General features: G+C 46.9%; 1 protein-coding gene across 2 annotated transcripts; it reads right to left on the reverse strand.

Moving 5' to 3' along the window:
• Positions 1–1,559: 1,559 nt before the first annotated feature.
• RFNG (RFNG O-fucosylpeptide 3-beta-N-acetylglucosaminyltransferase) lies at positions 1,560–284,189 on the reverse strand. Of its 2 annotated transcripts, XM_069655318.1 has the most exons (10): positions 283,942–284,189; positions 244,362–244,476; positions 236,724–237,278; positions 108,186–108,234; positions 107,574–107,676; positions 95,565–95,718; positions 94,524–94,609; positions 94,219–94,384; positions 16,043–16,128; positions 1,560–2,570 (listed from the first exon to the last, which is right to left on the reverse strand). In XM_069655318.1, the coding sequence occupies exons 3-10, from the start codon at positions 237,201–237,203 to the stop codon at positions 2,504–2,506; spliced, it is 1,191 nt and encodes a 396-aa protein (XP_069511419.1). In that variant the 5' UTR covers positions 237,204–237,278; positions 244,362–244,476; positions 283,942–284,189; the 3' UTR covers positions 1,560–2,503. The 2 variants fall into 2 exon arrangements, with proteins under 2 accessions (XP_069511419.1, XP_069511420.1); XM_069655319.1 differs by lacking the exon at positions 244,362–244,476 and having other exon boundaries at positions 283,942–284,185.
• Between the last annotated feature and the right edge of the window lie 292,527 nt (positions 284,190–576,716).

Raw genomic sequence — 576,716 nt, forward strand, 5'->3', positions numbered from 1 at the left:
GGATACTGCAGATATAACGTGGGAAACCTTGATAGCCACACCTCAAATTGCGAAACAAAAACTAAGAAAATGGAATTGGATACAGAACTTAGAACGAAGAAATCTGCTATCTACATCGATCGACTTAAGTCCTCTAACAAATTATCTAGATCGCTTACCCAGATATTTACAAAAATTTCCCTCAAGGAAACACTAACCAATTTCTGAGACTGCGGTTGAACGCAGACACAACCAAGGAGATCCTATGGAGACGAAAAGTCCCCAATATTGAGAATAATCTCTGTAGGTTCTGTGAAATTACAGTTGAATCGGTAAAACACCTGGTCACTGAATGCCCTAAAATCAAGGAACATCGAACTTGCTATCTGGGCTCTTTTGCTCCAGTAGACAAGGACATGGACAAATGGTGGTATTATATACTATCTGGATCAAACGTGTCACTGACATGTGCAGTTTGTGAATTTGTGGAAAATATTCTGAACGAGGACCAGCTATAATCAGAAAGATTTCCATTATTGAAAGATTGTATTTCTTTCTTTTGTGCTGTCTTTTTTGTTCTCTTGTTTTTTTTGTTTTCTTGTGGATTCATGTTTACTTAAGTGAAAGTAGGATTGTTTATTGCAATTAAAGTTTACTTGTAAACTAATTGTTACAACTAAAAAATAATTAAATAAACATGCGCTCTGCGCTACAGATTGTGGCTCTACCGTCACCCATACAGTTTGGCATGCACACCACAGAGTAAGCGCGCGCGCGCGCGTGGTTGTCATTCGATGAGCTCCCTACCCAACTCTGCAGACCATCGTTTTTCAGTAAAAAACAAAAATAAACACTCTTCAGAGCATGAAACTGTTGAAAGAGCTGGCTCCAAAACACAATTTGGTCTATGTTGGCCATTGAAGTGGGGGCCCGTTTGCAAGCCCTGTGCGCTGCAGGTGGGAGTATGCCACTGTAATGGTCTTCGTTGGTGTCATTGGTTATCCGATGCACGATTATTTTATTTCACAAAAATACCGAATGGTCAAGATAGACCCCAGAGCAGCACACAGGAAGAGAATGGGGGTAAAGGCTACGGAGAGTAGCGAGAGAACGGGTCAGGATAACTGTTCTCAGAGGTATAGAAACGTGCAGACGTTAGAGGTGCTACAGCGATCGGCCATAATGTCTGGGAAACGAGTTAACCATCGAAGGATCTGCGTCACACTCTCAAGGCCACGCTCCTTATTTTATGGGGATTCTATTCTAGAGTTCCACAAGTCTGAGCAGGCCTCTAGCAACCACCCCTTCACCAAATTGTATTAGCTTGTAAATACGCAAGGCAATTACTATGGAAATATTCAACCTGATGTAGTTATCTGAAACATACGCCGACATTGAATAACGCTCTACGTTTATAGTTAGCTCATCAACGCTGGGCTACTTGAAAATCGTGTGCCAGAAAGGACAGACATGACAGAGCAGGCTTCATTTGCCAACCAAAAATGTAGAAACCTTAGTGAGAGCTCCTGAAAGTGGACTCCAGATGATCAGTAACGAGACAGGAGCCACCACACAGCAAATCCTCACAGTAAAGCTTTAATGGTGAAAGACGAGACAAAATTATTCATCAACATAAAAAGCCACATTTCTTGCCATCTAGTTCCATGTATAGAGACATCAAGATTGCCAGCAGTCCTTCCAAGCCATGGCCAGCCACATCAAGAAAGGCCTCTGGTAACAGTCCAAGCCCATGTAGGCTGTACCTAGAGAGAATATGCATTAAGCTGTCCCACCACAGGATATGGATAAAAAGCCAGAGTCGGCACCGGAGCTCCACTACCACTGCTGGCGGGTGTACTTTGTAGAACAGCACTGACCTAGCTGATAATGTGCTGCGGCCGATTTGACGCTGGGACGAGCAGCGATGGCCCAACTTGCTAATGATGCTCTGGTGGCACCAGTCAAGTTTGTGGCCTTACTTTGCCTAAAGTGCTGACCCAAGTATCGGTGATGCACTGGTCCAGTTTGCTGGTCGAGTTGGGATTCTACCTCTGCATTATCCAGAGAATGGCAGCACTTGCCCAAACTGCTAGCAGTGCTCTGGAAACACGAGTCCTGCGCTCAGGCTGTACTCCGGTGCTGCCCAAATTCTAGACTAACCCATCTAGACTAAGCACAAATCTCAATGTAGTCTAGTAATTCTGCTGGTAATTGCACCCGCAACCATGGCACTGGTTGCTGAATATGCTCTGGTAACCTCCCCTCCCTTTATACGCTTGTATAAACAATGCCAGTTCCCTGCTGAGCCAGGATAAGCCTCCGCTGGTGCCGTTAAACCAGGTAAATATTTTCGCTAGTCTGTTCTGGCCAAACTGGTCCTGGTCACCACAAGATAATGAATAGCAATGAATGATCCGTGCTGGTTCCGAGTCTTTTCTAGGCCGCATTTTGGTCACACAAAAGTTGAAATACATGTAAGACCGTTGCCCAGGTATTGGTAACGTCCTTCAGGAGAGTAGGTCACCTAGAGTGTTTTTTTGGGAGGGCACCAGTCAGTATCCGGGTACAGCAGACAATGCACTGATCTAAATCTGCAGAAAGATTAGAAAGGAAACATTCAATTAACACAAAGTATCAACAGTACATTTATTTATTGATAGCGGCCAGACCCTGAGGTATCACGGCGCTCGAAAGTTTACAATCCAAGTAGCAGAATGACCGTTTATGTTACAGGCAGTAAGGGTCTGGTGAAGTCGTTACAGTACATCAGGGTTACAATGCTTTGAAAGCAGAGTTACAGTTGAAGCATTCCTAGTAAGATCAAGTACAAACACGATCAATCCATCTAATAAAACAGAAACAAATTCCTTCTCAGTGGACGGCCACCTAAACTGTACTGTCCATCTCTTAAAAGCAAATGCAGGCAACTACCAGCGGAAAGAACACTAACAATCCGTCCTTTACTGACCAGGGCCGTGGGACTATAGTGGTGCGGATTTCCACATTTTTCCTCACCAACAAGGACATTTTGTGACACATAAGTAGCTTATGGCATGCATGCTAAATTAAAATGGTTATAAGTAGTTACCAACCGTCCATAATTTCATTTGTGCCTCCTGATTGAAAACTATCACCAAAACGTAGGTCTGTCACATAAATGAGTGGGGCATGGGGCCACCGGTGATGTGGCTCTGGATAGCCCGAATAGACATGGAATAATCAAACCATCTAGACTAAGCGGAGCTGGGCAACATACTATATTCTGAAGCGTTTTACTGGCATTCCGAAATTTTATATCACATTTAAAAATGACAAATTGTGCTTTTTGTTGCAAGCGTAAAATCGCAATAAGCTGTGATCCAATTAGCAGCCTAATGCACCTACCTGGTATCCATTGTGCTACTAATGTATTGCTCCAAGTTCCATCCCTGGACTCCGCTTTTTTGTGGCCTTTGAGTAACCACAAATCACAGCCAGATACATTAATGTTCATCTGGAGTCCACAAAGGTACCCTCGGTTTGTGGTCAAGTCTGTCTAAAACTGGCCTATGGTCTCTTGGACATGCCAATCAACATTCTGAATGGGAGCATCTGTGTTTTTCCTGACCACTACAGATTGTCTAGCCTCCAAACATTGGTGTGCTGCATGGATAGGGATAGTTGAATGGGTTCATCAAAAGGGAGACATAGGCCATTCCTCATACCCGTTTTGGAACTTACCTGAAAACTGCTGACGAAATGGGTAGCTACTGCTGATGCTGATGTAATCATACAGTCTATACCCCAAGGCCCTTTGTCTCTGCATCCCCACCTGTTTGCTGGTGGAATCCCAGCCTCTGACTTCCCGACCCGGTTGCATTATATAATGCTGTGCTGCTAATGCAAACTGCCATGTTTAACAAGTGCCTTATTGCCATTGTGAGGTGAGCCCTATGTTCTATTGCGCATGTCCTAACTTCAACAGCTTCGTCGCCTAGCATGTATTGGTGCTCCCCGCCACAACTGGCATCAGAAGCGTTTCCCTTGTGGCATAAGTAAGCGTGTTTCAGGCTGCTGCTTTCCTAGGTACGGTGGCTTTAGCAAACAGGAGTTGTATAGTATGCAGGCTTGCCTGCCCTAACCGTATGAGAAATGCAGAAGTGGCTTACCTTGTAATAAATTACTGTATCATGAAGTGCCTTACAGCCTCACCATTGTCCAGCGTGTAACAACACAGCCACTGCCTGGGACTTGTATGCTGAGAGACTCATTCCATCAGCAACATTTCTTCTGTCTCATGTCCACACCTCCCTCTCCATTGAAATTTATGTGTACCTCCGAGTATATAACCCAGCACATTGAGGGGAGTGAGGGTAGTTGGGCAGTCTATTTCTGCCTTTGATTTGTTGTTGTCCTGTGGCTTTGCAATTGCTAATAAGACAGTTCACCAATACACCGGAATAGTCTGTGTTTACTTTTTTCACAACACTTCTCAGAGACTTTCAGGCTGGGTTGTCGCCGTCCTCGCTGGGCTTCCACTTCCCTGCAGCTCCCAATTGCTCCGGTGGATACAGTCTGATCCTGGTGCCTAAACGGTGGAGCCCCCCTCTGCTGTTCTAGCCTGGTACTAGAGTTGCTGCCTGCTACTGTGCTCGGCCAGTCTTGGGACATCTTAAGGTGTCTCATATATTGTCTTTTTCATTGGACCATTCCTGCTGCCTTAACTGCTATGACCTTTATTTGGTCCTCCTCCTGTTGCTGTCACTGCTACAGTGCCCTCCGCCTCCTGCTGTGTCTTCACAGGCACCTGCCACATTGGGATGGCCTTATCTGGGTCCTTGCTGCGCCATGCATTCAAGTAACACTGGCTAGAGACCCCCCCGCCCCAGCATCGCTAACCAAACCCTGGAAGCCACCTATGCACCTGCTGTTCTTACACTTTTTCCATAGGCAGGCAGTACCACAAGTTCTTGTATCCCCCCCCCACCCTCAGTCTTAGGACCCAGATCTCGAGTCTGGTGGCTAACATCAAGATCTGGGGGGTGTAGCCGTGTTTGTTTCTTTACTCCCTACCTCCGCCATATTGGTCAATCGTGAGCATATAGCCTTCCGGAACTCTTGGAACATTGGGCTGGATTTCTTCTGTGGGGGGCACTCAGACAACAGCAGCAACCAGCCTACTGGTTACCATTCTTGCTGCTGCTACCGGTAAGAGGCAATATTTGCCCAAGATTTAAACACTACTGCAGGATGCCCATTAGGGTGATCTCCCTTAAACCCTGTGGAAGACTTCCAGAAACCAACTCCTGAAAAGTGACAAAATGGGTATTTCCCTGGACTGACATTTTTGTATAATTATTGCAAATAAATAAAAAAACTTTTTTTAAAGTACAATTTAAAATCCATTTTAGAAGGAAAAAAGTGCAGTTGAAGACTTTCCATTGCCTAAATGGCTCAACTCGTGAGTGAAGTGCGACCGCCATAAATCCAGTACTGTACCCATGTCAGTATTTATCCAATTGTTGTCTCTCCCCCCTCCCCCCCCCATTTCCTAATGGTGTGCACGCTTTCTCGTTTCCAAGTCATAAAAGGATTAGTACTTGCCTATAAGGATTTATCGCCTGTAACAGGGTTTTGGCGAAAGAGGGGCTCAATCTGTTTTTCCATATTTATTGTGATGTTTGGGTATGCTTTGCTATAGTAATTATTTGGCAGCATAATTAAACTTAATGCAATACTTAAACAGTATGGGATACACTACTCACCGTAATGGTATTTCGAATGCATGCATCTGCTTAGATTCACAGGCTATGCATAGGCAGACATCTAGTGAAGGCTGCAGAGTATTACAGTTGTTTTTGAAACTCGAAAATGGACGTCAACAGGGCGTGCCATTATTACTATCCCTATTGTGCCACCCACTGTACCCATGGTCCATCACGTGTCACGGTCCCACAGATTGTTTTGTTTCTTACATGAGGTAGCATGAAGTGTAACGCAAGTACAGGTGTATCCAAGCAGATGTGTATCAGAGAAGCTCATCTAACATTTATGCACCTCCTCTCCGGGGAGGAAGGGTGGGCGCATGTGAATCTAAGCAGATACAAGCATCAGAAATACCATTACGGTGAGTAATGTATCCCTTCTGAGGCTTGTGGAATCTGCTCAGATCACATGCTATGCATAGATCAGCGAGCAGTGTTAGGAGAAGGTGGTGGGATGTGAGACGGTTCAGCGGCAAATAGATGTTTTAGAACCGCTTGTCCCACGTGGGTATCTGCTTTGGAATGAGTGTCTATGCAGTAGTGCTGAGTGAAAGTGTGTACTGAGCTCCATGTAGCTGTTTTGCAAATGCTGTCCAAGGGGACATTGGAGATAAATGCCAGAGTAGGTCATGTGCGCTCCTTGTGGAGAGAGCGCTTGTTGTGAAAGGCAGTGTCTCGTTTGATAATGAATAGCATAATTGCATGCATCTTACTATCCATTTGGAGATGGCATTCTTGGCAATGCGTTATCTCCTTCTCTACCTGGTGCTACAGAGACAAACAGTTGGTCTGATTTCTTAAGCGGTCTGCTCTTGTTCACATATTAAAAGGACCGCCTTCCTTACATCTAGTGTATGGAGTTTTACCTCAGCTGAGCTAATTGGATTCTGAAAGACGGCCAGCAGCTCAATGGATTGGTTCACATGGAATTTGGAAATGAATTTAGGGGAAAACCTAGGGTGTGTACGTAAAACCAATTTGTCCTTGTGTATGACAAAGAAAGGGTCCTGCACTGACAATGCTTGCAATTCACCAACTCTACGTATGGAACTAATGGCCACTAAGAAGGCACTCTTGTAACCAAAACGGTTCATGTGAAACCTCTAATTAAAAAAAATCTTCCCTCGACCCTCTTGAGCCCAAAAAACTACTGCCCCATCTCAAACACCAGGTTCCTTGCCAAACTCATTGACCGAAACGCCTACTCCCAACTAAATGCCTTTATCGAAGCCAACCATCTCTTAGACCCCACACAATCAAGTTTTAGAGCCCGTCACGGAACTGAAACCACCATAATCTCAATCTGGGATGACCTTAAAATGACGGCAGAATCCACGGGATGCGCCGCATTAATCCTTCTTGACCTATCCGCCGCCTTCGACACAATCACTCAATCCTCCTTGACCGCCTCCACTCGCTAGGAATTTGTGGAACCGCTCTTAAATGGATGGCTTCATTCCTCAAAGATGGGTACCAAATAATGATACTCTCCACCTATTCCTCCCAAGCCCGACCAGTCGACACGGGAGTCCCACAAGGAGCATGCCTATCTGCCCTCCTGTTCAATCTCTACTTGATCACCCTCCCATCAATAATTCGTTCACACAACATCCTGTGTTACAACTACGCTGATGACACTCAACTAATTTTTAAAACTCCTGAACTCAAAACCCAACTGCCGACCTGACCTCGCCTCCTTGACATTGAGCTCTGGATGACCCAAAGCCACCTCTTGTTAAACCCCTCCAAAACTGAAATCATGGTATGTGGCAACTCCGAACGTCTTCCACACCCACTACCATGGCCATCCGCCTTGGGCAACTCACCGACCCCGTCTAACTCAGTGAAAAACTTTGGATGCACCCTTGACTCTGACCCAACGCTCTTGCGCCAAGTCAACGTCTCAAAATCCTGCCACTACCACCTTAAAACCCTTAAGCACATCTTTCCATATCTCTCCTTTCCCAAAAGTCTCTGCAGTCCAATCAATTGCTATATCAAGACTGGACTACGCAAACCCCCTCGGAGTGGAAGTTAGTTTGGCTTCTGGGTATCATCCGGAGAGTAATGGACAAGTGGAGAGAGTAAATCAGGAATTGGAGAAGTTCTTAAGGTGTTATTTACAAGCTAGAGAGGAATGGGTGGATTTGGTATGGTTGGCAGAATTCTCTTACAATTATTGTGGGAAAGATGCTACTTCTATGTCCCCTTTCTTTTTGGGTCGTGGGTTTCATCCTCGCTTTCTGAGTTTTGAGGTGTTGGGAGGATTCGGGGAATCCTAGAGTGGAAGATCGTTTGTTGGTAATGAAGAATAACTTGGATAGAGCAAAAAAGGTGCTGGGAGGTGCTGATTTGAGAAGGAAGGCTGGTCCTGAATATAAGGTGGGAGACTTAGTTTGGCTTTCTACCTGGTACCTAAAAATTAAGGGGAAGAATAAATTCAGTCCACGATTTGTAGGCCCATTCGAGGTAGAGAGAATCATCAACCCTGTGGCAGTACGATTGAAATTACCCAAGCAATTGAAGGTACATCCTACTTTCCATGTTAGCCTTTTAAAACCAGTTTGTTCAGGAACTAGATTTAGAACACCACCTTCCCCTGTGATTTTGGAGGATTCATCTGAGGAATTTGTGGTTAAACAAATTTTGGATTCCAGGAAAGTGAGGGGAAGGTTGCAGTATTTAATTGATTGGGAGGGATATGGACCTGAGGAACGATCATGGGAAGATTCAGTTGATGTACATGCCCCCCGTTTAGTTGCTAAGTTTCATGCTAAAAATCCACATAAGGTAGGCCCAGAGACTGGGCATTAGGAGGGGGGTACTGTCAGGTTTCCTTCCCCTATTCAGGCTATTTTCTCTTATTCAAGTTTCCTTCTCATTATTTCTCTTTATTAATCCTTTTTAGATTAGCCTTATGTGGGTGGGAAGTTTTCTATTGTAGTTGGTTTGGCCTTAACTTGTTGATTCAGAATCCTGGTTCTGACCCAAGGCAAAATGGAGTCTCACAGTGACAGCTCTGATTGGTTAGAAGACACTGCAGAACAACAATGAACATTCTAAACTGTCACTCTGTGCCTTTCATCATCTAAACCCCAGCTGAGAGGACGTGTTTAGTGGCTGCTCCTGCTTTAGACTTGGGCCTGGTGGATTTTATCCTTCAGGCGTTAGCAGTTGAGCGGCTACTTTCTTGGGGATTTCTGGAGAAGCTATCAGTTGTCAGGAATTCGTTTTTGAAGACAGGAAACTCTGAAGATCCTTATGAATTCGCTCTGGAGATAAGTGACTTTGTTTGTACTGCAGCTCTGTTCATCTTAATGACATTTCCTTGAAAATTCGTAAAAAGTTATCTTTGTACTTGTACTATTGAACTCCCTGAGTGCGCTTGAACGCTATTTGAAAATACGCGTACTACTTGTAATCTGAAAATATCGTTGAACCTTTGGGCGTGCGAGTGTATTCAACTGCGCGTGTGTTTGCCAGCGCTTGTGCTCCTTAGCGCGAGAATCTGTTCGTCGGGTGAGAACTCAAGAGCGCGTGTGTTTTCCAGCGCGGGTGCTCCTAGCGTGAGATTCATTCGTCGCGCGAGAACTTTAAAGCGTGTGTGTTTCCAGCGCGTGTGCTTCCTGACGCGATAATCTGATTGCCGCGTCAGAACTTTATAGCGCGTGTGTTTTCAAGCGCGTGTGCTTCAGCACTAGGACTCAATTGCGCGTGTGGTTTCTTGTGCGTGTCTTTTTAAACGCGTGTATTCGATCGCGAGTGAACTCATTGCGCGTGGATTATAAGGCGCGTGTGAATAGGCGCGGAAGTTCATCAACACGGACATTTTTTAGCGCGTGTGTTTTTCTGCGCGTGTTCTCGTTTGCGCGTGAATTCTACTTTACGTGGTTAGGCAAGCGCGTGTGTTTTCTGCGCGTGGATTTTGCTTTCCGTGCGCGTGTTCTTCAACGCAGGAAGTTTTCAACGTGAACTTCATCTGTATGGAAATAACCCGCGTGTGAGTTTAACACGTGTTTCTTCAAGAATTCACAAACTCAATTGAATTGTAAATAGTTTGAAAAAACAAAAGAAAAGTTTGAAAGAAAAGGAAAGAATAAATAAAGACAATTTAACTGGACATCTAGTGCATTTTGGAAAAGAGACAAAGAACTAAACTTTCCAGATTTGCCCAAAGTAAGAAGTTGCTGTGAATTTCAAGAGTCTCAAGTAAGAGAGATTTTCAGCTTCTTTACAAGTTTCTCTAAGAAATTTCAAGAGAAGAGCCAGGTATGATTCTTAATTATTAGTTAAGGATTTAAAGTCTTTCCCATTCCTAGGGTTAAGTAAGTAAATAAAGGAATTGTGTCTGCTTTTCTTATATCCTCTGCAGGTTCAGCTCTGGTTAGTCTTGACGCAGTCTGCCTGGTGTTGTTTTGTTATCCACTTCCCCCTTTCCCTTTGGGGTGTAGTTTAAAGAGCTGAATTGAAATCTAGTTCTGGGAATTACATTTCAGGGGATCTTTGGGGGTTCAGCAGCTTCCGCGGACACAGGACCTCTCAGCCTGACACACGCCTACCAACTGAATAAACTTCAAAGGGCACACAACGCTGCAGCCAAACTGCTACTTGCACTCGGCCCAAGAGACCACATCTCCCCAGCCCTTAAGACTCTGCACTGGCTTCCAGTGGCCCGAAGGGTGACTTTCAAAACCTTATGCATCTCCCATCCAGCATTGCATAAAACCGGACCTCAATATTTTCAAGACAAGCTAAAACCCTATCACCCTCCACGCACTCTAAGATCAAGCTCAGCCGGCCTCCTAGTTATACCCAAGACAAACTCAGTCAGGTTAGGCGGATCATCATTCTCAGCCTTGGCCCCCAAGCTGTGGAACGCACTCCCACATCACATCCGCCTAACAGAAGATCTAATGTCTTTCCGCAAACTACTGAAAACCTGGCTCTTCCCCCAAAACCAACCCGTACGCAAACTACCCCTAACAGATTAACAGCATCTCAATGAAACCAAACCAACAAACTACTAGATGCGAGAAATTAACATCTAATAACCGCTAATATAAAATAAAAGGACAAACAGAATAGAACGAGTAAAGTAGATCAAAGCAGAGAAGTGGATAAAAATAAATCGTACAAAAACAGTAACGAGATTTAAATGAATGAAATGCATGATGAATGAACAAAGTGAATGGAGTGGATGAAATCGTTATAATGAGCAGATGAGTGTGTAGAGCAGATGAGTGTGTAGAGCAGATGAGTGTGTAGAGCAGATGAGTGTGTAGAGCAGATGAGTGTGTAGAGCAGATGAGTGTGTAGAGCAGATGACTACGTATGAGCGAACGACTTTGTAGAACTGATGAGTGCATATAGCAGATGAGTGCCTGGAAAGAACGAGTGCATAGAGCGGATGAATGCGGGGAGCGGATGAGTACATAGAGCGGACGGAACAGGTGAAGTATATGGATTGAATGAGTGACGTATATGGATAGAACGAGTGATGTATGTGAATAGAACGGATGACGTATGTGGATGGAACGGGTGAGGTATGTGGATGGAACGGGTGACGTATGTGGATGGAACGGGTGACGTATGTGGATGGAACGGGTGAAAAATATGGATGGTACGGATGAAGTATGTAGATGGTACGGACGAAATATGTAGATGATGTGCATAAAACAACTTAGAATACACGGAACGGATCGGAGAAAATAGAACAGATTCGAATGCATGAAATGGACTGGAGTGCGTGGGGCGGACTGGAGTGCGTGTAGTGGATTAAAGCGCATAGAATTGCGTGACGTACATGGAATGGTTTGGAGTGCATGGAACATTTGAAAGAACGTGTAACCCATCATATCACATCACCACGCTTACTCTCTTCTTTACACCACCATTCATCTAGAACACAGAGATACTATGACACCATTCAGTATAACTGTTCTCATACTAACATCCGCCGCATACCTCCCATCATTCTAAGTAAACACTGCCAGTTACACACCCCACAGCCAGGCGTTCTCCTCAGGCCTAACGCAGCCACATTCGGCCTGGATAAATCCTGCCAGAACGAACACATTCTCCTGATCTCTCAACCACCAGACCTACCATTAAGAAGCATCTATTACATGAATGCCACACCAGCTGCACACATATCCGGTGCTCCCACACACACACCTTTGACTCCCTCTACTGACTCGAACTCCGGTTCCCAAGGGCATTCAACCTACCAGCGCCATCAGACCATACCAATGGTACATAAGTCGCTATATAAATGCAAAGTAACATAACATGTCAGGTGTTTAAGACTTTACTTATACATAGGTGGTGACTGGGTTGAAACAGTGGTATTTGCAGCAGTATGTTTTGTATTCTAGTCTTTTTAATGGAAAGACTAAACCTTCCTCTGTTTTTATGACAGCCCCTAAGAACTGTTTGGTCTTGTTTGGTACATGGCTTGACTTTGTTGATAGAGAAACCCAATTGGAAAAGAAGGTTGATCGTACTTTGGGTATTTTGCTTGCAAATTTGGGGTGTCCCCCCACTGGGATCAGCCCGTCGTCCAGGTAAGGGTACAATGGGATTGCCTCCCTGCGCAGGATCGCTGCCACCAACGCCAGTACCTTGGTGAATACCCTTGGAACGGACGGCATGCCGAAGGGTAACACCTTGAACTGGTAGTGCTGATTTGCTAGCTTGAAACAAATTTTCTGAGCGCTGGGAACATTGAAATATGAAAATAGGCATGTTTCATTTCCAAGGTTGCCATGTAGTCCACCTCGCTTTAGCAGTGGGATTACTTCCTGTAGCATCGTCAGTGTTTGCAGGGCGCAGATCTAATACAGGGCATATTTTTAGATCTTTTTTTGGCACAAGGCAGTATGTTGAATAGATACCCTTGTTTACCTGGTTCGCCAGGACAATTTTGAGGCGTCCTTTCATAGCAGCGCTTGCACCTCTTCCAGAAGTATGCACTGTTCTTCCTTTGTGGTGGTTCTTTGTCGCAGCGGATGGTAGGAGGGTCGTTGTAGTAGCTCTATACAATAACCGCCCAGCACGGTTGAAAGCACCCACTTGTCTGAGGTGATTCCCTCCCATGCGTGGGTGAAGTGTGTTATGCGTCCTCCTACTGGAGTGACATGAGAGGTGACCTGAAGCGGGTGGTCATTGTTTTGGGGGTGTGGATCCACCTCTGGAAGAGGAGGATCTGCCCCTGCCTCAAGATCTTCTTTGGCCTCTCTGAAAGCCTTGAGGATTGGCCTTGTGTTGAACCCCAGGACAAACTTTGACCCTGGTCATATCCAGACCCCCTTAGAGAATTTTGTCCCCTGTAGCGACGACAATTATAGGCTCCTCTTTGACCTGGGGGTTTGTTGGTAAATTGGCCCAGTGACAGAGTGTCGTACTCTTCTTTTGCACTTTTGAGTGCATCCTCTACTGCCTTGCTGAATAGAACATTTGGCTCTATCGGCAGGTTTAGTAGGGTCGCTTGTGTCTCTAGCTTAAAGCCCGATTGGCGTAGCCATGCGTGGTGCTTGATAAGTGTGCCCTCAGCAATTACCCTCCCCACATTATCCGCTGCATCTAAATTATTCTTTAGAATACAACTAGAAACAGTTTTACCTTCCGTCAACTGCTTGGGAGAGTTGGGATTTTAATGGCTCTGGGGCTGAAGCGTTATTATTGTGCCTAATTCGTCCCACTTGTGACAGTTGTAGCTGAGCTGGCAGCAAAGTGGTGTTGCTGGCAATCCACGCCTGATATGCTGCCGAGGTGGCGACTTTCCTACCGAAAGTGTATATTTGTTTTGCTTTCCTTCTCGGGGGGTGGGGGGGGAAGGGGGTGGGGTGCCTCTGATGATGCGAGTGGTGTTCCTGCCCCCTTCCATGTGGTGCAACGACCAATGAGTCCAGTTTTAATTGAGCCCTGATGTAGAAGGGGGCTGGTCAAAAACATTTCTAAATGCAGGGGTTACTGCCCGCATCAGATTAGGGGTTTCCAATGAGGGTTGTATTCACCTTTGCACAGTAGTTAGGGGATACATTGGTTTGCTGCTTTCTTGTCTCCCAATATGTTTGACAAAATCCTTGTCAACCTGTGTTGGAGTCTATTTGGAAGTGTTCAGCTGCCTTTAGGAGCATGTCATTGAACTGAAACTGGTTATCTACCGTTGAGTCTGCATGGTCTGGTGACAGTATGACTTAAACGTCTTCCGCGTCGTCATAGTGGTCTACCTCCCCTAGATCTTCGGAAACCGAATATGCTCCAGCCTCCTGGAAGCTTTGGTTGGGGGTCATAGTGTTCAAGCTGGCCTGGGTCCTGCTGAAGGGTGGCTGCTTGTAGGGTGTCTGCCCGAGCTCTTTTGGCAGGGGGATGAGAGCGTCGCCCCACTAGCTGGTGGCGTGTTTTGGAGGTTTTCTAGAACTTGAGGGTGACTATAGAAAATGTTGGCCATAAAGGACATGCGCCTCATGATCTATCTTCAGCAGAACACTGTGATGAACATGGGATATTTGAAGGTGTGGGAGGTAGTTCAGGTGTAGGCTGCCTCTTGTGCCTCAGCCTCTGATATTGTTCCCTCCCCTTGGGTAACAGTCTCTTTCTCCCTAGTGAAGTTGTGGGTGTTCGATGTGCGGGGTTTCAAAGTCCTCCCCTTCAGAAGTGTTTCTGGGACATGTTTTTTATCTAGAGACATTGAGGTCTGATGGGATTTTGCATATTTACGGGTGTCGACTGATGCTTATCAGTGTGTGAACGAGTCGGCGCTGCGTCTTTTGACGTTCGGTTTTCGGCAGTAGTTTTGGACAGTGTCTGAATCTGACTTTTCTCTCGACTTCGGGGGCCTGTCGTGAGGTGAACGTGATTGGCCAGAGGACAAGGAAATGGTGGACCTTCCCCTTGATGCTGTGGGTAGCCTTGTAGTCTGTGTTGACGTCGACCTATGGCCTTGGGTTGTATGCTTAGCGTGCAGAAGCTTGTCTGTGCTGGAGCCGTCGGGCGTCATCTCCGTAACAGAGCCGCCAGCCTGTCTGGTGGGGTCTGGGGCTTGCACGTGGGAATCCGATGGATATCTTTCGCCGTCGTCGTCACTGAAGATGCTGCCGTCACTGGAAGCACCCTCCACGTACATGGCGGCCTCGGCCTGCATGGCGTGGTGGGCCCAGCAATTTCTTTTTTTTTGCGGTCCTACAAAGTTTTGGGCTTAATAGAGCTTGCAAGCTTTGCAGTGGCCCTTGTGATCTCTTGGAAGACAAATTGCACATCCGGTGTAAGTCCTTCCAGGGAAATTGTCCATAACATGTAGGGCAACATTTTGAAGGTGTATTTTCAATTTCGAATTGGGAGGGCTGCTTGGCGAATAATGTGGGAAGAAGGGGAACTATGCATTCTCTTAGTTTAGCAAAGATATGTACCAACCCACACTCTGCTACCGTGAGGGCCGAGGCCCGAAGCGGCCTTCTGAGGCCATGTGGAAGTTCAAGGCAAGTTCTGCATCCAAAGGTAGTCCTCAAAGTTGTTGTAGTGCAACGGCCAAGACAGGACAGAAGTTACTAGCTCTAATTTTTCATAAATGGCATTAGCCAGAAAGGAAGTCTTTCGGCGTCCAATAATGATGGCAATAAAAAACAATCTGAGGGTCCTCGACACGTGAAGGACCACAGGTACAGTGAAGGTCCCACTAGGGATAGTATTACTGGCACGCCCCGTCGATATCCCTTTTCGAGTTTCGAAAACAACTGTAATACTCTGCAGCTTCCACTAGATGTCGGCCTATGCATAGCATGTGAATTAAGCAGATTCCACAAGCCTCAGAAATATATATATTTGTCAGTACATTTGCTGTGCATTCTATTGTGTGTGTTATGGGCGAATGTTACTACTTTGGCACCAGCCTACTCAGGGGCATGAGTCACGTTAATTGTGAGAGTTGGGACCAGATGGACGTTGCTTTTTCACAAAGGATACGTCCTCGTTAGGCCATTTGCAGAGGAGAGCAGAAAAATACTCCAATAGGCCGCATGAACAATTCCTCTGTTCGGAAAACAAGTGAATGCATGTTTAGTTGGTACCATTGGTGCAAGTGGTACAACTTTCACCTCAAATCTCAAACCACAGAGCTGCTTTTCACTTCCTTGATCTTACTCTCGCATGTCGATTTAAGAGAAAGGTTAGGTTAGTACAATAGAACGCTGGGTATTTTCATCATGCCAAAACACTACAGGAATGCAAGACCTGTAACAACTCTGGAGGAGCTGATTAACAAGATCCTAGGGTGTTAAATGGCAGAAACTGTGCACTGAAATGATGAAAGAAATACACACCGAGTTGGATCTTGTTCAAGACTGAAAACACTTCCCACGCTTACAACATTTCGTTTATTCTCAGGTCCACCATAACTCAGAGTTACCTAAAGAAAAAGAAAATAAAGCTAATATGATGCAAGTGTTTATTTAAAAGCCTGCCTCCCCCTAACCCCCCCAGAATGCTGGGAACTCAATGATTTCAAAGGGTAATTTGGATGCATGTATACTTCGTGTGGGCATTTCAGGTGATAATGGCTAGAAGGATGCCCACAGAGCCGGAACCCATGAAGATTGCAATGAACGGCTGGTAAAAGCACACATCTAGAATGTACGTTTCTATATATAGGTGGCCATGTCCCTGCAAGTCTTCCATTTTGAGCTGACAAGTCTGTGGGTGCACAGAGATCGTGAAATGTGTACAGCTAAAACGAATTTTATAACACGGATAGCTGCATTCTAATGGTCGAGGTGTTGTGCAAAATATGTGAGACAGGAGAGAGGAATGTATGCAGCTAGATTGAAATGATATCAAGTTACCCAAAAAATAGATAACATGCATACAGAAAAGGGAAACAGATTTCCCAGTATTGACAGCCTTAAGGACTGGTGAGTTTCCCCATAAAAATGAGCAAAAGTGGCGTGAAGCTGAAGGCTTCTTCACTTCACTTGAAAGTCAGGGCAGAGTACAAAAGTAAAAAGTTTGGGGGTCCATCGAAATTGAGGGAAAGTTACTAAAGAGAAAACTTTCCTCACACCAGACTGATCTTTTTTTTTACATTTTTTATTTTTGTCGGCAGAGGTTCACAAGGCACATACGTCAAGGCAACAAATAATTAAAGCAAGCATAGCATAAAACATCGTAATGGTTACAGAATACAGTTCCAACAGTGGATATAGAGCATCAACAATACAGAAATACACAGCAATGATCATGGTGCATGAGTAGAGACCGGAGATAAGCCGGAACCGGGCGTGTTCTCACTTTGTTGAGATATGTGTTAAATTCGCTCCAGATGTTCCTGGGCGAGACTGGGCGGGCAGCATTGTCGGGTATTCCTCCTCACAGTTCCGCGACCATGTGAGCATACCCAGCCATTTCTGAGAGGCCGGTGGGGAGGAGCGCTTCCAGTTCTGAAGTATACATTTTTTGGCAATCATTTAGCTTATATTCAAAAACTTTTTCAAATGCTCAGTTCCGTCAGACCCCCAGGCCCCAAACAGAACCGCCAAAGGATCGGGATCAATTACAGTTTCAGTTACCGCACTCAGTGTATGGAGGACACTGTCCCAGAAACCGGACAATTTGTTACAGGTCCAGAACATATGCAAGTGATCAGCATCCACCGCCCTACAGCGCGGGCAGAGGTGCACCTCAGAGCGAGCAAACCCCAGATGTCCTGCGTGGTGTATAGTAAAGCCTATTGAGGAGCTTGTATTGCATGGCACGAAAACGGAAATTGAGAGACACTTTGTGTGTGGCAGCACATATCCTCCCACAATTCATCAGAAATGTCTAGACCCAGTTCAGCTGACCATCCGTTGCGCGCCCTAAGAGTAGGAATGGGGATGATATCTAGTAGGATTTGATACAGCGAAGAGACGCCGCTGCATGCACCGCCCGAGTTGGCGATGTAGGCTATCGCCGGCTTGTCTGGGGGCTCATCCGGAAAGGAGGGCCACATGGTGCGGAACGCAGCGCGAAGCCAGTAGTATTGGAGAGTCTCTAGGGGAGATCTGGTGTGCCCCGGTCTCCAGGTCTGGGGGCCTATGAATTTGCCCTCGGGATAGAAGTCGGACAGGGCCCGATACCCCAGCGCACCCCAGTGTCGCGCCAAAGCGATATAAAGTGTGGGTTCCAGGCCCGGAAAGGCCCACACGGGAAGCCATTTGTAATATGGGGAGGGCCCACTTGTCGAGGGTAGTAGACGTGACCAGGCATACAGGGTCGCAGCAATGGGGTCAACGGGGGAATCAGATGTTTAGCATCAGTGTAGTATCAGGGACATTAAGTTGATACCAGCGGAGGCAAGCCGTTCCAGTTCGACATGTGGGCGCACTGGGGAACCCGGGTACCAATGAGTAGCATGCTGGGCCTGGGCCGCGATCCAGTATAGTTCCAGGTCCGGAGCAACAGTACCACCCCGTCTGTATGAGAGTGCCATGTCAGTCCACTTTTTGCACACCGCACCGGAGTGCCAGAGAAATTGCGCGCAGAGCTTATGCAATTTAGTGAAGTAAGCCCTCCCGGGCCATATAGGAATGTTGCAAAAGGTGTATAAGAGCTTGGGGAGCAAGATCATTTTAATAAGGGACAGGCGACCAGCGACGGACAACGGGAGGGTGCGCCAACGTGAAATTTTTGTCTCAACTGTGCATGCTACAGCTGAGTAGTTATCGGCAAGCAGGGTGGGCTTAGTGAGGGACATCTGCACCCCAAGGTATCTCACACACTCACGGGCCCAGTGCAGGGGATACTCGGTGGTGGGCTGCCGTGTAGCTTTAGTGAGCGGGAAAATCTCCGATTTGGAATAATTAATCGTAAATCCGGAGTGGGTGCCAATCCGGGTGATGTCTCTCAGTATGGGCTGTGGGGTCTCTGACGTATAATAGGACATCGTCAGCATACAGGGATATTATTTCAGGCTCGTCAACCAATCGTACTCCTTTACGCGCATGCTGTGCTCGGATAAAGTCCGCCATCGGTTCTATCACCAAAATCGAAAAGGATCGAGGAGAAGGGGCAGCCCTGTCTGGTGCCTCTGAACAGAGTGAACATCTTGGATGTTAGTGAGTTGACCCGTACCCGCGCAACGGGGGGAAGTGTACAAGAGTTTAATGAACCCTATCATGTTAGGGCCAACGCCCATTGTTAAGAGGACCAGCCACTTATATTTCCAGGAGACCATGTCGAAGGCCTTCTGAGCGTCCAGCGTAACCGCTACGGCTTGGACGTCTTGGTCTATACGGGACATGACATTAAATAGTCTCCTGATGTTATGGGAGGTGGACCTACCGGGGACAAAGCCTGCTTGGTCCTCTTGTACCAAGTGCGTCATGATGGGCAGAAAGCGGTTAGCAATGATTTTAGCAAAGATCTTTGTATCTAGGTTCATGAGGGAGAGGTCTATAGGACCCACACTCGTCCTCAGGTTTACCTCCCGCATGGATGGGGGAAGGATAGTGGCTCGGAGTGCCTCATTCCATACCTCCAACAGCCGGGGGCCAGAATAGCCACGTGCTCTCGATAGAAGTCCGCCGTGAGGCCGTCAGGTCCCGGCACCTTGCCTATGGGCAAGTCTGAGATAGCAGATACTATCTCGTCTAGCGTGAACGGGGTATCCAGCTGGTCTCGGGTCTGTGGGGAAATTTCCGTGGTGGGGATCTGGTCAAGGAGTTCACATATGTTGTTCAGTGTGCTCTACGGGCTGGGAATAAAGGGATCTATAGAACTTGGTGAATATATCAAGTATTCGATGATCCGCCCATTGAGCGTCACCGTTCTGCTCTTTTATGGAAGTGATCTGCGTGCGGCCCAGTTCCCCCCCTCACAAGTGTCGCAAGTGTCTTGCCGGGTCTGTCCCCCTCTCCATATTTCCTAGCGGCCTGCGGGCAGCTGAAATAATGAACTTCGCTGGTTGCTAAAGTGTTGAAACACCTGGAGCTCATCAGTGATTTGGGCCAGAGTAGTGGGGTCAGATCCGGAGGAGCAACATTGCTCCAACCTTTTCAGTTTGGCCTCAGATCGTCCAAGGGCGGCCCTAATAGCTTTCAACACCCCTGCCTCTCGGGAAATAGACATGCCCCTAATGTAAGCCTTAAATGCCTCCCATCTGACCGCAGTGGTCGTGTCTTGAAGAGAGTTAAGCTCAAAGAAGGACTCAATGTCCGCTAAAATCTCAGATTTAAACACAATGTCTTTTAGAGCTTCAGACTTAAAGCGTCAGGTGCAGAGTGTTGGGATGGGAATTCCCAGCCCTAAGGACAGTATGATCGGAGAATGATCTGAGAATGTGCGGGGCAAAATGAGTGCATCCTCCACCCTACCCATATCATCTCTCGAGACCAAAAACAGATCTATCGTGGATGAACTATCATGTACAGACGAGTAATAAGTGTAGTCCCGCTGCTGGGGGTGAAGTGTTCTCCAGGCGTCGCAAATATTGAGCGACTGCATGTGGCCATGCAGCCTGCGTGCCGCGCTAGACAGGGCTCTGGGTGTAGTGGCAGTTCTGTCCAGGGCCGTGTCCAGTATAAGGTTCAGGTCCCCCCCGCCCCCATATGATCTGCACTCCCACAAAGCCCAGCAGTATGGTAGTTACAGTATCAAAGAATTCCGGAGAATCTACATTGGGACAGTAAGTGTTAACCAGCAAGTACTCTTTATTGACCAGTGTGCAGTGTATTATAACATAACGGCCCTCGGGATCAACATAGCTTTTATGCAGCACAAACTTAATTGATTTGTGGATCATTGTGAGAACTCCCCTAGATTGTGTGGAGTAAGAAGTAAAGAACCTGGCAGAACCCCATGATGGGGCAACAGCTTTCGGAATGAGGCCATCGGAGTGTCTCTCTTGTAAAAGCAATATCTTACAGTTGTGTCTGTTAGCATATGCAACAATCTTGTGGGCCTTAGTGTGGTTGCTCAGCCCCCGAATGTTCCAGGACATAATGACTGTAGCCATGTCAGAGGTAAGTATCTACAGACACAGTACCCATAAATCAGTCAACATCCCAGCTCCCGTGATGGTATGAGCTCTCAGTGTTGGAACAGCAAGTGGGCGTGGGGCTCTTCAGCATTCGCGCTGCAAAACCATGTGTGCCTTTTTGTAAAACAACCCCTTTCCCACCCCCCACCCTCACCACTAACCGTGGATCAGCAGTGTAAAGATCACCCACCCATAACGCACAGTTGGACCGTCCCCAACCTGGCCCAATTTTCCCCCGAGGCCCAACTGGGGCCAACACACACCAAAAAAATGAGAAAAAACAGTGCAATCGCAATGGGGTGCGCCGTTGCCGTGCACCAGCACCCTTGGAGCCAAATGGCTCAGTTGCAAAACGAGCAGTGGTGGCGGACTCGCGGCACAGGCCCCGCCTGCTATGCGGGTAATCAGGGACCGCACACGAGCCCCCGCGGTTCCGAAATAGACCAAAACAGTTTCGACAGTCAAATATCGTCCATCCCCGCATCTCAAATGCGGGGAACGGAGTATATAACAGAGATTAAGGGCCTGAACGATAGGAGAACAGAAATTGAGGTAGGACAACAGAACAGTGTGAGACCAGCTCTGTGAAGTGCGTTGTGAGGATGTGTGCACCAGCGCTGCAGCACGCAAGGACTGCAGGGGCAGAGCGTCACAGTAAACAGAGCAGCCTTACCAGTACCACAGTGCAGATTGAGTAAACAAGTTCAGTAAGTGTCCACAGTCCACGCCAATCACAGTTAAGTAGCGTGCACTCAGCCTTCTCCAGAGCCCTGAAGCGGTATTTGCATCTCGATGAATTTCACCGCCTCGCCCGGGACTGTGAAAAAGTACAATTTGCCATTATGAGTGAGCTTGAGACGAGCCGGGAATAAGATGGCGTACGGTACATTGCGTTCCCTGAGCATTTTCTTGACGCCAAGAAATTGGCGTCTCTCCTGCTGTACCGCCACAGAAAAGTCTGGGAAGATCCTGATGACATGAGACTCCAGTCGCAGCTCCCCCTTCTCCCGCGACAGGCGAAGAATAAGGTCCCTGTCACGATAATTAAGAATCTTGGCTATAATGGGTCTGGGGATGTCGCCACGTCGGGGTCAGGGCAAGGGCCCGGTGAGCCCGCTCCACCGTGAAGTAAGGGGAAAGGTCTGGATCCCCCAGCAAGACCTTGAGTAGTTGTTCGACTGCATCTTCCATGCGCCCCTTCAGGGCAGTTTCAGGGACCCCAATGATGCGAAGGTTGTTTCTGCAGGAGCGGGACTCCAAGTCATCGCATTTTGCTTTAACACTCTTCATGTCGCGCGACAAGGTGGCTACTGCGTCTTGAAGTACGTGTATCGCATCTTCATTAGTGGAGATCCGGCCTCAGTGATTCTCGATCCAGCCTGGTCTACCCGGGTCTTGAGCGAAGCGACATTCGCGTTGATATCGTCAAGCTTCTCATGAAAGGAGGCAAAGTTCTTAGCCATCGATTCCATCATGGCAGTGAGGTCCGGCGCCGCCGCCCCCGGATTAGGGTTGTTGTCATGTTCTTCCTGCGGAGGCGACGTGTGGCCCACCTCCGGTCGAGGGACCGTCTTAGCAAATTTGTCCATAGCACCCCCTTTAGCAGCTCCTTTGGAGCGACTCGACATGGCCGGAACCAGAGGGCACGACAAAGCTCGGTCGATGAAGCCAGTGAGTGGGGTATGGAAGAGATCCTGTGAGGGCACCATAGCAGTCCCCGCCGGCTCGCGCCAGGCAGCAGAGTCCAGGCCCCCCGCAGTCGTAGATGGGGCCCCGGCGCGCCTCGGTCGTCAGTGGCCTAGGCCCCTAGGGGAACGGACTGTCTGTCGGGACCGGGGCAGGAGCGAGCCGGCCCACGAGTTTAGTGTGTGCCCCAGATGTCAGGGCAGAGCAGCCAGCAGCGAGTCCAATGAGGGTCACCCGGTCAGGTCGCGATGAGAGCAGGGCCCAGTGTAGGCCCAATGGCGGCGAGGCACGGCGGGACAAGGATCTCCAGTTCCGAGAGTCAGATTTCTCCCAGAACTCGACGTGCGGGTAGAGCTCGATGGCCACAGTGCAGGGATCGTAGCAGGTACACAGGATCGAAGGCAGAACCGCAGATGTCAGCGGATAAGAGGCGGCTGGGCACGGAGCTCTCACGCTAGGCAGCCATCTTGCAGGCTGCTCAACAGCGCCCCCACCAGACTGATCTTTAACACAGATCACCGATTTCCAGATGCAAGAACATGTTTCTTAAGAACGTTTATATACTCATTCTGCATTAGGGCAGCCATGGAAGCATGCAAAACAAGTTTAGTACGGAAGATTAAGACTACAGGAGTAAGCAGTAAACCCAATTGGTAGCAGTCTGCACCACCCAGATTTACCTGGTAGCTGTGGCTGAGCAGTCAGACTCTCTCAAGAAGAGTAGGGCAGTATGCAGAGTATCCACAATAGGGCCAAAACACAGTAGAGCAAACAAACACTGACCAGAGCCTTGTATAAAAAGTATATCATTATTTATTTAAAACACACTTTATGGCATATACTAGCAATCTCAATCAAAAGCAAGTTAAAACACAGTCATGAAAAGTATACACACCTCCCTCAACAGTTATCAGGCAAGTCAGGGTTAGAACACTACTATTTGTTAGAACAGATGTGAGCGCTTAACCAAGATGGCACTCTGATAATGCAGTTAAAGGGAGAGAAAAAGACAGAGAATAGAGATAAAACAGTTCAACACTTAAGAGTTCAGAGCAAGGAGAGAAAGGCAGGTTATACTGTAGAGCTAAAATTCATAGGCCAGGCCCACTTTAAATGGAGCAAAGCGAAATGTGCCCAGGATTACACGGTTTAAAGTGCACTGAAAGTCTTTATAGAGTGTTCAAGAGGTTGGGGTGATTCAAAAGATAGAAGGTGATGGAGCCAACCAAGTTTAGAAGCCAAGGATTTAAGGGTCACCTTTAGCAATCTGTAGAAAGGGAGGCCAGGCAGGACACAGTACCTTAAAGAGAAAGGAAGCTCCAGCGGGGGCATGTGTTCCTGGCAGTGGTTGAAGTTCGTGGTTCCGACCAGGGCAAGAGAAGATCTCGTCGAGGAGGAAATGTGGCGTTGTTGCACTGCACAGGGATGAAACCAGCCGCGGAGTTCCCGACTAAAAGGTGCGGTCCTTTTATTCGCGGTCAAAAGTGGTGAGCTTGGCTATCCGGCCGCCGGGGTGCTTGGCACGGGCGATTTGACCAAGAGACGTCTTTGGACGGCAAAAAGGGCGAACTGGTTGATCCCACCAGCTCAGGGGAAGAAGACTCGTCCAGCAGAAGATCTACTCTTGTCGTTGGGAAAGTGGTGAGGTGGCTGCAGCAGGGCTTCACCGTTGGTGTCGTCGTTGCAGATGGCTCAGCTTCTTCCCTCTTCGGATTCTTGGGTCCTGTGGCGACTTCTGAAGTTCCAGTCCAAAAGGCCCTGCTTTTATGCAGAAAAAAACCCATTCATCAGCCTAGCGGTCAATCACACATGCTAAGTGGTGAGCCGTGCGGCGGCTCACCACTGGGCCAATCAGAGTAGAGTGCGACTTGGGTTGCTAAGGCAACGCAGTCCAGGGTGCCAATTCCCCCCCCCCCCTCCACCCTTCCTGTGGAACCCAGACAGAGTGGCACCATTTGGAGGGTTTCTATGGTGAAGCCCGCCAAAATAGTGGAACAAAGGGCTCGACCTTGAGTTACAGAGACGGACACAAACGCCATTTTAGAATAGAGTTCTGGCAAAAAAGACCCAACCGGTGATTTAATATTAAATAGCTAAACCAGCGTTATCTTTAACATTGCACCAAAAAGTGGTGCGTTTAAAATCAATGGGAAAATCCCATAGAGAATATTCCGGTGGAATATTTCGCGTAGTAACCACTGCCACCAGCCAGAAACTCGACGAGGGGGGACGGGACAGTGCCCCCTCAAAAACAGAACCAGGGACAATCGAATTACCCCTTACCAGTACTTCCACAATATGATGGTTTGTACTGGTTCTGTTCACAGTTTGGGACTAGTAAAGCCAATGGTGACTTTACATGCCCTGGGAGACAGTAGTCAGTCCTAGGGTATGGAGTCTATGTTTGGGGGTCACTGACACCCCTGTGGTACTGCACTGAGGGTGCTGTGTACCACACATACAGAAAAACAGATGATACCCTATTGAGTAAAAAGAAACCCCATAGCCCATAAGCACATAACAAGTCAAAGACATACCTCAAATCATGTCTAAGAGTGGGAGTAAAAGAGTCTCACTCTTAGCAGAAGAGAAAAAAAAAATCCAGCAAAGCTGCTGGGGGACTCACTAGGTTTGGGAAATTAGCCTTATAAGAGAATTCTCCTTAACAGGAAGGAGCCCCCACAACATGCTCACCCTACTTTTTCAACTAGCTTCCATTAGGGTGGTCAGTAAAGGTTTCGACGAGACAATTGCACGCGCCATATTGGTGACTAAAGGAATGGCGATGCTGACGCGATATTGCAAGTTTACAAACGTTTAGTGTAGTTAATGGAAATGTGTTTCTTTTAGTGTTACTTTGTGTTCAAATTGATACGTTTTAGATAGCATGCGCATTGGAGAAAGGAGATCTGCAATGAAGAAAACGCTGTGTATCCTGTGGCTAGTTTCTGCTCTGTTCAGCCTTCTTCATTGATCGTAGCCCGTGCGAACAAATCATTAATATCCATTTAATTTTGTCGCATAATGGCAACAATACAGCCCTACCAGTACGAGCCAGAATGAGGCAGAATTAGTTGCAAGAGAAAGCTGCAGAAACGATGGTGCTTCGGTTGACAGTTGGGAGGACGAATCACCAGATCAAAAGCTTAAGCCTAGTCGCATGGAAGATGTTTCCACCTGGTGTACCTGCAATCGGTGTGAGGTAATGCCAACCGAGGAGGAGCACTGCTGCTGCCGAGAAAACTGGATGGTTGGCCTACATATCAGAAGACAAGAAACGGCCGCAATGCGTTACCAAGCTGCATGACTTCAGGGCAGCCTGCCTCACACGGTCCGTGTTGAGGATTATGATGGTGCTTATGCACAAACATCGTGCAACCGATTGCCCTTGCAATCCAAGTAACGGGTGAGTGTACTCTATATTTGATGTCACTTTGACCACTGAGGCCACTTACATTTCTTGTTTGTCTCCTATATTGTCGTGACTTTGATCCATCACCGCCAAATTAATGTAGTCTTGCAATTCTATACATCACTTCCGATTTGGGGAAATCATACTGGTCATCTTAAGTATCTTTCACGTACAACCAAGAAACAATATTTCTCTGTGCCCCAAACGTTACGGAATGCATAGCTATTCACTTTTGTAATGTGTCTACACTTTAAAGCCCAAGTTGATTGAACCATGAATTAACATTTGTACTGGCAACTATGCCATAGGGTACAAGATTGCATTTTTAACTAAGGTTCGATACACTTATGTTCATTTAAATACAGTTTGTATGTTTCTCTTCCACAGGTGGTACAGGCTGGTGGCCTATCACGCATTTACATGGTGGCTTCATGGGAGGCTTGGATACCGCGTTCGACGAGTAGTACCCGCCTGTGTCGTTGGTTTCATTAGAGCCACATTCCCAGTGACAGCGGGCAGTACAGGGGATTTTCCCACACTGCTGCAACCCGAAGTATATAATGTGTAGTACATTCGTGCCATCAACATCAGCAACAAAATAAAATACAACTGAACTTTTATGAATGGTTGTTTCAATTTTCTTGTGAACCAATGATACGCTCATTTGTCCTGGCAGGGCTGACTGGGTGGGAACGGCCGAGGTGCCAAACTTCATGTACACTTCAAGGGTATCTTACGTGCAGGGGCCATTGTACACATGGCCTAGCCAGACCCAGTGTCTCCATGCATGCTCCCCTGAAGCAGACTACACCCCTGCAATCCACATAAGTATGTCTCCATTCAGCAGTGTTCTGGCCCTTTCCTGCATGCCTCTTGGCCGCCTTACCCCCCCCTCCCCACCCCATCAATGGCAGTTCGCACCTGTGTCCGTGTCCTCCCAAGGGGGGCTCTCAGGGTGGGAACAGCCGAGATGCCAAACACCATGTACACTTCAAAAGTATCTTCCGCGCAGGGGGCATTGTTCACATAGCCTTCCCAGACCAGTGCTTCTCCACTGAAGCAGGCCACGCCCCTGCTATCCACATAAGACCACGCCATAAACAAGTCACTCATACACAAAACACACCCACTTTTCTAATTCTTTATAAACCCATTGATATTTATCATGAGAACATCTGTGAGCACTGCAAGTCAACTCGTGATTGCGCTACCTGTTGTCCTGCTACTAACTACCCTGCTTGCTGAATCTAACTGTTGGTCAAGGTAAGGGCAGGTCACCTAATCATCTCTTCTTGATCTCTACATTTCTATCCATTTCGAACAAATGTACCCAATAGTGTAATGTTCATTCATCTCATTGCCATTACCATTGACTTCTGTTTAATTTGTTCTGTTCTCGATATATAGCAATTGCCATCAGTGCCAATTGGAATAGAATTGCATCCTTCGCGGATCGGGTCTATAAGCAAGTTTCCTTTTGATGCATGAAAGTACATTCAACGGACGAGTAACACGTGTAAGGAATGGGGGGGGGGATCTGTTGAGCCCCCCCATACATTCAAAGCAAAAGGGACAACTTGCTCTTGCACTGGTGGCAGGACACCTTCCTTGACCTTCTGCGGCCTCTGGGGCAAGTCCCTGGCATAAGCAGCGGTGGGGCTATTGCAAGACACACTTGGACTCCATTGTGTGTACCCTCGACTCAATCTTTGGACTAGGCCACATTCTGATATTGCAAAGTCTCCTCTCCCCTCAGCAGCGCTGCGCACAAGGAGCAACTATGGCCCCCCCACCTTTTTCTTCCAGCGCCTGTGCCTCCCAAGTCCCTTTCCCACGGACGCTCTGAGAAAAGATGTTGCCAACAATGTATTCATTTCACTCTTCCTCCGAGATCACTGTCCGGTGTGTGACCGGGCCGAACCATGACTTGTGGCTCATCCATCTCAACAAACTTGCTCCTGCACATCTCACCCCCACCATTGGAAAATGACTGCTTGTTCAACCCTGTGCCCCTCCAAGTGTGACCCTTCCTTGCTGACCACCGTAGAGGGCCCCCCCCCCATAAACCCAGACTCATGTTACGGTATATTCTGCCCTAAACTAACATGCGTCATTCAACACCTTCTGGCTCTGATGTACCAGACCTGATAGCTATCAATCCCGCCCCCTACAGGTTACCTGATGGACAAGACCCCCACAACCTTCACTGTGTACAATTTATAGGCCTCTCATAAAAAACTTTAAAAGGTGTAGTAATGATCATTATTTACTGAATGTCTAAGAGAAGTGTGTAGATTAGTTAGCCAGAACTAGCCGCCACTCCAGACATGACCCAATCTTCACCTTCACCTTGCACGGACCGGCCCAGCTGAACCATGTGATGTCCAACCTCCCGCCATCAGCCAATCTCGTGAAGCCGGCCCTTACAGCGCTATACTCGCACCCCTTCCATAACCAATCAGAATGTCACTTGTAGACTGTATAGAAATCATCATAGATGACACTAACCCTTTAAAATGTATTGTTCCTGTATTGTTTGCTAGAGCACTCAAGGCAGCAGAGTTCGCTGAATGCTGAATCTTATATAAAACTTTGCTGACTCTCAATACCAATCTCTTGGTCTCATTCCCTACTGGGATGTATCCTTTATTCTGAGTTTTTATTGGTGATGTGGGTAATGAGCACCTTCACACGTTACGATTTGCGTCACATCAATCAATTCTGTATGAACGTTATCCTAGTGTATAGTCTACTACGCTACACAGGTTTTGCTTCTGTGACAAAAACAAACACTGCATAAAAAAAATGTATGATATAATTCCATCTTTCTCATGCATTCACATAAAATTGTAACTTTTTTTTTTTTACCGATTTTTCAACAATGCCTACTTGTATGGTTTACGGTTGCCGTTCTAAGACCCATACCAAAGCTAAGGGCACAATAATGCATACATTGCCAAGGAATATAGATCTAATAAGAGAATGGGTCAGATATTGGGGATTTGCGCCAGGCGAGCTTGAAAGTAGAGCCCAGGATGTCTTGGGTGACTTGAGGGGTGATCGATCTGCAGCCTGCACTTTACCCCGGATATGTACGACTAATGGCAGTGCACAAAGAAGCATCGACTCAGAGTGTCTCGATAAATTGCTTCCAAATGCAATCCCAACTCTATTCGTGCACACGATGCCTCAGATGAGTCACCGTTCATGAATTAGCTGCAGGACTTGGGGTACTGAACAGGTAACTACATGAACGGATTGGTGCTTTCGGTGTAAATGTTTCTTACTACACTTTGCATATTTACCAGATTGTATTGCTTTATAACTATACCCCTTTTTGCTAGACATCGGTCAATGGTTTTAGGAGCATCATAAAACATTATTTATGAACACAGAAAACTATGCCATGGTGCCCTTCGAAATTAGCATAATCTTTTCGTAATCGGTTGCTTCACATGTAAATTCTTTTAGGTGAGCCTATTGACTGAAGCACAGACTATCAGTAGTGACATCACCGACACATCCAGTATACCAATGGTGAGCCATACAGACTTGCTGAAGTTCATATTCTTGAGAGTTAGATCTTCTCACATATCTAATGTAAATCTAATTTTCCCTATACCACTTCATGACAATGCACTGAAAATGAAGGAGCAAGATTCTGCATCCATTTCTTCTCCGGAGACAACAACAACTTTGAGCGCTTATCAGGTAGTTTTATTTCGTTTTTCAATTACGGAAATGTATTACGCATGGAATTTTAGATCTTATGAAATAGTTTAAGTACCCTGTCGTTTGTTTACATAAGGTTTCATTTATGGGTTTTTATTTATATGTACCATTGTCTGCATCCCGATTGTCTCTGTTCGATTTCACTGTTTTCATCCGTACTAAAACAAGTACTGTGTAACAGTGTAACAGGGAGGGATGCTGGTACTTGGACTACAATTACATAATCCTTTGGAGCTGGTCCAGAGTATGAGGTATGCGTAGACAGTTCTCTTGAATGAAAGTAAATCCTACATCTGATACTGTTAGACAGTGACATTCATATAAACGTGCAGTTTTTCAAACTTCATTTCAGTTCCAACGTTACAATTTCTACCCAAATGCCGAATACAATGCAAAATGCTTGAGTGCAACATTACAATCGGTAGGTTTTGCACGGTGATTGTTGATCGAGGACACTTGCCATCAATCAGGTGAAATTAAAAAATTCTATTTTTACTAAATGACCTACACTGTTTACGAGGGTATGTATGTAAGCAATGTGTGCAATGAAAGAATTTGATTTGAAATACAATTGACTTTAATGAATAGAGGCCCAGAAGGAAGAGTAGTATAAAGACAGACAAAAAATGAAACCAAAGATGCTCCTTGCCAAATAAATTTCACCATGGAGCAACTATTATATGAGGTGCAGCGTAGTCCAGTCAATAAGCAGACTCGAGATGCTTATGCCTAATGGACAGAAAATTAATTGAATGTGACCAGCGAAGCAAGCAAAGTGTTTTTGGACCATTGCTACAATGTGAACTCAACAAGATGAAGAAACTGAATAGAAGGAAGAGGCTTTTGAACTACTCAGTGACCACTTCACACAATCTACACCTGCAAAAAAAAAAAAAAAAAAAAAAGGGCCACCCAACAAACAAACCAACATTGATGGTTTCTCCAATTTGTGTGCAAATAACACAAGCTGAAATAACAGACACTGAAGCCTCAAAACAATGTTTATATAAATTGTCGAAATAAAGCGTCCAAATTGTCTTTTCAAATGTATCTTTGTCAATTATTTTAGCAAGAAGTGCCTTTTGGAGGATGCCACACAGTTTAACGCTGTGCTTTCACACTTCCCGCTTTAGTCGAGATCTTGTGGGTCCTTCACTGATCGGGGGAGGGTCAGATGGATATCAGCATGAAATCAACTGCGGGGTCTGCAGTTGCCTTACCAATCATGTGTCCAAATAGCAGAATAAATATGCGTCCCACAAAGGAATGAGATCTAGGCTAGATAAGAAACTTGGCACGCAAGAACTACTGACTAAGCAAAACAACGCATGAAAGGGGTCGGTTGGTGTATTTTTATGGGGGCATGCGTTAGGGGCTGTTGCCATTGGATGCCTTATCAGAGGGGCTGATCTTTGATTTGCAGCCTTTGGGAGTATTATGATTTCAAACGTAAATTTGGTTAGTGTTACCAAAATATATGACCACTCCTGATCAGGTATATGGGAGGTGAATTTGAGGTGGTGCAGGGGTAGGTTCTGAGGATCAGATGTGTTCAAAGGGAACAGGGGGTCATGGGTTTAGGGGACGGTGGCCTGGCAGGAGGGGGTTAAGATGGCATGAGTCAGTGAGCAGAGACGGATTGTGCACTAAGGTTGGAGCAGGGCTTGCTCTGACATTCTCGTATAAGCACATTTTGTCAGGGCTCGAGACTCGTTACTTGCAAAAATGAATAGCAGCATTCCCGTGAGAACAGGAGACGGGCTGAGCTGACAGGTGGTGGGGGCTGGTTGTGCGAGGCGCTGGAAGAGTGAGCAGTTCACCAGAGGGACTCTAAAAATAAGGCATTTGGAAGTAAACTAACCAAATGTTTTCATTAAAAAAGGAAATCACTAGAAATTTCGCGCGGCATTAGTGGATGCCAGCAAACAAGGTTTGTTTTTTGAAAATATTTCAAATGCCACATTCGTCTGCGGGGCTATTTACTCCCATGGGAGTGAAGGTCACTGTTTGACTTTTGCTTGCAAGCTGTGCACACCCTCTCATCCTACACAGTATAAGATTCGATTGTTTTTAGTCCTTGGAAGAAAGGGAGAATTTGGAATGGAATGAAAGGAGGTGTGTAATACCGTCAAATATGAGGTTCACCATTCCGAAACTGGACAAAGCAACATGTAATTTAATTTTATGAAAATGTGTGGATCTGAATGGACACGTTTTCAGATACCAATTGATGGCTTCTTCATCAGATAGTTGCAGATACACCTAAATGGCTGGATTTCAATCACGCTGTTTTGGGACGATCGCCCCGGGCCAATATACCCTTTCGCGGTACCAGCGTTAAGAAGCTACATGACAGTTTATGGTGGTCTAGCAACAAGCTGATGCGGAAGCCTTGCGATTCACGGTGCATGCAATGCGCCTCTTATACCCAAAGTAACACCATGTGACTCACGATAAACGTTTGTGGATTGAGAACAAAGAAAGAAATTACCAATGTGGGAATCAGCGGATGTTCAGAGCGTTTATTGTGAAATAAAAGCACATTATAAATTGCAGAGTATTGCGGTTTCCTTTAAAAATAATGTTTTGGGGGGATTGGCCACTAGGGGGCGCACGGATGAGTCGCCTCTCCGTGTGAGCGCTCAACACAGGGTCCGAAAAGTGGCAGTGAGCCCCCACTTCGAGACCCCCCCCAGAGTTGGTTTCTGAGCGAGAGACGTGGGAAGGTGCCCCCCCCGGATGAGAGAAAACCCGGAGAAAATCGGAGGCGGCATCGTGGTGAAATCAACACCGGCGATCTGAGGCCTTCGGCGCGGCGTGTGTCCTGCGGAACTTCCAGTCCAGGCCCGCGTATACGTGAGAAGAGCCGCCCTCTGTGATTAACCCCGCGCTTTTCTTGGAGCTACTGTTCAGTGCGGCTGGGAGCCCCCTCTTGGGGCTTGCTGACACCCCCGCCGCGGCACGGTAAGCGGATCCTTCGTCCCCCCCTGCATCGCGGGGCGGCTATCCACTGCTGATCTTTGCCGGCCTGCCCTCGGCTCATCCTCCCCCCTACCTACCGCTCCGGTGCTGCGGAAACAAAACTCGAGAGGCCCTGGTGGCATAGTGTCCGTACCAAGAGCTGGCCCTTCACGCTGTCCCGCGACCGCGGGTGCTAACGCTACATCGATAGGAGACCGCCAGGACATTTTTCACCCCGCTTTCGGGTGCTGCCCTTCATGGACCCTAAAACCAAGTTGGCGAAATACACGTTTTCACCAATTGCCAGATCCCCAGGGCCCACCTCGACTCCTACAATGTCGACAGCAGGATCCGAGGCTGCCGCGACCAAGGCGGATGTAGCTGATTTGCTTGCCGAACTGAGGGGTATGCGAGCAGACATTGGTAACAGGATAGATAAGATCACCCAGAGGATGGACAAAATGGACGACAGGCTCGAGCAGGTGGAGCACAACCAAACATCTCTGAACGTACTGGAGGCACAGATGGACCACCGCATCGCCGACATATCGAACAGAGAAGACGAATTGCGCCTTAAGGTCGACGACCTCGAAAATAGGGAGCGTCGTAACAATATTCGAGTCTTTGGCCTTCCTGAGAAAGAAGGTGAAACCGAATTAGACCTGAAGCAATCGTTACACACTATCCTGAAGCTCCTCTACAACGATGACTCAATTGACGCACCTAAAATTGACCGAATCCATAGGGCTGGAGGTAGACCGGGGGCCCCGAGATCGGTCCTGGCTCGATTCCACAACTACGCGGACAGAGCACGAATCTTGGAAAAGGCCAGAACCGCCCCACAATTGTCCTTGGAGAACTCCGCCATTTCTCTTTACCAGGACTTGTCATCTCTCACTCTAGCAATGAGGAAAAAGTGCTCTCCGATCACGAAAATGTTGAAAGACAAGGGCGTCAAGTACCGATGGGGGTATCCATTCTCCCTCACCTTCGAATGGGAAGGCTCGACATTGAGACTTGTCACGGAGAAGGACATTGCTGATTGTGCTTCGGACCTGATAGGCTCGCCGGAGGGTGCCCCCTCTCACGAGGATCAAGGAACATCTGGTGGTGAGTGGAAAATCAAGGCCTCACGGCGGAGGAAGATCCCAGGTTCCAGGAAATTCAGAAAGATGAACACCTCCCAAGACATGGAACACTGACAAGGTGCCTGAGGCGCTTTGGCATGCCCTTGGGTACAAAGTAAGCTGGGCAAATTACTCTGCTGAGGGGGGTCACGAACTCATGCATAAGAATCAACCTCCTGCTATGAGACTTCCATAGATGTGTAATGTCACTTTTTTCCAAGTGTGAGGTATCTTTAGCTCTGTGTGTCTCAGACGCTCGGTATGTGATATGGCGTAATACTCACTGTGCCAGCTCCTGGGGGATGGTTGATGACTCTGTTATTGGATTAATGTTATTGTTAGATGCACACAAAAGTTGGGGGCTCACTGATATATGTGACTTTATTATGGTAGGACCGCCTGTTCTGCGGTCTCCACTGGTGGTCCGAGTTCGGCTGGGTGATGTTAACCTGGGCGAATCGGGCGCCAAATGTGTTGGGGAGGGGGTGGTGGGTGGGGGAGGGGGAGGTTGAGGAACACACACTTTGCAACAATCGTGATCCAAAGGATATACAGACGCACCTTGGCCACACTGAGGTCTATGGTAGGCACTGGACGATTTGGTCGTCGGCCTCCGTGGGATTTTTTGGGATCTACTCTTATAATGACGACTCATGCATAACGATGGCCGACAGGACATGTCCCGTGGCACAGATGGAATGGCCGCCCACGATCACTAATTACACCTACGATGGCACTCGCACCCCGTAGGGACACATTACGCATTTGCACACTCAACGTCAAAGGCTTGAACTCTCCCACAAAACGATCAATGGTGGCCAGGGAATTCAGAAGATCGAACATAGACATCTTGTTCCTTCAAGAAACAAGATACCGGAGGGGTGAGGAGAGAGCCATCCCATCACGGGAGATTGGCCTCGCCTACTGGAGCTCGGGTATATTAAAAAAGGCAGGGGTGGGAATTCTGGTTCGCAAATCCCTCCGAATGACAATTCTTGACACATGGACGGACACTGAGGGTAGGGCGATCACGGTTGTGGGTAATATAGGGGGCATAACAATCACTCTGGCCACGCTCTACGCACCCAATCAAGGGCAGAATCGTTTTCTTCACAAAATCTCGGAAAAGGTCTTTAACATGGCTAAGGGTCACACGGTCCTGGGCGGGGACTTTAACACATGGATGGACAGCTCTATTGACAGGCAGACTAGGGCCGACGCATTAGACCCGCCCAACACTCGAACTGAGGCTGAAATCAAGTCTACCCTTCATCTTTATGGCCTTGTAGATAGCTGGCGACATCTACACCCGTCGGACAGAGGTTTCACCTTTCACTCCCTCCCCCACGACACACTTACACGCATTGACTACATCTTTCTCTCCAACGATCTTCTACGTGTACTGCAGGCTGCCACTATATACCCCTCCGCATGGTCAGACCATGACATGGTCGCAATTGATATATTCTGGGATGAGCTGTCACCCCGCAATACCAAATGGAGGTGTAACGAATCCCTTTGGGCTGACCTGGTCTTTAAGGAGACCTTTGAAAACGAGATCGAGCAATTCTTTCCCACTAACGATACAGGGGAAGTAGGGAAGGTAGCTGTGTGGGAAGCAGCTAAGGCGACCTGGAGGGGAATCCTTATAAGGGAAGGGGCCCGAAGGAAAAGGGAACGTGCCCTGATAGAAAGGGGCATTAGGGAGAAACTTGCTGTGGCTCAGAACTTGGCGCAGACCACCCCGTCTGACAGACCAAGGTATTTAACTGAAGCTAAACAACTCAGAGAAGAATTGAGGATTCTTATCGCTGGCAAAACAGCCCAGACCTTACAGTGCCTGAAGCAAAAATATTACGAGAAGGGGGACAAAGCAGATGCTCTGTTAGCAGCTCGCCTCCGTGCGCAGAGAGCGGAGAGATGGGTCGATCGAATTGAGAGGACTGACGGCACCCTAATAGACACGACGGTCACGTCTCCGAAGGACATACAGGAGGCATTTGCCTACTTCTACGAAGATCTATATATGTGTGACCCCCCTCCCCCTGTAGGAAGCGTAGACGAATATCTTGAGGGAGCGCGTCTTCCCACCCTCACAGGTGCAGAGGCCGAATCCCTAGATACTCCGGTCACTGAGGAAGAAGTGGAGAGCGCCATTAAGAGGCTAAAAATAGGGAGGGCCCCAGGGGATGATGGATTTACACCGGGTTTCTATAAAGCATTCTCTACCCTCCTTGCCCCCTTCCTAGCATCCTTGTTCAACCATATTTTCAATACGGGTCAGGCCCCCCCATCCTTCTCTCAAGCCCTCCTGGCTGTAATCCCTAAGGAAGGTCGAGACCCCAAATACTGTAGTTCTTATCGACCCATCTCGCTTCTCAATATTGACGCTAAGGTGTATGCTAGAGTCATTGCGGCTCGACTCGAAACATATCTTCCTAGATTGGTACACTCTGACCAAGTTGGCTTTGTTCTTGGTAGGCAAGGGGCAGACACCATGCGGAAAACACTCCACTTACTACACGAGGCACAGGGAATGAAGGGGGACCCATCTCTCTTATCGTTGGATGCTGAGAAGGCTTTTGATAGAGTGTCTTGGGACTTTTTAGAAAGAGTGTTGGTATCGTATGGGTTGGGACCGAAACTCTGCCGCGCCATTAAAGCTTTGTACACCTCCCCCACGACATCGGTGGCGGTGAATGGAGGATATTCACGCTGGTTTCCCCTTGAAAGAGGTACGAGACAGGGTTGCCCATTGTCAGCAATATTGTTTGTGATGTCCCTTGAACCATTGGCGCAGAAACTAAGAAGTGACGGTAGAGTTAAGGGCATCACGGTGGGAGACAGGGAGTACAAACTAGGGCTATACGCGGATGATATTTTGCTTCACCTGACCGACCCCTTAGACTCGATCCCAGCTGCGCTTGATATAATTGAGGAATACGGCGCACTGGCTGGCCTAAAGATTAACACAAGGAAGTCAGTCCTCCTCCCGATTGACAAGAGTAGGGATTCCGAAATCGCACGCTTTGCCCCGCTAGGAGTCCAAGTCAGCCTTACTACTCTTCGCTACTTGGGCATTAATGTTACCCGCGACCTTGACTCCTTATATGAAGCTAACTTCCCACCACTGTCACAGGCTTTACAGAAAGATAGCCAACGGTGGTCCAAGCTCACAATCTCCTGGATGGGCCGTTTAAATGCCATAAAGATGGTCTTTCTCCCTAAGATATTATACTTGTTCCAGATGCTCCCCATTAGGATGCCCCCGGAATTCTTCATCGATGTGCGAAAAATGTTTTTGTCCTTCCTGTGGCAGGGCCAGAGACCTAGAATTCCAAGACCCCTACTCCAGCTCCGCAAAGACAACGCGGGAGTGGGCCTCCCGGACATGGAAACGTATTACAGGGCGGCGCAACTTAGAATTCTTGTCCCACACTTTAGACAACGTTCGGAACCCCAGTGGATAGCGCTGGATAATTATCACCTTCGTCCCTTTATTGTGCCCGAATGGTTATGGGTCCCCAGACCCCAGTTGCGTGAAAAAGTCAGATCCCACCCCATCTTGGGTACGTTGTGGGCAATTTGGAAACCAGGCAGGAAAATGATGGGAGTCACGACGTGGCCAGCTCCCCTGGGTCACCTTTGGTCACCAGGGATCCGAGACGCAATCCCAGAACCAGGAAGCTACGAAACGTGGTACCAAGCGGGGCTGGAAAGAGCGGGCCAATTATGGCGCGACGGGACCTTTGTAACCATACAGGAGCTCCAAGAGGCGCTTGGCATAGGCGCGCTTTCAGTCTTCCTGTATCTGAGGCTCAAAGGGGTAATGACGAGGTCAATCTGGAAGGACCAGCTGCAGAGGGATCTTACCCCATTTGAAATGATTCTTGATCGATGTACGGGCTCCAGTGGTCTGATAAGCGCTATGTATTCGGCCCTGATTGAGACTGATATCTCCCCCTCACTGGTGCTTAAGGGCAGATGGGAAGCAGACATGGGCAGACAAATCTCTGAAAAGCTGTGGCTAAATATCTGCAGACGCACTGCGAAATCCTCAATATCCTGCCAGTACAAACTGCATGCCATAAAACTTTTGTATAGATGGCAGTACGACCCGATCAGGCTTGCCAAAATGTATCAGGGGGTTAGCCCATATTGCTGGAGGGGTTGTGGGAAGCGGGCAGGTTACTGGCATATGTGGTGGGGGTGTACCATGGTCCAGACCTACTGGTCAGAAGTTCTTAGCTGGATCAGGGATCTGGACGATGAAGAAAGGGTGCAGCAACCAATGTTTATCTTGTTTGGTCTGATCGAAACAGGGGACAAAGTTGTAAAAGCACCTAGGATGGTACAAGGTCTGCTGATGGCTGCACGAGCCTGCCTCACTATGGTGTGGAAGAGGGCCAAGCTCCCTACTAAAACTGAATGGCTTGCGGTTGCCCAGACTCTCTATAGGATGGACTACCTAACCGCCGCTATACGCGGAGATCTTACTGTTGTCGAAGGTGCCTGGTCCGAGTTCAGAGCCAAACACGCCTTGTGAAGATAATGTGTGCAGTATATTGTTGCGATTCGTGCCAATAACGATAACAAACGAAGATTTTTGTTGTGGCGGACCCTTGGATCATGCTATGTGTCCTAGTCGGATATCATATTAATATTAGAAACCTTCTGGTGTTGTCTCATTGTTTAACGGTGTTTCTCAATCACGTACTTGGAGATAATAAAGAGAGGGGGGGAGGGGGGGCGAAACTGGGTTTTGTTAATCTCATCCATTATAATGTTTAATGTTCAGGAACTACTCCACATGATATGTGAAGATGGTACTTGCCTTGTATAAGATTTTGGATGTAAGTGACTGTTGAACTTGTACAAAATCAATAAATCTTGAATTAAAAAAAAAAAAATAATAATGTTTTGTATTCAAAATTGGGACGCACTGTGCTGTGAGAGGATGTGTGTTGATATTCTGGGTTCTGCGTAAACTGCCGTCAAGACGTAGGTGATGACTGGGCACGTTTAGCTACGCTGCCCAGTAACGTCATGGAGATAGGCAGAGAATAATGACTAGGAATGGTGATGTCAGCTTTAGGGGCGCAGGGATATGATTTAGTGCCACCAGGGCAGTTCACCATAGGGCGATGCAGCAACGGATAAGATTAGCACAAGATGGCCGCGCCCTGCTGCCTGATTTTGCATGTGTAAAAGTGAGAAAAACTACAGTAAGGTGCATAGTAAATGTTTGTACGATCCATCAATGTATGCCAAAAAACACATGCCCGAACACTCGGGACAATAATATTTTTGAGTGCACTATAAGTGCAGGGGAGCTCGTTAATCATTGTCCAGGGGAATCCGACCATCTGTTCATGGCAGAGTAGAAAACCTGGGGTGAAGGGACACCTAACGGCAGAGTTGATCAATACTTTATGGGTTTCGATTATTTTCTCAGATTGTGTCCGGAGGCCAGGAAAGTTAAATTGGTAGTCATTTGGATCAGAGTAAAACAAGGACGCCAGCAAGTCTGGGCGGGTGAGATAGTTATCGCTAGTTCAAAAGGAACTTGTTTATTCTCCCCCTCATATTGTTTGAAGTGTTCTTCAAACCATGTGCATCACATCCAGGATTAGAAGGTCCCGACGCCAGCTGGATGTTTGTAATGAATTACATTTGCACATGACTGTGATTATGCCACAACCTACCACGGAAGATCCCAGCAAAGGGGAGCGCTACGAATATGAACAGATGATGGCAGTGCTCATTGAGACCAATGAAAATTGGAGAAGATTGGATTTCTTTTCTATAGGTTTGACAAATCATGGGACGATTCTAATAAAATATGTGGTAGCGTTTTAACTGTTGCAAAAAAAGTATATAACATTTCAACGTGTGTGGTTTGAGGAGATTGTGTTTAGTCTGATTCCACAGTGCCATCTAGCTCCTCCTGCCTGTTGTACAATAAACTTGCTTTACAGAAAAATGTGATATGATATGGCATTTGTAACGCGCCTATACACAAGAGTTTCAAGGCGCGAAAAGTGCACTCGCTAAGTAGTGGGCCTACTTTGGGTTAAGGTGATCAGAGGTCTACCCGCATACTTTGCGTCCCTGCATGGGTCCAGGCTTTCCGAGATGTTGGGTTCTCCTGTCCGCATAACCCAGCTGGTAAGCGCAAGGTAGGCGTGCATGTGTAGAGTTAGACGAAGTAGGTGGATTGAGAGGGTCAGTGGTTTGGGGGAGTGAATTAACTGTTTTATGTCATGTGTCCGTTTAATATATTTTTTTACCCAATTTGTTATTTTAGAGGTGTGAGGTGGTAACCCGAACCAGCACGTCCATTGTGAGGTTTGCCCAGATACCCTTCAGTTTACTTGTCTGGTTGGCTCGAACCCTCACCTAGGGGTGAGGTGGCATCCAGGTTTAGTCCAACTGTAGATACCTTTCTGGAGTAAACCATTGGCACCCTTCATTCTGTATTGACTGTGCAGGCAGAGCTTTAGCCTTCCTTAGTTAATGAAGTAGTGAAGGGAATAATCCTATAGCCGGGGAGAGACGATTTAGTAGAAAATGCTGTACTAGTGATGGAGAGCAAGAGCAGCGGTGTTGGAGTGAAAAGCATTGCGCTCCTTATATGCTCGAGTGAAGGAGATATCTCAGAGATTTGGCCGGCATTGTGGTTTGTTTTCATAATATGCTGTCTTTTGTGTAAGAGTGAGAAGTGTAATTAAAGTGAATAGCCAAGTGAGGGGATTCTGGTGAAAGCAGACAAGGCGAGAGTGGGGGAGATTAAGTAACCAGGAAGGGAAAAAGAAAAGGGGTTTCTTGGGTTGAAATTTTGTGCTGCGGTTTTAGGGTCACTGTTTTAAGTTACATATTTTGAAGTAATATTGTTGAAGCTTGGACTGAGTTGAAGTATCGAGACTCCATTGACGATCTTGTGTCAGGTCCTTACTGGCTATAAGGTAACGATTTGGAAGTACCATCGAGAATGGCTGCGGGAAACTAAGGGTAAAACTTTCATTTCTTGGCCTAATGAGAGGACCTATAAAAAGGGATATGGGAACACCTGTACACTTTAAGTCACTAGGCATAAGGGTTTGAAGATAGAGAAATACATATGGAGCTATGGAGAATGCATGAAAAGGGGTGGGGGCGCCCATAATGTTAAAGTCTCAGAGGGACATACGAAAAAGGAGGGTTCAGGAATTCCTTCGGCACCGTCCCCATATGGGCGCCATCCTTCATCGCCTGCAGAAGGCGATACAGATCCTGAGTTCAAACCTCCAAATTCTCCAGCAGCCACTCAAGTGGTTGGGAGATAGACAAACGTAACACCTCCAATAGCGACGATTCCTAACAGATGGAAAACTGAGGGAAGTGGAAGGGTAACTCCTTCAATGGTTAGGGCCAGAAAAAGTGTGAGAATGGAGAGCGGAAAGGGAATAACTCCCGACTGCTGGGTTAGCAGAGGGAAAAGTGAGAAGTGATCTACGGTGGAGTCTGCTGGAGACTGCTGGCCCTTTAAACAGATTTCCCAGAGGGCTGTGCATTAGCGAAAAGCTCCGTGGCTGGCGAATGCGGAGGGAAAAGTGAGAAGTGATCTACGGTGATCTTCCTGAGCTGAGGCTGCTGAGGCTCTCCGCTCTACCCGACATATTGGAGTTAACAGAGAAGACGGTATTTACAAAACACTCAATGTACTGTTTTACCTGGTTTGTGCGTACGAAATCAGCGAGTGGCGGGAGACTGCGGGGCTAGACCCTCTGATCCTGGCCACATACTGGCTTAACAGATACGTGCGGCATTTGCCGGTCTGAGTCTTCGTACGTGTGAATTATATACTGCGCGAATCATTAGCAGCGAGCGGGAGACTGCGGGGCTAGACCCTTTGATCCCGGGCACGGGAGATTCATACACATGAAGTACGACTGCGATTCAGGGAAGTCACGCCACGTTGCTTCAAGGACAAAATCATAAAGACGGGTGCAAAGCGTGCCGAGGAGAGGTGGCGGTAGGCAAAGCTCGTCTCTCCCCAGCGGTTACAGTTTAGCAAACTGAACGAGGAGCCATGTTAACTAGATCTTCCAAAACTGGCGTGATCCCCAAAATTCCATCTCCTTTGCCCACAGCCAATTATAATAGCACGGTCTTGTCAGCACAGCATGTAAACTTGACCCCAGTCAGGAGTAGGGGGGGGGGGACGGGAGGGTAGAGAAAAAATAAATAAATAAAAAAAAAGGTCGATGGTGAATGGGGATATACAAATGTTTTGTGTTTTGTAGTGGCTCATTGTCAGCTCATAGAGCAAAGAGGGCAATGGGTATGAATCAGACACAAATGACTGGTGGCACTGGCAATGTGGAACTCTTAAGGGCGAGCCCCACGCCTGACACTGCCGATTCCACCTCGGACACAGCGTTGAGCCATCTGTCTACCCGTGTGCACCATAACGACCATCTGCTTAATCTTTCTATCTCTGACACGGCTTTGCTGGGTACATTAACCCCTGATGCAATACCCCCCCCCATTACTACAATGAGCTCAGTAAAAGTCGGGGGATGCTGCATCTATTGACCTAGACATGAATGGATCTGCCTTTTCAGACAAATGTATGTCAGAGAACTTGTCTAGTACACCCATAAGGTTCACAGATTCCTCCCAAATCTGTGATGAGGTCTCAATTGTATCGATTGAATTGGGAAGTGCTGGTCCGTGTGTGGGCACCCTGGGCACACACACTTCTCCTTGCCCTGTGATGTGCTCGCAAGGTACTAGCACCCATATGGACTTGAATACTCAGTCCTTTCTTCAGTCTAACATTACAAGCACTAAATGTAGCAGTTCACTCATTAAGAGAATTATGCGCTTTAGATCAAAAAGTTAAGACTCAAGAAATTGTGATTAAGAACCTTGAGACTAGCTTCAATGGGGGGGGACGTACACATAGGTATTCTGTTGCCTCACAAATAATTTCAGAAGTTATTCTACCAATAGTGTCTTGTTCACCTGCAAGCAGTCGTCAAAATCAGGAATATAGAAGTATTCTACCCTGCATTGAATCTGTCATTTGTGAGGTGGTAGCAGCCCCTGAACCTAAACAATTAAATGCGCAAGTTACATGTGAAGTCGGATTTGAGCGTGGCCAACCATTGAATCCAACATCTACTCAAAAGGTATGGTCAATCTTTAATTGTGACAATAATAATGTGACTGAACTGAGAAAAGGGGTTGACGGTTCGAAAAAGCAGGCGCACTGTAATATAGCTGAAAGGAAGGTAAAAATGAAACTTACCAAAAACCAACCTACACCTAAATGTATAGGTAGAGGCACTGCCAAACGCTTTGTGAAGGCTATCTCGGTATCTTCTGTGGCAAATAAAACTTTAAGTGTGAATACTTCTAATGGCATAAAAAATATATGCTGTTGAAACAAGCTAAGTTAAAAGAGACTAGCAAAGAATCTAATGGTTGGAAGAGAGAATAGTATCCCCCGTTAGATGCTCTTTTGAATGAGATTGCACAACTAAAGTCAAGAGTTGAGCCCTCCAAATCATCACTTACGATTGGAAGTAAGCGGCTCGGTGTAAGCAAGGTCTCTATTGCATCTTGCACAGAAGAGGCCATGCGACAGAGCGGAAATAAGGAAGGCTGTAGACGATTATATGCAGGGTCATCATATATCGTCTCTGGAAATTGGGAGCTCCTGTTGCCTCGCAGGGTCCATTGGATAAAGAGTGTAATGAACCCGCGAGTGCAATGGAACAATCCGCAATTACTAGTAATGCATGTAGTGACAGTTATGGATCTGGCAGTGCCTACTCTGAGTCCAACTTCAGTTGGCAGTAATAACATCCAGCCAATAATAGGCAATGCCATGAGCAACACAAAGTCAATTGTGCCTTGTCATGGGAGAATTCCAAGTGATCTGTCAAACACACTTATCAAGAACGCACTAGGTGACTTGGGCATAGACAAGAAAGGCAAGGAATTAACATCCTTGAACTCTTCAACTGGAAAACAAGAGATCAAGAGAGTTACAATAAATAGAGCGAGACCAGCTCTATGCTCCCTGATTCTCAAATGCAGACCGGCTCCCTGCACCCAGTAGGACCTAAATAGAAGAGCCATTCTAGCAATCTTCTCTGACGTCCAACCATTGGAAGATATTACATCAGCTGACTTAACCCTGGTAGAATTTGCGCCCAAACAGAACTTAAACACTGTTCGAATTTGGATACAATCCAGAGCAATTCAAAATTTGATTTGGCAAGCAAAGAGCCTTCTGTTCGATCTGGGTTTTTTCCTCAGTGCAGAAACAAACAGCATGTCAAATGCACCAGCACCGGGTGGTATAGACAATACGATGCAACCCAAAATTTCACTCCCATTGGATACAAACATTAAAAAGTTAACGCAAGGAGGAATGTCTTGCGCTTGCAACTGCAATCCAAATCAGCATTAACTAAGCAATTCTTTAGAGCAACATTCTATTTCATTAGTTAGTTGGAATACTCGAGGTCACAAGCATCTCCTTTATAATGATGTGAGTGGGTTAAACAAGTTTGATATAATCCTTCTTCAAGAAACTTGGTTAACCTCACCCCTAATCTGGGCGGAACACCAGGTCCATCACATCCCGGCCTTAAAGTCCTTAGTGGGTAGGCCATCCGCAGGTCTAGCAATAGCATTAAAAGAAGGCCCGGACGTCTCTTCTAAATTGTGGGCAGTGCCAAACCCTTATATGTTACTCGTCAGGGCCTTTATTGGTGGGGGCGTTTATGCAATTTGCAACATTTACAGGAATCCAGTGGCCATATCCACAGATTTGTTTTTTAAGGACTTGTATGAGTTGTTTGACATGGTGGATGAGGATAAAAACATGACTCACCTTATTCTGGCAGGAGACTTGAATTTGAATTGCTTAGTAAAAGATGTTGAGCGACAATGTGAGAGGTCGGTGCGATGGAACTCTTTAATCTCATCTAGAAATGTATATATGTTGAACGGGGCCATTCGTCCAGATGTACCTTCAGCACCAACCTGGCACAGAGGTTGCTCCTCATCTACAATTGATTAAGTATATGCGAATTATGAACTATGGTGTAGGATGCAAGCGTTTCGGGTGTCAATGTCAACCGCGAGCGACCATGGTTTGCTGTGTGCGAACTGGCAACTCATGTCAAGATCTAAGGTTGTTAAGCCGAATGCCTTAACAAATGGTTGTTTAGTGGTTAATTGCGGTGGGAACCGCCTATGATGGACGGAGAATATTTTGATTCATTTCAATCAAATTCTTACCAATCCAGATAATAACATTTTGCAAACATCTAATATGGGCCTGCTCTAAAGTAATGTGATGCAGGCCTTTAGTCAATCAAATTCATGAAGTACGAACGAAAAAGGTTCATCTACACAGGTTTGACAGGCTCCTCCATATTAGGAGGACTGCATACCGTGTAGAATTAAGACGGCTATCAAAGCTTCCTCCGTCTGTTCGAGTGGTTCTCAGCAAAAGGGCTCGCTCCACATATAACAATTGGTGTAAGGAGTATCGAGCAACTCTATACCAAAACGATGGTATGTGCACGTTATCTGTGATAGCACAGAAAAATACATCTAAAATGTGGGTATTATTAAACCAGGCTACTAATCACTACCAGATGGACATGCAAACTGTGGTAGTAGAGGTACATCAGTGGGTGAACCACTGAGCAATTATATGCCTTACCCTCCGATTCTCAGCCTCTGACTGTATCTCAGGGAAACTACAGTTTTGGCTGCCTTTGGACATGGCTGAAATAAAACAATTAATACCTCAAGTAGTTCAAGAGCCGTAGGTCCCGATGGAATTTCTAATTAGGTGATGAAAAAGCATTTAGAAATTTGGGGATCAAGTCTGTTCAAAATATATTCAGCCATTAATCAACATCAAAAACTGCCAAAATCTTGGACTGAGGCAATCACAATACCAATTTATAAAAAGGGAGATAGGCAATTACCGGTGCGTTATCGTCCGATCTCACTGTTAGATGCCCCTAGCAAAATATTCTGTAGAATTATCTTGAAAGAGCTTAACAAATGGGTGTCTGACAGTTATTTAAAAGATCAATTTCAGGCTGGAATAGTTAAAGGAATGGGAACAAACCCCAACATCATGGCACTTAATACAATCAAAACAAGTCGAGAGTGGGGGGCCCTTATATTTGGGTTTTATTGACTTCAAATCAGCATTTGATTCCATAGACAGGTCAATCCTTGTTGACAAACTCAAGCAACATCATTGCCCTCCAACACTAATGCATTTAGTAATATTACATTCGAACACCTCAATGCGAGTGAAATTAAACCTGGAAGGCAAGCTGTCACCCTCAATTCCAATTTACAGAGGTGTAAAGCAGGGTTGTGCTCTTGCATCATTTCTGTTTAACTTTTTTATTCTGGATTTAGGAGCCACATTGATGAAATGCATCACTGATGCACCTCGCATTGGCCATCAAAAAATAGCATATTTATTATATGCAGATGATTTGGTTTTACTTTCCAAAACTCCCATGGGATTGCAAAATATGTTGAAACAATTAGAAATGTATGTAATAGCTAATAATCTAATTGTTAACACCACCAAATCACAAATTCTAATTTGTAACAAAAAACTTTAAAAAAAAAAAGAGTTTAAGGTGGTTTTTACATCAAAGTGAATTCTCGGTTGTTCCAAGATACAAATATCTGGGAATTAACATCGAACACCGAAAAACAATTCAAACTCAGTTGTGTGAAATGAAATCTAAGTCCAGTCCTTTAATTTCGCAGTCAAAGATATTACTAAGAAAATTTGGGAAATTTTCACTTAAGCATGTCATATCCTTTTACAAGTCAAAGGTAGTCCCGATCTTATTATATGGGGTTGAAGCTTTTACTCCACAAGATTGTTGGTTTTGGGATGGCTGGGAAGGAAAATATTAGAAAGCAGTTTTAGCATTATCACCGGGGACACCTCTAGCTTTACTGCAATTTGAATTGGGATTAACATTATATTGTCAAGCATTATGGAAACAATGTGCCTTTATGCGAAAATTATTGGAGTGGCTGGAAAAACCATCTCTTTTGAACGTACTCGTTCAATATATGATCTCTTCTAATGATGGTCTATCAAGATAGTGGCGGCGTCACACACTAAATGCAATAGCCGATGCTGTGGTAACAATTGAGCTTCTGTTATCCAACCCAGATCTTGCTAAAAGAAAAATCTATGAATACGATTGGTCAGCTATGGCATTGTGCTCTAAACTTAAAGACTTCAATTCCTGTGCATTTGGTTCTAAAAAGGTACAGTGTGACAGCTGCATATCTATTAAAGTTTCCATCACATGTACACAGACGAAAACTCCTAAAATTCAGACTGAATCAATATGAAACGAAAGACATTTTATGCAGAAGGCGATTAAAAACAAGGGAGCAAAATTATTGTCGCTTCTGTTTGATTAGGGAACAAAGAGAAACCCTATTGAGTGCACTGCTTTGGACAATATAAGAGCGAAATGTTTTAAGAAGAAACTCATTGTACAGAATCATGCAAATAATGATCAAATATGTAACATATTGTTTGCAAATCCGAGATTAACGGTTCAGATTGCGATTGTACAATTTTTAGACCTAGTATTGCCTGAGATTTGAAAGTACACGATGGATGCAATGTTCTTCGAGTCACCTTGAAAAAGAAAAAAAAGACACTTGTAGGTTTCTTTCTTTTATTTATTAGTATTAGAAAGCCCATGAGGAATAGTAGTTTAATTTACTGATGCTACGGATTGATTTTGTGATTGGATATGTATTGCATTAAATTTCTGCATGATAACATTCTCCAACTGTAACAAATTAATAATAAAAAAAACATAAAAAGGGTGGAGGACTGAAAGAGTAAAACAGCAACATGAAGGCTAGATAAAGGGCAGAGAATGGGTGACAAAAGGGAGACTGTACCCGTTTCCACTAGGATAGAAGATAGGCTGCGAATGGCAGTGGAAAAGCAAGAGCAGGAAGAATTGGAAGAAGCATTGAGGCTAGCAGAGGAAGATGTAGTGCTGTTAAAGACAGCAGAGGTGTGAGGAGCGAGAAGAAGTGAATAGTAAGGAAAAGGCCAAAGAAGGAAGGTGGAGGCATGGACAAGTTCTTGTTAGATTGGATAAGTCAGTTATCAAGGAGGTCAAAGTGGACCTTGAGGATGGAATTATCTCTAGGGGTAGAGGGGTTGAGCAAGGTGAACAGGAACCAGCACCCTACAGTAGTGTGGAGTATGCTTCCATGCCCATAGAAGTATCGGGGGATGTGGTAACGGGAGTATGAGACGAAAACGAATGGGAGACAGATGTTGTGCAGGTAGAACAGGGTCTAGTAGCCCCACCGCCCACTCCAGTAGCAGCAACAGAGTACACAATGGGGTCTTGGGATGTGCTGTGGTACTCGTATGGCTATAGTGAGCATGGGTGACTCGAATTCTGTTGCTCCAGAGGGTCAGGGAAAGGCGCATTATGTTCCGTGGTCACATGGAAGAATTTGATGAAAAAAAACACTCCCTTTGCTTCTTGCAGGGACAGTGAAGTGGATTTATGCATTAGAGACTGTTGGTGTCATGTTGGCCATAGGGGACATGAAAAGCATATTCATGGTTCTGATGGGAGAACATTCAGATGAACTTTGGAGACAAGCAGGATATCTGGGAGCTCAGTTGGATACAAACACCCAAGATGGTGCAGCATTCAATAATTATAGGGCACAGGTATGGTGGCCTGCAGATTATTTTTCCCAAGAAAATGAAATTAGTTGATGATCTGCCACACACCAAGTTAATTCAGGAAATGTGGTGGACAGAGACGGGAGAAGCATGGGATGAAAAGTGGCAATTCTTTGACCATATGCTAAAAAAAAAAAAAAAGGGACTTCCTAAAGAAGTCCAGAATGATCTAGACACAGTAGTAGGAATGGAGGCCAAGAGCTTGCCGGGAATACAGGCACATATTGTGCATGTTTGCAAAAAAAAAAAAGACAGGAAAAGGAGAGCATATAACAGGCACAAAAGTCAGCGGCCAAGCTTGTCTAGAAAAAGCTCAAAGATTTGTTTGGAAGGAGCGGGGATTACCAGCTCAACGGAGCGACAATTAGGACAACAGGGCCATATGGAATCAGGCGTTGAAGGGTTGGTTGGACATGTATGGCCCCCAATCAAAGGCAAATGAGGTTTTCCAAGAGGTAGGGGAGGATTTTCACAAGGAGGTGGGTCATTTGGTGGGTTCGGAGGAATGGGACCCGGTTTAACAAGCTGAAGGGAAATACATACAGAGGGGTGTATGGGTTTCAGTGTTGGCCGTGTTGAATGATGGGACGTGGCACGAGACTAACAATGCAGCACAACAGTGGAACTCTCTACCGCCATCCCTAAGGGAAGACCTTCCTTACTTACAATTTAGATCTAATCTTATTCACTGGATTAAGGAACATGACATCTAATGTACTGGTACCTTCACTGACCCTTAGTTATAAATGTGTAAATTGTGTACATTATATTCGTTATGTAAATATTACTTATTGTATCTGTTCTTAATGTTGTTGATGTGTCCAGCACTGTCCACATGTAACCTAAGCTATACAATCCTCTTGTTGCTCTTGCGCCCTGCTACCTCTGGGAGAGGTGCGTATTACAAATAATAAAAACAAACAATGAAGGAGAGTTCCCCTTGTGAGGCAAAACAACTGACACAGATTGTCTGGGGCTATCCCATCGGTTACTTACACCGAGGATCTACGTATTAAGGTAGGTACACAAAATGTATCTGCTCCCTTGTTGTATTGCACAGATACCCCAGCGAATCTATTGGGCAGAGACATCGTAAGTTGAACATGTTGATCACTTTTGATGTTGAAGGTACAGTATGCTCTACTCCAGGTTTGTATCCGGAACGAGAAGCCGCGCTTCTGCATGCATACTGTAGAGAGTGCAATTCAGCTTTGTTTTCAATATGGAGTAATGGTTGTGTTGCGATCAGATGTGGAAGATATCGATTGGATTTGTTTTGGCCTGCTGTGCCACAGGAGATACTAGGCACCATCGTTAGGGTTCTCATAGAAGCAGTAGTGATAAAGAAGGACAGGGTGGGTCTCAGGTACTGATGAGGAAGGCAGAGAGTGGTGCACAGTTCTGTGCATCGATCTGACCTCATCGCTAAGCGACGTGTCCGATGAGCAATGGTTCGGAGACACCAATGACACATGAGAGATTGTCTTTTAGATTGTGGTGCCGTGCCAGATAGTGAGAGCAAAAAGGGAAGTACCGCAGACCATGCTCATTGTTAGAAAGACTTCGCCATATTGGAAGGAGGATTTGGAGAACGTGCCAGACTGTTTATGGACTAGCAATCCTCATGATGTGAGGCTGTTAAAAAAAGTGTTGGAGCAGTGCAGACAAGAATTTAAACTTGGTGCGATATTACCACGGGTTAAGCAGCACCCCATATCTAGAGAGGCTGATGAAGGGATTTATGTGACCATTATGGCGTTGCTGAAGCAAGGCATAATACAACCGTCTGTGTCCCCATGTAACACGGCCATCTACCCTGTGAAGAAAGCGAAGGGGTCAAGTTGGAGTATGGTCCATGATTTGCAACCCCTCAATAATATTGTTGAAGTGGAATTCCCAATGGTACTGAATCCTGCTACTAATCACTAATATCCCTACTGGGTCGACCCACTTCACAGTGATTGATTTAAAGAATGCATTTCTATCGGTTCCCTTACACAGATTTTTAGTGCCTCACTGCGTTTACATATCATGGTCCGAGATTAGAGGATGTGGTTGCCCCAGGGGTACTGTTAATCTGAGCGTTTTGAACATGGTGGTTCAAATATATTTGGGGAATTTACATGTGTCCAGTACAGAAATCTATGTGGATGATTTGCTAGTCCATACACTTCAGAAGAGCAGTATCCAGGAGATTCAATAACACTCCTCGCCCTGCTTGCGGAGAAGGGGTTCAAAGTGGACAAAGAAAAATTGCAATACTGCCAGACAGAGGTAGTATATTTCGGTCAAGTGATAATTGCCCGCAGGAAGGAAGGCAATGCCAGAAAGCCATCGCAGTTCAGAATACGCTTCAACCGGTAACAGTGAAACAAATGCAGCCCTTTTTAGGACTGTAAATATTGTAGATCATGGATCTTGGACTACTCCAGTTATGCGAGGCCCTTTCTCCAAGAACTTAACGCAGCACAGAGGTGAACAGTCCGATAGAATGGTCCGAAGGAATTGTGACTTGCTTTCAGGAACACAAGGCCATCAGCAATGCTCCGGTCGTGTCGACCCAGAATTACAAGAAACCATTGAAGCCATTTTCTCACTCAAATGGGCAGTTGACAGCAATTCTGGCTCAGCAAACATCACTAGGCCATAAACCTTTAGCATACTATAGTGGATTCCTAGACTCAGTGATGCAAGGACAGTTTCCTCGTGAACAGCGTCTTTTGCGATTCAAAAATCTTCAACCATTACTATGGGTTGACTGGTAACATTGTACGTTAAGCATGCAGTCTTCGTGATCTTGGAAAAGTCTAAGTCGACATTGAAGACCCAGAGAGTCTCGGGGTCTGAGGTCATATCGAATGCGCCCATACATCTTGTACTCTGTCACCTATTCAATCCTGCAACATTTGTAGGCAAACCAGTGAAACCTGATGACGTTGTCCACGATTGTGGAACATATGAGGGAGAGAACGAAGTAAGGATGAATATTAAGAGGATGCTGTAGAGGGAGGTGGGGTAACTTTTGTTGATGGGTCCTCGACAATCAATCAGGACACTGGTGAAAGGCAGTGGCCGTTGTGTGTCTCATGGTTGGGGAATATCAGGTCAGGATGAAGAAACAGTGACCTTCGTATTACTCCACACAAGCGACTGAACTAGTGGCACTTCGAGGCGTTGGAAATGAGTATGGGGAAGGCAGTCACTATTTATTCCGACTCTGGGTGTGTAACCGCCACTGTGCATTCAGGCTGGTCAATGTGGCAGCAAAGGGGGCTTAGGAGGTCTGACGGGACTACTGTCCAGCATGCTGCGCTGCTGCCCAGATTAATTGAAGCGCTAACACTATCCACAGAGGTAGGGATTGTTAAATGCACTGCGCACACAAACCGTACTAATCCAATGGCGCTTGGAAATGATGCCGCAGAAAGGGCAGCGAAAGAAGTCGCATAAGATCTCCAGAAAATGGAAACCGTGTCCCAGCAAGTACAGTTGCCAGCTCTGTACACTGCAGTCCCTTGGTTTTAAATTAAGGAGATGCGAGAGAGCACCCAAGGATGAGAAGGATGTCTAGGCAAAGAGAGGATGTGCCATCTCGCCCACGGTTTTGCTGTGAAGGAAGGAGCTGGGGGGGGAGAGAAGGTAGTAATGCCTAAAGAGCCACTTCCTGTGGCTCTAGAGCAACTACACTACCCGTCGCACACTTCTCTGTGACAAATTACAGTTCAGGTCCAGTACCAGACCTCCAGGCACAGGTAAGTAGATGTGTAGGGAACTACATAGTTTGTAGGGAATTCAATCTCTGTAAAGGCTAATTTCCCAAACCTAGTGAGTCCCCCAGCCGCTTTGCTGGATTTTTGGGGTTTATTTTTTTCTCCTGCTAAGAGTGAGACTCTTTTACTCCCACTCTTAGACATGATTTGAGGTGTTCCTTTGACTTTCCATGTGTTTTATGGGCTATGGGGTCTTTTACTCCATAGGGTCTCATGTGTTTTTGATGTGGGTTACACAGCACCCTCCGTGCCGTAACCCAGGGGTGTCGTAGCGACCCCCAAACATAGACCCCATACCCTGGGACTGACTACTGTCTCCCAGGGCATGTAAAGTCACCATTGGCTTTACTAGTCCCAAATTATGAAAAGAAACCAGTACAAACCATCATATTGTGGACGTACTGGTCGGGGCAATTCGATTGCCCCGGGGTCCGTTGTTCGAGGGGGCACGTCTCCGTCCCCCCTGATTGAGTTTTGGCTGGTGGCAGTGGATACTACTTTTTATATTCGACCGCGAATATATCTCTATGGGATTTTCCCATTGTTCGAGGCTACCAACTTTAATTATTTAATTCCTATAGCCTCGAACATGCTGCCGGTTTATTTATTTAATATTAACTCACCGGTTGGTATTTTTTGCCAGAGCTCGATTCTCAAATGGCGTTTGTGTTCTCTTCTGTGACTCCAATCCAAGTCGAGCCCTTTGTTCCAATTTTTGCCGGGCTTCTCCACAGAAGCCTCCAAAGGTGGTGCCACTCTGTCTGGGTACCACAGGGGGTGTGGGAGGGGGGGGGGGGGGGGGGGGGGGGGGTTTAGGCACCCTGGACTGAGTTGCCTTGGCAACTCAAGTCGCACTCTTGTGTGATTGGCCCAAGTGGCGAGCCGGCCAGCTCACCACTTAGCATGTTTGATTGACAGCTAGGCTGAATGAATGGGGGTCTGCTGCATAAAAGCAGGGCTTTGGGGACTGGAACTTCAGAAGTCGCCACAGGACCTAAGAATCCTGCTTAACCGTCTTACCACTTTTCCGGACGACAGAGAAGATCTCCTGTCCGGAGAGTCTTCTTCCTTTGACTGGTGGGGATAACCAGTTTTGCCTTCTTTTCACCTTCCTGGAGCATCTCGTGGCCGCCGTGCCCGTGCCAAGCACCCCGGCAACCGGAATACCACGGTTTACCACTACCGCAAAGAGAAGGGTAGTACCTTTTAACCGAAGAACTCTGCGGCTGGTTTCTTCCCTGGCAGTGCAACAACCTTCATCTTTCCTCCACGGCGAGACCTCCTCTTCCTCTGGACGAAACACCGACTTGCACCCGCTGCCAGGAACAACTGCCCCCGCTGGAGCTTCCTTCACACTTAAGGTACTGTGTCCCGCCTGGCTTCCCTTGCAACAAATCGTTTGGGGTGACAGTAAAGCCTCGACTTTCTAACCTGGGCTGGCCTGGGACAACCTAGCTAACTTTTCCTGACTTTAAATCTCATTCTTTGTGTGCGAACTATCTACAAGACTCTTTGGGCATAACCCCACTGTGTGAACCTGGACCCCTTCTGCTTGCCCTCTCAAAGAGTGGGCCTTGCAATTGACTTCCTTGCTCTCCAGTAGAACTCTGCCTATCCTGCCTTACTGTGGTTCTTTTAAAAGTATTGAAATGTGTGTGCTTCCATAACTCTGCCTTTTTCCCTCCCTTTTTAATAACTTATTAGAGTGCCATCTTATGTTAAGCGCTCACCTATGTCTGAAAATAAGTGGTGTTTCTCATTAAGACTGGTCTAATAAGTAATTAGGGTTGTACATATATAATAGTGACTGTGTGCTGAATTTACTTTTCTCTTTGTGCTAGTGTAATCTACAAGTGTGTCTTTAAATAAATAACTATATACTTTTACACCAAAGCTCTGGTCAGCGTTTGCTTGTGCTACTGTATCTCTGTACCTATTGTGTATACTCTATATACTGCCTAACTCTTCTTGAGGGAAGTCTGACTGCTCAGCCACAGCTACCAAGTGAATCTGTTTGGTACAGACTGCAACCAAGTGGGTTTACTGCCAAACATCTGTAGCCTTAAATCTTTTGTAGTGGACCGTAAGGAAACTGCACAGGTTTCTGCCTAACAATTGGAAAACAACTGATGCTATAAAGTTCTTGGCCTACCAAGAGGCACCCCGCCACCATGCATACGATATGAATTCAGCCTGATATCTATCAATCAATGCAAGAGTGACCTGGAATACACTCGTTTTGTATCGTAAAATGACTTTATAAGACATCTTGCCACAGTATATAATCCTTGAAAATCCAGGAGAAAAATATAATTCCGTGTTGTACTCTTGGGTGCAACGTTGTAAAACCTTGCTCACAGAATTAGACACAGACACTGACATGCTGCATAACAATCCCAATTAGGTAAAAAAAGAAAAAAAACTATGGAGCAGAGACTGATGTGAGACCTGTGAACTTAGAAGATAGTATATACTTATGCAAGATGTCCCCAGTGAAAAAAAGCGGTCTAAACGAGAGCCACACTGCATGGAAATTATTTCCTGATGCAAGGAGAAGACTGTACATGCTTCGTATGAACACGTTCAAAACGAGAGAAAGAACAAACTTATGGTAAACAGATAAGCCAGTGTCAGACCAATATAGACGAATGACTCGAAAGAAACCTTAAAACACCACATACTTTTCTGTGTTGGCCTCAGCGAGGAAAGAAAATGCCATTTTGAGAAAGTCACGGCTGAAAGGTCAACAATATGTGCGAAAGACTGGTGGCAGATTACGTTTGACGAGACTGATCGTAAATTAACCATAGCACTAACCTTTTTCTTAGACTCAATGGTTAAACGTTTGGACTCTTGAGGCTGTGGTGGGAGTTGATATAGTGGAGACCCATACTAATGGTAACTGACGATACCATGTTATGATGGATGCGTTGTTTGGGGTCTATGGTTATGATTAGGATTATTTTTAGTACTTGAGAAAAAATGACATGCTATAAAACATGCACATATCTTGTATTCGTATCATGAAACATTTTTAAAGGTTTGTAACAAACCAAATAAAAAAAGATTGTATTTCTTTTGTATAGGTTTGACCAATTGTGTGGGGTGAAGATTGGGAGTGTTTAAAGTGTTTCAAAAATGTATTAATTTGTGTGGTTTTAGGAGACTTGTGTTAGTTTCACTCTACAGCATCATCTAGCCCGTACCGGCCATTTGTACAATAAACTTGCCTTACGGACAGATGTGCACTTGCTTCTTAAGTGGTGGGCCTACTTTGGGTTAAGATGATCAGAGGTCCACACTTCCAACCCACCTCTGCATTAGAACAGAACTACTCGCAAATTCTGGCTTGCAGAACTCAATGTGAATATTTTATGTCATGTCCTTCAGTCCCTTTGTGACCAATTGGATTTTGCTCTGTAGGAGTGCAAGGATGAGTAGGGGCAAAACGGCCCTCACTTCGACAAACCAAGGACTAATGGAATCAAAAGATAGATGAGTTAAGAGATATGTCTTCGTTACTTACCTGTAACTGTATTTCTCCTTAGTTCTTTCTAAGTAAAACTTTAGAACCCTCACCACATCTAGTGAACGCAAAGATCTTTCTGCATCATATTTGTGATTCTGGAAGAACGTTGGGAGGACAATGCGCTCTGAGAGTCATCTCCGACAAAACTTGGGAAGGAATTTTGGATGGGTTCTCAGAATGGTCTTTGTGGAACAAGGTGAAAGGAGGTTCTGATGATTAAAGCAGCAACTCACTGATCCTCCTGGCAGATCTGATGGCTATAAAGAAAGCTGTTTTCCAAGATAAGAATTTCATGGCACATCTATGAAAAGGCTCGTAAGGTGGTTGCATTAGAGCCGTCAGTACCGTTTTTAGGCTCCAGGATGGTACCGATGGTGGCGTAGGTGGGAAAGTACGCATCAGCCCTTTCAGGAAGATCTTAACAGCTGGTAGAGTGGGCAATGACTATCTGGGTTCATTGTATACAACGCTATGGCCGATAGATTAACCTTTATAGAGGATATAGATAATCCTGCTTTGGCCAACTACAGCAAGTAAGGTAGCACTTGCTCGAATTATGCTGTGAGAGGGTATACTGAAGATGATTTGCAGCACTTGGAGAAATGAGTCCCTTTCCGGGTATAGGTGATCCGATTAGAAGGAGCCATAGATGCCTTGATAATATCCCAGCAATCTGCAGGGAGATCCAGATTCATTCGTTTTCACTGCTCAGGAACCAGGCCTCGAGAGGTAGGCTTGCTGGGTCGTGGTGGAGGACCTTGCAGTTCTGTTGCGTCAAAAGCTCCTGATGAGCTTTGAGGTGAATCAGTGGCCAACGGGAGAGGCGTTGTAGGGTTGAGTACCAGATCTGCTAGGCCCAATCCAGCTCTATCAGGATCATAGAACAATTCTGTTCCTTCAGTCTGCGTAGCACTCTCGCTATGAGACGGATGGGGGAAAGGCATAAAGGAATTTCCTTGTCCAATACACAGAGAACACATCTTCTATTGACTGATGTTCTGGGTACCTGGAGGCAAATTTGTGGCATTTCTTGTTGGCATTGCTGGCGAACAGGTCGATCTGTGGATAACTCAATTCGGAAAATATTTGTTGGACTTCTTTCTCATCTAGTTCCCCACTCGTGAGATGTCATGAACTCTCTGCTTAGTTTGTCCGCTAGGACGTCGTCCACTCCCAGAAAATGTTCCGCTTTGATTTGGACTCTGTTGTAGTGCCCATGTCCATAGCAGTTGAGTTTCTTGTGACAAAATTTCAGACTTGGTGCCTCCTTGTTTGTTCATGTAATACATGGAGGTCGTATTGTCTGTCTGGATGGTCACCACCTGGCCGGCTAATACCGGGAGGAAGGCTTTCAGCTCCCACCGTACTGCCCTGAGCGTTAAGACAGTGATGTGCAGTTGAGATTCCTGAGCGGACCATGTGCCCTTGGTTTAGAGGTCCTCTAGGTAGGCCCCCCAGCCCGACAGATGCATCTGTCCTGAGGAGAAGGGTAGATGTTGGTGCCCGAAAGGGAATTCCCTGTAACAGGTTTTGAGGTGTATTCCACCATTGAAGTGCCTCGTGTAAAGCCTGCGGTAGTTGGACGGTATCCTCCCATGAACTGAGTGCTTGTTTCCATTGGTGGTCCAGGGCCTCCTGGATTGGTCTCATGCGAAGTCTGCAATTTGTTATGAGGAATATACATGAGCACATCATGCCCAGGAGAGATTTCAAAGAGCGTACCATGGTTGCCGCTCTGTTAAGGAACCATGAGGTCAAGTGGAGACTAGCTGTTATTCTGTCCGCCGAGGGTCTTGCAGGTGTCTAGGTCCACACCCAGGAAGAGAACTGTCTTGCTGGGCACTAGGCAGGATTTCATTTCGTTGATTGAAAAAAACCTAACCCTTTTAAGAGGTTTATTGTTCTCGAAACTGCCAAGCATGTGAGTTTTTAAGAGCTTTTCCTTATCAACCAGTCGTCCAAATATGGGAAGACTTCTGTTCCTGGCCTGAGTTTTGCAGCTACCGGTGTAAGACACTTGGTAAAAACTCTTGGTGCTGACTTTAGGCTGAACGGGAGAAGACGGAATTGTAAGTGTAACTCCCCTATTGCGAACCTGAGGGTGAATGGGAATGTGGAAGTATGCGTCTTCCAAATCTGGAGTGGCCAGGAAGTCGTGCCGGTTTAGCCAAAGTAAGACACTTTTCAGGGATATAATCTTGAATTTGATGCGCTTGATGAACTTGTTGAGCGCTCTTAGATCAAGTATAGGTCTCCACTGACCGTTTTTCTTTTTGATCTGGAAGAAACGGGAGTAGAATCTCTTCCCTCGGTCGGTCTTGGACTTGTTCTATAGCTGCTTTTAGGAGCAGTTTTTGAATTTCGGACATGGCAGGTCTTAAAAGACGTACCTTGCAAGGGGTGGGTGCACGTGATGGAGGTTGATCTAGAAATTCTATGGTGTGACCCTTGCGGATCACCTGCAACACCTATTTGTCCGATGTTATGGACTGCAAACGATGGTGAAATCGGCTTACTCTTCCCCCCTCCCACTGGGGTGTGACGTTGAGGGGAATTACATGATGGATCTGTCAATTTTACTTGCCCTGTATCTTGCCCTGGTTAGAGCCACGCCTTCCCCTGTGGGAGTACCTGCTAGAGGTTTGGTGGTATCTGTTGTCCTGGAAGTTTTTTCCCTGCGTTTTTTGGCCATAGGAGGGATGATTGAAGCCTCTGAATTTGAAGGATGATCCTCGGTCTCCGTCCTTGTCTTTAAGGTAACTGATGGCTCGAGCTGTGGCCGTCTTTATTCCTTTGAGATGGTCATCGATCTTCTTACCAAATAAGTCTTGCCCATCGAAGGGCATGTCCAATATTTGAGCTTGGACCTCCAGTCTGAAGTTTGTCGCTTTCATCCAGGCTAGTCTCAGTACAGTACCGTGAGCCATTTGCCTGAAACCTGATTCCGCCACGTCCACTGATGCGTCAATCATATGATCTGAGGTAGCTTCCCCATCTGCTATGATTGTTCTGGCTTCTTCCTGAAGATCCGCTGGTAAATGTTTGGTTAGCTTCGACATACGCAAACATAGCTCGTGGTCAAATTGCGCCGTCATGGCTAGTGCATTGCCCGCTCTAATGGTGAGAGGCGCTGACGAGGATACTTTCCTGCCCATGGCCTCTAACCTATGGCCTTCCTTGTCAGGAGGTGAGGATAAGGGCGATGAAGGATTGGCCAACTTTTTGTGGCTGCCACCGTGATGACAGAATCTGGCTTACTATGTCCCCCTTACACAAAGTGGCAGTGTCAGGGGCTTTGTATTTCTTTTCCGGTGTTGAAACCAGAGCGGGAGTAGATAAAGGTGTAGCCAATATAGTAGTCAAGAAGGGGTGTGGTGTGGTTGTGACTGTCCCGAGTTTGTCCCTGTGCTCAAAAAGCACTGACTTTCTCTTCATATGTGACTTGTAACTTGAATAAGTCTGCAGTTTTGCCAATAATGGTATGAAAAGATACCAAATCACCTGGTGGTGAAGAAATTCCAAGAGAGTCTTTCTTTCTGGGTTTTTCAACTATGTAATCATCCCATTTGCTATGAGTGTCAAGCTCATGAGTTATCTCCCCTTCCTCGGGGTCAAAAAAATCTCGGAAAGGATCTTCTTGCCAGTCTGAGACTGATGCCGTTGAAGACACAATTGTAGGGTCTCGAACAGGTGATCTTGACCTAAGCAATGATTTTGGAGATGGGACCCTGGTCGGTGAAGCACTGAGCGTCCTGCTCCTGGATCTGCGAGGAGGCTACGGTGAATGTGCCCTTTTAAGTGGCCTGCTCCTGGAAGGAGACTCTAGGTATGCTATGCCGAGATGAGATGCTCCTCTGTGGAGGTGTTCCCTCTTTCGGTATGGATGCCTTATTCTTTTCCGCTTGACGTCTGTTGAATTCTTCAATGATCCTTTGCATCGACTATATGAGAGTTGGATCATAAGGATCCGCATGTTCCTCAACAGTTGGTTGCCAGGGAGGACTGTGTTCCATGGGGGTGAGGCAAGGTTGCCCGCCAACAAATTCTGTGTCGGAAAACTCCTCCTGAAGAATGATGTCTGGGAGTTCTGTCATCTCTCCTAAAGGAGAAAGTTGTACTGCTTTTGGTTCACGAGTCACTGATACAGGTGGCACCGTTTTTTCATTGGATGGTGTAACAGTGGTGTCTGCAGCAGCCGTTTTGGTTTCTCCATGGACAAAGGAATTGACAGTCGTCGACGGAGCCGTTGTATGCTTCATCGACTGTGGCTTTGTGGACGATGACTGTCGACGATTGAGTGTGTTTATCCGTCGATGGGCTCTTCGTGGATGAGAGATTCGTGGACGAGTGGTGGGACGCCTTTGTCGACAAATGTTTCGTGGAGGCCGATTCCAACAAAGATTTGGTCATCGATTACAAGGTTTGAAGTGTCGTCGTGGACGATAAGGGTTAGGTCGACGGCTTGGTCGTCTATGGGCCACTATCACCATAGCCGCTCGTAGACCGCATATCCGTTGACGATTGCCTGCCTCCTCCCCCCCCCCCCAAACCCCTCTGGGTCTTTTGAAAATGCCTCCTTCCCTTTGGAGGTGGTTTTCTCTTCAGGATGCCATTTCTTGTACTCCCCAGAGCCCAAAGGGGGTATTTCCACCTTCCTCTTACTTTTGTGAGAGGGGGAAGGCAGTCCTTTACACTGAAGAGGCCATTCTCTTAGAGGTTTGTCTCTCAGTTTGTTTAGAAGAATGTACAGGAGCTGTTTTGGCAGATTCCTTGTCAGAAGATAGACCTTTGGCTTCTAAATGGAGAATACGTCTTCTGGGTCTATCCTGCAGGGTCTTGTTGGAGAAAGTCTTGCAAACGTCACATTTATTTATATCATGAGGATACAGGCAGTAGATGCATTGCTCATGAGGACTTCATGTAGACTTGTTTCTTCATGCACCTCGTGCAGTCCCTGAACAGGGAAGGCTTTTTGGCAGTTGGAAGTTCAGCCATGTTATGAAGAGGATTTCACTCGATGAATTTTCGGTGAAACAAAGTGTTTTCTGAGCCCAGAAACAGAGCAGAAAGAGCTTGAACAGGAGGTCTCAAAAAGATATATTTTGTGTAAAACAAATATATCTAAGATTACGAAAAGCTCAGAGCTGGAGGATTCCCTCTGTCTGTTAGACTGCAGTGAAAACTCTGAAGATGGTTGACTGCAGCGGAGCTTAAGCCCTGCCACCTCATTGGTTGGGGCCATAAAGGACCAAAGTGAGGTGGAGGGGAATACGCAGTGAATGGCTCAGACCATGATGGGCAATCTACAGTCATATTTCTATGGAAATGTATATATTTTAAAAATGTTTATTAAAATTGAGGATTCCCAGTCTGACGACAGGGAATATTCAAGCATCTGAATCTATGCAAGATCCAATGCTGGAGAAACCTCCTTTGCCTTTTGCGGTTATGTGGGAAAAGAGAAAGGAGTGCTCTCAAGAGGAATGTTTATATGTGATAAAGTAGCGACCCAAAAAACAGCAATTCAGTCCAAAATAAAGGGAATGTTCAATCACGGTTCTATTAGGAATATGTTACTTACCTGTAACTACTGTTTTCCAGCATTGGTTTCCTTCATAGATTCACATGCTGTAAACACTCCCAGTTGCCAGGTTGGGAACCCTTGGCAACCCAGAGCAGTTCAAATTCAAACCAAAACCCGCAGTCACAACCAGGCCACACAGCCCACGAGAATGACTTCTGCGCCCCCCCGGCCCGGACCGCGTCAACCTCCCTCAGACCTTGGCAAGCACACATGAGCGGCAGTACAAGCCATGAGCCACAGAAGAGCCAGCTGGGCAGGCAGGTCGCATGTGAATCTATGAAAGATACTAATGCTGGAGAACAGGAGTTACAGGTAAGTAACTTAATCTTTCTCCAGCACCAGATCTTTCATAGACTGACATGCTGTGAATATATTACAAATCATTATATAACCATTAAAAAAAGGCAGAGGCAAGCGCAAGCTCAAGTAGCAAAACGTACCACTAGAGACGAACACACTTCATGTAAACAGGTTCTGAAGAACGGACGGGCCAACTTTGGACTCGGCCACAGAATCCCTGTCGACACAGTAGAACTTGGTAAATGTGTGTACTGATCTCCATTTGTCTGCTCTGCAGATGTCTAGCAGCAGGAACCAAGAGAAGAATGCTATAGTGGCTGCCACAGCCCTGGTGGAGCGAGCTCTGGGCCCGTCAGCAAGAGGCTTGCCAGCCTCCTTGTGGCAGAAGGAGATTCATGCAGAGATCCATTTGGAAATGAAAGGCTTGGATACTGCCTTTCTGCGCCAGAGGGACTAAATGTCACAAACAGCTGAGAGGTGCGAGAGGCTCTGGGTACGGGCAATGTAATACTTAAAAGCCTGCAGCATGTCCAACAAGTGCAACTAAGGCTCGGCTGGTGAAGGCGTTGAGCTGAAGAACAATGGCAATACAACAGGTTCATTGAGGTGAAACGTGAACTGCACTTTAGGCATAAACGTTGGGTTAGTGCGCAAGATGACTTTGGAAGCTGTGCAAAGTCAGGTACGGTGCTTTAACAGAAAGCACCCAGATTTCATCAACCATCCTGGCAGAAGTTAGGGCCACTAAAAAGGTAGTCTTTCAGTAGAGATGCTTGTGGGAGGTCTGATGCATAGTCTCAAAAGGTGGTTTCATGAGCCTGGAAAGGACAACGTTAAGCTCCCAGGCTGGAGCGGAATACCGGACAGGCAGAAAAGAACTGAAAAGGCCTCTCAAAAATTCTGTCACTAACCTGAGAGACCAGAAGGAAGGAGTGCCAGGCATGCAAATGTATCTGGCAGAGACAGTCAAGTGCCCTTTAAAGGAGGAGTGAGTCAAACCTGCTTGAGCCAGGGACAACAAATATGGAAGAATGTCCTGCGGCTGGATGGTTCGGGGGGGGGGGGGGGGGATTCGCAGCCTGTGTCTTCCGCACCATATTGCAAACCGTTTCCGCTTGCTTTTGTAACATGCCATAGTGGAAGGAGCCCAGGCCAGAGGTAGGACGTCTTGCAGTAGCAGGATTGACCTAAACTCTAGGAACACAGGAGCTAGGCCGTCAGATTAAGTGAGGCCAGATTGCGATTAAGCACGGCTCCCTGGTTCCTGGACAGCAGATTGTGGCATTGATGCATCCTGATAGGCGTTGCAGAGGAGAGTGCGAGCAGTTCAGAGTACCAAAACTGCTTTGACCATGAAAGGGCCACTAATCTCATTTTGCACCGATGCGGTCTGAAGACATTGATTACTCGAGACACCAGTGGGATGGGTAGGAATGAATATAGGAACTACCCTTCCCACGGAAACGCAAATGCGTCCCCCAGGCTCTCTGGATAGGGAAATCTGCTGGTGAATGTTTTGCACTGCTCGTTTATTAAGGTCGCATAAATATCACTTTCTGGCGTGCCCCTAAACCTGGAACACCTGGTGAAGTTGCTTGCTGTGTAGTTACCACTCGTGGCAAGAGCAGAGCTTTCTGCTGAAAGAGTCTGCTATGGTGCTGTGTAGCCCTGGAACATGAAAAGGGAGTAGAAACATTTGGTGATATAAACCCCAGTGCCACAAGGATTGTGCTTCTGCTGACAGTTGTGGGGATCTCGCCACTCTCTGCTTGCGAATGTAGAACATTGTGATGGTGTTGTCTGTAAAGATCTGCACCACCTAAAAGAAGGAATGACTTGAGGCCCCAGAACATTGCTCCCAACTTCAGGAGGTTGATGTGCAGCAATTTCGCCTGTTCCATCCATAGACCCCTGGCACTAAGGTCTTGCACGTGGGCTCCCCAGGTGTCCAGGGAAGCGTCTGTAGTGAAAGTGACCTGGTGATTGGGTAGGCAAAAAGTACCACCATGGACTTAATGGGCTTTTATTGACCACCAACGCAGGCCCTCCTTGTATTGCATGGTCCGAACAATGCAGTCCTCCCAGGACCCATATGCCTGCACCCAACAAGCGTCCAGAAACTCCTGCCGAGGGCACTTGTGTAGCCTGCAATGATTGATGAGAGGAATGCACAATGACATCCTGCCCAATAGAGAATTGTAACTGCAGACCGAAACCACAGTCTACGTGCTGAGCTGGTGCATCTTACAGAGAAGGGTGGATACCCGTTCCTGGGAAGGCATCGCTATGCGGGAGAGTGTCGAGTTTCGCTCACAAGTATAATGCTTGTTGTGCTATGTAAGGAAGGCATATTATCTAACAGTAAGACAGACAAGTGACCACAGTTCAAAGTTTGAACTTCAAAAAAGGGTTTGAAAAACACCCATCTAATCCCAAATCTAAATTTGTGAGCAAGGAATGACCAGCAAATAATAATAACGCAGTCCTGGTGGTGTCAAAAACACTATTGCCAATCCTTACCTCTAAATACAAATAGTGTGAGAAACAATGTTATGTAAAAGAGAAAAAGTGTTCAAGAAATGATAGGTCAGGATATATAGGCCCTGGCCTCCCTTCCCCACGTTTTCAGCATGGGAAAAGAGGGTACACTCGAGCTTAGCACAGTCTCTGGCTTCTCAAGCACAAGGATACAGTTCAAATATCAGCATCAGGGCCTTCCGTGCCCAAGTCTCTTTGCCTTTCAAAGTCTCCTCTTTCAGAGGGCCTGATGCGACAAACAATTCGTTCTTTTCCTCTTAGGATTTCACAAGTACTCAATTTTTCACGATTCACCTCGGATTCCCCTCAGCCAGGCTAAAATCCGTTTCAACACAATGTTCAAATCAGTCTCCCTCTGCCGGGCTCGGACCAATTTTATTTTACTTTATGATATATGATATTTTATTCATATCGCGCCCTTACACAGGTGTTTCAGAGCGTGACCAAGCAAAGGGAGGGGGAGCAGGGGAGAGAAACAAAAAAACAAACGATCTTACTAGGCCTAGCGACATTGAGAACGCGCAAGTGTGCATGGGAAAGGGAAATGGGGAAAGTGCAAAGGAAAAAGGGAGGGGGGCAAAGAAGTGCAAGGCATAGGATAAATAATATGTTAGTGGATAAATAAGTGAATAAATAAGGTGATAAGAGCAGTGATTAGTGCAGCCAGTGAAGGGTGCAGTGCAGGGCAAGTCAGATAGGGTAACATCTGATAAGTGCAGGAGAGGAGTGGGGGGACCTGTAAGGGTACAGATAACAGGCTCCGGTGCAGGGGTGGCCGGGAGGCAGTGCCGGAGGATGTCCGGCAGGGCAGGTAACGAGTCGAGGGGACCCCGTTGGCAGGTGAGGCAGTGCTGAGAAGAAGGCGGATCAACAGGGGAGGAGAGTGGCAAAGGCAGATGCGAAGAGGAAGGTCTTAAGGAGCTTCCGGAATCGTAGATGGTTTTCCTCCAGTTTCAGGGTGTCCGTTCCAAAGGGAGGCTCCGGCCAAGGACAGATCTGCCCCCTGCAATCTTGCTTTACCAAAAGCTCTCAGCGGATCGCCTCCCCTCGTTCAGGTTCAGACCAGCTTCATCTACTTTGTCATCAACTTTCTTTACGCCATTAACATCGAAGACTTTGGATTGTGCATGCGATTTTGCTTGACCCATTGCAGGACTACTTCGATTCACAATCCTTTGTCACTCTTTTGCCACCTCTCAGTTGGATACCATACAGAAGCCTTTGAAATCAGATCTTGGTTTCAAAGTTCAATCACTCATCTGTTGTCCAATTTTACTCACGTTGGTTATCACATGCGCTTCATACACTGTTTGCTTCAACGTTCACCATACAATGTTGCTGCTTGAAACCTTGGCTTCAACACAGACCAGTCTGGTATCGGCCTCCCCAACTCACCAGCTGTGTTGATTTCACTGGCGCTGCTTTATTGCAGGAGCCAAGGACAGTACCACAGCAGTAGGCGATTCTCCCCACCTTGATTATCGACGCAGGAGAGCAGCGGGTACTTCAGACAGACAATGCAGGATTCTTCAGTCTGGTTTCCTGGTCTTTTGTTTTCCATTTGTGAGGTTTAATGAAAGTAACGGTTCCTCGTTGAAAAGGTCAAGGGCACTTCCCTCCTTGTGATCCTCTTCCGTTTTGCTGTCTTTCGCCCCGTATTAAACTGCCACCTTGGAACTGCTGCTTCCTAGTGTGCTTTGCCTCGCTCAGAGTGTGCTCCGCCTATTATCCATGTGGGGAAATGTAATAGAAGTCATGTGTGTGATGGTCAGCAATTGCGCGACCCTGCCTGACCATTGTATTGGGACATGTCAGGTATACAGCTCGGGTGTTAGTCCGTTTTCTCTCATAGCGAGCTATCCGTCAGAAAGTGTTTGTGTTGTGAAGAGGTAGGAGGGGGGGCAGGGCAAGGAGGTAGGGCTAGATTTTAAGTGCCCAACTATCCTACATGGTAAGATGGGATAAAGGTGTTACAGGGAAGGGGATACCGGGTCTTGCCATCCAGTGTCCCAGTCCCACTCTCCAAAGACCCCTCACCCAGGTGATCCTCCCGCACTGGTCCACCCCCAGGAACTGGATCCAGAAGCAAAGGCCATTGTGCTGGCCACCTGGATGACAGATCCCTGGGACAAGCGGGTGAGACACCTTCAGGTTTCTCACTGCTAGGACCATGCAAGTCTAATGTATGGAGAAAACGAGGGACTGCAGGCAGTGAATAGCCAAAGAGGTGTTCTTTGCCACCATACTGTAAGATGGTGCTCGTTCAATGTCTAGATATGGGTAGACGTGGATGCCCACTCTGCATAGATGAGCCACCACTGGAGCGAGGCATTTGGTAAACACCTGTGGGGCCAATCAAAGTTCGAAGGGCAGAGCTTTGAATTAATAATGTACGCCACCCACCACAATCCACAGATAGTGGTGGTGTGAGCAACGAATAGGAATGTGAAAATATGTGTTCTCTAGGTCGAGGAACGGAAGGTCTGTGCCTGAAGGAATTTGTGGAGTACTCTTAAATCCAAGATGGGCCTCCAACCACCGGTTTTCATTCCTTACCAGAAAGGAACTGGAGTAGACTCTGGATCCTCTCTGCGGCTGGCACCCTCTCCACTGCACCCTTCGGCAGTAAGGTGTGAACCTCCTGCTGCAGTAAATGGTGAAGCTTTTCCGGTTTGCCCACAGAATGAATGTCTGGTGGCATCTGGACAAATTCCAGCGAATGTCCCTGTTGGACTAGGTAGAGCACCCATTAGTCGTTTGTGATGTTTGACCATTGTTCAAAGAACTGACAGCCTTCCTCCCACTTGGGTGCTGAAGTGGGAGGTAGGAACCCTGGACAGTTCATGCTGGTTTGGCAGACTGGCCTCTAAATTGCAAGGTGCCTCGCCAGCGCTGTGTACTCCTACAGTATTGAGTTCTTCCTCTGTACTAGTCTGTTGCTGGGGTCTTGTACGAGGAAGTTTGATAGGTGGGACGGTAGTCCCTTGACGCCCTGTTGAAACATAATTTGACTGTCAGAAAAGATTGGTGCCACTATTGGAGTGTGTCCAGGAAGCAGGCAGTCTGTGTGTCCATCTTTATAGATTTTAGCATTGCATCTACCTTTTTTGCCAAATGGGTCAATTCCGTCGAAAGGCATGTCAACTTTAGATTTTACATCTGTGCGAAGGTTTGTCTCCTTAAGTCAGCCTGGTTTTCGGACGTAGCCCCATTCCCGAGCTGGGGGAATCCTGTGTCAGTAATGTCTACTGATAATGTGATGGCATGGTCTGATGCCGCCTCACCTTCGTGGAAGATTTCCATTGCTTCATGTCATTTGTCCTCTGGGAGGAATTCCAAAAAGAAGGCCCAGCTTTCGATCATAATTTGCCAGAATGGCAATGGCGTTTGCCACCTTGATTGTAGTGGTGATCGGGGGGGGGGGGGTGTGTGTGTGTGTGTGTGTGTGTGTAAAAACAGATTCTGGGATCCTGTATTTCTTGTCGAATCTGTCCTTTTAAGTAGGTGCTGCAGAGGGATGAGCCATGGTGAAGAGACCCCCTTTCCCAAATATCCTCCAAAAACAGAACTGATGTTATAGACTTTTTTCAGAGATTCCCTTGATCGACAAGGCGGTCCTTTTTCTGCTCCTATGGCAACAGGCCAAACATTTTTGTAGCAATGCTCATTAAGGCATGGAAGGACCCTACCTCTTCAGGCGGTGAATCCCTGGAGGGGATGTCTTCTGGTTTACTGTCGGCAAGGGGTTGGTTTGTGTGTGTCTCAATTGAAGGGGCTTTAGCAGTTGCCATTCATCCCTGGCAGGTCTGGGGGGGTTAGGGCAGGGATACCGCTGGTCCCAGTTGGGTGTCTTGGCTGTGAGGATGGTGACAGCAGAGCTGGCAACCTTTGCTGCAGGGTGAAAACTAATGTATTCAGGATGTCCAGAGAGATCCCAGTCTGTAGGGGCAGGACCGAGTGGTGCCGCAGAGCTTGCACTTGGAGGCTGGATTCTCTTGAGGCCTTGGTTTTAGAGACTGCTCTTGTGGCCTTGACACTTTCTTTGCCTTCGGTGGAGGCTATTCTTGTAAAGGAGAGCTATGAGGGGACACCCCCCCCTCCACCTCTCCCTCAGAGGTCAGCAATCGTGGCTCTTCCACTGGTGTGTGACAAGCTGGAAACACTACTCTTGGTGATTGTAGCTTTATGCCAGCCCAGAGGGAGTGACCAGCATGATAAAGCTGTGAGCACAAAGGATTGTGTAATAGGCTGTGAAGGAGTAACAACCGTTGCCAATGACTCCGGTAAGGGTCTAGGTGGAGGGATTGTCGAGACGGCGGTCTCGTTAACGGGGAAGACATGCCCCTATCCTTGGACAAAGAAGAACCACTGACCTTGGATGTGGACGTCTGGTGGGCCCTTCTGAAATAGTAGACAACGACTTGGTCTTGATCATCTTTGACAATTCCTTGTGTGCCTTCTTATTGCTTCTAGAGGGCTTGTCGTGTGCTCTTGACCTCTTACTGGAGGTGGTTTGCTGGGTATACACAGCCTGCCTAAATTGGGCTGACTTTGGCCCAAAGAGAGACAGAATCCGCCCTCCGCCGACCCCGCACATCCCTCCCCCTGAAGTTCTTGAGCCACGCAACCAACTCTCAGTGACGATCCCGAATGCTTTTGTTTGAGAAAGATGACACATCTTGAAATGTTTGATGACATGGTGCGGGTGTAGGCAGTAACAGTGGACGTGCAGATCTTCCACGAAGATATATTTCAAGCCAGAATAGGCTCAGGCCTTGAAAAGACTTTTTCTCTTGGTTTCAGCCATGGGATAGGCCCAAAACCTGGGATGCTGGAGAGCGTGAAACCACGGACGGCAAATATCAGACGACGAAGGAGATCGTTCCTGCTGTCACAAGCTGCAGATAAGTTTGTATTTTGTCTGCATGTGTGTGCACAGCACAAGTTACGGCAGTTTTTGAACAACTCGCTTGAGTGATCGACAACCACCGACATTAACGGAGGGGCCAACACACCTGGCAACCTTATCCTCTATTAAATGGTAGATATAAGTGGATGGAGCAGCAATACTAAACTCTCAAGATAGGGGTAGCAGGCTGACAGAAAGGTAGTATACAAACTGATCTCTAGAAAATACATAATACTGATAATAAAAAAGGTATATGTTTTTCAGTTTATGTTACACATCAGTTCAAATAAGTACTGTGACGAATCGCGGGATTCAGTCACTTCTCCTGGGGGGATTGAAGGGGTAGCATTTCCTTGTGAAGCTAGGGAGGTGAGCCTGCAAAGCAATAATCCCCCACCAAGGCTGGTGGTGGTGGTAAGCAGGCCCTTCCAGGGGAGATTCCGCCCCTCCCCCAAACATCGTTCCACAGAGCAACAACCTTACACCCTTCCTTTTGACACCACGGGTCCACCAACAAATCAAACCACTGTTATTGCAATACAAAATTCAGGATTCCCCTTGCTGAACAATATATTACAAACACCATGGAGAAGAATGATGAAAGTAATAAGGATTACTCCCTGGTCTGGGACCAATAATACTGTGACAAAGAAGATTGAACCAAGAGTGAAAAGTGTTCAACAGACCGGAGGGACTACAATTCTCTGTTGGGAAGGACCCAGCAACCGGTCATAAAAAGCGAAGGATTTCAGGAGCTTCAAATCAGGAGGATGAAAGATCCTCTGCTGGAAGCAAGACAGAAGCTGTTGGCCAAAAGACTCAGGGGAAATCTGAGGCAGACAAGACAGGCAGAGAGGAAGAACACTCCAAGAAGTAAAAGCAGGCAAGAGCAGTGGTGGGACTCTGGATAGGTGGACTGGTGAGTCTGACAACTACGCAGAGATTGTTGGAAGATTGAAGCCGCAGAGAAGAAACAAAAGCAAACAGAAGGATAAACTAACCAGTCCTGACAACGCACGAAGCCCAGCTCCTGCAAATAGTTCAGGTGACGCCAACCCTAGAAAAAGCAAGATAACAGGGACAGCGGGAGATGCGGGAGAGCAGACAGCAATAAAAAATACGGTCAGCCTACTCATCACAGTGAGTGGTGCAAAGTTAAGCAGAGGCACAAACGTGGTCAGAAGAGAAAAACCATTGTGAAACCCATCATTCTCATCTCAGTGAGACGAACTGGACAAGAGCATTACTATTGGCTCTACACTGACAATTCCCTACCTCCCTCCACCCCCTCCTCCTTCCATTCTATTTCCCCCCTCACAACTCCCCTTCGCAGCCTCTGCCAGCAACCTTGGCCCCCACTTTGACTCTAACCTCTCCTTCACTCACCATCTCTCTTACCTCCTGTGCCCGTCGCTTCCATCTTTACAATATACGCAAAATCTGATCTTTCCTTACCTTTCACACTACAAAACATATCTTCTTTAATCTTTTCTCGACTCTTCTACTGTTCTGCTCTCCTCTTTGGCCTCCCTGCCTCACATCTTGCCCTCTCAAATCCCTATACCACTCTACCATTTGTTCTCTCTGTTCTTTCTCCTCACGACTCCATCTCCACCTCCACCTCCACCTCCTCAGTAGGCTGGCTCTCTTTTCACGCTCAACTCAAATTAAACTTCCTCTGCCTCATCGTCAAATCTTTTTTTTTTTTTTAAATATTTGTTTTATTTTATTTTAGAACCAAACAAAACAAAACACCACACAATACAACTGTTTCAGCATATAGAAGCATCGTTAAACCATCACATTTGCACAAAATAATTCCCCAACTACCCCCCCACCCCCTCTTACAAACTAGAGCCGGCTCATCCATGTCATCTGCAGGGGCATTATCGGGTCGCGCAATGCTTATGCGCTCATCATCCGAGTCCTCCGATTCGTTATCACCCTGGTGAGGGTTAGCCATAGAGGCCACCAATTGCCGCCAGGCCAGCAGGGGCCCTACTTCCTCCTCACCCCCTCTAGTGACCACTTCAAACCAGACTACTGATTCCGCCTCTGCCCACCTCAAGAGGTCCGCCCACCATAGCTCCACCTTGGGCCTGTGGGCTGCCTTCCAGCCCATAGCAATCCTGCGCTTGGCCAGGACATAAGCCAAATCCTTCATCTTGCTTATGTGCCTTAAGTCTCAGGGTCTGGGAAAAATCCCAAGCATACATGACCAAGCTGATCCCACATCCAACACCACTCCCCCACCAGCCAGTTTCATTTTAACCTCATCCCAAAATCTGCGCACCTCCGGGCAAGCCCAGAACATGTGTAGTAGCCCCGCTTCCACCTCCCCGCACCTGGGGCATTTCTGCGTAACCGATCCTCCAAACCTTGCAATTTTCTGGGGAGTCAGATAAGCCCTATGAGTAACATACAGTTGGAGTTGTTGGAGTCTCGCGTTTCGGGACACCTTTTTATAGTACCTCTGGGCTCTCTCCCACTGCCCATTCGTCATAGATCCACCCACCTCCTCTTCCCAATCCTGTCTCAATTGGAGCAACTCCTTCCCAGCCTTCGCTCTCAGGAGCGCGTATATCCTCGATATTTCGTGCCCGCCCTCTGAAACATCATACATGGTTTCCAGGAAGGCATTAGGGTCATCAGCTAGCGCTGTCTCAGGCCATCTCTCTCTAACCCGTTTCACAAGCCTAGCATAGGTTATATATTGGCCTCTATGCACCCCTGTCTCTTCTTGCAACCTCTGAAAGTCCAATGCCTCCCCTTCTTGCCATATGTCCCCAAGGGTGGCCAGGCCTACCGATTCCCAGTATCTACGGACCGACTCAAATAGTTGAGTCGTTACCACACACCACCACCAACGGGGCCTGCTGGGAGAGCGGCTCCGAATCACCCTTCATTCTCCATGTTCTGTGCCAGACCTCCCATCCCAGCCTCAATAGCTGCCCCCTTCCCATCAGGTTATCCTTTTGTAACCACACCACTTCCCTCAAAAAGTATGGGGCCGAGTCTTCCCGCAAAAGCCTAGCGTCCGCCGAATCCTCAGCCGACAGCAACCTGGCCACATACAGCAGCTGCCCCGCCAAATAATAGAGTTCAGTTTGGCAAGCCTATGCCCCCCTTATCCCACGGGTTCTGGAGTTTCCACAGGGCCACCCTGTTTCTGGAGTTACCCCACACGAAATCCCTGCACACACTATGGAGTCTCACAAATAGGCTCCTGGGAATCAAAAACTGGACATTCACAAAAGAATGCAAGAGTCTAAGCAGGACCACCATCTTGAGCAAGGCCGCCCTCCCCATCATGGTCAGGGGCAATCTAGACCAAAATACCATGCTGTTCTTGACCACCTCTATGGCTCTCTCCGTATTATGTTTGTGCTCTGCCTCGATCTTGTGGTAAATATTTACTCCCAAATACCTAAATGTCTCAATCTGCCATGGTATTGGCAGGATAGGCAGCCTCTTTAACGGGACATTCTTATATCTACCCAGGGGAAACAGACTAGACTTTCTAGGGTTCAATGATATGCCCGAGAGGGTGGCGTAGCGGTCCATCACCTCCAGTACATACTGCAGGTTCTCTTCTGGATAACGCAGATAAAAGGAGCATATCATCCGCATACAGTGATACCAGGTGTCTACCACTTACTGTGTTAATTCCCACCTCCCCATATTGTTGCCACAGGCATACTGCCAACGGCTCTAGTGCATGTATATATAACATAGGTGACCAGGGGCATCCGTGTCTGGTCACCCTGCCGAGTTGCCAAATGTCTGAGACTATGGACCCTGTTTTGACTCTCGCCATCGGGGTGCTGTACAACAACTGGACCCACCAGATGTATCCAGGTCCCATTCCGTATCCCCTCAGGGCCGCTTTCAGCCAAGGCCACCGTACCGAATCAAAGGCTTTGACCGCGTCTAGCGACACGACAGCCAGCTCATCCGTATCTTCCTCAGTTTGGTCAATAATGTGGTGTAGCCTCCTGTGGTTATCAGTGATGTTCCTGCCTGGGACATAGCCCGTCTGATCTGGGTGTATCAGCTTACCGATCACCCTCTTCAGCCTATTAGCCAGCACTGCCGTAAGTATTTTGCTGTCCTGGTTGAGCATGGACAAAGGTCTATAGGACCCGCACTCCACGTCCGGTTTCAGGAGTGGGATGATCACAGCCTCGCGAAGGGACAATGGAAGTTCTCCCTGCTCATAGGCCTTGTTGAACATGGCAAGCAGTGGCTGAAGCAGCTCCTGCTTGTATGTCTTGTAAAACTCACTGGGCAACCCATCCGACCCAGGCGCCTTGCACGTGGGCAGATTCTGAATCACCAACTCCAGCTCATCCGAGGTGACGGGATCGTCCAACTCCTCACGTTCTAGGTCATCCAGGGTGGGCAGCTCCATGTCCTCTAATGTGTCCAGTATGTCTTGGCTCATATACTCCCCAGTGTCCTCATAAAAGTGTCTATAGTACTTGAGGAACTCCTCGTTTACCCCCTCTTGGGTGTTGCAGATGCAACTTCCCTCATCTCTAATCTCACTGATCACTGAGCGGGGGTCTCACTCTTGTACAGCCAGGCCAGCAATCTGCCTGGCTTGTCGCCCCCAGCGTGTAACTGCGCCGTATATTTCTTGTCATTGAATCTACACAGCCGATCCCAGAGTGCACTGCAGGTTAACTGAAGGTCCTTTACCTTTGTTCTATTATCACGGGCGGTGTCCTCATGTCGGGTGAGGCCCTCCAGCTCCCTTTCTGTATCCTTAAGTTCCCTTTCGATACCCCCTGGAGCCCTTTAGATTTAGAAATAGCTACTCCCCGCACCACCACCTTAAAGGCCTCCCACAGCGTCCCCACAGAGCGCACGCTGCCCGTGTTTATCTCAAAATATTCCTCGATGGCATCCCTCAGATCCTCCCGGAACCCCTCATCTTGCAGTGCCTCTGTCCTAAGTCTCCATGTTGGGATCTGAGGTCTGGGGGGTTGGTGTCGCCATTCCACCACCAGAGGCGAGTGGTCAGATAATACCTGGGCTTTGTATTCCGCTCCCACCATTTCTCCCGCTATCTCAGCCGCTACAAACACATAATCTAGCCTCGTGTACAAGTCATGTGGCGCTGCGTAGTGCGAGTATTGTTTATCCATAGGATGCAGTCTTCTCCACACGTCCGCCAGGCCAAGGTCTCCCAACAATGTCCCAAGCGCTTTGGCCGCCGGCGACATTTTCCCAGCCTTATCCACGGACCTATCCATTCTGGGATTCAGGGTGCAATTGAAGTCCCCACCCCACACCACCACGCCCCCAGCCAGGGGGCCAAGTTTGCCATAAAGGGACCTAAAATAAGCCACAGTATCGTGGTTGGGGGCGTACAGATTTATGATATGCACTTCCCTATTTTCCAGGAGCCCTGTTACCGCCACCATTCTGCCTTCCGGGTCTACCGTTGAGCTAAGCACCTGAAACGGCACATGCGGCGCCACCCATGTGATAACCCCTCTAGCGTACGCGGCACCCACCACATTACCCCTCCATTTTCTCCTGACCACCTCTAACTTCTCCCTAGTGAGATGAGTCTCCTGCAGCAGGGCTATGTCAATGCGCATCCTCTAAGTACAGCATCACTTTATTCCTTTCAGATAACTATTGAGGCCCCGTACATTCCAGGTCACCATGCAGAGTTTACCCGATGCTATCTATTTCGGTCTGTTCCCAACCCACCTCTCCCTTTAATGCTCCCTTTAACGGTCCTCTTTCCGGCTCTCCCCCTTCCCTCACCCAACAATCCCCCCCCCCCTCCCTGTTCCCCAACTACACACCACAGTACACAACCCAACCCCTCCCCCCACCCTGCCCTACCCCAACAAATTCCCAGCTCCATCCCTGGATCTCAGGCCCACCCGTGTCTGGTCCGGTCTTGTATCTGAGGACTAGGACCCCGCGGGGCATCACCGATCTAACAGTGACCTAACTAAATATACAGCTATTGGGATCAAGGGGTTCCTCCCAGGAGCTCCCTAGTAATTATTTTAGGGGAAGTGCATCCAACAGGTCCAGCCGGCTAACACCATGACCCACTCCCCACAAGCATAACACAGCTCTATAATCAAGTCCCAATGTCTTAGCTATGTCACCCCGGGTTTCGCAGCAACATGCTACTTAGCTTCTGCAGCTTCCATCTGGGCATCCGATTCCTGAGGTCGGCCCTGCTTGTCCAGCCAGTCCATCGCCTCAGACGGCGTCTCAAAGAAAAGGGATCTGTTCTTATAAAACACCTTCAGCCTGGCCGGGTAGAGCAACATGTAACGATGGCCGGCTTCTTTCAGCCTTCTTTTTACCGAACCAAAGTTCATCCTGTTATGCTGTACAAGCAGCGTATAGTCCGGGTACGCTGTGATCCTTGCTGACCCCCCCTCTCAATCGTTCCTCCCCTGCAAAAAAATTCAAGAATCTTCTCCTGATCCCGATAATTCAGGATCTTTGCGATCATCGGTCGCGGCGGGGGGGCTCCTGGGGCCGGTCTCCTTGCCAGGGCCCTGTGCGCTCTTTCAACCGCAAACCCCTGGGTCAGCACCCCACCCGTTATCTCATGCAAGAGCAACGTTTCCACGTATTCTGTGGGGTTTGGCCTTTCCATTCCTTCCGGTAGACCCACTATGCGGATGTTATTGCGCCTAGCACGCCTCTCTGCTTGTTCAGCTCTGTCTTCCAGATTTCCCACACGTTGCACTAGGGCATGTAGCTCCTTTGCATGCGCAGCGCACGCCTCCGTAGTTGGGGCCATCTCCTTCTCCAAGGCCCCAGTGCGTTCCGCGATCGTCCGCACATACTGTCTCAGCAGGTTCACTTCCTCTTGGACCGCTCCGATCTTGAGGTCCAAACCCTCCTGCAGTTCATTCATAGCCAGGCCCAACTTCGTCTCCCAGGCCACTTTTAAATCAGCAATCGCTGCCAACACCTCCTGGATCGTGCCCGGTGTTTCCGCCGCCTCCGCAGGAGTCTCCTTACTTTTGCCCCCTTCCGCTCCTGGGGGCGACTTGGCATAGGCCTCCATCGTGGGCTGCTTGATCCTGGGTCTGACCACTTTGGAGGACATCCTGCTATGTCAACTGGGCGGAAGCCTGACATGCCTCTCACAACCCAAATGACTGCGTGGTCACGAGCCCCCCCCAGCAATCCAGACGTGCGCTTGTCACTCCGCTCGCACCCAGAGTGGGCTGTGTCCTCCCACGTACACCCGTTTGAATTGGGTGCGTATGGAATCGGTGTGGGCCTTGGCACCTAGTAGGTGTCCCTGGTCCTAATGCGTCCCCCCCTCCGATCTGGGTCTGGGTTTCCGGTTTTCTCACCCCGATTGTGTCACCTCTCTAAGTTTCAGGGCCCAGCGATCAATCCAGTGCCCCCGGCAAGTGCCGCTCGGGAGGTCTCCTGGTTGCTGTCGGGTCGCCGAGTGTCCAGGGATTACTCTGGTACCAGCCTCCTTATTCCGCACCTGGGTCTCAGCCCAGTTGTCCACTGGGACCCGCTCTCACGGATCCCCTCACGGCTGTGTGGCACCTTCTGGTTCCGGCCTCAATCACCGGCGTTAGGGGTTTCCGTCGGCCAGCTCCCCCTCCTCGGACCCCAATACTGCGGTGCCTCTGCACTACCAACTGGCCCCGAAGTCTGCCAAAAAGTTCAAGGCGCGCTGTGCCCGCTGTCCCGCCGTCTCGACTTCAGTGGCGGCGGTGCCACTGGGAGTGCCTCGTTCCAGGGACTCCCCACTCTGATCCCGCCGGGAGCGCCCCGTTCCGGGGACACCCTGCTCCGATCTAGGGTCGCAGCCCAGTCCGCCCAGGCATCCACCGGGTCCCACACCTGTGCGCCCCCTCAGGGTCGTGCGGCACCTTCAGATGTCGGCAGCCGTCTTCCAGCCCCTCTCCAGACTCCGAAACTGCGGGGCCTCCGCTCCGCTAAGTGGCCCAGGATACTGCCAGTGAGCCCAGGGCCCGCAGCACCCGCTGCCCTGCCGTCTTGATTGCCGCCGCGGCAGCGCCGCCGGGGGCTCACTGCTTCGGCACCTCACAGTGTTCGGTGAGAGATGCTAGTGTAGTCTCTCACCATGTATTCCGTTTGTCCCGGGCTTTCGTGCACGTCTGTCGTGCAGGGCCCCTCCAGTCGGGACCCAAATCCTGCTCATGGGCCGGGCTTCCACAACAGTCCGATGTCAGAGCGGGCTCGCCACCCACCGCCCTCACTTCTATCGCAGCTGTTACACGTCTCCCAGGCCCCCTCCGGCTGGGTGCTTAGGGCCGTGGACCGGTCAGGCCAGGCCGCTCCAGAGATCGAACGTCGCTGCGGCTGCAGTCTCAGCTTCGCCAGTTGGCGCTGCGGCGGCGACCTCGCGGCTAGTTTATGGCCCTTTGTTCTGCGTCGGCCATCTTGCTGGCCTCCAGGTCTCGGGCTCCCTGCTTGTCTTCTGGTCGCTGTAGCTTCACTGTGTTTCGTTCCCTCTTAGCGCTCGGTGTAAGCACCATCCATTCATGTATCCGTAGATGTGTTGCCGGCAAGCTTTATTTTCATGAAAGCATCTCTTTTTCCCCAGGATCGATGTCGGATCAGGGGAGCTCCTCCAGAGCACGTCCCTCTACGCGGCCATCAAGCCACGCCCCCCTCTTCAAATCTCTTTATGATCTCATTCCTCCCTACCTTTCCTCCCTCCTCTCCTACTCTCCCTCTCCCCCACTCCGCTGATCACTTCCTACTCACTGTCCCACCCGCACCATGCGCACCTTTCCGCTTCTGCTCCTTGCCCCACTCCACTGGAATTCTCTCCCTCTCCCCATCCCCTCCATCACCTCATATTCATCTTTCCGTACCTCCTTAAAATCCCACCTACTCCAATCTCCCACATGGCAGTTCTCTACCATTTCCCTCAATTGCTCTATCCCATCCATGTTTTACTCTGTCTAATGACTATTGTTCTCGGTTTTTTGACTCATGAATGGTCTTAAATTGTTTATGTATTCCTGTTCTCATGTAAAGCGCTTTGGCTTAAAGCGCTATATAAAATTCTATAAATACAAATACAATAGCAAGGAGGAAGACTGTGCATAAGACAGTTGATATCATATTCCCTCTTCTGATTCATTAAGAGTTGAAGAACCGAAGCAACAGAGAATAAGAGCGACACGGAGGGAATCAGTCTCCCTAGTGGAACCAGGAAAAGCAAGACAGCCTGAAGAGAGATATTTTTCCAGGATTTCCAAGGCTGACTAGGCTGAGGAGGAAAGGCCTGCCAAGGGAACAAGCAGGGGAAACCATGACTGAAAAAAGTCCACTACAAGAACTGAACCAATTACTACACAAGAAAGCCAAGCAATAACTCAAGATTGCTTACTAAAGTTGAAGAAGCGTATCCAGGCGAAGAAAGCCATTCTCCTGGTCTTTTGTGGTTTTCTATTAGCGGTAGGGACATAGTAGCTTAGAGTTGGATGGAGGAAAGACTTTCTTTTTCGAATTCACAACAGACGAAGAGCACCTTAGTTTGGTTAGGTAGGGGAAATCGTAGATTAAAGGTAAGCAAAGCATGTTCTCCTCTATTTGAATTAAGAATCTTGAAATTACAAAACCTGGTTGGTCTCTTCCTTCTGACCTAGCACAGTACATAGCACGTAATGGACTTTAAAAAATGCACAGTATATTATTAAAAAGAAAACAATGAAAGTCTTTGAAGACTCCCTCACCACAATACTTTGTGTGTCCACTATAAGAGACAGGTACCAAACATTAACATTACCAGGTGCATGGCCCCAAAGAAAGCAGACAGCCTAACAAAACAGGCAAAATCCTCCAGGGCCTACACATTAGTACAGTGTCCAAAAGACACAAACCACCCGTTATAAATGGTATGTCATAGATCCTTACTAATTGTAATTGGTTATTTATAATGTGGTCTTCAGCATCCGACACAGAGGGAACCAGACATTTTAACCCACACAAATAATTAGCCTTGATGGCCCCCCAAGGCAAACACTTGCAATCCACATTCATAATGGCCGTCTAGGGCATAGCCAGCCGTACAGATAAGGGGTGTACAGGCCACTTTAAATCCCTAAAAACAGGCAAATACTCCCACAAAATAAAAAAACTAAAAATACTCTCAACACAAAATAGGAAACAGGAAGAAACATATTATTGCCTAATTGGAAGAAGTAAACATGTATCTTTTAATGTGTATTAATAACTAGGTGCAAAGGAATTACTTCAAAAACATTTGTTTTCCAATTAAAACATTTTCAATCAATTATAAAATACTCCCATTGTGAATTGGACTTGCGTTCTCCCTAAAACAACATTTTTATCCCAACGTTAAAAAATAGGGAGTAAAATACTCCCACTACAAAATATCTGGAAAACTGGGCATAGCATTTAAATACAGATGCACACACCCAGATAAAAACAGTTCCATGCGTTAAAATCGCGGCAAAAAGGCTATGGTTTTGCCACCACAACCCAAGTAAAGGATGCGGGTGCAGCCCCGCAACCCCCAGACCCATTATACCATTTAAGGTAAGCGGGGTACACCACGCTTCCCTTAAATGGTATAATGGGGTACACCTTTACTGGGTCAAACCACAGCATTTTTTGCTGCAATATTTTGTAATAGCGACATTTTTGCTGCAATTGTATTACTGCATACCATAAAAACAGGGTTACATGGTCGAAAACAGTTTTACACACAAAACCAAGCCTCCCAAAAATAAGGATACATTACAGACACTATTGCAATTCGCTCCCAAGAAAACATGCTACATAGTCGCCCAAATTAGCTACAGTGTATGCAGTGTGCCGAATCCCAGGAAGTCATCCCTGCTTCCATATGGTGAGTCCCTACCCATGATGCTAGGGAGAGGAGGCCGCTACCCGATAGCCCCCCTGGGGGTGATACTCAGCGGTTGGATCTCATCAGAGGGGAAAACCCCTATGGGACCATTGATTGTGGTAGAACGCAGTATTCCCCCCACCTCTCCTTCACCCTCACTCTTCACCCTTAACCTCCTATCCCCTATAGTTCTGTAGTGTGCAAGAAGTAGAAGGGAATGAGAGTTAGTATGAACATCACGATGCAAAACAAGAAAGGACTGGGACGAGATGTGGATCACTACTTATCTGAACGGTCTAGCTTTCAACTGCAGACCTCTATAGGAACGGATATAAAAAACTAAGGATTTACCTGAATTTGAGACTCTCCTGAGAGGAACCACGAGAGGGCTTGAGGCTCACAGAGGGGTCAGCAGGAGCAAACCAAGGTGCAGAGACACTGGAGGGGCAGTCTTCACCGGAGTTGCAGAGAAAACCGATGGGCTGACTGTGGGATGCTCCAGCAACACAGCACAATAGGAACACGTAGTCTGGCGAGAAGGGAGACGCTGAAGTGGGTCTGAAGTCATGGAAGCAAGTTAAGGACAGCCCCAGTGAAGCAGAGGAGGACGATGAGAAGCTCACAACCGACCGGAGGGCTACAGCCAAGACCCTAAAGGTATTTGGGCTGCTGAGCCTGTGGTTGGAAGTACCCAGGGGGGCAAGAAGCCCTGAGAAGCATGCTAGATGAAACTTTACCAATATACAGTAACAAGGGGAATAGGGTCTGGGACTCGTACAAAAAAATGACATACCAAGTAACAAGGTGGTCTAATCTTCTTTGTGCAGTACTTGGAGGGAAGGAGACACAGGGCTGTCACACAAGAGAAAAAATAAAGAGAACTGAGAATAATACAGATGAACACAGATTGGGGTTCCATGTGCTAATATGCCCGCAAAAATACAGCAAAACAAAAAGACCACCATATGTTTGCAGCGATATTGAGACATGGACCCTGCGGGGGACAGCCCCGCTCCCACAAATGATTCCCCCCCCCAAAGTATCACCTATGGCGTTCCAGATGACCATCTATACAGCGATATTTTTGGTGGGGATAATAAGGAGAGATACCGAGATTGGCAGGCAAGTAAACCAAGTCTGTCTTTGCAACTAAGAGACCAAGGCACTCTTCGCCGCAGTGCCTGGTAGGACGAATTCAGGTCTGCCAACCTGGGTCAGGTACCCCCTACTTGCTGGAAACTCATCCAAACTACTCTTCTTTGTCACAGTGCCTGGTGGGGAAAAGAACCAGGTCTGCCAAAAAGGACCAGGGACCCCAGAGACAGAAGAAGCTTGAGAAGGGACAAATGTGGAACTGAGACATCACCAATTGGGTTTTATAATTTTTACCAATTTCAGAAGAATTAACTTGGAGGAAGGCCCTAGGGATTCAGAGTTGTGCGCCTCTCGCAGCCATTAGATATAAAATCTAGGGCCTGCTGGAAATTTGTATCCCTTTATTATAAAATGTTATGTCTAAAGAAGGACTCTTTATTTATGGATCTACAGACCATATTGGATATGAACGGGGACTGAAATGTTAATGATTTTTCAAAATTTTGCATCGACCTGCTCAGCGAAAATATGCCTATTGGACTGGGACTTGGTTTCTAATCCAGGGAAAGTGAAGCAGAAATTATTCAGATTTGACTGGATAGCTACCCTGGACGGAATTCACGCCTATCAATCTCTGAACTATCCGATTGGGTAGCATAAAAAAAAAAAAAACTGGTATTCTTGTCCCATATCTTGTCATATATCCTGATAGAAAAATAAGGCATTGCTTTCTGCGATTCGGGTGGAACCTGGTATTGCGCAGGGAAGTCTTGGTGAGATATGGATTGATGCAGCCAGAGCTTGCCGTTTTTGTAAGGGGGGGGGAAACCAAACGGAGCTTGCAACATCTTGTGACCAGAGGTGTAGCTAGGTCTGGAAAAGATCTGGGGCTATGCTAATTTTGGGACTGCTGGGACTCTGGGCTAGCTAGCCTTTTGGTTGTAGCCCGAGCCGCTATCCAGGGATACAACCAAAATATCCAGGCTATAACCCCCACCCACCCCTCCCACCCCCAAGCACCCCACTAGAGACGCCTCTGCTTATGACATCTTGTAATCCTGTGCAAGGCAAAAGATCATTTTATAAAACAAACAAAACAATTGTAAACGTATTTAATCTGGATGACAAGGAGTGTGTCTGGCATGGTTTAGCTGGTTGGACAACTTCAACTTTGTTAGCTGCATTTGGTTTTTTGAATTCCTTGCAACTGGAGTCAAACCTTGTAGATGATGCACTTTAGGAATTGTTCTCGTCTTTAATAATATTCTGATTAATTCTTAAAATATGTCCCGTTATCTTGATGAAATGTGGATATTGTATTGGTCTTAAGTCCTTTTTTTTTTTTTTTTTCTTCTTTAATCATTGGAAATGTAACCTGTTTTTTTCCTTCTTCTCTTTTAATGTTAAAAGAGAATTGTATAACCATATAACAAATACAAATTTAAAAAATATATAAAATGATGAACTGTGTTACAAGCCCAAGGAAGGCTGGAGAAGGGAGACATCACCCAGCAGATGATGAAATGTCCCCGAAGCCTTGGAAAGGTAGGAATTATCCGCAACACTTGAGGAACTGATAAACCCAGAACTGTCTTTTGTCCCTGGGAAGGGAGTCATTCCTCTGGGCTAGGAAGACCATCCTTTTATTTAGTTTAAGCAAAGAGTGCGAGGGACCGGGCTAGGATTCCGACATTGAACAATGGGATTTTTGCTTTTGACATCCTGAGTACGACATTAGTAATTTTGGTTGTGCCTGGGAAACCCAGCTGGTGGGGATGATGGTGGTTTGCATAAACTGATATTCAAGTGAGAAAATGAAAAGCACCCTCTATCTTGCCACAAGTCTTACTTCTGCACTCCTACAGTAGTTCTTCGATTTGACTAGAGTGAACAGCAGAACTTAACACATTTAAAATTAAAGCTATGCCCTAAAATTATAGTTTTCCCTAGAATTTTCTGACCCCCCCCGCCCACCTCATGGGTGTAGGAAAAATGTCCAGGGGCAAGTGTCGGACAATTCTCAGAAATGTGCTAACTAGAGCAACTTGGCTGGATTTTGAGGACTTCAATATTTAACCTGGAGAGAGTGAGACTCTATGTTGCCCTTTCCTCGATGAATGGCTGGTGGGAGTGGTTGACTTAACTACTGTGGTGTGCATTTACCGCGGGCTAGCTTTGCAGCTGCAGTAAAGCACCCAAGGGTGCCATTTTTGTCAAAATGGCCCGGTCTTCTTTTTCCGCCATTTCTTTGTGGAAAGATCCTTCTTGAGATTTACTCTGCGCGCCAAACTAGATTTGGTCCCTTTGTTCATTTTGTCTTTGGCGGAATTCATGAGTGAAGCCCGCCTCGGGCTCCAGGGTATCTGGCGGGGGGCAGGAAGCGAGGGAGGTGCCCGAAACTCCCTGTGCTTAGTCTCCTAGGAGACAAGAATGCACTCTAAGGTGATTGGCCGGCTGGCTGTATGGTAAGGACAGCCACCCTGCTGGGTGACTGACAGAAAGGCTGGAATGAATGGGAGAAACCTGCATAAAAGGGGAGGCTGTTTGGCCTGGAAGGCAGAGTCGACCTCTGGACGAAGGAAACCCAAGAAGAACTTGAAGAGGATGCCTGATGCAACTCCTGGACCGTTGGTTTGCCCAGTGAAGCCCTGCTGCTGTGCTGAAACTCCAAATTCGTATCGATAGAGAAGCCCCTGCAAGGACGTCTTCTCCCCTTGAGTTGGTGGGACCAATCAACTCCAAAGTAAGCCACCTGGACATCCTCTCAGAGCTGGTTGAAATTCCACTGCAGTTGCTGCTGGAACCGAATAGCCAGGGAGAGTAACACCAGATTGGGTGCGTTGCTTTTAAGCTGTCCAAGAGCTCCAGGAAGATCTTCCGGACTCCCAGGAAGCAGGACAGACCGAGCCTGAGCCACATCAACAGAGTGTTGTACCGCAGATGCAAGGAAAGTCCATCTCGACAGCCAGTAGTGGCAGTGTTGCTATTTGCGGTAGACGCGAGTAGCTGAAACACCGAAGTGGCACTTGTTTGAAGATTGCCGGTTGCGGTCGGTGACTGTCCCATTGCAGTGCAGGAGTCCCCAGACGTCCTCACTCTTGTCCCCACGACTGAGGCCCAGGAAGACCAGGATCTGCAGAGCTGCACAAAAACTGAAGTCACCTGCTGCCCTTTTTTTTCCCCTTCAACATAAAAGGTACTGTACAGTCTAAGAGAACTTACCTCTTGTTGTGTAACTACACTTGTTCTCCGTTGGAGACACCTGTTGTGGTTGCTCTGTAGAGTTGCCGATAGCTCCTTTACTTCACAAGTCTAAACAGCTTGTGACCCTACTTTGAATTCTTCTTTTCTCCAAAGACTTCCAAAACATTGTGCAAGACTTTTACTTACCTGCAAGAAGTGCTGCAGTTCACCTAGACTTTTGCCCATTTATCTTTGGCCTAGCCTGGCTCCCTGAATGACTCTTCTGCCCTCTGACATAGTGTTTTATCCCCCTTCCAGGAACGGTTTAACTAACTTTGCATTGGGGGTTACCAAAGTACTTATCTGCTTCAGAATATTTGTGTGATCTCTTGTTCCGCTCTAATAACCCTTTTCTTTGCCAAACTGAAGTCTGATTCTAAATGCAAACAGTGGTATATTAATGTCCACAGGGTCCTAGTTACTAAAGTCACCTGAGGGTGTAGGAAGTGTCTGTGTGCCATCCCAAAAGGGTACTTACTGATTTAGAAATATTAAGAGTGTGGATTTCGGAGTGTATTTGTGTGTTACCATTATATTGCCCCCTTCTGAAGAAGGCTTACTCTAACAGACTGCCAAATTAATAATGGTTTATTCAAGAAACCTTGTGTGCAAGAGTTTATTTGAATACTTGTCACTGTGAATCTCTGTCTAACTCCCCTACAGCTCACATTGACCCCTCTTGAGATTAGCCTGGCTGCTCAACACGCAACCAACCTGTGTAGTACACACTTGTACCAAAGGTTGGGTTCCTATTGCCAGGAGGTCAGGGTTGTTGTAGTGCACCCAAAGGGTACTGCATACAATCTTGCATAACCAAGAACCTCAGTCATTTTAGGAGAGTCCAAGGTTAAGTAGAAAGTCCCATACAAGTAAAAAGGACAAAGTTAGCAGGCCACCAGCATGCATGGGGAAACTGAAGGCAAGTCTCTGTTTTAATCCACAGTGGCAGATTCCACAGCAAACAACTCCAGGGACAGGGAGTACCAGGTGTGAGAAACCGGACACTAATCTCCCACCTACTCCCCTGGGATCTTCATTCAGGTGGCCCGGGAAAGGCCATTACTTTTGTATCCCAACCCTGGGGGTGGACAAGAGAGGGAGGATCACCCGAGTGTATGGGGGAGGGGCTCTGGCATCAAGTGGGAGTAACATTCAGTCGAACGAACATTACCAGGGGTAAGGAACGTGTTCTTCTAATGGATTGTGTCCTTCCATGTTTTCCTCCCTCATCTTTGAAAGACTCCCAAAGCAGTATTATGTTTTGGGGGAGGGAGTAGAATTGGAATTCATACATTTTCATGAATAGAATGAAGGACTGCTTTGCCAAAAGAACCATCCTGGCCAAGGGAGTAATCCAGGTAATACTGTTTACTAAATGTGTATATTGAAGACCACATTGCTGCTTCTCAAATTGATATTATAGGTACACCCATCTGAAGGGCCGTAGATGTAGCCATGCCCCTGGTGGAATGAGCTCCAACCTTCAGGAGGGTCTTTACCTGCAAGCCTATAACTTTGATATAGTGAAAATTATCCACCTAGACAAAGTCTGTTTGGAAACAGCCTGACCTAGCTTATGTCCTGTATATCAGATAAAATGTGGGTCATCAACTCTCAACTTAGACGTTCTGGAGATGTAAAAGCTTAACGCTCTCAGAGGGTCCAACCTATGGAGTCTTTCCTCTTCCTTACCAGGATGAGGAGGGGTGTAGAAGGAAGGATGATTTTCTGATTTAAATGAAAGTCCGAAACGATCTTGGGCAAAAAGGAAGGTTTGACCCTTAACCCTTTAACTGCCATTGGTCCACCCCCCCCCCCCGTGCCAAGGCCTTTTTTGGTGATTTCGGTATGTCGCCATTCAATGCCTTCTAATGTTTTCTAATTCATTAACCCCTTAAGTTCCAAGAACGAGGTATCTCGTCCTTGGCGACAGGGAGGTAATACGAAGGACGAGATACCTCGCTGTTACGCTCCGACAGCTCGATTCTCACCATCCTCCCTCGGCAGTTACACCGGCTTACACTGTCTGGGGAAAGACATCGCTGTGTCAGCGTTATCGGTTTCCATGGAGACTGTATGGACGTCGGTATCAGTATCGACCGCGTCAGCTGACACGCGCATTACGCACTACGCGTACACCGATGCCCCGCCCTTTGCCTTCTTAATCCGGTTCCGCTCGGGGCTCGGTGCTGCTAATTGTAGTCTACACATACTCTTACGTGTTTAGCCCTCAAGCTAATTCCTTCCTCAATCCTTCCAGCTTAGAATTCCTGGTTTTCGACCTTGCCTTCCACTTTGGACTGTTCACGGATTGCCCAGCTGATTTTGGTTCTACAAGCTGTTTCGACTCGGAACGTTTTCCTGGATTGCCGCGGCTGTTAGAAGTCGTTTCCCTATGCTTTGTAGCTTTTTGGTTCCTTCCACAAGGGCTACATTAAAACAATCATCGTCTGACACTAATTGCTTTCAGTAAGTGTATTTTCATTGTCATAAATTCCTGTGATTTACTTCTTGGATAAAGACTGTCTACTCTTGCTGTGAAGAAATTACCCTCCTTGGACATTGTGCTGGAATTGTATTTTTACATTGCAAGTGCAGTTCAGGACGCTTTCCAGTTACCTGCACCAACCCGTATCTAGTGCATCCCTCGTGCCTTTCGGGTGTTCCTCCCTAACTAACCTTCCTGTTTATTATTTTCTCCTTTCGTTGTGTCCTTGGAACTGGATTTCCGTCTTGGCTCCTCAACCATCTCCTTCCAGGTCAGTGGTGCATTCCTTAGGGGTTCAAGGGGATTCGTTAACTCAGTAGTTCCTTATTGTCCTTTGCATTGATCTTTTAGGCTCTGTATCTGCTCTGCTATTCCAACCAACTTATTTAATAGGTCGAGACTGGTTGATCGGAGAGTTACACCACTTCAGTCCTCCGAATCTTGGTGTGGTGAGTAACACTCACCCATGGCACTTAAGGGGTTAAAACAACCCTGTCCTTGTAGAAGGTGGCAAAGGGTGGCTTGGATGAAAGTGCCTCCAACTCGCTCACTCTACAGGCTGATGTCCGAGCTACCAATAGAATTGTTTTAAAGGTTAAAAACCTTAACGGACATGAGTGCATAGGTTCAAATGGAGCACACATGAGGAATTTTAAAACCAGATTAAGGGCCCAAACTGGAACCTGGAAAGAAGATGGAGGGAAAACATTAGTGAGCCTCTTTGGGAATTGAGTCACCAGTGGCATTTTGAAATGGGAGCATTCCTCTGACGAGTGCTTAAAGATAGATAGTGCTGCCAAGTAGCCTCTAATCGTACCAATCTGAAGGCCTAATCAGGCAAGGATAGAAGAAAAGATAAAACATCTTAAATAGAAAATAATCAACATTATTTTCCCTGCACCAGTTGCAAAACGTATTCCACCGGCAATGGTACAAAGACTTTGGTGCTGGTCTTCTGGCCGAAATCCATTACATCATCCAGGAGGTTCCGATCCTTATATTTATTTTATTTGTTTGTTTATATAGCGCCAGCAGATCGCAAGCATCAGGGCGCTGACAATTACACGAAGACAAAAACATAAGATCACAGGACAAGGTGCTCAAAAGTCATTAGGGGTATAGCTCAGCCTTTATAAACCATTATGGGTATATTACCCCTAATCTAGTATATTACCCCCTAAACCTATTATGGGGATATCTCAAACTTTCATAAACGAAGCGTGAAGGTTGAGAGTCTTGACCTCTGGATGGAGTGCCCGACCCTCCTCTTGCAAGAGAAAGTCCTCTCTTTGTGGAAGACGCATCGGAGGACCGATGGACATGTCCAGAAGGACCGGGTATCACGTCCTCCTGGCCCAATCCGGAGCAATTAGGAGCATGTGTTTCCCGAACCTTCTCAACCTCCTGATTACATGAGGAATGACGGGGACTAGAAGAAACGTATACAGAAGTGGAAACTCCCTGTCCACTACGTACACGACTCCAAGAGCTCCTCTTGGAGAAAATTCCCTGGAGCAATATCTTTCGCACTTCCGGTTGACCCCGGTACAAACAGATCTACCCGAGAGGTTCCCCAAAGGGTGAAGGACTCCCTGAGCTAATTCCCACTCGTAGGAGACTGCTCTGCCTGCTCATAGCATCCACCGCTGTGTTCTCTCCGTCTAGGTGAACTCCCGAAAGGGAGATTCCTTCTTGAATTGGCCAGTAGCAGAGCTGCATTGCCTCTCTGCACAGTGGTAGTAACCCTACACCTCTTTTGTTGAGGTAATGCATGGCCACTGTATTGTTCGTCATTATCAGGACATTCTTTCCCCGTACAGAGGGCATAAAAGCCTTTGGCGCAAATCTGATTGCTCTCAGCTCCAAAAGATTGATGTGTAGTTTGGACTCTGATGGAGACCCACAACTGCCGAATCGCTGGCATGGGCTCCCCACCCCGTGAGTGAGGCGTCCCTCACCACCGTAATCTCCAGCCATGGTCGCCAAAAAGGTTATCCCTTCAGAATATTTTCCTTGCAAGCCCATCACAAAAGATCATATGAGACTCTGGTTGGAATCTGAAGTCGGTCCGACATCTTTCCCCGAGAACTGGGACCATTGTGCTCTTAGAGCCCATTGGTGGGATCTCATCCTCAGTCGAGCCTCTGGCACCAGAAAAATGCAGGATGCCATGAGGCTGAACAACCTCATGAGCCCTCGCCTCGGTGGCAAGCGCTTCCCCAAGGATGCATTTAGCACAGCAGCAATGTACTGGAGCCTTTGTGAAGGTGTCATATGGGACTTCTTGGAATTGAGAAACAAGCCCAGTCTGAAGAGTGGCAGGTGACTTGAGATGATCTAGGGCTTGTTCGGGAGAACGCGCCCTGCTCAGCCAATCGTCCAGGTAGGGGTAGAGGTGAATACCTCGTCTCCTGAGATTCGCTGCCACTATCATCATCAGTTTAATGAAAACGCTCAGGGTGATGGTCAGCCCGAACGGCAGAACTCGAAATTGATAATGAGAACCGCCAACTGCAAACTTCAGGTATTTTCTGTGCTTGTGATGGATTGCCACATGTATATAAGCATCCTGAAGGTCCAATGACACCAACCAATCCTTGAGCTGGAGGGCCTGAAGGATCTGAGAACGTGTGACCATCTTTAACTTGTCCTTCCTGAGGAATTTGTTCAAGTATCTCAAGTCCAAGATGAGTCCCAGTCCTCCGTCCTTTTTGAGGATAAAAAAATATGGGGAGTACAATCCCTTGATCCTCTCTGCTACAGGTACTGGGTTCTATAGCGCCTTTCTCTAGCATGGTTCAAATCTGCTGCACAAGGGGCGGATCCAGAATCCTCAGTGAGTGGTTCCCCAGTGGATTTGGTTCCCCAGTGGATTGTTCTGAGGTCTTCTTATAAAAAGGAAGGCAGTAACCATGGGCTACGGTTTCCAAAGCCCAAGCATCAGAAGTAATGTTTTGCCATTCTTGCAGATGCTGAGACATTCCGACCCCCACTGGTGAACTGTGTGACTCAAGACCTCAGAGTGGTATTGTGGCGGCAGCTGCAGAGGCCGATGGTAAGGAGGCTGCTGCTTGTGCTGGCTTTGCACCTCTACCTCATCCACCACATCGAATCGTCTCTGGCCTCTTTCACTGGCCATTCCTCTAGCCCTTCCAACTCAGGAGTACTAGCGAAAAGATCTACCCCTTTAAGGATGTGCTTTGAAACACTTGTGTATAGGCGCGTTATAAATGCCATATCATATCACAAGGACGACAAGGCTGAGGTTGCCCAATAGCAGCGCCAAAAGATTTGGATGCTGACTTTGAGGTCTACAACTTCAAGGACCTAATCAGCCTAGTTGCCAACAAGATGAGACCCGTCAAAAGGCATGTTGAGAAGCCTAGATTGCACATCAGGTGCAAAACCAGACTTCCTCAACCATGCAAATCTGTGAAGAAAGGTGCTGGTAGCCATGGATATGCTGATTCTATCCGCAGAATCCAATCCTGGGACTCGCACATGACTTCATTGCCATCCTTAACAATAGCTAAGAAGCAGTCCCTTTCATCCCCTTCGGGAATGTGCTCTGCCGCCATGGAGATACAGTCCTATAGAGTATACAAAAACTTTGCGAGGGCACAAATGGAGTTGGCAGACTCTAGTGCCATGCTCCCTGCAGAAAATACTTTCCTCGCCCATCCATCTACGCGCTTGTCATCCCCAGCAGGAGGGATGGTAGGGTACACTGCGTGTTTAGAAGTAGCTGTAGCTGCCTGCACCACCAGACTCTGGAGTGGGGTATTTCGACAGATAGTCAGGGTCACTAATGGAGGGGCGGTATTTTTTTTGTCAAGTTTTTGTCGACTGCCGGATTAGATTCCGTAGTCTAATTCCAAACCACCCTTGTTTGCAGTGCCACATGAAAAGGCAAAATGGGATCAGTTTGTGGACCCTTGTCCAGAATGTCTGTGATCGTCTTGGTCATAGAGCAAAGGGGGCCTGCTCCAACCCAAATATTCTTGGATGAAGAAGATGAGGCGTGCCAAATTTCACTCGAAGCAAATACTGTTCACGGAAAAACAGAACTGAGGCCAACGGGCGCTGCGCATGCTATATATGCCCTTCAATGACATCACCCTCGACAGAGGCCTTCGAGGGACATCGAATCGATGCAATCCACGCACAGCAACGTCTGCTGAAATATTTTTACAAAGCAGCTGAAGCTGGACAAGTGTCAAAGATGAGGAATACATTGGGAGGACACAATCCATTCGAAGAACAAGTTACTTACCCCCAGTAACGTTCTTTCTATTGAAGTTTCATCCCACGTATTCCTCATGATAACTTTGTTTCCTGCTTAAGTGGCTTTGTAAAACATTTTCTTCTCGGCAGAGGGCGCTGTGCGTCGTGACGGTCGACCCAATGTCCCCCGAGAGCTTCCATCTCGGTTGACGTCAATGTCGAGTACAGAGACCACGCGCAACACCCGTTGCCTTCTGCTCTGTTTTTTCACCACCCATATGCAGGATTACTGCCATTGACAGGTCCCTTTAATCGTCAGACCTTAAAAGAGCGTAAGGTCGAAGGCTTGGAAAATGCTACAGCGGTGTAGGTTGGGGGGGGGGGGTAACGAGGAATACGTGGGAGGAACATCCAATCGAAAAAAACGTTACCCGGGTAACTTGTTCTTTGAATGGATTGTGTCCTCCCACGTAGTCCTCGTCTTATGACAGACTCCCAAAGTATTATTAAGTTCTTCTGGAGGAGGGAGTAAATATTTGAGAGTTGTTTGTCAAGAACGGAGCATAGAACTGCCTTCCCAAATTTTCCCATATTGCTAGAGGAGTCTAAACAATGGTTTGTAAACGTGTGGATGGTGGACCAGGTAGCTGCCTCACAGATATCCTTTATCGGAACTCCCCTCTGAAGTTAGAGGAAGTTGCCATGCCCGTAGCATTCTGGGGGGCATCTTTCCCAGCTAGCCTGTAGCACTCTGAAATAGCCAATAGGATCCATCTGAAGAGAGTTTGGTAACTGACATTCCTAGTTTGTGCCCTGTATAACCAATGAAAAGTTGGTTGTGCTGTCGCAATTTCGCCATTCTTGAAACATAAAAGCTTAGAGCTCTCCTTGGATCGAGTCTATGAAATCTTTCCTCTTCCCTGCCAGCATGAGGTGGAAGATATAAGGCTGGAAGCACAATTTTCTGTTCTCAATGGTAATTCGATAACATTTTGGATAGAAAAGAGGGTTTGACCTCAAGGACAACCTTATCCTTGTAAAAGGTGGTTAACAGAGGTTTACAGGATAAGGCCTGACCCTCATTCACCCTGCGGGCTGATCTTATCTCTAGTTTTGCAAGTTAGCAACCTTAAAGGGTAGGAATGGAGTGGCTCAAAAGGAGCACAAGTCAGCACTTTCAAACCAAATTAAGGTTTGAAGTTGGGACTTGGAAAGGTGTAGGAGAAAATACATTTGTGAGTCCTTTAAGAAATTTAGTTAAGGGTATTTTAAAGTAGGAGGTCTCCTCCGAGATGCACTTGAATATGGAAAGCTGCTAGATGATCCTTGACTGTTCCAATCTGGAGCCCCAGATTTGCCAAATGTAGCAGAACTGAACACCACAGGTGTATCACATTGAAAAGGGTACACAGCTTTCTCCCTACACCAGCTGCAGAACTTGTTCCAACAACAGCGGTATAAGGATTTTGTTGCTGGCTTTCTGGTCGAAAGCAAAATCTCCATTACGTCATCCAGGAGATGCCAATCTTTGTAGCTCAGCCTCTCAGAAACCATGCATGAAGGCCGAGTGTCTTGACATCTGGATGGAGAACCCCGACCCTCCCCTCTTGAGATTAGGTCCTCTTTGTGGAAGACGTATTGGAGGGCAGATGGACATGTCCATGTACCACATTCTCGTGGTCCAATCCGGGTCAATTAGGAACATGGATTTCCCGAACTTTGTCAACATCCTGATCACGTGGGGAATGACGGGGATTGGAGGAAATGCATACAGGAACGGAAACTCCCAGTCCACTACGAACCTGTCTCCTAGAGCTCCTCTTGGGGGACATTCCCTGGAGCACAACAGTTCGCACTTGCGGTGGACACTGGTCACGAACAGATCCAAATGAGGGGTTCCTTAAAGGGTGAAGATCTGTTGAAGGACTTCCTGAGCTAGTTCCCACTCGTGGGAAACCGTGCTCTGCCTTCTCAGAGCGTCCAACGCAGTGTTCTACTCCCCGGCTAGGTGAACTGCCGATCGGGAGATTCCTTCTTGAATAGCCCAGAATCAGAGTTGCATTGCCCCTCTGCACAGTGGTAGTGACCCTAAACCACTTCTTGTTGAGGTAGTACATGGCCTCGAGCTAGCGGAACTCGGCCCTACTGGCACAAGAACAGCGACTACCGGCGTAGAAAACCACAGACTTACACTGGAGCCGGTAGCAGACCACCAGAGAAGGAATGCTGAAGGCCAAGCATCCACGCAGAGTCTCCCCAAGCAGTATGAACCACGCCAAAGCCTCAGCAGAGGGACACCCAAACAAAGTAGGTACGCAGTCTCTACTAGGAACTGGGAGGAAGATGGGCAGAGCCCTCCGATTCCCCACACTGAGGTAAGGAAAAGCTCACAAGGAGCCAACATGGAAAAGTGCTTGAACCAGGGTGACAAATCCCGTAACCCATGCCGAGGTAAGAAAGCCTAGGGCCCACCAGGAGCTAACAGTGATAATTACCTGAACCGGGGTGGCGAGCCCAATAAACCACGTCGGGGTGAGAAAGCGGAAAACCCATGATATGCTGAAAAGATAATCCCCCACGAGAGATGGCCTGGAGGGCCACACAGCCCATATGGGGCTAAAAAACAACCAGAACAATGTTTGCACAACCAAATAAAAGACAAACCTTAGGACCTGATACAGATACCTAACCCAGGGGGGTCCAGAGCTACATACTTAAGGAAAAGACACAAACTTAAGGACCCAGATTTCAGCAGGCTGGGGCCTGAGAGAGAAATCGAAAGATGTAAGCGGGGTGGGAGTCAGAAACCAGCCACACTATGCACATTAGAGTGGGAACCGACTTACTGAGGCAGACATTTATGTAATTTATGTTGTTAGTGGTAGTGTTCCAACAAAGGATATCATAGCTTTGAACAGAGAATGGGATTTTTGTGAGACATCCCGACGAGCAACATTCTGTTATTTGCTATTGAAGTTAGGAAACCTGATCACCATAGTTATAGGGTTATTTGAAACCCTAGGATTAGATTGAGATGGCCGGAAAACAAAGTATTTCAGAAATAATATGTACATTATTCTTACATTTATCAAATCTATGTGTGAGTGCAAATATTAATTGGTACTTTATTTTATCTTTCTCTAGATTATATTGCTGTAATCACCATATGGCTGATCAAATAAACCTGCTGATGGCCCACACGGGGTGAGGAGAGTAATCAACTCACCTGCTGGAGTACAGACTGAATTGGAAGCCTCTGCAGGTTTTCCAGATGGGAATGGAATAAGGGAATATGTTGCATCTTCACGTCCAAAAGGCCTTCAATGATATAGCCAATCGTACAGTCATCTGGCAGCCGCACCATCTCTGCAGTGCTTATGAAGTTACCTAGGCTAGGGTAATAAAGTAAAATTAAATACAGTGCAATGCTTTGAAAAACCAACTTTGTAAATGAGCGTCTCACATCTCCGATACATTCTAGCCTCCCCAACCCAGTTTCTGTCCAATAAAAAGGGACACAGTTTTGGTTACCTGGCCCACGGACTCATCTTTAGTGCAAGCCCTCTGCTGATACAGAAGCCAGCCCCTCCTGTAGCAAACCAGAAACTGACAGATGTCTGCATGAGTAAAGCACAAAGAAAGTAGATTAATTTGGAGAAAAAAAAATAACAAAATAAAAACAAATTACAAATATTGCATACCTGTAATAGTCACTTGTATCTGCTTCGATTCACATGCTTTGCATAGGCAGACATCCAGTGGTTGGTGCAGAGTATTTCATTTACTTGTTTCATTACCACTTGGAGGTGGGCTTCAAACGGACCCTCATGACATCAAGAGTGTTAGAGATAGAGAGATGCAGGTTAAAGAGGGCTGTATCAGGTGGGAGGAGAGAAGAAAGTGGTCAGTCGAAGAGAGGAGTGGTGAGAGGGTTAGAGAGGGGGATGCCGGAAGAGATGAGACCATCCAGGGTGTGCCCGGCAGAGTGGATCGGGCTGGAGGGTAAGATAGAAAGAGAGAGAGTCACAGAGATTGCAAAAGAGCACCAAGCAGGGGTTTGAAGCATCCAGGTTGGTTGTTGCGATCTCGGACGAGAAGTTGAGAGTTAGAGGCGAGAAGACATCAGCCAACTCAGAGAGGAAGATGGCGACCTAGCCAGGTGGCCTGTAAATGGTGGCCACAGTAAGAGGCCAGGAGAGATAGAGAGCATGCAGACCAGGCATTCAAAGGAGAATTAGGCCTGCGTAGGAATGACAGAGGGACACACTCCGGGAAGATCAGGGATAGTATGACAAACATGCCCTGTTGACATCCCTTTTTTCGAATAAAAGTCATGCAATACTCTGCAACAAACACTAGATGTCAGCCCAAGCAAAGCATGTAATTCTAGGTAGATCCACAAGAGACAGAGACAGAGACAGAGACAGAGACAGAGACACACACACACACACACACACACACACACACACACTTAAAGGAGTGTAAAGGTTCACTTCCATGGAGGATAAATGCTTTTTCACAAAGATTAATGCATTTGAGTTGGGAAGGGACAATTTCTACCACAGTACTTACAGATCCATCACTCTTCACCCCATCAGCAGCTTCAACAGGATGATCAAGGCTGGGCCGCCCCAGATACACATCCTGGCTGTGTGAGAAAGCTCCTAGCAGACGACGCAGGGAGAACAAGTTCACATAGTTATCATCATCCACATGGCAGAACCACCTACAAGGAGAAAGCAAACGGGATCGTAAGACTGTGCATTGCTAAACAAAACTTGTTCGAGTAGCAATTAAAAAGACATTTGCAATATATTTAAATTTGTTGATGGTTCCAAAACCCGGAAGTATTACAGCGCTAAATTACATTGGTTGGAAAAAGACAGTTGATAATAGAACAGTTGCTGGGTTACATAATTAATACAGTTGCAGCAGGTTATGTGTATTTGTTGAACAGAATGGTTTTGAGTTTCTCAAAAGATCAGGTAAGAAGGCCGGTCTTTGAGAGATGCAGGGAGAGCATTCCAAAGAGTGGGAGCAATAAATGTGATGCTGGCTCCTCCTGCCCTTTGTCTGGTGAATCTGGGCGTCGTAAGGGAGGAGGAAGGAGGATGACCTCAAGCTGCAGGAATTGTGTTTTTTGGAGATGTGCACGTTGAGGTAAGTGGGTGCAGTATTGTGGATGCAGCGGTGGGTGACAGAGGATTTTAAACTTATTACATGCCTTGATGGGCATCCAGTGAGCTTCATGTTTCACCAAAGAGATGTGGTCGGATCTTTTTAGGCCTCAGACAGCTCAACGGGAGTTATTTTGGATCAACTGTAATGTAGTTAAAGAAATAGTGTGCTCAGAAATATTGTCCAGAGGGTTCGGGCATGTGTTTTTAAGCATACGTTGATCGATCGTACAAACATTTCCTATGCACCATACCATAGTTTTCCTCTTTTGTACACATGCAAAATCAGACAGCAGGGCGCGGCCATCTTGTGATAATCTTATCCGTTGCTGCATCGCCCAAGCTGGACTGCCCTGGCGGCACTTAATCATATCCCCCGCTCCTGAGACGGACATCACCAAACCTAGTGATATCCTCCGCCTAACATCATGACATTACTGAGCAGTGTAGCCAAACGCGCCCAGTCATCACCTACATGATGAGATGCAAAACCCGGAAATCAACACACATCTCACAACACAGCGCGTCACAGTTTGGAATATAAAACTATACCTTAAAAAAAATGGCAAAACTACAATCTGTAAAGTACTTTTATTTCACTATAAACGCTACGAGAACATCCGCTGATTGGCATATTCAATCAAATGGGTAATTTTTTTCTTCGGTCTCAATCCGCAAATGTTTATCGTGAGTCACGCTGTGTTCCTTTTGGGTAAAAGAAGCGCTTTGGACGCACCGTGAATCGCAAGGCTTGTGCATCAGCTTGGCGCTAGGCCACCGTAAACGATGTTAGGTTGCTCCTAATCGCTGGTACCGCGTAAGGCCATATCGGCACGTGGCGATAGTTCCAAAAAAAGAGTCATGGATATCCAGCTATTGACGTCTATCTGCAGCTGCCGGTTGAAAAACCTGTCAGTTGGTATCTGGAATCGATGACAATCTCAGAAAAGCAGGATGTAGCTGTTTTGAAAACATAACAGAAATGTGTCTCAGTAGCTGATATTTATTACAATTCATCATTTTCCCATTAATTCGGCCATGTGTTAAAACTAATGGAAACACAGAGAAAACAACGTGGAAAGCAGTCTACAATTTGCTTCAGAGGTTAGTGCTATGGAGTATGTTCAGCTCGAAATGGGATGTGGAAGCCGACGCTACAATTCGAGGAACACAGACAGCATTTTAATTAAATATTAGCGTTGAACCTGAGGGAGCCGAGTGGTGGTCTACATGCATCTCGATGCTGGACTGCCCATGTGCCCGGGAGAAAGACCAGTACACACAAAGGTTGTACTTGCGTTTCATTGCAATATGCCACACAGAACAAACAAGTACAATGTAACCCAGGAATAACTGCCGGCTAATGAAAAGTTGACTCGTTGGTCAAACTTACATTATATTCAGCATTTCCATTCTCTTGGCATAACGCAGACTTCGTTCAGATCAATGATTTTTCATAAACTGAAATTACATGTTCCTTTGTCCAGTTTTGGAATGGTGAACCTTACCATATTTGACGTTATCACACCCCTTCCTTAATTCAATTCCTTCGGAATGGTCCGGTTCTCTCAAGGTTGAAAAACAATTGAACCTTCTACTGTGTGCGATGCGTGGGCTTCCTCAGCTTGCAAGCAAAAATTCAAAGCTGGTGACTTTCACTCAGAATGAAGATGCATGCTTAGTTTTCATCATCTTGTCTCAGCGCATCGATGAGAAAGGGACTTAAGACACATGCACAGGAGGAAAAATGTGGGGGCTGTCAGTGCTCGCTGTTCGCGGCCCTCCTGAGGGGTAGGAGAAACTTTGCACTGACAGAATGCGGCCTGGTCCAAAGTTGGAGTCGAGGGTACACAAAATGGAGTCCAAGTGTGTCTAGCAATAGCCCCACCTCTGATTATGTCAGGGCCTTCTTCCCCATGGCAGCAGAAAGGCAAAGGAGGCGCCCCCCCACGAGTGCAAGAGCAGGATGTCACTTTCACGTATAATATATGGGGGCCGGGACTCAACCGACCCACTCCTTCCTTACATTAGCAAGACCCCCCCCTCCCAACACATTCCCCCATTAATATATTGGTCAGAGTGCAGCCATTTCTCACCAACAACCCACTTTGATGCGCTGTTTTGCTCACAGTCAGTAGTTCTTGCGTGCCGAGTAGCTTAGCTAGCCTAGGTCTCATCCGAAATGCAATGTCTTTGGCCTCTACTTTAGGCATATATTGTTGAACACCTCCTAATCTCCCTTGTGACAGAATTCTGCGAGTCCCTTCAGATCTCTTGAGAAGAGTATCAAATACAATCTTCTCAAGGACTTTGTGTGGAAGTGAAGATGGAATCAACCACTTCTTCCGTTCCTGCTCCGGCGACAAAGGGCCAAGTGCACATTGGTGGAAATGTTTGTTTTCTGTCCAAGAGTGAACGTTGGAACAGTGGTGCATTAGTGACCGCCATTTTTCTAGTTGAATTTCCAAAGACCCATCACAAGTTTTGGAGCTCCACCAAAGACGGTTGCTGAAAGACTGGGACCACTGTAAAATATTTTCCTCTGCAGCTGAGATTTTTTTTATTGATTTGGCAACATGCCATACATCAAAATGATGGTGAATATTTGGAAACTGCCCCCTCATTGTCTTGGCTATTGAAATGTGTCTGTCCGTGGCTATGAGGTCGATTTGCATTTCCCTCAATTGGAGATCTTCCAGTGAATTTATAAAACCAAGTTTCTCCATGGCCACTGAGGATTTACATTCGGACACCTGCACAACCACCGAACTCACAATTCTTTTAGTTTCCATGTCCTGAAAGTGGTATGTGCAGTACTTTGCTGAAAATCCGGGGCTGTCACACTGTCCATCGCCAGCTAGCCTGAACCGTTTTTCGGAGAATGTACTTTGAATAGACATTTGTTCAATTTTCCAAGCTTCACTATTGGCAGGGAATAGATATTGACGTTGATATTTTTAGTACTGCGTTTTAGAAAGGAAATGGAGTCCGAAAAATTGACAGAAACTGGACAACTTAATGAAACTAGAGCCACTGAAAAGTAAAGCAGCTGCACACAGATTCCCAGCTGGCAGTTTCCCCAGCATCGGTTGAGCGGACCATGAACATTTTTCATGGAGCATTTCACAGGTGGCATTTATCTTGAGGTTACTGCCTTGTGATACATGAGTCACATTCACCAATGGCTTCCCACATACTTCCCCCCCCCTCTCACTGAATGCACACATTTAAGCATCATTATAATCGCCATCAAGCTGCTGTCGAATACAACGTATTTGGGTTCCTTTATTAGACTATCATCCTCCATTAATGTTGTTTCTGATTGAACTGTGGTTGACATATCAGCCAAACTGGACATACTGTAGTCGAGATCTTGGTCTAGTTCCTCAGCCAATTGTATTGATGCTTCAAGTCTGTAATTTCAGCGCCCGTTACTTGAACATAAATCGGAGAATACATCAATGTCGATTGGTTTTTGGGTGGCCCTTTTTTCTGGCGGGTATCGATTGTGTCAAGCAGTCTGCGACCAATTCAAAAGCATCTTCATTACATTCAGTTTCATCTTCATCTGGTGAAGCAGTCGCATTGTAGCAATGGTCCAACAACACTTTGCTGGCTTCGCCGGTCACATTCAATTCATTTTCTGGCCATTGGCCAAAAGCATCTCAAGTCCGCTTATTGATTTGCACACGCTGCACCTCAAATAGTTGCTCCATTGTGAAATCAGTTTGGCAAGCAGCATCTCCGATTTCTGTAGCTGTCCGTGTCTGCATAGTTGGTACACCATAGGGCAATTATAACACAGGTTGGAAAAAGATGTTCAATGTAAATCCAACATACAGTATTGGACAATTTACATTTTAAAAAAAGCATGTTATGAAGGCACCAGCACAAAACTGTTTGAAAATGAAATTGTAAATTATCGTAACTTTCTTGCTTTTCTGTGACACCTTCTTTACTGTAACAACAGCACCAGCAAGTTGGTCCACCGAATTGGATTCAAGTGCCTCCTCTTCTATATCCCGATCTTGTATACATCCCTAGAAAAGAGTATCCATTAAAAATAAGTCATTCGTATTTGAAATCAAATTATTCCATCGCACACATGGCTTACACAGATCCACTCGTACACTGTGTACGTCATTTAGTCAAAATATACATTTCGAATTTTACCTGATTGATGGCTAGTTTACTCGAAGAGGACTGTGCGAAACACCGATTGAAATGTTGCAATCAAGCAATTTGCAAAAACTGCTTGTTAATAATGTCAATGTCTAATAGTATGAGATCTATGACCTACTTTCTTTAATTCGAGGGAACTGTCAGTATGCATACCTCTGGCTCAACTACTAGGGATGATGCAATTGTAGTCGAAGCTTCAGCATCTCCCTGTAACAGTTCTTGTTTTAGTATAAGAGTTACCCACTTCCCGTGATACCAGTCCTATTAGATCAGGTACATGATGCGTCAGTGTATACCAAGTTGGATTTTAGGGGTGTTTACCACCTGGTGCGGGTGCGAGCTGGTGACGAACGGAAAACAGCTTTCCGGAAGAAGTTCAGCCTTTATGAGTATCAGGTCATGCCATTCGGCCTTTGTTACGCTCACCTGGTATCCACGGGGATGCCACCCAGCCCTGGTTGGATGATTTGCACTCTCGAACTCTCTCTCTGTCCCTTGGTAAGGCCTCTGGTTAAAGATGAGTCTGCAATATAGGAGAGCTGGATTCAATACCAGATTGTCCTCATGTTTTCTCACCTCCCTTGGCCTCAACTCCTTCCTCCCCCTTGGGCCCTCTCCTCACCTTAATATTGTAGAAGGTGGATTCTCCGTCCTGCTCCTTGTGGCAGGGGCGCGTAGATGTGGGGGGCAGCAGCAACCAAGTTACTTCACTGGTGCAAGCCTCCCCCTGTGGGAATCCGGGCCTGCTGCGACTCCGTAGGTTTGCTGCTTTACAGTCTTTACATGCAGTTCTGATGTTCCTCTTAGTTCGGAGTTGTCACGCAGTTTGCAGATGAGCATGGGCCGGTAGATGAAGGCGCGGTGTGTGCGATGCTGTCCGGTGAGTAATGAGTAATGCGCACCGCTGTTTCGCCTTTTAGATTGTTAACCTGTGTCTTTTCTCTCCTTGCAGGTTGCGATGTTTCTCGCCAAGCGCCATAATGTTCCAGCAATGATACCGACCAGGAGATGACTACCCAGGTAAGAATTGTGTGGCTTTCTTCATTCGGAAGGAAACGCGAGTAAACTCTTACTAATGCTGTCTTTCTTCTCTTTCCAGGTTATGGTATTCCAGGATGCATGCGGTGTCGGATGATGGAGCTCTTACCTCTGCAGGTCCTTGGTTTCAGGTAAGCTGGCATCAAAGAACTGGACACGGTGAGCGTTACACTGCCCACAGCAGAATAACGCAAAACATGTTCTGCTGTTTGGGTGTTGTTTAAATAGTCTCAGGTAAAGTAGTACAGGTAAACTAGTCCCATGCCTGCCACACCCAAAAGACTAGACCGCATAGCTCAGTTCCTTGTAACTGAGCCATGCGTGTGCGCCTCCAAGTTGGCTGAACGCCCGCCAAGTTAAATAGTCTCAAGTAAATAGTCCCATTCTAATGTTGGTCTTCATGATGGTTATGAGCCTGGCGCCAAAGGCGCCAGGACTGACTCCAAGAGAGTCTTGGATGAGGTTTTAAGGCCTTTGACCTGGCCCTAACTGGAAGGCTGACTTGCCAGTGAGGGCCAGGGGCAAGGGATATGACAGCACTCCCCTTGCTCCCTCCCACCCCCAAGGACCCTCTCACGGTGGCACTTCGGCCTGGTCCTGGTTTGGCTGGATAATTCTGATGGAACTTATTAATTAAGCGAGGTGCATGGATGGATTCACTAGGTTCCCATGATCTGTCTTGAGGGCCGTATCCCTTCTAATCAACTAAGTAGTATAGTTTGGATATGGTGTATTTTGAGTCTACGATATCCTTTACTTCAAACTCTGGTTCTCCGTCAACGAATACTGGTTTTGGTGGTGTTGTAACCAGAGTACTGGGATGTACCGGTTTCAGGAGTGATACGTGAAACAGGATGAATCTGCATAGTGGGTGGTAGGGCTAATTTAACTGCCACTGGATTTATTATGTATTCAATAGAATAAGGTCCAAGATATCGGGGACGAAAGGTCCGAGTCCCTTTTATGGGCACATATTTTGATGCTAACCAGACCTTGTCTCCAATTTGATAGTCGGGGACTTTACTACGATGTTGGTCAGCAATTTCTTTTGTCTGTTCTTGGCTTGGAGTAAATGTTCTGCTGCTTCTTTGAAGGCCTGGGAAATAGTTGTACGTAGGGTTTTAACCGCTGGCATTTCCAAAGGGGTTGGGAGATCCAATTCTGAAGTACGTGGATGTCTACCATATATAGTGTAGAAAGGGGTTTGTCCAGTGCTGGTGTGTAAAGAATTATTATAGGCATATTCAGCTATCCATAACAAGTCCTTCCAATTTCTTTCCACTCGATGTAACATGCAACGTAAGTATTGGTCGAGGGTTTCGTTTGTTCTTTCTGTTTGGCCATCTGTTTGAGGATGGTGACTTGTGGATAGTCGAATGTCAATTTGGGCCATTGAACAGCATTTCCTCCAGAAGTTGGATACGAACTGACTACCTCGATCTGAGATCAAGACCGATGGAAAGCCACGTAGCTGTACGATTTCCTCCAGGAATACTTTTGCTAAATTGGATGCATTTGGAAGACCATTAAAAAGGAATAATGTGTGCCATTTTAGAGAACAAGTCTACAACTACTAAGATGGTGTTGAATCCTTGACTGGGAGGTAGATCTGTAAAGAAATCAAGGGACAATGTGTGCGGGAGGAATTTCCAATGGGAGAAGACCAGCTGGTTTCTGCTTTTGAGACTTGTTTTGTGCACACACACCGCCAGATTGGATAAATTGTATGATGTCTTTACGCCATGTGGGCCACCAATAGTTTCGTTTTACTTTAGCTAGAGTTTTGGCAATTCCAGGATGACCTTCAATCAGGGAGTTGTGATAACCCGAAATAACATGCTCTTGTAAATCTTTACTTGGCAAGTATAGACGGTTCCTAAAATATGGTAAGTAGTCTTTAATGGTGTAATGTTCTCCTCGAGTACACCACTCTTGTGAGAAAGTTGGATCCATTAAGAGTTGGATCTTGTTTTGGAGTTTACCCTGGCATTGTTGTCTTAAGACCCAGGAGTTTGTCTTCTGGAATGATGGCTACTGGATCTGGAGTTATGTATACCTTTTCATCAACACCCATGCGGGACAAAGCGTCAGCCTTTCCGTTTCGGACTCCTGGCCGGTAGGTGATCACAGTCATATTCAGCGAAGAAAAGAGCCCACCGCAGTTGATGGGATGAGCCTTTGCCGTTTTTAGGTATTGCAGGTTTCGATCAGTAATGATTGTGACAGTATGTCAAGCACCAAGGAGATAGTGTCGCCATGCCTTGAAAGCAGATTTTATAGCCAAGAGTTCTTTGTCAGGGATAGCATAGTTGAGTTCGGGAGGTGAGAATTTTTTTATGACCAGAAGGCCACACAGTGTAACTGGCCAGTTCCTGGGTCACTTTGCGAGAGAACAGCTCCCATAGCCATGCTAGAGGCACCTGTTTCAACTATATAAGGGAGGTCTGGGCGACGATGCCGTAGAACTGGAGCAGAAGTGAATTTTTTCTTAAGTTCTTGAAATGCCTTCTCTGCTTCTTCGGTCCAATGGAACTTTATTGTTTTTTCTCAATAGTGATGTAATTGGATGCACTATTCGGGAAAAATCTGGGATGAATCGGCTGTAAAAGTTTGCAAAGCCCTTTAAATTAAGTTGTTGACGGCCAGTTAAGAATGGCATCTAACTTGTGCCTATCCATTCTGATACCTTTTGGTGTGAGGATAAAACCGAGAAACTCCACTTCGGTGACATGAAGAGCATTTTTTCGAGTTTAGCATACAGTTTATGTTGGCAGAGTTTAGTAAGGACGGAGCGAACATGCCTGACATCGTCTCCTTTGGTAGCAGAATACACTAAGATGTCATCAATGTAAACCAGGGCGCAAACGTCGAACTCCCGCAAAACATAATTCATAAAGTACTGGAATGCAGCAGGAGCGTTGCAAAGTCCAAAAGGCATTACCTGTTATTCATGCAAGCCGCATTTGGTACGAAAGGCGGTTTTCCATTAGTCTCCTTTCTTCACTCTAACAAGATGGTACGCCCCCCTATGGTCCAGTTTGGTATAGATTTGAGCGTCTTTGACTTGATCCAATAATTCGGGAATAAGGGGCAGTGGATAATGTTTTTTTACTGTATCTGGTTTAATGCGCGATAGTCGATGCAAGTCCTCAAATCGCCTTCCTTCTTAGGTACAAAGAATAAGGGACTGGCTGCCGGTGATTTAGACGGGCGGATAAATCCATTTGCCAGGTACTGATCAAGATAAGATTTTAAATTGAGGTTTTCTGGTTCAGTAAGTGTATAGATTCAACTACAAGGAATTTGTGCACCAGGTATGAGGTCGATCTGACAATCGTAGGGCCTGTGCCGTGGTAGAGTATTTGCTTGTTCTTTCTGGAACACGTCTTGAAAATCTTGGTATTCATTTGGTAGAGTACTAGTCACACCTAGTACAATTGCTGCCGTACTGGGAGTAGCAGATGTAAATAAGTCTGTTTTCCCCTTTTCTTGGTAATAACAGGTGCCAGCACAATCATCGGAAAAGGCCAACTTTTTGGCACGCCAATCTATTAGAGGGTTGTGAGCTACCAACCATGGCATCCCTAAGATTAGTCGAAACTGAGGAGCTTTGATGTGATCGAATGCAATAGATTCTCAGTGTCCATCCTGGCACAGTAGGGTTAGCGCTGCTGTACATTGGGTTACTGGTCCGGAGGATATTTTTGTCCCATCAACAGTAGTAACTTTTTCAGTAGTCAGGGAAGCGCCATCTCTGCTGCCAGATCTTGGTCTACATAATTCTCAACTGCTCCGCTGTCTATGTATGCTTCGACAGCATGCATCCGAGACGGTTGTTGGTGATTGATAAAAATTACTGGTAATGCAAAGTGTGGGGTCTGTGGCTCATCCGTCTCGATTGATAAGCGGACCTCTACGCTTGCCGGGCTTGGTAGTTCTCCAACTCCTTGTTATTATCTTCCTTCTTTGTGGCTCCAACAGTTCTCCTTGGTGGTTTCACTGGACATTTTTTGAGGAAGTGGACTGATTTTCTGCAATATAAGCATAATTCCTGTTGCCGTCTCTTGTCTCTTTCAGTTTTAGTCAAAGGGGGTCATACACCTCCGATTTGCATGGGTTCTACCGTTCCACTATTCACACTAGCAGAATTCGCCCCATCTTGCGCAAGAATGGACAAGTATACCATCTCATTGACTGTGTCAGGTATGGCCCAGAAGACAGGTCTTGGGAAGTAAGTGTCTCTATGTGTGTGCCTGTGTGTGTGTGTGCCTGTGTGTGTGCCTCTCTGTGCGTGTGTGTGTGTGTGTGTGTGCCTCTCTGTGCGTGCGTGTGTGTGTGTGTGTGTGTGTGTGTGTGTGTGCCTGTGCGTGTGCGAAAGCAAAAACAAAAACCTTCCCTGCCCTCATTGTAGGAAATGCTCGCAGACTACATTACCCAGCAACCCTAGGCCAAGAACTACAATATGCAGGCCACGTTGGGAGGGGCATGTTCACGCGCATCCACACTGAACAGAGCACAGGGCTTGTGCTCGAGAGTTCCTCCAGGCAAGACGTATCCTGAGGAGCTCTGGCCACGCCCCACAGAATCTGCATTCCTGTCCCTAGCTCAAAGCCGATAAGTACCACACGGCTCTGAGGGGAGAGGCGCACACACGCAGGGGGCACAGCCCAGCCAGAGAAGTCCCCTGTCTCCCATAAAGCCAAGTGCCGCACTCAGGCAACCGCATGCTTAGATCCTTCCTGCATGACCTGCGCATCGGCTGAACTGCATTAGGCAGCCCCTCCGTTCTTGGACAGATTACTGGCTGTAGACACAGAGCACCGCACTGCATGAAAATGAGCCACATGCAGGTCCCGAACCATGGTTGCATGATCAAAGCCACGTGCGGCTAGCTAAAAGAAAACTGCACAAAAGCCACGTTGCTTGCGGCCACGATCTGAGCCACAAGCACGATCAAAGCCACATGCGGCCTCAAAACCCTAAAAAGCTTGCATGCCAAAGCCACATGCAGCCCCACTTTGCATGAACGCACCCCAGACTATTAACCCATAGTTTCGCTATAAAAACACATGTGGGCATAACCCGTGCAAACTAATGTGAGCTCTCTTTGCAGCATTTGCACTGCTCCCGTTTTCCAGACCTGAGAGCAGGCCTGAGACAACAAGGGACTCTCCAGCAGCCAGCACTCACACCCTGAGCTAAGTGCCTTTACTGGTTCAGACCAACGTTTGTTGGTTATTGTAGCATTGGGGAAATGTATGCGTGTAGGGGTAGGAGTATGTTGTGGTAGAACGTCATGCATTGGTTCTAAGCTTACCCTATCTCCCCCAACTCATCCACAACCTCTTCCTAACCCGGTTAGCGTACATATCCACTCAACGTTTACTAACCCTCCTTCCCCGCTGGAGTTGGAGGCCCATGTAAGCATAGACTTGCAGGCGCCGAAACCGCATCGGTAGTTGGTTTGTGCCACTCCTGCGCCTTGGAGCTGTGGATCGTGTCAGCAGTGCAAGCAGCAGGAATGTAAACGAGCCTCTTTCCAGAGAAGCAGAGGAGGAATAAACCAGTCAAACAGAACTTTACACATAGGTTGTTTATATAGTACACCACAAGGTTGGATAGTTGGGGCAGAAGGAGAATAGTATTGTCTCCCACATTTGAACATTATAAAGCAAAATATCAACTCCAAACAAACATACAGGAACTTGTATGACTCTGGGTCCCTTCTCTGTTCGGAGGACACCAGCAGAAGATATTCCACTCCATACATCAGCTTGGTGATGCCATCTTTCTAAACGTGCAGGTTTCAGCCCAATCATGTAGTACTATGGATTAAGGCTGGTTCACCAGTAACTGGTAGGCCAAACTGGAGAAATCCCCATTGCTACTCTGGATTTGTGTAAACAGATGAAGAGGTAACAATACATGAATTTGATGCAAACAGATACAAGCAAATGGATAAGCCCTTGATGCATCACCAGCAAACCAGTATCTGAACATTTTCCAAATCCAGATTAGAACATTCATGCAACAAATATTTGCTCTTAAAAAACAAACCACTGGGTAGGTATGGAATGATCTTTGGAAAGAAAGTTAAAGTGTTTTACAAAGGAGGAGAACATTGGCAGCCTTAGGAGGGGGTGGGGGGCAGTATTAACTTCCTATGCAAGCAGGACCTACATACTTTCGGTCAGATTCAATGAACTTGTCATATTCTACAGCCATCTTGCAGCAGAGTGCCTGGCGCGTGTGCACAGCTGAGCAGTTGGTGTTTATCACTTGGATTCCTGCAGACACAAAGACAAGATCAAATCAAAAGGTTGGACACAAGGCATAATTACCAGCTCCCAGAAATCTTCAAGATTATTTAATGGGCCACCTACTCCTCAGGAGTCCCTTTCAGCACTCTACCAGATTCCTCCCTATCCCGACTTCCATTCGGGAGAGGTTCATTGTTAATAGATTTAACCAGCAGAATTGTACTAGAGCAGATCTAGAATGGGACGGGTCTAGGGAATATTAAAGCTTCTGGGTAAATTTAGCTGCAAGTTAGTATTAACTTCCTTTTTGGCAACCAGGGGTGCTGCAGCAGTAAAGCAAACGGCAATGACATTATCCATCTCTGAGAGGTGGGGTAAGGATATTCTTCTAACTGCACCCTGAGAACAGACAGAGTACATATGAAAGCTAGTTGGGGAAGAAAATACAGAGCCCTTACATTGTGGGGCCATCTACTACAAGTGTGGAATAGAGTAGAAGATGGGTGTTTACATCAATTCAGAATAGGGCATCATACCTGCCCTACGGCGTAGATCTCGGTCTTCCCAATCAGTAAATATAAATGTCTATGGAAGAAAAGAAAAAAAAAAAAACACAAGATCAGTACATACATTACCAATCTAGTCCAGTGCCACACTTAAGTAGGTGTGACAATTTAGCTTATCCCACTCGACTAGAAGTAGCATACATTGACATAATAGTTGCTCATTTATGCCTTTCCTCTGCAGTTTATCCAGATGCTATCTTCGTTGCTAGTCTTTCTTCTCTGCTCATTGCCGGCTACTAGTGGGGCTACAACAGGGGACAAATGTTTTTATGGACCCCCAAACTGTTTGCTTTTATTTTTGACTGTGGTCTGAAATTACAGTGCAGTGAAGCCATCAGTTCACAACACTGGCTTTTGCTCATTTGTCAAGGGGAAACTGACATGTCCTCCAGGCTGTCCATACTAACAAACATAATTTCCCTTATTCTTGCTACTTTACAATGGGGTAGAATACACTTTTTGTTTTGCCCTAGTCTAACACTCTGATTTTTGGTAACCTTGGTGAGCCTATGGGACACGCTGGTCGCAGGAGATCCTTTGTAAATTAACAAGGGGGGGTCCTGGGAGTCCCTCTGCCAGACATTAGTCCTGGTTACGAGAGACTTACCCAGAGTTTTTATCTCACTATCTTTCACAGAGAAGAAATATCCCAAACATACCAGTCTTTGGCTTGCCCTGGGGCAGTCCAGCACCGAAATGCTAGCAGGCTAATGTCTGTCAGAGGGACTCCCAGGACCCCCCTTGTTAATTTGCATATTTAAGTAACTTTGGGTCTCACCCTAAGTTACTAGGGGAATCCAGACGTGGACCCCTTGCTCACTATTCTTAGAGAGGCACAGCTCCACCCTAATGATGAGGTCCAACCAGACCGAAACACGCGTTTGGGGTTGCTGTTGGTTATCTTGTTCAGAGGAGAATTGCCTAGCATTTCGGTGCTGGACTGCCCCAGGGCAGGACAAAGACTGATATGTTTATTCTTCCTCTGTGAAAGATAGTGAGCTAAAGACTCTGGGTAAGGCTCTTGTAAACCAAGACTCATGTCTGGCAGAGTCTCCCAGGACACCCCCGCCCCTTGTTATTAGCAGATCCTTTGTGCAATTTTTTTTGTGCATCTTGTTTTAGCCTTACTGCATTTGGCTACCTAGTGTGGCTTGTGTCCAAACATGGCCATGCCAAGAAGTTTAGCATTTGTCTCATGGCCATCTTGGTACCAACGCTTCTTCCTGACCTGTGAGGAAAGGAAAATACTTCTATGGACTTCTGGTGCAGCGAAATCCAAAGCTTTGTGCGTGCTATTGCAGGGCCATGTGCGTTTGCTGCCAGGAAGTGGGTTGGGACGGTCTGGTCCCAATCCACAAACTGGTTTCAGTGTGTCTGATAGTATGATGGAATGCATGGGGGCCGAATCTTAGACTGGCTAGTGGGAGTTTCAGCTTTTACCTGGTTTTTGTATCAGAAGAGGACCCCTGCACCTGTTCCAGAGAGATCCATGGAGCGTTGAAGCTCTAAAATGTGGTGATCCACAGCTTATACTACAGGATTCATCTCTGCTAAATATCATGGCTCTAGTAGCCAGGGGCCCGAGATAGGAGGCAATGTCCTACCATGACGGTTGTGTCCCGATGCGTCGCCGTGCATCAGTGGCAGTCACCCAAAACAGCTTTCCTATGTCCAGTCCGGTGCTGAGAGGGGCCCTGAATGGAATTGGTCTGCATTCTTCATTCTGAAGACCTTGCACAAGCATTTTTCGCCGACCAGAGAAATGTTGTTTATTTATTTATAGAGCGCCAAACCCGAGGAACATAATAGGGGTATACAGACAAAAGGGGTTCACATGAATACAGTGATATGATACATAATGGTGGAGTACAGACTCAAGGGATTCCGGACATCGAGAGATAGAAATTCTATTACCACGTTCCAAAATACAGCCACTTTTCAGGAAAACACAGTTTCATAAATACAATACATGGGTATAAAGTAATATTATCTATGATAGGAGTACACTGAAGATAATACAGTGATCTGATACATAATAGGAGTATATCAAGAGATATAGTGAATATACCTGAGGGTAATGTGCAGTGGACCCAGGTTACTATGCATGGTTCTAGTTATGGACAGCTATCCAAGTCTACTCTCGTGCATCTTTGGAGATGAGCCACAGTTTAGTATTTTTCTGGACTTTGTAGAAGGATTGGTCAGCTCTTAAGGTGGTGGGTAGTGAGTTCCAGAGTTGAGCAGCCATGACCGGGAAGCTACTGTCACCTGGTTTTTTAAATTTGAACCTGGGTACCCTTAGGCAGCTGGAGTGAGCCGTCCTGGTGTGTCGAGTGGGATTGTTTTTGCAGAACTTGTCAGAGAGGTATTGGAGGGCTGAGGCGGAGTTATTGAGACATTTGTACGTCAGGGAGACTGTTTTAAGGTGTATTCTATCCTTAATAGCAAGCCAATTGTGGTCACGTCTTAACACAGATGTGTTGTCTTCTAGAGATGCCATGGCAGTTCTGAGTACATAATTCTGCAGAATCTGAAGTTTGACGATATATTTGCTAGCACCTAGGTATAATGCATTGAAATAGTCTGTTTCTGACAGTATTAGAGCTCTGGCCAATGTGATGCAACTTTCTGTAGAGAGAAAGGGTTTGCAGGCATGGATGAGATTGCAGGCGTATGCTGTTGCAGAGGCCTTAGCACTGACCTGTTTGCAAAGCCTCAAGGAGGAATCCAAGTGGAACACTAGGGTTTTTTTTACTCTTTTAGCCACCTTGATGTCATTACCATCAATGTTGAAGGAAAGGTATTGGTTACTCAGTTTTTTCTGGTTGGACAGTGTGGCTAAGTGAAGCAGCTCAGTCTTCTCATCATTCAGACACAGACCATGTGTGGTCATCCAGGCCTGAAAGATGAGGTAGATTTTGTTGATCAGCGCTAGATCCTTGTCATAATCACCTGATAGAGGTATGAGGATCTGGGTGTCATCTGCATAGTTAGTGTAGGCGACACCCAGATGGTCTAGGTCAAACAATGCTTTGGTGAACACATACATGGCAGGCGACACACAGGATCCTTGTGGAACTCCACAGGTTATGGAGATGGGATCAGCAGCTGCCGAAGATGAGAAAACTCATTGATGTGTTATTTAAGAAGGACTGGATCCAAGCCTTTGTTTCTACTGAGAAATGGGTCGCTGTTGAAAGAGGTTTACACAGTACCTTGTGATCAACCAAATCAAAAGCGGCTGACAGATCCAATAGGAGTAAGAGAGCAGATTTCCCTTCATCTTTCAGGTCGTCAATCTGGATCTTCAGGTCCATCAGGGCTGTTTCTGTGCCATGTTGTGGTCTGAAGCCAGATTGTCAGAGTCCTAGAAGCGTGCTGGTCTCCAGATACGATTGAATCTGGACGCAGACAGCTTTGTCAATGATCTTTAGTAGAAAAGGGACCATTGTAATAGGTCTGAAATTAGTGTGGATGCTCGGGTCCAGGGAAGGTTTTTTTTTCTTCTTTTTTTAAGGAGTGGGAGTACCTATGAGTTCTTAAGGTTCGTGGGGACAGTGCATGTGCGGAAGGAAGAGTTGATAAAGCGTGGTGATAAAGGGGCCAAGTTGGCCGGCAGCTTCTTTGATGGTATAGGCTGGGCAGGTATCCCCTTGGCATTTGGAGGGTTTAAGTGAGGCTATGATATTTTCCACTTCACGAGTGGATACTGAGGTCAATTTAAATCGTTGAGGGGGTTAGGGAGGTTGGGGCAAGGTTTCACGTGGGTTGGCTAAAGTAGGAAGGTTACTTTTTTTAGCATATTTTGTTTTGGATCAGAGAAATCTTATTAGCCAGTGCCTCTTGGATCTGGGTGCACCACTTCTTGTCCTTAATGCAGTTATCTGTTGGAGGGGTGGGAGATTCAAGTTCTCTTAGAATGGTAAAGAGTTCTCTGGAACTTGAACTGGCTTTTTCAATCATATTGTTGTAGGTGTCACGTTTAGCTGAACGAATTTCTCCTTTTTAGTTAGCTAACATTTTTTGTAGGTCGTCTTTGTTGGCTGAGGAGGGGTTGTTTTTTCCAGGTCGTCCCCCCCATTTCCTTTTTTCATTGCATAGGGCTTTAAGTTTGTGTGTGAACCAAGTGTTCAGATGTGCTTTGGGTTTGCCTTTACACAGTTGTAGAGGTGAAATACTATCTAGGGCTGAGGTAATGGTATTATTGTAGAGATCCACTAAATTTGCTGGATCGGAGGAGGCAGGTAGGGGATTGAGTAGTGGTTGGAGAAAGTGCATTAGATGGTCTACCGTGATATTCTTTTTATTCCTGGTCAGAGCGGGTGGAGCCGTAAGGTTTTGTTTATTAGGGAGTGCACAGTCTTGGATAGTAAAAGTGAGTAGAATAAGAAATGCTGAAAAGCTCCATAAGACCCGTCAGATGCCCAGAACCTGGCGAGACCTCAAAAAGGCTAGATCCAAATTAGAAAACCATATGGCAGACAGAACAGCGCAAATACTGCTAAACACTAAACAATCATATTACATACACGGGGGGAAGCAAGCAAATTCTTGGCAGCCAAATTACGCAAACAGAAGGCGCGCAACCACATTACCCGGTTAAGAAATAGTAGTGGGGAATTGCAAACGGGAGATAATGAGAAGCTAGAAACGATGGTCCTCTTTCACAAAAACCTGATGTCTAGCGGGAACCTGAACGCGGCAGAACAAGTGTCCTATTTGTCGGCCATAAAACTGCCACAGATTTCCGAATAGCAAAAAGAACAATTAGGGGCCCCTTTCACAACACAAGAAGTGGGTGACGTGATAGCAGCGCTACCTAGGGGAACGGCACCTGGCCCAGATGGTCTAGGGAACGGGTTCTACAAAGTATTCCTGATGCAGCTGACAACCCCCCCGCCCCTCACTCGCCTTTTTAACCTAATTAGGGATAAGGGAGCCGTATCAAAGGATATGGGACACTCGGTCACAATTCTTCCCCTAAAGCCGGGGAAAGACCCGGTGGAATGCTCCAGTTACCGCCCCATTGCCCTCCTCAATACGGACGCAAAACTGTATGCAAAAATACTCGCAAATCGGTTGGCGACAGTATTGCCCGAGATAATACATGCAGACCAGGCGGGCTTCGTACGGGGAAGACACACTCAGGATAATGTCAGGCAGGTAATTGACATCGTAGATTGGGGCACCAGGGGCGCCCAGAAATTTGCTATGGCTGCGCTTGATGCCACACATGCATTCGACAGCATAGACTGGGAGTACGTAAGTCTGGTACTAGAAAGTTTCGGCTGTGGACCGACATTTACCAAGATGGTTCTGGCTAATTACCAGCATCCATCTATGCACCTAATTGTAAATGGCTACACATCAGAAAGACTCAATATCCGGAGAGGTACTCGGCAGGGGTGTCCTCTCCCCTCTTATATTCGCCATGGCAATGGAGCCATTTGCCCACAGGATTAGGGAAGACCCGAGTATTAGAGGGGTGCAAACAGGGGGGACCCAACAAAAGATAGCCCTATATGCAGACGATATTATGCTTTACATGGCAGATCCAAAGCACACGTTACCCAGAATAATTAAAGAACTGCAGAGATTCGAAAAAACATCAGTTTTCACAATAAAGTACGCCAAATCCAAAGCACTGAATGTAACCGAGGGTAGAGGGAACATAACATACCTAGAGGAACGCTACCCCCTACAGTGGGAAAAACAGTCCCTGGAATACCTAGGAATCCGCATCACTAGATCCACAAAAGACCTGCTCAAAGCAAACATCAATCCTCTATGGAAGCGCCTGCAAGGAGACTTGCAGAGATGGGACGTCCAGGAATTAGCATGGTTTGCTAGGATAGCGGCGATAAAAATGACCTTGTTACCCAGACTACTGTACGTGGTAAGTTCTACCCCGGTGGTGATCCCCCGAAAATGATTCAGCAGCTCCAAAAAGCTGTGTTTAAATTTATCTGGGGGAATAGGAAGCCGAGAATCCAAAAAGAGATCATGATGCGGCCAACACTCCTGGGGGGGCTAGGAGTGCCGGATATAGGGAGATATGTCTTAGCGGCCCAATTGGCGCCAGCACTGAAATGGGCGGGTAGTGACCCCCTCCCAGAGTGGGGGGAAATAGAACAGTCTGCGACTGACACCCCACTATGTATGCTACCATTCCTTAAGCCAAAAGCACGGGAAAGGGGAGATATCCTACTGGAAGCGACAAAAACGACACTTCACACCTGGGATACGGCGATCCGGGGAGGGGGATCAAACAAGGCCTGGGTCCAATGTCCCCTATTGTACATAATCCAGATTTTTTGTCTGGGCTCCACAAAAATTTCTGGGACGGTTGGCAGGGAGCAGACGCAGTGTCCTTGCGGGACTTGTACCAGGATGATGCCCCACTTTTCTTTGATCTATGCAAACAAAGATTTGGCATCACCGAGCATCACAGGTTTAAATATATACAAGTGCGTCACTGGATCTCACACCCAGAGGTAAAACGGGCTGGATTACGCCCCCCAGTAGGTCTAGAACGCACGATACAGGAGGGGACACATGAAAAAGGGATCACTAGACTGTACAAGTTACTAGATAAATCGCAAGCAGATATATGAAGGACTGGGAGCAGGACATAGGGGAGGAGATTACACAGGAAGAATGGAGTCAAATCTGGAGGAGGGCTCACAAACTATCCAAATCCACGGCAATCAAAGAATCAGCATACAAGTTATGCTATCAATGGTATCTGCCCCCAAGCAGAATACATAAAATGAACCCCACGTATCCTTCAGATTGTTGGCGCCAGTGTGGAGAAAGAGGTGACCTGTTCCACATGTGGTGGTCGTGCCTAAGGATAAAAGTGTATTGGAAAGAAATACTGAGTCTAATCAGAGACATAACGGGTGCAGACCTACCACAATCCCCTAAGGTCATCCTGTTGGGGGGGCAGTGTCAGAAGGGATATACGCTGGAAGACAGTGGAAGGCCCTACAGCCCCATGGAGGTGGATGAAAGTGTAGGGAGTTATGGCGGTGGAGAACATTTGCGCCACAAAGTCAGGGACATACCTGAAATTCTTAGCCATATGGGATCCACTTCAGGACTATGTGGGGGAGAGGGAGGCTCAATTCTTTAAACCCAGGATTCTAAGAAACATCCATATCAGATAAAGACAGCAGAAGACGAGGAGGGATGAGCTCAGGAAACTGCTTTGCTTTGGTTATAACCTTGGTTCAGTTTGGTTCAGATAACTTTAAGGGAAGGGGGTGGGAAGACAATAATAGTCTCAATGTCAAAGTTAAAGTAGGTTAAATAATTTGTTTATACAGATGATAATGGCTGTAATACTGCTGTAACCGAAGGCTAACTGTTGTCTTACGTTAAAAACAAAAATGAAAATAAAGTTGGTAAAAAATAAAGTGAGTAGAAAGTGATCAGTCCAAGGGTAAGGTTCAACAGATGTTATGGTGGTTACGCAATTGAGGTCAGCTACCCAATTCTTCCTTTTTCATTATGTGTGGGGAGAACTCTTTGGGTAAGGCCTAGTTCAGCGAAGGAGTTTGCGAAAGCCATGGCAGATTGGATCAGCGGGGCCGTTGAAGCCCAGATTGAGGTCGCCCAAAATAAGGATTTGTGAGGTAGGCTTGGTATTAGTGGAGAGAAGGGAAATTAGGTCTTCTTCAAATGAACCCAAGGGTCCAGGCCATCTATAGATCAGATGCACCGTTATAGTGCACGAGTTGGTGAGGGGAAGTTTAAATGTCATCAATTAGCAAGAGTTGACAGAGTGAGAGGCGATTCTGTTTGAACCTGCAACCCTTGGGCATCAAGGACCGGGACTGATGGCGGGATAAGCGGATCTGGACCCTCTTCTGAAGAGCTGCCAAGTCATAACAAGAATCCAAGAATCAGAGTACGGGGGGGGGGGTCTTGTAACAGTACTTACCCGAACCCCATAACTCCCCTTTAAAAAGTTTGTGTTAACCGTTACAAACATTTATAACAGTTTGGCTTTGCCACTGCTTGCTCGCGTAAGAATTCCAAAAGTGGGGTTCACTTTTATTCATTAGAACAACTTGTCCTCTACCCCTTGGAACTCTTCATTGGACCCCATAAGCCCTCCACTAACTCCCCCTGCCCCCCCAAATCTCACAAAACTGAGAAACATTAGTGAACTTAATGTATTTTTCCCTACACCAGTGATATATAGCTATATTTACTAACATGTAATATTATTACACAAACTAGTCATTTTTCATAGTGTTATAGGGCCATACATAAAACTGTTTGTCTAAGTGGGTTCCATGACTTAAAGGCATGGTCTAGTAAAAAATGTTATTGTCCCTACGGGTCGGCCATGTTTTTTTAAGCCTAAGTGGCTCGATTTTAGAAAACTTTCCTATGGACCTTACCCGAGTTTTCGTCCATTAAACGCACGCGAAAACAAGCACCAGGAAGCCGCCATTTTCTGATAATCCTATCTTTTCCCCGATCGCTCTGGCTGACCTGCTTTTGCGGCACTAAATCAATTCCCCCGCCCCTGAGCCTGACATTATCAAAACATTCATATTCCCCGCCTCTCTCCGTGACATTACTGTGCTGCGTAGGCAAACGCGCCCAGTCGTCTTCTGCGCAACTCCACACAGAACCCGGAAACCAACACAGATCAACTCAACACAGCGCGCCACAATTCGGAATATGAAACTATACTTTAAAATGAAACAGCAACACGGTACATTTGGTAAAGAACATTTATTTGACATTAAATGTTTAGAGAATATTCAGCAATTGCCATATGAACTCCGAAAGCCATTTATTTTCTTTTATCTGTATCCGCAATAACTGTTCCGTTTCATCTTGAGTCACGCGCTGTTCCTTTATGGTACACAGGGTGTTCATTTTCGTAAAAAGAATCACTTTGGAAGCACAGTGAACCACAAGGCTGTTCCATCAAGTAGGCACTAGGCCAGCGTAAAGGTTGATATGTTGCTTCTAGCCACTAGTACATCGTAAGGGCATGTGGGCCCTTGGCGATCGTCCCATAATATGGTGATCGTGCTCCAGTTGTTGACACGAAGCTGCAGGTGTCTGCTGAAGAATCCATTTGCCGGTGTCTCAAACAGATGGCAGTGGCAGAATGGGATCAAATACCTGTTATGAAAACAAAAAAATTATAATTAATTAGTCTCGCTAGCCGAACTTCATTAATATTACTCATTTCATTTATTACGGCCGATCAGAAACTATTTGCTTGCAAGGATAGTTCAATGGAGTATGTTCGTCTCTAAAAATCAATGCGAAAAGTAACGAGATAAATCGAGGCCAACACACAATGATAAACGACAGTTAGTCTACATGCGTGAGGAATGATATGATATGGCATTTGTAACGCGCCTATACTCGTGTTTCTAGGTGTGATGAGGCAGGTGGGGAACAAGGGCAGACAGACAACGATCCTACTAGGCCAGGTGTCTTTCTGATCGCGCATGGGGAAGGGCTGCACATGGTTAGTTGAATACAAATTAAATAATAGGGCCAGCTGGTGGCAATTGCAAGGTAAATGCCGGGAGAAGGGGCTGAAGGATACAGAGACAGTCCCGTAGTGCAGGTAGGCAGTGCAGGGAAAAGTGGCTGGGCCAAGGACCGAGATCGGTGAGACCAGTGGACCTGCATGCCCATGTGCCCACTACGAACACGTTTTACTTGCTTTTCCTAGCTCTTCATTCATTCATTTATTCATGCATCCATTCATTAAATCTTCATTCCGGTATAAAAGCGTGTAAAGATTTACTTACATTATATTTGAAATTTCCATTGTGTCTTTTCGTAATGCAGTCTGTAAAACGGACCGTGCTCTTGATAACGATTTTTCGTATACTGAACTAAACTGAAACTCGGTCTAGTTTCTGAATTTTCTGCCTTATCGTCTTACGTTATTGCGCACTCCCTTCAAATGTAGTTCTTTCGGCATGGTCCCTGTCTCAAGGTGAAAAAACAATAGACCCTTATACTTCGAGTGCAACTTGTGGGCCTCATCTGGGCGCTGTCCTTCGCATTCTTTATTTGCAACATCACGTAGTATAAGCATCTGTGAGAACTTGAAGTTTAGAATCCGTCTATGTAGTGCGCCTCAATGTGCAAATGCGAACTGGCTTCTCTCCCAAATGCCACGGCCCGCTTGGCTGGCGCGTTCTAAGTGCCCCAATTTTGTCCCCGTTGTGTGCTGGCTTTGCAGCCCAAATTGAGACATTTAATTTTTGGCGGAAGGTCAGGGAAAGTATAAAGTACCACAGGAGTTGTTAAAAGTGAGATTGTTTGTTTGTTTTATTATTTGCAATAGGCAAGCCTCCCCTCCGTTAACAGTGCACAGCATTTACATTTACATGAGAAGAGACATGAGAAAAATATATACATACACATATGTGAGGTGAATAGAGAGAATTCAAAGATGACACCCAGCTTGTTCGCCACCCATGATGGTGAAGGTAGGGGTTAGGTTTACAGGTACACTGTACATTAACATTTATTTACAAAAAGACAATCGTATTGCAATTATTTAAACCGGGATTTGTACTTCACAATCAGCTGTGCTTCGGGTGGGCATGGCACAGTCGCAATTGTTCGGTGGCAATGGATCACTGCTCTGCACAGAAACATCCAAAATTCCATATCTGTGCTTCTCTAACACAGCCACAATAAGGCCTTTCACAAAGTCGAACTGCATTTCATCATAGACTGGTTTGATCACCCATTGCTTACTTTGTTTTGAAAACACCTTAGTGTAGCGAGGCATCCTTACTTTACCCCTAGTCCTAGATTGTTCACGTCCGACATTGCTGTTATGGGCCAAGACCGCTAGTAGAGTGCGATGTTTCATGCCCCGAAAGCTAAAATGCAATCGCTTTGGCCTGTACTTTAGGCACATATTGTGGAACACCTCCAAATCTCCTGTGTGACAGAATTCTGTCAGTCCTCTCAAATCTCTTAATAGAGTTTTGTTGAAAACAATCTGCCCAATGGCTTTGTGTGTCGGTGAAGATGGAATCAACCACTTCTTCCGTGCCTCCTCTGGGGACAAAGGGCCATGTTCACATTGGTGGATGTTCATTTGCTGTCCAGCGGTGAACGTTGGTACAGTGGTGCATCAGTGACCGCCATTTTTCAAGTAGCATTTCCACTGACCCCTCAAGTTTTTGAGCTCCACCAAAGATGGTTGGTGATATGTGACTACTGCAAAATACTTTCAAAACCTTTTTTTTCCCCTGCAGCCAAGATTTTCTTATTGATTGATTTAGCAAGATGCCATACGTCAAATTGATGTTTAATATGTGGGAACTGCCCTCTCATGGTCTTGGCAATTGAAACGTGTCTATCCGTGGCTATGAGGTCGATGTACATTCCCCTTGATTGTAGATATTCCACTGAATTTATAAATCCTAGTTTCTCCATGGCCACTGACGATGCACATTGTGTTACCTGCACGACCAGCGAGCTCACAATTTTCTTACTATCCATGTCCTGAAAGTGGTAGGTGCAGTACTTGGCAGAAAATCCAGGGCTGTCACACTGTCCATCGCCGGCTAGCCTGAATCTTCGAATGTACTTGCTGGAGACAATTGTTCCATTTTTCAAGCATCACTAATGGCCGGAAACAGATAATCACGTTGCTATATGTAGTACAGCGCTTTAGAAATGAAATGGAGTCCCACAAACTGAAAGAAAGCCTCTAACTTTCTAAAACTGGAGCCACTAAAAAGTGATGCAGCCGCACACAGTAGATTGCCTGCTGGCAGTTTCCCCAGCATCGGTTGTGCAGACCATTAGAACCTATGATTTAATCTACAGGCGGCATTTATTTTGACGTTACTGCCTTTTATTTGACGAGTCACAATCAATGGCTTCCCAAATACTTTCCCTCTAATGGAATGCACACATTTCCGCATACTTATAATTTCCATCAAACAACTGTCGAATACAATGTATTTGCTCTCTTTCATTAGACTGTCATCCTGCGTCAACGTTGTTTCGGCCTGTGACGTTGTGGAGATTTCAACACATTGGAAAGTAATATCGCCGATATCAAGTTCTGATGCGTCTATGGATGCTGCGGCTGGTTCATTCTCTGTCATTTCGACATCTATTACTTCAACATTGATGGGAGAACACAACAATGTCGACAGGTTTTTTGGTGGCAAATTTCTGGCGGGTGTAGATTGTGTAAATTGATCTGCAAATACTTCAGAGCTATCTTCAATACATTCAATAACATCTTCTTGTGGTGGTGCGGTCGCACTGTAGCTATGGTCCAATGCAACTTTGCTGTAGTCTCCAAACACAGTTAATTCATGTTCTGGCCATTGGACATGAGCATCTCGAGCCTGAACACGCCTCGCTTCAATTAATAGTTCCTCCATAGTGTACACGGTCTGGCAAGCCACATCTCTCATTCGCTTCACTGTCTGTGTATGTAAAGTTCTGACACCCACGGGTAACTGAAGGAGAGATTGGAAAAGGGATGTTCAGTTTAAACACAAGATGGAGTGTAGTAGAATTGACTGGAAAAAAAACATAAAAAAAATAGTCCCCAGCACAAACATTTTTTTAAAGTTATGAACTGTTTGTAACTAACTTTTTATGTTTTTTTTTCTTTGCAACTTTTTTGACTCGACCTTCAACATCTGCACGCTGTAGCTCCGATTCGTTTCCGCATGTCCTCCCTTCCTCTTGCGCTGAAACGACTATATCCGCATAGACAGCACGGAATGAGGCTCCATCGTCTCCCTGAAACATAGTACTTTCATTACTATGTATCAAAATATTGTTAGCATAAAACACACGTGAGGACGAACACACGGGTACATCTCAATAGCCAAACACGATTTAAACATTGTGTGCAACAATCAAACGACAAGTATTCGACCAGTGATGATCTATTTCGATGGAACTGTCAGTATCCTCTGCATGGACTGCCATGAATGGACTGCCATGAATGGATGTATTGGAGAGGAGGCATCCGCATCTCCCTGAAACACAGTACTTGCATTAGCATGCTTTTCAATATTGGAAACATAACACACACTTGGGGTCGACGGCACAGGTACATATAAAGAGATAACCACAAATGATGCATTGTCCAAAAGAATCAAGGAAAATCCAAATATGATCACATTTCATCAACTTATTTCAACGATTCCTTTACATCTGCATCATCTAAATGAGATGTTGTGATTGTGGTGGAAGCTTCGTCGTCTCCCTGAAACACAGCACTTGCGTTAATAGGGAAGAAAGTATAGCAAATGGAATCACGTTATATGATCACGCATGATGGAGCTGTCAGTATCCATACCTCGTGCTGCTGAAGAATATCTATTGATGTTGCAAATGTAGTGCGCACTTCCGAAAGCTGTTGCGCCGATTCGTATACGCATGGTCCCGCTTCCACTTCCACTTCCCCTGGAATTACTTGAATGTCAGGCTCTGCATCAAGTGCAGGGGTCGACGCTCCATCAACTGCCTGAAACATAGTACTTGCATTAGTGAGGATTACAATAGTGAAAACATAACACACCTGGGGTTGACAGCACAGGTACATATCAACGGCTAACCACGAATGAAACATTGTGTAGAACAATCAAACGACAAGAATTCCAGCTCCGATGAGGACGCTCGATGGAGCTGTCAGTATCCATACCTCCTGCTGTTGAAGAACATCTAGAAATGTTGTAGATGTGGCGGACGCTTCAGCATCTCCCTGAAAGACAGTACTTGCATTAGTATGGATAACACTAATTATAACTGAAAACAAACACCAGTGGACGATAACTAAGGTGTATATCAATTGGAAAGCACTAACCAAACATTCGGTAAAATGATTACACGATAAAATAAAAATATTACTTGACATGCATAAAACAGGTCTGTAGCGGATTAGCCTAGTAAGATTACCTGATAAGCGCTAGAAGTGGTTGATAACTGCAACCACGTCAAGGATGTAGAATGTTCTTGCTTCAGATTCAAGGGATAGTCAAGAAGTTGTAAAGGTAAATTAATGATTGATAATGAAATGCCAATATTAAAACTAGCCATGTAAGGCTACAGAATACTTGTAAAATGCTCAATACAGCACAGTTCCCTGTTCCCATATATATACATTGCGTTTGTGGGTTATGAAATCGAAAAAGAATATATTGGTAAATGTCATTATTCAAAAAACTATACACTCATATCAATATCGAAATTATTACAAGGGATAGAACACCTACAATATCAATTAATCCGTTCGGATACCTACACACTACCGCAAGGCCTAAAGCCAAATCCGGACACTTGACTCACCGGTGGCGGAATGTGGACGAATAGAGTGGGAATAGCGTTTGAGCAATTACTGTGTCGTTCGCTGTTTATTCTTCTTTGTTACCCAAGATGTTGTGTACATGTCCAAGGAAAAGTGCCGGCTGCAGATGCGGTATCGATCACCCCTCTTGTCCTGTAAGACTTGTTGGACTCTACTTTCCAGCTCATCCAGTGGATATCCGCAATGTCTGACCCATTCTCTTATTCGATCAACAGTTTTCGGGAATACATGCATTGTAGTGCCTTCAGATTTAGCATGGGCCTTCGAAGGGCAACCGCTAATCAAACAGGCAGGCATTGTTGATAAATCTGAAAAGTAAATATCGACATTATTATACAATCTTCAAGAATAAAGATTTGATACAAAAGTAAATGAATCATACAATATTCAATGCAAGGTTTGTTTTGGTCGCAGGAACTATACCAGTTCATTATGTGCATCTTAGTATTTGCATAAGATGCAGAAATGTATAAATGATGTGACTAAAAATTGAACATGTGACTCATCGATTGGATGTTCTGTATTGCACGAGAAGGAAACATGCTTACATTATAGACTGGACCCCCGAAGGGTGCAATTCGATGACAATAGACAGATGAAAATAAATAGATCTATTGATAGCATAGCAATGGAAACTCAAGTCAATAGCAATGAGACCAATGAACCTAGCACTATTGTGTACTCAACTCGCAAATAGATAGAAATTTAAAAATCTGCGAAATATGACTAGGATACATGGCCTTACCTTGACCAACAAACAGTTGGATTCAGCAAGCAGAGCAGTACGTTGCAGGAGAATAGGTGGGTGGCCACAGGTAGCACACTGATGGGTTTGCTCTAAGCGGTCACAGAAGTTCACGGATAGCACGACGATGAGCGTAGATCTCAGTGGTTGCCAGGTAACATGTTCAGGAGTTGACTTGCAAAGCACAAAGATGTTCTCATGAGACATATCAAGTGGTTTATAAAGTATTAGAAACAGGGGTGTGTTTGTGAGTGAATGAATGACGTATGTATGTCGTGGACTTAGGGGGGCGGCCTGCTTCAAGGGGAGGCCTGGCTGGAGACACGGGGTCTGAGGAGGCCATGTGACCGATGGCCCCTTGGCCTGGGACACCTTTTGAAGTGTACATGTAGTTTGGCACCTTGGCTTTTCGCGCCCCTGACAGCCCCCCATGCCAGCACGCATCCACCGGCGCGAACCACCTTTGATACAGGGGGGTGGGATGGATGGGCCTGGGGCGTGCAGATAAGGCACAGGAAGGCTGCTGAATGGAGACACTTATGTGGATTGCAGGGGGGCGGCCTGCTTCAAGGGGAGGCCTGGCTGGAGACACGGGGTCTGAGGAGGCCATGTGACCGATGGCCCCTTGGCCTGGGACACCTTTTGAAGTGCACATGTAGTTTGGCACCTAGGCCTTTCGCGCCCCTGACAGCCCCCCATGCCAGCGCGCATCCACCGGCGCAAACCGCCTTTATATCAATATATAGTATATCGTCTTTAAATCAATGATAGCATATCGTTGCTTATCAATAACAAATGCCACACACCGGAGATTCTTGTGAGCACAGACCCACACTTCAACCGGTGCATTATAGTGGTCAAGACCCTAAGGCCTGTATAATCCAATGGTAATTGTTATTATAGACATATGTGTGACTTTTATAGAGACATAACCCACTGAAAGACTTTGAACAAGTGTTATTTAGTGCATGCATTATCAAGGATATGTTATGTTAGCTTAGATAGATAGTGACCACCCTGCTTCACAGCGACCAGACCTTCACCCATTCGGAGCATAGATGTCTGACGTCCATCCTTGAATGGAGACACACTTGATTCATTTAAAAAATCGAAACAACCGTTGTTAAAATATATGTGGTGTTTTATTTTGTATCTTATTTTGATGACACAAAAATACAAGACTTTAAACATTGTACAGTTCAGGTTGCAGCACAGCGAGAGAAAATCCCCTGTACTGACCGCTGTCACTCGGGAACGTTCCTCTAATGGCACGAACGGCACAGGCGGGTATCACTCTTCAAACGTGGTGCCCAAGCCTCCCGTGGAGCCACCATGTAAAGGAACGATAGGCCACCAGCCTGTACCACCTGTGAAAAGGAATGAAACAAACTGTTTTTAAATGACCAAGATAAGTTTAATAAACGTTTGTTGTCAATGACAATTCTTGTAACTAATGGCATTCTGCACGGACAAATGCTATCTAGACAATGCACACTATTTAACAACTTACATGCGTTACAATGATATGTAGATGTAATTTTGGATATAGTAGAAGAACATGAAATAGGAGTGGCATGACAAGCAGAGTACTTACTCGTTACTCGGATTACGAGGACAAACAGTTGCGCGAAGTTCGTGCATAAGCACCATCATTATTCTCAACACGGCCCGTGTGAGGCAGGCTGACCTGAAGTCTGGCAGCTCGGTGATGCATTGCGGTCGTGGCTCGCCTTCCGAAATGTAGGCCAGGCATCCAGAGTTTTCTCGGCAGCAGCAGTTCTCCTCCTCGGTCAGCATTAGCTCGCACCGATTGCATGTGCACCAGGTGGAGACGCCGTCCATTCGACTAGGCCCAGGCTCTTCATCTGTTGATTCGTCCTGCCAACTGCCGTCCGAGTCCCCATCGTTTTCGCGTGCTTACCTTTCCAGTAGTTCCTCCTAGGTATACTCGGGCTCGTAGATGTAGGGCATTATTGTAGCCATTGTGTGTTAAACAAACTAAAATAAATTATAGCGGTGGTACTGGTATCCGTTCACACGGGCTACAAGCAGCGAAGGTAGCTGACCAGAGCACTGAAACGAGTCACAGAATACTCAAAGTAACACAGAGAGAGGAATGGAATCGAAAATCTGCTGCTGTGTGTTGTGAAACGGTCTGTTTCTACTTATTGAGGAAAGAGGCGTCCTGCCATTTCCATGGCGACACGTCATTAGCTGAAGCGCAGCGAATGTTGACACGAGACGTTCTTTGGCGTTGGGAAATGGGCGGTACGAGTCTGCTTATGACAGGCTCAGGGGCGGGGGAATTGATTTAGTGCCGCAAAAGCAGGTCAGCCAGGGCGATGGGGGGAAATGATAGGATTATCAGAAAATGGCGGCTCCCTGGTGCTTGTTTTCGCGTGCATTTAATGGACGAAAAATCGGGTAAGGTCCATAGGAAAGTTTTCTACAATCGAGTCACTTAGGCTTAAGAAAACATGGCCGACCCGTAGGGACAATAACATTTTTTACTAGACCATGCCTTTAACTGTATGTACTCAGAGGGCCCCCGCCAGGCTCACGTTCCTGAGACTTAGACTTGACCACTCGGCTAGCTACCTTTAACTGTTTGGCTACAGCTCCCAGAGTTGTGTTGATCACTTTACTAGGTTGGCCTCCAATAGATCTGTCCACCAGGCCAGAGTATACAAATTCAGTCCTAACACACGCTACTAGCCAGCTATCAAAGTCACTTGCCACATCTATTCTATACATATACACAGCAGACAATTTCTTACTCACCAAGTCAGAAAACAGTAGCCAATGGCTAGTGGTGAGTGCAAATTTTGCACCAAGAGTACAAAGGGTGGCTAGTACATGACTTTGCACTCATGAGCTGAGAGGAAGCAGAAAGAAACTAGTCAGGGAGTGTTAAAATATGGAAGCTTCAGGAAACCATTCATGCTATGAATTTAAAATGTGTTGCTTATATGAATATAATTCTTAAAATAGCAGAAAACAATATTTCACAGCCAAGTTAATATCTCTGTAAAATTAAAGCAAAGTTCATACATAGTTAAAATACCCTTGCTGCTAAACGTGTCAAAGCTTCAAAAATAGAATTTGACCAATGAGTCAAACTCTTTAGAATGGCCTTTCTGTAGCCTTGTTGAGGCATTCATTTGTCTTGGATTCCTTTCCCAGCAAAGGAAGGACCGGTGATAGATCATAGATCGAACTACAAACACGCAGACTTTGTGTTTCCAGCCAGTTCCAAATTATCTGCACACCACATTTATATGAAGTGTTTCAAAGCGCTTCACAACAAGGGAGGGAAGAAGGGAAAATACAGACATATTTTTGAATGGCCATGAACAATAAGAATGAGAAATAACTATCATACTCGGTTTGTCAACATTTCAGATAGTGCAAGTGCTAAAGACAGATGGGGAAGGAAGAGGGAGGGGGGAAAGGAAACAGACAGGCAACTACCGTACTAGGCCTGAGGACATTTCTAGTAGAGTCAGAGAATAAGAGAGAAAGAGGGGGTGGGGGGGTGAGAAGGGGGAGAAGAACAAAGCAAGCAACTATCGTACTAGGCCTGGCGACATTTAAGTTAGTGCTGGAGGGAGGGGAGGTTGGGGGGTAGGGAGAGGAGACCGACAGTAGTTGCTATCATAACAGGTCCAAGGGACAATACTGTATAAAGAAAAAGAGTGGGGGGGCAGTGAGATGCAAAGAAGGGGAGAGCAGACAAAGGGAGAGAGAGAATAAGTTGCAGAGGACAGTAATCACAATGTTAGACAGCAAAATGAAGCAAAGAATCAGGATGGCCAAAAATGAATCACTAACATGAAACTTGGTCCTACCAACTGTACTTAATTGAGAAGGCAAAGCGCAAAAGCCAAGTGTCCAAAGATCGCCAAATGTACGAGTTGGAAGGTGAGGCACCAAGGCAAGTGTCAAGACCAATCCAAGCTATGAAACAGGTCTGGTGCCAGTGACCCGAAGGTGAAGCATGACATCTGCAACAGTGATGTGGAGAAAAGTGGGGGGACGGGGTAACTGGGGGGATACTAACAAACAACACGCTGGACCAAGGGTGGTAGGAGAGGCTAACAAAACATCATGGGGAACAGGGGTGGTGGGGGCTACAAACCTCACAGGGGAACAGGGGTGGTGAAGAACAAAACAAGCAACTATCATACTAGGCCCGATGACATTTAAAATAGTGCAGGAGGGAGGTGGGGGGGTAGGGAGAGGAGACACCTCCCTTGTTCCCCTGTGACGTTTGGTAGCCCCTCCCCCACCACCCCTGTGATGTTTGTTATCACAGGGGAACAGGGGTGGTGGGGGGGGGGGGGGAGGGAGTGACAAAACTCACAGGGGAACAGGGAACAAACAGGTGCCTTAGGGAGGGGGGCCTAAGGGAGGGGGGCCTGCATCTCCCTGCCGGTGTCGGGATTGGCCCCTGACAGCATCCTAAAGGCCAATCACGCTACAGCAGGAGGTGTGGCAGGTAGGGACAAAGGGGAAGATGAAGCATGCCACCATCTTGGAAGGTGGTAGCTAGCACAAGGCGCTGGTATGGCCGTGCATAGAATACAAACAGTCATGGAAATCCATGGCGCGCACTCAACATGCAGGATGGAATATGCCGGTTAGATCAAGGAGGGCGCACCGTGCAAATCGCATAGTTTCAATGTCGTGCAGGCATTAGGCTCCAAGTGGGACATGCCAGGTTCTCAAAAACAGCAGCAGTCCCCAGTATCGAGCGCAGCCCCATGATGGTAGTCAGGTCCCCAGAAGAGAGGGAGAGCAGGTACGGTGAAAGCAAAGGGAGGAATGTCCCCAACCCAGACAAATAGCACAAACCTATGTCAGACCTCACTCCAGAGTTATTTTGATGCAGAATGTGGACAACAATATCAATATTCAAATCTCTGAGCAGCTGTAGAGATCTGTATGCTTCAAACCCATTGTGCACCACTTTTTTTCTCCTTAGGTTTGGGGGGGGGGGGGTTACATTTACAAGACCATGAAGGTTGCAGGCTAAAGACTTGGATACAAGAACCTCATTAGAGCTATAATGTCCATGATAGTATACAGGTATGATTTGCATCGCGCCAACATTCACTGGGCAGTTGAGATTTTTTACCACACGTAGAAGACATTAAGACACAGATACTTGATGTCTACCGATTGTACTACCCAGGTGAACCACTCCCGTTCTTCAGCTCCCCTTCTTTAGGCACACCGACCCGTTAGGGAGACTTGAATCACGTAAGGAACCTGCTCCACATGGTACACTGCTTGGTGCCTGCACAAGATTTTGTGTGCTCCAGACCACACACCAGTGGGGTAAGTGCTCCACAATGTCCCTTCAGAATCCTGCGCTAGAGGGATGGCCACATTAAAAAGGGGGCCTTAACAGTGATGGTCATTTTGTTTCATTGTAGAATTTCCATGACTTTAATTAATAACCGACGTGCTAGAAGAATTCACTGCAATTCCTCGTTCTGGTAAAGGCCATCTACCTTGCAGCCAACAGAATAGGTTCAAGGCCGAAACACAGTCGTGTGGACTTTTTATACTGCAAAGTGCCTGTTGCACATGCCTGGCACTGATTATTTTGTTGTTAAACCCTATACAATTCCCTCCCCCTTCCCTTGTCTCAACCACAACGGGTTGTACCAAAGAGTTACCCCATACCGTCTATTTGTACTATGTGTCACTATGATTATGAATTACATTGTATGTTAAATGTTAGGAATGTGTTGGGGCTCACTCACCTGTGGTAATAATTTACTTGTATGAAAAATGGCATGTACTATCTTTGTTAAAATCTTTATTAACTTGTTCTTGGGTCCTTGTGGCTTTACCGGGTTCACCCATATCATTTGTTATATAAAGTCTGTAGTACTTGGAGCGACCAGGGAATAACCAGGTGCTCCTCCTTTTTGTACATGGTTGCAGGCTACAGCAATTCAGGACACAAATATTTGCAGTGGCTTAAGAACATTTGGCCGAATATATTCAACGTTCTAAACGTGCATGATAATACAAGCTGCGAAAGTCACTATGAAAAGGCACGTAGCAAAGAAGCGAGCAGCCCTATGTAATGAAGGGTTTTCTGCATAGGCCCAACAGGCACCAGTAGCCATGCTTTAATGAGACCAGGCTGACTGCTGTGCAACGACTGATTAAAGCAAGAGGGACAAGTGCTTTCCCTGGGTTTAGTCTGCAGTAGTAAAGTCATGAAAGAGCCACCGAAAAGATACTAGACTCCAGAGTTTAAGGACAAGATACTGCACCCAGATTGGTCAGAACATCAGGTTTGCAGAGTTCCCGTAGCCATAGTACCGACAGTTTTAACAATTTATGTCCCTAGGAAGATCAACCAAACTTAATGAAGGCCACAAGTTGGCAGGAGTTGAGCAGCAAGACATGAAGCATGGTTGTAGAGTTAACTAATCACAGCACAACACTGCCACCTGTAGGGCAAATTGCAATTACAGAGTGCTCACAGTTAGAAAAGTAGTCCTGTAGAGCCCCATTGCCCATACAATATAACTAATTGAGAATCCAGTGATCAGTACAGCAGCTCACACATACACATTTGCGCCATTGTGAGGTAACGAAGCCTGCAAGCAGCAAAGCCTCAGCACCTAAGGTCAGAAACAGGGCTGATGACATCATGAGAAGGGGATGGACACGCAAATAACTTTTCCGACAATGGAGTTGCAAAATGGACCGATGGTAAGCAGTTCACAATGAGAACAGTACAATGGTGCCAACCGGTGAGGTAAATCGGAAGAGAGTCAAGTTCTATTTTATGTGCCACACTGTCACATCTCACACAATGATTGGTCAAGATTCCTTATTTGTTCACACCACATCTATTCCTCCTGGAGCAACTAATAGTAAATCAATTCTGACTGATCCACGTTTCGAAAGTTACTTGTAAGAAACCTGGAGGCGTCTCCCTGGCTAGTCCATAGGGATCTGTCATCCAGGTGGCTAGCACACAGCCATCGCTATTGGATTCAGTTCCTGGGGGTGGACCAGGGAGTGAGGATCGTCGGGGGGCGGGAACCTGGAGGAGTGGTAGTGGGACACCAACGGGTGAGATGTGGTATCCCCCTTCAACACCTTTTCCCCATCCTACCACGTCGGATATTCCAAAACACTGTCCCTCCCGCCCCCCCTTCAGACACGGACACTTTGCAGAGCATGAAAGACAACAGACTAACACCAGAGTCGTTTACCGACGTGTCCCAATACAAGCGTCAGGCAATTGACCAGAATCACACCCCCCGATGGCCCTTTCCCTTCCCCACAGGGATAGAAGGTGGAGCACAATAGCACAGGACGAGCAAGGCAGACTGCACGATGAGACAGCTATCCAGGCACGGCAGTTCAAAAGAAAGACCGTGCAAAATGAGAGGGTGACAAGGAGAGAAGCAACCTAGCCCTTTCCGACCAAGACTCGTGAGACCTCCGTGGAAGGAATTGTAAGACCGTGAACAATAGCCCAAGCATATTGCAGCAGATGTCAACGGTACACAGAGCGTGCCTATGCTGATAAGAAGGACAGAGGGGAAACGCCTGCTACTGTGGTACCGGCCTTGACTCCCGATACGAAGAAAGCCAAGTGGTTCATCACAGCCAGTGAGTCGAGGGGAGGATCGATAAAGAAACCCAACTGTGTTGAACAAAAAGTAGCAAATGGCTGATTGCAGAATGTACAAAGAACTGTTGATGTAAAAGGGGAAAGCCAGCTGCAAATGAGCCAGGCAGCACGTGGGTGCTCACTCGAGAAGCTCAGGGCGATTACCCGATTGCTGAAACTACTATTACCAGAAGGCGAGAAGAGGGTCAAAGTGGTCATATGGGGGGTTTAGTAAACTGTACAGTCTAACGTCGTTGACCAACAGATGATCGTGAATAGGGGAAGTGAATCTCACATCGTAAGAAAGTAGAAGGAACTGGGAGATTGGAGAAGTGTGAACCCGAAAGGGGAATGCCGCTGGAAAGGGGCAAAGTCCAACATCCCAAAGAACAGTGTGTTGACAAGAGTGAACCCGGCAGAGGGACGTCCACAGTGAACTGTTTTGTAAAAGGTGGGCGAACGTGAACCCGGCATAGGGAGGTCGACAACAAGGGGCGAAGCCTGTGAAGGCTTTAAAAAAAGCTATTAAGATTTGTGAGTGCAAGAAGTATTATAAGACCTGCAGAAGTGGTTTCTCCCCCTTGGCATTTCGATCTGAACCTGATAGAGCAAGATCCAGGGCTGAAAAGTCAACACCCAATAGTCCATTTGGAAAGGAACTTTTGTCTGTTTTGTTGAATACATCAGGCCCTCGAAGGCAAAAGACGTTTTATTGAAAAAAAGAAACAACCATCGAAGAACCCAATAACTGGTACGGAACTGTGGGCTCGGACTGCAAAAGCTCGAGTGTGTGCTTTGCTCAGGAGATCCACCTTGTCCCATACTCAAAACATGGGGAAGGAAGACCCCTGGCAATCACATCCTGATTTATTATTTGTGAACACTTCTTTATTGAAAACCCCATCCCACTCTTTCTGTAATTAGTTGTAAGGATTTGGCAATAGTTTTTTTTTTTTTTAGTACAGGCCTTTTAATTTGACAAGACACCACTAGGACTGCCTGACTGCCTCATTTTGATTTGATGGTCGTAGCTTGCTCCCATCTTTAGTTTAGATTAGGCGTTTTTCTACCCCACCTATACAGTTGAATAAACACCCCTGAACTTTGATCACCTCTGTCGGTCTATTCTTGATACCATGCCTTTTTTACATACTGTCCAATGAAAGCGCATGAGAATGGAAATTCTCACTGAACATGAGCTATAGCATGCACGTCACCTTTATCCCAGGAAAACCTAGGGCTCCTCAGCTGAGGTTTGCCTGGAGGGAACAGAAGAGTGCACAAAATCCACGAGGAGGTAGCAGGCACTGCCGTTGATCCAAAAAGGATGCCTGGCTACTCTGGGCTTGCTGCCCACCTCCTTGTGTGCAGGTGATTGAGGGGAGTGAATGCTGGTGTGAGTCAGGCAATATATTTTGGCAAATATCTGTTTTCCTTATTGTAGAAAGTGACAAGAGCTCCTGTAGCGAGGAGCTAGGACGTCACAATACAATTTGTTGAGTGAAGTGTACATGTACTGCTTTAGAAATAAAAGTGGGAGGTACTGCAGTGGCTAGGACAGTACCCGCCATCTGTAGTAAGGGGTGCGAAGCACAAAATAGTAGAATATTGTGCAACTAAGCTTTTGTATTCTCATTTTGCATTCTACATATTTTTTACTTAGTGACAAAAGATCAGAGCCATAAGATTTTGAGTGGGGAAATGATTGGCTGGAGACCACGTGCAGGAGGAGGTGTGGTTTTGGAAATGTAGTATTTTTGCGCAAAAGCGCATTTTTACATTGTATTCTGGTGCTGGGTTTTGTATTGAAGCAGGTTAAGAGTGCGCCAAACGGGCAGCAGGACTTTGAGATATTGTCGAAGGCATGGATTTCTGTTTTGTGGTGATAAAAGGTATACTGATCAGTTGTGTTATTTGTTGTTGTACAAGACAAAAAATGAGCACTCCCTTAGAACATACGTGCAGGACATACCCACCTAAAGGGAGAAAAAAATAGGAAGCATAATGAGGAGTGGGCAGTAGGAACAGAAGGAAAAATGTTCACCGCTTGGCCAGCTGAGGGCACCCATGATAAAGACATAATAGTTCATATGTACACCCATTTACTAACCATATATAAAGGCAAAACATTTTTCAAAAAGAGTATATTAGAGCTTTGGAAGCTCTATGAGGCAGATCATTTGTTTTTTCATATAGCGCATTAATCCAAAGCACTTTGCATAACACATTTACATACATTACTATTATTACCTTATTATTACCCTATAACAACTAGTACTCATTTATCGACCTCAGAAGGATGAAAGGCTGAGATGGCTTTGCTGGGATTCAAACCAGCTACCTGCAGATCAAACACAGATCACAGCAACAAGCGTTTGACCCGCTGAGCCATCTGTGAATAATGCTAAAGAAAAGAGGAATGCAGAGGGCTTAACTGCCCCGCCCCCCGCCCCCCCCCAATCATGCAGCACAAAAGCGTAACAGGCTTCAGAACTTGCACAGCCGAGAGGCCCGTACATATTAGGAAATTATTCTTTAAAAGCTTGCTGCAGGATACACAAACCCCAAATATATACCCCCTCTCCTACTCAGAAACAAACCCCCATAAAGGGAGCAAATGCACCTTGTGACCGACGAGATCCAGCAATAGTAGAATTGGAGACTAAAGCACGTAAAGATCTAGAAGCAGCAATACGTAAGAAGAATTGCGGAGGGCGACCAGGAAAGGGGAGGTGCCATGCCCAATGGTAGGTACAGAAACCTGGGCAGCGGGAGAAATATTACTGAAATTACACAAGAAGCATAGAAACAGGGTTTCCCTCCCCCCCCCCAAAACAAATAACGTTTGATTTTTTCACAATTAGTTTTTGATGAAAAAACCTTGTTATGCATTCTCTGTAATCCCATAGAACCTTGCAGTTCCAATGACAATGTATGCCCCCAAATCTGTACAGCCCCAGAATTCAGGGCAAATACAAATACTCGCTCCCATGCAAGGACGACTCATACAGTACCCCACACCAAATGAAATTTAGAATGTCGCAGTAAGCTCCAGCACAGGCAATCACAGTACCATGGGAACAGAATGCCTTACCACGGGGGGGGGCACCCTCACACTACACTGGAGCCAGTGTTACAAGCAACAATACTTTCCCTCTTCAATGAACCAACACCTATACACAATAGACAGTCTACAGCAAACCTTGATGTACCCAGTTCACTCGATCACTCCAAATGCAGATAAGGAACCCAAAGTAGGGGTGAAGATAGGGAAGAGGGTTTACTTTTATGATAGCCACAGGAGCCACCCGACCTTGCATAAGGGAAGGAAGGTTTCCGTTCACAGATAACAGCATGGTTACTCAAGGTTTTCTGGGGCAATTGTAAGGGTTCCTTTCACAGAATACCTACCCCTTACTATAGGGACTCGAGGGATAGTTGCACCATTGCTGTACATTACTGATACACCGGTGCATTTGTTAGAGAGTGTTCTCCTTAAGAAGCTCAACATGACCATCTCATTCACTGACAAGAGAATTGTGTGTTCAAGACCAGGTAATTCATTACAACAGAAATAGCCACAGTAATGCAGGCACTTTGCAGTACCAACGCAATTTGAGCTATACCATTGCCTGAAGACCATTCGCATATGCGGTTATCATGTGGACTGGTTCGTTACCAGGAATGCAGATCGTGACATTTTGCCTGCCAGCAGAATTCCTATTTAGACCAGCAGTGCCACATGAGAAAGCCCCAGAAACAACGTTTACCTTCCACATAGATGTAAAGATTAGAAGTAAAGACACAGTCAATGTAACAAGCACAGATAAGGAAGGCATGGAGTGGAGAAGTGCACTATGCATAGACGCCACACTGCCATTGAGAAAAAGTACAGAGGAACAGCTATTTGCAAACTTGAACATGGATGGGCAAGTCTTTGAAATCAGCATACCCTGTCATTTGGTAATACAACACAGGGAAGTGCCCCAGATAATACTGACAGGCGCAGCAACCCCTACACAGTTACATGAAGACTTCGCGCAAGTGCCTAGTCGACTGCACGAGCAACCCACATGACATAGGGCAACTGACTAGTATAGAGGCAGTTAAAACCAAAATCAAACCAGGTGCAGATACTCCCTAGAGTAAAGCAATATCCACTGTCCAAAGAAGTAGATGAAGGAATTTGCGATACAATCAAAGCATTGCTTGACCAAGGCATCATAGTGCCTGCAGGCAACACAGCTATAAACCCACTGAAGAAAACAAAGGAGGGGTGGGGGGGCAATGGAGATTCATTCAGGATCCCCACCCTCAGAATGACATAGTGGAAGCAGAATATCCGCTAGTGCCAAACCCTGCATCAATATTGTGCAACATACCGGCAAATGCAGTTTACTTTTCTGCGGTAGACCTTAAAAACACACTTGCTTGCCCCAGGGGTATTGTGAATCCCCAGTGTTTAACAGGGTGCTCCAGATGGACTTAGAGCAACATCAACATGGACAGTACAATCCTACAGTACGTAGATGACTTACTATAATATGTAGCACCACTGAAGAGCAGTACAGCTCCCGACAATCCTAGCAGACAAAGGGTGCTAAGTGGACAGACAATTACAATGGTGCCAGAAATAAGTGGTTACTTGGGTCAGATCATGAAAGCAACAGGGAGGAAGATAAGTCCAGACAGAGCCACCGCAATGAGAAATACACCACAGACCAAAACAGAGAAATGCAACAAAGTTTGTACAATTATTGTCACACTTTGACTACTCAACATATATTAGACCCTTATTGCAGGCACTCAAGGAAGCCCAAAAGATTAAAATGTACAATTGTATGGACAGAAGACATGGCAGAATGTTTGAGGATATCAAAATGGCAATCAGCAGTGCAACTGTATTAGCAACTGCAGATAAAGAAAAAAAAAAAAAAGGTATGACAGCAGTATTCACAAAGCGATCATCACAGAACCACAAACCATTGGCGTGCTATGGTGGTCTTAGACCCAGTGATACAAGGACACTTTCCATGCAAGCAAGCATTGGCTGCAGCAGCTTTTGCAGTACAGAGGTCCGCCACCAGAGTTATGGGATGTCCACTCACTTTGTACATTGCGCACGCAGTCTTTCATTCTAGAGAAAAACAAGTCCACACTCACCACACAGACGGTAAGTGGGTATGAGGTAATTGACAAAACCAGTCTTCACCATAGTGAGATGTCACACAGTTGACCCAGCAACTTACGTTGCCAAGCCAGTTGAGCCACAAGATAAAAGTCCATAATTGTGCAATATACGAGAGAGAATCAGAGGAGTTCAGTCGGAAAGGTGAAGACTTCCTTGACACAGGAGAGGTGCTCTATATAGATGGGTTGTTGAGTATAGACCAGGAGAGTGGCCAAAGGCACACAGGACAGCAGTAGTGCAATAGGTGTAAAAACAAGAAGAGGCATTTCAGATAGTGATGCAGCAAAGATTACCTTTTCAAAACTCAGCACAAGCAGCACAAGCAGCAGAACTCCTAGCACTCATTGAAGCCTTAGAAATATCAGCATACGAAGATGTTACTATATCCACAGATTCTGCATACATGACATTTCCAGAAGGAAAAGCAAAGAATACAGACTGGCAGATGGGTCCCCAGTCCAGAATGCAATTTTATTAGCAAGACTAATCGAAGCATTGAAAGGCCCTGTACATGTAGCCATAGTAAAGCGCGCAGCACACTCCAAAGGAACAAACTTAGTGTCATGCAGAAATGCCGCTGCCAATGCAGCAGCAAAACAGCCCGCTTATATGCCCTTTCTAGAAGAAAGCAAAATGCTTATTGCCACAGCCCAACAAAGAGGGTTATCAGAAGCATACAGTGAATTATCAATGGAACATATTTGTATTTTCAGGCAAGAGCCCCAGCAGAAGAAAAATCTTTATGGGTAAAAAGATGATGTACCTTATTGCCAACCAACAATGTATGGAGACAAACAGCACAGGTAAAGTAGTGATGCCCATAGAGGAGTTAAACATTGCACAAAAGCAGTTCCATTGCCAACTGCATGTCACATATTTCATCCTGGACATACACTCAAGACATTGAGGGGAACATTGCCCTGCTCCACAGAGCCATTCAAACAACTCCATTTGTACTGTTTACTGGACGATCATATTGTTTCTTTCTTTGTGGTGTATTTTTTGTTCTTATTCTGTATTATATTATCCAACACTGCTTATTTTGTACCATCTCAATTTGTGTACAGCGCTTTGGTGAAGGCTCTCTAGAAATCAAACAAAACCATGGCCATGCAAGCACAAGGGTAGCAGCCCCCATCCTGGTTCTTGTGAGCGCTAGCTGTAAGCCACCCTGTTATGTTGCTCACTGGTCAAGGACCGCATTGCACATGCAAAACATTACGATATACAGCTTCACTGTGGAAGAAGCCCCTGGCAGGTGCCAGTCATGGAACATGTTATGTTAGGTTGATTTATACCCTGCACCAATACCACCCAAGAGCAGTCTCCAGGCACTCGGTGGCTCTCCAAGAAAGAGGACGAGGTTGTGTAGCGAGGGAAGAATTATAATATAGGTCCAGAACCAGGAGAAACTGGCGTTTGTGTGTGTTGGCTGGCAGATAGTAGGTTGTGTGCACTGGCTTATTGTATCCATATGGGTAAGGTCCAATGGGATATTTTCTGTGTGGCCGTTTGTTGTGTTGGGGTGTGTAAGGGACTCATGGTGGCAACACTAAAGACAGACACAAGTGATCACAGTTTAAGGGTGTTTATTGAACTATAAATGCAGGGTGAAAAAAAACCTAAACTAAACCTAAGATGGGAGCAAGACCATCAAACGAAAAATAAGGCAGTCGTAGTGGAGTTGTGGCAAAATAAAATGGCCTATACTCACAAAAACCACACCTAATCACAGAAAGAGTGTGGGATAGGATATCAAAACAAAGGAAACAGTGTTCAAATAATAAGTCAGGATGCGATTGCCTTTTGGTCTCTCCTCCCCACGTTTTTAGCACTCGACAAGGGGAGCTTTGCACACGCTCGAACCTTCCCAGCACGAGCTAACTGCTCCTTATCAGCCATCAGATTCTTCGATGGTTAAATCTCTTCAATAAAAGTCACTAAAAGTCCTGATGCTTTCAACAAACATAAAAGTTCTGTTTTACGAACACTTTAGGTGATGGCTTCACCTCTGGGTCCCCCCTCTTCTGGACGCAGACCATTCTGAAACTGTATTCCACAAATTCACTAGACAGTTCCCTTGTCAGTGAACGTTGAGCGATAGCTTCCACCCCTGATCTCCCTCAGCCAGGCTCGGTTCCCAAATGACAAGGGGGGCACTTTCCTTCCCCAGTCTTGAAATACTTCTTGCTTTCACATATCTTAATGTCTTTTTAAACAGGTTTTCGGGCTTTGCCCGCGTCGGTTTCCATCTACCGGGTTCACCCTCGCCGACTTTCCCCGATATACAGTTAATCTACTAATTTTCACCATGCAGGATTCACTTCCCTTGGCTTTCGTAATCATCTGCCGGTCAAAGACTTTCAACGGTACAGAGGTTTTTACAAGACCCCTGTATGACAACTTTGACCTTTCTTCGCCCCTTCCCAATGGCTTCTAGTTACCATAGTTTCTACTTTTGGGTAATCGACCAGAGTTTCCTGCTTGAGCACCCACATGGTGCCATACTCCCCTTATTTATCAATGTCTCATTAAGCGGTTCAAATTAGCCGTTGGCTACTTTCATTCAACAAAGTTCGGTTTCTTATAGATTCTCCCCTCGATTGACCGGCTGTGATGAACCGCGCGTCCTTCCTTATCCTTAGAGTCAAGGTTAGTACCACCGAGACCAGAGTCCTTCCCCAGCTTTATTATCAGCGGAGGAGGTTCTCGCGTACCGTAGACATCTGCTGCAACTCACTCTGGCCATTGTATGCAGTCTTATACTTTCTGCAGAGGTTTCACAGGTCTTGGTTGAAAAGGGTAAGGTTGTCTCCCTCTCTATCTGCGCAGTCTTTCTCCTCCTATTGAACTGCTGTGCTGCGTTACGTTACGTCAACATGTCGTGCGGTTTGCTTGCTCGTCCTGTGCTCTTGTGCTCCACTTTTTATCCCTGTGGGGAAGGCAAAGGGCCGTCGGGTGTGTGCGATTCTGGTCAATTGCCTGACTTTGCCTGGCCCCAGCATTGGGACACCTCAGGTAAACGGCCCTGGTGTTAGTCCATTCTTTCGTGTTGTGCCAACATTTTCGTGTGGAAAAGGGAGGTGGGAGCAGTGTTTTGGAATTTCCTACATGGTAGGCAGGGGGAAAGGTGTTGAAATAAGGGGGATACCGCATCTCGCCCGTCGGTGTCCCACTCCACAAGGACCCCCCCCCCCCATCCAGGTGATCCTCCCTCACTGGTCCACCACCAGGAACTGAATCCCAATAGCGATGGCTGTGTCCTGGCCAACTAGATGACAGATCATCAGTGACTAACGAGGGAGACACCAAGTTTCTCACAGGTGTGAGAGTGTGTTTTATGTGTAGATTGCTTGTAATATGGGTTGTGCGCACTGGCTTGTGTCCGTACAGGCAAGGTCAAATGCCTGGGATTTTTCTAAGTGACAGTTTATGTTGGGGTGTGTGTGTGTTTTATGTGTAGGTTGGCAGGTGTTCAAGGTTGTGCGCACTGGCTTGCTCTGTCCCTACGGGGAAGGGCCAGTGTCCGGGTTTATGTGTTGCGTGTGTTGGGTGTGTTTTAGGATATAGGTTGGCTAGCCCAATGGGCGTGTATAGTGTTTAGGTGCTGTGTTTGAGGGAGTAAAATCGGGGCTGTTAATGCTTTGGCTACTTGATAAGTTCTTCTATATGGCTAATCTACCGTCCTATCTGTTGTGACAAATGACTAATCACCATAGTTATGCATGGCTAAACTTCCCAATTCTATCCAAGTCTGACGCATCATTAGAATGGTGATCCCTGCTTGAAGCGTCAGTCATGGTTTTAACAACTCGCTGGAACTGCTCTTTTGCGTTAAAATACAGCTGCAAGTGCCAAATGCTGAGAATCTTCCTGGACCTTGATCCTGCCACTCTGTACCTGGTAAGAACTTTCTTTTCAAATGCCATCACGTGGCCTTTCAGAAGCTGAAATTTTGAAGGCAAGCTACAGTCATAAGTTCTACTACTCTCCCGCTGTATGCAAAACTGTGCAGGCCAGAGAAGTCATCTGTGTGCCGATCTCCTGCAGTTTGATATTTTGCTGTGATATTTTGAAATCATACTGTTTTTTCTGAGCGAGCAATGGTCTGAAAGTGGGTGTGTGACTGCAAGGGTGTAAAAGAAAAGCATAGATGGGGTAAAAAGCAAGAGTGAGTGTGTGCGAGGGGGTGCAGTCGTTAGGCTGTGTGAGAACCAGGATGGGTGTGATAATGAGCAAGGGTGTAAGCATGCAAGTGTAAGCAAGAGGTGTGCAAGTGCAAAAAAATAAATCGATGCAGGCGAGTTAAATGTGCATGTGGGAGAGCAGGCATAAGAGATGGAGTGCAAAAGAGGGAGCGAGTGAAAGAGGGGGCACAAAGCTGCAAGGGTGGACTAGTGAATGAAATTGGTGTGTAGAAAGGCGTAAGTACCCAGGACTTGGGACACCAGATTATTGGAGATGACACTACCATGCCAAGAGGTATCAGACCAGGGCCTAAACAAACACCTGAGGGCAGGGGACAGCATAGGTGTTTTTACTGTGGCAAATAACAGCATTACTGGGCCAACCAGTGGGGGGGGCATGAGGGTAAGGATCAGGGGTAACAACAATGTTACATACTGGTGTACTACGCCCAGAGAACACATGTTCTTACATTAACATGTACTGACCTAAAGCAGCACCTCCAGAATATGGGTTCTTAAAGTGGGATAGCGGAGGGTTGAAGGTAGATACAGTGTCCTTACAGTGACATTAACAGCCTTATTGGGTACAGCCAACACAGGTGTTCCCAGAGTGGCAAATACTGGCGTTACTTGCCACAGGCAGCTTTAGTGTTCTCATAGTGTACATGTTTATGCCAAGTTGGAACACTAGCCAAAGTGACCTCCAGATGAAACTGAGCTCGCTGGACAGTCACACCTGGGATATGGAGGTGGCAGGAATGGAGGTGTCTTCTCACCCTGCATCCCCTTAGGATGGCTCGCCCACTGGTTGCAGGAGTACCCCAAATACTGTACAAGAGGTAATTTAGAAATGCTTACAGCCATTAATATCTCTCATTCATTTGAGTCTGTATTTCCATTGCTTTTTATTACTCTTACATATCACTGTGTATATGCTGATTGTTTCCACAACCTAATGAAAATTATCACAAGGGTAGGGGGGACTGGATTTTGGCTCACCGTTTGAGTCGCCGGACTCTAGTTGATGCTGGACACGCAAAACATGTCTTTTCGAAGTGCAAGCAGAAAATGTGTCCTAAGTAATGGCATTGCTCTTGAAAGCAACAGTATTTTGAAAACACACCCATGTTAAGATACCACATTGAGTTGAGCTCCAGCTGCAGAGCTATCTGTGTGTATTCTGCAGGTGACAGGCTCTCACTGCTGACTCAACCTTCATCTTTCTAATCTTTGATTATGCCTATAACACAGGTTGTTAAAGCGCCTAATGACACATTGAATATCTTGTGGGGTGGGTTCTGATAAAAGTGAAGCCTGTAGGCATAAGGGGTCCATTGTAGTAAAGTCTGCTTTCCAGCAGATGGAGACCACCAGACAAAAATGATATCTGGAAAATGGTGCAAGTGTGTTTTTTGCCCATGTGTGCATATGTGCATATGTGCACGTGAGCATGTGTGAGTAGAATGGCATTGTATGCAACCCAAACAATGGAGCAGGTATATGTATTTAGCACAGTGGGTTAATTAACTTGCGGCAGAGATCCGATTTTCATCCGAGATTCACAGGTTTGAATTTTGGCAAGGAGTCGTCTGCTTTTTTTCTGCCTTTTAAAAGAACTACCTTCATTGCAGTATTGGGAATCCTTGCCCTGGTACTTGTGGTCGATCTGTCCCTGCAATTGTACTGTGAACCTTCAAAATCATTCAAACGAACCCATCTTTTCTAGATTATCTCAGGGCTTTACTACCACTGCACGCTGCCTGCTCCTGGGCTTAAAAAGGGAAGAAAGCTCAGTCTCAGAAAAATGAGTGTCTTGGGCTCACTTGGAATAAACACAAACTGCTTGTGCAATCCATAAGTTCCAAGTAACATTACAGACACTAGAAAACAGGGAGGTGGTTTAAACATATTAATTGTATTATTGGGAAGGGGTTTCCGATTCTCGCACTCTGCCTTAATGCCTTAAAGGATACGAACTTAGCTAAAAAGAGAATTATTGTCCAACAGTCTTGACTCTCGTTTTAGCAAAGGCTTTATGTAATTTAAAATGGTATCTCATCCTGTGACTGCACCAGAAACTGATACTTCAGTCGGAGTGAACAGCTGGTAGGTGCAGTGCGTGTCCAAACTACATACTCAGGGTATTTTCATGACTTCTGGCATACTTTCTCACCGACCGACCCCCTCAGGTCCTACTGGGGTCTTTCCTCCATCTCACTCGCTACTTGTGGTGTACTCCAGGCTCTTCAACCACAACCTGGCACCTCTTGCCAACTGCATCGCTACTTTCTGCTCCAATTTTCAATGTTATGCAGATGACGCTGCTCTTTCAGCCTCCCCTAAGACACCTCTGCTTCTTCTCTCATACCAGACTGTCGGCAATGCAGGAATGGTGTGCTGCCAATGATCTCTGCCTTAATGCCAGCAAGACGGAGATCTCCTCATTGGAGTCTCTTCCCCCCCCCCCACCCCCTGCCTCTTCACCCTCCCTGCTTTCCCCACTCCCCCACACTCTGGGCCCTCTTCCTGCTCCTTCCTGTGAGGCTAATAATCTCTGTCATCTTTGACTCCACCCTCTCCTTCTTTCCTCACATCTCTATGAAGTCAAACTATCAACTGCACCACCTCAGACTATTCTTTCTTTTCTCACTTTCCCCCAGAAGCTCACTGTCTCCAGAACTCTGGTCCTCTATAGGCTGAGCTATTGCAACAGCCCCTTTCTAAATCTTCCTGGCTCTACTCTTCAACCTTTACAACTTATCCAGAACAGGAGAGCAAGACTTGTCTTTGGCCTCACGCCCATGGATCATCTCTTCACTGGCTCCCCGTGGCTGCAAGGATCAACTTAAAGACCCTCTGCATCATCCACAAGGCACTCTGGGGCCTGTGACTGCTCTACCGCCACCGTTCTCTTCCAAAACACCTTCCTTCTCGAGCTCTACGCTCATCCACCTCCACTCTGAGGGTCAGACGCTTACCCAAACAGAGTTGTGGGGGCAGATCTATGTCCTTGACCGGGGCGTCCCTCTGGTACAGCTTCCCAGCCTCTCTCAAACTTAAGCAGAACCAGTTCCAGAAGCAACTCAAGACCTTCCTTTTCGCTTCCGCTTTCTCTCTTCCTCTCCCCTGCTGATGCACCCGACTGCTCTGTGCACTGGTCACCTGGTAACCCTCTGAACTCGGGCACAGGCTCCTGCATGTCCAGTTGCCCTTGCACTGCCTCCAGGCTCCCACTTAAGGGTGTGTATCTGCAACCTACAGTCTCTCCTCTCTGCACTTGTGAGCCACCCGCTGGCTGCACTTGTGAATTAACTGCATTGTCCACTTCCCCTACCCCCCTGGCGCTTCTCCCCTTCCATCTTACTGCACTTGTGCGATCTGAATGAAACAAGGCCTAGTAAGATCGTTATTTTGTCCTCCTTTTATTTTCCCCTCCTTGTCTTGTCGCGCCTAGAAACACTTGTGTCCAGGTGCGTTATAAATGCCACATCATACTGTTGGAGTAGAAAGCATTTTATTTTATTTCAATTTCATTTATTTATATACAGGAGGAACAATGCTCTTTTGTTCACAAAAAGTACATACAATAGATAAGAAATAAGATTTGACGGGAAGCGGCGGGCTTCTTACAATTGGGTGAGTTTGAGGGACATTCTAACCAGGTTGCAGAGGAGAGTAAATGGAGCAGTCACCAAGGACAATACACAACTAGACATATATAAATTCCACTCTGCTGCTTAGCACACCCCAAACTCCCCAAGAGTCCAGCTAGCATCTCCATGCCAGTTGATGGTAGTACCCAATCCCAATTTGATCATATGGTACATCTGGCCGAAATAGGCCAGTACCATTTGATTGATTCAAAACGATAAATTAGGGAGCGGGGGTGTCCCCCGCTTCTGGGGTGGGGGGGTGAGAAAGAAAAAAAAAACCTTTAGCATCAGATCCGACTTACGTAGGAGGGACGGAACGGACGCTGCAGGGTCAGAAGAAAAGCGGACACTTAAGGTAAGTAGGGGGTGGATGTATTGGGTGCCATGGGTGGTTAAAGTTTTGCAGATTTGGCCGTGGCAAAATTGTCTTAGCTCAATTGGGCCACGAAGAATTCTGACACGACCAAATCGTATACACCCCAGATGATTAGTTATTCAAGGTCTGCAGACACGCTCTTCACTACATTTCTATTACTGGTTGTATGCAGTTTATGTAGGTTCCTACCCCAAATGCCTGAAATGGTCTTTTGTCATCTTTACTAATCAAAGAAAGCAGTAGAGAGTTGAGCTCTAACTAGGCTTGTTTGGTATCTGACTGGGCACCACTGGTGTCCCAGGACTGTCTGCCGTGTCAGCCTGTAACAATCACAAAATAAGGTACAAGAACAAGGGTTTGAACCTGTGAGGTAGCCTTGAAATAATAAAGGAGACAGGATGTAATCTCCCAGAGGAGAACACCACCACAAAGAACATATTTATAGAATTGTAAACTGAAATTATGTAGTGTTTAAATGCTAGCCCAACAATGACTTGCCCATTTTTCAAACTATGCAATCGAATTCTGTACTGTAACACTCCCTCATTCCCTCTGCAGGCCATTCACTAGCCTAAATTTGCAGCAGATCTTAACAGATGTCCTGTGTGCAGTGCACCAGTATCAAAGGGTTCCACGTCTTAAAATCTAGGAAAAAATGACTGTGTATACAAAATATTGCAGCAAAAAAGCTGTGATTTTGCCGCCACAATCATGTGAAGGATGCAGGGGACACCCCAGGAACCCCTGGACCCATTATACCAGTTAAGGGCAGCGGGGGGGGGGGACCACCAGCAACCCCTGCTCCCCTTAAATGGTATAATGGGGTACCTTTACCGGGTCAAACCACGGCATTTTTGACGCAATTTTATTACCTGCTACCCATCAAAGATGCAGCTGTGGAGCATGCACTTACAAATTATTGTATCGCAGAATATCTTTCATAAACTAATACATTGTTTAAATACATATACAACTTCAATATATTACTTGTGTTCGATGTATGCACATATTGGATATAGGACAGAAGATTTACTCTTGTGTAAAGGTGAAAAATAATTTGTACTCTTGAAATAGCATTTACTCTCCAATTCTAAAAATATGGAGTATAACTACCCTCAGCCCCCCCCCTTTATATGTTCCCCCCCATATACACATAAACTGGGTTCAAAAAGTTGGGGAGGGGACAAAATTGGAAAGTCGGAAAGTACATTTGAGCCAAGTCACACATTCCACAACACCACCCAGTAGCCATTGCTGGAAGATCACCTCCAGTTCTGAGCCACAACAGCAAGGCATTGCGAGTATGCACATTATCCAAAATGCAAACCTTTTTCACCAAGAAATTGCCTTTGTCTAAGAGAGCAGTGCTACTTTATACATAGCTTAATCAACCCAAGACAGACATTTGCAAGGCTGCCAGGACAACGACATACGTGGCTTCACCCTTATTCAGAATCATCAGTGCAGTATAGTCCCGACAGCCTTGTGGTTGGAGCATTTGGCCATGAAACCAGGTATGCAGGTGTCCGGTCAGCCTTGCTCATGTCCATCTTGGGTCGATTAAGCTATGTACGTTGCCGTGAGTGTGTTCAAGGCCCAGACTATTTGATGTATGGCCGAAGGCCGTAGGCCATGCATTCAAGAGCCTAGGCCTTCAGGACACGCACGGCAGTAATGCATTTTTCAATGTGCATGAGTTACAGGGCGGTGACATGTAAGGAAAGGGTGTGGAGCACATTTAAGCCGTTATAGGCCACTGTTGTAAACAGATTGTGGGTAGGTTGCCAGTGGCACAATACTTTGTGATTGGGAGTGGGTACGCCCATAGTGTGTGATTGAAAGTGCACCGGGATGCAGGAGAGCGAGTCTTGTTTGTACATTATGGTAACTTTTCGCAATTTGTTACTGCATACCTCCATGGCGGTGCCCTGTGGTTGGAGAAGCTGCAGTGAAATGTTACGCTGGGTGGGCACTAGGTGCAATGCTTGTATACTGTCAGTATGTTACAGGGTCTGGTTGAAGGGCAGTTTATATGTGCTTGGATAGTGTGCTGTGTGCACAATGCTTGCAGTATGGGCAATGTTCTAAACCTGTATTTACGTTGCCAGTGAAACGATCCTTTCTAAGTGGAAGTGGGTAAGACAATAGTATGTGAATGAAAGGGCGTAGGGGGGGCCGGAGACAGTGAAATGTTTATACATTATAGTAACAGTTGTATGTAATGATGTGCATGTCCATTGCAGTGTCAAGGTTGATTAGGATTGCTGGTGCCAGTGGTACATGTGCATAGTAATAGTTGGTGATTTGCCGACATATATTGTTGAATTACGGTGGGGGGTGTGTGCAAGGAGAAGACCCACTGGAGCAATGCAGGTTTGGCAGTGTATGAGGCACAGGGTGGTGATTTTTGGAGAATGCGTGTGGAGCACATTGTCGACATGCTACAGCAGCACAAGTGAGTTGCAAAGCGTGTATTGTGCATTCTATGGTTGTGGTGATAGTTGGAACATGCTACAGTATTTCGTGTGCGGCAGGAGATGGTGCAGTGAGAAATTGGGTGGTGTGGCCACAGGGTGCAGTGCGTAAGTAATTTGAGTATGGAACTGGGTATGGTTGAAGGGCTGCTTATATGTGGTTGGTTACTCTGCTGTGTGCATATTTAGTGAAGTAGGACCATTATTGTGAAGGTGGTGTGCATAGGTTGGCAGTAGCACAATAGCGTGTGAATGTTAGTGCGTAGGGGTGATGCAGGTCGCGCTATGTTTGTGGCTACTGCTAAGTGCAACACGTTTTCGTGAATTGGGTGTTTTATGGTTTGGGGCGATGGGTAGAACTGCCGCTACGCATGTCATTTGTCTGCATAATGTTAGGTGCCCACATGGTCGCTTGCTTGAATGTGTAGTGTTGCGGTAGGTGTGGAAAGGGTTGCAATGTTGTGTGCATAGCTAAAGGTGTGCTGGGGGCGTTTTAGGATGTTTGTGGATGCTGAAATAGTGCCTTCTTTAGCAGCAATTTCTGGTGGAGGGGCTTTGTAATCAAACAGAACGTGTACGTAGAGCGTTTAAACAGTAAATAAGGAGTGGTGTATAGAAATGACAGTGTGCAATGCAGAGGTTTTGTATGCGATTGGTGCATGCATGTTTTGTAATGCGACAGCACCCAATTTGGGGAGTGCTGCAAAAGTGACCGAGCAAAGGGAAGAAGTATTGTCAGAGCTTAACTAGGCCGTGGCCCTCACTGTAGATGGGACAGCGCACATGCACATCCTCCCATTATGAGCAGGGTGGAAATGTAATTGTGAGAAATAGGCAATTAGGAGGTTAGGGTGTGGTTCATAGGAAGGGGCGGTACCATTTTGTCACAATACTGTGTCGTGAAGGTGGTCGACATGGAGAGACGCAGAGTGCTTATCGTCTGTGATACCTTTGTGTGCCATCTGCCCAGGTGTTGCGTGCAAAGAGGCTTTGCGGGTAATTTCGGGTTGGAAGGAATGGACGCTTTCTGGGCCTGTCAGGGTGACTGCAGTTTCGGCGGGATGGTTCACCTTTGCAGATATGTGGCGTCTGTCACAAACGTGGACTGTGTCGTGGTGTACTATGGAAATGCACATTTGGGTTACGATTGGACGATTAATCAGTCTACTGATGAGGTTGCTGCCAGCAGTGACGCATATTTTTCCTACTGCCAGGGTGTCACAGGTTTCCCCTTTTCTCACCTGTTTTGCGGAGTCCTTTGTCGGGGTTTTCTTCCGAGCAGTTCGGGTCTTGTACAAGCCCGCTCGGCCGTCTTCGGATTCCAGGATTCGTTCAGCTTCTTCGTCCGGGATCTTTGGAAACTCCAGGAAGCTTAGAATGGAGGCAGCACACGGAGGCGGTCTGCGCGGAACGCGGCAGAAACAGGATCAAGGAAGGTAGAAGGAGGAAGGTCCGGGAACCAGGGAGCAACACAGTTCAGGAGAACGAAGTACGGAGAACGTCAGGCCACAGCTATCGGTAGCGTTGAGACATGCGGAACCGCAGGGGAGTGGCTCATTTATAGAACGTGCTGCATAGGACATAAAGGTCAATAGACCGTGTTCCGTGTATACGGCCATGTTGGGTGTACTACAGCGAGTAATCCCTGATGTGCCAGGGACCAGGAAGACCAGAAAGGGTGTGATCGACAGACCATGACACAGGGTGGTTTTGTCATCCATAACACCAAGGACAGTATGGGTCCATGACGGTGTTATTTGTCCTCAGCCAGCGGTCAGAAGGTGTGTTATAAACAGAACTATGCGTCAGTTTATGCAGACTGCTGGCATGTTCTCCACCCACTGAGATCGCAAAATATGCAGTGGTTCCGTAGAAATAGTATTTGAGCACCATTAGCAATGCCGTTTTCTTTCACACTGTGCAAGAAGCATCGACCAGTATGTTGTAAAAAGAAATGTGAGGACAGGCAAACAAATGCATATAAAGAGAAAATACAACAAAATAAAAAAAATAATAAATAAAAATTGCTTGCACGCATGTAAAAAAAAAAAAAAAAAAAAAAACTATTTATACATATACGCTGGAAGACTGAATCCCCTGCCCAGTTTCATATTGTTCACCACCTACCCTCCTGACCCCCAACTTCACCATCATGAAAAGGTCATTGATTACGCAGTACTTTCAGGATGGCACGTGCCACATCCTAGGTGGCTATGTGGATGTATGCGGACACTGGCGTAACAGGGATCCCTGCAGCCCAAACTTTAAAAATAACAAAAGTTTTGTTTTGAATGCACTTTTCATTAATAAAGAAATTATTGCTGTAACAGAAATCATTTCTTTATGAAGGCAGAGTGACTACAAAAAGAAACTTTCTTTTTGAAGGTTGAGGTCTCCCCCCAACCCATGACATGAAGACCCTAGGCTGGAGGGCTCCATGTCATGGTGTGGGGGGAGAGACCCTATGACTTCAAAAATAAATAGTTTATTTTTTAAGTCACTCTGCCTTCATAAAGACATTTCCGTTATGGTTCGGTCCTTAACTGAATAATTTCTTAATGCAGTTAGAGTGACTTCAAAAAGAAACGATGGTGGTCATTCTGACCATGCCGGGCCGGAAACAACGGTGCTGGTAATCTTACCGGCACCGTTGTTTCCGGACTAGCATATTATAGGTGTACCTGCTGGAGCCGTTGTGCCCGACAAGTCTGATCCTGCCGGGCACAGCGGCCACGGTAGGCAGACCCGTCACGGAAGCACAGGCACCGTTAACAACGGTGCCTGTGCTTCCGTGTCCCCAATCCCATGGAGTCCTATGGGACAACACAGGAATGGGGATTACCAAAATTACCGGGGCCTGACTTCCCAGCCGCTGGACATGGAAGAGCCCGGTGGCACCGGGAAGTCCGGCTCCGGTAATTATGGGTCTGACGATAACCTGCCAGTAGCAACGGCACGGTTACCACCAGACCCGTAATGAGCCCAAATTTCTTTTTGAAGTAATAAGGCTCCCCTCAACCCCATGACGTATGCGAGTGTGTGGTGAAAGGGTGCACACTTAAATGAATGTATGGCTGGGTGTGTGTGTGTATATGGTGAATGATGTGTGTGCTTGTGTACAGGGGCACAACAAAGCATACATTTCGGGGGGCTAGCACTTCAAATGTTGGGAGAGGCGATAACTTCACGGGTGGTAGGGAGGGTGTTTTAATGAGACTATTCTAGTGCAGCTTCAATGTTCCAAGCAGTTAACTCTCTCCTTAAGTCTCCTATTCCCCCTCTACCCTTCCAATCACTCCCCTGGCATGCAAGTACAAGACCCACCTCTCGATTCCAAGTGCCTACAAAATGTGGCATTTGAATGCAGGTACTAGCAGTGAAATGCTTTACGTTAGTAATCACTGGGCCCTTATTAACAGCAAAACCAAGGTGCTGTTTAACATACGTGTCCTGTTCTGTCCGGCAACTCCTGTGAAGGTCAGCCAGGTCCAGTCAACATAGCCCAAAATGTCAAGGGAGGGGGAGGCGGAGGGGGAGGGTGGAGTGTTGAAGCCCAGTCAACTCAATGGTGTTGCGCCACTACTTGTGTTTAATGCCTTGATTACTCCTAGCCCTAATCTTCCTCATCCCAGTACTTTATATTTACAAGTGCTAGGTTTAGGGCAGCAGACAGGGTAGGTCTGATAAGTGCAGGAAGAAAAAGGGGGGGGGGGCTCTATGGGTACAGATACAGACCCCATTGCAAGGGGTGGCCCGGAGACAGTGCGGGAGGGTGGCAGGGTGAGCAGGTACCTGGGCCCGAAGGACAGAGGGTGGCCGGGTGCACAGTGCCAAGAGGGAACAGATCAGCAGGGGCGAGGGGGAGCGAATGCAGAAGAAAAGAGGAAGGTCTTGAGGTGCTTCCGGAACCGGAGATGGTTCTCCAAGTTTTAGAGTGGCAGGGAGGCTGTTCCAGAGGGAGGCCCCAGCCGAAGACAGATCTACCCCCAGCTCGATTCTTTGAAAAACGACTGACCCTGAGGGAGTGGGAGGTAGAGGAGCGAAGAGCTTGAGAGGGGAGGTATTTGCAGAGGTATAGCTGAAGGTATTTTGGACCCAGGCCCTGGAAAGCCTTGTGGACAATGCAGAGGGTTTTGAATTTAATCCTTGCATCCACTGGGAGCAAGTGGAGAGATTTCAGAGCTGAGAGATACGATCCCAGGGCTTGAGGCCAAGGACAAGTCTCGCAGTCCTGTTCTGGATTAGTTGCAGAGGGCGGAGAGTAGAGGCAGGTAGATTTAGAAAGAGGCTGTTTCAATAGTCCAAGCTAGAGAGAACCAGAGCTTGGGATACCATGAGCTTCTGGGGGAAGGAGAGGAAAGGCAGAGTACCTCTGAGGAGGTGCAGTCGGAAATTTGACTTTAGAGACTTCAGAGATGTGGGTGGAGAAGGAAAGGGTGGAGTCAAAGATGACCCTGAGGTTCTTAGCCTCGCAGGTGGGGGTAGGAGGGCGGCCAAGGGAGGCCGGCCAGAGGGTGAGGGGAAAGGATGGTGAAGGTGTGCCGATGAGGAGGATCTCCGTCTTGCTGGCATTCAGACAAAGATCATTGGCGGAACACCAATCTCGAATGGCAGACAATCAGAGATGAGAGAGGGAGAGGAGGTGACAGAGGGCAGCCTGAAAATGAGTTGTCTCGTCAGCGTAGCATTGGAAATTTGAGCAGAAAGTGGCAATGCAGTGGGCGAGAGTTGCCAGGTATTGGTTGAAAAGCCAGGGCGAGAGGTTAGCCCCGTGGGGAACATCACAGGTAGAGAGGAAGATAGATGAAAGGAAGGACCCAAGTTGGACCTGGGAGGGTCGATCTGAGAGGAAAGAGGTCAGCCAGGCCAGAGCCTGATCAGTAATACCCAGGTTTTCACGGAGATGGTTGAGCAGGATGGTATGGTTGACCGTGTCGAAGGCAGAAGAGAGGGATCGAGGAGGATGAGGACAGAGGGAATGTTAGAGTCAAGGTTGGAGAGCAGATCTTCAAGGATGTTCAGGAGAGCAGTTTCCGTGCTTCTGGCAGCTCTGAAGCCAGACTGGTGGTCATGGAGACAGCCAACAGAATTGGAATGAAGGTTAAGCTGAGAGATGGCCAACTTTTCCAGGAGTTTGCCAAGAAAGGGAGTAATGGAAATTGGGTGATAGTTAGCTGGACAAGAAGGATCAGCTTTGGGTTTCTTGAGAAGAGGATGCACGAAGGAGTGCTTCAGAGGGGAGGGGAAGGGTCCCGAGGCAAAGGAGTGGTTGCAAAAATCAGCAAGGGCCGGAGCAAGGGTGTCGATGTGGTCCTTGATGGTTTTAGAGGAACAGGGATGAACCGGTTTTGACGAGGCTTTCATAGATCGGAATCATCAGGGGTGAAAAGAGGAAAGGACGAGAAGGATGGTGGGAGGGTGGCTAAAGGAGGGTCAGCAAGCACAGATGGAGAGGGGAGTGGAGGGGTGTGGATGGAGAGAGTGGACAGGATGTCCTGGGTTTTTTAAATTAAGTGAGAGCCAAGGGCATTGCAAAGAGCCTGGGAGGCAACAGGAGGGTTAGAGACTGCAGCAGGGTTGGCCAGCTCCTTGCAGATTTTAAAGAGTTCGGCCGATTTGTTAGATGCCGCAGAGGCACAAGCTTGAATGTGGACTCTCTTCTTGGTGAGGACAGCGAGTCGGTATTGCCTTTGTAGCAGGCGACAGGCCAGTTTGTCAGAGGATGAACAGGAAGTCCTCCATTTCCTCTCAGCTGCCCTACACTTACATTTAAGTGTAGCTAGGTCAGAGTTATACCAGGAATTGCATCTGGTTTTGGACTTCAAACGGATCCTCATGACAGGTGCAAGAGCATCAAGCGTATCAGAAATTGAAGAGTAGAGCAGAAACAGGGGTGTGTCAGGATGTGAGACAGCCAAAGGTGGGGGGGGTGGGGAGTGTGAGAAAGTGGCAGCAAAAGCCTCAATTGACACACGCTTCATGGGCCGGATGTCCGAGAAGGTAGGTGGCAGTGTTGGGAAGAGAGGGAGAGACGAGATGAGAGGAAGGAGTGGTCAGAGGGATGGAGAGGGGGAGGTCAGAGGAGATCAATTCATTGAGTGTGTGCCATGCAGAGTGAGTCAGGCCAGAGGGGAGGATGGACAGGGAGAGGGAGTCGCAAAGGTCACGGAGGAGTACAGAGGAGGAGCAGGGAGAGTCTAAATGTATATTTAGGGCACCGAGGAGGAGTTGAGTGGTAGAGGCCAGGGAGGAAGGAGGAGAGGTCTGCCCATTCCGAGAGAAATGAGGTGATTTGACCAGGAGGCCGGTAGATGGTAACCGCGGTAAGAAAATGGGTAGGCGAGAGAGAAAGCCTACAGACAAGGCATTCAAAAGGGGAGTAGGTCTGAGTGGGAATGATAGAGGCAGGAATGCACTCAGGAAAGATCAGGGCTACCCCCCCCACCGGACCGGGAGGATCTGGGTGCTGAGAGGATCTTGTAGCTATCACGGAGGAGAGTGTCAAAGCTCGTGACAGAGCTGGCCGTGAACCATGTCTCAGTAAGACCAAGGACATCAAGGTCTAGTTCTTCAAGGAGGTGGCAGATGTCAGAGGAGTGTTTGACGGCAGAGCGAGAGTTGAGAGTGGCAATATGAAAAAGGTTGCCAGCCTTAAAGACCTTCCGGGGAGGGGTACAGATCAGAGGTATGCCCTGTGGAGGAGAAAGCAGTAGGAGGGGCAGAGGAGGATGAGGAAGAGGAGGAGGAGAGAGGGCAAGGTAGCCAAGGGGGAAGAGGGGACAGCAGGAGATGAGGAAATTGATGAGGCGAGGAAGCGCCCATCAAAGAGGAGGAAATTTGTCTGAGGACCTTGGACCATGACAGTGCCATTTAGGTAGACATTAATGATGCCTTTAGAGGAGTCGAAGGAAGCCATGATAACTTCCCAGCGAATGCCACCATTAATGGGAGGAGGAGATGGGGCAGAGCAAAGAGACCATATGAGGAGTCCATAGATCTGGCGAAGGAACGACAAAGAGGATGTCCGTAAGGGTCTGTCTGGCGGAAGCATTGGAAAAGGTGTCAGCGATAGGAAGACCAGGGTTAGAGGCCAAGATATCCTTTTTGAACCTCTTCCTACCAGACTTAGTGAGAAGGGAAGGCTAGTCAATGGAGAAGCAACTGGAAAAGATAGGAGAAACAGAGCGCCATTGGGGTGGAAGTGAGGCGAGGATGGAGATGCTGGGGGGGCTAAGGCAGGTAGGTGTGGGACAAAAGAGTGGTGAGGTCACTGGGCTGGCAAGTTACAGAGAAGAAACAGTATACAAGCAAAATACAGAGAATTTCGCAATGGGCAGCAAGGTTTGACTTTTTCAATCTTGGAATCGGATGTTAGCAAAGGGTTTTAGGAAGCACTGGGCAGCAGAATGACAACATGAGAGTAACAAGCATTAAGAACAGTGATATTCAAAGGCAGTTGGAGCGAGTCCGTAAGGAGTAAACTAACCCATAGTTCTGGAGATGGCAAAGTCAAGGCAGTCTGGATTTCTTAGAGGAGTGAGGTGGCAGCATCATTGTGGTTAAGGTGCAGGGAGGACCCCAATTAACATTCCGGAAGCGGACAGGGAGCAGACAGGGGCCTTAGAAGTGGGCCTTTGCTGAGAGGGCTGGCTGAAGCCTGCCGGTCCCTGATTGGATGTAAGAAAACACTCAACAACCAATGGGAGTGCAGCACAGGTAAAGGTGGTTCAGCACAGCCTGCCTACACAACAAAGAAAACCACGGCGGCCATCTTGGAAGGGCCAAAAGCAGTCAAATAAGCAGCAATAGTAGAGAAAAACTTGTGCTTTCAAAATAGCAAGGCAGCTCCAGGTATTAAAGAGCTCAAAAAAATGGCTGCACAATGAAAATGCCAAATAAAATAGTCCTTTCCAACAATTTTATGCAAATTTCATTTATTCTTTTTTTTTTCAAATTTCGATTTTTTAGGTTCAATAATTCCCCTGGAGGTGCAGTAATGCACAGAAAGTGCACCTACCTAATGGAATGGTCAGCAGCCAGGCACAAACTCCACATGTGCAGGATAACAGATGGCCAGGAGGGTGGAAACAGGACCTCACTCCCAGTGAGAAGCAGATGAAAGAAACCAGTTCCAGCCAGAGGGCCTTGCTGAGAGGGCCGGCTGAAGCCTGCCGGTCCCCAATTGGATGGAAGAAAACACTCATGGTGGTAATGCCTGATTTGGCTACCTGTAATCTTCATTACTCCTAGTCCCACTCTTCCTCATCCCAGTACTTACCTGCGAGGCAAGGAGCCTCATACGTAAACTCTGGGACAAGGAAGAGGGACATGGAGGCAATTCTTGGCCACAGAGCTGATTATGGAGGTTGGGGTAGGAGGGAAAGGGGATGTAAGGGGGAGCAGTATTGTGCGATAAATCATAATGTTGTCCATGTCCAGGCTAAGCAGGCATAATATGTGGTATTATGGCTAGAGAGGCATTTTGGTGCAGTCAGTCTAGTTATTCCTCAGTTTGGTATGACTTTCTTTTAACTGGGAATTACTGATAAGGCAGTCCTGCTAAGTGTAATTACCTGGCTAGATTGGCATTTGGGTGATGCCAGTCGAGCCATTTCATACTGCGGCATTGTATATTTTTCTAGGCATCTGTGATAAAATTACCAGGTTACTCACCGTAGTGACCACTTTACTCCTAGTCCATAGTCCCCTTTCCTCCATACTTGTGGGACATCTCCGTCCTGTGGGACTGGACCGGAGCACTTTGTAAAAAGCATCCACATTTTTTTCAAAAATTTGTCCCGCCTCTCTTTCCTACGCGGGGCCCGGCACGCGGCCGTAACCCCACCCACCTTGGCTTTGCCCCGCGCATCGCCCATCAGTCCTTTTCTATCGCAGGGTCAAAGACCCATTAGCAATAACAGAGGAACCTTATTAGAGGGGACGGCGGGCGGGCGTATGGAAGAAAGGGGACTATGGACTAGGAGTAAGGTGGTCACTACGGTGAGTAACCTGGTAATACTCCTACGTCCCGTCCCCTTTCCTCCATACTTGTGGGAGATTCCCAAGCACTCCTTACAGGAACTATGGGTGGATGGAAAAACCCCTTACTGAAACAGGTTCTTCAGCACAGCCTGGCCGAACTGAGCGTCAGCTCTAGAGCTCATATCGAGGCAGTAATGCTTACAGAAAGCAGATGGGGAGGCCCAAGTAGCCGCTTTAGCGATGGACTCCCAGGGAACATACTTCTGAAAAGCAACCGCGCTGCCTTGCCTCGCACCTGGTGTGCATGGATACCTTTAGGAGGTTTCAGGTTTTGGACGGTGAAAGATTCCGCGATACAGGCGGTAATCCATCTGGAAATAGATCCCTTAGACGCCGGCCTGCCCTGAGGCTTACCGAAGATCACAAACAGTTGGGAAGAGCTCCGAAGCTCGGAAGTCCTGTCCAGGTAGAACCTAAGAGCTCTTCAGACATCCAGGCAGTGTAGAACCCTTTCCGCCTCCGAGGCAGGGTTCGGAAAAAAGACTGGAAGGGAAATCAACTGATTCAGATGGAATTCAGTCACTACCTTTGGTAGGAAAGCTGGGTTCGTCCGAAGGACTACCTTGTCCTTGTGAAAGACCAAGAAAGGGTGCTCCACCGACAATGCCTGGAGCTCACTCACTCTCCTCGCTGACGTAACGGCTACCAGAAAGGACTTTCCAGGACACGTACTTGAGGTCAACCGTAGCCATTGGCTCAAAGGGTTTATGGCACAGCGCTGTCAGGACTACATTTAGGTCCCAAGGCGGGTGCGGATACGAACCGGAGGGTAGAGGAGTGTGAAGCCTGCAAAATGCCTCTTAACCACTGGGTTACTCAGAGAATAAGAGCATTGGTCTATAGCAAGATAAGCCGCTGAAAGGTAAGTTCTGCATGACAAAACGTAAACACCCGACTCTGCTAGGGAGGACACGAAGGACAGCACCTTGTCAATCGTAGCCACCCTTGGATCCAACTGCTTTTCCAGACACCAACGACAGAACCTGAGCCATTTACTCCTGTATTGGGATCTGGTCGAGGGTTCCCTGGCTGCCTGGATAATATGCATGTTATCCATAGACAAGTTAAAATGCTCTAGAACTTGAACTCGGGCACCATGCCGCCAAGCTGAGCGATTGTGGGGAGGGGTGCCACATCTGCTGTTCCCCTCGATGAAGAAGATCTGGGGTTACTGATCACCTGATCAGCAGAACACCGACAGGTGTTGAAGTTCTGAGAACCAAAAACTGGCCGGCCACCACGGGGCCATGAGCAGAAGGGAATAGTTCACAGAGTTCTTCAGCTTTCCAATTGCTCGATGAACTAGAGGCAGAGGCGGGAAGGCGTAAGCTCTCATGTTGTACCATGGAATCTCGAGAGCATCCCCCAGAGAGAAGGCTCCCAGCCCCCCTCTGGAGGCATACCGAGGAAGCTTCTTGTTTACCACCGTAGCGAAGAGGTCCACCTCCGGTGTGCCCCAACTCAACAAAATCCATGAGAGGATCTCTGCCTTCAACTCCCACTCGTAGCTGACCACTGTCCGCCGGCTGAGGGCATCCGCTGTGATATTCAGCTGGCCCGGGATATGGAGCGCAAGCAGCCAGACGCCATGAAGCATGGCCCACTCCTATATCTGGATGGACAGATCAACCAAAGGTGCCCACCCCGCAGGCAACAAAAAATTGTGCGGAAGGGGTATCCGAGCATTCCGGTCATAAACTGACCAATAAGATGCGCACAAGTCCGAGAAACCAGCCCTACACCTGAGGCCGATGGCGCAGCTGTACGGGTAGCGTTCAAAATGGCCGCCGCGGTCATGGCGGGAACGGGCGCCATTTTGTCATCACCTGAGGGGAACTGCAGCACGTGAGGAAGTGAGGCAGGGGTCCCCATCGATGGATCAGGGGTCTTAACTTTAGCCTTAACATAAGGAACCTCGGCAGAACCGGTACTATGAGGCCTGGAATGTTTCTGCGACATACCAACCGCCAAATTAGCCTTCTCAGGAAGGACCTCGGCGCTGCTGGTAAAAGAAGAATTTCCCTTCTTTGCCCCCTCAACAGATCTGGTATCGCCGCAAGAGCAGGAACGGTGAGAAACAACCTTCACCGTTAAGGCCTTGCCAGACCCTCAGAAATGTTGGTAGCTTTAGCCTATGTACGAGGGACCTCGGACCCAGGTCCGGTAACAGTCTTACTCGCGCGGGCCTCGAACATACGTTCGGTAGCACCAAGCCCCACCAAGGCCCACCAAGGCCTCCGGGCGCACCCCGGCATAAGAGCCAGTCATCCAAATACGGATACTCATGGATACCCTGGAGACGAAGTTAGGCCGCAATCACCGACATCATCTTCGTGAAGTCTCGCGGCGCCGAGCTGAGGCCAAAAGGAAGCACTCGAAACTGAAGTGCTCCTCTCCCAAAGAGAAGCGGAGGCATCTCCTGTGTGGATTCCAAATCAGGATATGCATGTACGCATCCTGAAGATCCACCACGCTGAGCCAATCGCCCGCCTGCAAAGAGGAGCGAATCTGGCCGGGCGTGATCATCTTGAATTTCTCTTGGGGTAGGGAAAGATTGAACTGGGAAAGGTCTAGGATGGTGCGCAGGCCAGCCTGGTTGGGTTTGGGTACCGTAAACAGCCGGGAGTAGAAGCCCTCCCCTCGCTCCCCAAGGGGAACGGGTTCCACAGCTCTGAGGCGCAGAAGTTTCTGAACCTCGGCCTTGAGGGAGGGGGAGCCCGACAGCTGAAAAAGAGGGTTGAGGGGTGGGGTAGGGGGTAAAGGTAAGCGGAAGCCCGCTCGAGCGACTGACAAGACCCATCTGTCTTCTGTGATGGTCTGCCACGCCACGCAATGCGTCCTTCCACCAGGGTCTCGTGCGAGCACGGAAAACCCTAATTTGGCAGGTTTATCGGAGGCGGTGCCACCTGAACCTGATGAGGAGGCTGAGGAGCGGGAGAAATACCATGTACGCTGTTGTCTACGGCAGTTATTCCCCGCAGGAGTATCCACTCTGCGATTTTTGCGGTCGAGGAAGCCCCTAAAACCGGAGGAAGGTCGACCTTGCGACAACGGCCTTTGAGTCTTGAAGGGAGGTTTAACCAGAACAGACAAAGATTTAGCCGTCCGAGTGTTGTCTTTGGTTTTGGTGAGCTCTACATCAGTAGAAGAGTGAAAAAGCTCCTTACCATCAAATGGAAGGTCCAGAACCTTGTCTTGCACCTCCTTCGAGAACTTCGTGGCATGCAGCCATGCTTGCCGCGAGATATCAACCCCTAACATCAGACCCCGAGCCGAGGTGTCTATGTGATGAGCCGCAGCCTCCAGGAGATCCTGGGCCAAGACCCTGGCATCGGAAAGGCCTCCTCTGAAATCCTCCAGCTTCTCGACCGGGATATGCTCCTCAAACTCCGACAGACCTCTCCGCATCCGCATCCGCATGTTAGCTCCCGCCAAAAACAATTCTGCATTGGCCTGCCTGAGCTGCAAGGCCAAATTGGCAAAGATTTTCCTCCCTAGGGAGTCCAGGAGCTTGTCCTCCTTCCCCAAGACCTGAGTCGCTGTCGCGGAGGAGGAGGAAGCTGTGGGTCTGGATTGCAACGTGGCCGCAGCCACCACTGTGGAGCAGGGAGGCAGACAAGACGACAAGGCCACTTCTTCCGAGGAATCTAGCTGGTACCTCGCGTCAATCTTTTTATTGTCAAAAAGTCCAGAGTGTGGCTTTTCCCAAACTCTTCGGACCTCGGCCAGAACGTCCTTCTGCAAGAACAGGCCGGTACGCTCCAAAGGAGACAAGGTGAACGCCCCAGAAAGCACGCCCTCCTGTGGAGCAGGTGCCTCAGGCACCGGAACATCCAAGAAGCTCATGTCCAGTACCCGGTCATGGAAAGCTCTGGTAGAGCGGGGCAGGTCCTCGTTGTCCTGATCGCCTTGAGGGTCATCTGACAGGTCCGGCTCCTGCTGAGCCATGTCAGGCACTGCCTTGTCAACTGGGAACATGGTGGCACAGGCGGAAGCGCAGGGGGAGGCACCACGGGCAAGGGAGGTGCCGGCGGAACCACCGACGGGACGGTTGGAGCGGGAGGCGCGGGTGGACATATCTCCTTGAAAAGCCCCTTGAAATATTCCCTCATGTGGTCGGTGCGCATAAGCGCTTGAAACTTACCGAAAAAGGCGTCCTCAGGAGATTGTTTTGGAACCTGAGGAGGCCTCTCATGGATGGACAAAACCAGGGACGGGTGCCACACCGGCCCCTCCGCCGACGTATCCACATAAATCAAGGGAGCTGCCCGCGGGCAACGAAACATTGTGGGGAAGAGGCATCCAGGCGTTCCAATCAAAAACTGGCCAGTAAGGATGTGCACAAGGGACCTTAGGTTCACCCGAAGGACCGAACCCTACAACAGGGGCCGATGGCGTAGTTGTAGGGGTAGTACCTAAAATGGCCGTCGTGGCAGGAACGGGCGCCATTTTGTCCTCATCTGAGGGGAACTGTGGCAAGTGAGGAAGTGGTCCCCGTCGATGGATCAGGGGTCTTAATTTTAGTCTTAATGTAAGGAAAATCGGCAGAGCTGGTACTTTGAGGCCTGGAATGATTCTGCGACATAGCAACCGCCAACTGAGCCTTCGAAGGAAGAACCTCGGCACTGCCGGTAAAAGAAGAAACATTCTTCTTTGCCCCCTCAACAGATCTGGTGTCACCACAAGAGCGGGAACGGTGCGCTTGCCCGGCCACTCAGAACTGTTGGTAGCCTTAGCCTCTGTACAAGGAACCTCGGACCTAGGCCCGGTAGAAGCCTTATCGGCACGGGCCTCGAACATGCGTTCGGTAACCTCAAGCCCAGCCAAGACCTCGGGGCGTACCCCGGTTTTGTTTTTGAGGGAAGCCGAAAGAACGGCCTCAGAGCAAGCTCCGGTACCCCACGACTCAGTAGAACTGGGTCTACACACAGCCCCCACAGGAGGGGCCTCGGAGTGTACTCCCGTGAACACAGGCCCCTTACGGAGACCCTCGGAGAAAACTCTGATAGAATTATTAGGCCCGACAGGCACCTCAGGGCGAACCCCGGTAACAGAGCGATCGACGCCCCTCCCTGCTCGAGAGGAACCCGGGAAGGTATCCCCCGGCCGGGGTGCTCTGAAAATCAAAGAGTTTACCGGGCGTTTTTTCTTCTCGTCAATGAACGCCAGAAAATGCAAAGGAGGAGTCCGACCGAACACCACCTCCCACCGCTCCAACCGACGTTGAAGAGCCCGGACTGAAAGGGAGTCACAGTAAAAACAGGAGTCCCAACGGTGTTCCGGGCCCAAACACTAACAAAGAGGATGGCGATCCCCCTCGCGAAGCGACGGTGACACGATGAACAGTCTGGAAAATCTAGTTTAAAAGACATAGACAAACTAGTAAACGAACGCTAGCGAGAGCCAGAGAGGGAAAAACGGAAGAAAAACTTCCGAGGATGCAAGTGCGTCCGGCCCCGATCATGCAGAGAAAAGGACTGATGGGCAATGCGCGGGGCGGAGCTAAGGTGGGCGGGGTTACGGCTGCGTGCCGGGCCCACGCAGTAAAGAGGGACACATTTTGAAAAAAAATGTGGATGCTTTTTACAAAGTGCTCCGGTCCCGTCCCACAGGACGGAGAAATGTCCCACAAGTATGGAGGAAAGGGGACGGGACGTAGGAGTATGATATGATAAGTCATTTATAACGCGTCAGTACACAAGTGTTTCTATGCGCGACAAGACAAGCGAGGGAAGATGGAGGGAGGATAAGACAAACAATCTCACTCGGCCTTGTGTCATTGTGAGAACGAGAGGTGCAAGAGGAAAGGGAGGGGGGGTGCAAGGGGGAGGGGAAAACAGGGCTGCAGTGCTCTGCGTAAGTGCAGTCAGGGCAGCGCGGCTATGGGTTGTGCAAGGTGAACAAGGGGTTGCAGGGTTACAGTTACAGCCCCCAAGTGCATGGTAGGCACGGAGACAGTGCAAGGGTGACAGATCAAGAAAGACCCTGGACTCAGAGACTCAGAGGGTATCCAAGCAACCGGTCGGTACAGCAGGCAGGTAGGTCAGCAGGGGAGGGAGAGAGAGAAAGCAGAGGAGAAAAGGAAGGTTTTGAGCCGCTTCCGAAAACTTCAGATGGTCCGGCTCAAGTTTGAAGGGGCAGGGAGGCCATTCCAGAGGGAGGCACCTGCAGAGGAGAGATATCTACCCCCCACTCTCTGCCTGGAGAAGCATCTAACCCTTGGAGAGTTGGAGGTAGCTGAGTGAAGGGCTTGAGAGGGAAGGTATTTTGGAAGACCGCATTTGATGTAGTGCGGGTCCCGGCCCCAGAAAGCCTTGTGGACAATGCAAAGGTTCTTGAACTTGATCATTGCAGCCACCGGGAGCCAGTGGAGAGATTTCAGGGCTGAAGAGACATGATCCCTTGAGGCCAAGGATAAGTCTTGCAGTCCTGTTCTGGATTAGTTGCAGATGACTGAGAATAGAGGAAGGCAGATTGCGAAAGTGGCTGTTGCGGTAGTCCAGCCTAGAGAGAACCAGGGCTCTCGAGACAGTGAGCTTCTGGTGGAACGTGAAGAGTGGCACAGAAGATGACACCAAGGTTTTTTGACTTGCAGGAGGGTGAAGGAAGAGGGCCCAAGGCGGACGCCAGAGTGAGAGGCAAAGCTGAAGCCAGGGTCCCAATGAGAAGGATTTCCATCTTACTGGCATTAAGGCAGAGATCGTTGGAGGCACACCAATCCTGAATCGTGGATAAACAGTCAGGAATGAGCGAGAGAGGAGAGGAGGCTGAGGGGAGCCTGAAGGAAAGCCGAGTCATCCGCATAACACTGAAACTTAGAGGAGAAGGTAGAGATCAGGTGGGCCAAAGGGGCCAAGTAGAGTTTGAAAAACCAGGGTGAGAACATAGAGCCCTGGAGAACGCCACAGGTAGAGAGGTGGCAGATAGATGGGACCAGGTTGGACCTGGGAGGGGGGGGAATCGTCCAAGAGGAAGGTCGTCAGTCACTCAAGGGCCTGATCCGTGATGCCCCGGTTTTCAGAGTCGATTGATCAGGATGGCATTGTGGACTGTGTCGAAAGCAGAGGAAAGAAGAAGGGTGAGGACAGAAGGAATGCTGGAATCAAGGTTAGAGATCTTCATGGGTGTTCAGGAGAGCAGTTGCCATGCCTCTGGCATCTCTGAAGCCAGACTGATGTCATGGAGACAACCATCAGATTCAGTGTGGAGAGTAAGCTGGGAGATGGCAAGCTTTCCAAGAGTTTGCCCAAGAAAGGGGTAATGGAGATTGGGCAATAGTTTACCGGGCAGGTAGGATCAGCAGATGGCTTCTTGAGGAGTGGGTGTACAAGGGAGTGCTTAAGGGGAGAGGGGAACGTTCCAGTGGCTAAAGAGTGATTACAAAAATCGGCCAATGCTGGAGCGAGGGTGTCAATATGGTCCTTGATGGTTCTGGAGCAGCAGGGGAGCACCTGTTTGGACGACACTTTCATAGATCAGACTTGTCTAGAAACCTCGTCAGGTGTTGTCAGAGAGAAAGAGGAAAAAGGAGGGGGAGAGGTAGAGATGGCCAAAGGGGACCGGGAGAGGAAGAGGAGATAGAGGACAGGATGTCCTGAGATTTAGCGGAGAAGTGAGAGGCCAGAGCCGTACAGAGGGCCTTGGAGGGAACAGGAGAGGTAGAAACCGCAACAGGATTGACCAGTTCCTTGCAGATTTTAAAGAGTTCGGCCGTGTGGCTAGAGGCTGGGGAGACGCAGGCATTAATGTGTGCTCTCTTCTTGATGAGTATTATTGCTTTGACTGGCATTTTGGTGCAACCAGTCTAGGTATGTCTAAATGTGGCCTGGCATGCTTTACTGTAATGTTATTACGTGTCTACACTGGTCTACATTATGCAGCCAGTTGGACATGTTTTCATTGTGGCATGGCATTTTTAATAGCAAAGCATTAATGTTCCTGTGCACTGTTGGTGACATACATGTATTGGATTGGTTTTACCCTACAAAACAATTGCAAGGACTGTGGCTTTATAGCCAATTTTTCTCAGAAAGTGTGCTGTATATTGCATTAAAATACATATTTATATCTTTCTCCTAGTGCAGTGTGCGGCATACCCCTTCAGCAGCACGTTTGTGTATATTGCGCAAGCGTGACAATTTGGGCCGGCCTAGAGTGCGGCGCGACCCGTGATTTGTTGCTGAGTTGGGGGGTGCCCCCCCACCCCCAAGCATGTCTCATGGGGGGGCCCACATTTTGTGTTACACCACTGTAGGAGGATGGAGAAATCAGACATACTTTCATTGAACTTTGTAGTGGACATGCTTTGGTATGGCACATTTGTTCTGTAAATGTGTAACGGTACATTTCAAGTGTTGTACAGCAGTGACAGTGTTCGATGATGGCGGCTTTAATGTGATTAGTGGATGCGTGTGTGCCCATTTACCAGTAAAATAATGAAGTAGAGCTGCAGAGAAGATAGGCAAAGGGAAGAAGGACTGTTCCAGTTTTACAGGGCAGCCCACGCACTACTTTGGGAGGCGCACATGGCAAAATCTGCCCTTTACACCATCGTGCCCAATTGCCATGGCAGTGTGGGGATTAGCCAATCAGGTAGTGTGGGTGTGGTTAACAGGAAGGGGAGGTGAAACGGTTGCACATTATACTCTGCATACGGAGGGTGGCTGACATGGCAAAACGTAGCGTTGCCTGTAGGTGATCCCTTTGTAATAGATCTGCACAACTATGCTCTGCAAAGAAACATTGACAGCAATTTTGCTTTGGAAGGAGTGGACGCATTGTGCAACGCTGTACATGAGTGCCACTTCTTCCATATGCATGAACTTTGCAAAGGCCTAGCCACGTTTCCAGTAGTACATGTTGGCGTAATTCATTACAGCGGCATGCAAATGGGTTTGTTTCGTAGACTGAGGAGGTGGCTGGATGTCGTGAGGACGCGTTTTCCCCACCGCCAAGATACTTTTCTCCTCCATAATACCGCAAAGAGTATGGCCTACTGCTCATGGATGTTGTTCCAAGCCAGACGAAGGAAGCATGTACACTTTGTCCGCTCGTGGAATGTTCTTCTGCAACAATGACCTTATTACTGGAGGAAATGCGGAGTGTTTACAAGAAAATTGTATTTTGTTGTCATCCATTGGCAAAGCAGTTTTGTTTGGGTGTCTACAGGGTGCAGTTTACTGAACAAATGTACGTAGAAGAAAACACAAAAGCTACTAAAAACAGGGAAAAAAGCAGTTTTTGTAAAAGATCTAAAAAAAATAAAAATACTAAAAAAAATAAAAAAGAACCCCCACCCATGTTGCATGTTATGCCCCCACGCCCGCACGCAGCACGAAAGTCACATGCAGGGATTTTGTGGGTGGCAGAACTGGGGGGATTGTCCAATGAGTTGCTTAGGATGTGTGGCAATAGGAAGAGGGACTCCTGCTGCACTGGGGACCTGCCCTCGACATACTTGGGGCCCCGCACGTGCCACATTCGACACTCCTCACCATGCTGGCCTATGGAAATGGGACTGTAGCGATTGTCCAATCATGTGCTGCTCAGGGTGTGCGTCAGAGGAAAGCACGCCAATAGGAAGGACTCCTCCGGCTTTACTTTGGCCAATCAGGTGCTATGGGTGTGCGTCACAGGAAAGGGAGGCATTAACTTTTCCAGTACTGTGGCTGGCAAACATGGCAAGACGCACAGTTTTTGTCATGGGTGATTACTTTGTGGAAGATATGTGCGTGTATGCCCTCCAAGAAGACTTGTTTAGCAATTTAGGTTTGGAGGGAGTGGATGTTTTGTGGGGTGGTATGGAATCGTGCTGTTTCGGCAGACTGCTTCTAGAATGTCGACGGGTGGCCTCTTCGGCAACTGTACATGTTGTATTGGTGCACTTTTGGAGGCTTCTTTTTGGGTTACATGCCTTGTTCCTTTGTGTTCAGTCAACTGAAGATTTTGATGAAAGCAGTGGAGGGCATTTTTCCTACTGCCAAGGTACTTCTCATGTATACTGCTGAGAATCGCGTGGCATTATTCCAATGCTTCCTGTCACCAGCCAGAGGTCGGAAGGGGTCTCATCAACAGAAGCATGTGTGACTTGAGTGCTGCTGGGAGGTTCTCCTGTGAGAATGATAACATTGGTTCCCGATACATACACCTTTTCAAGACAACTGACATGCGTTTGTTGGCCAGTGGCAATGAAATGTTCGTTCACAATCTAGACTGCACTGAAGACCCTACTGTAAGAATGTGAGCTGAAGTAAAAACACATTCACGTATGAAACCCCCCCCCCAAAAAGTGCTTCTAGGGAAGCACCTTTAAAAGAAAAAAAAAAATAGGTTCTTTTAAGAGCCACCACAACGTGCGCTCCCCTGGTATAAAGTTATTCCCCCACTCCCACAAGCGTGCAGCACGAAAGGTCAGCGAATATTGCGATAGCGGCTGGGCCACACGTGGTACATATGCCCCTTGTGCAGATGATGCCCATAGAAATGGGTCTGCAGAGGCTACGGGATTGAGCAATAAAGTTTGTGGGTGTGGTGTGTACGGACCGATGGTGCTACATTGTGTATTTGTTCACAGAAATTTCAAAGGGTGCCGTTATGGCTGTGTGTTTTACGAGGCACAGCGTGCAGATATTAGAGTATGCCGACATACATTCAGTGAAAGTGAATGCAAAACACTGCACTCGCTACACAATTATTAATCTATGATGCACATGTGCATGTGTAGTGCTATGGACTAGGTACAATGAAGTGCCTGATTTTGATTTGTGTGAGATACGCAATCATGACGATATAATCTGATGCTTGTATATGCTTAGATTCACATGCTGTGCATAGGCCGACATCTAGCACGCATGTAGGACCCTCAGATTGTAATTTTTCTGACCTATGGTAGCATGAGGAGTAGCGCGAGTACAGAGTATCCAAGCAGATAAGATAAGACTACAAGCATCCATGCGCCTTCTCTCAGAGGGGAAGAAGGGTGGGCGCATGTGAATCTAAGCAGACAAGCATCAGAAATACAATTACGGTGAGTAATGTATCCCTTCTAAGGCTTGTGGAATCTGCTTAGATCACATGCTGTGCATAAATAGGAGGTGAAATGTGAGAAGGGTCATGAGCTAACAAATTTCTTAAAACCGCTTGTCCCACTTGAGTATCTGTCTTGGAGAGTGGGCCCTTGGCGTAAAAGGCAGTGTCTTATTTGAAAGGGAATAGCACAGTTGGATACATCAGACTATCCACCTAAAGATGGCATTTTTAGAGACGCGATCTCCCTCTCTGCCTGGAGCTATGGAGACGAACAGTTGATCTGTCTTTCTTAGCGGCCCGGTCTTGTGTACGTAATAGAGGACCGCCCTCCTCACATCTAGTGTGTGGAGTTTCACCTCAGGGCTTTTGGGTTCTTGGAAGAAGGCCGGTATCTTGATAGACTGGTTAACATGGAATTTGGAAATTAACTTAGGTGAGAACCTAGGATGAGTGCGTAAAACCAGTTTATCCTTATGAACAGTAAAGAAAGGATCATGCACTGACAGAGCTTGAATTTTACTGACCCTTCTTATGGATGTGATGGCTACTAAGAAGGCAGTTTTATAAGTGAAGTGTTTGAAACTAGATTTGTGCATGGGCTCAAAGGGGTGGTCCCATGAGTTTAGCAAGTACCACATTAAGGTCACAACCTGGTGGTGGGTTAGAAATTGAGGGTGGAGTCTCTTTACCCCTTCCATAAATGCTTTGACAACTGGTACTTTCCACCATGACACCTTGTTATAGGAAGTGGTGTAGGCTGATAAAGCTGTCAGGTGTACTTTAAGTGAGTTAAACACTAACCCGGCACCCAATAGGTGGAGTATATAGGCGACGACATTGTTCTCCTTCTAATCAACTGGGTTGATCTGCTTATTCTGGCACCAAATAACTAATTGTTTCCATTTGTCATAGTAACAGTGCCTTGTGTTAGGTTTGCTTGACTCTTTCAAGATATCCATACATCTCTGAGAAAAATTGAGATGTCCAAACTCTGACTTCAGGAGCCATGCTGCCAAGTTCATTGAGTTGGGCTGAGGATGCAATGTTAGTCCCTCGTGCTGGGAGAGTAGGTTGTACCAGCACGGGAGTTTGATGAGGGTCGCACACCAATTAGCACAGGTGTGGGTACAACGGCTGTCTCGCCAACATAGGAGCAACTAGGATGAGCGCCATCGGTTTCCTGGGAATCGTGTTGACCACCTTCCTCATCAGAGGGGTTAGTGGAAAAGCATAGGCAAACATCCCTGACCAATTCATCCATAGGGCGTTCCCCTTGGAGCCAGGCTGGGGGAACCTGGATGTGAAGTCTGGGAATTGCCTGTTTTTGCTTGTGGCGAATAGGTATATAGTGGGGAAACCCCACTGATAGAAGAGGTCTCTTACGAGTTGTTTGTGTAGTGTCCACTCGTGTTCTTCTAGAAGGGGATCCCTGCTCAGTCAATCTGCTAGAGAGTTGAGATTCCCTGGAACATGTTGGGATGACAAGTAAATCTTCCGTTTGAGTGCCCATCTCCAAATTGTCTGGGCAAGCTTGGACAGATTTGGCGAACGAGTGCCCCCTTGTTTGTTGGATAGGAGGGGTTTTAATGCCCGAAGCGCTCTGAAGACTGCCAGAAGTTCGAGCAGATTGATGTGGTTCTGAGCCACTGTGTGAGACCAGAGACACTGAGCTGTGTGATGAAGGTAGCGAGTTCCCCACCCTGCCAGGGAGGAGTCTGTTGTGACGACGGCCTGTATCTCTGGATCGTAGAAGGGTTTCCCCTTCATAAGATTTTCTCTTGTCCACCAGCGAAGACTTTGTACTAGTGTTGGCGAAACGACCACTAGATCGTCCCACTGACCGCTTGCTTGAGACCACTGTTTCGCCAACCATTCCTGCATGGGTCGCATGCGCAGGCGCGCGTGGGGAACCAGGTAAATGCAAGATGCCATCATGACAAACAAATGCATCACTTTGCGCACCCTTATTTGGCGACTGGTCTGATATTGAGGAATCTGCAGCAACAGATTTTGAATTCTTTCCTCTGATGGAAAGGCCAACCCCTCTTGGGTTTTTAGAACAGCTCCTGGGAACTGTTTTGAGGTGCTTGGCACCAGGCTTGATTTTTTCTCGTTGATTGAGAGGCCCAACTAGAAAAGGAGGTCGATTGTTCTCTGTATGTTTACCCTGCAAATTATGGGGGTTTCCCCTGTGATGAGCCAGTCGTCCAGGTAAGGGTATGGGATTGTCTCCCTGCGTAGGTGCGCCGCCACCACAACCACCGCCAGTACCTTGGTTGTTAGGGAGAATTCTTTGTTGAGGCTAATTTCCCAAACCTAGTGAGTCCCCCAGCAGCTTTGCTGGATTTTTGGGGTTTATTGTTTTCTCCTGCTAAGAGCGAGAATCTTTTTCTCCCACTCTTAGGCATGATTTGAGAATGTCCTTTGACTATGTAATGTGTTTTATGGGCTATGGGGTCTTTTACTCCATAGGGCTTCATGTGTTTTCGGTATGTGTGTTACACAGCACCCTCAGTGCAGTAACACAGGGGTGTCATAGTGACCCCCAAACATAAACTCCATACCCTGGGACTGACTACTGTCTCCCAGGGCATGTAAAGTCACCATTGGCTTTACTAGTCTCAAATTGTGAACAGAACCAGTACAAACCATCATATTGTGGAAGTACTGGTAGGGGTAATTCGATTGCCCCTGGGTCTGTTTTCCAAGGGGGCACTGTCCAGCCCCCCCCCCTTGTCGAGTTTCTGGCTGGTGGCAGTGGATACCACGTGAACTATTCCACCGGAATATTTCCTATGGGATTTTCCCATTCATTTTAAACGCACCACTTTTTGGTGCAATGTGAAAGATACCGCTGGTTTATTTAATTTAATATTTATTCCCAGGTTGGGTCTTTTTGCCAGGACTCGGTTTTAAAATGGCGTTTGTGTTCGCCTCTGAAACTAACCCAAGTCGAGCCCTTTGTTCCTTTTTTTGACGGGCTTCTCCACAGAAGCCCTCCAAATGGTGCCACTCTGTCTGGGGTCAACAGGAAGTGTTGGAGGGGGATTAGGCACCCTGGACTGAGTTGCCTTGGCAACTCAAGTCGCACTCTTGTGTGATTGGCCCAGTGGTGAGCCGCCCGGCTCACCACTTAGCATGTTTGAGTGACAGCTAGGCTGATGAATGGGGGTTTTGCTGCATAAAAGCAGGGCTTTGGGGACTGGAACTTCAGAAGTCGCCACAGGACCTAAAGAATCCGAAGAGGGGAGAAGCTGAGCCATCTACGACGACACCACCGGTGGAGCCCTGCTGTACGAAACTCACCACTTCCCCGACAACAGAGAAGATCTTCTTCCAGGAGAGTCTTCTTCCCTTTGAGCTGGTGGGACCAACCAGTTCGCCTTTTTCGCCTTCCTGAATCATCTCGTGGTCGAATCGCCCGTGCCAAGCACCCCGGCGGCTGGATAGCCACGCTTCACCACTACCGTGAATAAAAGGGTCGTACCTTTTAATCGGGAAACTCTGCGGCTGGTTTCTTCCCTGGCAGTGCAACGACCTCAAGCTTTCTTCCTCGTCGAGACCATCTCTTCCTCTGGTTGAAGCCACGACTTGCACCCGCTGGAGCCTTCACCATTTCAGGTACTGTGGTCTCCCTTGCAACAGATTGTCCAAGGTGTAAATCCTTGACTTTCTAACTGGGTTCACCTCAGACCTGCTAACTTTGCCTTTCTGAAGTGATCCAACCTCTTGACTTTTCTGCAAAGACTTTGAGTACATTTCCACTGTGATCTTGGGCACATTCCGCCTTGCTCTCTCCAAGAGTGGGACTGGCCTATGAACTTTTTGCTCTACAATAGACCCTGCCTTTCTTGACTTGCTGTGGTTTCTTAAAAGTGTTGGTACTGTGTTTCCCATGCTGCCTTTTCTCTCCCTTTTTAAACAAATTATTGGAGTGCCATCTACGGTTACACGCTCACCTCTGTTTTGCTAAATAAGCGGTGTCTTAACCTAGACTTGTTAATTAACTAGGGAGGTGTATATACTTATGGAGACTGTGTTTGAACTTGCTTGATATATTAGTGCCAGTGTATTTTAACAAGTGTGCTTTTAAATAAATTATATATTTTATACCAAAGCTCTTGTCAGGGTTTGCTTGTGCTACTGTATTTTTAGTCCTATTGTGTATACTCTATATACTGCCGAACTCTTTTGCAAATTATGGGGGTTTCCCCTGTGATAAGCCAGTCGTCCAGGTAAGGGTACACTGGGATTGTTTCCCTGCGTAGGTGTGCCGCCGCCATCACCACCGCCATCACCGCCATCACCACCACCACCACCACCACCACCACCGCCAGTACCTTGGTGAATACCCTTTGAGCCGAGGCTATACCGAAGGGCAGCACCTTGAACTGGTAGTGCTGGTTTTCTATTTTGAAACGCAAGAATCTTCTGTGCGCTGCATCTTTCATATCCAATGTTGCCATGTAATTTCCCTTTTTTAGTAGGGGATTACCTCTTGGAGTGTAGTCATGCAGAATTTTTGTGGCTTGACAAACTTGTTTGCAGGGCGTATATCTAATACTGGGAGCATTGTTAGATCTTTCTTTGGCACAAGGAAGTGGGTTGAATAAATACCCCTGTTTACTTGGTTGCCCGGAACGAGTTCTATGGCATCCTTTGCAAGTAGATTGGCGATTTCCTCAAGAAGGATTTTCTGGTGCTCCAACGAGTGTACCTTCGGTCTTGGATGGCCATGGGAGCGCACTAATAATTCTATTCAGTATCCTGCGGACATTGTCAACAGCACCCATCTGTCCGAAGTGATCCCCTCCCATGCGTGGGTGAAGGTGGAAAGGCACCCTCCTACTGGGGATGCGTGGGAGGGGACCCGAAGTGGAACGTCACTGTTTACTAGGTGGCGTGCCACACCTGGCGGGGCTGCCTCTACCCCTAGTGCAGCCCCTGCACTGGCCTCTGGTGAATCCTGGTGATGTTTGGAACTGATCGTTGTCCCACGAGGTTCCTTGATTTTGGTAGTAGTTGGAACCCCTCTGGGAGATTTCGCCACGAAAACTATTATTTCCCCTTTGACCTGGGGGTTTATTTGTGAGTTGGCCGAGATATTTTAGGGTCTTGTACTCATCTTTAGCACCTCTTCCACTGCCTTGCCAAATAGAACGTTATGCTCTACGGGCAGGTCTATAATCGTGGCTTGGGTCTCGGGTTTAAACCCTGAGTGCCTGAGCCAAGCGTGGTGCTTTATTACTGTGCCTTCTGCTATTAATCTTCCTGCATTATCTGCTGCATCAAAATTTGCTTTAAGGATGCATCCAGACAGAGACCTTCCGTTGGATGCAATTTGGGCCAACTGGCTCTTTAGTGGTTCAGGTGCAGAGGCTACTAGAGCAGCTACTTGTTCCCACTGGTGGCAGTTATAGCTTGCTAAAAGAGTGGAACTGTTAGCAATACGTGCCTGAGATGCAACTTTCCTACCCAGAGCATAAATCCTTTTTCTCTTTTTATCGAGAGGTGCTTCTGAAGAAGCTAGTGGTGTACCTTCCCTCTTTCTGGTGGTTGTTCCTACCAGGGAGTCAGGTTTTAATTGACCCCTTATGTACATGGGATCGGAGGGAGCAGCCCGGAATAATTTTTCCACTCGTGGATTCACTGCACGAGTAAGATTTGGGGTTACCAGCGAGGGACCAATTCTACGCTGTATTGATTTTAATATGGGGATGGCTTGGGTAATGGCGCTCCTGTCCCCTAGGATTGCTTCCGCGAAATCTCTATCTTCTTGGACACCCTGTGTGTCTACTTGAAAATGAGCGGCTGCCTTAGCCAGTAACTCATTGAGGAGTGGCTGATTATGAATCGGCGAGTCATTCACCGGGGGATCCTTAGGAATAGGGGAGTCAAGATTATAGGCTTCCGCCTCATCTTGCTCTTCCTCTTCCTGGTCCTCATCATCCCCATATTAAGCAATCCCTGTCTGGTTGTCCAGCATCTCTGTCTCCTCACCATATGACTCTGGATGGTAAGGTTCAATTAGGAAAGGGTCTGAAACCAATCCCTGCGCCGGAGTCTCAGAGCGGAGCCTTTTAGTAGGGGGTTGAGAGTCCTTGGATCCCGACGGGGCAGAGGTAGCTGGTGTGTTTGCCTAGCTATGGAAATAATTAGGGTCTTCTTCGTAGACGCTACACGCTTAGACTTGGGAGCATAGAGGTCGGAATCGTCTTCCGACGTCCGAGCCTCTACAACTATTGGTAGTGCAGAACTCTTTCCAACCATCGACAGTTGGTCCTTGTCATGTGGCAAACGGGAACGCCCAGAGGACACAGAATCGTTAGACTGCTCTCTCAGTGCCTTCCGTTGCCGATCGGCTGATGTGCTTAGTGGGAGTGGAGTGGGTTGTGCTTTTGCCGCAGAGTGTTGTCCCCATAACTGGACCGCTGGCCAGTCCTCCGAGGTCAGGGGCATGTGCGTGGGTGTCTAAAGTCACCCTTCTGCCCTCGGCATCTGATAAATCGGCGTTGCTGCCATTGCTAAAGGTCCCTTCAGCGTTCATGGCCTCTCGTTGCCTGCCGTAGTGGGCCCAGCGTTTAGTGGAGCGGTCTTTAAGTGTTTTCGGCTTGAAGAGCTTACAAGCTCGACAGGTAGCCTCAGGATGGTCTCGTGGGAGACACAAATTGCACATATTGTGCGATCTACCCAGGGGAACTTCCTGTTACAGTTCGGGCCGAATTTTAAAGGAGTACCCTCCATATGTATTAATTTGGCAGCGGGGGGGGGGGGGGAGTATATGTAGGAAATAAATGTGGGAGCCTGTATGACCACCCCCCACTCTCCCTACTTGTACAGGGCCGAGGCCAGAGGCCTTTCGAGGCCAAGAGCCCGTCGTGGAATTTCGACGGCTGTTGTCCTCGATCTACACCGGCGTCCATCTTCAGCGTAGGGTGGAAAGAACGGGGAATTTTTACCAATAAGATATGTATAATTGGCTAATGCCAATGGAACTCTGCAATATGCATCCGACTGGAATGGCGGAAAAAAAAACAATCCGAGGGTCCTACACGCGTGAGGGATCATGGGTACAGTGGACGTCACACTAGGGCTAGTGCTACTGGCACGCCCTAGTTCAACGCCCCTTTTCGAGTTTCAAAAAACAAACTAAAACTCTGCAGCTTCTGCTATATGTCGGCCTATGCACAGCATGTGATCTAAGCAGAACAAAGCCTGCAAGCAGCTAAGCCCTAGCAAGTACAGTCAGAGACAGGACAGATGACATTGTAATAACAGGAAGAATACGCAAGTAACCTTTCCAACAATTGAGTTGCAAAATGGACTGATGGTAAGCAGTTCACAATGATCAGAGCGGTACGATGGTGCTAACCGCTGAGGCAAATAGGAAGAGAATGAAAAGTTATATTTTATGCATCGCACTGTCACAACGCACAAAATGATTGGTCAAGATTTCTGTATTCGCTCACACCACATCTACTCCTCCTAGAACAACCAATAGTAAATCAATTCTGACTGATACAGGTTTAAAAAGGTACTGTTCAATGGAAGCACGTGAAAATGGAAATGGGCTCACTGAACATGAGCTAACAGCATGCATGCCACCTTTATCACATGGTTAGACTAGGCCAATGAAGCAAGAAAACGAAGTTTGTATATTGTAGATCACACTAGCCAAAGAACTTGTGTTTTCTTTTCCTTTCTGTAAATGCTATACAACCACCCATTTTCACTCATTTAATTGAATGTCTGTTAAGACGTTTCCCTGCCTTGGCAGTTAATACATTTTTATTTTTCTTGTACATCGTATTTTTTGGCTCTGTGGATTAATTATCGATACTAGGTGGTTTCGCCTTACAGATTCTTGGCAGTTTGCTTAGTACAGACAGACACCAAGTACTTGGATAAAATGTATATTCCAAATCATCTGAGTGGATGTGAAAAGGAAAACCTGGCCACGGCCGTAGACAAAAACAATGCTTGTGCCACTTCCTTTCATGGCTCCTCCTCAGAATAACATACAATTCATCTCCCCTGCTTCCTCATTGCAGACATATGTTATGTTAGGTGAATTTGTAGCACGCATACACACCCGAGGGCACCTTGGCGCGAGGACCAGCATAACAACTACAACCAAATAGAAGGAAATCAGCAGAAAAGGGTTGTCAGACAACGGAAAGTCAAGTGATTTTCAATGGATTTGAGTTTGAGGAAGATTGTTCCACAGCTTGCCAGCTGCGACGGAGAAGGCACTGCTGCCCACTCTCTGGAGGCGAAATCTTGGGACCAGGACCAAACGGTCACTGCCCTAATGGAGAGTCGGACTAGGAATAGAAGGCTGGAACCGAAGAAATTGGGGTCCAACCTGGTAGACCGCCCAGTGAACAATACACAAGGATTTAAAAGCAATCCATTTTTGCACTGGAAGTCATTGCAGATGGCGTAGTGCCGGGCTGATGTGGGAGTCATACAGAGTTGCAGTAGCGACCTGAGCAGCTAAGTTCTGAAGAAGGTGCAATTGGTCGATGAATCAGGCCAATCAGCTCCGCCAAGTAAAGTGCGTTGCAGTATTCAATCCTGCTGCTCGAAACCAACGCCACCAACACAGGCGGGCGGAGTCGAGCAGGGGAAAAAAAGCAAGCTCTTACGAAGAGCTCGCAGCAGAAAATGACCAGACTGACATACCGCACTCACCTGTGCTGCTATAGACAGTGAGGCAGATAAGTAGACCCCCCACCTCACAAGTTCTTCACCACAATTCACATGAGTAGGAAAGACACCCAGTTAAATAGGCCTGAAAGAAGAGGCCCAAGAATCTGAAGAAACCAAAGAACCCACCACCAGGACCTCCGTCTTGTCCCCATTGAGTTTAAGCCAGCTGGTGCTCATCCAATCCCCCACGGCCGTCAGGCAGTCACCACCCCAGTCAAGATCATGACAGACCAGAATCGGTGTGTCGTCTGCATAAGAGTAACACCTAAAGCCATGGGAGCGGATAAGAGCAATCAGGGAGCAAATATAGATGTTAAATAACATTGGGGACAAGGCAGATCCCTGGGGAACCCCACAGAACAAAGAATAAGGAGGAAGAAAGAAAAGGAGGAAGAGCTACAGACTGGTCACGGTTGGTCAGAATGGAGGTAAACCAGGCCAACACAGGTCCACATTTTCGATACGATCAGATTATTTCTTTACAGGTTACCTGTGACATAGTTAACGTATCCCACACTTTATCCACAACCCCACCTTCTTCCCTCTTGCCCAGTAATGATCTTCCAAGGAATTCTTTCTAGCGAGAGGTCAACTGAAGGGCAGTACAAATATTGTCCTGGGCTCCATTCTTAGTAATCCATTACTCTCAGTGGTTTGCGAAACAGTCAGATTTCCCTGCCACCATTCGGGCTAGATTGGCTTACTGGAATCCAGTCAAACTAGGATGCTGGGTCATCAACTGCGAAATCACCCAATAGTACAAGAGGATAAGATCCAAGTTATTACTCCTTCAAACAACCCCCTTGATAAGCTACAGTCACTGTGTTCGCTTTTATATGCAAACCAATACATTATACCTTTGTGCCAGACTCCAAAATCTAGTGCTCAAGTAACATTTGGTATTTTCAAACCAAACTGGAGCGGCTACCCGCCTATGCTTCTGGATTTCTTCAACGCTCACAACCTACTAGAGGACCATCAAAAGCTTGCTTCCCACATTGAGAGGTATGTCCGTTCATGGACTAGGTTTGCATGTAGTTTTTCTCCTTCTTTGATGGCATGGACAGGCTGAAAAGCGATGGCCTGGAGGGTTGCCCAAAGCAATGCCAGAGGTCATGACCCATTCAAAAGCTTCCTGCCCAACATGGTTTACCACACGGCTGCCCAACGATGCCCTCCAATCGTCCTGTGAAAATGTTTAAAACAACAAATAGGTTTCAGGCACTTAAGTCAAATTGCTAACTTCCATAGGTCACTGATGCTTGCATGTACAAACAACACTGATGTACACGCGTCACTTGTGTTGCTGCTAAGGTTTTCCAAACAATCAGTTTGAGTTTGAAAGGAAGCTTCTCCTTCCCACTATCCCAGTACTGAAACTGGCACTGCTGAGCTGCCATTATTGGCACCTTTGCCACGCTGGAGGCAGTGCCTAAGAGTCAAGTTCAAACCCCATGAGAGGACCAGAGTCTGAAAGTGGCCGCAAACAGCATACTGACCATGGATCCCAGCCCACAGTGCTTGTGAACCAGAAAGGGGGGGGCGGTAGAACCAGAGAAGGGTCCAGACACTGCAACATTAAGGTGACCATGTGCTGTGACTAGAGATGAAAGAGCCATCCATCCACTGCCAGCAGAGTAGGTGCCAATCCACTGAGATGCGGACTAGTTTGCCAAATTAAGTACATTGTCCAGATATAGATTATGTAGTGAAGGCCACACTCTGCAAACTATGGGACAGCACTGCTGTTAGGAGTCCAAGTCGCTGATCTGTTTCCCCAATGTGAAGCATCACCAACGACCATGGGGTGCAATGACCTTGCAGTTAAGACACAGAGGAGACAGCCAGGTGTTCCACATGCACCCACAAAGCAATGTTAGTGCAAGGGTGGTATTCCTCAAATTCCAAGTACATTTTATGCAGGCATAAGCGAGATCTTGTTTATTATTTTTCACTCATCGATTTTTTCAGAAAAACAAAAAAAAAAAAAAGAACGGTAAATGTAACATTCTGTTTTCTGATGCTTTCAAGTAGTACTGCAATAAATACGACATTTACCTGATGACTATTAGTGAGAATATATATATATATATATATATATATCTGATACATTACTCACCGTAATCATATTTCTGATGCTTGCATCTGCTTAGATTCACATGCTGTGCATAGTACGACATCCAGTGGTCACTGCGGAGTATTGCATTTTGTTTTTCGTAGTCGAAAAGGGGACGTCGACAAGGCGTGTCTGTAACACTATCCCTATAGTGACGTGCCGTGTACCCACAATCCCTCACGCGTCGAGGTCCCTCCGTTTGTATTTTTTCTGCCCTGAGGGAGCCTTCTAGACGTGAGGGAGTACAGAAAAGAGAGATGTACATCTTTTTATCTGTTCCTTCCACCCGAGCGGGGAGGAAGGATGGGCGCATGTGAATCTAAGCAGATACAACCATCAGAAATGCTTTTACGGTAAGTAATGCATTGTCTTCTGATGTTTGTTAATCTGCTTAGAATCACATGCTGTGATAGACTAGCGAGCAGTACCCGGAGTTGGAGGCGAGTTGTGAGAAGGAACAGTAGAGAAAAGAGGTTTTAATACTGCTTGTCCCACCTGGGAATCAGATCTAGAGTGGGCATCTAGACAGTAGTGTTTTGTAAAGGTGTGTACAGAACTCCAGGTTGCCGCTTTGCAAATGGACTCAAGGGGAACATTTGCAATGAATGCTATGGATGCCCCAGTGCATCTCCTTCTCTTCCTGCTGCCACCGAGACAAAGAACTGATTAGTCTTTCTCAGTGGTCTAGTTCTTTCCATATAAAACATGACAGCTCTGCGCACATCAAGTGTATGCAGGCTTTTTTCTCCCAAATTTGAAGGGTTTTGAAAGAACGTTGGTAGTTCCATTGACTGGTTGACCTGGAATTTCGAGATGAATTTCGGTGCAAACCTCGGGTGTGTGCGTAGAACCACCTTATCTTTGTGAACCGTTACAAAGGGGTCTAGAACAGAAAGAGCCTGTAGTTCACTTACTCTCCTAATGGAGGTGATAGCTATTAGGAAGGCAGTCTTAAGAGTGAGGTCTTTAAGAGTTGCCTTGTGCATGGGTTCAAAGGGTGAGCCCATGAGCCTGGTAAGTACCACATTTAGGTCCCAGCCGGGAGCTGGGTTTGCTATCGGAGGGTGTATTCTCTTCACCCCCTCCATAAAGGCTTTAATAACTGGGACTTTCCACCATGACACTTTGTTGGGAAGTGGTGTATGCAGAAAGTGCCGCTAGGTGGACTTTAATGGAATTGAATACTAGACCCGAGTCCAGTAAATGGGTCAGGTACAGAACAATTTGTGTGGGAGAGCAGTCAACAGGGTTGGTGTTTCTTCCTCTACACCAGATGACAAATCTCTTCCATTTGCAAGAATAACAGTGACGAGTTGTAAGCTTTCTAGCCTCCCTGAGGATGTCCATGCATCTCTGCGGGAGTTGTAAATGTCCAAATTCTATGATCTCAGGAGCCAGGCTGCTAAGTTCATGGTCTGAGGGCCCTTGTCCTGTGACAGCACGTTGTACGGGCAGGGAAGTTTCACTGGAGATGATAGAGACATCTCTATCAGGTGAGCGAACCATGGCTGTTGGGCCCACATAGAGGCCACTAGTATCATAGTAACTTGTTCCTGGTGCATCTTGTGCACAATCTTGTTGAGAAGGGAAGTAGGGTGGAAAAGCGTAAACAAATTTCCCTGACCATGGAATCGATAGACTGTTCCCCTTGGATTGGTTCTGGGGGTACCTGGAGGTGTAATCTTGGCATTGTGAGTTTTCCAGAGTTGCAAACAGGTCTAGTTCTGGGAATCCCCATTGTGTGAAAACGTCGAAGACGATGTCTTCGTGTAAACGCCAGTCGTACTCTGAGGGAAGTCTCTGCTGAGTTAGTCTGCTAGCAGATGGAGTTCCCCTGGTACATGTTGTGACATTAGGAACATGTGTCTGAGAGCCCACTTCCAGATGTTCTGGGACAGCTTGGACAGTCCTGGAGAGTGTGTGCCCCCTTGTTTGTTGAGGTAGTACATGGCTGTGGTGCTGTCCGTGAGGACCATCACTGTCTTCCCTTGTAGGTGTGCCTGGAAGGCTTTTAGTGCCCTGAACACAGCCAGTAGCTCCTGTAAGTTTATGTGCTAGGATGCTACGCTCGGAGTCCAAACTCCATGAGCAGTCCGATGGGATAGGTGAGCCCCCTCCCCCCATCCTGTGAGGGATGCGTCTGTGGTTAGAGTGGCTTCCACTGCGGGGGTGGCGAATGGTTTTCCTATTACCAGGTTTTCCTTCGACCACCACCGTAGCGAGAGAACCAAGGCCTGCGAGAACACCACTAGATCGTCCCATTGTCCGCTGGCCTGCCACCACTGTCTGTTGAGCCACTCTTGCATTGGGCGCATGCGCAGGCGCACGTGGTGTACCAAATAAATACAGGACGCCATCATTCCTAGCAAGCGCATTGCTTTGCGTACCGTCACCTCTCGACCTGCCACATATTGAGGGATCTGAAACAGCATGTTTTGGACCCTCTTGTTGGAGGGGAAGACTAGGCCGTCCTTTGTTCGAATAAGAGCCCCAAGAATTGTTTGACTTGGCTGGGGTCTAGGCTGGACTTCTTCTCGTTGATGGAGAAGCCCAGTTGGAACAAAAGGTCTACAGTCCTTTGGGTATTTGAAAAGCATGTTTCGTAAGAATCCCCTGTTATGAGCTAATCGTCGAGGTAAGGGTATACTGGCATGGACAACCTGCGCAGGTGGGCCGCTGCCTTTGCCAGTACTTTCGTGAATACCCTCGGTGCCGATGCAATCCCGAAGGGTAGCACTCTGAACTGGTAGTGTTTGCCCTCTATCATGAAACTGATTTTCTGTGCGCTGGCAACATTAAAATATGATAGTATGAATCTTTCATGTCCAGTGTTGTCATGTAATCTCCTTGTGATAGCAGGGGGATCATTTCCTGTAAGGTCACCATACGAAACTTTTGAGGTTTGACAAATTTGTTCGCTGGGTGCAGATCTAATACAGGGCGCATGGTTAAGTCCTTTTTGGGTACAAGGAAGTACACTGAATAAATAGCTTCCGTTACCTGAGATAGAGGCACGACCTCTATAGCTCCTTTTTTCCAGTAACTGGTCCACTTCTTGCAGAAGGATGGCGAGGTGTTCTGGTGTCACGCGTCGTACCCTTGGGGGTCTGTACGTTAGGCAACTGTTGAATTCTATACAGTAGCCACGGGCTATGGTTAATAGTACCCAGCGGTCTGATGTTATTCCCTCCCATGCTGGAAGAAAGTATGTTAACCGGCCCCGACCGGCGATGCATGAGAGGGGACCTGAATCTTGAGTCATTTGGTGTTGGTGGCTTGGGAACCTCTGGGGGTGGAACCCCGACCTCTCCCTTTGCCACGGCGTTGTCCTCTCTGGTTGTATTGCCCACTGATGCCTTGGTTAGAGGACCAGTTGTTTGCACAGTATTGCTGCTGCTGATTTTGCTGCTGGCATTGGCCTCGAAAAAAGCGCCTATTGCCATAGCCACGTTTGTTAGGAGGCCTAAAAATCTGGCTTAGGGCTTTCTTTGCCGTTTCTAGTGCCTCATCAACTGCCTTTCCAAAGAGGTTGGCATCTTCTATAGGCTTGTTGATTAGAGATGCTTGTGTTTCAGGTTTAAACCCCGAATTACGCAGCCAGACATGGCGTTTGAGGAGTATTCCTTGGACTATGGAACGGCCAGCCGTTTCTGCAGCATCCAGAGTGTTTTTCACAATGCTTTGGTTCACTAGGGTCCCTTCAGTAATCGTGGCCAGAAGCCGTGTACGTAGGGGTTCTGGTACCTCCTCGGCGTCCTTACGTAGCTTGCTCCATTGTGCATCTGCGTAACTTGCTAGCAAGGAGTTGTAGTTTGCAATCCTTGCGGAAAAAGCAGCGGAGGCTGTGATCTTCTTCCCTAGGGCATACCATTTTTTACCCTCTTTATCCGGTGGTGCTTCGCTGGTAGACAGCGGGACCCCTGCTCTTTTCCTTGTATTTGTCACCACTAGGGAGTCTGGTACAGAGTGGCCCCTGACGTACAACGGGTCTGAAGGAGCGGGACTGAATAGTTTTTCTATCCTCGGGTTGACCCCTCTGACCAACGCAGGTGTAGATAGTGAAGGGATAATTCGTCTCCTTACGGAGGCGAGGAGGGGAATGGTTTGGCTGACAGGGGGTTTCTCCTTGATTACCTTCTCCACAAAGTCAATGTCAGGAGAAATCTCCCCAGTGTCTATTTCGAAATGCGCTGCTGCCTTGCGTAGTAGTGCATTAAATGTAGGTTGATCGCCTATAGGTGACGTGTTCCTATTAGGCGAGTCCTCGGGAGGGGACAGGTTTAGTGCATCAGGGTCTGAAAACGCTGATGGGGACTGCCAGGGCTGTGAAGCACCTTCCTCTGGGTCTTCTCCGAAGCGCCCTCCTCCCCCATCTATATCTGGATTATCTTCAAAACCCTCCTCCTCTAGGTTTTGTTCCTCTTCATTACCTAAAAATTCATCCTCCTCCGGAAAGTGGGGGGTCCTCTTCAGTGAGGTCATATAAATCTACATCCACTTGCGAGGAATTAAACAGCCTAGGGAATTTAGCCCTGGGGTCCACCAGAGGACCCTCTCTTGCCCTTTTGGGTGGTGGTGGTAGGTTTTGAGTCTCCCCATAAACCTCTCCATCTTCTCCATACAGAACTGGAGTCTCTCCAGGGTCTCATGATGTACCCCTGAGCGGTCTTAGGGAGGGGGGGGGAGGGGGGGGGGGGGTCTCCGTATAGGGGTATAGGGTTTTTGGCCTGAAAACGCTTTGACCTCTCCCATGACGTCGAAGAAGGTTTCCGTCTCCGTCTGAAAAGCCTTGTGGCAGGCTAGGAGTCCCTTTAGATAAAGGGGGCAGTTCCTGCCTTCCTTCCGGCCTTCTGAGCGGTATTCGGCGTATCTTTCGCCGTCCGGCTCTGTCTATCGGCGGAAACGATCCTCGCCAGGCTCACGACGACTGATCTGTCTGTGGAGGGCTCTGGTATTGACGTTACGGGCGTCGCGTGTTGTACGGCGACGGGCGCTCTCCGACGGAGCGCTTCGTCTGGCGGTTTGGGGGTAGTGCCCTTATCTGGGGGAAGCCCAGTCGCTGGTCGCGCCTGCGAGGGGGGCTTAAGACTTATGGTCTTAGGAGGACGCCGGTGGACCCTGCGTCTCCATTGGCGCTGATGGTTTCTTCGTCTTCGACGAAGAAGAGCCGTGGGTTGTGTGTTTATGGGAGTGTTTTTTGTGTGCGTCAGTGTCACCGGGGTGTTTATCCCCATAAGCAGGGCGTGAGCCGAACTTGTCGGGGCCGGGGACAGACGACGAGGAGCGCGAGCGCTCCTTAGAGAGGTCTACGACTTCCAAAACGGATGTTGGGTTATCACATTCGTCACTTTCTGCGGCAGCGGCTGAGGAATCGGACCTCGACATGGCGTAGGCCGCCCACCTTTTGACCCTGCGGTCCTTTAAAGTCTTAGGCTTAAGAAGCTGACAAGCCGCGCAGCCGTCTTCCTTGTGGTCGAGGGGCAAGCCAACGGTTACACCGTTTATGCTCGACTTTCCAGGTGAACTTGCCCTTGCAACGCGGGCAAAACCTAAAGGGTGTCCTCTCCATAGCTGAGGAAATATTTCACTGTGATAACAACCCCGAGGGAAAGGGAGGGGAAAAGGCAAGGCATTCTCAGAGAGAAACAAGAAATGTCCCACGACCCCACTCTCCCTACTGTCTTTTGGCCGGCGCGGCCGGGCCACGTGTTCAGCAGCGCCGAAGGATCTCCTCCGTCTCGTCCCCACCGTCGAAGTTCTTACTCGGCGGAGAAACAGCTTTGCAGCTACGTCGAGGGTGGGATCTATGTAATAGATATTAATAAATAACGACCATAGGTCGAGTAAATGAATTTGCAATGTCTCTCGAGGAGCTCCGCGTAAAGGCGACCAATATCTGGGCGGAAAAAAACAATCTGAGGGACCACGACGCGTGAGGGATTGCGGGTACACCGCACGTCACTATAGGGATAGTGTTACAGACACGCCTTGTCGACGTCCCCTTTCGACTACGAAAAACAAAATGCAATACTCCAGTGACCACTGGATGTCGGACTATGCACAGCATGTGATTCTAAGCAGATTGACAAACATCAGAAATATATATATTTTACACCACCCTTGAGCATGAGGTGGGGATACATGCTGTCCGAATATTTTTATCAACCAAATCGGCTTGTTCTAGAAACCATTCTTGCATGCTTATAGACATGCTGAAGTACCGTCTCGAACAGAACACATTTCTGTTTGACAATTCATATTTGTTTTACAAGTGTGTGGGACCGCTAGGACATTTGCACAAATCATATGCAAATCTAGTGATAGGATAATGGGAACATTTCTGAAGATCTATGCGAGTATACACAAAGAAAATCATCATGGAACTGCTGCAAAGAAAACTTGTTCGCCATTTGGAATTTAACCATACAAAAATGTGTTCAGAAAATGAATATAAATTCATACATCAGATTCGTGGAACACCATGATGGACAACAAATTGCATTCCTGGATGTGGAGAGTAATCAATTTCAGAGTACAACTAGCACAAACACATTACTACATGCAGTTAGCCGCCACCCAAAAAATGTGATACACTGCATTCAATAAAGGGAATTTATTATAATTCTGAGAAACTGTTCCACTGAACTGAAATTAAGTAGACATGCCAATCGGAATGCATGGAGATTTTGTGCTTGGGGCTATCCAAAAAAAGATCATAGATCGTGCTTATAATAAGGGCAAGAATAACAGGGAAGAGCTTCTAAAGACGAAACAAACATCAGAGGACAGACATAACTCTCCAAGATGCATTACACCTTATAATGAACAAGCCCCTAGTATTTGAAAAGCATGTTTCGTAAGAATCCCCTGTTATGAGCTAATCGTCGAGGTAAGGGTATACTGGCATGGACAACCTGCGCAGGTGGGCCGCTGCCTTTGCCAGTACTTTCGTGAATACCCTCGGTGCCGATGCAATCCCGAAGGGTAGCACTCTGAACTGGTAGTGTTTGCCCTCTATCATGAAACTGATTTTCTGTGCGCTGGCAACATTAAAATATGATAGTATGAATCTTTCATGTCCAGTGTTGTCATGTAATCTCCTTGTGATAGCAGGGGGATCATTTCCTGTAAGGTCACCATACGAAACTTTTGAGGTTTGACAAATTTGTTCGCTGGGTGCAGATCTAATACAGGGCGCATGGTTAAGTCCTTTTTGGGTACAAGGAAGTACACTGAATAAATAGCTTCCGTTACCTGAGATAGAGGCACGACCTCTATAGCTCCTTTTTTCCAGTAACTGGTCCACTTCTTGCAGAAGGATGGCGAGGTGTTCTGGTGTCACGCGTCGTACCCTTGGGGGTCTGTACGTTAGGCAACTGTTGAATTCTATACAGTAGCCACGGGCTATGGTTAATAGTACCCAGCGGTCTGATGTTATTCCCTCCCATGCTGGAAGAAAGTATGTTAACCGGCCCCGACCGGCGATGCATGAGAGGGGACCTGAATCTTGAGTCATTTGGTGTTGGTGGCTTGGGAACCTCTGGGGGTGGAACCCCGACCTCTCCCTTTGCCACGGCGTTGTCCTCTCTGGTTGTATTGCCCACTGATGCCTTGGTTAGAGGACCAGTTGTTTGCACAGTATTGCTGCTGCTGATTTTGCTGCTGGCATTGGCCTCGAAAAAAGCGCCTATTGCCATAGCCACGTTTGTTAGGAGGCCTAAAAATCTGGCTTAGGGCTTTCTTTGCCGTTTCTAGTGCCTCATCAACTGCCTTTCCAAAGAGGTTGGCATCTTCTATAGGCTTGTTGATTAGAGATGCTTGTGTTTCAGGTTTAAACCCCGAATTACGCAGCCAGACATGGCGTTTGAGGAGTATTCCTTGGACTATGGAACGGCCAGCCGTTTCTGCAGCATCCAGAGTGTTTTTCACAATGCTTTGGTTGACTAGGGTCCCTTCAGTAATCGTGGCCAGAAGCCGTGTACGTAGGGGTTCTGGTACCTCCTCGGCGTCCTTACGTAGCTTGCTCCATTGTGCATCTGCGTAACTTGCTAGCAAGGAGTTGTAGTTTGCAATCCTTGCGGAAAAAGCAGCGGAGGCTGTGATCTTCTTCCCTAGGGCATACCATTTTTTACCCTCTTTATCCGGTGGTGCTTCGCTGGTAGACAGCGGGACCCCTGCTCTTTTCCTTGTATTTGTCACCACTAGGGAGTCTGGTACAGAGTGGCCCCTGACGTACAACGGGTCTGAAGGAGCGGGACTGAATAGTTTTTCTATCCTCGGGTTGACCCCTCTGACCAACGCAGGTGTAGATAGTGAAGGGATAATTCGTCTCCTTACGGAGGCGAGGAGGGGAATGGTTTGGCTGACAGGGGGTTTCTCCTTGATTACCTTCTCCACAAAGTCAATGTCAGGAGAAATCTCCCCAGTGTCTATTTCGAAATGCGCTGCTGCCTTGAGTAGTAGTGCATTAAATGTAGGTTGATCGCCTATAGGTGACGTGTTCCTATTAGGCGAGTCCTCGGGAGGGGACAGGTTTAGTGCATCAGGGTCTGAAAACGCTGATGGGGACTGCCAGGGCTGTGAAGCACCTTCCTCTGGGTCTTCTCCGAAGCGCCCTCCTCCCCCATCTATATCTGGATTATCTTCAAAACCCTCCTCCTCTAGGTTTTGTTCCTCTTCATTACCTAAAAATTCATCCTCCTCCGGAAAGTGGGGGGTCCTCTTCAGTGAGGTCATATAAATCTACATCCACTTGCGAGGAATTAAACAGCCTAGGGAATTTAGCCCTGGGGTCCACCAGAGGACCCTCTCTTGCCCTTTTGGGTGGTGGTGGTAGGTTTTGAGTCTCCCCATAAACCTCTCCATCTTCTCCATACAGAACTGGAGTCTCTCCAGGGTCTCATGATGTACCCCTGAGCGGTCTTAGGGAGGGGGGGGAGGGGGGGGGGTCTCCGTATAGGGGTATAGGGTTTTTGGCCTGAAAACGCTTTGACCTCTCCCATGACGTCGAAGAAGGTTTCCGTCTCCGTCTGAAAAGCCTTGTGGCAGGCTAGGAGTCCCTTTAGATAAAGGGGGCAGTTCCTGCCTTCCTTCCGGCCTTCTGAGCGGTATTCGGCGTATCTTTCGCCGTCCGGCTCTGTCTATCGGCGGAAACGATCCTCGCCAGGCTCACGACGACTGATCTGTCTGTGGAGGGCTCTGGTATTGACGTTACGGGCGTCGCGTGTTGTACGGCGACGGGCGCTCTCCGACGGAGCGCTTCGTCTGGCGGTTTGGGGGTAGTGCCCTTATCTGGGGGAAGCCCAGTCGCTGGTCGCGCCTGCGAGGGGGGCTTAAGACTTATGGTCTTAGGAGGACGCCGGTGGACCCTGCGTCTCCATTGGCGCTGATGGTTTCTTCGTCTTCGACGAAGAAGAGCCGTGGGTTGTGTGTTTATGGGAGTGTTTTTTGTGTGCGTCAGTGTCACCGGGGTGTTTATCCCCATAAGCAGGGCGTGAGCCGAACTTGTCGGGGCCGGGGACAGACGACGAGGAGCGCGAGCGCTCCTTAGAGAGGTCTACGACTTCCAAAACGGATGTTGGGTTATCACATTCGTCACTTTCTGCGGCAGCGGCTGAGGAATCGGACCTCGACATGGCGTAGGCCGCCCACCTTTTGACCCTGCGGTCCTTTAAAGTCTTAGGCTTAAGAAGCTGACAAGCCGCGCAGCCGTCTTCCTTGTGGTCGAGGGGCAAGCCAACGGTTACACCGTTTATGCTCGACTTTCCAGGTGAACTTGCCCTTGCAACGCGGGCAAAACCTAAAGGGTGTCCTCTCCATAGCTGAGGAAATATTTCACTGTGATAACAACCCCGAGGGAAAGGGAGGGGAAAAGGCAAGGCATTCTCAGAGAGAAACAAGAAATGTCCCACGACCCCACTCTCCCTACTGTCTTTTGGCCGGCGCGGCCAGGCCACGTGTTCAGCAGCGCCGAAGGATCTCCTCCGTCTCGTCCCCACCGTCGAAGTTCTTACTCGGCGGAGAAACAGCTTTGCAGCTACGTCGAGGGTGGGATCTATGTAATAGATATTAATAAATAACGACCATAGGTCGAGTAAATGAATTTGCAATGTCTCTCGAGGAGCTCCGCGTAAAGGCGACCAATATCTGGGCGGAAAAAAACAATCTGAGGGACCACGACGCGTGAGGGATTGCGGGTACACCGCACGTCACTATAGGGATAGTGTTACAGACACGCCTTGTCGACGTCCCCTTTCGACTACGAAAAACAAAATGCAATACTCCAGTGACCACTGGATGTCGGACTATGCACAGCATGTGATTCTAAGCAGATTGACAAACATCAGAAATATATATATTTTACACCACCCTTGAGCATGAGGTGGGGATACATGCTGTCCGAATATTTTTATCAACCAAATCGGCTTGTTCTAGAAACCATTCTTGCATGCTTATAGACATGCTGAAGTACCGTCTCGAACAGAACACATTTCTGTTTGACAATTCATATTTGTTTTACAAGTGTGTGGGACCGCTAGGACATTTGCACAAATCATATGCAAATCTAGTGATAGGATAATGGGAACATTTCTGAAGATCTATGCGAGTATACACAAAGAAAATCATCATGGAACTGCTGCAAAGAAAACTTGTTCGCCATTTGGAATTTAACCATACAAAAATGTGTTCAGAAAATGAATATAAATTCATACATCAGATTCGTGGAACACCATGATGGACAACAAATTGCATTCCTGGATGTGGAGAGTAATCAATTTCAGAGTACAACTAGCACAAACACATTACTACATGCAGTTAGCCGCCACCCAAAAAATGTGATACACTGCATTCAATAAAGGGAATTTATTATAATTCTGAGAAACTGTTCCACTGAACTGAAATTAAGTAGACATGCCAATCGGAATGCATGGAGATTTTGTGCTTGGGGCTATCCAAAAAAAGATCATAGATCGTGCTTATAATAAGGGCAAGAATAACAGGGAAGAGCTTCTAAAGACGAAACAAACATCAGAGGACAGACATAACTCTCCAAGATGCATTACACCTTATAATGAACAAGCCCCTAGAATTAGAAAGATCTTGGATTCACACTGGAAGATACTCAACTTAGACCCAGATATTCAGTCCCAAATAGTGAACAGTGCGCAATTGACTTTCAGAAAACCGGCCTCAATTAAATCTACACTAGCACCATCGTTCTTTCAGCTAAAGGAAACAAGAGATCTACCATTTGGTTATTGTTAGGCAGAAACCTGTGCAGTTCCATTTGGGAACACTGCAAAAGATTTAGGACTACAGGTGTTTGCTACCAAGTGGGTTTACTGCAGTCTGTACCACCCAGATTTACCTGGTAGCTGTGGCTGAGCAGTCAAGACTTCCCTCAAGTAGGGTTGGGCAGTATGCAAAGTATACACCATAGGCACTCAGATACAATAATACAAGCAAACACTGACCAGAGCTTTGGTATCAAAGTATATAATTATTTATTTAAAAACACACTGTTTGAAACACTCCAGCACTCTTATTGTAAAACACTCTAAACACAGTTATTATTATAATATATACAACCCTTATTCCTGATCAGATAAGTCTTAGTTAACACCACTTATTTCCAGACAGAGGTGAGCGCTTAACTATAGATGGCACTCCAATAAGTTCATGAAGAAGGGAGGGAAAAAGACAGAATATGGAAAGATACACCACTCTAAGATTTAGGAACAATTTTAGCAAGGCAGAAGAGCAAAAGTCACTTGTGAGCCAAAGTCCATAGGCAGGGCCCACTCTTAGAGAGAGCAGAGCACAAATGCGCCCAAGATCACACAGTTAAACTAGGCTTTGAAAGTCTTGCAGAGAGTTCGAAAAGAGTCTAGAGAGGCTCAGAAAAGTTTAGCCAGGGTGTCCCAGGCTAACCCAGGATCGAAAGCCGGGGGCTAAATCTACTCCGTACAGTCGGTGGCAAGGGAAGCCAGGCGGAACACGGTACCTTAAGTGGGAAGGATCCTCCAGCGGTGGCAGTTGTTCCTGGCAGCGGGTGCAATTCTCAGCGTCGTCCAGGGGAAGAGAAGATCTCGACTTGGAGGAAAGCTGAAGGTCGTTGCACTGCCAGGGAAGAAACCAGCCGCAGAGTTTTCCGGTTAAAGGTATTACCCTTTATTTCACGGTCATGGTAAAACGTGGTATTCCGGGTGCTTGGCACAGGCAAGGCGGCCATGAGATGCGTCGGGAAGGCGAAAAGATGGTGAAACTGGTTATCCCCACCAGTCAAAGGAAGAAGACTCTCCGGTGGGAAGATCTCCTCTGTCGTTGGGAAAAGTGGTGAGCCGGTCCAGCAGGGCTCCACCGGTGGTGTCGTCGTGGCAGGTCGGCTCAGCTTCTCCCTCATCGGATTCTTAGGTCCTGTGGCGACTTCTGAAGTTCCAGTCCCCAAAGCCCTGCTTTTATGCAGAAAACCCCCATTCACTCAGCCTAGCTGTCACTCAAACATGCTAAGTGGTGAGCCGGCCGGCTCACCACTTGGGCCAATCAGGACGGAGTGCGACTTCAGTTGCCTAGGCAACTCAGTCCAGGGTGTCTAAATCCCCCTGCACCCCTCCTAGGTACCCCAGACAGAGTGGCACCACTTTGGAGGGCTTCTGTGGAGAAGCCCGCCAAAAAAGTGGAACAAAGGGCTCGACTTGGGTTGGAGTCACAGAAAAGAACAAACGCCATTTTAGAACCGAGTTTTGGCAAAAAATACCAACCGGAGAATTAATAATAAATAAACCGGCGGTATGTTCGAGGCTATCGTAATTAAATAAAGATAGCAGCCTTGAACAATGGGAAAATCCCATAGAGAAATATTCACGGTTGAATATAAAAAGTAGTATCCACTGCCACCAGCCAAAACTCGATCAGGGGGGACGGAGACTGTCCCCTCGACTAAAAGACCCCGGGGCAATCGAATTGCCCCAGCCAGTACGTCCACAATATGATGGTTTGTACTGGTTCTGTTCAGAATTTAAGACTAGTAAAGTCAATGGTGACTTTACATGCCCTGGGAGACAGTAGTCAGTCCCAGGGTATGGAGTCTATACTGGGGGGTCACTATGACACCCCTGTGTTACTGCACTGAGGGTGCTGTGTAACACATCACAAAAATACATGAAGCCCTATGGGGTAAAAGACTCCATAGCCCATTAAAACACATCTAGAGTCAAAGGAACACACTCAAATCATGTTCAAGAGTGAGGGTAAGAGTCTCACTCTTGGCAGGAGAAAAAATTAAACCCCAAAAATCCAGCAAAGCTACTGGGGGACTCACTAGGTTAGGAAATTCAGCCTAAACAAAGAATTCTCCCTAACAGTTATTAGTTCCAATTAAAGGATTTTACAACTGTAGCAAATGCAAGGCCTGCAGGAACGGAATGAACTTAAAAATCATACATTCTTCCGCGCGCACAGTAGAATATAATCACTGATAAACATTCAACATGTGAAAGCACGTTTGCTATTTATAATCATACAGTGTGGCTGTATGAAGTGGCAGGTTGGAAGCATCAAAACATATGGCTGAAATACATATACTGCACCACATATGCACAATTACCTAAGATCTGGCATATACACTGGCCAAACATTTTCATGAGACACCAAGGGGCTCCGTCTTTGTTACATTATTTTGTGATGGTAATATTGATGCACACCCTAGAGGAGACCGAGGAAATTACACCAGCAAGAGTCTTGATAGATACTTGACTTTGATACAAAGATTCTATAGGGACACAATGTAAACGAAGATATATATTTCCAGCAGAGTCAAAAGAATAATGCCCAATTTGTTCTTTGCCATGACATTATATTGATATAAACAGAAGGCTTTAAAGATAAAGACCCTTTTGAAGGCTTATGTTTTCGTATAATCATTTGGTATTCAGATGTATGTGTTCACTTATCGTATCATTTTATTTTTTTGGGCATTTCTAAGGCACTTCTACATCAAGAAATTGTGTTTCAAAGAGCCATTCTTGTTAATTTACACACCCAGTGAGCAAATGCCGAATTGATTCTACCTCACTGTGGCAGTGTCTGCACATCTTTCTTCCATAGGTATCCCCATACAGGCACCCATATATTCCTTACATGGGAGAATGTTAAACCGGAGTAGTATAATAAATCTCACCAACTCTCCATTTCCGTTTATTTACAGATAACACCCTGGGGTTGCAGGTTTTAATCCTTGTGATGCATATAGGTCATATCGTTTCTTTTTGGAAAGGCGTGTCAAATTTTCACTCATATCCCAAACCAGTGCTTTCTTTTAAGGTGTTCAAGTATAGTATTAACTTCCCCTTTTTTGGTGGGCAGCTTCATATTTATTTCTTTAAGAAAGGAGAGTGTTCCATCTTTCAGGCCTTCCATATAGGTATTCAATTTGTCTTTCTCATTCATATTTTTACCAATAAGCCTCATTAAGCTCTCTTCCTCCCCCTCCCACATCACAATCTTTATATAAAATGTACAACACCGCATTTTCCACAAAGTTTCTAAGGAAGTCGACCCCAATTCACACCTTATAGCTTCAATAGGGGTTGACCTTAGTAGGCCCAACAGAGGTCTCCACAGCTTCCCTAGGTTATCCATATGTTTTCCTACCACCGATTCCAGTGCATATAATGCCCCTGGGATGATACAGCTTTTATAAACCTCCAGATAACCTTCTATGGAATATCCACCCTTAATTGACATATGTTCACATGACATTCCATTTCTTAGTCACTTTTGACTCTACCATCTCACAGTAAAAACCCAGATAAGGGTAAATAGCCACCACCTCAAGTATTTCAGAATAAATCTTCCATCGGAAAGCAATTTTATCCTTCTTCCTTTTAGATCCTCCAAACACCATAATATTGGTTTTGCTTATGTTGATACAAGTTATTTTCTTTGGAATATGGGTATAGCACATTTAGCATCCTCTGTAGACCCACCAGTGTTTTATCTAATAATATTGTGTCATCGGTATTCATTAAACCATCGATATCTAACACTCCCACTTTAGGTGGGATCCGTGGTTTAAGAAATGATGTGGTTGAGCATTGCCAGATTGTTGAGTGTACTTTTCTGAACCCAGTTTGTTGGATAGGGAGTTGGCCTTTCCCTTTACTCCATTTATCAATGCTACCTACTAACAGAACATAACATTTTACAGCCGATATCAGCCATGGCCAATAAGCGATAGTTGTCGGTGATCTCGGCCCTGTGGCTTTTCACCACCAATGGCAGATTTATTCCATATATTATATCCCTCCAATAACATTTCTCCACTCACCTACATTTCATGAAGTGCAAACACATCACACTCCTTCAATAATTATATTCCATCTGTATGTAGTAGGGAGTTAAAATCCTACTATTCAAAGACAGTAAAATAGGCTCATTACAAACTTCCTTTTCTCATTGATCTGGAAAATAGGCCCTTTGGAATCCATATTTCCATTAAATTTCCTCCTATAGCAGCCCCTATTTTTTTTTTTTAACTCTTCTGGGATTTATTTTCTTTTAGTTCAATATTAGCAATGTTATTACATAGTACAATTTCAAATCCTTTGCCCCATATAATTTTTGAATGTTCCCTAATCAGATCTATAACGACTACAGATCCAAATTGTACTATTGCCCAACTCCCTCTACATCTGTTAATATTATGTAATTGGGGGATCTTATAAAATTGTTCTAATAGCCAGGTCAGATTCATATCATTCTCATCTTCCAATTCCACAAATTCCGGGCCATACATTTTCCCTTTCAGCCACTTTTCTAATCCCAAATCTTTTTTAGGGGGATTATTATTAGGTTCTTCTATCACATTCTGGATCTCGGTAATTTCAAACCTATTTCCTACATTCCATATCGGTGGGTTCCATCTTCGCCAGTGCTACGCTATTCCTTTTTGCGCACTTATTCTTTCTTACTTTAACTATATTCCCCTTATTTCTAGTGCCTTTATTATTTCACTTTCGTCTTGTTTGTTTCTTTGACCCGTAGGAAGATTTAAAATTGCCTTCCAAACTAATATCTTCATTTCCAATTATCTCAGGTGTATTACCCTCCAGCTCCTAGTTCTCAGCCTAGTTTCAATTTCTCACTTTCTTCAGCAACTATTAAGCACAGTACACTCAAGACACCCATACTCTCTTTACCATCCCCCTTATTGACCTTTTGCTGTTCCTTAATTTTTTCATTTCTTACTTCTATCTTCACACCCAAAGCTTTTGTATTCTCTACAGTCTGGTGCACCAACTCTTAATCTCATTTTGATCTTTAGTACATATACCAAGGAGGAGATCTATTGTAGTCAAACTTTTCTCATCAATTTAGAGAATTGTCGATTATACTACCTCGATGCAGGTTTGATGAGTTTCAATTATAATGCCTGGATCATTCCAGGACTCATCTCCACCAGTGCTTCCCACATCTTCCTGGGCAAATTTCTCTAGATCTGGTGTAGCTGACAGGTTCATACCAATCACATTATCCATCTTTATAATTGTTTCAATGCTCGTTTCTACATGTGAATTACCCAGGCCTGTCTGAAGGCCCATTGACCGTCGTCTAAAATCATGAACAAGATTCAACAGGGAGTTATCATCAATCATAGAGCTATTATCTGGGGCCAATGGTAGGTCGTCACACAAATGATCTTTATATTTATCTTTTTTTGCAAGGAAACTCTAGGTTGACTACCGTTTGACTGGCTTATGTTCTGTTTACCACTACCCTTCTTTCCTTTCCCTTTACCTACAGTTCTTCCCACTTGTTTTTTTTTTGGTTAGATGGTGTATTTCCCTTACTTTTTTCATCTTTAAATTGTGTGATCTTAAATTCGATCCCATGTTATACAATCAAAGGTCTAAGTATAAGTAAAGCATAGAGATGAACAGAAATGAAGTCTAATTAGGGTAAAGTTGACCGCATCTCCGTTCACCCAAGCAAATACAGTCAGTTGGTATTTTAGGACACACCTTTGTTACATACTAAGGGCTATCGGTTAAGGAGGGGGCAGGGAGGAACCAGATACACACATTTCTAGATCAAGGTTTAGATTTAAAGACGTTCCGAAGACTTTAAAAGTTATTATTAGAAAGATATGGTCCTTGGCCTCTAAATAAAATACACCATACAAGATAATATACCACAATAGGTAGAAAAAAAAAGGGTGTCCACTTCTTGGATAATCTATTATTATAGTGCTTTTGCAGTATACACAAAATGGGTGGGGGGGACTTGTAATATATATTATGTCAGACCACACTTAAATTCATTCAATTGCTATATAAAGTGCACTGTGCACAATATTTGGTAATATTCGCAGAGGAGATAAAAAATGTCAATGCGATAACCACGGGGGAGAAGCCACCTTTGCAGCCACCATGGAGAAGAAAGCAAAAAGTTAAAAAGTTGTAAAACAGACACTGTTGGTGCCACAGTGTAAATAGTTAATTTGTATGTCCACGGGCTTGGATCGCTCACTAGTCGCTCCAAGAGGAGGAGAGGGTCCCTCGCAGCCTCCGATCACCAAGATTCAACTTCCACTGATACAATCTCACTTCAGCCTATAGCTATTGAGAATTGTTATGCAAACATAAGGGGTTCCAGGTCCGTCCCACAGTTTAATATATTTCTAAAATTCGATATAAGGTGCAGCTGACAGAACTATCATATAAATACTTTTCCTCTTTATGGAGCCGCACACATCCAAAAGCAGTCAGCCAACCACAAAGTGTCTTCGGGGGAAGGACAAAAGGGCTAGGCACACCCGACAGCTCGAGGAGCTGCCCGAGTCACTCTCCTCCCCGCACCAGACGGTCCTCGCAAGAAGTGCAATGGTACGAACTTAATTCTGATGAATTTCGATAAAGATTAAGCAATATCTCCTACAACGTAGGGGTATTAAAATCCTTAATCAAATCCCAGATTGCGCAGTCCGCTTTAGGTCCACAAGTAAGCAATGTTATGTATGCCTCACAAGTGTTCCATCAGGCTTTCACTCCACCACTCGCCCAACATCCCAACAGTAACGCAGTGCCCTTTTCGCTGCAGGGCTTTTCGCTGGAGGGGCGGCGAAGCTGTCCTTATGAAGAGTGTCCTGTTCCTCGTTCAGGTGGGAGGCAGGTTCAAAAACTCCTTGAAGCAACAGGAGTACAGAAATGTTCACAGGATTATCACGGCACCATAATATCAATAGACAGCCCAACAGTAACGCAGCGCCCTTTTCCCTTATAGACATTAGCAGCTGCTGCACCATGCATTTTAGACATAATATAGGTACAAGCTTTGCTAATACCGTAATGCGAAAGGTCCTCAAATATATTTAAGTGCAATATTTGTACAGTATAAAATACGAGAGATTACACATTTTATGTGTCTAACATTTACTCAGAAAGCTCTAAGGTACATTTGCACTATGCACTTGAATCTGCAAGCTGTTGATTTTGATGTAGATTTTAAATATTGGGATGCAGTTAAGTACCCTGATTAGTATAAGCTATAATGCATTTTATAGTCTAATATAGGGACATCTCAGGGTTGGGTTCCGATATAAAATGTGTATTTTATTAGATGGATAATAAAGTGCACAGTCCACCTTAACTGGTATGACAAAAAGTACCAACATGTGACATAAGGACTTTAGTAGTAAGGCTGTTGGTATGGTTGAAAGAAGAATCAGTATGCACTTTATTGTCCAATAGTCGGATATCTCTCTGGGGCTATGCTGCCAATTACTGCATTATGCACTATAATATTTTGTATACAAAATCATGAAGAACCATACACGTTATGGTCTATCATTTGGATATCTCAGGGTCTGCGCTGAAAACTATTTTGCACTATGCACTTTATTTTTCATGTTTGCAATTGTGCTGAAACTCTTTTGATCAAAGACCCAATGGTATATGTGGAACGTTACCATTAGTTTCCACCATTTACGCCGATATGAGGATTGGCTGTTCGGATTATACATCCGATTACAATAATACATTAAAAAAAAAAAGTTAAAAATATACCACTTTCAGATGGCGCCAACAAGCACCACACTTTTGGTAATCGTGCAATGATTTTATATTAGAAACCAGACTTAGTAAAGGTGATCCAATCTGTACTTAAGGAGAATGCAAGTTTGCGTTTCCTACTCTGGCAGAGCCTTTGTGGTGAAACACGTTTGTGGGAACTTTTCTTGTTTGTTTTTCCAAAGACTACCTTGAATAAATAAACAGCACTAGTGGAAAAGAGAAATGGATGCAATGCTTTTACTTTGCCAATTTTTTGAAGTAATCAGCCGGTCTGCGAGTGTGGTGCCACCTAGAGTTTTCTTTTTCGCCATTTTATATATGCGATTTTCATCTTCAAGCGTTTTCTTAAAGGCCTAATAAATTGCTGTATTTTTGTAAATTGGCAAGTGTTACCATGTGTGGACTCCGAAGCCCCTGACCACTATCACTTTTCCTGAGACTAAGCCTTGTCTGCACATCCACCTACTTTGATTGGGTTTTGGCTAATCTCTGTTTGTGTCTAAAGTCTCCCACACCCTGGGCTGATGTTAGAAATCTCTCTTTACAGTAAGGCAGATGAGAAAGCTCAATTAAAATAACATATGAAAAGATGAACAAGGTTGTCGGTAGACCCGAAAATATTTTTGTGCCATCTAGTCAGAATATACCATGGGCAAGACCACATAGGAAAAAGTAGTAGGATTTCCACACTGCAAAATAACTGGTTTGCCAAGACTATGTGTGCCCATTGTTTACAAAACAACATGGGCAAAACTGTCCCCACTACCGCGGGTGCACATCCTTCTCCCCATTGACATATTTATCAACATACACGTTGATTTCCTGCAGCTGCCTCGCTACAACAAATTTCAATACATGATAGTTGTCCTCAACATCTTCTCTGGCTGGGTCGAGGCATTTCCAGGTAGGAAAATCGATGCAATTACAGTGGCCAAGATAATAAATTCATGTTTTCATACCAATCTTTGGGGTCCCAGTCATAAACAGCGATCAAGACACACATTTTGTCCATCGCATTAAGGACCTTCTTACTGCTTCCAACATACAGCAGAAGCTTCATTGTCCCCACTATGCACAATCTGCATGAACAGTTGAGCATTAAAATGCTCTATAAAGAACAGACTGTCGAAATTGTGCCAAGAGACTGGGCTAAAAAGGGCCGATGCCCTTCTCTTGGGTTTTGCAGTACATCCAATCGCACCCATAAAAACCCTTTTGGAAGGCCGATAAGAATTCTCCTATATTTATTTATATTTGTGTTTAGTCAAGCGACTTTTCACAATTTGTAATAGAAAATATATATAAGAATACATATAGAAAAGCGTATAAAAAGAAAAGAAAGTAAGCATAGAATGAAATAGACATTTGCAAAGAAACGCAAGGGGAAATACGCAATCAATGCATCATGAGCTAGAGAGGTAGCACATCCTCATCAGTCGGTACATCACATACACATCGATGCCAACAGACCTTCCCTGTACTATTAAAGAAATGATTTGTTTACTTCCCCCAGAGTTAACACCTTTTGATAGAGTTGAATGCCCTAGACCGGTCAATACACACTCCATAGACCGGGGGAAAATCAGACTTCCGACTCAGATTCATTGCGTTTAGTACCAGACCATTCAGCGTAGTTGAGACGCCTTTTCGGAAGCCAGTTTAAAACTTGGAGATAATATTGGCTCTGTCTGCCCAGTCTTCCAATTCTTGTAGGACCAATCTCAAGAAGATTTTGCTCTCAACGTCCATCAGAAGATAATTTGATGGGGTCCAACCAGTCCCCCTTTTTATGGATTGGGATAACAATGGTTTTATTTCCATGTTACTGGACATTTCTTTATCGCCATGATGTTCTTAAATAGATTGAAGAGGATAGAGGTCCAAGCTCTCACCAATATTTTCATAATTTTATTAGTGATCCCTTTGATCTACATTAGGAACACATGAGACCTTCTAATCTCTCCTCATTAAAGAGGATGTCCCATTTAACATTCGGCATTAGTTCACAATCCATAGGGATCCTTTCTTCATAAATGTCTCCAAAATATTTTCTCCACTCCCTTGTGAGTAGAACATTAGACTGAACTAAAGCTTAGGCATGACTTTGAAGAGGTATTAGGCTCCAGAAATGTGCATTCTGAAACAGCCTTCAACATGCCCAGCCCATCAAAACGGTTCCTTTCATCCTTGTTTGGACCGGTTTCGATAGCTATTACATAAATCTTTTTTCATCTGCTTAAAGACCTCCATATGAAGGTCTTCAGCTGCCAGGAGGCAAATTGCTCTTCTCAATTCCCTCTTTCGGCACAAGTCTCTTGATTCAAACTACGTTGGTGGTTCTCACGCGATTGGCACTTCTTGACACTTGGGTTATCCAATTCCCAGATGAAATCTAAGAAGCCTATGGGGTTCGTTAGTGCACTTAGGGCCTGCCCACAATATGCATCCAATAAGTTGGCCAGTTTGCGATTCAGTACCCTACCACCTTTCTCGAATTTCCTGCATTGTTATAAAGCAGGGCATGTGTGTGCAACCTTTCATCCCTCCTTCCAATACTCTGCACAAAGGATGCCGGAATGGGAATGTGATTACTCTTCCTCATAGCTTTAAATCAGCAACCTATTGCATCTACTGAGAAGACTAGGGGAAGAGTACCAGATAATCAATTATAGAAATCAACAAATCACTCCTCCATGTTCTGGCCGCAGGGATATCTCCCACAACAGTGCCATTAGCAAGACTTAAATTCCATTCTTTGAAGAATTTCAACCATCTAGTTCCATACACACAGGCCTTTTCATTGTCTGAACTCAGCTGGCGTAGTTGTAAGCAATAGGAATTCAGATCTCAAGCTATCAATATGTGGTCCCCAAGAAAGTAGAACTTTACATAAGAACATTAGCCAAGACCGTCCGGTAGATTTCCAAATCGGAATGTGCAGGTCTCCAGTATACAATGATAACTGCACATGTTCCCAGCATGGCCTGGGCTTTAAAGCAAATCCTTACTGGAAGATTCCTTCTTTCTCCGAGGCCAAATGAATACAGGATTTAATCCCACCGTTTTGAATTGCCACTGGAAGCCACCCCCCAAGGATTCCCCCCCCCCCCATTTAGATTTGAAGCATCTTGATGTAGGATAGTAAATCAGTCTAATTTGAAGGCATCACGCAACCAGGTTTCTTGGAAGAGAATCGGGTCATGCCCTTGAAAAATGAAATTCTTCATCTCCTCACCCTAAAACGAACTGGAGCCCTTGTTTTCCGACTGAGAAACTTCAACTGGTCGCCAAATAAAGCACATCCTCCAAACCACTGAATTTCTGAAAGACTTTAGTAAGGATGCCGAGGAGCATCGCCCAGAGCCGATTTCCGTCTCCTCCCTTATTTCCCAGCTGCCCTTTCTCCTCAGTCACTCTGGCCGTTCCTGTTTTAGCCCAGATTAGTTAATCTTGATCTACTTGCTCACTCCACAATCTCTTACCTTTCACCCCATTTCTAGTCTCTCCATATTCTCTTTGCTGATTTTCTCGAAGAACATTGGACACTTCCATGCCCAGATTTTCAATTCTGGGGCTGAATTAAGCATGGCATTGGCCCCAATTCTGGATTTCATGACCACCTCTACAATCGAGGTGACTTGGTCATACAGAAAACGTATGTTGTCTATATCATATGATAATAGGAACAAATCTGGTATTTGCCTTGTTAGGGCCAAAATTGCCCCCCCCCCGATTAAAGCCTCCCCTAGCCTTATTTTGGTCTATTTTTCTGACCCACATAGTGGGCAAAGCAAAGGGACCATTATCCTGCAGGTTAGTTATGTTCTCCCCTACTGCACCATTGTGGCTATTCCTAGGTTCCTACCGGGGCTCATGCTCATCTCCCCTTTGGTTGTTTAAGCCTTCCCTTCCATCAGTACTAGTATTCCCTTCACCCTGAACATGCTGCCATACCGCCTCTTTTTTTGGCTTTGCAAAAGATTGGTGCCAAACACAGTTTTGTGCACACTGCTATTGGGTTTTTTGATTGTAGGCCCAGACTAATTTTTTGTGATAACCGGACCAGCCTGTCAGTCTAGAAAAATGGATACCTCTACTGTGTGACCGCAAACGTATTTTGATGGCCGTGGGCCAACCGTCTCATGCACGATATGACAGAATATAGGTTTCCGAGTTTGCCAATGAACGGCCATTTTGATGTAACAAGAATCGCCATTTTGTTTTCTAACCATTGTTCATTGCTTTCTGTTCTTATTGCTTCGCAGTACATTTTCTGCTTACAATGCTCGACTGTAAAACATTGTTGTCTGCACGTAAAAAGGACAAGGCCGCGAGGATAACAAGAGTTCATTGAAACACAACGTAGGCAGCGCCAGGAAGAATGCCCGGCTCCCTCCCGAATGTAGCCTTGAAGCGGAGCTGCAGGGAATTTAATCATTTTGCAGCTGCCAGCCAGTCTCGTTATATGGTAGAATATGTTAAAATTAAAGCAGCTAAAGGCTTGAATTATGCTCTTCTTACGGTCCCCCCCTTTGCTGAGCCCCGTTAGAGCGTGTCGGCTCCAAGGACACAAATGGCACCTCATAGATAGCAAGGTCTGGAATGCAACTCTCCACCCCCCCCTGTATGTAGCTCGCTTCCAAGAACAGAAGCGCTGTGTTCTGTTCAACAACTGAAAGATGCCTCCGCACTCACAAATTGGAAATTGTTACTAGAATAGATGTTTGAAGGTGTCATAGTTGTCGAAAATGTCCATCATCACACCAAGTTCAAAGAAACCCAATAAAGGGGGGTGTTAAACATGTCATAGCCGATTGTTTGATATGCATTTTGTATATATGTAACTGATGTACGTAATTCACTCTCTTGCGTCCCTCGAGGTCTAGAGATACACGTCGCGGGGCGTGAGACCGAGTTGGTCAACTGAGACTTTTGCTTTGCAATAAACCCTAGCTTTGGGAATACAACCTCGTGTCTGGCGTATCTATCGTGTGTGGTGACTCGCCTTGTTTCCATAGACGTAAGGGACCCCTAGGGGCCCCTTTCAAGATGGCGCCCGAACAGTGACCCTCCCCCACTAGTTCCATCGCATATGTTGTAATTGAGTAAGGCGGAGAACGGCGAGGACGGGACGATCGAGCCGGGATCAAGAGGTGTTCCGGGCGCCCTATCGAAGTGATGAGACTCCTTTGCAGATCTGCACACATCTGATCCCTGATCGACGTGCCTGGCTAGAGAACAAGTAGGCGAGGGTCCCGAAACGAGGCGGAAGCTAAGAAACGCAGACACGACATCATTTGGTGCGTCAGTATACAGACGACTTGATTTATCAGGTGAGTCATTCCCTGATTCAAAGTAATCCTGATATTGGTTGAGAGTTGACTTTGCAAAATCAAACGCCCGAGGTAAGGTTGATTAACCAGGGGGAAGGTTGAAACATGTCTGGGGTATTGTCCACCCTAGCGGGGTTTTTCCGCTGTGGTAGACAATCTTTGGAAGATGGCCAAATTGTACCACCTGGGGGGGGGGGGGGGGGGGGGGAACGCCGGCATATGAGATGTATGTGAAGTATGGAGTGGGTGCGATAATATTCTGTGAGACTTGGCATAGGCAAACCAGAAAGCAACAAGACCATTAGTGGCCGATTAATGATAGTTTTGAGATAGCGAGAATCGATAACTTGGAAAGGGCGTTGATTAGAAAGAAAGCGCGTCCTGCAGCATTTGTGTCATGATGCCTACCCCCGGAGCACCAGGCCAGGCCCAGCACCCCCGAAAGCAGGCATCATGCCCTCGGGTAAAAGCCCAGCGGCCCCTTATAGGGGCTCTTTGGACTCAGTCCTGGCGCCTTTGGCGCCAGGCTCATAAAGGGAGGTTTTGTGTACTTACCTGATGCAGACCATGCTGCATGCTTCAGGCCTCCCTGAGACCTGAAAGGGACTATTTTTTCATAGGGACTATTTTTTCACTCGGGCGTGGCCAGGGAAGGATACATACTTAGTTGGGGAAGGATACGTACCTGGGACTTCTTTGGAGGCTATTTAAGCCACGCCCAGCCAGCAGCTCATGCATCGCGTTGTTCTGCTTCCTGCAGCTTAACGCTCACCGTGTCTGCTCCTGCTCCTGGACTCCAGCCACGCCCGCCTCGAACCTGGAAGACCTGCAAGGAAGGAAGAGAAGAGAAAGGTGAAAACCAAGGACTATTTCAAACTTCTTACCTGCATCCGGAATCTTCTCGCCAGCATCCCTGAAGAAAGGCTTCCATTTAAAAGCATTGCCTTGCTCGCTGCAGCGCCACGCTTCACTCACCTGTCCTCGAGACATCTCCCGGCTCCATCGCGGCTGTCAGCATCAGACGCCACATCTCTGCACCTAGGGGAGAGAGGAAGAAACAAAAAGGTGAGCAGAAGGAACACAGAAGGAAAGCCGGATTAACAGCCATAATACTTACCGGCTTTTCTTCCACATTTCGGGTCGGCGCCGCCCCGTTGGCAGGTACCGTACCCCGGCCCCTATGGGGAAAGGACAAGAGACATTTCTGGGGAATGATAAGGACATTTAGAGGGATCGCCCTCATAACTACTCACCTCGGCAGTTTAACCCCTCGACGCATCGCCTTCATTCTGCACCTGAAATAAAGGACAGATCACAGGTTAGAAAGACAACATAAAGGGGGCCTCACTTGAACTTTGAACTTTCATACTTACGGCGCATCGCTCAGGAAAGTCAAGTGGATTTTGCCAGCACCATTCTGAAAACCAGTGAAGTAACTGGACGAACACGCGCCCCTGCACCAGAAGCAGGATGAAGAGTTCATCCTTCCAAACCATAAGGTGAGCTTCAACCGAGGTTTGGAGGAAGTTAGAGAGGAACGAAGGGGGAAGGTGGAAAGGGGGGGAGCTAGCACACTATTCTGCAGACTGTTAATCCCCTTTCTCATCTGCAGAAGGATATTCCTACGGGCCAGGCAAGCACGATTTGGAGGTCCTGTACAATCGGTGTTCCGGGTCCTGCGCATCATGCTAGAAGAGGCCACAGCAATCCAGACTAGACCAGCGCCCCCGTGGGAACCAGGTGAGCGTTACAATTTGAGACTATTAAAGACTGGAGAAGGGAAGCAATGCTCCGATTTAGAGGTATAGCGAAGCATGCGCGCAGGCATAAATTGAAAAGTGAAGTAGCGGAAGAGAAAGAAGAGGAGGAGTGGACTGGGAGTCTAAGAAGGGCAGGTAGGCGTGACCAGTTGAATATAGAAAAAAAATATACCCACAACGAGAATTACACATAGCAGATGAATTGATAGAAAACATGGCCCAAGATCAGAAGTGAGGCCATACACGTCAGTAACTATTGCCCAAACCCCGCCCGTAGCCCAAGCTCTCCCTCCGATAGCTCAAGCACTCCCACAGCCACAGACCGTGCACGTAACACTTCCTATTAGCCAACCAGGCCCACAACAGACACTCCCTGTTCCCATTGTCCCATCCGCACCTCCCGCCTCAGACACAGACTCGGTACCGTCCGTTCCTCCCGGGTTTGAAGTTGAAACCACAGGGGTAAGAGGCGGGACTGAACAACGGGGATGCACAAGGGTAACTCGCAGCACGATCAGCAAAGGAAGGTGGAATTGCAGCAACAGGCAGAGATGTATATAGACGGGAATGATGGGACGACAACATTGGCTTCGATATATGACTTCCGAAGAAGCAACGAAAGACAGGTAGTGTTGGAATGCATGGGTGAATATTTGGTGGAGAAATGGAAACAGTTAATTGGGAAATTAACACCGCAGCGATTGTTAGATTTGAATGCATTAGCACGCTGTAGGGAGAGGGATGAAGTGAGAGAACATGTATATGGACTTTTTGAACTTAAAAATGAATTAGATAATGATTATGCTGAAATGTTTACTACACCTGGGTACAGGAGTAGGGTTATCGGGAGACATAGGAAGGAAACTGTAGAGCCGTATATACAACAACGACATTCAATGTCGTCAGTACAGAGGGGCGACAAGTTACAGTATGTATACGAGAAGCATTTAGATGGATGTCGGATCCCAGTATCCCCACAATGGAGAATATTCCATGCCCATGAAAAGAAAGCACTGCAGTCAATGGCTGAACATCGATTAGACAAAGATATAAAAAAAAAACGATAAGGCCAGCCCACCCGAAATAATGGCAGTATATAGAAGAGCACTAGAGCGAGGGACAGGAGAAACAGCCCTATCGCTTGATCTGGGAATATTGTTACACATGAGAGAAGGGGGAGGGACAATAAGTGGGACATTTCCAATGAGAGAGGCCCCACCTACCTTTGTGCCGAAAGTAGAGGTTCCCTCAGCGGGCAATGTAGCGGCACAGGTAACACCAGTTCATTATACCGCCCAATATGTGCATGTCCCCTTTTCCAGACAGGAGGTGAACATAAAGCAGACGATTCCCGATATAAGAAAGAATCCTGCAGGGTTTTACAAGGAAGTAGAGTCCTGCCTGCAATCATCCGTGCTTACCATGGGTGACATAGACTTAATATTCCCAGTGATCCTGCCAGCAGACATATGGAAACAAATAAGAAAGGTGGAGGACGCAACGACCTTTGGCGCCACATGGGCGGACTTGATAATAGAAGGCAGGAATAAAGCAGTTGGAGGACCACCGGGACTGAACCTGGTGGCATTACCAGCACGTATAGTGCAGATATGAAAAGAAATTGTCCCAGAGAAAATAATTCAATGGGACAAATTGACTGCATGTGTACAAGGCAAGGATGAGTTAGCTACAGATTATTTTAACAGTATTGAAGTATTCACAGACTTCAGTGGGCAGGATGTGGGCTCGGAAGCGGGAAAAAGGTTATTTGTTGACAAATATGTGAGGGGGTTAAAACTTCCAATCCAGGAATGGATGACATCAGAGTGCATGACAAGCAAAAACGCTGGGTGAAGTATTACACATGGCCCAATATTATGAGCACAGAGTGACGGCAGCGAAAGAAAAAGAGGAGAAGGATAGGGTAAATTTGAAAACACGGGTACTACTGCAGCAAGTAGTAGGACACAATAGAGGGAATGCACAAGGAAGGAGCAATTCGAATATGCATGGGGGAACAGTGCGACCAAATCAGTGTGTGTATTTTGTAAGGAGGAAGGACACTGGCGAGCGCAATGTCCGCATCTGCAGAATAGAAATGGGTCTGGTCAGAGGAGACAGCATAGAGGACACCAAAGAGCGAATGGACCAAATAGGAATAGTATGCAGCAGCACCACAATAACGGAGGTAATCAAAACCAAGCCCAAAACCAAAATGCCCCTAACCAGAGCCAGGGACAGCAAAACCAACAGTATGGAAACCAGAGTGGGGGAAATCGAGGAAAGAGTGGGAACGTTTTCGATACAGACAAACACGTATTACAGTAACAGCAATGATTACACATCGGATGATGTGTTATTTCCCCAATAGGACAGCCCAGGACAGGGGTCTGAACCACTGTCTATTCCTGTGAATCAGAGAGGACCCTACGTAGAAATGAGAGTTGGGAATGAGGAGCACCGCTTTCTTGTAGACACAGGAGCGCAGAAGTGTTCAATAGACCACCACTTGGTTCCGAATATACCACTGTCAGGGCAAAAGAACGTTTCCGTAGGGTTCGCAGGTACACCAGTCATAAACCCAGTGTCAAAACCAGTCCCAGTTACAACAGGACCATTCACTGAACATTGTCCTTTCCTTTTAACAGAAAATTGTGGGGAGAACCTGTTGGGATTAAATTTGTTGAAAAAATTAGGTTCCGTTATACATTGCACGGCAGACGGGGTGTTCCTAACGATTTGGCCACACGATGCCCGTGTGTCAGAATTCATGTCCGAAACTTTACCAGGAGAACTAAGTAAAGTGCCAACCTGTATATGGGCAATGCATGACAATGATGTAGGATGCTTGAAAATAGAGCCAGTTAAAATCATTTTGAAAGAAGGTGTTACCTACCACGAATTCCCCAATACAGAATTTCGGCTGAAGGTGAGAAAGGATTGAAGAGTATTGTTACAGATTTGGTGAAATTATGGGTAATTGAAGAAATTACAGGCAGCACATGCAACAGCCCGATTCTTCCAGTTTATAAAAAAGGAGTCAATGAAGTACCATACCGTTTTATAATTGATTTGCGCGCATTAAACAAGGTAGTAGATCCACAATTTCCTTTAGTGCCAGATGTCACTATAATATTGACAACGATACCTGTTTCAGCAGAATATTTTAGTGTAGTTGATCTGAAAAACGCGTTCTTCCGCATTCCAGTGGACAAGGACAGCAGATATTTGTTCGCGTTCACATTAGGAGGACGATCATTTACATTCACGCGGATTCCGCAAGGTTACACGGAAAGTCCAAGTATTTACAGTAGAGCATTAAAAGAGCAGCTAGACATGCTAGAATTACCATTGGGTTGTGTACTCTTTCAATACATAGACGATCTACTGTTAGCTGCTGACACAGAGGAGATTTGTAAGGAAAGCACTGTATTACTACTGTCACACCTAGCGGCACATGGCCATAAAGCTAGTTTGAAGAAATTTCAATATAAATCGAAAGGAGGTGGCCTATTTGGGCTACCTACTTTCGAAAGAAGGGAGAAGGCTATTGACAGAACGCATGGAAAGTATTTCTTGTATGCCTATTCCAAAGACACAAAAAGGAGTCGGAGCCATAATAGGCATGGCTTCATATTGCCGACAATGGATTGGTAATTTTGCGTTAATTGTGAAACCGATGGTGAATTTGACTAGAAAAGATGCGGTTATGCCGTTGCAGTGGGATGAGTAATGTCAGAAAGCATTTGATCAATTGAAAACTGCATTATGCTCGGCTCCAGTTTTGGGCATGCCGAATTATAAGAAGGTTTTTAGACTGTTTGTGTGTGAAAGTGAAGGATGTGCATTGGTGGTTTTAACACAGGAACAAGGTGGAAGAAATAGGCGATGCGGCTATTTTTCTTCTGCGCTGGACCCTGTAGTGCGCGCACTACCACGATGTTTGCGATCTGTAGCGGCGGCTGCTGCGTCAGTGAAACAAACGGAAGGGATGGTATTGGGGCACACTTTAATTCTGATGGTGCCACATGCCATAGATGTTCTATTAAATAGGACACAGACGCAACACCTCACCTCTGCTAGATTGACAAGATATGAGATTATCTCGTTTGCGCCCCATATCCAAATTATGAGGTGTAGCGCTTTGAATCCATATGCCACTACTGATAAAAGAAATTGGGGAGAATGACATCACTCCCCCACGATTGCTTAATGGTCACTGAGGAAGAAACCAAGGGGAGAGTTGATTTAAGTGATACCCCACAGAAAGAGCCAGATGGAGTTATTTTGTGACGGCTCAGGTTTTAAATTACCAGATGGCACGACAACTGCCACGTATGCTATCACTACCCTATAGAGCATTGTAGAAAGCAAAAGAATCCCCTACAATTCAGCACAAGCCGCAGAGATAATCGGAGTAACCAGAGCCTGCGAGATTTCTGAAAATAAGAATGTGAATATATATATACTGATAGCCAGTATGCTTTTGGGGTGGTTCATAACTTTGGTCGACTCTGGGCTGAGAGAGGTTTCTTGACATCACATGGCGCCAGAATTCAAGATGGCCCTTTGATTGTACGATTGCTGTCTGCACTCACGCTTCCAAAACACCTGGCAATAGTGAAATGCGAGGCACACAAAAAGGTAACATGCAAAGTAGGAGAGGGAAACGCGTTTGCAGACAGAATTGCGAAACAAACTGCCGCTGATTTAATTAACAAAATGATGACAATTCAGACTGAGGAAGTACCCTGTATGAATGGAGTTGCCACTGTCAAAGAAATGCAGGCCTAAGCTACGGCCGATGAAATACAAGGGTGGGCAGAGGGCTCTGCTGAGTTAGATCTGGAAGGTTGTTGGGTGGACAAGGGAACTAGAAACTGGATGTTGCCAAATTCCTATGTGACTGCAATGGTCACAATGGCCCACAGCCCTACCCACATCTGTGCGAAAAAGATAATACAGCACCCATCTACAGTATGGCAGAATGTAAACATAAAGAAGAATGCAGAGAGGTTGGTGCAGAACTGTATCACGTGTTTACAACACAATGTAGGAAAGGGAACAGTGACTCCAATAGGCAGTTTTGGCCCGCCCTCTATGCCGTTTGAGGTGATCCATTTTGATTTCATAGAGATGGAGAGATGCCAAAACTTAAAATACGTCTTAGTGGTGATCTGTGCATTCAGTAAGTGGGTTGAGGCATATCCCTTGAAGGACTGCACAGCAATGAGCACGGCAAAAGTAATGCTTAAGGAATACTTTTCCAGATTTGGCTTGCCCAGTGTTTTATGGTCTGATAATGGCCCACATTTTGTGGGTGCAGTGGTGTTAGATATGTGCGGGTCTTCAGATCGATAAGAGATTCCATAGTTCAAGGCATCCGAGTTCAGCCGGTCTTGTGGAGAGGCACAACGGGATTCTCAAATCAAAGATCAGTAAAACATGCGCAAGAAGCAAGTTGAGTTGGGTGGATGCATTACCAATAGCACTATTATGCATGCGTACGTCTGTACAGGCTAAAACTGGGCTCTCCCCGTACAAAATCGTAATGGGGAGGCTGGGAAATATTTGGTGAGCACCTCAGCCAAAATGACTTAGAGAGGTAGAACATCCTGTGCTTAGTACTTATTGTGGCCTTTTAATGCAGAAATTGCGTTGGATTCATCAGCAGGTGCAGGAGGCATTACCAGTGAGATACACCGGTCCGGGGAACGCGCTGGAGCCAGGAGACTGGGTGCTGCTACACATTTTTGAAAGAAAGTCATCGTTAGCACCCAGGTCGCGCGGCCCCCATCAAGTACTCTTGGCAACGCAGACGGCGATACGGGTGGATGGACGAAGTCGTGGATCCATGCCACCCATGCCAAAAAGATTCCAACTTCACTGAAAGACTTGCCTGACCCAGATGACCGGAAAGACAGCGGTCCCAGAAACGGAAGAAACTGTTGCCAGTAAGCAGCCACCAAATCTGCCCAAACGAGAAGTGAAACTCGAAACAAAGCCTGAGATGATTGCCAAAAAGGGGGAAGGGCAAAGAGTGCCCCAACGTTGCCCAGAAGAATCGACATCACTGTTGGCCGACAAAATCTGCCTTGCAAATACCAGCAGAAACGAAACGTGTACCCCTTTGGCGCCCAGCAGCATTTGCCAGCACGCCAAAGACCGAATCTGCATCACTGGCGCGGCGCACACCAGCACCTGCAGTAGTGCCACAGGCTGACTTTGAGCCTGAATCTGGAAGTGCACCAGCACCGTTCACGGATCACACGATACCAGGAGTGAGGCAATACGATTTGCGGCCTCGAAAGACAAAGTGATCCACAGTTCTTTGGTGTTTATGCCAACCTCTGGTTCTGCTCATGGACGGAGAAGGAACTAGAGGTGTAGAGGAGAGAAGCGTGAGAATTGTGCAAGTCGGACAATTCAAGACTCGCAGCTCCTCGGTGCAATCATAAAAAGTACATTTGTCAGGAACCAGAGCGGACAAGCTGGGCGCACATGGTACTAAGGCAATAGATAACTGATCAAGAGTCCTCCGAGCAGTATGAGAAAGGACAAGTGATCTTGCCGAAAAATAAATAAGCAAATCCAGGCTATAAAGGACTGGCAGAACTGAACTGTGACGATTCCGTTGAACTTATTGACATCAGAGCAAGTGCAACAAAGAGAGAGAGAGAGAGATCCACGACGAACTGTAATAAGGAAGGAGGACGATGAGAAACAAGTCGGGACCGGCTCCGGCCTCCTCCTGCACCACTGCTAAGAATGAGTCAATTATAAAGACTAAGCTTAAGAAAAACGCATGGTAAAAAGAATTGTATGCTGGCACCGACAAGAATTATGTGCTTTATGAGCGCGGTAGCACCAATAACGACAGGCCTAATATTATGGTATGTGGAATCAATACACCCATTAGAAATGTTTTTACCAATAGTTAATATATCTACTACTGAAAGCCCGGTTCCGGTGATTACTTATACCCTGCCCCCAATCGAGAAAGACACACGGAAGGTTTCTGGAATAACACGTTGTTATTAATTATGAACATGACACGTGCAATTCTGAAGAAAACAAATTGCTGGGTATGTGCCCATTTACCACAGTATGCTGGGAAAGGAATAGGGTGGTATGTACAGCCATTACCATTATGTTCTGCATGTAGTGCATCTTTAGGTGAAATGTTCTATGGGAAATGGAATGAGAGTCGTACGGGTCAATTAGACAGAACCAACATGAATGAGTTTGAGGAAATAATGCAGCCTGTGGGTTGTTCAATATTCTATAAAGCACAAGTAATGGCCCCAGAGCCAACGAGGAAAAGTACGCGAAAGATAACGACAAAATAGACGAGATAGATTGTCCCCACCAGAAAAAACATCTGTAGTGATGTTTCGTGTAAGACCAGAAGGGGACAAAGATGCAATCCCCCCACTTTACACGGTGAATTATAGCCCAAGAACTCTCTAAAAAAGAAAGGCTGTTTTTCAGTCAGAACATATACTGGATGCATGAATACAGTGGTATTGAAATGGGAAATAGAACCAGTATATGTGGGAGATCCAGTTTATTTTATATGTGGAGAGAAAGCATATCCTTGGTTGCCCAGAAACTGGGGAGGTACATGTTACCTAGGTCTACTGTTCCCAGGAGTATTCCTCTGAGAAACAGCAGACATGGCCAGACTATCCAGAACTAGAGTGTTTTGATAGCAACTGATGTAGCAAAATCATTCATTCCATTCTTAGGGCAGATAGTGAACTCCTATAATATAAGACAGCTGTCCAGAATACTAAAAAAATACCATAAACACAACGACAGATATACTATTTAACACAACGTTGGAAGATAGAGGAATTAGGTTAATGATGCTGCAAAATAGAATGGCTCTCGATGTGATCCTGGTTGATCGTGGGGGAATTTGCAAAATAGTGGGATCAGCGTGTTGCGTATATGTAGATGACTACTACCCTACAATCTTTGAAGCAATAAAAAAAAATGCATGTCCTAAGCTCCAAACTCCTTACTAAAGAAGGAAGCTGGGGAATAAGGTCTTAGTTTTTGGGAATACTGCTTTCTTGGGAATGGAAGTTGATTTCAATATTAGTAGTGGTGTTTGGAATATTCATAACGTCCTGGTGTTGCATACACTGCCTACCAATAGTTTGCGCCGAGGTAACTGAGGGATGTACGGAGGGATGTATGCATATGATGACAAGAAAAAAAACAAACTCATGGTCGAGCTGACCAAGACACAAATGAGATGAAAACAATAAAAGAGTTGATGGCTATAGATATTGATGAAGACGATTATGTTTACGATAGCATGCAAAATTCAGACATAAGTACTTCAGACTCATTAGAGGAGATTTCAATAAATAGATGAGACGTTTGGCATACAGCCAAAGGAGGGTTTGTCAGTCTAGAAAAATGGATACCTCTACTGTGTGACCGCAAACGTATTTTGATGGCCGTGGGCCAACCGTCTCATGCACGATATGACAGAACATAGGTTTCCGAGTTTGCCAATGAACAGCCATTTTGATGTAACAAGAATAGCCATTTTTTTTCTAACCATTGCTCATTGCTTTCTGTTCTTATTGCTTCGCAGTACATTTTCTGCTTACACTACTCGACTGTAAAACATTGTTGTCTGCACGTAAAAGGACAAGACCGCAGGGCCGCGAAGATAACAAGAGTTCGTTGAAACACAACGTAGGCAGCGCCAGGAAGAATGTCCTGCTCCCTCCCGAATGTAGCCTTGAAGCAGAGCTGCAGGGCATTTAATCATTTCGCAGCTGCCAGCCAGTCTTGTTATATGGTAGAATATGTTAGAATTAAAGCAGCTAAAGGCTTGAATTATGCTCTTCTTACGGCCCCCCTTTGCTGAGCCCCGTTAGAGCGTGTCGGCTCCCAGGACACGAATGGCACCTCATAGATAGCAAGGTCTGGAATGCAACTCTCCCCCCCGTATGTAGCTCGCTTCCAAGAACAGAAGCGCTGTGTTCTGTTCAACAACTGAAAGATGCCTCCGCACTCACAAATTGGAAATTGTTACTAGAATAGATGTTTGAAGGTGTCATAGTTGTCGAAAATGTCCATCATCACACCAAGTTCAAAGAAACCCAATAAGGGGGGGGGTGTTAAACATGTCATAGCTGATTGTTTGATATGCATTTTGTATATATGTAACTGATGTACGTAATTCACTCTCTTGCGTCCCTCGAGGTCTATAGATGCACGTCGCAGGGTGCGAGACCAAGTTGGCCAACTGAGACTTTTGCTTTGCAATAAACTCTAGCTTTGGGAATACAACCTCGTGTCTGGCGTATCTATTGTGTGTGGTGACTCTCCTTGTTTCCATAGACGTAAGGGACCCCTAGGGGCCCCTTTCAAGCCTCCCGATTTTACTTCATTTGCACCCACTTTATCACCCTCCCCCCACTTTCAGAGGACTCCTGTCCACTTGCTGGGTAAATGAGTGATTAGGAACTTCTAATTTCTCAGTAGCCGCTGCCTTAGTAAGAGCATTGAAAAATTGTTTCTTTCACGATTTCTTTTGTTTTTGTTGTTTCTGATTCTTCGTTTTTGAGTTACTCTCGATGGCTCCTCAAGGGCTGGTGTAGAGCTTGGTGTCAGGGCTGTGGATTTTTCTCTTTTTCCTGCTTTTTTTTCCCCCGCCCTCACCACAGATTTAGCAGTAATTGGCTCTGCGATAAATTGATAGAGCCTGCCCTGTGTTGTGACTTGACTCACTATTTCGTGCATTTTGTTGCTTTTCATTAGCCAGTTCACCCAGGTCAGGACTATTGCCCCTCATTTGTAGATTCTCTGCGATGACTTCCCCAGTTTAGGCCAACCTGATGAATTCCTCCACGGTCGACTCAGATAGGGAAGTAACATCCAGGTAGAGTTGATCCGCTTCCCGAAGGGAGGGATTTTGGGGAGATGAGTTTCCTCTACTCGTGTAGGCCCCTTCCATCCGTAGCATATTAAATTCCCCTTTCATTGAGTGGAATTCCTGTTCCAGACCTGCAAACTGTTTTCAGTTCCTTACATACCGAAAGTTGTTTCCCGTTTTCTACAGACATATCTCAAGTCCGGTAGTAAAGATGAATTAATTAAGCTGCACAGACCCATCATAGATGGCTCATTGGCTCCCACCTCACGGGTCAGTTCTAGGAGGGTTCCCAACTGAGCATGGACTTCAGTTTTCAAGAGCTCAAAGACGTTCACTGGCGAGTTGAGCACAAAGCTTAATGCACTGAGCGTCGATTCAGGAGGTGGTGGATTTTGGCATAAGGTCTATTTGTGGATGAGCCTGTATTTTCTGTGGGACCGGGCCCATAGATTCCAATGTGCAAGCCTCATTGGTTAGACCATCATGGCTATGTGGTGAAGCTGGACACCTTCCCATATCCAAGCATGAGGTAGGATTTTCGTCTCAAACTCCCATGAAGCGTCTCCCATCCAGTAAAGCACTATCCTATGCTTCACTCTCACTTTGTGACCTTCTTTTGTGATAAGAGTGCCTTCGTAATAGTGCTCTTCATTGATGATGTTGAGAGGGTATATTCCATGTTGTTTCTTAACTTATCCTGCAATGGACAGGCAGTTATGCAATTCTTTACACACAGACTTGAGGTCTGAGATCTTGTTTGTTATGTAGCAAATAATTTCTTCTTGCAGAGATAAGTCCAACAACAATTACCTATTAACCTCTTTTGCCTCATTGGCTCTCTTCAGCGTCATAGTGGACATCTCGTCCAACTCCGGAGCCTTTTAATCATCTTTCCAAATGTGACTCCCACTTCTCAGATTGTAAATATTTGGCATTTGTTTATTTTGCACTTAGTTCTAGGATCACTGGTCTCATACAATGCTTTTGGTCATGTGCATATGCCAAGGCTGCAGAAGGGCGACTCCGACACCACCCACCCCCTTTTTAGCTTCCCTGGGGTGTACAGGCGTTTGAGGGCTTTAGGCAATTGTCTGACTTAAATAGTCTTTACTGCATCACGGTCAAAGCGCACAAGGTACAGATAACGTGCGGGAGCCAAGAGCAGAGAAACCTTTACTTGCCAGTTAATAACTGTTCGATTTTGCTTGCATCTCCTCGTGGTCAAAAAGTATCCGGTAGAGAACGTTGTTCTGGGAAAATACAGGAGAACACAGGAATACATGATAACACTCTCCCGCAACACTCTTATTCTTTGCTCTTGCAGCGGGTTTTGAGGAGTTAGGTCCGCCTACAAAGTAAACATAGATGAGATTTCCAGCAATCACAGCACAATAGCGAGAAAAGAGGTGTCCACGTGGTAACACACTCCAACATGCAAGAATTCCCTTTTCTCCTCCTGCTGAAGTTGCAAACCTGAGCATGATCCTGTCTGAATGTCTTTCTTGGCTATAGACACTAATGGTCAGAAGCCATCAAGTGAAAATCTTGTCTTTCGCCCAGATGTCGAGGACTTTCCCCAAGTATTGCTCACTTCAAACACTCATCAGGGTCAGCGAGATTCCTAATTGGATACATGCTACCCACTGCAAGCGGTGAGGGGCCCCACAGAATTAGTGGCATGTGCAAGAAAGGTTTACTGACTGACAGCTTTCTCAGTCTCTCTCTCCCCTAGAAGTACCACCTGTGCCGATACAGTATGGAAGAGGGACAACAGTCTATTTGTCTCAGGAAGTAACCACGGCTGATGTTCAATCATGGCCCTGTTTTTTACTGCCTGTCCCATGGTACAAAGGGACACAAATGCAAATAGGTCCGCCAACACCAATCCTACTGAAAATATTGTTCCAGAGTTGCCACATTAATGTTTCACTGTTTTATACTTCACCAAAGGAAACCAGACAATGCAAATAAATGTCTACTGAGCAAGTTAAAGGTGATGGATTGTTTTGTTGTTTCATAACCTTGAATTCTAGGACACAGATGTCCATCGCCTGTTCCAGTGAGTCGCAGGTAGTATGCCAATACAACACAGTATAAGGTAATAAATCATGCACTATGGTCCACTATTTGGTCTTGCACATCATGGTGGTAACAGAGATTTTCAATAATATGAAGGTCGGATCTCAGTCATTATGGCAGGGCAATGTCAGTAGGGTAGATCGGTCTGGGTTTCGTAAGGTTGTCATAAATGCCATGTTAAGTGCATTAGCTGGCTTGCATTGCACTTGATTAAACTGGCCATAATTACCAAATCTTTCTTGGTTCTTAAGGGATGTTACCTTTTATTCTCAATGTTTTCTCAGCCGATTTACCATGACAATGTAACTTTTTTTGAGCCCATGTCCAACCCCTTAATGTAATGTAATAACCATCTATATTGCGTTCCTGTCGCAGAGAGCGAAAACATAGAATAATTAGAAATGCATAGGCTGCGAGAGATACATTTAGGAGGATTTCTACATGGCATATCTTGTGTCACGGAGGTGGTAAAAGCAGAATGCGGGTGGTTTGCTGCATGATGGGTATTGAGATTCATGTATCGAGATCATCCCTAAAAATCTGGCATGGGCCGCCTCTTATATGGCCAGGGAAAGGCAGCTGCTACCTCATCCTGACCCTGGAGGTGGTATTCTATGGGAGGATCATATGGGAGCGGAATGGGAGACATCTATGCTCCTATAGCCTTAATGGCCTATTGTGAAATTGACAATTTTGAACCAAAAACAAATAACATTATTAACTTAGTGCTGAGATGAGGAAGAGTGGCTCAGTTTGTAAAGTGTTGTGAGCGGTCTAGTTGTTTTAATGACCAACACCTGACCTTGACCATTAAACATTTAAAGGTTTTTCAGGTTCGAACGAGAGAGAGAGAGAGAGAGAGAGAGAGAGAGAGAGAGAGAGAGAGTGAGAGTGATAAGCAGCAGAGAGAAGAAGCAGCTGATGTTGGCATTGTGGCAGCTGCAGAATGCTGTGTGAGAAGTGTGGCAGAAGTTGGGGCATTGCAGAGGACGGGCACCAGAAAGCGGTATTGAAGCAACCCACGCTGTTATGGGAAAGAAGCTCCATACACGCTGTAAAATGTTCTGGTGTTGAATCTGCAGAACCGGGAGAGCTCCAGTGAAGGTCGGCGCATGCGTTGGCAGACCAACAGGAGCTGTCAAAAGCAAGATCAGCCCTGAAGAGAACCGCAGCAAAGCCAGAGAGTCCGATGGAGACCCCAAGGCATACCGGTGTGTTGGCCTAAAGCAGGTGACCCTGGGGCGCTCCGAAGGAAACCGCTAGTTGAGGAAAAGCATTTTGAATATCGAACTATTGGATTAAGTTAAACTGGGAGCATCTCTCCTATTGAGGGATTCCACATAGGGGAACATTGTAGCCCGCATTGCCAAGGCCAAAGAAAATTGAGAATCAGGCAAATTGGGTAAAAGAAGAGATGTCAAGTGGGAGTACATTTTAACGAGCATTGCCAAACGCCTAGAGGGTACACATCTAGACACCAAAGGCTACAGGAGCAAAGCCCTCCTTACATACAAGAGCAAAAGGGAGAGAATTGTAACTTGCATTGCTCAGAGCCAAAAGACGTGGTTAATCATTCTTTTGAGGAACATCAGTTTGAGAAGAAATTACTTTAACACATTCTGTGAAGAGTCAAAAAACCATCAAGAAAAGCAGTTTATTTTTTTTTATTTGTTATAGCTGGTAAACCAACTTTTCAATTTTTTATACACATTATCATTTAGCATACTTAAACATCTTATACTTTACAACGAATAATTACATCCCATGATAGGCAAATATCAAACAAGTAAACATAATAAAACCACATAAAACAAAATAAACAGAATGATACAAAGTGAAAGTGAGAGCCCTCCTTGAAATTACTTAGAACTGATAATCATCATTCACTTTGAATTAATTTATGCAGAATTCGAGCCGGGGAAAATTATATTAAGAAATTGCACAATTGCAAGTTGTATAGTCATTCTTGGATTAGAAAACAGACGATTCCATATTTGCACAGAACTGGTGCCACTCTGAACCGACAACTTTCCCCCGAAGCATTTCACTCTGATGTCATGTAATGTGGGCATTCAATGATGAGATGTTGTAATGTTTCACATTGTCCATTAACTTTATAGTGACGACAGAGATTCTAATACTTCGATATTACTTTTCTTCTAGACAGGATCTCGTTTGTCTCATATTGATTGAATCTGAATCTTAGATATTTCTGCCGGCATGCATGCGACGGGAATTTCAGCAGATACTCTGCTATTACCCCATACCTTTTGATGCCAAAAGCTTTGAGGTTAAAGTCTTTAAGTTTTGTGCAAAGTTCCATGTTGAAAATCCAGTCTGCTTGATAAATTTTATTTTTGGCATGATCCGGATTAGTCAACAGAAGCTCAATCGATACTGAGGCATCAGCAGCCGCATTAAGCGTGTGACTTCTCCACATCCTCGACATACCAACTTTTGCAGTTAATAGATTTTAGGCTAGTACATTTAGAAAGGTAGGCCTCCCTAAACCATCCAGCATTTTCCGTAGAAGCGCACACTGCTTCCATAATACATGGGCATATAAGGAGACCAAACCCAGTTCATATCGCAGCATGGCCAGTGGTGTACCTGGGGAGAGTGATCAAAATCTAGCTTCTAAGCTATGCCAGAATTTGCGGTTTTGTGGTACCAAAGCCTCGACACCATATAGCAGAATTGGAATTACTTTGGCCTTATAAAAGAGCACAATGTGTTTCACGGTGAACTTCCCATATCTTCTTAACATGATTTTAGATTGTGAGATCAAAGAACTAAGTTTAACCCTAATTTCAGCTGTCATGGTACTTAGGGTTTTCTTGTGCTCAATATATACTCCGAGATACTTATATCTGGCAACTTTAGTTAGTACACACTAAAATTTGGGATTTGGCTGTGTTGATCACAAGGTTATTTGATGTTGCATATGAACCTAATTGGTTTAGCATGTTTTGTAGGCCTATGGGAGTGCGGGATAGTAATACCAAATCATCTGCGTATAGTAAGTAGGCAACCTTTTGAGATCCTATACGAGGCACATCAGCTACGCAGTTCATTAGTGCAGGGCCTAGATCAAAAATAAAGAAGTTAAATAAGAATGAGGCAAGAGCACAGCCCTGCTTCACTCCTCTATATGTTTGGATAGCTGGTGATAATCTTCCGCCCATATTGAGTTTAACTCGCATAGAGGTAGAGGAGTGTAGTAAGATCACCAAGTTTATAAGGGACATTGGGCACGGATGTTGCCTTAGCTTAGCTATAAGCATATCTCTATCAATGTAGTCGAAGGCGGATTTAAAGTCAATAAACCCCAAATATAAGGGGAGTCCACCATCAACTTGCTCTGATTGTATCATTGAGAGTGCTAAGATATTCGGTATTGTGCCCATGCCCCTTACAAAGCCTGACTGGAATGGGTCTCTTAGACTATTTTGATCTACCCACTCATTGAGCTCCTTTAATATTATTCTACAAAATATTTTCGCAGGTGCATCCAATAGAGAAATTGGTCGGTAACTCGTTGGTAATTGACGGTCACCCTTTTTATAAATCGGAATTGTAATTGCATCCGTCCATGTTTTTGGTAATTTTTAATGGTTGTTTATTGCAGAAAATATCTTGTAGAGAATTGAGCTCCAGACTTCAGGGTGTTTTTTCATCAGAGAGTTTGAAATCCCATCAGGCCCTACTGCACTCGAGTTGCTTGATGTCATAATTAGGCGTTTTATTTCCTTTTGGTCAGTATGTAGCCAGAACCTCAGCACCTCTCGTGTATTTAATGTCGAGACCGTGTTTACGGGTGACGCATATAGGGATCGGAAGTAATCTACCCACTGATGTACCTCAACTGTCGATGTCTGAAGGTCCAATTGGCGGGCGTTATTAGTTTGATTTATTATTGTCCACATTTTTGTGATATTTTTATCAGCCAAAGTCGGCAACATAATTGCACCATCTTTTTGATATAGATTGGCTCGATGTCCTTTGACCCAGTTATTGTAATTCAGGCGACTTTTTTTAATGAGAGTCAATCTAATGGTGAGAGGAAGCTTTGCCAGAGTTCTCACTTCAGCACGATATGCTCTCTTCCGAATGAATATAGAGCTATCAAAAACATGGATGTGCCTTTCTCTTTTGGAATTCACAGCCTTCTGGTGGCTATATAATTGCATTGTATTGGAATATGTTAAACCTATGTCTGATGCTTGCCAGTTAGTTGAGGTGTTCGAGTCATAAAATTTGATTAAAATGCCACAGGGCGTTCTCCGACCATCAGAGTCGGTTCTTGCCGCCATTTACCACAAAGCAACCACCTTCAATTATCTTATGTTTGATATCATTCGCATTTGCCATTACTTGCCAAGTGGCACACAAGATGTTATGATCACTTGTTACAGATGGAGACACACAAAAGGAGCACATTGCTGACCATAAGGCACAATTTACATAGATGAAATCAATTGTGGATACAGAATTTCCTCTTTTCCAAGTTGGTGCAGGAGGGATGTCTGTATTAAATGCTCCAGTCAACATTTGCAAGTTCCTGTGAGTGACCATTGTGTTCCATATACCAGCTTTTCACTCTTTTGCGCCCCATTTGTTGCTAAGCAATTCATAATCAAATCACCTGCTAAGATGAAGAACAAAATCTTAACATCCGCAGATACTATTTCAAATAATTTATTCAAATCCCTAAAGAAACACTCAGTTGTGATGGCTACTGGGTTCCAGTATATATTCAAAATTGCATAGTTGTCACCATTAATTACCGTCCTTACAAGTAGCATGTATGCATTCGGCATGGCCCACACCTGCGATGATGATCCCGGTTCGTCTTTCAGCGCCACCAATAGACCCGCAGAGGGTCTGCCTATTGCGGGCTTCCGAGCTGGATTCAAGTGTATTTGATAACCTGACCAGACTATGGGGCTTAGCAGCCAAGTCTCTTGCAGCAGAATTATATGGAATTTGCCTAGGCCACTCATCATTGTTTAGCAAATGTTTGAAACCCCGCGAATTCCAGCTGACCAAGGTAAGAGGGGTTAACTTTGCCAGGTTAGATAGCTAGTTCATATTACTGCTGCAGTTGCATGCACAAGAAGTCCTATCCTTCAATGGCCGCTTTAAATCTTGACAATTCGCTGTGACAATTTTTGCCCTTGGCATAGATTCCATATTGCTTGACAACTCCGTCTCCAAAACACTGTTGATTTCTAAGTCGAGCAGAAAGCCCAAATCAAATAATGAGTTTTTCGCTTGCCATATCAGATTACGAATTGCTCTAGATTGCATCCACACCCGTACTGAATTTAAATTCTGATTGGATGTGAATTCTACCAAAGTCAAGTCAGCTGAAGATAGATCTTCCAGCAATGGTATATCCGAAAAGATGGCTAATATTGCTCTTCGGTTCAGATCGTATTGAGTACATGGAGCAGGTCTACATTTCAAAATCATGGAACACAGTGCCACACGAGGAGTAACCTTCCCCATTCCCACAGTCCCTTGTGTTTTAATGCCCTTGGTGGAGGTCACATTATTTCTTTTCTCTTTCAGGTTGGGTGCCAAATCCCCTAAAGCATCTTGAATCAGCGCCAATACATCCTTTGTAAAATCAATGGGTAGGCTCAATTGTGGGGGGTGAAGATAGATCAGAGCCGGCCACAGGGGGGGGGGCACCCTAGGGGTGTTTACATCCAAACTTGCGGCTGGAGTCACAGATGTTACTGTTGCTTGAATCATAGGGACAGACCCTCCCATCTCCGGCCCCTTCTGGGCTTGTTTCACACTCCCCGTGATTTTGTCAACACCATTAAGTAGTTTGCAATGGGTGGTTGATGACGCTGGATCTATTAGTAGAGGAATAGAAAGGCCTTGCATGTAAGCATCTACTGCTCTCCCGATTTCAGATCTGTGGGCTCTTACATCCTCCCCACTATTCCAGCTCGCATCCATAATGTCACATGTGTTGCTCTTTTCAACTGCCAAATTTGCCTCCAGACGCTGTAATCCCTGTAGCTCACTATGCGAGATTTCTTTTACCATGGTGTCTAGAGGTGAATATGGTTGGGCTCTGACTCGCTTGTTCACATTTGTATTGTCATTTGACTCACATTCGCTGGGTGCTGTAAAGTTCTGTTGGGGGCTATTTTTTTTTTTTCAAGAAGATAGGAGCAATCTTAATGTTAAGATTCCTCAACACCGTAGGATCATTATCATTCAGTGACGCATTTGCTCTTGTCTTTTGTTTAGCTTTCAGAAAGATAGGGGCCAAAGGAATTGACTTCTTTGGGTTGGACAGTACTTGGGCCATCTCTGGTTTGTCAGGGAACTTTTCTGTTTGGGATCCTTTCGTGAACATACTTTGGTCGACCTTTTTAGTGATGCCTGCTTTTTTTTTTTTTGTGTTCATCAGTGAGTTGAGAGGATTTTACGTGATTGCAATTCCTCTGTGGGTCCCCCCTCTTAACAGATGAGCTGTTGGGGGATGTTAATTCCATAATTTCCATATCATCCTCTATCAGAGTCGGATAGTTATTTCCAACTTTCTTTAAGAATGAGTTGGTGGCCGAGTTATTTTGCTTTGTTCCACTCTGATTTTTTGACTTTTTCTCCAAGTTATCCTTTTTCCTTTGAGATTTAATTTCTTTAATTCTTTTGGCCCGTCTTGCTGCCCTCTTTCTCATTTTTTTCCTGTCTTGGTGTGGACTTGAGACACCCACTTCTTCTAATGCAGCCTCTTGAGAGTCCAGCTGACTGCTGGTATTAGTTGCTGAAGACTTCTCCATTGCGACTCCATGGAAGGGATCCACATTCACATTTGCCAGTCTCATGAATTCTTCCAGTGTGGACGCTGAAAGAGATGATTCACAGTCAATTGTAGGATCTGCCTCTATAGGCTCTTTTCCCAACTGTTCTTGTGAGTTATGATTGTACAATTGCAATTGGGCCAAAAGATCCTGTTTAAGGGATCTATCTGCCTCTTCAGATTTGTGAATGTCTGCAATGGACCTCTGTATTGCAGAAATGTCCAAACCCTGTTTAGTGCACTCCAATTGCATCAACTGTAATTTCGGCAATACTCATGAATTAACGGCATTGCAGCAGCCTGCTACGGAGCTGTCCAGTGCGGCTACTTCTTTTGTTAATTCCATCATGGTTCCAGATTGAATTTGCACTTCGGATTTCAGAAGTTCAAAAATGGAGACCAGCAAACACATAACAGTGCGGTTAATGAGTTGACATTCGACTCCGGCCCCTCAACCAGAATTTCTTCCTGTGTCACATTTGGACTGATAGCAACAGATAATTCGACCGGTTGGCGGGCCTGTACCGGAGTTCCAAGTTCTTGGTTGTCTTCTGTATTTGTAAGATTCAGATGACTCAGAGTTGGATCACCTGTGTCCAGAGCTGAGGGGCAACTGACACATTTGGCCAGTTGACAAACATCTTCTAGGGAGCTTGATGATATATTACTTGGACCATATGTTAATTCATTAGGCACCACTTTATTTGCCCCAAAATGCTCTTCTATTTTTTTTCTGAATTTTTGTAGTTGTTTTGCATTCTAAACCTTTTTTCCAATTTACCAGCTAGGGTGGGCTCAGGATCCAAGGCCCCCGGCCCCCTTACATCTGACAGGAGTGGAGACAAGGGGGAGACATGGGGTTATATGCACTAACGCTTGTATTTGTAACCGCGAGTCCCCACCTCCATCGCCTGGCCCCTGCCAGGCACATCTATAGGACAATTAGCGCCACTGTTCAACTGAATCCTTCTCAGTTCTGGGTCCTCCCATTCTGGGGCTCTTGGATCATCCTGTAGTGGGGTACTCCTCAATTTCATGAGTCTGCTTCACACTCAAAGACTGGAGCACTACAATGTTCAGAGATCCTCAGGCAGGAGGAGTTACCAAGGAAGAGAGCAGCTGCGTCTTCCTACACGTATCAAAACGAACCCCACCTGTGAGCGCTAAAATGTATTTAGGACAGAGCAGCTCACAAGCTACACTGCTCAAATGCGCTGCTTAACCCTCTGCCCATTTTTGCAGCAGATAGGCAATTCACAATGGAGCCGACCAGCTCAGTTATTGTGAGCCCCAACAGACGCCAAATAGCGCCCCTCCCACAGCGTGTACGATGATGAGGAGCAACACTGCAGCTGAGCGGCTCAAAGGCTACAGAGCCTGCAGTCGCCGCTCAGCCCTTCTCAGCCCTTCTCTAGCTTCCCACGCAGAGCTAGAATATGTGCTGAGAACGCGTGGCTAAAAAAGGGCTATGAAGTACACCGTCGTTACGCGAGGTACTTCTTGCTCCTCACTCACGCCGGCTCCCCCAACTATAACTAGCGTGCAGAGGAAGCACCAAAGTATTCCAAAGCTTGCTCCAAATGTTACAAACAGTGGCAAACAATGACGGTTCTCACAAGTTTCATTATACTTGATTCAGATTGCAATCAAGAATGTCAATGAAGCAGTCACAGTTCGAGTCAATGGGGGTTTACCTGATAAAACAGATGAATAATGCGGCAGGATTCCCCGCCTTGCCTCAGCCGACAGCACAGACTGCAATGACTGCTTCCACTTGCACACCACTTCGCTCCGCTTCGCGGTCCTGGGAGTTTTTAACCCCTGGACAGCCAGAAGTAGTAGACAGTGAAGAAAAGCAGTTGAATTTGAAACACGCATTACCACAGAGTACAAATTGGAGTAGCAGGAGTTGTATCCCGACAAGAGATTAAACCTGGAATAAGAAGATCATTTTAAAGCATTGGGTTGTGGTAAAAAGGAGGTGGTGGAAAAAGTAGTATTAACTCCCATCACCTTATCTTGATAAACTGTGGCATGTCAGAAAAGTAATAGTTGAACTATCCTGACCAAAGGGTTTCTTTTGAAAGAAGAAGTATGATATGCTAACAAGTGTTTGGTCTATGGAGAAAGGAACACTTATTTGATTTATGAATTAATGTCTGGAAGAAAAGACCTTTGGTTTATCAAGAAGGAGGGGTTTGGAGGAAAAGACTTGTTTTACCAAGCAGGGGGTTGTGGAAAAAACAATGGCTTTGAATTGTGAACCAGCCTTTGAAAGAGACATTCACTGTACCAAAGGAAAGGGCTATATTTAATTTAAAAAATGTACTACATTGGACGGAACTAGAGGATTGTATAAAAAACTGTCTATAAAACAGAACTTGATATTCCTCAATTGATCCAGGGAACGGGGGATTCAACCCTGGTCACAAGGATTACTGTTTACAACTTTAGAATTTGAATTGATAAATTGTTGTGTGGACTTTAAGACAGCCAAACTAACCTTGTATAAGGATTTTGTGATCCAAGTGTGAGGGTCAGATACTTTTGCACAATTGTTTACATTTTCTTTAGCCTTAGTTTGTTAGGCAGGGACATTCTTGTTAGGTTAAGGAAAGGTAGGCATTTGTCTCACCCATTTTTATTTAATAAAATGGCTTTATGTGAGAAATCTATACCTTTGTGTCCGTTGTGCATTTCTGATCTCACATATGGTATCAGGAATTGGAATCCGACTCAATTGGCAAGTTTGGGAACCCTAAATTTGAGATACTTCGTAAAAGAGCCTCAGATTCCACCATTGCTACTGAACAGTCTATAGGGTTTGTTATCTATAGTAACAGATTAATTGATAAAACCTGGAGACAGAACATTAATAGCCGCAGACATAATTCTTGTTCCTCCCCCTAGTACTTCATCAGACTCACCTCCAAGTCAGGCCTAGCCTGGCATTACAGCCTAGACATACTGGCAGGAGTAATTGACCCAGATTACAGGAGACCTGTTAAAAGTACTGATGCAAAACAATGGGGAAAAAGACATATCAAATTAAAGCAGGAGAAAGAATAGCTCAAGGGATACTGGAGAAAGCTCAGTTTCCTAAAACCTCAAATAATGAAGAACAGTGATAAAACCGAGAGGGGAACTAGGGGTTTTGGGGAAAGCAGATACAGCCTCCTCTGGAACAAGCAATGAAACATACTCCCAAAATTGAAGAAGAGCAAGAGATTATTCCAGACTTCGCTTTTGCTCAACAAATTGATCCCAACAGAACCCCTTCTTCAGATAATAATCAGAAGAGGTAGGTAGGGAAAAGAATGGACGATGCACCACCCCCTGTGCCACTGACTGGATTATTATATAGAGGAGATGTAGGCCAGCAGGTATACCCCGGTCACATATTGAGAACCTAAAAGCAATAAGAATGTTGTTCTGGAGATAAATCACATTTAACGGGAGGTCCTTTGGGAACCAGAAAAACTCAGGCACAAATTGTGAAAAGATTTTATTGGGCTGGAATGTATACTGATATAACTTTTATCAGCACATGTACCATGGCAGAATACCAGTACTCAAATTCCTCCTCCAGTTCCTCAACTTTTACCCATTATCGAAATCCTTTTTTCATGGATAGGAATTGATTTAGTGGGTCCTCTAGAAACCTCAAAGCTTGGAAATCAATATAAACTGGAAATCCAAGATTATGCAACTCATTACCCCGAGGATTTTCCCTTAAGAAATAATACTCATCTTGAAACATTTACTCCCTTTCTTCTTTAGAACTTGATTCCCAAAAAAAAAAAATGTTGACTGATCAGGGATCCACGTTAACGAAGAAGTTAAGGCGACCCTTCAGATTAACACTTAACGCACCTCCATTTGTCACCCCAAAACTGATGTTTTGGTGGAAAGATCGAAATCAAAAACACATCTTAAAACTAGTATAAGCAGATGGGAAGAACTGGGACATTGTGATACTATTGGCCCTATGTGCCATTCGAAAAACTATTCCGTCTTCTACTGGAGTTCCCCATTTGAAATATTATATGGAAGAGAACCAAGAGATGTGTTCTATATGTTACGCGAAAACTGTGGGGGTGGGGGGTGAGGGGTGGGGTGGGGGGTCTGGGGAGTGACCAGAAAGAGCTACCATACCCTTATCAGAAACAGCTCAGTGTTTCTGAGACTAGTATGATCTGGGATCAAGAACATCAGAAAGACTATGATAAGAAACCTGTGATTTAATCTTTTTATGTAGGTCAAAAATTATTGGTTTTACTACCCTCTTCCGAATTTCCAGGTGGCATGGTCCTTATGAAACAAACAGGAGTTTCCAACTATAATATTTTACAAGCTGACTGAAAGATTATAACTCACATTTATCATATTAACTAACTTAACCCCTTAAGTGCCAAGGACGAGCGATATTGTCCTTTTTGGCACTGCTGTTTCGCACAAAACTATAAATCCAACCCCCGGCCTATGTGAGGTTCCTCCTCACGGCCCGGGGGTTGGATTTCCTTCAGTTTCAAGTCAGCATGCGTAATGCATGCGGACGTGAAACTGGACGTAAATTTCACTGTGGCAGCTGTAAATTTACGGCTGCTGCAGTGAAAGGGAAGGCGAGTTTCCTTCTTTTTCTCCCTCGATCTCCGGCATTATTGTGCCGTTGAGATCGAGGGAGGTGTCGATGGAAATGGGTGAGTCTCCCCTTTCCAACAACACCTTGCTTGAAGCATTGCTGGGCGTGGATCGCTTGATCCGTGCCCAGCAATGCTATTAGACCACCAGGGATCTGTTTTTGAAGTGGGGGATGAGGGGGCAGCTTAAAATGTAAGTGGACCCCTCCCCCCATGGCCTCCAAACCGTGGGGCAGCATGTTTTGCTCCCCCTGGGGGCAGATGGGGACACGTGCCCATCTGCCCCTAGGGAAGCAGCAAAACAAGGTGGTGGAGGGCCACCCTAAACCACCAGTGATGTTTCAAATGGAAACGGGGGTGGCCCTCTCCCCCCACCCCAAATGGATGGGGGGCATCTCATGTAGCTCTCCCAGAGGGCAGATTCTGCCCCTAGGAAGGGGTACATGAGATGCCCCCATCCATTTGTGGTTGGGGGGGGGAGAGAGAGGGCCACCAGACCTGGGGGCAGATGGGCACTGTGCCCATCGGCCCCTAGCGAAGGAGCAAAAATATAAAAAATAAAAAGATGTTTTTGGTGCGGGGGCACCCTACACCACCAGGGATGCTTTTAGTGTAAAGGGGGTGGCCCTCTCCCCCACCCACCCCAAATGGATAGGGGACATCTCATGTAGCCCTCCCTGGGGGCAAACTGCAGGTGCAACCTGGCCTTAGGAAGGCTGTACATGATATGCCCCTCCCCCATCCATTGGGGGGCAGAAGTCCACCAGAAATCATTGCAATGGCCACCCAAAGCATGCAGCAGTATGGTTTGCCATTCCTGGGGGCAGATGTGCTGGAGTTCTTGATGGCCTGTGTTACAGCTTTTCCCCACCAGGGAGCCCCCGCCAGTGTGCCAATGCCTCTGAAGAGAAAAGCTGTAACGCCAGAATTCCAGGACGGTTGGAGGGGATGTCCCCCTGCCTTGGACGTCCTTTTATCATGCGTGTTTACCATCCTCAAGCACAGCCCTCTCCCCCCGCAGCTGTGAGGGAAATTCTGCATTAGGCAGTGCTCCAGGATGGTCGGTGGTGATGTCCCTGGCGGTGGACAGCCGTTTCATGTGGTTTGACCATCCCCAAGCCCAGCAGTGGTTCCAGGCAGCCCCGGCAGGGTCCCCGACCTTTCCCGGAGAGAGAAGCTGTAACGGTGCCCAGTCAGAGCTTCAGTCTGGGCTTGGGGATGGTCGACACACATGGGAGACAGGTGCTCAAGGCCTGGCACATCACCCCTAACCATGCTGGAGCTCTGGCTAGGCAGCATTACAGAATTTCCCTTGGGGACAGACAGGGACCCTGCCGAGGCTACCTGGGACTGCCGTTGGACTTGTGGATGGTCAACACTTTTTCTGCCCAGTAGGTGCATCCACTGTTTTCATCCTGGGAATGTGGGACGATGGGACAGGTGTTGGTGGCGCGTTTCAGTAGTTTCCAGGTGGGAAATGTCTGAAAATTGTGTTTTTGCCCAAATTTTAAACTTTGCCAGGGCTGGTAGGGAATACATTCTAAGGCAATTCACCCAAGTGAGATCTCTGGATTCCCACAATTGTCTTCTTTTCAGAAATACATGGGGTTTTCCTTGGTGGCTTCAACACCCCATGCTCAAATCTGTAGGTTGTCTCCCCCAAACCCTTTGGGGGATAGCAGTGGTTTAGCCTTTTCCCCTTAACACTCAGGTAGGTGCACCCACACATATGAGGTACCGTTTTCGTCGGGACACCTATGGGAATGCGGGAAGGTAGGGCATGTGCTGTTGGCGGTGTGTTTTGGGGGTTGGAGGCGGCAAATGTCTGATAATTGTGTTTTCTCTGCCAAATTTCAGACTTTGCCGGGGCTTGTGGGTAATATAGTCTGAAGCGATTCGCGCAAGTCAGAACACTGGATTCCCACAGGTGTCTTCTTTTCGGAAATGCATGGGGCTCCCCGTTTTCCTTGGTGACTGACACCCAAGTCCCAAACCCGTATGTTGTCCACAAGAGCAAATTCCCGCAAAATATGCCTTGCTGAAACACTGGGGGTTACCAGTGGTTTAGCCTTTTCCCTTTGTTCCCAGGTAGGTGCACCCACATGAGGTACCGTTTTCTACGGGACACCTGTGGCAACACAGGACGGTAGGACATTTGTTGTTTTCTCTTGGTTTTCATGCATTTGCTGTTGCACTTTGTCACACAACCCTTTCATTTCCCAAATGTGGCCTACATTTAGTCGCTGCTTTAGGCACTTTATGCTTTTGAAACCTGCACAAGTTACCTAACCTTCAAAAGGTCTTCCTGTGCTCTTTCAGAAAATGTATGCTTGCCATTCCTCACCACATTTGTTTTCCTTATTTACACATGCAAAGTACGTATGTTTAGGCCGTCAGCATAAGCATCCTGTGTACCATGGGTCAGTTTTTGGCTTGTGGTATTACTCGTTTTGTGAAACATTACGAAAAATATGGGATTTCCTAACTGGAAGAGTCGTGGGAATATAGCGGGGCATTGCTTTTGTCAATAATCACAGAAGCCATTGCCTTACATGTCCACCAAATTTTTTGTATCTGTCATTTTTCCTATTTTTCCCCAAACTAAGGAAATTTTCCCTACATATGCCCGACCTGCGCAAATCACCCCTTCCTAAACTTGACATGTTGTCTACTTTTCAGAAATGTATGCCTTAGTCTTCTCAATCAGCTTTCCTGCCGTTCTCTCCCATTCCGTCCACGCATGTCCTATTGGAAAAAAAGAGCAACATCGCCTACATCTCACAAAACTGAGGGTAACCTTATAAAAACATTTTTTTGGTTTCCACTCAACCGGTTCTTGAAAGCCTGGAAAATGGCAAATTCAACACAGCAAACCATTTGGTTCCTAGCTCTTACAAGGAAAAAAAAACACAGGCTCCTTTGTACATCATTTTATTGGCATTTTCTGAAAAAACACAAAATGTGCTCCCTTTTGTTTATTCTCTCTCACCCCATACAGCAAACTAAGATTCCTTGGTGGTGTTAAGACCGCCTACATGTGGAAAGAAAAGGGGACAAATTTGGCCGAGATATCACATGCAACAAAAAAGTTAAAAGGGATTGAATGGCGACTTACCGAAATCACTAAAATAGGGCTTTGCACTCGAGGGGGAGGGGCGTGGAGGCGAGAGTAGGCGAGACCCATTTACAGTTAAGGGGTTAAAAGTGTGGCAAGAAAACCCTATTTAAAACACGTCAGTAATCTTAACCAGCCTGTTAACTGAAGAGAATCATACCAACAAGTTTATAACTTCAGACATGGCCAAAAAAAAAGCTCCAATAGACCTACTTACAACAATTTCCTCATATTTACCTGAACTAGGAAGAGTTAAGGGAATATATCATCATATCCCACCAGCAAAGGTTATTCATCAAAATCCTTATAAAATCCCTGAAAGTAGAAAGAGTTATTTAAGAAGAACTAGAAGCTATGTTGAAGGCAGATATTATTGAACCTTCACAAAGCCCTTGGTATGCTCTTATTGTGTTGGTTGCCAAACCAGTTTTATATCAACTTAAGAAAGGTTAATGCAGCGTCACTGTTTGAAAGTTACCCCATGACCAGGATAGGCTGGGGGATACAGTGTAGCTTTCCACCACTGATCTAACAAAAGGTAATCGGCAAGCCTCAGTTAATCCAATAGATAAACCAAAGACAGCCTTTTCTACTCCTATATATTTATTTCAGTTTAAGGTTTTGCCCTTTGGTTTACATGGAGCTCCAGCCACCTTCCAAAGACTAACGGACCAAGGTACAGTGAGCTTAAATGTGGTGGTACACCCTTCTGAGAGGGCATCTTCCAAGAGAACTAGTTATTTGGCCGTGTTTGTTATCAGCAGAGGGGCTCTCAGACCTGTGTGTGGGAGGAGAGGGTCTTGGATCCCCCATCTCCCTCCATTTTTTACACTTCCTGGGTAGGCCCAGTTGCGGCTGCTTTGGGTTCAGGGCCCCGGCGCACTTGTACGGGAATACCCCTAGGAACTGTGACCCACTTAATACAGCATAAGACTAGAGTCAAATGAGACTCCATTTTGTGAGCTACAGACTCCATATTGTAATGGCAGGACAGTTGTGAAATTAAAAACACAGGTCTGCAGCTCTCCCAGCCAGGCGCACACAGCGAGCAAGCTACTCCCTCCCACCTTCTCCCCTTTGCCATTTCTGCAGTTGTCCGGTTCTCATGAGAGACTAGCCGCAAGAATGCAACAAACTCTGTCTTACTTCATTGATCCCGACACGCACAGGGGCCAGCACAGAAGTCATCCATCTCTACAAACCTGGCCAACACCCAACAGACCCTGGCCATAAAGAATGCCATCCCCCATATTCTTTAAAACATGATCAAAACAAACTAGAAGTGACCCTCAAGTATGCTCCACTGTTTGTGCCTTGATAGAAGAACGCCAAAGTGTCTACATCCATGCTATCTGAGTAAACTGCTCATTTTATGCAGAATAATGCAAGAATTGTAGAAGAATAAGCATATTAGTGTACTGTATAACATATGTATAATCAAAAGTCCTAACATTAGAATTGAGTTTTAAGAAAGTGATGTGTATTAACGTGTAGTATGACATCGTTTAATAGAAATGGATTGCAAAAACAAAATGCATAACAGAACATAAAACTGTTTATGCCAGCACAGAGCTACCTCATTTTAAATTCAATGTAAATACATGCATGATATTGTGTAGAACCAATACAGCAGCTAATCGTCCTGACCAGTATGTACGTAACATAACAATGTGTGTTAAGCCCGCATGTGCAGAACATATTTTCATCATGAGTGTTGTAATAATGAGAACATTTAGCCAGATAGAAACTAGAACATACTTTAAACAACTATAAGCAGAATATAATGTAATAGGCCACGTGCAAAATGCCTGTATGTAAAATTTGTCTCTGAAAGCCCAGTCTCCTCGTGCAATGCAGAACTACACCGCAAAGGTCGATTCCCCTCAACCCTTCATAGTGTCAAAGCAGAGCAGCAGAGATTAAATGATGTTTAAACAACCGGTCTTTAACCCCCACAACGAGACTTTTGACCATGGTGGTATGTGCCTTTGTGTGATCTAGTCTTTTAATGTGCAAGTTAAGCCTTAGATTTAGAGCCCTCTTTGTTGTTTATCAGATGAACATTCCAGTCCACACAATGATCTCAAAAGTTTTGCCTCTTTAGCCAATGTATCTTGTATCGTATCAACACACAGTTGAGCCTGTCTATCAATGGATCAAAAACTGCAATTAATAGCTGTATCTTAACCTATGCCCAATAATGAATTAACCTGTATTTGAAAAACGTTTTTTCTAAATATCTAAGTCCCCAGGTCTCTGAGCTCGCTTGACAAGCAGATTATGGTAGTGAATGAATGGGAATGTGTGGCCACAAGGGCAAGTGTCAAATTGTTATTTAATAAAGAAACACTACAGTTGCCGATCTCGCATACCAATTCGATGAGCCCAGCTGACCGACTGACCCAAGAAGCATCATCGCTACACCACGTGCTCCTGAGCCAACCACAACCCTTCGACCCTATGTCACCTATAGGTGTTCACCCCTAGTGAACAATCCCAACTGTTCATGTGCCCCTTAGGCCTTCCCTCTGTTCGATGACGTATAAAAGTAATTTGTAACATGTTTTCTGCATAGCGCTCTCGGCGTGAGCAGAGTAGATTCGGCTTGCACTATTTTAGATAAAGCCTTTTCATATAACCAGTACTTGGTCTTGGTCTCATTCCCTCCAGGGATGTGTCTTGATGGACTTCATTGGGAGAATTAACTATTTTTGGGGGCCTTTCACTTTCACCTGTATGTATAGGAACTTAGGGTTTTACCCAGTTACCCAGGGCAATCCAGACTTGGACCCCTTGCTCAGTGTGCTTAGAGGCACAGCTCCACCTCACGGATGGGGCCCAACAAGGCTGAAACACGTGCCTGGTTTGCTGCTGGTACTCTTGCTCAGCAGAGAATTTCCTAGCATTTTGGTGCTGGACTGCCAAGCGGGTGGGACCAGCCTGATATGCAAATGGTTATTTCTCCTCTGTGAAAGCAACAGTGAGCTAAAATGCGGTTGTAGACCCACCCGAGTGGACACCTTCCCAGAGAACAGGTTATTTGGCTGTGTTTGTTCTCGGTAGAGGGGCTCCCAGGACACTGCATGTTCTCAGACCGTATGCCTCATTTTGTGGAGCTTATATATATTCACAGTAAAATGCTGGCAGGAACATAGGTCCCATTTATATATGGTGACTCAGACTCTAATGAAAGATGGACTTACTGTGAATCCAAAAAAAGCGTCATCTGAATAGATCAGCAGTAAAGTAGCTTGACTTTTTTGTGGAAAGAAATCAGTTTCAAACTGAAGAGGTTAGAGCGGTTGAAGAAACCCAGGCCCTCCCAAAACCAAGAAACTACTATGGCCATTTCGGGGTCTGTTCTGTTACTACAGAGTATAGTTCCCTAACTTTGCTTCCATCACTTCCCTTCTCACAGACACGCATAGAACTGCAGAGCCTCAAAAACTTAATTGGCGCCCTGAAGACCAAGTATGTTTGAATAAACTGAAGGACATTTGATGTAGTGAGTCGGTCTTTAAGATGGAAGACTTCAATAGGCCGTTCATTTTACAAACAGATGCATCACATACTGGTCTAGTGGCCGTACCATCACGTATATGGAACATTCAATTCACTATTATTAGTAAGACATTATTTCCTCGAGAAGAATTAAGCCACTCTGGAACTTGAAGCATTAGCCATTAAGTGGGCTGTGAACCATCTAAAATACACAGATAGAATATTTTGCTTGGTTGCAGACCATGCTCCCCTTAAATGGCAGAGTCTTCGGAAAGGATACTAAAGCCAGAGTCATGCACTGGTTTTAGATCTACAACAGCCCTATTGTTTGAAAAGAACAGAGTAATGTAGATTTCCTTTCGTGTTTCCCCAATACAGGCGGTAAAAACCAGCGACATTAGGGGAAGGGTATGTGATAGATCCATCAAGATCATCCCTAAATGCTCGACATTGGCCTCCTCCCAGGTGGCCAGGGAAAGGCAGCTGCTACACAAGTTTGACCCTGGGGGTGGTATTCTGCAAGAGGATCATATGAGAGGGGACTCATATGAAGGGGAATGGGCGTCCTCTATAGACAATTCCCCTAATGTTCCTATAGCCTTAATGGCTTATTGTGAAATTGACAATTTTGAACCAAAAACAATTAAGAACATTATGGACGTCATGTACCATGATGATCTTAGTACTGAGATGGGGAAGAGGGGCTCAGAGTTAGTGAAGTATTGTGAGCATTCTAGTTGTTTTAATGACCAACACATGAGCAGGATCTTTAAACATTTCAAGGAATTTCTGGTGTGAACGAAAGAGAGATGCAGCGGAGAGAAGAAGCAGCTGATGGAGGACATTGTGGCAGCCACAGAATGCAGTATGCAAAGTGTGGCAGAAGTCGTGGCATTGCAGAGTACGCGCAGCGGAAAGCGGTATTGAGGCAAACCATGCCGTGAAGGAAAGAAGCTCCCTACACGCCGTCGAATGCTCTAGTGAATCTCCATCGGAGTGTGTGCAGAACCACGAGAGCTCCGGTGAAGGTTGGCGCGCACTGCGGCAGACCAACAGGAGCTGTCCGAAGCAGAAGATGCCCCTGAGAGACCTGCAGCAATGCCAGCGAATCGGAAGGAGACAGCAATCCATACCAGTGAGTTGGCCCGAAGCAGGCAATTCTTGGGAGCTCCGAAGGAGACGGCTAGGTGAGAAAAAGCATTTGGAATATTGAATTAAGGTGAACGGAGCACAACTCTAATGAGAGATTCCACATAGGGGAACAGGATAACCTGCATTGCCAAAGCCAAATAAGATTGAAAATCAGGCAAATTGCGTACAATGCTCTCAGGAAAAGATGCCAAGTGGGAGACAATTCTAACCAGCATTGCCAACAGCCAAGACGTTACACAAGCAAACAAAGGCTAAAGGAGCAAAGCTCTCCTTGCATAAAAGACCAAGGGGGGGGGGGGGGGGGGGGGGGGGAAGAATCATAACTTGCATATTTGTGGAATATCAGTTTGGGAAGAAAAGACTATCAAGAGAAGCAGTTGAATCTGAAACAACCAACCATTACAACAGAGTACAAATTGTAGCAGAGTTTTATAATGACCGGCGAGTAAACAAGGAAAGGGACCAATGGTAGTTAGTCATCGCAGGAGAGTATACCAGGAATAAGAAGATGATTTAAAGTACTGGGTTGTGGCAAAAAAGGAGGTGGTGGGAAAAGTAGTAATAACTCCATCACCTTATCTTGACGTACTGTGGCAGTTCAGAAAGTTTTGTTGAAACACCCAGACCAAAGTATTTCTTTTGAAAGAAGAAGATATGCCAACAAGTGTTTGGTCTATGGCGAAAGGAACACTTGCATTTGATTTATAAATTAATGTGTGGAATAAAAGACTTGTTTTACCAATGTTGTGGAAACATTAACAATTGCTTTGAATTGGGAACCAGCCTTTGAAAGAGATGGACTGTATCAAAGGAAAGGGCTATATTGAACGAACAAGACTTGGTGTACTAAATTGGACGGAACCTTATTATTCGATAAAACTTTCTTGAAATGGAACTTGATATTCCTGAATTGATCAAGGAGGTAGGGGATCCAACCCTGGTCACAAGAATTACAATTCGAGATTGAATTGTTATATTATTTTGTGAACTTTAAGACAGCCAAACTAACCTTGTCTGTGTTGTGGACGTTAGTGTGAGGGTCAGATAAATTTTGGACAATAGGTCATTTTTCTTTAGCCTTAGTTTGTTAGGTAGGGACATTCTTCTTAGGGACAGGGTGGCGTTTGTCTCAACCCTTTTTATTTAATAAAATGGCTTTATGTGAGAAAACTATATACCTTTGTGTCTGTCTCGCATTTCTGCCCCCTCACAGTATGAAATATGCTCAAGCAGACCAGTTTACAACAGATTGGAAGAACTGAAAACTTACATTTGTAGTACGGCACGCTTTGCATTGAAGTTCAGGTTGGCAGGCTTTTACCACCACCATCTTTTAAAACAATGTTTTGTGTTCTGTATATGTCATCACTACTTTTTTCTAGACGATTTGGCTGACAGATAACGATTTAATGCTAACCACAATTCACACTCATGTCTAGTAACCAACTACAATCTTGTCTAAATATTCTACAGAATATCTGGTTGCATCAACTAGATCTTAAAAGCTTATTTTGTCAGCCTAATGGGCGAGAGGCCTTCCCATGGAAAGGGCGATATTAAAATACACGAATCCAAAAACAGTCAACAGCTGCGCATACGGTACCTGCTGTTTGGCTCTTGATATCCAGGTTTGCAAGAGGAGATCAAGACGAGTCTTGTGATACTTCCGTGTTGTTTTCACTGCAATAAAAATATCTTTTAGATCCAGAGCATCTTTGACAGAACTAATGGAAGAGGTGCGCAAGTTCTTGTATGTTTCAGGGTTATCTGTAGGCAACACAAGTGTTTTCTCCGGGCCACCTCTTCCTGGGCCAAGGCCCCTCCAGTCCTCTACGTTACCATCATCTACAAAGGGTGTGATATCTGGAATGCTTGTGGGGTTCTTTCGCTGGACATGGTCAGTTCCCGGTAGGGTGAACTTTTTGCTGCAGGTGGCATTTAGCACAGAAGGGGGACGTGGCTGTGGATAAATACGGGCCCTCCAAGGAGTCTGGATTTGGGGAATGAAGAGCAGAAGGAAAGTGCAGAAAGTCACAGATACCAGGAAGCAGATTTTACAGAGCCCAAGGCAAGAGAAGTTCATTCTTCAGCCCAGCTCAGCCCTCCAAGCTGTCGCCATGACACGTTCCAATGACATGGTTTTACATCATGTCGGGTCCTGCAGGATTAAAGAAACACTAAATGTTATATCAGGAAACAATATTAAAAAAGTATACAGGAGTTCTCACCAATAACACTTCGTAGTTGTGTTTAATCATTTTACAGAACACCCAGATTGTTTACAGCGGAATAACCCTTCCTAGAGAATGACCTGGATGAGGGGGAGGACTCAAACCAAGACACACAAAAAAAAAATGGTGTAGATAAAGTTGGGCTTTTAAAGCTTGTTTCTGGAAAGATATTTAAGAGAACCAACAAACGAGCAACCCTTTCACTATTTGGTAGGCGAGGGCTGACCATGAAGGACAGAGCTGGAGACTGAAATAGTAATGACATCTGCAAAGGGCATAGTGTTCCTTCATCGACGGGTGCAATTCTGATGCTTTTGTTTTTACGAGTATTTTTTCCCCAAAAAAAACACAGGATAGTTTAAAAAATAAAGAATAGGGGCATCAATTTCGATTAGTTTTTTTCTTTGGTAAAAAAGAAGGAAAAAAAAAATGCCACCAGATAGAATGACATAGAACCCGGAGAAGTATGTCAGCCTCCCAGAGAAGTGGCTTCTTCGGTCAGACAGAGCTAATCTATTCCTGGAATCGTAGTAATCTTTGTGCAGCTATGTACTACATGCTACAATATTAGGAAAGTTTGATGCCGATCACTGAATGTAGGCAGGGGATATTATGAATCATCGACTCCGGCACAAACAAGAGCACTGAATTTATATAGTACTTTCTTTGTGACATCTTTGTCTTTCACAGTACCCCTTTCTTACTCTGCTGAGTATACCTGTAGATTTACTTTTTTTTTTTTTTTTTTTAAATTGAAGTTTAGCTGGCATTACTGCTGTCTGAAAAAGGCACCTGGTGTTAGTCCACATCAGACCAGTCTCTTTAAAGTAGCAAATGATAGACATCAACAATCTCACCTTGAAGACAATGCACTCTTTCATTAGCAACCTGGGCGGGGGAGCCGCCAATCAGGTGTCTAGGAACGCAGGCTGACACTACCAGTGAAAGCCCACGGCTCTTCCTCTGGCCCTTCTGCAGCCACCCCGCCTCCCTCCTTCTCTGCCTTTCCCCTTTTTTCTGCTGACGAGGTTTCCAGACAAGTCCGATCTATGAAAGTCTCGTCTAAACAGGTTCACCCCTGCTCCTCCAAAACTATCAATGACCACATTGACTCCCTGGCTCCTGCCCTGGCTGACTTTTGCAACCACTCCTTCGCCTCTGGAGTCTTCCCATCCCCCCTCAAGCACTCCCTTGTGCACCCTCTTCTCAAGAAACCCTCTTCCGACCCCTCCTGCCCGGCTAACTATCGCCCAATCTCCATCACTCCCTTCCTGGGCAAGCTCCTGGAGAAACTGGCCATCTCCCAGCTTATCCTCCATGCTGAATCTGTTGGTAGTCTTCATGACCATCAATCTGGCTTCAGAGCGGCCAGAAGCACGGAAACTGCTCTCCTGAACATCCGTGAGGACCTGCTCTTGAACCTCGACTCCAACACTCTGTGTGTTCTCATTCTGCTCGATCTCTCTTCTGCCTTTGACACTGTCAACCATGCCATCCTGCTCAACCGTCTCCATGATAACCTGGGTATCACTGGTCAGGCTCTGGCGTGGCTGACCTCTTTCCTTTCCAATCGGCCCTCCCAAGTCAAACTTGGGTCCTTCCTCTCTGACATCTTTTTCTCCACCTGTGGTGTTCCCCAGGGATCTAATCTCTTTCCCTGGCTGTTGAACCAGTATCTGGCACTCCTTGCCCACCGCATCGCCGGCCTCTGCCCCAACTTTCAGTGCTATGCGGACGATACCCAGCTCATTTTCAAGCTACCCTCGGCCTCCTCCTCTCCTTCCCTCATCTCTGTCTGTCTGCTATCCAGGAATGGTGTGCCGCCAATGACCTCTGCCTTAATGCCAGTAAGACTGAGATTCTACTCATCCGCACACCCACTCCCACCTTCCCTGCAGCTCTCTGGACGGCCTCTCTTGGCCCTCTTCCTGCTCCTACCTGCAAGGCAAAAAACCTCGGGGTCATCTTCGACTCCACACTCTCCTTCTCTCCTCATATCTGACGTCTCTAAGAAGTCACACTACCAGCTGCACCTCCTCAGAGGTATTCTTCCCTTCCTCTCCTTCCCCCAGAAGCTCACTGTCTACCGAGCCCTGGTTCTCCCGAAGCTGGACTACTGTAACAGCCTCTATCTAAATCTGCCTGCCTGCCTCCACTCTCCGCCCTCTGCCACTCATCCAGAACAGAACTGCGAGACTGGTCCTTGGCCTCAAGCCCAGGGACTGTATCTCTCCAGGACTGAAATCTCTACATTGGCTCCCAGTGGCTGCGAGGATTAAGTTCAAAACCCTCTGCATTGTCCACAAGGCCTTCTGGGGCCTGGGGCCTAAATACCTTCAACTCTCTCTTCCTAAATATCTTCCTTCCCGAGCCCTTCGCTCATCCGTCTCCAACTCCCTCAGGGTCAGCCGCTTCTCGAAGCAACGAGCTGGGGGTAGATCTCTCTCCGCAGCAGGGGCCTCCCTTTGGAACAGCCTTCCTGCCTCCCTCAAACTTGAGGAGAACCATCTCTGGTTCCGGAAGCACCTCAAAACCTTCCTCTTTGCTTCTGCTTTCTCTCTACCTCTCCCCTGCTAAATTCTTCACTGAAACTGCACTGAATCTGCAACTGGGCCACCCTCACCGACCTCTGTCCTAGGCCCAGCCACTCTCCACTTGCACTGCCTCCCTGGCAACCCCTGCACTGTGGGACTGTCTCTGTATCCCTATAGCCCCCCCCTTCCCAGCACTTGTCTGCACCTACCTTGCACTTGCCACCAGCTGGCCCCATTTATTTATTTTTTATTCTACTTACTTTGTACTGCACTTCCCCCTCCCCTCCCCTTCCCTTCCCCTTCCCCTTACCCCTGCACTTGCGCGGTCTGAATGTCACCTGGCCTAGTAGGATCGTTGTCTGTCTTCCCCTTGATCCCCCCCCTCCCTGCCTCGTCGCGCCTTGAAACACTTGTGTATAGGCGCGTTACAAATGCCATATCATATCATCATATGCCGCCTGATGGCCTGCACCCCATCCGCCATCATCTCCTCACCAGACCCGGCTATTTATTTATTTAAATCCCCCCCCCCCCCCCCAATTCCACTTGTGCTCCAGTCCCAGCTCTGGCTGCCATGGAAATGGACGAGGGGCTCCATACAGAGCCCAGAGTTCCTAATCCATGGCGACCATGTTGGTAAGGGTTTTTTCTCTCAGTGTACAGAACCTTGCTTTGCTACATGGGTGCTGATGGCCATATGCGCCACCGTGGGTGGATCCCGCCACCCACGCAGGCCTCCAACTTGGGCGCCGGGGGCCCATCACCACAGTAGTGTCCATGAGATTACAACCTCCCGGGAAGTGGATGTTTGAAACGTTAGCATCAAGGACTTAAGGTGACAGAGCATGCGAGTATGCGTATGACAGAGTGAGAGGTTCAGGAATGCAAATTGTGATGGGGAATTAGTGAGACGTGTGTTGGTGAGAGGCGTTTGGGGATCGGAGAACATAGAAGGGGGATATTTTCAGCATCACAACTGATAATGCGCAATACTGTAAATAATATTAACCCATTAAGTTAAAAGGACGAGATACCTTGTCCTCTGCACTGTTTCTAGTGCGAGGGCGAAATACCTCACCCTCCGCCCTGCTTACCTTTGGGGGAAGGATTTGCCACCCTCCTACCCCCCTCTGCTGCTCCCTCTTTCTCCCTGACCCCCAGACAGTGAAGGGGGGGGGGGGGGGGAGTTCCCCTTCCATGCCTGGAGGGGAGGGGGGTCCGGGTTGCCGTGATGACATTGGCGGACGCTACATGCGCCAATGTAATCAGGAAATTATGTTCCTCGACCACCAATCCACTGCCAGGAAATAGATTTTTGGGGGTGGACCTCTGCAAGCTAATTAGGCCCCCACCAAAAAAATAAAAAGGGGGCACAATGTTTTGCCTTCTTTCATGGCAGATGGGTGCTGTTTTGCACACATTTCCCCCCCCCCCCCCCCAAGGAAGGCAAAACAACATTCCACTACATCATTAGTGGCATACATAGGGGAGTCGGGGGGGGGCTCGACCCATGCCTGTGGGCCAGCCCCACCCTCTTCAGCACCCTCCCCCAAGGAGGGGAGGTGGGGGGGGGGGAGATCCTTTCTGCTTTTCTGGGGGTGGGAGGGGCAAAGTGAGGGTCTGGCCCTATTTTGCCACCATTGTCCAGGGAAGCAAATGAGGGGAATATACTCAACTCTACACGCAATATGGCAGCAAGGCATCATCCAGACATCCTCACTGCCATGCAACACAGTGATATACCCAATAAAGAAATCAAAGGGCGAGTCATGGCGTTTGCTCCATAATTTCCCTCAGTTACAAATCCTGCCACAATATTATGCAACATCCCGACAAAGGCAAAGTACTTCACAGTAATGGACTTGAAGAATGCCTTCTTTTCCATCCCATTGTACCCAGATTCAAGATATTCAAACATGTTTAAGTATCTCAGGACCAGATTCGAGCACACTCGACTGCCCCAAGGGTACTGTGAATCGCCTAGTATCTTTAATAGGGTGATCCAGATGGACCTAAGCAAAGTACAAATGCCAAGCACACTGATCCAGTAGGTTGACGATTTACTGACATGAAGTGAGACAGAGGAAGCGTATAGAGCAGATTCAGTACACCTTTGGAACTTGCTAGCAGACAAGGAATACAAGGTGGACTGAGCGAAATGGCCATATTGCCACGAAGAGTTTGTGTATCTGGGACAGATACTAGCCATTGAAGGACGCAGGATAATGCCAGAGAGGGTACAAGCAATTCAGGCCACAGCTCACCCATGCACAGTGGAGGAAATGCAGACGTTCCTGGGACTGTGCAACTATTGCAGGGCATGGGTTTTAGATTATTCCACATTAACCAAAACCCTATTGCAGGGCATCAAACAAGCACAAAAAGGAGGAGAGAGAACAGAAATGGACGTCAGAAATGAGAGCTTCAAAGAGTTAAAAGATGCACTGACTCATACACTGTGTTGGCTGTTCTCACATTCAGACGGCTCAGTAATGATGGCGGTCCTCACACAAAAAAACGCTACAGGACACACACTGAAATATTATACAGTGGTATTCTAGACCCAGTGATGCAGGAACACATCCCCTGCAAACAAGCGCTCGTGGCTGCAGCATTTGCCATCAAGGTGGCGCGAATAGTACTGTACGTGGAGCACTCAGTTTGCCATCCTCAAAAAAATCCAAAAGCGCATTGACAACACAAAGGGCATCAGGATACGAAGTGATACTCACTAACCCAGCCATTGACGTAGTGAGATGTCGAGTGGTCCACCCAGCTCTATTCCTAGCAGAACCTATAGAAGGAGGAGACTTCATACACTATTGTACAGTACATATGGACAGACTGGAAAGGAACATACAGGTAAAATAAGAAATAGCAGGGGCAGAAATGGTTTATATTGAGCCAGGTCTGTGGCTCAGTGGACTAATGCACCCACTACAGGGGCCTGTGTTTGACCTCATGGCCACAGGTTCGAATCCCGGCAGGTGCATTCAGCCTTTCATCCTTCCGAGGTCGATAATAGGAGTACCATTAAGTTGGGTAACAAACAACATCTGTCATTCATGCCAATAGGTCCCTGTTAGGCAAAGTTTGTATGCAGTACCCGAAGGGTGCACTACAACAACTCGGACTACAGGTAATAGGAAACCCAACCTTTGGTATAAGCTTGTACTACACAGTTTGGTAGCGTGGTGAGCAGCCAGGCTCATCTCAAGAGGGGTCAATACGAGCGGTAGTGGAGTTAAAGATTCACAGTGACAAGTACTCAAATAAACACTTACACAAGGTTTTTTGAATAAACAATTATTATTTTATTTATCAGTCAGAGTAGGCCATCTTGAGAAGGGAGCAATATACAAGTAACACTCAAATACACTTCAAAACACACACTCTTAATATTATAAAATCAGTGAAAACCCTTTTTGGGATGGCCCACAGACACAACCTACACCCTCAGGTGACTTCAATCGCTAGGTTGCTGGGGACATTAATATCTTACTGTTTGCATTTAGAATACGGTTAGAAGTTGGTAAAAGGAAAAAGGTTATTAGAACAACAAGAGACCACAAATATTCTTAGCAGGTAAATACTTTTGGATTCCCTGTACTGGAAAGCATTTAGACACTGGCATTAACCTACTGAGCTAACTGTGCTTTCTTGGCCTAAGGCTTGTTGAGCATATATTCAGCTTATTCTAAGAGTGTAGAAAAATGCCATTCAAGCACATGATTGAGCTGAGCCCATCTGTGCTTGTGAGGGGTTAACTGCAAAAGCGCCTCAGTGTGTAAACATCCATTTTGCAAGAGGCTCTGCGCAGACATTTGCAACCCGGCACTGCCTTGCACCGCTTTTTCGCTTGGAGCACTGAGCACAGACTGATAAGGTTGGAATGTAGAGAAGCGCAACTTCCCAAAACAAGGTGAAGCGACCCGGGGAGCCAAAGAGCTTGGAAACGTCCTATCAAAAACATGTTTTTGTGCACGGCGGGCTCTGTCGCCAAGGTTCTCGAAAATCTAATGCGTCTCATTGATAGACAAGCAGGCCATAATAAGATGCCTTCACCTTTGCAAGGGGGAGGGACTCTTCCTGGGTCGTTTGGAGTGTGCACATAGAGCAGCGCCTGGAAAGACCAGCCAAGCACTGGAAAACAGAAGCTCTTGCTGTTACATCCCGTTCCTGTGCAGGCTACTGGAGCTAGGCCAGCTCCGGAGTGGTGCCAGGCACAAAGGGCGGCATGGGTCCTAGGTGTGACTAGATTGCATCAAGATCAGCTATTTCTAGGAGCACAAGATATTTGCATCTCACTTGTAACTAATAATCTGCATTGTTTAGCTTGCATTTTTGATTCCCATTTTATAGAAAATTGCAGCTTGAATTTAGTCTGATTTATTAGTAAATAAATGCAAGTATAAAATCATCTTCTGAGTGGGTTTCATCCAGAATGAGTACATTGTGTTTCGCATAGTTACAAACCTGTGAGGGGTGATAAAAGGGTCATAGGGTCATCAAGGCTGGTCCTGGGGTGAGCAGATACCCTTTTCACTACATTTGGCGTAGTCTTGGCAGGATTTGCGATCATAATGCCATTCTGGAAGAAACAGGGGAAAGGTGAAAGCAATGAAGGAAACAGTGCACTCTGCCACATTCCTGGGTGTCCGGCAACAAATGCATGGTCATCGGTGGCAGATATATTGTATCGGTTTTCTGCGCCAATGGCATGGCATATGCTTGAAAATGATGTTTCCCCGGTGGTAATTAGTGAGTGTTTGGAGAGTTTACCACAGGGAAAAAGTCGTAAAGAGCTGATGGCCACAGGGAGCATAGGCTGGTTGTTCCTGCAGGCGCTCAGGAAAATGCATGAGAAAGACTTACTTAAAGATGCACAAATTCGAAAATTCGATGAGATTTCCCTGCTCCACGAGCAACAAATCATAATTACGCTGCACCCCTCTGGAGAATGGATCTTCCTTTTGTGCCCACCTAACCTCCATTTTGCAGCCCAAACGCCCTGTTCTCTCCCTCCCACAGGCCCCTCTTGCAGTCCCGGCTTCCTGGTTTCCCTAGACCCGCCCCCTGATTGGCCCAGCACTCGGTGTGCCTCTCTCTCCTAAAGTCCCGCTCCTCGTGCAAATTGCCCATTACGCTGCGCCCCTCTGGTGAGTGGATCTTCCTTTTGTGCCCACCTAACCTCCATTCTGCGGCCCAAACGCCCTGTTCTCTCCCTCCCGCAGGCCCCTCTTGCAGTCCCGGCTTCCCGATTCCCTTAGTCCCGCCCATCTCCACTCTGATTGGGCCTCGAGGCCTTCATCACTGGTCCTCCCAGGGCAGCCCTCTGCCCGTGCAGCCCCTGCGGCTAAGGGCACCAAGGCCACGGGCAGCTCCTACAGAAGCAGCTCTACAAAGGGTCTGCAGGTGTCAGCAGGGGACGCCAGCAGCAGACAGACACCCCCCAAACTGTAAGTGTGGCATGGGTGGGGTGTAGAGCAATCGCTCTACTCCAGAAAACCCAAGCCACTCTACCTTACCTTCCCATATTATTAACTGCCAAATAATTACACCATGCACACCTAGAGAGATCTGAGCACCAACCTGATTCAATGCTGGACTGTAAATGTTGTCCTGCAATACTTTCTAGCATACATGCATTAATAACTAGTGACACTCCTAGAGACAATAGTGAAAATTAGCCAAATTGAGACGGGTGTAACAATGCTAGCATGTCCCACTCTCAACTTGACTTTAGGGATTAATAGCATGCATCACGCTCAAACGGAATTGTGACTGTTGGCATATGCCTCTCCTAGATAAAGTTATAACTGGTAGCATATCCCTCACGTAGGTGCATTGCGAATGATAGCCTGTCCCACTCAGTTGGAATTGCGAAAGATAGCATGTACTACAAAAGGCACAATTGTGATAAATTGCATGTGCCCTTATAGCGTCAAAGTGTTAAAGTTGAATCTAGAAAGTGTGCCCTTTTAGAATCACTGTACTAAAGCTGAACTTAGATACATGCCCTGAAATCCTCTCTGTGCAAAGTTGGATTTACAAGTGTATATAACAACATCACTTTGGCATAGCGGAATTTAGACAGTGTCCCTAATAACGTCACTGTGCCAATGTCCAGAACGTCCACCATATAGCTTATCTGTGTCATAATTGCATTTAGAAAATCTGCCCTATAGCATATCTGTGGCATAATTGCATTGAGAAAATGTTCCCTGTAGCATAGTTGAATTTAGAGGTGTGCCTAACAGCGTGCCCTGGTTGAATTCAGGAGCGTCCCTAATATCATTGCTGTGCAAAGTTGAATTTAGAAGTGTGCCTAATAGCCTCCCTTGGTTGCATTTAGAAGTGTGCCTAATAGCATGCCCTGGTTGAATTTAGAAGTGTGCCTAATAGCCTCCCTTGGTTGAATTTAGAAGTGTGCCCAATAGCGTGCCCTGGTTGAATTCAGAAGCGTCCCTAATATCATTGCTGTGCAAAGTTGAATTTAGAAGTGTGCCTAATAGCCTCCCTTGGTTGAATTTAGAAGTGTGCCCTGGTTGAATTTAGAAGTGCGCCCAATAGCCTGCCCTGGTTGAATTTAGAAGTGTGCCTAATCGATAGCCCAGGTTGCAGTTTTCCTGACCAAGACCCCCTCCGCCCCCATCTTCCCGCCCGCAGCCCCTGCTTTCCTCCCAGCCTCCTCATTCCCCTAGTCCCGCCCATCCACCCCCCCGATTGGCCCAAAGCTTGTATGTGTGTTGTATCAGACCACCGTACCCAAGTGACGTTCTATAACATCACTCTGGCATAGCGGAATTTAGACAGCGTCACTAATAACGTCACTGTGCCAAAATCCCAAAAAGTCTACCATATAGCTGATCTGTGTCATAATTGCATTTAAAAAGCCTGCCCTATAGCATATCTGTGGCATAATTGCATTTAGAAAGTACATTTAGAAAATGTTCCCTGTAGCATAGTTGAATTTAGAGGCGTGTCTAATAGCGTGCCTTGGTTGAATTTAGAAGTGTGCCCAATAGCATGCCCTGGTTGAATTTAGAAGTGTGCCTAATAGCGTGCCCTGGTTGAATTTAGAAGTGTGCCCAATAGCATGCCCTGGTTGAATTTAGAAGTGTGCCTAATAGCCTGCCCTGGTTGAATTTAGAAGTGTGCCTAATAGCCTCCCTTGGTTGAATTTAGAAGTGTGCCCAATAGCGTGCCCTGGTTGAATTCAGAAGCGTCCCTAATATCATTGCTGTGCAAAGTTGAATTTAGAAGTGTGCCTAATAGCCTCCCTTGGTTGAATTTAGAAGTGTGCCCTGGTTGAATTTAGAAGAGCGCCCAATAGCCTGCCCTGGTTGAATTTAGAAGTGTGCCTAATCGATAGCCCAGGTTGCAGTTTTCCTGACCAAGACCCCCTCCGCCCCCATCTTCCCGCCCGCAGCCCCTGCTTTCCTCCCAGCCTCCTCATTCCCCTAGTCCCGCCCATCCACCCCCCCGATTGGCCCAAAGCTTGTATGTGTGTTGTATCAGACCACCGTACCCAAGTGACGTTCTATAACATCACTCTGGCATAGCGGAATTTAGACAGCGTCACTAATAACGTCACTGTGCCAAAAACCCAAAAAGTCTACCATATAGCTGATCTGTGTCATAATTGCATTTAAAAAGCCTGCCCTATAGCATATCTGTGGCATAATTGCATTTAGAAAGTACATTTAGAAAATGTTCCCTGTAGCATAGTTGAATTTAGAGGCGTGTCTAATAGCGTGCCTTGGTTGAATTTAGAAGTGTGCCCAATAGCATGCCCTGGTTGAATTTAGAAGTGTGCCTAATAGCGTGCCCTGGTTGAATTTAGAAGTGTGCCCAATAGCATGCCCTGGTTGAATTTAGAAGTGTGCCTAATAGCCTGCCCTGGTTGAATTTAGAAGTGTGCCTATTAGCGTGCCCGGGTTGAATTTAGAAGTGTGCCTAATATCCTCTCTGTGCAAAATTGAATTTGCATGCCTAATATCCTACCTGTACAATGTTGGATTTAAAAGATGGAAAAGGTGAAGTATGTGGATGCAACGGATGAACTGATGTAAAATGGGTGAAGTGGGTGGAACGGGTGAAATGGTAGAACGGATGAAGTAGGTGAATGAATGGATGATGTGTTTGGAATGGGTGAAGTGGATGGAATGTGTGAAATGGGTAGAACCAGTTTAAGTGGATGGAACATGTGAAGATGATGTATGTGGGTGGATGATGCATGGAGAAAGGATAACGTGGGTAGAACGAAAGAATGGAGCAGTGCATAAAATGGTTGCAGTGCATGGAACGGATTGGAGTGCATGGAACAGATTGGAGTGCATGGAACAGATTGGAGTGCCCGGAATGGCGTGACGTACATGGAATGGTTTGGAGGGCATGGAACGTCTGAAAGAGCACTGAAAGGAACGGTTTGAGTGCTTGAAACAGTCGTAATGCATGGAATAGTCGGAGTACATGGAACTATTGGAGTGGGCTCGATCAAGCACCTACAGTAAACCACCATATTCACATCTCCACGCTTACTCTCTTCTTTACACCACCACTCAAATAGAACACAGCGATACTATGACACCATTCGGTATAGCTGTTCTCATACCATCATCTGCCTCATGCTCCCCATCACCCTATCTAAACACTGCTGGTTACACACCCTCCAGCCTAGGCGTTCTCCTCAGGCCTAACGCAGTCAGATTCGGTCTGGATTACAACCTGCCAGAACTAACACATACTCCTGATCTCCCAAACACCACACCTACTGCTAAAAAAGCAGCTATCACACGAATGCCACACCAGCTGCACACATATCAGGTGCTCACACGCACCTTTTGACTCTCTCTGCTCCCTCTACGGACTTGAACTTCAGTTCCCGAGGGCGTTCAGCCTGCCAGCGCCTTGAGACTATACCAATGGTACATAAGGCGCTATATAAATGCAAAGTCACATTACATGAGAGAGACCCTTGAATCGTCCGTCAAACGGACCTATCAGATGGAGGACAGATGTACCTCTTTAGCTGTGCGCGTAGCCACGCACAAGCGCAGGCAGAGATAAAGAGCCGTCAAAGATAAGAATTTGGGCATTAATTAGGAAAGATATATGGGATCCAAATTTATGGTCTGGCGAGATTAGCGACAATGAGGGAGAGACCTTTGACTGGGATAAGCAGTTTGAAGTGAGGATTGCAGAGCTAGACTGTTCCGAGGGAGAGGAAATGTGTTCAGAAAAAATGTGCTTATCCAGCACGGCCGTTAATAACCAATAAATCAAAAGGCCAAGCTGGCGGTGGAAATATTTAGATTGTCAGAGATTACACCCAGACAGAGTTGTTAGACATTGGCAAGTTGTTTAGACAAAGAGCTGGGGAACCGATTCTGAAATGGCTTCTCCGGGTCTGGAATACTGGAAGTGATGCCATCTTCTTGACACCAGAAGAGTTATCGAAGATGGGCTCAATTACTACCAATGTCATGCTGGGTCAGATTTTGCGGGGCGCGTTAGGGCTGCAAGGTTCACATTCATTGTTTAATTGGCTTCAGACTGCTTTAACAAAATTTGTATGCAAGTCCAATGGATATGGAAGAAATGGGGGGCCAGTGGAGTTCACTACCCGAAGCGACAGATCAGCTTAGCGAGATGGGTTTACAGTGCGCAATGTACAGTGCAAATTTTGCAGGACCTGATATGGAACTTTTCACTGCAGGCATGCGCGCACTTATTGCGAAATGCCTCTGGCCACATGGAGGAGCATTACTCTCATTGCTGGGTCCATGGCAGAGCCATTGGTGAAGTTGCACAGTTACTTGGGCAATTAGATGGGCTGGATGAGCGCAATGCAGCGCGCCTAAGCATGGCAAGAATGCAAAGAGAAAACTGACACTACTGAAATTACACGCAGGCAAATGTGGGTGGACCTACTAAAAAGCAGGAATTCCAAAGGAAGAGAGACGGTAAACCCACATCTGCGCTGCTTGAGAAATGCAAAAAGTTGCAGAAGCAGGGGGGTCAGGCAAAATTAGGCCTACTGCACCCTCTGAGGAAGAGGTATTGAAGCCCAAAGTGCGGGCAAAAATGTATCCGGATTTGTCAAAGGAAAAATGGGAGGTCCTTGACCCCATTTTTGATTGAAGGGCTGTTTCTGTCTTTGAGGTACGGTTAATAAAGAGAACCAGTCCCAAAGACAGACTCCCTTTTGTGCCTCTTACATTGTATTTAAATGACAAGGTGAAACATGTTTTGGCTCTATTAGACACAGGAGCTGAAGTGACAATTCTGAATGGCAATCCCAATAAATTATCTGACCCCAGAGTCCTAGTCAATGGTTATGGGGGGCAGAGACTGTTGCAAATTCCTTTAATGCAGAAATGTCAATTGGCAAGGGATTGCCTTTCACTGCAAATGTGTTGATTGCTGACATACCAGAGTACATACTGGGAATGGATGTGATGGGCAAAAGTGTGACTTAGGTGAATTTGTTTTTGGCAATCGGAAGATCCATGCAAGAGTTGTAAGCCATGTTTTAGTTGGGCATGCTAAATGGACCCACTTGCATTTACCTCCTCCTGCTGAGCCAGTGTGCATGAAACAGTACAGACTGCCGGGATGGCACAAAGAGATTGGTGAAACCATTTAGTCATTAGTGAAAGCTGGCATAATGAGGCCAGCAGTCAGTCCATTTAACTCTCCGGTTTGGCCCCTTCCCCGCCCAGATGGGGCATGGCGTCTGACTGTTGATTTTCATGCCTTGAACAAGAGGGTGCCGCCTTTGGCTGTGGCTGTGCCAGACATTACTTTGATTGTAAACCTCACCAAAGAAGTGGACGAATGGCATGTGGCAATTGATTTGGCCAATGCATTTTTCTCCATTGATATTGATATTGATGCTGAATCACAAGATCAATTTGCAGTAACTTGGGGGGACAGACAATTTACCTTCACTAGAATGCTGCAGGGGTACTTGCACAGTCCTACTCTGTCATGGATTCATTGCCAGAGACTTAAAAATGGCGCAGTTGGATGATGTGCATGTTGCCCATTATATAGATGATATAATGTTAACCAGCAATGATGAAACACATGTGGAAAAGGCTGATGAAAAACTTATCACACACATGCAGGACCGTGGGTGGGCTATAAATCCCACGAAAGTACAAGGGCCTGCTCAAGAGGTGAAACCTTTATGTGCAATGTGGTCAAGTTCAGTAAAGAAGATCCCCGACACTGTGATAGACATGGTACAGCAGATGACCCAACCAGTGGATAAAAAAAGAAGCGCAAAGATTCATTGGGTTAATGGGTTTTTGGAGAAATCACATGCCTCATTTAAGCTTGATATTGAAACCAATCTACAAAGTTACCAGGAAAAAACATGGCTTTGAATGGGGCCTAGACCAGCAGACTGCCTTTAAACAGGCTAAAGACGCTTTGCAGAATCACATCACGCTGGGTCCCATGACAAAAGATGATCCTTTTGAACTGGAAATTCTTGTCTACAATGATGTTGCTGTGTGGAGTTTGTGGCAAAGACAAGGACAGAAAAGAGTGCCACAAGATTTTTGGTCAACAAAACTCAGATCCTATGACAAGATATACTCCGCTTGAAAAGCAAATTGCTGCAGTGTACTGGGCACTAGTTGAGACTGAACGAATCACAGGCGAGCAACCAGTGACAATTTACACACAAATCCCAATCATGGGCTGGGTGCGCAAAGGTGCTGTAGGCGGAAAGAGTGGCAGGGCGCAAGACACCACTCATGTCAAGTGGAAATGGTATCTACAGCAACGTGCAAAAGTTGGCCGCACAGGGGGTGTCCAAGCTGCAAGAACAAATGCTGGAGGCAGTAGATCTGGAAACAATGCCTGAACCAAGCATCCCTGTTGCGTTGCCAGAATCTCCCTTCAAAGTCACGCCCGCCTATGCTACATTGACGGAAGAACAGAATTTTGCATGGTTCACGGACGGCACTGCAAAATATGATAAAGGGCAAAGACACTGGCAAGCTGTTGCATTCCAGCCCCACCGCGAAACACTGCTAATGAGAGAAGGAGTGGGGTGTTCCAGTCAATATGCTGAGTTGCAAGCAGTGGCCTCCGTGATTGAACAGGTGAAAGACTGAAACTGCATACATATACACAGACAGTTAGGCTACATACCAAGGCCTGACTCATTGGGCACCGGCATGGAGAAGAGACGGCTGGCAGATTAAAAACACTCAAATATAGAGAGGGCATGATCTCTGGGAAGAGATGTGGAGCAAAGGTGAGAAATGCAGGATCTGCATCGGGCATGTTGATGCACACATGCCACCTGACACTTCGCTGGCTGCACTGATCAATAATGAAGCAGATCAAATGGCAAAGATTCGCCCAGTAACAACTCCTGAAGAAACAGAAGTGCAGCAGGGAATGGCAGACTGGGCGCACCAGACCTCATGACATGTAGAGCAACAGGGTACCTATGAATGGGCCAAGAGGAGACAACTGCCTATTACAATGGATCATGCCAAGCAAGCTGCCTCCTGCTGTCCTGTGTGCTGTGAAGTAAAGCCCTATCCACTAGAAAGGAAGCCTCAAGGCGCTTTGAGAAGAGGTGAAAAAGCAGCCAGCATATGGCAAGTTGACTACATCGGACCTTTGCCGCCAGAAAATGGAAAGCATTATGTGTTGACAATGGTAGACACACATTCTGGATTGATGTCGTCCCATCCAGCCGCCCATGAAGATCAACGGGCTACCTTACAAGGAATGGAATATCTCATAAGACACTATGGCATTCCAGATGAAATCCAATCAGATCAAGGCAGCCATTTTGCAGGACACGATGTGCAGAATTGGGCTCAGGAACAAGGCATCAAATGGACACTGCACATTAAGCTTCTGCTCTCATTGAACGTAGCAATGGCTTGCTCAAGCAGCAAATAAAGAAATTGACTCAGATTCACACTCTCAAGGGGTGGTTCAATCACCTGACACAAGCCTTGTTTGAACTGAATAATCGTTCTTTGGGAAACCGACAAACACCCTTTGTGAGACTGACAAGTGAAAGGGTAGAAACTACAAAGATTTATTGTTTGGAAAACCGATAAAGAAGCAAAGCTGCCTGTGCAAGCTACGGCGGGCAGTATTGGACTTGATTTGTCTACCTATGAAGATGATGTAATACCAGCAGGGCAAACCAAATCAATATCGCTGGGCATTGGCATCAAATTGCCAGCTGGCACCTATGGTTGCATTGCTGCATGATCCAGTCTGGCAAAGAAAGGCATTGACATTTTGGGAGGTGTGATTGATCCCGATCATCGGGAGAAGCGTTTCAGTACTTTTATACAACACTGGTTCATCTGAGGTACCAGTGACTAAATATGACCGCATTGCGCAATTGATTTGTGAGCAAGCAGTTGTTCTCCAAGTGATTGAAAATAAACAAGCCCCAGACACTACACAAAGGGGTGAGGGCGGGTTTGGCAGCACTGGGAAAAAGGTGTGGGTTCATCATCCGAACAAAAAGTCCCAGGCTGGGGAAGTGTTGAGTAAAGGTGTGGGAAATACTTATGTTGTACTATTGCAAAATTCTGACATGCCCATTTATATCCCTGCCACTAGGCTCAAACCACGAACATAGTGCTACATGATGGGGATGGTACTTGCCTTGCTGTGGGTGCTCCTGGCCTGCCAAGCAGACGCTTTCTCTGTAAAGAACGGGTTGATGCAAGACGCTACATGGACTCTGACGATCACTTGCACTACACCTGATGCTCCGGTCCTGCGTGTTAACAAACACACTGCAACCTGTGAGAAAAGCGATACAAAAGAGTATCCATATGGAACTCCTAAAGTAATGACTTGGCACATTGTCGGACACCTTTTGTCACTGACACATATCACGGGCGCATATGAAATTCTAGGCCCAAATGTTTCAGTGAATGGATCCAACTATTTGTTTGATGTTTCATGTTTCTTTTGTTCCAAGGATTGCGGCAAGTGTGACCGCCAAGATTTAGTGGACTATAACTTGACTAAATGTGATCAATATAATTGTGCAAGGAAACAGCCGCTACCGGATGGTAGTATGGCGTTTATATCGAAAGGCCTGCATCCATGGCCTGCAACACACCGTATATAGTTCTAAATCCTGGAATTAAACCAGAATTTTCCGGCCCACACTTCGAAAGGGGTGGAATGTACTGGAAAGCATTAGACACTGGCATTAACCTACTGAGCTACCTGTGCTTTCTTGGCCTAAGGCTTGTTGAGCATATGTTCAGCTTATTCTAAGAGTGTAGAAAAATGCTGTTCAAGCACATGATTGAGCTGAGCCCATCTGTGCTTGCGAAGGGTTAACTGCAAAAGCGCCTCAGTGTGTAACATCCACTTTGCAAGAGGCTCTGCGCAGACATTTGCAACCCGGCACTGCCCGACACTGCTTATTCGCTTGGAGCACTGAGCACGGACTGATAAGGTTGGAATGTAGAGAAGCGCAGCTTCCCAAAACAAGGTGAAGCAACCCTGGGAGCCAAAGAGCTTGGACACTTCCTATCAAAAACATGTTTTTGTGCATGGCGGGCTCTGTCGAGAAGGTTCTCGAAAATCTAATACGTCACATTGATAGACAAGCAGGCCATAAAAAGATGCCTTTACCTTTGCAAGGGGGGGGGGGGGGAACTCTTCCTGGGCTGTTTGGAGTGTGCACACAGAGCAGCGCCTGGAAATACCAGCCAAGCACTGGAAAGCAGAAGCTCTTGCCGTTACATCCCGTTCCTGTGCAGGCTGCTGGAGCTAGACCAGCTCCGGAGCAGTGCCAGGCACAAAGGGTGGCATGGGTCCTAGGTGTGACTAGATTGCATCAAGATCAGCGATTTCTAGGAGCGCAAGATATTTGCATCTCACTGGTAACTATCTGCATTGTTAGCTTGCATTTTTTGATTCCCATTTTATAGAAAATTTCTGCTTGAATTTAGTCTGATTTATTAGTAAATAAATGCAAGTATAAAATCATCTTCTGAGTGGGTTTCTTCCAGAATGAGTACATTGTGTTTCGAATAGTTACAAACTTGTGAGGGGTGATAAAAGGGTCATAGGGTCATCAAGGCTGGTCCTGGGGTGAGCAGATAACCTTTTCACTACAATCCCCTAAGCAGAGTCATTCAGTATAACAGGCTAGGCCAAAGTCAATGGGAGAATGTCTTATATAGGATGAAGCACCTCTAGTAGGTAAGTAGAAAAGTCTTTGCGAAATGTTTTAGAAGTCTTTGAAGAAAAGCTGATTAGACTTGTGAGTAGTAGAAGATGAAAGCACCTCTATAATAAGAGGTAAGTTTTCTCAGACTTTAGAATACCTTTGTATTAAAGAAAAAGTGCAGCAGCAGATGACTTCTGTTCTTGTGCAGCTCTGCAGATCTCCCCGTTCCTGGGCCTCAGTTATGGGGACAACAGGGAGGATGTCTGGGGACTCCTGCACTGCAATGGGATGGCCACCGCTTGCAACCAGCAATCTTTCCAACAAGTGGCACTTCAGTGTTTCAGCTACTTGCTACTACCGCAAATAGCAACACTGCAGTTCCTGGCTGTCGAGATGGACTGTCCTTGCTTCTGGGGTCCCGCACTCTGTTGAGAGGGCTCCGGCTTGGTCAGTCCTGCTTCCTGGGGGTCCAGAGGATCTTTCTGGAGCGCTAGGCCAACTTAAAAGCAACGCGCACAATCTGGTGTTCCTCTCCTCTCCCTGGCTATTCGGTTTCAAGCAGCAACTCTGTAGAAATTCAACCAGCTCCGAGAAGGATGTCCAGGTGGTTTACTTTGGTGTTGATTGGTCCCAACAATTCAAGGGGAGAAGTCGTCTTTGCAGGGGCTTCCATGTCGATACCAATTTGGAGTTGCAGCACAGCAGAAGTGCTTCGCCGGGAAAACCAACGGTCCAGGAGTTGCAGCAGGCATCCTCTTCAAGTTCTTCTTCGGTTCCTTCGTCCAGTGGTCGACTGCCTTCCAAGACAAAAGCCTCGCCTTTTATTCAGTTCTCTCCCATTCATTCCAGCCTAGCTGTCAGGTCACCCAGCATGGTGGCTGTCAGCCAGCCAATCACCACAATGTGCATTTGGGTCTCCTAGGAGACTAAGCACAGGGAGTCTCTGGCACCTCCCTCACTTCCTGCCTACCCCAGACACCCTGGAGCCAGAGGCGGGCTTCACTCATGAATCCCGCCAAAGGCAAAGCGAACAATGGCACCAAGCCTGGTTTGGCATGCAGAGTAAATCTCCTGAAGGACCTTTCCACAAAGAAATGTTGAAAAAGAAGACCGTGCTATTTTGAAAAAATGGCACCTTGGGTGCTTTACTGCAGTTGGGAACGCAGCCCGTGGTAAATGCACACCACAGAAGTTAAAACGAGACCACTGCCACCAACTATTCAGTGAGAAAAGGGTAACATAAAAATGTTACATGACAAGCTAGACAAAGGGGATACTAGGCAACCCCTTCAGCACCCTATTGTAAGATAGTGTGTGCTGGGTCTAGAAAGTTACAATTGTAAATAAAGTCCATTTCACTTTACTGGTCTGGGAAACAATAGTTTAACCCAGAGAAGGTCTTTAAACTTTGGGAAATCTGAAAGGCTTCCCCCGTGCAAAAGACTGAAGGTGCTGCGACACAATGTAAAAGATTGGAGTGTCAGGCTCCATAACCAAAAGAAACACAAAGTCCAGAAATCACATGAAAAATACGAGAGAGTGGGAAAAAGGGTCCCTCACTCTCCAGGTTTAATTTAGTCCTCAAAATCCAGAAAAGTTGCTGGGGGTCTCTAAGGCGGAGGGAATTAGCACATTTCTGAGAATTCTCCCTAACAGCCCCTTCATGGGTGAACATGTGCATTACAAATACACCGGTTATGTTATATTGTCGGGTCATCGAGTCTAGACCCGGAGCCAGGAAGGAGACATACTGGAGTGGAGTTGGTGTGCTGCATACATGGGGAATATGTCAAAACGCCCAACAGCGACTACCCTCACACTACTCGGCACAAGCAGCAGAGCTGGTGGCAATGATCAATGCGTTACAAATGATGGAAGGACACTCTGCTAACCTTTTCCGATTCTGCCTAGGTCACAACAATATATTCTGGGTTGGCAAGATGGGAAAGGAGGGGTTTCAGAAGAAGTGACGGATCCCCAGTGCAACATGCAGAGCTGCTCAAGCAATTAATTGGGGCCCTAAAAATATCCTTAGAAGTAGCAATAATAAAATGCTTACCCACACAGTTAAACAAGACAGAATATCAATAGGAAATGAAGTGGCAGCCAGAACTGCAAAAGCAGCAGCCTACCGACCTGAGGGGAGACCAGACATTGTACAAAAGAAACACAACTTGTGGCAGCAGAGAGAAAGGTGAGGGAGGGAGAAAGAAAGATTTAACGCAATACCCATCGTTAAATCATAGAACTGCAAGGAGAGGCCCAGAAAGAAGAAAAAGATTTATGGATACAGCGCCGTGTTTGCTCTCACCCACGGACCGGATTTGGAGACAAAAACACAGGGAAGCGTGTAATGCCCAAATAATTGTTAGATGTAGCCCTAGAACAGCTGCACCACTCCACCCACAAATCTAAGGAAAGTATATAGCAGTGGAACTATGAGGGGTGGTATGTGTCAAATTTGCATGAGAGTGGCGGAACATATGGGAAACTAACATGCTAACAATTTGTGTCTGGTCATACTTTAAAATTGGGTGTGTGGGGGAGGGTGAGGGGCAATACCCAGGCGGGAAGGCCCTTCTGCCCCTTGCATATCGACTAGGTTGATATGCATGACAGGTGTGCCTCTTACATGTACATGTTAATGGTGGTCTGTCCATTCTCATGTTGGCTTGAGGTGGAACCCTGTGCAAAGAATGTGAAATTTGCAGCCAAATTCTCAGTAAGGAAGTTATTTCCAAGATGGGGAACATGTGGAGAAGGTCGGATAATGAGCAGCATTTTGCCAACTACCTCTTAGTAAGCCGGTACACTATGTAAAGCTTGTGTTTGATCCCTAACGCTTTGTGCAAAAATCGTCTTTTTTTGCCTTCCCCTTTCTCTTTTCACCCCAAGCAACCCGCCCAGTGCGAATTACCACTTGACTCTGTACGAAATGGATTCCCACGATAACTAATGCAATTACAACAAATACAAACCAACGAAAATGACTATAACGAATATGGGAAAAAAACTAAAAATGGGGTTGGGAGTGGGAATAGTGGTTGTGGGGTAAAGATATCGGGAAAACAGGAGGGAGCTTGGCTTTGGGGAGTACTCCCCCAAAACAAAAAAGGAATTTGTTATTTTGGTATTAGTTGTTTTGTATTTGTTGTAATTGCAATAGTTATTTTGGGATTCGATTAAATCACGTGCAACTCCTCCCACAAATTCAATTTTAGACGCTAACCCCAGCTCAGAGATTCTTGGAGATTAAATGAAAACATACCTGACCAAAATGACAAATGTTTGCTACATCTCCTGCCAGGTTCAGCGACCTACCTGTCGGCTGACAAACGATAAGGGACACACAAGTGCACATCATGAGTAGAGATTTCCTCAAGCACAGCCTCTATATCCAGGAGACAAGAGTACTTATCCGCAGCGTAATCCGGAAGTGGAAGGAGACACAGTTTTGCAGTTCCTTTCTAAGTTATCACGCAAATCCTATGGTGGTGAAAATAAAAGGAGGACACAGAACCATATGTCTGACATTCACAAAGACAACAGCAACACAACGGAAAGAAAAAGGATCACTTAAAGAGGAGTACAATACAGTCGACATTAGCATGGTGTACCGCAATACGAGGTACAGGAGGCCAGTCAAGAAGCGAGAGGACAGGTGTGGGAAATGGAAGGATAGCAAAATGTGACGTAAATACAATAGGGGTTAGAATATTATGTTTTTCTGTCTTCTGCTTTCCTTCATGTTCCTACTGCATAGGCGTAGTACGAGTAAGCCTGCTGATGGGAGAATAGAAACAGGCACCAAAAGAAGTGTATATAGTATACAGTGATATTACAGCACTATCGGGGAAGGAGGGGATTGCGCCTCTGAAAATGTATGGTACAGGGAGATGGAGGGTGGGGCGAGAGGGCACCAGTGGCATCTGCTATGTGTGCTCATTGATCCCCACACCTCACAGGGACACCAAAACAATTGCTACCACAAGAATTAACAGTAGAGGAAAGGGATATCAGATGCATATGCCTTTGTACAAATCAAGAGGGCTGTTCCAGGTGCACACCGTAGAAATAAAATGGACCGATGAGGGGAGGGGACGAGGTGTACAAAGATAACTACATGCAACTAGATACCATGGCAGCGGGGGAAGCTACCAAGCCTACAATATTAGAATTTAACACGGATGGGGCAGAGAGGGTGGGGGGGTGGGATCGGACAGGTTGTAACTACCCACAAACAAATATTCCGCAAGAATACAACCGGACAGGATATACCCTGTGCCATAGGCGGTCCCCGATGCGAATTCGTGGTTCGGTGTACCACAATGGAAAGTGGGAAAGAGGGATGGTACAGTGCCATGCATGTCTGGTGGGGTTTGAGGAGGCGGTGGTGAAGAAAATAGATGCAGAGTGTAGAACGATATGGAACACTTGAGTATAGACGTGTTATAAATGCCATATAACACCAACGTACATGCCTTAACATGGATAGACGAAAAACATCTCTCAGTATACATAAAACCACTCACACATTATTCTTTGTGTATCAGAGCAAAAGGACAGTGGCACTGGGGATGAACACCAGCTGCGAGAGGGCAGCCATCACAGAATTGCAGATCGGGACCGCTGCAGTTATGGACGTATGGTGGGCCTGTGGGACTAGAGCACATGCCCAGCTGTGCCCAGATTGGGGAGAAACCTGTCCACTAGTGACCCTGTACAACCCTGCATTGGTAGTGCCCGAGCGGATCTGGTAGCGTTCAATAAAGGTGCCCACAAAGAAATGTACTATTCTATTAAAGCAACCAGGCCCATGGAGACACGGGAAGGACAACCAAAGATAATGAGGAAGAGGGCCAGCAACTACATATCAGAATTAACCCAGAGCCTGGACGCTATCCTGCCACATTTCAGACTCTTTCAGCTAGGTAACCCGGGTTTTCACTTCACTCCCGCTTCCCGGAATACAAACGGCAGCCAGTGCGAAATGGATAAGATAAAAAAAAAAAGAAAAAAAAAAACACAAACAAACACACACTACCAGCTACTCCAATTGGATAATGCAACTGAAAAATGTACTGAACAAGTGCGAGGTGTGAGAGGAGCTCATAGCGTTGCGTTTGATGGCCCTCCAGACCACTACATATGAGACTTTAGACTGCTATGGAAGACGGCGTGTGCCACAAGATCGGAAGCACATCAGCAATACCATCCAACTACACGGCCAACGAAACACTTACAGAGCAAGGCATAAATTAGTTTTCAAAAATTGATTAGCAGAATTTGCTAATTACATTTTTTGGGATTAGTAAATGAATTTATTTCATTAGCAATTTCGTACTAATATTTAATATCACCAGAACTAGTTGTATCTCAAGACATAATTAGCAAAAAATGCAGAAACGATTTCCACGTCGTACCTCCGAAGTAGAACATTTGTGCAATGTCTGTAAAATGTAAAGGTTTGCTGCATGAATTGCCAAACAAATACATGCTAAAGAAAGCAGTTTTTCAGTTCAAGATTGTGTGGTTGGGCCATGCAGTCAGTGTTGCAGCACAGTGCTATGTCCTTCGTATTGTTAACAAGACATCGATAAAGACTCAATAGTGGAGGGGGCGTGGCCTGGAGCCGACCGAGCGGCATGGCTCCTTAAGTGCTCCTGGAATGCCCCGTCGTCAGAATGAATTCCCTTCGGAACGCAGCTGTCCCCAAGACGCCTCCTGGCTTGATAGCACCATGACCACCTGCTGCCTGTAATGAGCAAAGATAAAGGCGGCACGGAGCGGCTCCTCGGCCGGGTGAGCCCCGCGGTCGTTCGCGGCATGGAGGAAGCCAAAATGGCGAACGGGCTCCTCAGTAATCGAAGCGGGGGAGGGGCTCTCCCCCATTAACTCCAGCCAGCGGCGCCAATCTCCCCCGGACTGCGTGGGGCCTCGGACCTGACTTTCGCCACCTCCTCAAGCATGTGAGCGCTGGAGGGGAGGCCCTGGGGGGGGGGGCCCTACAGCTGCATCGCCCAGGGATCCTGTGTCGGCTCATCGGAGGGGGAGCCGACGTACCTGCGACCACCACACGCTGCTGAGTTGGGGTCGCGGACACACCGCCCTCTCCCGGAGCTGCTGCCGCTGTTTGCCGAGCAGGCTCGGAGACTACACCCACAAGCACGCAGGGCAACCGGCCTCGGAATGCCCGAAGTAGCCTGGGTGAGTCCCATACCTACGAGGCTGAGGGCGCCAGGCCCCGTTACAACTCTCCACGCCTTCACCCTCCCAGGCGCTGCAGCGACTCCCCTTCACACTCCACCTACAGCGTCGAACCTGGGGAGCGACCCGCTGGGCCCCCCTCTTGCCGGAATCCCCACCTGCGGAGACCTGCGGACTCACGCACTATCGAGGCCCCAGTGGGGGAGGGGCGCTCCTACACTCTTCTCTCCTCGCACCCAAAGCGGCCCGCAGGCCTGGAGCCCGACACCTCCTACTTTCACTAGCGGACCGTAGCCTCTCCTCCTTATCCAGTGGTCTCCAGCATTCAGGTGCCAGGCCTCGCTACAACGTTCCACACCTTCACTCTCCCAGGCGCTACAGCGGCTCCCCTTCACACTCCACCCACAGCATTGTACCTGGGGAAGAGGCCCGCTGAACACCCCTTCCGCCGGAATCTCCACCTGCGGTGACCTGCGGTCTCACGCACTATTGAGACCCGTTGGGGGTGGGACACTCCTACGCTCTTCTCTCCTCGCATTCAAAGCGGCCTGCGGCCTGGAGTCCGACACCTCCTACCTCATTGGCGGCCCGGAGTCTCTCCTCTTCATCCAGTGGTCTTCGGCACTCATCCACAGCATCCTGAGCCCCCAAGGTGAGCGCACCCCTACGGCGAGTGTTCAGCATCTAGCTCCAGTTACACTTGACTGGCTAACATCCCCCACGTCCTGCTCGCCCATTCGGTTGTATTCCATGCGCGCCTGGCTCTTGGGTGGCGACCCCGACTTCAACAGCCTGGGAGCTCGCCTATGCGCATCCTGTCTGGCACCGGATCAGCCCGGGTGTTTCTTCTGGACTCTTACGCCTCTGTTTGCGCCTCCTACCCGCCACTACCACCTGTCTGCACAAACGAACCGGAGACTCTCTGCAGGGAGTGCTCCCCGGCGGCGAGTACTACACCCCCAGCTTCTGACACCCATATCTGGCCAGAGTCCTCAGCACTCCAAATCGCCCAATCTGCAGCATTCCTTGCATGCCTGGCAACTCCCTGCTGCTGATCCAGTCTCCATCAGATTGGGGGCTCTGCCTGACTCCAGATCGATCCTGCTGCTTCTCTCGGTCTCGCATGCCTCCGGTGGTTCCCTCTGCCCGCCGCCCCAGTGATCCCCTTGGGCTGCGGGAGTGGGGACCCATTTAAGCGTGGTCTGCGCCTGGGCGATCAGTAACACCTAAGTCGACTCGCCCCCGATTACACCAGCCAATAACTACAACCTCCCTGAAGCCAGGATTTACAGCACAAACACGCCCAACTCCTCTTGGAATCCTACGAGGGAGTGCCTGATACAGCCAGCTCCACGTCCCCCATCAAGCACTCTATAGCTCGCCTGGAGTGCATCCACTCTTCGCCTTCTCCTTTGCCTCCCTCGGCTAGACTCATACGGGGCGCGACCCCCCCTTCTACCATGCCAGCCGATCTGACCCTCTATGAGGTGGAGTACATTACCCCTCCTTACTGCTGCCCCCTTCCCCACAGCCGCTATCCCTCACTCACTTCCACCTCACGGCTAAACCATGGCAAAAAGTGGAAAAGCGGCGAAGCAAACAGATATCGCAGCACTGATGTCCGCCACAGGCCAAAACAAGGCGAGCAAAATCGACCTCTCCACCACAGCAACCGCAGACGCCCTCCCTTCATCAGAGCACTCACAGGCGGATCATTTCGCCACCAAAACAGACTTAAAAGACCTCCTAGCAGCCCTCACTAAGGAGATCCATAAAGGCACAGAGGAGGTTACCAAAAAAAAAATAATAATAATAATAATCGCATCCTTAGACAAAAGTGTGGCGGGAGTTGAGAAGCGCACTGAGGAAGTGTAAAATGGCCTATGCGATAATACCTTTGAACTGGAGTGTGGCCTGAATAGAATAGCAATCCTTAGAAGCCATATGCGACGCACTTGAGAATAAGCAAGAGGACAGCGAGAACCGCTCCAGGCGCAATAATATCCGCATCCGTGGAATTCCCACCTCAGTCACCAACACGGATCTCGAGAGCCTTGTTAGTGATCTATTCAGATTCATTATAACTCTCCCCGACAGCTCCCCGATGGAAATCGACAGAGTCCACCGCACAGCGCCCAGGCAATCCTCCTCCTCTCCGCCAGATGTTCTCGCCCGAATTCACTTTTTCAAGGTCAAAGAGGAAATAATGAGGGAGGCCAGGTCCTCAAAGCGAATTACTTTCAGAGGCGCAAACATTGCGCTGTTTCATGACCTTGCAAGCATAACCCTCCAGAAAAGGAAAGCCCTTCACAGCCTCACGGAATGGCTTCAGGAAAGGAAAATACAATACAGATGGGGTCACCCCACATCTCTATGCTTCGAATGGGAGGGAATGCGCAGGCAAATCCGGAGCCCTAAAGAGGCGGACCAATTTCTGGGGAGAAATTCAGTGACTGAGGACTCTGACCATGCATCCGGCTGCCAATCTCGCCCAGGCTCTCCCTTATCAAACCGCTGGTCCCGCGCCAGCGGGCTGCGCATGCCCCGAGGTCCTCGGAGTCATCGCAATCCGGATTGATCAGCGGCCTTACGCATCTCCCTGCATTCAGCTTGATAGACCAATGTTTCCCTTCGCCCGAGTTCCCCGGGCATCTTTAGCCTCTCCCAGCTCCTCATCCTCCCCCCTCATCTCTCATGGTGGGTACTAGGTCTTCGCACAGCTTTCCGGGGGAACCATTAGCAGACCCCTGAGCAGTTGCTCAGCCCTGTGCCCCTGTTTCTCCTGCATCCCTGGCCTGCCTCCCCGTGCCACGGGCGTTCTTTTTGTTCCTCTTGCGGGTTCATATCCCGACGATGGGGTCTACCAGTAAACCCCACGAATGAGCTTTATGGTCTCATTCCCATTTTCACAGTTTCGGGGGAGAACCAAGGCAGTTTAGAGCCTTGAGAATGGTTTTCCCCCCTGGCAGTTCCAGTTCTCAGTTATAGTTTCTTTTGTAGACATTGGTAATCATAGCACTCCTGCATGCTTCCTTAGGAAGACTCCAAAGCCACGCAATCCCTGTACAAGTAGCTCACACCACACAAGCCTCGCTCCCAGGCCCGAATAACGCTAGGGAAATCCGCTTCGTATCTTGAAATGTCCAAGGCCTCAATTCCCCCAGAAAGCGCAAGTCAGTGGAGCGTAGGCTAACAGCTCTAAACGGGGATATATTCATTCTTCAGGAGACCCATCTCTTGCCAGCCGATGAATTCCGAGCCAAGTTCAAGCGCTTCAAACAGGGTTTCTTTGCCTCCAGTGGCGAGAAGAAGCGAGGGGTGGCGATCCTACTAAGTGACAAATTCCCTTATCTAACCCCACAGTCAAGAAAGACCCATCGGGCAGGTACTTGTTTATCCGTGGCCTCATTGTAGAACAACCAATCACAATTGTGGTGATCTATGCCCCAAATGCAAATCAGGACAAATTCATAGAGGGACTACTCCCACCGCTTCTAACCTTCGCCACTGGGTATCTCCTAATCGGGGGAGACTTTAATTTAGTCCCCGACCCCACGAGGGACAAATCACTTCCCCCTTCCCATCCTGACTTCTCCAGAGCCCTCGCTTTTGCCAAACTCCTTGGAGAATTAGGCACGGTGGACATATGGAGGGTAGCCAACCCTGACGCTCATGATTACACCTTCTTCTCCAATGCACATGGAGGTCACTCCCGAATTGATGTACTTCTTGCCACCAGCACCTTATTCCCATGTTTTAGTAATAGCGAAATCAACACACGAATGGTGTCCGACCACGCCCCGACCTCTCCATCTCGGGAGGCCCTGTCCCCCCCCCCCTTAGTTTCTGGAAACTAAGGGGGCTTTACTATAAGACCAGGCGATCAGGGGCAAAGCAGAAGAGGCATTGCTCGACTATTTCAAGGAAAATAAGAACCCCGAAACCCCAATTGGTCTACTTTGGGAGGCCATGAAACCAGTCATAAGGGGAGTGCTAATTAGTGCAGCCTCAGAAAAATTCCGAGTCTCCAAAATCCTCACACAAACACTAGAATCTAAGCTATCCTCCCTAGAACATGATCCTAAGGCCAAATACTCGAGAAAGGTGGACAGGGAGCTAAAAAAAGGCAAAAAGGGCCCTAGAAATGCACTGGGCCGACGCACGGCGAAAGCTCTAGCATATACAAAACAATTTTACTATCACAATAGTAACAAGGCGAACAGTTTGCTGGCCTATAAACTGGGGAAAACCCACACCAGAAATCATATAGTCAGCCTTAAAGGCCCAGATGGGAAAAGCAAATTTGCCACCCCTGATATAATCGAAATCCTATTGGCCCATCATAAAGCGGTCATGCAAGGACCACCCACATCCCAAGAGGACAGAGCCCTACAGCAACACTATCTAGAATCCTTCCCCACCTCTTCGTTATCCTCCCCACTGGACTCCTTAGAAGCCCCAATATCCTCAGAGGAAATTCTAGATGCCATTAAATCACTTAAAAACACCGCCCCATCCCGGATGGGTTCACACCAAAATTTTACAAATCAGTTGCCCGCATCCTGACCCCGCAATTAGCTATACTATTCAACTCGTTCCTATCCACAGGTAACACTCTCCATGGCCGAATCCACCACCATCCTTTTGCAGAAACCGGGAAAAGACCCCGAGCAAGCAGCTTCGTATAGACCAATTGCCCTAATGAATACCGATGGGAAAATCTATTCCAAGGTTCTAGCAGCCAGACTGGCCAGGTTTCTCCCCGATCTGATTGATGCTTTATTCCAGGCAGAGGAACTCATGATAATATTAGACGCACACTCAACATAATCGAATCTGCGAACAGATTGAAAACCCCACTTCTAGTAATCTCTCTCGATGCACATAAAGCGTTTGATCTAGTGAACTGGGACTTCATACGGAATACTCTCTCACATGGGCTTTGGCCACAACTTTACAACCTGGCTAATGGCCTGTTACACTCACCCATCAACACAGCTCAGAGTCAACGGAAGGAAATCGGCAAGCTTCTCTATATCCAGAGGGACTCGCCAAGGATGCCCCGCTGTCCCCCTTGGTGTTTGCCTTATCAATGGAGCCATTCGCCTCGAGAATCCGCTTCAATCCCAACATTAAAGGAATCACGGTGGGCGGGACTGAATATAAAGTGGCACGCTACGCCAATGATGTACTTCTCACAATCACAGATCCAAGAAGCTTGATGCAACCTCTTCTGGATGAACTAGAAGCATTTGGCGCATGCTCTGGGTTCAGAGTGAACTATGATAAATCCTCCACCCTCCCGATCAATCTCCCAAGGCGCCAAGCAAACACTCTGTGTCCCGAGTTGCTAATCCCGTGGGCGAATAGATCATTGGAATACCTGGGCGTTCACATCCCCCAAATCCAGCCCACTAATCTACAAATCCAACTTCCCCCGGCTATTCAAATCACTGCGCTCTGATCTGAAACAGTGGGACAAGCAAGAGAAATATCTTGTGGCTAGGCCGGGTTGCCGCGGTGAAAATGACCCTGCTCCCAAGATTACTTTATCAATGCCACGCGCTCCCGACCCATATCCCCGAATCGGAACTGGTAAACCTGCATAAAATTCATCTGGGGCGGCAAAAGGCCCCGCATCGCCAGGAGAATCATGACCCGTAGTCGACAAATCGGTGGTCTCTGGGTCCCGGACATCGCTAGATACTGCCGCGCAGCTCAGCTCGCGCATGCCTTCGCTTGGACCCGTGTAGGGGATCGCCCTGCTTGGCTACAACTTGAGGGAGGATGGTGCTCGTCTCCCTTATCAGACCTGCCCCACATCCAATCTCGAAATACCCCGCCCGCAACACCTCCACTGCCTGCAACCTGTAACACGGTGGTCAATTGGAAAGCCGCAAACAGAAAATGGGGAATCAAAAGCTCGCTGGGCCCACTAACCCCAATCTGGGGCAATCCAGGCTTCTCCCCCGGCCTATGTCTCGGAAGCTTCGCCAATTGGTCTAGGGGTGGGCGCCACAAAATCTCACACTTTTTAAAATGATGGCCAGCCTCTCTCTTTTGAAGACTGTAAAGCGAAATTCAGCGTCTCCGAGGAGGAACGATTCCGGTACACTCAGATCAGGCACTGGATCCATCAGGGACCGAGGCTCCAGGGATCTAACTCCCCTCGAACTTTCACTAACGGCATCCCCCCCAAGGGGCAAGATCTCTACCCTTTATAAAGTCCTAGAAAAATTCAACCCCGAATCAAAGGAAAAATATATGCTGAACTGGGAGCGCGATCTCGGGCGTCCCCTCGACCCTGAAACCTGGGACAAAATTTGGACTAAACTTCACAAGAACACTCAGTGCGTTACCAACAGAGAAGGTGGTAATAAAATATGCTTTAGGTACTATATTACACCGTCTCAATTTCACAAAGCGGTGGTGCGACTCTCACCGAACTGTTGGAGAGGATGTGTGCAAGAGGGGACACTTTTCCATCTCCTTTGGGATTGCCCAAAAGGGGCGCATTACTGGAAGGGGGTACGGACTCACATCCGAGCAATAACAGGCCTCAATATCCCATGGGACCCCGGAATTATTCTACTTGGAGACCCGGGGGATGGGGAGTTGCCAATGTCTGGAAACGCAGCCCGTCTCTGCTCCCACTTACTTCTGGCAGCCAAGATCGCCTTAGCTCGTCTCTGGAAGCTCTACTAAGGCCCCTCAATTCCACTCTGGTGGGCTAAGTGCTGGGACATCATTGTAGCAGAAAGAATCACGGCTTCCCGCCGGGGCAACCTTAATCCCTTCCTGAACACTTGGGCCCCATTCATAGACTATGCGGATCGCTTCCCTGCCCTTACTCTGAAGCCGCCCAGTGTCCGCTGGCTTAACTGAACTCCGCATGGCTATAACTCGGCCCCCTCCAGAACCATCCCCCTCCTCCACTCCCTCCCCATCAATATATCGTTATGAATGAACTGCATACGGGACCCCACTTCGATATCCACTCTTCCATTGTAATGAACTATGTTATCATAATCTTGTGCTGATTCCAATGTCTACTGTCTAATTAATTTGTTTCTTTTTGTTTAACTATTGAATAAAATATACATTTTGGAAAAAAAAAGACTCAATAGTGTGTGCATGTGCAATTTCAATTATTTTATTTATTATATCAAGTTCCATATAGCTTGTGTTTGGCATAAACAGTCACAAGCGACTTTACTGCTTGGTCTAAAATTGGGAAAACATTTTAAAAAGGAATGTAGGACTAAGCATCTGTCTTGAGATGTGCTTGGTGTGCATCTGTTCTTTTTGGGAGAGCTAGGCCTCAATTCATCATCGGCAACACCAGGACGTCTTGGTTTCATGCTAAAAAAATAAAATCGACAGCCTATTTGGATTCGAACTCTGCAGGAGAAGGGCCCTGCTTTTTTAATACAAATGGAGTGTTTCAGCAGTCTTTGCCCTCCAGTCAGTTTTAACTTTGTACATGTAGGAAAAGCAGCGTTCTACAACTGCGTTGGACACAGGGAAAACCCTCATGTTTATGAGCTACACAAGCTGGGGATACGAAGTGCCATAGAGGCTTGCCAGCATCACGCAGATATCTTTTGGTGGCAGTTTACAAAGGCTGTTATGGGCAAATACTTTAATCTCTTGCCACGGAGACAGAAATGAAAAACTAGAGTCGACAATTGAATCAGAAAAGTGCTCTGCCACTTTAACAATGTCATTATTTGCATGTGTTTCCAACTCTGATGGCCATAATATTATGTCTAACACTTTTGCACAGTTATAGATACTGTCCTCTGTAAGAGACAATCTATCTTCACAAATTTGTCAATGTTTGTACCACATTTTGTACACCGTTGCTTGAAATACTTCAGAACTTGTGCACTCACGTGTTATTTGGACCCCACAATAGGAAACACTTGCAGGTTCCAGACAATTTATTCGCCTCACTAGTAAGAGTATCAAGCTCACTTCCTACCAAGGCTGTCTCTCCCCTTAAGCTTGCAGAGTAATTTTTAAAGCGGATATGGAGCTAATGAGTTCTGGCATTTCAATCACATCCTTCTGAAGTGCAAGAGAAAATCTAGCAAGCGGTTGCAGCATCTGTTAAAAATAAAACAGATGGCATACCATCTGAAACTGTTAAAAGCCGAATTACTCCCTTGGCTTTTTCCTGGTCATGGCTAGGATCAGCTGCCATACTTTCTAAAATGTGTGCAACCCGGGAAAGATGTATTCAGGGCTTGAGTTGCAAGTAATTTATGTTGCACCCAACTGGTCCCATGAGCTTAACTTAGTTTCTGAACAGACGGTTCCATGGCTAATCCCAGAGCACGCAATTCACGCAACCTTTCGTGGCTTTTTTGATACAAATAAAACATTGCATTAACATATTGGATAAATCACTAAAGTAGGTCTTATCCAAATGCATCCTTCACTGGCAATTCAAAATGGTGAGAAAAACAATGGCCAGACACATTAGCCATTTAATGTCTTGCCTGAGCAGTGCAGCAAGACATTGTTTCACACCCAAGTTAACAGCTGCCCCGTCAGCCCCCAAAACCGGCCATTGTCTTTAAGGAGAGCCTGGTTTCATTTAGGACTTGCAATAGATGTTTTTTCAACCCCTCACTGCGACCATCACGAACTGATTTTATTTTGAGAAAAGAAACCTCCACTTCACCACTTTGTGGGTTTATGTATATAACGTACACCAACTCCCTCTATTACACCGTTATCTGTACCGCCATCCATTAAAACCTATTAAGCATCAGCAGTTTTGAGAACATTAAATAGCTCTTCCTCAAGGTAGCGTCCAACACAAATTGTAAGCTCTCGTCCTGTTACAGCATTAGTGTAATTGGAGCCCACGTCAACACCACGACGCTTGTTGTGTACGCTTGAACCATGTATGCGATATTAAATTCTTTTTTTTTGTAACCCATTACCAATACGCTCCCATTTAACCTTTCAGATACAAACTGCACATCATTGGATGACTGGCGAGGTATCATTCGCATGAGCTATGCTCATATGGGGATCCCCTGGGCACACTTATGACACCCTGGAGGTTTGCATTCAACCTCCCCATACATATTCATGGGAGAATAAGGTTTAACATAGATAAAGCACTTCTTTTCATGCAACTTGGTACTCTGGGGAGATGCCGTTGGCCACGCTTTTGCTCTAGATGGATTTATCTTGATTAAAAAAAAACATAGGTGTCAATTGACAGTGACTAACTAGGTCATGTGTTCCCTTGTTTTATCTGCCTCCGCATATGATTGAAACAATTTTTGGGTATGTAAATATTTTTTTTACCAATAATATCTGACAACACTTCATTGTCTAGAATATGCAAACATTCTCCCTTACCTCATTCTGTTTTTTGTATTCTATGTATCACTTTTTTTTTTATTTCTGATATTAAACTTATGTATGGCTTTGACAACCTTGAAACAATCCTCTGTCGAAACATGTGTTGGCGGACACCCTCTCTTTTGAAGACATTAACCTTTTAAATGCCAAGGACACCCTTTTTGACATTCGGATTGCACAAAATTGTAATCCAACCCCCGGGCTATGTGAGGGGGTGGTTCCTCCTCACGGCCCGGGGGTTGGAATTCTGTCAGTTTCACGTCAGCATGTGTAATGCGCACTGATCGGAAACCAAGTAAATTTCACTGCGGCAGCCATTTCAGCTGCCGCAGTGAAAATAGAAGGTAAGTTTCCTTCTTTTTCTCCCTCGATCTGGAGGCACTATTGTGCCATTTACATTGAGGGAGGAGTCATTGGAAAGGGGGGACGTTACACTTTCCAAAGACACCTTCTTTTGAAGCATTGCTGGGCGCGGATCAGGCACACAGCGCTCGATCCTGCTTGCAGCAAGCAGCCCTTCCTCCCCCACCTGGCCCCAAGGCATGGGGCCACACTTATTGAGACCCCTGGGGGCAGGTGGGTGATCATCTGCCCCCAGGGAGGGGGCACAACAAAAAAGGAAATGTTCAGAATGAAAGGGGGTTGGCCCTCTCCCCCCACCCTAAGTGGATGGGGGCACCTCATGTAGCCCTACCAGGGCCAAATGTGTTTTTACTGGGGGGTGAGGGTCAGTAGACCACCAGGGATGGCTTAAAAGGGGGGCCGTGATCAGAGTTTACCATGTGGGTGTACCGTCCCCAAGCACAGCGGCGGCTCCAGGGAGCCCCAGCAAGGCCCCCTGCCTCCCCCAAGGGAAATTCTGTAACGCAGCCCAGCCAGCGCTCCAGGATGGTCGGGGTGATGTCCCTGGCCTTGGGTGGCTGTCTCCCATATGGGGCGACCATCCCCAAGTGCAACGGCTGTCCCAGGGTGCCCCGGCAGGGTCTCCATCCCTTCCCCAAGGGAAATTCTGCAACGCAGCCAAGCCAGAGCTCTAGGATGTCGGGAGTGATGTCCTTGGCCTTGGGTGGCTGTCTCCCATATGGGGCGACCATCCCCAAGTGCAACGGCTGTCCCAGGGTGCCCCGGCAGGGTCTCCATCCCTTCCCCAAGGGAAATTCTGCAACGCAGCCAAGCCAGAGCTCTAGGATGTCGGGAGTGATGTCCCTGGCCTTGGGTGGCTGTCTCCCATGTGGGTCGACCGTCCCCAAGTTCAGTGACAGTTCCGGCAGGATCCCCATTCTTCCAGAGCTCCAGGCTGGGCTTTGGGATGGTTGACCCACACAGGAGAAGGGTGCCCAAAGCCAGGGACATCACCCCCGACCATCCTGGAGTTCTTGCTAGCCTGTGTTACAGGCTTTTCCCCATCAGGGTGTCCCAGCAAAGTGCCAATACCTCCACGAAGGGAAAAGTTGTATTGTATTCTCAAACCAATAATTTTAGAACTTGCCACATGTTGGGTCAAGTGAACGAGGCTGGTTGGATTAATCTCGATTGGTTGCCGACCCTGGGGTTTTGGCGAGAATTGAGGTTGTGAGCCCCTCCTTAAGTGGTCGATTAAAATAGAGAGGGACGAGCCAGAGCATATGATCAACCGACTCAGCTCCTCTAGAGCCGCAGGCCCGGATGGTATATCCAATCCACTACTCAAGGAAAACCCTGCTGCTTTGGGTAGGCTGGCAACGTTGGCGTTTGGCCAGATTTTATATGCGAAACCAAAGTATTGGCGAGAGGACTCATTGTCCAGATTTACAACAAAGGCGATCGTAGCAATCCTCGGAATTCGGCCAATTGTCCTATTAGGGAAACACTTTGTCTCAGTTCTGTTGCGCGATCTGACCATCTGTGCTACTAAGACGGGGAGGCTTGATCCTCGACAGACGGGATTTGAAAGGGGTGTGTGGACCTCCGTTAATCTTTGTAATTAGCATCTTAAAACAATGAGTTCTTGAATTGGGGACCTGTATCCATATGGCCTTTATGGACCTGGAACAGGCATTCGATTGAGTCAGAGAGAAGCTGTGGATGAAATTAAAGACCTGGAATTGCACAGCCGATCTGCTGGAGGCCATGCATGCTCTTTACTCAGATACGTCTGTTCAAATTAGATCATCAGCCACGGGGTCACTCTCTGGAAAAATCAAGACCTACTGTGGATTGAAATAGGGTTGTGCTTTGGTTCCCCTATTGTTTAGCCTGTATGTTTCAGATCTCTGTGAATCGCAGGCTGCAGTCCGGGCATTCGACCTAAGGTTAACAGAAGGGTAATTCCTTGGATCCTCTATGCTGAGGATCTGGCGTTTATGGATCTAACACCAGTCGGTGTACAGAGGCGAATTGAGAGGTTCAAGAACCATCACAGGGCTAACGACATAAAAATAAATGTAAAAAAAAAAAATCTAATATCCTCAGTATGTCGTCAGCCCGTGGGGAGCCAAGGAATGGTCCTACATGGAAAGTTGGAAATTAGACTCTTGAAGTGGTTACAAACAGAAGTAGAACTAGGCACTCCTCTAGTCCAAGGAGTGCTCACACAAGGCTCTCCTATGGAGATGCAAAAGTTTATCAATGTTATTAGTAATTTGGTTTTCTTCAATCGTTGTATATTCCACGGTCCACAAAAAAGTCACGATCTCTTCTGTGTCGTGTTTATCAAATATTTATTTTGCTTGGAGGCCAACTAAATCCAATCAAGCCAGTGCCACTGTATGCGTTGTGCCTATGCATTTCGGAGCCAGTCCGTCATCAGGGCTGGGGCACCGTTTATGTTAATCATCACAGATCACATTTACAGTTATGTTTTCCAAAATTGGTGGTATACCAAATGTGTGAACGTACAAATCGAAAATCAGCATCAATAAGAACATTTTTCTTTCAAAATGTGTTTGTAGAACCATTGTAGGTACCAAGAGTGGAGGAATTAGTTCTATAATGTTCCATCAGCACAACATCGTTGTAAATACCACAAGCAGGTCATGACGCAATCCACAAAGTAAACAGATTATCATTATCAAGCCGTACCATGTTATTGGTAATGTTATCAACCAGTTCAGATGACACAAAAAAAAGATGATGAAATAAACATCATCCCATATGGTTACAATCTGCACATTGAATCGTTTCTTCATAGTCTAGGACATAGTTACCTGCTTGTTATGAATAAAGGGCCTGGATTTGTAATGGCAGCCTGAAAGAAAATAGATAGCACTATGATGGTTCATGTATCTAACTGTGCACTTAGTGGAGCTTACTTCCATTATCGAGTGGATGCTAAATCAAAAGCCTACCATGTGAGGTCTCTTATTGTTGTGAGGTTGGCTGTAAATAATAAAGCCCGTCAGTATTCCATAAGACTTGCTACACCGTCATTTAAACGGATACAAAACTACGCTTACCTTATCTGTTTCCATCTCAGGGCTGCACGGCTGCCACTCCTAGAAGTGGTTGGCACAATGGTTTACCTGGGGGTAACCATTAATAAAAACATAGATGAGAGAGAGAGCCCATTACCTTGCCCTTCGTATAAAGACGAAACATCTGGCAGCCCAGAGTACCACTATACATTGCAAATATTGTACATCCCTCCCTCTCACCCTGGTTATCATTCCACGTCAAAAAGTGGTGCCCATAATAACTTATGGATCCGGAGGGATGTTAGACAGGTCTTGATAAGTCTGGCCTTTATTGGAGGGTTTGTTTTGGCGCAAGATCCTCAAACTGCCTGGCTTCTTGGCGATGTCCACTATCTGACATGGAACTTAAAACTGCAGTCCTTGGAGTCGATAGCTCTTTGGAAATCTACTGTACTGTTTAGGAAATGCAGGTTGGATGAACCAGTGACCCCATTTGAAATATTTAGGCTGATTGAAAGATCACCAGATAAGGCTCTTTCGCGTGGTGGGAGAAGATAGAGGCAATCCCAGGAGAGATGGAAGTGGTAATGGAGGAGGTTATTGCAAAAATAAAAAGAAATAAAAAAAATAAATAAAATAAAAACCCTGAACAAAAAAACAAAAAACAAACTCCAGGAAATGGACTGGGTTGAAACTATACAGAAAATAAATTTAGATCAACCTCCTGAAATTTCCAATCTCTGCACTACAGGGATCTGCTACTTAAATACAGACTGAATATCTTGGCAACAGGAGAGGTCGAGTTGGCTAGAAAGAAGATCTCAAAAGAAGTCTCACAATGCAGGTACTGTGGGTCGCTAGGGGGGGGGTGAAGGGTTGAGACTCTGCACCATCTTGTTAACTCCTGTACAGCCCTTGGAGAGTTACGAACGAACAACATATCCATCCTCTGACAATGATGGACAGACAGTGGTGGGAGTGGATATATATATATATATATATATATATATATATATATGGAGAGGGAGAGAGCGGACACTAGGTTCAGTGGTGCTGAAATTTGTAGGAGTCTTGATGAAACCTGTTAAAGGTGCCTGATGTCGGACTTCTTGGGCTGACTCTAGAAGTGATCAGATTGGATACACTGATGGCATGTGTATAATTTCTTTGAAATTAGTATGAAGTTAAGGTTGTGTTTTTGTTTTAAAATGGAGAGATTCAGGTGAGGAAGGCCTGCAATTTTTTTTTTTTTGATGTGGAACGAACCAAAACATTTTTTAAAATGCAGATGGTTATGACTATCTATCAAGTAACTGACCTTTGTACTGCCCCTAATGCAAACTTGTGCTTAAGTGATAGGCAGGAGAAGAATAAGCATGTTATATTTACAAGATTTTAATGCGTAAGAAACGGCCTGGCACACCGCTTATCTGGAGGCAATAAGGTAGAGCTGTGCATCATCTGCGTATTGGTGGATGGGGAGTGGAGCCAGAGGGTTCAGAGCGGTTCCTCGTGAAGATTGAAGATCACAGGGAAATGATGGACATTTCCAGGAGTCCTCAGGTGAGAGGTAGAGGTGGTGATCTGGAGGAAGTCATCTGTATGAAATGGTAGTGATTAGCAAGGTAGGATTTATGCCAACTAAGGACAATCTCGCCGATCCCCATTCAGCAATGCAGGCAGTCAGCAAATTTGTGGTGGTCTACTGTGTTGAATGCTGCCGAGAGGTCGAGGATAACCAGGAAGCATGGATTGCCACGTGAGGATGTTAAGAGCATGGATTACCTTCCTGGTAGACATTTCTGCTTTATGAACTCAGATTGGCAGGACTGAAGAAGGTTGTTGGTGATGTGTTGGAGGAGTTGTATGACAACTGATTTCTGAAGTCCCTTACAAAGAACGGAAGATGGGTGGCTAGGCCGATAGTTGCTGAGGTTGTCAGGGTCCAGTGTTGGTTTCTTGAGCAGCGCAAGGATTCGTCCAGCCTTGAAGATTGAGGGGAAAAATGCCTTGCGTTATGGAGCGGTTTATGATTATCAGGTAAGGTAGTCCTTCAGTCGGCAGGGTCACGAGTATGGGGAGTTGGGGGGTCGTCCACCTACGATGTGGCCAGTGAGGTCTTCCATAGTGAGTGTATTCAAAGTTGTCCAGGTATTAACGATTTTGTGAGATCGGGTGTGTAGTGCACTCTTGGTTGTGGCATTGGTGCCTATGTGTTGGCAAATCTTGTTAATTGAAAAGAAAAATAATTGGATAGAGTTTTCGACTGAGGTGGGTCAGGCAAAGGGTTGATGCAGTGCTCGATGGCTTTGACAAGAGCTCTGCCTTCATTGTTGGCCTTGGCTATGTTGTTGTGGTAGTAGCTGGCCTTGGCAATGGTGATTAGTCATCTGCCTGTTGCATGGAATTCCTTCCTCCAGAGTGAGGTTTGATGCGCTGCATGATTTTCGGCAAGTCTTTTCTTGTTTCCTGATGGTTCCTTTTCTGAAGGGGAGTTCTTGTGTGCACCAGAGTGTAGGGATGTAACGGTATTACGGTATACCGTTAAAGATACCGTGAACCACTTAATTGAACAATAATAACTGTCACATTGTTCATACCGGTATACCGTTCATACCGCTAAGTGTGCTTTTCAATCTGATTTGGAAAGGCTGCAGTAAGCAAGTACTGCTCAGTCTTGGTCTTGCACTGTTGGATGTGCCGTCTGCCAAGTAGTTTCAGTTGGAGCAGTTTTTAATGCCATTCCATAAACCACACGTGCCTGACACAAAATCAATATGTTAGCAATAGGAAGAATAAATACAGTGCCAAGAAGGGAAAGGGTTTACTTTGGGTTGGCGGCTTTGGGGTTTATATATTTATAATGGATAATGTTAAACATATGACAATGGGGGATTTCCCTGGTTCCATCATTGAATTTACATATGCAAAATGTACTCATCTCTGTGGGAATTCCCTTCTGCCATACAAAAGGGTAACATGTCCGTGATTACTGAACACCTTTTGGCCCGCAAGTAAACTAAAGGCTGTAACGTAAAGAGAGAGTGCGTGTGCGTGTCTATGCGCACAAGCGTATACTACCATCAGACTCCATTGATCTGTGGCATGCAGGTTATCAAGATGGCCACATGTTCATCTTCACCAGTAGCCAGTGGGGGAGCTAAAAGCCTAAATGACCACTTAAGAAATGCTATTAAGTATGCTTTGCCAGTCGCAGCAGGGCTCTTTCCCCCCCAGCCCCCCTCCTCCTCTCCACACGTGTGTGTGTGTGTTGTTTGGTGGAAGCAAGGGGTGGCATTTCAGTGGAAAGTATGTTGAAAAGCCCAATTCTGGCCCTGGGTGCCTGGTTTTCTTTGTGATGATAAATCTGACAATTTAGTTCACTCCACCTGCTATACCACGATAACCATGATATACCGTTATTTGGCAAGAAGGTTATTGTACCGTCATAAAACTAATACCGTGACACCCCTACCAGAGTGAGAACGATTTAAGCTTCAGTGTGCATTGTTTCAGTGGGGCATGGTAGTTGATGCCGGTTGTGAGGGTGTGTGGAGTTCCTGGTTCATCAGACGTAGATCAGCCCATGTGAGGTGGAGGTTGACTAGGTCTTCCTAGAGACCCTCCACTGTGAAGCTCTTGAAAAATCTGAAGGCTTCCTTGCTGGATTTCCGATGTGTGTGTTTGACTGGGGTGCTGTGACCAATGTTAAAGAGGATTGTGTGAAGAATCCTACGGATTCCTCACTGAAACCTGCCTAGAGTTCCCACCCAGGTAGACAGGGGACAGCAGTCGCTTCCCGACCTCAACCCTAGGAGTAGTGTACTGCGGGAGGAGACAGGGCCTAGGGTGGCGAGAAGATTCCATGAGATGAGATAGTATTTTGCCCTCTGACAGGAAGCCTCTTCCCAATGTACCTAAAGAGGTAATGGCTTATTGTCATTTTCAGGTCTCTAAACCTCATTAGATCTAGGGCTATGAACCATACGGTTATCAAATCTAAGCAAACTTTACTAAAGGCAAGATCTTTTGGGGTATCCCAAACTAAACATCTTCCTCAATCCCAAGGGTGGGTACAGTGTAAATAAGGGCTTCAATAAGCCGTCTTCCTCTGGAGCAGCTAATTCTCACAGCCACTCTCTCAAGAACATTTAGGAAATTAAATCTGCCCTTGCAAGTAATTCAAATATTGAAATAACTGACTTTACTGAAAGAAACTACGAGTTCCAGAATCCTAGGAGGAACTGAGAGGAGGAAGAGTGCCGATGAGGCATGCAGCTGTCAACGTCAGGCAGTTAAGCCAGAGAGCCATTGCAGTAGTCAGGCAATTGAGGCCAACAGCCCACGCAAGAAAATTATCATTAAACCTGGGAGGCATACAAGGCCCCCTCAGGTGCAGGCTAATTGAAGGAGTGGAAGGAGCTGGAACGTGAGCCGAGGTGCAACCTGTAGAAGTAATAGCAGAAAGGCACGAGGCTGGCAAATCATGGAGAAGAGGGAAAACAAGAGGGATGCCGGAAAGTGGAACCAGCAGATTCATCTGGGAGTTCTGAGAGAGAGAGAGTCCTGTTCTCCCAAAATCTGAAGTGCAGAGGCTGCACAGCAGAAGATGTGCAGGAGAAAGTTTTTCCCATGTGAACCTCAATGCCGTGATCGCAGAGCTGTGAACATGCAGGAGACGAAGGATAGAAGCAAGTGGCAAACCGAGGGTCTCGGGAGAAAAGGGAACTCCCAACACCAGTGACCCGGTCAGAAACAACCTGTTCAGAAGGGTGTGGGTCCCCAGCGAGCCAGAAGCAGTAGAAGTTGAAGTGGAAGTCAGGAAAGCAGTACAACCCTCAAAGCAGGTGTCTAAGAAGCCGGTGAGTGAAGCACAGCGTTAGAACACATTGCGCGAGCCTTGCCGGTAACAGTATCCAGCTACTTGTTAACTTGCGAGTGGCTTTATGCGGGTAAAAGTTGTTTGTTGCAACCAAAGTATTGTTACGAATGGAAATGTAGCACTTGCGTATACCGTGAAAGTATACTACTACTACTACTACTACTCACGCGAGAAGCCAAAGTTACTGAAATCCATGGTCTCAGCTGTTGCGATTCCTTACCAAGGAGAGGGATCACTGTTCAAACCATTCCCGAATACCGATCCTTGTCAAGTTACAAAGTGCGAAAACTCAAAAAAAATAAAGAGGTTGCGTATGCCGAATTGTGATTCTTAAGAGGTCAGAACGTTACCCTTTATACAGGAATACTATTCTATATTCATCTTTAAACCTTGAAAATCTAAAAAGAGAGATCATGTGTGCCTAATTGCGTTTTCAACTGAATCTTGTACTGTATCTAGAATTTACATACTTCTCATTTCTACAAAGTCAATACTTTATACTGTTGAAGAGAAGAACATGCCTTACCCAAGCCGAGAGGCTTCCCCCTGTTTATAGTGTCACCAGCCTTTCTAAGAGTTAAAGAGCCATCCAGCTGCACTGTGAAGTTATTAACTCTGAAATGGCCAAAGATACAAGTGAGGAAGTATTACCTGAAGCTGAGAGAGTGGTACAAAGGCTTTTTGGGAATTACTTGGATTGGGATGAGTGCGGGGTGACCAATTGCTTGTAAAGAATATTTTGAAGTAGACACAACCTGTGGACACCAGAGAGAAGTACGTCTTATGGGCAGAACCGGGTTGTTAATATGGCAGACAGGAGAGGCAAAGAGGCTGCCCCCATTGAAGTGAGCTGTCGAAAGGAAGAGTCCCTTGCTTACCTGAAGAAGTTGATGTGCATCTTGCAAGAGCCTCTAACCTTTTAAAGTTCTGAAGCTGTGATGATAGTTTAAAGTACTGAAACCGTGGAGGTATATTTAGTTGTCAGTGGCTGCAACAATACAGTGGTCTGAACAATTAAAGTACTGTGGGACAGAGGTGACTGTTCTCATAGTAACATCAGAATAAGTACGTTTGTTGAAGTGAAAGCAGCAGCACTAAATAAATCATCCTGACAAATATACCAACATAAATGTTTAGGCTGCATGCAACTGTAAGAGTCCTAACTGTTGATGAAGAACAGTGCATTATTGAAAGTGGGGATATTAACTCTTCTCTGCAGCCTTTCTCCTGACAAGACGTTATTTTAGCAGGTATGGTTGCCAGCAGCTTCTTTGCACTTTCAGGATCCAAATATATATATTATTTTTCTAGTTCCAGGAAACCCTAGGTTTAGCATGTCTATACAGCACTGCTTTCACACCACTTTACAAAAAGAACTCCTTGGTGGCGAGCCTCTGCTTTTCGGTCGCCGGCTCTAAATCAGGGAAGATATGAATCAGGTGTTCCTGGTACTCCAAAGACGTTTTTGTCGATGCAGCCTTCAAAGTCCAGACCCTGTCATGGGCATTGCATTTCCCAATGCTTCCCAATGCCGCCATCAGAGGGTCCTGTGACGGAAGCTATTACTGACTCTGTTGTCTGTTCCGCGGTGAGAACAAATCTGCCTCCTCAGTCCTGGCTTTCCTGTTGGATTTGCCCATTGCCATATTACCCTCCTTCACCTTGTGGCCGCCCAAAATGTGGGGACCAGGATGCTGCCTAACAGTCTCAGTCTTAACAAGTCCATTCGAACAGGCACCCCCCCAACCCCCACACAGACTGGGCTAAATGTGCCCCTAGAAAACTGACCACCTGCGGCACTACCACATCTTATGTACCTGGTCAGGACCCTCCTGTCCACGGTGAAAAACAGCCACCTCCAATCTTCCCTTCAAGGGACCAGATCAATCAGGCAGCAATCAGGCTTCTAAAAAGTAGAAGGCAGCTGTCACGTTTCTCTGCTTCCACTCCTCTCCGGCCGACTTGTATAAATGGAAAGGAGGCACTGTTCGAGCAAAGTATGCAACACTCTTCTCTGGCCCATCGCTGCACGGACAAAGCGGCCTACCAATTTCTGCATACCCACGGGTCCCAGCGTCTCACGAGACACACTCCTCCTTCCAGCAGGCTTTCTGTTCGGCCCTGAAGTGAATGCGGTTCGGGGGGGGGGCACAATAGCAGCAGAACATGTGGGCCACTGCTGCACCCCAGCGAGTATGCCCGGCAACCCAGGCAACGATTCCACAGGGAAGTCACGGCTTCCAGCACCTCCAGCATACACCTCCAACAGACTCCCTCCCACAGACCAGCCCAGGCAAAGCAGGCCCACACCAAATGTGCCTCACAGAGCACCACAAACACCAGCTGCTTTCTCAGCCCTTGGAGGCCAGCCTGCCCCGAGATTCACCACATCTGTTCCCGGGGGCTAATAACAGTAGAAATATGTTTGTTGAAGTGGAAGCAGCACCTGAAGAGGTGTCAGTCAGTGACTCGACAAACAGGAATATAAATTATTTGCTGTGAAATACTATTTTGGGCACTCACCTGTCCATGAGGATGTGTACCCATGATTCCTTTACTGCCAAACGCAGATAGAGGACTTTAGTGCACTATAATAAAAATAGGCATGCATCAGAAGGCATAACTTATTAGATGTGGTCTACGACAGGGCGAGGGTGCCTATATTTACAATAGGGAGAGCAGTCGCTGCCCAGCACCATGTGCACGTGAGGGATTGCACTACAGACAATGACCACAAAACAGTGTCCTTACCCTGGCCCTTCCATGGAGCCAAGTTGTTTGGAGAAAAGTTTGAGGAAAAAGCAAACTGGGTCCATTAATAGGACAAGCATGCAGGATAAGACATATCCGTACTGAAAAAACCTAGAGCTGGACAGTCCTCAAAGTCCAGGAATCTGAGCTCTGCTGTAAGAGGAATGTTGCTGTTTAGGGAATTCGCGGGAAACCTCTACCAACTATCAGAACAATGGAGCAGCTCAACATCAAAAAATAAATATGTTTTGGATATCAGTCTTGGTCCTGCCCTGGGGCAGTTCAGCACCAAAATGCTAGGCAATTCTCCTCTGAACAAGAGTACCAACAGCAACCCCACACACGTGTTTCGGTCTGGTTGGACCTCATCAGTAGGGTGGAGCTGTGCCTCTCTAAGAATAGTGAGTAAGGGGTCCACGTCTGGATTCCCCTAGTAACTTAGGGTGAGGCCCATTTCTCCTCTGTGAAAGATAGTCTGCTAAAGAATCTGGGTAAGGTTCTCGTAACCGGGAGTAATGTCCGGCAGAGGGACCTCCCAGGAACCACCCTGGGTTTTTTTGCAGCTCAATATCAGGCGGCTGGGTTCTGGACATTGTGAAGGAAGGTTACAAAATTGAGTTTGCAGATAGACCAAAAGAGGGCATGCATGGCATTGGCACCAGTGCCCAATGACTGAGCCAAGAGACAGGATTTACAGCAAGATTTTAAAAAGGACCTTACAAGACACGGTGCAAGGATACTACTATTCTTAAATTAGCATCCTTTCATTCATCATTATAACAGATTATGTTCATCCTAATCGTGTCCTCAATATTATTCTGAGATGTGTCCATATTACTATCCTGTCTTAATTGCCGTAAAATAGACTCAAAACTGTTTTTCTTGGATACATTAAAGTACAACAATGAGAATGCTAATCCGAGAACGGATTTTTTGAAAGAGAAGAATGAAATAAGATTGAGACCATTCAATTAAAGGGCATTACCCAAGCCAATGAGAGATACCAAATAAAGCACTGTGGGATCAATGTTTTTATCAGATGTATACATATGTCAGTGTGCATTCGAATGAATATCTTCCTATCAATTTTGCTATAGCATAGCCTTTTCCAGCTTTCTTTTTATCATTTTTAGGGGCAATTAGTTGTTCGGATTTCCCAAAAAACAATTCAGAATTTAAAAACCGAGCAGATGTGGTTTTTGTAGACGTATGCAACAATATTCTTTAAGAAACTGATTCACTAGAGGTAAGAGTTTTAGGACAATACACCACTGCACCGAAACAGTCTCTGTACAGGCAATGTTAACTGAGGTATTATAGGTTATGATCTACCCCATAAAATTGAAAGTTCCTGGTGGTGGAGGCGGACAGTGCCAATGCGAATACTGCAACGAGAAAGAGTAGGCTTAGAAGCAATTAAGATTGCCGGCAAGTAATCCAGTCATCTACAAGTGAATCCGTGGAAACAATCAATGAACTTTTCGGCAGCATAATGCAGCGCAAAACTGGCCCTTTTTTTAAAATGCCAGTTAACATGTTACATAGAAGTCAGTTAATGCTAATATTCAAGCACTGAGCCACAGCAAGCATTCACACCTTCCAGACATCATCACCAAATAAGAAAAAACAATGGATTGCTTTATCCACTAACGAAAGCACAGGATTCAACCAGACACTCAAGTCTAAACACAAAATGACTGCAGGCTGAAACACAAACCTAATAAAATGTGTCTCGATTGGATGAAAATAGGAAACAAACATGAAACTGGGACCTTCAACGAGGAATAAACACAGGGGCAACAGTACAGCTTCTGCAACAACGCACTGCCAAACCCGCAGATATGTTGGTTGCTCAATCTGATGAAAATAAAACGTTCACCTCTTTTCTAACTGTCATCACCACCAACACACCCTAGCCGCAGCGCTTTTCTAAACTTCGCTGCTGAGCCCCCACTTGGAAAAATGTACTGTTGCTGCTCGCCCTCCCCCACCAAAGCTTATATTTTCTTTTATACACAGTTGACGTCTTCGCATTTGAAAGAGCTTCCGCTCCACCCTCTGTGCTCCTGCAGTTTTAATTATATTGCCCAAGGGGAAAAAGTACCTAAAGATAGAAGCAAGGGAGAAGAATTCACCACCCAAGAACCACAGTGCTCAAAACACTTCATAGCCCAGATGTCAATACGTCACAAAATACGCTAAACGGCGTCTTACAATAAGAAGAATCGGTACAATCAGACCCACCTGATGAAAACTGGGAAAACAACGCCGACCCTTCGACGCCAAGTGCGAGAGATGAACACTGGCAGCGGTAAAGTACGGAGAGATCCGCCAGCATCTCTGTTAACTCAAGGCGAGCACAGTATTTCTAAAACGACGAGACGACTAGCTACTGACCGTCACAGGATAAACATCTGTAGTGAGTGACTTGACTGAACTGAAGTGATTACTAGTTCTCTTTAGAGGAATGCACCTAGCAACGTACTTAGTCTTCCACGTTCCAGTCCTTACAATGTATACACAGCAGTGTCTCGTGATCGCTGCGTCCCATGCAGGCTACGTCTTGCGCTAATCCGTGAAGCGAGCGGGAAGGCGTAAGCCACGTGATTTACTGACACCGTTCCCTAGGCCTTCCTTGCATGTCGAGAACATTCAGCCAGTTCCTTACGATCTTACCAGGTAAGTTTACGGAGACCCAAGTTCGATTTGCCAAGTGCCCTTTTGGGAATTGTGGCTGTGGTCCCCGCACGGCAGGCCTAATGCCCGACGCTCTTGTGTGTCACACCATATTGGAACTTATGGTTGTGGTGCCTGCCAAGTGCCAACGCACTTTTGTGTGTAGCCCTTTAGCATACATTTATCCATCCTGATTTGGGCGTTCTCCCGCCCAGTGCTGGAAATGGAAAGAAATGACTGGGGTAACACCGTCCTCCTTGAAGGGGTATGGCCTGGCGAGGAGGGAGCGGGGAAGAGGGCTGTGTCCCCAGTCCATGTCACATATGCAACACAGTATCTCTCTGTTATGTTTAGGGAAACCACCAGAAACCTTGTAGTGTGCCGCAAAGAAGTCGTTTATTTAAGTATTACAGCACGACCCCCGGGAGGGACTCGACAACCGTCCACAGCAGCCTGTCTTCTCTGCTTTCTCTCCCTTGGAACCTGGAACCTCTGGAAGTTGAGGATCCACGTTCCAGACACACAGGCAAACGATGACATGGGAACATTCTGATTATACAGTGAACGTGGACAACATGTCTCAGTATCATAAAACAATACAAATTACTTTTCATTTAACATATCTTATACATATCCTAACACCTCCTTCCTTTCCTTGAACTAACAATTTAAAACTATGCCTGAAGTTGGCCTGAAATACATTCACAGGACATGACGTGAACTAAAGTAGAATTTTGAAAAGTAACTTGTCATGACTGTTTTCTCTAGATGATACCTATAGAGAAACAGTATACTAATAGCAGTATACATAACCTTCTTCCGCAGATCCATCACTCCCTTCCATTGACAAACTTAACAATTGCTACTCTCTCCTTGTTCCAGATACCTCCTCCTCTGACCAATACTGAGGAGCCTAAATCTTTCACCACTTGTTTAGGTTCAGAATACAAAGATGTTCCTTTGCGAACCTTAGTAGGCAATTTGATCTTGATCCAATCACCCTCATTTATCTTAAATTCCCTACAGCAATTTCTCTGATCATATTGTTCTTTAGATTTAACTCCCGATTCAAACATTCTACTTCTCACTGTTTCCAAATCCACACCAACCATCTTGGATTTTCCCATCCACCCTGGGCATAAATGTGAATTCGGTTTCCTACCTCTCAAAATCTCAAAGGGGGTTAATCCCGTTACACTATGAGGTGTTATTCTATACTGGAATGTCCTTTCCATCGCTGTCCTAAACCAATCTCCACCAGTTGCTACAGCAATTCTAATGGCTTCCATCAAAGTCCTATTGAAGCGTTCTACGCAACCATTACTTTGGGGGTGATAGAGAGAAGTATTTACCTGTTCAATCCCATTCCTCTCCAAAAATTCTCTAAATTCCTTAGACACTAGTTGAGAGCCGTTATCAGACAAGCATTTCCTGGGAAAACCCTCTCTCCAAAATAGTTGCTCTAAAAATTTCATAACACTACTGCTGGAAATATCTCTAAGTAGACATATCTCAGGCCATTTGGATAATAAATCTATGACCACCAGCAAATAGCTATCTCTGGTCCCTCCAATGTTGAATGGCCCCAAAAGATCCAATGCAATCTCATCCCATGGTACACGTGGACTTTCCCTAATAACCATGGGTACTTTTTGTACACACAAACCCTTGTTTCCCTCAACACACTCTGGACATTCCTTAACTTGCTCTTCAATATCTTTATCAATACCAGGCCACCAGAATTCGGATCTTATTAAACCTTTAGTTCTGGCTAGACCTAAATGCCCATCATGGGCCAATTCAATTACCTGTTTCCTCATACCCTGAGGAACAATCATCTGATGCCCTCTATGTAGATATTTGTCATGGATCCATAAATCCCCTTTCACTCTGGCAAATCCACCCATGTCACCTTTGTAGTCCATTATTTTGTTCTCTTTAACCAATGTTAGTGTTTTCTGATAAATTAAATCTTCACTACTAGCTCTGTCCCAATCATCCTTCTTCAAGGAATCATGTACCTGGAAAATCTCAATGGTTTCTTCCTGGTCTGATTGGTCCATACTGATATGACCTTCTCTATGAACAGACCTTGATAAGGCATCCGCCACTACATTGACTTCACCACTAATGTGAATCATGGTAAATTGCAGACCTTGAAGAGCTGTGACCCACTTCATAATACGTCTCGATACTCCTTCCAGCCCACCTTTGGTAAAAATACCAACCAATGGTTTATGATCAGTACAGATCGCAAATTCCCTCCCCCACAGGAACCTTTTGAACTTTTCAACTCCCCAGATGCAAGCAAGAGCTTCTTTCTCAACCACATAGTATCTACTTTCAGGATCTTTAAGTGACCTTGAGGCAAATGCTACAGTGTGCAGACCCTCTGAATCTTCTTGCATAAGAACCGCACCTATGCCATAATCACTAGCATCTACAAAAAGTAATGTGCGTTTCCCTTCTTCAAATGTCTTTAGAATAGGAGCATTGATTATGGACTTTTTTATCATTTCAAACTCCTTCTTACAGTCGTCACTCCACTTAAACATCACACCTTTGCGAGTGAGCCTTCTCATATGTCTTGACATGTCTGACAAACCCTTAATGAATTTGCCATAGAATTCAACTAGCCCCAAAAACGACAACACATCTGCTTTTGATTTGGGATCTTCCATCTTCCTTATGGCTTCAATAGCCTCCTCTTTGGGTTTGACTCCCTCAGCAGTGATCTCATGACCTAAATAAACAACTTTACTTGCTCTAAATGTACACTTTTCTGATGCTATCGTGAGACCAGCTTCTCCTAATATATCTAACACCCTTTTTAATCGTCTATCATGCTCCACCTCATCACTGCCACACACAAGAACATCGTCTTGGTAGTACATCACCCCTTTTTCTCCACCAAGTAACCTGTACATGATGCTCTGAAATACACTCGCAGCAGACACTAAGCCAAACGGCATGCGTACACATCTAAATAGACCGCTGGGAGTGATAAATGCTGTAAGATCTCTAGAATCAGGATGCAACTCAATCTGGTGATAAGCAGATTTGAGATCTAAAATTGAAAATATTTTGGATCCAGAGACGCCTACAAACAAGTCATCTATTCTGGGTAATGGAAATCTATCTGCCACCACCATACTATTGAGATGTCTTAAGTCAATGCATATCCTCAAAGATCCAGAGGGTTTCCTGACTACTACGATGGGACTCACCCATTCCGAGGAATCAATTCTCTCAATAACTCCCTCATTCTCCATTCTCTTTAATTCATTTTCTACACCCTCCTTGAGTGCCAGAGGAATAGTGCGCAACTTCGCGATCTTAGGAACTGCCCCTTTTTTTAATCGTATTTTATGAACAAACCCTTTCAAACATCCAAGCTTATGTTCCTCTTCATTCAATTTCTCACCACTTACTGTTAAAACCTGTTCAGGATGACTTGCTTCAAGTCTAATTTTTAGCTCAGCTTGATCACTCCACGACAGTAACTCTCCCCCTTTGCTGGCAACATAAATAGTGGTAGTGGCTTTCCTATCCTTAAACTGCAGATCAGCGTCAAAACATCCTATAATTTCTATGGGCATATCACCATATGCATTCGCCTTGATTTTATTTTCCCATAAGGTACAGCAATTGAATCTCTCTTTCCACACCTGCACCCCTATTAATGTATAATCCGCCCCACTATCCATAAGCATCGATATTTGTATCCCATTAACCAATACTATGGCGTAAGGCTTTTTCTTCTTCACTTTCCCATCAATGGCATTCACCATAAACACCACTTCTCTACCACTTTCGATACAATCATCATCCTCATTATTCACACTAACGTCAAAAACTTGACCTGAATTGGAATTAAAGTTTTTACAACATTTGGCAATGTGGCCCCTCATGCCACAATTATTGCATATAATGTGCACTGCGAAACAATCCTTGTCAGATGCCACATGTGAGAAACTCCCACACCGGAAGCATCTCCTTGTCGTGGAGTCTCTGTTTGTTATAGCTTCTCTAAAGCCTCTGGAGGAATTAGACTCTCTGGTAAAATTTCTGTTGTCTTTAGCTGACCATTGACGATTCCAACCTTTCCCAACTGGTGGTTTACTCTCTTGTCAATCCTCGCCTCTTTTCCCAAACTGCATCTGTCGCTTTGGGAGTCCTGAACTCATCCTCTGAGCAACCTTTGATACTTTCTGAACTGCACCCTCACTTTCCTCCAACTTGGGTTTCTCATTGTTTGAATGATTGTCTGCTTGGAGTAACTTTATACATTTATCGGTGTGTTCCACCATCTTTGCAATCTCTATAGCTCTATCCAAAGTGGGGTCTTTCTCCTTCCATAGCTCTTTTCTAATGTTATCATTGTTGCATTTGATCATTAATTGATCACGTATATGTTCTTCCTGACAGTGATTGAATCTACATTTCACCGCCAATCCCCTCAGAGCCGTAATAAAATCTTCTATACTCTCTCCATTCTTCTGGCCCCTGGTGGCAAATTTGTACCTCTCGAGAATAATGTTTTCCTCTACTTTATAATGTTTGTCCAATTTGGCTAATGCCTTCTCATATGGGCCTGCATCTGGCATATCTATGGGTTCTGGTAATTTTCTCAGAACTTCCTGACCTGCTGTCCCAAGACAATGAAACAACAAAGCTTCTTTACGCTCATTAGAATAGTTGGGACCAAAAACTGCTAACGCATACTTGTGGAAGCCTTCTTTCCAGTCTACCCATCGTACTCTGGGTTCCCCAGGTAGTGGTAGGAAAAACACTGGAGCCGGTACATTTGCCATGACCCTGCGTGATGTCAGTGGCTGCAGTCACTAAGTTGTGGTACGATTGATTTAATCGACATACATCCCTCAAACACACCTGTATATTAAATGTATATCATTTGCAAACTCACCAGAGATGTTAGAGTATGTGAAATCGTCTGCCGTTTGGCCGTTTTGCGAGGCTCGCAAAGTCCGTTAGAGCGTGCAAGATCGCCCGACGTCCGGCTGGTTACCAACCACTGCTAGCCGGCTCACAATGCGGCGATGAACATTCCGCTGTGCCGAAGTAATCTTGATTTGCATACATCAAATATGGCCAACACGCCGTGTGTGCACTCTCCTATTGCTGCGTGTTGACGTGTCAAACACGGCGCTCGTCACGCCGTAAGGTCCGCTTTTCAATCGCTGGCTTAGGGCTGGTAGAAGTAATTCCGCTGAAGTCGCGTCACTGGGTCCTGCCTCGGAACGTCAGCAGTGCGCGTAGAATCGAGCAAAAGCGCCGCGTTGGGATACACGCGCAGGTGTTCCAGCTTCAAACATAAACACTGCGCGCGCTGGCCACTTTTCCACCGCTCCGCAGAAAATGTTAAATGAATGTGAACATTGCCGGTACCTGTATTCAAAACAGTTCTCCTCAAGTGGCTCTCGAGAAAATGTCAATGCGTGGCCGCTCACAGTTAATTTATGATCCGTAGCCTTGCTCGCTAGGATCGTGCCGGGGGTCGTCTGAAAAATCCATTATCCTCGTTGCCAGCTGTTATGTTTAGGGAAACCACCAGAAACCTTGTAGTGTGCCGCAAAGAAGTCGTTTATTTAAGTATTACAGCACGACCCCCGGGAGGGACTCGACAACCGTCCACAGCAGCCTGTCTTCTCTGCTTTCTCTCCCTTGGAACTTGGAACCTCTGGAAGTTGAGGATCCACGTTCCAGACACACAGGCAAATGATGACATGGGAACATTCTGATTATACAGTGAACGTGGACAACATGTCTCAATATCATAAAACAATACAAATTACTTTTCATTTAACATATCTTATACATATCCTAACACTCTCCCAGGCCTAGAACCTAAACCTGGAAATTTGCATAAAAGCAAAAAGCATTATTGATACTTGCCTCATAGTGATTTAGTAAGAAACCCTTTTGTGCGAATAATGGAAGTTGGACTTTGCGGTTTTGATTGGTCACAATATTCAACCTGAAAAAAGAAAGTCTGTAAATCACACACATATATATCAGTTTGAACAACAGCAACAAGTATGTGAGGGATTGGCTTGTTTCTGTATTGCTCTCTCATCCCAAGTCTTCTGGGTTGCTGTTCATGCAATGACTCGGCTTCAGAACAGATCTTACTGGGAGTGTCTTCTGCAAGGGCAAGGACTGGGAACAGATCTGTTCTGGACGAGTTATAGCAAAGCTTAGTGTATGAGTGTCCTGTGCTAGTCCCTGGATCTGGGGACAGGGCATCGTTCTGGCAAGACACATTTTGCAACAGCTCTGCTCCGTCTCATTCTAGCCCATTTGCAGAGCTGCTCCCGCCTAAAATAATTCTAATACAAATGCATCCTGATTTCTCCGACAAAATCTCCTTCCCAGGTGCTTTAGATTTTTGGCATATATACCATTTAGGCCTCCGGTGTAGGGACTGCAATGGCCTCCTTGATATCTTTTGTGTTTTCACTATTACATTTGAAATAAATAATCCTAGGGTCACCAATGTTTCCATGTGCAAAGTTACCTGAAAGCAAATAATGCCATTTAGATTTAGGAATGAAATTACATTTTTATCATTAAGATTTTTTACAAGGCAGCTATTTTTCATGAAGCAGGAAACACCTCTCTTGTTGCTAAGCTTATCATTATCAGCTGCACAGGAGGCAGATCTTTCTATATGGTCTTATTATTTTAGCGTCCTGTTGCTTCTAGTTCCTCATTAGGGGTTTCCTCATATCTGCAGTCTTTGTGAGAGGCAAGGAAAGCACATAACCTGAAGACAAATGTACCTGTGTTCCTCCCTGTGTTTTCGGAAAGAAAGATGAGCAGCAACCTGAGCAGGGTAATCTAACACCTTAGCGCACACATGTGCAAATGAAAATCCCAGGGGGAGGATTGAGTGCCACTCATGCAATGGCCTATTGCAGATCACCCATGAAGACTGACCGAATACCGGTGCACCAGTTTAAATAAACAGACACAGCCTTGCTTCTTTTGATAAGCTTGAACAGATTTTGTTCATATATATATATGAATTTGTTAAAACCACTCCTCGACATACACAAATGATATTACACCACTGCTAGTAAATGACAGACATAAATACTTGGAGGCCATCCCTCCATTACATTCACCATTAAATGATTACACTTTGAAGATTAAAATAGTTAACGTCATCAATTGCATCACACGGACGTAGGTACGTTCACCTTTGATAAATAAATAAACAATTGGCCGGCATCATTGGTTTCCCATGGGGCATAAATATATTCACCATCGGAAAATAAATAAGTAATTGACATCAGGTGTGTCACGGGGCGTGAATACATTAACCTTTGGTAAATAAATAAGCAATTGGCATAAGTGTGTCACATGGGCATAAATACATTCACCTTTGGTAAATAAATAAGTGGTCGACATCAACTGTGTCCCACGGGGCATAAATACATTCCCCTTTGGTAAATAAGTAATTGGCATCAAGTGCGTCACACGGGCGTAACTACCTTCACCCTTGGTAAATAAATAAGTAATTGGCATAAGTGTGTCACACAGGGTGTAAATACTTTCACCTTTGTTAAATACGTAATTGCTTGCCATCAACTGTGTCACAGTACGTAAATACATTCACCTTTGCTAAATAAATAATAGTTTGGCATCACCTGTGTCACAGGGCGTAAATACATTCACCGTCAGTAAATAAATAATGGTTTGGCATCACCTGTGTCACAGGGCGTAAATACATTCACCTTTGGTAAATAAATAATTGCTTGGTATCAACTGTGTTATACAGGGAGTAAAGACATTCACCTTCAGTAAATAAATAATTGGTTGGCATCAACTGTGTCACAGGGTGTAAATACATTCATCTTTGGTAAGTAAATAATGTTTTGGCAACACCTGTGTCACAGGATGTAAATACATTCACCTTTGGTAAATAAATAATGTTTTGGCATCACCCTTGTCACAGGGCGTAAATACATCCATCTTTGGTCATCATCTGTGTCACACAGGGTGTAAATACATTAACCTAGAGCATATACTTGCCCCTCTGCCTGATAAACCCTTGGGCATACTCAATCGCTGCCTGAAGCCAGGCGAGCCCGGGATTGCTCATAAGCAGAATCTCCACTTTCCCAGAGAGACGCCTATGGGCTAGGATCCGAAATGGGTGCAACACTGTCCCCCGGGCTGATAACCGTAGCTAGCTAACTATAAACATAAGTGAACGACGGTTGTCCCACACATTGACTGCGCCACACTTGATTGATTGGTTTATCAAACGATTTGTATTGAAGAATAGATTACACAATTGAAACACGAGTGAGTAGCCGAAACACGTGTTAACCCAAGGGCACCATATCATTTCTTTCAATTGTGTGATCTATTCTGCAATACAAATCATTTCATAAACCAATCAATCAAGTGTGGCGCAGTCAATGTGTGGGACAACCATCATTCACTTATCTTAACCAAGGATGTAGGGGTTTTGGTTCCTCCACAAACCTCCCACACTGACGCGACACGTCCCTACGGATTTGTTATACAGGTCGCAAGCATGAGAAGTTGCACCCTGAAGTAACCCCACAGAATCGAACACATCTAACTATAAACATAACCGCCATGGCCAAACCAGGCCTCTGGAAAATGAAAAAGAACGCCTCCTCAGCAGGGTGAGTAGCCCTCTCTGGATACCTGCGTTACTTCACACCGGGCCCCCTGATTGACACCCACTGCTTGTCGGCGATGCAGTACCTCAACCCCTCAATGACGTGAAGCTAACTTGAATGCTACGGCCTCTCCATGTTCACTGTGACAGGTCGGGCGAATAACGGCCTTAAGGCCTGTCTGTAAATCCACTTGTTTGTCATGTATATGCAAATGCGGTAGACATTGCCCCTTTTTTTCACTCTTTCCCACTCCTACCTGGCCGCTAACACACAGCGCAGTGGGAACGGCTATGCTCTGTCCCTCACACACTGTGCTGGGGCTTGACACAGCAATCGTCAACTTGCTCCTTCAGCTCCCCCATCCAGCACACTCACTCAAACCTGACTAGGAGAGAGGTAAACTGCCAGCGGGGAAAAGGACGGCCTCAGGGGACATCGCGGACACGACAGAGGGCCTGACTGCCCTCCGTGGAGACACCGTAGCTCCCTCTCCCACGGCCCTCTCTCGGCCCTCCCTCAGCTCTCCCTCAGCTCTCCCTCGGTTCTTCCTCGGTGCTCCCCTGGTTCTCCCTTGTTCAATCACCTCAGGGCTTTATGGTCCCCGGGGACCTTCCTCCGTTGTCTCCCGGCAGGGGAGCTCTCGCCAACTCTGAGGTGGAATCACCTCACGCCTACACTTGCCCCCCCCTGCTCTTTGGAGCATACCAAGTGTCCCTCAGGCGAACCTCGTCGAACTGGTGCCGCGAAGGAAAGGAAAACAGCCACCCACCAAAATGAACGGGAGACACTCAGCAAAACCCACATGTAAATGCGGGTTTACACACACCAAATTGGCACCCCCATAATATGATGCTCAGAACTAGGTGCCCTGTCCCCAAATATACTTTAGCACTGGACTAGTGCTGGCAGCCCAACATGTAACTAACAAACCTTATGTTTAAACACGTGTTTACATTTACTTCCGCACTGTACTAATGCTGGCATCCCAACGTGTAACTGACAAACCTTATGTTTAAACACAGGTTTACACAAAGACAAGGGTATATTACCTGACAATGGATTAGCAACTGGAAGAACCCAAACCAAGAACTTTGTAAGAGACTTTTTCTTTTGCCCACGAATTGTTGAAGAAATATCCTGTTATTTTTGTTGTGTAAATAGTAAATAAATCTTTGCCACGTTAATAATCCCATCATTGTGTTGGCCTGTTTGTGCTACCCACTCACACTGTCCATGACACCCCCAGAAGACAGAGTTTCTTGGAGGACCCTGGCCCCAGTTTATTGCCAGACTAAAAAACAACATCCCACCAAGTACACCAGTGTAACCTAACCGAATGCATCACTGAAGCACGGGCGTGGTAGTGATGCCTGGAAGTCAGCTCCACCAACTCCAGAGTGCCCCGCCATCCATTGTTACGCCTGTGGTGAACTGAGATATTTGGCTCATGTGTGTCCTGCCATGCCAGCACCTGAACCAATTAACATGATCTATTGAGTCCCAGAAAACATGGGCGAGGCAGATGACAACTGGTAGTTGGAGCCAGAAGATAAACCTCTGAAACGACTGAAGAAGCAGGATTCATTGCACAAGGACAATGATTCTGTTTCCAGTAACCTTGATAGCCAGCCAGTATGAGCGATGCTGGATGTAGGAAGCCAGTAGAAGACAGTCTTGTCGAACCTAGTACTCACCAAGCAGGTCATCTCCACCTGATACAAGTTACCTATTTCCATGTTGACAGCGACGTGTACCCAAATGCCTGTCTGAAGTACAGTGTGGGGTAAGAACAATGTGAAGCAGAGATGACATTACTTCCCTGTCTATCAGAGGAGTTGCTCCTGGGTGCACACTTGTCACAGTTAGACTGATGGTTTAAGATGGCCCAAGTGGAGGCGTTAACTGGTCTATTACAGGAACTGATTGGCTCGGTGAATCACCAAGTGTGGCCCTGAGATTTATTCCCAGACAACAATGATAGAACCACCTTCAAAGCCTCCCCTTCCCTAAAGGTTAAAATACAAATTACTCAGCGGGAAGGGGGTTATATATGATGAAATCCCCAGCCTAATTCTAGAAACCATAAATGGGGTGTTAGGTTCCCCCTGTGCAGTCAAATGCAGAAAGGTGTCTGGGTATGCAAGGCATGTTTGAGGCGCAGGAGAGGTTCAGGGGTTAGAGTCAGTTGTTAGGGGATTTGTAAGGGGATTTGCTAAACATTATTTTCTCCTTAACATTAGCTATGTAGGAGGTTGAAGCAGTCCCTTTCCAAGATGATGGGGATGACTGTCAGTGTTGATTGGCTGAGCTTTATCAGTAAGGTAGTTTTGGAATCTTGTAAAATATTCTAAACTGCCTTTCATTCAAGCCTTGACAAGAGAAGGACACAGCTAACAGTGTTCCTGAGAAAACCATAGAAAATGTTATGACCCCCCACTGGCGATGGTACCGGTGGAAGAAGGTGCCTTGTTGTTTCCTTTTGCATGTACCAGGATTTTTCTCTCAGTCTGACGTCAGTGCACAACATTCCTTGCAGCCGGAGCTGTCAAAGGAGAACAGGAACCGTTACCTGGTGCGCTGCTACTCTGGCGCTCTAGTAAGTATTCTTGTGTGGTCCTTGTTTGTAGAGACTTTGATTCCTCTCTCTCGTTGAATTCTTGTCTGTAATTCTTGCGCTCCTTTGAACATACCTGTTGCTACCTGCTTCTACGAACTCCTGCTTTACTGTGCGACGTTACCGGAGCCTTTTTTCACCGGTGCCTGGGTCCTGTGAAGTTTGCTTCCTCTCCATGGAATTCCACAGAACCCGCCATAGTGTATTTTCCCCCCAGAGGGTTTCTCTACAGTTGCCTGCATCTCTGCTGTGTTTTACATACACAGAGGGTGAGGGACCTTTGGGACTCCATCCTTATCTTCTGCTGTGGTCCTACACTGATCAAGTTAGCTTAAGGATAACAGTGAGCGACACCCGTACACTATGGACCAGTTACAGCAGTTGGTTGCTGCAGTACAGAATATGACATTAGAGGTGCAAGCACTCAAGAATGAGAATGTGGCACTCTGCCAGCAGGTTGTATGTGCACCAGCTCCAGTAGACATTTCACCGGGTCCCTTGCCAGGAGGGAAGTATGATGGGAATCCCCGTAAACTGAAGAGAATTCCTGGATGCCTGCAAGGTTCAATTTGTGTTTAAATCATAGTACTTCCCTGCGGACCAAGACAAAGTGGGATATATGATATCCAATCTGTCGGGCAGCGCATTGGCTTGGGCAAACACTCTTGCTAGAACTAACAACCCCATCTTGAACTCACATCAGGGGTTTATAAACAGCATCAGGGCTATGTTTGCCCATCAGGAGATTGTGGTATCTGTCCAAGAACAAATATTTGACATTAAACAAGGTCCAACAGATGTGTTGTCATACATGTGAGGAATCTGAGGGCGTCCTCACTTCTTTCCCCCAACATATCCTGCTCCCAGGGGGCCAGAGAAAGGCTGTTGCTATCGGATCTCGGATCCTGATCCTGGGGGTGGATATGCAAGGAAGGATGACATGGGTGGAGGATACTTGGAGAATGAGGGTGAGGCACCCTTGAGTGAGACACATTATCCCCCATTTACCATTTCTGCTGAATCTAACATCCCCAGGCCTTTATCTTTTGCATAACGTATCTCCCAGTAAACACCACTTTGGTACTGGGGTGAGGGAGAGATACACCAGAAACATACATTACACACCTAAGCCCCCTTTGGTACTGAGATGAGGGAGAGACACACTATAAACAAATATTACATACACAAACACAACATTGGTACTGGGACGTGGAAGAGGCAACAAAGACTGACAAAAGACTGCAGAACTCACTCTGCGCAAACTAGTTGTCAAGAGCCTGTTCCAGCTGGTAGGATATTTACAAAGCCAGTGATGGAACTGTAAAGGAGACATGAAGGAGAGGGTCTTCTATGCGAGATGCTGAGCCAGCGCAGCAGGAAGTCAGAGAGAAAGAAGGCCGACGCGAGAGAGCTCTGCAGAGGGAAGCAATAAGGTGCATTGTCGAGAAGTAAGCTGTCCGTGGAGCCGCGGGAGGACCGGCAGGACAGAGAATGCTTCCAAGAGGCACGGCAAGCGTTACAGCCCCACACCACTCATCGGACATGTCAAGCAACACCGGTGAGTCTTCCCAGGAGCGCTGGGAGTACCGGGCCATACAGACATGGGTTTCATGTGGATATTTACAATATATGGCAAGCGGCTTAATTTAAGAGACTGTAATTACATGAAATCCCTCATTAAGCACATTTGCAGCAAATATTGAATACAAGTAAAAAGCAAGTAATGAACTGTGATAAAGCCAGATAAAAGATTACTACTAATAAAGTGAATGTTTGGAATGAGCATTGCTCAGAGTATTGGAGGAAGCTGAGATGGAAAAGCAATGTTAATGAGCAAAGTGAGCAAATCAACCAGAAGTGAATGTTTAGAATAAGCATTGCTAAAAGTATTGGAAACCAAATCATCAGAGGTTTTGGTCAAAGAAGCTGAAACAGTGTATAAGTTACCTAGCAGGAGAGTGTACTGGGAAGCTTATGGTGGCTTTTGCAAAAAGGACTTTAAACTGAGTTTACTAGCAGGAGAGTGTACTGGGAAGCTTGTGTTGGTTATTGCAAGTGGGCGCTAACAAAACAGTGAATGGTGATGAAAGAAGAAACAACAATGCTTCATGGGCAAATAAAAGGAATAAGTCAAGCCTTATTATGAAGCTGGAACTGTGGCAAAAAAACTATACAGCAAGAAAGGTGTATCGGTTGTGTGAACTTTAATGAGTAGTCCATGTGGTCCAAGAACTGCGCCTACACCAAATACACCCTCCTAAAAGCAAGCCACTTGGTTATTGAATAAAGAAAAATCATGTGTATATGAAACCAAGTAACTGGACATATAAACTGTGTGAGGTTGGCATCACAGAAGGAGACACAGACAACAAATTCAACGTATACCACAAAATGTTTTATTAAAGAAAAGTCAGAATGGATTAAGGCCTAATTTGCCCTATAATAAGGTGGGATTTCCCCACGTAAAGAAACTACGGAAAGTCTGTGTCAGAACGTCCAACTAAAAGATCTGGGCCCAAAACATATGCTAACCCTCAAAACTAAAACAAAGCAATGTGTAGGGATGTCAATCATAAACTTCTTCTTCTTAATTATCGGAAGCGTGGGCGGACCCACGCAGGCGCTTCCCCATCCTATAGGATGATGTGCACCGTACCCACTAATTATTATTTGGCTCCATTTAAGCTCACAACTCCTCCCACCTCCCCGTCTGCCTCACAAAATCCAACATCACACTATTCCTCCTCCTGCCTCTCTCCCCATCACCTCCCAGTATAATCCTCTCACTCAGCTCAGCCAATCATAAACTAAACAGTGTTCTAAACAGAAGGTTCTGAGCTATTTCCAGCTCCAGCTTATTCTTCTGCTTCTTGTTCCCAAATGTCAATAAGTTCGTTAAAATGTTGACTTTACCTTTTAGTGGACCTGAAATCAAAAAGTCCAATCTTTTTATACAGTTCAGGATGCCCTCCCCCAAGTTCAACATAGTTCCATGTCTCAGGATTGCCTTTGCCAAGTTCAATGTTAAAGAATGATACAAAAATAAGTATCTTGAGGCTCGGTTCTTTAGAAGACGTTTTAACAATTCTTTACAGTTCAGAGTTCTCCTCACCAAACCTTATATGCACCAATGATAGCTTTCCTCTTCAACACAACAGCAAACGTCCTTGTTGGCAGATATGGTTCTCTGATCTTTTCGCAGTTATTAGACCACACGTTCCACCCATCACAGGTCAATGAACCAGGCACATTGCATTCACTTTTAGCAGGTTTCAATTCAACGGGTAATAGTTCTCTGGTCTGGGTGTAGTTATTGGATCACACGATCCACCCATTGCAGGTCACACAAACAAGAACCTCCAGGTTTCCTTGAGTAGTTCACTATTTAGCCAAACAAGTGGTTTCTTGGCAGACTCTAACTTTGCACTCTGAGCCTTTTATTCAGTGTAATTTCCTGTTTGCTTTCTGTTCATTGTGTAATAATAGTAGTTGTACTGTTTCATATCATTCAATATACAAAATGTATAGTCTTTTGTCTTTCCTTTCACTTGGATATTCAATTGGTGCAAGTTTTACATATTTCATTCAGTTCGGTATTCATTAAATGTATCTTTGCTGAGTTTCTTTCATTCCAATTATCAATAAGGGTAACATTGCCGATTTCATTCCATTTAGTAGCCAATAAGGGCAACGCACCTTGTTTCATTCAGTTCAACAATTGGTAAGAATAGCTTTGCTTGTTTTATTCAATTCGGCATTCAATAAAAACAACATAGCCATTTTCATTCAGTTCACTATTCAATAAACTTAGGCTTGTTTGTTTTATTCTGTTCGCATTTAATTCGGTCTACAAAAAATGCTTCTTTGCCGGTTTCAGTTCATCTCCATATTCATTAAGAGCAGCTTTGCCGATTTCATGCAGTTTAGTATTCAATAGTATCGATTTTGCCAGTTTTCAGGGACTGCTAAGTTATGTGTGTTCCCTTAGAGCGCTCAAGCGTTTCTGATGTCTCTGACACTTACCTGCATCAGCAGCTCCTTCTTGTGCGGCTTTCCCCCAGCCGGGATAGCCTGTTCGTCTGGTGCATTTTTCCGCCTCTTCCGGCTCTCGTGTGCAGCTTCGCTCTCCGCTTCTCGACAGCTTCGGCTGCCCACCTTCCTTTTCGAGTTACCTTCTCCCTGCAGAGTCCCACCAGCAAGACACCTGGAGTGGCGTTTTGGTGTCTCTGCGTTTCGGCTGCTCCCACGGCACCTCCTGCTGTGTCGTCCTGCTTCCCTGGTTCTCTTTCTCTCTCTCTGTGCCTCTGCAGTCCACTTCCTATATTCCTGCAGTGCTGTAATGGGCTGCGGGCATCCTTCATTAATTAAGTTTACCTGGTTCTGATTATAGGGTCATGCCTGACCTTCATTCATCTTCTTCGTCCCAGTACCAGAGTGGTGAGAGTAAATGGTGTCTATTACTTTCAGTTGCTTCTTCCTCATCTCAGTACTAAAATGTTTGCGTAATGTTCTTAAGTCTCAAGGGTCTCTTCCTCATATCAGTACTGGAATATGAAGAGTGGGTAATCTTTCTAACACTTAATTGTTCTTTCCTCATCTCAGTGCCAATAGATACCCCAAGAGGAGAATAAAGGGGAGCTGCCTTGCAATGACCCAAAAAAGTTTGGTTAATGTCAGGCGAGTTGTTATGAGGGTAAGGGGGATATTGTGGTCTATCCCAAGATACCTTATTCCCCTTCTCCTCTTTCTTATATGTCCGGTGAATAATATCTCTTGTTCTTCTGGACAAGGGTGCTGGGGAACAATATCCCATAACTACTCCTGAAACAGGCATTTCTTCATTTAAGGAAAATGTGGAATACCGTGTCTCACTTAAGTGCATCCCACATCCATTCCCTAAGGATCCTCTACCTAGGTGATCCCCCCTCGCTTGTCCACCTCCAGAGTTGGGATCCAAAAGCGATGGCCCTTCCCTCACCACCTACATAGAGGATCCAAGGGTAGTAACTGGAGGACTGGGAAGTGTCCTAAGGAATTGTGTTATTTTGGAACATTGAACATCCTGGAGAACTGGGTTATTTTGGAACTGTTTGAAGCTTGAGGAAGGGAACTCCTCTTTTGTGTAGTGAACTGTTTAAACCTTGGGAAGGGAAACCCCTTTTGCAGACAAGGGCTGGAAGAAGCTATGAACTTTCATTTGAACACTTTTCTTATATACTAACGGCCCTACACATTGTATGAAGTTAGATATGTGTTATCTGTTAGCTGAATAGCGGTTCGAGATTTAAAGAAGAACGCACTAACCTGCACATCCAGCGGTAACCAGGAAAGGCAAAGGTACTGATGATTGTGAAGGCTTCCCTTTAAGTCCAATCACTCCCCACCCGGATTGAACAACCAGGAGCAGAAAGGACTGTGCCCCCAGGGAAACCCTCTATGGGAAAAAACCTGCGCGGCACTGAAGACACTGGTTCTGGGCTGGGTTCAATGTCCTGGAATCTTGCGGGAACTGTGATGCTGAGGTACGAATTCAGAAGGATGAGTTCTGTAGAAATGAGAAAGAGCTGATGAGAGAGGTAAAGGTCAGAGGAGGAGAGTTCCCCGGAATCCCTGCGCCTACCTATATCTGCCTTGGATGTTATAGTGCAGACAAATTGCACTTCAGGAACTCGGAAGGCGGAAGGGATGGAAGGAACACTCCTGGAAGGTATGGAAGAGGAGGAAGGTTAGTAGAATGACGGGGCTAGGAAAAGAGGAGAGGAAAGGACCTTAAAGTAAATACCATAGAATGAAAGTGCTTGGGCTGAATGCGGATAGAGGTCCGGAGATACACTGCAGGAGGTCTTGGCAGTTGAAATCAAAGAATCCCTGAATTCTGGAAGAGTCAATACTAAATCACACAAGAGGGAAAGAGTTAGCAATCGAACACAAGTCTGATAGTAAAGATCCCTAGAAGGCGATCACTTACGAAGCGTCTGGGCTAAAGGAGTAGCGACGCGCAGAGGCAAAGCGCTCGGTTCCTTATATCCGGTCACATGACCCGCTGGCGGCGTCTTAGAAGTGCGTGAAACAACTAGACCGGCACTCAAAGGATAGCAAGAAAGATACGCCACCATGCTGGGGGGATTCACGAATGCCGAACGGCACGTCCTGCCGCGATGCCACAAAGACCAACGTTTATAGCAGGTTGTAACAGTATGCCCCCTCCGCAAAGGCGGGGAACCCGGCTTTCCGGGATGCAGTCGGAAGAACTTGCGAACCAAACGGGGGGCATGAACACCTGAAGCTGGTTCCCAGGACCTCTCAGCTGGAGAAAACCCCTTCCAATCGATCAGGAATGGAAGACGCCCCCTGTGGGAACGGGAATCACAAATAGCAGCCACCTCGAATTCAGGTCCCGTAGCAGTAGATACCGGGGGAGGACGAGAAACAGGGGAGCGTAGAAAACAATCAGGCACTCCCAACTTAATCTGGGAGAGGTGAAACACAGGATGTATCCGAGACCAAGAAGAAGGCAGTGAGAGTCTGAGTGCTGCTGTACCCACCAGAGACACCAACCTGAAGGGACCAAAGAACCGGGGAGACAGCTTAAAAGGAACCAAATGGTGAGGAAGAAACCTAGAAGATAGCCATATATTGTCGCCAATCAACACCTTTGGAGCTGGCCTTCGATGGTGATCCGCAATCTCCTTGGCCCGATCCTGAGCCGAGCGAAGAGCCCTTCGGGCAACTAGATGACCCTGTTGAATGTCTGCAACAAGCTGGTCCACTGCGGGACAACGGGAAGGAGTGGGTGAAATGGTCGGAATGTAAACTGGATGGTAACCCTAAGTGCGATAGAAAGGGTGGGTTTTCAACGCTGAATGCTTGGCGTTATTATAAGCGAATTCCGCCAATGGTAAGAGTTCAACCCAGTCATCTTGGGCCGCTGATACGAAACAACGTAAATAGCATTCCAGCGTTTGATTCAAGCGTTCTGTTTGCCCGTTAGTCTGTGGGTGATACCCTGAGCTCAGGGCCCTTCTGATTCCCAAAAAAGAACACAACCTCTGCCAAAAAAGGGAGATGTACTGGGGTCCTCGGTCCGACACGATTGTGTCTGGGACTCAATGACGTGAAAAGATATCAGTAATGAAGACTCTGGCCATCTGGTCTGCATTAGGAAGTTTAGACAATGGGGTGAAGTGAGCCATCTTAGTGAAATAGTCTATTGTAACCATAATCACAGAGTGATGAGAGGATTGGGGAAGATCCACTATGAAATCTGTTGGGGAAGATCCACTATGAAATCTGTAGAGATCCGCTGCCAGGGGGTTTCGGGGATAGGCATTCGGGTAAGTAATCCCAACGGAGGCTGTCTAGGTGATTTGGACTGCAGACAGGTAACACACGCAGAGACATAGTCATGCACGTCTGAGAGAAGGTCAGGCCACCAGAAATAACGTTGGATAAGATCTAATGTGGACTGATATCCACGATGTCCAGCTGCTTTAGAATCATGGCACATATATAGTACCTCCTTCCGAAGGGTGGTGGAAGGTACTAGTACTTGCTCCTTATGAAAGAAGTTTCCATTGCTCCTTGTTAAGGGGTATCTCCGTTCGAGATCTTCACGGGATTGAAGATGTAGAATGGTGTCCTGCTTAAGGGTCTGGAGAAAATCAGTTAGTATTGAAATGAATCGAGCCCCGGGAAACAGACTTTCTGGGCAAAACCTAGCCATAGGATGGTCCTTCTGAGATAGAGTGTCTGCTCTAAGATTTTGGCTTCCCGGTAAAAAGGTGAATATAATACGATAGGAGAGGAAAAAATGTGCCCATCGTGCTTGACGACTATTAGTAGTCTGGGCCTGTTGAAGCACTTTCAGGTTTTGATGGTCAGTACGGACTTCCACAGGGAATGGAGACCCCAATAACAAATGTCTCCACTCCTCAAATGATCTCTTGATGGCCAGTAGTTCTTTTTCCAGTACCGAGTAGTTTACTTCCGATGGATTAAAGGTCTTGGATAAATAGGCAACTGGTAACTCCACACCTTGGCTGGACTTCTGCAGGAAGACTGCTCCCAAAGCGTAGTGAGAGGCGTCAGTCTGTAGAATAAATTTCTTGGACTGGTCAGGGGTTGACAATATCGGGGCAGAGGAAAACAATCTTTTCAGTTTATCAAAGGCCTCTTCTATCTTTGAATCCCAAGAAAAAGGTACATCTTTTTTCAACAATCTTGTGATGGGAAGAATGATGTCGGAAAAACATGGTATGAATTTACGATAGAAATTTGCGAAGCCCAAAAACCGTTGTATCTCTTTTATGTTTGATGGAGATGGCCATTCCAAAACGGCCGATACCTTTCTCGGGTCCATCGAAACTCCCTGAGCCGATAGCACGAACCCCAGATAATTAACCTGAGTCTTGTGGAATTCGCATTTCTTCGCCTTGCAATACAAATGGTTAGCTTGAAGTCGGTCTAGGACTACCTTCACATGCCGGATGTGATCCGTTTCATTTGCTGAGAAAACCAATATGTCGTCCAAATATACAATCACATAGTACGGTAAGATGTCCGCAAACAAATGGTCCATGAAACTTTGGAATATGGGTGGGGCATTTGAGAGCCCAAAAGGCATTACCTGATACTCATAATGCCCAAAGGGTGTTCGGAAGGCTGTCTTCCATTCATCTCCGGGAGCGATACGGATGAGATGATAAGCCCCTCGGAGATCCAGCTTAGTGTAAATGGAAGCCCCTTGCACTGCTTCAAGGATGTCTGGAATTAGGGGCATCGGATATTTGTCTGGTACTGTGATTCTGTTGAGGCCTCTATAGTCGATACAAGGCCGGAGCTCCTCAGTATCTTTCTTTGGAATAAAGAACAGAGATGCCCCTGCAGAGGAGGTGGATTCAGTAATTAGGCCGTTTTGTAAATTGGTATCAAGGTACTCCTTGGGAGCCTCTTTCTCTCGCTGGGACAAAACATACATTCTTCCAAATGGAACTGGCTGATCAGGAAGCAACTCTATATGACAGTCATCTCTCCGATGCGGAGGTAAGGTAGGAAATTGTGGTGTGGAAAATACCGATAGGTATTTCTGATAGCATACAGGGACGTTTCCTAACTGAGAAATCGTTGTGATCGGAGTGTGACTGGGCCCCTGTTGAGAGATATGAAGTCCCACGGATTCATGGGAGAGACAGTGAGTCACACAAAATTCTGACCCCAGAAATAGGGTACCAGCGGACCAATTAATAAACGGATTGTGTAACCGTAACCAGGGCAAGCCTAGTATGATGGGAAAATGTGCTGCTTTGATCAAATCAAAGGTAAGGGTTTCCTTATGAGAAGCTAGCTATTAAACAGGTTAAGGGTTTAGTTTGCTCCCGAATGGGCCCAGAGCTTAAAGGGCTCCTATCCACCCCTTGAATGGGCGTAGTGCAAGTCTTAGTGATCTGGGCAATTCCTTTGCTTTCGGCCCATTTATCATCAATGAAATTTCCTGCGGCTCCGCAATCCACTAAAGCTGGGACCCTCTGAATTACTTGGTCTTGGAACATCAGAGTCATTGACACCACCACCATAGTAAGATCTTGTGATTGGGACGAGTGTGAAACATCTATCTGGGTTGAGGAACCTCTTTCTTTTTTCCCAGCCGTGGTTCCTCCTACGACTGGGATTTGGAGTTTCCTGAGGCTGGTGCTCCAGTTCTGCGGGGCGGTACAGTCGGACAATCTCGTAATACATGAGTGGAGGAACCGCAATACATGCATAGACCTAATGTTTTACGTTGTTCCTTTTCATTCAACGATAATGGATCTCGGGCTGTTCCAATCTGCATTGGCTCTTCTGTCTGTGGGGTCTTGCCAAGTGTTTAGTAGAGCTTGGATCGTGGACGAAACCCCTTTCCTTTCTTTCTTTCAGCTAATCTCTCATGGAGACGATAGTCCATCTGCATGGTGATGGTGATCATGTCAGCTAAATTGGCAGGACGGGGAACTCTGGACACTTCATCCTTTAGCTCTTCAGAGAGTCCTCTTCGGAATAGCGTTAGAAGAGTGTCGTCCGTCCAATTAGTTTCAGAGGATAACTGTTTAAACAAGGTAATGTAGGCCAGGAGATCCTCTTTCCCTTGCCTAAGATCGAGGAGTTTCTCCTGGGAGGCCACTGATATCTCTTGCCTGTTAAACATGGACTTAAGGCTGTTAGTAAAGGCTGGATACGAATCCAGAATCGCATTTCCCGAGGTAACTAAAGGGGTTGCCCATGCTAATGCAGGGCCGGTAAGTTGAGAAATCAAAAAACCCACTTTATCCTTATCAGTAGGGAAATATGTTGGTTTGAATGTAAACTGTACAGTGCAACTGTCCAAAAACTCTTTTAACTTATGAGGTTTTCAATCAAATTTGCCCGACGGCAGAGAGGACGGAGGGTTCTCAGGGGCTACTCGAGCTATTTGTTGGCAGAGCTGCGCATTATCTTGCTTGACACTTTGCAGTTCCATAGACATGGGCTGCATGGCAGCCATGAGTTGTTGCATTTGCTGTTCCATGGTCACTTGCCAGAAGTACAAAAAAAAATTATTTTTATGGCGTCGCTATCTTCTGTTATCTGTTAGCTGAATAGGGATTAGAGATTTAAAGAAGAACGCACTAACCTGCACATCCAGCGGTAGCCAGGAAAGGCAAAGGTACTGATGATTGTGAAGGCTTCCCTTTAAGCCCAATCACTCCCCACCCGGATTGAACAACCAGGAGCAGGAAGGACTGTGCCCCCAGGGAAACCCTCTATGGGAAAAAAAACCTGAGCGGCACTGAAGACACTGGTTCTGGGCTGGGTTCAATGTCCTGGAATCTTGTGGGAACTGTGATGCTGAGGTACGAGTTCGGAAGGATGAGTTCTGTAGAAATGAGAAAGAGCTGATGAGAGAGGTAAAGGTCGGAGGAGGAGAGTTCCCCGAAATCCCTGCGCCTACCTATATCTGCCTTGGATGTTATAGTGCAGACAAATTGCACTTCAGGAACTCGGAAGGCGGAAGGGATGGAAGGAACACTCCTGGAAGGTATGGAAGAGGAGGAAGGTTAGTAGAATGACGGGGCTAGGAAAAGAGGAGAGGAAAGGACCTTAAAATAAATACCATAGAATGAAAGTGCTTGGGCTGAATGCGGATAGAGGTCCGGAGATACACTGCAGTAGGTCTTGGCAGTTGAAATCAAAGAATCCCTGAATTCTGGAAGAGTCAATACTAAAGCACACAAGAGGGAAAGAGTTAGCAATCGAACACAAGTCAGAGAGTTAAGATCCCTAGAAGGCGATCACTTACGAAGCGTCTGGGCTAAAGGAGTAGCGACGCGCGGAGGCAAAGCGCTCGGTTCCTTATATCCGGTCACATGACCCGCTGGCGACGTCTTAGAATTGCGTGAAACAACTAGACCGGCACTCAAAGGATAGCAAGAAAGATACGCCACCATGCTGGGGGGATTCACGAATGCCGAACGGCACGTCCTGCCGCAATGCCACAAAGACCAACGTTTATAGCAGGTTGTAACAATATGAGGGCAAGTATAGGTTTTGGACACTGACAAACATTTGCTTTGGACTTCCTGACACAGACTATCATTAGTTTAAGTTAGGTATGGAAATCCCACCTTAGTATATGGCAGGTTAGGCGGTTTTCCAACCCTAAACATTTAGTTAAACGTTTGTTTGTAAAATTGAATTCAGTTGTCTGTGTCTACTTCATGATACCTTCACAAATGGTGTCAGAGTGGGATAATCTCAATTTATATAAATTATATAAATTGGGGAAATGCTAAGCTAAGGAGAAAAGGAACTTTATGCTTTAGGTGGTTCAACATTAGGCCCAGGAGGAGAAGGTTTCTAAAACCAAAACCCTGATTGCCACTCAGTGTCAGATGCCAGCCAAGTGTCAGGACCTAGTGTTTGACTCCCAAATTCTTCTTGACACTCTTACCCTTGCCAATTACTAATTAGAACACAGCAATAGAATCCTTGTACACATTAGAAAACCCCAAGGATTCATTTGACCAGGGGAATTAGGGTGGCCTGTTAATTAAAAGGGATTCTCCCCTTTAAAGCCACCTCACACTTCCCCAGAGTTAGTTCAGGCCAAAAGGGAGAGGACAAATGTAAATCCCTCCATCAGCAACAAGAATGACTCAAATCCAGACACAGAAGATGACTGAATTATTTTTCCCTCTCTTACTCTGAAGAAACTCCCACCAAAATCATCCTATCTCAAGACATCATGACCTCAGTAGAAACGGTAATGGTTCAGTTGGCAACCCACCAAATACAAGCAGAGGAACGGTTCTAAACAGGGCTGGGACGACTGATTGCCACCCAAGAAAGACCGAATATATTGCAGCGGGTGCTTCAACCATACAATGAGGGGGATGATCTAGGAAATTATTTCCTAAATTTTGAAAGGTTAGCCACCCAATTCCGATGAGGGTATGAATTGAAACTCTGTTATTTGGGTCCTTTACTGAAGGGGGAGTTGCAAACCTATCAGTTATTGAGTCTCCCAGGAACAGGTACCTTTGCTGAAATCAAGGAAGGCCTCTTACAAAGAGTGGGACAAACTAGTAATTACTACTGACAAAGACTTCAAAGCCTCAGGTTGAACCCCAGGGAAACACCAATAAAATTGGGGGAATGAGTTACCATGTCCATATGGTTCGGAAAGAAAACTTTACCTGAAGTGTTGGAAGACCTGAACATTGAGCAATTTATGAATTCTTTGCCTCCTTTCCTTCAGACGGCTGTTTCACAACTTAATAAACCAACAACACTAACATTAGCTATTGAAACTGCCCAAAAATGTGCTAAGGCTAATAAACATTTTCATCTGTTACACCGAACTGAAGAGAAAAAGGGAAATCGAGGTCCCCCTCACCATAATTTCAAATTAAGGGATAGAATGAGTAGCATCAATAGACCCAAGGAGTTTACTATTATGTTTACTAGTATGGAAATAGAGAAAACAGACAGGACACCTGAAGCTAAAATTAGGGGAGAAACCAGGAGAGCTGACCACTTAGACCAATGGTGCCTGTATGTTTCTCCTCCCGAGAACCTGGCCATCTAGCTAGGAATTGTCCTCAAAATAAGAAGGAAGAACCTTTGGAGATTGGGTGCATTATAAGGGACGAGTGGGAAAATCCCTCTCCTTATGAGAGTATTGAGACACAAAGTCATTTTCTTTTATGGGACATGTGAGACAGGCATGGTATCAAGAGAGATGACATAGACAACAGTTCCTAAACAAAACTTTATTAATGATCAGGATGGTGTAACGCCTAACTAACTAGTCTTGCTCCTCAACACTATTTCTTCCTTTGGTCTCAAAAGTCCTGTTCTTAACTGGCTCTCTTCCTACCGCTCCAACCATTCTGTCGCTGTCTCATGGGGTGGTCATACCTCCCCTACTCTCCCTTTGGACTTCGGTGTACCCCAAGGCTCTGTACTGGGCCCTTACCTTTTTTCTCTTTACACTGCCCTTCTGGCCCCCTGTCATCCGCCGCCGTCGTGACTGGCGGATACTTCTGCGGTATCGCTGGCAGTATAGGTTTAGAGACTGGTAGTCCTTTCTCTATTTTTACAGCTCTAGCAGCCGTCCCAGTTCCCTTAGTGCAGAGCCTGCCTGGAGTATTTATTCATCCTCCTTCCGGTGGACGCTGCATTGTAACCCCTTTGGATAGTTTTCCCAGTTTCCGGGTTTACGCTTGCTGCTGACACTCCGTCGGGATCGTCAGTGCTTGTGTACTGCTGTAAACTTCGTCCTCTGTACGAAGTTTTCCTTCTCTTTGGCACTTTGCCTCTTACTGGTTTTATTCCTGTTCCTTCTCCCCGCGTCTCTCTCCTTTGAGACCCGGTACCTTTGCTCTTTCTGCTCTTTCCTCTCCGTTTTGCCTGGGTTCCTCTCCAATTTGGATTCCAGTCTACTTTCTATTATTCAGCTTTCTCTTCTCTCACTTGAGTCCCCTACTTCCTGTGTCCTGCCGGGCTGCATTGGAAACCAGTTACGCCTTCTGGCTTCACGTTTGCTACGGACCCAAGCCATTATGTGTGTACACCTCTTCCTGCTTCATCACTTCGGAAGTTCCTACTTGGAGTCGGACAGAGTGCAGTTCGGCGCCTGACAAGGGTTTTTTCTGCCGCTTGGCTTTTTCCCTTGTGTATCGGCTTGCTCCCGGGAAGGGAGTCACAGGCGTGCTGTTCCATCAGCGTTCACTGTGGCTTCCCTCCGTGACAGGCAATTACCACCAAAAAAGAAGAAAGACTACCTCGCCAGGCGAAACCTTCCACCGTAGCCTTCGACTCAAGCATCTCAGGTGTGGAGAGTGTGGAAGCAAAGGGGGAAGTGGGAGAAAAAGGGTCAGAGAAAGGACAAATTGCAACGCCAAAACATAACAAGATGTCGGCGGAGGATCAAGTTCAAGAGCTTTGGAAGGCTTTCCAGGCTATGTCTGTAGAGCTACAGGGAGTGAAGACAGAGAACCAAAGAACGCTCTTCTCAAACAAATGGTATCGGCTAGAGAACATCCTTCTGTGGAATTACCTCCTATGCCCCTCTCCTCGGGAAAGTTTGATGGTTCTCCCAAAAGGGTAAGAGAGTTCCTGGAGGCTTGTACCGTCTATTTCACGGTTAGACCCCCCACTTTCGCTACCGATCAGGCCAAGGTTGGATTCCTAATCTCATATATGACTGGGAATGCGTTGGCGTGGGCAACTCCTTTGGTAACCAATGCAAATGCTATACTGCATGACTTTACGGGATTCCAGAACCTGCTTAAACAGACCTTCAAAAGACCTGAGTTGTCTTTTACCGTTTGTGAGGAACTGTTGGACGTAAGACAAGGTTCTTTGGACGTCCTTGTCCTGACTGCAGGTGTCCGCCAACTCCCGTTCCTCCCCACTCTCCTCACTTGATTCCAAGTCCTCCAGGTGCAGTTGTCTGTGTGAGAGGTAGTCCTTCTCCTTCTTGTGTGAAGCGTGTCTGTCTCGAGAGGAAGCCACAGTGAGCGCTAATAAATAGCAAACCTGAGACTTCCTTCCCGCGAACAGACAAATACGAAGGGAAAAAGCCTGGACAGGCAGAAAAAACGCTCTGATGAGAATAGGAGCTGCAGATGGTCCGGAGCAGACAGATGGTAGCGGAGTCCTTGTGGTGAGTAGCAGATGAAAGCAGGCGAATCCGGAATCCAATGTAGAAGAGGAACCGGAGAAAAGGCAGAGCCAATGGATAGAAGCCAGCTAAAGCCTCCTCCGGAAAACAGCAGAGAACCGAAGCGGCTGGGAAGAGAAGCACAGCCGAGAGAGGAGCAGCAAGAGGCGGGCGCGGAAGAGAGCCGCGGCCGGCAAGGAGGCGGAAGAATAGAAGGGAGCAGAGAAGAGAGGAAGCGGAGCAGGGAGAGGAGAGAAACGAAAGGGGTAGGGCGGCCCGGTGAGGAAAGGACCGCAGACCAGAAAGTGGCCCGAAAGGCCAAAGCAGGAAAACTAGCGTCAAGACCCAAAGATGCGAGGAAACGCAGTAAGGAGGGTTGTAACGCAGCGATCGCTGGGAGAAGGAGAAAGAAGTACTACCCAGCGGCGCCATGTTTGAAAACCTCTAGACCGTCAAGTGCACTGTGAAAACAACGTAGTGGAACATCCGCTCGCCCTTCCACAAGGTAGCCGCCAACGCGGATACAAACATCAAACAGGGCGGCGGATGACAGTCCTATCCTACATTTCTTCCTTCAAGACCTTGGCGGCTGGGGCAGGTTGGCCGGAACCCGCCCAGTATGCCATCTTTCAGAGGGGCTTAAGGGAGGAGATTAAAGACGAACTAGGCAGATCTCCACATTCACCAACTTTTTCTGATCTACTTGCAGCCGCTCTCCACATAGAGTTTAGGCTTCAGGAAAGAAGATGTGAACGTCGCAAGCAACGCGCTTCAGGATCTTTGGTGGACCCTCTTTCGCATCCTTCCCCTTCTCTCGCTCCTTCTAAGTCTTCAGACGAACCTATGCAAATTGGAGCTACTAGGACACCCCTATCAGCAGCGGAAAGAGGAAGTCAGAGAGAAAAAGGACTATGTGCTTACTGTGGTTCGGATCAGCATCTCTTGAAAGACTGCATGGAGGTACCCAAAAGTAAATCGGGAAACGACTACCCTCGGCACCAGTAGGGACAGGCATCCGAGGGTCATCAAGTTCCATTTCTCGTCCCTATGTTTCTCTCTCAGTGTCAGCTCCGGATTCTCAAGAAGATTCGAGACTCATGGTTCTGTCCGTGGCCCTCAAAGTGGAGGGTAAGCAAGTCGAGTCTTTAGCCCTGTTGGACTGCAGAGCTGCAGGCAACTTCGTTGATACCTTGTGGGCAGATAAAGTAGGTCTACGCAGGATCGCCCGTCAAGACGGCCAACAGGTCGAAGGTGTAGATGGATCCCCTTTGTTCTCCGGTCTAATCACTCATTCCACAGAGGATCTGTTCTTGACTATCAACCATCACACTGAGATGCTGAAGTTCGACATCATACGAGCAGCCCATTCCCCATAATTCTGGGAATTCCTTGGCTCCGAAGACACAATCCTCGTATTGATTGGACGAAAAACCAGTTGAGCTTTTCTTCGACCTACTGTACTACCAATTGCCTTCCCTTAAAAGAGCGGTGTGATTTACAGTCTGTAACAATCATTCCGGATACCCATCTTGGAGTGCATGCGCTACCCCGATTCTGCTCACCTTTTGAAGAAGTGTTTCAAGAGAATCATCACGCCAGATTACCCCCACACCGACCAGAGGACTGCACCATTGACATAGAGACTAACGCTTTAGTACCATTTGGAAGAATGTTCTCCCTCACACTGCCAGAGAAACAGGTACTAAGAGGTTATCTGGATACCAACTTGAAGAATGGCCTCATTCAGCCCTCAGAATCCCCCGCTGGGGCTTCTTTGTTCTTCATTAAGAAGAGAGGTACTGATGAGCTTAGACCCTGTATAGATTACAGGGGGCTAAACAAGGTCACCATCCGGGATCGCTATCCGATGCCTCTCATCACGGACATCATTGAAGCAGTCCAGGGGGCTAAGGTGTTCACGAAACTCGATTTAAGGAATGCATACCATCTGCTCCGTGTAGCCAAAGGCGATGAGTGGAAGACCGCCTTTCGCACTCCATTCGGATTATACGAATACCGGGTAATGCCATTTGGCCTGGTGAACGCTCCCACTGTATTTCAACGGTTTATGGACCGCATGTTTTCCGACATGCTCACCATTTCTGTAATTATCTATCTGGATGACATTCTTATTTTTTCCTCCAACATGGAATAACACATTCCTCATGTCACTCAGGTTTTGGATCGTCTTCAAAGGAACCAACTTTTGGTCAAGGCCGAGAAGTGCATTTTTGCAGTTCCTTCGGTACCATATCTAGGGTACATCTTATCTGCGGAGCGTATTGCCATGGATGGCAACAAGGTTCAAGCTATTCTTGACTGGCCTGCCCCTACTTCAGTTCGAGAAGTACAAAGATTCCTTGGTTTATCCAATTTCTACAGTCGATTCATACCAGACTTCTCTGAAGTGGTGTATCCCATTACCCGTCTACTCAAAAAGGATTCTCTCCCTTTTCACTGGTCAACTGAAGCTGAACGTAGTTTTTACCTTCTCAAAGGACTCTTCTGTTCTGCCCCTATACTATGGCATCCGGACCAGACATTACCTTTCATCTTGGAGACAGACGCCTCTGCCATAACCAATGGAGCAGTTTTGTTACAGTCAGTTAACGAAGTGGAACATCCTGTGGCTTATCTGTCTAAAACCCTCTCTCCCAGCCAACTAAACTACTCAGTTCTTGAAAAAGAACTATTGGCAATGAAGTTAGCGTGCGAAGAGTGGCGGCATCTGCTTATGGGGGCACGACATCGGTTTACCATTCGGACAGATCACAAGAATCTGAGGGTACTGCAAGACATGGAGTGTTCAAATTCAGGACAGGCCCGGTGGGCCTATCTGTTTTCTCAATACGATTTTCACATCACTTACATTCCCGGAACTTTGAATCGCTTGGCCGACGGCCTGTCCCGCAAGGATATGAGTAAGGAGAAGTCTTCAGATCACTCGGAACCACTGTTTCGGAGGAACCAAATCCTGGTTCTGGTAAGCTCTTTCCTTCGAGAAGTGAAAGCTGCGGTCAGACCGGAGTATGCCCAATTACCACTTCATCCTGATTCCCATTACCAGGAGAAAGATGGCCGGGTGTTTTACAAGAAGCGTCTATACATCCCATCCGGTTTGTTACGCCAGAAGATACTGAACTGGTGCCACAATCCTCGCACTGCAGGCCATAGAGGCTCGGAAGGTACTATGGAGCTGATATCAAGAGTATTCCTTTGGCCTAATCTGAGAAGAGACACGTTGCATTACGTACGAGCATGTCCCACCTGCGCCAGAGCGAAATACCCTACAGGCAAACCTCTTGGATTACTTACACAAGCGGAATTACCCACTCGACCATGGGGACTTATTTCCACGGACTTCATAGTGGATCTGCCTCTGTCCGAATCATGTACATGTATAATGGTCACAGTGGATACGTTTTCAAAAATGGCACATTTCTCTCCCCTTCCGGGTCTTCCCAGCGCAGCGAGAATGGCTGAGGTTTTTGCCAGAGACATCTTCAAATTACATGGCATCCCGGACAAGATTATTTCTGATCGAGGGAGTCAGTACATCTCAAAGTTTTGGAAGGCTCTTTGTGTCAGACTAGGCATTGAAAGAGCGCTTTCCTCGGGATTTCATCCTCAAACCAACGGTCAGACCGAACGCCTCAATGCCACTTTGGAACAGTACCTGAGATGTTACATCAATCAACACCAGGATAATTGGGTTTCTCTGCTTCCCACAGCAGAGTTCACATACAACAACACCAAGGTTTCTGCCATCGGTCTCTCCCCTTTCTACTGCACCTACGGAGTCCAACCCAAAGCATTTCTGCTCAATGTTCCAAGCCTCACTAATTCCCCGGCTGCAGAAGAAGTTCTACAGAATGTTGCAGTAGCACAGACCGCCGCTTTACGAAGCCTAGAAGACAGTAGAAGGCACAATAAGGAGCAGGCTGACAAGCATCGCAAAGAATGACCCAAGTTGAAGGCAGGCGACAAGGTGTGGTTGTCCACCAGATACTTACCCAAATGGACACATCCTTCTAAACTATCTCCTCGTTTCTTGGGTCCTTTCCCTGTCCTCTCTATAGTCAATCCTGTCACTTATAGGCTTCAGCTTCCTTCTACCCTCAGTCGCATTCATCCAGTATTTCATTCTTCCCTTCTCAAACCCTTCATACCTGACCCCCACTGCAGAAAGGTTCCTCGTCCGGTTTTCTTACCTGAGAAGAATATGAGGTGTCTTCCATACTGGACTCTAGGTATTATAGAGGTCGTTTAGAATACTTCATACTGGACTCTAGGTATTATAGAGGTTGTTTAGAATACTTACTGTCTTGGAAGGGTTACCCTGAGTCGGAGGACCCGTGGGAACCCGCTTTACAGATACATGCCCCTAGGTTAATATCCAGAATCCACCTCTTACACCCAGGTAAGCCGGGGTTTTCACGCACTGGAGGGGGGCATACTGTCATCCGCCGCCGTCGTGACTGGCGGATACTTCCGCGGTATCGCTGGCAGTATGGGTTTAGAGACTGGTAGTCCTTTCTCTATTTTTACGGCTCTAGCAGCCGTCCCAGTTCCCTCAGCGCGGAGCCTGCCGGGAGTATTTATTCCTCCTCCTTCCGGTGGACGCTGCGTTGCAACCCCTCTGGATAGTTTGCCCAGTTTCCGGGTTTACGCTTGGTGCTGACACTCCGTCTGGATCATCAGTGCTTTTGTACTACTGTAAACTTTGCCTCTTACCGGTTTTATTCCGGTTTCTTCTCCCCGCGTCTCTCTCCTTTGAGACCCGGTACCTTTGCTCTTTCTCTCTTTTTCCTCTCCGTTTTGCCTGGGTTCCTCTCCAATTTGGATTCCAGTCTACTTTCTATTATTCAGCTTTCTCTTCTCTCACTTGAGTCCCCTACTTCCTGTGTCCTGCCGGGCTGCATTGGATACCAGTTACGCCTTCTGGCTTCACGTTTGCTAAGGACCCCTGCCATTTTGTGTCTACACCTCTTCCTGCTTCATCACTTCAGAAGTTCCTACTTGGAGTCGGACAGAGTGCAGTTCGGCGCCTGACAAGGGTTTTTTCTGCCACTTGGCTTTTTCCCTTGAGTATCGGCTTGCTCCCGGGGAGGGAGTCACAGGCGTGCTGTTCCATCAGCGTTCACTGTGGCTTCCCTCCGTGACAGGCAATTACCACCAAAAAAGGAGAAAGACTACCTTGCCAGCGGAAACCTGTCCACCGAAGCCTTCGACTCAAGCAGCTCAGGTGAGGAGAGTGTGGAAGCAAAGGGGGAAGTGGGAGAAAAAGGGTCAGAGAAAGGACACCCCCATCATCTCTTCTTTCGGAAACTCTCACCATTTCTATGCTGATGATACCCAGCTCTTTCTATCCTTCTCGTCTTTCACACCAGACATCCACCACAATCTTTCTTTCTGTCTCACAGCCATCAAGAACTGGATGTCATCCCACTTCCTCTCCCTCAACTCTGATAAGACTGAAGTCTTATTCTTTCCCTCCACCTCGCCTCCCCCTCCTTCTCCCCTTCCTTTCATTCTCTTCCCCCCTCCAATCTCCTCATCTCTGACCACGCCCGCAATCTAGGCCTCCACCTTGACACCTCCCTTTCCTTCTCCTTCCATATTTCTCTTACCTCTTGCGCCTGTCGTTACCATCTCTTCAATATTCGCAAAATCCGTTCCTCTCTCACCTTCCATGCCACCAAACTCTTAATCTCTTCCCTCATCTTCTCTCATCTCTTCTACTGCTCCACTCTCCTCTTTGGCCTCCCTGCCTCCTGTCTTGATCCTCTCAAATCCCTCTATCACTCTGCCATCCGTACCCTTTGCCTTCTCTCTCCTCTTGACTCCATTTCTAATTCGCTCTCTTATCTTGGCTGGCTTCTTTTCCACGCTCAACTTAAATTCAACTTCCTTTGTCTAGTCTTTAAATCCTTTCATGATCTCTCCTCTCATTCCACTCTCCCTCTTGCTTCCTGTGATCTGCTGATCTCTTCCTTCTTACGGTTCCCCCTCCCTCTTGTGCCTCTTTCCGCTTCTGATCCTTCCAGCTCCTCACCCCCCTACACTGGAACTCTCTACCTCTCTCAATCCGCTCCATTTCCTCTTACCCCTCCTTCCGCTCCTCCTTGAAATCTCACCTTCTCCTTTCCCCGACCTGTTAACATCTTCTCCTCCCTCTTCTCTTTCTCTGTTCTATTTCACTTTTACTGACCTAGGCTAATTGTTCTGTATATTGTTTTGATGGTTTGTCTCATGTTTTGCATTTAAGCTTCCAATTAGTCCATGTATCTTGTTGTAATGTAAAGCACTTTGGAGTAAAGCGCTCTATAAATTTAATAAATACAAATAACTAACCTTATGCGATGGTGGCATTATCCCTACCAGATACAATCTAAGGTAAGTCGGAGGGCCTCATTTTGAGTGTGGCGGTCCAGAAATAAGTATGCCGGTACCAACGTACCGGCACCCTTTCTGGACCGCCACACTCCGACTATACGGGCGGGGACCGGTGCGCCTGGCAGGTCTGCCTGTCGGCCCAACGGCACCCACCCGCAGCGTTGTCACGGAAGCACCGGCACCGTTAACAACTGTGCCGGTGCTTCCGTGTACCCATTCCCATGGGAATGGGGACTTACCAAATCTGCCGCCTGACTTCCCGCTCCGCTGGGACTTGTAATGTCCTGGTGGCACCGGGAAGACAGGCGGCGGATTCAGTGTTACAAGGACGGTGGCAATGTTCTGGTAGCACCGGCGGGTTACTGCCATACTCGTCATGAGGCTATGTGTCTACAAGTCCAAATCAAAAGTCTTTCTATGTCAAAACATATGCTTGTCCTCACAACTACAACAAAATCTAGTGGTGAAATGTTCTCAACCAAATATAAGTGTTCAACTTTAATATTGTTCCAATGTAACTTTGTTTTAAAGAGGTTTGATCACGTTCTGAAGCTACCTTCTGTAGATTCACAGGTATCACAGTTCGTATTAAAGGAGGGTCTTGGGTTTCCCTTCCCCAAGTTCAAATATAACCACATTTGTACAATACTGTGATCTTGGGACTCCCTTCCCCAAGATAAACACTCTCCAGTTCTTTGGTTCTCAGAGTTCCCTTCACCAAGACTGATATCGAGCAATTGACATGCTTCTTCTGTTCAGAAGTTTAAGAGAATATACAGTCCACTCAACCCTTCCTTTAGTTAGCTTCACCAAGGACACACACTTATGCTGCTTTTCCAATATTTTGTGGTTACTGGACTAGACACAGTTGTCGGACCACACGATCCACCCACTACAGATCATGCAACCAGCAACTACATGCTTTGTCTGTAATTTGACTCTTGATATTGGCAATGTCAGTATTTAGGAAACTTCCTGGTCTAGGCGCAGTTGTCAGACCACATGATCCACCCATCACAGGTCACGCAACCATACGTTTCCCCAAAGGCCGTTGTTCAGTAATATTCAAGAAAAGTCTTCAATGTCCTTATATGTCTGGCACATTATTTTTAAGGTGTTTTTCTGCCTTTGGGTTAATTAATACACTTCATTGTTCCAGTCTTTAGCATGTTAGAGTCTGATCAAGTAACTACTTTCTTTTCATTCAATTCATGATAATTTCAGCATTCACTTAGTTGCACTCAAACCACGACTTTCCTGTCGCCCAATATTCAGTAAATGTAATGTTGCATTGCATTTGTCAGGATAACACCTTTCATTCAATTCAGTTTTTCAATAAATGCTGTTTTAAGCAGACTTGAATAGCATCTTTTATACAGTTTGGCATTTAGTAAATGCAGTTTTAATTTGTGCGTGTGTTATATAACACCTTTCATTTAGTTCAAAAAATACCGCTGTACCTGGCCCCCTACTGTATTGTACCCCGATTCTTGTATTCATGTATGTATGAACCTTATCTGATCTTCCAACTATGCAATGTATGTATGTACCTTAGCTTACCCCCCCTATTATGTAACTAAGCTTTAAGTATCCTTTGTACTCTGTTGCGCACAGTTACCTAAGGGTTCAGTGCGCCCTACAAATTAATAAACAAAAAAACAAACAATATTCAATAAGTGCTATTTTGTATTTCTTCCATGGACAGTTACCATTTCCATGGTCCCTTGGAGAACTCTGCGTTCCTAATGTCTCCTGATAATTATCTAATCTCCACAGCTCTGCAGCTCTGTTCGACGGCTTCTCCCCAAGCGGGAAAACCAACTCGCTAGTTCGCCGGGTGCTCCACTCCGCACACGCCAGCATTCGTGCTTGGCTCTGCCACTGATCCCTGCCCGCGCCTGCTGTACGCCTTCCCTCATAAGGGTTCCCAGTCCTGCACAGTCACCTTGGCAAGACTCTCTGGATCTCCGTCAGCATCTCAGCAGTGCGGCTTCTCGCTTCTCAGAACAGCAACTCCTCTGTTCCTTCTGCGACTGCAACTCTCATGTGTTTCTAATTTCCACTATTATACTGTCGTCTACTACTAACAGGCTGCAGGTGAAACGAGGTATTCTCAATTGCCTGGACCTGCTTGAAACTATTTGTGTGGCATGCCTGATCTTTATTAGTACATGCCTCTAGACCAGTCTTCTTCGTCCCAGTACCAGAGTACCAAAGTGGTGTTTATAATAGGAACTCTGCACTACTCCTAGTTGTTTCTTCTTCTCAGTACTTAAAGGAAAACTACAGTGGAGGATGACATGAGATTGGCAATAGCCGATGAAGGCTGATTGAGGTGAGGGTAGGTCAATATCAGGAATGGGGGATACCATCTCTTATCTTTGGGCACCCTCTCTCCAATCCCTAAGGATCCTCCACTCACGGGATCCTCCCTCGCATGGCCACCCCTAGGGTTGGGATCCAAACACAATCGCCTTTCCCTGGCCTCCTGAACAGATGTTCCCTAGGGAGTAGACGTGAGAGTACCTTCAGGTTTCTCACATACTATTCCCCAATGCATGGTGGACCTAGGGGCTTCACATTGGATTCTCGAGAGGTAGTCAAAATGACCTTGTTCACAATCTCTCTGATGTTCCACTGCGAAGCAATATGGTTGTAGGTCCAAGAACCACTGCATGACTCTAGGGTTGGATTATTTTCTCTGGCTGATCTAGACTAGGGGACAATGATCAGTAACCTGAATTTTCGTCCAAGTAGATAATATTTAAGCTGGAGTATGGCCCATTTTATAGCTAGAGCTTTTAATTTGATGACTGAATCATTTCTCTCCCTATGGAACAGTTTTCGACTAATATACAACATTGGATTTTCCAGTCCATCATAATCTTGAGTCAGAACTGCACCTAATCCAAGGCATCTGTTGGAAGAATTAATTCTTTAGAGAAGTTTGCTACTTTCAAAGGTGGACTTTGACATAAAAATTGTTTCATACATCCCGGACAGTGTAGGAGGGTCTTCCATATCCTGCAGGGCGGTTATACTTACTCACTAAGGTATTGCAAAGGAATACCCTGTTCTGGTGTCACAAATCACCTTTGGCTGGACATTCTGGAGAGCGTAAAACTAAGTGTATGTTAGAGAAATATTTTTGATAGCCTGATATGCAGAAAGATTTACATGTGTACATTCAGGAATGTGTAACTTGTATGTGGAGCAACGCAGACCATTTTAAGAAGATGGGACTGCTACAACCATTGCCTACTCCAGAAAGGCCATGGACACATATCTCAATGGATTTTTATTACTGACCTGCCAAAAGATAACCAATTAGACACAGTGTGGGTGGTAGTGGATTACTTGGGCAATAAGGTCCATTTCATACCCTGCGTGGGGATAACTGGGCAAGTTAGTTGGCTGAATTATTTTTGCAACATATTGTGAAGTTACATGGGTTGCCTAGAAGCATCGTATCGGACAGAGGACCACAGTTCACTTCAAGGTTTTGGCGTGCCTTTTGCAATATGTTAGGCATCAGTTGTGCATTGTTCACCAGTTATCACTCCCAAATGAATGAGCAGACAGAGAGAGTCAACCAGACACTTGAGCAATACATTCGGTGTTACTTGGGGGATGGCATGTCTTCATGGGTGCGAGTCTTGTGGTTGGCGGGATTCACTTATAATAACACAGAACATGCATCCTTGGGTATAGCTCCCAATGAGTACATTTACGATATGATATGATAGGTTATTTATAACGCGCTTAATACCCAGAGCTTTCTAAGCGCAGACCCGGGGATCGAACCTGTGGTGCTCGGTGTCATCTTGCTTTGAAGGCGAGCGTGTTGCCCCTGAGCTATCCTCCCGAGACATGGGCAGGAGCAAAATAAGATCCCAGAAATGATGCCCGAAGTAACCCAGGTCCCAGCTCTGCACAAGCGTCAAAAGCTGCTTCTTGACATCAGACGTAAGGCACGACAAAATCTGGAAGCGGCTAAGGTAGCGTATAAGGTTCAAGCGGATAAGAAACATCAGGAGGCACCCAGGTACAATGTGGGGGATAGAGTATGGTTGTCAACCTGCAATTTACAACTAGTGGGTCCATGCAAATGTGCACCTTATTTCATTGGACCATATGAAATTGAGAAATGTGTATCACCAACAGCAATACGATTAAAACTGTCTGATAGCCTGAAAGTGCATCCGGTGTTCCATGTGTCTTTGCTTAAACCCACAACTCCAGGGGTCCGAACCAAGAGACCACCGGTAGTCATGAAGAATTGGCAAGTGGAGTATTCTGGAATTCAAAAGGAGGCAGCAACGTTTGTGGTATCTGATGGAGTGGCAGAGTTGTGGGCTGGAGGAGTGTTCGTGGGAACCAGAGGAGTCAGTGCATGCACCACGGTTGGTCAGACCCTTTCATAAAAGAAACCCAGATTAGCAAGGTCCCGGGGGAGTGCCTGGTAGAGGAGGAACTATCAGGAATGGAGGCTGGGACAGAAGAGGTGCTAGCAGGCGGTGCGGGCAGTGGCCGGACTGAGGTAGGACTCCTTTACCCAGGTTTCCTGGGAAGAGCGTCAGAGGGCACGCAGCTGCACGCAGAAATAATGTTTGCTGCCCGCCCATGCCAAGTGCAGCTTATTGAGAGGATTATGGCACGGGGGACGCAGTGAAGTGTGAGCATTGAGCAGCAGCTGGAGACCTGGGGCCGGAGGCAGTGACAGTGCTCAGAGTACATAGCAGGAGGCAGGAGACCCGGGCCAGACGGCGGTGATGTGGGCTGCTTGATGTAAAACTTTCCGACCTACACATTAGTGTCCGGGTTGCTTCCTGCGGCTCCCCGACCTTCAGTTAAGTGATTTGGTTTAACTCACTGGTTTTGTATGTTCTGGCCAGTCACACCAGTATCTTTCTCAGTGTGGATTATGACCTTGGAACCTATGCTGGTGGCAGTTATAGAGTTGTAACGTCTATGAAACTCCTTGTGAAGGAAACATAGTTTTGGGCTCAGAGTTTATGAACTAAGTGCATTTCTGTGTGAAAGGAAACACAGAATTTTAAGCTCTTAGTGCTATAAGGATATGAACTAGTGAATTCAGTGTAAAGGCAACACAGGATTCCAAGGGATGAAGGGAAAACATATTTCATCTTGCGAAACAAGCTAGACAATAACACATATAGGCGCTCCAGCCTTAAGCACATGTTTGCTTGCTCACTTTATGTTTGTTTTGTTTGTTTGTTTATTTTATTTATATAGCGCTCCAGACCCAGGAGTAAAAGGGCGCTTAAGGACAGGTTACAAAAGCACAATATATATAGAATTTGCAGTTATACATTTGTAATATTATATACAGTATATACAGTCAACGGTAGTTAGAACTTACGGTTAAAACATTTGTGTGGCATGTACAGTATATACAGTTTGTAATTGACTTAGTCTAAATGAGGATTCGTTTTTTCCAGTAGCCATCCAATGACTAGTTTCCTGAACAATTGGAAGAATTTGATCTATTTGATGTTGAGAGGCAGGGTATTCCAAAGTTGAGAGGCGAGGACCGTGAAGCTCGAGCCACCGGCTCTTTAAGAGGTGAATCTGGGCACTGTGAGGCATAGAGTGTTGGAGGATCTGGTAATTCTAGTGGCCGGGTTCATGGTGAATTTGTTAGTGAGATAGGGAGGGGCTAGGTGGTTTAAGGCTTTGTAGGTGAGGCAAAGGGTTTTTAGGTAAATTTTTTGTTGTATGGAGAGCCATTTGCAAGATATTCTGGTGGTGGAGATGTGCACTCGCATAGGAATGTTTAGTGCTGCTCGCAGCGCATTGTTTTGGAGAACCTGTAGTTTATTGATTATAGATTGGTTGACACCTAGGTAAAGGCTATTGCAATAGTCTAGCTTAGATTGTATGAGAGCCCTGGCCAGCGTGAGGCATCTATTGGTGGATAAGAAAGGTCTGAAGGCCCTAATTAGTTTCCCGGTGTAGGTGGTGGTTGAAGCGTTCATGTTAACTTGTTTAGAGAGGTTGGTATTGGCGTTGAGATAAAAGCCGAGGGTTTTCACATTTTTAACAACGGGGATAGTGTTACCATCGATGATGACGTTGGTGTAGTCAGGGCTGAGTTTCTGTAAGTTATTGGTTGATCCAACAAGGAGAAGCTCAGTCTTCTCATCATTCAAGCAGAGGCCATGTGTGGCCATCCATGCCTGAATGTTGGAGAAAATGTTGTTAATTCTGGTGACGTCAACACTGTAGTTGCCAGAGATGGTGAGGAGTATCTGGGTGTCATCCGCGTAATTGGTGTAGGTGACACCCAGATGGTCCAGTTTGTCAAAGAGAGGCTTTGTAAAGAGGTTATATAAGATGGGGGAAACACAAGAACCTTGTGGGAGACCACAGGTGATGGGGGTGGGGTCTGCTGCTGCCGCAGATGTAAAAACCCTCATGGTTCTGTTGGCCAAGAAAGATTGTATCCACATGACAGCAGAAGAGGAGAAATGGGCAGCAGATGAGAGGTGGTTACAGAGTATTATATGGTCGACCAGGTCGAAGGCTGCTGAGAGGTCTAGAAGGAGTAGGATGGCGGCCTTACCTTTGTCTTTAATGTCATCAATCTGACTTTTGAGGTCAGCAAGGGCAGTTTCTGTTCCATGTTGAGGTCGAAAGCCAGATTGACGCAATCCTAGCAGTTGGTTGGTCTCTAAGTAATCCTGAATTTGCAGGTAGGCAACTCTATCAAGGATTTTTAGCAGGAAAGGAACCGTTGTGATGGGCCTGTAATTAGTGGGAATGGCTGGGTCTAGAGATTGTTTTTTTAGAAGAGGGAGAACCCATGTATGTTTCAGGTTGTTGGGTACTGAGTTGGTGGAGAAGGATAGGTTTATTAGCTTGGAGATGAAGGGGGATAGGTCTCTTGCTGCATCTTTGTTGATCCCGGCGGGGCAGCTTTCCCCTTTGCAATTTGAAGGTTTGAGGGATGTTATCATTTTTTGGGCTTCTGGTATAGTTACCTTTTTGAACGCGAAGCCAGTGGTGGTATTAGTAGGAGTAGATATGCTAGGGGTGGAGGAGTTGCTGTTGGAGAGTTGTAGTCGCTTGGCCTCAATTTTCGTTTGGAGGCCAGTGATTTTGTTGGCAAGGGCATTTTGGATGCTAGTGCACCAGGGTTTGTCTTTCATACAAGTATCTGTCGGTGGGTTAGGATTTTCTAATTCATTTAGAATGGTGAAGAGTTCTTTAGCACAGGATCCTGCATTGTTTATTCTGACATTGTAGGCTTCCTTCTTAGTACGGATTATCTCCTTTTTGTAAAGGGAGGAGATAGTCTTATGTATTTGTTTCTTGTCTTTCACGCATCAATTTGCCTATCAGACCATGAGTATAGTGTTTATATTGGGATGCGATTCCCACGTGTGTCTTCCATTGTTTTTTGTGTGCTCATGTTGCTTCGCAGGTTACCTGCATATTTATTTATTTATTTATTCACATTTGTAGAGTGCACCTGCAGCCCGGGGGCATCGTGGCGCTTGTTACAAGAGTTTGCAAGGAATTTTCAGTAGGCAGGTTACATCTGACTGACAGGTCTCTTAGTTACAGGTACAGTAATCATAACATTTTTCTTTTAGCACACAAAAACACAGCATGTTATGTTGGTTAGATGAAGAGTAGTGTTTTGAGTGCTTTGCAGAAAGCAAGTTGGGACTGAATCATTCTGAGGCTAGGCGGGAGGGCATTCCACTGTGAGGCAGCTATCGTAGGGAAGCTGGATCCTCCTGCACGGGCCTTTTTGGTTTTGGGCATCTGGATGAGGTTAGAGTAACCCTCCCTAAGGGGTCTTGTGGCGGTGTGTTTGACAATCCTCTGTACAAGGTATGGAGGGGCAGTATCATGGAGGCATTTGTGTGCCAGTGAGAGAGTTTTGAAAGTGATTCTCTGTTTGACCAGGAGCCAATGGACTTGTCTCCTGATTTCTGAGATGTGTTCTTTCCTTGAAGTCCCAGTGGCTGCCCTGAGGGCATTGTTCTGCGCTATTTGCAGTTTAGAAAGGTTTTTGCATGACGTCCCGGATAGTAGGGCGTTGCAATAGTCTAGTCTAGAGCCAATGATGGCTCTGGCTATGGCGAGGCAGTTCTTTTGTGAGAGGAATGGTCTGGCTGCATTAATGATTTTGGCGTAGTAAGCTGATGAGGTAAAGATGGCATTTACTTGTCTGTCCATGGTGAGGTTTGAGTCTAGGTAGACACCCAATGTTTTGACGTGGTCAGACACTCTGATAGGTGTATTGTCGATAGTGAAGGGGGAGTATTCCTGACTGAGGTTGCCCAGGGTGGTGGGAGAGCCGATGAGTAAGAGTTCTGTTTTTTTGCTATTTAAACAGAGCCAGTTATCAGCCATCCAAGATTAGCCATGTCAGTCTTGTAGTCACCTGCGAGAGGGATTAACACCTGCGTATCATCCGCATAGATGGTGTATGATATGCCCATGGCATCCAGGATGCTGAACAGTGGCCTGGTGAAAAGGTTATAAAGTGTAGGTGCTATGCAAGACCCTTGTGGGACTCCACATTTAAGTAGGCTCGGGGTGGCAGAGGCCGAGTCCGAGAAAACTTTCATAGCCCTGTCTTGGAGAAAGGAGGTGATCCAGTCGCGTGCTTTGGGAGAGAAGTTAGCTGCAGAGGCAAGGTGACGGCACAGCGTGTTGTGGTCGACCAAGTCGAACGCAGCAGATAAGTCAAGGAGTAGGAGAAGTGCAGGTTTGCCTAAGTCTCTCAAGTCGTCCATTTGGTTTTTTAAATCGAGGAGGGATGATTCCGTGCCATGTCTTGGACGGAAACCTGATTGGCGCAGGCCTAAGAGTTGGTTCTCCTCGAGGTGTTTTTGGACTTGCATATAAGCTGCTTTGTCGAGAATGTTTAGCAAGAATGGGACTGTGGTGATTGGCCTGTAGTTACCAGGGACAGTCGAGTGTGTGCTTTTTGATTAATGGGCGTACCCAAGCTTCTTTGAGATCTTTAGGGACAATGCCTGATCTGAAGGAGGCATTGATGAAGGCAGTGAGGAAGGGAGCCAGGGTGTGAGAGGAGTCTTTTATAAGTTGGGCAGGGCAGGCATCACCTTTGCAATTGGAGGGTTTAATAGATTTAAGCAGCGCATTGGTCTCTGATTCAGTGATTTCTCTAAATTAAAATGGGGGAGAGGATTTTGGTGCTGGTGAGGTAGGCATTTTACTATGCTGGCTAGCTATTAGCTTTTCTAGCATTTTTTGGTGGCCAATGATTTTGGCCTGCAGGGTGTTGAGTTTATCTAGCATTGCTGATTGAATGCTGTTGCACCATTTGGCATCCTTGAGAAGCGTGGGCGGAGGAGTGGAGGGTTTTTGCAGTTCTCTGAAGATGGAGAATATTTCTTTGGAGTTGGATTTGGCGTTGTTGATCCTAGTGTTAAATGAAAGGGCTTTGGCATTAATAACATTGTTTTTGTATGACCCCGAGATTATTTTGAAGGCCTCCCTATTTGTTTCTGAGGGCTTTCCAGGTAGAGAGGGCAGATCTTTTTTCTGAGCGTTGCTTGAGTAGCTCATTGGAGAACCAAGAATTGGAGTGCTTAATTTCCTTGGCTTTCTTGAGGGTCAGGGGAGCAATGGCGTCTATAGCTTTGGTGATGATACTTTTGAAGGTACTTGCGAGAATTTCTGGGTTGTTGGAGGTGGGCGTTTGTAGCGCGGGGACCATTAGTAACGGCACCAGGTTATCTACTGTAAGTTTACGAGAACTCCTTGCGAGTGTGGCTGGGCAGGGGGTCTGAGTGGGTACGGAGTCTTTTTTAGTGGTGAGGTTAAATTGGATATAATGGTGGTCGGACCAAGGGATTGGGGTATTGGCGGTGACCAGGATGGAGCAATTGTGCTGGCTAATCCAATCCAGGGTGCGTCCTTTGATGTGGGTGGGTTCAGTAATGGTGGGAGCGAAGCCGAGATTGGTACGGGCTTTGTTAAGCGCTTTGGCGTGCTGGTCTTTAGGGTCATTGAGGCCTAGGTTGAGGTCACCCATGAGGAAGGTTTGGGACGTTTTTTTAATATTGTCCGATAGTGCGTGGACAAGGGAATCTTGGAAGTCAGTGCAGGGGCCAGGTGGTCGGTATACAATATGCATATTGATGGTGCAGGTGTGTGACACATTGATTTTAAGTAGGAGGTAATCACAGTTGGGTCCAGTTAGTCCCTGGTGTCCTGGTGATTCCCCAATGCTAAGGGAGTTCTTGGCTATGAGGGTGACGCCCCCTCCTCTCTGGTTAGTGCAGTCTCTCCTGAAGATAGCATAGTCTGCGGGGATGGCTAGGGAGAGTGCTGGTCCTGAGCTATCGTTTAACCGGGTTTCCGTGATTGCAAGTATGTCTAGATTGTCTTTGGTGATCAGATCGTGAATGTCGAGCGGATGCGCAGGAATAGAGCGAGCATTAACTAGTGCACACTTTAGCATATGGGAAGAGAGCTGTGGGGTGGGTTGTGGTGTGGTGCAAGGCAGGGCTGTCATGAGGGGGGTCCAGGGAGGGCAAACTGCCCCGGGCCTCGCGTTTGCTGGGGGCCTCGCGGCCCCCTCTCCTAAGTGGAAGGCAGCACAGACTCCCGTGTCCTTTATTCACATGGGGGACTGTGCTGCCCCTGCAATGATTTTGCTGTTTCTTGTGAAGCCGTTTGGCTCCGCAACAAACAGCAAACTAATGGGAGACAGCAGGGCTCAGAAGTGAGCTCTGCTGCCTCCCGTCATTCAGCTGAAAACGTGGACATGCTGAATGTCAAGAGAGGACTCCTCTCCTGTCAGTCAGTGTGTTCACGTTGCTCAGCGTGACCACACTGACTGACAGGAGAGGAGTTCTCTCTTGTCAGTGTGTTCATGTTGTCAGTGTGATCACACTGACTGATGGGAGAGGACTCCTCTCCTGTCAGTCAGTATGTTCATGTCAGCGTGATCATGCTGACTGACAGGAGAGGAGTTCTCTCTTGTCAGTCAGTGTGTTCATGTTGTCAATGTGACCACGCTGACTGATGGGAGAGGAGTTCTCTCTTGTCAGTCAGTGTGTTCATGTTGTCAGTGTGACCACACTGACTGATGGGAGAGGACTCCTCTCTTGTCAGTCAGTATGTTCATGTCAGCGTGATCATTCTGACTGACAGGAGAGGAGTTCTCTCTTGTCAGTCAGTGTGTTCAAGTTGCTCAGCATGACCACGCTGACTGACAGGAGAGGAGTTCTCTCTTGTCAGTCAGTGTGTTCACGTTGCTCAACATGACCACGCTGACTGATGGGAGAGGAGTTCTCTCTTGTCAGTCAGTGTGTTCACGTTGCTCAACATGACCACGCTGACTGACAGGAGAGGAGTTCTATCTTGTCAGTCAGTGTGTTCATGTTGTCAGTGTGACCAAGCTGACTGATGGGAGAAGAGTTTTCTCTTGTAGGTCAGTGTGTTCATGTTGTCAGTGTGACCACACTGACTGATGGGAGAGGAGTCCTTTCCTGTCAGTCAGTGTGTTCATGTCAGCGTGATCATGCTGACTGGAGAGGAGTTCTCTCTTGTCAGTCAGTGTCGTCACGTTGCTCAGCATGACCACGCTGACTGACGGGATAGGAGTTCTCCTGTCAGTGTGTTCATGTTGATTAGAGAGGACTCCTCGCTTGTCAATCAGTGTGTTCACGTTGCTCAGCGTAACCACGCTGACTGATGGGAGAGGAGTTCTCTATTGTCAGTCAGTGTGTTCACATTGCTCAGCGTGACCACGCTGACTGATGGGAGAGGAGTACTCTCTTGTCAGGCAGCATGTCTACGTGTCGGCTGCGTGGATGCTTTTTAAGGGTGCCTGGAGGTAAGGTAAGTGTTTTTTTTATTTTAAATTAAAAGTGTATATGTGTATTTAAATTAAATTAGTATGTATATGTGTATGTATGTATGAATGCATGCGTGCATGTTGATGTTTGTGTCAATGCTGTGTTTGGTTTTATGTATACATGCATGTATGGAGTTTTGTAACTGGTGGATGAATGCATGGGTGAAAGTGTTTTTTGTGAGTGTGTGTTCAGCACCACCCCTAAATGTAGCCGCACTGGGGGCCACTTCATTAAGGGGTGGGTTCATGGCATCAGAGGTGCACCTAGGCTATAATGTCATGGGGGAAAGGGGACTAATACTTCAAATGTTGTGAGAGGTGCTAACGTCAGTAGCTGTGAGGAAGGGGCAAACTTCCTTGTGTGGGGGACCTAAAATCTTTCCACTTTTCGAATGAGACTATTCTGGTGAAACTTCAATGTTACAAGCAGCTACCTCTTGCCTTCATTTCTGAAACGTCACACTTAAGGACTGCTGTGGGAATGAGATGTCTCATGTCACCACTTCCCTTCTAATCACTACCTAGCATGCAAGTGCTAACCCCACATCACGATTTCAATTACCTAAAAATGTATGGATATGAATTTAGGTGCTAACAGTGAAATGACTTCTCATGGCCATGCTAATCCCTATGGCAATTCTCACCCAGTTCCTGCCCTCCCCACCCAAAACACCTCCTCACTGGAACTCTTTGAGCTAGCTTTAAACATGCCTTGCCATCAAACGTTGCCCTCAATGTGCCTGCAAGTGTTTCCTCAAAGGAGTCTTCTAAGAGTTCATGACTTCATTGGAGTTGTAAACGCGTAACTGGTGTAATAAAAATGTCTTAATCAGGTCTGCCTTTGGCCACTCAATTTAAAAACACCCTGCATGTCTTTCGCTGAAATTCTTTTAAAAATAAGCATTGGCAAAGCCAACAGTTTTGGCTTGTGTATAAGTATTAGTCATTTACGAGGCACTGCTATTAGCTGCTCAGGTACTCAAACCATTTTGCACCGGCACTATTAATGGCCAGCTAATACCAATACAGAAGTGCCTTTCCTATGCCTACACGAATGCCCAAACTGTTAGCATTGCCAGCGCTCTTTTTGCTTTACCCTTGATGCACAGGACTATGCATCAAAGTTAAAGCAAACATACTACTTGGCTAAATTGGCCCACTTTCAATGTAGGCCAATCTAGCCAGTAATAACACTTATGGTACACAGTCAGCCTGGATATACTTTCTGTGGCATGGCATTTTTACTGGTTGGCAATCCGTACATGGTAATAATGACAAATATTGATGCAGCCTGCTTCAGCATAATTAGAACAACCAGCATGAATATATATGTTTATACTAGCATATCCCACGTGGAAAGGCGGCATGAAATGTATTAGAAAATGTTCCTATGCACAATTTGTGATTTGCAACTATTGGGAATTTCCATGTGCTTCCATATAAAAACAAATTGCAAACTGTGTGGATTTTTACCCAATTTTGCAAAGAAAGTGCCGTAAAATGCATACTTTTAACCCAAAGTTTCAAACATTTTCTTGGGAGTGAGAACAACTCCCCCCCACCTAAGCCTCCCTTGTTTGCTTTGGGCTCCCTCACTGTGCTCTGTTGATCCTGACTAATTGGAACAAACATTTAAGCCTCTTAAGTTCAGAAATGTACCAGCCTCCACTGTACATTATTTGTCACTGTGTATGATGTGTGTTTTAATGCGCACAGGGGCAGGGTGCTCCTTAATGATATGATATGGCATTTATAACGTGCCTGTGTTTCTAGGCGCGACAAGGCAAGGAGGGAGAAACAAAAGAGTAGGACAAAACACAGATCTTACTAGGCCTTGTGTCATTCAGATCGTGCAAGAGCAGGGAATGGGGAGGGGAGACGTGCCGAGGGTGGGGTAGGATGCAGAAGTGCAGGAACAAAGGCGAAACAAGAGTGCAGCCAACTGGTGGCAAGTGTGAGTACTCATAAGTGCAGCCAATGGGTGGACAATACGAGCAAGAGCAGGAACTGTAGGGTTACAGATACAGACCACAAGTGCAGGGGAGCCAAGAGGCAGTGCGGGATTGCAACAGGACAGGCAGGGACGTGGGCCCGAATTCAGAGCTTGACCAGGTGACCAGTGCATGGATCAGGCAGGTGATCAGCAAGGGAGAGGAAGAGAGAAGGCAGAAGCAAATAAACAGGTCTTCAGGTGCTTCCGGAACCGGAGATGGTGCTCCTCAAATTTCAGCGAGGCAGGGAGGCTGTTTCCAGAGGGAGGCCCCAGCCGAAGAAAGAGATCCGCCCTCAACTCTTTGCTTGGAAAAGTGATTGACCCTCAGAGAATTGGAGGTGGCGCAGTGGAGAGCTCATGCCATCTTATATATATTTATTCACATGATAAAAAAGTTAGTCTGGCATGAACCTTTCTTCAGTAGAGAAAGTAGTAATAAACCATATTTGGGATCCTGCACACAAACTCAAGGGTAGATTTCTCAAGTCTCCTGTGTGCGCATATGCCGCCGCTGGCCGAGTGCAAAAAATTGTAAGGGGGCCTCACCAAATGTTTTGCCCCAGGCCTCACCACATCTTCTGACAGCCCTGGTGCAAGGTGGCAACATCACTAGGTGCAAGCAGTTCAATGGGCATAGACACAGTGGCAACATCAATAAGTGCAGGTAGTTCAATGGGCATAGACACAGTGGCAACAGCAATAGGTGCCGGCAGTTCAGTGGGCATAGACAGAGTGGCAACATCAATAGGTGCAGGCAGTTCAGTGGGCACAGGCAGTTCAATGGGCATAGGCACAGTGGCAACCTCAATAGGTGCAGGCAGTTCAGTGGGCACAGGCAGTTCAATGGGCATAGGCACAGTGGCAACCTCAGTAGGTGCAGGCAGTTCAATGGGCATAGACACAGTGGCAACATCACTAGGTGCAAGCAGTTCAAGGGGCATAGGCACAGTGGCAACCTCAATAGGTGCAGGCAGTTCAATGGGCATAGGCACAGTGGCAACATCAATAGGTGCAGGCAGTTCAATGGGCATAGGGAGTGCAGAACCATGATAGCAAGCAGGGTAACTAGTGTGAGTAGTAACCTCCTTGTTATGCTTTTGAGTCTCGGCTTTTAAGGCACTATAAGTAAGCCTTTTTATACAGTAATGTTCAGTGGAGGGTGCGACTCTGTGAGAATTCTGTGGTCCGCGTACATGAGTGTGTCAGCGTGTGGCTTCTCGTGGAAATCTGCTAGCAACTCTGAAGTTGCGGACGTTAGTTGGCGAGGCGTAGTATCTCATCGGAGCTGGCATGGTGCGTGCTCGGAGACGGAGGTTCCTGACAGGTAGGAGAGCGGGATATGTGTGGGTGGGGTGCTCATGGCAGCGCTGGCCATACATAAGGGCTAGTGTAGATGACATGCGAGGATGTGCGCACTGAGCCTTACCTCTCTGTTTGCGATAGGCGCTGTTGAGCGCCGACAAGCAGCGAAGAGCTGCTAAGAGGGATGACGGCCTTTTCTTCTGGCCTTCCCTCCGCGGCTTTGCCTCGCAGCGAGCCTCCTCTCCCTTTAAAGCAGGAGAGGAGGTTGCGGCGAGGTGTAGGGGCCAATCCGTCATCCCCGAGGCTGGTGTTGTGTCGGTCTCGGGCAGCGCGGGCCATTTTGGCTTGGGAACGGCTCTCTTTGTTGCTTTTCCGGCCAGGAACAGCTGATGTTGATGAAGTCAGCATCGGGTGGGTGAGAGATCCCAAGTGCAGGAGTGGAATACGACTCGACTGCAATGATGGTGATCCCTCGCAGCGGAGCTGCTAAGAGGGATGACGGCCTTTTCTCCTGGCCTTCCCTCCGCGGCTTTGCCTCACGTCGAGCCTCCTCTCCCTTTAAAGCAGGAGAGGAGGTCACGGCGAGGTGTGGGGGCCAATCCGGCATCCCGGAGGCTGGTGTTGTGTCGGTCTCAGGCACGGTGGCCATTTTGGCTTGGGAACGGCTCTCTTTGTTGCTTTTCCGGCCAGGAACAGCTGATGTTGATGAAGTCGGCATCGGGTGGGTGGGAGGCTTAAGTGCAGGAGTGGAATACGACTCAACTGCAATGTTGGTGATCCCTCGCAGCGGAGCTGCTAAGAGGGATGACAGCCTTTTCTCCTGGCCTTCCCTCCGTGGCTTTGCCTCGCGGCGAGCCTCCTCTCCGTTTAAAGCAGGAGAGGAGGTTGCGGCGAGGTGTGGGGGCCAATCCGGCATCTCAGATGCTGGTGTTGTGTCGGTCTCAGGCACGGCGGCCATTTTGGCTTGGGAACGGCTCTCTTTGTTGCATTTCCTCCCAGGAACAGCTGATGTTGACGAAGTCGGCATCGGGTGGGTGGTAGGAATAAGTGCAGGAGTGGAATACTACTCGACTACAATGTTGGTGATCCCTTGCAGCGGAGCTGCTAAGAGGGATGACAGCCTTTTCTCCTGGCATTCCCTCCGTGGCTTTTCCTCGCGGCGAGCCTCCTCTCCCTTTAAAGCAGGAGTATCATGCTCAATGATGCTAGGCCATTATCAGGTGTAAGACTCATTAACCGCTAAGGGCCTCATTGTATGTAGTGGGGAAGCATACTGTGTGTAAAGGTTTTGGTTGCAAGGGTTCCAGGAATCAGATGGCAAAGGTATGACTAGTGGACGGAGTAGGAGGTAGTGATAGGTGTGTGTAGGTAAGGTATTTCAGGATGTGCTATTATATGGTATGTGTATCAAGACATGTTCTTTTCCTAGAGTCCCCTACCTATCCAATTTGGTTGCCCTAACACTCTTTCCGGTGTTCCTAAACTCCCCCTTTCCACCCACAACCTCTCCCTAATCCCTCCTCCCCACATTGGCTGCCACATGGTCATCTGTACATTCTACCACCAGGAACCTGTGCCAACCACAGTGGGAGGGTTTAGTTCATTCAGCTTCTGTGGTTTCAGGAGTGGGTGTCGATACCCTTCCCTCTTGTCTTGACAGTTTGGTACCCCCAGAGCATGTACATATTGAATGGTGAAATCGAAGTGGTCCTGCAGCGGGTTCAGATGAGTCCTGAGCACATTCGAAAGTCTTCGATTGCCTACGAATTGAAATTGGCCTGATCCCGGAAGATGGGGTCTAATTGTTTAAAAAGGGGATCTGAGCCCGGAAGCGGGGGATTCGGGGTGAACAGGTAAAACTCACCTGCAAAGATATTGTTGTGGCAAATGTGAACCCGACTGAGGGAAGCCTGCGAATTAAAGTTGGTCTGAACTCGACTGAGGGAGGCTAATTGTGAAAGAAGGATCTGAGGGGGATCATGGGCAAAGAGTAAATCGCCCGATTTGAATATTTGTTAAGGAACTTTTTTTTGTTGTTTCTGGTACTTCAGGCCCTCTGAAGCAAGAGACTTTGAACGAAAGAGAGTTGGGCACAGAAGGCCTTGATGTTGGCAAAATGAAATGTGACCTCGTGCCAAAAAGACCAAGAGTGTGCTGTGCTCGAGTGACCCGCCTTGTCCCGTGCTAAAAACGTGGGGACGGGAGCACAACGGCCTAAAAATCCTGACTTATCTTTTTTTTTTTTTTTTTTTTTTTTTATTTTGTTATAGCTGATTACATCAACTTTTCAAAATTTTTTTACATTTAAACATATTAAACATACAAAAGATAAAACATAATAGAAGAGATAAAACAGAAGGATGCGAAGGTGAGGAGTTACAGCTTTCTGTCTACACAGAGTACAATTGCTTGACATTTGTGTCAGAAATTTAAAATCATCATTATAATAACTAGTCGACCTAACTACAGAATCATCTTAAAAAAACCAATAGTCCAAGTGTAGCTATTAAGTTTTACATTTATATAGTTCACATTATTAGTTGGACTATTCAAAATCCTTATAATTGTATTTCATCAAATAGAACATTTTCAAAAAAATGCACCATAGCCTTCATAACTGAGAATCTAGTACTCTTAAATAACATACTCCAAATCTCTTTCTCATCCTTCTCCATGTACAATTCAAACAGCTTTTTGCAGTATTTCTGGCGGATATCATGCAACAGTGGACATGACACAATTAAATGTTGAAGAGACTCTTTTACACCTTGCTTTTTGCAGAAGCGACAAAAGTTAAGATCTACGTGAATAATTTTACGCCTGATCATTATCTCTCTTGTCAGGTATAGATTCAGTCTCACACGTAGGAATTTATTACGAATGTTCGCCGAGGGGCATTTAAGCAAGTATCCAGCCGCTTGTCCTAATTGTTTAGGGCCGAAAAGATTGGAGTCAAAGTCTTTGTACTTTACGCATAATTCATGGGTTATAATCCAATCCCAACTAAAGAATTTTTTCTTAGCGCTAGTTGGATTATCCATAAGATATTGCAAGGAGATGTTCGCTCTAGCTAGGGTGTCTATAACCAGGTTTCGCCATCTCAAGGGAAAGAAGGCAACAGAACCTGCTAAGTGACACGCAACTGTGCTCAAAATGTTATTATCAGTAATTCCAAGTAAACATTTCCGAAAAAAGGCACACATTTTCCATTTCACTCTGCTATGCAGCGATTTCAGTCCCAATTCAAATCTTAGTATAGGAAGAGGTACACAATTTGGCAGCCGCAGCACCTTTTTCCAAAAAGTGGCCTCTAATCTATTCCAATGATTGTCATCGTTATATAGTTTGGTCTCTGCCCCATAGAGCAAAATGGGAACTACTTTTTGTTCAAAAAACATCAGAATATGTTTTAACGTAAACTTCCCATATTTATATATCAAAATTTTTGCTTGCGATATAAGGCTCAGCAATTTAGTGTCTAAAATGTGTGAGTCAGTAACATGGCTAGCAGTATTTTGAATGCACACACCCAGATATTTGTAGTTGGAACTAATTTCCATGGTTTGTTGTTGTAAAAACCACGGCCCATTGTAAGTTTTACCTTTCCCGTGGGGTTTGCACACCATAATCTGCGATTTGGCTATATTCACTTTGAGAAAGTTTGAAACTGCATAGTGTGAAAGAGCAGTTAGCAAATTCTGCAACCCCTTTGGTGTCTGTGATATCAAAACTAAGTCGTCTGCATAGAGCATCCACGGGATGCGTCGACCACTCAACTCAGGAGGATCAGCGTTAATACCAAGAAAGGCCATTCCTACATCTAATATAAAGAGGTTAAACAATGTAGATGCCAATATACAACCCTGTTTGAGTCCACCAGATGTCTGAATAGGTGCCGACAACAGGCCCTCGCGTGTCAGTCTCACGCGCGTCGTCGTATTAGTGTGTAGTTGCACAATTAGGGCCAAAATAGAGCTGGGGCAGCCGAACGCTTTCAATTTATTAAAAAGAAGAGTTCGATCTATAGAATCGAACGCAGCCCGGAAGTCTATGAATGCAAAAAAAAGAGTCTGTTTCTTAACTGAATATTGGGCTTTCAGCATATTAATAGTAATAATATTAGGACATGTTCCTAATCCAGTGACAAAACCCGATTGAAGGGGATCACGTCTCAAGTGATTCTTGGTCCACTCATGTAGATCTCGTAAAATGAGTCGACAAAAAATCTTTCCTGAGACATCCAATAATGATATAGGTCTATAACTTGCCGGGCATGCGCGATCTCCCTTTTTATATATTGGGATGAGAATCGACTGTCTCCAGGATGAGGGAATTCTTTGAGATTTATTAATTGTTTCAAACATGAGACATAAAATGTCCGCCCAAATATCCGGGAATTGTTTTAAGTGACTGTTAGATAGGCCATCTGGACCAGGAGCTCTGGAATTACTTGCCTGATTTATTAGCTGTTTTATGTCTTCTTTAGTGAAACGTAGGTTAAATGTAGCATCAAACTTTGCTACTGAACTGGATGAAAAAGGTTGGGCACTTTTAAATTGGTCAGAATAATGATTTACCCATAAGTCCTCTGAGACATCGTTTGATTGAATTGCTACTTGATGACCTGATGTTATTTGGTTTATAGTATGCCATGAGCGGGCCAGATTTTTTGAAGCTAAGGAGGCTAGCATTTCTTCCCCGTCTTTCTGATAGAGTTTTGCTTTCATGTGTCTTGCCCAATTTCTATAATTTGTTTGTATTCGTACAATAGTTGCCTGACGTAATTCTGAAGGGAGTTTGCTGGCCTTTCTTTTCTCAGCCCGAACACTGGCCTTTTTAAGTTTGACTTCATGATTAGGGATGTGTAGATGCGGTATTTGTTTTTGTTTATGTTTAGTAGAAGACAATGAAAAGAGCTGCATTAGGTCGTAATAAACATCCACAGCCCCAATATCGCTCATGGTATTATTTGTTAGATTAGCATCATAGCTTGATCTAAAAATTTTTAGTGAATGTTCCGACCACTTCATTCGATTTCTAGCCGGATTCACTTCATGTGTCCCTTTAAGATAGAGAGGTTGAACCTTGAAGGACATTTTGTTACTCCTGCAGGTTGTCTGCAGAATGTTGTGATCGCTTGCCTTGGTTTCAATTATACAGAAATTTAGGACCAAATCTAACATCTTCCCATTAACGTAAGTGAAGTCGATGATCCCACTGCTATTGGCCCGCTGCCATGTGGGTCTAGGAGGAATGTCATGTGTAAAGGCTCCATTCAGCATGTGAAGGTTGCGTGCCTTAATAAACATCGACCACATATCAAGTCGTTTCTGTTCCGACTTAGTGTATGGGCCTAGACAATGTAAGTTTAGATCTCCTGCCATGTAGATCAAGTCCACAAGTCCATCCAACATAATTATGTCAAAGGCTTGTGCCAGGGATTCAAATAGGCTATCGTCAGAAATTCCCGCAGGATTCCAGTAGATGTTAATGATCGCGCATGTGAACCCTTCTCCCAGCACTCTAGTCATTTGTATAAACTGGTTCGGACAAAACCATGATGTTATTTTTAGTCCAGAAGATTGTTTAACAGCAGTTAGTAGACCCGATGTCGGGCGTCCCAAACGCTTTTTTTGTGCAGGAATTAAGCATACATCATAATTGTCCCAAGAAGGAGTACTGGTTAGCCAGGATTCTTGGAGCAATATGACATCATAATTCGATTCATGCTGCATAGGGTTATTGATTAAATGACGATGCCCTCTGGAATTCCAACTGGCAAACTGGAGATTAGGTGGTTCAAGAGTCGTATGCTATCCTTGCTTCAACTGGCATTGACAGCTGCAAGTCTTTTCTGATCGCTCTTGGATTCGATTTTTTTGCTGGATTGAAAGTAGCGGGCGGCATGTAGAGGTCTTCTCCACTGCCTCTGGGGTTACAGATAGTGAAAAGCCAAGATCAGTGATTTGAGATTTCGCAGCCCAAATTGCGTTTACTACCACTCTCGAATTAATCCATAGGTTGACTAGGGATTGGTTGGAAGCGTCTGGGAATTCCACAAGTTCGATGTCTACGGTTCCTATATCCTCAAGATCTGGGATATCATGAAAAATTGCTAGGACTGATGCCCGATTTAAGTTATACTGTGTCGCTGGCGTCGGCAAGCAACTCAGGGTCAGAGAATGTGTCGCCGGCCGTTTAGTGCCAGCACCAACAGATTTTTGTTTGGCTAAAGGTACTGGCTCATTTATTTTCTTAGGTGCGCCATTATGTCTATTTAGAATAGAGGCTGTTTGAGAGACCATAGAGGCCTCCAAGAATTTCGTTATAGTTGTCTGAACCAGGCGTTCCATGTCCCCAGTAAGAGCTACATTAGTCTCCGGAGCCTCTATCCTGACACTTTTTGTAGACCTCGCATTCCATGCAGGATGGAGGGGAGCAGTAGAAAGCCCTTCCCCCGTATCCAGGGAAGTTGGTTCTTTTAAAATTGGAGCTGTATCCAACGCAAGTGGCTGCACATTGGCTGAGTCCACCTGCGGGAAATTTAGATTTTTTGGGATTGATTTAGAGGCCAAATAATCGTCCACAGCCTTTCGTATTTCTTTGCGGCGCTGGTCATCGCCCTCTATGCTCTGAGTCATCGACGGCTTGCCGGTATGGTCAGTAGCTGTTGTATCACGTCTACTGAGTGTGTCATTGGTCAATACACTCCCACTTAGTTCATTAGGGGTACTACGTGAGATCTGACTTGCTGCATTAATCAAGTTATTCAGAGGGCTATATGCTAGAGCCACATTGGTCGTATCAGGTTCTGGCTGTGTGTTTGCTTTTTTTGTACGTTTCTGTGACGCATATTTTTTTGTAATAGCTTTAGAAGCCGCAATAGTTAGGGTGTTTGTCGCTGAAACTTTCTTAATGAAAGCTTTAACTTGTGACGGTTGACGACTCCCCATTTTCATATTTTTTGTTTTTTTTCTCTGTTCTTGTAAGGGTGGTTTTTTAGTACTAAGGTTCTCAATTTTTTTAGTGTCAAACAAGGCATATGTGGGTATCTTCTGTGTTTTAATTTTTGGCTCAATTTCCATTTCCATGGAGTCTACTATAGGCTCCAGGATAAACGGTATAGGTTGAAACTCTTGAGCAATAGGTTCGACAACTGGTGTCGTCTGTGTGAACACAGATCGTGTAGATGTTGATAGTGTGTTTGTGTTGATCAGATTTTCTAATCTATTAGATATTATAAGTTGATTCTCAAATATCTGGTCAAACTGTTTTGAATGTGTGTCTGCTTTCACAACTAGCACTTCGAACAGCTTGGCCAATGCCAAGATGGCGTTGTTCATTGATGTTAGAGCTATACTCGTATTTACCGTTCGAGAGTCATTAAAGCGCCTATCCACGGGGACTTTTCCAGTTGCCCTTCTCGGCGTAGGAGCGATAAAAGAAGGATTTGCATCTGAGTCAATGGGGCTCGTGTTCGTGAATAACGCCGGCGACTTAGATAAGTTTTGCATACTTGTATGAGAGAGTGTAGCAGAGGAATTAATCTCTAAATCAATAACGGGAAAATCTTGAGACAGATAATCCACAGGTGGCATCGAAGTTGAAGTATCACTTACGGTTATGCCAGTCACATTACGCACTTCAGGAGAAGGAACTACCATCCCAGTTATTACATTCGTGAGTATAGCACTATCAGTGAGTGAGACATTTTCCTTAGCAAACATGACAATAGGTTCGGTGATTATAATTGATTTGTATGACTCACCGATACAACTTTCCCCCACCTTTATCGCCATTTTTCCTTTGTCATTTGCATTTATTCCACCAGAATCTCTGCTCGTAGGGTCACTGTTTGCGCTGTTTTCCAAGTTTACAAACTCTGTCACTGGTTGTTGCAAAGTTGTTCCTATTAGCTTTTCAGCTGTCAATTTTTCATGATAAGTTTGCCTTGAGTCTTTGCAAAACGGGCGAATATCCATTCTTTGGAGAATGTCCGTTTTGCCTTGTTTCGTACAACTGAAGTTTGATCGCGGAGTGGAGCTAAGTCGGGTCCTTTTTGTATTGACGGTGGTAGGAGACTTAGAATAACTGGCGCCATTAGATCGATGTAATATGGTTACAATCGGCATGCCAGACTTTAACGTGTTTGTATGTCGTTTCATGATTAAAATAGATAAAGAGAAAGAAACCAAATATCATAAATTCAAGCAAGTTGACTAAAGTTTACCTAAAATGTGTGAAAACACTATCGATGTACAGATTGCTTTAGCCACAAGCCTCAGTCGCCGCGGCGAAGCGGCAAAGCGGGACTTAGACCGGGACTTCGCCGGTGCGCGCGCGCGGTGCGCGCGCGACTTCCGTTATATAGCTCCGCCCAGCGTAAACAGACCAGTGCCTACACAAGAGACATAAATATAATATTAATATCCAACAACGTCCGCTCTGAAGTCCGCTCTGATGAGTGTACAAAAGTCTGTCTCTGTCGGCAATCACCTTCTGGATGCTGTAGTTCTGGCAAAGCTAGTTCGCTTGTAGATGCACAGGAAACACAGGGATTGAATGCGAGCAGCGTTAGCAGCGTTCTCCAGCGGCAAAGCGGGACTTAGACCGGGACTTCGCCGGTGCGCGCGCGCGGTGCGCGCGCGACTTCCGTTATATAGCTCCGCCCAGCGTAAACAGACCAGTGCCTTCTGGATGCTGTAGTTCTGGCAAAGCTAGTTCGCTTGTAGATGCACAGGAAACACAGGGATCATTTTATGAACACTTCTTTCTTTTTGTGAACATTATCCCACACTATTCTGTAGCATAGCAGTAATTATTGGAAATATTTCTTTTTAGTATAGGGCCTTTTTATTTGACTAGATTCCACTAGGACTGAATTATTATGATATGATGGTCATAGCTTGCTCCCATCTTAGATTTAGGTTTAGATAGGCGTTCTTCACACCCCTGATTAAGTTCAATAAACACCTTTGAACTGTGATCACTTGTGTCTTTCTTACTATGATACCATGCCTTCCTTACATATGGTGTGAGGAATGGGATGTGACTCAATTGAAACAAATTGGGGAACCCTACAATTTCAGAAGCTTAGTCATAGACCTTCCAACCCCTCTGCTGCCACAAAAGAATCAATAGGCTCCAATATCTGTAGTAGTAAAGAAGCTATTACCCCCCTGGGAAAAAAAAGAATGATTCCTACAGATTTGGTTTTAATACCCCCTCCAGGGTGTTACATAGGTTGGCCCAGAAATCTGGCCTAGCTTGGAAATTCGATATAGACGTTCTAGCAGGTGTCATTGATCCCGGCTTCCGGTGAGATGGAAAGGTTCTCTTACAGAATCATGGTGAAATCCCATTTGTAGTACATCATGGGAACCAAATTGCTCAAGAAATTCTGGAAAAGGCTCTATTTCCTCATTTCAAAGAAAGTGAACCAGACAAAGCAGAAAGAGGTACATTGGGCTTTGGGGAAGCGTATAAAGCGTATAAACCTTCTAACATCAAAGAGAGAAAGAGAGAAGAGCCTACCATCTATCCCGACCTAGTCTTGGCCCAGCAAAATGACCTAGCTCTCATGGAAGCTTTTTTACAAGCTAATCCAGAAGGAGTTGGTATAGAGGAGGGGAGCCCTTTTTTCTTCTTAAAGCTGGGGTTGCTATACAGAAAATAAATATCTACAGTAGGCTTAGAAAAAACCCAATTAGTAATCCCCAAAACCCACCAAAAGGTTGTACTAGAGATTGCGCGTTCCCATTTATCCGGGGAAAACTTAGGACAATCCAAAACCCAGGCACATATCAGTGGGAAGTTTCACTGGCCAGGAATCAATGCTGATATAAAGACCTTTAATCAGACGTGTAAGATATGTAAAAAAACACAGCCCTCAAATCCCATTACCTGCTCCTCTGAACTCTTTGTCCATCATAGAAGTTTCAAGAATTGGGATGGACATCATAGGGCCTCTAGAAACATCTAGACTGGGCAACAAATATGTCCTTGTGATTGTTGACTACGTAACCAGGTACTACGAGGCATTTCGTATGTGGAATAATACCACCCAGCAAATTATCAAACACCTCCTACTGTATTTTTCCAGGGTTGGCTTTCCTAAGCAAATAATGACAGATCATGGTACACATTTTATGAGCAAGCTCATGGCTGAAGTCAAAGAGCTACTACATATTACCACCTTACGGACTCCTGTATACCATCCCCAAACAGATGGTTTGATAGAAAGATTCAATAAAACACACATTGATCCTAAGAAAGTTGGTAGATAAAGATTAGAAGGACTGGGACCGAATGATCCCCGTGGCACTATTTGCAGTAAGCAAAACCCCTCAGTCCTCTTCTGGATTCTCTCCCTTTGAACTACTTTATGGCAGAGAACCTAGAGATATTCTGCACAATCGAAATACACACAACTCTGAAACAGGGCTATCGCCTGGGGCGCATGCAAGAAATATGGCATTTTAAAACAGTCACCCTCAAGCTCTTCCGCAAATATGTTTCCATGTTCCTACAGTAGAAACAAGAAGCCTCTGGCTTTCCTGCTGAGTGTGTGGACGATGCCCCTAAACAGGCCTACATTGATGATTATTATAAACATCAGGGCATACGCTTGCGTATGGATCACATTGAGGACAACCCTGCTCGGCGGCTGTTGGCAAAACTATGCCTTAATTCGTTGTGGGGTAAGTTTGCAGAAATAGTTAATTGCTCAATACAACCATCATTACAGACCCCGATGTGCTTCACACCTATCTATTTGATCATTCTTATGATGTGAGCAGCTGCGTGTTCATAGATGATGAAACGGCTTGACTGTGTTGGTGCTACGCCGTAGAATATCCAACAACTTCAGACAACACAAATATATTCATAGCGGCGTTCACAACCACTCACGCCCTCTTAAAACTGTTTGCTGTAATGCAACAATTACAAGAACGGATTCTGTATCACAATACCCATAGCATTTGTTTTGTCAGCCACCTGGTGATGTCAACCTGTCCACCGGCAATTATCTAGGAAATCTGACTTCTGAGCTAGCTCCTGAAGAATACATTGTGGAGTTCATATCCACGGGTCCCAAAACATACGCTTATCGCACATCCCTCGGAACCGTCATTAGGAAAGTAAAAGGTATAAAGTTAAACGTTAAAAACACGGGCCAAATAAATTTTGATAGTTTAAAAGATCTGGTGCACTCCATGTGACACCCCATAGTCTATCATCGCTACACATCCGTGTATTGTGCGCAATAAAAAAGAGTGGGAAATTAGCACCATCACTCTACAAAAGACGCTCAGGGTTGTGTTTGATAAAAGAACACTGGCAGCAGATCCATTGACACACCCCTATGGCTATTAAATATTTTAACAAGATTCACTACCAGCTCAGCACTTTTTCACAGCACTTCTGTAGTTCTAATTGTGCAGTGTCCCTTCAATCTGAGTGTCTGAGATTTTGTATATTTGCATCTGCATGTTTATTTTTTCTATTACATTAAATGTTTTTACACATGTATTTTTTCTTCTGTATTCTAGATCAATTCTGGAAGTAGGGATTACATGCCTACTTACAGTTTGGTAATCCAACAAGCTTTGGATTAATTTCTTTTTCCCCTTTAGTACTTTCTTTGAGTTTTTGAACAGTAAGAGACATGAGAGCTTCTGCACTTTACAGTATAGTGTCCTTGATGATGGATTCTTTGAGAACAATACAACCAGGAGTCAATTTAATCCAACCTACACAAATAAAAAAAAAGCTGTAACACCAGTATTAGGGGAGTTTTCCTAGCGTCCCACCTGGAGGTAAGACTTTAGTAAACTATCCCAGTGGTTTGAAGATCCCCAAATCTTAGTATCAGTCTGTACTCACTCTGGACCTTGGTAGAGTTGCAGAGCAGTCAGGCATATCTTAAGAGGAGAATGTGAGCTGTAGGTAAGTACACTGAACCCAGTTAGACATGCACATCAAAGAAGCATGTACACTTATAATTTATATAAAATGATATATTTATTATATTTACATCAGAATCACTTTCAATACCTCATACGTTTACACTATAACACTTCAGAATACTTTAGGATATACTTCAAAGGACACTTTCACTTTTGTGTTTGTTCGTGGTCACATTTGTTGCAACGTTAGCAAGGGAAAATACAATGCTGTCGTATTATTGGTAATTACGCGCTGTAAGGAACTCATGGTAGCAATAGTAAAGACAGACATAAGTGATCACAGTCCAAGCCTGTTTATTAAACTGTAAATGCAGGGTGGAAAAACGCCTAACCTAAACCTAAATCTAAGATGGGAGCAATCTCCGACCATCAAATGAAAAATAAGGCAGTCTGTGAGAAACCTGAAGGTGTCTCCCTGTCTAAACCTTGTGGATCCGTTATCCAGGTGGCCAGAACATGCCCATCGCTATTGGATCCAGTTCCTGGGTGTGGACCAGTGAGGGGGGATCACCTGGATAGGGGGTCCTTGAGGAGTGGGAGTGGGATACCGATGGGTGAGATGCAGTATCCCCTTCCTTTGACACCTTTTCCCCATCCTGTCACGTAGGACATTCAAAACCACTGCCCCCCTTTTCCGACATGAAAACTTTCGCTCAGCATAAAGGACAACGGACTAACACCAGAGCCGTTTATCTGAAATGTCCCAATACAAGGGCCAGGCATAGTCAGGTAATTAACCTGAATCACACACACCTGACAGCCCTTTCCCTTCCCCACAGGGATAAAAGGTGGAGCCCGAGAGCACAGTACGACCATGGCAGACAGCACGACGAGATGGCTAATCAAGCACAGCAGTTCAAGAGAAGGAGAAAGGTAGCAGGAATCGAGAGGGTGGCGAGGAGAGAAGTGACCTTGCCCTTTTCATTCCAGGCCCACAGAACCTTCGTAGAAGAGAACCTAAGACTGCAAACAATAGCACAGGTGTTTTGCAGCAGATGTCAATGGTACATGGGGCAAGCCTTTGCTGATAAGCAGGAGCGAGGGAAGCTCCCGTGCCCATGGTACCGGCCTTAACTCCAGAGAAGAGGAAAGCCAAGCGGTTCATCACAGCCGGTGAATCGAGGGGAGAAGCAATAAGAACCGGGCTGTGTACATTGAGAATCGCAAAGTAGCAAGTTTGTATCAAGAAATGAACTGTATAAAGTGTTAGGGGGAGACCAGCTGCTGAGGGAAACCAGCACCATGTGGGTGCTAACTCAAGAGACTCTGATTGATCCCTATCTGAGAGAAACTAATCTGAGCAAAACTACAAATACCAGAAGGCCATAGGAGAGCCACCGAAATAAGTCCAAATAGTCATACTGAGAGTCAAGCAAAATCCCTGTACAGTCGAAAGACTTGATCTACAAACTGTGTGAAAGAAAGGGAAGTGAATCCCACCAACATTGAACTGTGTAAAGAGACGGCAAGAGTGAACCCGACCAAGGGATGCAAGAGAAACAGAATGTTGACAGACGTGAACCCGGCAGAGGGATGTCCACTATGAACTGTTTGAAAAGACATTGAAAAACCAAGGGAAGAGAAATCCCGCTAAAGAAAAGAGAAGGGTCTGAGCCCCACCGAGGGAGATCTGACTGAGATTTGAGAAGGGTCCGTGCCCGACCGAGGGAGATCCAGGGGTGAAGCTATCACCCAAGTATTGGCAGTCAAGAAGGGTCCAAGCCCAGCCAAGGGAGATCCAGGGGTGAAGCCATCACCCAAGTATTGGCATACAAAAGGGGTCTAAGCCCGACCAAGGGAGATCCAGGGGTGAAGCTATCATCCAAAGTTTATAGAGATAAGAAATTATATATATAATTGTGGAATACGATACGTGAGGGGTTAGCACCCGGAAGAGGGGGCCCAGGGAGGAAGCCATCATCCTATGTGAATTGTGGCTGAGAATTGAGAAGGGTCAGTGCCCAGAAAAGGGGGAGCCAGGGGTGAACCATTATCACCCTAACAAACTTTCATTTGGTTAAAGGAAGTTTTTGTTTTAGTTATAATGAACACATCAGGCACTCGAAGGCAACAGACTTTAAAAGCAAAGGACAATTGGCCATCAACGGTCCTGAGAGCTGCCATTGGAACTGATGTCTCATGCTGGAGAAGCCATAGAATACACTCTGCTCGAATATCCTTCCTTACCCTGTGTTCAAAACGTGGGTAAGGGAGACCCAGGCTACCGTATCCTGACATATGACTTGAGAGCACTTCTTTCTTTTCTTAAGAACCATCCGACACCCTTTTTGTATTAGTTGTAAGGTTTGGCAATAGGTTTTCTACTATAGGCCCTGTTTTATTGACACACCGCCACTAGGATTGCCTTATTTTCATTTGATGGTCGACGCTTGTTCCCATCTTCGATTTAGGTTTAGATTTGGTGTTTTTCCAACCTGCATGCAGCATTCATTGTTCAATAAACACCCTTGAACTGTGATCACTTGTGTCTGTCTTACTTGTTGCCACCATGAGTTCCTTACGTATGGTGTTGGGGTGGGATCTGATTCAACTGACAAAAATTGAAAACCCATGCTAATAATTGTGGTGCTACCACAAGGGGAAAATAGGAGAGTCGATCACCTAGAATCTTATCGCGTATCCACGTTGAAAGAGGTGTTATCCTCTTAGTTAACTATTCCATCTAGTCAGCAGGATCTATTCTTCAAAACTTAAGTCTTACTAAATACCCTTCCTCACTCTCATTATAACCTACAACCTTGGGACCGGATAATTCTAAAAGTTCAGCCGTTTTTTTCTTTCATTAGACCCAGTGCCTTGAATCCCCCACCCTCTGAGCCTTTTCTTTTTCAGGGTATTCAGTCTTCATCAGAAGTGGGACCATCAGGGTTACAAATTAATCTATCCCGGTCCACTCCTTCAACAGACTCAGAATCGGAGGACTCCAAAGATTTTGAGACCTTATCTGAAGGGATCAAGAGTTGTTTCTTCTTTGATTCAGACACCTCAGGGAAAACCGTTACATTTTCGGAAGAAATGGCTGATCTAACCAATATCATTGGCCCACCAGATACAGGCCACAAACAGACTCCAAGAGAATTTAACCAAACTAACTGAGTTACAGGCAAGACCTTCCTACCCCAGGATGTACTTCAACCATATCTCAAAGTTGAAGATTTGAGAAATTATTTTCTAACGCCTAGCTGACCAATTAGGTTGGGAAGAGAACCTTAAGACATGTTATTTGGGACCTTTACTAAAAAGGGAACTCCAAACTTCTTATCAGTTACTCAACCTTGCACAAGGAGCCTCCTTCCTATACATCAAAACAGGCTTATTGAAAAGAGTAGAGCAAACCTGCAATCTTTATCGGCAGAAATGACGAGTCATTTGGTTGAACCTGGGAGAAACACCTTTAAAAATGGCTGAACTAAATAAGAACACAGTAGCACTATGGACTAGTAATAAGACTCTAGATGAACTGATGGAGATGATTACCTTAGAACAATGTACCAACTCCTTACCCACTTTTTTGCAAAAAGCCGCCCTTTAGTTAAATCAACCTACTCTAGCAATGGCCATTGAAACGGCGCAAAACCACTCGGATACGGTTAAACAATTTCACCTAGCCCATCAGTGGGAGGATCGAAGACATCATAAACCCATCCATCTACCTCAACCCTAAGGAATAGATAAACCAAGGGGATCATAAAAGAGCATGGAAGGGATACCGGGAGAAAAAAACAAATCAGGAAAACTGACCCAAAGCCGAAAGAGGAAAGTAGAAGAGAAGAAGTAAAAGGAATCAAACCACCTCCTCTGGTCTGTGTTTCCTGTAGAGAAATAAGACATCTAGCCAGACACTGTCCAAAGAACATAAAGAAGGAGCCTCTGGAGATAGGCTGTTTGAAGGGGGAAGAATGGGAGGAAGCCGAGGAAGAGTTAAAAACCTTTAGTATCTGTTTATGTCAAACCCCTACCAAGTTCATATATGAAAAAGGCTTGGGTAAATGGAAAATGTGTGTGGGCCCTAATCGACTCGGTAGTAAGCAGACCGCTATACGGGCCGATTTAGTTATCACAAAAGTCCTAGCTCACGCGGGCCTGGTCCGAGTAACTTGTGTACATTGAGACAACGAGGTATACCCAGAAATTCCAGTGAGCATTGAAATCCAGGGTGACACCTGTGAAATACCATCAGCCATCATTCCAGGGCTCCCTGAGGAAGTTATCCTGGGATGGGATTTTCCCATCTTCTCTACTCTCTTATTAGAGTTTCCCCCTCCCTTTGGAGCAGAGAGAAGGGTAGGTATCCCTTTGGCACTCCAGAGAAGGTGGTGTGTGCCAATCTCTTGGAATATAAGGTTTTGGGAGAGATACTAAGTACCCCTTTATCCTTAATAACAGTAGTTACTTGAGGATATATACATCGAAGCTTAAAAGAGGGCCCTAAAGGTCCCCAGCAACATGGTCCATAAGGAGCTGTGTGCTGCCCTATTAAAATACAGATGCATTTAAGGGCTATGAAGCAGACAGACTCCTTATTACTGGTAGCACACAAAGAATAGAGTTCCAAAAGACAGAGCCCAAAAGAATGAATGAGTGGAAAAAGCCTCGCTCATTCAGGGTTTAAAGAAAAAGGTACAGAAGTCCGGCAAAAAGTGCTGGCATCCCACTAGGAGAGGGGATGAAGCAGAAAAATAAGAAATCCCCCTAACAGAGCGAAAGCAGTCTGAAAAGGCAAGCAAGCTATGACTGTCAACACACTCACTGGGTGAGGCAGGGCTTCTGGCTCCTGCTGCGTTCCGGCTTGGTGAAGTGTTAGTACGCATCTTGCAAAATTAGCAAGTGCTGCTTACTTCAAAGTGGGATCGCTGCCTCATCATTGTGATTCTTGAAGTAAAATAGGGTGCTGCGACGCAGTGCATTCTGATGCGCTTGGAGCCATAATGGATATTTACTCCATGCCTCAGTGAAGACTGCACTTACCGTGAACTGTACACAGATGTTCAGCATTGTTAGCATTATTTTACTGGAAAAACATGTTTTCAATGTTATTTGTTGCTTATGTTGGTTTGCATGGCTCATCCAAGGGCACAGTGCTTGCAAAGACTGGGATCTGCAGTTGCAGGCTGGTACCTGATAAGGTTGCCATGGGCACTGTCAAAGTTGAGGATGAGTTACAGAGTTGTTTCCTTAGCTGTTTTGAGAAAGGGAAGAGCTCTGCTCCTTGGGGTTGCTGTAGGTCACTCCGGCTGGGGACAAGCGGTCAACCACCAATGCGCAGACGCTCATGCCAGATGGTTTGAGAAAATGCCACCCCGCCTTTGCAGAGGGCTTATAATGCGGTGCTCTGGAAAGGTCAGACAGAAAGCAAAGGCCTCAGTCAGAGTGGAGACGCTTCACTCCAGGCCTGTTGGTTGATGTGCTCTCTGCCTGGCTGTTTCAGGAGCTTTCCTGCGTCTTCAGGCAAGATGAAGATACTTAATGCAGTCGCACCAGTGGTGATGTATTCTCATTAGATTACTGTCTTTTCTGTGATTTATTCCTGTTGCAGTTTATTCATTTATGTATACCTTTTATGAATAAATAGCCGTATAAGTGCTAACTTTCCTTCTAACTGCGTGTGTATTTGTGAATCATTGCATTGTCTACCTGCGTCCAAGGTATGCCCTTCAGTGTACTTGTTACCACACAAATCATCTTGGGGCGTTGGTGTAGTAGCAAGTAAAGGCTTTCCGGACCACCCATCAGCCTGGATTCCGACAGGACTCACAGATCCAGGCCTCCTCAACCTGAGTAAACTCTTCTCTACGATACACCCCTCTGCTGTTCTAGCAAAGACAGACAGAGGTGTTGATTGCATAAAAGAGCGGGGATCACGCACACCGCCAAACCAATGCTGCAAAGAAACCACACAGAGATTAATGCCAATCTATGAATTGTAGTACCAAACACCCCAGGCGCAAGAGTAGTAATACCTGGTGATTGGGTTTATAGGGCATGTAGAATCAGAACCTATTAAAGAATAAGTAATATATGTAAGAACCCCGGGAAAGTTAACCTTATATCTGATAGTAAGGTAGTAGGAGCAGAGTCTTACCCTCAGAAGTATTGAATTGGTCCTGGAAAGGAGAACAAACAAATGGGATAAAATAACAAAAGGGGAGATTAGTAAATGTGACTAACTCGGGTGGCACGAGGGACACACTAGAAATGGGTTGGTGCACTGGGCAGCAGAGCGTTCAAAAGTGGACTTGTGTAGTGCTGTAGATAAGGAATGAAGGTTCAGGTGCACAGTATAATATGCACCAGATGCACAGTGTAAAATGCAGAGGAGTGAAGGTTCTGAAGATACAGTTCCACACAGTAGCTCTTGAATTGAAAATAAGCACACTAACTTTCGAGTAATGGGATACGAGCAAAACTAGAGTGCAAAAGGAAAGGTAATTGACTGGTGTGCTTATGTTTTCAGGCGATAAGGCAGTCCGTTTTTCAGTCCGAGGTCAGCAGTGATGTTATCAGTAGAAGCAGAATCAGAAGACAAAGAAGTCTGGGATGTAATCCAAGGTCAGCAGCGAAGACACCAGTAGAAACAAAGTCGGAAGGCGAAGCAGTCCGGGAAGCAGTACAAGGTCGGTAATGAGGAAGTTCAGGTAAGGGTAGTGCGGGCCGTAGACAAACCGCACTAAGTTCCAAGCGTAATAACAGGCAAGGGGTGGGCGGAGAGGAATCCGGATACGCAAATCAGACGTTAAGAATATGGAAACACACGATAGTAAGTAACGCCACAATTAGAAGCACCAAGTAGACGCCAACGCCAGATTTAAACAGTCTGAGGGCGTGGCTTCTGCTTACACATGACAGACTGGAACAGGCTATTTAGTTGCATGCTTGTTCGGTGCCCCTAAACCGTTAATGCTCGTTGCAAGGTGAAGTTGCTTTGAGCTATCCATTTCTATCCTGACTTCCTGGTTTTTTATCCTGATCCATGCTACTCTTCCGACCACGTCTTCTGCCTGAACCCTACTTGGCATCCCATGCACGGCTCCCTTGGACTTCTTCCCCCTGGCTGCATACTACTTGGCTAATGTTATACCGGCACTGCATTCGTCTGCTTCCTTATTCATGTCAGATTGCCTCAACCCTGCTTACCCCGCCTGACATTTCCTACGCTTCCTTATCCTCCTGACCTTCCAGGACGCTGTGCAGTATTGGTGAGGAGCTACGCAGTTCACGGCTTGGTTCTGCATTTCCTTGGATTCCTGGTGTCGCTCTCCGGACAAGTTTTTGCCTACTAGCCTTCCACCTCGCCCTCCGGGACGCTCTGCTGCACCGGTCAGGGGGCTTTGTGTCTTCCCTCCTTGATTCCGTGCTTTTCCATGGACGCTCTGCTGTTTGCCTTCTGGTTGGCTTCTCCTTTCATCCAAAACACGATCTTTTGTTCAACAGGAGTTCTCTAAGGATACCCATTTGACTGTAAAACTGGTGATTGACCCTACCCTAGATTTTCGTCCTCGTTCCGCCCGGGTAAAGGTCCTCCCCCTGTGACATTCCCTTGCCTTGGAACTTTGTTGCTTCTTCCTTGCACCCACCTAAAGAACATCCCTCTGCAAGTAGGTTCAACATCTCATCTAGTAGATCAACAGGTAAGAGTTGGGAACTTGGGGGGTTTATGGGTGACGAGAGTAAGTCATGACTAAAACCGTACTTATCATTTGTACTTGTGCTTTCTTCGCTGTTGTGTGCTCCTGTCTTTTTGCCTGAGCCCCTGGCCTGACAGGTTTTTGTACCATGCAATCCACGCTCTCGGGAGAAAAGTCTCTTTACATCGATTGTAAGGGGGTTTTATCACCCGTAGCGGCAAGGACCTGCCATCTGCCCTGGTCTGAACCTACTGACCCAGTGCAGTGTGACAAATTTAGGAGCCCATTTACGCCAGTCTGTAATGGATCCTGGGGCGGATACTATGGACGCAGTAATGCAGGCTTTTGCAGCTCTCTGCACAGACATGTGATGTTCGTGAGGACGAATCATTCCTCTCCTATCTGTTCCAAGAAAGCCGCACCGGATTATGACCGCGGCAACCCTAGCAACGGTCTCATTGTTTCCCCGCATTCCTCTTCGACCTACTCCAAGATGGCCGCTCCGGGTTATGACCGCGGCAGCCCTAGCAACGGTCTAGTTGTTTTCCTGCCTCGAGCCACGCAGGATGCGGAAGTCGATCGTTCTTCGGCATATCAACAAGGAAGTCCTGGAGACCGGCGCGTTGCTACTCTCTTAGGAGTATACGGACGCTCAGTGAGTATAGCCAGCCCAGCCTTTAAATCTCATTGCCTCCCTTTCTCTCTCTATCCGTCTCTTGTTTCTTTCTCAGTCTTACATCTACTTGTTCTTAGAACTCGGAACACGATCAGCGGATCGAAGGTATCGCTTTGGCAACCACTAAGCCACGGCAACAACTAAACCACGTCCCCACAGAACGCGACACATCGCGACATTATCCCGTGTTCCCCTCGAAGGTAGAATTCTTTTCTCATACTCTCAAATCTGTATCATCCGTATTTCTTGATCCTTGAATACTTGATATCCTTGCTTCCCAGAAAATCCCTTTTCACACTAAGGAGTACTTCTTGAACGGGCTCGAATCCCCGGGCGCCGCATCTACTAATACTCCCCGTCTAGATGTGTGAATGGTAATCTCTGTTCTTACAAACTTCACCTCCGTTCCTTATTGTGTTGTTTTCTCTTGACCCTCATGTATTTACCTTTATACCTCTCCAGCATCTAACCAACACATAACGCTGCCATCGGATCGAGGCCCTTCAGTTTCCTCCTGTCCGCCTCGCCTGTATCAACGCTCCCCAGCAGCTCTCCATAGGGTTTTCTCCCCCATGAGGGTTTCCCTGGTTTCTCCACGGTCGCCAAGTATTTAACTAGGCTCCGAAGGGTTTGCCAGGCGGATTCCTATTTTCTACTGGGATATAACTTTCCACCCTTTCTTCTTGAAACCTGGTACACCACGGGAAATACGAATTGGTCGTTCCTCTAATTCCAGGTAGGAGATTCTACGCTTTCTGTGTTGCAATGCATGAAGACTGATTAACTGCCGGATTCGGCTTGTAGTGAACATTACAAGACATGGCATCAGCCAAAGCTGCTCTGCATCAGTGCATGGATGTCATGCAGAGCCTAGTGCACCCATTGCCCACGGATGAGGACCTCGGGGACCTGGCTGCTCCTGCACTGCCCCCTGTTGCCTCCTCCACCAGGTCTGGCTCCGGTTGTTTTACCTGAGCCGTTTCCGTTAGCTCCACCGGAGCGATTCACAGGAGACCCCAAAACGTACAGAACGTTTATCAATCAATGCTGCCTGCACTTCCTTTGTCATCCATTGCCCTTTCCGAATTCCACGACAAAGGCGGCTTTTGTACTGTCCAATTTGGGGGGGAACTGCTGCCGCCTGGGCCAATCCCTTGCTGGAGTCTAATGACCTGGCCTTGTATGATTTTGACACACTATTAAATGCTGTTAATCTCTTTTTTTGATGCATGCTACAAAGTACAGGCATCTGATCTGGAGTTTCTGGGGCTGACCCAAGGGATCTCACTCGATTCAATAAGCTGCCGGTCAAGATCACATGGCCAGAACAAAAAAGGGCGCAGTGTTTTACAAAGCCTCTCCGAGGAGTTGAAGGATGGACCAGCCCAGTCTTGATAGACTGTTGTCCTGTCCATCCCCTCGGTCTTCCCAGAACTCTTGGACTTAGTCTTGCAACTTGATGCTCACCTCCAACAGAGTCGGGGCGAACAGCGGGTCCCCGAAATACGGCGTGTCAAACATGATTCAATCTCCCCCTCCCCGGTTGGGGAGACCGAACCTATGCCGATAGGGGCTGTACAGGGACCCATCACAAAAGCAGAACAGGAAAGATGTATGTCGAATAATCTCTGCCTTTACTGTGGCAAGACCAGTCATTTCATCCTCGTATGCCCCAAACGGCCAGCCAAACCTGCGGGAAATTGAAGAATCGGCCACACGGGCGGGTCTCTTTTTTGGTGGCTCGGAAGGACTTACTGCTGCTTCTCATGTCTACCTGCTCATGTGCTTTACCACGCCCAACTCCGTGGGTTTCACCAGTCCGGTCATGATAGACTCAGGAGCAACGGGCAATTATATGGATGCCCAACTGGCCAGAAAACACGGTTTGCCTCTCCTTCCCAAACAGATCCACGAAGAGGTGCATGCCGTAAATGGCTCATGACTTGTTTCTGTTCAAGTGACGGAACAGACTCGCCCTATCTTGATGTCTACCCAGGAGGGTCATTCTAAATGGGTGGTTTTTGATGTTATTTCCACACCCCAATTGGGATCATACTGGGCCTCCCGTGGTTGCAGAAGCACAACCCGGTTATCGACTGAGTGAAGCAGACTGTATGTTTCTTCTCTGGTTTCTGCGCAGGGGAGTGTCTTCTTGCTCAGGGGGGAGAAGTGTCTTCCCGCACTTGGCCTTGTCATCGAGCGCACCCCCAATCAGTGCAAGTACACAATTAGGCATTTCTGAATTGCCTCCAACTTATCAGAGCTTCTCCAACTGTCGGAGCGGCTTCCCCCCCATCGGCGCTACGACTGCCCTATTGATCTCATACCTGGGGCTACGGTGCCCCACGGTCACATCTATTCTCTTAGCCAACAAGAGGAAGAACAACTAAAGGACTATATCGACAAGTTATGTTATGTTATAATCATTTCTAAAGCACAGCGAACGCCCAGAGGTATCTTGGCGCTGGAGAGATGGCAACATCCAAAGCAGGTAGGACTGTCAGAGCCAGCTCATCTAAAACAAAAGTGTCTTGATCGCTTTCCTAAATGCTAAATGGTGAGAAAGCTTCTTTATAGGAAGCGGCAGCTCATTTCACAATACGGCGGCTGCCACTGAAAAGGCACATCCTCCTATCCGAGTACGTCAGTAGGGGGGTACAATAAGTCGATCTGCAGTGGCAGAACGCAACTGGCAACTAGGATGATAGCGCACAAACTTATGCTGAGGAAATTCAGTGGCCTGATTATGCACGGCACGGTGCACAATACACACGGCCTTAAACCTGACATGTTGCGTCACGGGAAGCCAATGAAGAGACCGGGGAGATATGGGCACAATAAGGGGAGCCAATCGCCACTCTAGCTGCTAAATTTTGCAGCCGCTGTAGTCTCTGAAGGAGCCCCTTCGGTTGGGCCAAATATAATGAGTTGCAATAGTGCAACCGAGATAGTATCAGAGCCCCAACCACAGGGGGGCGGAGGGCCTCAGGGATCAGAGGAAGTGCTTTTTTCAGGACTTTCAGCTGAAAATGTCCTGCTTGGCAGACGGCTGCAACTTGGCTCTCCATAGTAAGAGAAGCCGAAAGTATGACACCCAAGTTTTTCACCTTCCCGTGGGAACAGGAAGAGGACCAAGAGATTTAGGCCAGAAGGAGGAAACTCAAAGTGAAGGATCAGGGCGGGAACCCACCACAATGACCTCCGTTTTGTCCCCGTTCAACTTGAACCAATTGTGGTTCATCCAATTATCAATGGCAGTCTGGCACCCCCGTAAACGCGACGTCATCTCAGCCTGATCTAGATCTAAACACATCAGGATCTGAGTGTCGGCATAGGAGTAGCACCTGAAGCCAAAGGAGCAGATGAGACACACAAGTGTCCAGATGTATATGTTGACAAGTCACTGAGACCGGGGCATATCTGGCCTTCCTGATCGCCCACAGCCTCACCTATCTTCTTTGTGCCTAAGAAGAATGGCAAGCTACGCCCCTGTGTGAACTACAGATCACTGAACTCAGTAACCCTTAAAAACCAGTATCCCTTGCCATTAGCTCGCTTCAAATCTGTTTGTGAAGCTTGACTTAAGGGGTGCTTATAACCTTGTGAGAATCAGGTGGGGTGATGAGTGGAAAACCGCATTCAAAACAAATACAGGCTTTTTGAGTACCTCGTTATACCGTTTGTGCTGTGTAACGCCCCAACCACTTTTCAGCATTTCGTAAATGACATCTTCCGGGACATACTGGATTGCTATGTTGTGGTGTACATGGACAACATCCTTATTTTTTCATAAACTGAGGATGAACGCGTCCAGCATGTGTGCACCATCCTGCAGTGTCTCCGGGAGCATGCCCTATATGCCAAACTGGAGAAGTGTGTTTTTCACACTTCATCAGTGGAATTCCTGGGGTTTTTCATATCATCACAGGGTGTCCACATGAGTAGCTCTAAAGTGCGAGTGGTCTTAGATTGGCCTGTCCCGACCACCCTACGGGCTCTACAGTCATTCTTGGAGGTCGCACATTTTTACAGGCGGTTTATCGCTTCCTTCTCGACCATTCTGGCACCCCTCACTCACCTCACCAGCTCTTCTGTCTCTTTTCGCTGGGACACGGGGGCATAATTGGCCTTCCAAACCTTGAAGGAGGCTTTTACCATGCCACCCATACTGCAGCATCCGGACCCTTCTTTGCTGTTTGTCGTGGAAGCCGATGCCTTATCCATGGCGGTGGCGGCGATACTCTCACAGAAGTGCCCTTCCTTGCAATGCCTGCACCCGGTAGCCTATTATTCCAGGACTATGTCACCCCCGAAAAGAACTACACTATAATGGAAAAGGAACTATTGGCCATCCGGGCTGCCTTGAAGGAATGGAGGCATCATCTCCTGGGGGCCAAATATCCAATGGCCCTGGTCAGTCAAAGACCTACGACCTACTCCACAGGCAGTGGAGAAACTTTGCTGAAAATGTTGGGGGGGACATGACCTCTGAAGAAAAGGTGCCCCATTCAAATGAATGGGGACAAAATAGTGTGCCATGAAAGTTGGGGGGGATAAACACCCCTAACCCCCCTAAAGTTACGCCCATGTCCACAGGTGGTATTGGTGGCCACGAATGAAGCAAGACATGAAAGAATATATAACAAGGTGTTCCATCTGTACTCAGTGCAAGACACCACCAGGGAAACCAGTAGGACTACTACAAAGAATGCCTATCTCCCACCTACCATTGTATATGGTCTCTCTGGATATTGTGGTCGAGTTGCCGCCTGTACAAGGCATGTCTGCAATTCGTGTGGTGGTAGACGCATTTACAAAAATGGCACGCTTTGTTCCCTGTCGGGGGGTCCCTCCCTGCTTCCGTTCTGGCTTCCTTGTTTTTTGATAACATCTGCTTCTTCGGTCTCCCCACCATTCTCATTTCTGATCAGGGGTCACAGTTCACCTCTCGTTTCTGGCTGTCATTGACTAAGGCGTTGGGTATGGACGTCCGTCTGTCCTCTTCTTACCATCCACAAATGACAGCCAGACGGAATGACTCAATGCCACCATGGAGCAGTATTTGCACTGCCTCTGCTTGCAGTACCAAACGGACTGGCTGTCGGTGTTGGGCGCAGCCGAGTTCACATACAACAACTCGCGTCACTCTTCAGTTGGCTGCTCCCCCTTTTTACACCCTATACGGGCAGCATTGCAGGGTCCTGGTTCAGGTTACGCCCTCCTTAGACCGTATTCCGGCAGCTAACAGGGCCAGACCGGCTCTTGTCTCCATTCGCTCGGCAGTCATTCGACAGTTACAGGCCAAGGCACAGGCGATAAGCACCGTTCCCCAGCCCTGGATTACTACAACGGAGACCTGGTCTGGCTCTCCACCAGACAACTTGGCATCCCGGGTAAACGTAAGCTGCTTCCTCGCGATGTGGGTCCCGACCCGGTCACCAATGTCGCAGCTTCCCGTCTGGCTATCCCTTCTCATTGGCGGATTCACAGCGTTTTTCATGTTTCATTGCTACGACCCTACGTGGCAGGGACTAGGCTTCCCCTTGCTCCTACTCTCGTGACTGTGCGTAGGGAGAACGAATACGAGGTGGAGGCTATTCTGGATACCCGTTTTACTCGGGGTGTGCGCCATTACTTGATCGACTGGAAGGGCTATGGACCCGAAGACAGGACCTGAGAGCTCATTACCAACATCCATGCTCCTCGGTTGCTGTGAGTTTTCCATCTCTCTAGATGTTACTCACCGGGATGTGCCGCGATGACAGAGTCATGAGACCACTGTAAGGCCAAGGTACGGGCATGACCTGGTGGTATGAAGATGCGTCCTTGTATGAATGGGAGACCCTGAACCATGTCTAGGTTTAGATCAACGACTTCCGTAGGATGTATAGAAACCCAATTCTCAATGACAGAACGTAGTGAGGGTTGCACAGCACACGCACAGATAACCTTGTTAGGAAGCAGTGGAAGGGATTCCGTCTTTGACGGCCGCTCCCCAGCATGAAGGCGAGATAGAGCATCAGCAGACACCTGAGCCCTGGCAGGACGATAGGTAATAAAGAAAATCGTACTGCGAAAAGAACAGATGCCAACGGGCCTGCCTGGCAGTTAGGCATTTCATGGTCTTAAAAGCGAGCAGACTCCTGTGATCAGAATAAACCGTGAAAGGATGACGAGCCCCTAATAAATGATGCCTCCACTCGGAAAAGGCGTCCCGGATGGCCAAGAGTTCACGTTCAGTGATTGAATAGGTATTTTCATAGGTCGTAAGTTTACGAGAAAAGAAAGCAGTGGAGTGTATTTCACCAGTAAGGGGACACTCATGCGACAGGACCGCGCCAATAGCAAAACCAGAAGCGTCGGCTTCCACATAAAATGGTAACTCCGGATCGGGATGTTTTAGAACAGGAGCCGATGTGAACGCCAATTTTAGTTGTTCAAATGAATCTTGAGCCGCCTTGGACCAGACATATGGAACCTTAGCACTGGTCAAGGTGAGAGGCGCAGAAAGCCCCGAAAACTCATGTATGAAACGCCGATAAAAATTGGCAAATCCCAAAAATTATTGGAGTGATTTCACTGTTTTTGGGGTAGGCCATTCCAAAATAGCCCTCACTTTGGATTTGCTCATGCGAACTCCCTGATTAGTCAGATCATATCCCAAGAACTCAACCTCCGGGGTGTGAAAAATACATTTCTCAATTTTCACATACAAGTGATTGTCCCGCAAACGCTGAAGTACGGTTCTGACATGTTGGACATGTTCTGGAAGTGTCCTGGAATAGATCAGAATGTCATCTAAATAGACAACAACATACTGGTCCAATATATCATGAAAAAGATCATTCATAAAAGCCTAAAAGGTGGCGGGGGCATTGCAGAGAACAAACGGCATCACCAGGTATTTATAGAGACCGTAGCATGTCTTAAATGCGGTTTTCCACTCATCTCCTGCTCGCATGCATACCAAATTGTACGCTCCTCGGAGATCCAGTTTCGTAAATATTTGGGAAGAACTTAATTGGTCGGGAAGGACCGATATTAACGGGAGTGGATATTGATTTTTAATGGTCACAGCATTCAAGGCACGATAGTCTATGCAAGGACGAAGGTCTCCTTCTTTTTTGGGGACAAAAAAAAGTGGAGAAGCCGCTGGTGATTTGGATGGACGGATGAAACCCATCGCAAGTGCTTTGTCGATGTACTCCTTTAACACTTGGTCTTCTTTGAGCGTTTATCGAATACACCCTTGGTAGGTGTCTTAGCCCCTGGTATCAGATCTATTGGACAATCATAGATCCAGTGAGGCGGAAGGGTCTCTGCCATACCGTTGTCGAAAACATCCGAATAATCCATATATTCAGCTGGAACCGAGGTTAGCGCAGTGGCAGAGACAGCTCCTATATGCAAAGAGGACACAAGCACTTGAGTTGGACTAATCTGATTGATAGTATGCAAGGAAGCGCATGACGTATTGCATACAGAGGACGGAAACTGCACCAGTTGGGAGGACCAGTCGATGGCGGGATTGTGGTATTGAAGCCACGGAATGCCCAAAATTACTTTGTAAGCAGGTGCCTTGATAACGTCAAAGGATATCTCCTCGGTATGACCTTCTTTAGTGGACATGAGCAGCGGTATTGTCTGGTGAGTAACCATTCCGGAAACCAGGGTAGATCCTTCGACGGCATTCACAATTTCAGGTTGCTTTTTGGGGATTAACGGAACCCTAGATACAGATGCAAAACACTGGTCAATGTAAATGCCTGTGGCTCCGGAATCAATAATGGCATTTGCCTTAAATGTTTCTTCATGGGCTATCAAAAAGGTAACAGGAAGAGGAACCAACTGGAATTGGCCAAGTTTACAAGAGCCCTTGTTTGAATCTCCCGACGTAGGGACTCCTTCTACTGTCGGGATTTGGCGTTTCCCGCCTTTCTTTTAGGCTTTTTGGGACATTCAGGCAACAAATGATCAGCTGCCCCACAATACATACAAAGATTGTGGGATCGGCGGTGTTCACGTTGAGCCGGAGTTAATGGGCTTCTCACTGCGCCGATCTGCATAGGCTCAGGGATCGGCAGTTGTGCGGGGGTATCGGAGGCTACCGACATGAGAGGAGGCGACCTCTTTTCCCCACGACGTTCGGCCTTTCGAGCATCTATTTGGAGAACTAAGTTGAGGAGTTCACTGAAAGCGGTAGGAACCACAGGAACCGTGGATAGTATGTCTTTCAGTTCCTCAGAAAGGCCCTGGTAAAATACTGCAGCTTTTTTCTCTTCTGGCCAGTCCGTCTCCGCTGCCAGCTGATTGAATCTTGCTAAATAAGCCAATAGGGAGGTATTCCTCTGCCTATGTTTAAGGAGCTCAAGATCTGTGGCTTGGGTGGTATATCTAGTGTCAAACACCTTGCTCATCATTGAAAGGAGAGCGTCACAATTGCATAACACATGGCTGATTCGAGCAATGGATTAGCCCATGCTGCGGCAGTACCCCTTAAGTGGGTTAAGACAAAATCTGCCTTAGTGGTGGAGGTAGGAAAGGACGTAGGGCGGCATAGAAAATGCAGTTTACACTGATTTATAAACGTCCTATACTGTTTTGGATCATCTAGAAAGCGATCTGGAGGGGCCAAAGGAAACTGAGTAGTAAGCATCACAGGAGCTGGTTCTGAATTAGGCACAGGAAACCCAGATCCCGAAGCCGTAGCTCCAGCTCCTGCCTGCGATGCTGGTGAGGTCACTAGAGACTGAATTGCATCCATGTGTTGACGCAAGGCCTCCTGAGCTGTGGTTAATTCAGAACGTAGCTCAGTGACCATTTGCACTATTTGTGCTAATTCGTCGGTTGTCTCTGTAGACATCTCTAAGGCTGCTAATTCCGTTACTCACCACACCAAGGATCGGAAGATTGGAACCGGACCTCGAAGACAGAAGTGGTGGAATTCTCGGAGCAACCAGTCTCGACCTAAGCTACCCTGATTTCAGTGAATCAGGCTTCCTCGAAGGAGAGGGGCTCGTTTCTATGATGTATCCCTCTGCTAGGTTGATAAGACAGACAGAGCTATCAATCAAATAAAAGAGCGGGGTAGACACACACACCGCTAGACCAACAGCTGAAAAGAAACCACAGAAAAAGTTATACGCGGTACAGATAAGAATAGCAATTGTAGGACAATCAACAATTCATGAATACCTGAATAGCCAGTTGGTTGGTGTAGCAGAGTATGTACAGAGCCTAGAAGGACAATTCAAAAGACAATAAGGAACTAGCTTAACTGACTTAAGGACCCCCGAACCCTAGAGAATGCACAACTAACCTGGAAGGAGGTGGTTGAGGAGCAAAAGGGAAATCCTGTTGGAAAGGACACAACGACAGGAGAAAATAATAAACAGGGAAGTTAGTGAGGGAGGATACACTCGAACGGCACGAGGGACGCACTAGGTGTCATGATCCCTGCTTCCAAGGGGTCAGGACTTGCCTCACATCCTTGGAAGCAGGCCCATAACCTTGACCCTGGGTACCAGCCAGTCCCTATGGGGAACTTTTGGACCTTCTCCTGGCGCCAGTGGCACCAGGCTCATAAAGATGACCGGTCCTGGCGCTGGAAGCGCGGGGCTGATAATGCTTAAGAGTGCTTGGGTGGACCTACCTGCAGCAGACCATGCTGCTTACTTACCAGCTCGATGGTCTTCTGATCCTTCTCTGCCTGGAACTACTTTTCCTGTCTGGGTGGGGCAGGAGCCACTCCCTGGAATCAGAACACAGGAACTCTTTTCTTACCTGGGCGAGGCTGTGGAAGAAGACGCCTAGGCACTACAGAAGGCTATTTAAACCACACCCGCTTGATGAAACGTGCTTCGCGTTATTCTGCATCTGTAGCAGGACGCTCACCGTGTCAGCTCCAGTCTTCCTGAGATTCTTCAGCTCCAGTTCCTGTGAAAACGAATTCCTTATCTACTAGAGATCCGATCCTCAGCTGCACCTGCCAAGACAAAACAACAGGTTAGCAGAATTCAATTCGAGAGCAGCGCTCTTACTTACCAAATACGGCGGCATCTTCCAAAGCCTTCCGCCGCTTTCTTCGGCTCCCCATCGACATCTGCAAAGAAAAGGACTTGATTAAGCATTGCATTCTTGAATTGCTTACCTGCGCTCCGCACGTTCTGAACTTCAAGAAGCGCTGCATGCTGGCATCTGCAAAACAAAGGGAGACATTTTAAGGCGCATTCTAAACCAACCATAAACTTTCTACTTACGCGCTCGCACGTTCGCCGGCATCCATCTAGCAACGCTCTCTGCATCCACGATCTGCAAGGACAAAAGAGACATTAAGGCGTGCTTTTGAAACAAACAGCAGTCATTTTACTTACGTGCACCGCGCTTCATCTTCTTCGTACATACGCGCTTGCACGATCCTGGGCACTTATTCATCAGCGTCCATTGCACCTAAACCTGCAGGACAAAGAGAGACATTAGAAAGGGTGACAGCAACCGGTCATCCTTCCTACTCACCTGCTCGCCGCATCATTCCTCTACAATTTCAATCTTGACACCCTGAGACTGAGCAAGGGACTAAATTAAGGGTGCTCCAATAACTATCAAGAAACCGCTCGTGCGGTAAACGGCGGTATCTTCCAACATCAACCTCTGCAATCAAGAGGATTGTCAGTGAACCAGTGAAGTAACTGGTACTTGCGCCCCTGCAAAGACGCAGGATGGAGAGCCCGGCCTTAATATATCTAAGGTGAGCAAGCCACGCCCTTGGTTCGAATAAGAGGACTGAGGAAGGAGAAGTTCAGTCAATCCAGTTCCTAAATCCTTGTTCTTCCGTCTGCAGACACCTCACTCTACACGTCCGGTACATCGTGAGAAGGGGACCAGCCCTAGGAGAAGGCCGAGATCTACGAGTCACACTAGAAGACACGGCGACAGCTCAGTCCAGCCCAGCGCCTCCGTGGAAATCAGGTGAGCGTTACAGAACGCGAAGCCCACCACAAATCCTCCACCCAGGCGCAATGGAAACCTCAGATACTGACCAACTAGCCCAGTTGCTAGGGGAATTAAGAGCAGAAGTACTAGCAGCGCGCCAGGAAACGAACGCCCTAAGGAGGGAGCTAATTGTGTCCAAAGAGCGCACAGATGATCTTGCTAGACAGTTGTTACAAACGCAGGCGGGGCAAACACCGCTGCCGACCCCAGGGGGGGGTAATATCCCAGCGACCTCCACTAATCCTGTACAAATGAATCTACCTGGAAATGTGCCTTTGGCTCCACCCGAACGCTTCTCAGGCGATCCCAAAAGGTTTGCAGTGTTCATCAATCAATGTCGTCTGCACTTCCTGTGTAGGCCAGCTGCATTTCCCACTGATCAGGCCAAAGTGGCCTTCGTACTTTCATATCTAAGTGGCAGTGCTGCAGACTGATCAATTCCCCTGGTAACCCAGGATGACCCGATTCTTCGTAATTTTCAGGCCTTCCAGTCCAGTATGGAAAGACTATTTGCCAGACACTCTCAGGGACAGGCCTTAGATAACGAACTCCTCTCTTTACGACAAGGTAATCAGGATCTTCTGGCATATATTGCATCATTTAACAGACTGGTAGTTGAAGCCAGATGGCCCGAGGATAAAAGGATTACGCTGTTTTATAGGGGGTTGCGTGGAGAACTCAAAGATGTCCTGGCCCAAGTAGTAAATCCTCCGCAAGATTGTTCTGAATATATTGACCTGGTGGTTCAACTGGATCACAGGTTACAGAATAGGAAGGCTGATCGCTCCAGATTTGAAGCTCGGGTTTTTTCAAGACCACAGAGTTCCGCCAAAGGAGTCGATACCGTAGAACCCATGCAAATAGGAGTCGTGAAAGGGCCATTAACACAAAAGGAACGAGAAAGAAGAAGACAGCTGCAATTGTGCCTCTATTGTGGGAGTTCAGGACATTTTCTTCGTGAATGCCCGGTGAAACCTGCTGAGAAGACCGTGGGAGCTTCCGACAAAAGCATCGAAAAGCCAGAATCGGGAAACGACCTCGCCCGACAAGTGTAGAGGTCCGCTTGCCGAGCGTTAAAACCAGTTCTTTGACCTCGCATTTCATCGTGCCCATGGTCCTAATAAGCCCCGAGAAGCCAGATCGTTTGCATGCCATCAAGGCATACATTGACAGTGGAGCAATCGGCAATTATGTGGATCGCGAGATGGCATCCAGGATGAATCTACCTCTCTGTCCTAAAATGGTTAAAGACGTTATTACCACAGTGGATGGTACGGAAATAGCTTACGGACCAGTTACCCATACCACCGAGGGAGTGACGTTAGTAAGCCAAAATGGACATCGTGAGGAGATCGTGTTTGATGTGATCAAGGCCCCTCAGTTTCAAATTATCCTGGGGATCCCTTGGTTAGAAAAACACAATCCTCAAATTGATTGGCGAGCAAAGAAGATTCAGTTTCCGGAATGTGCCTCCACTTGTTATCTGAAGTCCGACATTAAGCTGGCAGCAATTACATCCGAGGGTCCCCAACTGCCTCCTGAATATCTAGAGTTCCAAGATGTCTTCCAGCAAGAACAAGCCAACTCCCTACCCCCGCACAGGTCATACGACTGTCAGATAGACCTGGTACCTGGGTCCACTCCTCCATGTAGTAGGATCTATGCTCTCACCGAACCAGAAAATCTCCACCTTAGGCAGTATTTGGACCAATACCTGGCCAATGGATTTATTCGTCCTTCTAAGTCTCCAGCCTCTTCAGCTCTGTTCTTCGTTCCGAAAAAGGAAGGGGATCTCAGAACATGTATCGATTATCGCGCCCTGAATCAGATTACAGTCAAGAACAGATATCCTTTGCCATTGATCCCTGAACTTCTAGACCAAGTCAAGAATGCTCGCATTTATACGAAGTTGGATCTCAGAGGAGCTTACCACTTGGTCCGAATAAAAGAGGGCGACGAATGGAAGACGGCCTTCCGCACCAAGTATGGATTATTTGAGTATCAAGTAATGCCCTTTGGACTATGTAACGCCCCGGCCACCTTCCAGTACTTCATGAATGACGTCCTCAGCGAACTAATTGACGTGTGTACAGTTGTCTACATCGACGATATCCTTTATATTCGTCCTCTGAGGCCGATCACCGGAAACACGTCAGGGCAGTTCTTGAGAGGCTTCGCCAACATAAACTCTTTGCCAAGCTTGAGAAGTGCGTTTTCCATGTCACCGAGGTCGAATTTCTGGGATTCATTCTGTCACCAAATGGAGTCCACATGGATTCAAGAAAGGTAGACGCTATCATTAAGTGGCCATCACCAACGTCGGTGAAAGGAGTCCAAAGCATGTTGGGTTTCGCCAATTTCTACCGTAGATTCATTCCAGAATTCTCCCGAATAGTCCAGCCCATTACTGCCCTTCTAAGGAAAAACAAACGCTTTGTGTGGTCTACCGAGTCGGAGCAAGCCTTCCAAGAGTTAAAAGCCAAGTTTATCTCCGCTCCTGTTTTGAGACATCCCCGCCCAGAGCTTCCTTACATCGTAGAAACCGACGCCTCCAGTCTTGCGATGGGTGCAGTCCTATCGCAAAGAGATCCAGAAACAAACCAGTTACACCCCGTGGCATTTTGGTCCCGCAAATTCTCGGCTCCTGAAATCAACTACACCATTACCGATAAGGAACTTCTGGCTATTAAGTCCGCCTTCAAGGCCTGGCGACACTATCTTCTGGGTGCCAGACACACAGTCACACTGATTACAGACCACCGCAACTTACAATACCTAAAGACAGCTAAAGCTCAATCCTCCAGACAACTCCGCTGAGCACTATTTTTTGCCGAGTTTGACTTCGTCATTACCTACCGACCAGGCAACAAGAACGGTAAAGCTGATGCCCTTTCCCGGATGGGAGTGGAAGAGCACATGGTCAATCCTGAACCCGTACCTATCATTCCCGAACAAAGAATCCTAGGTCTAATCGGCACACAATCCATCGAAGAAGTTGAAGCCAAAGTTAAACAACTTGTAACTCCAGCAGGCATACAGAATTGGCATCTTCAGGGAAAAGACTTCACGGTGAAGAACGACCTATTGTACTTCCAAGAACGGTTATATCTACCCTGTGCTAGTTTACAGAATCAAGTCATCTCTTGTTATCACGACTCCCTAATGGAGGGACACCCCGGTATGGCCAAGACCTTGGAAAAGATCAAGCGTCACTTCTGGTGGCCGTCTTGGAGAAAGGATATCAGAGACTTTGTAATGTCCTGTGGAGTGTGCGCTCAAAATAAAAGTCAAAAGGAGAAACCAGCAGGCCTCTTACGCCCACTTGACATCCCACCTCGTCCCTGGCATACTCTCTCCATGGATTTCATCACCGACTTACCTTCATGTTCCGGATATAATACGATCTTAGTAATCGTGGACCTATTCTCCAAGATGGCGCACTTCATCCCACTGAAAGGTCTACCGTCAGCAGCAATCCTGGCCCGGGAGTTTCTCGAAAACATTGTTCGGTTGCACGGCTTTCCTTCAGTTTTAATCTCGGATAGAGGAAGTCAATTTGTCTCCCACTTTTGGCAGAGTTGCTGTCGGTTGCCTCAAATTGATGTAAGGCTTTCAACCAGTCACCACCCCCAAACCGACGGACAGACCGAGAGGACCAATCAAACTTTGGAACAGTACTTACGCTGCATGCTGCAACAAACAGAAAGAACTTGGAAGGACATCCTTTGGATAGCCGAGTACGCTTACAATAATTCAGTCCACTCTGGAACCGGAAAAACCCTGTTTTTTCTTTTATATGGTAGCCATCCTCGAACCTCTAATCTGGATCCACCTCAGGATCTAGGGACACCAGCAGTAGACCACCTGCATTCTGCAATCACCCAAGCCTTTAAGGAGGCCACTTCTCATCTGCAAAGGGCTAAGGAACAATACAAGAAAGGAGCAGACCAACATCGGAAGGAGGCTCCTCAATATCAAGTAGGAGATCAAGTCTGGTTATCCACCAAACATTTACCCCTAAAAGGACCGCGCACCTTCAACCCAAGATACCTGGGACCCTACTCAATCACTACCATAATAAACCCAGTGGCAGTCAAGTTGGACTTGCCCCCTCATATGAAAATGCACCTAGTCTTCCATGTCTCGCTACTAAAACCTGTGCAGCCAGAGACCCGATTGACTAAATCTCCAGAACCTATCCTAGTTGATGGAGAACTCGAGTTTGAAATCAAAAACATCTTAGATTCCAAAATCTCCAAATCAAGGCTATACTACCTGATTGACTGGAAAGGTTATGGCCCCCAGGAAAGGTCTTGGGAACCTGCAGAACATGTCCACGCACCTCGTTTAGTCAAGAAATTTCATCGAACATTTCCTAACAAACCAAGACCCCCGGAGAAGTCAAGCTTGGGAGGGGCCTTGAGGGGGGGTGCTGTCATGATCCCTGCTTCCAAGGGGTCAGGACTTGCCTCACATCCTTGGAAGCAGGCCCATAACCTTGACCCTGGGTACCAGCCAGTCCCTATCGGGACCTTTTGGACCTTGTCCTGGCGCCAGTGGCACCAGGCTCATAAAGATGACCGGTCCCGGCGCTGGAAGCGCCGGGCTCATAATGCTTAAGAGTGCTTGGGTGGACCTACCTGCAGCAGACCATGCTGCTTACTTACCAGCTCGATGGTCTTCTGATCCTTCTCTGCCTGGAACTACTTTTCCTGTCTGGGTGGGGCAGGAGCCACTCCCTGGAATCAGAACACAGGAACTCTTTTCTTACCTGGGCGAGGCTGTGGAAGAAGACGCCTAAGCACTACAGAAGGCTATTTAAACCACACCCGATTGATGAAACGTGCTTCGCGTTATTCTGCATCTGCAGCAGGACGCTCACCGTGTCAGCTCCAGTCTTCCTGAGATTCTTCAGCTCCAGTTCCTGTGAAAACGAATTCCTTACCTACTAGAGATCCGATCCTCAGCTGCACCTGCCAAGACAAAACAACAGGTTAGCAGAATTCAATTCGAGAGCAGCGCTCTTACTTACCAAATACGGCGGCATCTTCCAAAGCCTTCCGCCGCTTTCTTCGGCTCCCCATCGACATCTGCAAAGAAAAGGACTTGATTAAGCATTGCATTCTTGAATTGCTTACCTGCGCTCCGCACGTTCTGAACTTCAAGAAGCGCTGCATGCTGGCATCTGCAAAACAAAGGGAGACATTTTAAGGCGCATTCTAAACCAACCATAAACTTTCTACTTACGCGCTCGCACGTTCGCCGGCATCCATCTAGCAACGCTCTCTGCATCCACGATCTGCAAGGACAAAAGAGACATTAAGGCGTGCTTTTGAAACAAACAGCAGTCATTTTACTTACGTGCACCGCGCTTCATCTTCTTCGTACATACGCGCTTGCACGATCCTGGGCACTTATTCATCAGCGTCCATTGCACCTAAACCTGCAGGACAAAGAGAGACATTAGAAAGGGTGACAGCAACCGGTCATCCTTCCTACTCACCTGCTCGCCGCATCATTCCTCTACAATTTCAATCTTGACACCCTGAGACTGAGCAAGGGACTAAATTAAGGGTGCTCCAATAACTATCAAGAAACCGCTCGTGCGGTAAACGGCGGTATCTTCCAACATCAACCTCTGCAATCAAGAGGATTGTCGGGGCGGTAAGTCCCCAATCCCCATTTACCCTTCCCCATTCCCATTCCTGGCCCCATAGGGCATACTGGGTGTGGGGAAGGCGTTAATTACGCCACCGTAAATTACGGTGGCGTAATTAACAACAAGGTCCCTTATTGACTACCCGGCGCCCAAACTAAGTCTTTGTCTCTGCCTTGCCCTTGTCTGCCTCCCAACGCCTGCCTACCTCGATTGCCCCCCCTTGGGTTATACGAACCCGGCTTACTCATTATTGACCTCCCATTTCTGAATCCCTAGGTTTTGGTGACCTGATAACCCGAACATTTCTGTAAGGGAACTAGCGTGAGGTGAACGCTCGCTTCCCTGGTCATTTCTTTCTTTTTGTCCGCTACTTGGCCAAACACTTTGAACACTTCTTGGAACGCTTTGCTGCTTTAACACCGGATTGCTTTGAACACTTTTTGGGACGCTCTGCTGCTTTAACACCGGATTGCTTCGAACACTTTTTGGGACGCTCTGCTACTTTAACACCGGATTGCTTTGAACACTTTTTGGGACGCTCTGCTCCTTTAACACTGGATTACTTTGAACACCTTTTGGGATGCTTTGCTGTTTGAACATTGGATTGCTCCTGGGCACCTTTTGGACGCTTTGCTGCTTTAACATCGGTGTTCCTGGAATACTGGCACACCCTTCCTTCACCATACACCCTCCTTGTTTCTGCATTCGATACTAGTAGGTTACTGGTATATTGTCTCTACGGAGCAGGTAAGAGTGGGTAATTGTGGGCGGTGTTGGCTGTTTGTTTTCCGCCACTACTTGGCTGCATCTCCTGAACAATTGTTTTGTTCTTTGTCTCTCTAGCTCTGACGATTCTGCTCCTGCCTTTTCACTCAAGCCCCCGGCCTGCCAGGTGTATTGATTCCTGTAGGCTGAGCTCTTGCGAGGGAAGTCTTTGGCTCATCATCATAAAGATTTCATATTCCCTGAGTGAAGGTAACTTCCCTAAAAGAGTGGGGAGGTATTATCTGCAACGACTAGAAAGCAATCTCTGAGTTGTGACAGGGGGGTACTGACATGACCCGCGGCCTCCCGGTTGACGCTCGTCCTCAAAACACCAGAGAATGGAGGTTGCCATGGCGATTGGGCCAACCCCGTTCTAGGCGAACGCCACGGACTACCTTCCCTATCACCCTCAGCGCTAGCTAACTTGCGTGGAACGCTGTGCCCTGTGCGCTCCACGCCTCACCAGGAATACGCTGTGTCTTCCCACCTTGATTCTGTGCTTTTTCCATGGACGCTCTGCTGTTCGCCTTCTGGTTGGCTTCTCCTTTCATCCAAAACTGGATCTTTTGTTCAACAGGAGTTCTCACAGGATACCCATTTGACTATAAAACTGGTGATTGACCCTACCATAGATTTTCATCCTCGTTCCGCCCGGGTTGGGGTCCTCCCCCTGTGACATTCCCTTGCCTTGGAACTTTGTTGCTTCTTCCTTGCACCCACCTGAAGAACATCCCTCTGCAAGTAGGTTCAACATCTTATCTAGCAGGTCAACAGGTAAGAGTTGGGGACTTGGGGGGTTTATGGGTGATGAGAGTAATTCATGACTAAAACCGTACTTATGGTTTGTACTTGAGCTTTCTTCCCTCTAGCTCTGCTGTGTGCTCTTGCCTTTTTTACCTTAACCCTCTGGCCCGGCAGGTTTTTGTACCCTGCAAGCTGCGCTCTCGAGAGAAAAGTCTCTTTACGGCGATTGTAAGGGGGTTTTATCACCCGTAGCGACCAGGACCTGCCATCTGCCCTGGTCTGAACCTACTGACCCAGTGCAGTGTGACATTGGCAGACGATACAATCACCTGTTTTCCTTCTGTGGACAGTGACACAACATGCTCATTGTCTCCATTTGCTTTTTCTCACATTTTCTCTTTAATTTATTTGTTCTTGCTTGTTCTTTTTGTATTTCACTTAATTTCCATTCATTGTTCCCTTTCTCTTTCTTTCTGAGTCTTTTTTTCATCCATCTCACCTGTAAACCCTCTCATGTTCTTTGCCTCTTTCATCTGCACCCCACTCCTTCCCACCCCCATGATTATGCTGCTGTCTCTTGGTCTCTATTTCCCTCTTAAGGTAAGTCATCCCTCAGACTCTCCTGGGTCACATGTTGTTTTAAACCGGGGGCCATTGATTAAAACTCCAAAAAGATACCTTGGCATGTTAATGTACTTGCCGTGGAACGCTCTCTGCAACCAGAGTGTCCAGCTGCGTAAGAGACTGGCAGAGAGGAATGGAGGAGAGGGAAACATGGAGAGAATGAGGGAAAGAAACGAAAGAGAAGGAGGAAGGTAGGTTAAGAAATGGACAGAAAGAGGCAGCAAGTTAGATAGAAATAGAAATGTGGCGAGTAGAGCCAAAAGTGAGGGTACCAGGAAAAAAAGAATGTGAGTAACTGGGGCTGGGAAGGGCCAAGGAAGAAAGAATGAACAAGGGATCGGGGTGTAATGTGTGGAGAGAGAAGGAGTAATGAGTGGGAGAGAATGAGGGCGTGTGATGAAATGAGCGAAAAAAAGCAAAATGTAGCATTTGAGGGATAGAGAGAAGGCGGCGAAGAAGAGGGAGTGACAGATAGGAAAAGATAGAGGGAGAGTGGGTAGAGAGTAGGAGAATGGAGGAATATTGGAAGGAGGAATGAGATGGAAGGGGTTATAATAATTCAAGTGCTGGGGGACAATTCTGGAATTGTGTAGATATGCGAAGTGGCCCTTCATGGTGCGGGACCTCCGCCACCAGACATTTACACACAGACACAAACACTGAGAAACAAAAGGTAACAAAAACAAAAGAATAATCAATATCCCTGCAAGCCAGCAAGGTTTCAGAAATTGGTGCAGCAAAACCACAGGCCCTCTGAAGCACAAAGCCTCTTTGAGGCTCTACTTCTAATGGCGGTGAGAAAACGCCAACTCATTTTTATTACTTTTTTTTATTTAATGTATTTTAGTTTACAAAGAAATGATTCACACACACAAGTAGTAAAGTGTTAGGGAGAATTCTCATTCTATGGCTAATTTCCCTTACCTATAGAGCCCCCAGCAGCTTGACCACCTGGGATAAGTTTTGCAGGCTCTTGAACAGGCCCATCTGACCATAAAGGCAAGTAAATGCCAAATTGGACAGAGTAAAGTGGTCTACCTTGGGCATGAGGTAGGAGGTGGTGAAATAAGGCCTTTGCTCAGCAAGATTGAAGCTGTGCAAAATTGGACAACCCCGGGGGCGTGGCCGGGAACCGACCGTGTGGCATGGCTCCTTAAGTGCTCCTGGATAGCCACGTCGTTGGAGTGAATTCCCCGCAGACTGAGACTCTCGCCATACTGATCCTCGACCCTACAGCATTATGAAACCCTGCTGTATCACTCGAGCGGGGTCGGCAGAGTTTTTGTGCAGCTTCTAAGCCTTGTGAGCCGAGTTTGTTCCCGCCGGATCCACGCTGGAAGTTCCAAGATGGCGAGCGGGTGCCCGTAACATCCGAAGCCCGGTGGGGGAGGGGCGCTCCTCCACTCTCGCCTCGGCTCCCCGCACGGCCCGCGGGCCCGGGAGAACACTGACATCTGCTCCCCATGCGGGGTGCCAGGAGATGCCCTGCAAAGCCCTCCAGCCAGAGTCTTCACCGTAGCCCAGAAGCGCACTGACCTGCGGGCTCCCGTGGCATCCGGAGCACCGGTGGCAGAGGGGGGCTCCTGCGCTCTCATCCTCGGTGCCCGTGCAGCCCGCAGGCCTCGGAATACGCCAACATCTGGAGAGTCTCTACCACAGCCTCCGGACTCCAGGGGACAGCCAACTGGACCCGGGGCGCAGCGCTGCAGGGGCCCTGAGCTCTTGCAGTGAGTGTGCCCGGCGCTGCGCCTTCAACCTCTGCACACAAGCGGGCGAGGGCTGGGCTTGTCTTGGGAGAACACCTGCTCCGGATCGGCGTAGCACCCACTGCGGGGGGGGCCCGCCCGCGATTGGCCACCACCTCGCACGTAACAACCAGCTCTAAATGCAGCATCTCACTATACGCTTAGCCCCTACCCTGGCGGACTGGGATTCGGGGGCTCGGGAGCTCGCCTACATGAGATTTGCTGGGCATTGAGGCGGCCCTGCTGCTCCTACCTCCCTGCTGGACTCTAATACCTCCACTGGTGCCTTCTGCCCATCGCCCCTGTGGACCCCAGGGACAGTGCAGGAGCTGGGGCCCACCTGGAGGATCCATAAGCCTAAACCTACTCCGGGGGGAGTAGTAGCGCCTAATGCAGCACCCTCGCCTGCAAGCCCACAGCCTAACATCATCAGCCCCCTGAAGCCAGGGGCAGTGGCGCCTGCGCACTCTGCCCTGTTCTGAAGATTCATAGGAAAGCGCCTGGCACAGCCTTCTCCACCACCTCCGGCAGGCAATTTAAAACTCGCCTGGACCATACCCACTCCTGATCTCCTTTGCTCACATCTCCAGCCAGTCATCCGGGGGGTCTCGACCCCATCTATCCCGCCAATCACTTCTCCTCCTCATCTGCGAAGCCTGACCTCCCGGGCCCTCCCATCAGCGCCGCAAAGACCAGCAGGCCGCTGAGCAGCCTATAAAACCATTATGTGCTCATCCTCATCGCCCGCACCGGCTGAGCTGACCTTCTATGAGGTGGGGCCCGCTATTTTTTCCTGGCACCAGTTCTGCTCAGCGGGGCCAAGCCTGGCATCTCTGCGTACACTATAAGTCAACACTGTGGCAGTCGCCCCTCATCCGTCCCCACCACACGGCGGAACCATGTCGAAGAGTGGAAAAGCGGCAAAGCAAGCAGATATCGCAGCAATGATGTCCAACTCGGCCAAAATAAGGTGAGCAAAGCCAACCCTGCCACCACAACGACTCCCAGCATACTCCCTTTACCGGAGCATCCGCAGGTCGAGCACTTCGCCACCAAATCAGACTTAAAAGACCTTCTAGTAGCCCTCACTAAGGAGATCCAAAAAGGCACAGAGGAGGTCACCAAAAAGATCGCATCTCTAGACAAAAGAGTGGAGGAAGTGGAAAAGCGCACAGAGGAGGTGGAGAATGGCCTATGTGACAACACCTTTGAACTGGAGTGTGGCTTAAATAGAATAGCAACCCTGGAAGCCAGATGCGACACACTTGTGTATAAGCAGGAGGACATCGAGAATCGCTCCCGGCGCAATAACATTTGCATCCGCGGAATTCCCGCTTCAATCACCAATGCAGATCTCGAGAGCTTCATAAGCGCCTACTCAGGTTCATTATAACTCTCCCCGACAGCGCCCTGCTGGAAATCGACAGAGTCCATCGCACAGCGCCCGGCAAGCCTCTTCCTCTCCGCCAGATTTTCTCGCCCGGATTCACTTTTTCAAGGTTAAAGAGGAAATAATGAGAGAAGCCAGGTCCTTGAATCAGTAGCCTCACACATCTCCCTCTAGCCGGCTTGCCAGACCAATTGTCTCTCTCCGCTCGGCGACCCCTTGCGCCTTCAGACTCCCTTCAGCTCTCCATCCTCCCCTCATCTTACTCGGTAGGCGCCATGTCAACATCTAGCAGCCCGGGGGACACCAATAGACTCGCACTCTGACACACAACCCCAGGCCCTTGTTTCCTACATGGCCCTCAGGCTTATCACCCCACGTCCTGGGCGGTTTTTCTGCTCATTTAGCGGGATGCAACTCTCAACGACGGGGTCCACCAGTAACCCCACGAATGAGCTTTATGGTCTCATTCTCAAAGTTTTGGGGGAGAGGGAGAGCAGTTTTAAGCCATAGGAACCGTTTACCTCCCCTAAAACTCCAGTTAACGGCTTTAGTTTTATTTGTAGACATCGGTAATTATAGCACTCCTTCACGCTCCCTTTGGAAGACTCCAAAGCCTTGCAGCCATCGCATAGCTCACCCAAACAACGCTTGCCTCGTACTCAGAACTAATAGGCCCGAACAACGCTAGGGAGGTTCATATCCTGACCAGGAATGTCCAAGGCCTTAACTCCACCAGGAAGCGCAAATCGGTGGAGCACAGGCTGGCGGCTTTAAACAGAGATATAGTAATTCTCCAGGAGACTCATCTCTTGCCAGCCGACAAACACCGAATCAAAATCAAGCGCTTTAAACAGGGCTTCTTTGCCTCTAGTGGTGAGAAAAAACAGGGGGTGGCAACCTTATTAAGCGACAAATTCCCTCTATCCAACCCCACAGTCAAAAAGGACCCATCAGGTAGATACCTTTTCATCCGAGGCCTAGTTGCATAACAGCCAATCACAATTGCGGGGGTCTATGCCCCGAATGCAAATCAGGACAAATTCATAGATGAGCTACTCCCCCCGCTTTTAACTTTTACCACAGGGTATCTCCTAGTTGGGGGGACTTCAACTTAGTCCCGGACCCCACAAAGGACAAGTCCCTTCCCCCATCCCTCCATGACTTTTCCCGGGCCCTTGCATTTGCCAGATTTCTTAAAGAGTCGGGCACGGTCGACATATGGATGGTAGCCAATCATGACACTCATGATTACACGTTCTTCTGAAACGCACACGGAGGTCACTCCGGAATTGATGTACTACTTGCCACCAGCACCTTATTCCCCTGCTTTAGCAATATAGAAATCCACACAAGAATGGTGTCTGACCATGCGCCCGCCTCGGCAGATCTCTCTATCTTGGGAGGCCCGACCCCCCTCCTAGGTTCTGGAACTCAACGACACCTTACTATTAGATCAGGTGATCAGGGGCGAGGCAGAAGAAGAACTGATTAACTATTTCGAGGAAAATCAGAACCCCGAAACCCCAATTGGGCTGTTATGGGAGGCCATGAAACCAGTCACAAGGGGAGTATTAATTAGTGCAGCATCCGAGCAATTCCGAGTCTCCAAAATCCTCACTCAAGCTCTAGAGTCCAAACTATCCTCCCTAGAAAATGACCTTAAGACCCAATACTCTAGAAAGGTGGACAGGGAGCTAAAAAAGGCAAAAAGGGCTCTGGAGATGCACTGGGCCGACCGCACGGCAAAGGCTCTGGCATATACGAAACAATTCTACTATCACAAAAGTAACAAGGCAAACCGGTTGCTAGTGTACAAATTGCGGAAAACTCACACCAGAAACAACATTGTTAGCCTTAAAGGGTCAGATGGATTAAGCAAATTTACCACCTCAGACATAATCGAAACCCTATTGGACCACCATAAAGCGGTCATGCAAGGACCACCCACATCTTAGGAGGCTAGAGCCCAACAGCAGCGCTATCTGATCTGAAATCTTTTCATACCCCCACGACTTCTTCCCCCATAGACTCCCTGGAAGCCCCAATACCCTCAGAGGAAATTCTAGAAGCCATCAAATCACTTAAAAACACCGCCCCAGGCCCGGATGGGTTTACGCCTAAATTCTATAAATCATTCGCTCACATCCTGACCCCACAATTAGCAGTATTATTCAACTCATTTCTATCTACAAAAAAGGTAACACATTCCATGGCAGAATCAACTACCATCTTACTGCAGAAGCCGGGAAAGGACCCTGAGCAAGCGGCCCCATATAGGCCAATTGCCCTAATGAACATTGACGGGAAAATCTATTCCAAGGTTCTTGCAGCTAGATTAGCTAGATTTCTCCCCGAACTAATTCACAAAGATCAAACAGGCTTTATTGCTGCCAGAGGGACTCATGATAACATCAGGCGCACACTCAACATAATCGAGTCCGCGAACAGAATGAAAACCCCGCTCCTAGTAATTTCCCTCGACGCACATAAGGCGTTTGATCTAGTCAACTGGGACTTCATTCAGAACACTCTTTCCCATATGGGCCTTGGTCACAATTTTATGTGGTTAATGGCATGTTCCACACATCCATCAACGCAACTCCGGGTCAATGGGAGGAAATCAACGAGCATTGCTATATCTAGAGGGACCCGCCAGGGGTGCCTGCTATCTCCCTTGGTGTTTGCCTTATCGATGGAGCCATTTGCCGCGAGAATCCGCCTCAATCCCAATATTAAAGGGATGATGGTAGGCGGGACTGAACATAAAGTGGCGCTTTACGCCAACGACGTACTTCTCACCATTACCGATCCAACCAGCTCGCTGCAACCTCTACTCGAAGAACTAGAAGCATTTGGGGCCTGTTCTAGGTTCAGGGTGAACTATGATAAGTCCTCCGTCCTCCCGATTAACCTCCCAAGGTGCCAGGGAAATATTCTATGTCTCGACCTGCCAATCCCGTGGGCTCACACCTCGTTGGAGTATCGGGGCATCCACACCCAAATCCAGCTCGTTAATCTACAAACACAACTTCCCTCAGTTATTTAAAACGTTACGCTCAGACCTGAAACGGTGGGACAAATAGGATATCTTGTGGCTGGGTAAATGAACCTGCTCCCCAGAGTGCTATATCACTGCCACGCACTCCCAACTCATATCCCGGAAGTGGACCTTGTAGCGTTGCAGCGCGATATTATGAAATTCATTTGGGGAGGGAAAAGACCTTGCATCGCCAGGAAAATCATGACCTGCAGCCAACAACTTGGTGGTCTGGGGGTTCCGGACATCGCTAGATATAGGCGCGCAGCTCAACTCACACACGCCTTCACTTGGACTCGCTCAGAGGATGGTCCAGCCTGGCTGCAACTGGAAGAAGCATGGTGCACGTCCCCCTTATCAGACCTACCCCACATCCAGTCCCAGAATACTCCACCCGCAATGTCTCCGCTTCCAGCAACCTGCAATACAGTGGACAATTGGAAAGTTGCAAATAGAAAGTGGGGAATCAAAAGCACGCTGGGACCGCTGGCCCCAATCTGGGGCAATCCAGGCTTCTCCCCCGGCCTTTGCCACCGAAGCTCCGTTAAATGGTCAGAGGGCGGCCTCCACAGGATCTCAGACTTTTTAAACGAAAGCCAGCCGCTCTCCTTTGAGGACTGTAAGGCGAAGTTTAACATCACCGAGGAACAACGATTCCGGTATACTCAGATCCGGCGCTGGATCTCGCAACTTAACACCCCTCGAACTATCGCTAACGGCATCCCCTCCAAGAGGTAAGATCTCCACCCTCTATAAACTCTTAGAAAAAACCAACCCCGAATCGAAGGAAAGGTACATGCTGAACTGGGAGCGCGATTTGGGGTGCCCCCTGGACCCTGAGGCCTGGGACAAAATTTGGTCAAGACTTCACAGGAGCACCCAGTGTGTTACTAATAGGGAAGGAGGATATAAAGTATGCTTTAGGTACTATATTACGCCGCCCCAACTGTATAAAGCGGGTTTGAGGCCCTCACCAAACTGCTGGAGGGGGTGCAAGCAAGAGGGGTCGCTTTTCCATCTCTTATGGGACTGCCCTAAAGCGGCGCATTATTGGAAGGGGGTTCTGACGCATATCCGAGCAATAACAGGCCTCAACATCCCGTGGGACCCTGGAATCATTTTACTGGGAGACTCGGGGGAGGGGGACCTGCTAATGTCAGGAAACGTAGCCCGCCTATGTACTCATCTACTATTGGAGGCCAAGATCGGCCTTGCCCGTCTTTGAAAGCACCACGAGGGCCCCTCCATCCCACTCTGGTGGGCTAAGTGCTGGGACATTGTTGTTGCGGAAAGAGTCACTGCATCCCGCCGGGGCAACCTCAATCCCTTCCTGAACACCTGGGCCCCATTTATGGACTATGCGAACCGTTACCCTGCCCTCACACTTAAGCCGCCCAGTGTCCGCTGGCTGAACTGAACCTTGCTCGGCTATAGCCCGGCCCAATATAGAAACATCCTCCTCCATTATCGCTTCTCTATCAGAATATTGCTATGAATGAGTTGCATACTAAACTTCACCTTCTAATATCCATTTTTCCACTATAATGAACTGTCTCATCACAATCTTGTACTAATTCCGTTGTCTAATGTTTGATTTGTCTCCTTCCTTTGTTGTTTTGTTACTGTTATTGATCAATATTTGAATAAAATGTATATCTTGAAAAAAGAAAATTGGACAACCCCTTCTACTCAAACCCAGGTGAGAGCCTTCCTAGGCCTCACTGGGTACTACAATAATTTCATTGAGAACTATGGGTCCATAGCTTCTCCACTGAATGTCATCTCTTCTCCTAAGTTCCCTAAAAAGATCAAGTGGAATGAAGAGTGCAATCAGGCATTTGAAAGCCTGAAGAAAGCCCTTTGTCAAGCTCCAGTTCTCAGAGCTCCTGACTACCACCAACCCTTCATTGTACAAACAGATGCTTCAAATATAGGTATAGGTGCACTACTCAGTCAACTGGATGTGAAAGGTAGGGAGCACCCCATTTGTTTCATCAGTAGGAAACTGAAGGAACCTGAAACACGGTGGGCAACTATTGAGAGAGAATGTTTTTGCAAGTAGTGCCATTGTGTGGGCTTTGAAGTTTAGATCATACTTGTATGGGTCTACTTTCATCATTCAAACAGACCACCAACCCTTGAGATGGTTGATGCAAATGAAAGGGGAAAACCCAAAACTGCTAAGATGGTCAATCTGCCTCCAAGGGTTTGATTTTACCATTGAGCACAGGTCAGAATGTCACCACCAAAATGCTGATGGTCTCTCTAGGATGTTTATAACCGACTAGATGTAAGCGACTCATCCAGGCGTGGATTAGATCCTCCTGTCCCTTAATCTGGAGGGGCGAGTGTTAGGGAGAATTCTCATTCTATGGCTAATTTCCCTTACATATAGAGACCCCCAGCAGCTTTGCTGGATTTGAAGGGTTTGTTTCTTTTCACCTGCTAAGAGTGAGACTCTTTTTCCCACTCTTAGGCATTTTTGCTATGTGTGTTCTAGGCTATTTTTGTGTTTAATGTCTATGGGATTTTCTCAACCCCACAGGAACCATCTTTATTCACATGTGTTACACAGCACCCTTCCGTGCAGTTACACAGGGGTGTCGTAGCGACCCCCAAACATAGACTCCATGCCCTAGGACTGACTACTGTCTCCCAAGGCATGTAAAGTCCCCATTGACTTTACTAGTCAATTTTTATGAACTAAACCAGTACAACCCATTTTACTATGGAGGTACTGGAAAGGGTTAATAGTTTTTCCCCTATGTTCATTTTCGAGGGTTTACCGTACAGTCCCTCTCTCTAAAGTTTCTGGCTGGTGCCAGTGGCTACTACCGTAAATATTCGACCGCAAATATTTCCCTATGGGATTTTCCCATTGTTCGAGGCTACCACTTTTTCTGACAGCCTCTAACATACCGCTGGTTTATTTTTATATTAACTTTACTCTGGTAGGTTTTATTTGCCAGAACTTTAATATAAATTGTTTCTCGTGTCTTTCTCTAAACTCCTAACCCAGGTCGTGGATCCTTTGTTCGTCCTTTTGGCGGGCTTCTGCCAAGAAGCCCTCCTTTCGGCGCCACTGAGTCTGTGGTGGGTCCACTGTGTGGGAAGGGGAGTAGGACCCCTGGACAGGTTTGCCTCAGCAACCCATGTTGCACTCTATCCTGATAGGCTGGAGAGTTTCCCGCCAAGGATGACCACTCCACTGTGTGAGTGACAGCTAGGCTGTATGAATGGGGCTCTTTTTGCATAAAAGCAGGGTCCTGAGGACTGGAAGAGCAAGACGTTGCCACTGGAATTAAGAAGCCAAAGAGGAGAGAAGCCAAAGACATCTGCAACGACTGAACCACCGGTGGAGCCCTGCTGCAGCGTTTCACCACTTTTCTCCACACTACAAGAGAAGATCTTCATCTGCAAGAGCCTTCTTTGCTTGAGCTGGTGGGGCCAACCAATTTGCCAATCGCCTTCCTGGACCTGCCTCGGTTGAATCAGCAGTAGCCTGTACTCGGAGGCTGGATAGCCAGGCACCAGCCCATCCGGACCGCGATTTAAAGGAGCATACCTTTTATTCATCGGGCAGCACCGTGGCTGGTTTCATCCCTGGGTAGTGCAGTAACTCGAACCTTCCTCCACGACGAGAGACTCTCTTGCTCTGCTGGATCCCCCTAACTGCAGGAACTACCAGGAACAACCGCCACCGCAGGAGCCACTTCATTTTAAAGGTACATTGTTCCGCCAGGCCGCCCTTTCTTCGCGGTAGAACTAAAGGTGTTTTAAATCCTTTACCTACCTGTTGGGTTGGCCGACCCTCTCTCTTAACATTGTCTTTCACCTTCTGCATCCACCTTTTAAAAATCGTTAACCAAAGACGTGACTGCTGCTACAAGAACATTTTGCTCCTGGGCCCTTGCCCTGTACCACTGACTCTGGCACAGGGCTTTTGACTCTGGCTACATTCGTTAGAACTGCCTTCTTTAGATTGCTTCTCAACTAGAACTGTGTTGGTGCACCTGCTTCTTATCACCCCCTTTTTATTCCCCTTTCTAAACCTTGTGAAGTGCCATTTTGCTCAGTTTTCATTTAAGTATATTCTATACTGATGCACTGTCTTGCTTAAACTGGTTCACAATCTTATGGGAAGTGTTGCTAGGGTGTGTAAAAAGATATTTCTGTATAACTTGTGCTTTCCCTCCCTTGTGAGAAATTGCTAGAGTATCCCTTGTGTGTGGTTTTCACTGTGCCGTTTTGCTCAGTTTTCACTCTGGTTCACTTGGTCTACAATTTAACTAGGGAGTGTGTATATTTTTCTTTGACTTATTTTAACTTGCTTGATGACTGAGATAAATGTGTTTTACTAGAAGTGTATAAAATAAATATATATCTACTTTTTAATACAAAGCTTTGGTCAGTGTTTCCTTGTGCCATAGTACTGTAGGCCTATTGTGTTAACACTGAATACTGCTCATCTCCCTCTTGAGATAAGTCTGACTGCTCAGCCATTGCTACCAACTAAATCTTTGTGGTACATACTGATACCAAAGGGGATTTATTGCTCTCACCTGTAGTCCTAATCTTCTGTAGTGCTCCCTAAGGGAACTGCACAGGATTCTGCCTAACATAAAGACAAGTACCAAATTGTCATGCGCCGGTCCTGGCAGCTGTGGCAACGTTGGAAATACCTGTAATCGCGCTGCAGATCCTTTATGCACCTTAACGGTCTAGTCTTCCTTATAACCAGGCACCAAGATGGCTACCTGGTTATATAGGGACGGGGACATATATTCCCTGCGTTGTATCCGTCTTTTGGGGAATTCACCAGCTTGCACTCTGTTGTAGAGTTACAGCCTTCTTGATACTGCTTCTACCTTCTGCAGATTTAGCCTTTCCTATTGTTTGTAGTCTGTCTTCCCTTCTTTTCTACTTGTTTTGTTTGAGTTCGGCTTTTCCCGTTCTAGGCCTCTTTCCGCTTTGTTGCGGTTTCCTTTTCCATCCGTCACCCTTGTGCCTTCTGGCGTTCTTTCACTTCTCACTCTGCCTTTTTCCTCTCTTTTCCTTCGTAAATTGTTTACGCATTTTGCGTACCTCCCCTCCTTTTTTTTGGTGCGGTGGACGGCTCTCTTCGTTCCCCGTACATCCTTTGCCACACTCTGTACGGCTTCACCTCTTCCTTTTGGGGATGTTCGGCACCGCTCATAGTCTTTCGTCACGCACCTCGTGCATTCCTGCTAACCCTTCCCTCTCGGTGCATGTGGTACTGTTTACAGTCTTGCCGTCTCACACCTCGTGCATGCCTTTTCCCTTGCTTATCTGTTCTTACAGAACTGCTAGTTGTGTCTAGCCATTGCGCTCCTCGCACTCCCCTATTCCTGTCTCATCTACGTTGTGGGGTGGTTTATTTACCTAATCACTTCAGGGTATCTGCTCCAGTCTTGCAGGGGCAGGACTCCAATTATATCCCTTCATTCTGGAGTACCTTTATGAATCAAGAATCATGCTTCTCATCAGAGACCATTACCTACTTGTCTCACATCAAATGAACTATACTTCTGGGATAAGGACTGCTGTTCTACGGCAATCATTCTGTTTTGGAGACCAGCACTCTTGGGATCCTTCAGAGACCTTACCTCAAGAAAGATCAAGACCATTCACCATCCAGAGTTTTTTCTGCCTTCAAAGCTTTTTCCCTGCATTGGGGGTTTGCTCCCCGGGGATCCCCTGACTCAGAGTTTGTCTTCTGGTCACGGTGGCCTCCGATGGAGCTTGTCCTTACCTTCATCAAAAGAAGGAAAAGAAATCTAAAGAACCTCGAAAGCCTTGCAAGAAAAAGGATTCGGAAACCAGCAACAGCTCTATCGAAGAAACAGGTGAGGAGGAATACCGGGAGGGATACCCTGGCTTGACACAAATACACTACTTTCTTACAGAATATATACAATTTATTGACATTATATTAAAAATACATTATACAATAATTAATTTAAGATTATTTCAGGAAATGTAGAGATTTAAAAATCTTATCACGGCAATAGTTAAAGAAACTTCCTTTCCCGATAGAACTCTATAACAGTAATATTCTGTGGTTAGCCAGTCTACGGAGTGTAAATACTTATTAAAAATACATCTTAAGTCGCTTAAAGCCAAACATCCAGATACCAAGTGTCGTAGGGGTTCTATCCCAGATTTGCAGTATTGACTGTACTAATTGCCTTCCAATTGCAAAACTCTTAATTTATTTATTTCACCAGCTGGCAACAGATTAAGTCTGAAACGCATAAATTGTGTACGCCAGAAGGCATGCAGGAATTTAGCTAGGTACTTAGGTAAAATGTCTATACGTCTAATATCCATGTCAAGATGGGTGTATAATTTGTAATTTAAAACCTTTTTACGAGTTTGACAGTAAATTGTTAAAAAAAAACATTTCTTTGTCTCCATTGGATTCAAGAGCAGGACATTAATACTAGAATCAATATTTTCCAGTATACCTTTACATTCATTTACAAAAGTACAAAGTAGGCCATTTTCCTATTTGTCATCATTTGATTAAGGTCCTGCTATAAAGTTTCCTCACCAGGTATTAAAATGCATCGAAAAGCTGCCATTCCTTCCATTGATACCAGCCGCTAATCAAAATCAATGCTTATTCATGTCTAACACACTTATTAGGACACTGCTTGGCAATGATAAGACCTTCCCATATCTTGCGCTCAATCCTATTAAGGTCATTATACTTTGTTTGGTAATTGATCTCCAGGCTGGGATCCCTTTACCTTTAAAAACTCAATCCATGGCATAATGGAGAATCTCCTGCATCTGGAATTCATATGCGCCAACTCCAAGGTACAACTTGGGTACTTCCTTCCTCTATCTCACTCTCTACCTTCCCCAAGGTCTAACCTCTCTCCCTGGCTGTTCAACTTGAAAGGGGCCCCTAGGGGTCCCTTACGTCTATGGAAACAAGGCAAGTCACCATACACGATAGATACGCCAGACCCAAGGTTGTATTTCCAAAGCTAGGGTTTATTGCAAAGCAAATAGTCTACGTTGGCCAACTCGGTCTCACGTCCCGCGACGTGTATCTCTAGACCTTGAGGGACACAAGAGAGTGAATTACGTACATCAGTTACATATATACAAAATGCATATCATACAATCAGCTATGACATGTTTAACACCCCCCTTTATTGGGTTTCTTTGAACTCGGTGTGATGATGGACACTTTCGACAATTATGACACCTTCAAATATCTATTCTAGTAACAATATGCAATTTGCAAGTGCAGAGGCATCTTTTAGTTGTTGAACAGAACACAGTGCTTCTGTTCTTGGAAGCGAGCTACATATGGGGGAAGAGTCACATTCCAGACCTTGCTATCTATGAGGTGCTATTCGTGTCCTGGGAGCCGACACGCTCTAAAGGGCTCAGAAAAGGGGGGCCATAAGAAGAGCATAATCCAAGCTTTTAGCTGCTTTATTCTAACATATTCTACCATATAACGAGACTGGCTGGCAGCTGTGAAATGATTAAATGCCCTGCAGCTCTGCTTCAAGGCTACATTCAGGAGGGAGCCGGGCATTCCTTCCTGGCGCTGCCTATGTTGTGTTTCAACTAACTCTTGTTAGCCTCGCGGCCCTGCGGCTTTGGCCTTTCACGTTCAGTCAACAATGTTTAACAGTCGAGCAGTGTAAGCAGAAAATGTTCCTTGCGAAGCAATAAGAACAGAAAGCAATGAGCAATTGTTAGAAAACAACATGGCGATCCTTGTTACATTAAAATGGTCGTTCATTGGCAAACTCGGAAACCTATATGTCTATCATATCGTGCATGAGACGGTTGGCCCACGGCCACCAAAATACGTTTGCCGTCAATCATGAGAGGTATCCATTTTTCTAGACTGACAAACCCTCCTTTGGCCGTATGCCAAACATCTCCTCGCACTCCCCTATTCCTGTCTCATCTACGTTGTGGGGTGGTTTATTTACCTAATCACTTCAGGGTATCTGCTCCAGTCTTGCAGGGGCAGGACTCCAATTATATCCCTTCATTCTGGAGTACCTTTATGAATCAAGAATCATGCTTCTCATCAGAGACCATTACCTACTTGTCTCACATCAAATGAACTATTCTTCTGGGATAAGGACTGTTGTTCTACGACAATCATTCTGTTTTGGAGACCAGCACTCTTGGGATCCTTCAGAGACCTTACCTCGAGAAAGAACAAGACCATTCACCATCCAGAGTTTTTTCTGCCTTCAAAGCTTTTTCCCTGCATTGGGGGTTTGCTCCCCGGGGATCCCCTGACTCAGAGTTTGTCTTCTGGTCACGGTGGCCTCCGAGGGAGCTTGTTCTTACCTTCATCAAAAGAAGGAAAAGAAATCTAAAGAACCTCGAAAGCCTTGCAAGAAAAAGGATTCGGAAACCAGCAACAGCTCTATCGAAGAAACAGGTGAGGAGGAATACCGGGAGGGATACCCTGGCTTGACACAAACACACTACTTTCTTACAGAATATATACAATTTATTGAGTTACAATTATGCACATTATATTAAAAATACATTATACAATAATTAATTTAAGATTATTTCAGGAAATGTAGAGATTTAAAAATCTTATCACGGCAATAGTTAAAGAAACTTCCTTTCCCGATAGAACTCTATAACAGTAATATTCTGTGGTTAGCCAGTCTACGGAGTGTAAATACTTATTAAAAATACATCTTAAGTCGCTTAAAGCCAAACATCCAGATACCAAGTGTCGTAGGGGTTCTATCCCAGATTTGCAGTATTGACTGTACTAATTTCCTTCCAATTGCAAAACTCTTAATTTATTTATTTCACCAGCTGGCAACAGATTAAGTCTGAAACGCATAAATTGTGTACGCCAGAAGGCATGCAAGAATTTAGCTAGGTACTTAGGTAAAATGTCTATACGTCTAATATCCATGTCAAGATGGGTGTATAATTTGTAATTTAAAACTTTTTTACGAGTTTGACAGTAAATTGTTAAAAAAAACATTTCTTTGTCTCCATTGGATTCAAGAGCAGGACATTAATACTAGAATCAATATTTTCCAGTATACCTTTACATTCATTTACAAAAGTACAAAGTAGGCCATTTTCCTATTTGTCATCATTTGATTAAGGTCCTGCTATAAAGTTTCCTCACCAGGTATTAAAATGCATCGAAAAGCTGCCATTCCTTCCATTGATACCAGCCGCTAATCAAAATCAATGCTTATTCATGTCTAACACACTTATTAGGACACTGCTTGGCAATGATAAGACCTTCCCATATCTTGCGCTCACTCCTATTAAGGTCATTATACTTTGTTTGGTAATTGATCTCCAGGCTGGGATCCCTTTACCTTTAAAAACTCAATCCATGGCATAATGGAGAATCTCCTGCATCTGGAATTCATATGCGCCAACTCCAAGGTACAACTTGGGTACTTCCTTCCTCTATCTCACTCTCTACCTTCCCCAAGGTCTAACCTCTCTCCCTGGCTGTTCAACTTGAAAGGGGCCCCTAGGGGTCCCTTACGTCTATGGAAAGAAGGCAAGTCACCATACACGATAGATACGCCAGACACAAGGTTGTATTTCCAAAGCTAGGGTTTATTGCAAAGCAAATAGTCTACGTTGGCCAACTCGGTCTCACGCCCCGCGACGTGTATCTCTAGACCTTGAGGGACACAAGAGAGTGAATTACGTACATCAGTTACATATATACAAAATGCATATCATACAATCAGCTATGACATGTTTAACACCCCCCTTTATTGGGTTTCTTTGAACTCGGTGTGATGATGGACACTTTCGACAATTATGACACCTTCAAATATCTATTCTAGTAACAATATGCAATTTGCAAGTGCAGAGGCATCTTTTAGTTGTTGAACAGAACACAGTGCTTCTGTTCTTGGAAGCGAGCTACATATGGGGGAAGAGTCACATTCCAGACCTTGCTATCTATGAGGTGCTATTCGTGTCCTGGGAGCCGACACGCTCTAAAGGGCTCAGAAAAGGGGGGCCGTAAGAAGAGCATAATCCAAGCTTTTAGCTGCTTTATTCTAACATATTCTACCATATAACGAGACTGGCTGGCAGCTGTGAAATGATTAAATGCCCTGCAGCTCTGCTTCAAGGCTACATTCAGGAGGGAGCCGGGCATTCCTTCCTGGCGCTGCCTATGTTGTGTTTCAACTAACTCTTGTTAGCCTCGCGGCCCTGCGGCTTTGTCCTTTCACGTTCAGTCAACAATGTTTAACAGTCGAGCAGTGTAAGCAGTAAATGTTCCTTGCGAAGCAATAAGAACAGAAAGCAATGAGCAATTGTTAGAAAACAAAATGGCGATCCTTGTTACATCAAAATGGTCGTTCATTGGCAAACTCGGAAACCTATATGTCTATCATATCGTGCATGAGACGGTTGGCCCACGGCTACCAAAATACGTTTGCCGTCAATCATGAGAGGTATCCATTTTTCTAGACTGACAAACCCTCCTTTGGTCGTATGCCAAACATCTCATTCATTCATTGTATCCTCCTCTGATGACGATAAGTCTGAAGTACTTATGTCTGAATTTTGCATGCTATTGTAAGCATCATCATCTTCATGAATATCTATAGCCATTAATTCTTTCACTGTTTTCATCTCATTTGTGTCTTGGTCAGCCCACCATAAATGTGTTTTCTTCTTCTCATCATATGCATACATCCCTTCGTACATCCCTCAGTTACCTCAGTGCAAACTAACGGTAGGCAGTGTATGCAACAACAGCACGTTATGAATATTCCAAACACCATTACTAATATCGAGATCAACTTCCATCCCCAAGAACGCAATATTCCCCAAAACCAGGACTCTATTCCCCAGCCTCCTTCTCCAGTAGGGAGTTCGGAGCTTAGGACATGCATTTTCTTTATCGCTTCAAAAATCGTAGGAGAATAGTCATCTACAAATACACAACACACTGATCCCTCAATCTTGAAAATTCCCCCATGATCAACCAGAATCACATCAAGAGCCATTCTATTTTGCAGCGTCATTAACCTGATTCCTTTTTCTTCCAACGTCATGTTAAATAGTATATCTGTCGTTGTGTTTATGGTATCTTTTAGTATTCTGGACAGCTGGCTTATGTTATAGGAGTTCACTATTTGGGACAAAAATGGAATTAATGTTTTTGCTACGTCAGTCGCTATCAAAACGCCTTCGCTACTCCTTTTGGCTCTAGATCTGGATAGTCTGGCAATTTCTGCTGTTTCTAAGAGGAACACTCCTGGGAACAGTAGACCTAGGTAACATGTACCTCCCCAGTTTCAGGGCAACCAAGGATATGCTTTCTCTCCACATATAAAATAAACAGACCATCCACCTTATGGCGGTTTTGCGATTTGCAAATAAATCGCAAAATTTGCCATTTCCCGCAATTGCCGCTATAAATCATTAAATGAGCACGAAAAAGACACGTTAGCTTAGTGTGTCTTTTTTCGCACTCATTTAATGATTTAGAGCGAACACAGCTGGCTGCTGATTACAGCAGCTTGAGGGTTAACACCTCCGGCTCTGCGTTGCAGGCCCAGGATTGGGGGAGGGTCATGCAGGCCTGGGAGATGCACAGCATTTGGCTGTGACCCCAGGCACCTCCAAGGCTCTTTGAGTGCCCGCCCTGCCGAGCTGACAGAGTTGGTGAAGCGTAGCCAGGTAAGCACTGGCCTGTCCGCTCATCTGCCCCTAACTCAGAGCACCCAAAGAGGCCACTGGACTGTTTTCATTACTGGCGCTCGACAGGAAAGTAAATTACTTTCCTGTCGAGTGCCTGAAAAGAAAGCATAAACTTAATGCATTCTGCCGCTCGCGGCTCGTCTACAATTGGTATCATGCAGCCCAGCCTCTCGTAGCTGTATTAATTTCAAATTGCTTTACAATTATTGTAAAGCAATTTGAAATTAATACAGCTATGAGTCTTCAATTGGTATCATGCAGCCCAGCATTGATTCAAGGCTGGGCTGCATGATACAAACGCTCGTGGCTGTATTCGTTTCAAATTGCTTTACAATTATTGTAAAGCAGTTTGAAACGAATACAGCTACGAGAGTCTTCAATTGGTATCATGCAGCCCAGCCTTCATTCAAGGCTGGGCTGCATGATACAAACGCTCGTAGCTGTATTTGTTTCAAATTGCTTTACAATTATTGTAAAGCAGTTTGAAACGAATACAGCTACGAGAGTCTTCAATTGGTATCATGCAGCCCAGCCTTCAGTTAAGGCTGGGCTGCATGATACCAACGCTCGTAGCTGTATCCGTTTCAAATTGCTTTACAATTGGTATCATGGGCTGCATGATACCAATTGTAAAGCAATTTGACAACAAATACAGCTGCAAGCGTTTGTATCATGCAGCCCAGCCTTGAATCAAGGCTGGGTTGCATGATTCCAATTGAAGACTCTCGTAGCTATATTCATTTCAAATTGCTTTACAATAATTGTAAAGCAATTTGAAACGAATACAGCTACGAGCGTTTGTATCATGCAGCCCAGCCTTCAATCAAGGCTGGGCTGTATGACACCAATTACGCACAAAATTGGATGTTTAAATTTATGAAAGGCAAATGCCATTCGTCCTGTGCAATTTTGGTGGTTATGCAAAGCCAATTTAATGATATATGCATATTTCACCTTGATATGCTAGTTTCTGATGACATCACATACCATTGCATTTGTTGATGAGTCCCCCCACTTTAATTTGTAGGACTTGACCCCTGGTAGTGTTGTGATGTTTCATTTCTGTTTGTGGGTGTGTTAAGTCACCATGTGTGGGTGGCATAACCAAGGAATGATGACCACCCAAGAGAGTTCATTGTTTGGCTAGGTATTATGGGCTTGCAGTTACTGCCACTGCATTGCCCCTGTGTCTTGGGCCTCATGGATTCCTTCCATGGAGAAGTGTAGAGTGAAATCCAAAATGTTAAGCTGTGGTGACTCGACCTGGCTGTCCTACAGAGCGTGGCCAGACAGAACACAACATTATGTTCCTCACTAACAAAAGCCTTGCAATTACTTGGTTTTAGGCCAAAAAAGATGTTAAATTATATATTTTTCAACATTAGAAAATGCCGCAAAAAACGCAGTTGTGTGCCGGAATTTTTTTCTTTTTTGTGCCGCAAACTTTTCCATTTCATGCCGCAATTTTCTGGAGGGTCTGAATAAACTGGATTTCCCACATATACTGGTTCTATTTCCCATTTTAATACCACTGTATTCATGCATCCAATAAATTTTCCAACTGAATAGGAGCCTTTCTTTTTTAGACAAAAAGTGAAAGTTCTTGGGTTATAATTCACCGTGTAAGAAGGGGGAACTGCATCTTTGTTCCCGTCTGTTTTTACACGAAACGTCATCAAAGATGTTTTAACTGGTGGGGACAATCTATCTTGTCTATTTTGTCGTGTTATTTTTCGCATACTTTTCCCCGTAGGCTCTGGGGTCATCACTTGTGCTTTATGGAATATGGAACAACCCACAGGCCTCATAATTATTTCCTCAAACTCATTCATGTTTGTTCTGTCTAATTGACCCGTACCACTCTTATTCCATTTCCCATAAAACATTGCACTTAAAGATGCACTACATGCAGAACTTAATGGTAATGGCTGTACATACCAACCTATTCCTTTCCCAGCATGCTGCGATAAATGGGCACATACCCAGCAATTTGTTTTCCTTAGAATTGCATGTGTCATATTCATGATCAATAACAATGTATTGTTTCCATACCCTTCCCTGTGTCTTTCTTCCATTGGGGACAAGGTATAATGAATCACCTGAACCGGGCTTTCAGTAGTGGATATATTAACTATTGGTAAAAACATTCCTAACGGGTGTATCGATTCCACATACCATAATACTAGGGCTGTCGTTATTGGTGCTACCACACTCATAAAGCACATAATTATTGTCAGTGCCAGCATACAATTCTTTTTACCATGCGTTTTTCTTAAGCTTACAGTCTTTACAATTAACTCATTCTCAGCAGCGGTGCAGGAGGAGGCTGAAACTGGTCCCGACATGTTTCTCATCGTCCTTCTTCTTCCTTATTAGCGTTCATCGTGGATATCTCTCTTTGATGCACTTGCTCTGATGTCAATAAGTTCAGCGGAATTGTCACAGTTCAGTTCTGCCAGTCCTTTATAGCCTGGATTTGCTTATTTGTTTTTAGGCAAGATCACTTGTCCTTTCTCATACTGCTCAGATCACTTTTGATCAGTTATCTATTGCCTTAGTACCATGTGCGCCCAGCTTGTCCGCTCTGGTTCCAGACACATGTACTTTTTATGATCGCACCGAGGAGCCGCGAGTCTTGAATTGTCCGACCTGCACAATTCTCAAGCTTTTCTCCTCTACACCTCTAGTTCCTTCTCCGTCCATGAGCAGAACCAGAGGTTGACATACACACCAAAGAACTGTGGATCACTTTGTCTTTCAGGCCGCAAATCATATCGCCTCACTCCTGGTATTGTGTGATCCGTGAACAGTGCCGGTGCACTTCCAGATCCAGGCTCAAAGTCAGCATGTGGCGCTACTGCAGGTGCTGGTGTGCGCCGCGCCAGTGATGCAGATTCGGTCTCTGGCATGCTGGAAAGTGCTGGTGGGCGCCAAAGGGGTATACGTTTAGTGTCTGCTGGTATTTGCAATGAAGATTTTGTGTCAGCCAACAGTGATGTAGATTCTGCTGGGCAACGTTGGGGCACTCTTTGCCCTTGCCCCTTTTTGGAAATCGTCTCAGGCTTTGTTTCGAGTTTCACTTCTCGCTCGGGCAGATTTGGTGGCGGCTTACTGGCAACAGTTTCTTTCGTTTCTGGGACCGCTGTCTCTTTCCAGTCGTCTGGATCAGGCAAGTCTTTCAGTGAAGTTGGAATCTTTTTGGCATGGGTGGCATGGATCCACGACTTCCGTCCATCCACCCGTATCGCCGTATGCGTTGCCAAGAGTACTTGATACGGGCTGCGCCACCTGGGTGCTAACGATGACTTTCTTTCAAAAAATGTTAGCAGCACCCAGTCGCCTGGCTCCAGCGCGTGCCCCGGACCGGTATATCTCACTGGTAAAGCCTCCTGCACCTGCTGATGAATCAAACGCAATTTCTGCATTAAAAGGCCACAATAAGTACTATGTTCAGGATGCTCTACCTCCCTAAGTCATTTTGGCTGAGGTGCGCACCAAACATTTGCCGGCCTCCCCATTACGATTTCGTACGGGGAGAGCCCAGTTCTAGCCTGTACAGATGTACGCATGCATAATAACGCTATTGGTAATGCATCCATCCAACTCAACTTGCTTCCTGCACATATCTTGCTTATCTTTGACTTGAGGATCCCGTTGTGCCTCTACACAAGACCGGCCGAACTCGGATGTCTTGAACTATGAAATCTCTTATCAATCTGAAGACCCGCACATATCTGTAACACCACTGCGCCCACAAAATGTGGACCATTATCTAACCATAGGACACGGGGCAGGCCAAAACAGGAAAAGTATTCTTTAAGCATTACTTTTGCCGTGCTCATTGCTGTGCAGTCTTTTAAGGGATATGCCTCCACCCACTTGCTGAATGCACAAATCACCACTAAGACATATTTCAAGTTTTTGCATCTCTCCATCTCTATAAAATCAAAATGGATTACCTCAAAAGGCATAGAGGGCGGGCCAAAACTGCCTACCGGAGTCACTGTTCCCTTTCCTACATTGTGTTGTAAACATGTGATACAGTTCTGCACCAACCTCTCTGCATTCTTCTTTATGTTTACATTCTGCCATGCTGTGGATAGGTGCTGTATTATCTTTTTCGCACAGATGTGAGTAGGGCTGTGGGCCATTGTGACCATTGCAGTCACATAAGAATTTGGCAACATCCAGTTTCTAGTTCCCTTGTCCACCCAACAACCAGATCTAACTCAGCAGAGCCCTCTGCCCACCCTTGTATTTCATCGGCCGTGGCTTCGGCCTGCATTTCTTTGACAGTGGCGATTCCATTTTCTATCATACAGGGTACTTCCTTAGTCTGGACTGTCATCATTTTAGTATTGAAATCAGTGGCAGTTTGTTTCGCAATTCTGTCTGCAAACGCGTTTCCCTCTCCTACTTTGCATGTCACCTTCTTGTGTGCCTCGCATTTCACTATTGCTAGGCGTTTTGGAAACGTGAGTGCAGACAGCAAACGTACAATCAAAGGGCCATGTTGAATTCTGGCACCATGTGATGTCAAAAAACCTCTCTCAGCCCTGAGTCGACCAAAGTTATGAACCACCCCGAAAGCATACTGGCTATCAGTATATATATTCACGTTCAAATTTTCAAAATTCTCGCAGACTCTGGTCAATGCTATTATCTCTGCGGCTTGTGCCAAGTTGTAGGGGATTATTTTGCTTTCTACAACACTCTCTAGGGTAGTGATAGCGTAGGCGGCAGTTGTCGTGCCATCAGGTAATTTAAAACAAGAGCAGTCACAAAATAACTCTCCATCTGGCTCTTTCTGTGGGGTATCACTTAAATCAACACTCCCCTTTGTTTCTTCCTCAGTGACCATTAAGCAATCATGGGGGTGTGATTCGTTGTCACCAATTTCTTTTATGGGCAGTGGCATTAATTCTGCAGGATTCAAAGCGCTACACCTCATAGTTTGGATATGGGGCGCGAACAAGATAATCTCATATCTTGTCAATCTAGCAGAGGTGAGGTGTTGCGTCTGTGTCCTATTTAATAGAACGTCTATGGGATGTGGCACCATCAGAATTAAAGTATGCCCCAATACCATCCCTTCTGTTTGTTTCACCGACGCAGCAGCCGCCGCGACAGATCGCAAACATCGTGGTAGTGCGCGCGCTACAGGGTCCAGCGCAGAAGAAAAATAGCTGCACGGCCTATTTCTTCTACCTTGTTCCTGTGTCAAAACCGCCAATGCACATCCTTCACTTTCGCACACAAACAGTCTAAAAACCTTTTCATAATTTGGTGTGCCCAAAACTGGAGCAGAACATAATGCAGTTTTCAATTGATCAAACGCTCTCTGACATTCCTCATCCCACTGTAAAGGCATAACCGCATCCTTCTTAGTCAAATTCACCATCGGTTTCACAATTAACGCAAAATTACCGATCCATTGTCGGCAATATGAAGCCATGCCTATTATGGCTCTGACTCCTTTCTGTGTCTTTGGAATAGGCATACAAGAAATACTTTCTATTCGTTCTGGCGTTAGCCTTCTCCCCTCTTTCGAAAGTAGGTAGCCCAAATAAGCTACCTCATTTCGATTATATTGAAACTTCTTCAAACTAGCTTTATGGCCATGTGCCGCTAGGTGTGACTGTAGTAATACAGTGCTTTCTTTACAAATCTCTGTGTCAGCAGCTAACAATAGATCGTCTATGTATTGCATCGGTACGCAACCCACTGGTAATTCTAGCATGTCTAGCTGCTCTTTCAATGCTCTACTGTAAATACTCAGACTTTCCGTGTAACCTTGCGGAATCCGCGTGAATGTAAATGATCGTCCTCCTAATGTGAACGCGAACAAATATCTGCTGTCCTTGTCCACCGGAATGCTAAAGAACACATTTTTTAGATCAACTACACTAAAGTATTCTGCTGAGACAGGTATCATTGTCAATATTGTAGTGACATCTGGCACTAAAGGAAATTGTGGATCTACTACTTTGTTTAGCGCACGCAAATCAATTATGAAACGGTATGGTACTTCATTGCCTCCTTTTTTATAAACTGGAACAATCGGGCTGTTGCATGTACTGCCTATAATTTCTTCAATCGCCCCTAATTTCACCAAATCTGTAACAATACTCTTCAATCCTTTTTCACCTTCAGCCAAAATTCTGTATTGGGGAATTAGCGGTAGTGTAACACCCTCTTTCAAAATGATCTTTACTGGCTCTATTTTCAAGCATCCTACATCATTATCATGCATTGCCCATATACAGGTTGGCACTTTACTTAGTTCTCCTGGTAAAGTTTCAGACATGAATTCTGACACAGGGGCATCTTGTGGCCAAATCGTTAGGAACACCCCGTCTGCCGTGCAATGTATAACGGCACATAATGTTTTCAACAAATTTAATCCCAATAGGTTCTCCCCTCAATTTTCTGTTAAAAGGAAAGGACAATGTTCAGTGAATGGTCCTATAGTAACTGGGACTGGTTGGGACACTGGGTTTATGACTGGTGCACCTGCGAACCCTACGGAAACATTCTTTTGTCCTGACAGTGGTATATTCGGAACCAAGTGATGGTCTATTGAACACTTTTGCGCTCCTGTATCTACAAGGAAGCGGTGCTCCTCATTCCCGACTCTCATTTCTACATAGGGTCCTCTCTGATTCACGGGAATAGACACTGGTTCCGACCCCTGCCCCGGGCTGTCCTATTGGGGAAATAACACATTGTCCGATGTGTAATCATTACTATTAGTGTAATACGTGTTTGGCTGTGTATCAAAAACGTTCCCACTCTTCCCTCTATTTCCCCCACTCTGGTTTCCATACTGTTGATTTTGCTGTCCCTGACTCTGGTTAGGGGCACTTTGGTTTTGGGCTTGGTTTTAATTACCTCCATTATTGTGGTGCTGCTGCATACTATTCCTATTTGGTCCATTCGCTCCTTGCTGCCCTCGGTGCTGTCTCCTCTGACCAGACCCATTTCTATTCTGCAGATGTGGACATTGCGCTCGCCAGTGTCCTTCCTCCTTACAATACGCACACTGATTTGGTCCCACTGGCCCCCCATGCATATTCGAATTACTCCTTCCTTGTGCATTCCCTCTCCCTCTATTATGTCCTGCTACTTGCTGTAGTAGCACCTGTGTTTTCAGTAGGCATGCTTTCAAGTCTTCCCCCAACTGTTTTAACAACGATAATCCGTCCACCATCGCCTTCTACCCCGGCGATGGTAACTGCTGCCGTTCATTATGTGACCCCTGCATTCCCTTCCTATGTCTCCCGATATCCTTACCCCTGTACCCAGGTGCAGTAAACATTTCGGCATAATCATTATCTAATTCATTTTTAAGTTCAAAAAGTCCATATACATGTTCTCTCACTTCTTCATCCCTCTCTCTACAGTGTGCTAATGCATTGAAACCCAACAATCGCTGCGGTGGTAATTTCCCAATTAACTGTTTCCATCTCTCCACCAAATATTCACCCATGCATTCCAACACTACCTGTCTTTCGTTGCTTCTTCTGAAATCATATATCAAAGCCAATGTTGTTGTCCCATCATTCCTGTCTATATACATTTCTGCCTGTTGCTGTAATTCCACCTTCCTTTCTTTGCTGATCGCACTGCGAGTTACCCTCGTGCATCTACTTTGTTCTGTCCCACCTCTCGCCCTGTGGTTTCAATTTCACCCCCGGGAGGGACGGACGGTACCGAGTCTGTATCTAAGGCTGGAGGTGCGGATGGGACAACAGGATCGGGGAGTGTCTGCTGTGGGCCTGGTTGGCTAATAGGAAGTGTTACGTGCGCGGTCTGTGGCTGTGGGAGGGCTTGAGCTACAGGAGGGAGAGTTTGAGCTCCGGGAGGGGTTTGGGCAATAGTTACTGACGTGTTTGGCCTTGCTTCTGATCTTGGGCCTTGTTTTGTGTGGATCAATATGTTTTCTATCAATTAATCTGCTATCTGTAATTCTCGTTGTGGGTATATTTTTTCTATATTCAACTGGCCACGTCTACCTGACCTCCTTAGACTCTCAGTCCACTCCTCCTCTTCCTTTTCTTCCGCTACTTCACCTTTCGATTTATGCCTGCACGCATGCTTCGATCTACTTCTAAATCGGAGCATTGCTTCCCTTCTCCATTCCTTAACAATATCAAATGCTGCAGGACGCGCTTTCTTTCTTATCAACACCCTTTCCAAGTTATCTATTCTCGTTATCTCAAAACTACCATTAATCGGCCACTGATGGTCTTGTTGCTTTCTGGTTTGCCTATGCCAAGTCTCACAGAATATTATTGCACCCACTCCATACTTCACATACATCTCATATGCCGGCGTTCCGCCGGGTGGTGCAATTTGGCCATCTTCCAAAGATTGTCTACCACAGCGGAAAAACCCTGCTAGGGTGGACAATACCCCAGGCATGTTTCAACCTTCCCCCTGGTTAATCAACCTTCCCCCTGGTTAATCAACCTTACCTAGGGCATTTGATTTTGCAAAGTCAACCCTCAACCAATATCAGGATTACTTTGACTCGGGGAATGACTCACCTGATAAATCAATTTGTCCTTCCGGACACAAGTCGTCTGTATACTGACGCAACCAATGACGTTGTGTCTGCGTTTCCTGGCCTCCGCCTCGTTTCGGGACCCTCGCCTCCTTGTTCTCTAGCCCAGGTACATCGATCAGGGATCAGATGTGTGCAGATATGCAAAGGAATCTCTCATCACTTCTACAGGGCGCCCCGAACACCTCTTGATCCCGGCTCAATCGTCCCGTCCTCGCCGTTCTCCGCCTTGACTCAATTACAACCCCTAGGGTTTCCTTACGTCTATGGAAACAAGGCAAGTCACCATACACGATAGATACGCCAGACACAAGGTTGTATTCCCAAAACTAGGGTTTATTGCAAAGCAAATAGTCTCAGTTGGCCAACTCGGTCTCACGCCCCGCGACGTGTATCTCTAGACCTCGAGGGACGCAAGAGAGTGAATTACGTACATCAGTTACATATATACAAAATGCATATCATACAATCAGCTATGACATGTTTAACACCCCCCTTTATTGGGTTTCTTTGAACTCGGTGTGATGATGGACACTTTCGACATTTATGACACCTTCAAATATCTATTCTAGTAACAATATGCAATTTGCAAGTGCGGAGGCATCTTTTAGTTGTTGAACAGAACACAGTGCTTCTGTTCTTGGAAGCGAGCTACATACGGGGGAAGAGTCACATTCCAGACCTTGCTATCTATGAGGTGCTATTCGTGTCCTGGGAGCCGACACGCTCTACAGGGCTCAGAAAAGGGGGGCCGTAAGAAGAGCATAATCCAAGCTTTTAGCTGCTTTATTCTAACATATTCTCCCATATAACGAGACTGGCTGGCAGCTGTGAAATGATTAAATGCCCTGCAGCTCTGCTTCAAGGCTATATTCGGGAGGGAGCCGGGCATTCCTTCCTGGCGCTGCCTACGTTGTGTTTCAACGAACTCTTGTTTGCCTCGCGGCCCTGCGGCCTTGTCCTTTCACGTTCAGTCAACAATGTTTAACAGTCGAGCAATGTAAGCAGAAAATGTGCTGCGAAGCAATAAGAACAGAAAGCAATGAGCAATTGTTAGAAAACAAAATGGCGATCCTTGTTACATCAAAATGGTCGTTCAGTGGTAAACTCGGAAACCTATATGTCTATCATATCGTGCATGAGACGGTTGGCCCACGGCCACCAAAATACGTTTGCCGTCAATCATGAGAGGTAGCCATTTTCCTAGACTGACAAACCAATACCTGGCACCTCTCACCCACTGCAGTGCCACTGAAACTGCTCTCCTGAACATCTGTGAAGACCTGCTCTTTAACCTTGATTCTAATCTCCCATCTGTCCTCATCTTACTCGATCTCTCTTCTGCCTTTGACATGGTCAACCATGCCATTTGGCTCAATCTTCTCCATGATAACCTAGGTATCATCGATCAGCTCTGGCCTGGCTGACCTTGTTCCTCTCTGATCGACCTTCTTAGATCCAACTTGGGTCCTTCCTTTCCTCTATCTCACTCTCTACCTGTGGTGTTCCACAGGGGTCTAACCTCTCTCCCTGGCTGTTCAAACAATACCTGGCACCTCTCGCCCACCGCATTGCTGCTCTCAGCTCCAACTTTCAGTGCTTTGCGGATGACACTCAGCTCATATTCAGGCTCCCCTCTACCACCACTTCTCCTTCTCTCATCTCTGACTGTCTGTCTGCTATCTAGGAGTGGGCTGCCGCCAACGATCTCTGCCTTAATGCCAGTAAAATAGAGATTCTCCTCATCGGCACACCTGCACCCTCCTTTCCTGTCACTTTCTGGCCGGCCTCCCTTGGCTCTCTTCCTGATCCCCCCTGTGAGGCTATGAACGTTGGGGTCATATTCGACTCCACACTCTCCTTTTCTCCTCACATCTCTGATGTCTCTAAGAAGTCAAACTACCAACTGTGCCTCCTCAGAGGTATTTTTCCTTTCCTCTCCTTCCCCCAGAAGCTCACTGTCTACAGAGCTCGGGTTCTCTCTATGCTGGACTACTGCAATAGCCTCTTTCTAAATCTGCCTGTTTCTACTCTCCGCCCTCTGCAACTCATCCAGAGCAAGACTGCAAGACTTGTCCTTGGCCTCAAGCCCAGGGATCGTATCCCTCCAGCACTGAAATCTCTGCATTGGCTCCCAGTGGCTGCACGGATTAAGTTCAAGACGCTCTACATTGTCCACAAGGTGTAGAGGTACAGTCAGACTTCTTCAATCAAAGCTCTGCCCCTATGTTGCCTATTTGTTGGGAACCAAAGATGACGACATGTGCAGTTCCAGTCAGTATACCAATACCGCAGAGAACCTTCGAGAAAAGATATCCATTGAGAAAACCCTACCTAAATGCCCAGAGACATAGGGCCTTATTACAAGGAAGGCGGTAGAGGGTTAATGGCGCCGGTAGAACTGCCAGCGCCGTTAATCCTCTACTGCCTCATTACGAGGTCTGCTCACGGGTCCCTCTAAGGACGTCTAGAAAAATCAGGCATCCGGGCAGGGGCACTCTTGCGCACAACGAAGATGGCCGCCTGATTGTGAGCTCCCGCTCCAACTAAGAATCTTGGGTCCATACATCCTGTTAGACGCCGCCCGGAGAGCTGAAATTCAAGGCACAGACAGCCTAAGCACCCGACTGAACCTCGAGAAAATCCTGGACAGCTGCGTGAGTGCTGCCCGAAGTTGTGCCCGCCTGATCCTTGGCCGGCCCGTGCCGTGGGCGCGATCCGCCCAAGGGCACCGCGGTGAAGTAACTAGCGGCCGCGGATGCGAGGAGGCGTGAGGCCGCGGTGGGCGGGGCTTGCACTGGTGTAACGCGCTGAGCCTTCGCACACAGCAGAGAACTGTGCCGCGGGGCGAGAGAGGGCGAGGCACCATCAGCGAACTGGGCGCCTACCTACGGATGCCTGTGGTTGGACAGGGGCCGCACTGTGTTATCTGGGGCTCAGAGTGTGTGGTCGGCTCGCGACTGTGGAGCGTGTGAACCCGAGGCGACGCGTAGGGACACAAGTAAGGAGGCGCTGGAGCGGTGGTTGGGGGGAAGGAGCCCATCCACCCAGGCGCATATGTTGGAGGCAGCTTCGACACCCCCCAACCCTCTATACTGTTTAACGGCTGGTCGCGTTCGACCCGGCTTCTCCGTGGAGCTGCTACATCCAGAGCTGTGTGTCTCCTGGTCCTGGCGGGCTCCGGACTGCGATTTGTGGACTTGCCCGGGCTCGGTGGGACAAGCGGGGTTGGGCCCTGCCTGGGCGCCCAACCTGAAAATCCTTCATACCAGCAGCGGCAACATCCACCTATCTTCGACCGAAGGGGGTGGGTGGGGGTGAGAGCCCACCTGGAATCTGCTGTCTGCGGCTGGCACAGCCTCATTCCCCTTGTTATTCTTACGTGGGCCGTGTTGGGGCTCCCGACTTGGTTTGCCTATGGTGCACGCGTGCCCTATTGGACAACTGAGGGTAGATAAACCCCAAATTCAACCAGCGGAGAGCCAGGGTTGGCCCTTCCACATAATCATTGCGCAAGAGGCACCCCGGGAACTCCTAGCTGACGACGACGCAGGATTGCTCCATACTTGTATCCTTTGTCGAATCTACGTGGGAGAACACAGTCCACTGGCGGCAGGCACCCCCTGATCCCCTGGAACCCCCCTTTTTGCTAGGCTCCCTCTGCCAGAGTCCGCACCTCTATACAACGTGTGTCAAGGGGAAGAAAGGGGGGAAGGATAATACCACAGAGCACCGAAACATCCGAACACACCATGAGCGAACCACAGAAACCTGGAAAAGGTGGCAAGACCCCCGGCAACAAGAAAAAAGGCCCAATGGACGCCTACACAGGTGGCCAGACCCAGACCACAGCTGCAGAGGTGTGCACCAACGCAAAAGAGGCCCTGTGCGCCAAGGGTGAGGAACAAGAGGACCGGCTAACAACAATAGTTTAAAACGGGTTCCGTGCAGTGAACATTAAGTTGGATGACATAGTATCCACTATAGGCTCTCTTAAAGCAAGGGTCGAAAAAGAGAGTGCACGTGTCACGGAAACGGAGAACAGAATAAGCACTAACGAAGATGCCATAGCACACCACAGCCGAAACATCAACCAACTCAAGGAGGCCATGTCAAAAATGCAAAACAAGTGCGAGGACTTGGAATCGCGATCGAGGCGCAACAACATCCGGGTAGTGGGAGTGGCAGAATCATTCGGCAAAGGCCAGATGGAGAAGCAGCTGGAAGCACTACTTAAATCCATATTCGGCCCAGAGGCATTCTTAGAGCATTTCCTAGTGGAAAGGGCGCATCGCACTTCGGTCCCGGCCCCTAAACGAGGTGCGCCACCGCGCACGATAATCGCAAGCCTCCTCAACTACAGGGACAGAGACACAATCCTACGGTTGGTGAGGGAGGCTGGAACACTCCAATATGACGAGAGCCGTATCCATATATGCCCGGATTTCTCTGCCGGGGTTCAGGCCAGTAGAAGGTCCTATGAACCGGTTAAAAGACTTTTCAGAGACCGCCAAGTGTTATATGCCTTGATGTTTCCGGCCAAGATGAGAATACAGCATGCGGGAAGGGCACACTTCTTCGAGTCCTCGGCTGAGGCCACGCAGTACATTGAGACTTCTATACCTCTTCCTCCTAGAGGGGGCAGAACGGCACAAAACAACAGGCCCAGGCCGGAGGACTAGGACACACGTGTTGTTTGGATATTTGTAGGGCCGCTGTGCCGTATGATACTTAGATTAGTGGAAAAATGGTCTGGCCAGCTCCATCTAAGATTAACACTGAAGTGTTGGGGCCAAATCGGCGGTCATGTGGAGCGACATGTCCCCCTTTGGAATGCTCCATCAGTTAATTGGGAAAAATCATCAAGTTGGGGGAGATGATGTTTGAGGGAGGAAGGGTGAGGGGACGGGAGTGATTTCGCTGAAGGGAGAAGTTCTGGTCACCGAGAGAAGAGTGACCCAGGTTATAGCCTGGCTATGGTTAACTGTTTGTTTTATGTTAAAAAAGTGGTTGCACTGGGAGTGGCACTGTTCGGCTGGTACAGACGGCACAGCTTTAATGGTCATGGCTCTGGGAAGATTTGTTATTGCATAATACTGGTGACGGGATGAGAATAAAACTGCTTACATGGAATGTAAGGGGTCTGAATAACCAAGTGAAAGTCAAGAAAATTGCTAACTATGTTGCTAGACATGGCCCCCAGATACTGATGCTGCAAGAGACACATACAATGGGAAGCAGTAATGTACACATGATGCCCAAATGGGGTGCACAGCGTTTCTATACAGACTATTCTACGCAGGCCAGAGGGGTAATTACTCTTATCCACCCAAGCTTGGGGTTCGGGTTGGAGGGCCATAAGGTGGATCAGCAGGGAAGATATGTGGTCGTATGGGGCAGGCTCTACTTCTGGTTAATGCGTATGGGCCGAATATAAACGACCCTGCATTCTATGTAAATATATACCAGATGATTACTGCCTATGGTTTGTCTAATGTGATATGGGGAGGGGACTTCAACGTGGCGCTGGACCCTGTGTTGGATAGGTCTTTCAGGGTCAATAGAACCCCTAGTAAAACAGCCTCCACTCTGAGTAACATTCTTGTATAATTGTCAATGGTGGATGCCTGGCTGTGATACACCCTGGGGACAGGAGATACACGTATTACTCTTCGGTTCACGACTCCGAGTCCAGGATGGATTACTGGTTTGTTACATCGGTTATGACTTCTACGCTGCAGAAATGTGAAATCTTGCCCCATACGTTCTCGGACCACTCCCCAGTGCTGATAGAATTGAATATTCAGAATGCCCCTTGTCCCGCTAAGAGGTGAAGAATGCCGAGTGGAATGTTGGGAGACCCTGGGGTGGTGGAAACATTACATGTTGAGATAACAGAATTTTTCACCAATAATGTGGGAACGGTAAGCAAATACTCCACTGTGTGGGAATCTTTTAAAGTGTGGGTCAGAGGAGTACTGCTGTCCAAATCCGTTGGCATGTTAAAAAGCGTGCGCGCTGAACTAGCGGACATTGAAGGTAAATTGGTTGCATTGGAGGATGACTACACCCGAACACAGAATAGGGACCTGTTGGCGGACATACACACACTTGAAGGAATTTGATAAGCTGGCCGCTAGGGAGGTGCATTACGCGGCGGCTCCCATGCGCGCACGTAGATACGGAGAAGGTAACAAGGCTGGTAGGACACTCTCTAATCTGCTCAAGTGTGATAAACAACCTAACCAAATTACTAGTATACAAACAGAACAGGGGGAGGTACTTTTAAGGGAAGATGAGATAAACAAAGAATGTGTCACATTTTATACCAAGCTGTACTCCAACCAAGATAAAAAAATCACCCGTAGACATTAAAAACGATCTCACGACGCTCAACCTACCCCAACCTTCAGAGGCTGAACGCGTAGCGTTAGATCAGCCGATATCGGCAGAAGAGGTCACAGAAGCTATTAAAATGTTGACAACAGGTAAGGCGCCAGGGTCTGATGGGATAGGGTCAGAATTTTATAAAGAATTCCGGGAAGAGCTTGTCCCAGTGCTTCTCCAGGTGTGGGAGGAATCCCTTGAATGCAAATTACTGCCTCCATCTCTGAGAGAGGCGGTGATTACGGTGCTCCCCAAGCCACGACGACCACCACAGGATGTGTCGTCCTACAGGCCCCTGTCACTTATAAACACGGACGCTAAAATATTCGCAAAAGTGATGGCCAATAGACTCTTACCGGTGGTACCCAGGCTGGTCCACCTCGATCAAAATGGGTTTATTCCCGCCACGTCCACAGCCCTGAATCTCCGTAGGCTCTTCGGTCTAATGGCATAAATAGACCCCAAGAGAAGTGCAGCTGCAATATCCTTAGACGCTGAGAAAGCCTTTGATTCGGTGTCCTGGGTCTACCTTCTTGCGGTACTTGAGGCATATCGGATGGGCCCTAACTTTATTAGGTATGTTAAACTACTATACACTGAACCCGGGGCTCGAGTTCTGACCAATAGGTCAATTTCCGACCTATTCTTACTGGACAGGGGCACCAGACAGGGCTGTCCGTTTTCGCCCCTGCTGTTTGCACTGACTATAGAGCCCATGTCAGCTGTGGTGAGGTTGAGACACGCTGACAAGGGCATAAATATAAAGGGGTCCATCCAATTAATCTCACTATACGACGATGATACGCTATTATACATCCGTGAACCTAGAACAAATATAGCACCCATAATGGCGGAAATACAAAAATTTGCGGCTTACTCTGGGTACACGGTGAACAGAGCCAAGTCCGAAATATTCCCACTCACGCTGTCCACCGAGTGCCCCGACGAGCTGCACGGACTTAAATGGTCGGATCGACACATCAGGTACCTGGGGATCCTGGTGTCTAGGGATAGGAACACGCTGTACCAAGACAATTATGAGACTACACTACAGACCATTACCACGAAGCTCCAGATATGGGGGCGTTTGCCGATATCTCTACATGGCAGGGTGGCGGTCCTTAAAATGATAATCCTTCCCAAGCTGCTCTATCTGTTTGTTAATATTCCCATATGGCCGGGCAGAACTTTCTTTGTCAAGCTCCGTTCCATAGTGGTGATGTTCCTCTGGAATGGAAAAACTGCTAGGATTAGTTGGGAGAAGATGACTGAGTCGTACTGTATGGGCGGTATAGCAGCTCCCGACTTTGAACTATATTACTATGTGGCTCAAGCACAATTTGCAAAACATTGGTACGATACCACGCAGGAGACACCCCATGCACTAATAGAGGAATACACCACACACCCCACAAATATACAATCAGTCATCTTTGATACACAATACAGGGACACGTGCGAATACAACCCAGTTAGCTGCACGGTTAAAACATGGGAGGACATGTACAGAAGATTGCAATTAGAAACACCCTATAATCCAGAGGTACCTCTATGGAACTACCCAGGTATACCCCCCACACATGACAGCACAATACAGGAGTCCTGGGACCCCAATATGGAAATGAGAATTAGTGATATGTTCATAAATGGCAAATTTGCGTCCCTGGAGGAAATATTGAGAGCGTTTGGAGATGGCCAACTCAGGACACTTCAATATTACCGCATGCCCAGCCACACCCATGTTTACAGATGGTGACTGCCGTGGGTGGCCTGGGAATTTCTAAACTGTACACGGCGATGCAGGCCCAAACCCCCACTATAAACCAAATAAAAGAAAAATGGGAAAGGGACTTACAGGTGCCCATCGAAGACGAGAAATAGAATAGATATTGCTCACTGACTAAGAAGGTCTCCCTGAACGCTGGCCTGCTGTTAATCCAATTCAAGATTCTGAACAGATTAAATTACACCCTAATTAAAATAGCAAAATTTACCCCTGGTGCGTCGGATGCATGCCCCAAATGTAATATGCCACAGGCAGGAGACTATCATATGTATTGGGATTGTCGGGTGGTGAGGAGCTTTTGGAGGGAGGTCGCTGAAATGTTGGGAGAAATTACACAAATCCCACCAGACCTGAAGCCCCAAAAATACCTATTTGGGGACATAGGCAAATGTTCTGAGAAAACTAGAAGATTGTTTAATGTTGCATGTGCAATTGCTAAAAAATGTATTCTATTGAAGTGGAAAAATGCGAGCCCACCCAGCATGAACCAATTTCTTTGCGAACTAACGTATGTAAATGAGTCAGAAGAACAATATGTTATGACCCGACCCACAGTCTGCAGACCCAAAGATATATGCGGCCCATTCAGAACTTACTTATGCAACTTGGCCTCTGATGACGACGAATCTATGTAATGTTATGTAAATGTCATGATCATGATGTCAATAATCTGTTTTGTATACGTATGGTGCAGGCGGAGGAGTGTCATGTATCCCTGTGTTGCCACTAATAAAAAAAGTTTGAAAAAAAAAGAAAATCCAGGCATCCTTAGCGGGACCCGCTAGCAGACCAGGATGCTAACAACGGGCCCGTCATTAACGGGCCCGTTGTTAGCATCCTCCCCATTCCCATTGAGCCCTATGGGAGCTCAAATGGGAATGGGGATGTACCGGGTCTGGGTCCCAGGAAAGGGAATTACCGGGCCCTCCAAGGTCAGAATGGCCCAGTAATTCCTCATTCCTGGAACCCAGACCCGGTTCCCGGTATGGGGGTTGCCATGCCGCTAAAAGCAGCATGGCTATCTCCATACTCGTAATGAGGCCCATAGTATTCTTTTGGATGAAGTACCACAAGAAATGTGCATTTGATCAAAGAAAGAAGCATGCGAAGTCACACGAAATAGGAGCTGACGTATCTAGAGGATGAATGAAGAGAAGAAACATAATAGCATTCTCTAAGAATTGAAGAACAGATGGTATAGATTAGCAACATTTCGGGCTCGAGATGAAGATGCTCATGCTACATAAACGCTGAAGAATAAGTAAATCAGTTTACATGTGTACCGTCGCAGAAACGCAAGTAGACAGAAATATTCATAAGGCGATGCACCAGTGTATATGCATAGGCATGTATATAACCTGGATGTTCCACAACGCACTTTAGCAGGCCCTTGAACTTCGTGAACAAGAAAAAGACTTTCAAATGAGTGGCGCAATTGGAAATTACTGATGGTAAAGCAAGTTTCAGAGATGATGGGGTGGCCCAGAACCAAGTAGATTAAGACCACAGTGAAACTGATGCCTGTCAATAAGGCTGCAAGGAACACACTTCTGTTTGAAGCAGCGTGAAAAAACACTAAAGGCTTCTACAGTTCATCATTTAATAGAATTAAATGCTGCAAATGGCTCAAAAAGAGTGGTGTTCAAGTCACATGGGTGAGATCGAAATAGCTTGGGTCAGACTGTGCTGAAACTAGAAGGCAGAGTGAAGCTATACTCCCTTTATTTCCCAGACAAAGTCAACCGTTATAAGGCCAAGTTCAAAAGCTTAATTGTCTGATAGACTCAAGGAGTCTTGATAAATAGTGGGTTAATTGGAGGGGAGGCATGATCACACCGAGCTTCCATGTACCTGGGATGGTAGCCTGTGGGTCGAATATTCTAGAGGGGTATAAGGGTGCCAAATCAATTATAGTGGGCCATGTAACGAAGAGCCCTATAGTTTGAAGAACCAATTAAACGTTGTGTATTTAGTGACGACAATGATGACCAGTTATTGGGGGTGGGTTCTGATGCCCACCTGACTTAGGTACCCAAACATAACCAGTGGCTATATAGAATGTATACTTAGATGTTCACTGAGAGCCAGCCACAGGTACTCGTAAGGTTTGTAGTTTACCACGTAATATGACGTTAGTAGTGATGTGTTTTTGTTATAAAAGAGCTGTTGTTTATGAAATGTTTCGAGATCGAGTTGAGCGGCGTCGGATGATGCCCGTTGTACTCCCTGTTTAAGATAATTGATATTGAAACAGACACGCACTTTGCCAAACTTCCTGAGTCATTTTTGATTATTGATGTTTGAGTAACTTCTGCATCCCCATCCAGCTCTGAGTATTGCTACCTCGTCTTAAAGGGCTTTTAGGAGTAAGAGTTCACGTGGTAGCAGAGAGAGGATGGTTAAAGGCCCATTGATCTAGTGAGCTTTGGGGTCCCAGTAATATTGCACGTCCTCCGCCATTTAGCTGAAAGAATGTGAAGCTACCTATGGATAGCGGTTTAGATTAAAAAGCAAAAACTTGCAAGTATAGGTAGGACATGTCCCTCGTTTTGTCGCGAAAACCCCTCCTGATTTCTACGGGAAGCTGAGCGGACAGAAGGCTGAAGCGGTTGGTTGAGTAGGAGACGATCCCGAGATCCAGAAGTCAAAAAATGAAGATTGTGGAACGTGGCAAACTGTATTCATAGGGAAACTAACAAGGGGAAAAGGATAACATTGGGGTGGTTGAATATTGAGAATAAGAAATATATGGACAAAGAGCGTTCTATAGGTAGCCCAGAAGCCTGCGTTCAGGAACGTCAGAAGAAGATATCTTAAAATCTAAGTAGATACATAGGAGACGAAAAGACAGGTCTGTTAAGGAAGATATTTTACTCCCCCCATCAGGGATAAAATTAGGGGCGATAAGAGAAAGCCGCGAGGAGCGTCAGCTAGAAGATATATGTGAGCCGGCCAAGTCTGTCCATATGTTGTGTATGTTATATGTATGTAAGTCAAAAGAAAAGTGAAGTGTCAAAGAGCTACAAGAGAATATTTTTGTGTTTAAAAGGAGGAATTGTTTATTTTTGCTGTTCAGAGTATTGATTAGGCAAAGAAGTTAAAGTGAAACGAGGTACAGAGGTTTTGAGCTGCGATGATTAGTGCACTCTCACATCGTAGTAATTGTTTGTTTAAAGTGTTGTCTGTGTGAAGCACAGTAAGTATCGACAAGCAAGTGAGTCTTGTCACAATGGAGGATATTACTTCGCTCGTACACATGTGCAAGCAGTTGCCAAAACACGCCATCAAACTCAAACACTATAGCGCAGAATGGGTTATGGGTACGGTAAATAAAATGTTCATGCCATGGCCACAAGGGGGATCGCTGTCAAAAGTGGTTTTGTAACACATGACTACATATTTGGACGCAGCATACACAGGAAAAAAGCTGGAGAAAAGGCTAGCTAGCTTAGAGCTTTGGAAGATGTACCAGGAGGAACGGGGAGACCTGCCTCCTGAAGACTTGGTACTAAGCCAGCATAAAGAGGGGTGGATGAGCCTTCTGCTCCCTCACCATGCCTGAAGTAAATGACGATAATTCAAAAGGTGATGGAATGTATCCACTTAGAGAGCTTAAGCAGCCGCAGGGTATAGTAACCTAACGTATGAACCGACTGCTTATAGCAGTGATGATTGTTCAGAGAAAGCTCAGGAGAAAGACATGGTGTCTACAGTCCCATGGGACAAAGAGAGAAGTGAAGGACCAGGTATGACCTTGGACATAGAAAGGGAAATTAAGAGATGGAAAGGAGAGAAAGACAAAACTGACGAGATAGCTGTGGATGAAAATGAGTGGATGGGAGGTCAGATATTGCTCAAACTCAACAGAGCGAGCAGTGGGGAGGAATGGCAAAAGGAAGATCAGGACGAAAAGATAAAAAAAGACAGGGACCGAGAGAAATGATTGTAAGAAGACAAGCTTAACGAAAAGATAGAAAAAGACGAGAACAGCTGTACCAAGAAGAACAGCTGAGGAAGGAAGAAAAGGCAGAAGAGCAAAGGAAATATGATAATAGGCCTCGAGCAATCAAAGAGCAGGATTAATTAGACAAGAAGAGAGAAGAAGAAGAGGAAGAGAAGTTAAGAGAAAAGAGAATACAAAGGCAAAAAAACAATGAAATTTATAGGGCAAATAAGAGAAGAGAGATGAAGAGGCAGTGGGAAGAAAGAATCAGGGAAGAGGCAAGGATGTCATGAACCATCGGACGCGTCCTTTCTGGACTTCCTGGTCTCTGACACATAGGGGCTTGCACTCAGCAGTACTCCCAACATGGCCGGCGAACACGGAATACTGTTTACCAGTTTCCGCGCCATACGCATTACGTTCTATAAAGCGGACATGCCCCACAACCCTGCGCATCTCAACACTACCGCTTGCCGTGGCTAGACGTGTGCTGCCGTAGTTCGCTTGTGTTTTTCCTTTGATTCTTGGTTCCCGGTTCCCCTAAATTCCTCCTCCTTCATTCCCCCTCCTTTTTGTCCTCCTTGCATCCCGGATCTCCGGGCACTCGTCTTCCGTGTGCACTCTTCGCTGTTTCCTGGATTTCCTCGGACTTCCCGGACATCTGAATGTTCCCAGGACTCGGAACGCTGAACGCACGCTGGAACCCGAGGACCTGCACACTGGGTTATTCAAGACCCGAACTCTACGAAAGAAGACTCCATCGAAGAACTCCAACAAACAACAAAGACAGGTGAGAAGAGGGGAAACCTGTGACAGATTGAGACGCCGACAAACTGATACAGATATGGACATGGAGGCTGCAGTTCAAGACCTCATGCGCGGCATGCAAGAGTTGACCACAGAAGTTCAGAATCTCAAAGCTGAGAATGCCACATTAAACAACTAGTCCTGTCACGTGATTCCGCGACCAAGGAAAGTGTATTGCTGGGCGGAGTAGTGGATAAATATGGTGGCTCCTCAAAGAACCTTCGTGGCTTCCTTGATTCATGTTTAGTGCACTTTACCTTTAAGCCCTACTACTTTTCCACCCCAGGGCAAAGGTGGGCTTTATGATTTCGCATCTCTCCGAGAATGCATTAACCTGGGCTACACCCTTAGTTAATTCTGGAGATGCCCTCCTGGATGATTATGATGGGTTTGTACGGGCTCTAAAGACCATGTTTGACCGCCCAGAACAGGTTTACAGTGCCCAAGAACGTCTATTGGATTTCCAACAAGGGTACCAGGACATGCTTACCTATGTAACACGCTTTAAGCAACTGGCCAAGGAAGCAGATTGGTCCCCGGAGGCCTGTTTTACTCTATTCTGGAGAGGACTAAACAAAGAAATAAAAGACGAGCTAGCCAGGGTAACTCGCCCAGGTTCCTTCCAGGCCCTTATGGACCTCTCTTTACAAATAGACTTTTGAATCCAGGAAAGGACGGCAGAAAAGAAGGAAACAAAGATGCCTTACCAAAAGACCTCTATAGAATCTCCTTCTAAACCCGAGCACACTCCTGCCCCGAACACAGACCCTGAACCCATGCAACTGGGGGCCTTCCGCAGACCCATATCCCCACAAGAAAGATTGCGACGGATTCACACCGGGCTGTGTATGTACTGTGCCTCAGATAAACATCTTGTGAGAGAATGTCCTTTGGCCCCTCCTCGGCGTTCGGGAAACGCCAGCTCCCGATCCTAGATGGAGCACAGCTTCGGGAGAGATATGTTTGCTCCACATCTATTCCATCCTGGACAAAACAACCTTGTGATCTTGCAGGCCTTTCTATCACCATCCAAGAAAGAAACCTACCCCATTCTGGCATTAGTGGATTGTGGAGCCATGGGGATTTTGATAGATCAGGATTGGGTCACTACCCACCACATTCCATATGAAACTCGAGACATCATGCAACCTGCAACCTGTAGAGGCCATCGATGGACGACCTCTCTCTTCAGGACCAATCACCCTGCAAACCAAAGAGATCCAGCTCTCGATAAACCATCATCAAGAGATGATCAAGTTTGACATCATAAAGTCTGCCCATTATCCAATGGTACTGAGTATGCCCTGGTTACAGAAGCACAACCCATACATCAACTGGGCAGCAGGATCCTTGTTTCTTGGCTCCGAACATTGCATGTCTCACTGCCTATCCCTGGATTCCTCGCCAAGATCCTCTGAAGGTACGCTGACAGACCAGCAAGGCCCATTCATGGTCTCAAATATTATCCAGGTCCCCAGAGCCTATCAGGACTACACTGATGTGTTTTCAACTGCCATAGTTCAAGCCCTACCCCCTCACAGACCTTAAGATTGTGCTATCGATACTGAACCCTCGGCAGTGATTCCCTTTGGAAGGATGTTCATCCTATCAGAACCAGAGAAAAGGGCCCTCCGAGAATACTTGAATACCAACCTAGAAAATGGCACCATATGACCATCCAAATCCACAGCGGGAGCTTCATTGTTTTTCGTTCCCAAGAAAGATACTAAGGAGCTTAGGCCTTGTCTTGATTATCGTGGTCTTAATCAATGCACCCTCAAGGACCACTGCACATTGCCCTTAATCTCGGATATCCTGGAAGCGGTGAGAGGAGCCGTAATCTTCACGGAATTGGATCTCAGAGGTGCCTAGCATCTGATCTGTATAAAGGAAGGTGACGAATGGAAAACAGCCTTTAGAACACCCTTTGGTCACTTTGAATACCTGGTCATGCCTTTCGGACTTGCCAATGCCCCAGCGGTTTTACAACGTTTTATGGACCGGGTGTTCTCCGATATGCTGTTCCTCTTCATCATAGTTTACCTGGACGACATACTGATATACTCCAAGGACCATCTTAAGCATGAAAAGCATGTCAAGGCAGTCTTACAACGGATACGTGAACATAAACTCCTGGCTAAACCCGAGAAATGCCTTTTTCATGTCTCTACTGTTCACTATCTCGGATTTGTCCTTAGTCCAGAAGGAATTGGAATGGACCACTCAAAGTAAATTCCATACTATCCTGGCCTGATCCAACTACTATGAAACAGATTCAATCCTTCCTGGGGCTTGCCAACTTCTACCAGAAATTCATACCTTCCTTTTTGGAGATAGTTCAACCAATCATTACATTGTTGAAGAAGGATACTCCCTTCCTCTGGACTGCAGCCCAAGACGAAGCGTTCCAACGTTTGAAGTCGGAATTTACACAAGCCCCCATCTTGGCTCAACCTGACATTGATCGACCTTTCCTAGTGGAGACTGATGCCTCTAACTACGCCATCGGAGCAGTCTTAAAGCAGGAATTCGAGGACAAGTTAGAACACCCCATCGCTTATCTCTCGCGAACCCTAACTCCTAGCGAGACCCATTATTCTGTTCTGGAAAAGGAATTGTTGGTCATCTGTCAAGCCTTCACAGAGTGGTGTTATCTACTCCTGGGAGCTAAACATCCTGTTCAGGTCCGTACGGATCATCGGAATCTCCAAGTCTTACAATCCATGGAATGTAGGAATAGTCGTCAAGCCCATTGGGCCTTCTTCTTTGCCCAGTACCAGTTCCAAATCCATCATGTACCTGGAACACACAACAGAATTGCTGACGCCTTATCCCGACGTCCCGACTACAAAATTCATGAAGATCGATCCTTCCCATACAATTTTCATAGCTCAAGCAATCACTCTCCTGGAAGACATTCGGATTCAAACCCAGTCCTCTGAGATCTGGAAGGAATTTACTGGGAAGAATCGATGGAATCTTAAAACCAAGGACGGGTATTTGTTCAAGGACAATGGCCTGGTCATTCCCACACAGAGACTGCGACAAAGGATTACAAGCCTCTGTCATGATACCCTTCATTCAGGACATTGTGGCATTACTAACACTCTCCGTTTAATACAATGACAGTTTTGGTGGCCAAAAATGAAACTTGACGTCCAGCAGTACATCCAAGCCTGTGCAGTCTGCAATCAAAACAACCATGATAACAAGAGACCGGCGGGTCTCCTACTCCAACCAACGCTACCAACAAGGCCCTGGGAATTTATTGCTACAGACTTTATTGTGGAACTACCACCTTCCAGGGGATCCACAACTATCATGGTTACCATTGATTTATTAACTCACATTGCTCATTTTACACCCTTGTATAAATTACCATCTTCCTCAGAACTCGCTGGAATCTTCCTGGAACACATATTCCGACTTCATGGACTCCCTTCCAAGATCATATCAGACAGAGGTCCTCAATACATATCTCAATTCTGGAAACACTTATGCCGTATAGTAGGAATCCAATGTGCCCTCTCCTCAGGTTATCATCCACAGACCAACGGAGGTACAGAACGTGTGAACCAAACCCTGGAGCAGTATCTTTGTTTTTTCACCACCAAGGTCCAGGACAATTGGTCTCTTTTAATACCTGTGGCTGAATTCGCCTACAACAATTCGGATCACTCGGCTGTCAAGACCAGCCCCTTCTTCTGCAGCCAAGGATTCCACCCTTCGGTTCTACCATCCCTTCTCCCACATCCTACACCAGTTCCTACAGTCGACTCATGGATTGAAACCCTCATCAACGTACACAAGGAAGCCAAAGAACACCTCGAAAGGGCCCGAGCTAACACCAAGCACTATGCAGACTCCAAAAGAAGACCAGGACCTTCCTATGCAGTGGGTGATAAGATCTGGCTATCCTCAAAACTACTGCCTCGACACTTACGACCTAATAAATTGGCTCCTCAGTACTATGGCCCTTTTTCCATAAAGGAAATCATTAACCCAGTGGCCTTCCGACTCAAATTATCTGACTCCTGGAAGAGGATCCACCCAGTGTTTCACACATCTCTAATGAAACCAAACCTCCCGGTCTGCTCCAAGATCTACCCCTGTGGTTGTCGACGACCAGCTAGAATATGAAGTGTTCCGAATATGTGACTCTAGGTACAGAAGTGGTCAGCTACAGTATCTGGTGGAGTGGAAAGGCTATCCACCCAGTGAACGCACCTGGGAACCGGTCTCAAACCTAAACGCCCCCAGGCTACTTCAAAGGTACCACCTTATACACCCGGGCAAACCCGGAGGAACAGGCCTTCGGAGGAGGCATGCTGTCATGAACCATCGGACGCGTCCTTTCTGGACTTCCTGGTCCCTGACCCATAGGGGCTTGCACTCAGCAGTACTCCAACATGGCCGTCGAACACGGAATAATGTTTACCAGTTTCCGCGCTGTACGCATTACGTTCTATAAAGCAGACACCCCCCCCCCCGCAGCCCTGCACGTCTCAACGATACCGCTTGCCGTGGCTAGACGTGTGCTGCTGTAGTTCGCTTGTGTTTTTCCTTTGATTCCTGGTTCCCGGTTCCCCTAAATTCCTCCTCCTTCATCCCCCCTCCTTTTTGTCCTTCTTTGATCCCGGATCTCTGTGCACTCGTCTTCCGTGTGCACTCTTCGCTGTTTCCTAGATTTCCTCAGACTTCCCGGACATCTGAACATTCCCAGGACTCGGAACGCTGAACGCACGCTGGAACCCGAGGACCTGCACACTGGGTTATACAAGACCCGAACTCTACGAAAGAAGACTCCATCGAAGAACTCCAACAAACAGCAAAGACAGGTGAGAAGGGGGGAAACCTGTGATAAAGGAATCGAAAGGCATTTGATGAGGAAATGGAATGAAAAAGGATACAGAGAGCATGCAACATTGATCGCATTGAGAAAGAGTTAATGAACCAGAATCCAGTAGAAGCATGGGAAGATATAGAAGAATTCTTCTCACCACAAGACCCGATGGCAGGGCCTTCTAGGATAAATCTAGAAGAGGATTTTTAAGAGGAAACTATTAGAGACAGAATTGCGAAAGCATATAATGAGATGAAGACAAAAAGTGAATTGAAAAATAAAGGGAAAGATGATGAACTTTAGATTTCCCAATTGCGAGGAAAGGGGGGAAGTCTGGTTGGTTTTGAGCACCGAGCACTGTCTCTGGACAGGCTGACTCTGAATAGGTACAAGAAGGAAGGAAGTCACACGAGTTGGGGACAAGAGATGTCAGACGAAGAAAGGGAAACCTTCTGTGGGGAAAAAGGGGCAGTGCATGTGGGTTTCGGAGAATGTTTATTGACAGATACAGAGGTTAGATGATCAGACCTAGACCTACCTAAACCGAGGATGCCAGACCCAGTGGCGTGGCCAGGTCGACCTAAAAGGCGATCCCAGACTATAAGGGGTGAATCACCGCCATATGTAAATAGATTAAGGTAATTTCCAGGAAGAAGGCGATCGGGAACCATCGTCCCTACTATGGATAGGCAAACGATGAAAGCTGATTGCGATCTCGGGCTTTAACAGTTTCCTTTCTTAGAGAAAGGAGGGGTTAGACCACAATATATTCCATGGCCTCAGATGGATAAGGGCAACTTTAGATGCAAGTTGCCCAGTTTAACATTGAGTGCCGGAAAATGGATTTATGAGCTAGAATAAATGACATGCAGCCATCCTTGGGGAAAGAGCTGATGACATTTGGTCGAGAGCAGGGTATGCAAGAGTTACCACGCAGAACACAGCACACAATGGCGCACTGTTTAATAATTGTAGAGTGGCAGTCTGGAAAGGTGTTAGAGTGCAATATCCTGATACAGAGCTATAATGGCATGAAAGATGCAAGAAGGGGAAGATCTGCTTGCTTACATTCAAAGTTTTCAAGATTAGTGGTCTTTGGAAATGCGGGAGCCGTGGGGGAAATCTATACCAGTGTTTTATCATATTTTATGTCAGGGATTACCAGAGCAAGTACAGAGGCAGCTCAAGAAATTGGTGGGTATGGAAGCGAAGCCATGGCCAGAAATTCAGTTGTCCATTGTGCCTCATTGTTGATTGTTTCAAGAGAAAAACAAGAAGAAGGAGGATACTAGAAAAGTAGAGGAAGCCAAACTAGTGCAGAAGAAATTGTCTAAATATGCCATTGAAGGGGTGGTGTTAACCAGTGGAGATGGCACAGAGTTGCAACAGACTGCAGGTATGCCACAAGTGAATAACCAACGGCAGCCAGAGCAAGGAGGAAATGGATTTATGCAGAGAGGAAGAGGAGGTTTCAGAGGAAGAGGAAGCTTTCAAAATAACCAAGGATATTTTCTGAATAGTCAAGATAGCATATGGCCCACAAAGAAGGGATGGGTCTGCCCAAGATCAGACAGTATATCAGACAGAAGCACCGCAAACACAGCAGGCTTTGCAATCACAGCAAGCACCATTGAGTCCGCCACAAGGACAATCACAGCATGAACCCATGCAGATATAACAGAGCGCAAACACGGGACATTTGTTGAAATGAAATGATATTTTATTTATATCGCTCTCATACACAAGTGTTTCAGAGCGCGTCCAGTCAAAGGGAGGGCAACAGGGGAGAACAAAAACAACAATCTTACTAGGCCCAGTGACATTGAGAACTAGCAACTATAAGGGAAAGGGAAAAAGGGGGAAAGTGCATGGAAGGGGGAGAAGTGGAGAGTGCGGAACAGAGGAGACACAGAATAAATAATAATAAGTAAAATAAATATATAAATAAGGCGACGTACGGTGGTAGTGCAGCCAGCAAGTGGCAAGTGCTAAATTAGGCAGATAGGGTATATCTGATAAGTGCAGGTGAAGAGTGGGTAGGGGAGCTGTATGGGTACAGATACAGACCCCAGTGCAAGGGGTGGCCCAGAGGCAGTGCAGGAGGGTGGCAGGTAAGCAGGTACCTGGGCCCGAAAGACAGAAGGTGGCCAGATGCACGGTGCCGAGGGAAAAACAGATCAGCAGGGGAGTAGAGGGGAAAAGGCAGAAGCGAAGAAGAAGGTCTTAAGGTGCTTCCAGAACCGGAGATGGTTCTCCTCAAGTTTCATGGTGACAGGGAGGCTGTTCTAAAGGGAGGCCCCAGCCGAAGACAGAGATCTACCCCAGCTCGTTTATTTGAAAAACGAGGGACCCTGAGGGAGTTGGAAGTAGAGGAGAGAAGAGCAAGAAGTGGGGAGGTATTTACTGAGGGGTAGTTGAGGGTATTTTGGACCCAGGCCCCAGAAAGCCTAGTGGACAATGCAGAGGGTTTTAAATTTAATTCTTGCATCTACTGGGAGACAATGACGGGATTTCAGAGCTGGAGAGATACAATCCCAGGGCTTGAGGCCAAGGACAAGTCTTGCAGACCTGTTCTGGATTAGTTGTAAAGGGCGGAGAGAGGAGGCAGGTAGATTTAGAAAGAGGCTGTTACAGTAGTCTAACCTAGAGAGAACCAGAGCCTGGGAGACAGTGAGCTTCTGAGGGAAGGAGAGGAAAGGCAGAGTACCTCTGAGGAGGTGCAGTAAGAAGTTTGACTTTTTAGAGACGTCAGAGATGTGTGTGCAGAAGGATAGTGAGGAGTCAAAGATGACCCTGAGGTTCTTAGCCTCGCAGGTACGAGTAGGAGGAGGGCCAAGGGAGGCCGGCCAGAGATTGAGGGGAAAGGATGGTGAGGGTGTACCAATGAGGAGGATCTCAGTCTTGTTGACATTTAGACACAGATTGTTGGCGGCACACCAATTTTGAATGGTGATTAGGCAATCAGAGATGAGGGAAGGTGAGGAGATGGCTGAAGAAAGCTAGGTGTCATTGGCATAGCAATGGAAATTTGAACAGAACATGGAAATGCATTAGGCAAGAGTTGCCAGGTATTGGTTGGAAAGCCAGGGTGAGAGGTTAGACCCCTGGGGAATACCAGAGGTAGAGAGGGAGATAAATGATAGGAAGGACCCAGAGTGGGTGTGGCTAACTAGCCATGTGAGTGGTAGAGTCGCTCTGGGGCTCCTGCAGATCCGTAAAATATCTTTGAACGGCCGCACGTGTCAGGATCCAGGAGCGCAATATAGTAGTGGTGGCTTGACATGTTGTAATGCAATTTAGGCTTTCTTACAATATACCCCTCAAGTGTACATAAGGACAGTTTGAGGTGAGTACTGTCCGAAATAAGGTACACCCTGGTACTCCAACAGTTGGCTGCAAGAAAATTAATCAGGCATTAACATGAAGCTAAATGCAATGGGAACTCCAAAGCAAGATACTGAACTGATACTCACAAACAAGAAAATCAGACTGGGACCGAATGTTCCAAGTTAGATCACTGAGTACCCTGAAAGCCAAAAAGGGACTATTACCAAGAGTACAGGAATAACAAGGAAAGAATAAATAATAGTCTTGTGCTTACCAAATGAGTGTCCTCGATAATCGCTGCAGAAATGTGGGAAATGAGTTGGCAGTCCGGGAAACACAATGTCTTCGGTTTTTCCTATACCCGCCGGCACGAGGACGCCTAAAAAGTTAATTGATCCTGGCGCCGTTGCGCTGCTGTTCTTTAAATCCTGCGCTGATGCGCCAATGTCCTTTGGTCCTTGCGCCGATGCGTGGTAATCCTGAATGTCAAAAAAAGTCTTTTGTCAGTTCCAGAAAGAAGATTTGACACAGGGAAGACTTGTGGGATGAAGAGGTTGCAATCCGTAGACGTTCCAGTTTTGGTAAGAGCAGGTAAGACTTGGATGGTTGGTTGGATGTAAGACGCAAAAGACGGTCAGCACAAACCGTGGGTACATTAACCAGCTGGCTGTTAGAGGAAGAACCGGCCTATGTAGGGTCTACTCGGGAGGAGGATACAGCCACAAAACCGGAACACATAGGCCCTCATTACGACCCTGGCGGAAAGTGACTGACCGGACCGCCACAGCGTAAATAGCGTTTCCGCCATTGCAAGAAGGAGCAAAGTGCGGCCCATTCCGACCCATCGGGCACGAGCACCACGGCATGGCGGAAGTGCAAAGTCCGCGATGGCGGAAATGACCCCAAAACGGCCCACACCGCCGCCGTACGGCGCCCTAGGTGCAATACCGCCACCCATCACAGCGGACACCGCAGTGTGCGCCTACCGTAAAGTACGGTGACCGGAAATATACGGAAACGGAAGTTAAAACACGTGCCCGGAACGGGAAACAACCCGCCGTACACCTATAAAACCACTAAAACCACACAACCACTAAAATCACCACCCTGAGACACAACCCAACCCGTCATCCACCCTAGCGAAACCAAGAAAAATGGGAAAAGTAGCGAAGAAAGCGTGCGACCGCAAGCGGCAGGTCCACTTCTCCCGTGAGGAACTCACCGTGCTAACAGAGACCCTCCAGGAGAATGCTGCCGTCGTCTTCTCCACGCAAATGACCAGGACGGCACTCGCAAACAAGAAGGCCATATGGGCTCTGGTGGCACAGCGGGTAAGTGCGGTGGGGACCGCACCCCGCATCCCACAGCAATGCAGGAAGCGGTGGGACGACCTGCGGATACGCGTCCGCAGCATACTCTCTGCCAACCGCAACATTGCCACAGCCACCGGGGGAGGGTCGGAATCACCAATCAAGCTGACCCCCTGGGAAGAAATCTGTGCCTCCACCATCGGAATGGAGAGCATAGAGGGAGTCGGAGGGATGGAGAAAGGAGTGCAGACATCCGAAGATTCAGGTAGGTGGGCCTAATGAAACAATGCTAAATCCACAAAGTCCATCCATTCGAAGCACCATGTGTCCCCATAGTGCAACAGAAACACATGTCCAGGAGAACGTCCACACACATTGGCCTGATAGCGCACGTTAAAACCCACAATAAATACATAAATAATTAAAAACCCCTAAAACACGCACTACACGTGCAGCAGGCACACCCTAACTGCAGGCTGCCAAACAACTGCACCCTCACTCCACACACAAATGGAAGCACCTCCAAGGCCCCGACCCAAATCACCCTCAGGTACCACCCCAATGCATGTGATACATTGCCATTCCAATTCCCACAGACCCACCAATAACCCTCGCCCTCCTTTACTCCACCACAGGGTCCGATCCAAACGACGAGCTGCAGGACACCCCTACCAGCACACCTGCAAAGAGGGCCAAGACCGACGGCCAAAGACCCTCCACCTCAGCTGCACGCATCAAGACACGGCAGCAGCACAAATCAAGTGGCAGCACACAGGAGGGAACATCAACAGGCACCCCAGCAGCCAGCATGGCCACAACACCACCACCACAGGTCCCCCCAACGGATGCCACAGAAGGCACTGCCTCCGGTGGCAGCAGCACCATAGGTGACACCCCATTGATGGCAGCATGCTCCGACACAGAAGACGGGGATGTCGAAGTCAGATCCATCCATGACCTGTCCCAATCCCCCTGTCTGTTCCATCCCGTACTACATGAGGATACCACGCAGGGGCACCCACAAGACGACGACTGGCCATCCCCCACAAGCCCTGTGGCAGGGCAACATGAGGACAACAGCCCCTCTGTGACACCCCCGCAAATGGCCATGGCCCAGCAGAGGCAACAGTCCCTCGACCAGTTAATCGTGCAACAGCAGCAACTGGCCACGCTCCTCAAGGACCATGCCGATGAATGTGGGGGCACTAAGGCAGACATAGAAACATCAACTGAGACACTTAGGGCACAAATGGAGAGAGGCACAGAGACACTAAGGGCACAAATGGAGAGTAGCACCGAGAGCCTGAGAGTCCAAATGGAGAGAAGCACCGAGAGCCTGAGGGGGGTACTGCATGCGACGTCCAAAGACGTATGTGGTGAACTTGCCGCAGTGCGCCGTGTGCTCACTGAGCTCTCGCAAACCCTTAGGGACATGCATGGACGTGAGCAGGCAGAGACATCATCCGTTGCAAGTTCCGTCCAGGGCAGCCCCCAACGTAGATCTGGGAGGAACCTGCGCTCCACAGGCAGGGGTGCCCCTGATACCCGCAGAGGGGGCTTGCAATAGCGACTGCCCACGGACGATGAGCATCTTTGGACACTGGTGTTCGGGGGGGAGGTGGGAGGGTGGAGGGGGTGTGTTGGGCTCACTTGGGGGGCGGGTCGATAGGGTGTACAACATGATATCACATATGCCATAAAAAGTGCACGATCAACCAATGAGATGTGTGGACATTGATCTTTGTGTACTAGGCCATTATAGGCGTACAGTCCATATTGTGCATGTACCAGACACACACAGTGCCACGCATCCCGTGTCCATGTATCAGCCACCAGGCGTGAGTGCTAGAAGCATGCATCAATGAGATGCTGACGAATGTCACGGGCCTCCGGTGCCTCGCAGACTCCTTGAGGTGCTGCCACATCCCCACCCTCATCATGACCATCATCAGGTGCTTGCAGTTCTGCGTCAGGGGGCATGGGCACATTTCTACGTACGCACATGTTGTGGAGCATGACACATGCCATCACCATCTTTGCAACCTTCTCATGGCGGTACAGTAGTGCCCCGCCAGACCTGCTGAGGCACCGGAAACGGGTCTTCAGTAGGCCGAATGCCTGTTCAATGACTACACGGGTACGTGAGTGGGCATGGTTGTAGTCCTCCTCATGCTGGTCCCGTGGGTTGCGGACTGGTGTGAGGAGCCATCTCTTCAGTGGATACCCGGCATCACCTGTATGTGGACGAGAAACGTATGCTGTGGAATGCCATTGCTACGTACGCACACCCCCCCCCCTTCCTGCCAGGTCATTGCCGAATCACATACCCCACATTATCATGCATGTAATGAGACTCACCGAGTAGCCAGGATCTGTTCCCTGCGTGTCGCTCCATGTAGCGTGGTATTGTAGAGTTCCTCAAGACCATAGAATCATGGGTTGATCCAGGGAATCGGGCACAACAATGTGTAATGATCCTGTTGGAGTCACACACCATTTGTACATTCAGGGAATGAAATTGTTTTCGGTTGCGGTACTGGGCCTCCATGGCATGTGGGACGACCAATTCCACATGGGTGCAGTCGATGGCACCAATGCAACCCGGTATGCCGCCAAGTGCATGGAATCCCACTTTTGTGTTGGTAATTTCCTGCTCCGAGCGTGGTAGAGAGATGTAGTCGTCTGCGTGCTTCAGGAGGGCATCGAGCACTTGCAATAGTGTCCGTGAGAACAGTGGCTGTGATATGCCATGCAACTGTCCGACTGTGTGCTGGTAGGTGCCTGTGGCCAGGAAGTGGAGTACAGACACCACCTTCAGTAGGGGTGGGATGGCGGTTGGGCTATCTATCATGCTGACAAGGTCAGCCTGTGTCATGTCCACAATGGCGGTTATGGTGTCCCGGTCCAAACGGTAGAGGGTGTGGATCTGCTCATCAGTGAGGTTGAACGGATGTGCTCGGAGGCGTGGGATTGCGGGCTGCCTGCGTGGTGGTAGTGGCTGTGCTGGCGGCCCTTGCTGGCCCTGCCTTGGCCTCCTCCTCCTCCTGCGTCTCCTCCGTGCGGCCGGTTGTAGTTGGTGTTCGTCTTCTTCTTGGAGTTGGAGTACTTGCAGTGCAATCAGGTCCCCCAGGGCCAACATCGCGAGTCCTGCCGGTAGCATTTCGGAGTGGTTGTGGGAGGAGACTGGGCGTGAAATTTATGTGTTTCCAGGCTGAATGGCCTCCACCTGTGGTGATTCATTCCACCTGTGCAAACTGCTCTCCCCTTTGGCCGAGCACGTCCCGCGCACAACGCTGCAATTCGTGGAATGGCATCTTGCTATTGCAATCTTGTATTTGTACCCGATGGCCGTGTAACATTGGTTGATATGTTCATTCTGTTGTGGTCCCATTGTTTCACATACCATCTGTGCAGTCGCGAACAGAGTTGTGAAGGGTCAGTGGAACGTAGTACTCGAGTAACGGTGGGCCCTCATTCATCACTGTACCGAGTTGCAACGACGGGCGGGGCGTCCCATTCGTGGGTGAAGGCAGTTGCCATTTTCACACACAGCCGCACTCGATGGATTAATTAGTGTTTTCAAACGGCCACAGATGCCTCTTCGACGTGATGTTGCAAATGAGGAATTCGAAGGGCGGCGCTTTCGGTTTTCAGCTAGCGGCGAGGAGATGCCCACAGGTCTGACTGCAAATATAACGTTCTATTGTTCAATGTCCTTGGGACAGGGGCCATGGCGAGAATGCAATGATTGATATGAATAGTATGGGATGCGCAATAGCGTAGTGGACGATAAGGCAGGATGTTCCGAAATACATGTTACTTCACTACACTGGAATTACGGGCTGGGGCACTGTGGATTTTGCAGGCTGCATAACGCACAGACTCAATGGATATTTCTAATGTTATGTGAGTAAATATTTAGGCGTTTTAATCCCGGGATGAGGGAATGATGAATGGATGCATGGGCAGGTGATTTGATACAGTGTTTGCCATGTACAGGGCTTCTTGGGATCTGTCCGCCCCCCCTGCGCTATGTGATGCAGGGCTGCCATAGTGGGACCATCGTCTATCTGGCCTTGTTGAGCCCTCCCTGTCTCGACGCGCCTTCAGACACTTGTGTCCATGCACGTTACCAATCCCATCTGAAGGATTCTGTTTTCACAGGCGCATGCACAGGTACACTCGTTTGTGATGGTGTTTTCACCTCGATATAGGTAGTTATGATTCGCAAGTGGTTTTGGGGTGGTGATGATCCTTTGGAGTGGGCTTGCATGCATATGGCTGTGGATCTAGTGTGATCATTGAAGTGAGTTGTTCGAATGTAGTTCTGATGGCCATTCTATTCTGTTTCTTTTCTTTTGGTTGACAGGTATCTCCTCCCCTTTTGCCACTGCCATCTGTATGCCACTCCTGCAGATGGATTTTACTCCCGACACCTGCTGCTTCGTGTAAATCAGTGGAGCAGCATTACGATCTTATGGGACGATCGCCAATGGGCCACATGCCCTTACGCAGTACTGGTGGCTCGGAGCAACATTTCGGCCTTTCAGCTGGACTAGTGCCTCCCCATTGGGACGGCCCTGCGGTTCTGTGCGCTTCCATGTTGCCTTTTCGTACGTCTATGTGGCTCTGTGTACCATGAGGGAACAGGGCGTCACACGAGTAGTGGCTGGTCATTTCTTGCGGATGCAGCCCACAATGGTGAAATGTGTTTTGGAGTTCATGGCCTGATGGCTGTATGGGCTTGGTGATATTGATGTGCATTAAAATTCTATTCTGATATGGGCCGTGTAGCGTTCTTCTTTGCAAGTGATGTGGCATATTCCTATTTGGGGAGCGATGTATTGTGAGGGGATCTGCATTGGGTTCCAGCTTCGGAGTTTTGTTGCGTGGTCCTGTACTGGGCGCGTTTGCCTACGAAGCCCGTGAGGTCAGGGATGGGGGCTGCCAATATGACAGTTTGAATGTTGTCATGCTCAGGGGCGGGGGATTGGGTTTTGTGTGACAGATGCCGGTCAGCCAGGTGGACTGGTGGAATGTTGTGATTTTCTGAATATTGCTGGTCACAGGTGCCTGTGTTTGCGTGCGTTTCTTGGTGGGGGACTGTGGTCATGTCCATTGGGATGGCTTCTGTATTCGTGCCATCTGTGCCCTGCAGCTCCCATTGGCCCCTCTTGAGGTCCATTTGTTCGTTGGCATGCATGGGTGACTTGTGCATTTCACTGGTTGCATTGTGGCTTCGTTGCACCTACGGGGAGTTGTACTTTGTGGGCAGGGAGCGGTGTACGGGCAGTCAGTCGGGCCGTTTACGGTTGATTCGCGATGCCGTACTTCTCACCATGGCGGAATGGTGCATTCCGCCATGCTTGATGGCGTTAGGTACATGTCCGCTGGGGTCGGAATTGGCGTACCGTTGCGCCATGGTGGTGTTTACGGTTTGGCATGGCGCGCGCGCGCGTGCTTGGTGCAGTTAGCGTTGGCGTTCACTACGGTGTCGCTAATGGCATCGTACTTTGCGGTGACGGGTCATAGTCGCACCGAGCGCTATTCGATGGCGGTATTGCATTTCCGCCATCGTTTTCCGAATTCCGCCAGGGTCGTAATGAGGGCCATAGTCTGTAACTATGTAGCTGGTTCAAATGTTTCCCCACATGCGACCCAGTCTCCATTGGCTGTTACTAACACTGCCACCAGTATGGCTGATGTTCCTTCTTCTGAATTACCCCACACACACTCTTCCCTCCCTGTTACTGTGGTGTTAACACAAAGAACTTTGACTATTGCTCCTAAGGCAGTTGTAAATGGGCAGCAGCTGAATCGTGCTTCACTTTTGTCACTGTTCAGCAAGGTACCTTCCCTCAGGATACTCAATTCTGGAGACTTTGACTTTGTGGAACATCTACGTACATCGAATTCTAGGACCACTAAAATCCACTGTAGTCTTCCGGAGACTATAGCACTTATCAGATCACACTCGGCTCCTTGGATTATCTGGGGTATGACATAGACATTCCACCAAGGATGGAAATCTCTGAGGAAGGACGTGCTAAATGTAACTGCCCAAAATTTAAACTAGCGAGCCCTAAGGTGAATCGAACCCAGTAGCAAAATGCAATGACAAACAAGGCTGGGAATGGTTAAAAAATATGATTGCCACAAATATATGTTCAGATTGAAATTGGTCAGTCATGAGTTGGAATACTAGGGGGTTCAGTCATTGGCTTAATGGAGGCAGCGCGCAAGAAATCCTTTTCACCCACAAAGTTTTTGTGCTACAAGAGACCTGGATTACATTTAAGGTTGAATTTGACGGGTATGTGACTTTCCAAGCAGAGGCCACCAAGGGGGAGCTTGGACGCCCCAAGGGTGGTCTCTTAATAGGAATAAAGTCGACATATAGCCCGAGACTGGTAAATGACCCTGAACCTGGTGGTAATGTGCTAGCTGTGGCTGCGACCATAACAGCGAAAGGAGGAAAGCAACAAGATTTGTTAATCATAGGGCCTCATTACACGGATGGCGGAGAACCATGGCACTATTAGCGCCATGGTTCATGCCGATAAAATACCGGCACCGCCTTGGCGGAAAGGGGAATTACCTCCCCATTCCAAGGTTGGCGGGGCGGTAATTCCCCCTTCCACCATTGCCCTTCCCCATTCCCATTTTTGCCCCGTAGGGCTAAATGGGAATGGGGAAGGCGCTAATTACGGTACCGCAAATTGCGGTACCGTAATTAGCTCCCTGGGTCCCTTTGCGGGTTGGTTTTTAACGTCTGCAAAAAGCAGGCGTTAAATCCCCCAACCCGCAAAGGGACCTCGTAGTAAAGCGGTAAGGATCCTTACCGCCATCCGTGTAATGAGGCACATAGACATATATGATCCTCCAGGTACTTCGAAGACTGAGTCTATCTTTGAGCAATTGGACACCATATTAATGTCTTGGGACACAGACACTAAAAGTAACCCTATCATATTGTGTGGTGATCTGAATGCGAGATGTGTAGACTTAGAAGGTGGTGGTAAATATGAGAATGTATTTGATTATAGTTGTATGCCACAAGCAACCTCTAACATCAAAGGTAAGGCATGGGTAGATTACCTGAATGAGTGGAGGTGCATTATCCTGAATGGACGCACAACTGGTGATAACCCTGGTCAACCAATGTGGGTAATGGGAACTAAGAGTGCGGTCCTGCATTACATGGTGGTTTCTGAATATGCTTTGGATAAAGTCATTGGTATGCATATTGCACCTAACAGCCACAGTGATCATGCGCCAATCACCCTGGCCCTGAGTGGGGGAGGGGGAAAGGGATTCAGGAACGTATGTAGTAATAACTCCATAAACAATCAAGGGAATCGGATAAGGTGGACTCAGTTCAATATTGAAAGAATGAGGTCCCTGATCTTCCCTGAGGGATGTTGTATGAAGAGTGAACTAAGGGGGAAATCCCCTGAGGAGATAGAGGCATGGATACAATCTCTCACTCAGTCTCTTTTTAAGTGCACACAGTCTCCCAAAATTAGCTGGAAAGCTGTGGAAAGGGGCAAGTTTGACATCAGGATCCAGGACCGTAAACAGTTAATGCAGCAAGAAATGTGTGCCTGTAGGCTGGCTTCTAGTAATAACAGGAGCCATCAGGAGAGGTTGTCTGAGATCAAGTACATTAAGCGTCAGTACCATACATGGCTCTACCATTACCGTAAGTCCCAACACGTGAGAAATGGGAACACTTCATACAGACTCTTATGAGTAGAAATACTCGAAGAATTTGGCAAACATTAGGAGAGGCAGGAGGGGACCAGGGACCAAGAATAGTGAATCACATTGGTGAGGAGCAGTGGGTAGAACACATTAAACACAAGTTTTTCGACGTAAACATATCCGCGTAAGCTACCACACTAAACACAAATATATGGCCTCTACCTCTAAGTCATAATGCGATAAAGCAGGTCATTATAGCACTTAAACCCTCCAACGCCCCCGGTCCAAATGGACTAGCAAATTCAGTATTAAAAAGTGACCCGGACAAGTGGGCAAATATACTTTTGACACTTTTCTCGCGTGTCTGTAGGTCTGCTGTGATTCCGTCCTCATGGAGAAGGTCGGTAATTATACCAGTACACAAAAAGGGAGATCGATGTGATGCTGGTAATTACCGACTTCTCTCCATGCTTGACGTAACGAGCAAACTATTTATGACACTTGTCCTTAGGGAACTTGAAACATGGGTCGTAACTAATAAAATCTTGAACTACGCACAGACAGGCTTTAGACCTGGTTCTGGGACAGCCCATAATATCAGGGTCTTGGACTTATTGATCAATAACACCTTGAGCAATAAAAATGCTACTTTATACATAATTTTTGTGGACTTTTGTAGTGCCTTTGATCAAGTCAAAAGGGAGACCCTGTGGGACAAGCTAAGCGAGTTAAAGTGCCTGGGCTGGATATTACAGGTATTGTGGAGCCTCCATAGCAACCACAGTTCCAGGATTAGACTTAATAACGAGGGTGAGGCTACTGATCCTATTCCTATTAATATGGGCGTCAAACAGGGCTGTGTGAGGGCACCTATGTGCTATAATCTATATAAAGCTGATTTGTTACCCCGGATGGCTGCTAAGGCAAATTGTCCACCAAGGTGGGGGATACCCCCATTGTAGGCATGCTCTATGCTGACGATTCAATATTGTTTGATCGTACGTTGTCGGGAGCAAAGAGCATGCTTGAGGAGTTATCCCTGTATTCGGCGCATTTGGGGCTTACTATTAATTTGAGGAAACCAAAGATCCTGGCTATTACCAAAAGGGGCCCCCGTCGTTCAGGGGTCGAGACAAGCCTGGGCAGAATAAGCATTAAACAATCTTATCCATACCTGGGGTTAGAATTCCAAATTCGACCTAACTATGATTTGATCATACTTCAAAAGAAGAGGCGGGCAAAACTCCTTACACTACAAGCCTGTAAATTTGCTAAAGGTACAGCAGGGTTTAGTATCGCGGTTATTATTAAACTTTATCAGCAGTGCTTCGTCCCGGCAATCTTATATGGCTTGGAGGCATTAGCCATACAGGATTTGAATTGGCTCAATATATTAGAAGGCCAGTATTGACGCACGGTACTGGGTATAGGCCCAGTCTATTCTGTCCAGTATTTGAGACTGGAGCTAGGCATAACCTCATTGAAAGGCATGGCCCTACGTGCTTGAGTTGTGTTGTACTTGAAAGCTAATTCCACTTCTTCTTGTGAATTGCTTAGCTTGGCCAGTACTAATTTCGACAATGAAGAGTCGCCGCAGGATAACAGCTATAAACAGTTAAATGAGTCTTTTTTCATTGAAATAGACTGGTCATACGACAAGAAGCGTCCATTGCCATTTATACATATAAAAAAATCATTTATACATAAAATGAATAGATGGGATTGGACCCAGAATTATATCCACCTGTCCACCCTGAAGGGGTATGAAGCTGTAACACATGTAACCCACAGATACAGAAATTCCCAACAATACCTGTTATTATGCCCAGATCCGGAGGTACGGAAATTCATGCTAAGGTTGCGGACAAATCAACTCCGGGTATTAGCAGTTGTTGGGCCTCGGTTGGGCATTCCACTAAAGGATAGGTATTGTCGTATCTGCATGAAGTGAGAAAACCTTGAATCCATCAGGCACGTTTTAACAATGTGCCCTCGATTAGGCCCATTGTATATGTGCCTGTTTGGAAAGTTGGTAAGCAACTACGACACCATTAAGGGAGAGTCCTTCTGGGATTACTGCCTAAATTCAGACTCTATTGGGACCCAGCTGGCATTATATAGGGTCTGGGTTAGAGTTAAAAGTTTATTACCAAACCAGCCGGTTATAGTGGTCCCCGGAGCGGCACACTAGGGTCTGGTCCACATGCCTGTTCCCCGATGATTTGCTTTTGGCCATTAGGCTCCATGTTTGATGTTTGGTGTTGGTGCTTCAGGTATTATGTATATATGTGTTACTCAGGATGCATAAGAAGTGAGACTTACATTATTTATTCATGTATTCATGTATTGTATTACACTTGGATTGATATGCTTAAAACCTTTTATGCTTATTTAATGTGTAGTTTGTATGCATGTTTGTATTAATGTATTAGATGTATTTTGTACTTAGTATTGATTGTTTGTGTAAAGTTCAAACGTGAACTAATTCACAATAAATGTTTTATTATGTTAGACGAATGCAGTCCGTGGCCGTTCCGGGTCGAGTATGAGCACGTAAGACTTGAGGATTTAGACAAATGCAGTCCGTGGCCATTCTGGGTCTGGTATGAGCAGGTAAGATATGAGGATTTAGAGGAATGCAGTCCTTGGCCGTTCCGGGTCTAGTATGAGCAGGTAAGACTTTAGGATTTAGACAAGGGCAGTCCGTGCCCATTACGGGTCTGGTATGAGCAGGTAAGACTTGAGGATTCAGACGAGTGCAGTCCGTGGCCGTTCCGGGTCTGGTATGAGCAGGTAAGACTTGAGGATTCAGACAAATGCTGTCCTTGGCCGTTCTGGGTCTGGTAAGAGCAGGTAAGACTTGAGGATTCAGACAAGTGCAGTCCGTTGCCATTCCGGGTCGGGTATGAGCAGGTAAGACTTGTGGATTCAGACGAATGCAGTCCGTGGCCATTCCGGGTTGGGTAAGAGCAGGTAAGACTTGGTAGCAATGACAAAGAGGAAGTAATGCAGGTAACAAGACGGGCCGGGGATACAAGAAGCCGAGAAAACAAGATACGAGGTAAGGAGCTTTGGAATTAGACAAATTCAGAAGTGCCGCCGTGCGCGGAGGCGCGGCTTAAATACAGGTCACCTGACCTTACGCACAGGACGGCGCCATAGACCTGAGCGTCTACGCGAATACCATGGCCGTCAGCGTTTCCACAGTAACCCATAGCGTTCTGCAAAAGGACGTGCAAGAAACAAGGGAGAACGGGTCTGAGTCATAGCAGACCCTCTCAATTTGGACCCAAAAACATTAGTTCCCCTGGGTTTACTAGACAGTTTGTTATTATGTGAACTCCTCCTCTGATTATCCGACGGGGCATACAATGGAACCCTGACAGCCCGTTAGAACTACAGTATATTGGCCCCAAACGAAGGCGCATCTGTAGGGAAGCTGGCTGCAGCGAACGAGTTACGCGGGAACTAAAACCGTGTCAAGAAAGAGAAGATATTTACAAAAAACTAGATGTGGGCTCCGAGAAAATGCCCAGACAAGATGGCCGCCTGAACTAACAAAGGACCGGGCAGAACGAACTCTGTGCGGATGGAGGGGCCAAGCTCCACACCGACAACAGGAAGCAAAGTGATCGGTAAGCGCCCAGCAGGGAAACTAGACGGGCATCGAGGGAAGCGCATGTGGAAACAAAGGTATGCCGGCTCCAGTCACACGTAGCGCGAGGACCGGAGCGCTCTCATACAGAGACACAATCACGGGCTCTGGCGGCAAGGAGGCATACCATGGACCATCCGAAACTGCAAGGCAGGGAGCACACGAAAGCGGGCCCCTCAGGCAAGGGAAGACTGCATTGCCCCTTCGGTGTCGTCCGTAATACACAGACTGCAAAGACGATATGAACATCAGCTGGACCTAATTAGGCAGCTGCAACACTCATAACACTGCGCTGGGGATCTGGCCACGAATACTGATGAGGATATGTACAGTGTCTAAAAGTAAAGGCCATATGGGGCGAACCGGAGAGAACGGAATCCGCAACACAAACCAGGCACTGTAGAACGCATGCTGCGAAGTGAGATCAGGAAGGAAGAGGCAGCAATATAAAATGGCTGCTCCTCTCGGCGCAGTGCCAAAGGAAGAGGCTCGTGGAGGCACAAGATAGCAGTACATACGCCCTGAAGACCAGCAGAGAAGGCTCCAAGCGAGGCATTTACGATATAAAAACCAGATTGGGACACAAAAGCACAAAACCAAAGGGCTAACAGAAAGATGCCATCTTGACTACTAATGAACACAGGGCCAAAACGGACAAGATACAGCTAATGCCTCACACAGGAGGAAGATTGCAGCAGGAAGTCAAGGGATGGGCCAACATGGAACAACAAAAGGGACTGTAGCCGGCACAGGCACATGAGGAGGTAGCACAGAATACCACCCTGTGTACACAAGAAGCAACCACTGACACGAGCAGGTAGGGGCTCTCCTCCCTGCAAAATAAGGGGCACAGGTCAAAATCGGACCCAGGACGTGGGACCTGTGCGTCGCGGCCCGTGTGTGGACAGAAGGCAGAGGACTCTAGAAACGAAATTACCATTTAAGAACTTTACCCCTAAGAAGACGCTCCCCACTCCCGGCAAACATAGTGGACAGCCCCCAACGGATCCTAGCAACAGGCGGACGGGCATGTGTACATGTATAGGATACTTTGGCCCTGTCCGCCTCGGGCTGCGACGCCTGGACATATCGAGATGCCATCTAAGCTACCCAAGACAAAGGGGAAGCAATCCACAATGGAGGATTTCACAAAAATGCCACAAATAACGGAGGCAGCCAGGAACAAAGAGAGGAGCTCGCAGATGGATACATCACCGGCACGTAGCGATCAGCATGGGGAACGAAACTGGACGCAGCAATGACTACACTCAGAGAGTCGCTCAAATCTAAAATTGACGCAGTACAAGTGGATGTAAACTTATTAAGACAAGATGCAAGGTCAATAGGGGAACGCACAGGCGAACTAGAGAAAAAAGTGAAATCGAACACAGCCGCCTGCACGTCACATGCATCGGAGATCCACGCACTGCGGCAACAAGTGAGCAACCTGGAAAACAGGGCTGAGGAGGCCGAAGGACGTTCACGAAGGAACAATATACGTATTGTGGGACTCCCGGACAGGGAGGAAGGATTGAACCCCACTGACTATATCGAGACCATGCTGCTGCAAGAAATAGAAGGAGGGGCACTTACCCAAGGATTTGCGGTGGAGAGAGCACATAGAGCTGTACTCGAGAGAGAGTGACCTCTGACCGGCCCATAGAGTCAGAGCTCACTCTGAAGTACTTTAAGTCGAGATAGCTGCACCTTGAGGTAGATGGGGGTGTAGGATTTCTTACTCCAACACCAATCAATAAAGACAATCAATGGTTTGGCAAAGGGGAGTCCATTTAATGACAAGTACAAGAAATGGGGAAACATGGAAATCAACAGTGATGCGATAGCCCATCTCGCTTCAACTTCATGCAAACAGTAAGAGTTATACCCAAAATGTCTAGTTTCTTGCCTGTATATGTGGCATGCAAATATGCTGTCATATGTTGTAAGACGGCTTTGGCTAAAGACCCATTTTGTGGCCATGGCATAAACATCTTGTGGGCAGTACCTTTAACCCATTCGGTGCTATACTTCTTTAGCTTGGGTGTATGTTTTGGCAACTGCTTGCATAAGTGTGCTAATGGAGTTATGTCTTCCATGCTTGAATCTGTTCCCTTTCCTCTTATATAAGACTTGTAAATGCTTTTGTGTGGTTTAAACACCTTGTGACAATATGAGCGAGCACCAAACACTGCAAGCTACAATCCAAATTTTCCACAAAAAAATCTTTTATATTACCAATTTGCCCAAAACATCAATTCATGTGCGATTCTGTCTCAGCTATCGAATCGCGCATACATTTTAATCAGTTCTCTTAACAAACATTTCACATATGACGTCACATACAATATGTAAGACAGACACTTGACAGACAAGACGGACACCAGCTGGACACAGATATCTCTGCCTCTAATCATTACCCCTTCATGGAGTCTAAACGAACCCCTTTCGCAACGTCTTTAAATGTGGTGGTAGTCTAATTGTTCCCCATTATGTGGGACTCTGGGTACACGTTTCTTCTGGCCGCTATATTAAAGCGCAGGAATAAGGCGAATCCTCTCACTTCTCAGGTGTCCGCCCTGGTAACCTCTCTCTTCTCGGGTGTCCACCCCGGTAACCTATATTTATTCAATTATTCTCGAGTCATTATCCCCTTATATATATACAGTCTTCTCTACTTCTGACGATTTTGTTTTTCCTCCTCCCTCCGTTACCTTTTCCCTTTACTTGTTCTTAAGGCATACACTGTTTGCCAAAGCACTGAATTTTTGCTTCACTCACCGTTCGCATCGTTCGTCTCTGGACCCTCGGGATCACTGCCTTTGTTACCGCCTTCTACATATTTTCGCCCGATCAGCTGCCCGTAGGAATGGGAAGGGATGTGTTGAGAAAACGGGTCCCTTCAGGCTCTGACTGCAGTCTTGGGTTATGCTACCATTGTCTACGGGGAGCTTCACGGTCTACTCAACCGAATGGCGAAGGACTCGTGATGTTGCCGAAGACCTAGAGTTACTTTATGTCGACGGTCAATAGGTGTCTTATTTAATCAATAATCAATAATCGATAGTCACCAACCATCCTGTGCTACCAAGTGTACTCGAGAGAGAGTGACCTCTGACGGGCCCATAGAGTCAGAGCTCGATCTGAAGTACTTTAAGACGAGATAGCTGCACCTTGAGGTGGATGGGGTGTAGGATTTCTTACTCCAATACCAATCAATAAGGACAACTCAATGGTTTGGCAAAGGGGAGTCCGTTTAATGACAAGTACAAGAAACGGTGAAACATGGAAATCAACAGTGATGCGATAGCCCGTCTCGCTTCAACTCCCAACGACTTCATGCAAACAGTAACAGTTATACCCAAAATTCATCATCATTGACGTGTAACACTCAAAAGTTGTCATGCAATTCTATTGGTTGGAAAAGGTAACTTAAATATAGGTGTTATATCTGTATATGGTAACGCAGAGTGAAGATTGGATAAACATTATCAGGTGGGCGTCTAAGCCCTTCCTTCAAAAATGGCTACGGTGGATGTCACTAAAAGTATGACGTCCCATTGGTTCTCCTATCTATAGGACCCTAGATTATTTGGTCCATTGGGATTGGATTGGCTTCAACCCCATGTATAAATCTCCGCTTTAATTAGCAGCACGCAGAATGGTCAACCAGATGCAGGATGCCCCAAGATTCACCCGGCCTCCCTTCCATCAATCAGTAGTTTAGTGCTATGTGTCAATTAGTTGGCTGTGGTCGGCCTTGAAACTGTAGCTTCTTGTCAGGAAAAGTTATGGTATATTCTGTTTGGGAGACAGCCAGGCATAGGCGCCTCTTCTCGCTCGGCTTAGTTTTCTTTCTATTTGTGCATTTAATTCTTTATTCGGCTTGCCACCTGCCTGGGCCTCCTTATCTCGACCTTCACGGGCAGGCTGCTCTGTTCTTAAGTTTTGATTCTCCAAAGCTACTGTCCACCTCCCTCTCTTGGTGGTTTGACCTCGACTTCCCAGGCACGAGCTGCTTCTTGCTGAGTTTCGATTCCGCCGTCTTTTCTTGTTTTAGCTGGAATACGAATCCTGTCCTGTTTGACCCTTAGTAACCTAGGTTAATCCTGCTTTTGTATAAAGTGGACTCACACTTATATAGTGTGCTTCGTTGAGGTAGATATATAGTTGGCGCTTGCCGCTCTAGTCTTCCACTAAGCATAGCAAGCCGCACTGTTTTCTTAGCTTCTTGCGGTTACAAGCATATGTATAGGCGTTAGCTGGTTAAATATCTTCATCCTGCTTTACAGTTTAAGTTTCTTTATATTTCAACATTGTCTCTTCTTCTACTTATTCATGGTGTTTCGTCTCTGTGTGTCATCTTTTGGTTGTCGTTTCTTTCATCTGTGAGTCTGTCTGGGCCCTCGTGATGTCACCATTCGTCTTCAATTAAGGCCTTTTGAGTTTCTTCTGGGACAGTTTTTAAGCAATCTTCATTTCGTGTCATTTGCTGGTAGGGTTGTCTCAATGGATACCTTTTATTTTTTTAATAACTTTATTGTTTTTTTGCACAATATAAACGAGACACAACAATAATCAATAAGACATTCACAATTGTAGATCTGGTGTCTGTTCCTCCCCTCCCTCTCTCCCCTCCCTCCCCCAAGACCACGGGAAAAGCATCGGTAACTTTCGTATCATCTTACGAGCCGGGGCGGTTGCTTCTGTCTGAGGCGCTATCAGGTGCTCTGGGGTGAAGCAACGGTACCGTCAGTGCTACCCAACACTGTAGTTCTTCACTGGAGTCAAGTCTTTGTTCTTGGATTGCCGTTTCCCATGCTGCGGTCTCAGCTGTTATCCACTTGCTAAGATCTCCCCACCATTGTGCTTCACTTGGGCATTTTGGGCTTTTCCATCCCATGCCTATACGTCTTTTCGCTGTGATATATATTAGGTCTTTGAGTCTATTAAGAGGTTTGTTTTTCCTGCTGCGTCTGTAGTTGCCCAATATACAAGCCGCTGGCCTATGGACTTCCACTTCAATGTCCGCCTCAGCAACTCTATCTCTTATTCGGGTCCAGAAATCCATATGAGTCATTCCGGCCTTGGGCTCGTTGCATTTGGGGCTCACTTGGGTTTTCGCGCCCTTGAACTTTGATATGGCTTCTGGCGTGAGATAAGCCCTATTAATAATGTATAGTTGGATGAGTTGTAGGCGGGCATTCCTGGAGATTTTCTTGTGGTAGTGGGTTATCTCTTCCCATTCATTATCTTCAAATTCAAGTCCCAATTCGCTTTCCCATTTAACCTTGCATTTGAGCTCATTTCTGGTCGTACTTTGCATCAAGGCCTCGTAGAGACGTGAAGTTTCGTGGCCTCCCTCAGCAGCGTTTAGCATAGTTTCAATGGTCTTGTGTTCTATAATGGGGTTGGCGGCTTCAGGCCATCTGCTCTGCATGGCTTGCATTACTGCCCTGTGGAGCAAGAACTGTCCTGTAGGTAGCCCTGTGGCCTCACTTAATTCGGGAAACGTTAAGATCTCTTGTTCTTGAACCAAGTCTCCCAGCGTAACTACCCCGTAGGGTTCCCATTGGGTACGCACATCTATATGTCCCCATGCTCATTTTGTCATAATTGCTGCTATGGGGATTTGTGGTGAGTATGGGTCTGTTGTTCCGACTGTTTTGCAGGCTCGTTTCCAGAGCCGGATTCACAGTTTGGCCATGTATGGGCAGTGTCGCGTAGTGCTCTCTTCAGTCCAGAGCAGGTCTCTGAGTAGCAGGTGAGGCAGGGCGGGTTGGAGGAGCCGAGTGTCCACTGTATTCTCGTCAGCCATCCATTGCATCACGTGCCACAGCTGGCTAGCAAGGTAATATAGTTTCGAAGTTGGGGACTTTCATTCCTCCTCTCTCGTAGGGTCTTTGGAGTGTTTCTAACGCTACTCTGTGCCTACCGCTCTGCCAGAGGAATCTCCTGCAAAGTTTATTTATGTATTTGAAGAATGAGGCGGGATATCAAAAGGGACGTTAGTGAAGTTGTGTAAGAGGCGGGGAGTGCCACCATCTTGAGGAGGCCTACTCTTCCGGCCACTGAGAGCAGAAGTCTACTCCAGAACTCCTGTCAAGGATGGCACTCTGTAAGAGTGGCACAGGACAACCAGGAAGGGTTTCGGTGGTTGTGCCAAAGTAAGGTGGACAGATAAGTACACACACAGCTGAAAGTAAAGAGAAGGAAGAGTAGGCAAGTGTAGCAAGAGAATAAGGTACAACAGAATGGATTCCCTCTTGGGGTGTATGCAGATATAGGAAAAGAGTATTCCACGGACCTTAGGAAAAACTCTAGCCTTCTGCACAGTTTGCTATAACAGAGGCCCACGCTGTTTGCTCATAGCTTGGAACAACAGCTATGGGTGTCTGTAACGCAGAAACAAGACAAGAGAAGGGGCAGAGGTTGCCTGACGGAAACCAACAGACAAGCTCTGTATAAAGGGGTCTACAAACAGTACAAGAGAAGACACTAACAGACAAATCAAGGAAAAAGGAAGTCGATAGCAAACTAGCAGAAGGAAATGAAGGGAAAGTCGTATAATAGGATTGGATAGAGATAAAGAACAGAGGGTAGAAAAACAAGGAAGAAAGCAAGGGAGCAGCAGTCAGGAAACAGGGGGACTGCAATAACTGAAAGTAAATAATGTAGGTGAACTGTTGTGGATAGCAGAGGACAGTAGGGTACAAGGTTGAGAGCTCAGAGGAGCAGGAAAGCAATGAGCAAGCCCAAAGGAGCAGGGCTGTAAGGAAGGGAGCCCAGAGGGAAAGGGCTTAGGGCAGCGGAGTGAAGTAGGCTGCACGGCAAGGAGCCCAGAAGGCCCGGGCAGCAAGGAGTGAGCCCAGAGGAGCAGGGCTGCTGACTGTAGAAGGCTGCAGAGGACTGTAGAGGGCTGCTAGGCTGAGAACCCAGCGGACAAAGACTGTAGGTAGCAAGCAGCAGAGTGTGATCGGCAGCAAGGTAGGAAGCCCCGAGGACAAGGGCTGTTGGCAGCGGAAAGAAGCCGGCTGCGCGGCAAGGAGCTAGAAGGACCGGGCATCAAGGAGTAAGCCCAGAGGAGCAGGGCCGCTGGCTGTATAAGGCTGCAAAGGACTGTAGAGGACTGCTAGCTGGAAGCCCAGCGGACGAAGGCTGTAGGTTGAAGGCTGCAGAGCGTGATCGGCTGCAAGGCAGGAGCCTGGAAGACAAAGGCAGAAGGTAGCAGCGGAGCGTGATCGGCTGCAAGGCAGATGCCCGGAAGGGCAAAGGCGGAGGCTGGAAAGCAGCAGAGCGTGATCACCTGCAAGGCAGGAACCCAGAAGGGCAAAGGCGGAGGCTGGAAAGCAGCAGAGCGTGATCGGCTGCAAAGCAGAGAGCCCGGCAGGGCACTGGATCCAAAGCAGGAGTAAGGAGGAACCGCATACAAAGATCCGTAGCTCGAAGCAAAAAGGTGCTGGAAGGACTCTTAATGCAAGAGACTGAGCCCCTGCAGGCAGCAGCTTTTATACTGCCCAGCCCAGCACAGAGGCAGGCTAATTGGTTGCACCTGGCTAAGCACACCTGCTGACAATCGGCCATCTCCCTCTCTGTTCCTGAGCTGGTGGAAGCAGAGCAAATCCCTAGGGCTTCTGGCGATTGAAGTTCCGATGATGACCAATAGGAATAGCCAGGAATAGATGGTTATAGCCAAGTGCATTCTGGTAAGTGAAGTTTGTTGGAAAAAATAGAAAAGTACCAAAGTCTCAAAAATGGGAAATAAGGTCCATATTGATCGCCAATGTATGCGCCCATGGCGCAGGCATGACAACTCCATGGATTTCTTGAGGGAGTCGCTCACCCTGACCGTGTTGAGGATATGTTCAGTGTGCGGGTTTTGGTGTATGGTGATTCCCAGGTATCTGAAGGATGTCATTTGCCATTGGAGGTCAAGTGAGGGTAGGGACCTGTAGTCTTCATTATATAGTCCTGCGAGGGGGTAGAGACAGGACTTGTGTTTGTTAATTTGGATTCCCGTGCATTTGTGGAATCCGTCTAGGGTCTCAAGAATGTACGGTCTCAATGGATACCTTACTGTCCATGGTTGTCTGGTTATTGGTACTTCAATAGGTATTGTTCTTCTGATCAGCACTGGGCAGAGCTCTACTGCAGCTCTCTGCTGGTTTATTTGTTCATCATACGTCACATATCACGGCGTGAATGCTCTTGGTACGACTGGAGTGCAGGCTGTATTTGGGACCTCCTCTACACTCCCCACTCTGGTCGGTTTATCGACCACTTCGGCTTCCTCTTTTGGATTCATTTCACTTGGTTCTTCTGTATTCATTTCTTCTTCATCTTCTGGGTTTGTACATGATGGTTTGAAAGAGTGACTCCTTGGAGTTCATATTTTTATCACTCCTTTCAGGCTGACTGCTGTCTTTACATTTTCGTCTTTATTCCATGTCATTAGCTGACATTGTCCATTTGGGCTGAAATAGATTCATTTCCCTTCATAATTTCTGCGTTTCCTGGGATAAAGAAACTTTGTACCTTCTAGCGCATGCTCGCTGGCCTTCACAAAGTCTCTTATTTCATCATCAGTTAGATCTCTGGGCTTCCATCCTGTTTTGACATCAATCATGATCTTCATCCCAATGGCTTTCTTCGCAGTTTTCTGGCATTGGGAGATTATTATCTTGATAACACAAAACCCTAGTAATATCATTACTAGCAGGGCTCCTAGGAATTTTAATGCATCCGCCATCCATTGCGGAACCCATGAAAACAGTGATCCAAACCAGCTGTCATCATCAACTTTGTCAGTTTCATTGATCATCTGGTTCTGCAGATTTGTCAGCATACATATGGCCTCTGTTAAAGTTCCATTTTCTTTGTCGTGAAAAGGTATAAATGTGCAACATGATTCTCCAATTTCTGCACTAACTCCTCCATCCATAGCTGTGATCATGTCAAGTACATATCTGTTCTGGAGAGTCATCAGTCGGATGCCTCTTAACTCTTCCTTGATCGCATTGAATCCTTTTATTGTCAAGTTGATGGTTTGCAGTAACTCCCATCTGGCTATCTGCAACCATTTAGTATTTGCTCCAACTTGGAATCTTGGCATGAGGATTGTCGCGATCACTGATGAGGTGAGGCTCAACAGCCTGTGCTCATATGGGATTGCATGAAATGCTTCTTCCGATTTGGCAGAAAAATTATTTTCTCTTTTCACTCGAGTTGTCAGTTCCACAGATCTCCTCTTCCTCAGGTGGGCATCTGCTTTCGGGAAACTGTCAATATTCAGGTCACCTTTCGAGATCACTAGTGCTGGAACGTGGACATTCACTATTGTGCATATGCCGCCCCAGTTTTTTGGCAGTCTGATGTATGCTTTGGATCCACATGCCCAATAATGATCCATAATTACTGCAGTCCCATGAGTCATTCCTGGAGCTTCAAAAATGTGTCCGCAGTTCTGATTCTCTCCCATCTTCCTTGTGCCATTGTTCCTGAAGCACAATTTCGGGCTTTCTAGTGGCACTATCTGTAAGGGTACTCCTCTGTCTTCGACCCATGTCAGTAATCTTGTAAGCTTTGTCCATAGTGGTTTGCACATTCTCTGTGAGTTTTCTATGGCTTCTTTGCAGGCTCCAAGGACCATCCATGCTCGACAGATCACTGCTCCTTCTTCCCATCCGTTTGGTGAAAGCACTGTTCCCCAAATCTGCATTTGGCCTCTGTTTTTCCAAATTTGTGCTTCTTCTGGAGTTTTTACCTCGATGTTCAGACTTGGGTTTATTTCCCATCTCATTCCTGCTCCTTTAACTTCAGGTTTCTCGTGCCTGATCACGTGATTCCCAGTATGGTCTCTATTTCTCATTTTAGTGTCCTGAACATAATCATCTTCATCGGGATAATCTGTTTCAGTTGCCCATATCAATGAGGCATCACTTCCCATGAACTGGCCGCTGGTGTTGCACATTGCCACGTGTGACAGACAATGTGCTGTCGGGACATTGATTTCTACAGCCAAGAAGCTGTACAGTAGAAGTGCACAAACAAAGCACTCTCCTTCTGAATTTCATCTTCCAACTTCCTTCATGTGCTGGTACCAAGTGTTGTTCCCTAGATGTGCTGTGCTGTCCAGGTAATCGTTTAGGTCATTATTATCTTCATGTAAGCTTCTCTTGATTCATAATGTGTTCCTGTAGTTTGCTATAACTACATCCCTGAATGCCTCTGTATGGCTTTTTCTTGCTGGAGGGTTCTCAGGTATCCTGGCCCATGGTGCAGGCTTCTTCATCTGTGCCATTTGAATGGACAAGAGTCTGGCAGCTCTTTCCTGGTCCTCATGCATTTTTTCTCGGCTGCATGCAAGTGCTCATGCCAACCAGCCTAGCACTAGTCCGGTATATGGCTGTATTGTAGGCGTGGTACTTGTCCCTTGTGTTGGAATATGTGTGCTGGATAAAACAGTCTCTGTCGTTTTGTTCTTCAGTTCATCTTGTCGTTTTCTCGCTCTGGCTATGTGCGGGAATAGAAGGTCTACTAACATTTGTGTCCTTGCGGAGAGTTTTTCTGAGGCCGCTTCTGTTTTCTTAAGGGCTTCTGATATGACTATTTCTGTTGGCCTTTCTCTTAATTCTTCTAGTTTTTTCTCACTATTCCCTGTGAATGTTTTTTTAGTAGGCAGTCTCATGTTCTCTGCTGCTTTCGTTTGAGGTTCTGGTCATTGACGCTTGGCCTGGTTCGTGTGCATTTAGTGTGTGTGTGCGTGTAGTTGTCAGTGCTTTTCCTTCATTCATTTCAGGCTGACCCTGTCTCCGGCTTTTTTGCTCATACGTTACCCTAAATGTGTGTATATCACTATTAATCACATTCTTTTCAAGTTCATTTACTCTACCATCAGATTTTCTAGGGACTGGAATGACTATATAAGGTCTGGATGCTTTTGTGGGTTTCATGCGTGCATCATCAGGTGGATGCACTGAAATTGGAATGCTTCGTGCACTAATAAAAAATGCAGTTCTGATCATTAATGACAGTAAAATAATGATAAATATAATGCATAAATACATTATAGTTCGATATGTAAGGCGACAGCATTTTCTTCCAGAAAGGTGGGGGTGCCTCTCTGCTTGTGGGAGGACCAGACAGCTCTGTGCCCACATCTCGATCATTCGCCAAATGTCAATGTTATTGTTCCCCTACCAAATATCGTTATCCAAGTTTTGTGTCAAAAGTGTCAGGTGCTTCACAAGTGTCCCCCCTCTTGTGAGTGACGATTGTCTCTTAATGCAGGATACAGTTCCTTTGCTAAACTATGGGAAAAATAGATTAAAATAATACTTTGAAGAGTCACCTTTACTGTGCATGTTCAAAGTGTGTGAATTCCCAGTCCACTCTTTGAATCTGGTTCAGTATGAAGAAATAGGGAAAAAATGACAACAAATATAACAAATAAGGTTCTTGACTCTGCTCCCTCGATCTGTCCCTCGGCGAAAGGTTTCTTCAGGATCTCCTAAGGAGTCGATGGACATTAGAATGTTTAATTTGAGCTACAATGGCATGCAAGAGCATGTTTAGCTGAGCATTCTTTACTGGATCTCCGAGAAATGTAAGTACGTCAACATTGGTTGGTCTTCCCACTAGCTCTGGAAAGTTCTCAATGAGGTGAAAGAAGACGTGGTATGCAAATCTACTGTCTTCTGGTGATAGGGACATTTGTCCAGTCTTTGTTGAGATTCAGGATTACATGTTCTTTCCTCGACGTAAACAATGTCTGCACTGTCCGGTAGTGAGGAGTGTGACCAAAATATTGATCTTATTCAACAGATGGCTAAAATGTTCAGTGTTTGCTGGACCTTGAAGGAATGTCAGTGTATCAGTTGTTCTCCCGACAATAGATGGACAGTCTTCGATTATGCAAAAGAAAAGTGTATTGATGAGTTCATCTATTTCCGCCTGTGGTGGAAACATTTGTTTCCTTCTCACTGTACTCAGGGAGTACAATGAATGTTTCAGCAATGACAGTAAGCAGTTGTCTTATTAGTTTTTCATTGTCAGGATCTTGAAGAAAGTCTGTGGCACTGGTGATCCTCCCTAACAGTGACGGGTATGATCTTAACACTAGGTGGAAATATGTAACCACGTCCTTTGTGATGTCTCTACTGTGGGACACCATAAGTGCTTCCAAACAAAATCTCGGTTTTGGATGAATCGGGATGCTGTATCTGTTTCCAATATAAATATCCTTGACCAAAGTTTGTCATAGACTTTTCCTCATCGAGGCTTAAGTGTGACTCAGTTCAAAAGTTCACGTCAAAAAACATGTTGTGGCTTATTCGCGCAATTTTCTTCTTCACCCTGCAACTAGGATGCACAGTGCGTCCGTTTTTATGTCCTTATCCCCTTTTTTGCTTAGAGGAAGTGTCCAAGTTAAGCCACAACTTGCAAAACGTTCTTTGTCTTTACTTTGCTGGTCATGCGTCCTTCTTCCTCGTCATGGATTTCGTCTGCACGTGCTGTGGTTCTTCCCCGTTGTCTATAGTCTCTTCGCAGTGGGGTGCAGGCAGGGGGGTTCCTCCGATATATGGCTTGATATCACCCAGGAAGATCCAAGCTCTTCTTCCTTGCAGCTTGACTGCGCATAGAGTAACGTCTTCAACTGTGAAGGTTTGTTGAACCTTGGCTCGTCCCACTTTTTCCTCTCCAAGACGGTGTCTCCAGAGAAGACGAGTGGAACACGTAGACCCTGAGCTGTGTCTGGTGTAGTGTCTCTTTCTGTGTTCTGTGCTGCACTGCACCCTGTTCGTCGTCGCTGCAGCTGATCTGAAATTACAGTAAGGCAAGATGTCATGCAGTTCAGATAATTTTGCATTTCAGATCCTAGAACCTCTCCTGTCGACTGGGCGTCACATCTAGCTCTATCTCGGGGTGTGAGGGGGGTTCTCATTCTTCTTCCTGTGGCTATCTCGTGTGGCGTAAGATGATGGTCGGAGCAGGGTTGGTTCCGAAGAGCATACAGTGCCAGAGGAAGGCCGTGCAACCATCCCCTCTTTAGAGTAAGCTTCAACTTGGCTATCCTTTCCTTTAACAAGCCGTTGAGCCTCTCACAGATCCCATTACCTTCTGGATGATACCCTGATGAGAACTTGTGATTTATACCAAGCAGCAAGCTAATCTGTTCAAAGACTATTTACAAAATGAGCCCCATTATCTGATCTCATGACTTCACACCCCCCCACCTGGGGAACACTTCCCTCACTAAAAATGTGGCCGTACAGGTAGAGTTTGGGTGTGTACATGGACCTGCTTCTATCCATCTAGAGAATGGACACACCACGACAATGAAATATCTTTTCCCGTTGCATACTTGAATTATGTCGACGTAATCGACATGCAAGTGCTGAAAAGGACCATTTGGCCTGGGCATGACTCCTCTCATTACTTTTAATGTGTGCCTAGCGGTGAATTGCTGGCAGATTATGCAGTTCACCATAAAGAATGCAACATGCTCAGCTAAATTTGGTATGAACCAGTCTTCCGCGAGCGTTGCTGCTAGATTCTCCTTTGTCATGTGCGTCGGGTAATGCAACTGTTCCAACACTATTTTTAGTAGGGCTACAGGCATTACTGGTTTACCAGTGCTGTTTTGTCACCACAAGCTGTCAGAGGGGTTTAAAGAACACCCTTGACGTTTCCACAAGTTTTTCTCTTCCTGTGGTGCCTCCCCTTGGAGCTCAAATAGTTGTGTTTGCCCAAGATTGTTATAGGCTTCTGGTGTGGTTCGTGCTACCATAATTTCTTCATGGGTGCACACCACTTCCACTTCCATAACCGTCTCACTTTTGTATGCTATACGCTTGGCTTCCGTGTCTGCTGCGTGATTTCCGCGTGATACAAAATCTGGTCCTTTCGTGTGGTCGGCGCATTTCACGACCACTATGCCCACTGGGAGCTGTAGTGCCTTTATCAGCCTGTCCAATAAGGCTGCGTGCTGTACTGGTGTGCCGTCCGCTCGGAGGTCGCCACTCCTTTTCCAGCGCGCTAAGCCTGCGTGCACTGTTGACGTCACATAGGTGGAATCACTATACACAGTTACTTCCTGGTCTGCTTGATTCTCAATGGCGAGTATCAACGCCAATAATTATGCAGCCTGTGCTGAGTAGTGAGATGGTATTCGCGCACTAACAAGTACTCGAAATTCTCCATTTGCTATGTGTTTCATCACAGCGACGCCTGTGTATCTTTGCCCATCACTTTGGTTGATCCTCGAAGACCCATCAATAAAGATGATCGCTCCTCCTGCCAAGGCATTTTCTTTAACCCTGGGGATTTCATCATAGAATTCTTCATAATTCGTGCAGTCATGTATCGGCTCTCCTTCGGTGACTGGCTCTGCTATAAACATAGCTGGGTTCACTATCTCACATCGGACTATTTTAATTGATGGGTTTGATATGATCACTTCATAGGCAGAAGCTCTCTGAGATGTCAATGTGCCCTTTGGTTTATCTAAGATGGCAAATAATGAGTGTTCGACGTACAATGTCATGGAATATCCCATTAAAAAGGTTGTCGCTTTCTCTATAGCGAACGCTGCTTCAGCTAAACTTTGTTTGCATGGGAAGTGGCCCTTCATTACTGGGTCCAGGTTCCCACTATAATATGCTAATGGCTTGTACCCCGCGAGGGTCATTGAGCTAGCACTGCCGTCATAACGCTGCCATCTGTGTGCGAAAACAGGTAAAATTCCTGCGCATAATTGGGAATTCTGAGAACTGGAGCTGTACAAATCGCTCTCTTGAGTTCACCGTCTCAGACCACTCAATCTTTTCCTTTGTCACTTGGGCCTTCTTTAGGGCCTGAAGTAAAGGCTTAGTATACAAGCTGTAATCGAAAAACTCATGCCCTAACATAGTTGCACAGGCCTAGAAAGCTCTGCATTTGCTTTTTCGTGTGTGGCTTAGCCGTGTTCAATATGGCTTCAGCCCTTTCTGGGGTCACCTTCTTGCCTTCATGTGTGTTAAAGAAGGCGTCTCTAGGGCGCTGAGTACCTGGGCTTCCGGTAGTTGTTCTTGGTGAGGTCGCCAGGCTGTCCGACAGGTGATTGAAGATTATGAAACGCGAGAAACCGGCGCACCCCTTCCCCTCGAGTCAACAGGGTTAGAGGTGGACCGGCTCCCAATGCCACAAAAGTGCACCTTCCTGGTTCTTGCAGTGTTGGAGCAGTTTGCAAGATAGAACTGCGGACGGAATGCCGTGGTGTATTCAGAGGATGAAAACCTGGAGGAGGCAGGCAGGTCTTGGAAGGCAAGGTAGAAGAGCAAGACCGTAGCGGGCAAAATTCTGTAGAACCAGGCTGAAGCAGACAAAGACTGGTGGGCAGGCTGGAGCAGGCAAGGAATGGAGGGCAGGCTGGAGCAGGCGAGGACTGGAGGGCAGGCTGGAGCAGGCAAGGAATGGAGGGCAGGCTGGAGCAGGCGAGGACTGGAGGGCAGGCTGAAGCAAGCGAGGACTGGAGGGCAGGCTGGAGCAGGCAAGGAATGGAGGGCAGTCTGGAGCAGGCGTGGACTGGAGGGCAGACTGAAGCAGGCGAAGGCTTCAGGAGCGAAGACACGATCCGAGAAACAAACCGCGTTGAGACGCAGTGAGTTTCGGGATCTCGCTCCTTAAATAAGACCGGCAGCACTCGGGAGGCTTGGAACGCAAGCCGTGTTATCCCCGAGTGCTGCCGCGTCCGAAACGAGGCTTGGGAAGCAAGCTTGTGGCCTCCCAGGCGCCTCGAGGACTGCGCATGCGCGAAGACCGAGACGCGGCCTTCCGCGCATGCGCAGACCCCGGGACACAGAAACCCCAGAAGCGCCGGGTGTCGCGGATAACCGCGGACCCCCCAGCCGGTATCGGGGATAACAGCGCCAGGATGGGGCGCGTCGGAACCCATAATCGCGCCCCCTCTGACAGGTAAGTGAGGTGGAGGTGGTGACACTTTGCCCCCTCCCAGAAATCCCAGGGGCCCCAGGTTTCCATGGAAAGCGGCGATAGAAATCACGGATCAGGCAGGGGGCATGTACATAACTGCGTGGTTCCCAAGTTCTATCACAGGCTGGGTAGCCCTTCCAGTCCACCAAATACTGGAGTACCCCTCGCCTGATGCGAGAATCACAAATTTCCTGTACCTCAAATTCGGGAGACCCCCGGACTACAACTGGTGCGGGACGAGGGGCGGAACGGCCAAACGTGTCCAACACATATGGCTTCAACAGGGAGACATGAAAAACCGGATGCACCCGCCAAGTTTGAGGCAATTGCAAACGGAAAGCCACAGAAGACAGGCGTTTAGTGATCCTGAAAGGGCCAAAGTATCGGGGAGCCAATTTGGTGGGTAAATTACGAATGGGGAGATGTTTGGAGGACAACCAGACTAGATCCCCCACCTGGAAAGCAGGTTCAGGTGTCCTTCCCTTATCAGCCTGTCGCTTCATCCGTGCCTGCACCTCCGCAAAAGTACTGCGAGCCAAGGAGTGTTGATCCTGAATGGAAGTGACAAGCCAATCAGCAGAGGGAACTGTACTTGAAGGTACAGGACAAAAGGGTACCAATTTAGGATGTAAGCCGGACAAACAGAAAAACGGACTCAGGCCCGTAGCTGAATGAACTGTGTTGTTATAGGAGACCTCAGCAAAAACTAGATGGGACTTCCAGTTAGATTGAGTGGCATTGGCAAAACAGCGAAGATATTGTTCCAGAGTCTGGTTAGTCCTTTCAGTCTGGCCGTTGGTGTGAGGATGATAACCAGAACTGAGTGCACGATGGATGCCGAGATGACTGCACAATTGACGCCAGAAAGATGACAGGAATTGAGACCCTCGGTCGGATATGATCTTTTGCGGCAGTCCGTGTAACCTGTATATCTCCAGAAGAAATGCCGATGCCATCTGTGTAGCAGTTGGTATTTTAAGGAACGGAACAAAATGTGCCGCCTTGGAAAAGCAATCCACAACGACCATGATGCAGGAATATTCTTCAGATGGAGGAAGTTCTACGATGAAATCAACCGCTATGGTGTGCCAAGGGTAAGGAGGAATCTCGGTGGGATGAAGCAACCCTAGGGGCCTCTTCCTAGGAATCTTCACCTGGGCACACACAGGACAACTCTTTACATAACGTTCAACATCATGGGCCCAACCTGGCCACCAGAACTGTCTGGATATTATTTCTCGAGTTGCTCCGATACCACGATGGCCACCAACTCGGGAGTCGTGAAACCCCTGAAGCACAAGAGTTCGAAGAGAGGTTGTGGGAACATACAGCCGATTCCGGAAGAAAAGTAGTCCATTCTCTTCAGTAACCTGTGGATGCCTCATGAGGCCTTCCCGATCAGGATCGGTGATTGTGTCTTGTAGAATCTTCTGAAGATAAGGTGATAAGGTGAACAAGAAATGCTTTGGGGATATAATTGGTTCCTCCCTGTACTGCTTTCTTGCTTCTACCTCCAAGGATCGAGACAAGGCATCAGCCTTTAAATTACGAGCACTGGGGATGTATGTGATATGGAAGTCATAGTGGGAGAAAAAAAAAGCCCATCGGGCTTGGCGAGAGGTTCGGCACTGAAGAGACTTCAAGTACTGCAGATTTTGGTGGTCGGTACGGACTTCCACTGAATGCCGGCCTCCAAGGAGATGATGTCTCCACTCTTCGAATGCAATCTTTATTGCCAATAATTCTTTCTCGATTACTGCATAATTTTGTTCACTAGGCGTGAGCTTGCGGGAAAGGTATGCCACAGGGTGTTCCACACCAGTTTCTGGTTCCTTTTGTAAAAGGACTGCACCCAGGGCAAGATCGGAAGCGTCGGCTTCTACTATGTATGGCGCCTCGTCATTAGGATGACGCAAAATGGGAGCAGTACTAAAGGCTTGTTTCAAGGCGTTGAAAGCCTTGGTTGCTTGTGTATTCCAGAAAAAAGGTGTTTTACTGCTAGTTAGTTGAGTTAAAGGAGCCGTGAGTTGAGAAAAATGGGGTATAAATTGCCGATAAAAATTAGCAAATCCCAAAAATCGTTGTAGGGACTTTACATCAGAAGGTTGAGTCCAATCTTGAATGGCTTGTACCTTGGCCGGATCCATGAAAATTCCAGTGCCACTGATCACATAGCCCAGAAATTCCATCTTTTTCTGGTGAAAAGAACACTTCTCCACCTTAACGTACAGGTGGTTCTGGGACAAACGTCGAAGCACCTCTCGAACATGTTCCACATGTTGCTTCAGGGAGACAGAAAAAATGAGGATATCATCGAGATACACCCAAACTGATATCCCGATTAGATCACAAAAAACGCTATCCATAAAACGCTGAAAGACAGCCGGGGCATTGCACAATCCGAATGGCATTACCCGGTATTCGTAATGCCCGAAAGGGGTCTTAAAAGCCGTCTTCCATTTGTCTCCCTCTTTGATTCGAATTAAGTGATAAGCGCCTCGTAGATCCAACTTAGTAAACACCTGGGCAGTTCGAAGGGACTCCATGATGCTTCGAATTAAAGGCAATGGATACCTATCTTTTCTTGTAATATCATTTAATTGACGGTAGTCAATACAGGGTCGTAAGGTTCCTTCCTTCTTCTTCACAAAGAATAGCGGGAATCCAGCTGGTGATTTCGAGGGAGTGATATAACCCTTCCTGATACAGTCTGACAAGTATTCTTGAAGAACTGCCTTTTCAGTAAGGGACAAGGCGTATACCTTCCCATGAGGAATTACTGAACCAGGTACCAGTTCAATAGTACAGTCAAATGTTCGATGAGGTGGCATTGGTATGTCTTCAGGTTCAGAAAACACTGGCTGAAATTCGGCATATTCCTGAGGAACAGACAACAGAGCACAAAATTCAGGAAAGCCAGTACCCCTCGTGAGGGGTATGGATGGAATCTCCTTTCTTGACACACCGGCCAAACAGCAATCCTGGAGACAGAGAGTAGAGGTGAAATCCAAAAGGCGAGCTCCCCAATTGATGGTAGGATTATGGTGAAGAAGCCAAGGTAAACCCAAGACCACGGGATAAGAGGGTGATTTGATGACATCCAAGGCGATCTCTTCCCTATGTTCTTTAATCTGCATATGTAGACACATGGTTTGTTGACGGATTGGACCGGAAGATAAAGGGGTTCCATCGATGACTTCGACAGGCAAGACACTTCTCCGGGGTAACAAGGGTATTCCTTGGCTGACTGCAAATGTCTCGTCTATATAGTTCCCAGATGCTCCACAATCCAGCAAGCCCAGCACCTCTGTCTCTTTGTTTAACCACGACAACTTGATCCTCACCACCAGTAAAACAGCCGGTTGCATGGGCTGCAATGAGGAGGCGGAACTGGAAAGGACTGAATACGAATCCGGACCTGTCGTTGCCCTTCCTACTGACGACAGGCCAACTAGTTTTCCGACTTTCTTTGTGGGCGTAAAGGACAAGTACCCAAGAAATGTCCAGCAGCCCCACAGTATAGGCAAAGTCTTAGATTCCGTCTGCGTTTCTGTTCAGCTTCCGAGAGCGGACCCCTAACGGCTCCCAACTGCATGGGTTCGGGGCCGGAACCTGAAAGTCCGGAATTTCCAGTTTGAGCGTTGGGTGGTTTTGTGAACAGCCGTTCAGCTCGTCGTCTCTCACCCTTCCGTTCTGCCAATCTATGGTCTATTCGCAATACTTGTTCAATTAATTGTTGCAGGGTATCAGGCTCAGGAATATGTAGCAATTCATCTTTGTACTCCTCTCTTAGACCTCTTCGGAACAAAGTCTTTTGAGTTATCTCAGGCCACTGGGAGTCAGTTGCCAACTGACGGAAACGGCCAATGTAAGCTATAATATCCATAACACCCTGTTTCAGTTCCATCAATTGATTCTGAGCTGCGGAGGCTAAATTTGGTGATTGAAAGACCTCCAGGAATGCTTTTTCGAAAGCTGCAAAGTCAGTTAGTATGGAGCTATTGGCAGACACCAATGGAGCGGCCCATGCCAGGGCATTTCCAGTCAAATTCCCCAAAATATATCCTATCTTGGCTTTATCGGAATTGAAATGAGAGGCTCTGAAAAGGAAATGTATTCTGCAATGGTTGCAGAACTCTGCCACACGTCTCGGGTCGCCGTCAAACTTGATGGGCGTAGTCTGGGACATAGCCCCTTCTCCCTGGGACGCTACCCCAGAGGCTTGTGACACCATCTGCCTTAGACCAATGTTCTCTTGACGGCGCGCTGTCATTTCGGCCCGAAGAACACGCATCTCCTCCCGGAGATCTTGAGCCTCGTCCATCTCGAAGTCGGAAGGTAGGCGTCTCAATCTGTTAAAGAAGGCGTCTCTAGGGCGCTGAGTACCTGGGCTTCCGGTAGTTGTTCTTGGTGAGGTCGCCAGGCTGTCCGACAGGTGATTGAAGATTATGAAACGCGAGAAACCGGCGCACCCCTTCCCCTAGAGTCAACAGGGTTAGAGGTGGACCGGCTCCCAACGCCACAAAAGTGCACCTTCCTGGTTCTTGCAGTGTTGGAGCAGTTTGCAAGATAGAACTGCGGACGGAATGCCGTGGTGTATTCAGAGGACGAAAACCTGGAGGAGGCAGGCAGGTCTTGGAAGGCAAGGTAGAAGAGCAAGACCGTAGCGGGCAAAATTCTGTAGAACCAGGCTGAAGCAGACAAAGACTGGTGGGCAGGCTGGAGCAGGCAAGGAATGGAGGGCAGGCTGGAGCAGGCGAGGACTGGAGGGCAGGCTGGAGCAGGCAAGGAATGGAGGGCAGGCTGGAGCAGGTGAGGACTGGAGGGCAGGCTGAAGCAAGCGAGGACTGGAGGGCAGGCTGGAGCAGGCAAGGAATGGAGGGCAGGCTGGAGCAGGCGAGGACTGGAGGGCAGACTGAAGCAGGCGAAGGCTTCAGGAGCGAAGACACGATCCGAGAAACAAACCGCGTTGAAACGCGGTGAGTTTCGGGATCTCGCTCCTTAAATAAGACCGGCAGCACTCGGGAGGCTTGGAACGCAAGCCGTGTTATCCCCGAGTGCTGCCGCGTCCGAAACGAGGCTTGGGAAGCAAGCTTGTGGCCTCCCAGGCGCCTCGAGGACTGCGCATGCACGAAGACCGAGACGCGGCCTTCCGCGCATGCGCAGACCCTGGGACACAGAAACCCCAGAAGCGCCGGGTGTCGCGGATAACCGCGGACCCCCCAGCCGGTATCGGGGATAACAGCGCCAGGATGGGGCGCGTCGGAACCCATAATCGCGCCCCCTCCGACAGGTAAGTGAGGTGGAGGTGGTGACACTGTGAGATTAGCTGGCCTATGTACAGCACTTCCTGTTGACAATATTCTAACTTTTCCTTGTCAACCTTATAACCTTTCTCAGCCAGTATAGTCAATAGCTGTACAGAATCGTGCCTGCGTTGCTCTTCCGTGGTGCTGCAGATTAGGATGTCATCCACATACTGCAAGACGGTACTTTCTAATGCAATATTGCTTAAGTCCATCTGCAGGACTCTGTTGAAAATAGACGTAGACTCATAGTACCCCTGTGGCAGCCTCGTGCTTTTCAGGCACATTTGTCTGAATGTGAATGACGTCAGATCTTGTGAGTCACGGTGCAACAGGATTGAGAAAAAGGCATTTTTCAAGTCAATCACTGTGAAATATTTTGCCTCGACGGGTATATTACATAGAATTGTAGATGGGTTAGGGACTTAAGGGAACACGGCTTCAACAATATTGTTTATTGCTCGTAAATCCTGAATTAAAAGCCAAGACCCCCTTTGATTTCTTTACAGAATAAACTGCCGTATTACATGGTGACTCTGACTTCGCTAAGATGCCCTGGTCCATCATAGCAGAAATTGTCTTAAAAATCCATTCATCTGCCCCTCTGGACATGGGATGTTGTCGGACTCTCTGTAAAATTGCTCCTGGTTTTAGTTTAATCTTCACTTCTCCCACCCCCTTCAAGAGGCCTACGTCATATGGTCCTGTAGTCCACACTGAGACAGGCACTTTAGCTATATCCTCATCAAAATATTCCAGACGCTTCAGCGCCAACATCATTCTCTGAGGCACTTCTCTTTTGATCATTTTTACCCAAAAGATGAGACTCACTTCCATCCTTTTCTCTTCCGTGTCTGATTGTTCTTCAAACAGATCATCATCGGTGACGTCAGTCACTCGATACCCTTCTTCGATGGCGATAATCATGCACCATTGTCTGCCTTCCTCATCGTACGTATCAACCAATACTACTACTACTGCTGCTGTGTGTATCATCAAGGGAAATATTTGTCCCTCCTCCTCATGCACAGGTATTCGTGGTCTAAATAAAAACTCATCAGGGGTTCTCATGGTTCTGTCTGCAAGGCCTGGCAACCCTGCCATAAGCACATGCATGCCATATGCTAAAATTTCTGGCTCCAATATTATGGCCCTCCTGGCTATGTGTCCTGAGTATGCTCTAATCATTTTGCATACATTTGAATAGTGCATTCCTGGAGTGGAGAATACTATGCCCTCCTCCGTGAACGAAATTGTCATCTTCATATTTCTCATTAAGTCTCGACCCAAAATGTTTACTGGGGTCTGACACGAATACAATAAGGGTACATTCATTTCGCACTCTCCTATGGAGACTGGGAGTGCGTCTGTAAAGGGAACTCGACTGTGAGCTCCTGTAAGACTCTGAGTATCTATGGCCTCGCCGGACAAGGAAAATGTTCCTTTACGTATGCACGAGCGTGTCACACCCGTGTCCACTAGGAAGGAATATTCTTTACCCTCTAGGATAGAGGACATCAGGGTTCCCAGTGAGCTGTCCTAGTTTATATATAAGTTTGGCCCACTGGGCACTTGCAGATTTTCCCCATTCCCAGTGTTTCTTCCCCTTCCAGGGTTCTGGGTCTGTGGTAGTTGCGGTGGTGCCTGTTGGGACTGTCCTTGTGGAAAATTCCCCATGTTTTGTGGTTGCGCCCCTTGTTGCGCTCCTGGCGTTTGTTGCTGCACAGTGTGATTCTGTGCAACGCCCTGTTGTAAAACTGCAGGTGGATTTGCCGGGCCTGCTCCCGTTCCTTGGCCATTCTGCATCATGCCTTGACTTCTGCACATGTGAGCCAAATGCCCTGTCATTCCACACAGCCAACATACTGGCAGTGGTCGGATCATTTGTCCACATGACATATCCGGGTTACCATTTTGCACATTTTGAAAGCCTCCTTGATTACTTTGGAAACCTCCCTGATTTCTCTGCCATCCTCTTCCTCTAAATCCTCTTCCCCGTGGGTAAAACCCTACGTTACCCTGGTTATTCTGTTGTGGATTAGCCACCTGCTGCATGTTTTGTTCAGCTGCGTTAGTTAGCATGGCTCCTTCAAGAGTATACTTTGAAAATTTCTTTTGCACCAGTTTCGCTTCCTCACCCTTTTGAGTTGCCTCCTTTTTTTGATTCTTTTCTTGCAACATTCTACAGTAATGTGCGATAGTGAACTGTATTTCAGCCCAAGGCTTAGCCTCAACTGCTACCAATTTCTTGAGTTGTTTCTGCACTGGTTCTGGCAACCCTTGGCACAATATATGGTAAAACACAGGTATTGATTTCGTCCAAGATTCATGCGTTTCGAGCATCCACGCGTCTTGGAAATTCTGGATATAAATTAACAGATCTTCCGACTCCTTCATTTTTCGATTCATTACAGCTCCCATATCGGAAGTGTCTGGGTAAAGCACTTGTAGCACTTTCCATACTGCTGCTGCAATTGTTAAATGGCGCTCCGTCATGCGCAGTTTTAATTGTGGTTACACCAGGGTACCCTGCCCGTGTCCACACATCGTCTGCTCTCTCCCCAAGTATGGCGATCAGTAGACCTTTAAAGTCCCCTATATCTAACGTGTTTCCTCCTGTCATTTTTTCTAAATGTGTATCCATTTTCCGGCTCCCCGATGTCAGCATTGGAAGCTTGTTTTTCAAGTTTTCTCGATCCATGTGTGGCCATGGAATATATTGTGGTCTTGCTCCTCCTTTTTCTAGTAGCGGAAATTGGAGTGCGCAGCCCTCTTTCTCTTCTCTCATAGTTCTCCTGTCTATCGCAGGGGTAATATTCCTGCATCGCCATATACCTGGCAATGTCCTTAGTCTGTCTACATAGGGCGGTGACGACACCCCCCTCTGACCATGAGGTACTCCTTCATGTCGGTGCGACTGTACGGCTGACTTTGATGCCCTCGGTGCGGACTCGCTAGTTTCGGACCATCGTATCCCTCTTACCCTTGGGAATCGTCTTTCGCGCCGTCTCCCTTCTTCGTTTGCCTCACGCTCCTCCCCTTCGGAGTCGGACATTGTTTGTTCCCAATTCACGCAACGTCTTGTGTCTTCATCGTTTCTACTGGTTTCTAATCTATCCAGGGACAGTTTCCTATTCCCACTACTTCAGGTGACATCCTCAGTGTCATACAGCTGAGTGCTTTCCAAGCGCTTGTCCTCCCCCTCTCCTTGGGGTATTTGTTATAGCCCAATTTTATCATATGCTCTATCAATCATTTCCCCGATGCTTCTGGTGTCGAAGTCATCTTCAATATTTGCCCTTGACGTGCCTGGTACTGAATCGTATGCAGGAAAGAATTCTTCAATGTCTTCCCAGTCTACTACTGGATCGGGTTTTTTAACTTCCCTCTCCAAATATTCGAGATCGAGCGCCCTCTGTCTTCGCTTACGTTCGATATCGTCATCAAATTCTTTGTGCTTCCTCGCCTCTTCTCTGACCCTATCCTATTCCCTTCTCTTTTCATTTCTACGTTCATCTGCCCTTCGAATTTCCTCATCTCTTCATCTCCTTATCCTTTTTTCACTTACCCTTTGCTCTTCTTCTAACCTTTGCTGTTTCTGTCTGTCTTGATCATAGGCTGCCCTCGGGTTGCGATCGATCTGTTTTTCTTGCTCTTCACGATTGTAGCTGTTCTCGCCTTAGCCTATCTTTCCTTCTTATCCTTTTGTCTCTTAACTCCTTCTCTTTTTCCTTTCTCTGTTCCTCATCTAACCTCTCTTTTGGTCTCACGTCATCACTTCCTTTCCCATCGAGTTTCAATAAGATTTGTCCTCCCATCCATTCATCTTTTGCGAATGCTATCTCATCAGTTCTGTCTTCGCTCCCTTTCCATTTCTTTCCCTCTCTCTCCTTGTCGAGAGATGCACTTGTCTGTGCCTGATCCTTTCTTTCGTCATCGCGTCTCCCCTTGTCCCTCGGGACTGCAGAGGTAAGATTCTTGTCCTTATCCTTCCCTTGATTTTCGTCACTACTATATGTAGGTGACTCATATACAGGGTTGCTGTACCCCGTGGCTGCTTTAAGTTCCCTTAACGGGTATAGTCCCTCGTCCTTACTTTCTTCGGTTTTCGTTTCAGTTGGGGCAGGTGGCGCGGTAAGCGTCACCCCCCCCTCTGTACATACATTTAGTATCCAATCTGCTGGCGGATCTTCCTCCTTTGTTTGTTCATACATCTTCCAAAGTTCTAGAACAGCAAGGCGTTTTTCTAGCTTCTTGCTTGTATATGTGGCATGAAAATATGCCGTCATATGTTGTAAGACGGCTTTGGATAAAGACCCATTTTGTGGTCATGGCATAAACATCTTGTGGGCACTACCTTTAACCCATTCAATGCTATACTTCTTTAGCTTGGGTGCATGTTTTGGCAACTGCTTGCATAAGTGTGCTAATGGAGTTATGTCTTCCATGCTTGAATCTATTCCCTTTCCTCTTATATAAGACTTGTCAATGCTTTCGTGTGGTTTAAAGACCTTGTGACAATATGAGCGAGCACCAAACACTGCAAGCTACAATCCAAATTTTCCACAAAAAAATCTTTTATATTACCAATTTGCTCAAAAACATCAATTCATGTGCGATTCTGTCTCAGCTATCGAATCGTGTAACATTTTTAATCAGTTCTCTTAACAAACATTTCACATATGACGTCACGCACAACATGTAAGACAGACACTTGACAGACAAGATGGACACCAGCTGGACACAGATATCTCTGCCTCTAATCATTACCCCTTCATGGAGTCTAAACGAACCCCTTTCACAACGTCTTTAAATGTGGTGGAAGTCTAATTGTTCCCCATTATGTGGGACTCTGGGTACACATTTCTTCTGGCCGCTATATTAAAGCGCAGGAATAAGACGAATCCTCTCAATTCTCAGGTGTCCGCCCTGGTAACCTCTCTCTTTTCGGGTGTCCACCCCGGTAACCTATATTTATTCAATTATTCTCGAGTCATTATCCCCTTATATATATACAGTCTTCTCTGTTTCTGACGATTTTGTTTTTCCTCCTCCCTCTGTTACCTTTTCCCTTTACTTGTTCTTAAGGCGTACACGGTTTGCCAAAGCACTCAATTTTTGCTTCACTCACCGTTCGCATCGTTCGTCTCTGGACCCTCGGGATCACCGCCTTTGTTACCGCCTTCTTCATATTTTCGCCCGATCAGCTGCCCGTAGGAATGGGAAGGGATGTGTTGAGAAAACGGGTCCCTTCAGGCTCCGACTGCAGTCTTGGGTTAAGCTATCCTTGTCTACGGGGAGCTTCACGGTCTACTCAGCCGAATGGCAAAGGACTCGTGATATTGCCGAAGACCTAGAGTTACTTTATGTCGATGGTCAATAGGTGTCTTATTTTAATCAATAATCAATAATCAATAATCGATGGTCACCAACCATCCTCTGCTACCAAGTGTACTCGAGAGAGAGTGACCTCTGACCGGCCCATAGAGTCAAAGCTCGCTCTGAAGTACTTTAAGATGAGATAGCTGCACCTTGAGGTGGGTGGGGTGTAGGATTTCTTACTCCAGCACCAATCAATAAGGACAACTCAATGGTTTGGCAAAGGTGAGTCTGTTTAATGACAAGTACAAGAAACTGTGAAACATGGAAATCAACAGTGATGCGATAGCCCGTCTTGCTTCAACTCCCAACGACTTCATGCAAACAGTAACAGTTATACCCAAAATTCATCATCATTGACGTTTAACACTCCAAAGTTGTCATGCAATTCTATTGGTTGGAAAAGGTAACATAAATATAGGTGTTATATGTGTATATGGTAACAGAGTGTGAGGATTGGATAAACATTATCAGGTGGGCGTCCAAGCCCTTCCTTCAAAAATGACTACGGTAGACGTCACTAAAAGTACAACGTCCCATTGGTTCTACTATCGATAGGACCATAGATTATTTGGTCCATTGTGATTGGGTGGCTTCAACCCCATGCATAAATCTCAGCACGTAGAATGGTCAACCAGATGCAGGATGCCCCAAGATTCACCTGGCCTCCCTTCCATCAATCATACTTTAGTGCTTTGTGTCAATTAGTTGGCTGTGGTCGGCCTTGAAACTGTAGCTTCTTGTCAGGAAAAGTTATGGTATCTTCTGTTTGGGAGACAGCCAGGCGTAGGTGCCTCTTCTCGCTCGGCTGGTCATGTGCTAGCACTCCGCAAATCTGCTAGTTTTCTTTCTATTTGTGCATTTAGTTCTTTATTCGGCTTGCCACCTGCGTGGGCCTCCTTATCTCGACCTTCACGGGGCAGGCTGCTCTGTTCTTAAGTCTGATTCTCCGAAGCTACTGTCCGCCTCCCTCTCATGGTTTGACCTCGACTTCCCAGGCACAAGCTGCTTCTTGCTGAGTTTTGATTCCGCACTCTTTTCTTGTTTTAGCTGTAATATGAATCCTGTCCTGTTTGACCCTTAGTAACCCAGGTTAATTCTGCTTTTGTATAAAGTGGACTCACACTTAGATAGTGTGCTTCGTTGAGGTAGATATATAGTTGGCGCTTGCCGCTCTATTCTTCTACTAAGCATAGCAAGCCACACTGTTTTCTTAGCTTCTTGCGGTTACAGGCATATGTACAGGGGTTAGCTGGTTGAATATCTTCATCCTGCTTTACAGTTTAAGTTTCTTTATATTTCAACATCGTCTCTTCTTCTACTTATTCATGGCGTTTCGTCTCTGTGTGTCATCTTTTGGTTTTCGTTTCTTTCATCTGTGAGTCTGTCTGGGCTCTTGTGACGTCACCATTCATCTTCAATTGAGGCCTTTTGAGTTTCTTCTGGGACAGTGTTTAAGCAATCTTCATTTTGTGTCATTTTCTGGTAGGGTTGTCTCAATGGATACCTTACTGTCCATGGTTGTCTGGTTATTGGTACTTCAATAGGTATTGTTCTTCTGATCGGCAACTGGGCAGAGCCCTACTGCGGCTCTCTGCTGGTTTATTTGTTCATTATACGTCACATATCTCGGCGTGAGCGCTCTTGGTACTTCAAAATGGGCGACTGGAGTGCAGGCTGTATTTTGGACCTCCTCTAGGGAGCCCTTGTGGTGGGGAGTTTGCAGTGGAAATTGTGGGGAACGAGCTTACACTCACGCGCTACTGCCTACGATACGGGAGACGAAAGAAGATAGAGGTGTGACAGAGTATGGCTAAAAGATGGGAGACCTTAAGATAGTAACCTGGAATGTCAGGGGACTCAACAGTTACTTGAAGAGGAATAAGATCATGATGTACCTGAGAAGGCAGAAGGTAGATATTGCCCTATTACAAGAAACCCACCTCACAAAAGACAAACAGGATATGATACGGGAAAATGGAAGGGGACCACCATAGGGGTAACATACTCGACTTATGCCAGGGGGGTAATCACTTGGATTGCACCCCATGTACCCTTTCAGTTAATACAGTCCACAGTGGAATCAGATGGGAGATTGGTGGTCATAAGAGGACTGATAGAAAATAGAGAGCTGTTTATTTTTAAAACATATGCCCCCAACCAAGATACTGGGCCTCATTACGACCCTTGCGAAAATGGAAAAATGATGGCGGAAATGCAATACCGCCATCGAACACCGCTCGTTGCGATCATGACCCGTCACCGTAAAGTACGATGCCATTAGCGACACCGCAGTGAACGGCAACGCTAACTGCACCAAGTACGCGCACGCGCGCCTTGCAAAACCGGAATCACCGCCATGGCGCAACGGTACGCGAATTCTGACCCTAGCGGACATGTACTGAACGCCATCAAGCACGTCGTAAAGTACCATTCCGCCATGGCGAGAAATACGGCAACGCGAACCAACCGTAAATGGCCCACTGAGTGCCTGTACTCCACTCCCTGGCCTCATTGCACAACTCCTGGCAGGCGCAATGTACTCACACTATGCAACCAGTGAAATCCACTATTCACCCATGCATGCCAACGTAGAAAAGCATGCAGGGGCTCAAAGCGCCCCGTGAGTGGGCATCCATGTACGGCATGTCACCATAGCCGTACTGACGCAGCACAGGCATGTGAAGGTACAACACATCAAAATGAAAATCAAGAACACATGACACAAAACAACAGTAGTCCCCCATCGCTTGCCACCAGCGCAAGGCAACATCCACAACAGCATCCTGAGGGGGATTGCACCAGCCCTGTACTCATGCCAGTAAACAAACCAACCATCAGCAGAAGCATGTACCACACAAGTCAACTCAGAAGGCGGAACACAAAGCAGATCATCATGCAATACATACCGCCACAAAGCGAAAATCGCCACATCACCTGCAAAGAACAACGCAACACGACAAATATCGGAATACAATTTAAATGCACATCCAAATGACAAAGGCCCCACATCAATTTGCAAAATCCCACCAAAACAACCATCATCACCGAGGGCTGCATCTGCAATAATTGACCGGCTTCCACTTGTGTGACGCCCTGTACCATCATGGCACACAGGGCTTACATCAACGTTCCAAAAGGCAACATGGAAGCGGCAAGAACCGCAGGTCCGTCCCATGAGGCAGGCACTAGTCGAGCTGAAAGGCCGAAATGTTGCACCTAGCCACCAGTACAGCGTAAGGGCATGTGGCCCATTGGCGATCGTCCCATATGATCGAAATGGTGCTCCACTGATTCACCCGAAGCTGCAGGAGTCGAGAGTAAAAACCATCTGGAGGAGTGGCGTAGAGATGGCATCTGCAATAGGGCAGGAGATACCTGTCACCCAAAAGAAACACAAATCAACCGATTGCATTACGGGACTCATGATGCATTACAATCTTCATTCAACACACCAAATCCACACCCATATGCATGCTAGCCCACTCCAAAGGAATATACACACCCCTAATCCAGTATCGAATCACAACGAAACCAATCGAGCTAAATACACCATTGGCAACGTCGGTTACTGTGCATGCGTCCGTCAAGATAGAACCCATGACATGGGATTAGTAACGTGCCTAGACACAAGTGTATGAAGGCGCGTCGAGACAGGGAGGATCCGACAAGGGCAGAGAGACGTATGTCCCACTATGGCAGCCTTGCATCACATAACGCAGGGGAAGGGGAGTGAACCAAGAAACCCATGTACATGGCAGACCCTAAACGGATTCATCAGTCCATGCATCCACACATCATTCCCTCATCCCGCAATGAAAACGCATGAATATTCACTCACATAATATGTGAAACTTCCATCGCGTCTGTGCGTAATGCAGTCCGCAAAAACCACTGTGCCCCTGGCCGGATCTGTAGTGTTGTGAAGCAAGATGGATTTGGGAACGTCCTGCCTTATCGTCCACTACGCTATTGCGCATCCCATTCAATTCATATCATTCATTGCCTGCTCGTTATGGGCCATGTCCCAAGGACATTCTACAATAGAACGTTACATTTCCAGCCAGACCTGTGGGCGTATCCTCGCCGCTACTTCAAAACCAAAAATGCTGGCCTTCGAATACCTCACTTGCAACATTACGTCGAAAAGGCTTCTGTGAACGCTTGCATTCACAATTACATCAATGTAGTGCGGCTGTGTGTCATGATGCTAACTGGCTGCAATCACAAATGGCACGGCACGCCCGTCGGTGAAGTACGTTACTGTGCTGCATGAGGGTCGGCCATCGATCGAGCCCTACATACCACTGACTCTTCACAGGTATGTAAGCGGCTGCAATCATAGCATGTGTAACAATGGGAGCATGGCATGAAAATCAGTCAAAGTACATCACACTGCCATCGGGATTTGATACATGATTCCAATCCCAAGATGCCATGCGGCCAAATGCAGCCTTACGTGCGGGACGTGCTCGGCCAGAAGGGATTGCATCTGCCACAGATTCATTCAATCAGCACAGGTGGAGGCCATACAGGCCGACAGCACATATATTGCAGACCCAAACCCCTCCCACAACCACTCCCACTCCAAAATGCTACCGGCAGGACTAGCGATGTTGGGCCTGGGGTACCAGATAGCACTGCAAGTGCTACAACTACAAGAAGACGACGAACAACAACAGGTACAACAACCGGGCGCACAGGGGAGACGGAGGAGAAGGAGGAGGAGGAGGGCAAGGCAGGGTCAGCAAGGCCCACAAGCACTGCCACCACCACCACGCAGGCGGCCCGCAATCCCACGCCTCCGAGCCGATCCGTTCAACCTCACTGCTGAGCAGATCCACACCCTCTACCGTTTGGACCGGGACACCATAATCGCCATTGTGGACATGACACATGCTGACCTCGTGAGCATGATAGATAGCCCAACCGCCATCCCACCCCTACTGAAGGTGGTGTCTGCACTCCACTTCCTGGCCACAGGCACCTACCAGCACACAGTGGGACAGTTGCATGGCATTTCACAGCCACTGTTCTCACGGACACTCTTCCAAGTGCACGATGCCCTCCTGAAGCACGCCGACGACCACATCACACTACCACGCACGTACCAGGAGATTACCAACGCTAAAGTGGGATTCCATGCACTTGGCGGCATCCCGGGTTGCATTGGTGCCATCGACTGCACCCATGTTGAATTGGTTGTCCCACATGCCATGGAGGTCCAGTACCGCAACCGGAAACAATTTCATTCAATCAATGTGCAAATGGTGTGTGACTCCAACAAGATCTTTACGCATTGTTGTGCCAGATTTCCAGGATCTACCCATGATTCTATGGTCCTGAGGAACACAAGAATACCACGCTACATGGAGCGACACGCAGGGCACAGATCCTGGCTACTCGGTGAGTCTCATTTCATGCATGACATCGTGGCCCATTTGATGCGTCAATGACCTTGCAGGGGGGGGGGGGGGCTACTTAGCACTATCATTCCACTGACACCCTTTATTCGTCTCATACAGGTGATGCCGGGTATCCACTGAAGAGATGGCTCCTTACACCAATCCGGAACCCACAGAACGAGCATGAGGAGGACTACAACCATGCCCACTCACGTACCCGTGTGGTCATTGAACAGGCATTCGGCCTACTGAAGGCTCGTTTCCGCAGCCTCAGCAGGTCTGGCGGGGCACTCATATACAGCCATGAGAAGGTTTCTAAGATGGTCATGGCATGTGTCATGCTGCACAACATGTGCATACGTAGGAATGTGCCCATGCCCCCTGACGCTGTACTGCATGCACCTGAAGATGATGATGATGATGATGAGGGTGGGGATGTGGAGGCACCTCAAGGAGTCCATGAGGCACAGGATGCACGTGCAATCCGACAGAGCATCATAGATGCATGCTTCTAGCAACCACGCATGGTGCCTATTACACGGAAAGGGGACCTGTGGCACTGTGTGTGTGTAGTACAGGCACATTGTGGACTGTACGCCTATGAAGGCCTCGTACGCAAATATCAATGTCCACACATGTCATTGGATGATAATGAGGTGCTGTATTGTTGATGTGATTTGATTTATACACCCTATGGACCCGCCACCCAGTGAAGCCCAACACACCCCCTCCACCCTACTACCTCCCCCCCCAACACCAGTGTCCAAATATGCATGCTGTCCGTGGGTAGACGCTATTGCAAGCCCCCTCTACGGGTATCAGGGGCACCCCTGCCCGTGGAGCGCAGGTTCCTGCCAGATCTGCGTTGGGGGCTGCCCTGGACGGAACTTGCCACGGATGAGGTCTCTGCCTGCTCGCGTCCATGCATGTCTCTGAGGGTTTGTGAGAGCTCCGAGAGCACACGGCGCACAGCAGCAAGTTCAGCACAAACGTCTTTGGACGTCGCATGCAGTTCCCCCCTCAGGCTCTCGGTGCTTTTCTCCATTTGTGCTCTCAGGCTCTCGGTGCTTCTCTCCATTTCTCCCCTGAGGCTCTCACTACTTTTCTCTATTTGTGCCCTGAGTGTCTCGGTGGATGTTTCCATGGCTGCCCTGGAACCCCCGCATTCATTTGCATGGTCCTTGAGTAGCGTGGACGCTTCCTGCTGTTGCTCGATCAGCAGGTCGAGGGACTGTTGCCTCTGCTGGGCCATGGACATTTGCGGTGGTGTGACAGGGGGGCTGCTCAACACATGTTGCCTTGGCACAGGACTTGTGGGGGTTGGCCAGTCGTCGTCTTCAGGGTGCCCCTGCGTGGTTTCGTCATGGTGTAGGGGATGGGACATGCAGGGGGATTGGGAAAGGTCATGGATGGTACCTACGTCGCCAGCACTGTTTTCCGTGTCGGAGCATGCTGGCATGACAGCTGTGTCCCCTATGGTGCTGCTACCACCAGAGGCGGTGCCATCAGATACGTTCTTTGGGGGGACCTGTGGTGCTGGGGTTGTGGACTTGCTGGCTGCTGGGGTGCCTGTTGCAGTCCCCTCCAGTGTGCTGCCACTTGATTCCTGCTGCTGCCGTGTCTTGATCCTTGCACCTGAGGTGGAGGCTCTTGGGACGTTGGTCCTGGCCCTCTTTGCAGGCGTGCTGGTAGGGGTGTCCTGCAGCTCGTCGTTGGTATCGGACCCTGTGGTGGAGTAAAGAGGGGCGAGCGTTAGTTATGGGTCTGTCGGATTTGGAATGGCAACGTATCAAATGCATTGGGGTGGTACATGAGGCTGGTTTGGGACTGGGCCTTGGAGGTGGTCTCATTTTCGTGTGGATTGAGGATGCATTCATTTGGCTGCCTGCAGTTAGGGGGTGCATGCTGCACATGTAGGGGTTGTTTATGGCTTCTTGATTGATTTGTTTGTTCATTCTGACTTTTAGAGGGCGCTGTCAGGGCTAAGTATGTATTGCACTATGGGGTCACATGGTACTGCACATGTTCGTGGTTTGTGGATTTCGCATTGTTTCTCTTGGCCAACCTACCTGATTCTCCGGATGTCGGCACTCCTTTCTCCATCCCTCCGACTCCCTCTATGCTCTCCATTCCTATGGTGGAGGCGCAGATTTCCTCCCAGGGGGTCAACTTGATGGGCGACTCTGAACCCCCCCCGGTAGCTGTGGCGATGTTCCTGTTCGCAGAAAGTATGCTGCGTACGCGGATCCGCAGGTCGTCCCACCGCTTGCGACATTGCTGTGGCGTGCGGGGTGTTGTCCCCACCGCACTTACGCGCTGTGCCACCAGGACCCATATGGCCTTCTTGTTGGCAAGGGCCGTCCTGGTCATTTGACTGGAGAAGACGACGGCGGAATTTTCCTGTAGGGTCTCGGTGAGCACGGTCAGTTCCTCTCGGGAGAAGTGTACCTGCCGCTTGCGGTCACACGCTTTCTTGGCTACCTTTCCCATATTTATTTTTTTAACTGGGGTTGCTAACGGGTTGGGATGTGTCAGGGTCGGATTTTTTATGGTTGTGTTGGGATTCGGATTTTATAGTTGTGCGGCGTGCTGTTTCCCGTTCCGGCCACATGCTTTTACTTCCGTTTCCGTATATTTACGGTGGCCGTAATTTGCGGTGCACGCTCGTTACGGTGACCGCTCATTACGGTGACCGCTAAGATGGGTGGCGGTATTGCACCTGGTGCAGCGTACGGCGGCGGTAAGGGCCGTTTTGGGGTCATTTCCGCCATCGCAGCCTTTCGGATTCCGCCATGGCGTAATGCTCGTGCCCGATGGGTCGTGATTGGCCGCACTTTGCTCCTTCGTGCAATGGCGGAAACGCTATTTACGCTGTTGCGGTCCGGTCAGTCGATTTCCGCAAGGGTCGTAATGAGGGCCACTGTAGTTTGTTACAAGACCCTGAATAGCAAAGCTAGCCCATATATGGGGGGCACGGTTATATGGGGGGTGACTTTAACTGCACAATAGACCCAGGGGTAGATAGATTGGATGGGAAACTGGCTAAACCCACTCCTGTCGCTAGAACCTTGAAAACCCCCGCCGGGAGAACTTCAGCTCGAAGACATGTGGAGGCTACACCACTCACACGAGAGGCATTACTCGCACTATTTGGCCCCACAAAACTTGTACACGCGGTTAGATTACATGTTTGTTGCTTCGGAGATGGCCGGGGAGATGGTGCAGTCGGAATACAAAGCAATAGTCCTTTTGGACCACTCACCATTAATCCTTATGTGGCAATACTTGCCCCCAAGAGCGAAGATCCCTACTTGGCAGCTCAGGGCTGAGCACTGAAATACATAGCGTTTAGAGAGGACTTGAGAGAAGAGATCATTGAATACTTAGAAAAAAATACCGGAAGCGTAGAATCAGCAGGCACTCTGTGGGAGGCATTTAAGGTGGTGATGAGGGGATCGGCCATACCTAAATCTAGAGGGCTTCAAGGAAGCATAATCCGAGAACTACAAAAAGCTGAGGCCGAAATAGAAGCAATCATGAAGAGGAGGAACAGCTCCCCGGGTGCCGCAAAAGCAATGAGCAAACTACAGCAAGAGTGTGGGGAGCACTGGGAGAGACTATGCAACTTGAACTATAAAAAATATATGGAAAGGCAACATGCGGGCGGGTACAAGCCGGGCAGGCTGCTGGCATGGTTATACAAAAACGAAACACCCAGACCAGCCATCAGAGCAATAAAAGGGGAGAATGGGCAAATACTAGATACCCAAGAGGGAGTGAATGATGGATTCCTTAAATTCTACCAAGTATTTTACGGAGACGTAGAAGGGGGGAAAGGAACGAGATAGTGAACACATTAGAATATATAGGTTTACCTAAACTGAGCGCTGAGGAGAGGGAGAATTTAGATGCCCCGCTCACACTGGAAGAACTGGAAGTAGTGGTTAGGCAATTACCTACTAGTAAGGCCCCGGGAGCCGACGGACTCCCCAGTGAGTTTTACAAAATGTACAAGACGGAAGTGCTCCCCCCATCACTGGCGATGCTGAACGAGGCGCTAGAAGTGGGCGGATTACCGGAATCCCTGAGAGAGGCAATCATTATCCCGCTTCTCAAGCCCAATAATCCTGGCACGGAGTGTGGGTCGTACAGACCGCTATCCATGCTAAACCAGGACTCTCACGGCTGTGTTGGCATACAGACTGAGACAGGTCATAGGCAAACTCATACATCCAGATCAGACTGGATATGTGTCGCATAGAAGCATATCCGACAACCTCAGAAGGCTCCACCGCATTATAGAACAAATGGAGGGGGACACGCAAGAAGTATCGATTGTCTCACTAGATGCGCTAAAGGCCTTTGACTCAGTCAGATGGCCTTGGCTGATGGCGGCCCTGAAAGAATATGGAATAGGGCCCGGGTATCTGAAATGGGTAAAATTGCTGTACAGCTCGCCACTAGCCAGAGTTAAGACGGGTGCGATTATCTCAGACAAGTGGCAACTCAGTAGGGGTACCAGACAAGGCTGCCCTTGGTCCCCGATGTTATACATTCTCGCTTTAGAACCCCTGGCTATATATCTAAGACAACAATACAAAGTGGTAGGAGTCTACACGAAGGGAGGACCGCATTTAATATCATTGTATGCCGATGATATACTACTATACCTGAGATATCCAGAGGAAAAGCTGCAATACATCCTTGAAGTAATGGAGCGATTTGCATCGCTCTCCGGTATAGCAGTTAACCCCAAGAAGTCAAGCTTGTTCCCCCTGGGTAGATATAAAAAGATCCCGCCGGAGAACCTACCAGTATTGCAGATACCCTGGGAGATTAGAACCTTTAGATACCTGGGTATTGATATCTACCACGAGGTGGAAGATGAACATACACACAATACAGAAAGGGCGGTGGCAAACGTGGAGAAAAGCATGAGATTCTGCAAGAAACTCCCCTTGGCCATGGTAGGGAGGGTGGCACTGTTGAAGATGGTTGTATTGCCCAGGTTGCTACACTTTTTTGTGAACATCCCCTATATGAAACCCAAGCGATTCTTTGGTAAACTACAGAGTTTATGCAGAGGTTTCATCTGGCACAATACTAGGAAACTACAGAACACGTATGATAGAGGGGGCATAAAATTGCCTAACTTCGAGATGTACCACATGGCCAGCCAATTACAATATATAGCAAGTTGGGTGACTGAGGACCCCACAGCGGAGTCCAGATTGCTGAGTTCTGAGTGTGCTCTGTTTTTTCTGAAAGAGTTGATATGGGTGCCTAAATCTGAGCTCAAGGGACGATCGAGGCTGTTGGAACTGGGATGGAGGGTATGGCGGAAGGCTTGCCAGGCCATGGGGAACCCAACCCCGTGCTTTTCGCAGGTGCCGCTAGTAGCATTGGAGGGAGTGAATGAGCAAAAGAGGAAGACAATTCGTAAGTACTGGGAACTGGTGGGAATTGTAACACTGGGGGACCTGTGGCAGGAGGGGAAGATAACGGAATATAATGTACTAGCAGATGAAACAGGGTTACACCCAGGACAATACATTACCTACACTAGAGTGGTACGGAGGGTGAGAGAATCATGGCCCGGTACAGTGCTTGAGGATCAACCCGACGAGGCAATAGAAACAATCTATGACATCTCAGAAGGAGGACACAAGGTCTCCTGAATTTACAAACTCTTGATGTCTAGGGTGGGAAAGGAGGTGACCCAGCTGAGGCGGGATTGGGAGGAAGAAGCCGGTACACCTATGCATGATGGGTTGTGGGAGAGGGCTCAAAGATACCATAAAAAAGTGTCCAGGAATGCGAGGTTGCAACAAATCCAACTATACGTAACTGATAGGGCATATATGACCCCCCAGAGGATCGCCAGATTCAAGTGCACGGAAACACAAACATGCCCCAAATGCGGGGAGGTGAATACCGGGATGGTACACATGTTCTGGGCATGCCCGGAAATTGGGAAATTCTGGGGAGAAGTCACCCACCATTTAACAAAGAAAGGAATCCGGCTAGAAGTGGATTCTGTGTGGACATGCATGCTGGGAGGCTTCACAAGACCTCGCAACCTGAGACACTTGAGCAAACTTAAAGACCTAGCCTACACGCTGGCCAAGCAAAGAATTGCCATGAGCTGGAAGGCATGCCACAGACCTAATATAGAGGTGTGGTGGCATGATCTCCAGAAATGGGCAGCCACACTGTAAGAGTCTACCCAGGCTGGTTCAAACGAACAAGACTCCTCCCGGGATACAGAGGAGGAGAATCCTCTAGAAGAAACTAGGGTGGAGAGTGAGGGAGAGTAAGCTCGAGTTAAGGGGGGAGGGTTAAGGGAAACCAGTGGCCACCTTATGTTAATCTGCTCGATGTTTGATTTACTATATGCACTGTTGGGTTTGTTTTTGTTGATTGTTTTTGGAAAATAATAAAAATTGTATTCGAAAAAAAATGATAGGAAGGACCCAAGTTGGACCTGCGAGGGTCGATCTGAGAGGAAATATGTCAGCCAGGCCAGAGCCTGATCGGTGATACCCACGTTGTCACAGAGACGGTTGAGCAGGGAGGTCTGGTTGACCGTGTCGAAAGCAGAGGAGAGATCAAGTAGGATGAGGGCAGAGGGAATGTAACAGTCAAGATTGGAGAGCAGATCTTCACAGATGTTTAGAAGAGCAGTTTCCGTGCTTCTGGCAGCTCTGAAGCCAGATTGGTGGTCATGGAGAGAGCCAACAGAATCGGAATGAAGGTTAAGCTGAGAGATGGCCAGCTTTTCCAGGAGTTTGTCCAAAAAGGGAGTAATGGAAATTCGGCGATAGTTAGCCGGGCACGAAGGGTCAGCTGTGGTTTTCTTGAGGAGAGGATGCACAAGGGAGTGCTTCAGAGGGGTGGGGAAAGATCCAGAGGCAAAGGAGAGGTTGCAGAAATCGGCATGGGCCGGATCAAGGGTATCGATGTGGTCCTTGATGGTTTTAGGGGAACAGGAATGGACCGGTTTTTATGAGGCTTTCATAGATCAGACTCGTCTAGCGACCTCATCAGGGGAGAAAAAAGGAAAGGAGGAGAAAGAGGGTGCGGGGTAGCTGAAGGAGGGTCATCAAGCAAAGACGGAGAGGGGAGAGGAGGGGGAGTGGAAGAGAGGGAGGACAAGATATTCTGGGTTTTGGAGATAAAGTGAGAGGCAAGACACCTAAAGTAGGGGGTGTCACTGTCAAGAGTGGGAATCCCTTCACAGGTACGGGGATAAGTATGTACCCACAATAGGACTGCGCACTGTGGGACTTTATGCGTTCAGTACTATCGGTAACGCCTAATCCTAATGAGGAACCAAGGGTTGATGTCACGATAGGAGGCAAATCCTTTTCTTTTTTAGTAGATACTGGAGCAACAAACTCATGTATACGAGGGAACGTTTTTATTATCAGGTAATGTCATGAATGCTTAAAGTTCCTTTTACTGAAAAATTGTCAGTTTCAATAGGAGAATGTGACTTGTCTGTTCCATTATTGTATTCGAAACAGACACTAGTTAATATACTGGGTCGGGATTTAATGACGAAGTTGAACATGACAATTTCTTTCACTGATGAAAGTATAGTGTGTTCGACTGTCAGAAAACGCTTCAGGTCTTGTGGTACCCCCCCAGTTACTCTGTCCTCTCGTAGACAGAAGCGCTTCTCGCTATCGAATGACGGACAGGGGGCGGAGTTGGTTTCTCCACGCGTTGGTCGGTGCAGACGTGTTCGTCGGAAACTGCGTTTCCGACGCTTTGTGTGGAAGATGCCTTGGAGGTTACGTCAGTGGGTGCGTTGTCTCCCACCTGATAGTGCACGTACTGGGTCACGTGACCGTTTTGTTGCCGGTAGTTTGGGTACTTAACTATCCGGCGCCATTTACTCGCTGCTTCTGATCGCTTCTTGACAGTGGCTTACCTCTGGCTTGGATTTTGGTATTTTTGACCTTGGATTACGTCTTTGGATACGCTCTCGGATTGCCCTTACTTTGTCTTGGAATATTGGCCTCGGATTGTTTTTTGGATATTCTTGCCTAGTGATTTTGGTTGAGTCGAGTTTGGATCTGGGAGGTTGGGAGACCTCTTGCCTTTTTCCTATTGTTCCTTCCTCTTCCCTTTCCTCTGTTATCCTGTCCTTCCTCCCTGGGTAGTGTTAAGCGTCCTCGTGCCGGCGGGAATAGGCTTGGTGCTGGACTAGAGACTTCCTAAGCACCCCTTGGGCGTCCTCGTGCCGGCGGGAATAGGCTGGGTGCTGGACTAAAGACTGCCTCTACACCTTGGGCTTCTTTGTGCCGTCTGGACCGGTGGCGGAGAGACTTCACACGGTTTGCCGCGGAAGATCGGAAGATTGGAAGGGGATTCATCAGAAGCGACAACCTCTAGAGAACCAGGGTAAGAAACCTTACCTTCCTTACCATTCCTTACCATTCTCTGTATCTTGCTATCTGGTACTTATTGCATTTTCTCTTTCTTATGATCTCCAGAATCCAACAGTCTAGAGGATATTCTTGTAGGAAACACTTCTGGTTCAAACCCGTATCATGCAGGTTAGTCTGTAGATAATTGTTATCCTTAACCAAGAGAGGGCATATTTGGTTGTTAATAAGTTGTAATATTCTGCAGTTGTTGGAAGGTACTGGAGGTCCCATCTGTCGTGAAGCTTGAGGTTCGCACAACTCTCCCGATACCAACGACTCTACATCATCATCTTCCGATCAATTAGTCTCTCAGTCTGTCCTTTTGTACCCCTGAGAGACACATTGATAGGAAGAATATTTTCTTCACGACGGGTCAACAAGGAGCCGTGCTTAAGGATATCTGACAGAATCAGAAGCCTTTATCATGGATGTTGCTAATGACCCGTTGGCCGTTATGGTGCAATTAGTGGCCGACCTACGTGCCGATATGACGGCAGCTCAGGCTGATACCCATCAACGCATTGACGAAATGCAGGCTGGTATCAGGGAAGTGGTTACAGGATCACCGTCTTTGGCCTCCGCTTCTGCTCCAGGTCAGGCAGGGTCTTCAGCCAGACCAGATTCTACGCATGTTTATATGGCCGCTCAGTTCCCGCTTGCTCCCCCTGAAAGGTTTACTGGAGATCCTAAATCCTTTCGGACCTTTATTAACCAATGTAGATTGCATTTCTTGTGTCGGCCTACCTCGTTTCCCGATGCAACTACGAAAGCGGCCTTTGTGTTATCGAATCTTGGAGGTATGGCCGCTGTTTGGGCGAACCCTTTGTTGGAGCAGGGCAGTCCGCTATTGTTTGATTGTGATGCATTGATTAGTGCTATGACAAGGGTATTTGATACTCGTTATAAAACTCAGGCCACGGATCTGGAATTGTTAAATCTCCGTCAGGGGGATGCTTCTTTATTGTCTTACTTGGCTAAGTTTAACCAGTTGGTTGCTGAAACCGGTTGGCCGGAAGATAAGAAGGCAGCCTTATTCTATAAAGGGTTGTCTGACTCCTTGAAGGATACTATAGCCACGGTTCCGGTGGTTCCTACGTCCTTTCCCGATTTCTTGGACTTAGTACTCCAAATTGATGCCCGACGGGCCGAAAGAAAAGGGGAGAGGAGAGTAAACCCGGTTAATCCTACCGTTTCCTCAGTTACTGTTTCTGGTGTTGATGAGCCTATGCAAATTGGGGCAGTTAGGGGCCCGTTATCAACTGAGGAAAGAGAAAATCGCAGACGGAACAATTTGTGCTTTTATTGCGGTTCCGCGAATCATCTACTTAGTGCTTGTCCAAAAAGACCCCGCAAGTCGGGAAACGCCAAAGCCCGGCAGTAGAAGGAACCCCTACGCCGAGCTCTCCCATGCAGGGTTCCTTGTTGTCTATGCCCTTTTATGTAGACATTTCTCTAAGATATGATCAGGTCGCGCCATGGAGTTCTGAAGCTGTCCTAGACTCAGGGGCTACTGGTAACTACATTGATGCCCAATATGTTCTGAAGTGGGGTATTCCCCTTTTGCCAAAGAATGTCCCAGAGGTGGTGAATGCCGTTGACGGTTCTACCCTTCTGTCTGGGCTTGTTACAGAACATACCATACCTTTGCAGTTAACAATTGGGGTTGAGCATTCAGAAACCATCACGTTTGACGTCATTATGGCACCCCAATACAAACTGATTCTGGGTTTACCATGGCTTAAGCTCCACAATCCGGTCATTAACTGGGGGACCGGGGCTATTACCTTCAGCTCTCAGCACTGTCTTCAGTCAGGCAATCCAGCAGGGTCTATGTCTGCAGCTCCTAGTCGGGCTTTGTTGGATTCTGTGGTCACTATTGGAGCAGTTGCTAGCATCGTATTGCCTGTCGAGTACACAAGTTATAAGGATGTTTTTGATAAAGAGAAAGCTGAGAGTTTGCCACCACATCGGCCATACGATTGTCCGATCGATCTCAAACCAAATGCTAAGGTACCATCAGGACGCATTTATTCCCTTACCCAAAAAGAAGATGTCGTTCTTAAAGAATATCTGGATAAAGCCTTAGAGTTGGGTTTTATTCGACCATCCCATTCTCCCTTTGCTTCTCCATTGTTCTTTGTACCCAAGAAGGAGGGTGAATTAAGACCTTGTATTGACTACCGAGAGCTGAATGCAGGTACTATCCGAAATCAGTACCCGATTCCCTTAATATCGGTCTTACTAGATCAGTTAGGGTCTTCAGAATTCTTTACCAAATTGGACCTAAGGGGAGCTTACAACCTAGTCAGGATTCGTCGTGGGGATGAATGGAAAACCGCCTTCAAGACCAGATATGGCTTATTCGAGTATTTGGTAATGCCATTCGGGCTATGTAATGCTCCGGCCACTTTTCAGAATTTCATCAATGATGTTCTTCGAGACATGATCGACAGGTTCGTTATCGTTTACCTAGATGACATACTCGTCTACTCCCCATCTATGGAATACCATGTGCGCCATGTTTCGGAAGTCTTACAACGCTTGCGAGATCATCATCTCTTTGTCAAGTTAGAAAAGTGTGTGTTCCATGCAACTCATGTCGAGTTCTTGGGATATGACATCACCAATAAGGGAGTGCAGATGAGTAGTAGTAAGGTTAAAGCCGTTTTGAACTGGCCTATACCTGCTACCAGGAAGGAGTTGCAATTGTTTTTGGGGTTTTCCAACTTCTACCGACGTTTCATTAGACAGTTCTCCTCTATTTCTGCACCTCTCACCGAATTGACCAGCAGCAAGAAACCATATTTGTGGAATGATAGCGCTCAAACTGCGTTTGATTTCTTAAAGGCTGCGTTCACTACTGCTCCTGTCTTGTTGCATCCTAATGCCGAATATCCTTTCTTTGTCGAAGCAGATGCCTCTGATGTTGCGGTAGGAGCTATTTTGTCTCAGTCTTGCGCTGATACTGGGGATCTACATCCAGTCGCTTATCATTCACGCAAGTTAACGCCCTATGAGCGAAATTATACCGTCACTGAACGGGAATTGTTGGCTGTTAGGGACGCATTTACGGTCTGGCGACATCATCTTCTTGGTACAGAAGTACCCGTCCAGGTATATACTGATCACAGAAACTTGTTGGCCTTGCAGTCCTTGACTTGCTCTACTGCGAGACATGCCCGCTGGCATGAGTTTTTTTCTATGTACAACTTTACGTTGACTTATCGCCCAGGTGTTCTACATTCCAAAGCTGACGCTCTGTCCAGAAGTTTTGGGGATTGTGTTTCACGTCCACAGGATGGGTCGTTGTTGTTACCAACACAAGTGGTTTGTAGTTGTATTTTACAGCCCCCTTTGAAGTCGACGCTCCAAACCTGGGTTGATAAAGGTCCTGCGGAATTGGCAGAATATAACATGGATATTGTGCATGGTCTACCTTATGTCCAGGGTCGTGTCTTTATGCCCGATCAGGAGACCCGGTGTGCAGCTATTGCCTTGTGTCATGATGCTGCTATTGCCGCTCATCCGGGTTCACAGAAAACTCTCGAACTCCTCAAACGTTGGTGCTGGTGGCCCTCTATGCGAAGGGATGTCTCGCAATATATATCAACTTGCGCTATTTGTGCCCAATGTAAATCCCATTCTGCGAAACCTATGGGGTTGCTTCAGCCATTGCCAGTACCGGTGAGACCATGGGCTATGATTACGATGGATTTCGTAGTGGAGTTACCTATGGTCGATGGTTTTGATACCGTATGGGTGGTGGTGGACAGTTTTTCGAAAATGTCCTTATTTGTCCCTTGCCAAGGTCTGCCTTCCGCTTCCAAGCTGGCTGAGTTGTTCTTACGACACGTCTTTCGGGTTTTTGGGTTGCCTGAGATCGTGGTTTCTGACAGGGGGTCCCAGTTTACGTCACGTTTTTGGAGGCATCTCATGTTCGCATTGGGTGTGGATGAACGTTGCTCCACAGCGTTCCATCCGCAGACGGATGGTCAAACTGAGCGTGTTAACGCTACTATGGAGCAGTACCTCAGGTGTCTCATCCTTCAATATTAAGAATCCTGGTTAGCTGTTCTTCCCTTAGCGGAATTTGCATATAATAATTCCAGCCATTCGTCTACGGGAACATCTCCATTTTTTGCCATATATGGGCAACATCCACGCACTCTACCTCTTGATTGGAAGCTTCCTGCAGATTGCCTGGCAGTGCAATCTTGCATTAAAGATCTGTCTCTGGTCCATGCCAGGGTTTCGGAACATATAGTGCAAGCCCAAGAGCAGGCCAAAAAATATGCTGATCGGAATCGCCGTCCTTCACCCGTTTATGTTCCAGGTTCGCGGGTATGGCTTTCCACGAAGAATCTACGTATTCCAGGGCGTCGGTGTCTAATACCACGTTTTGTCGGTCCCTATATTGTCAAGGATGTCTTGAGTCCATTGGTTGTCAGGTTAGACTTGCCCTGTTCTTGGAAGATACATCCGGTTTTTCATGTATCCATGATTAAACCTTGTGTTGATTGTACCAGGATAGTTGCCCCTCCGTCTCCGGTATTGGTTCAAGGGGTGGAAGAATATGAAGTCAATGCTATTCTTGATTCTAAGGTTTCTCGTGGTACCAGATATTTCCTGGTGGACTGGAAAGGTTACGGTCCGGAAGATCGGACATGGGAACCAGAGAGAAATGTGCATGCCCCGTTGTTGGTCTCCCGGTTTCTGGCCTCTCGGGGGCATGGGGGTCCTTTGGGGGAGGATACTGTCAGAAAACGCTTCAGGTCTTGTGGTACCCCCCCAGTTACTCTGTCCTCTCGTAGACAGAAGCGCTTCTCGCTATCGAATGACGGACAGGGGGCGGAGTTGGTTTCTCCACGCGTTGGTCGGTGCAGACGTGTTCGTCGGAAACTGCGTTTCCGACGCTTTGTGTGGAAGATGCCTTGGAGGTTACGTCAGTGGGTGCGTTGTCTCCCACCTGATAGTGCACGTACTGGGTCACGTGACCGTTTTGTTGCCGGTAGTTTGGGTACTTAACTATCCGGCGCCATTTACTTGCTGCTTCTGATCGCTTCTTGACAGTGGCTTACCTCTGGCTTGGATTTTGGTATTTTTGACCTTGGATTACGTCTTTGGATACGCTCTCGGATTGCCCTTACTTTGTCTTGGAATATTGGCCTCGGATTGTTTTTTGGATATTCTTGCCTAGTGATTTTGGTTGAGTCGAGTTTGGATCTGGGAGGTTGGGAGACCTCTTGCCTTTTTCCTATTGTTCCTTCCTCTTCCCTTTCCTCTGTTATCCTGTCCTTCCTCCCTGGGTAGTGTTAAGCGTCCTCGTGCCGGCGGGAATAGGCTTGGTGCTGGACTAGAGACTTCCTAAGCACCCCTTAGGCGTCCTCGTGCCGGCGGGAATAGGCTGGGTGCTGGACTAAAGACTGCCTCTACACCTTGGGCTTCTTTGTGCCGTCTGGACCGGTGGCGGAGAGACTTCACACGGTTTGCCGCGGAAGATCGGAAGATTGGAAGGGGATTCATCAGAAGCGACAACCTCTAGAGAACCAGGGTAAGAAACCTTACCTTCCTTACCATTCCTTACCATTCTCTGTATCTTGCTATCTGGTACTTATTGCATTTTCTCTTTCTTATGATCTCCAGAATCCAACAGTCTAGAGGATATTCTTGTAGGAAACACTTCTGGTTCAAACCCGTATCATGCAGGTTAGTCTGTAGATAATTGTTATCCTTAACCAAGAGAGGGCATATTTGGTTGTTAATAAGTTGTAATATTCTGCAGTTGTTGGAAGGTACTGGAGGTCCCATCTGTCGTGAAGCTTGAGGTTCGCACAACTCTCCCGATACCAACGACTCTACATCATCATCTTCCGATCAATTAGTCTCTCAGTCTGTCCTTTTGTACCCCTGAGAGACACATTGATAGGAAGAATATTTTCTTCACGACGGGTCAACAAGGAGCCGTGCTTAAGGATATCTGACATCGACACAAGGAATACATTATTTAAATGTAAGTGAGTTTATTATGGCATTCACAGGGCAAATAACCTTGCAAGTGAAGCCATTGGTGCCTGAGGTGTTTTACTATGCAGTGCGTATTTTGTTAACATGGCTATCTGGATTAGTTGGAAAGGTAATGAGAATACCTGACGAATTCCTATACAGGCCACAGATACCCATGAATGAAGAAGGGGGAAAGATATTCCCTTTGGAATTACAGTGCAGCCATAGTACGAGGGGAATTGGCCATGCTCAAGGGATTCGATGATGAGGGCAGGTCATGGAGAACTGTGATTGTTATTGAAGAAGAGTTTGGATTGACTAACATCACTGACGAGGATATGTTTATGGATGACCCATCAGATGACGAAGTGGTCTTTCAAATAAGCATCACATATTGTATTAGGACAGAAAGGAGAGAGTTCCCACAGCGAATGCTGAGCATGCGGCAACGTGCTGCACATTTTGATGAGGATATGGTCAAAGTGCCAATTTCTTTATTGACAGCAGGTCCCTATGATGTAGGAATACTGAAAGAGGTAGGAGAGGTTAAGATTAAGTTGAAACCAGGAGCAATTCTGCCCCATGTAAGGCAGTACCCCATGTCCAGAGAAGCAGATGAGGGGATTTTTAAAACTATATGAACCATGATGGATCAAGGCATTCTAGTGACGTCAGAGTCACCATGTAATGCTGCTGTGAATCTGATTAAAAAATTGAAAGGAGGGTTGTGGCGTTTAATTCATGATATGCGCCCAATTAACCAGATTGTAGAGGCAGACTTTCCTTTAGTTCCTAATTCGGCGACGATTCTATGTAATATCCCAGTTGAAGCACAATATTTCACGGTGATTGACTTGAAAAATGCGTTTTTCTCAATCCCGTTGCATAAGGACTCCAAAGACCTTATATTGTTTACGTTCCGTCAGACTAAACTGAAAAGCACAAGGTTGCCCCAAGGATATTGTGAGTCTCCATCAATTTTTAACAGAGTCCTACAGGTGGACTTAAGCAATGTAGATTTGCCGAGTGTTGTGTTGCAGTACGTAGATGACATTTTAGTTTGCAGCACATCTGAGGAAGAGTATAGACGAGACTCGATTCAGTTAATGATTGTTCTTGCAAAGAAAGGATATCAATTGGACAAAGAGAAATTGCAGTACTGTCAAAAAGAAGTGTTGTATATAGGACAGTTAATCTCGCATAAAGGAAAGAAAGTTACAGCAGAAAGGGCTGAGGCGATTTTGAGAACAGCAAAACCACACACGATAAAGCAAATGCAGCAGTTTTTAGGACTGTGCAATTATGTTAGAGCCTGGTGTTTGATTACAGTTCATATACAAAGCCATTGCTGCAAGCCCTGAAAAAGGCACAGCAGAGTTTAAAAAAGATTGAATGGACTAAAGAAATGGAGGAAGGATTTTGTCATGCGTGCCAATTCCTGATTGGATCCATCTGTTTCCGTTCAGTTTCCTGCCAGGAAAAAGGGTTTAAAGTGCAAACAGCAGTTTGCAACCAGATTGACAGCCAGGCCCTTCTATTCCCGTTATAGAATCTCGGGTAGATTCCCTTGGCGACTGCGCTAGTTGTTTTGAGACTCACTTCGTACATGTGATCTTATAACATGTCTTGGGGGCGTGGTTCTCTCTACTTAAGCACCCTGATGTATGAGCCAGGTGCTTCTGACTAGAGTGTTTGCACCTTGAAGCTGATCGGCAACGGTATCCTTCGTTGTTGTAGCCGTCCCATCCGCCATTGGACTTTCACAGTTACGTCCTTGGTTTTCCATCGTAGCTGTTTCCATATTACACTGTGAAGAGAATGCGGTGTGCAGCATTTGTTCTCCAGCTGCAGCTCTCATCTCCGCCTGACACAGAGCTTGCAGCGGTGTTCGGCATTCGACTCTGGCTGCAGCTCTCATCTCTGCCCTGACACAGAGCCTGCGCCGTTGTTCGGCGTTTGATTCCGGCTGCAGCTCTCGGGTCCTCCCCTGACTCAGAGCCTGCGGCGGTGTTTGGCATCATTTTCCTGTTGCGGCTCTCACCTCCACCCTCACACTGAGCTGGCGGTTCCTTCGACGTTCTTCTTAAGCAGCGTTCCTCAGCTGTCATCTTCGACTGACCTTTGGGCGATACGCCAGTGTTTTTATCGGCAGTGTCTTGCTTAGCCACGATACCTGCGGCTCCTTTTCGAATTTCCTGGATTACCGCTTACCTTCCAACGGCAGCAATCTTCTGCTTCATTTGTTACCCAGTTCCGGTCGCTGCTGCTGAACGTTCCTACTTTGTTTCCAGTTTCCAATTACAGTTAGAGCGTTAAGGGCAAACTTCTTCAGTAGTTGATCCTAACCAACTGCTAGTCATTGTAAGATATACTAATTGCAGTACAGCATCATTAGCTTCTGGAATCCTCAGGTAACTTCTTGAGTACGAACACTAGTGCTGGAAGACGCCTAAAACTACTTATCTCTACTCTATACCACTGCTGCAATATTACTCACTCTAAGACTTCAATCTTCACACTCGAAATTGGGGATTTATATTGGATTTGTTTGGACTTTCCAACACAAATGTGCACTGGACTCATAGACGCTTTCCTGCCTCAGTGCACCAACCGGACACTAGTGTCTCCCTCGTGCCGACTGGGTTAGTTCCTAACTAATATTCCCTTCCTTCTCATTTTGTTTTGCCCTGGAGTTTTCCAATTCTCAAGATTCTACTCTGCCAACATAAGGTAGGAAAGTCCATATCCATTGATATCCAGAAAGGCTGGGGAGGGTTTGGTTGGAGGCAATATTGGTTGAAATATACTCACCTCAGTCATCTTCTTTAGGGGAAGATGATATCGTCCTGCTGAACAACCACCCAGCAGAACAAGCAGCATAACAACAGGTTTCCCCCGTAATAGGGAAAATCACGCCCTTCTCTGTGATTCACTACACTAGTTTTAGATTTGTCTCAGCTAGTGGAGGGGATCATCAAGAAGGTTTAATTACTTCAAGGGTTGACGTCACAGCTGGGCCCTGCAAATTCCTCCAGGAAACTTGTCGTCTCTGTAAGCCTTGTTCTTATTTAATTGAAGTTGCATTTCGAGTGTCCAGCGTAACAGATTTGATGAATTGAAAAAAGCAATTTGTACGGCTCCAGTTTTAGGAATTCCCAATTATGCAGAGGAATTATTTTTATTTTTGTACACAAATAGAATAGTTATGACAGCATTGCTTACGCAGAGGACTATGTTAGGGTACAACCCCTGATGTATTACAGTGGGATTTTGGACCCAGTTATGAGGGGTCACTTCCCATGCAAACAGTCATTGACAGCCACTGCATTCGCTATTGAGAAGTCTGCTAGTATAGTGATGGGTGCTCTATGACGTTATTTGTTCAGCATGCTTTATTTGCCGTCTTAGAGAAACCTAAGGGTATTTTGAGGTCTCAATGAGCTTCTGCTTATAAAGTGGTAATATCAAATCCGACGATCAAAATAGTCATATGCAAAACAGTGAACCCTGCCATGTTTGTTGCCGAACCATTGGCAGATGGTGATCAAGTGCATGATTGCTTGAATTATGTAGAATTCTATGACGATATCCCGAGAGTGAAAGATAATGCACTCGCTGCAGGAGAAATTGTTTTCATTTTCGGTTTGTCAAGAATCGATCAAACTGATGGACAAAGATATACAGCTGCTGCTGTAGTAAAGCATTAGGGTAATGGGGAGTTTGAAGTAATGACGAGTGCAAGACTACCATCTAATTTCTCAGTACAGGCTACAGAACTGGTGGCGCTTATTGTGATGCTCGAAAAACATGCAGACCAGGAAGAGACGGTGTATAGTGATTCTGCCTACCTTACGTCAACTGTGCATGCAGGATTGCCACACAGGAAAAGGAGGGGCTACCTCCGAGCAGACAGCACTCCAGTGCAACATGCCGCCCTATTCAATAGGCTTATTAAAGCACTACAGCTCCCAGTAGCCATTGCAATAGTTAAGTGTGCAGCACACACAAAGAGAACAGACTTTATCTCATGAGGAAATCAAACCGCAGACGAGAGGCAAAAAGAGTTGCATATTCTTTAGGCTTAATGACCTTTGATACGCCTGATGTGAAAGGGAAGATTGTGTTAGGGAGCCTACCTGGGGATCTGCCGGCAGACATTCCCGACCCTGGCAGTTGTATTCCAGGTTCCGGCTGGCTAGGAGGGTTGTTCCCCGATGGGCGTCCATGCTCATTACTGAGAGACATGGGCGCACGTCGGGGAGAACAGTCATTGGCAGCGTAGGCTTGCATGTCAAGCCTCGTTCCGCTGCTAAGTGGCTTTGGCCTTGGTTTCGTGGTGAGAGCTTCTTATTGCGCTCAAGTGCAGGAATGAATCGCGTCTTAACGCGGTTTGTTCCTGACTCGCCACTGCGCTCCTCCCTTTCTAATTGTTCCTGTTTCTGCCTACCTTCTCCTTGGGTCCAGGTTCCCTGTTGCTTTGTGTCCTGCCTGGCTCCCTGTTTCCGTGCCTTCCATTGTACTCCAGTTCTCCATTGGGACCCCTTTCCACCCTTGGGTTCCAGCCTTCACTGGTCTCCTGTCTTGCCTTGGGTTCCAGGTCTCCCTTGGGCCCCAGTTCTCCCTTGGTTTCCATTTCTCCCTTGGGTCCCTGCTCTCCCTTGGATTCCAGTTCTCCCTTGGGTCCCTGTTCCTCCTTGGCTTCCAGTTCTCTCTTGGGCTCCTGTTATCTGGACTCCAGTTCTCCCTTGGGTCCCTGCTTTCCCCGTGGATCCCCCATCTGTGTCCTCTGAGGCAGGGAACCAGATCCTGGTTGCTGCTGCAGTTCCTTCAGTGCCTCTTGGATATTCTCGGCGATTCTTCTCAGCGACTTTTCAAGGACTGTGTTTTCTACTTGCAAGTTCCACCGTTTCCCCGTGGGAGTACAAGGAGTCGTCCATCCCTCCAGTCTGTTGCCTTGGACATTTTGGAACCATCTACCTTCCCTGTCAGTGCTTGCACTGTCTTGACGTCACGTTAATCCACAGGGAAGTGTTTCCGTGGCGTCAGGAGTGGGTCCCCATCCATACCTGTTTTATCAGGATTGGGTGGAGATTGCTTCCTTACGTCACCTTCTCTTCATCCGACTTCTTGCACAAACAGCCTGGCTTCTCCAGTTCGACCATCTCCTGGAAATACAGGTACGCAACCTTCATGCAACGCCAACCTTAACAGATTGTGGTGATGATGATTGTGAATGAAAGTTTTAATAATTTGTCAAAAACACAGATTATGGAAATGCAGGGTGGTGTTTCACAGGAGGAGAAAGACCTGTGGATACAGAGGGGTTGTTCTTTATCCCCCACTGAAGCATTGTGGCGATAGGACATCACTGGTAAATCAGTAATGCATGTAGCCTTATTAAGGGTGGCTTTGGAACAGCTACACTACCCTGCGCATGTCACTATGGAGAGCCTCACAGCAACCATGGCTGAGGATTGGTTTGTGCCGAACCTGCTAGAACACATTGCACTTTATGTAGTAAATTGCATCGTATGTCAAAATTTTACTGCTGGGCACACACTGTGACCAGTCAGAGGAGTCATCCCTCGAGCAAATGGTCCTTTTCATCATTTACACATAGATTATGTTGATATGCTGCAAGTCTGTAATGGTTATAGGTATATGATAGTGGTAGTGTGCCCTTTCTCGAGGTGGGTCGAGGCTGGCCCATGCACACATCCTGAGGCCATTTGCGCTGTGAGATTTTTAGTCCGAGAAGTCTTTCCTAGATGGGGAGTATGTGAGGTTCTGAGATCAGATAATGGCCCCCATTTTGTAAACGAAGTATTTGAGCAAATAAGTTTGCTGCTTGGCATAAAACACAAGTTTTCTTCAGCTTATCACCCTCAAGGTAATGGGATATGTGAGAGGCTCAATGGTTTGATTAATGAAAGAATAGCCAAGCTCAAGTTGAAGAAGTGGTGGCTGCATTGCCTACCCCTTGCATTATTTGCACTTAGAAATCAACCTGGCTCAGATCACCACCTCACACCCCACAAACTAGTCACTGGGTGGCGAATGAGAATGCCTCTAACTCCTCCATCGTGGATTAGGAGTGATGCCCAGACAACTGCAGAATTTTTAGGAACTGAGCTGCAAGAATATTTAACATGCATGACCAAAAGTATCTCTGTCATTTCAGACCAAGTCGAGCGGACAGGGTGTCGGGCTCAGAAGACAGATGAAGACCATTCAGCAACTCGAGTGCAAGGACTTCTTGTACCAAAGGTCTTTCCAGGAGACCAGGTACGAATCCGCAATTTCATCAGAAAGTGGCACAAGCCTAGATTTGGTGGTCCTTTCATTGTGGAAAACACTACACCGTCAGCTGTAAAGGTTGTAGGAAGAAGAGCGTGGATTCATCAAGGTGACGTGAAAGTCTACGCTGGAGAGACCCCCGCAGCCACACCCCATTTGGAAGCAAGTCAAGAAAAAGTAGTTCAGCAGGTGCAGACAAGATCAATGACGAGGAAAAAGGACGCAGAGACTATCCAAGGATAGACAAAGAGAACTTTGGACTGTGGCTTCCTGGAAAACACTCTTTGTATTTGCTACAGCAATGAGTGGAAAGATCATTGTTCTTGAGCCACAGAGGTGTGTTGACATTTGACTTTGTACTGCAAGAGAAAAAGCAGAGAAATGCCAGACTTGGATTTTATATACGACAACTGGAAGAGAGAGCAGTTTCCATACTCTTTTCAAACAGAGTTTCTTTTTGGAGGATTCTATGGTCCTCACTGATGTGGACATACACAGACTGCTCCTTGCTGTCTTTATCTTCATACACAGAGCTTACCCTGCTCTTGTTGGCCGTCGTGGTGATGTTTGTACTTTCCTCCAAGATCCTAAGAATGGTCCAGCGATTAGACGACTTTTGGCAGCAATTCTAGACCAAATCAGACTGTTGCCTGAACGTTTCTTTGAACATACAGATGGTTCTGCTTGATAAAAATGTTCACAAACTACTTGGATTGATTCTTTACCTTTTGATTCGCGATCATTCTCATTTTGATGGACGACGTACAAGCACATGTGTATTTCTGAGGGATCCCAGAAATCGAGCTGCAATAAATTGGCTGATACGTGAACTTTGCCAGCAGGCTCATTCATCACCTGGTGCATCTTTGTGAACAAACTTATGATCTTATCCAATGAGGACGCTCATAAACTGTGTGGAATGGTTTTCTATTTCCTGATTCAAGAACGCCCACATCTTGTTGGTAGGCAAACTGATGTTCGTACATTTTTGAGAGATCCAAAGAATTAGCTTGCCCTTAATCAATTTGTACGTGACATAATGGAGCAGATTCATCGTTTGTACAACATTTCTTCATGAACTAATGAATGGTGTTGTGGCAGGAGAACATTCCTGAACTTCTAGGCGCTGATCTTTTACTGTCTACGTGAAGCACATCTCTACCTTGTTTGGGGAAAGGTCGACACTTTGCTTTTGTTGAGAACCCTATTGACCATCCAGCAATCAGTTAGTTGCTTGTGGTACTTGTGGAAAAGATACAGCAGCAATTGGAGTGGTTATGAGATTGCCTGAATAAAGCATTTTTCTTTCCTTAAAAGTTAATTGCAGGCATATCATTATTATTATTATTATTATTATTATTATTATTATTATTATTATTATTATTATTATTATTATTATTATTATTATCATCATGTGGTCCATAAGCCACTTAGATATTCCAGAAGGTGAGAGATGATGATCATCTTCTTCAGGTTGTTGGGGCATCTTTTATTGGTGCATGATTTATGCCTGCTTAATTTGTGTCGTCATTTTAATCCTGGTAATACATGCTGCCTATGTTATGGATCTGAAAAAAGGGAGAGTTACTTTTATTCTCCCTACTTCTGTAGGTAAGGGAAAGGTTCAAATTGCAAGAAGTCCTAGGGTTTATGTGGTTGTTCCTACTTCAGTAGCTTATGTGAAAGCACCTGGCTCTGTGGCAAATGTTCCTAGACATCTTTATTCTGGGAAGAACCTTTTAGGAATTCTTGCTGAGCACCAGATACAGATTCTTAGGGAAAGACAAAAGAAGAGGTCTTTTGTAACTAACCCTACACCAGTAGTACATGTAAAGACACCAATTGCACTGACAAATGTTCCTATGATCCTTCCAGTAAGAAAGAGTTATGCTGACATACTTCATGACATAATCATTGAGGTCCATGTGGCAAGGACGAGACTTAAGAGATATGCACCAGCGGATGATTATGAATTGAATAATTATCTAGACAGCACAGCACACTTAGGAAACAATGTTTGGTATCAACACATGAAAGAGGTGGACAGGAGAACGTCTGAGGAGGACTGCTGTGTATGTGCACTCCTGCCTTATATTATGGCAAAATCTAAACTCTTCATAGCTATTGAAATAGATGTCCAAACAGCACACTGCCTATCTCACATAGCACTCTGTAGGGCGAGAGGCCAGTTTATGGGCTGAACATCTTACCTAAAGTGGGCAACTAAATGGACAGATCCGGATGAAGATGACTATGTGTAAGATACGAAGACAAGAGCAAGAGCCCACACTAAGAATAACGTGATAAGGTATGAACAGCCTGGAGTGAAAGGAGCTAGAATCAGAAGAGAAGTAAACTGAAGACTGAAGAGCCCAGGAAAAACTAAAGAAGAGATTTGAAGATGGAAAGAAAGAGGCCAAATGCAGATCTGGGGTTCAGTACTCTCTCCACATGGTTGGGAAGAGGGTGTGGTAATCTGCAGAGCTTGGGTAGTTATTGGTTTCTACAAACTAACCACTGACATTGCACAATGGATGCAAACCTTTATGGCCAAGACTTGCTAAACTATTGACCTGGGTCGGACAAAGGAGGGCCCTTGCAGATAGTGCCCCCAGAAAGTGCAAAGCTTTGTTTCAGACATAATGGCACAAGAAAAATGGGACAATATCAGAACTGTGGACAAATCTTCAATGTGCAAGGAATGAGCGTTGGGACAGCAGTAATAATGGATCACTATTGGGCTTGTGGATCCAGTGCTTATATGAAACTGGCCAAGGATTGGGGAGGGCTGTGTTCTATAGTGAATGTTCATGTTGCAGCATTGGTGATTCTGAAAAGTGATCTGAACATTGGTGAATTCCCGAAAGCAGATGCACATCTAAGAAAGAAGAGGTCCGCAGAACTTTTGAATCGATTGAAGAGGGAGAACTATTTCTCAGCAAAATCAATAGAAGCTTTTGATTCTATTCCATATGAACACAGACTGTTCAGCAAGACCTCATCGATATTCACAATATTTTTTATGCCTAGGATCCAAACGGATGTGAATACTAAATGGTTGCAAATAACCAGATGGGAGCTTCTGCAGACGATCAACACTACCATAAAAGGATTCAATTCAATCAGGGAGGAGCTAAGAGCCATAAGACTAATGACTGTTCAGAACAGATATGTTCCAGACATGATTGTGACTATGGATGGAGGTGTTTGTGCCAAAATTGGAGAATCATGTTGCACATTTATACCTTCTCATGATGACGTGAATGGCACCATGACATTGGCCATGTCCATGTTGAAAGACCTACACGTCCAGATGATTGATGAAGTGGAAGACATTGCGGATGACAGTTGGTTTGGAACAGTTTTCTCATGGGTTCCACAATTGATGGCAGATATGTTCAAATTCCTTGGAGCCCTGGTGGTGATGATCATGCTTGGATTTTGTGTGATCAGAAATATAATCGCTCAGTGCAAGAAGACTACAAAGAAAGTTGTAGGAATGAAGATCATGATTGATGTTGAATCAGTATGGAAGACTAAGGAACTGACAGATGAAGAAATCAGAAACTACGTGAAAGCCAGCATACACACACCTGAAGGTACAACGTTTCTGTATCCAAGACACCCTAAGAGGTACATGGGAAGATGGGTCTACTGCAGCCCAACTGGACACTGCACCCTTATGACCTGGAGCGTTGATGAGCATGGGAAATCAGCGGGAGGCCTGAAAGAAGCAGTGTTTCAGACGAGGATGTCTTGATGTAAAGATTAAAGATAAAGTGGTCGATGAATCGCCCATAGGGGGTACTGCAGAGGTAAAGTCAGATATCCTCACTCAAAGTTCTGCTCCTATGTTACCTATATGTTGGGAACCAGAGATGATGACATGTGCAGTTCCAGTCAGTATACCAATACCGCAGAGAACCTTCGAGACAATATATCCATTGGGAAAACCCTACCTAAATGCACAGAGACATAGTATTCTTTTGGGTGAAGTACCAGGAAGAAATGTGCATTTGAACAAAGCAAGGAGCCTGATTGACATCACATGAAATAGGAACAGACGTATCTAGAGGTTGAATGAAGAGAAGAAATGTAATAGCATTCTCTAAGAATTGAAGAACAGATGGTATAGATGAGCAACATTTCGGGCTCGAGATGAAGATGCTCATGCTACAGAAACGCTGAAGAATATGTAAATCAGTTTACATATGTACAGTCGCAGAAACGCAAGTAGGGAAAAGTATTCGTAAGGCTGGCTACGTAGTGAATTAGATTGCGGCGATGCACCAATGTATATGCATAGGAATGTATATAACCTGATTGTTCCACAACGCACTTTAGCAGGCCCTTGAACTTCGTGAACAAAACAAAGACTTTAAAATGAGTGGCGCAGTTGGAAATTACTGATGGCAAAGCAAGTTTCAGAGAAGATGGGGCTGGCCCAGAACCAAGTAGATAAAGACCACAGTGAAACTGATGCCTATCAAAAAGGTTACAACGAATGTGAGAAAGGAAAACGCTTCTGTTTGAAGCAGTGTGAAAAATCACTAAAGGTTTCTACAGTTCATCATTTAATAGGATTTTGTAATGCTCACCTGGTATCCACGGGGAGGTCACTCAGCCTGTTTTGACCTCTTACGACCTTGAACCCTTCCCTGGAGTCTCCTCGACTGGAGACAGGGCCTGAAACACAGGATTGCTAGAGTTTAACTCCCTATTGTCTCTGTGTGCTTGAACCCATTCTTCCCCGGGGTCCAACCCTTCCCTTTGATCCACAGCTCACCTTGTTTTCTTGGAAAGTGTGCTCTCCATCCTGCTTTCAGCACAGGGGCGCGTTGATTGATGCGGGCTTGTTGCTGCCTAGTAACTTCACTGGCAAGAGTCCGACAGGTAAGTATAATGAGTCTTTTGAACAGTTCTCTAACTTCGTTCCTTTCCTTCCTTAGATGATGGCCAGCGTCCGGGGATGGCAACGTGCTGCTGAGATGAGTAGTGCTGAAGGTGAGTGAGAGCACGATGCGCGATGCAACCCTTTCGTATTTGTATTGAACTGAGTTCTTTTTCTGTGTCTTTTAGGTGCCGCGACGTTTTCAGCGTGGATGCCGGTTATGAAGAAGAAATGCGGTTAGTAAGCGCGGTATGCGGGGCCTCTAGATGTTTCCACGCTAACCTGGAGTGTCTTTTCCCTCTTGCAGATGGATGAGAAGTTCCGGAGACAGAGTTCCCCCAGAGCGGCTGGGATTCAGGTAAGCGTTTGAAGCTCGTACAGTCTTTAAAAATAAGCAAAGATTTGCTGAATGCTTACTAATGCCTTTTTTTTGTTCTTTTCCCTTTTCCTTAGGAAGCGGCGTGCCGGGATGGGAATGACACCGTCGAAGATGCCCGCAGAACAGAAGGAGCGATGAATGATGAGCAGAAGCGCCGCAAGGTAAGGCTGTTCCTAACAGTGTTCTTGTTCTTGCAGGAGCTGAGCGCAGAAGAAAGATGCAGGCCTACTGGAGACCGATCCGAACACGGTGAATGTCACGCTGCAGGTGCGGAAAACACAAAGCATGTTTCTCAGCCTGGGCGTGGCTTAAATAGTCTCTGGGTATCCCAGGTGTCTCTGGGCTGAACCACACCTAAAAGACTAGACTGCACATGCAGTTCTGGGAACCGAAATATGTGGGGGCATCCATCTAGTCCCCATCAATGCACTACAAGTCCAATCCCCAATGTTATCCTATGGGAGTGAGTGAGTCTGGTTCCACAAGCGCCAAGTCTGACTCCAAGTGGGTCTTTGGAGGGATGGAGAGGCCCTTGAGGGCCATGTAGGTGATCGTGGCCTGGCTCCAGCCTGACATCTTGGAGGGCTGAGGACATGAAGGGCAGGAATCATGACAGATTTAATTCTGCAAATAGTCTTCAAGTCACATGGGTGAGATCGAATTAGCTTGTGTCAGGGTGTGCCGAAACTAGAAGACAGAGTGAAGCTATACTCACTTTATTTCCCAGACAAAGTCAACAGTTACAAGGCCAAGTTCAAAAGCTTAACTGTCTGATAGACTCAAGGAGAGTTGATAGATAGTGGATTAATTGGAGGGGAGGCATGATCAAGCCGAGCTTCCATGCATCTGGGATGGTAGCCTGCATGCTGCTAGCGTGTGGAATTTTCTAGAGGGATACAAGGTTGCCAAACCAATCATAGTGGGCCGTGTAATGAAGAGCCCTATAGTTTGAAGAACCAATTAATCGTCATGTATTTAGTGACAGCAATGATGACCAGTTATTGGGGGTGGGTACTGATGGCCACCTGACTTAGGTACGCAATCATAACCAGTGGCTATATAGAACGTATACTTAGATGTTCACTGAGAGCCAACCACAGGTACTCATAAGCTTTGTAGTTTGCCACATAATATGACGTTAGTAGTGACGAGTTTTTGTTATAAAAGAGCTGTTTTTATTAAATGTTTCGAGATTGAATGGTGTGGCATCGGATGATGCCCGTTGTTCTCCCTGTTTTAGATCATTGATATTAAAACAGAAACGCACTTTGCCAAACTTCCTGGGCCTCATTATGAGAATCGCGGTAAAATCGGAGTCATTACCGGCATGGAGGAAGTAGAGGGTCCCTGCTCCTTTGACGCCGCTAATAGCGGCTGATTACGAATGCGCGAGCATGCGCGAACCCGCATGCTGGTAATGGCCATACCACCATGCCGCTAATGGGCCTCCAACCCCCCCGATAGCGCCATCACGGGACCCGCCGATACCGCCTCAGCCAAAGAGCAACCCCTTAATAACGACCCGGTAATAAGAGCATGCTAATACCGGGCTCGTAATACCGGACCCGGAATTAACGTCATTGCGTTGGAACGGGAAAGGCGCTGGCGGCCATCTTTAAAAACACAATCCATTTCAATCCTCCCAAACCACCACTGCTACAGAGGAGAGACCAGGGCCATTGTGTACAATATGTCCAAGGCAACCCGAAAAACCACCCCCAGGCTGCGCAAGAAGCGCTTCTCAGATAAGGAATTGAACATGTTGGCAGATACCCTTGCTGCACATGCCGATGAGGTATTTACCAAAAACCTCAAGAAGGAGGTGCAGTTGAGGAAGAAGGAAATTTGGGCGGAGATAGCACGCAAGGTGTCTGTGGTAGGCACCACCCCCAAGACAGTCAAAGACTGCAAGAAAAGGCTGGACGACCTCCGTCTCAGGGTCCGGAACAACCTGGCCAGCAATCGGAGGGAGGCCATGGCCACAGGCGGGAGTGCGCACTCACCGGTTAAACTTATGCGATGGGAGGAAACCTGTAGCACAACCATACAGATGGAGTCGATAGAGGGCTTCGGGGAAATGGAGACGGGTGCCGTGACATCTGGAGAAGGAGGTGAGTGACCCTGCAAACCCCAGTAGGCAAAACCATGACATAGCACAACTGATGTGAATGTGAGCCGAGGCAAGGCAATGCATGGCCCATCGTACACACATTTACAGATCCATGTCCAGATGGAGGCCCAAACCCTGCCACACTGAAATGCATGCTGTGTGCCAATCCCATTACCAACAGACACCCAACACAAAGGGACAATTTGCATGTAACACATCACACAAAGACCAATACAATGGCATACCACCTGGTACGTATCAGTGCCAAATACCACGGCTAATGTCAATATGCCCCCCCTTGAAACTACCCTGTGTGATACACGTTTGAGATTGGAATGCATGAGAAATGAAATACCGTACTGCACCATCTCATGATTCTTGCATGTAACAGCGTCACTCATGCCCTGCATCTCTTCCTCCCACACAGGCACTGATGGAGAAGGTGGGAGTCATGACCCATCCCCAAGGCCTTCCACGTCCAGGGTCAGACTGCAGGCCACTGGTCAATCCACCTCTGGGGCAGCACCGCGGGCCACAGTCCAATCCAGGGCAGGTGCACAGGCCATGCAGGCACACGAGGACACTGCAGCAGTGGACGTGACTGCTACCACAGAGCTACCATCAACAGCCGAAGGGGAGATTGATGGCACCCAGTCCGCTGCCACAAGCTCAGTGGGTGAGGCAGCAGCCACAGCCCCACTCAGTGACGTTGATCTAGGAGCAGAGGAGTACGTGGACCAAGATGGAACAATCTATGTGGAATGTCCACACACCCCTAGACCCCACTCCACCCCCCAACCCCACACTCAGGCCACACTCTCCAGCCCCCTTGCCGGATCCTGCACTGCACAGTTCCGACCTCAGTACCACCCCCGAGGCCAGCCCTGCAATTGCACGCCCAGCCGCAGCACCCTCCACCTCTGCTGCTCCCACTGACTTGGAGGCACGGCTGTCAAGGGTGGAGGCAAGGCAGGACTCCATGCTTGACCTTGTTCGCCAATATATGGCTGACGGAGAGGAGACAAGGCGAGAGATCGGTCAGGCCATAGCTGGGAACACTGCCGCTATTAATGCCTGTGCGGTCATGATGCGTGACAGTTTGTGGGCCGTCACGCAGGTCCTGACCAGCATCCTGCAACACATGCAGCACCAGCAACCTGCGCCGGCCTTGCCAATTCAAACATCATCCAACCCATCCTCCACACCTGCATCCTCCACACCCTCCAGCCCTGTGCGGATGACAAGGCAGAGTGCAAGGCAGACCTAAATGCTGCCCCCGGACACAAAGAAAGCCCGCAAATAGTGTGGGATGACAATGGGTGTAGGGGGAGGTGGTCTTGGTGGTGTAGAGGGGATTGAGGGGGTGTTCACTGGGGGGTATGGGGTGTTCATTGGGGGGAATGGGGAGTTTGGGTGTTGTAGGGGGGAGCGAGGAAGGGGGAGGGCGTGTGAGTGGTGGAGGGAGGACGCACTTTTCTGTTGTTTTCATTAATACACCCGTTATGTGCAAAATCATTTAATGCCTGGGCATTGTTCATTTCGTGTGTGTTCATTTTATTCATGACAGTGCACAGTGCCCAACACCCCACATACCCTATGTGCATGTCCACATGGACCCAGTGCTCAGTGTAGCACTCACACATATCCATCAACGTCCCTGTGGTTCAGAAGTATTCGTCAATCAGTGATTGGCGTACAGCACAGCCATCTTGTGCATCACGTGCTGCTTCACCTCCATCATCATCTTCATCATCCTCTCCCGGTGCATGCATGTCAATGTCAGGTGGCAGTGGTACATTTCTCTGGATGCACATGTTGTGCAGCATGACACAGACTATGGTGATCTTTGCCACCTTCTGAGGCCCATAAAGGAGTGCTCCACCAGACCTGCTTAGGCAGCGGAACTGCACCTTCAACAGGCCAAAGGTCTGCTCAATCACAACACGGGTATGGGTATGAACCCGATTGTACTCCTCTTCGTGCCTGTTACGCGGTTTGCGCACAGGGGTAAGTAGCCACGGCTTCAAGGGATAGCCTCCATCACCTGCATGGGAGCACAAAGAGGTCTGTGTAAGTCATTCTGAGCTGCCACCTTTAGGAATCACGGCCATGGCTGCAGCTATTTGGTGTTTACATGCACATGTCCCTGTATGTATGCACACAGATTCATTGGATGCATTGTGTACTGCAATATGGTCTGCTAGTGTGGATTGCATTGTTCAGATGATGCAGGGTGTACACTTGCATGCTGATGCGGATGGACTGCGGACGTGGAACGATGTCTTGGATCCCATAATTGCGGTGTATGCTACTCTGTGCCTAATCACACTGGCGAGATTGCACAGTTGTTGTCATGTTTAGTCATGCATCGCTTGACAAACCCATGGTGGCCTGGTTGTGCGTCTTGCATGTTGTCATTGATGTACGGCATTGATATAATGTGTGACATTGATGTGTCATGTTCGAGTTTAGAGGTTCAGGTCTGCAGTGTTTAGCTCTGAGTGCATTGTCCACTTACCGCCCATTCCCACCCAGGTGGAGTATGCATCTGCCCCCCAGTCCCACCCAGATGTAGTATGCATCCCCTCCATTCCCACCCAGGTGGAGTATGCACCCCCCCATTCCCACCCAGGTGGAGTATGCATCCCCCCCCATTCCCACCCATGTGGAGTATGCATCCCCCACCTCACAACCACAATGCACTGCCAGTCAGGCAACCCACCAAGCAGCCAGGCACGTCGCCCAACATGTCACTCCATGTGGCTGGGTAGCGTGGAGTTACGCAGCACCATGGCATCATGTGTAGATCCGGGATATCGGGCGCAACATTGTGTGATGATCTTGCTGGAGTCACATACCATCTGCACATTGATGGAGTGGTATTGCTTGCGATTGTGATTAAATGCCTCTGTTGCATGAGGGCGACCAATTCTACATAGGTGCAGTCGAGGGCACCGACGCAATTGGGCATGCCTGCCAGTGCATGGAAGCCTACTTTAGTGTCGGTAAACTCCTGGGCAGTCCGTGGTAGGGATATGTGGGTGCTAGCGTGCTTCAGGAGGGCATCCAGCACTTGGGTCAGCATGCGCAAAAAGAGTGGTTGTGATATGCCATTCAGTTGGCCCACTGTGTGCTGGTAGGTTCCTGTGGCCAGGAAGTGGAGCACAGACACCACCTTTAGTAGCGGGGGGATGGCAGTGTGTATTTCTATGAGGCTGACAATGTCATTGGGTATCATGTCCACTATGGTGGTGATGGTGTCCCGGTCCAACCGGTACAGGGGTGGGGATCTGCTCAGGGGTTAGATTGAATGGACTGGGTCTGATGCGTGGGATTGGTGGCTGCCTACGAGGTACCGCTGACTGCACTGGTGGTAATTGCTGGGCCTGTGTCACTCTCCTGCTCCTCCTGCATCTCCTCTGTGCTGCCTGTTGTTGTAGCTGTAGTTGTTGTTGCTGTTGTTGCTGTAGTTATAGCAGTACAGGCATGTCCTCCAGCCCCATGATTGCAAGAGCTAGTGGTATAATTTTGGTGTGGGAAGGGGTGTGGTGTGTGGGTGTAGTCCTTTTGTACTGGGACAGGCTCCATTGACTCCACCTGTGGTGATTGTGTGCACCTGTGGCAGTTGTCTACACTGCAGGTTGCTATTTCCGGGTGGTCCTCGATGCCTGTATTGCTGCCGCCTTGCAGGCCCTAATTACCGCCTTCGGGATGCCGGTAAGTGCATGCCCGCGCAACTTGTGATGTCCTCCTATTACCTGCATCCCGGTATTTCCGCCGCGAAGGGGGGCGTGTACGCGCACATGCCGGTATGAAGGTGCACAGTACGGGTGGTAGCGGTATTGGCGGGTTGTCGGGTCGTAATGGCCCAGAGCAGTTAACGATGCCGGTATTACCATTCCGCCTTCCTATTTTCATTACCTCCATGCTCCTAATGAGGCCCCCTGGGTCGTTTTTGATTATTGATGTTTGATAACTTCTGCATCCCCATCCGCCTCTGAGTATTGCCACCTCGTCTTAAAGGGCTCTTAGGAGTAAGAGTTCAAAGGCCTTCTGGGGTCTGGGTCCTCAATACCTCCAACTCTCTCTCCGTAAATACCTTCCTACTTGAGCTCTTCGCTCCTCCTGTAACAACTGTGACTTATTAAGCTAGAAATTCTGCAGTGTGCCACTAACCTTAGCAGAGGGCACGTCCTTGGTGACAGGAAAAATCCCCCTGGAAACTTTACACCCCTCTGCCCGATTGGAACAGGACTTGGAGCGGAGCAAAATCCCCTGGGAAACCCTCTGGGGGAAAAATCCCTGTGCTGGAATGGAGAGCGTGGGTCATAGCAGCTCTTCTGTCTTCGGAATCCCGGACTGGGGTGTTACAGGACTGGATACTCTCAAGAGGTTGAGTTGAATGGAAGCCTTCTTCTGCCAGAAAGAACGATTAAGAGTAAGCATGTGCGAGAAAAGAGAGAGAGAAGAAGAAGAAAGAGAATGGCGGGCCGAGCCAGCACCTAGAGACTATAGATGAAGATCCCCGATCAAGCTATGAAAAGGGCTTGAAAGTGTTGGACTTCCTTCAAATGGAGGTGAGAACTCTGTAACCCGAAAGAAGTAAGAAAGAGGATAGCTTCCGGACTCTGCTCTGAAGCCCGCCCTTCCCTGCTCTACTTACGGGGCTACGGGTGTAACCAAGGCTACCGACTTCTGCGCCGGTGGCGTGGTCTTCAGCGGTGGATGAGAGATTTCCGTCAAAGTGTACCTATTAGGCGACAGGGATTAGTGCTGTGTTTATCGCTAACATGAACTCGACCCTCGTAAGAATTCCGACCCCGCTCTTACGTCTTGAAGTGTGTTCCGAGATGAAAGTCAGAGGAAGTGCTTCGGTTTCAGAGAAGCGGACTGAGGGGAGGTGACAGCCCAGTGAGCGATTCGGGAACCAGGAGCGGATGTGACCGCGGAGACGAGAGTTCTGAAACAAGAAAGGTAGATAAGCATAGGACAGGCAAGAAGGGTTGGAAGTAGATTTTCCCTCGACAACGAATTTACTGAGCATTTTCTAAGAGAGTAGCGACGCGCTGGTATCCAGGAACCAGCGGATTATAAAGCGTAACAATGCTCTGGGCAGGTGGGGCTCCTCTAGAGGCTGGAGACGACAGATGCGTTGTACAGACCCAGTGAACCCCGGTGGCCATGTTGGATTCCAATAGTGCGCCAGCAGAGCGAATACGGCCACGGCGCCACAATGACCAGTGGCCGTAGGGAGACATAACAGTATGACCCCCCCCCCCCGCCGCCTCACGAACCAACTTCAGGATCAAAAAAGGGACAAAGAATCTATGAGATAGTTTGGAAGGAACGAGATGGTGAGGTAGGTATTTGGAGGACAACCAAACGGTATCACCCACAGCAGGGGCCGGTCTCCTATGCCTGTCTGCGTATAGCTTGGCCCGGTCTTGTGCGTCATGTAAGGCTTGAAGGGCTCCTTGGTGTCCTTGCTGAATGGCCGCGACCAAAGCATCGACGCCAGGAAACCAGGTAGAATGGGGAACCACCGTAGGGAGAAAGGAGGGATGGTACGCATAGGTGCAGAAAAAGGGACTGGACCTTAAGGCAGTGTGGGTAGCATTGCTGTAAGCAAACTCAGCGAAGGGTAACAGGACATCCCAATCATCCTGGCAGCCGAGACGAAACACCGTAAATAGCCTTCCAACATTTGGCTTAAACGCTCAGTCTGACCATTGAGGATGAAACCCAGAGCTCAAGGCTCATTGGATGTGCAATAGGACGCCAAGTTGTTTCCAAATGTGGCAGGTTTACTGAGGTCCTCTGTCTGACACGATAGTATCGGGCAACCCATGCCGCAAAAAGATTTCAGAGATGAAGATTTGAGACATCCGAGCGGCAGATGGGACTACCGGGAGAGAGGTAAATGGGCCAGCTTGTTGAAATAGTCAATGGTAACCATAATGACCGTTTGGCCGTTGGAGGGGGGCAAGTCCACAATGAAGTCTGTCGATATGACTTGACAAGGCCTCTTAGGGATCAGCATGCATGTCAGTAGGCCAAGAGGGAATTGACAAGATGACTTAGATTGAAGACACGTAGAACACGAGGATACATAGTCACGAACATCAGCCGATACAGTCGGCCACCAGAAATGTCTTTGGACGTGATCAAGGGTGGTGTTTATGCCACAATGACCGGCGAGAACCGTGACGCATGTGCAGGGTCTCCTTCTGTAAGAGTCCGGACGGAATCACCACCCGCTGATCATAAAAATAGAACCCATCTTCCTGTGTAAGTGAGTGGGATTGTGCCAGTTCCTGACAAAAGTCACAGTGCACCATGGTGACTTGTTTGACTCGTTGAAGAAAATCGGTGATGACATGAATAAATACTGCCTTCGGGAAGATGGATTCTGTGTGAAAGTTTGCGGTTCGATTGTCCTTACGAGAAAGGACACCAGCCCGGAGGTTCTGTCGTCCTGGTAGAAAGGAGAAAACAATGTTGTAGGGCGAAAAGAAGTGTGCCCATCGGGCTTGACGGCTGTTTGCCATTTGGGCATATTGAAGAACCTTGAGGTTTTGATAATCTGTCCGAACTTCAATCGGATACTGGGATCCTAACAGAAGATGTCTCCATTCTTCAAAGGATCGCTTAATAGCCAATAACTCTTTCTCTAAGACTCAGTAGCTGATCTCAGAAGAGTTAAAGGTCTTGGACAGGTAAGCCACTGGAGATTTGATTCCTTTGGTGTTTTCCTGCAACAAGACAGCTCCTAAGGTGTAGTGCGAAACATCTGTCTCATGAATGAACCGTCTGTGTTGGTCCGGGTTCCTTAGGATGGGAGCTGAGGTGAAGAGATTCTTTAGGTGGTCAAAGGATACTTGAACGGAGGGATCCCAAACAAAGGGTATTCCCTTTTTAAGGAGTCGAGTAAGTGGGAGTATAAGTTCAGAGAATTTAGGTATAAACTTTCTATAGACGTTTGCGAAACCTACAAACCTCTGGATTTCTTTGACATTGGTTGGGTGTGGCGGTTGCCTAGGAGATGTTCTATTCCCGTCTCCGGGATACGGGTGTACCGCGTGCATCACGTGAGGAAGCAGCGGGCCACAGCACGTCTGTGCAGACCCCGCCTCTCGCCGAGTGCTCAAAAGCACTCAACTCCCGCTGCTTCTAATTATAGTGTTACTTCGTTGGAAACTTGTCTTTGTTTTTTTTTATCTGACCCTGGACTTCTATTTGACCTGCCTCAGTCTCATCCCTTGGCTTTAATCAATCGGAACCTCTTGTTGACCTGTACTGTCCATGGACTCCTTTTTGCCTAACGTCTGATCACAAAGCCTGATTCAATTAGCTCTGGGTTTTGTGGCAGAGCCACTGCCTAGTACGCGTTCGCCTCCAGTGTTATAATCCTTGGGGAACTTTCCACACTCTACACCCACCATACCGCCTGGCTCCTACATTTCCACGCACTCTACCCACCATTCCGCCTGGCTCCAACTCTGGGTGCGCAGCATAAACAAGGTAAGCCAGTCCTCCCAATCCTCATTGACATTCAACAACTGAGCCTGGTTTGCTAGCCTTCCGATATTTGCTTATGGTTATTCAAGACTTCTGTGAACATCGAGAACCGACCTTTATTTCAGAACTCCAGTGACTTCTTGGAACATTCAAGTGGGTACTCTGGCTTTCTACATGTGCATTTCGGACGCTATCCTGCTCAGTGCACCACCCCGACTCGGTGTCCGGTCAAAGTTTCGACTCAAAAGGGTGGAATGACAAAAGGGTCGAGTCAATTCGACCGAAAACAAAAGGATAGAATTTTTTTTTTAAATGTATATATTTATTTTTGCTTTAGTATAGATATAAAAGGTGTTTTTACACCAAAAACAGGGGTTTTGGGGGGGGGAACCTCCCCCCCATAAAAAGGATCCTTTTTTCGGTCGAATTGACTCGACCCTTTTGTCATTCGACCCTTTTGAGTTGAAAATTTGACCTATACCCCCCGACTCTAGTGGTGTCCTGCATGCCGCCCGGGGAGGTCCCTATACTAACCTACCAATTTTTTGTTTCGTCCTACCGTTGTTTCCTTTCCACATTTCTCAGTTTGCTCCAACTATAGGGTAAGCCCTCCCAGACACATAATAAGTGTTTCTTGCACTCTAAGGTATAGGGGGTAAATGTTCTTTCCCTTTCTTCCTTATATAGGTTGATTCTCATTTGCTTTTCATCTCACTTTTAGTGATACCTAGTCCAGTTCTTTCAGGTACCCTTACCACTATTAGGACTACTGTATAAGAGAACCTTATTTCACTGTAGTAATCAGTTGTCTTTTGCCTTTCAACCTTGGTGTGGCGAGGTGGGTGTCTCTGCTCTTTTGGGTATTCAGCTCATCTGTATGTTATCTTAGCACAGCAGAGGGGTGTATTGCATTAAAGAGATCCTTAAATTGAGGAGGCCTGGTTCTGGGTGTCTCCCTTTTGGACGGTTGCCACAGCTTGGGCTGAATATAATTCCGGAGCAGCGCCCTCTTATCTGCGGGTTTGAGGTCCAAGCAACGCCCCGGCCTGTTCAACCTAGTGGTGAGTAACACAAGGATTATTTGTGGATTATTAGGTGTGGCTGGCTGTCTAATGATGTCAGGGCAGAGGCTGTGCGGGGCCAGATGGGGTAGACTGCCTCAACTGCATGATTGCATTATAGTGAGATTGAGCGGAGTTCAACTGCCAGCCAGTCCCCTCCAAAACTGCGCCCTCTTTTCGAACTCCACCTCCCACAGCTAGCACTTATGGATTCCCTCAGTAAATTAATTCCCATTTCCAGCACTGGATACTGGTACACTTCGGGAGGAAATCTGCTTGATTGCCGGTCTTTAGCACCTTTGTATGTCAGCGCTAAAAGAGAGCAAATGTAGGAGAATACATAGCTCTCAAACTTTTCTGTCCCAAGGACAGGGCTCAAAGTGGGCCATGGCTGAGCTCTAGCAGTCTTCAATCCCCACCCCTGACTAGCCCTAGAGTGCCAAACACCTAAGTCAGCTCTTTAGTTCAACAGAGCCACATAGTTAGAAAATTACCTATGAGTTTGGAGCTTCTGATTAGAAAAAATTGAGAGGCCTTGTCCTCGCAGGCAATGGTCGGTGAAAGGCCTGTGATAAGGGATGGGGACGTTTTCCGTCTCCTCCCCCTCCTATAAAATATATGACACAGAAGAAGGCCAGGAGACACCGCGAGCGCCCATATTATTTTGGACCAATTCCCAGTGCTCCAATGATCGACAAGTATGTTGAGAGGTACCCCCTCAGCCAGCCCTACAGGTCAGGTGCAGTACAGATCTACCCCAGAGTGGATGAGGAGCCCCAGGATACAACCAAAGACACCTCAAATGACAGTATTGATTAAAGTGCCAAGAAGCCATGTTGCTGACGTCGATAGAGACACCACGACATAGCAGTGCTAGACATGAAGCACACGTGCCATCCTCACTTTGGGGCACAAAGACGCACTCGAATACACAATGAACATGAGCGTACAGTTCTATATATAGAGGACAGATACATACATACATACTGGGCCTCATTACGACCCTGGCGCTAAGCGAAAAACGATGGCGGTAAATGCTTACCGCCATCGTTTTCCGCCAGGTACGATCATGACCCGTGACCGTTAACTACGATGCCAATAGCGGCATCGTAGTTAACGCTGCCGCAAACAGCGCTAAGGGTGCGCGCACGCGACCGCCCACACCGTACTTAGCGCCATGGCGGAAAGGCACGCAAATGCCGACCCAAGCGGACATGCACCTAACGCCATCAATGAGGCCGCTAAGTACCTTACCGCCATGGTGCAAATAACGCCATCGCGAACCAACCGTAAAGGGCCAATTCAAGTGAATGCAGCTGCCACAGGTGCACAGAAACAGCACAGGTGAAGGCAATACAGACTCAGGGGAGTATAAAAAGAGCACACCCCACCCCTACCCACACCCAGTCACACTCCACAATGATGCCAATACGACTAGCAATGTTGGGGCTGGAGGACCTGATAGCAATGCATGTGCTACTACAACAGCAACAGCAACAACAACAACAACAGGCAGCACAGAGGAGACGCAGGAGGAGAAGGAGGGCAAGGCAGGCCCAGCAAGCCCCACCAGCACAGCCAGTGCCACCACGCAGGCAGCCCCCAATCCCACGCATCAGAGCCAATCCAAACAACCTCACTGCTGAGCAGATCCACACCCTGTACCGTTTGGACAGGGACACCATCACCGCCATCGTAGACATGACACACAACGACATCGTCAGCATGATAGAAAGTCCAACCGCCATCCCCCCCCTACTGAAGGTAGTGGCTGTACTCCACTTCCTGGCCACAGGCACCTACCAGCACACAGTGGGGCACCTGCATGGCATTTCACAACCATTATTCTCACGAACACTCATCCAAGTGCTCGATGCCCTCCTCAAGCACACAGACGACCACATCTCATTACCACGGACTGCCCAGGAGATTGCAAACACCAAAGTGGGTTTCCATGCACTAGCCAGCATACCCGGTTGCATTGGTGCCATCGACTGCACCCATGTGGAATTGGTGGTTCCACGTGCCATGGAGGTACCGTACCGCAACCGGAAACAGTTCCACTCTGTCAACGTGCAAATGGTCTGTGACTCCAACAAGATCATCACACATTGTTGTGCCCGATTCCCCGGATCAACCCATGATTCCATGGTCCTGAGGAACTCCACAATACCACGCTACATGGAGCGACATGCAGGCCCAAGATCCTGGCTACTCGGTGAGTGCGATGTCATGGAAGTGGGCATGGGAATGACGTACCAGTGCATACTCCACCTGGCTGAAAGGGGGGGGGGGGATGATGCATACTCCACCTGGCTGTGAGTAACACAGAGAACGGATACAGAGGAAGGCCACTCACAATGCACAAAACCCCTCTGCATACATAGGGTGATGGCATGCAAAACAGGCCATGGCAGCAATGAGCATATACTGGTTGCATAGTGTGAATCAATTAGTGCATGTAGAAGTGAGCCAAGGTAACCGTTCCATGCCAGCCATGGTGGGACATCATGTTCCTGATCAGACAACATGACTAACACATACATTCTCGCCTACATACAGGTGATGCAGCCTACCCCCTGAAGAGGTGGCTCCTCACGCCAGTCCGGAACCCGCAGAACCAGCACGAGGAGGACTACAACCGTGCACATACACGTACTCGTGTGGTCATAGAGCAGACATTCGGCCTCCTGAAGGCACGATTCCGAAGCCTCAGCAGGTCTGGTGGGGCACTCCTGTATGGCCATGAGAAGGTGGCAAAGATCGTCATGGCATGTGTCATGCTGCACAATATGTGCGTCAGACGGAATGTGCCCCTGCCCCCTGACGCAGAACTGCAACCACCTGACGATGAGGATGAGGATGAGGAGGGTGCAGAAGGGGCGCCACCACATGGAGGAGGCGATGCACAGGAGGGGCGTGCCATGCGCCAAAGTATCATCAACCACTGCTTCTAGCACACACGGCTGGTGTTCATCGCATGGAGACTGCACTTGGGGCACTGTGTGACTCTGGGGCATGCACACTGAGGACTGGACACCAATAAAGCACACATACGCAATGAAAATGTCCACACATTTCCTTTTTTGAAACGAAAAAGTGTATTTGAACTATGAATTGTCGTGTCACACCCCCTCCCACCTCCCACCTCCCCCCTGCACACCCCAACACACCCCCTCCCACCTCCCACCTCCCCCCTGCACACACACCCCCCCAAACTCCCCCCTTAACTCCCCAACACACCACCCCGCCACCCCCCTGCACACCCCAACACACCCACTCCCCCCTCCACCCTCCCCCCCCCCTGGAATCCCAACAAAGGTGTGAGTTGGTCTGTGCAGCAGTGTCAGTAGTAGGATTCCTACACTGTCCGGCCACTATTGGCAGCCCCCTCCACTGGCCCCCGGGGCACCCCTGCCTGTGCTGCGGAGGTTCCTCCCCGATCGGCGGATGGGGCTGCTCGGTGTCGAGCTGGCAACCGAGGAGGATCCTGCCTGCTCATTTGGACGCATGGCCCGTATTGTCTGCACAAGGTCAGTGATGGCGTGCCGCACAGCAGCTAGTTCCGCGCAGATGTCCTTTGTGGACGACTCTATAGCTGCCTTCACAGTCTCAGCACATTTCTCCATTGCTGCACTTGACCCCCCACATTCTGCAACATGTTCTTCGAGCAGCGAGGAAAGTTGCTGCTGCCGGGTGGCAATCGCCTCCAGAGAATGGTTGGAATTCTGGCCCATGGCTAATGGCAGTGGTATTCCCATTGGGCTGATCTGCCCCTGCAGCGGGGATGGAGTGGCTGGCCAATCGTCATCCTCTGGCTGACCCTGTGTGGCATCCGCATGCGGGCTGCTTAGGGACAGGTAGGGGGAATGAGGGTGGCCTGTGGGGCTTCTGACATCACTCTCCTCAAAGATCCCTGCTTCGCTATCGGAGGAGGCAGCAATGGCAGCAGTCTCCCCAATTGTGCTGCTTGCAGCAGAGGCTGTGGCTTCTGTGGGCATGATTGGTGTGATGTCTGCTGCTGCTGCTGCTGCTGCTGTACTGCCTGCTGGGGTGGCTGTCTGTGCCCTGTCCTGTTTCCCTTGCAGGGATTTTGCCTGCTGTGGTGTTTTCCTCGGGACAACAGAGGTGGAGGGTTGTGGCGTTGGCACAGTTGGCCTGGCCCTCTTGGTGGGTGTGGAGGCTGTGGTGTCCTCTTCCTCAAGGTCGGAATTTGAGCCTGTGGTGGGACAGAGGAGGGAGAGTGTTATTGATGGGTCTGCGGACATTGGCCGGGCATTGTGGCGACTGGCATCTCATCAGTTAGTACATGTGGCACATTTCATGCAGGGGAAAAAAGTTGTCTCCCTTTTGTGTGGAAGTAGCATGGAGGTATGTGGGTGCCTGCAGTTAGGGTGTGCGTGCTGCATGTGTACAGGGTGCAGATCGGATGTATCTGTGGGCAGTCTCCTGCTGATGTGTTGCATTCACACTATGGGCCAACATTGTACTTCACATGAATGGACTTAGGTGAGATTTGCATGCCTTGATTTGAGCCACCTACCTGCATCGCCCGATGTCGGGGCTCCTCTCTCCATTCCTCCTACTCCTTCAATGCTCTGCATTCCGATTGTGGAGGCACAGATTTCCTCCCATGGCTGCAATTTTATAGGGGACTCCGATCCTCCCCCAGTTGCCATTGCCAGGTTCATGTTGGCTGATAGTATGCTCCTGACTCTGAGCCGGAGATCGTCCCACCGCTTGCGGCACTGTTTGACATTGCGGGGTGTTGTTCCCACGGCACTGACCCGCTGAGCTACCAGTGCCCATATGGCCTTCTTCTTGGATATGGCCGGTCTTGTCAGTTGGTTGGAGAATACCACTGCAGCGTTCTCCTGGAGGGTCTCCGCTAGAATGGTAAGCTCCTCTCTGGAGAAGCGGTCTTGCCGCTGGCGGTCACAGGCTTTTTTCAAAACTTTAGGCATCTTCCTGCAGGTAGAAGGTTGAAGACGGTATTGGCGGGGTCTCAGGCTCGGATGTCCAGTGGTTTCGGAGGATGGCAATGGATTGTGTTTTTAAAGATGGCCGCCGTGCTCTTTCCCGTTCCGCCGCGGTGACGCTACTTCCGGTTCCGCTTATCTACGGTCACCGCTAATTGCGGTGACCGCTAACTACGGTCACCGCTATGTACGGCGGTGGCGGTGGTGCACCTTGCGCCGCATACGATGCCGGTAGGTGCCGTTTTGGGGGCATTACCGCCATGGCGCTGTTTACATTACCGCCATGGCGTAATGCTCGTGCGCGATGGGTCCTAATGTGGCGCACTTTACGCCATCGTCCCACGGCGTTAACGTTCATTACGCCATGGCGGTAATGACGGCGGATTACCGCAAGGGTCGTAATGAGGCCCACTGTCATTGCTTTTCTTATTTTGCCATTAGCTAAATGCAGCAACGCAGAAACCGCAAGAGCAAGAGATCCTGAGTAAAGCTTGCTGATGCATACACACAAATAACCTTATGGAACTGCAGGAGCACCTTTGGGACCTGACAGAGCCAAGTATGACTAACCTATGGAGAATATAGAATAGCATGGACTGTAGGAACCGAATAATGGTCTAGGGAAATTACAGCAGGGCACAAGCCTCTAAGCAAGAGCTGAGTTGAATTCAGGCTGGACAAGACCAAACGTGTGAGACAGGACCCACTGCCAAGGCCACCAGATACGGATGACATTCCATTCCCTGAACGACAGTAGCTCCAGCTACAATAAATGCAAATAATTCTTCATAATTCAGAGCTGCACAGCTCCAGATCATGGTCTCCGAACACGTTCACTGGCCAACTCAGACAATGGACATCAACCAGTGCTGGGAAAGTGAGCTGATCTCACGCTGCCAGACAGAAGGTTGCAACAAAGATGTTACAATGTGGAACAAGTGTTGCACTGAGCAAAAGAGCACTCTCATAGACTAAGGTGGTACAAACAAGTTACAATGCAGACACATAGTCATTGTTGTTACCGTGAGAATGTACACCAAGAGCTGAAAACCTTTGCGATTCCCAATCCTGGGGACGTCAGCTCTAGCCAATCACAGTTTAGTATGCTAGGGGTGGGTAGCAACGGGCAAGAACCAATGGTAAGACCCTCAAACTGAAACTTTGTTATAGATAGTGATGGACCAAGCCAGCCACCTGACATGCGAGAGCCAGTAGAATAATACATATAGGCAATCACATAGGTTATTAGGCTCCTGATGGCCAATCCAATAGTCAGATTCTGGAGAAGGGCCCAAGCTGTGAAATCACTCTGACAGAATTTTAGGTTGAGACGTCCACGGATTTCTTATGTCCCTGTACTGATCCCTGGTTTTTGCTCTAATAAACCGCAGTTTGAACTTGCCGTTTGACTGAGTCATCTGTTTGTCCTGTGGAAGGTGTTGGGCCTTCTGAGGGTCCACAAACTCCTAGTGGCCTCTGGTATACCTGGAAGGTTGTCCCAATATGTTGGTAGCAGAGGTATGGTTGGCTGCGCCAACCCGGCACCAGGTTGTCTCCTTCGCCGCCGAACCTGAGAGGCTGCGGGACCCTTACATATTTAGAGAAGACGGGAACACACATGCCCGTTTACAGGTCGTCATGAGCACAAAGTCAGCGAGTTGTCCAGGCAGACCAGGACGGGAGGCGAGCGCCTTGACGGGGAGCCGGGTGCCGAGCAGCGCCAGCACACCACGGAACGTAAGTATTGACCCAGTCTAACGGCAACTGTGGATGCGAGTGTGGGTATTGGGTATTGTGGAGGATTGCATAGTATTGCAGAGTATTGGTGAAGTATTGTCTAGTATTGTTATAGTGAGTAGGGACAGGAGCGGAGGTAGAAGTCCATTTTATATGTTTAGAGCACATTCGGTCTTAAAGGTAAAAGGTGTGATGTTGGAAATGCATTGGAGGGACAGGGCCTCTGTATCCTTATCCTTTATGCCTTTATCATGTATGTTCTGTCTTGTTTTCAGCGCAGGAGTTCATGTGAGACTCCTGGTGGTCCGGCTCTTTCTCTTTTTGGTTTGGTGAACAAAGCCTTGGGATACCCTTATGGCACCCACGGGTGGGAGTACAACCCTGTACTCCTAGTGTATTTTTTTCACCACCTTTGTGTGGCCCACAGAGCAGGGTATGGGCTGGTGGCAGCTCCATGCTGAATTGAGAGGTGCTCTGAGTATCCTCCATTTTGGGATACCCAGGCCCTGCCATTGGAATCAGTTGATTCTTGATAAGAAACAAGATGGCCCCTGTGGCCTCTTGCTTTCTATCGCCTGTTACCTTGTTTTCCCGAAGTCCCGGGAAGCCCTGAATCTGTCCCTTCCCCCTGGCTGCCTGTTGGGTGGAAGTTCCATATATGGTATTGTGAGGAAGTCCAGGCCAGACTGGCTGGAGCCTTCCCAATGACTGTATGTTGTGGGTGTGCCCGTGGTGTGGGACCTGAGTGAATGGAGTGTGTGACGAATACGCATTTCATGTTATGGGTCTCTAGTATCTGGTGTTTAACACAATGACTGAGACAGCCCTGCCCAAAACTCGGATGAATGCAGTGTGGAGTGATGAAAGGCTGGGTGCTTGTCCAAATCCACATTTGTGTAGTGGGTGTCTGGAGGGAGAAGAATGGCCTGAATGCACTGTGAGCCTGATTGGCTGCCACATTCCTACACCAACTGAAAGCTGTTGTGTCTTCAAGAACTGATTCAAGAGAGGACCTGGCTAGGAGACCTCTTCCCGAGCTACGAGGGACCACTGTGCACCAGCTGATCTTTACCAAAGCTCCCTAGAAGTCAGACCCTCGAAAGGCTGCCGACAAGAGAAGGGGCCTGCCGCAGAATCCGAAGTGTAGCACCCGGACATCCAAGTCCATCGTCGTTGACCGGGCTTCGCAGGTTTGCTATAACCACTGGAAACCCGTAGAAGTGTGTTGCACAGAGGCAGGGACAACTTGATGTTGTGCTGCTCAACGACCGAAGCTGCAAGGCTTTTTTGCCTAAGACATTTGAATCTAGGACTCCCTTGTTCATCATCGTCAACCACTTTGTCCGGCTGGAGTAAGTCAAGGTCGTCGACGACCGAGGAGAATCCGCCGGTGGGTTTCCTGCCACCTGAAGACCTCAAAGATGCCGATGAAGTGCTGAGAGCCAGCTGTGGTCACGTCCCAATCGCCGATGCCAGACGCCGATGATCCGATGCCCCTGCTGGGCAAAGTTCTTCATTGACTCTTTCTTTGTCGAGGTATACTGCACGCCCAATCTTCAAAGGACGTTCACAAGCTTTCGTCAACGAACACTGCGAGGATCAAAGCTGCTTCCCCGACAATGGTGTTTACCTTTTCTTCACTTGGAATCTCGACGACCCGCGGCTGCTGACTTAAAGGGAGTTGACTCAAGAAGGGCCCGTCGACGACTCATCAAAGAACTCTACAAAAGCAGGCACATTGGAGTCGTAGAACCTTTAGAAGGAATCAAGACTATATTAAGCATATCTGGACTGGGCTTGATAATACCCTTTATTTACAGGCTGACCAGGTGGGGGGATCCTCACACAGAACGGTCTTAAAGTAACGGGAGTCTGTGTTCTGCCATTGCTCAATGTAAACTTGCTCGATTTCTGTGTCTATCGTTGATTCACCTTATGATCTGATTCGTATGCCATTTGAACTGTTAGAAGTTGATGCATTTCAAAGGAACCTGCATATATTTGCCATTATAGTATTGCCAGAGTACCAAGTGTGTTATTGTAATTGTGTACATAACCTTGAACCTTATTTATATAAAGACTGTGTTATCACTAACATAGTGTGTGGACATTCCTTTGTGGGTGATTGGGGACTACACTTTACACTGTACACTACACTGTACTTAAGAACCAGCCCGCATCCTGAGAGCTAAGCCTTGATTGCTCTTCCATTGCTACCGACAATAGAGAATCTTGGCTGGGCTGCTCTGATTCGACTCTGCTATATAGAGAGCAGGAGCGCAGATACCCCCCTCCAGTGGCACCCACTGGTGGCAGCGGTGGGATGCTTATAGTTTTAATAATCAGTGTGTAACCTTGCCACTTACAAAATATCTACACTTTGTTAAACTGAGGTTTAGTTGTGTACTAGATAACTACATTACAAGCCATGGAATCTATTGCAAATGGTAAATGGACTAGGATGAGCTTAGAGGCTCTCCAGAGTGCTTGTGAAGCCAGGGAGTTAGACTTTGAGGATAAGTCTAGGGCTGAGCTGATAGCTGCCCTGGTGGACTACCAGACTGATTGTGAAGCTCTTGATGAAAGGGGGGGGGTGCAACCAATGAGGCCCCTACCCCTGGGGTTGTTACTAAATCTGTTTCTGGGAGTGCCACCACTCCTGCTGCCTCTATTCCGAAACCTAGCAATGTTTCTTCAGGTAATGCCTTGGAACTTGAATTATTGAGGATGAAATTGGCCTTTGAATATAAAAGGTTGGAAACAGAGGCTGAACTTAAGAAAGAGGAGTTGGCACAGCAAGTGATACTCAAGAATAGGGATCTATTCTAAGGACACTGAATGTCAGAAATTCCAGCTAGAGAAAGCTAGAGTGGAGACTTCAGCGAAACCGGTTGAGAGTCTCAGGTCACCTGCCACCAAGTTTATGAAAGATTTGTGGAGGATTCTGATAAACTCCAATGGATTGAAGCATTTGAGATGGCTTGTGGAATCCATAATGTTGACAAAAGAGATTGGGCTAAGTGTTTGTTAAGCAGAGTGCCTCAGACTGGTTATGACTGTATTCTGAAACTGAGTGTGGAAGAAAGGGGTTAGTATGAGTGCATGAAATCTGTTTTGATTGCCAAGTTTGGCAAGACACCTACCAAATACCTTAAAAGGTTCAGGGAATATAAGAAAAGAGAGAATGTGTCTTGGGTTGACTGGGTGAGTGCTGCGCATATGAACATGATGGGTTGGATTGATGGTTACAAAGTGAAAACGTTTGTTGACTTGTCCCACCTTTTGTTTTTTGAGCATTTTTCTGAAACCTGTTCATCAGAGCTGCATCAGTATGTTGCTGATCAGAACATGTTAGATCCCTTTAAGCTGGCTAGGCTGGGTGACAAGTGGGCCTCCCACCGGGTGTCCCCTAAAGAACCCAGTGGGAAGGACAAGGACAAAGAAAAGGGGGCCTCTCAGAAGTCTGAGCAGTCACAAAAGCAATCACAGTCGGGTAAACCAAAACCTCCCTCTCCTAAGGCCCATAAATCTAGTGGGGATAAGTCCTAAGTGGGTGGGAGTAAGAGTAGTGGCCCTCCTGCTGCAAAGCATGCTCCCAGTGTATCCAGTACCGTACCCTGCATTCCTGGCACTTGTTGGGACTGTGGGGCTCTGGACCACAAGAAGGGTGACCCCAAGTGTAAAGGTAAGGCACTTGGAGTCCAGGCTGTCAGCCTGACCTACCCTTACCCCACGCCCGAGGTGGAGGCCACTGTCCTCCCCTGCTCTACTGGGATCACATTCAATGCTCCTGTACAGATTTCCCTAGTGTCCCTTGGTGCCTGGGACCAGTACGCAGAAGTACTGGTGACAATCCCACAAAACACCCATAGGTTTTTGAGTAGTGTCCCCTTGAATGGCCAGCCTTCTACTGGTTTGAGAGACATGGGGGCAAGCATGACAGTGGTGGACCAGACCCTGCTCAAGCCAAAGGACTATGTAGGTGCTCCTCTGAGAACTACCAGGTTAGCTGGTGGGCCTCCCAAATTATCGCCTGTGGCCCTAGTCAACATTATGATTGCAGACAAGACAGCATAGCTTTCTATCCTGGTTCAGGACAACGTACCTGCTAACGTTTTGTTAGGCAATTATTTGGTGGAATTGGGAATGATCGTGGACAGTCTACCCCTGACTGCTGCGGCAGTCACGCGATCACAGGTCGCACTGTGTCCGGTTGAGAATCTGGTACTCAAGCCGACGGGGAAACCCAAGGCAAGAAGATGGAAGAATAAGAAGGCCACCTCTGCGAAGGGGGCCCATTCTCTTCCCGCAGCTACAGCAGCACCCACTGGGATTTATGTTCCGGATGGGCTGGGTCCAGTGGTAAACCCAAACTCAACTCCTGAGGGAGAAGAGGCAGAAGACCCTCCTGCGATGAGAGGTGTTCAACCCAGAGGATCACCCTGACCTTTAATTCCTGTTGGCTGAAGAGGGCCCTCTAGGGGCGACTTCTGTAAGGGACAGAGAGAGTGCTACTCTCTCGAGGGTCTGAGGAAACAGGCCCTGGCCCAGGCACAAGGAGAAGTGCCTAGGTCTTTCTGGATTTATTGGGAGGGTGAGCTCCTTTGCAGTGAGCCCACTAAGCCTGAACCTAGTGCCCTCAAGAGGTTGGTGGTACCCAAGGTTTACAGGCCCTTCCTACTGCAGTTGGCGCATGAGGTGCCCTTGGCGGGTCATCTTGTTACCAAGAAGACTAAGAAGAGGCTCTCTGCCCATTTCTACTGGCAAGCAGAGGCTCTCTGCCCATTTCTACTGGCCTCGGATGTGAGTGGAAGTGGAGTCCCACTGCAGGACCTTCCCCACTTGTCAGTTGTCTGGCAAGATGGGAGGCAGTGTCATTGCCCCACTGCAGCCGTTGCCAGTGGTTGGCACACCATTTGAGAGTGTGGGCATTGACATTGTCAGTCCCCTTGACACTTCCACTTCAGGTGGACATCGGTTCATCATGCTCTTGGTAGATCATCCCACCAGGTACCCTGAGGCTATAACCCTTCTGACTTTTACTGTCAAGGTGGTTGCCCGGGCCCTCCTGGGCATTTTTACCACTGTTGGATTCCCTAAGGAGGTTGTCTCTGACAGAGGATCCAACTTCATGTCGAGTAACATGAAGACAATGTAGAAAGAGTGCGGAATAACCTACAAGTTCTCCACCTCCTACCATCCCCAGACCAATGGTGTGGTTGAGATTTAATAAAACTCTCAAGGGCATGCTGGGTGCTTTGCAAGAGCCTAAGGAGGAAATGGGATCTCCTTCTGCCATGCCTGCTGTTCGCATGTCCAATTTCTACGCATCAGGAGAAACTGCACAGATACAGACAAATTCAAAAAACATGCAGAAGACCTCCAGATGAGACTTACACAAAGGGAATACCCACGGAAAGCCATAAAAGATGCCAAGAAAAGAGCAACCCATACTCCAAGAGATGTGTGCCTTGAAACTAAAACAAAAAGTAATCTAGACCATCTGAATGTAATCTGAATGTGGTTTGCGTTACTACATTCAGCCCCCTGAGTAAACTGATATAAAACACCATCAAGAAACACTGGTATTTGGTTAAGAACCCAGGAACACTGGAAAAAACACTGTGTTTTACATTCAAAAAGAACAAGAATCTGAGGGAATCGCTGGTTCACACCTTTGTGGAACCCAGCACATCCACCCACACCCTGCGGAATCTACTGCCCGTCAAAGGCCATTTCAAATGTGGCCATTGTGTGGCCTGCACTCTCACTACACAGAAACACATTTTTTAGCACAAGAATATCAAGTGGACCCTTAGAGACCATACTAATTGCAACACCAAATGTGTTATTTACATAATGGAATGCCTGTGTGGGCTACGCTATGTCGGGAAGACCATTAGGGCAATCAAAATGGGAATTTCTGAAAATCGGTCCTGCATCCGGAACAAGATCCCAGACAAACCTCTGGTTGAACACTTTGTCAAGAAACAGCATAAGGACCCATACCTCCGATGGTTTGTATTACAGAAACTTAAACCCACCGTAAGAGGGGGAGACATGAACAAAACACTAACCCAATTAGAGCAAAAATAGGTACACAAGGTGAATACAGTCAAGGAGGGACTAAATATCTCTGTCGAATGGAAATCCTTTCTGTAATGAATCTTACCATATAATGAGTACGACGCCCAATCAAGCTACGAGTGGCCAGACAAGAGATATTTCTCCATACCACGACATATCACTTGTACCCCGTGGGTGATAACCGAATTCCCGCAGCACCCAGTTACAACATACAAATGAGATAGGGTGCTCACATCAAGTGATTTTAGCCTGTGTGTGACAGGGGGACAAATCATCACTGAATTTTTGAAATATCACCATGTACCATGACATAATGGTTTTGTATGCTAATGTTCTGACTTGAGTGTCGTGTAGACCGTTGATACCTCCGTCCCCAAGTGACGCACAGGGGAACCTAAAAGAACCCCGCTGTGCGACCTTTGGAGCTACAGGTGGGAGATGTTGCTTCCCGGATCCACGGAACCTCAGGAACACCGATGCTGCTGTAGAAAGAACGGGGTTAAGTACCAGGCAAATACAATACAATACAAGAATCACAGGGTCTGAATAAGCTTACCTATCCGGTGGTTGGAAAACCCGGGAGACCTAGTGGAGGAGGTTCGAGACTCAGATGAGAGGTAGTCCCCAGAACAACAGGGACCGGAGTCACATGTGGGTACAGGACAGCCCACCTGAGCCAAGGGCTGGAGTCGTAGCGTGAGTTCCCCAAGGGCAAGGGCGTAGCGAAGACAAAGTTCCAAGGGATGATCCGAAGGCAAGTGAGGGACAGGCCGAGGTTCAGCGATGAGTCAACAGTTCCAAGCAAAGGTACAGAGGAAAATCTGAGGGAGTCCAGGTGAGTGATCCAGAGTCAAGGTAAACCAGCAAAACAAAGTCCAAACGTAGCGCCAAACAGAGTCGAAAGACAGCTGAGAAGCGGTGAGTGCTCCGTGCATCAAGCGTTTTGTACTGGGCGCTTCCGGGTCACGTGACGCCCTCCATCGTCACGTGGGAAACGCCGCCCTGAGTCACGTGAGCAGACGACTGTCCGATGCGGAAGCGTTCTGCCGCCCCTTCTGACGTGTGTTCTCCATGGCAACTGCCAGTGCAGGAAGGGTTGCAACCGGGCACGTACATTGTACCCGGTACGGAGCTTTCGGTCCTGTGGGGCAACCAAATCATGTGAGTCTCGAAACCTGGGGGGAGTAGTGTGGGGGTCTGGGGAAGGTGTTGTGGGGATGCTAGCAGTGTTCTGATGTACGGAGGAGTGTCTAACATAGCCCCCCCCAAAGGCTCACGACCCCGTGGGCAGGACGGGTGATCCCGATGGAACCGGGACACCAACCGAGGAGCATTAACGTCCAAGGTGGAAACCCAAGAGCGCTCCTCCGGGCCATAACCCACCCAGTCCACCAAATACTGGAGCCTACCCCTAAACCAACGGGAACCCAGAATAGCCGACACCTCAAAGACATCAGGGGAGGCCAGGGACACCGGGGCCACCGGGGCCACCGGGGCACGGAGACGGGAGGAATCAGGGCAAGGCTTGAGAAGGGAGACAGGAAAAACGGGATGGATGCGCCAAGAGCTCGGGAGAACCAGGCGAAAAGCCACCGGATTCACAACCTGGGAGATCACATACGGCCCAACAAAGCGAGGCAAAGGTTTCCGGCAACCAACCAGGCGAAGGTGACGGGAAGACAACCACACCCGGGAACCCCCCACAAGGGGGGGAGCAGCCAAGCGCTTGCCATCAGCACGGGACTTCATGGAGGCCTTTGCTTCAGTAAGGTGGACAAGGGTACGAGCATGAACAGCAGACAGATTCCTAAAACAAGCCGTGGCAGCAGGATTCAAAGAGACAGAAGCGTCAGGGACGGGCAACACCTTGGCCATAGAGGGCGTAGAAAGGAGAGAGACCCGTAGCAGAGTGAGCCGCGTTGTTGTAGGCGAACTCGGCAAGCCGCAAAACACTCAACCAGGAGGACTGCTGCTGCAAGATAAGGCACCGGAGATACTGCTCCATAGATTGGTTCGTCCTTTCAGTCTGCCCATCAGTCTCGGGGTGATAGGCCAAGGAGTACCTGGTATCGATGCCAAGCAGCTTAGTCAAAGCCCGCCAAAAACGAGACGTGAATTGCGACCCACGATCAGAGATAAGGACAGAAGGGAGCCCAAACAACGAGAAAACTGATTAAAAAAACAAGTCAGCCAGGACCGGGACCGAAGGGATTCCTCTACAAGGGACAAAGCGAGCCATTTTGGTGAACGTATCCACCACCACCCAGATGGTATCAAAACCCTGCACCCTGGGGAGATCGGTCACGAAATCCATAGTCAGTGTGTGCCAAGGTCTCGGGGGTACTGGCAGTGGAAGCAGTAGGCCAATTGGGCGGCCCCTTCGGTGTTTGGATTGAGCGCAAACAGAGCAGGTGTTGACATAACATTCCACGTCGCGCTTCATAGAGGGCCACCAGCACCATCGCTTTAGGAGATCCATGGTGCGCTCCTGGCCGGGATGGGCGTTAGAGGGGGCATTGTGGGACCATTCAAGAGCCAGGTTACGGGTGTCGGGCGTGGGAAGAAACAAACGATCATGCACGAAGGGCAAGCCGTCACAATACACCGGATCCCAGTCCCGCAGTTGGTCAGAGTGACTGCTCGTCCATGCTCGCACAGAATCCAACAATGAGAGAGAGGGAGTACAGAGACAGATCACGTGACTCTTGCCTAGAAGAGCATCAGGGAAGGTTGGCACGAGACCCCACCCGGAGAGCGTGACAAGGCATCCGCTTTCCCATGAGTGACCCCAGGACGATGAGTGATGTGAAAGTCAAAAGCGGAAAAGAAGAGATGCCACCGGACCTGTCTGCTGTTGATGCACTTCAGGGAGGCCAAGTCCTGCAGGTTCTGATGGTCAGAGTAAACGGTGATTCGATGCCTAGCCCCCAGGAGATGATGGCGCCAGACACGAAAGGCGTCCATGACAGCCAGAAGCTCCTTCTCCGTCACCGTATAATGGGCCTCTGTACTGGAAAACTTGCGGGAGTGGTAAGCCACCGGGTGCAATTTGCCCGTGGTCGGACAGGTCTGAGACAACACTGCACCGAGGAAGAGGTGTCCGCCTCGACTATGAATGGGAGTTCGGGATTGGGGTGCTGAAGGATCGGTGCGGTGGTGAAAGTGGTCTTCAGAGCCTCGAAGGATTCCTGATGTTCCTTCCGCCACTGATAGGGTACTTGAAGGCTGGTCAGAGCTGTGAGTGGGGCCACAATGGTGGAAAAGGACGAAATAAAGCACCTGTAGAAGTTGGCAAAGCCCAAAAAGGCCTGCAAGGCCTTGAGCATCTGAGGAATCGGCCATTCTAGAACCGCCCTCACCTTGGATTCGTTCATGGACAGGGCCCCAGGGGTGATGTGGAAGCCCAGAAACTCAACAGACGTTTTATGGAACTGACATTTCTCGGGTTTGGCAAACAGCGAATGTTTCCTTGGACGGGATAAGACCTCCCGGACATGCTGCACGTGCTCCTCTAGATATCGCGAAAAGATCAGGATGTCGTCCAGATAAATAACCATGTACACTGTCAAGTATCGGCAGAAATCATCAGTGTTAGGACGCCGTAATTATCCGGCTTCCACGGCTTCCACGAGACCTAATACTTGTGGTCCTCATATTTGCCGACGAACGGTGGTTACGGTCCCTTTAAGACCTCGTCTGCCGGGAGCTTGGAAGTTGGCATGGAGACGATGGCGTCCTCTCACGTCTTTCACTTTTCCCCGTACACGTTGAAAGACGTATAGTGATCATGTGACTATTATTTAAGCCACGCCTGTGCGTTTTGCCGGCGCTTCTGAATCTTGTATTCTAGCGGCTTGCTTTCTCTCGTATCCAGGTTCTTGTCCCTTTTGCCTTGTTTTCCTGTTTCTCGACCTCGGACTGCCTCCGGACCCGACTTGCTTACTCCTTTGTACTTTTGCTGCCAGTCCTGCTCATCGACCTCGGATCGTCCACGGACCTGCATTGCTTACTCCTTTGTACTTTTGCTGCCAGCCCTGCTCATCGACCTCGGATCGTCCACGGACCTGCATTGCTTACTCCTTTGTACTTTTGCTGCCAGCCCTGCTCTTCGACCTCGGACCGTCCACGGACCTGCCCTGCTACTCATTTGTACTGTCTCCCGCTTACCGTTTTTTCTCCTGCATTGGAACTCTGCACCATTGGTACACGGACTAGAGACTGCCTTTAATGTACCTTTAGGCGTCCTCGTGCCGTCGGGTTAGATTTTGCTCTTTGGACATTCAGCTTGGATCTTCACCCTGCTTCTTGCTTTGCCTTCATTTCTGGATTGATTTCCTGGTCCTTTCGTTTTGGGTTTGCCACTACCTTACTTCTTATTCCTTCCTGGGGATATTCAGAGATTCAGAGATTCTGAAGAACCGCACAGGTTAGTGGTTGGTTTCTGATTTGATGTCTGCATTTTTGGCATAGAGTCGCATCAGTGTGATTATTGCTCTTATTGCAGCTGTCTGGTGGTCTTGCCTGTACACCTTGAGAAGACATCCCGTTCCAGTATCCTGTTCCATGCGGTTCTGGATTCTTCATTGGCATTCCATCTTTCCGCCAATCAATTGTTCTGGTTGTTCATTGTACTGACTAGTTCGGTAGATTGGTGAGAAGAATTCCTCGGCTACACTACGAGGGCAAGAGCGCTACTGACATATTCAGAAGCCTTCTATATAAATGGATGCCAATGAGTCTTTGACAGCCATCATGCAATTGGTGGCGGATCTACGCAGTGAAATGGCTAATGCCCGTGCTGCCACCGAAAGACGCATTGATGAGCTGCAGGCTGGTTTTCAGCCCACCGGTGCTGGGGCGCCTTCGCCCGCTGTGGCATCGGGTTCTGTGCTATCTCCTGCCCGTTCTGACACTGGGCCAGTGTACATGACTGCTCAGTTTCCCTTGGCTCCACCAGAGCGGTTTCTAGGTGACCCTAAGGCCTATCGAACCTTCCTTAACCAGTGTAGGTTACACTTTCTATGTAGGCCAGCATCGTTTCCAGATTCAACCACTAAAGCGGCCTTCTTATTGTCACACTTGGGTGGTACGGCGGCGGCATGGGCCAATCCACTATTGGAAGAGGGCAGTCACCTCTTGTACAATTGTGACGCGTTGATTGAGGCTATGAGTCGGGTTTTTGATACGCGGTATGCTACGCAAGCCACCGACTTACAGTTATTGGCCTTACAGCAGGGAACTTCTACCTTGTTGGCTTACTTAGCCAAGTTTAATCAATTGGTTGCCGAAACTAATTGGCCAGAGGAGAAGAAGGCATCCTTATTTTACAAAGGGTTGTCTGATTCCCTTAAAGATACTCTATCCACGGTACCGGTAATCCCTACAGCGTTCTCTGAATTGGTTGACTTGGTACTCCAAATTGACTCTAGACAAGCAGAGAGAAGGGGGGAACGGAGACCGCTTCCTCCTCTTACGACCGCCACGTCAAATCCTGCCACCGGGTCCTCAGAACCAATGCAAATCGGAGCATTGCGGGGACCGTTGTCAGCAGAAACAAGGGAACACAGGAAAAAGAACGGCCTTTGTTTCTATTGTGGGTCATCAGATCATTTACTACGATCATGTACTAAGAAACCTGTTAAGAAACAGGGAAACGCGAAAGCCCGGCAATAGAAGGGGTTCAGTTGCCGGGTGGTTCTTGCAGCAACCCCCTCATGTCTACACCTTACTGTTTATCCGTCACTCTTAATTCCACCTCCCTCGGTAGGAGGGTGATTCCAGTTGTTTTGGATTCAGGTGCCACGGGGAACTATATTGACGGTGATTATGCTCGAGAGCTGGGTATACAGATTGTTTCCAAAGACTGCCCGAGGTCGTGAATGCGGTCGATGGCTCAACCCTGGTTTCTGGTCTAGTGACTGAGCGTACTGCTACTTTGGTCATGAGGACGGAATGTGGGCATACTGAAGAGATCTCCTTTGACCTGATTGCCGCCCCACAGCTTAAAGTTATCCTGGGGCTTCCTTGGTTGAAACTACACAACCCCGTGGTGGATTGGCAGTCGGGGGAAGTGAACTTCCTTTCAGAACATTGTGACCAGTTCTGTTTGACATCAGTTCAGAAAACCTCTAGCCCAAGCCATGCTCTCATGGATTCCGCCTCCACGATAGGGGCTGTTCTTAACACTCAATTACCCTCAGAGTATCGAGAATATCGAGATGTCTTTGACGTAAGTGGGGCAGAAATCCTTCCACCCCACAGGCCTTTTGATTGTCCTATAGAATTGGTTCCTGGGGCCAAGATACCATCTTGTAGGATTTATTCGTTAACACCCAAGGAGGATGTCATCCTTAAGGAATACATCGACAAATCTTTAAAATCCGGCTTCATTCGGCCTTCGCGTTCTCCGGCAGCTTCCCCTCTGTTTTTTGTTCACAAGAAGGAGGGAGACCTTCACCCTTGTATCGACTATCGGGCCTTGAATGCTGTTACGGTTAGGAACCAATACCCGATTCCTCTGATATCAGTCTTGCTTGATCAGCTCGGCTCGGCCAAGGTCTTTTCCAAGTTAGACTTACGTGGGGCGTACAACCTTGTACGCATACGTGAAGGGGACGAATGGAAGACCGCCTTTAAAACTAAATACGGTCTATACGAATACACTGTAATGCCCTTTGGTCTAAGTAACGCCCCCGCCACTTTCCAGTTCTTCATAAATGAAGTCTTTCATGACATGTTGGATCAATATCTGATTGTTTATCTAGATGACATTCTGATTTACTCCCCCAACCATGAAACCCATGTTGTTCATGTCAGTAGAGTCTTACAACGTCTGCGGGACAATCATTTATATGCTAAACTGGAAAAGTGTCTCTTCCACGTACAAGAGGTCGAGTTCCTTGGCTTTAACATCACCAACAAAGGAGTCAAGATGAGCAGATCTAAGGTCTCTGCTATTCTGGATTGGCCGGTTCCCAACAATCTGAAGGCGTTGCAATCCTTTTTAGGTTTTGCGAACTTTTATCGACGTTTTGTTCAAGACTTTTCAGCCATTGTCTGTCCCCTTACGGCTCTGACTAGCTCTAAGAGATCTTTCCATTGGAATGGGGAGGCTCAACAGGCGTTTGATTCTCTGAAGTCCGCCTTCACCTCAGCACCGGTGCTCCAGCATCCGGACCCAACCCAACCGTTCATAGTCGAGGCTGATGCTTCGGATGTTGCTTTGGGTGCTATCCTGTCCCAACATTGCCCAGATGATGCAGGTTTACATCCAGCAGCCTTTCATTCCAGAAAGTTAACGCCTTATGAAAGGAATTATACTATCACGGAGCGCGAATTGTTGGCTATCAGGGACGCCTTCTTGGTTTGGAGGCATCATTTGTTGGGTTCTCAAGTGCCTGTTCAGGTGTTCACGGATCATAGGAATCTCTTGGCTCTTCACTCAGTGAAATGCACCACTGCACGGCATGCTCGTTGGCATGAATTCTTTTCAATGTTTGATTTCACTATTTCCTATCGTCCTGGTTCTCAGAATTCTAAAGCGGATGCTCTCTCTCGTCTACATGGACCCGCCAAATCCTCTCACGCCACTGGTGTACCTTTGTTACCCACTCAGGTGGTGTGTGGTTGCTCTTTACGTCCGTCACTTAAGTCCTTTATACAGGAATGGCTTCGAAACGATCCGCCAGAAGTAGCCAAATACAGACTGGAGATCATAAATTCATTGCCCTATAACCAGGGTAAAATATTCCTGCCTACTCTAGGGACGCGACGTACTGCTATACAATGGTGTCACGATTCATCTCTGGCTGCTCATCCAGGTATTAGGAAGACGGTTGATCTACTAAAAAGATGGTGTTGGTGGCCATCTTTATTGCAGGATGTTACTGATTACATAAATACATGTTCGGTTTGTGCTCAGTGTAAGATATCACATGGCAAACCCGTGGGTTTGCTACAACCTATGCCTCTTCCAGATCGCCCTTGGTCCTCCATTTCCATGGATTTCGTTGTGGAACTACCTGTGGTGGAAGGTTTTGATACTATATGGGTGGTCATCGACTATTTTACCAAAATGGCACTATTTGTACCTTGTCAAGGGATCCCTACTGCTCCTAAACTGGCGGATCTCTTTCTGCGGAACGTGTTTAGGTTGTTCGGTCTTCCTTCTATAATCATCTCCGACCGCGGTCCTCAGTTTACTTCACGCTTTTGGAGAGCCTTGTCGGCTGCTTTAGGTATTGAAGCTCGGTTTTCAAGTGCTTATCATCCTCAGACGGATGGGCAGACCGAACGTCTGAATGCTACTATGGAACAGTATATAAGATGTCTCATCTTTCAGCGTCAGTACGATTGGCTTTCGGTACTGTCTATGGCCGAATTTGCCTATAATAATTCGCTCCACACTGCTACACAGGTTTCTCCTTTCTTTGCCCTTTATGGACAATATCCACGTTCCTTGCCTCTTGCCCCTGAACTGCCGGCTCACAACCCTGCTGCCCTTGCCTGCGTTAGGGACATTTCCGGCACCCATGTCCAGGTTAAAAGACAGTTGTTGGAGGCTCAGAACAGGACCAAGTTTTATGCAGACCGGCACTAGATATTCGTACAACCCGTAACGGGTGCAAAAGGCAGTCTTCCACTCATCGCCCTCGCGGACGCGCACTAGATTGTACGCGCCCCGGAGGTCCAGCTTGGTAAAAACGGACACATGGGATAAGCGGTCCAGGAGGGGGGTGATCAAAGGGATTGGATACCTGTCCTTTTTAGTGATGGCATTGAGGCGCCGGTAATCCATACAAGGGCGGAGATCCCCCTCTTTCTTGGGAACGAAGAAAATAGGACTTGCGTCTGGTGAAGTAGAGGGGCGGATGTGGCCTAGTCGCAAGGCGTTCTGGACATACTGCTTCAGGGCCTGTTCTTCCGAGGGGGACAGAGAATAGATCCTGCCCGAAGGAACAGCAGAACCCGGGATTAGTTCAATCGGGCAGTCATATGGCCGGTGTGGGGGAAGCACCTCAGAAGAGCCGCGATCTAACACTGATTAGAATACCCCGTACTCAGGGGGAATTCCGTTAACCACCCCTCCAACAGTATGGGAATCCGCAACCATCGGTCCACCGTCATCCAATGTGAGATGAGCGAGAACTCCCTGGGCCCGTGATGGAGTATCTGCTTCGTGATGGGCTGGGAGACAATAGTTCTGGCAGATATCTGACTCAAAGAGGACCGTGCCTGTTTGCCAATTAATGAGAGGATTGTGCTCACACAACCAGGGTATCCCTAATATGATACCAAACTGGGGTGTGGTAATCAGGTCAAAACTTAGTGTTTCTGTGTGAATGTCTTGTATAGTCAATAAGAGAGGGGCAGTTTGGTGCCTAACGGGACCAGAGACTAAGGCAGTGCCGTCTACAGCCTGGACCGGTTCGGGTCGGGCTTTCACCACTAAAGGCAGATTGAGGGAATGGGCTAATGCAATGTCTACGTAGTTCCCTGTGGCACCAGAGTCGATGATGATCGTGACTGCGTGGGAGACGCACGCAGAGGGACAAAGGGTGGCCTGTACAAAGATGGGTTGAACACGAACAAAAGCAGGGGAAGCACCCGGAGAGGAGGACTGGAAGCTCGACCTGGTCTCCGGGTCTAGGGTCGAGCTGTCCAAAAAATCTGGGACTTCTTGGGACGTCGGGGGCATTCCTTAACATAGTGTCCCCTGATGCCACAATAAAAGCATGCATTATCCACCCTCCTACGTTCTCTCTCTGATGTCGTGATGGGACTACGCAACCCTCCCACTTGCATGGGTTCCTCTGTGCTGGAGGTGGGAGGAGTGGCCGCTGCGGGGTGGGAGAAGCCCAACTCAGCCCTGCGCTCTGAGCGACGTGCGTCTACCTGCAGGGTAAGATCTATTAGTTCCTGATACTGAGTGGGCACGGAGGGGACCACTGATAAGGCATCCTTCATTGGATTGTTCAAACCTCTATAGAAAACGACGGCCTGCTTGCTTTCCGGCCATGAAGTCCCGGCGACCAATTGGTTGAAGCGGGTGATGTAGTCTATCAAGGCCCCCCTACCCTGGGTTAGTTCTAACAGCTCCAGATCCCTGGATTGTGCCTTGTGCTGGGTGTCGAAGACTCGAGACATCTCAGTAACCAGCAGGTCAAAATCATAGAGAACCGGACTGTCATTCTCTAGTAAAGGGTTAGCCCAGGCGGCAGCTGTTCCGGCCAGGTGAGACAGGGTAAAGGCCGCCTTAGCAGTGGCATCGGGGAAGGCCAGGGGTCTGCACAGGAAGTGCAACTTGCACTGATTGATGAAGGTCCTGAACTTCTTGGGGTCGCCCTGGTAACGTTCAGGAGCGGCCAGGGGAAAAGGGGCTGGAAGGACCACCGGGGTCGGGGCTGGGGCACTTGCCACCGGAGGATGCGTGGCTGGAGCGGCGGCATCCCCGAATTCAGGATCTGCAAAGAGGGAATGCTGGACACTCTGTATGGAATCTAATCTTTGGTGAATAACTTTGTTTGCGGCGGCCATATCCGCCCTTAATATTGTAATTGCCTGTACTAAAGCAGCTATGGGTTCTTCCGTGGACCCCTGCATATTTCAACACGACTTTACGGCTTCTCAGTCTGTTCTGACTTGAGTGTCGTGTAGACCGTTGATACCTCCGTCCCCAAGTGATGCACAGGGGAACCTAAAAGAACCCCGCTGTGCAACCTTTGGAGCCACAGGTGGGAGATGTTGCTTCCCGGATCCACGGAACCTCAGGAACACCGATGCTGCTGTAGAAAGAACGGGGTTAAGTACCAGGCAAATACAATACAATACAAGAATCACAGGGTCTGAATAAGGTTACCTATCCGGTGGTTGGAAAACCCGGGAGACCTAGTGGAGGAGGTTCGAGACTCAGATGAGAGGTAGTCCCCAGAACAACAGGGACCGGAGTCACACGTGGGTACAGGACAGCCCACCTGAGCCAAGGGCTGGAGTCGTAGCGTGAGTTCCCCAAGGGCAAGGGCGTAGCGAAGACAAACAAAGTTCCAAGGGATGATCCGAAGGGAAGTGAGGGATGGGCCGAGGTTCAGCGATGAGTCAACAGTTCCAAGAAAATGTACAGAGAAAAATCCGAGGGAGTCCAGGTGAGTGATCCAGAGTCAAGGTAAACCAGCAAAACAAAGTCCCAACGTAGCGCCAAACAGAGTCGAAAGACAGCTGAGAAGCGGTGAGTGCTCCGTGCATCAAGCGTTATGTACTGGGCGCTTCCGGGTCACGTGACGCCCTCCATCGTCACGTGGGAAACGCCGCCCTGAGTCACGTGAGCGGACGACTGTCCGATGCGGAAGCGTTCTGCCGCCCCTTCTGACGTGTGCTCTCCATGGCAACTGCCAGTGCAGGAAGGGTTGCAACCGGGCACGTACATTGTACCCGGTACGGAGCTTTCGGTCCTGTGGGTCAACCAAATCACGTGAGTCTCGAAACCTGGGGGGAGTAGTGTGGGGGTCCGGGGATGGTGTTGTGGGGATGCTAGCAGTGTTCTGATGTACGGAGGAGTGTCTAACAGCTAACTCTTACATTATGTTATTTGTTGAAGAGTACTGAATTATGCTGTATGAGGCGACATCGCGTCTCAATGCATATTTGTAATAAAGCTGGACTTTGACTGTGAAGGTACTTTGATATATACATTATGATGATAGACACATGACTTTTCACATGTCCTCTGGATCACAAACCAGCACACACTCTTTGGCCCAGCCCTGACTAATCCAATAAAAGACATTGAGAGTCCTTCGACAACACGATATAATCACTTTGTGTAGACTTAGCTGATACGTTGCCAAGGCCACGCTCCATAAACATCTGGACTACCACCACCAGATCTTCCAAACTTGATTCAGTATTCTCTTAAGTACTCTTAATTGGACCTACCCCAATCCAGTCCACTCAACATTCGAAGTTCACAGCGGCTTTTCCAATATGGCCACTGCCGCGCTAGAGGCACTATGATTAATAATCATGGCCCTGTCCGGACCTGTTACCCTGCAGTTCCGCATTATATACACTAGGCCATAACACATCCACTACAATGATTAACCTTCTGTTTAGAACACGTTTTTTCAAGCATGGCCGTCACGTTGCCATGACAACGCACTGTAAATAATGGAATTATTACCACTACTATCCCTGAATATGACCAATGTCAGCCCAAAATTACTTGAAAGATTTGAATATCAGACAGAACAGTCCACAATCAATGTTCCACACCAGTGCCACGTAGGTGGTCTCAAAATGGCCACCGCTACATAAACAGCGGTAGACATGACAACGGAGTCCATCTTTAGGAGACGCCAGCCACAGTCGCAGCAATCCGATTCTACCGGACAGGTACATTCTGAAACCGTAGTCGGTTTCTGTGACTTTACACATCCGTCCGCGCATCTGGGCTCCAGGGGCTAACAAGATCCCTGTTCTGTTTTTCCAATCTAGGAACCTGCAACAACGGGGATCCGTACACGCGCGGATTGGACTCTCCCTGTCCAGCAGCTGGCATTATCCAGCCACCGGCACCGTTGTCACTAAATTCAGAACAACCAGTGACCAGGTAACCATGCGCCTCATTGTCTGTTAGGTATAGCCACGATTAAACTATACCATTTAGACAAATATTTGACATATGCCATTTTTGCAGGTGCTCCCGCAAAAAACCATGATTATAGTCCTGCTGCAACCAGACAGGTAAGCAGATCATGTTAATACACATGGTATCTGATACTGCTTTTCCGACTCTGATATACTGATATTGAGCTAACTTTTACAGATTGGCTTTGTATTTTTGCCCAGCTGGCGATGTAAATACACCATATTGATTTGAGGTGTTCTCTTTTACAGCTTCCCATGTCCAAGCCATGAACAGACACGGTAAGCGCCATTTAACTAGACAGACGCTCACAGTGAACACATTCAGTGTGATAATTGATAAACTATGAACAACACGCCACTTACCTTTATAGCCCGACCCCTAATTGTGCTCTATTTTTCTTGACAGCACACGCAGAATACACAGACGCCATAATCTTCTTGTCCTGACGAAGGCCCCACAAGAAAGGATAATATTCAAACCCCAGAAGGGCCGAAACACTGTGGTGTAGACCTTGACTCCCTGAGTTACAATGTTGCAATACACTCACTGTCTTTTCTTTTGTAACTGTGTTCACTTACATTTTTATGTTTTACCTGCTCATTTGTCTATGACCCTTGTCTCGATGAACTGTGACAGTTGGATTTGTATGTTCTAAACTTTGTGTATCTAACTCCAAGTTATGTATCTTGGGGATATATTTATTGCCATTCACCTTGCTTCACCAAATGTAATATTGTTGTTCTGTGTGGTGTCTCTCAGTAGACATCTGCATATAATTGTTTCATAATACAATGAAAAATGTTTTGGAAACAACGAAGGCGTTTGATCATTCTGTGATTAAAATGTGCATAAAAGTGTTGGTGGTATAGTGTTCTTTTCTACCGATTCGTTCAATTGTGTCTAATGACAATTTAGCCCTCCTGGGCAGTATAGGGTCTCAACCAGGAGCCCTTCTTTTGATTATACTTCAAACTTAAACATAAAACAGTCCATCATAATTCAACCAAATTATTTAGTTCCTGGTATCAGCAGATTTCTTGGTATGTGACCGATATCAAGCACCATCTGTGTCATCGTTGTTCAGCTTTAGTGTTCCCCAAAACTGTTTCACTCTCATGACCAGGAGTTTATCAAGTGCCGTCATAATATATGCCCAACGTTCATTGATGTCCATATTTCATGATCAAATGAAACAGAGATTCTGTCTGTTTGTCGCACTTACAAAATCTGCAAATGTTCTCATGTTTTTTGATTTGTTGAGTGTGCGCCTTGTATTCCTGCGTCGGTAGAACATTTAATCTTAATTTTAGATATATATCTCTAGTGCGCCGATCTGGAAATTAGGAAATTCATTCAGATTTCTCACATCTAAATACGAGTGTATATTCATTTTGTGCTCTGATTTGATTTTTTGTGTATTGATCCAATCATTTCTTTTTATTTTCAATTTCACTCTCTGTGGCTTGTTTATTAGCATTTCTTCTGTAACAGCTATGATTTCAAGCCTTTGTTTGCAGTATGCTTTCCCGACATTTATTAATGTTACATTTGTCGCATTTAAATTTTCATGCACAACCTTGATAGAAGGTATATTGTCATCTATCAGGGTTTTTCTGTAGAGATCCAGGTATTTCCAGTTGACCATGGAATCTAGAGATTGTATCCCCAGATCGAATCTGATTCTTGGCATCGGATATGACTTTGGCAAGCAAAGTACTTTCCATATTTGTCTTGGAATATTTATTATTGATTCACTACCATAAATTAGGATAGCTTTTACTTTTTGTTTGTAGAATATCCATACCGGTATTATGGAAAATTCTCCATATTGTTTATTGATGGCTGATGCTGCCCTTTAATAAATATCTTCAGATGCTTTTTTGCAAACTTTGCTCGGGTTGTCAAGGCTATCATTTTTGTTTTTTTATATAAATGTTTTAATTATTTTTCTCTGTGTACTGTAGAAACGCAGTTAATCTTTGTTGTAGACCATTTTGTCTCTTGTCAAATAAGAACATATCATCCGCGAATAGAATGTACGGAATTTTCGTAGAGTTCAAAATAGGAGGATCACCCGTACTTGCTACTTCAGTCATTTGTAGGTCTGATGTATATAAGACAAAGAGGGTCGCTGCGAGAGGGCAGTCTTGCTTCAGTCCGTTCTTTGTTGGTATGGATTCTGACATCAGACCCTCTAATGATAGTCGAATCTGGATGGAAGTTTGGGAATATAAGGCCTTAATTGGTTCTAAGATGTTATGCAGACATTTCCAGTTAGATAGTTTTTCCCATAATTTACATCTATTTACCATGTCGAATGCTAATTTCAGGTCTACGAATATTGCAAAAGTAGCAATGTTTTTCCTCAAGGCTTCTTGATTCAAACAGTTGAGCAGAAAAATGTTTAAGTTTGTACCGATGTTCCTGGTAAATCCGGTTTGTCTTGGGTCGAATCAACCTTCTGTTATAGCCCAGGCATATAATTTCTTCTGGAGAAATGCTGCAAAGATTTTCCCCAGGTGGTCTAATAGTGCTATCGGGCGGTAATTTGCAGGTGTATTCCTACAGCCCTGTTTGTAGATTGGAATTATTATTACAATTTCCCATGTACTCGGTATCCGGCGAGATTCACTAATGATGTTAAAGAGTTGATCGCATATGCATGACCACTGAACCGGGTGTTTTTTGAGGATGGCATTACTCATAGCGTCGGGTTGCGGTGCTCTTGAGCTATTCAGATGTTTAATATGAGCGCGAATTTCATCCAGATCCCATTATTTTTGGGCAATTCATGATTTGTATTTGCAGGGAGGCTGTATAATTCTGAATAATGATTTATCCAATCTTGTTGCGTTACACCTGCAATTTGTTTCGTCATTTGAACTTCCTTATTATTGATTAACGCTTGTGTGTTTCTTTGGCTCAACACTTTCAGGATTTTCTCTGCATCATTTTGAACAATTTGCGCTTTTTGTGATCAGATCCAATTCCTTTACTGTGTTTTAATCTGCCTTTGTCTCTTAATACGTTTTTCAGGGGTTAACTTTTTCACTCATTTGATGTTTTGCCTCACCCTTTTTTTCATTTTAACAATTTATATGTAGTATTCATGATTATGATTGCATTTCTGCAAATTTAGACAATTGTTTTTTTTAATGGAATCATCAGTCCTTGGTATTCCTTTTTTGTGTCTATTTACACATTTGTATCTTCAAAGATTGTATTTAGCTTGTGCATTTGTAGATCATTTAGTCATAATCTATTGTAGGCATTATTCAATAATAAAGATGAGAGAGGACGCAGGTTAGGTTGTTTGTGAGACTGCTCCCATTTCATCATACATTTTTTATGATCGCTGGCTGACGATGGTATTACTTCTAATGACTAGATTCTCGATAGCATTGAGTGTGAAACATAAATGTAATCTAATACGGACTCTTAATGTTTACCTACTGTCAGGATTCATCGTCCGTGGAAGCTGTGGAATGCCTGGCGCCTACAGAACTGTAAGGAATAGACTCTCCGGTCTGTCCTCATCCAACATGGCGGCTGAGACTATAAGGGTTTACCACACCCACGTCTCATGGCGTTGTATCTATTGTTCGTGTTTTTCACTTCAGCGCTTAGATACTGTGCCTCTTGTTCTGCAGCACTTTTGTGATTCTGTTCCTTCTAAATCCGGTCTTCCCGGTTGTTCCTTCTCGTGTTTTTCTTTGGCTTGACTTCCCGTAGCTTTCGTACTCCACTCTACTGTCATACTATCCACTCCACCTTTACTTCCTTTCTCTTAACAGTTTTCTAATACTCTGCCCTTTTTCGGGCACTCTACCTCCGGCTGCACCGTTCATTTGGTATGTGGTATTCCTACTTTCTCTTTTCACTCACCTTTTCCTTACCTTACACTTGCGGTGTAGCCCCTTCGTCTCCAGTAGCGGTCTCCTCTTACGGCGACTTCCTGCTTCCTCGCAGTCTATCTTTCACTTGCGGTGGGACTCCTTCTTCTCCGGTAAGTGGATACTTCTCGCTGCGGCATGCTGCTCCTCCTCTGTCTATTCTTCCGTCCTCTTTCCTACTGCATTCTGGGGTTTGAAGTTTCTTTAGCTTCGCTCCGTTTTCTCCTTCGTTTTAGATCTGTTATCATTCACAGGGAAGTACTCTTCTCTTTCTTCTACAATATTTGGATTGTTCTCTTCATTTGAACCCTTCCTACCAGTGTATCCATTTCCTTATCATCGGTTCTGGGTCCAGCTCATCCTCCGGATCTGACTCCTATAGACTTTATTTGGAATTGCAACTCATCCTATCAAACCACCGAAGCACCATTTCAAGGTACCACCTCTACTACTGATCCCAGGGTTTTGTATTGCCCAGAGGCTTTTTCCCTGTTCTTGGGGTCTAGCTCCCCGGGGTTCCCCTTAAACAGGTTCCTATCCCTGTCAAGGTGGCTTCTGGGGAAGCTACACCCTACTTACACGACAAGAAGAAGAAGAAGTCCAAGGAAGGTGTGTCCACCACTAACAAGAAATCAAGGAAGAAGACACTATCCACGTCCAAGGACAGCGCGTCTGAAGGTTCAGGTGAAGAGGAGGGTCGTAAATTTCGGCATTCGCCTGACACCTACTCTCGTTGTTTTTATTTCAGCTTTTCCTTTCAACGATTCATTAAGCATTTTCAAGTCTCTCTTTTTCATTTCATTTTCCCACATCTGGGCTTTTTGATGTTGCTTTTCATAAGGTATTCTTGTTTCATCTTGCTTAAATAAATGCATGTTGAAGTCTCTGCATATTATCATTTCAATTAGTTCATATTTTGTATTCCAGTAGATAGTGATAAGGGCCAATCTTGTCACAGTGTTAGATGGGTCCCCTATTTTCTGATTAGTTAAGGGTAGTGTTATTTCCAGATCTGATACTTGACTAAATGCATTCAAATTCACTGCTTCCAGAATTTTAATATTTGAGCCCGTTTTTATAGCAGTAATTAAACCCGCTGAAGGTCACCCTCTTTTTCTCTGAATTGCTGGATTCAGCTTTATTAGGAAACCATCACTTGTTGGTTGTTCAATTAACCAAGTTTCCTGTAGGCTCCAGAGGGTGTTGGTTTCAGCCCCTTTGAGTTACTCTTTGGACATCCAGTGAGGGGCCCCTTGCCTTGATCAGAGAAGGTTTGGAAGCCACCCCTCCAGGTCCTGCCAAGCAAGTGGGGGACTATATATTAGGTCTCAGACAGAGAATGACACAGATGATGGGCCAAGCGACAGTGAATCTTAAGGCCATTCAGGAATTTAACAAATACTGGCATGACCTTAAAGCATTACAAGTGGATTGGACTTCCGGACAGGAGATCCTTGTGATGGAGCCTACCAAGCCTAGAGGCTTGGCAGATAAGTGGACTGGGCCCTCAGGATCATCTCCAAGATGGGCAAAGTCAATTATCTGGTTGACATGGGAGTCCACGGGGTAACCCATCAGGTATTCCACGTCAACAAGCTCAAGCCCTTCCATAGGCGAGCAGAAGTCTCATGCCTCTTGCTAGCTTCAGAGCAAGAAGAGAATGAGAGTGAGCCCCTTCGTGATTTGCTGCATAGCAACCCTCAGGATGGCTCAGTGAAGGGAGTGCATCGCTCTCCAGATCTGATACCAGAGCAGCAGAGGGCTTGCAGAGATTTGCTCTGGCAGCATTCCCCTCTGTTCTCGCTGACAACAGGCCTCACCCCGCGGTGAAGGCACAAAATTGACATTGGTGACAGCATACCTGTCAAAAGCTGATCCTACAGGATGTCAGACACTGTGAAGAACCACATCCAGGCTGCGATCGCCAAGATGTTGGATCTGGGTGTTATTGAACCCTCAACCATTCCCTGGTCCAATCCAGTGGTCCTTGTCCCCAAGGCAAGTTCCTAGGCAGGTACCAAGGATTGGCGGTTCTGTGTGGACTACAGAGAGGTCAATGCCATCACCAGAACTGACACGCACCCATTGCCCAGGGCTGATGAGCTTGTGGACAATAGGTGCTGCCAAATTTGTGAGCACCTTTGAACTTACATCAGGCTATTGGCAAATAGCTCTGACGGGCCAAGCCAAGGTAAATACTGCATTCTTAATGCTTGATGGGCTCTACCAGTTTAGAGTCATGCCTTTTGGGTTGAAAAATGCACCTGCCACCTTCCAGAGATTAGTCAATCATGTGCTCAGTGGGCTGGAGGCCTTCTGTGTGGCCTAACTAGACGACATTGCTGTCTTCAGTACCACCTGGGAAGAGCATTTGACTCACCTGGATAAGGTGTTGCAGGCCTTGAAAAGGGCTAACCTCACTATCAAGGCCACCAAATGCCAGATAACTCAGGGGAAAGTCACGTATCTTGGTAATGAGGTAGGAGAGGTTCGAATCCAACCTCTCCCCGTTAGGGTACAATATGTACATGACTGGGAGACTCCCACTACTCAAACCCAGGTGAGAGCCTTTTTGGGCCTCACTGGGTATTATTGCAACTTCATGGCGGACTATGGAACCATAGCTGCCCCTCTGGAAGCTCTGACTTCGCCCAAACAACCGAGGAAGGTTAATTGGACCGAAGACAGTCAGAAGGCCTTTACTGGCTTGAAGGAAAATCTTTGTATGGCAACTGTGTTGTGTGATCCTGATTACAGCAAACCCTTTATCGTCCAAACGGATGCCTGCGACACTGGAATTGGAGCTTTCTTTTCCCAGTTAGATGACAAAGGGAGGGAACATTCGATCATATTCATCAGTAGACAACTCAAGGGGAGAGAATTTAGGTGGGCTACTGTTGAAAAGGAATGTTTCAGTATAGTTTGGAGTCTTGGGGATTTTAGGCCCTACCTTACAGTGTTTACCTTCAAGGTCCAAACAGACCATAAGCACTTAAAATGGCTTAAGCAGATGAAGTGTGAAAACCCGAAACTGCTCAGGTGGTCCATTAGCCTGCATGGGCTAGCCTTCACCATTGAGAATAGACCAGGGAAAAGTCATGATAATGCAGATGGTCTTTCCAGAAGGTATGTTGACCGTCTGGATGAGGGTGTCAATCTCGTGGGAGATTAGACCACCCTAACCTCAGACTGGGGGGGCCACTGTGATGCTGGAAATGCATTGGAGGGGCATGGCCTCCGTATCCTTGTCCTTTATGCCTTTATCATGTATGTTCTGTCTTATTTTCCACCCAGGAGTTCATGTCGGGCTCCTGGCGGTGCGGCTCTTCCTCTTTTTGGTTTGGTGAACAGACCCTTGATTGGGATACCCTTATGGCGCCCATGGGTGTGAGTACAACCCTGTACTCCTAGTGTTTGTTTTTGGGCACCTGTGAATTGACAGGTGCTCTGAATATCCTCCATTTTGGGATACCCAGGCCCTGCCATTGGAATCAATTGATTCCCGATAGGAAACAAGATGGCCGCTGTGGCCTCTTGCTTTCTATCGCCTGTTACCTTGTTTTCTCAAAGTCCCGGGAAGCCCTGACTCTCTCCCTTCCCCCTGGCTGGCTGTTGGGTGGAAGTTCCATATATGGTATTGTGGGGAAGTGCAGGCCAGACTGGCTGGAGCCTTCCCAATGACTGTATGTTGTGGGTATTCCCGTGGGGGCGGGGGCCTGGGTGAATGGAGTGTGTGACGAATACGCATTTCATGTTATGGGTATCTAGTAGCTGGTGTTTGACACAATGACTGAGACAGCCCTGCCCAAAACTGGGATGAATGCAGTGTGGAGTGATGAAAGGCTGGGTGCTTGTCCAAATCCACATTTGTGTAGTGGGTGTCTGGATGGAGAAGAATGGCCTGATTTTCCTTTCAACTGATAGTCGAAGTGTGGAGATGTGGGATTGTTCGGAATGGATTGATAGAGCATTGTTGATGGCCATAAAACAAATAATGAAGGTGTGGAAATCCAGGAAGAAGCCAAATTGCGAGAACCGGGTGTCGGATATGCAGACGCTCTCTTGGTATGAGAAGACTCAGGCAGTTCGACAACAACGGGAAACTGAGTACGAGGAGAGATGGGGGTCATTCAGGGATTTATTTGGATGAGGTGTAGGCTTTGGTTTATTTTGTGGATATTGAGGTTGGGGATTGGTAGGGGTGTATGTTTTGTCCTTTTTTTTGTGTTTTGTGTTGTCACGTCTTGCCATGGGATAGGAGGGTGGGGATGTTTTCGGATTTCGTTTTGAATAGCTGTTACTTTAGTAGTAATTTGCATTTTGTTGCACTGATGTATATGGAGTAATCTTTTGCTTGTTCCCATTCTGTTGTTACTCAGTTGTATTATGTTTTGTATAATTATTAAATAAAGTTGATTAAAAAAAAGAAACTGGGATGAATGCAGTGTGGAGTGCTGAATGGCTGGGTACTTGTCCGAATCCACATTCCGTGTTGTGAGTGTCTGGATGGAGAAGAATGGCCTGAATGCACTGTGAGCCTGATTGGCTGCCTGACTGCATTAATGCCCTTCTGAATGATTGGTTGCCTGAGTGTGACCCCGCAGAGTGAATGAGAGACCTACCAGTACATCTGGGGACCTCTCACTGATGGAAATCGTTCAGAAGCTGAATTCGAAACTTGATAATTAAACCTTGAAGCCCAGCCCGACGAGAAGATCTGCTGCCACATTCCTTCACCAACTGAAAGCTGTCGTGTCTTCAAGAACTGATCCACGAGAGGACCTGGTTAGGGGACCTCTTCCCGAGCTACGAGGGACCATCGTGCACCAGCTGATCTTTGCCGGAGCTCCCTGGAAGTCAGACGTTCGAAAGGCTGCTGACCAGATAAGGGGACTGCCGCGGAATCTGAAGCGAAGCAACCGGACATCCAAGTCTATCGTCATTGACCATGGTTTACAGTTTTGCTATAACCGCTGGAAGCCCATCGAAGTGTGTTGCCCAGAAGCGGGGACAACTTGACGTCGTGCTGCTCAACGACTGGAGCCGCAACGCTCAATTGCCTAAGACATTTGAATCTAGGACTTCCTTGTTCATCATCGTCGACCACTTTGTCCGGCTGGAGAAAGTCAAGGTGGTCGACGACCGACGGAGAATCCGCAAGTGTGTTTCCCGCCACCCAAAGACCTCAAAGACCCAGGCGAAGTGCCGAGTGCCAGCCGTGGTCACGTCCCGATCGTCAACGCCAGGCATCGACGACCCGACGCCCTTGCTGGCCCAAAGTTTTTCATTGACTCTTTGTGATAACGAACTATCGTCGTTGAGGTATACTGCATGCCTCGTCTTCACAGGACATTCACAAGCTTTCATCAATGAGCACAGCGAGGATCGAAGCTGCTTCCCCGACAACAGAGTTAACCTTTTCTTCACTTGGAATCTCGACGACCTGTGGCTCCTGCCTTAAAGGGAAATCACTCATGAATGGCCAGTCGACGACTCATCGAAGTACTCTACGAAACCAGGTACATTGGGGTCGTAGAACCTTTAGAAAGAATTAAGACTATATTAAGCATATTTGGACTGGGCTTGTCAATACGCTTTATTTACAGGTTGCCCAGGTGGAGGGATCCATACACAGAACGGTCTCTAGGTAACAGGAGTCTGTGTTCTGCCATTCCTCAATTTAAACTTGCTCTCTTTCTGTGTCTATCGTTGATTCACCTTATGATCTGATTCTTATGCCATTTGAACTGTTAGCAGTTGATGCATTTCAAAGGAATCGATAGTTAAGAGTGGTACCCCGTAGACCTGTATGTATTTGCCATTATTGTATTGCCAGAGTACAAAGGGCCTGATTCATAGCACGTTTTCCTATGGGATTACGACATTATAAAACACTTCTGTGAATCAGGCCCAAAGTGTGTTATTGTGATTGTGTACATAACCTTGAACCTTATTTATATAAAGACTGTGTTATCACTAACATAGTGTGTGGACATTCCTTTGTGGGTGCTTGGGGACTACACTGTACTTAAGAACCAGCCCGGATCACCTCCTGAGAGCTAAGCCATGATTGCTCATTCATTGCTACCAACAATAGAGAATCTTGGCTCGGGTGCTCTGTGCTTTGACTCTGCCATATAGAGAGCAGGAGTGCAGATACCCCGCCTTCAGTCTTTACACTAGATAGTGACTTGGGGATGGAACAGTCTAGCCACCTGATATGAGAGAGCCAGTAGAATAACATATATAGTCGATCATATAGGTTATTAGGCTCCTGACGGCCAATCCAATAGTCCGATTCTGTAAAAGGGCCCAAGTTCTGATGTCACTCTGATGTACTTTTAGGTCAAAACTTCCCTGTGAGCTAGGAGATGTTGAGACGTCCATGGATTTCTTCTGTCCCTGTACTGATCCCTGTTTGTTTTTGCTGTAATAAACCGCAGTTTGAACTTGCCGTTTGACTGAGTCATCCGTTTGTTCAGTGAAGGTGTTGGGCCTTCTGAGGGTATGCGAACTCCTAGTGGCCTCTGGCATGCCTGGGAGCTTGTTGAAGAGGATGTGTGTGAAGGTGCACTCTATTTGTATAAGTAAATCAAGGTCAAAGTAAATGTTTTCAACATATGGTAGGTAACTTTCAGGTGCTCCTTGTTAGGTCAGTGCTACCAGGCTGACAATTAAACAAGAGAAGGTCCCCCGTAGTTTACGGGAGGCGAACAAGGTCACACTTCAACTCACAAAATGAGTAAATGTTCAAATAATCACATTTCAGTAATTCATAAAAATATATGTTTATATTGTAAAAAACATGAATTCATTTTTCTCACTTAAAGTTATCACAGGTTCAATCAATAATTTTTCTCAATGATTTTCAATACAGTAATGATGATTTAACAGTGTAATTCAACTTCATTACAAGTTTCTACCCTCAATTATTCAATTCATTGATTCATCGGTAGTATAACTGCCATTATACACAGAATTCTAATGCTGTCTTTGTTCAGATATCTTAATTATTTCTTGTCTGGGTGTTCCAATCCAGTTAGAAATTCTTGCACGAACACCTCCTAATTCTCACTACGCGTTTCGGGCTTCGACGAGCCCTTCTTCAGGTGAAAATATCTGGACTTTAGTCAATTCTTTCTAAAAGTAAATGATAAATGGAACTGATTTAGTATCCAATTATTGATGTCTTTTCATCAGTAGTGATCTATTATTATATAATTTGTCACTGCTCAATCTCTCATTGACCTGTATGTCTGTAGTACAACGCTGGGTCTTTGTTAGGGTTTTTTCAAAATTAAGGTCATCTCATGCTTACTGTGCCACATTTATGTCCAGATTCACGTGTCCCTTCTGAAACGAAAGGGCATTAGCTCTAATGGTGTCTATTCTGCCTTGGTGCCCTGTGGGACCAGTCGCTTTATAGGCGCTGGGTCCCACATTCAGATATACCAGTACTTCTGTATGCAGTTTAGCTACACTCACCTTGTTTCTGTTATGTGCATACACGTGAGGGCTGAAGGCTTCCTGCTATTCTTTTCTGCAGGACTTGCAATCCCTGCTGCAAATAATTATACGGAACTTTTGTCAATCTCTAATTTTGTATATCTAAACGTAATTATGACATCAATTATGCATCTCTCAGATAGGCAGGTGTAACCTACTTTCTTCTCTGTGTTTTGCAGGCACAATGTGCGCGGTTTCAGGATAACACATGCGTGCTGAATTACTGTCTCATGTCGATACGACTCTCCTCATAACTATTTCTGTCGAGACATATGTATCTAAAGGGAATTCCTGTCCCTTGTCAGCCCTCCAGTAGTCTCTCTAATTAGCTTCTCGGGTCGAACCTTACCTGCAATTCTACTTCGTGTTCTGATCTGGACGCGTACGTATTTATGGCCAATCATAAATTATCGCTGAATACACTGCAACCAACGTGAGTGTCCACTTTCATAGAAAACAACTCAGATCCCAATCTAAATTTATCACATGAGGGTACATACTGTCTAGTTTCTCTATCCAGAAAATTTCTCTTTGCTCCAACATTTTAGATAGGTTACCTCCTCTTCTTGGCAAAGTGACGTGTTCAAGAATCACAAATTGGATCTGTGCCACTGTGTGTTTTTGCTCCTTAAAATGTTGTGCCACTGGTGATTTAACTGATTGCCGTCTGATGTTGGATTTGTGCTCTCCCCATCGTATTTTTGCTTTCCTGCTTGTTAACCCCACGTAGAATAATCCACAGGGGCATTTGATCCCATATATCACATTTGCAGTATCACATGTTGAAGTATGTGTCAGGGGAATTTGATGTCCTTTTCTTGGATGGTTAATGTAATTACCTTTAATTATATTGTTGCAACAATTGAAATTGTTGCAGGGGATTGTTCCCCTGAAAGACTAGTTGTTTGTTTTCCCATGACTAAAATCGGATTTGATTAGACAATCCCGTATTGATTTTCTTTTACTGTATGCAAACAGTGGTGGATTTGGAAAATGTGCAGCTAATGTTGGATCCAGGCTCAATAATTTCCAGTTCTTTCTGATTATTTTTTTTTAACACTGTTGCTTTTGTCACTGTTGTCACATATACCAGTTCGTTCTCATTGGTTTTTATACTTGGTTTCAGAGCTTCTGATCTTGCTGTGTTCACTTTAACAGCATGTTTCAGTAATGATTCTTCTTTGTAACCTCTCTTTAGGAATGTTTTGGTTAGTTCTAGTGCTTTTTCATCATATTCTTCTTCCTTTGAAATGATCCTTCTATATCTGAGAAACTGACTCAGTGGAATGCTCTCAATAGTTTTTGTGGGATGAAAGCTTGAGGCCAATAATAAACTGTTCTTGTCCGTAGATTTTGTGAAAACTGTGGTTTCCAATTTGTTGGATTTGAGATATAATAACACGTCTAGGAATTCTATGGATGATTTGCTGATTTTATGCGTACATTTTATCCTTGGTGCCAGTGTGTTCATAAATTCGAAGAATTCTTTAAGTACTTCTTCGGTCCCATTCCAAATGCCAAATAGGTCATCGATGAATCTCACTAGACATTTCAATTTGTTTTCCCATTTTGGATTTCTCAGTACTTGGGTTTCTTCTAGGTAGGTCATATAGGTATTTGCATAGCTTGGTGCCATAGCTGCACCCATTGAGGTTCCTGAAATTTGAACAAAGTAACGGTCCTCGAACATAAAGAAGTTGTTATTTAATACTATGCTCAGAAGTTTAAGTATCAATAGACGATCCCCTCATACAGTTTCTGTTGTGTTCAATGTAAGCCATTCTATGACTTCCACTCCAGCTTGGTGTGTTATATTGGTATATAAACTTGTCACGTCCATAGTGAACAGGATATCTTTATCTGCTTCAAATGTTATAGATTCAAGTTTTTTCAAAAAGTCAGTGGTGTCCTAGATGTAAGTGCTAGATCTATGCATTAGTGGTTGGCTAACCTTGTCGATATATTGTGCCAATGGCTCTAAGAGGCTGTTGTTTGCTGCAATTATGGGATGTCCTGGCGGATCCTCCAGGCTCTTGTGTATTTTGGGTAAGGTATATATAACCGCCATCATAGAGTGCGGGTTATCAAGAATCCTTCTGGTTTTATGCGAGATGATCTCTTCTGTTTCAGCCTCGTCCAGGGTTTTTGTAATTATTTCCCGGACTCGTTCTGTGGGGTCCATAAAGACTTCAAGATAGGTGTCTTGATCATTCAATTGACGCTCAACTTCATTTTTATATTTGATGGTATCCAGAATGACTGATGCTCCTCCCTTGTCGGCTGGTTTGATAATCAAATCAGGATTCTTCCATAATCTGTCTAGAACTTGTTTTTCTCTATTTTTTCTTTTTCCCTCTTCTGCTCTGACTCGGTCTGAAAAAGAGTAGGTATTAGTAGACGCTCCAGTGGTGTCCTTTGATGTAGTTGGTACCTGGCTAGTTCCTCGAGTTTCTCTATTTGCTTCTGATATGGTTTCAGGCGTTGTCTCTTGATTTTCCGTCTCTTCACTCGATACATCAGATGAGGGTGGTGTTGTCACGCTCACCTGGTCTCAACGTGGGCGTAGCACGTAGCCGTATGAATGATGTCTCCACTGACATAGCTCTGGTGGTATGATGATGTCCTCTCCCCTGTTATCACCCCAGGAGGCGTTTGTCTGCAATGTTGAAACAAGATATTAGCTATTGAGTGGGGCTGGATTGGTCCCACCTCCTTCAACCTCCTGATGCCCAACTCCTTTTCTGGCTCACCTTTGAGTTTTGTGAGGTTGGCTCTCTGTCCTGCTTGACTTTCAGCAGGGGCGCAGTAAGCTCAGTCTTTCCCCGGACACAGTTACTTCACTGATCCAGAGTGGCTGTTGCTGTGTCTGGAACATCTAGATTAAGCAGGTAAGTCTCTATGCCAATGGATGCTTGGTATAGGTGCTCAATGTCTTTATTTCCCAAGGTTTAAAAATGTTTTGTCTTTCTTGCAGGTGCAGATTCATACGGAGGTTTGCATGAAGAATTGACTCTCCTAGGATGCTGAGCAGGTTACCTCCAGGTGAGTATTAGAGCGGGTGAGTGGTGCTGGATGGCTGAATAATTGTTTGTTTTTGTTTTGTGCGCAACTAACCTGCTTTTTCTGTTCCTTCTTTGCAGGCGCGGCATGGCCCCAGGATGATGAATGGAAGAACTGCTCCGACGTATTCCGGAGGAATGCAAATCCCCGGGTGAGTATTGGATGCCTGCACGGATGCCCTCTTCCCAAAAAGGACGGCGATCCAAAGATCAGCTGAAGGTGAGACCGATGGATGAGAATTGCAGGTAAGGCCTTTGTCGCTGAAATAACACCTGTTCTTCTCTCTTTCTTCTTTCAGGCACCGATGGATGGAAATTACAGAAAGGGCGTGGCTGAAGAAGTTCGAGGACAGAGCAGACACAGTAAGCATTACGCTGCAGGAGTGCAGAATAACGCGAAGCGTGTTCCTGCTGCAGGGTGTGGCTTAAATAGCCTTGCAAGTAGTTCCAGGCAAGTAGTCCCTTTACCACATCCTGCCTTTCAGGTAAAGTAGTCCCTCGGTCACGCCCTGGATATGCAGAAAGGCTCAGCCTCACTAGGCTAAGTAGTCCATATGGTTCAAACCATTTTATGAGCCTGGCGTCAACGGCCAGGAGGTTCTTTGACACTCCTTTGGGGCTTGATAAGCCCTATTGGGTGTCAATGAATGGGGTGGGCCCATCAGTTCCAGGGGTTTTGGAGCACGCACCATGACAGGTGTTTGGTTAGGTGTCTTTCTGTTCTTATTGTAACTTGGTCTACCTCCTCAATCCAGTATATCTCTTCTGAATTTTCTAATCTTGTTAGATTCTATCTCTCTCTTATAATTGTCTAGTTTGTTGTTGATTTCTTCAAATAGTGTAGACAATTTTTCCTTAGTCATCAGAGTCGATAATGTTTTCTTGGTAGTTTCCAGTTCCACCTCAAATGATGTAAGCGATTTGGATAATTCTTCAATAGTTAGAAGGATTAAATCCAATGAGCATTTATTTAGTATTTGTCTCTGGATTTTCTTTGCATAATGTGGGTTCTAATTCTACCCTAAGGCCCCTTGGGATTCGTTGTGCTTTGTAATATTGGGATAACGTGGTAGCATGTAATCGTTCACTGATTTCTCTACGTATCAGTCTCTCCAATTGTATTACCAGTTCTTCAGGTCTTGTTGTAGTATGAAGATCTTGTTCAGTGTCTTTAATGAGTTTTAATATACGTATTGCTTCTTCTTGGGAAAAGGCTAAAGTTTCTGCCCTATTACTCGTGAGAGATTCTATTTTAGACAATGACATATTCTATTCTTACTTGTGTGGTGCACCCTTCAGATTTGGTGTAGCAACTGGGGGATATATATCGAAGAGGATGTGTGTGAAGGTGCACTCTATTTGTCTAAGTAAATCAAGGTCAAAGTACATTTTTTCATCATATGGTAGTTAACTTTCAGCTGCTCCTTGTTAAGTCTGTGCTACCAGGCTGACAATTAAACAAGAGAAGGTCCCCTGTAGTTAACGTGAGGCGAACAAGGGCACACTTCAACTCGCAAAATGAGTAAATGTTCAAATAATCACATGTCAGTATTTCAAAAAAATATATGTTTATATTGTAAAAAACATGAATTCATTTTTCTCACTTAAAGTTATCACAGGTTCAAGCAATAATTTTTCTCAATAATAAAGATTTTCCATAATGTCTTACTAGAAAGTCTTAATTCTATTAAAGACACGGAGGCGAGCATTATGCTTCTCTTTCTTTTATTAAATTATTAAAGGAAGCTCAGCAGCAAGAATATTTCTTCAGAATGCTGAAAAATATATATGTAACGAGTAAATAAGACAAAAAACACAAGAAACTCCATTTCCCAGGAGGACTGTGAAAAAGTTCAACATGAGGTCACCAACATGTGACTTGAAACGTCCAATGGCAAGGTAAGTCCCTGCATAAACAGTCCTGAAAATGATGCCACTTCCTCTTTCGAAGCTGCGAATGTGTCCAAGATAGCCCTGAGCCAGGTCATCATGCGACGTAATACGGGAGTTCTGTATCAGGTCGATTTGTCTGCTCACCCTGTCAGGAAGATAGAACAAAACACAGTCAGTTCACGCATATTACAACCCTAGTTCCCGTATAGGGGTGGGAGAGAAATACATTGTTACTCAAGCAACAGTACAGTTTAAAATAAAACCATTCATATACAACAATGTGTAATCATATTTAAATTTCTCGCCGGGTGGGATAATGCTCGCCTCCGTGTCTTTAATAGAATTAAGACTTTCTAGTAAGACATTATGGAAAATCTTTATTCTATGTCAAGACCGGAGGCTCCCATTATGCTAGTTTAAAGCTTACTTACCACAATGGCTGCCGGCTGTTCTACTGGTTTCAGATAAAATTCCTTGAATACCGATTCACTTGCCCAGTCTGCCATTCTCATTATGTCATCCAGGCGAATCCCAACTTGAAACGCTTTGGAGGCCATGGCTCCTCTAACAGAGTGTGCTCCAAAGTGTAAGGTATCGATCCCTGCTTGGGCTAGGGTCCATCGCACCCAGCGTGCTAAAGTTGGGGAGGAAACTGCTTTATGCGGTTTACGTAAGGCTATCAATAGATGTCCGTCTGGCGGGCTCCTGAGAGGTGCCGTAACCTCTTCATAGGCTTTTAGACATCTTACTAAGCAGAGCTTTGGTTGATCTGAGAAAGCAGGGTACGAGATCACTCTAGAGTTGCATTTGGTCCTTCTATGTATGTGGAATACAATGCCATCTGGAGAAAAGGTTCTGCCTGCTATGTCTAGGGCTTTAACGTCGGAAACTCTCCTGCAGGAGACGAGACAGAGCAAGGTAACTAGTTTGCCGGACAGGGCAGTGCGAGAAAGTTCCTTGTTATCTGGCCAGGAAAGAAACAGATTCAGTACTATGTTAACGTCCCAAAGTTTGTTGTAGCGGGACGGAGGAGGTATTGTAAGTCTGATGCCCTTGAGTAGCCTGAAAACTAAATGATGTTCCCCTGCCGGAACTCCTTCTATAGGGTCGTGACCTGCTGATATTGCAGAACGGTACGCGTTAACTGATCTATATGCTAAGCCTCTTTCCGCTAAGGATGCGAGGAAATTGAGGATCTCCTCTACAGGTGCCGAAACTGGATGTAAGCCTTTTTGTTGACACCAGCTTCTCCAGGCGTTCCAAGAGTTCGCATATCTTTTAAGAGTGGCAGGGGCCCAACTTTCTTCGATGAGGCTAACTGCCTTGAAGGACATGCCTGGAACTCTCCACCTTGCCCTGAAATCCTCCAGGCTGCTAAAGACAGCGAGCCGTGGAGGAGTAGGGGGTGGCGACCGCCCGTCGGATCTAGAAGGAGATCTGGAAATCGGGGTAGAAGGATTGGAAAATCCGAAGAAAGTTCCAGAAGAACTGGATACCAGGTCTGAGAGGTCCAGACCGGTGTTATCAGAACCAATTCTGATTGCTCCTGACGTGCCTTCGCCAGGGTCCTCGCAATCATGTTGAAGGGGGGGAAGGCATAGTGAACCCCTTCTGACCAAGGTTGGAGGAAAGCATCTGTCGCCGTCGCTGCTGGGTCTGGGTTCCAGCTGAAGAATACTGGAAGTTGAGCGTTCAGGCGCGAGGCAAACAGGTCCTTGGACATGGGACCCCAAACTCGTTGAATTCTGAGGAAGACTTCTCTGTCGAGTCTCCAATCGCTGTAATCGGATGTGTTCCGGGAATACCAGTCTGCTACTACATTCGTGAGACCTGGAAGGTATTCCGCTGTGACAGAAATCTGGTGTTGCAGACAGAAATGCCAAAAATCTTTGGCTAATTCCGATAGGGGTCGAGATCTGGTGCCTCCCAGATGATTGATATATCTCACTGCCGAGACGTTGTCCATTTTTAACAAGATACAACAACTCACTCTGCCTTTGGCGAATGAGCGTACTGCGAAGGAACCCGCTAAGAGTTCTAGGCAGTTTATGTGCATCTCGAGTTCCAAAGGAGACCATGTTCCTCCTGTAGCTATTGAACCGCATCTCGCTCCCCAGCCGGAGCGGCTGGCATCTGACTCTATCACGAGGTCTGGTGCGGAGCCGAAGATTGCTCGGCCGTTCCAGGCTTCCATGTGGGTGAGCCACCAGTTGAGCTCTGTCCTTGCTTCCGGCGACAGGGTTAGCCGTTGCGAGTAGGAGAGACTGCGTCTTAGGTGTTGCCCTTTGAGTCTCTGTAACTCCCGGTAATGTAAAGGTCCGGGAAAGATCGCTTGAATGGAGGAGGAGAGAAGCCCTATCACTCTCGCTAGATCCCGAAGAGAGAACTCCTCCCTCTGAAGGAGCCTGCGGATCTCCCGTTTGGTAGAATGAATTTTGGCTGTGGGGAGACGGAGTTGAGTTAACTCGGTGTCTACGATGAACCCTAGAAATTCTAAGTTTCTGGAAGGGAGAAGGATTGATTTTTCCCAATTTATGAGGAAACCGAGACTGTGGAGTAGGTCTATGGCTAGCTTGGTCTGTTGCTCCGCTAGAGCTTGCGACTGAGCCAAGAAGATCATATCGTCCAAGTATATGATCAGGCGAACACCCTGTTCTCTGAGATGTGCTACTACAGGCCGGAGGAGTTTGGAGAAAACCCAAGGAGCGGAAGAGAGACCGAAAGGCAAGCTCGTGAACTCCCAGCTGTGAAGATTCCAAGAGAATCTGAGGTAACTCGTGTGGTCCTGGTGTATGGGAACTGCTAGGTACGCGTCTTTTAGATCTAGGCGCGTTAGCCAGTCGTTGGGTCTCAGAAGATCTCTCAGCATATGAATACCCTCCATTTTGAAATGACGGTAGATGATAAAATCGTTGAGGGCCTTCAGATTTATTACTGGACGCACTTTCTCTTTTCTGCGTACCAGAAATATAGGACTGAAAAACCCGCCTTGGCCCGTGCAAGGGCGAATCGCTTGTTTCATTGCTAGGCTGTGAATTTCTTTGTCCAAAGCGATATGGTCGTCCTTGGACATAGGGATGGGAGCAGGACGATTTGCTTGGAAGGGATGCGCGAAGAATTCTAGGCGCATGCCGCGTACTGTATCTCTGACCCAACCGTCCCCGGATAAGCAATCCCAAGCATGCGCAAAATGAGCCAGCCTCCCCCCTATAGGCATATGGGGCGCAGGCGCTGTGAAGGGTAGACTGACCTGTGGTTTGTTGTTGTTGAGCTGGGTACCGGGCGGCTCTCCTCCAGCCGCGACCTCTGCCTCTCCCTCTCGAAGGGAAGAAGGTCTCTGAGCGATCTTGCCAGGAGTGTTGGTCTCTATATTGCTGAGGTCTTCTATCGAAGGAATATCGGCCGGAAGAGCGACCTCTGCCTCGTCCGGCCCTGGCAAAAATTCTTGAAGAAAACACTCTTTTAATGGATGCTTGTGCTTTGTCCCGCGCAGTAAAGGTACCTACGAATTTGGACATTTCCTTCATGAAGGAGTCTCCGAAAAGTAGGCCTTGAGCAGTTGCTCCAAATTCCGTGTCTGCTAATTCGCATAGTTTAGCGTCTATTTTGTGCAAGATACCTTTGCGACGCTCTGCTGAGATGGTACAGTTGGCATTGCCCAGCAGACAAATGGCTCTTTGAGCCCAATTTGAAAGTGTCACAGGATCGATGGGTTCTCCTGTGTTAATAGCTGCCTCTGCTAGATCCATTATCTTGGCTAGAGGGCCTGTAATGTCCAGTACCCGGTCTTGGCACGACTTCCAGGCACGATCTATACCTTTTCGTGGATCTTTAATATTCTTTCCTAGGAAAGTAATCATCCTGGAGTCTAACTCCGGTGTTAGGGCCACTTTATCTGGTATTTCGGGGCGTGGACATTCCGCTCTAAGCTTTGCTCGGACCTCTTTGTCCAATGGCTTACGAAGCCTGCTCTTGATATAATCTGTTGTCTTAGAAGATGACTCCCAATGTGAAGATCTGGGGTGTACCAGATCCTCCGGCACAAACATCCCTTTAGAGGAAAGGGAATCTGTGCTTAATTTCTTAGGGATGGGGGCTGCCACAATCCCTGAGGTAGAGGGTCGCGACTCGATTGAGTATGCATCTTCTTCCGAGGAAGCTGGAGACTGACCGTGAAAGTCGAGCTCCTCTTGATCCTGGCCCTGATGATATTCTTCTGGGCTTAGAGATGTGATATCTCTGAATTCTTCCTCCGGATAGGAGGGTTCATCTGTGGAAGGGGGCCCCTTCCTGTCCAAAAAGGCTTTCTTAAGCCTGGAGAAGGCGTCTGATAAGGCAGCAGTGGCTGGTTCTGGCTGGCTCGGGGGGGTCGTAGAGTTCTTACTCAGGCGAGCCGGTGTACATCCCCCTTCTGAAAGGTGCTTTCTTTTATGAGTCTTTTTCTTTGGTAGGGATTTGACTTGCAGATGCTCCTCCATGTCATCCAGGCGCTGCTGGATAGGCATAAGCATTTGTGTCACCGCTTTTTTATGCTGGTCTCCACTGTGGAACCCAGTACCTTTTTAGGCTGGAAGCCATAGCCACTTCATCAACATCATAAATCTCTTCCTCCTGACCAGACCAATCCTGGCCTTCTTGAGGGAAGTATTGTGCTGCCATATTATAAGCACCCTTCAATTCACCCTACCCTTTTTTTTTTTTTTTTTTAAATGTATGTGTGGGCAGACTGCCTTCTCTCAATGCCCACTGAAGGAGATGAGGAAAATTGTGGAGAAAAAAAAACCCCAACTATAAGGGCAGGAAGCAGCGATCCGCTGTGTCCTTCAAATTCCTCTCTTTTTTTTTATTTTTTTTATTATGCTTCAAAGTTCGTCAATTTCGTGAAGCGCAGCTCCCGGCACTCGCGATCGCTAATCCGCTGTGAAGTAAAACGGAAAGCGATCGCGAGCGCCAGAAAACTGAGGAGCGGACCTGAGACGGCAGGCGCTCCCTCTGGTGGCCGTATGAGGCACCGCGGTCAATGAAGGACTCCGCGGTTTCCCCCAAGCCCTGCGAACGCAGGTCGCTTGGAAAGCGAAGGGAAACCGAGCCGCGGCTTACGCTCGCAACGAAAACAAATATAAACAAACAGCCGAACGAAGGCTGAGAAGGCGAAGTACTCTCCGGCGCCGGCCGGAAGCGGTCGGCGTCGGAGAGTAAACACTGACACACGCGATGAGCGCTCGACGAACGAAGTCGAGAATTAGCTCTCACTATTACGCGCGGCGAACGTTGCGCAAATCATGCAACAATCACTTCAAATACATATTAAACATAATAAACAGATCCAGAAAATGATGTACTTATCTCTTGCTGTGAGCAGCAAAGAAAGAGGAAGTGGCATCATTTTCAGGACTGTTTATGCAGGGACTTACCTTGCCATTGGACGTTTCAAGTCACATGTTGGTGACCTCATGTTGAACTTTTTCACAGTCCTCCTGGGAAATGGAGTTTCTTGTGTTTTTTGTCTTATTTACTCGTTACATATATATTTTTCAGCATTCTGAAGAAATATTCTTGCTGCTGAGCTTCCTTTAATAATTTAATAAAAGAAAGAGAAGCATAATGGGAGCCTCCGGTCTTGACATAGAATTTTCAATACAGTAATGATGATTTAACAGTGTAATTCAACTTCATTACAAGTTTCTGCCATCAATTAGTCCACGGATTTCTTCTGTCCCTATACTGATCCATGTTGGTTTTTGCTGTAATAAACCGCAGTTTGAACTTGCCATTTGACTGAGTCATCCGTTTGTCCTGTGGAAGGTGTTGGGCCTTCTGAGGGTCCACAAACTCCTAGTGGCCTCTGGTATACCTGGGAGTTTGTCCCAATATGTTGGTAGCAGAGTTATGGTTGGCTACGCCAACCCGGCACCAGGTTGTCTCCTTCGTCGCCGAACCTGAGAGGCTGCGGGCAGGGCCGGTCTTTGCATCAGGCAATGCAGGCGCCTGCCTTATGTGCCAGCTTCCAGGGGGCGCCATTTCGACTCCAGCAACATCAGAGTCATGCATGATGCTGTATGATTTAATTATTGTAATACTAAGTATAAAAAAGTGATCTGAAATCACTCAGTCTGAGCACTGTAGCATGCCTGCTGACAGCAGCGGTGTGGACAAAGCCAGGCTAGAACCTCCTGGGGTCTCGGTAGCAGCACAGAGCCTCTCCATCACGCTCGGGAGGATCAACAACCAGGGAGGGGCCGCAGGATAGGCCAGTCACTGGACCAAGCCCACCACCACGTGCATCTGAACTGGCTGCTTGCGGCCTGCTAGTGGAAGATCGCTCTCTGGGTGATCTGACCTGCTACTGGATGCCTGCACCCACTGACCAGGGCAGTGAACAACCAAACAGCTGATCGGAGGTACATGGACAGTGCTCTCTGCCCCTTGTATGTATGAATTCTGAAATGTTTGGAACCTGATCGCACCTATTTTTAACTGCCTCACGTTTATTCACTTTAAATGCACTATGCAGAGTTTGTGAGTGTATTCTTCTGCATTCATCAAGTGTTTTCATAGGCAGCGCTCAATAGAATGGGGTTAAATGAAGCCTCTAAGCAAAGTATTGCAGAATCTCTCAACAGAGCTGTTTGAAAAAGTATTTACATACACACTGACAACCTAGTTAATTGGAATGGCAAGCTGCAGAGCCAAAGCATGGCCTGTTGGTCACACAGCACGGAGGTGCTTAAGAATCTTAGTACTGGCACTGCAATTTGTAAATGCTCAGGAGTGCAACGAGTTGCAGGAAGAGGACATCATATAGACATGTCCAGGGTTTATGTTTCAAAAACTTTGAAGAAAAAAGTCTCTTGGCAGGCAAATTCACACAATCTCATTCATGCCCTTTTCCTGCCACTGCCAGTCCCACCACCTGTATCGCATAGCTCTCCTCATCTGCTTCTATTTCACAATTGTTTCCTCTTGGCACTATCTCTCTGTGTTCCTCTCCCTACATCCTACTCTCCCACAGACAACCTCCATCCCACTCCTTCATCGGTCTCCCAGTACCTCCCTGCAACTGCAAGCTTTCCACTCATGCTTTCTCCGTCCCTGTTCCTCTTGCCTTGTCCTCCCCCACACACTGTCTTCACCTCTCTCTCTCTCTCTCTCTCTCTCTCTCTCTCTCTCACCCTCTCTCTTCCCCTTCTTCCCTCTGTCTCTTAACCCTCTCACAAGTTGTTCCCCCTTCCTCACTTTAGGGTTTCAGTCTCTTGGCGTGTCACTCCCTAGCAGTCTTTCTCACCTTCATCTGCCCAGCCTGGCATCTTGGGTTTCTCTATTCCTTGCACTCCTGTCTGTCTACTGCTACCGTTGACTCCCGACGTCCCGGGAGACTCACTGTGTGGCTCAGTGTATTGCTCTTCAAAGCTTGTTGAGGGTCCCTCTTGCGCTGTTTCTCTTACCGCCTCTCTTGGAATTTTCTTTTTACAGTTCACCATCCTTTGTGAGTTGCCTAGGTTTCTTAGCCTCTACCATTTCCTCATTGCTTCGTTTTTATTAAAAACATGTGTTTGCCTTTGCTATCTACTGCTTGTTTCCCCAGTAGTTTCTTCTCCGTCACACGGTATGACAAGTTGTGCCTCACTCTTTCCAAGTCTCTCTCTTTGTTTACTCTATCCAATTCCAATTCCAATAAGACAGCTTGGTGGGTTAATGTATATACTGCAAGAGACATAGAGAGACTGCAGAGGGCTAGTTTTAGGCACAGGTGTCTGCTGCCGATTTCTGCAGGTTAGTCTGAAGATCACAGGTCCAGTATGAACTTTCAACCTTTTTATGTCCACAATAATAACTTTGAATTTGGCAAGTAAAGACAACGCTTACTGGATGACTGCGGTACCCCAAGTATGACATCATTATGAACATGCAAACTAGTAATAGTACTAGTACTTTAGACACAACAGGACTGTATCTTTTCTACCTTTTTGAATTAAGGGACAATCCTGTGTCAGAGTCAGAGCTGTCTATGACTTATCACTCAAGTGCCCTGTCCTGCTGCACATTAACTGGTAGAATGGCAGCACTGATGCTGTGGGTAACAGATTACTATGCACTTACAGTAATATTGTAATCAATCTGTACTGCCAGCAAGAGGGATAGGTGGGCACCAGGAGGTAGCTTTCACCCGCACCTCTTCCACAGTGAAGAGAAACGGGACATTGTGGACCAGCCTCAGGGGCTTCTATGGCCATTTGCGGCCATTGGAAGGGCCATCAAGATTGGCCATCTAGTAGCGGAATGTGCCATGGCTGCAGGACGGATGGCCCTGCAGGTGGTCGGAAATGTCCTGGCCATGGGATCACTGATCCTGCAGACCCCTGTTTTTATACAGTCTTTGTAACCATAAATGCCCCTCCAAGGGGCAGCACTCAATTAATGGCTCCAGCAATTAACATGAACACTGTAGAAGTTTCCGTTGTGAAACTTTTAGCTCTGATGAATGCTGATTGCTTGTTGTGCAAAGGTTGTGCACATTAAGCATTACACAAAATGGTTTGTAGTTACTGTTTGCCACTCAGATGGGTTTATCACAAAAGCTCTTCTGGGGTGTGTAAGTCGTGACCTGCAGGACAGTTTACAGAGATCTCAAGTGGTCCAATATCAAGTGTGAACTAATCACCCAAAATTAAAAATGTGCAGCGAAAGGGAAAATGATGTGCTAAAAATGCTGCAACTTACTGAAAATTATTTTAGAGATTGGTTTTCGCATATTTTTGAGCAAGAAGAGTATGAAAGAAATATTGATGTTAGGTAAGAAATGTTGGCAGTAGTTTGTCTGCGTTCCCAGCTTTGATAAACTTTAGATGCTCATATTGAGCAGTTACTTATTATGTAGATTACTGTTGTGCAGCAGATGTGGAAACATTTGTCTTTGCCACTTTGGTGGGTTCATCCCATGGGACCAGGTACACATATATGTAGATTTCTAGAGATATTTGTGCAACCCTGATGTGTATGTTAGACGTTTAGGAGTGCAGTTGCAGCTTGTATTACTTAAGAAGCAATCAAACAAGTACCATTTAGCGGGTAACAGTAACATCTATTTAAGAGAGGATCTGGACGCAGTCTGTGAATGTGCGCCGGTTTACTGATTTCCTGTGAGATGGATTAGACACAAGATGGTCACTGGGGTAGTAACATTTAATTTGTGTTGTTGTCATTCTTGGGGGTCAGGGTCCAATTATGCTTCCCGCCTGGGGTGCAATCTAGTCTAAGACCGGCCCTGGCTGCAGGACCCTTGCATATTTCGAGAAGACGGGAAAATGCGTGCCCATTTACAGGTCGTCAGGAGCCCCTTGTGAATCATCCTGCCCAAAGTGAGCGAGTTGTCCGGGCAGACCAGGACCCGGAGGCGAGTGCCTTGACAGGGAGCCGGGTGCTGAGCAGCACCAGCACACCACAGAACGGAAGTATTGACCCAGTCTAACGGCAACTGTGGGTGTGAGTGAGGGTATTGGGTATTGTGAGGTATTGTGAAGTATTGCATAGTATTGTCGAGTATTGTTGAAGTATTGTCTAGTATTTTTATTGTGAGTAGGGACAGGAGCGGAGGTAGAAGTCCCTTTTCTATGTTTAGGGCACATTCGGTCTTAGAGGTAAAAAGTTCTGGTGAATAACCTAGACTATTTACTCAAGGGCCTGGATGACAAAAGTTATGTAAATATGTCACGGCCGCCAGCGACTGGCGTTTGTGGCGAAGGTGGACGCGAGGACGCCATTAAAATGTTCCATTACGTTCCTCCTCGTCTATCAGACTCGGTCTAGTTGTTTTCAAGATGGCCGCCGCCGTTTGTATATATTTCACTCGGCTGCCGGCAGTTCGGCGCGTTGCAACTGTGTTTATTTTCCACGCCCTGTTGCTTGCGCTAGTTTTCCCTTCGGATAGTCTACTTGCTATCTTCCTGTTATTTCTCCACCTCCCGTTCCCTACGGGCCCCCCCCTTTCTTTGTATCCTGTTTGCCTTCTCCTGTGTTTCTGTTCCCGTGTTTGAATCTCTGCTGAGTATTTCTTCGCTCTAAGAGATACTGCTCTCGGATTTCTCCGTTCTCTCTTGTCCTCCACCCCGAGGGGTACCTACCTGTAAACTGCCATCTCCTATTCCCTCGATTAGCGGAATCGCCGACCTTACCTATTATCTGGGTTTTCGGCGAAGGATCAATCAATATACGACTGTGCTGACGACTCCCACAAATCTTCACGTCTATATTGGATCCAGGGGTTTTTTGCCGTTCCAGTGGCTTTTTCCCCTCTGGCTGTCGCGGAGGGGAGTCACCGTGGGGTTTCTTTGTCTGAGAGTCACGGTGGCTTCTTTCCGAGGTAGACCATATCTTCTAAAAAAGAAGAAGCCGTTCACTGGACTTACCCGTCGGAAGAAACTGGACTATTCAGGTGAGGAGGAAGAGACTGGGGAGGGTTATAAATCGAGTGAAGACGAAGATATAGCTGATCACCTAGCAAAACCCGTAGCCAATATTGCCAGTTCTGATAGTTTGCAACGCCAAACAGAAGACATGGCTACGCCACAACAACTGCAAGAGCTGGTGACAGCTGTCCAAACCCTCAACGTAGAGGTCCAAACACTAAAGGCTGACAACGTGGCGCTCCAACAAAGAGTAGCTGCAAGAGAACAACAGACAACTGATTTACCCCCACTACCCCTGGTGTCAGGTAAATTCGACGGCTCGGAAAGAAAGGTTAAGGAATTCCTGGAGGCCTGTAATATTCACTTCACCTTCCGCAGAAATGCCTTTTCCACAGATCATTCCAAGGTGGGGTTCATGATCACGCACATGATGGGAAACGCCTTGGCATGGGCTACTCCATTGGTATCCCTATCAGACCCAGTGTTGCGGGACTACGTGGCCTTTAAGGAACTGCTGCGACACACCTTTTTGCGAACCGAATGCTCACACGTGGCTAGCGAAGACCTGCTGGATATACGTCAAGGGAGTACCGACTTACTATCCTATATCTCCACTTTCAAGAAACTTGCTGCAGAGGCAGGTTGGCAAGAGCAGGCCCAGTATACCATATTCCGCCGGGGCTTGCGAGAAGAGCTCAAGGATGAGCTTGCCCGGATCCCGCGCCCAGACACCTTTTTAGATCTTCAAACTGCAGTTCTAAGAATCGATTTCCGCCTGATGGAACGAAGAAACGAAAGGAAGAAGGTTCGAGGTCCACAATCTTTCTTGGATATACCCCCCGCCTCCTCCTCACCTGTATCGCGTCACGCCAGAGAGGAACCCATGCAGATCGGAAGCACCAGATCTCCGTTGACTGCCGAAGAAAAGAAGAGGAGACGTGAAGGGAACCTTTGTTTATATTGTGGGAGAGCCAACCATTTGCTGAGAGACTGTCCCGATGTGCCCCCAAGGAGATCGGGAAACGACCGCCCTCGATAGTCAGTGGAACAGATTATCGAGGGGCTACACCTTGTTCCTACACTACACTTTCTGTGACCTCTTCTCAGATGAGCGAAGATGTACGTCTCATGGTGATAGCCATCAAACTCCGCTTCCGGAACAGAGAGGTAGAGACGCAGGCTCTACTGGATTGTGGTGCGGCTGGAAACTTCCTTGACACCTTTTGGGCTGATAAGATGGGTCTGCTAAGAATCGAGAAAAAGGAGGACCAAAAGGTTGAAGGAGTGGATGGTACACCCCTATGTTCAGGGCTCATTACCCACACCACTGAGGAGATTCAGGTATCCATATACCAGCATTCTGAAAACATAAGGTTTGATATTATACGAGTGGCCCATTTCCCTGTCATCTTAGGAATAGGCGGGCTCAGGAAACACAACCCAACGGTGGATTGGTCTAAGAATCTACTAAGTTTCCATTCTGCCTTTTGCCTAAGAGAATGCCTTCCAGAACCAACATTCACAACTGTAAAGACCATGTCTGCTGTTGAAGGCAGTACAATCCATTGCATACCAAAATGTCTTTCAGAATACAACGAAGTCTTTCAGGAGCAGACCCCCATTAGACTCCCTCCACATCGCCCAGAGGATTGTGGTATCGACCTAGTGCCACAAGCATTGGTCCCCTTTGGGAAGATGTATTCCCTCTCAGTATCGGAGAAGGCTGTACTCCGATGCTACCTTGATGATAATTTAGCTAACGGACTCATAAGACCTTCCAAATCCCCCGCAGGGGCCTCTCTGTTTTTCATACCCAAACGGGATACCAAGGAGCTGCGGCCCTGTATCGACTATCGGGGGTTAAACAGAGTGACCATAAAAGATCGATACCCTATGCCCATTATATCAGAGATCCTAGAGGCTGTCCAAGGCTCTGTTGTGTTTACTAAACTTGATCTACGGAATGCGTATCATCTACTCCGCATAAGAACAGGAGATGAGTGGAAGACGGCGTTTCGCACCCCCTATGGGTTGTTTGAATACCAAGTCATGCCGTTTGGCCTAGTCAATGCACCATCTATTTTCCAGAGATTCATGGACCGATTGTTTTCCGACCTTCTTAACCTTAACACAGTGGTTTACCTGGATGACATTTTGGTCTTCTCACGGAGCCAGGAGGAACATACCCGACATGTCAAGGAAGTTCTGCGCAGACTACAGCATCACAGTCTTCTGGTAAAACCTGAGAAATGTGCATTTGCTCAATCCTCATTGTCTTACTTGGGATTTATCCTATCCGACAAGGGGGTTACTATGGACCCAAGGAAGGTGGATGCCATCTTGTCATGGCCATCGCCTTCTTCGGTTAAGGACATTCAACGTTTCCTAGGGCTGGCAAATTTCTATAGGAAGTTCATTCCAAGTTTTTCCTTACTCACTCTTCCTATTACATCCCTTCTCAAGAAATCCACAGGCCCTTTCATCTGGTCTAGTGAGGCTGAAGAAAGCTTCCTCAGCTTAAAGCACAAGTTCTGTGCAGCTCCTATCTTGAAACAACCAGATCAGCTACTACCCTTTATCCTGGAAACTGACGCTTCTGCATCAGCCGTAGGTGCTGTTCTTCTTCAGAGAGTCAAGGACCTAGAGCATCCGGTGGCATATTACTCAAAAACTCTAAATCCTAGCCAACGAAACTACTCAGTCATAGAGAAGGAATTACTTGCTATGAAATTGGCTTGTGTGGAATGGAGGCATTTGCTCCAAGGGAGCCTACACCCGTTTCAGATACGAACAGACCATAAAAATCTGCAAATACTCAAGCAGCAAGAGTGTTATAACACCCGCCAGGCCAGATGGGCTCATTTTTTCGCCCAGTTTGATTTTGTCATCACATTCATCCCTGGCTCTCAAAATCTAGTTGCCGATGCTCTCTCCCGCAGAGACGATGTTATCTTCCCTTACAGAAAGGAGTTTATGTTTCCTCGTACCCGGATCATATCTACAGTGTCTAACTTCTTGGATGAAGTACGAGGAGCCTGCCTCCCAGAACCTGCTCTCACTATGGGAAATCAACCGGTCACCACTAAGGACGGGTTGCACTTTATCCACGGAAGACTGTTTATTCCTTCCAGTAGTCTCAGAAGACGAGTCACTCAGTGGTGCCACGATTCCAAGACTGCGGGTCACCGAGGAGTACGAGGTACTCTGGAACTTCTCCAAAGGGTTTTCATCTGGCCGAACATGAAGGCTGACACTCAAGTCTATGTTAAATCCTGTAAGGTATGCTTACAAAGCAAATATTCCACCTCGAAACCTATGGGGCTGTTACAACAGGAGCCGGTTCCGCTTGGCCCCTGGAAATGCATTTCTACGGATTTTATTGTGGAGTTGCCGGTATCCCGAGGCTGTACCTGCATTATGGTAACCGTAGACGCTTTCTCGAAACTTGCACATTTTTCTCCATTGACAAAGATCCCATCCGCCTCGGTCATGGCTGACGTATTCCTAAAGGACATTTTTAGGTTACATGGGCTTCCTCAAAAGATAGTTTCAGACAGGGGCAGCCAGTATACCTCCAGATTCTGGGCAGCATTGTGCAATTCATTGGGCGTGGAGAGAGCTCTTTCGTCGGGGTTTCATCCCCAGACAAATGGACAAACCGAGAGGTTAAACGGTACCTTAGAGCAATACTTAAGGTGTTTCATAAATAAACAGCAAGACAACTGGGTGGACCTGCTTCCCACAGCAGAGTTTGCATACAATAACGCTGTCCACACGGCTACAGGAACTAGCCCATTCTTTTGTACCTACGGATACAACCCGCAGTCCATAGTTCCGTGTTTCTGGGAGGAAACTAACGTTCCTACGTTGGAGAACACCCTTGCGCAGATCAAGGAGGCCCATAACACAGCCAGTCAGAGCCTCTCTAAGGCTAGCAGTCATTACAAAGAGCAAACGGACAAACACCGAAGTCAAGTTCCGGCCTGGGACAAAGGTTCCAAGGTCATGCTGTCCACCAAGTTCCTTCCTCGATGGGTTCGGCCTTCTAAGCTGTCACCCCGCTACATCGGACCCTTTGAGATAACTTCAAAGGTTAATCCTGTGGCCTTCCGCCTCAAGTTGCCAAAGGGACTCAGGCGGATTCATCCCGTGTTTCACTCATCTCTCTTACGCCCCTTTGTGCCAGATACCCGGAAACAAGCATCCCCCAAGCTGTGTACTTTGCCAGTTCCAGTTTCCGAGGAATATGAAGTTTCTCGGATACGGGACTCCCGCTATCATCGGGGACGTCTTGAGTATCTCGTTCATTGGAAAGGATCTCCTTCCTCAGAAGACACTTGGGAACCACAGTTCCATATTCACTCTCCCCAACTGTTACACAAGTTCCACCGACTACATCCAGAAAGGCCGGGTGGGAGAAGCCTTCGGAGGGGGCATACTGTCACGGCCGCCAGCGACTGGCGTTTGTGGCGAAGGTGGACGCGAGGACGCCATTAAAATGTTCCATTACGTTCCTCCTCGTCTATCAGACTCGGTCTAGTTGTTTTCAAGATGGCCGCCGCCGTTTGTATATATTTCACTCGGCTGCCGGCAGTTCGGCGCGTTGCAACTGTGTTTATTTTCCACGCCCTGTTGCTTGCGCTAGTTTTCCCTTCGGATAGTCTACTTGCTATCTTCCTGTTATTTCTCCACCTCCCGTTCCCTACGGGCCCCCCCCTTTCTTTGTATCCTGTTTGCCTTCTTCTGTGTTTCTGTTCCCGTGTTTGAATCTCTGCTGAGTATTTCTTCGCTCTAAGAGATACTGCTCTCGGATTTCTCCGTTCTCTCTTGTCCTCCACCCCGAGGGGTACCTACCTGTAAACTGCCATCTCCTATTCCCTCGATTAGCGGAATCGCCAACCTTACCTATTATCTGGGTTTTCGGCGAAGGATCAATCAACATACGACTGTGCTGACGACTCCCACAAATCTTCACGTCTATATTGGATCCAGGGGTTTTTTGCCGTTCCAGTGGCTTTTTCCCCTCTGGCTGTCGCGGAGGGGAGTCACCGTGGGGTTTCTTTGTCTGAGAGTCACGGTGGCTTCTTTCCGAGGTAGACCATATCTTCTAAAAAAGAAGAAGCCGTACACTGGACTTACCCGTCGGAAGAAACTGGACTATTCAGGTGAGGAGGAAGAGACTGGGGAGGGTTATAAATCGAGTGAAGACGAAGATATAGCTGATCACCTAGCAAAACCCGTAGCCAATATTGCCAGTTCTGATAAAATTAGGTATTCCTGTGGGTTTGGCGTTTTAGCTCAGGTCGTAGATGATGGTATCCCTGTGAGGGTTAGCAAGGGAGCTAGCCTAGATTGCGGAAGGTAAATCGACTGGTTAATTCTCCTGGAGTGAGGCGTTTCACACATTAGGCAACACAGTGGGTGCAGTTTGATCACAAGAGTATATTGGTATACTCTGCCTGGCGTGCAGGAAGACAGCTGTGGGGTTTTTGTGTGGTTTGGGAGTAACAGCTATTATATTGTGTGCACAATATTTGATTTACCTGTGTTGTTCTGGTAGCTTGGTGATGTCACCCTTAGGATATATATAGGACACAGAGAGCTTGAGACGGTGAGGAGCTAGTATTGAGAAGTTGGGATTGCCAGACGAGGTGAACCAGAGGCGGTGCGTGGCAGGCGCATGCGCAAGATTGTGGGTGTGCCTGAGGAGGCATTGATTGTGAAGGAGAGGCGGTGTGCGGAGCACGCCTGACAAGGTGTAGAGCCAGAGGGGCTCATAGAAACTGGAAGTATTATCAGTGCTTTGTGACTTTGATCCCCAAACAGCAGATTATCAAAACCCTCGACTTGAGGTCAGGTAAAAGGTCTGTCTAAGACACTTCCACCTTATAAGGAAAAGATATGCAAGTATAGCATAGAATGGTCCAAAAGTATAGAAGGTAAATGAACAAGACCATGGCCGCCTTGTGGAAGTTTCTCCAAAGATGTGCAGCAATTGCTATTGACACACACATACAGGGTGCCTACAAGGGGATGAAACTGACCATACGCATGGCCATATTCGAGTTGTGGCGCATGTTTCAGGACGGAGAGGGGGTTGCTGAGAGGTGTCAGTGGATGCTAATCCAGCAGGAGGTGAAGGACCCTGGGAACCAACCCTCTGCACCTCCCACAACCCCTCCAAGTGTAGTATCCAATGATACAGACGATGAACAGGGAATGTATCCAATGAAGGAACTAAGGGTAGCAGAGGGGTATTCAAATCTGACATAGAAGCCACCACCAAATACTAAAGAGGACAAACCAAAAGGTGCAGTGCAGCCAACTAGTGATACAGGGGTGAGCAGTGAGGCGCAGCAACGTGTGAAGGAGTAAGGCATAAGCGCAAACGAAAGGATAGCAGGGAAGGTACTTTTAAAGCTTCAAGGGAAGACAAATGGAGAGGCAGAAGGGGTGACCGAGGCAATAGAAAGCTTGAAAAGGGACAGCAACATGACTGGTTGGGCAGAAATAATGGACAAGGAGGATAGAAGGGAGAAGGACAGGGAGGTGAGACTAGAGCGCAAGGACAGAGAGAGAAGGAGTGAGGAAAGACAATGCACGAAGGCGAGAACTAGAGAGGGAACACTTGGAAAGGGAACGAGAAGAAAGAATAGAGAGAGATCTCAAGGAAGGGAAGAGAGCGGAGAGGAGATGAGGGAGAAAAGAGAAAGGGAACTGGAGAAGGCAGAGAGACGGAGAGAGATAGCAGAGCAAGAAAAACGTTAGCAGAGAGAGAACAGAGGAGGTCGCAGTTGGCCAGATTGGCGAGGGAACGAGCGCATAGGGAGGAGGACACGCGAGCAAAAAGGGCAGTGAAGACACAGGCAGCACTGGATAGGGAAAGGCATAGATGTGTGGAGGACCACAAACAGAACCAGACAGCACCAACTCTCGGGGCAAGAGTGCAAATGAAGGATGTGGAGCCGGCCTACGGGCCTGTGCAGGAGGAAGCAGGGATGACTTGAGAGACATCGACCCTCAGCATGAATCCCAACACAGACTTTACACTGAGGAGACTGAGTTTTGCAGATGATTTTTGTAGTAATATGGACACAGGATCTGAAAACGAGGACAAATACAATGGGGACGAGAGGGGGGAGCAATACCGATCACAGTCCACGGGGTCAGGGACGGTCAAACGGGTGTCGTGGGTGTTCAGGAAACATACAAAGGGAGAAGAGGGTGGTGGCTCAGACGAGCAGACACAACAGACAGATGATTTTTGCACCTCACACAACACCTATCTTAACAGACTAAAGGATCTCACAGGACAATGGAGGGTGAGACAGCCATAGCTTGTTCAAGGGGACAATTGACTAGAGCCTAGGAGGGTGCCTATATTGGAACCAGTAGACGTATGCACAGACATTGAGGATGATAGAGGGCTCGACAAATTAGACTGATCAGGACACCTGAGGAGGTGACAGCATATACACAGATGCCCTTATTTGAGAGAGGCGGGGTGAGACCTCAGTAAGTGCCATGGAAGCACACAGACAAGCAGAATGTGAAGTGTAGGTTACCATCATTGAGTGCAGGAGTGGGAAATGGATCTATGAGATGGAGAAAATGACAGCTGGCCATAGACTAGCTGTGGGTCACGTAAAGAGTCTGTTAGTATTGATATTAGGAGACACCACTGATGACGTATGGAAGAGGGCAGGGTTCTGAGGGGCGACGACACAGAACACAGCATTCGATGAGGTACCATTTGCAAACTGCAGGGCAGCAGTATGGCAAGCATTACGGACACAATACCCAGACACGTCAGACATTGGGGCAATTACATCATGTAAGATGAGTGAAGATGAAGACCCTGTGCAATACATTCAGGAGATTCAAGAGCATGGTGCCTCGAAACTCGAGAGCCTTGGGACAAAACAGTAGCAATATTCGATCACATATTAGTGCAGGGACTAATGGAGCCAGTGCAGAAGAGTTTGAAGAAATTGGTGGGGATGGAAGCGAAAGGATGGCCGGAAATACAGCTCATAATAGTGCATCATTGTAGACTGTGGCAGGAAAAGGTTAAGCAAAAAGCGGTAGACAGGAAGGCAGATGAGGCTAAACTACTGAAGAGAAAGCTATCAAAGTATGCAATGGAAGGGGCTTCGAGGAAAGGGAGGATTACAAAGAGGGCATGGTTTTGGGACACAGATGCATCACAATCAAGGAGGGTTTTCAGGAGGGTTTCTGAGATATGGACAACAGATGCAGCAGTACCAAGGGGACTTTTTGGTGTGTTTTCCAGGACAAGGGAGGGAGCCACCACAGTGCTGGGCCTGTGGGCAGCTAGGACACATCTCAAGGGTATGTCGATTTAGAGGGACACAACAGAATTGGGGAGACCAGGGCCAGCAACCAGATCAAGAAGGCCAAGAAGAGTATTATGCACAAGATCAACAGCCACAAGGGCAGATGCAGGGTACATATCAACAGATGCCTCAAGCACAAGCACAAACACAAGCAAAAGTACCATAAGCACAGATGCAGGTACCACAGATGTCAGCACCAATACCACAGTATTAACAAACACCACAGATTAGACGGAGCCCACAGCAACTAGCACAGATACAGAATGATGATGCACCACATGCGTACTGGGATTGCAGTGGTAAGACTGAAGGCCACCTACGTGACGTCAACAGTACAATCAGGACTGGTCCAACGACTGGGGGAGTTACCAATACAGGGAACAACCCCTTTACAGGGAATGGGTTATCCATGTACCCGCAATAGGACAGCCCACATATGAACTTGATGTGTCCCATCCTTTCGATCACATCCAAACCTGTGGGGGAACCTCGCATAGGGGTGGCGATAGGTGACAAAACATTTTCCTTTCTTGTTGACACTGGGGCAATGTTAGGGAGAATTCTAAACAATTTGCTAATTCCCTCTACCTTAGAGACCCCCAGCAACTTTGCTGGATTTTGAGAACTTGATTTTTTTTTACCTGGAGAGAGTGAGACCCTTTTTCCCACTCTCTCATGTATTTTATGTGATGTTATACACTGTGTTTCTTTTTTGGTTATGGAGTCTAACAAACTTCATAGGCATCATCTTTTACAGTTGTGTCACAAAGCACCTTCATTGCAGTGCCACATGGAAGTCTTTCCGATTTCCCAAGGTTTAAATACCTTCTCTGGGATCAACTACTGTTTCCCAGAACAGTGGAGTGAAATTGTCTTCACTTAGCCCTGTAAATCTCTAGACCCAGCACACCCTATCTCACAATAGAGTGCTGGAGAGGTTACTTAGTATCCCCTATGTCTAGTTAGTCATGTAACAGTCAAATGTTACCCTTTTCTCTCAGAATGGCTGGTGGCAGTGGTTTTACAATGAACTACCATGATTTACCCTGACCGCGAACTGTTCGCAGCTCCGGTAACGTTAAATCGTGGGAGCCATGTTTTTCAAGATGGCGCCTGAGCTTCCTTTGTTAAAACGGGTCACGGTCTTCTTTTTTCAGCATTTCTTTGTGGAAAGGTCCTTCTCGAGTTTTTCTCTGCTCGCCAAACCAGGTTTGGTCTCTTTTTTCATTCGCCTTTGGCGGGCTTCAGGAGTGAAACCCGCCACTGGCTCCAGAGTGTCTGTGGTAGGCAGGAAGTGAGGGAGGTGCCCGAAACTCACTGTGCTTAGTCTCCTAGGAGACCCAAATCAAATGCACTGATGATTGGCTGGCTGACTATCTGACAAGGACAGCCACCCTGCTGGGTGAGTGGCAGCTAGGCTGGAATGAATGGGAGAGAATTGAATAAAAGGCAAGTCTTTTGGCTTGGAAGGCAGAGTCGACAACTGGATGAAGGAACCGAAGAAGAGCTTGAAGAGGACGGCTGCTGCAACTCCTGGACCGTTGGTTTGCCCGGTGAAGCCCTGCTGCAGGTCTGAATCACCAATTTCACATCGACAGAGAAGCACTGCAAAGGACGACTTCTCCCTTTGAGTTGGTAGGACCAATCAAATCCCAAGTAAGCCACCTGGACACCCTCCAGATCTCGGAACTTGTTGCATTTCCTCAGAGTGCTGCAGGAAACTGTAGAGCCAGGGAGAGGGACACCAGATTGTGTGCGTTGCTTGTAAACTGGCCTAAAGCTTTTGGAAGATCCTCTGGACTCCCACGAAGCAGGACTAACCAAGCCTGACCCCTGTCAGTTGAGTGCAGGACCTCAGATGTGAGCAAAGGCCACCATGACAGCCAGGAACTGCGCTTATTGCTATTTTCTGAACCGCAAGGAGCTGAAATGCGAAACAGCCACTGAAAGTAAAGTTTGCCGGTTTCCAGCTTTGATGGTGCCAGTACAGTGCAGGAGTCCTCAGACGTCCTCCCTCTTGTCCCCACGTCTGAGGCTCGGGAACAGTGAGATCTACAGAGCTGTACAGGAACAGAAGTCTTCAGCTGCATCTTTTTCTTCTTTACTAAGGTACTGTAAAACTAGCCTAAAAGAACTTACCTCTTACTGGGATTTATATTTTGGCAATTATATGTTTTTGTTATTGCTACCGCTGTACCCATTACTAACATTCCCCTAACCCAAGCAGTGGTACGACCATGTCAGGTGGACGAGAGGGCACTGCTGATAAGGTAAGGAGAGGTAAGCGCAGTGTTGACACAGACATGAAGGGAGTAGACATGTATTTCACTGACAATGCTCGAGTGTCTAACATGTGTTACAAACATATGACAAAGGTAGGTAAGGAAACCACCGGGGAGAGCTGTTACGTCTGCTCTTTAATTGTCAGAATTCGCCTTGTGCTTGAGGGGACAGGTCCTTGGATGTACTTGAGCCCGTAGTGTAGGGGACTGTTAGGGAGAATTCTCATTTATGGCTAATTTCCCTCACCTAGTGAGTCCCTCAGCAGCTTTGCTGGATTTCTGGGGTTTAATTTTTCCACCTGGTAAGAGTGTGAGCCTTTTTTCCCACTCTTACATGTGTTTTGCCATGTGCACTTCTACTGTTTGTGCGATCTTGGACTCTGGAGCTACACCACTCCACGAGCCCCACTTTTGTGTGTGTTACACAGCACCTTCCGTGCAGTGACACAGGGTTGTCTTTGAGACTTCCCTCTGACTCCATTTTTCTGGGGCTGACTACCTTCCCCCAGAAACAGGTAAAGTTGCCATTTACTTTATGTACTCATTTAAAACTACAGACCCAGTACACCCCATCTTACATGGAGTATTGGAAAGGGTTAGTTCCTATCCCTTTTTGTCTGTGTCTCTCTGAGCTTTATTTTGCTCTCTTAACACTAAAACTTGGCTGGTGGCAGTGGTATCTACCCTAACTTTTCTACCGCGATTATACTATATAAACGTGGTACTGTTTAGGCTATTATATTAGCCTCGAACTTAAAACCGCTTGACCAAATAGTTTTTATTTCGGCTCTGGTTGTGTTTTATCGCCATTTCTTTTTGTTAAAGTCCTTCTTGTGTTTTACTCTGCGCGGCAAACCAGAGAAGCCCTCCTCCTGCTGCCTGGGTGTCTAGGTGGGCTGAATGTGAGGGAGGGGTGTAGTCACCCCCTGCACAGGGTCTCCTTGGAAACCCAAGTCGCACTTTGTATTGATTGGCTGAGGTGGTTGTCCGGGCCGGACAACCCCCCTGCTGAGTGATTGACAGCCAGGCTGTGTGAATGGGGGATTTTGGCATAAAAGGCAGGACTCTTGAGCTGGAAGTCAAGAGTAGTCACTGGAACTGTAAAGAACCGAAGAGAAGCGGAGAAGAAGACGGCTGCTGCAACTCCCGAGTCCTGGTGGAGCCCTGCTGCAGTCCTGAGCCATCTACCCTTCAACGACAAGAGAAGATCCAGTCCGGAGTCTTCTTCCGTTGAGCCTGGCGGAATCAACCAGCTCACCTTGCACAAGCAGATGATCCTCTTCTTGGTCGAAATCGCTGCACACAGCTGTAGTGGTCCAGATAGCCAATTGAAGAGCATCTCCTGTTTTAAAGGAGCGCACCTTTTATTCACTGCTGCTTTTGCTGCTGCTGACTTCATACCTGGGTAGTGCAGATTGCTCCAGACATCCTCCTTCTTGTCCCCACGACTGAAGCTTCAGGAACCGTGAGTCTGCAGGAACTACCAGGAACAACTGCCGTGGCACCACCTTTTCTTCATACGAATAAGGTACTGTGTCCGACTTCGAGTAACGAGGGTGAACCCTTTTCTCCTCACCAAAGGCTTGTCCTTATCTTTCTTCCCTCTTATAACTTTTTCCTCCCTTTTGACAATATCCAAGTACCCCTGGCAATCTCGAATCGTGAACTGTTCTAATCTTGTGATCCTCGACAACAGGAACCCTATTCCATTGACACTGGCGCAGGCCTATTGACTTTTATCTACGTTTTAGAAAGTGTCTCTTGATTTTATCTGCCTTGACAAAAGTATTGCCTATGATTTTTATCCCCAACTCTCTTGTGTTAATTCATGTGCTAAGTGTGTTTGACTTTGGTAACATTTCTTCTCGTGGGTACGCCTTTCTTTAGTAAGACCGAACTGTCATTACTGTCAAAAAGTGATTGCGTATTAACCCACCCGTCTTTGTTTCACAACATCGGTCTGTCAAATCCAAAGGTACTTACCTTGAATTGTTCTCCACAAAGGGAATTGGTTGTATGTAGTGTATTTGAAATGTGATTTTAATTTAATAGAAGTGAAGTGTTTTGTGAACAGATGGTCTAAAAATAAATGTACAATATTTTTTTGATAACACATTTTATTAATTTATAAAAACAAAACAAACAAATAAAAGCACACAACAACTAGCGGGTCATTGTCTGTTTCCTTCAAAGAGTCAAAAGTGGGTCTACATGTTACAGAAAATTGTACCCCGTCCCCCGATATGAAAGTGTAAGATTACCAAGATGTGTTCCAACAAGTCAACTTGATCAAACATTGAACCTGTGTTTTAGTGGGTGTCCTCCCATCTTTGCCATATTTTTTGCGCCTTTGCCGGGCATCCTCTGGCTGTATACACCCTGCGCTCCATCGCGACACAAATGTCCACATCTGTCACCCATTTGTCATAGCTCGGCGACACCTCAGATCTCCATAGTTGCGCAATGATTATGGGTGTAATGTCATTGATTAAGGGGGTTAGTAGGGTTGGCGGTGCGTAGATAGCTAACATGGATGTAGCGCGCTCTCAGAGGGTTCCGGTTATATGTACGAATCTACCCTGTGTCTTGTGTGATGGATAACAGGTTAAATGGCAGCAGCTTATGTATTAGGATGAGTACTCCGCGGGACCCCATGGAGAAACCAGAGTGTAATGCTATGCGGTAGTTCGCTTAAATAAATTACAGTTTGTGCCTGCCAAATGCGTTTCGGTCAGAAACGCTGCAGCTGGCGCATACCGGCTTAGTTGTTGCAATACTAGGCGCCTCTTAATGCTGCTGCCTAGCCCATTCACATTCCATGTCATGATCCTAATGGATTTGGTATTGTTTCTATTGGGGACCCTGCCACTCAAGCTGAGGGATAGGTATGTCAGTGTGTATTGATTGTACATTGTCATGGTGTATTGCATCCATGTGACGGGAGTTAGACTTTGACCCAATGAGTGCATTGACTTCCAGACCCATATATTAACAAATGCCTTCTTGGAACAGTAAACTAAACAAACAAATACAAACACCCCTACCCCCTCCCCATACTCTGCCCCAATTCGAAGTACCTGTCGCCCGAACATCAGTCGGAATTTAACTAGAATCTACTCCTGACTGCAATTAACAACACTTACAACGCCCACGACAAGTCCCAGTGGGTTGGGGGTCTGCATCCGTTCAGGCCGCTTAATTGTTTTCATCCATATCGAGCGTTTTACTGCTTAACTTTCGTGTGTCAGGGATTCCCCGCTGCTCTGGCGACGGATTTAGGTCGTGTGGTAAAGCATTGTTTCTTGTGTCGGCCTTCCCCATCGTGTGGTGGTAGAATTTGGTCCTGGTCTGGTGGCTGTTCAGGGGGGGGGGCTCTCTGATCGGCAGCATTCCAAGGTTCCCATTTCTGTTTCTCCGCGTCGATCTCCAATAACCGTCTATGTGCAGGCTTCTTTCCGGTCCGTAAAGTGGACCGTCATTCCCTTGTGTTAGATCTTCAGTTGTGCTGGGAACACTAGGCTGTATTTTACATTCAGGGAGCGCAATTGTTTTTTGAGTTGATCATTGCCTTGCCTTTTGCACTTCTCTTGTGTAGTCTGGAAAGAATGCTATCCTCGAGCCGTTGTGGGTTATCGTACCTTTTGTGCGTGCCATTTGCAGCAGTGCGTCCCGATCTCTGTAATTTAGAAATTTGGCCACCACCGTGCGTGGCGGGGCACCGGGTATTGGGCGTCCAGTAGGTACTCAGTGGGCCCTTTCTATCAAGAAGAATTTGGAGAACCCTTTTTGGTCAAATAAGTCCATCAGCCATTGTTCCAGAAACAACTCCATATTTGGACCTTCAGTTTTCTCTGCCAGCCCTAGGATCCTTACATTGTTCCGTCTCGATCTGCCCTCCCCTTCATCCACCCTCTCTTCCAGTACTTTTAGGCGGGTTGTGGCCCTGTTCAGCTGTTGCTCTAGGTTTCACAGTCCATCTTCCGCTCCGGAGATGTGTTGCTCTGCCTCCCCAGTGCGGGAAGTTAGTTTTTGGAGATCATGGCGTAAAAGTGAGACATTCACGCTAATGCCATCTATTTTCTGCTCCATGGAGGCACGTGAGTCGGCGATTGCCACCATGATGTCCTTCAAGGATATTGCGTCCCCATTCCCTTCCATAGTTTCCAGATGGGCTTGTTCTGCCAGCGTGTTTGTCGCAGGCGTGGTGAATTGGTCAATCCTGCTTTGCGTTCCCGGCTTTTTGGCTGTGTCTTTGCCCATATTAGAGACTTGTGATGGTGGCCAGTGGGTTCTTGTCCTTCTCGTGTCTGGGTGTGTTGGGGAAATGCTTGTTTTCCTGTCGCTTATCACCGACGATTGGCAGTTTGTTATTGCTTGTGTGGGTTGCCCTACAGATGTTTACACACGGCTGCAGCCCCTGGTCTGGGTCAGCTGTTCCCTCTGGACCGATGGGGCCTTTACTATCGGCTCTGCAGGGCGTTTGTGGCCTTTGGTGCGCTCTAGCGTACAGGATTTCTCCTAGGATTACAGCAATTAGGTTTGTCACTGCACCCTCCTGCCACTGGGCACTGGCGGGATCCGTGCCGATCTGAGGTGTGCTTGTGTACACCCACTGTGGTAGTTTGTTATCCGCCTTCAGGTGTGGGGTGTGTTTGCCATGCCTTGTGGGGCATATTGCTTTTGTGCTTTGGGTGGGTGGTGTCTATGGATCGGTTGCTTGTTTGATCTGGGGTGAGGTGCCGATTTCGTGTGCCCGGACAATCTGGTTCACAGTCCAGTTGTTCCCGTCGGCTCCGGCCTCGCCTTATTGCTCCCAAGTGTCAGCTCCGGGTCCTCCTCCAGTGCAGCGATGGCCTGTGTTCCAATACTCCTAGTGCCCGCTCCGATCGTTACCTGTTGCCGGTAGGCTCCCCGTTTCCCCTGTTTGTTTTAAGTAAGCTTGCAGCGGGGCTCGGACGGGGCGTGTTTCTTTCTGTGCTTCTGCTCCCTCGTCACAGTGCGTGCCCACCCGCCTTGTGTTTTGTTTTTATCCACACCCCCTCGGTTTGGAGGTTCTGGCCGTGCCTGGTCCTCTGTGGCCGCGTGTTGCGCAGCTGCTTCTTATGGCGTGGCGTGGTGCAGCTCCTCACTCATGCACCGTTCCACTGTGGCATTTCTCTTGGCCCCCACTCTGGACACAGCGGGCCTTCCCTCGTTGGGGCGGGGTATTTTGGTGGTGAGGGAGACCGCCGTCCACAGCCGCGGCGCTGGGTACAGTGATGGTGGGTAGATGTTACGGTCTCCCTCCCCCACTGCCCCAGGCCGCACAAGCCCGCTCCAGGACAGCTCTCCACGTGGCGCTCCACGCGCACCCACCTCTCGCAGAGAATCGCTGTCTAGTGTTTCTCCCGCGCAGCCAGTCCTCTGGTTAGCATCGGGGGTCCCAGCCGTATCCTGATCGGGTTCCTTAGTCACACTGGCGGGCTCACCTGTGCGCCGCGTAGTACGGCGCCATCTTGGAATCCTTCCTCCGACACGCTTCGGAAACTTCCTTGATCGCTTGCAGCTTTGTTCGCTCATTTTACACAGCTATCTTTCACTAGTGTATGCAGCAGCGGTTCCTCTCCCGATAGGTTTGTTTTGAGTTCAATCTGCTATGGATATCAGGCTATTTCTGCAGGATATGTGTGGCGGCTGCGGGAGCTCCGAGGCTCACGTCCGCATTGCTCTGTTGCTGGCCACAACCCCCTCTGTACTTATATTTTTTAACCAGAAACCTTGAGTCAGTGTTTGCTTGAGTCACAGTAACTGTAGTACTCTGTGTAATCTCTACTACTGATCATTTGCTCTTGCGATAAGTCTGGCTGCTCCGCTACTGCTACCACTCTAACTGTGTAGTACAGGCTTGTACCAAAGGTTAAATTGTACTACCACCTGTAGTCTTAATCTTGTGTAGTGGTCCATAAGGGCACTGCCCAGGATTCTGCATAACAGGGACAAATTCTTCCCAACAATGTACCCCTCTGTATGTGTAATAAACATACAGAGGGACAGAGGGATCTATTCCCTGGAAGAATGGACACAACATAAAAACCAGGCTGTCAAAAGAATAACGAAAATAAGTTAATATTTAATACAAGGAAACAGATGACAATGATATAACTATCAGAGAAAGGCTAACCTGAATTAGGATTGAGAAGTATTTAGAAACGTGATTCTTTCTTGTGGGTTCTGAGGGGCTATTGGTGTACCTGCAGAATATGTATATATTCAGGTATGATTTAACAGATTACTGGCAACAGAAACGTAGAATAGGCGGACTAGGATATTAGACTTTAATCTTACCATATAGTAAGGGTTTGAAAATAAAGGCAGAGGCAGCTGGAAATGAGTTTGTAGATCACAACAAGGATGAAGACAAAAAGAAAAGTGCAGCAATAATCCTTCACGTCCCTACCTGACGGCTCGAGGATGCTGTCTAATTGGAGCGGCAAAGTCTCTAGTCCAAGAAAAGTCACCTAACAAGATGAAACAAGGATGCCTAACGGCCCTCCTAGCGTAGAGAGAAACGTGCAGAAGGATTATCGCTTTAATCTTCAAGCAGCAAGGTGTCCAGACAAATTTGTAGTCGGGAACAGACTGGCGATAGAATGTAGAAAAAGGAAAGGAGCAATCCAAACAGCGTTCTGAGTCGGCAACATCGAGCGCAAGAATCTAAATGTTGTGAAGCAGATGAGGCGTAGGCAAATAAGCAGGGTCAGAAACGGTCCAAGGTTCGAAAACGAAATGATCACAAGGTAGTACGTGGACAGGCAAGAAACAAGAACAACTTCAAATCAGAAGCATTGAGGTAAAATAGGCAAGTGCCTAAATCCAGCGAGTCACATGACCACAGGTTTGCATGCATCTAGGATTAGAATCCGAACGTAAGCTGTCGGTCATAGCAACTGAAATACCAGCAGCAAGAGCACAGCGCCTGATGTATCTCACAATGGTGCAAACGCGAGGAAGATTTCAAGGGAAGACAGCAACATTGAGATGGATGTACAAAGGGACATTCCCATATGAAGATAATTACATAAAGACATTGGACATGATGAACAATTACTGGCAGCTAGATGAAGCCATACAGTACATAACAAACGGACCTGAGAAGAGAGAAACAAAGACAATAAACACTGAAGGAATTGCCATGTCCCTGGACACAAGTGAAGGAGATAGGAGGAGAGCCTGGATGCTGGGGAAGGCCACAGATACTAGTGTGTACACTAACAATGGATGGCAGGATGGAATGGTGGGAAACAAGGCACTGACACTAGGCCAGTAATCAGTGAACAAGGTGCAGGAAGAAAATGACAAGTGCCTGAAGGAGGGGGATCTGAGTGCAAAGCTACTAACATGGGTATAAAATGAAGCTGGACCGATGCCAATAATACCCCTGATGACGCCTGCCCTGTGCTATCAGAACAATGGTGATGTTGATGTTGACGTTGGCGAGAACGTTGGATGAAAAACAATTGAACAACTTGCAGCAATGAGAGCAGGAACGGCAGTGCTGATGTCACATGCAGTACCCTTTCGGAACACTACATGCAATTAGGACTACAAGTATAAGCACAATTTCACCTTTGGTACAAGCCTGTACTACACAGTTTAGTTTAGTTTAGTTTATTATTTATAGGGCGCGCCATACCCTGGGGCATCAGGGCGCACAGGACAAGAATATGCTAAACTTAGTTACAAGTACATAATAAGTAGTAACAGTACAAGGGTATCATACAATATACAGTATATAGTAGGCATATATATACACGGCCGGAACTAGGTCCAGAGCCAACACAGTTTTACAGGTGTGGGTATACTATCGGGAGTATACAATAATATATACAGTAGTAATATACATACAATATATAGTATACAATAATATATACAGTAGTAATATACAGGTATCAGGAATATTCCAGTGCAAAAGGAAGTTGATTTAGATAGTCTGGTATAGGGGTGCCAGTGGAGCTTCAGTTAGTTTACCAATGGAAACAGTCAGGACAGGGTAGTTAGTTAGGCGTCATTTGCTCTCAGCCAATTGATCAAGTTCTGCCTGAATTTCGCAAAGGGCTGGGGTTCTCTGATGCTAAGGGGTAGTGAGTTCCACAGCTGCGCTGCCTTGACTGGGAAGCTCTGTCCTCCTATAGTCGCGAGTTTAAATCGCGGGACTTGTAGGCAGTTAGCATTTGCTGTTCTTGTGGGTCTGGTCGAGGTTCTAGGGTGTAGCCTATACTTGAGGTATGGTGGTGCTTTGTTGTTGAGGCACTTGTGGGTGAGGGAGGCAATTTTGAGTTGAATTTTATCCTGTGTGGATAGCCATTTATGTTCTCTTCTTACCGAGGATATATGCTCCTTTCTGCTAATCTTGAGAGCTGCTCTCAGGGCATTGTTCTGGAGGACCTGGATTTTACAAATAGTCTGTTTATTAGTGTCACGCTGCGCGCACGCGCACCACTTACCTGTTCTGGGGTTCCGGATCCTCAGCCGCGGAGGTCTCCCTCATGGAGACTGTATCCGCGCTGGCGTCTTTCCTCGCGACGTCCCGCGGTCCGGGCCGGCTCCATGGGCGCGGCCATCTTGAATGCTCTGCGCATGCGCGGATCGTTAGTATCCGACGTTCAGCGCATGCGCAGTAGCGGAAGCATGCGTTCCAGGCCTCGCGTTGGCCCCGGACTATAAAGAGGCTCTGCATACACAGGAACCTGCGTCTCAACTTGGTTTCCCGTGTGTGCGCTGCTGGAGCCCTGCTTGTCTCTGCCTCCAGTCCCCTTCCTGTTTCTGCTTGCCAGACCTCGCCCTGCCTACTTGCTTCCTCCCTTGGGTCCCAGTCCTTCCTGCCCTCTGCCCTGCTCCTTAGCCCTTGCCTGCCCCCTGATTCAGTTGCTGGGTTTTGCTGGCCAGCCTGGGCTACTATCTTGCCCTGCTCATACTTCTTGGAGTGATCCTTCCCTGGGTGGGTTGCTCCTCCCTCCTGCTCTCTTCTCTTGTGAACCTGTTCTGCCTCCTCCTGCTTGTGTTGTGCCCTGCCGGTACCCTGCCTCCTCCTGCTTGTGTTGTGCCCTGCCGGTACCCTGCCTCCTCCTGCTTGTGTTGTGCCCTGCCGGTACCTGTGCCAATAATCTCTGTGGGAACACTGAAGACCCGTTTCTGGAACACCATACTGGACTCAGCTTGGCCTTCTCTGTCAGTGGTGACACTGTCCCAACGTCACGTTAATACAGAGAAGAGCTCCTCGTGGCGTTGGGAGCTGATTCAGTTCCATCCTGTCGTTTATCGTCAGGAGGGGGTTGGGTCGGTTCCTAGCGTTGCTCTTTCCTCGGCTGTGATTCATCGACATACTGGCAGCCTCAACTCAGCGCTCTCCAGGAAAGAAAGGTAACTCAAGTTCTCGTGACGCCTCGTATAACAGATTGAGACGCCTATCCACCAGTCTCGACATGGATGACCTGCGGGAAGTACGTGATGAAATGCGAGCCATGCGCCTTGAGATGTCTGCCCTTCGCCAGGAGAACGACACCCTCCGTCAGGCGATGGAGCGGGGTGTGAATGTTCCTCCACAACCCGAGAATTCCATGGCCTACACAACCCCCATGAAGTTCGATAGTGATCCACGTCGAGTAGCGGAGTTCTGTACCCATTGTAGGATCCATTTTCAGTTTCGATCGAGTCATTTCAACTTGGACAAGGCAAAGATTGGTTACATTCTTGGAAATCTGACCGGCAACGCTCTTGCCTGGGCCGCTCCTCTGGTTTCCTCCAACAGTCCCTTGTTAGGGGATTTTGCTGCCTTTGAGAAGGCCTTCCTGGATGTCTTCAAGCCGCCAAATTTGGCAGCCATGGCCCAGAATCAGCTAATGGATATTAAACAGGGATCTGGAGACATCATAAACTACATTAGTCGGTTCCGGCAGCTAGCAACTGACTCCCAATGGCCTGAAATCACTCAGAAAACGTTGTTCCGCCGTGGATGAGTACAAGGACAAATTGCTACATATTCCTGAGCCAGAAACATTACCTGCATTGTTGGAACAGGTCCTCCGCATTGATCACAGGTTGGCCGAAAGACGAAGTGAACGTCGCCGAACAGACCGATACCATCCGGGGCCCTCGGTACATCCTCCAGGATCGACTACCGCTACCGACGCGGGACCCGAACCTATGCAACTGGGAGCCATTCGTGGACCATTGTCTGAAGCGGAAAAGAAGAGAAGGCGCCGGCAAAACCTGTGTTTGTACTGTGGAGGTTCTGGCCATTATTTAAGCACCTGTCCTCTACGTCCTTTGAAGAAACAGGAAAACTAGCGGGCCCGCTGTATGGTGAGAAGGCAGCGGCGGGCCGTCCTTTTGGATCAGACCTTCCTCCGATGCCTTCAGTACCTCTATTGGTCTTAGAAGTAGGTATCGCCTGGCAAGGGAAATGCATGAAGACCCGGGCCCTTTTGGATTGTGGTGCATCGGGTAATTACATCGATGCCTCGTTTGCATCGTCAAATGGGATCCAGTTGCACCGCAAGGAACAGCCTGCGGTGGTAGAGGTGATCGATGGTACCCTCTTGTCTTCTGGCCCGGTGTGCCAACATTCCGATCCACTATGGCTATCAGTGGAAGGGCATCTTGAACGGATTTCATTAGACGTCATCAAGTCTCCCTCTTTTCCGGTGGTACTCGGTCTACCATGGCTGCTCTATCTCGACCCTCAGGTCAATTAGACTTCCAGAACCCTGGTCTTTACCACTTCCCGTTTCCTCGGGAATGTCGTCTTCTTGAAACCTTTCCAGCTGCTTTGGGGTCAGTGGGGTCCCCAGCCCTTACGACCACCTTTGATTGTCTATGTGTCACTCAGTCTGTACCGCAGGAATATGCTGGATTCCTTAAAGTGTTTTCTAAACCAGAGGGCATTCCGCTACCGCCGCACAGGCATTTCGACTGCTCCATTGACATTCTACCCGATGCAGTAATTCCCCATGGCAAGATTTACTCCTTGACACAAACAGAAAATGGGGTCCTACATGAATACATTCAGGAGTGCCTTGGTAAGGGCTACATTGTACCGTCTAAATCCCCTGCGGGTTTTCCGTTGTTCTTTGTCAAGAAGAAGGAGGGTACTTTGCGCCCTTGTATCGATTACCGGCAATTGAATGAGATCACATGCAAGGACAGGTACCCCCTACCACTCATCCGGAACATCATTGAGTCTCTAAAGTCAGCCCCGATCTTCACCAAGTTGGATTTAAGAGGGGCTTACCACTTGGTGCGGATAAAAGAGGGTGATGAGTGGAAGACGGCCTTCAAGACTCCCTTTGGACACTACGAGTATAGGGTAATGCCCTTTGGACTTTGCAACGCCCCGGCCGTCTTCCAGCGATTCATGGATGTTGTCTTTTCGGACCTTGTTGGAGTTTCAGTGTGGGTATATCTGGACGATATACTGGTTTTTCCTCTACTCGCATGGATCACGTCACGCACGTTCGGGAAGTGCTCCGAAGACTAGCCGCCAACCATCTGTACGCCAAGGTTGAAAAGTGTCAGTTTCATCAGGAAAGCTTGGAGTTTCTGGGCTATGTTATCAACAGCACGGGAGTACGGATGGACCCCACGAAGCTACAAGCCATACAGGAACGGAAGCAGCCCCATGACATAAAGTCACTTCAACGATTCCTGGGCTTTGCAAACTTCTATCGACGCTTCATACCTCATTTCTCTCACCTTACCACCATGCTAACTCGCCTGACTAGCAATAAAGTTCCTTTTTTCTGGGATACTCTGGCTGAAGCGGCTTTTCAAGATTTGAAGACGTCCTTTACTACGGCTCCAATTCTGAAACATCTGGACGATGAAAGACCGTTTGTAGTCGAAACCGATGCTTCAGACTTTGCAATTGGTGCGGTCTTATTACAGCATGATCCGGACACGGAAACAGAACATCCTGTGGCATACTTCTCACGGAAGCTAACACCCAGCGAAAGAAAGTACGCTGTCATCGAGAAGGAACTTCTAGCAATAAAAGCAGCCTTCGAGGAATGGCGCCATCACTTGCTGGGAGGTAGATATTCGGTGGAAGTACGCACGGATCACCGTAACCTTCAATTCTTACGTTCCTTGCAATGCAGAACCTCCCGGCATGCTCGTTGGGCCTTTTTCTTCTCTCAGTTTGATTTCGTGGTGACATACGTACCTTGATCACAGAATATAAAGGCCGACGCCCTGTCTCGTTCTTTGGAGAATGACATCGAAAGAGCCAAGAGCCCAGAACCCTTGATTGCTTCGAAGCATTTCTTGTCGATGTTGACTCCTTGGCTTCATCAACTACTAGATGCCACTCAGATGGATCCCTCCAGGTCTCAAATACTGCAACTGTCATGCATGCTGGTCGCTACGCTCGTAGGACAGCGAGACCGTTCTACTCCAAATGGAGGCTATTCGATACGTTACCGGGAAAACGACGTTTACACTTTTCACGTCGCTAACTTCACGTGACTTTTGCTTCGTCACGTGAACTACGGTATCACGTATTTAAGCAGCATAGAAACTTCACTCGCTGCTTCTGATCGTCTCTATTGGCGTTGTGTACTTTGAAGCGGATGCATCCAGTGTTGCTATTGGCGCAGTGCTCTCACAAGTTTGCACGGAAACCAAGGAGGAACACCCAGTGGCTTTCTTCTCTCGTAAACTCACCTCATATGAACGGAACTACACCGTTACTGAGCGGGAACTACTGGCTATCAAAGATGCCTTCCGAGAATGGTGTCATCATCTTCTTGGGGCCAAACAACAGGTGTTGGTGTACTCTGACCATAGAAACCTCCAAGCATTCAAATCCATGAAATGCCTTACGGCCCGTCAGGCCAGATGGCATGTCTTTTTTGCCCAATACGATTTCCAGGTCACCTATCGTCCTGCCCGAGAACATGTTAAGTCGGACGCTTTGTCCCGTATGACTAAAGAGGCGCAGGAAGAAAAACAAGTACAGACCCAGCTGTTGGCAGATCATGTGATTTGTAGTTGTTCGGTTCAACCATCCTTAAAAACCGAAATACACGAGTGGGTAAAAAACAATCCACAAGTAGTCCAGGATATGAATCTGGACGTGCATAACGGTTTACCATTCACACAAGGAGTGCTTTATCTACCAACTCCTTCAATGCGGAATAAAGCCCTCAAATGGAATCATGATTCCTTGATTGCAGCCCATCCTGGACGGAAGAAAACACTGGACCTGCTCAAAAGGTGGTGCTGGTGGCCATCCATGGCAAAAGACGTTATAAACTACGTATCTTCTTGTTCTATATGTATCCAATGTAAAAATACACCTGGTAAACGAGTGGGCTTACTCCGATCCCTGCCTGTCCCTACCAAACCATGGGACATGATATCTATGGACTT

This window comes from Ambystoma mexicanum, chromosome 3q, assembly GCF_040938575.1.
Source record: "Ambystoma mexicanum isolate Mex_15411 chromosome 3q, UKY_AmexF1_1, whole genome shotgun sequence".
Taxonomy (NCBI): domain Eukaryota; kingdom Metazoa; phylum Chordata; class Amphibia; order Caudata; family Ambystomatidae; genus Ambystoma; species Ambystoma mexicanum.

Coding starts and splice junctions, on each gene's coding strand:
- RFNG (XM_069655318.1), bottom strand. CDS start 237,203: ATGAACTTCTCTTGCCTTGGGCTCTGTAAAATCTGCTTCCTGGTATCT. Junction 95,719..107,573: donor TTCATTGAATCTGACCGAAA/GTATGTAGGTCC, acceptor TTCTCCTTGTAG/GTGGTTCTGCCATGTGGATG. Junction 94,610..95,564: donor GGGTGAAGAGTGATGGATCT/GTAAGTACTGTG, acceptor TTACTCATGCAG/ACATCTGTCAGTTTCTGGTT.